This window comes from Camelus bactrianus, chromosome X (genome assembly GCF_048773025.1).
Source record: "Camelus bactrianus isolate YW-2024 breed Bactrian camel chromosome X, ASM4877302v1, whole genome shotgun sequence".
NCBI classification, from domain to species: Eukaryota; Metazoa; Chordata; class Mammalia; order Artiodactyla; family Camelidae; genus Camelus; species Camelus bactrianus.
This window is the reverse complement of record NC_133575.1, coordinates 100,504,684-101,081,399: the sequence shown is the minus strand read 5'-3', so window position 1 is coordinate 101,081,399 and position 576,716 is coordinate 100,504,684. Positions and strand designations below refer to the sequence as shown.

At 38.5% G+C, this 576,716-nt stretch overlaps 2 protein-coding genes and 1 pseudogene across 36 annotated transcripts; 2 read left to right on the top strand and 1 right to left on the bottom strand.

Annotated features, from left to right (window-relative positions):
* The first annotated feature begins 34,558 nt into the window (after positions 1-34,558).
* LOC105079686 (olfactory receptor 10A5-like) lies at positions 34,559-35,496 on the top strand (annotated as a pseudogene).
* An 84,114-nt stretch (positions 35,497-119,610) lies between these two features.
* On the bottom strand, positions 119,611-272,113 carry ARHGAP36 (Rho GTPase activating protein 36). 15 transcript variants are annotated; one of them, XM_074359860.1, is made up of 17 exons: positions 271,957-272,113; positions 271,208-271,329; positions 204,381-204,452; positions 142,985-143,074; positions 142,083-142,173; positions 127,650-127,808; positions 126,348-126,413; positions 125,604-125,839; positions 125,171-125,363; positions 124,931-124,986; positions 124,552-124,702; positions 123,972-124,120; positions 123,627-123,803; positions 123,295-123,392; positions 123,053-123,159; positions 121,229-121,336; positions 119,611-120,822 (listed from the first exon to the last, which is right to left on the bottom strand). In XM_074359860.1, exons 6-17 carry the CDS (start codon positions 127,756-127,758, stop codon positions 120,665-120,667), a joined length of 1,608 nt encoding a protein of 535 aa, XP_074215961.1. In that variant the 5' UTR covers positions 127,759-127,808; positions 142,083-142,173; positions 142,985-143,074; positions 204,381-204,452; positions 271,208-271,329; positions 271,957-272,113; the 3' UTR covers positions 119,611-120,664. The 15 variants fall into 15 exon arrangements, with proteins under 15 accessions (XP_074215961.1, XP_074215965.1, XP_074215967.1 ...); XM_074359864.1 differs by having other exon boundaries at positions 271,208-271,324; positions 271,957-272,088; XM_074359866.1 differs by lacking the exons at positions 142,083-142,173; positions 142,985-143,074 and adding an exon at positions 175,156-175,358.
* Positions 272,114-272,239: 126 nt separating this feature from the next.
* Positions 272,240-520,076, top strand: ENOX2 (ecto-NOX disulfide-thiol exchanger 2). Of its 21 annotated transcripts, XM_074359845.1 has the most exons (17): positions 272,240-272,514; positions 273,776-273,835; positions 375,386-375,529; positions 379,593-379,758; positions 450,479-450,613; positions 463,331-463,486; positions 472,504-472,710; positions 480,415-480,648; positions 482,865-483,077; positions 484,847-484,953; positions 494,772-494,886; positions 507,373-507,554; positions 509,711-509,818; positions 511,296-511,358; positions 513,196-513,304; positions 515,946-516,031; positions 518,537-520,076. In XM_074359845.1, exons 5-17 carry the CDS (start codon positions 450,517-450,519, stop codon positions 518,666-518,668), a joined length of 1,809 nt encoding a protein of 602 aa, XP_074215946.1. In that variant the 5' UTR covers positions 272,240-272,514; positions 273,776-273,835; positions 375,386-375,529; positions 379,593-379,758; positions 450,479-450,516; the 3' UTR covers positions 518,669-520,076. The 21 variants fall into 21 exon arrangements, with proteins under 21 accessions (XP_074215946.1, XP_074215952.1, XP_074215950.1 ...); XM_074359844.1 differs by lacking the exon at positions 379,593-379,758 and having other exon boundaries at positions 272,245-272,514; positions 273,776-273,824; XM_074359842.1 differs by lacking the exon at positions 379,593-379,758 and having other exon boundaries at positions 272,245-272,514.
* Positions 520,077-576,716: the final 56,640 nt, after the last annotated feature.

Genomic DNA, 576,716 nt, shown 5'->3' with positions numbered 1-576,716 from the left:
GTCAGAATGGCCATCATTCAGAAGTCCACTAATGACAAATGCTGGACAGGCTGTGGAGAAAAGGGAACCCTCCTGCACTGCTGATGGGAATGCAGTTTGGTGCAGCCACTGTGGAGAACAGTATCGAGATTCCTCAAAAGACAAGGAGTAGACTTACCATATGACCCCAGAATCCCGCTCCTGGGCATATATCTAGAGGGAACCCTACTTCAGAAAGACACCTGCATCCCAATGTTCATCGTAGGGCTATTTACAATAGTCAAGACATGGAAACAGCCTAAATGTCCATCAACAGATGGCTGGATAAAGAAGAAGTGGTATATTTATCTTTCTCAAAGGTTCTGTTTTTATTGTCTTAGAATTTAATTCCTACCTTATAGTTTATTTGATCTATCCACTAAAGTTTTGTTAATATTTCTTCTGTGGTTCTTCAGAGTTCTTTTATTCAACCAAGTTTATATACATTAAAATTTTTAGAACTATGATTAAATTGACATCTAAGTGCATATACTTAGCTAAAAAACAAACAAAAGACTGTAAAACAGTCCATGTCAATGTCAATATAATCACTGAATGAGTAGAAATTCAGTCATTGAAGTGATCCCATGAAACCTTAAGTTCAGCTGAATTTTGGGCAACATAGCATTTTACATTGATGTATTTAATACTCATTTTTCTAATGAAGATTTTTGGTAGAGTTGGAAGACAATGAAGTATCCTTTTTTAAAACATTTTTTATTGAGTTATAGTCATTTTACAATGTTGTGTTAAATTCCAGTGTAGAGCACAATTTTTCAGTTATACATGAACATATAAATATTTATTGTCACATACTCTTTCACTGTGAGCCACCACAAGATCTTGTATATATTTCCCTGTGCTATGCAGTACAATCTTGATAATCTATTCTACATTTTGAAATCTCAGTCTGTTCCTTCCCACCCTCATCACCCTGGCAACCACAAATTTGTATTCTATGCTATGAGTCTGTTTCTGTTTTGTATTTATGTTTTGTTCTTTTTTTAGATTCCACATATGAGCGATTCCATGTGGTATTTTTCTTTCTCTTTTGGCTTACTTCACTTAGAATGACATTCTCCAGGAAAATCCATATTGATGCAAATGCCGTTATGTTGTTGGTTTTTATGGCTGAATAGTATTCCATTGTATAAATATACCACCACTTCTTTAACCAGTCATCTGTTGATGGACATTTAGGCTGTTTCCATGTCTTGACTATTGTAAATAGCCCTACGATGAACATTGGGATGCAGGTGTCTTTCTGAAGTAGGGTTCCCTCTAGATATATGCCCAGGAGCGGGATTCTGGGGTCATATGGTAAGTCTACTCCTTGTCTTTTGAGGAATCTCGATACTGTTCTCCACAGTGGCTGCACCAAACTGCATTCCCATCAGCAGTGCAGGAGGGTTCCCTTTTCTCCACAGCCTGTCCAGCATTTGTCATTAGTGGACTTCTGAATGATGGCCATTCTGACTGGTGTGAGGTGATACCTCATCATAGTTTTGATGTGCATTTCTCTGATAATTAGTGATATTGAGCATTTTTTCATGTGCCTTTTGATCATTTGTGTGTCTTCCTTGGAGAATTGCTTGTTTAGTTCTTCTGCCCATTTTTAGATTGGGTTGTTTGTTTTTTTCTTTTTAAGTCATAGGAGCTGCTTATATATTCTGGAGATCAAGCCTTTGTCGGTTTCCTCGTTTGCAAAAATGTTCTCCCATTCCGTAGGTTGTCGTTTTGTTGTGCTTATGATTTCCTTTGCTGTGCAGAAGATTGTAAGTTTCATTAGGTCCCATTTGTTTATTCCTGCTTTTATTTCTATTGCTTGGGTAAACTGTTCTAGGAGAACATTTCTGAGATGTATGTCAGATAATGTTTTGCCTATATTTTCCTCTAGGAGGTTTATTGTATCTTGCCTTATGTTTAAGTCTTTGATCCATTTTGAGTTTATTTTTGTGTATGGTGTAAGGGAGTGTTCTAGCTTCATTGATTTACATGCTGCTGTCCAGTTTTCCCAACACCATTTGCTGAAGAGACTGTCTTTATTCCATTGTTTATTCTTGCCTCTTTTCTCGAAGATTAGTTGAGCAAAAGTTTGTGGGTTCATTTCTGGGCTCTCTATTCTGTTCCATTAGTCCATATGTCTGTTTTTGTACCAATGCCATGCTATCTTGATGACTGTAGCTCTATAGTATTGTCTGAAGTCTGGGGGGGGGGGCGTTATTCCTCCAGCCTCTTTCTTTTTCTTCAGTAATGCTTCGGCAATTTTAGGTCTTTTGTGGTCCCATATAAATTTTATTATGATTGGTCTAGTTCTGTGAAATATGTCCTGGGTAATTTGATAGGGATTGTGTTAAATCTGTAGATTGCCTTGGGCAGTGTGACCATTTTAACAATATTGATTCTTCCAATCCAAGAGCATGGGCTATTTTTCCATTTTTTAAGTCTTCTTTAATTTCCTTCATCAATGGTTTATAGTTTTCCGTGAATAATTCTTTCACCTCCTTGGTTAGATTTATTCCCAGATATTTTATTACTTTGGGTGCTATTTTAAAGGGGATTGTTTCTTTACTTTCTTTTTTTTTTTGTTGTTGTTGATTCATCACTAGCTTTTGGTTTGATTGATGTTTTCCATTGTTTTTTCCATCTCTATTATATTTATTTCTTCCCTTTTCTTTATTATTTCCTTCCTTCTGCTGACTTTTGGTTGATTTTGGTCTTCTGTTTCCAACTCTTTTAGCTGGTGGGTTAGATTGTTTATTTGAGATTGTTCTTCTTTTTTGAGGAAGGCCTGTATCACTATAAACTTCCCTCTTAGCCGTGACTTTGCTGTGTCCCATAAATTTTGTGTGGTTGTGTTTTCATTTTCATTTGTCTCAAGATATTTTTGAATTTCAACTTTGATTTCATCATTAACCCATTGGCTTTTAAATACCTTGTTGTTTAATCTCCATGCTTTCCTTTATTTATCCATTGTTTCTCTGTTGTTGATTTCTAGTTTATGGTATTGTGTCAGTAAAGATGCTTGAGATAATTTCTATCTTCTTAAAATTGTTGAGGTTTCTTGTGCCCAAGTACATGATCAATTCTAGAAAATGTTCCATATGCACTTGAAAAGGATGTATATTCTATTTTTGTGGAGTGTAATGCTCTGGAAATATCCACCAAGTCTAATTTTTCTATTGTATCGTTTAATTTCTCTGTTGCCTTACTTATTTTTTTTCTGGAAGATCTGTCTAGTGATGTTAATGTGGTGTTAAAATATCTGACAATGATTGTATTCCCATCAATTTCCCCGTTTATCTTTGTTAGTAGTTGTTTTATGTACTTAGGTGCTCCTGTATTGGGTGTATATATATTAATGATTGTAATATCCTCATCTTGTATTTCTCCTTTAATCATTATAAAATGTCCTTATTTATCTTTCTTTATGGTCCTTGTTTTAAAGTCTATTTTGTCTGAAATCAGTACAGCTACACCTGCTTTTTGGCTTTTCCATTTGCATGGAATATCCTTTTCCATCCTTTCACTCTCAATCTATATGTGTCCTTCTCCCTAAAGTGGGTCTCTTGTATGCAGCATATTGAAGATTCCTGCTTTATTATCTAGTCTACCACTCTACCTCTTTTGACTGGAGCATTTAGTCCATTAACATTTACAGTAATTAATGATAGATGTGTGTTTATTGCCATTTTGAACTTATTTTTGCAGTTGATTTGGTATTTCCTCTTTGTTCCTTTCTTCTTCCTTTTGTGATTTGGTAATTTTCCTTTGTATTATCATGAATTTTATTTAGTTTTTGTGTCTCACTTGTAAGTTTTTGGATTGTGGTTACCTTTTTTTTTTTTTTTAAGTCTATTAACCTATTACTACAGCTGTTTGTACTAAACAGAGAGTAATATAATCTCAAACCCATCCTGAAACATCCTTAATTTGTGGAAATTATCTACCATAAACATACAGTAAACATCACATTTTATGATGAAATGGAAGAAATTCCATAAAAATCAGGAACAAAAAAAAAGAGTGTAAACTCTCATTGCTTTTATTTAGCATTGTACTGGAAGTTTAAGTAAATGCAATCATACAAGAAAAATAATAAATATAGAAATTAGGAAGGAAGAGGCAAAAATATAACTGTTTTCCTTGAAAAAGCCAAATAAATCAATGAAGACTTACTAGAAAGCAAAAAGAAAATTTTTTTTTCCTTTTTCATCCCTAGATCCTTTTGGCACATTCGAGGCATCAAATATTTGTTAAATGAATGAAGTCAATGAAGCAACCAATTGAAAATGTAATAAGAAAACAAATCTCATTTACAGTAGGAAAAAATAAAGAAGTACTTAGGAAAAAATGTAATACAGCATTGAAATGTGAATAAATCTAATAAGACACATCCAAGACCTACATATAGAAAATTCTAACACTTTACTGAAAGTCTTAAAAGAAACACTGAATAAATGAAGAGAATTACAATTTTCCTGGATGGGATGTATCACTATTACAGAAATGTCATTTGTATTCAGATTAGTCTATAAATTAAATGAAATTACAATACAAATCCATGTAGGAATATATATAGAATATGAAACTGATTCTAAAACCACCCAGAAAAAAAACTATCCAAAAATAACAAAGATAATTTTGGAAAAGAAAACAAGAAAAAGAAGAATTTATTCTATCATATATTAAAATATGTTAACAAAAACTACAGTTATTCAGATAGTGTATTACTGATAAAGGAATAATCAAAGATATCAGTGAAGTATAACATAAAGTCCTAAACCAGATGCATGTAAATAAATGGAAATTCAGTATATGATTAAGAAGAAAGCAAATCAGTGGAGAGAGGATGAACTCTTCTTGTTGTCAAGACTTGGTGACTGAAAAAAAAATATACGTAGACACACATACATAGAAAGAAAGTGACATTAGAGACAAAGACAGATAAATCTCTACCTTACAGTATAAACACAAAGAAATTCCAAATGAATTAAAGAGCTATATAAAAAATCAACTATTAAAATATTAGGAAAAATATGGTAGAAATAATTTAAAATGAGAGACTTTTTAACCAAGACTTAAAATCCAGAAATCATAAAGAAAAAAATGTGTAAATTTGACAGGATCAAGAATTTTGAACTTCTGAACAATAATATTCATCATAAGGAAAGTTAAGAAAAGAAATTGTAGTCTACGGTTACATAATTACAATTCAGTTATGATTTTAAATTTATAAACATACGCATTTATTTAAATATAAAATTATCCTCCATATTAATGCCAAAAATGTAAACAATCAATAGAATAAATGGGAAAATAATATGAAGGAGTAACTTACCAAAAAAAATGGGGGTCATGCAAGTTGGCAATAAACAGGAAAAACTGTTCAAAGTCAAAAGTAACCACAGATGCCATTTTCAACCATAAGACTGGCAAATGAAACAGTGTTGATAAAGTTGCAGTGAAACTGCTACCTTGTGTGTAACTTGGTTTTACAGAGTAATTTGACAGTATTTAATAAAACCAAAGCATTCAGACCCAGCAATTCCATGTCAGAGAATATACCCTAAGGAAACACTTACAAGGAGATGTCTAGGGTTTTCCATTGCATAATTGTAACTGTAATCATTTGTAAGCAGGCTATATATTCATTAGTGGAAAAATAGCTAAATGAATGATGTTATATACATACTATGCATCAGTTATAAAAAAAAAATGAGACAGGTTTAACAGACATGGAAAACAAGCTTATATTTACCAAAAGGGAAAGTTGGGGAGGGATACATTAAGAGTTTGGGATTAGCAGATACAAACTACTATACATAAAATAGATACACAAGGTCCCACTGTATAGCACAGGGGACTATATTCAGTACCTTGTATAAACCATAATGGAAAAGAATATGAAAAAGAATCACTTTTGCTGTATACCAGAAACTAACACACATTGTAGATCAACTATCCTTCAATTTTGAATAAATAAATAAATAAATTAATTAAACAAAAATGAGGCAGATTTATATGCACTGACATGAAAATATCCCCAAGACATACTTTTGAATGAAAAAAAAATCAACTTGCAGAACAACACATATAGTTTGATAGAGTTTATTTTAAAAATAATCCCCACAGGGTGGTAGGTATAGTTCAATGGTAGAGCAGCATGCACAAGGTCCTGGGTTCAATCCGCAGTACTTTTCTTAAAAAATAAAATAAAAATAACTCCCACAAAACTATGTATGTGTATCTGTATGTCTATAGATACATAACAATCATCTGGTAGATTACACTACAAATATAATTTCTATCTTGGAAGAGATATGAAGTAGGGGATTGAAGGGGGACTTTGATATTGTTGAACATTTTTACAATGAGAAAAGACCCACATAGTACTAGTGAAATTTTAAAAATACATTTAAAAAATAAATATCCATTCAAAAAAGTGGCAAAGAGGGCAGTCAGGAACTTTACTGCAATTCCCACATTTTATAAGTGAGAAAACTAAGCTAGAGAGAAACTGGGTGACTGTCTTCAGGTCACACAGTTAATTAGTGGCAGAACTAGAATTGGAATCCAGGCCCCTGGTCTCCCAGGCCAGGAAGCACCACATAGATATTCATCTTCATTATTACTTAGAATCTTGATTGTTCCATCCAACAATAGAAATCATTTTGTGAAGTAACCAGGATTGTCATTTTGGGATCATTAGATCAGTACCCTCTTTGTAAATGATATACAGGCCAAATAGAACCTTTTGACCCCTGTATAATGGAACACAACAAAACATTTTTTTTTCTTACCACCTATTAACTTTAACACAAATTACCTTAGTAATCACAATACTGTATGTTTTCTCTATGACGTGCAAAAGGGAAACAATTCACAACAGACCTCATCTAAATTTTTTGTGGTGCTGAATGATTACTTTTATTAAATATGTTTCTGTCTGCCTTTTGTGTTTGATTTATCTCCAAAGTCCTCTGTACAATTCTGAAATATTTTCATTTATACTTTCTGAAAACTTGTTTAGCTTCTGAAATTGTCTTTAATAATTAAAGTACTAGATGAAAGATAAAGGATATATTCTTTGGATCAACATTCTGGGCCCTCTGAAACATAGTCCCAGATAACCATTGCAGGAATTCTTTTCTCTATTCTCCTGCAAGAATTCTTCTATTTAAGTCACACTGGACTGAGATACTTAGTGTACATGGGACACATCTTGTCCACTCTTACCTCTAGGATATTGTTCAAACTTCTATCTCCTTCCATTTTGGAATACTCAGCCTTATTTACCTAGCCACTCCCATGGAAAGGAAATATTATATAGTGGTTAAAAGTACAGGCTCTGTATTAAGACTGAAGTTCAAATGCTCTCTTAGATTTACCTTGTAAAGTGAAGAAATTTATTTAACACATTTGAATTTCTGCTTCTTTATGCTTAAAATGGCAATAATACTTACCTCATATGAAGGTTCTGAATATATGTAACTCCCTTAGCAAAGTGTCTAAACCATGGTAAACCACTATTATCATTACCCATCTTTCAGCAATCTCCCCACACCTTTTTATCTTCAAATATGTGCAAGAGAACACTTAAGCTGACATATGAGCTTACATGAACTCATGCGTGTGGAGAGGCTGATTCTCAACCTATCAACCAACGAGAACCAGAGCAACTGTTCAACAGCCCTGTAATAATATCTTCCCCATTCATACCTCAAAGATGATAAAGGCCTACCTTCAGTTCTCAACTCCACTCTGCATGGACTAGAAGTATTCAGTGGTTGACTGCAAAAAGTAGACTGAGCCAAAACAACTTCCACAAATGGGGAGAAATTATTATGTCACCCATGCCAGAGTTGGGACTTGTTAGGGAAGAGAAAGACCCAGCCACCTCTACTCCAAAATATATCTCCCTGGTCAAATTTACTAGGGCCTGAAAATTTCCCATTAGAGTTTTAAGTATGAAAGATCTGGGATTTGGAGATTGGTGCATGAGTTTCTAAAAAATAAATTGATTGTGGGCATGAAAATTTTAAAAGAAGGACTTATGTCTCCAAATTGACTGACCGGTCTTCATTAAAATGCAAATACATTATGAAAGGTACAGAATTAAGTTGTTTTCATCCATTTATACTACAGTGTGAATTTCTATATCAGGTCTATTCCAAGAAAAATAACCGGAGAAAACAAGCTTTCAAAGAGGGAGATTAGAGAAAAGAAAAGGTCACTGCTGTGCACATGGGCAACTACCCTTATGGAGAAGGACACAGAAAGAGGGTTGTATAGAGGACAGCACTTAAAGATCATGTTCTAATGCAGGGACATCTATTTACAAAGTAGGTTAATCAAAAGATGCATCCAACTTACTTCTTTATGTACCAAGGCAATCTAAGCTCTCCAGACTGATCAAATATACTAGTATGGGGCGATTGCTGTTAAAGGGAATCACATTAGTCAGTTGTGGGCTAATTTCCTAGTGTATTTCCCAGAATTTCAATGGGAAAAAGCATTTGAACAATATACCTTTCTTTAAAGACACTGACTGATGATTCATATGATGAACACAACTCCCTCACTCTATGCAAAAAAAATCCTATTTAAAAAATAAAGTAGTGACTGAGTATTGCTACTCATAGGAAACTGGAGAAAGAAAGGGAAAGGGTGTACCTGGGAGCCAGGAAACATCGATTCTTATAAACTTTCACAACTGGCCTCATCCCCCGACTGGTGAAAGTTTCCATGCTGTAAATCAATCTATAATGATATGACTATTCTTAACATATGACATTGCCATTATCTACTGAAGTCTCAGTACTCCAGAAAACCACAAGCTACAGAAAATCAGAGACTGTGACATCATCATCAACAGACTCTCAACTCTTTGTATAGTGTCTGGCACCTGAGATACACTCAGTGGAGTTGAACAAATGAATGTGTAAGTGAATGAATGAATGTGCAAATGAAGGAATAAATGACTGAATGGAAATCTAGAAGCCAGAGTGGGGAAAACTCCTGACTCAGGTCATCCAAAGCCTATAGTTGGAAAAGGATATTCCCCTGTGGGAGACTGAGAACGAATTACTTGCCATCACCCTCATTGAAAATAGATTAGAGATATCAAGTTCAAGCACTTCTGCAAAGCTCCTAGAGTTATAGCAGTTAAACAGAATAAGTCTTCAAAGACCATCCTCCTACCTTCCAACAGTCTTCAGAAGACAACAACATCTCCTGGGAACATGTTGTCCTCAAGCCCCCGTATTCTCCTAAGAAGTGGAAGAAGATCCAGATTTGGAGCCAGATGCAAATCCTGATTCTGCAGTTACAATCTCTAATTTCTTAGGGAAGTCACTTGAATCTTGAGAGATTCAGTTTCACCATCTACAGAATGGAAATCATTAAAAGAGTCTATTCTGCTGGGCTATTTTGCTGATACAATGAGTCAGCATATGTGAAGGCATATAGCAAGGATTTAGAAAATGTTGGACCCTATCGTTTATCCTTTTCTTTCAGTGATACTCTTGGCCTAGATTAGGAATCCTTTAGGGCCTCTTAGATTCTAGAGGCAGATATTTCATCAAATCTGACTTCTCAGATGTCAGCAAAGGCCTTGAGAGTATATGTGGGAGGTAGAGGGGGATGGGTAAGAGCAAGGGGTGGAAACATGGAGAAGTGAAAATAGGGGAATCTGGGGAAAGGAAATAATAGAAGAGCTTATAATATTTTAATTATGAGAGGAGGGAAGAGACAAGCATCAGAGAGAGGTTGATAGCGAAGAAGTTGTAGTTTAGGAGTGATTGGGGATGCTGGAAAGATCCCTAGAGTAAGAAGAACAGTGCCCCTTGGCTTTGATTTGTACCCTTATCCCATGGTGGCTGCCATGAAATAGGACTTTAATCTACTAAAAGGGAGGCAGCAAGAAGCTGTCAGGCACACCCCTTCACAAAAGGAGGTGTGATATCCTGCTGTATCTCCCTTGGCACAAGCACTGCCACATCAAAAATTCTCCCAATCCTGGGCTAGAATGGTTGGTTATGAGTTAGAGGGGAGACAGCAGATCTGTGTGGAGAAACGAAGGGTCTGGGCATGATGGATTCACTTGACACTCGCACCCATCATGGCCCTGAGCAGGTTTGCAGTAATTTCCATAGATACCCTGCTTCCTTTCAGTTATGGCCCCCTCAAAGGGAGTTGGAGTTAGAGGAGTAACCAAAGAGGAGTGATCCTCAGGCATCAAGAGACTGGAACAGTATCTAAGAGTTTTCCTCAGCACTCACAGAACAACTCTAGAAGTACCTCCACATCTACTTAATTCCCTAAGCGCTCCAACATGTCCCTAAAAGACAAAGGTCTACTATCTCTTCCCTTTAAAAGATCATATTCCTTCTCAAAGTTTCCCCTTTGGAGGCCTCCTTTGGGTCTGAGATAGCTACATGGTTGCTAAGGGAACCAGCCCCGCCATTTGCCTCTAATCACCTGTTCTAGAGGGATAAAACTTCAACTCTCATTTCTATTAGATGAGATCACATTATCAGTTATGCAAATTTCCAATAGTGTTTCTGAGAATTTCAGCTGGAAATAGCTTTTATGTTTTGTTAAAAGAAGCCAGTTGTTGATCCACGTATTGCACACTGCCACCACCCCTGCCTGCTCCTGTGAAAACCTTGCTGTTTAATACACTTGAGTCCAGCCAGAGAGTGAGTATAAAATTTCATTCCCTCTGGAGTGGGTTTAATACATCAGATGTCAGAGTTGAAACTTTTATATTGTCAAACTACCAGTAACTTTTAAAAACAGAAGCTAGAGAAATGAATCTTCAATTAGGATTACAGGTGAACTATTAGTACACAAAGTTGACAGAGAGTCCCACTTATGTGGAACCGGCTGCAGGTCCCTATGTGTAAAGTACATTTTCTGAATTCTTAGATTTGATCAAGAAGGAAGATGAGAAACCCACAACCTTTCTCTCTTGCCACCCTCTTCTGTGCTATTCTCCTACTAGTGGAAGCTAAAGTCCTTATGACAGTAGAACTGTGAATAGTTTTGTGCCCAGAGACTTGGGGTGAGATGGAAATAACAGCTTCCCCTCCCTGAGATGACTTTCAACTCTCCAGTTCAACTCCCTCTGGCTTCATGATAGAGCCCGGAGTACTTGTCCCTGCTTCTGTCCTCATCTACCCACTCTGCTCTTCTCATCCCTATCATAACCCTGAATGGGGCAGAGCACTCCAGTTGTTTACCCATGACAGTTCAAAGGCCATTCTGCTCTCCACCTCCACCTTCTTGTACTGCCCCATACAGAGCATTGTGCTTAGCACAAAGCCTGTTGTAGAAGCTTAACACAAACAGACAATAAAGCAGGCACATTTGCATTTTCAATTCGGGGAGAAATTGGGTTAAGGGGAACTTCAATGCCTGAATATTGGATAGATGGTAGGAATAGAGTAAAGGACAGGGTCTTCAGAGAGACGCCAGAATCAGTGGTCCAAGAAGGCTGGACTCTGGAGACAGGGAAAAGCAAACAAGGAATCCAAGGCTAGGATAGGGAACTATAAAAAAGGGGGTACAGTTTGCATTATGCCGGGTCTTATTCGTGAATTATTTGTGATTTGAAAAGAGCCCAATGCCCCAGCGCTAAAAATACTGTGTCCCCTCCCCATCTTACAAGGACATAAGAAGGATGAAGAAGGGAGGCAGACCCACCAGAACTATGAAACACTTTGTAGGGAAAAGACTTAAGAGCTACCCGCAGTGCAGTGAATTTTATTAGTGAGCATTATCTCCTTTGCTTTCAGAAAATAACAAATGGCCTTAATAGCTTAAGGCATCATTACAAATAAAACATACACTGCAACTTCCTTCTAGCATTTTTCACTATAGAACAAAACAAGTCAGGTCCATCATGGACTCCATTAAAGCAGCTTTAGTTACTGAAGTATCAAAAGTATCTTGCCATTAGGTGTTCCCAAGACAAGAAACCTGAAGAGAGTGTAATTGTGATGCCATGGGTAATAAAAGCATCTAGCAAAGTGAGATGCTTTCCTTTGCAGCAATGACTCTGCCAGCTACTAGCAGGACCTACACTGACCTAGGCCCCCTCATGGCCAATAGCAACAAATCTGTAGAACAAAGGTGAGCATAGCTTGAGTCAAGGTCAATACCCCTACCACATTAAATCTAAGCAGGGGTATATGAGGAATTTGACAAGCCCACAAATAAAATATCAGACATCCATATGTTTGTTTATTCTCTTTCTACTTTCCAAAAAATTTGAGGTGGCTTACTATTGGTAAATTCTTGGTACAATTAAACTAAAATCTGTTAACAAAGAATAAAAACAGTGCAAAGGGAAGGAGATGGGGATAAACAAATATACGGACCCCTCCCCCCCAGATATTTCTAGTATGCTAAAACAACTGAGCATAATTTAGAATAGAGCTTCCTGGCAGCCAAGGTGAAAATCAAAACTCAATGTTAATACCTGGATTATAGTAGTAACATCCATGCCAGTCTCCACATGGATTTCTGCAAGATGTGATCCATTTGTCTCATGGTCAGTTAAAAAAGGTTGTGAGAAAGTATGGTTGAACTGGTCCAAGGACTTAGTGGGATTTAGAAAGTCAAATATTTCCTGTACCTCATCACAGCAGGCTTTGTGCATTTCTTTGAAGCTACCAGATCAGTTGATCTTCCTGGACTTCCCATGGACAGTTAGGCCTTTTTTCTGCCTGATTATTACCAGTTCCCAGAGCTTGTTGTTCCTTCACAAATCAGTGATACTTGAGAGGACTGCCCATCTGAGATCTGTTTCTTAAAAATTCCTGGATTTTCCTAATCCTGGGGACTAGGACCAGCTCTTATTTTTCTGCTAGAGAATCCCCTAACATGGGTCATCTTAGAATTTGATGGTGTCATCACTGTTGCCTAGGAATTCTCTGGATTCCCTGTTAGGTCTTTGGTATATGGCTGGTCAGTCCTTCTCTTCAGAATTTTCAGCTTGTCCTGCTTCCCCAGTCTTGAGTTAGCTCTGTGAACTTTCCATAGCTTCTCCCTTACCTCTGACACTTCTCCTCTCAGCAGACTCAAAACTCATTCGGCTGGAGAGTTTATGTCAACACTCTGGCTAGGGTATGGAGGTAGAGGTACTTCTGTATAACGGGTTTCATTGCTTTCATTGTCTGGCAGAAACAAAGTTTTTCCTGGCCCTGATCTTGGAAGGGAATTTGCCATGAGATTTTATATAAGGTGGAGCATTGAGCAATATAATAGATGATGTCCTGGAACAGGAACAAAATATTGGAAGCCAGCTGCTAACTCTACAAAAAACATCAGTGCACAACTGTGCATCTGGTTCTCATAAATCAAAACCTCACTGAGTTTATGCTGCTGTTACTGACACTCCAAGATCACCAAAATTTAGTCTAGGGCCAGGCACTCCCCCAGACTCCCATCCCAACAAATATATCCATGGTTTTAAGAATCTTAGCTCCCCATGTTCCCATTCTCCACTCTCTTCATTGGGCTTCAGCTCAGACCTGCCAGCTGTGATTAAAGCTATTCCTCATGATAAGCATCAGGTGGAGAACCTTGCTTATGAGGGTCCCTACATCCTAGATAGGTAGAAATATTCAGCACCAAGGAAATAGGTTAATTGTTATCAAAGAATGACCCTGTAACTCTTGGTCACTGCTTGGCAACCATCCCCACTTCCTCACCTCCTTCATAATGCTTAATGGAGAAGGCTTTTCTCTGTCTTGAAGTAAGCTGACATGAGGGCTTCTCACAAGGAAATCCCTTCCTTTTAACCACTCTCTATTTATTACCCTAGGCTTCACCTTATTGTAGCTTCACTTCCCAATAAACAGGAGGTGCCTGATTGGCAACAAGGATAGAGAAAAAGAGATTTAATATAGAGATGGAGAGGGAGAGTAGAGTTCACCTAGAGAGGGAGTCTAGCCACCTCCTCTTATCTCTGGAGCCAGAGCCTCAGCCTTTCTTCAAAGTTCCTCTGCCAGAGAAACCACCCAGGCAAGACAGAAGAACAATAAGGCAACCATTTGGGAAGAGAGAAGTCCTACCTTCCTTTATACCTCTCTCCACAGGGGTAGTGTGCAATTAAAGAGAACTTTCCTCAGAAAGCAGGGATCACCTGCTCCATACTTTACTTCATTTCAACAAAATTCAAGTTTATATAACTCTTCTAACTTCCTCCATGCTTATGCCTTATGCTCTAACTCTTGAGGTCCTGGTTCATCTATTCCAGAGATGAAGGACAACTAGTTCCTGCTATAAGGGTACAACTGAGTGTCTTGGATGCTGTGGACAATTGAGTAATGGCCCCCAAAGATAACCAAGCCCTAATCCTTGGAAACTCTGAATGTTACATTATATAGCAAAGGAGACTTTGCCAATATTGATGAAGTTAACAATACCAACGTGAGGCAATTACCTTGGATTATTTGGGTGGCCATAAGTGTCATCAGAAGGATCTTTATAAGAAGGAGGCAGGAGATCGGCTAAGATGGCAGAGTAGAAGGACACTCGTAGCTCACCCTCTCCCACAAATACACCGAAACTCACATCCACTGACCCACCTAGCCAAGCAGAGCACCTGCTGAATTCCAACAGAACATCACCCTCTTCAATAGACAAATACACCACAAATCTGGTAGGAGAAAAGGAAAAAAGAAAGAAGAAAAAGCAAAACAGTGTGGGACCAGTCCCACGAGGAAGGAGCAGCAAAGGAGGAATAGCGCTCATGCTCTGGGTCTCCCCCTCTCCAATGGAGCAATGGAGAGGCCAGCGGGATGGAGGGAACCTCTGAGGCTCGGATCTGTAAAGTACAGCCCTTGACTAACAGAACTAATTTAAATGGGCACAGAGGGTCTCTGCAACCCCCAGCCCTGGAGGCAAAGTGGCAGGTGAGGGAAGGGACACACTGCCCGAGTCGGGCAGAGAACTGGGGCAGGCTGCATGGAGCCAACCCTGGGGACTGCAGGGTGCTGTGTGCCATGGATGAGTGGGTACACAGAGCAGAACAAACTGGGCCCTCCATAAAATACAAAAAAATAAAAGCAACAATGCTGGTGTGCCCTGGGGGGAAGGGCACCATACCCCCATCTGAAAAAACCCTTAGAATTGGCTTTTGGGAGAAGAGAGGCAGGGCTCAGCTACAGCCACCATACCCTCCCGTGCTTAGCACCCAGATGGTGGAAGGATCGAAACCTGAATCCATACCTAAGGGCTTAGCAGCCTCAAAGGCGAGACAGAGACTTGTTTATAGCTCAAGGTAGATAGGATCTTTCTTCCCTGGTACCTCTGAGAACTCTCTCCTACAAGACAAACAAGAAGCTGAGATTTGGCATGGAGCAGGGCCAGGGCTGTTCTGCCATATTCCCCGAGCCTACAGAGAGTGGACCCAAGGCCGGGCAGGCAGCTGCACAAAGCAGGGGAGCGACCAGCACCAGGAGAGGGCAAGTGGCCACCTGCCTTCCCTGCAGGAGCACAACACCTGACCGCAGTGCTGGGAGGGGGAGTGACCCACCCGACCACCTTGTAAGAGCACAGCACCTGACCACAGCATTGGGAGGGGGCGCAACTGGCACTGGGAGCAGCACAGACCAGGGGCACCAACTGTGGGCTTCTGGAAGCAGCGAGCTGAGTTTACACAGCAGGGCGAAGACAGAGAGACCTCTTGATAAAAATCATTAAGAGCGCATAGTCTCCATGAAAACACATCCACTTTTTCCTACTTTTTTACTTCTTTTTCTCTGTTCTATTTTCCATTACCTTTTTATTTTTTACTTTTTAAACAATTGTATGTGTCTCCAGTTTTAATCCCTTTTAAATTTTTCTTTTAAAATATTATTATTATTATTATTTTTAAAAATTCACCTCAATTTCATTTTTATTTCTCTTGGTTTTGATCTCCTGTTATTGATTATACTCAGGTTTCAAATTTTTTGTTCTTTTCTCATTTTTTAAGATTTGTAAAAGATATCTCAACTTGATTGTTATTTTGTTCAACTTGCTCTTCTGTTATTGATTATACACTGTTTTCAAACCTTATTTTTTCTCCCTTCTTTTAAAATTCTCTCTCTTTTTTCTTTTTAAAGTTTTATTCCTGCATATGCTTTAGATAGATAAATAAATAAGCTCCATAAGGACCACAATAGATAACTGATACTCCATAAGCCACAGTGCCAGAGAGATATGAGCAAGATGAAGAAGCAGAGGAACCACTCCCAATTAAAAGAACAAGAGAAATCTCCTGAAAGAATGATCAATGAAATAGACATTGAGGGCCTACTAGATCAAGATTTCAAAAAAGGAGTGATCAAAGTACTAAAGGAACTAAAAGAGATAGTGTTTAGAGATATAAAATATATCAAAAATAAAATTGAAGCTATAAAGAAGAAGCAAGTAAAATTGGAAAACTTATTTGCTGAAATGAGAGCTTATCTAAAGGCTGTACAAAGCAGGCTAGATAATGCAGAGGAACGAATAAGTGACCTAGAAGACAAGACAACAGAAAGTATACAATCAGAACAACTGAAAGAAAAACAAATGAAAAACCAATGAAAACAATATAAGGGACCCATGGGATAATATAAAGCATGCCAATCTATGCATAATAGGCGTTCCACAAAGGGCAGAAAGAGCAAGGGGATTAAAAAGGTATTTGAAGAAATCATGACTGAAAACTTCCCAAACCTAAAGAAGGAATCAAATATCCAAGTACAGGAAGCTCAGAGGGTACCAAACAGGAAGAACCCAAACAGATCCACACCAAGACATAATATATTCAAGATGGCCAGGGTTAAGGACAAAGAAATGATCCTAAAGGCAGCAAGAGAAAAACAAAGAGTGAGTTACAAAGGAACCCCCATAAGGCTTTCAGCTGATTTCTCTACACAAACACTACAGGCCAGAAGGGAGTGGCAAGATATATTCAAAGTGCTGAATGAGAAAAAGATGCAGCCTTGGATAATTTATCCAGCAAGGCTATCCTTTAGAATAGAAGGAGAGATAAAGAACTTCACAGACAAGCAAAAACTAGAAGAGTTTAGCAACACTAAACCCATGCTAAAAGAAATATTGAAAGGTCTACTCTAAATAGAAAAAAAGCAGCATGCTACAGAAACGAGAAAATAATAACCAGAAAGGTGATAACTACCATGAATTACAAATAAATAAAATTGTAAAAAGACATCTAAATCATTAAGAGTGAGAGAGGGAAGCAAGAAAATACAAACTTTTTTTTCCTTTTAAAAATTTTATTTCTTGGTAGGATGGGTTTCAGCTAATATTGCAATCTGTTTAATACAAACGGTTATAGTAACGGATTAATAGATTTATAAAAAATGGTAACCACAAGCCAAAAACTTACAAGTGAGTCACAAAAACTAAATAAAATCCAACATAATACAAAGGAAAATTATCAAACCACAAAAAGAAGAAGAAATGAACAAAAAGGAAACACCAAATCAACTGCAAAAATAAGTTCAAAATGGCAATAAACACCCATCTATCATTAATTACTGTAAATGTCAAAGGAAAAAATGCTCCAATCAAAAGACATAGAGTGGCAGATTGGATAATAAAGCAAGAACCTTCACTATGCTGCATACAAGAGACCCACTTTAGGGAGAAGGACACATATAGATTGAGAGTGAAAGGTTGGAAAAGGATATTCCATGCAAATGGAAAAGCTAAGAAAGCAGGTGTAGCAATACTAATTTCAGACAAAATAGACTTTAAAACAGAGGCCATAAAGATAAAATGATTAAAGGAGAAATACAAAATAAAGATATTACTCTCATTAATATATATACACCCAATATAGAAGCACCTAAGTACATAGAAAAACTACTAACAGAGATAAAGGGGGAAATTGATGGGAATACAATCATTGTCGGAGATTTTAACACTGCATTAACATCACTAGACAGATCTTCCAGAAAGAAAATATATAAGGCAACAGAGAAGTTAAATGATACAATAGAAAAATTAGACTTGGTGGATATTTCCAGAGCATTACACTCCGCAAAAATAGAATATACATCCTTTTCAAGTGCACATGGAACATTTTCTAGAATTGATCATGTACTTGAGCACAAAAGAAGCCTCAAAAATTTTAAGAAGATAGAAATTATCTCAAGCATCTTTACTGACCACAGTGCCATGAAACTAGAAATCAACTACAGAGAAACAAATGATAAAAAAAAAAGGAAAGCATGGAGATTAAACAACATACTATTAAAAACTAATGGGTCAAAGATGAAATCAAAGTTGAAATTCAAAAATACCTTGAGACAAATGAAAATGAAAACACAACCACACAAAATTTATGGGACACAGCAAAGTCAATGCCAAAAGGGAAGGTTATAGCGATACAGACCTTCCTCATAAAAGACAGCATGGATTTGGTACAAAAACAGACATATAGACCAATGGAACAGAATAGAGAGCCCAGAAATGAACCCACAAACTTGGTCAACAAATCTTTGACAAAGGAGGCAGGAATATACAATGGAATAAAGACAGTCTCTTCAGCAAATGGTTTTGGGAAAACTGGACAGTAGCATGTAAAGCAATGAAGCTAGAACACTCCCTTACACCATATACAAAAATCAACTCAAAATGGATCAAAGACTTAAACATAAGACAAGATACAATAAACCTCCTAGAAGAAAATATAGGCAACATTATCTGACATACATCTCAGAAATGTTCTCCTAGAACAGTTTACCCAAGCAATAGAAATAAAAGCAAGAATAAACAAATGGGACCTAATGAAACTTACAAGCTTCTGCACAGCAATGGAAACCATAAGTAAAACAAAAAGACAACCTACCGAATGGGAGAAAATTTTTGCAAACAAGGAAACTGACAAAGGGTTGATCTCCAGAATATATAAGCAGCTCCTACGACTTAAAAAGAAACAACCAAACAACCCAATCCAAAAATGGACAAAAGACCTAAACAAGCAATTCTCCAAGGAAGACATACAAATGATCAATAGGCACATGAAAAAGTGCTCAATATCACTAATTATCAGAGAAATGCAAATCAAAACTACAATGAGGTATCACTTCACACCAGTCAGAATGGCCATCATTCAAAAATCCACAAATGAAAAATGCTGGAGAGGCTGTGGAGAAAAGGGAACCCTCCTACACTGCTGGTGGGAATGCAGTTTGGTGCAGCCACTGTGGAAAACAGTATGGAGATTCCTCAAAAGACTAGCAAAAGACTTACCATATGACCCAGGAATCCTGCTCCTGGGCATATATCCAGAAGGAACCCTACTTCAGGATGACACCTGCACCCCAATGTTCATAGCAGCACTATTTACAATAGCCAAGACATGGAGACAGCCTAAATGTCCATCGACTGATGACTGGATAAAGAAGAAGTGGTATATTTATACAATGGAATACTACTCAGCCATAAAAACCGACAACATAATGCCATTTGCAGCAACATGGATGCTCCTGGAGAATATCATTCTAAGTGAAGTAAGCCAGAAAGAGAAAGAAAAATACCATATGAGATCGCTCATATGTGGAATCTAAAAAAAAACAAACCAAAAAAAAAAAAAAAAAAAACAAAACCGAAGCATAAATACAAAACAGAAACAGACTCATAGACATAGAATACAAACTTGTGGTTGCCAAAGGGGCGGGGGGTGGGAAGAGATAGACAGGATTTCAAAATTTGTAGACACTGACAGGCTTATGTAGAATACATAAACAAGATTATACAGTATAGTACAGGGAAATACATACAAGGTTTTGTGTTAGCTCACAGTGAAAAAGAATGTGACAATGAATATATGTATGTTCATGTATAACTAAAAATTGTGCTCTACACTGGAAATTGACACAACATTGTAAACTGACTATAACTCAATAAATAATTTTAAAAAAATAGAAGGAGGCAGTGGGCAATTTGATTGACTACAGAGAAGTCAGTATGACCAAGGGAGATTTGGAGATGCTACACTGTTGGCTTTCAATTTGGAAGAAGTGGCCATGAGCCAAGGAATCCAAGAAATGCATCCCTCGAAGTTGGAGAAGGCAAAGAAACATCCTCCTTTAGATCCTCTGGAAGGCACACAGCCCTACTGACTCCTTGATTTTAGCCCAAACAAGCTGATTTCAGACTTCTGGCTTCCAGAACTGTAAGAGAATGATTTTGTATTGCTTTAAGCCACTAATTTTGTGGTAATTTGTTGTATCAATAGGAAACAAATACAGGAGTCTTCTCTTCTGCTTAGATCAGGAAAATTAGCTCATTGCATTCTTCTTCCCATGCCATGAGAGATGCCCCATAGGAAAGAAAAGTCAAGGATGTGCCTGAGTATATGGCGAAAGTGAGGATTTGGCCAGAGATAAATTACAGAGAGCCTCAGAATGGTAGAAAGAGTTTATTGAAGAGGGAGTAATGTGTTTCTGAAGAAGAAGATGATGTCTGAAGAGGGGCCACACTTGAAGGAGGGTGCCAATTCATGAGGAAAGTGTGTGAGGGGTTCACAGGCACATGGACTGAGGAAGGATTTTTCTACATAAATCCTTTCCTTCATAAATCAGTGTAATACAATGAGGTGTGTTTCAAAAACTCAGATAAGGACTAAGTTAAAATCACAGCTGAGCAATGTTGGGCAAATCACTTTGCCTCCCTGAGTTTCCATTTGTCTCATCTCTACAGTGTATCAGAATAATGATTTTTATTTCATAAAGTTGCTTTAGGGAATTAAATGAAATAAGGGACAGGACATCACTGTGACTGGCAGGAAGTAAGATGTTAATTAACTTATATTAGTAGTCCTGGCCTCCTTGTCCTCAGAGAACTCTTTTTAAGAATGCTGCTTTCCTGTTACTCCATTTCCTCTTTCTTGTTCCTTTTACCTTGGATGCAGGTGAAGGCCTCTGCACCACCTACACACAGTTACTGGGGAACTTGGCATACGCCCTGGGCTTAGATTTGGGAACATTAGAAGAGGTGAACTGAGAACAGATGTCCAGGGCCTAGAACTGGCTGCGAGAAGAAGCTACCAGGCACAGTCACAGGTTACCATGACAACTAATTCACATCTTCTGAGCCTGAGACACCTCACTTGGGAGAGGGAGGGTGAGAGAAGGAACAGAGAGCAACAGGGCTTGTGCTGCAAGGTTCTGGTTTTGGAGTAAGGGAAGACTCGGCAAAGATCAGAACCTCTACACCCAACTTGGTGTCCTCAAAATTTGTCTTGCTCTCTGGGGCTCAGTCCATCTTGGTTAGAATCTCTCCTCCCAGAATTGCTTCCATTTAAAGCAATGATTCAAGATCAGGAAGGGACATCTTTAGGGAAAAGATACTAGGATATGATGAATTAAGGTTACACTAGTGCTCCTGGCATGGGAAAGAACTAGAGTCAAATATACTTGCCACCTTTGAACACCCTCTATAAGAAGGGAATCAGAACTGAAACTCAAGTGAGTAGGGATAGTTTTTGATCTGTATTCCTGAGCTGGATGGTTAAAGCCACTAAGTTACCTCAGGCATGAACACTTCTTTGAGTATTTAACAAGTCCTTTGCAATGAAAAGTTAGATTGTTAACGAAATAGTTTTAGAGGTCTGTCCATGAATGCATGTGCACATACGTGTGTGTGCCTTATATATGAGTTAGAGTGTTGTCTATAATAGGTGAAAGGATTGAAGGAGTAGTGTGGATACTGCTATAACAATAGTTGTCCACTTCACCAGTATACCTAGAGCCATCATTGGCTCCAAGGCTCTTACGATAAAGTGAGCAGGTAACAGGTAGAAAGATGGGGAAGGACATTTCTTGGCTGTGGCTTTGATCTTTGCCTTTTGGTCAATAAAGACCAGGTTAACCAGGATTCTTTCACTGAACCCTTCTTATGTTTCCAACCACATCAGTCCATTTTACTTCCTCTTTTTTGGTATTTTTTGTGAACGTACTCCCTTCTTAAAACTTCTCAACACTTGAGAAAATCCACCACCCTTTGATAGAAGAGAAAAATCATGGATTTTTGGAGCCAGGTAAATTTGAGGTCACACTTTAACTCTTGGGTGGGAAAAATACATCCATCATTTGCTATTTGTGTGAATTTGTGCAAGTAAATTCTAACCCTCAGTTTACCAATCTGTAAAATGTAGGTAATACTACATATATTGCAAGATTGTGAAGATTACCAACAATACATGTAAAGTCCTGGATATAATAAATGATATCCATTTATTATAGTAATGTGGTTTAGAGGCGAGTGCATAGACTTTATAGTAAGAAAGCCCTGAGTTCAAATATGAGCTCTACTACCTATAACCTAATCACCCACAGGCAAATCATCTAACATTTATGAGTATATAGTTTTCTATGTCTTGCTATGAGCATTCTTATTCATGTATTTTGGTGAACTAATGCATATTAGTATTTAGTATTAGCTTCTTGGGTATATACCTAGAAGTGGAATTGCTTGGTCATGGGGCATGCATATGCTTAACTTTAGTATATATTGCTTGCCAGAGTTTTCCACAGTGCCTGTACCAATTTACACTCCCTTGACAGTGTATGAACAATCCAGCTGCTCCATGTCCTTACCAATTCTGGTATCATTTATCTTTATCATCTTAGCCATTCTGGTGGGTGTTGTTATGCAATATTTTTATTCATTTTCCATGAATAAATAATTCATTTTTCATAGCTCATGTTTCATAGTGATTCTTCTAGATCTTGTCCACTTATTCACTTATTTATTCAAAAAGTATTTATTGAGCTCTCTGTGTGCCAGACACTGTGCCAGTTGCCGGGGACACTCTCCAGAAGCTCTTAGTCCCATGTTCACTCTCCTTCCCTTCTCCATATAATCTATTGATAACACCAAGACATCAGTTGCATGGTGCACAAATTTCCATGAAAATCTGGAATGTTTCCAGTTTAATGCCATCTCTCCATGTCCAAATATTTCTGTAATTTTAGTTGGACTTTTTTTTAATTTTCAAAAAAGTAGATATCACCCCCATATTTGCCAAAGTAAACATTCCACTTAGCTCTTGATTCTACCTTTTCTCACATTCATCAGGATCGCATTCTTGTCACTATCACCCTTGACCTGGCCCCAAATATTTAATTTCTACATCTGCACTAGCAGTTGTTACTTAATAAACATTTTCCTTCAGCTAACAAATGTTCTAGGATCATGCTTACCTTAAGAAGACCTTTCAATAGTCCTAGCACCCCTTAAGTATTTATTTTGCTCCTTTAATTTCACCACACAAAAAAACTCTCCTGAGCATTTTCTACACCCACAGTCTCCAATGTGTGACCCCTACTCTCTCTCATCTTTATCCCCTTGAAATCTGGTTCCATTATGGAACTGCTCCTTGTCAATCACTATAGATGATCTAATCACCCAAATAAATAGTATTTTCTCATCTTTCTTTTTCTCAGACCCCTCTACCATGTTGACAATGTTGATCACTCAACGTACTCGAAATCCCTTTCTCACAATTTCTTGTTTCTCTCCCCTCTCCAACGACATCTTTCATCTATCTCCATTATAACTGTCCCTCTTTGCCACATCAATTCAATGGAGGCATCCCCCCAAGCTTTTACCATTGGATGTTGTCTCTCCCCAAGTTGATTTTATTCATTTCTGTAGTTGCAAGGATCACTTTTTTGAAATTTCACCCAGTTTCAATCTCAAGTACAAACTTCTCTCCAGGGTAGCAGTCCCACTCTCTGTGACTGGAATCACCATTTTTCTAATTAGAAAGTCTCCAAACCTCAGCGTCTCTCTCTCTCTTTCTTTCTTTCTCTCTTTCTTTCTTTCTCTCTTTCTTTCTTTCTCTCTTTCTTTCTTTCTTTCTTTCTTTCTTTCTTTCTTTCTTTCTTTCTTTCTTTTTCTTTCTTTCTTTCTTTCTTAACATTTTTTATTGATTTATAATCATTTTACAATGTTGTGTCAAATTCCAGTGTTCATCACAATTTTTCAGTCATACATGGACATATACACACTCATTGTCACATTTTTTTCTCTGTGAGCTACCATAACATTTTGTGTATACTTCCCTGTGCCATACAGTATAATCTTGTTTATCTATTCTACAGTGTGCTTTATTTAATTTCTACCCCTTCCTCTCCCTCAACACCCACATCCGGTTAGTCACAAACTTATTTTTCTTTTCCTTCACAATGCCTCTCCTCTGTCTATTCCTCTCTTTGGCTTTCTTAGTTAAAGTGCTTAATACACTACCTCACACCCAGGCTATTGTATTGCAATAGCCTCTTAACTGCCACCAGTTTATCTCCTTTCCCATCCATCCTCTGCACTGCTGACAGATTAATATTCTTAAAGCATCACTTTGACTGTCACTCCACTACTTTAAAATTTCCCATGGTTTCCCATTGTTTACAGGATCCAGTCCCTACATCTTACGCTGCCAATTAGATGCTTCACAGTTTGGCTGAAGCTGTCATTTCTCCTTTCCATATGCTCTGTGCTCCAGCCACACTGTGCTTTTTTCACTCCTTTCCATAAGCTGACTTGCAAATAGTCTATTGGTTACTTGCATGCATGGGCGCTGGACTCAGATAGGCCCAAGTTCGAAACCTGGCTCTGCCACTTCATAGTTGTATAATATTGGACTACTTATATAGCCTCTCTGGTCTTAGTTTCCTTATTTATAAAATAGGGATAGTAGTGGAATCCTACCATATAGGCTTATTAAAAGAATTAAATGAGGTAATGCATCTAGAGTGCTTAGCACAGTGCCTGGTGCTTAGAAAACAACAACAACAAAGAAGGAGCAGGAGTTTGCTATTATTTTATCCATATTATACACTCTTCCTGGTTCTCTGCTCAGTCCATTTCTGTCTTGAATGTCCTCTCCCAATCTCACCTACTGAAGTCCTTTGCATCTTTTAAAAAACATCTCAAATGCTACCTCCTCTAAGAATTCTCCTCTGCTTCTTCTAACTTGAGCACTTTGTTTGAATACCTCGTCATTTTTCATCCCACCTTAGAATAAAGCCATCAGCCTTCTTTGGCAGATTGAAAGCTCTTTTTTACCCTGTGTTCTAATCATATTTGTGTCACCCACAATATCTATCACAATAGGTGGTATAGAACAGACACTTAATAAACATCTGTTGCCTGACTATGGCTGGAGATCACATCATTAGATGGACAGGGTTCAGAGATTGGTAAACCATGACTATGGAGTAATTAAAGTTTCTAGTGTTTACACTAGCATCCCCTTTCTTTTCTTTCTTTCTTCCCCTATCTCCTACTCCCGCTTATTTTCTTTTCCATCTTGTTCTTCTCCTGTCCCTAGTCTTGCTAGTGTGCTCCATGGCCATTATTTAATCCTGCTTATGGCCCTTGAGGGCAAAGAGGTTCCTATGACAACCTCAGATCTTGTCCCTTTGTCCTTACCACTTAAGCTTTGATGAAAACCACCCTCCTATCTACTACAAATTCTTACAAGAGGGGTTCATTAAATTTATGATCCAATTCTTCATCTGAAACCTGTGATAAAAATACAGAGCAAGAAATTAGACTTCTTTATGTAATGGCACTTAGCCTGCCCAGATACCAATCACCACTCTATGTCAGTAACATTCTTCAGCTCTTGAAGATTGCCTAGCCCAAACTTTGCTTTTAGTCTGCAAGTAAATTTTGAGATCTAGTTATCTAGTTATCTAATTTTCAAACTTTCCTTCCTTGGAATCTCCAAAGTAAGTCCTGTTAAGTATAAAATTGTGGCCATGTGAAATTATCTGTAAGCTTCATTGATGTCCTCTGAATTTTCCACCATTCACCAAGCCATGTGATTATAGAGACAAATAAGATATGGTCGACCCTTTGATGGAAGTGTACAATCTTGTAAATAAAGATTTTATGAACTTTGAATTTTATATGCCACTGGGTAAGAAATATTGGTTCTCTCAACTCCTGACTCCTAATCACAGCATCAGCATCATTCTGGCATTCTGGCTGCTTTTCTTTGCAGTGAACGAAGCTGTTCATTTTTCCCCCTCTTTTTTCATCAAAGAAACAAAAGGGGAGAGAAGAGAAGGAACTAGTATTTGTTGAATACTTATTTTTAGCTGGTGTTTTGCATAAAAGGCACTTATATCCAAACCACACAACAACCTTTTCAGGTGGATATTGTCCCCGTTTTACAGATGAGGTAGCTGAAGTGCCCCAAACTTAAACAATTTGTCCAAGGTCACTCAACTAGCAAAAGGCTAAGTTGGGATTTGACGGCTTCAAAGCACATGCTTTCTCCACTCTACTGAACTACTACCCCTGTGTAAATCAACACCTGTACACCAGAGTAAATCCCTTTTTTCAGCACTTGCACAGTGGATGTGGACCCTTTCCTATAGACTGGTTCAAATTTCTACACAGCCATCCCCTACCACCCATGGAAGTCAGAATGCTCTCTCCAACTTCCCAGTCTACTCTGAAGTGAGTCCTCTTGTGGGAACCTGACAATCTATCTTGTGTCCCATGTGGTCGCCCCCCTGAATGGATCCCTTCATTTTTACCCTAGGAAACAAAGATATGGGAAAATTCTTTAAAATGCATCTAGTGAATTTCTCAAAGCTGCATTCTAGAAAGAATGGAGCCAGATTTTACTCCTAATGGCTTCTTTAGAGAAAGAGGTAACACTGTTTTGGGGAAAAAAAGAAAAAGAAGTGTGTTTCTTGAATTTGTCTTAGCAAAGAGATTTTATGGATATAGTGGTAGATGTTTCCTTTATGCTATCTGAAACAGAAAAAAAACAGTAAAATAATCGGCAATAAAAGTCAGTTTAAATACAGGGATAACTCCATTTAAGAAAATCTACTACCTAAAATTCTGTATTCATAAAACAGAGATATAGCAATCAGACAAGTAGTCATATTACAAAATATTCCTCACTTTTCTAAAATTTGCTACAGGACTTCTTTTCTTAGAAAACCCACCTAGTGCATTTGAAATTGGAGTAGTTTTACAAAAGTTAAAAGATATATATTTGTTAAGGAGCACATATATTATATAATTCAAGATATACCCATAGTGGGACTATGCATGTAGCAGGCATTTAGTAAACATTTTCTAACTGAATAATAGAATGGAAATCTAAAATGCAGCTATTTTCATCTTGAGTATATTCAACAATTTAAATTAACAGCTTTAAATGTTGTCAAATGTTTGAGGCATTTGCTTTAATGAATAGACATAAACCATTTGTAATCAGCAATATTGATTTATACTAGGTATGCTAGATTCTTTTGAGGAGGTTAAGCACGACCCCTGCAACCTTGTTTGCAATATTAATTTTCTCAGTAAATTTTTTCTTCATAGCTAGTGCAATAGTGAAACTCGGTAGATCACTATTCAGAGGATTCCAAATTCACTATGAGTTCTAGAAATTTAACTACAAATTAAAGTCTGAAAAGAAGAACTGATATTTTGAAAAGGGTCTCCTAGTGGTATTGAACCAAAAGGAGGGAGTAGAAGTTTGAAAATACTTTTTGTTAACTATTGATTCAGTGCTGACCATACTCAAGAGGAAGCAATTGTATTTCTGGATCTTTATTTAGTCAGCAAATATTGTGTGTCTACTAGGTACAAATATTTCCATCACAGGTCTATACTCAGTTTTATATTAAGTGAGTGCTTCAAAAATAGATACATATTTTACTACAAATAAAAGAGGAAATATTTTGAAAAGGACTTTCTGAAGTACTGAACTAGAGGTGGCAAGAAAGGGAAAGGGTTCTGAGACAATATGAAACAGGGATCAAGCAAGGTGGAATGTGCTAGAGAAAGAAAGAGAAAGTATAGCTTCAGATCAACCTTTCCCAATATCCCAGTGTTGCTGAAGGTTGACTCAGTTAATCACAACAGAGAAGTCTGGCTTCATAGTAATAATTGGCTCCTCTGAACCCATAAACTTCAGAGTTCAGGATTTGGTAAGAAATTTGTTGGCAAGAGACATTCTGGATGCTCTTTGTATACTCTACCATTTTATTTAACTTTCTCAGTGGAGGAGGAGAACATTACCCTTGGGAAACAGGCTTAAGGGAAATTGATCTTCATGTGAACAACATATTGAGCAAGCAGACAGGACCTTACTCCCTAATGGGAGGAAGTTAAGGCAGGATATTAAGTTGGGCAGTTAGAGCAGCAACTAGACTGAGAATGCTCTTAATGGTAGATCCTGATTCTCTCTCAAGATGAACAAAGCATCCAGACCATAGGGTTATGGGCCAGCCCTTCTGTAGAGGAAAAGGTTAATGAGAGGTAAGAAAAATCTATCGGGATTTCTATCAGCAGTGACGAAAATACAGCTTGTAGATTTTGGCTGGGGTGGGAAGAAAGTCATACCAATAAACATTTATTAATATGCTACTGGGGACTCATTCTTATGTTAGATATGTGAAGGAGATCAGAGGAGAACAATTTTAAAAACTGTAAATTTGTCACAATCAGCGAAGAAGAGGAGTCTAGGAGCAGAAAGTTTCAAAAATAAAATTTGAGTGGTGACAGATAGTGCTCTTGAATGCTGCAAGGTGGGTATTTAGAGAGCAGTGAGTAGGAGAGGTACTGAGGTTTTCTCCATTGTTAAAGTCAAACACCAGGACAATAAATGAAAGATGCAAGAAAATAAATGTCACCACTATTCAAATTTGTAGCACCGTAAGTATATGAGCAGATAAGTATTAGAATGATGGAACAAATGTTTCAGTTCTTTTGAATATAAGGAAATCGAGCAGGCATAGAAAGTTTACCAAATGCTATTTCTTTACTTAGAGGACAAGATGAACATAGTCAATTAGAAAAATATATAACTCTAGAATGGTTTACTAATGGAATGTTTTCTGAACTCTATCAATTTCAGATTTTTGCTATAAAGCAATAACCATGATTAGAGTCTACATTGATAGGTTAAATGAGGAACTTAGATATTTATACAGATAATTTAGATCTCTCACATTTTTATATGAAGTATTTTGGCAGTTGGGACCAAAAAAGTATGAGCCATTATTCTCGGCACTATTTACTAGGATAATTGTTGCCATTCTTCACATTTAGGCTAGGTATGTCACATAATGACACATCACATATCATTTGGCCCAAGATATTTCCTGGCCTATTTCATTGTCTGTCGTGTTGACAAATGGAACAGAATAGGGAAAAAAGTATTAGGCACCAAAGAATATAGTTGAATTAGAAATATCTGTCACCAGGTCTCAATAATGCTTATCTCCCAGTCTGTTTCTGGGTCTCAGTAGTGTTTGTTTTAGGCATCTCATTAATGCCTATCTCCAGGTTTCAATAATGTCTTTCTCTAGGTCTCAAGGTGCAAAACCACAAATAACAAAATCATTTCCCTGGACACCAAGGGGTTTCTCATATTAAGGTGTGATTCCTTTTAAAAGTGAGTTATCTATAATGTTCCACAAGTTCTGTTCAAAGAAAAATAAACTTTTAACCAAATTTTCCTGTTGCCTGGGACAAACTTGAATTATTCAAGACACTACTTACAGTAAGTTTTTTGACAAAAAAAAAAAAAACCTTTCATCTATTGGCAGAAGAGCTAGTAGAGTACGAGTTAAGGATTTCTTCTCTACTCTGCTTTTCCAAAGACTCTGTTTCTGGGTAGTTTTCCTGTTCACCAGCCTAGTATCGCTCAGATACCACTTTCAGGAACAGGTTTATATGTATTTGGACCAAGGGATGACCTAAATAGTGAGGACTGGGCTACTAAGATGATCTTCTGTACCTACCAGTTATCCTTGATATCATTAAACAATTTCCCTGATATCTGTATAGTATAACTTTGGGGAGAATAAATTTAGATCGAAGGGCACATTTGCATGTTATATGTTTGTCACTTATATTTTTAATGGATAGATCTGGAGGTGTAAAGAAAGGGAGAGCACTGGGTTTCTGATTGTTTTAAGATGTATAACATGATGATTTAATGTATGTATACATTGTGAAATGATGACCACAATCAAGTTAACACATTCATCACCTCACATAGTTACCTCTTTTTTGTGGTTAGGACACCTAAAATCTACTCTTAGCAAATTTCAAGTACACAGTGCAGTGTTATTAGCTATAGTCACTGTGCTGTTCATTATTCATATTATAACTGAAAGTTTGTACCTTTTGACCAACATCTTCCCATTTTCCCCACCCTACACACCCAGACCCTGGTAACCATGGTTCTACTCTGTGGTTCTATGAGGTCATCTTTTTTAGATTCCACATATAAGTGAGATCATACAGCATTTGTCTTTCTGTGCCTGATTTATTTCACTTAGCATAATGCCCTCTAGGCTCATCCATGGTGTTGCAAATGGCAAAATTTCCTTCATTTTAGGACTGAATAATATTCCATTTATATACATACCACATTTTCTTTATTTGTCAATCCACCAGTGGACATTTAGGTTGTTTTCATATCTTGACTATTATGAATAAAGATGTAATTAACATGGGTATGCAAATACCTCCTTGAGATATTGATTTAATTTACACTGAATATATACCCACAAGTGGGATTGCTGGATCCTATGGTATCTGATAGGTACAGCCAGATAATTGCTCTTCTTTATCAAGCTGTATATTTTTCCTCTAGAGCAGTTAACCTTCAGCAATTCTTCAGAGTCCTCCTCACTATCCCCTTTTCCAAGAGATTTTCCTGGATTGACTCTAGAAGAGGTAATGAGTTTGGGCTTCTATAGTTAGTTTCTTACTCCCTAGTTATGTTGCTACACTTTCAATTTTATGATTACACTTTTGCAACTATTAGCATCTTGGAGACGGTGAGGGAGGTGAATTTGGGGGTTTTATTTAATATTGGGCAACAATTTTTCATGTTAATGAATATCTTTTTTAGTGATTATAAGCACATAGGAGAATTAATACCAAGACAAACCCTGACTAAGAGAATACCACAGGAAAGGGGGAAAGGGAATATGTTTAATTAGATTTTCTGGGTAACTGAAGGTTAAGAATAAAGCTGTTTTCCATTGTGTTGGCTAAGAAAAAGAAATATTCCACCAAGCTATCTGAGTCCACTGTCCTGACTTAGTAAATCAAGTATAAGTGATATACTTGAATCACTCTTTACTGATTGAAGATCTTTCAGAGCCTCCAGCCATTATTTTGAGCATTAATTCTGATTGACCAGAACTAAAGATGAAATTAAGGGAAAAAGAGTAGGACTGAATGTATTCCAACCCCAGGATATCTCTTAGAAATTGTTTTCTTGACTGAGCTCATTTCATTATCTGTCTCCTTCATGCAAAAGCAAAATGAGAAAAAACAGAATTTTTAAAAATCTCAGATAATTGATAGCTCTGGGTAGTTGGATTGCCATTAATGAAGGTTTCACTGAGACTCACATTGACGGGAGTCTAACAGTTCCCCATGGAATTGTGCTTTTCTGTGCTTCATATGCAGAGGATGTTCCTGATATGCGATCGCTCACCCTGTGCTTTGGGCAATTTTTACAGAGTAAGTAAAGGTTACACTGACACTTTCACTCCCTTCCCTGGTCCCTTTTGAGACCAAGGACAAGAGTTTGTCAGACTTTTGCTTAAGAGCTTGTTGTGTGGCCACAGTGAGAGCTGTCTCTCAGAGCTGGGGCTCTGTCTATTACCAGATTACTGATCCATATGCAGATTGAAGCGATCATCCCAGGAATGGATCACAGCCCAGTAGATCTATCAAAAAGGAAGGAAGGAAGGAAGGAAGGAAGGAAGGAAGGAAGGAAGGAAGGAAGGAAGGAAGGAAGGAAGGAAGGAAGGAGAGAGAGAGAGAGAGAGAGAGAGAGAAAGAAAGAAAGAAAGAAAGAAAGAAAGAAAGAAAGAAAGAAAGAAAGAAAGAAAGAAAGAAAGAAAGAAAGAAAGAAAGAAAGAAGGAAGGAAGGAAAGAAAGAAAGAAAGAAAAGAAAAGAAAGAAGGAAAGGAAGGAAAGAAGGAAGGAAGGAAGGAAGGAAGGAAGAAAGGGAGAAAATTCTCCTCAAACTAAATTACCTACTTAGTCCACCCATCTCAGGAATAGACATGATCATCCATGCAGTTGCTTAGGCCACCCTCTTTTTATGCAATCCACGTCATTTCATTAGAATAATCTTTTTATTAAAGTTTAATATGCATGCAGAAAAGAACAAAAATATGTATCAATTCTACTATGCAAAAAGCCTTAAAATTAATCCACCTTACTCCAGTCCAGCCCAACTTGATCCTAGCTACTGTCTCTTATCTGGATTACTATATTAGTTTCCTCATCAGTTTTCTCACTTTCCTTTTAACTCCTTGCACCCTCCACGTAGAAGCCTGAGGGAGCTTTTCAAAATGTAAATCACATCATGCATTCTACAAACTCAACTCCTATCACTCTTTCCCTCACCTGCATTACCTGTTGCCCTCCGGCCACAGTTGTTGTTTTTGCTGTTTGCTTGTTTGTTTTAATTCTTCCAGTATTCAAGTACTTATCTCACTCAGGGCCTTTGCACATGCTGCCTCCTTACCTGTAATACCTCCCCTCTGACTGTTCTTATAGCTGACTACTCCATATCCATCAAATCTTAGCTTAAATATGACTTCCTCTTCAGAGAGATCTTTGCTAACCATCTTACCAAAATGAGGTCACCTCTCCAGATATATTATTTTTGTATTAGGACCCTGTATTTCTCCCTCATAGCATTGATCGCAATAGTAGTGTTACAGTTATTTTAAAGATCACCCCTGCTTCTAGGATGTAAGCTCTGGGAACACTGAGACCATGAATTTCCTCTTCTTAATTTTATCTCCAATGCCTACCTAGCCCAATACATGACACATAGTAGGTGTCCAAAAATATGTGCTGAGTAAATAAACTACTGATTGAAAGAGTGAATAGAATTCTGAGCTGAAACCTTTCTTTTGTGATGACATTAATCTATCTTCACTGCAAGAAAAGAGAAGATGAAAGAGGATTTAGGGGGGCTGATGCACCCTTAAACTTGGAGGCACCAAGGAGCATGCCTGTAAACCAAAAGGGAAAATCAACTTTATTCATTATTAATTAATGAGACTTGGGATTGAAAAATAAAAATCTAATGATGCTAATTTTGATTCTGAATGCTGGCTGCCAGTCCCTGAAGACAAGGTAAAATCGTAGGTAATAGGACACTGCAGTTTAATTCCCCAATTAGGAAGCAGTTTTCACCCCCAGGGACAACTCTAGTTGCAGATTGATTTTCCTTACACACTATAATTATATTCGGTACCACCTTAGGCATCTTAAATATCCTGAATACCCCTATTACAGGTGGATCTTCCTTAACACAAGCTCAGTGTATTAATAATCCATATTGGTACAAAGGGTAAATTATGTAGAAATTCTTTCATGTCACAGAAGCATTCTTAATAAGAGTCCTCTGAATAGCCAGTTCCCTGAGTGGATTTAAAATAGAATTTTATTTACAAAATATGACTTAACTGTAACCTTTTAGGGACACATTGTCTCTACCGAAAGCAAAGCAGCAAAGATGTCTTTGTTCTATTCCTTGGCCACAACCTAGAACACCAACTGAACTAAGCTCCTAATTCTGGCCTCACACTTACCCCTAATTTAGGCCACAACATAGACCAATTGTTAATCTTATCACACAGTCCAGGCACTAAGACCGGCCAGCCATTTCAAAAATATGCCTCTAAGCTCCAGGGTTAGGGTAGAGGGGCTTGTGGGGACAGGGGAGTTGCATCTATGACTCACTGCTAACCCATCCCTGCTGCTGGAAAAAGAAAAACTAAATGCACATCCTACTGCTTGTGAGTCAGGAATGTCATTTTCATTTATGAAGGATGGAACATTATTTTTCTCTAACATTTTGAGTGAATAACTTTACATACATTTCCCTCCAATTTCCATAGGAATTCGATGCCATGGAAGCAATCAGCTACACATCCCCAGAGTCTGGCAGAAACTCTTATTTTTCTTACAGGTACTTTAAGATCAATAGTTCTGAATTCCCCTCCTCCCTCCAATTACATTCCTGGTGAAACCCACCCTGACTTAGGGGTTCAGTGGGAGTTAGGGTCATGTGAATTTCAATGTTATTTTACAATTTTGGACTAACATTTCCATTAAGTCTTAAAAGCTGTGTTTCAGAAGTTTAGAGAAGCTTCTGCACCATGTCCCCATTAAGAGGTGTTTGCCTCCCACTGTGAGACTCCCAAAGGTAGAATCATCACCAGTTATGTCAAGGAAGAATGGAAAAGAGAAAAGGAGATGCCCTCTTTTATAACTCTCCAGGGCATAGTTTCTGATTCTACTATAACTATTAGGTAAATACATCTAGTAGAACAAAACAGAAAATTTGTTCCAGAGGAGAAAAGACAGGGCCTTTGAGTTTTATACTATTTGGTATTTCTGGTGCTGTTGCCCTTCTCCGATAACATAACCCTTTTTCCAACTGGTTGTATTTCTCTTCTTTCTCTAGGTCTAAAGCATGAATCTCACAGATATGGGTAATCTGACCATGATCAAAGAATTTCTCCTCCTGGGATTTGGGAGTCTCCATGGGTTACAGTTTTTTTCTTTTTGGGATATTTCTGGGAATCTATGTAGTGACCTTGCTAGGGAATATTCTTATCCTTACATTCATTTCCCTTGACCACAGCCTCCAAACCCCTATGTACTTCTTTCTGTCCAATTTCTCCTTCCTTGAGATCTGGTACACTACCTCCATTGCCCCTAAGATGCTGCAGACCCTTCTCTCAGGTCCCGAGGTGATTTCTTTTGTAGGTTGTGTGGCCCAGTTTTACTTCTTCGGGTCAATGGCAGTAGTTGAGTGTTTTCTACTGGCAGCCATGTCTTATGACCGCTACCTGGCCATCTGCAGCCCCCTCCAGTACTCATCCCTCATGAAACTCCACACACGTTTCCTGCTTGCAGGTGGGTCTTGGCTGGGTGGCTTCCTAACCCCTGTGGTCACTGTCACCATGACTTTCCAGTTGCCATTCTGTGCAGCCTATAAGATTGACCACTTCTTCTGTGATCTTGCCCCAGTGATAAAGCTGGCCTGTTCTGATACTGAGAGTAGAAAAAACCACTTTCATCCTGGCTTCCTTCATTACCATGGTGCCCTTCCTACTCACTGTAGCCTCCTATATCCACATTGTTGCTGCTGTCTTCAAGATTCCATCAACTGCAGGAAAGCAACAGGCCTTCTCCACCTGCTCCTCCCACCTCATAGTGGTAACTCTGTACTATGGAACACTGGGAACAGTGTATGCCATTCCCACAGAAACCCAGGCTGCTTCCCTGAACAAGATCTTCTCCCTGCTCTACACTGTGGTCACTCCCATGGTCAACCCCATTGTGTACAGCCTGAGAAACAAAGATGTTAAAAATGCAGTAAGGAGGCTCATGAGTCAATGGGCATATACTAAGGAAACCTAATGGCCATCACCATCCCCAGAGAATCTTTTTTCTTGGAGCAGCCTAGGCTTCTTTGAAGGAACTCAAGCACTAGGCTGAGTATTTAGGGGCTCAGACCACTGCTTCCGTCCAGGGAAATAACCAGCAGAGGAGGGACCTTCCCTCAGTTCCTACAGCCTAATGCCCTTGAGACTTTCAGGTTAATTCTTGCGTGGTAAAATTAAGCTTGCCAGACAAATGTGACTCTGTCCGGCTATTCTACCATATTTAGGTGTCTTTTAGGGGAAAATTCAAGACCCAAGTTTGCTTGTCACAAAAGTATCTCTCTGTCTCTGTCTCTGTCCATGTCTCTTTCTCTCTCTCTCTCTCTGTTATAGAAATATATGTTGGTGCTAAGGCTTTTTATTTCATTATGTGCATGTGCCCAATGTGCTTATGTGTACACATGCACACACACATACACACGACTACATACATGCATAGTCACCATACCCGTTCAAACTTAGGGGCCCTTCACTGTGCCTCTTCTCATGGTTCATGCACACTTACCTCATCTTTTGTTGTTCCACTCACTTGAACAGTTAATTAATCAAGCCCTTTGAAGACTGAAGTAACATCATCCTTATTCCTCTTAATGTCCCCTATCATGTTGCTCTGCACAGATGCAAAATAATTATTTGTTGATTGAATGAATCAATAACTACTCAAAGCAATGGATGTTTGGTGGACGAAGAGAGTAAAGTAAGTCACTTTTTCCTACCTACACTGGCCCCTCCTCCCCAGCTTCCTCCTCCTGGTCATAGACACCCCCAGCTCCCTCCACAGGCAGCTCTGACTGAGCCTCCCAACCTTGCTCCTTTCCATGCCCCCTCAACCACCCTCTGAACAGTGGCCAGATGTATCTTCTAAAACCAAATCTTAACCCTATCCTCTCCATGTTTATAACTCTCCATGGTTTTCCAGTGCCCCCAGGATGGAGTCAGACTCCTCAGACTGACTTGTGGCTACCTATTGAGCTCACCCCTCGCCAGTCTCCTTCTCCTCCTTTATGCTCTAGCCACACCAGAATCCTCAAATAGAGTTGGAAACTCCTTAAAGGGAAGATCATATGCACACCATCTCTCTCCCACAGAATCTAGATCCAAAGTGGGATAAAAAAAAATAGCTCAAATAGGCTACAAATAAGTTCAAATAAGACATCTTCAATTGAATTTGTTTTTAGTGAGTTATAGTCAGTTTACAATGTTGTGTCAATTTCCAGTATAGAGCACAATTTTTCAGTTAACATGAACATACATATATTCATTGTCGCATTCTTTTTTGCTGTGAGTTACCACCAGATCTTGTACATATTTCCCTGTGCTATACAGTATAATCTTGTTTATCTATTCTACATATGCTTGTCAGTGTCTACAAATTTCGAACTCCCAGTCTGTCCCTTCCCATCCCCCTGCCCCTGGCAACCATAAGTTTGTATTCTATGTCTATGAGTCTGTTTCTGTTTTGTATTTATCTTTTGTTTTGTTTAGTTTTTGATTCCATATATTAGCGATCTCATATGGTATTTTTCTTTCTCTTTCTGGCTTACTTCACTTAGAATGACATTCTCCAGCAACATCCATGCTGCTGCAAATGGCATCATGGTGTCAGTTTTTATGGCTGAATAGTATTCCATTGTATAAATATACCACTTCTTCTTTATCCATCATCTGTCGATGGGCATTTAGGCTGTTTCCATGTGTTGGCTATTGTAAATAGTGCTGCTATGAACATTGGGGTGGAGGTGTCATCCTGAAGTAGGGTTCCTTCTGGATATATGCCCAGGAGTGGGATTCCTGGGTCATATGGTAAGTCTATTCCTAGTCTTTTGAGGAATCTCAATACTGTTCTCCACAGTGGCTGCACCAAACTGCATTCCCACCAGCAATGTAAGAGGGTTCCCCTTTCTCCACAGCTTCTCCAGCAATTTGTTGTTTGTGGATTTTTGAATGATGGCCATTCTGACTGGTGAGAGGTGATACCGCATTGTAGTTTTGATTTGCATTTCTCTGATAATTAGTGATACTGAGCATTTTTTCATGTGCCTTTTGATCATTTGTATGTCTTCCTTGGAGAATTGCTTGTTTAGGTCTTCTGCCCATTTTTGGATTGGGTTGTTTGTTTTTTTCTTTTTAAGTCGTAGGAGCTGCTTATATATTCTGGAGATCAACCCTTTGTCGGTTTCCTTGTTTGCAAAAATTTTCTCCCATTCCATAGGTTGTCTTTTTGTGTTACTTATGGTTTCCTTTGCTGTGCAGAAGCTTGTAAGTTTCATTAGGTCCCATTTGTTTATTCTTGCTTTTATTTCTATTGCTTGAGTAGACTGCCCTAGGAGAACATTTAAAGATGTATGTCAGATAATGTTTTGCCTATGTTTCCTTCTAGGAGGTTTATTGTATCTTGTCTTATGTTTAAGTCTTTGATCCATTTGAGTTTATTTTTGTGTATGGTATAAGGGAGTGTTCTAGCTTCATTGATTTACATGCTGCTGTACAGTTTTCCCAACACCATTTGCTGAAGAGACTGTCTTTATTCCATTGTATATTCTTGCCTCCTTTGTCGAAGATTAGTTGACTAAAAGTTTGTGGGTTCATTTCTGGGCTCTCTATTCTGTTCCATTGGTCCATATGTCTGTTTTTGCACCAATACCATGCTGTCTTGATGACTGTAGCTCTATAGTATTGTCTGAAGTCTGGGAGAGTTATTCCTCCAGCCTCTTTCTTTTTCTTCAGTAATGCTTTGGCAGTTCTAGGTCTTTTGTGGTTCCATATAAATTCTATTATGATTTGTTCTACTTCTGTGAAATATGTCCTGGGTAATTTGATAGGGATTGCATTAAATCTGTAGATTGCCTTGGGCAGTATGAACATTTTAACAATATTGATTCTTCCAATCCAGGATCATGGGATATCTTTCCATTTTTTAAGTCTTCTTTAATTTCCTTAATCAGTGTTTTATTGTTCTCTGTGTATAGGTCTTTCACCTCTTTGGTTAGATTTACTTCTAGGTATTTTATTACTTTGGGTGCTATTTCAAAGGGGAGTGTTTCTTTAGTTTCTTTTTCTGTTGATTCATCATTAGTGTAAAGAAATGCAACTGATTTTTGAACATTAATCTTGTAACCTGCTACCTTGCTGAATTTTTCAATCAGCTCTAATAGTTTTTGTGTGTACCTTTTAGGGTTTTCTATATATAGCATCATGTCATCAGCATATAGTGACACTTTTACCTCTTCTTTCCCAATTTGGATCCCTTTTATTTCTCTCTCTTGCCTGATTGCTGTGGCTAGGACTTCCAAGACTATGTTGAATAGGAGTGGTGATAGTGGGCAGCTTTGTCTTGTCCCAGATTTTAGTGGGAAGCTTTTGAGTTTTTCACCATTGAGTACTATGCTGGCTGTAGGTTTGTCATATATAGCTTTTATTATGTTGAGATATGTTCCCTCTATACCCACTTTGGTGAGAGTTTTTATCATAAATGGGTGTTGAATTTTATCAAATGCTTTTTCTGCATCTATTGAGATGATCATGTGGGTTTTGTCCTTTCTCTTGTTGATGTGATGTATTACATTGATTGATTTGCATATGTTGAACCACCTTTGTGTCCCTGGGATGAAACCCACTTGATCATTAAGACATGTTCAATTAAATTGTAATGCAACCCCAAACTTTATTTCCTCTTTGTTTCCATTTATGGGCTTCTGGCCTACGAAGAACTTTGACCTGATGAAAGGTAATCTTTATTGGCTGTCAGTGATGTGAATGAGTGTGTGTGTGTGTGTGTGTGTGTGTGTGTGTGTGTATTTACCTCATTCCACTGGGAACACTGGTAGACTCCTCCCCCAAAAAAGCCTCTTCCTACAACTTGAGTCAAAGAATGCCAAGCAGTGTGGGAAACACTTTCCCAGCTGGTTCTTCCTACACCCTTCTTAACCACCCACAGAGTTCCCTCTTGTATAGGGTCTAATTGTCTCTAATCTAGTTTTAACTTCTTGTAATTACCCTCAATTAAGAAATAGAGCCTGCAGAACACACTCCTTGTGGTTAAGACGTGGATCCAGAGTAGAAGTGTAATTACTTTTCAGCCTCTCATGAATTCTTCCTAGCCTTCTGTGTTGATCTACAGAGTGGAAATGCTTCATCCGCTCCATCCATACGTGTCTTTCTTTTTTTCTTGAGTCTAGGTTTCTGAGATAGGTCAAGGGCTCTGTTTGGTGTGTTGGCCATTGGGAAATTTCTAAAAATCTGCTAGCGTAAGGTCTACTGAGCTTAGAAAACTTCAATGACTTCCCATTGCTCTTAGGGTCAAGTCCAAATGCCCTGTGGATGTGACCAACATTACTTGTCATAATACCCAAGGACATGTAGCCCATCTAGAGCCTGTCCACAGCCAAAAAGATATAACTCTTTCCTTGATCTCCAGTCTAACGCTTTGTTGCTTTACTTTTCTCTGAACTCCTTTCCTCCCTGGATGTCTTTAAGTTCCTCAAATCTAATTGCCCCCTTGTAACTTTCACACATACTGTTTTTTCCCCTCCCTCACTCCACTTTACACCTGGCTCATTCTTTGGGTTCCACTCGGTCTTTTTATCATACGTTCTTAGAGCACTCTGGCTTTTTCACTTTTTCATTTTAAATTTCTCACAATTGTATTTGAACATTCTGTGTGACATATAATATAGATATAGATATATATCCTCTATGTGGACTATAAACTTCACAAAGGCAGGATCTGTGTTTTGTTTGACCACTACATCCCTAGTACCCAGCAAAGAGCTTAACAGAGAATAATTGTTCAATAAATACTTGTTAATAAAAGAATGAAAAAGAGCCATCTCAAGTTATTTCACTTATTTGATAAAGTATTATGTTGTTTTCACTCAAGATTCAGTTATTTAATCTTCTTGTGCCCATTAGTTTCACTCGGTTCCCCAAACCACAGTGTACCTCCTTATTCTCTGCCAATCATCACACAAATGTGTGTAGTGCCCCTGAGAGAATGGAGGAGGGAGGAGCTCAAGACAGCTCATTCCTGCTGGTAAGGAACATATCAAAGTGCATGTCCTGCTCACAGTGATAGTACAGCCTCCCTGCGGAACACAAAAAGCAATACTTTTTTTTATTATGGTGCTTTGGTTGCTACACTGCTTCTGCAATGTGAATAGATTTTCTCTATTCAGTGAAACATTATGATAATGATTGGACAGAGTAATTAATAGCAAAATCAGATTAGATTTTCATGTCTCTGTACAAGCCAAAGAGAAATTATCCCCATTAACCTGATCAGTACAAACTGTCATACTAGATTAGAAGAGCTCCAGCTCCAATTTGTACCTTAACCCTCACTGCTTTGGCCAGATGGCTTGCTTGTACCTCAGTGGCTGCCTAGGAAAGAGGGAAAAGAAATCTGGAATGGGCAGTTCAGGGGTGAGGACAGGCAACATGGGCTTCAGTCTTGCCCTAAAGGAAGTTTGTCAGTAGTATGTTCCACAATATCAGAAACCCATCTATGTTAATATTTCTATACAAAGGGGCCAGGCTAGGAAGCAGGGAAGGCTACATGGTTCTCAGGGCAGTGGCATTAATTGTGAAAGGTAATTATTGTGTTCCAGAAGAGAGAGAACCTAGAGACAAATTTCAGAACTTTTAGAGCAGAGGACTACCAAGAGTTAGAAAAGTATCAGGAACTCAGACAAATGAATTGGGGCTCAAAATGGGATTCAAAGGTTAATTTTAGTATAAACCAAGAGTAGAAGCAAAAAATATTTAGGGCATTCTGGCAGGGGGCTCCAAGATTCCTAAACTTTAACCCATTATCTATTTCTTCTGCTTCTCAGGCTCCATAGCCTCTTCAAGTTTATCTTCTATGCCCAACTTCATCTGTAGTGCAAGATTGCTGCTGGCATAAATATGAATGAAGACACAAGCAAAGTGGGGACATAGTGTCTGGTCTCACTACTCTTCTAGCTGGTCAAGATTGGGGTTTAATAAAGCTGATATCAAACTGTGTTTCACAGAACCACCAAATAGGAGGGATTGTGTGACAAGCCCATCAGAATTTATATATCTAAATGTGTGTCATCCCCTTCACAGAAGTCCACTGGGGAAACTATACACCTATTCCATTGATGCTAAAAACAAAGTCATTCGAACTTATTTTTGAGTATTTTCTTTAGGGTCTTCGATATGTTCTTTTGGATTTCTTCAGCTAAGGTTAATGTTCATCTTTTGAGGATGGATTTACATTCTACAAATGGCCAAAAGTCTCTTTGAGTTTGTTCTAACTAATAACTATGGAGATTAAGTTGAGTGATATCATTCAAATAATTTGAATTCTTTAACTAGTGTTCTTATAGTTACAACCATTAAATGTTGTCCAAGCCCATGGACTAAATCAGAGATGGCAAGAATCTAAAGATCAGACAGACCAGGTGGACTTACCTAAGCTCTGAGCAGGGCCTAAATAAACTCAAGCAAGTGACCAAAGTGTCACAGAGACCTGGCAGTGGCAATAGTAGAGATCAAGGCAAGAAATACGCAGAAGGAATTCAGGAGTCCCAAGAGCAGATAGAATTAAATTATTAAAGTAAGGATTAGAAAGGCCTGAAGAGAGGCAAATCAGAATCCGACTCTCAGGGGAAATGGATTATCAATTGAGGAACCAAAGAAGAGATTTGGATTCTAGAAGAAGTTATAGGAAATTAAGCAGGAACCCCAATAAAATTATGGGAAGAAAAAGTCAGAGTAAACCTGAATTTCTAATATTTCTCCTGTGCAAAACTAAGATTGTTCCAAGAGCCAAGATTAAAGCTGAACCCACAGGGATTTTTGAATGCCCTTAGCACAACTAAAATTGTAAAAATTGTCAGCCACAGCACTGTCATGGTGAAGAAGCCTGTCACATAATTCCAGTAGTACTTTAGAATGTCTATCCTATTAGCCTGACTGCCTGCCTTTGAGAATTGAATTCTACATGGACAGTACCATCATTGTTGTCAGAATAGCACAAATCCATTATCCTCATGTGTAGTTGGATTCTACAGCCATTTTGGAATCTCTGGCATGCTGAAGTTTGCCTCTGAGGTTTCTAGCACTTTCGCTTTTTGGTCATACCAGAAAAGACGCCTTCCACCCTGGTTACTATGCTGCTTGAGAACACCTTGTTTTGTTGAAATTCCTTTGAAAGTTCAAAACAAATGTCAAGTCCTTCCTGTTTCCATTCATCATTCAAAATGCACTGACATTTCAGAAATTTTGCTTGTGGTTAAGGATTCTTCCAGAAAGTTAGCTTCTCCATCCAAATTGGATTCCCAGACATCATTCTTACAGTTGCAAGGCATTAAGAAATTTAACAAAGCAGAAGTTTTACTTTTTCAATATTTCCATCAGGGTCCCATCAATGACTAGATGATCAATTCGTGCATTATAATAGACACCTTTCCTAAACCTTTTTTGACAGTCCCAATTCTTGCTCTTGATACTATTCATCCCTTGATAATATCTTTTAACACAAAAACTATCTCACAAATTCATTTCACATAGTATTGATATTGATCCTTTTCTCTAAACAATAGCCACTCATTTTTTTTTCAGTGACATGAAAATAGCATGCATTTCACCAACAATGCTAGGTAGTACAAGTCTGATTTGCTCACGTTGACAATTTTGTTCCTGAAAGTTAAAACATGTTGCCAGTTTGGCCTTGATCACAGTTCCAAACACTGAGTAACAACTTCCCTTTGGCTGTGTAGATGTAGACTCAAGAATGATTATTCTAAAAATTAGGACACTTATTTTGTCCTTTCTCTTTCATATACTTTGTAAACATCATCCCAGCCAAAACTAGCTGAAAGTCATTGCCCTTATGGGCTTGGAGGTAGGTAAGTAGAGCTTGGGAGGGCCATTTAGCATGAGTCTCAGCTTAGTTACTGACACATACCTGTTATAGCACCTTAGAATATTTGTCTTATCCTGTCTCTTGAGGAACTACAGTGTATGGTAGTGGTTAAGATAGCAGGCTGTGGAATGGGTTTGAAACCTAAGTTGATCATTCACTACTTTGGTTAGGTGAATCACTTTCACCGAATTGCAGTTTCCTTATTTACACAATTAAAATACCCACCTGCAAAGTTCACGAGGCTTAAATGAAAAAAGATATGTAAAACACTTAGCATGATACCTAGCACAAATTGAGCTCTCTACTATTAATTGACAGGAAGACCAGTCTGACTTAGTTAAAAGGCAGAATATCTTTCAAAGCTGTAAAATAACACCTCTACTAATATTGACTCTTCTTGTTCAGAAACTTCCTTCACAGAGTAATATCAGAAACATATTCCATTCCAGCCATGCTCCAAGGGGAGGCTGTGACTCTCAGGCTTGTGGGATATATCTCTGTTTCCTTGGAACAGGATCCAATATCAGTTATTCTTGAGCTAAAGTCACTGCAGACCTTTAACGTCCCCACTAAAATGGACTTAGCTCTCTCTTTTCTTCAGCTGCCACTATCACTAGCCAAGGACCGAGAACTTTCATTAATTCTCTATGTCTCTATGAACCAAGCTGACTTTATTCAAATGAACTTTCTCCTCAATGAATCGATTAATTTAGGTATCACTGTTTGTTATTGTTACTTTCAAATATACACAGTGAATTCTATTACCCAAAAGTTGGCTTAATGGGATCCATATTAATAAACAGATATAGTCAAGTTTCATGTGCAAATGACACTTGCATTGCCCATGTGATTCTGTTTAAGATATTAATTTACCAAACATGTCCTTTCTTTTTGTAGCTGGTGAAATGATAAACTTCAAAACCTAGTTTATAAATAAGACAGTCCCATATTATGAATTAGTGAAGTCCAAATTAATGAGGTTTAGTTTATCTATATTAACCCTAACTGCAATGATATATCACTTACCTGAAGGTTCCCTTCCTAGAAACCATAATTGTCTAGTACTCTTAGAGCTAAACTCTAAGAATTAACCTTTAAAAACCTGAGAACAGCCAAAAGAGATGATACAAAAGCTATACACCAATGCACTATACACTCATGCAGAGTACTTACAGAAAAACTCCTAAGGCTCTGAATTTTACTTTATACACAATTGTAACTTAGCTTGGTTTCTGAACCTAGGTTAGAATAGAAAATGTCAAAGGGCTACTGAAGGCAAAAACAATATTATCAGCAAGCAAAAACTTTAGAAAAAAGACAGGATACTTCTTTAAAAATAGACAACCAGGAGCCATTTGTTGGATGATTAAACAGTCTGATACACCCCAACGTAGCTCCTAAGGACATCCCTTATATCCAAGCCCAACTCAATGATTAGTGTCTATAAAAATGGCCTGGAATCAACCTGAAAAGGGCAAATTGTGTCAAGTTCACTTGGCATGGAAAGATAGGGATGGACAAAATAGGTGAAGGAGATTAAGAGATAAAAACTTCCAGCTTTAAAATAAACACATCATGGGGATGCTATGTACACATAGGGAAAGTAGTTGATAATATTGTAACAACCTTCTATGGTGATGGATGGTAACTGGTCTCATTGCGGTGATCATTTCATAATGTATAAAAATATCAAATCACTATGATGTACACCTGAAACTAATATGTGTTAATTATAAATCAATTTTTAAAATATAAAGACATCCATTTGAAACAATTACAATGAAAAAGACTTGGCCACTGCAAGTACACTTCTATTATTTGGGACATTCACTTGCAAACATGTCCTTGCCAGCCAATGCCAAACAGATCAGGTATTAAGGTATCTGCCAACCAAGGCATGTCACAGTAGGTTCTGCCAACCTGATTTCAATGAACAGATAAAGGTTTTTGATGAGCACATAGTGTATATGTAAATAAAGCAGATTCTGGTGAAATTTTTCTCTCCCCTTCCTGAGGTGGTACACATGTGAACATCACCAGTATAAATGGTGTCCCAGTTATTTACAAGTTTGAGTTAATGAGGTGGCTGTTTTGCTGCATGTATGTTGGTGGGGGCATGGCTGTTCTCCAAGGATGAGTCCTGAAGCTCCTGAGAGTTTATTAAGGCTGTACTTTAGACAGAAAGGATACTTGGGGCTGGCCATTTTGCTACACCACCTCCCAGGAGAAATGTGTTTCAGCAAGAAAGAAAGGTATTGGCAAGGAAAAGTTATTTTTCCAGGTTTCTAATGAAGTCAGGGAATTTCCTCTCACCTTGTTACCAATAATAAACATACCCTTTGGTGGGGAGGGGGAGAGTGCAAAATAATGGCATCCTAAGGAGCTGTTATTGCTTACTTTTAATAACTCCCCCAGAGCCCATCTCCCAGTGAAGTTCTTTGTAGTTAAAATGCCTCCTTTAACTAAGTCAGGTGTGACCAATTAAAACCACCAACTCTGCAGTGAATGCTACACTAACTACTTAATCCCAAGAGTCAGTGTGCAAAGGAAGGAAGGAAAATGACGAAACAAGCAGGCTATTGGCTATAAGAAAGGGAGGCACTTACAAACCTAGCTACAGGGAGTGCATAGGTTGCTTGTAAGTAACTGCACTGTGCATGTATCTACACAGCATGTCTTATGTGCATCTTGTATGGAGATATTTAAATGAAAAGATGATTTGTACGTATATATTTATGCACATACATATCTGTACACATATATGGATAATATGACTGTCTATGTAAATAGCATATTTACACTGGGGGCATTTAGTAGAGGGGTAAAGAGTTCACTACATTCCAACATCGCTCCTAACAACACCCTAAGTTCACCCCAGAATCAAATAATGAGTGCCCATGAAGATGGCTTGGAATCATCCAGAAAAAGTTGTATCAGGTTCATTTGGTATGAGAAGAGAGAAAGCTATCTGAGACAAATTTCAAAGGTTTTGTTATTTCAAGTGATGCTTCTGTTATTTGTGACATGCATGTATAAAGAGTACCTCCTTCCCAGCAGGTCAGTTGCAAACAGGTCAGGTGTTACAATTATCTGCCAACCAAAGTAAGTCATACTAGGTTCTGTCACTGTGGGTATGGGTCTGTGTATCAGCATTTTGTGTCTGTAGTGTGAGCATGTGTGTGTGTGTGCGTGTGTGTGTGTGTGTGTGTTTGTGTGTGCATGCTTGCTCAAGTTGGGCAGGTGGGAGGAGATGTACTTTTTTAATTAATTCAATCTGATGAGAACACATGGTCTCTGTTTGGCATCTTGCCTTGATGATCATTGTTCCTAGTTTCCCTTTCAGGTGCCCTATTTTACCTTTTTTCAATGGAGATGCCATGGGTCAAATTTGGCTCAGTTAAAGATTGCTCAGATTATCTGACCCTGCCCACCTGTTGAACCTAGCAATCCCATTGCCCCATCCTGTAGCCTCAGCTGCATCCTCTTGCCAAAGTTGCCACCTGTTCTTTGGCCCATTCTGGCCAGAGCTACTTCCTTGAAACTTACCTAATGACCCTACTTAGGCTAAGTTAAGCATTAGTCCTGGTAAAACTAGGGGCAGGAGTAAGGTGACAAGGTTGATTGCAGGGCTCTACATGGTGTGAACCAGGCTCCCTTGGGGACAGTAGGAACCTGGATGCATGAGAGGCTGTCTAAAGTGAGGACTAGTGATTTTGGGTAGGAGGGAGCACACAAGAAGCTTCCAGGATCCTTGATCTAAAGAGAAAACCAAGTGGAGAAGTGAAATGAGTGCCAAGTGTGGAGGGAGATAAATCATCAGTGAGAGGAAGGAAGAGGGGAGAAGAGTAAAAGCAAAATATGGAGTGTCCTGGAATATCATTCCAAAGAGAGCTAAGAAGTCCCAATGTTGTCCCTAGGAACACACCAGACAGCCATTTATTGAGAGACTACTATATGTCAAGCACTTGCCAGGCACTGGGTGTATCTCAGTAAATAGGACATAGTCCCATCCTGCATATTTGAGATCAAGAAGCAAGCTCTTTTTCATGTTTCTGTGTGACAAGTTCCACAATAGATGTAAGAAAAGGCTTTTTAGAAAAATGGAATTAGGCAAGTGAATAGTGGGGAGGGGAATAAACACTTAAAGGCCACCCTTTGGCTTCAGGATAAAGCCCAAATTCCTTGGCTTAGAATAGGCCCTTCATGAATTGGCTGCAGCTTCTCAGTTCTCAGTTGTCACCGCCATTGCCCACACAGTCTGCATCCAGCCATGTTGGATTACTTGCAGTAGTTTGGACATGTACACTCTCTTTTACTTCAAACCATCACAGAGATGATCACTGTACATAGAATGACTTTCCCAAGCCCCACCCATGCAATCCTACTTATTTATCTTGATTCAGTTCAAATAACAACTCCACTCGGAAGTCTTCTCTTAACCTGACCCACTCCGCCCTCAGATTGGTTTGGATGCCTGTATTAGTTTGCTAGGTCTGCCATAATAAAGTACCATAACTTGAGTGTGCTAAACAACAGAAAAACTTTTCTCGAAGTTATGGAGGCCAGAAGTCCAATATCATGGCAGCACTGATTCCTTCTGAGGGAAATGAGGAAGAATCTGTTCCATATCTCCCTCCTAGCTTCTGGTGGTTTGCTGGCAATCTTTGGTGCTCCTTGGCTTATAAACATATCATTCCGATCTCTGCCTTCATCCTCACGTGGTGATCTCCTTGTGTGTGTGTCTTTCTGTCTAAATTTCTCCTTTTTATAAGAGTGCCAGCCATATTGAATTAGGGCCCACTTGAATGACCTCACTTTAACTCCATTACCTCTGTAAAGATCCTATGTCCGAATGAGGTCACATTCTGAGATACTGGACATTAGGACTCCAACATATCTTTCTTTGAGGGACAAAATTTAACCCATAACAATGACTCTCCCTCCCCAGCACTGACATATGACCCTCTATTTATCATAGCATTAATCAATTTAATTATAATTTTCTGTTGACTTATCTGTATCTCACCAAACTGTGAGCTCCATGAGGGTACGAACCATACTTTATTCATTTTTTAAAACATTTTTTATTGAGTTATTCCAACCCTAGTACTTGAAACAGAACCAAGCACATGGTAAGTATTCAGTACATATTTGTCACAGTAATCACTTGTTACTTCTTTGATCAGAGGACCATAACTTCACATATGCTCTGGACCTTGGAACTTCCAGCCTTTGCAGGGACCATAAAATACTATATCCCTCTGGTTTCCTGCATCTTAAACTTCTCCCTTTCTAATAAATTCTTCTAGTAGTATTCAAATATTTTCTATCATTTCACATTATAAAAACAAACACCTTCCTTTAAGTTCCTTATTCGAGCTTTCACCAAATCAATTTCCTTTCAGAGCCAGGTTTCTCCAAAAAATTATCTACATGTAGTGTCTGCTTTCCTTCACCTTTTATTCATTTCTTTATCTCACTCCAGTATGGCTTCTGCACACATCACTCTACAAAAAGTTGTTTTAGTGAAGTCATCAATGTTCTCCAAGTTATCAGATACAGTGGACTCTTTTCTGTCCTTAGCTTACACCTCCTCTTAGCAGCCTTCAGCATAGTTTACCAGGCTTTCCCCCCATAAAACACTCTTCTCTCTACTTGCATGAACGTACACACTTATGGTTTTCCTGCTACCCGTCTATCCCCTCCTCATCCTTCTTCTACATGACCTTTAAATGATGGAATTCTCAGGGCTCCATTCTGGGATCTCTTCTCTCTCTAAACTGTTTCTCTACATGATTTACCCAATTTCCATGATTTTGAATGCCATCTACATGCTGATGGCATCTAAATTCATATATCTAGACCAGTATATTTAGCCACCTACTTAACATCCACTGCTATATCAGAATACTTTCACACAAGATTGATCTCATCATTTCTCTTCTCCCCCAAACCTGGTCCTATTCCAGGGTTCTTTCATCCTAGTGAGTAGCATAAGCATATTTTCAATTCACAAACCAGTAACCTAAAAGTTATTATTGATGCCTCCCTCTGTAATCTATCACTAGATCCTCTGATTTCTACCTCTGAATATATTGAGTTCAATTCATTTCTCCCCGTCTCTGCCACTACTCTCTTACTTCTCACCACCATCATTTCCCAGAAATAACATTGTAACACTATCCTAACTGGTTTCTCAATGTCTACTGGCCCTCTAGTCCCATTAAAAGTCATTTTCCACATAGCAGTGAAAGTGATCTTAAAACATAAAAAGGATCATGTCACTCTACTAAAAACCATTCAATGAGTTCCAATCTAACTTACAGAAAAATCCAGTAAGTACTTGTATTATATGGTTCCTGCCTACTTTCCTAGGTCCACCTATTATGCTCTCCCCTTTGATCGCTACATTATAACCACACTTGCCTTTCTTTGTTCCCAAAACATTCAAAGGTCTTTACTACTGCAGGACCCTGCTGCTATCTAGTATCTCTGTTGAAATCCTCCCCTTCCTTATCAGAGAAGTCTTCTCTGATATTTCAATCCAATTCAAACTATGTATCCTTATTAAACACCTTCCTAACAGCCTATGCTTTTCCTTTATAGCATTTATCACGGTATTAAATTATGAGGGGGCCATCAGTACATAGGAAGTACTTGAAGTCAATGAAATAATAAACTTGTAAGGGAAAAAGACATGTAACTATTCAGCTACCCACTTAGCTAGTAGTCATTTGCTGTCTCCTATGCCAAGAATAGTTCTAGGCACTGAAAATGCAGTGGTAATCCACCAGATAATGTGATTACTGCTTAAATCTAGGTCCACAATGAATCCCATGGAGATACAGGAGAGTATCACTTTACTCAATGTGTTGGATGAAAGAAAACAGTCAGGTAAGGTTTCCTGGTGAGGATGTTGATAAGTCCAAGAAAATATCATGGGGCATTAACCCGGAGAAAAACAAATATGGGCAGGAATTTTTAGGCAAAGGGAATGAGAAAGGATGCATGAGTGTGATATGGTAAATTGTGAGATGGAGTCTGGTGGGACATGAGATTGGGAAAGGAGGCAGAAGCAGGGTCATGGAAGACTTTGAATCCCATGCTGAGGAACTTGGGTTTTATCAGATATCAAGTGTCTACTGTGTGAAATGTGCTGTGCTGGGTACTTGGAGATATAGCTAGAAATGACCTTCTATCTTTGTCTTTGAGGATTTATAATATCACTGGAAGATAGGTCATATACATATAATGTGAAGATCAGTGCATGCTTACTTGTCAAATGAAGGGGAATAAAGTACTTTCCAGGGGACAAAATGACATAAGCAGGGCAGCAGGGAGAGTTCCAAGAGAAGGTGGAACTTGAGCTGGGTCTTAAAGGGGAAAAAGGGGTGGATTTAGCTAAGTAAGGGACATTCTGCACATTGTGCTTGTTCATATGTTTTACTAAAAGCTTTGTTATGTCTTTAAATTATGCTGTTTCATATTAATTATATATTTATTATTAAAATTAAGATAACTAAGAATATTGGGGTTTTATGTATAGAGATTCTCTTTATAGGCAGTGCTTTCAAGAACTAAATAGTCTATAAACAATGTAAAAATAAAAATTCTGAGCAATTTGAACACCAAGACCATATTTTTTAGATCAAAAGCTGTGTCTACATTGTTCACTCTTCTATTCCTATCACCTAGCCCAATGCTTGGATAATATTAGGCTCTCAGTAAATATTATTGATTGAATAATTGAATACATGTATTGTCTCCATTATCAGAACAGAATTTTTTTGCTTTTCTTTCTTGAAATGTAGCTTGAATACACAAGTTGATAATGTTAGGTAGCTGGTAGCAGATATAAAAATAAGAAACAAAAACACAAGTGAGGCCATCAAGGCTAACTCAAGTACACAGCAGAAGGAGGATCTGAGAGGGGAGCATAAAGAGATGAAAACACAGTGGGTAGCTATAAATGCTAGAGAAAATTCAACTTAGAAAAGAGTGCCTTGAGGCAATCTACATGTCTAACAAATTGCTATAAGTGCTTAATTCGTATTTGTCCACAACTAGTCTTCTAATGAGTTTCTGTATATTTTATTAGATTCCACTTTTATCTTTCTTAATCCTAAGCCAAGTAGAGGTACAGTATTATTATTATCCATTTCACATAGCTTCACAGCCAGAACTCTAGTGTGAGTACTAAGCAGATAAATATGGTCCCTTCATTTAGGGAGCTGAGCTTCCCTATTCTAATGAGGGTAGCACAGTTATTACTCCTCCCCCAACCCCAGGATCTCCCATTCTGATTTATAAAACACACACACACACACACACACACACACACACACATACAGGAAACTGAACACAACTAAAGCACACTTGCTAATCCTTACCTCTAAGATTGAGCTTTTTGAGGGATTATATGCAGCAATTATTTATTTTCTATCCCAGAATGGCTACCCTCTTATCAACTAGGAAGTGCTCCTCCCTTCTAGATGTATAAATATGCTCAGGAAAACTAAATCATTTCAAGGAGACCAAGACAAATCTACTAACTCTTCTCCTAAATCAGTTAAGTGGAATAATTTGGGGATTAACCAATATTTCAGGTTATAAAGATCATAATCTAATCAGACTGAGAGTTCCCTGAGGATGGGGAGAGTGCCTTGACCTTCAGTCTTCCATCATTTCTGTTGACTGAATGAAGCTCATCATTGTAAGATCAAACCCTCAGCTTCTTCAAGGCCTCCTTGACATCGTTGTTTCTGAGGCTGTAGATAAGGGGGCTACACATGGGGGTGAGAACAGTATAGAGCAAGGAGAAGGTTTTGTTAAGAACTGGCACCTGGCCAGCAAAAGGCAGAGCATAGACTAGGATCAAGGTCCCGTAAAACAAGTTTACAACCACTAGATGAGAGGAACAAGTGGAGAATGCCTTCTGCTTATCAGTCATGGAAGATACATACAAGACTGTGGAAAGAATCTTCCAGTAGGAGACTAGGGTTAGTCCAAAGAGGGATGATGTCACCAGTGCTGTTAGACTCATACAGACCAGGCTGACTAGCTGGGGATCTGAGCAGGAGAGCTTCCACAGAGGCTTCAAGTTACAGAAGAAATGGTCAATCTTGTTGCCACTACAGAAGGTCAAGCTAGATACCATAGCAGCCTGGAATGCAGCTGTCACTGTGAAGTCACTAACCCATGAGCCAATTACTAGCCCTACATATATGGTTCCATTCAATAGGGTTGGACAGAGCAAGGGCCAGCAGATAGCCAGGTATCGGTCATATGACGTCATTGCCAGAAGATAACATTCAGTGCTGCCCAGGGCCCCAAAGAAATAGAGCTGAATAATACAACCTATGATGGAGATCATTCTGTTCTGTATCAACAAGTCTATAAGCAACCTGAGCATGATATTGGATGCATAACAGACCTCTAGGCATGAGAAGTTTGCCAGAAAGAAGTACATTGGCGTCTGGAGCCCCCGTTTAGTGCTCACCAGGACCACACAGAAGAGATCACAGAAATGGTGGCTAAGTAGACAATGCCAAACACCAAGAAGAGCAAGAGACCCAATTCCTTGAGGTCTCCAAACCCTGGTATGATAAATTCAGTCACTATTATAGTGGTATTTCCTGGCCTCACAGAAGTTCCTAGGGATATGTCAGTTCCTCCATACTGTTTTTTCAGACTGCTCTACCATTTATTTCCTACATAGTACAATTCTATCAGCGGTTGGAGTTCTGCACTGATTAGGGCATTTCTTGAGGATTGGCCCTCATTGTAGCTAGTTAATTTTACCTTCAGAAAAACTTTTATGGAAATCAGCTGAACCTGTAATCTGTTCAGGGGATGGAATAAGAATGAGAAGACTAAATGGGAGAAGGAATGGTTCAGTGAAAATCTATCCCCATCCTTAAGGAAATGATCCAGAGTACAATTGTATAAGACCTTCAGATTCACATTGAACAGAGATATGGAGAGCCCACACTTGGCATCCTTTATGTCATTTTGGACAGAATAAATTCCCAAGGAAAATTCCTACTAAATGTTGACAATTCAAAGAAATGGCGGGCCAGATAGAAAATCATATTCATGATCTTTATCAGAGCATGAAATGGAAGGTGAAATGCCATGACTGAAGCAGAGAACCATTCCATTGATGTTACTGGGCCATCCATGCTTGTTGGCAGTGACATTTCTGTGATAGCAGAACAGTAATTGCTGGAGAGAGAGTAGATTTTGGAAAACCAGGTACATTCTATAACAAATTAAGGATTTCTTGTTTTTAAAGCTTGCCCCATAAAAGGCTGGATTTTAGAATTCTGAGGGGAGAAAGCCCAGCAGTTGACATCTGAAACTGCTGGTTAGATTCATATGCACATATTTGAACACACAGAGACACACACATACACACACACACACACACACACACACACACACACACACACACACATCTGGATCTACTCAGTCAGGTATAGATAGTCACACGTGCTATTATCTTTGCCATCACTTTTCAATTTCATTTTCCAAGAATAGTATTATAGAAGTGAAATATTTGCTGCATGGAATGTTGCTGTAAATCAGAAATACTGACATTAGGGAGGTAGTGGCCATGGATTAGATCACAAGGTCTGAATAACCAGGCTTTTCATATACATTATGGGCAGTAGAAGAGAAACTAACATGTTCTCTTATTTAATTATTTTATTGCTTTGTTTTGTGAGGCAGTGTAGTATAGTAATTAAACACATGAACTCCAGTGCTACACTGCCAAGGATCAACTCTCAGCCTCTCCATTTCCTGGCTGTGTGACCCTGGGTAAGTTATTGAGCTTTCTGGGCCTCAGTTTTCTCATCTGAATAAATGAAGAAAATAGTAGCTTCACACAGTGTTGTTCTGAAGAGTAAGTACACGTAAAGTAATTAAAATAATGCTTGACACATAGCACTAAATAAACATTAAAGATTTATCTTTACAAAATAATTTTTTATAAAAACAGCCCCACAGAAGCATTAATCAACATTACTAATCACTATACTTAAATAAGATGATGCTACACAAATGCACAAGAGGAAAATTGTACATCTCTCATTACTTATTAACAATTACCTACCACTACTTAATTTCACCTCATAATTTAAGTTAAAGGTAATTTAAGATCACACTAGTGTCCATCTATAGAGTTATAAAAGGATTAGATGAGATCATGAATATAAAGTTCCTGCCCCATAGAAAATGCTCAATAAATCATGGCTAATAACAGTACTAACAAAAAAATTGCCTAAACTCATCAAACAAGTGAGAGCTGAGATGCAGACACAGTTCTGTGTGACTCCAACATTCATGATCTTTCCACCACACAAATGGACTCACTGCCTGCTATTATTTATACATATGTGTTCATCTTTGTCTTATGTGCAAGGAGTTTTTAGAATTCTATCTAAAAGGATTAAAGACAAATTTATGATCTTATACCTTTAAGCTAGCCTTCTTCCTACATATCTACTTTGTGCCAGGTATCCACCACACATGAGCCATGGGCACACACACTGTTCTCTCAGTCCCTTAGGCTCCGGTTCCTGCCCAGCTTCTGACCCTTGATTCTGCCTCCTCTGAGAAGGAACTTGAAATTTTTATTAGGTACTCTCAGCCCAGATTCCTGACTCCTCCTCAGGAGCTATGGCTCAGAGTTATTCTCCTTGGTTTCCCCAATATTGAGAACAACCTTAACCATTTCTTTTAAAAATGAATCCCTATCCCAACTCTGTCACTATCTTTCTTTCTTGATTTATTTTTATTTATGGCACCTATCATCTCTAACATACAATGTGTTTTACTTAATTCCTTTCTAATAGTCTGTCTCCTTTATTATATTTTTCACAAGAGCATAGATTTCCTTTCTCTTATTCGCTACTCAAACTCCATCACCTAAAACACTGCCTGATGCAGAGTAGACACAATAAATATTTGCTGAATGAATGTGTGAGGCAGTATGCTACAGTGAATATTTTTGCCTTTGGAGCCAAACAGAGCCATGTTCAGATCTTAGTTCTGCCACTTACCAGTATGTCACCTTGGGCCATTCACTTGAACTCTATGTGCTTTCCTTTCCTCACCCATTAAATAAAAATTTAACAGAGCCTATTGGATTCCAAATATCCATTCTCTCCTTCCTCTAGAGCAGGGGTTGGCAAACTTTTTTCTTAAAGGCCAGAGTTTTTAGGCTTTGCAGAACATCCAGGCTTTGTTACAGCTACTGAGCAATGCCATTGTAGCAAGAAAGCAGCATAGATACTGTACAAATAAATGGGAGTAACTGTATTCCAATAAAACTTAATTTATCAAAAAAAAATCTTTAAACCTCAGGCTGTAGTTTGCTGCCTAGCTAAAATCCACATTTCCTTTGCAACCGGGTCAGGTCAACTGGGTGTGAATGGAATGATGTGTACAATTTTAGATTGTGTCCCTAAAAGAAAAGTACATATCCTTACCTTCCCCTTTTCACCATTCTCAATGGCTGGAATACAGACCTGAGAGCAAAATCAGCAGCTGCCACCTAGGACCATGAGATAGAATCTGGGTATTGAAAATAACACAGCAACAGCACAGAAGCAGCCTGGATCCTCAATGTGGTATGCCAAAGTAACCTTAAACTGCCTGCTTGGCTTTCTTGTGGAGGTAAACACATTTCTATTTTGTCTAAGGCCCTGAAGGTTTTAGTCTTTTGATTATAACTATCTCCTGGGTTTTTGTGATTAGTCAACAAGACAATCCATAGACAACACTTAGCACAGTGGCTGGCAAAAAAAAAAAAATGGTGACTCATGATTTCTGACATTTGTGAGTTCATTCCTCATCTCCATTCTTCCCTTTCTCTGTCATCTTTAAGTATTTTATCCTAATCTAATTTTGGTTCCCTCGAGACCCAATGTTTTGTCAGTCCCAACTACTTTTGCTATGGATTCAACAATTCCCTGTTTCCATGGGCACAGAACTTCCTCACTCATGCAGGAAGGAAATTAAAGCACAAGCAATCAGATTTTGCTGTTTTCCTGGATAAAGCACAAATAACACATTTGACTTATTTGGGCTTTGTTCATATTCTTAACAAACTAGATAATCAATCTTCAAGCTGGGGTATGCAGAGCCCAAGATCGATGGTGCTCAAGTGTGGGAGATTTGCACACACTCCTTCCCCCAGACATTTGGCAATATCTGCAGATGTTTCTGGTTGTCACAACTGGAGAGGTGGGCTACTACTGGCATGTAGTGGATAGAGGCCAGGGATGCTCCTAATCACCCTATAATGCACAGGACTGTCCCCTACAACGAAGAATTATCTGACCCCAAATGTTACTGGTACTGTTGTTGAGGAACCCTGCCCTAAATGTACACAATGACTTTGGAAGGAGGTATTCAGAGAGGGAGAACTTTAAGAGAATTAATTTATAATTTATACATGGACTATTCTCTAAAACTGATCTACTGTGAATGTGCCTGAGGTTGAAGATCATTCTGGTCCTCCTTTCTCACTTCTCTTTTCACAATTACCCTTCTCTCACTTTACAAGAGAAAAGTCTACTCATTAGGCATCTTGAGTCTTACCATTGTTGCAGTCACTTCTGTGAGATCCCAGAGTACAGCAGAGCAGAGTGGATAATATCTTGAAGTTGCAGCATAGTCGCAGGTTCTAATTAATTCTCTGTCACTCACTAACTCTGTAACTTATTTGCTTGTTTATTTTAACACTTTTCAGACTTCTGGTCTCAGCGCTTTTTAAAAAAATTCAGCGCTTTTTAAAAAAATTTTTAAAAATTTCATTTGTTAAGATGTATAATAGTATGATTGAGAGAAGACTTTCAAGTATAAAAAAATAGGACATTAGGATAAACTTACATGTAAGTGAATGGAAATGTGAGTTCAAGAAGAAAAGGTAATGGTGTCAAATGTCTGACGGTTAGAGAACTTATCCATTTATATTTTAATGGGTGACAGTGGATATCAAAATACTACAGTATTTAGAATCCATTGAAGAAGTTAAAAGAGTGATGCAAGAGTTTAATTTTAAGCTGTCAATATTTACAAGGTGATAGAAATTATGCAGTGTTTGCATCTATTTGAACTTACGATGAAAAATTTTGAGATGTCAATTTGAAAATGTGCAAGGGGACAGGGTACTGCACAAAATTTAAAGAGCTAGATTACTGCTGAATCCCCTCTGTGTCCTTTCTTGCTTGATGAAAAAACAGAAAGAGGAAAAAAAAAAACAGTCACATAGAGATGTGATTAAAATGCAGCAGCAAATCCTACTGCACAAGACCGGTTTTCTCCGGTCCACACTCACCCTGCCAGCTAGCTTCCAAGTGTTTTTTCTCTTGTTCAAGAAGTTCTTCATGCTCCCCCAGCCTTCCTTTCAAACCAATACCTATTTTCCCCTTTTTATCAAATAATGGCTCTCTTAGTCATCGCTGCAGGTCTCCTGGACTCTTACAACCTGCCTATGACTCAACATGCTTTTAGCAAGTGGGCCTTCAGATACAATCCATGATTATCATACAGAACTTTGAAAAACATATTAAAAGAAAAGGAAAAGTTTTAAACAGTGCAATAGGGTGGTCCTCAAATCCACATTCACACACACATACAAGCTGCACTCACAGAGTTTTCTTCCCCATGCCAAGAAGACTACTGGGAAAATGGACAAGATAACCAAATGAATTAACTCAGTTGTTTGTTTTTATGCAGGAAACGGCAAAATATGGCTCTTTGGGGGATTGCAACCTTTATCGTTTCAGGCAAATTGTGAAACCGGTGTGTGTTCACAGGCTCAGGAAAGTAATTTCACATGCACACATAAGCACATATCCGCACACTGGGGATGGTGTGATTGTAGCTGTAGTGTGCAAGAAAGGGTGTCCTTTTTTCCATCCACCAGCCCAGACCTACATTTGCGCATTGAAATCAAAGAACACAACCTTAAAATAGAAATGGCAATAAATAAAATAGTTCATTTTCATCCAGATTGGTTTGCAGAGCATAGTTCTACACTGGACTCTGGCCTGGTAAATGTCTCTTGCCTCACTGGCAGTCTGAGCTGTTTGATTCTTCCCTGTTTGAAGACAGCTTCTTTACACTCTGAAAAGAGCCAAGGGAAAAAAAATCCTTCCTTATGCACTCACTCAAGACCAATCAACAGGTATGGATTTCATTTCCAGGTTATCCTATACTAGCTATGTGACCTTGAGTAATAGTCTTAACATCTCTGTGCTTCAGTGTTTTCATCTGTAAAATGGGAACAATGCTGTACGCCCTGACTGATTTATACATTGAGTGATGGGGATTAAATGAGACACATTGTTTTTAACAATTATTTAGAAGTACTATATATAAAATACATTAGAAAAACAATTATTAATATTATAATAATTCATTGTTATTAGTAGCTCCCAAGACCATATATTCCGCAGTTGATAAGCTGTAGCTATTAGAAACAAACCAAAATCAGAATCTCTTTAAATTCATTCCTGGTCTGCTCGCTGATTCTGTACAACATAGATCTAATCCTTTTTCTAATGCAATAAATACTATCTTGATCTTTATCTTGATCATCAGATAATTGAAGAGAGATACTGTGGTCCCATTCTACTCCTACACCTAGGTTTTCTTTGCTCTGGGATAAAAGAAAGCTAATCTAATCAATTGAGAAGATTTTAAAGAAGAGGAAAAGTACAATATCTGTGAATGCATGCTGCTGTTCTCAACGTTATTGTTTAATTGACTGATGGCTTCGGAGGTTGTTAACACATGGAAATGATGTTTGTTGAGTCTGGAAAAGTGAAAGAAGATGTTTCAGTTTGCTCTTTTATTCTCAATACTAGTCATGGTTTAGTACTCTTTTGATGTACTCATGAATAAGTGGATGAAAATCTGTCATAGATTTTTTTTCCTAAGCATGATGGCCTGGAACTCCCAAGTCCTGTTGCATGGCTCCAGCATGATTGAACCCCAGGATCCTGAACCTTGATTCCAGCCCACATTCACAGAGCACCTGGCTTTGCCCCTCTACTCTTCTAAGAGGGTATTTCACAAACTTTGGGAAACTGATGGCACATGGGGCCATCTGGGGCCAGTGTCAGTAACTGATAACAAGTTAAATCATTTTTTTTCTTTTCCAAGGGGCAAGTGGGGACACAGCAACCTGGTCCTAAGTTCTCTTTTAGACAAAGCAAGTGGGTTAACTATCTTATTTGCTTATTAGGTATTAATGCTGCAGCCTCAACTTCAGAGCAGATGACTTAAAAAAAAAAATAGACTGAGCCCTTCAAAGCCAAAGAAAGAAAACTTCTGTGGGACCAACTGGAAAGAAGAATTTTGTGTGTTTGTTTATTTTCTTTGTTTTTTGTTTGTTTGTTTTGTCTGGTGTTTGTTTACTTAGTGTGTTTTAATCATACACACCTCACCCCTTCTCTATAATTTGGGTGAGCATAGCAAGCAGGAAATTTCTTGAGCTGCTTAAGTTATGAAGCTATGTCAAAGGCAAAAAGTCAGCACCTTTCATCCCACCCCTAGTCCTTGCTCTCTGCTTCCTCAACCTGATCAGCTCCATAGATGAAGGGTATTAAGAGGTACAAACATCCAGTTATGTAATAAATAAGTCACAGAGTTGTAATATACAGCATAAAGAAATTTGTCAACAATATTGTAATAACTTTTTATGGGGACAAGTATTACTAGACTTATCCTGGTGATCATTTTGTAATGTATACAAATATCAAATCATTATGTAGTACATCTGAAACTAATGTAACATTGTACATCAACTATTTTTCAACTTAAACAATCCTCCTTTTGCCTAAGATCTTAAATACTACAAGTTAAAGTAAACAAAGAAAAATCACATTAGGAATTGTATATAACACAAAACTCAAACATGACTGTGGAGCTAGCTTTCTCTAAGCTTCAGGTCCTGTACGTCCCAGAACATTATAAATTGTAAATTCCATGAGAGTAGGAGCAGCGTCTGTCTTAAGTATGCTGTACCTCAATCTCTAGCACTATGCCTAGGCTTTTAGTATACACTCAGTAAATATTTTGGGAAGGAATAGTATGAAGAATGTAAGGAAAAGAAGGACAGAAGGAAGTTCTAAGAAAAATACCTAAAGAAGGAATGGTGCTTGAATAAGGCACCATACCAGTGGGACCATAAGAGCCCACTGGTATCCACCCTTTGCATTCATACAGGAGACTATCTGAACCATTCATCACTCCATTTTTAAGAATTCATTGGACAAAATCTCCATAGCTCTCTTTGCCTCCCATTTTTATTGCCAATAAAGTCATGCTTACACATTGGTCTGTAACTTACTGAAAATTTCCGGACTACCCATGCAGGTTCACTATTCCCACTTGAGCTATCAACGTGCTACTTAGGAAATTTACCTGTATTGATTTAGTCTCCAGAGCAGCCAAACAACTGGTCAATTTTCAAAAGAAAAAGAATTTAATCAACTAAGTTGTATTCCCTTTTCCTTACTTTGTTGAATATACATGGCACCTAGGTAAGTCTACATAATGAGCTGTCTGGTTTATTTAGAGACAGAGAAAAGACTCTAGTAAAATTCTGATTAGCTAAGACTCAACAGAACTAGGAAAGATGAATAAACTTTGATATTAAGGGAAAGAGAAAAATTAAAATAAAAGCAATCACAGTTAAAATTACAAAAAATATTAAGGCCTCTCCTGCATTCAAATTACATTCAGTTCAGTTTCCTATACCTTCTATAGCTGAAGCTTTGGACAATGGTAACAAAGGGTATGAATGATCCTCCTATGGCCTTGCAAGAGTCTCAGTGTATCAGGTTTCAATGATGATCCCAGATATTTCATAATAATTCAAGCAATGTGGACCCAGGCCCCTTGGAAAGGTTTGAAAAATGGTGTTTGAAATTAAGAAAGTTCTCAGCCCACCCTTTAGATATCTGGAATTATTTATGGACAGAATACCCAATTCTTTAACCATCCTGCAATAGTTTTGTCACATCATTATCATTGTAGTGGTAGAGTATAGTGGTAGTGATCATAGCAGTGACATCTATTGAGCATTTACTACGTGGTGAACTCTATGCTAAAGCTTTTAGATGGATTAATTTATTTATTCATAAATAATTTTTTTAATCTTCAGAACAACCCTATCAGATAAATATTAATATTATATTTACTTTGCAGATGACAAAACTAAGGAAAAAAGATGTTAAGCATCTTTCCTATGGTTACTAACAGGGAAATTCAGATTTAATTTTGGCATGAAGCTCTCTGCCCCAACCACAAATACAACCCACCCTTTGGCCCTCTCCAAATCATACTCTCATACTCTAACATACAAATTAATAGTGATTAGATGATAAGTTTGAAACCGGAGAAAATACCAGGTTAAAGTCAGAGGACCTTAACCCCAAATAATACCCATTTCTATAAATATAGATAAAAACTTTCTCCTCATAGTGAGTAAAGAATAGTGTTTTTAGATGCTAAGGAAAGCATGACATTAATATGTAAAACCATAATTTATATGAAAATGATTTTCTAATGATTGTTACATTTTGAAATATCAAATTAATCTATTCATAATTCATCATAATAAGGAAGAATTAGGCAAGCACTTTATATCTATTAACTCTGTGAACTTTTGTCATCCTATTAAAATCATTACAATTCTGATTATAGGCCAGGTGTACAGACTGCCTTCTAAATTGATAGCAATATAAGATTAGCACCTCATTCTTTAAAATATTCACATAGTTTATGCAAAAGCACGATTGTTGGCTGGATAATAATTGGCTTAATTAAGGAAAAGGAGGCAAAGGAAACAAACATTTACTGACCACCTGCATTATATTGTACTAGGTGCTTCCACATACATTATCTTGTTATGGTGATAATATATATCTCACATAGTTGTTCTGAAGATTAAATGAGCCCACATAGATGAAAGTGCCCAGGGGAGGCAGAGAAAGAGACCTAACATTATAGATCACATACCATACTCCAGGTCCTGTGATGTGTGCTATCATATTATTTATTTTAATCTTCACAACAGCCCTGCACACTTGGTGTTGCTACCTAGATTTTATGCATGACAATGCTAAGTCTCAGACAAATTTTTAACTACTAAGGTCAACCAGATAGTAGATGATTGAGTTAGGAGTGTAGACCCTGAATTGACTGAATTAAACATCCATGATCTTGCTGCTTAAGGTATAGCAAAAGCCTTTTTAACAACACTTTATCATAGGGAGGGAGGGAAAGAAAAATATCAGTATCTGTTCATTCATTCAACAAATACATCTTCAGCACATACTGTGTGCCAGGCACTGAGCTAAATTCTTTCCATAAATTATCTCAGTAAATCTTCACAACACACCTAGGAGTCAGGTACCAGGATTACTTTAATTTTATAAGTAAGGAAAACAGGGCTCAAGGAAGTTAAATTGACTTGCTTAGCATCATAGAATTAGAACATGGCAGAATCTGGATCCAAAATTAAGTTGTTTGTCTTCAAAGCCTGTACTCATTTCAGAATATTGTGAAACTTTTCTAAGGTAAATTATTCAAAGAAAAGTATTTCGAATCATCTCAAACACCATTAGGAAGATCAGTTTGATAGCCCCCAGTCCAATGGCTCTATTACATGGACTGAGATCTGTAGGTTAGGAGAGAGGGACAGAGACAGAGAAAAAGAGAGAGAAACAGAGAGAGAAGTATTCAATCATGTTGGTCACCTTAGAGATGGAAGGGGCCATAAGAAACCATCAGGTCTAGCCATCTGCTTTGTGAAAAAGCATTTCTGAACTACCTGCCTATTCTCATACTAAAGATTTATTGATGCCATCCTAAACCCAGGAGTGTTCTGTACACACTGTTGGCATCAGACCAAAGCATGACATGCCCCATGCAAATCCATCTCCACCACCAGTTGTAGAATGTCATGGCTCCTTCTACTAAATAAAGAGCAACACAGGAAAGGCTGCTACAGAGTGAATGGACTTAATGGATTTCATAAGAAGACTATTTTCAAGTCATAAAGTTGCCCCCAAAACCAGTCTTCTGTCATTCACCTCAGCAACATCCCTTTTAACTCTACAATATGTAGGCCAATGACCGTACTTCTGGGTAGGCAAGACTCAGCCTCCTTCTTCCTTCCCTAGGGTCAGTGGTCATTCTCATCTCTGGTTGTAGCTACTCCCATAGCCTCCACTCTTATAACAGTTCTCAGTATTCTACCAGCCAAGGATATGATTTTCTGGATTAAATCCTGAGCAAACAAACTTGCCTTTTCTTTTATTTAAAGGTACCTGTCTTGGCTATTCCCCACAAGGCTTTCTTCCCATACCTGTATCAGGGGAACAGAAATGGAAGTCAGAGACTCCAGGGAATCCCTGCCAGGTAACTTGAAGACTTCCCTATGAGATAGTTGGCCCAGAATGAAATTCTGATGTTAATAAGGCCTAGATGGAGTGTTCAAGCTCTGTGGAATCAATTATAATCCTGCACAGTGAGTCTGTGCCATAGCTGAAAACTTTGAGTTGCCACCTCCCAAATGCAGACCCTGGATCACAATGAGGAACAGGGTCAGAGAGTAGAAGGCCTCCAAGCAAACTCTTCAAATTGCATGTGCTAATGGAGCAGGTAAACAAGGGAAATAACTGCAGACTTCACAATTCAGAGGCAGTATAATGTTACAGGATATACAAGGCCTTTGGAGCTAGAAATCTGGGTGACTTGGGGCAGTTACTTAATCTCTCTGAGTTTCTGTGTCTTCATTTTAAACAGTGGTGAGCTGGGTAGAGAGGAGCTGAAGTAGGAGGGAGGACATCACATTTACTGAGTGCATACTTTATGCAGGCATTGTACTCAATACTTTACAGATACACTCACTTCACCGGCCCAAAATTTCTTCACGTTATGAATTATTATTGAAATAATGTACAATATAAGAGAGTGCCTAGCTCATAGTACACTTAATATATGTCAGCTCCTTTCCTTTTCAAATCTATAGGGAAATGACAAGAATTCCAGTTCTCAGAAAATACATCTATTCAGTGTTCTCCCTAGTGCTTTTGAAGTTTTCAGTTTACAGTTTGAAGAGGCCTCAAAGAAATCATTTCTAGAAGTAATCATAGAATGTTAGAGTGGATGGGATCTTAAAGATTGTTGATGTCCGAGTCCTCAATGGATAGGAGAGGGAGATATTTATTTGTTACTGGTTCTGCAGCAAGGGCTACACCAGAACCAAGGTGTCCTCCCTCCCAAGTTTGTGTGCTCCAATGACTCTTAAGGGCTGGCTCAGAAAAAGCCACTCTTAACTTTGCATTAGCAGAGGTGAAAGGCAGCATTCAGACTCAGGGTGGCTGCAGGACATAGAAGCTTCTTGGGGTTCAAGAGTTGCTGCTCCAAAGGAGTTTCAGGGAATGGCTTTGGGGCATGGGAGGCAGGGAAAAGATACAAGGATTCACCACGTTGGGGTAGCCACTTTGGAAACAAAGGCGGAAACAAAGGCAGAAACAAAAGCAGAACCATGATTTCTTAATAGCCCCATCTTTGGAGTTTAGGGAAATTCACAGGGTTCCACTTTCTTTGTTGGGTCTTGGAGTCCACTGCCCTCTCCCATGAGCTAGTTTGCACTTCCCACCACAGGTCACTCTCAGCCATTGTCTTCTGAAGACCCTTGTCAAAACGAATATGCTGGCAAGAAGAATTCTGTTCCCAAACCTGGAGCTATGCATGGAAAGTACTCTAGAAATATCTACTGAATGAATTAATCAATTAATCAAGGCCTGCTTAGGGAGATCTTTCTGCTCTCTCACTGGAACATAGGAATAGGGCTGAATTTCTTAAGCAGCCTATAGGCATTGTTGGTTAGTTCTGTTTCTCACCTCCTAGCCTAGAGCTGGAGAATGGGCCTTCTCTTGTGGAAGCAAAGCTTTTCCCCAAAAGCAAAAAAAGGCCCAGTCTCTGTGACTCATCCTGAAATTTTCCAAAAAGAATGGTAAGGAGAACGCAAGGCAGACAAACATAAAAGAACTGAGGCCAGAACTACAATTCCTCAATAATCTAAGGGGGGTAGAAATGGAGAGCAGAACCCCCTGTTATGATGACACCTCATCTGCTACTCACTTAAAGGAAAGATGTGAAATTATTCCATTCATTCTTCATGAGAATGCTACCCTTTGTAGAGAAATGGCCTGAGTAGCAGTGAGAGCAATCAGAGGGCTACATGGGCTGTGAGGGTAGGGATGGGGAGGAAGCATTGATCAAAGGAATTGTCTTGAAGTGGTAGAGCAAATTCTAGTCTAGTCTATAACCTCCTCAAAATGAACAATTAACCCTTTTTGCTCACAAGCTTACTCTATAAAATAAAGAGTCCATAGATTACCAAAGTCTTAAAATAATCCCAGAATCCTGGACATGTACATATACATGTACATGAACTAAAATGTTCACAGGATACACAGGCAGATTCAAACACATACAAAATGTAACAAAAGCAACCAGGTCAACACATACTATCACTCGGATATAAATCCATATACATGAACATATAAAAACAAAGAAATGACACCACATATACAAGCACACACACACTCTTCCAGACACAGATTAGCCACAGTTTCTGGGCTAATTGGACAAACTGAATACTCCCAAAATGATAGCTTGCTACTACTCCCAACTCTTTCTCTATCTGCCCCAGCATTTGAAGTTTTCCCTAACTTTTTTTTAAAAGTTGTTTTTAAAAGTTGTAACAACTCCCAGCAGCTAGTACTTGAGGACTTCTAGAGTTTTTACTTGAAGGATGACTTTCTCTTGAATAAAGTGAAACTCAGAGATGGAAATAAGATAATACTTTCACAAGCCCAATTTTTTTCTCCATTATATTATTAAATGGGAAATCATCTTCCGTAAACTACACCTCCCTGTCCACAGGATATGTTGGCGGATCCAAATTTTTGCAAACCATGTTTCACTTTTGCTTAGACATTTTCCGAATTCTTGCTCCAGTCCTGCTCCTACTGAAGCAACTTCACATCCAGGTTCCCTTGAGTAGCACTAGATTTGAGACAGATACTAAGGAAAGAACAGAAACTTGAGACCCTAAATCATATGTCTGTGACCACTGTCTTAAGTCCCTTTTTGGGTAAGAATTGAGTTGGTAGCAACTTGATTAATTATGATTTTGCTAAGAGTGAGAAAACAGGGAACTTCTTTGCTTCACCCTCTGGATCACTATAATTACAAACCCACACCTTTTTGTGCAGCTCTTTATAGTTTACTATGTGCTGCTGTTCCTTTGTTGTTCTTTTACTCCTCTGTTCCTATTGTTCCTTTGTTGGTCCATGAGATAGCTCTCTGAAGTTATTCATGCAAGTTTGATGACTCTATCCATTTTACTGATAAAGAAACTGAGGTCCAAGAAGGTGTGATGACATGCCTAAGATCCACAAAGCTAAGTAGTGTCAGAGCTAGGTCTTGAACCTGATTTTTATGACTCTGCTGCCAATATCTTTAAAATTATACTACTTCATTCCTTGTTGTCTACCCAATGCCACTTCCCCCACCCCACAACACACATACACACACACACACAAACACACACACACACAGAGTAAGGCTATATTCTAGTTTCACCCTTTCCAGACAACACCCTAGTCTTTTGCCTTCTCTTGTTCCCAGCCAACTTAACCTATTTTACATCTCTTCACCCTGGACCATCTTCTCTATGCCTAAGTAGACAATATTATCTCATTTAATCTTTAGGAAGAGTTAAGTAATTTGCCCAAAGTCACACAACCAATAAATTATGGAGTCAAGAATGCAATTCAGTGGGCTTCAGTACTTATGTATTTTTATGTATTTTTTGTAACATTATACTGCCTTTCAGAGTTCATTTGCTAAACTAATCTGCTAATGGGCTAATATCATACAAAGACCAATCAAAAGGATGCTATAATAGCTGCATTTGTTTTATTATTGCAGTCAGTGTGACACAAGAGTGGTTTAATACATTTTTTTCTAACTAAATTCTATTGCCATGGCATTGGATGCCTACTGTATATCTGGCTAGACCCTATGACACCATTAGGGAACAATATAACACAGTGTAGTAAAGTACTAAGTAGTACACGTTTAAAGGTCCACTTGTAAATTGGAGGCAAAAATAGATTAAAAATAAGCTATAAAGGAGATCAACAAAGAAGTAGTTAAAATTGGCTGGAATTATTAAGAAGGAAGTAAAAGTTGAATTTGTCTAGGGAGGATTTGAGAACTTATAGGAAAGAAAAAAGCGCTTTCCATACAAAAGGGACAGGATAAGCAAAGACACAAAGACAGCTTTGAATATTCCATGTATGGGAACAATGAATAGACTGGCTTCATTTCCATATAAGATATACAGGCTGGGGAGGAGTTCAAAATAGTATGTTGTGTGGAATAGCTGGCTGTCCAACACAAGGGAAGTTCACATTCACACATATACTGTTGTTCATACACTTACATTGGATATTCACAAAAAGGATGGGAGAAAGACTTCCCTGCAAGCTTTCTCAGACTCTTCTCTCCTATTAAGCAAAAGCCTTAAGATGCTAGGCATAAGGCAGAAAATTCTCTCACATCCATGGCACAGGCAAAGATCTATTGCTTTGAGGGTTGGCGGAGGGAGAGTTGAAGGCAAACTTGTCTGTCTCTAAGGAAAGCATAAGGAATCTTTTACCCAGAACTCAAGAAAAATCCTTTGCCCCCAGGGGAAGAATATAAGCAAATCCCTCTACTTCTGGAACAGAAGCAGGAACCTTTCTTGGATCCAGGATCCTACAAACATAACACACACAGCTCTGCTACAACTGGAAGAGGGACAGGAAACTTCTGTCCAAGACCAAAAACAGATACAAGGCAGAGTTTCATTGCCAGTGTGAGGATGGCTGGGAGTACTAAGAAGCTTCTTTCCTGAAGCCCAGGTGTACAGGGCCTATCTGAGACTGACACTGGACCAAGAAAACAGAGAACATGCTATGCCCCCATGAGAATCCCAGTGCAAAATAAGAAGCAACAGCATTTTTCTGTTGAAGGAGGGGCAAGAACATAGAAAGAACTCCCCTCTGTGGCCCAGGCATGCAAGGGCAACTGAAAGCTGAGGGGAAAACAGGAACACTGAGAAAAACCCTGTGGCAACACAATTCACACTCTAAGGATGTGATATTATTAGCTTATAGGAATTCAAAGCCAGTGGTACACTGATGATAATGATAGCACAAGTCACAAATCCTGCTCAAGTACTGAGTGGATTGACTTAGTTTCACAATTAAATGGCCCTATAAAGGAAGAGGCAGGTTCATATCTTTCATATCTAGGCATAACTATTTACCTTAGTTCTTAGTATTCTTCTAAACACATTGTCTGGTATTAAATGAAAAATTAAGAGACAAATAGAAAAGCAAGAAAAAATGACCTATTGTCAAGAAATTAAGCAACCTACCAAATCTCATTCAGAGTTGTTGCAGCTATTGCAATGATTAGAAAGATACTTTAAAATAACTATAATAAATATGATAAATGACCTAGTGAAAAAGATGGATGAACATGTATGAACAGATGGAGAATTTCAGCACAGCAATGGAAACTACATGGAAGAGAAAAATGGAAATACAATAAATTTTTTAAAAACACAGTAACAAAGTAATACAGTAATGAGTTTACACAGATGAATAATGCCTTTGATGGCCTCATTAACAGATGGATACGACCAAAAAAAAGATTAGTGAACTTGGGGATAGGTCATCGTAAATTATTCAAACTGTAATGCAAAGAGCGGGAAAAAGTGAGAAAAAAAAAAAAGAACAAAGCACCCAAAAGTTGTGGGACAATATATAGTTGACTAACATACAAGCAATTTGAGTCTCAGAGAAGAGGCAGGGAAAAAAAATGGGGCAGAGGAATCCATTGAAAACAGAATAACTGAGAATTTTCAAAAAATAATGAAAGGTTACACACCACATATCCAAGAGCCAGATGTGGATAAATATAAATACACACTTCAAGATAAATCAAAGTTAAACTTCTGAAAACCATCTATAAGACAAAATATTGATGGTAAAAAAATGCAGTACATTTAAAGGAGCAAAAATTAAAATCAAGGTAGACTTCTCATCAGAAACTTGCAAGCCAGAGGATAACTCAGTGGCATATTTAAAGTATGAACAGAAATATATGCCAACCTAGAAATCCATACTTATTGAAAATATTTTTCAATAATGAAGAGAAAATAAACACTTTCTCACACAAAAGCTGAGAGAATTTACTTCTAGTAAACATGTACTACAAGAAATGTTAAGGGAAGTTATTTAAGCAGAAAGAATAAGATACCAGACGGAAACTTGGATCTATAGAAAGAAATGAAAAGCGCCAAGAATGATAAAAATAAAAGTAAATATAAAAGGCATTCTTTGAATATTTTAGTCTCTTTAAAATTAAATAGGCAATCTCAAGAAAAAATAGTAAAACATATTTTGAAATTTATAACATAAATAAGTAAATTGCCTAGCAACAATAGCACAATAGATATGAGGAAGTAATTTGTAACATACTGGTGTAAGGTTCTTATTCTATATGTGAATTGTATACTATTATTTGAAGTTGGACTCTGACTAATTAAAGCTGTAGATTATAAACCATAGTGAAACCAATAAACAAAAATTTTAAAAGAGCCTAAATAAGTCAAGAGAGGAGATAAAATGGCATCATAAATATACAATCTATTCAAAATAAAATAAGAAAAGAGGAAAAATTAATAAATAACAGATGAGATTAGCAAAAAACAATTACTAAGATATAGATGCAAATGTTAACTATATCAACAATTCCATTAAATATAAAGTCTGAACATCCACAGAGAAGGTAGATATTGTCATATTGGCTATAAAAGCAAGACCCAGTTATATGCTTTTTACAAGAAGCTCACTAGAAATATAAAATCCCTGATAGATGAAAAGTAAAGTGAAGGAAAATAAGATATACCATAAAAACCTTAACCAAAAATAAAGCTGGAATGACTATATGAATGAATATCAGTGCAAGAATACTTCGGAACAAGTAATATTACTACCAGAGGTAGAGACATTGCATAATAATAAGGACTTCAGTTCATCAAGAGGACATCACAATCCTAAATGTGTGTATACTATCAACAGAATTTCAAAATACACAAAACAAAAGTTGTCAGAACCGAAAGGAGAATAAGATAAATACACTATTACAGTTGGATATTTCAACACTTCTCTCTCATTTTACAATAGAACAAGTAAGCAGAAAATAAATAAGGATATAGAAGGGCTTTATGTTGGTATCTGAAAACACTAATGAACTTGTCTACAAAACAGAAACAGACACACAGACATAGTAAACAAATTTATGGTTACCAGGGGAAAGCGGGTAAGAAGGGATAAACTGGGAGTTTGATATTTGCAAATACTTACTGTATATAAAATAGATAAAAAACAAATTTCTTCTGCATAGCACAGGGAAAACTATATTCAATATCTTGTAGTTAGCTATAATGAAAAGAATATGAAAGCAAATATATGTATGTATATGTATGACTGAAACATTATGCTGTATACCAGAAATTGACACATTGTAACTGGTGATACTTCAATTTTAAAAAGAAAGGAAAAAAGACATAAATTACCAGTGTTACAAAAGAAAGGAGGGACATTACTACAAATCTTGCAGAACTTACAAAGGATAATAAAGGACTATTTTCAACAATTTTTGCTGAAAAATTTGATCAGTTAGATGAAATGGTCAAATTCCTTGAACAATACTACCATTTTTCACTCAAGAAAAAATAAGCAACCTAAACAGTCCTATGTCTACTATAGAAATTGGATTCATAGTTAGAAGCCATCAAACAAGCAAAAACAACAACATAAATTAGAAACAAACTCTTCCAGAAAATACAAGTATAAGAAACATTGTCCAATACTTATTATTATACCATCATTTCTCTGATATCAAAACTGAACAAGGGCATCACCAGTAAAGAGAAGTACAGACAAATATCCCTCAGGTACATAAATACAGAAAGTCTTAACAAAATATCAGTAAACTAAATCCAGTAATATATACAAAGGAACATGCATCATGATTGTGGTAGGCAAAATAATGGCCCCCAAAAGATGTCTATGTCCTAAGGCCCAGAACCTGTGAATGTATTATGTCAGATTGTATTAGTCAGTAGGCCCGAATGGAAACACAAGGATCCTTAAAAATAGAAGAGGGGGCAGAAAAGTCAGTGTCAGAATGATGCGACAAGAGAAAAATTCAACTGGCCATTGCTGGCTTAGAAGCTGAAAAGGGCTCACAATCCAATTAATGCGGGCAGCCTCTAAAAGCTGGAAAAGGCAACAAAACAAATTACACCCCCTTGAGCCTCCAGAAAGTAAAACAAGCCTGCCAACACCTTCATTTTAGCCAAGAGAGACCGGTCCAAAACTTCTGATCTGCAGTTATAACATAATAAAGCTGGGTTTGTTTGTTTGTTTGTCTGTATTTAATTGAAGTATAGTTGATTTACAATATTACATTAGTTTCAGGTGTATAACATAGTGATTCAATATTTTTATAGATTATACTCCATTTAAAGTTATTATAAAATATTGGCTACATTCCCTGCACTGTATAATATATACTTGTGGCTTATCTATTTTATACATAGTAGTTTGTACCTCTTAATCCCCTACCACTAACTTGCCCCTCCCCACTTCCTTCTCCTTGCTGGTAACCACTAGTTTGTCCTCTATATCTGAGAGTCTGTTTCTGCTTTGTTACATTCCCTAGTTTGCTTTATTTTTTTAAGTGTCCAATCCACTAGCATTAAGTACATTCACATTGTTGTGCAACCAACTCCAGAACTCTTTTCATCTTAAAAAACTGAAACTGTATACCCACTAAACAATCACTCCTCATTCCATTCTTCCCCCAGCTCCTGGCAACCACCATTTCATTGTCTGTCTCTATGAATTTGACTACTCTGGGTACCTCATGTAAGTGAATTCATGCACTATTTGTCTTTTTATGACTTACTTATTTCACTTAGCAATGTCCTCAAGTTTCATCCAAGTTGTAGCATGGGAAATGTAGAATTTCCTACCTTTTCAAGGCTGAATAACATTCCATTATATAGATATACCACATTTTGCTTATCCATTCATTTGTTGATGGACACTTGACTTGCTTCCACCTTTAGGCTACTATGAATAATGCTGCTATGAACATGGATGTGCAAATATCTCTGAGATCCTGATTTGAATTCTTTTGGGTATATATTCAGAAGTGAGATTGCTGGATTATATAATAACTCTATTTTCAGTCTTTTTGAGGAAACTCCACATTGTTTTCCACAGCAGCTGCATCATCTTACATTCTCACCAACAGTGCACAAGGGCTCTAATTTCTCTACATCCTTGCCAATGCTTGTTATTTTCTGTTTTTTGGTTTTTTTTTTTTTTTTTTGGATGGGACCCATCTTAACAGGTGTGAGGTGGTATCCCATTTCGGGTTTGATTTACTTTTCCCTAATAATTAAGGATGTTACACATCCTTTTATGTGCCTATTGGCCATTTGTATATCTTCTTTGGAGAAGCATTTATTCAAGTCCTTTGCTCATTTTTAATAACAAAAATACACTGACAATACCTGGTGAGGTTTCAGAGCAACTGGAACTTATATACATTGCTGTTGGGAAAGCAAAACAGTAATCTTTCTCTTTGGAAAATAATTTGCCAGTTTCTTATAAATTTAACTATATAACTTATGACTCAACCACCTCACTCTTATGTATTTATTCAAAAGAAACAAAAACATATATCCACAAAGACCTACCAAAAAGTTCTTATAGCAGTTTTTTCAAAAGAGATAACAAATCAGGATCAAATCAAAATTCCCATCAACTAATGAATGATCAAATTGTGGTGCATTTATCCAACAAAACACAATTTAGCAATGAAAGGAATGAACTACTTATATATGCCACAACATGGATAAGTCTCAAAAGCATTTTCCTATGTGAAAGAAGGCAGACACAAAAGGCTGTATATCCTATGATTGCAGTTTTATAACTTTCTGGAAAAGGCAGACCTATAAAGGAGAGAAATCAGATTGGTGCTCACAGGGATGTGTGAAAGGCATTGATTGCAAAGGAGTAAACAGAGACTTTTGGGGGTGATGAAAATATTCTATATATTGATGTGATGGTGACTAAATGACTATATATTTGTTAAAACTCAGAACTGTACATATAACAAGGTAAACTTTACTGTATAATACCTCAACAGTCCTGTCTTTTTTAAAAGGACAATAAAAAATAAACTGTGGGAATCCATTTTAGGTTCTTGGGCAGGAAAGTGATGGATAAAGGGGGTCTTTTATCTAATTTCTTTCTAAATATTAGATTTTTGCAGGATAGATTAGAAAGAAGAGTAGAGATTTGATAGACCAGTTGGGGAATGCCGAATAATTCAGGTGTTAGGTAGTGAGGAATGCCAAGAGTTATCCTAAAATATTTGAAAATTTGTATTTTCAAAGCAAGTTTATACTTATTATGGGTAGTTCCAGAGGGTAACTAAAAGCAACTAGAGCTTTTCTGAAATTTAATTTGTACGTCAGAGAGCTCACCATTATGAAAATTCAGTAAACTGGATATTCACAAGTTTGAGAGGCTATAAACTGCAGGGGGTCGAATGGCAGAGTAAGAGAAAAAGAGAGTAATTTTTAATCTTTATTTTTGCTACTCCTAGTGATTCCACACTTTTTTCCCCTGACATCCCCATTATGTTCTAATTTTTCCTTTGGAAGCCAGACTCCCAGATAACCCAGACTCAAATAGTCCAGAGAATTTGAAGAGTCTCTGTTCAACAATATTTGCTCTTAAGAGCTTAAGACAAACTCAGGCAGCAGTATTCTCCTGCATCAAAAATTTAGGAAACTGGTAGACAACAGCTCAAGGTGGGCTCTAAGCAGCTGATTTAATCTGTTTCAAAGGGTAGAGCCTATAGCAGGCATGATTTCACTTAGAGTCCTGGAGCATAATCAAGGTGTCATTTAACATTGGTTCAGTGCAGGGTAGCCTTTTCTCTACATTCTGTTCAACATTCAGCTAGAACTGTGATTCCTCAAGTCTAGCTTAGGCTCATGCAAAGGTTTCAGGGGAAGACATAGAGGTTTTTCTTTTCTTCAAATAGTACTCAGTTTTCTAAAGCAATAATTTTCTCTTTCCCTGAAGGCTTGGGAGGAAAATTCCTTATTTCTACACTTGCTTTTTTAAAACTATCTGCAATAGGCTATTTCACCAGTGTTCAGAAGTGAGGATGCCCTATCTTCTACCTACAAAAACTTTTCAAAGATACAAAGATATGTGTCCTGCCACATCCCATCCATGTTGGAAAATGTCAGGTGACATTTTTTATTTAACATCATGACAGTTATGAAACAATGAAGACATTAGATCTCTCCTAACATAAACAATTCTTTTCCTTCTGAAAGTATTATGGGCTCTTCTCAAAATACCAACACTACGAGGTTTCAGCTGAGGTAACTGACTTGAGATATCTGCTTTCCTTCCCCAGATCTTTTCACAGTCCATTAAGTAAGGTTAGGGCTGCCCTGAAGTTTAGGTTTGGGGTCTTTAGGGAATGGCTTCTGGGTCCTGGAACAATAAGGGAATGTGGGTTATTGGCAATATTCCCTAGATGATAGTATCCCCTTACTTCATGCAACAGGCATCACTCCCCCCACCCAAAAAAGTTGTTTTATTTTTACAAACCAAATACTTTGAAAATGCACCAAGAGAATGATCTTAATAATAGAAAGATAACTCCAATCAAAAGACATAGGGTGGCTTCCATTGTTCATAGCAGCACAATTTACAATAGCCAAGACATGGAAACAACCCAGATGTCCACTTACAGATGACTGGATAAAGAAGTTGTACTATATATACACAATGAAACACTACTCGGCCATAAAAAATAATAAAATAATGCTATTTGCAGCAACATGGATGCTCCTGGAGAATGTCATTCTAAGTGAAGTAAGCCAGAAAGAGAAAGAAAAATATCATATGAGATCGCTCATATGTGGAATCTTAAAAAAAAAGATACAAATGAACTTATTTACACAACAGAAACAGACTCACAGACACAGAAAACAAACTTATGGTTACCCGGTGGGGGGGGGGGGGGACAGGGTGGTAAGGGATAAATTGGGAGTTGGAGATGTGCAGATACTAACGACTAAATATAAAATAGATAAACAACAAGTTTATACTGTATACTACAGGGAGCTATATTCAATATCTCATAGTAACCTATAATGGAAAAGAATATGAAAAGGAATATATGTGTGTATATGTATGACTGAAACATTATGCTGTGCACCAGAAATTGATACAACATTGTAAACTAACTTCAATAAAAAAAGAAAAAGACATAGGGTGGCTAAATGGGTTAAAAAAAAATGGTCCATATATATTCTGCCTACAGGAAACTCACTTCAGAGCTAAAGACACACAAATTGAAAGTGAAAGGATGGAAAAATATATTCCACGCATATCAAAGTGAAAAGAAAGCTGGGGTAACAATACTCATATATGACAAAATAGACTTTAAAACAAAATCTATAACAAACATAAGGACGTTATATAATTATAAAAGGGTCAATCCAAGAAAAGGACATAACATTCATAAACATATATACACCTAACATAGAAACAAACACATGGAGACTAAATAACATGCTACTAAAAGGAAAATCAATGGATTAACAAAGAAATTAAAGAGGAAATCAAAAAATACCTTGAGGTGAATGAAAATAGAAGCACAACTTTTTAAAATCTATGGGATGCAGCAAAATGAGTTCTATGAGGAAAGTTTATAGTGACTCCAAATTCATTTTACAAGGCTAACATTACTTGGATACCAAAACCAGACAAAGACACTACAAGAAAGAAAGAAAGAAAGAAAGAAAGAAAGAAAGAAAGAAAGAAAGAAAGAAAGAAAGAAAGAAAGAAAGAAAGAAAGAAAGAAAGAAAGAAAGAAAGAAAGAAAGAAAGAAAGGAAGGAAGGAAGAAAGGAAGGAAGGAAGGAAGAAAGGAAGGAAGGAAGGAAGAAAGGAAGGAAGGAAGGAAGAAAGGAAGAAAGGAAGGAAGGAAGGAAGGAAGAAAGGAAGAAAGAAAGGAAGAAAGGAAGGAAAGAAGGAAGAAAGGAAGGAAGGAAGGAAGAAAGGAAGAAAGGAAGGAAGGAAGGAAGGAAGGAAGGAAGGAAGAAAGAAAGGAAGAAAGGAAGAAAGAAAGAAAGAAAGAAAGAAAGAAAGAAAGAAAGAAAGAAAGAAAGAAAGAAAGAAAGAAAGAAAGAAAGAAAATTACAGGCAAATATCCCTCATAAACATATATGAAAAAATCCACAACAAAATATTAGCAAACTTAATTCAACAATACATTAAAAGGATCATACATCATGATTAAGTGGGACTTATTCCAGGGGTGCAAGGATGGTTCAGTATTCAGAAATCAATCAACATGATACACTATATTAGCAAAAGGAAGGGTAAAAATCATTATCATCTCAATAAATGCAGAAAAACCTTTCAACAAAATTCAACATACATTTATGATAAAAAAAACTCTCCAAAAAGTTAGTATAAACATAATAAAGGGCACTTATGATAAACCCACAGCTAACATCAGGAACAAGAAAAGGATGCCCACTCACACCACTTCTACTTAACATAGTATTGGAAGTCCGAGCTACAGCAATCAGTCAAGAAAAGAAATAAAAGTAAACCAACCTGGAAGGGAAGAAGTAAAACTCTCATTACTTGCAGATGACATGATACTATATATAGGAACCCCAAAAGACTCCACCAAAATAACTATTAGAACTAATAAATGAATTCTATAAAGTTGCAAGATATAAAAGCAATGTACAGAAATTTGTTGCATTTCTATACACCAATAATGAACTATCAGAAAGAGAAATTAAGAAAACAAACCCATTTATGATTATCAAAAGAATAAAATACCCAGGAATAAAATTAACCAAAAAGGTAAAAAACCTATACTCAGAAAGCTAAAAGACAGTGATGAAAGAAATTGAAGACAATGCAAATAAATGGAAAGATATTCCATGTTTACAGATTGGAAGAATTAATATTATAAAAAATGTCAATACCACCCAAAGCAATCTATAAATTCAATGCAATCACTAGCAAAATATCCATGGCATTTTAACAAAAATAGAACAAATATTCCTAAAATTTGTGTGGAACCATAAAAGACCTCCCAATAGCCAAAGCAATCTCAAGAAAAAAGAGCAAAGCTGAAGTATCATGCTCTATGATTTCAAACTATACTAGAAAGCTATAGTAATCAAGACGTATGGAACCGGCACAAAAACTGGCACATAGATCAATGGAACAGAGTAGAGAGCTCAGAAATAAACCCACGCTTGACATATGGTCAATTAATCTATGACAAAGGAAGCAAAAATATGCAATGGGGAAAAGACAGTTTCTTCAATAAATGATGTTAGGAAACTGAATAGCTACATGTAAAAGAATGAAACAAGAACATTTTCTCACACCATATGCAAAAATAAACTCAAAGTGGATTAAAGACTTAAATGTAAGACATGAAACTATAAAACTGGAAAAATATCATGAGCAGTACATTTCTTGACATCAGTCTTTGCAATTTTTTTTTTTTTGGATCTGTCTCCTCAGGCAAAGGCAACAAAAGCAAAAATAAACAAATGTGACTTAATCAAACTAGAAAGCTTTTGCACAATGAAGGAAACCATCAACAAAACAAAAAAGCAACCTACAGAATGAGAGAAGATATTTGTAAATTATATGTTTGATAAGGGGATCCAAAATATACAAAAATTCATACAACTCAACATGAAAAACAAACAATCCTATTAAAAATGGTCAGAGAACCTGAATGGGCATTTTTCCAAAGACATACAGATGGCTAACAGACACATGAAAAGATACTCAACATCACTAAACAACAGGGAATGCCAAACAAAACCACAATGAGATATCACCTCACACCTGTCGGAATGGCTACAGTCATAAAGACAAGAACTAAGAAGAGGTGGCAAGGATTGGAGAAAAGGGAACTCTAGCACACTGTTGGTGGGAATGTTAATTGGTACAGTCAGCATGGAAAACAGTATGGAAGTTCCTCAAAAAACTAAAAACAGAACTACCATATGACCCAGCAATTCCAGTCTTGGATATTTATCCAAAGAAAATGAAAACACTAATTCAAAAAGATACATACACCCTAATGTTCATGGCAGCATTATTTGTAACAGACAAGATATATAAGCAACCTAAGTGATCATTGACAGATGAATGAGTAAAGATGTGGTACCTATTTACAATGGAATACTCCCCAGGCATAAAAAGAATGAAATCTTGTATTTTTGTGAAACACCCTCATTAGTGAAATATGTCAAAGAAAGACAAATACTCTGTTTTCACATATATGTGAAATCTAAAAAAAAGACCAATTTATAAATATAAGAAAACAGACACAAACTCACAGACACAAACTCACAGACACAGAGAACAAACTAATGGTTACCCAAGGGGAGGAGTGAAACAGGTGAAGGGGATTAAGAGATACAAACTACAGTTATAAAATAAAAAAGTCACAAGGATATAATGTACAGCACATAATCAGGAACATAATATTTTATAATAATTTTATATGGTATGTAATCTATAAAAATATGTAATCACTATCATGTTAATGTAAAACTAATATAATATTGTAAGCCAACTATACTTCAATAAATAAAAATAAGATAAAATGAGAACAATGATTCAAATAAAAAAATAGAAAGACTTGGTATGCATTTGGGTTTTTTTTCTTTATATTTATTTATTTATTTATTTGTTTATTGACGTAAAGTCAGCTTACAATATTGTGTCAATTTCTGGTGTACAGTATGCATTTATTTTATAAATCTTGTTTTTCACCTATCTTGCTGGTTTCAAGCACAGTACAAGTCAATTTTAATTATACCAGTCACACTAGTCAAGGACAAGCTGAAAGCCAAGGTCTTCAGCTTTGTCTGTACCCACTACAACTGGCCCAATGGCATTTTTATCACTGAATCAACAGTTACTTGGGTGACTACAAACGTAGCCTTAAGTATGACTTAGTTTCAAGCCTTTGCTTTTGATTTCTTGGCTATGTCTTATACATCAACAATGAATAGGTGAAAAAGAAAGTATTCTGTTCCCATGACCCTACAGCCCTAGGTAATCAAATATAATTGCCAATTACTTGATGAAGCTAGTGGAATCAAATTGATTGAGTTGGTCAGTTTGGTCAGTTGATATTTTTGTTCTCCTCATTCTATTTTCCCCACCTCCACAGTGGCTTCAGTCTTAAGTTTCCTAAACAGAAGGTAGAAATTACCAATCAAACAAAAAACTAGCAACATGAAGATTGCTGGGCTTTGGAAGGGGAATAATGTTTGCATAATAATGGAATGTACTCAAATTTTTCTGACCCCAGACAAGGACTGAAAAAATTCAGAGGCCTCTGCATTCATTCATTCATGCATGCATTTCACCAAGTCACTGCTCCCTTCTTCCACACTTTGATGGCCAAGGAGAGAAGTTGTAGGAGGAAACACACCCTCTGTGAGTTCCTGCAATAGTATCTAGATCTTTACAGAGGAGGACAAATTTTGAGAACAAACATTGGCAATACGTGAACAAGAGTATTTCAAATCCTGATTGGATACAACTCCCTTAGTTAGGGATTTAGTCTGTGTTCTGGATACTCAATCTGTGGCCATTTCCATCGGCTCAGTATATGGCCAGGGTCTAAGGAATCATCGGTCCAGACACATTCCAAATGATTTTATAATAATTTCTCCCCAAAATCCAACACTAGGGAAGACAATGGACAGAGAATTCCATAGTCATGACTATTCCCTGGCCTATCCAGTCATCTACAAGTACTAGTACTCTTCTTCAGATATTGCTAGTCTATCTTATCTCTCTGGTTAGCAATGTCCTCCTCCCCCTCCTCATCTGGCTTAACCAACTGCACAGTGTTATGTATCTTTTCCTCAGTAATCTCTCTTTCCTGGACATCTGCTACTGCAATAGCAGCAGCCCACACATACTGGCCAATGGCCTGACTTCTACCCTGACTGTCTTCCTGGCCCACTACTTTCCCCAAATAATAAACTATCCCTCCCTTGGCATTATGGAGTGATTCCACTTTGATACCATGGCCTAAATCTGGGCTATAGCCATCTGTAACACTCTTTATTACTCACTTATTTAGAGATGGTCTGCATGGGCCTGGTGGCCAGCTGCTGGGTAAGAGTAAACACTTTCAGTGGAATCCTCATGTTCACTATGTCATAACTTTACTGTACCTCCAATGTTTTCAATCATTTCATCTGTGAGATCCAGACTGTGATAAATCTGAAATTCTCTTACTCTACTAGCCTCTGTGAACTACTGCTGCTTGGCAGCAGTACCATGAGCCTGCTCTGGCCCTTTAGCTTCATCCTCATCTCCTTTGGATACTCCTGACTTGCTCTCCACTATTCCCCTTACCCTCCACTACACACCTTGCCATCTCAAAGTCCTTTCTATCTGTAGTTCTCAGTTGGCTCTGGTGCCATCTTCTATGACACAGTCATTTCTATGTACCTAATACCTCATTCACAGGCATTCCAAGATGAAAACAAGTTAATTGCAATCTTCTATTGCATCATCGTCCCCATGTTCCAGACCATTATCTATAGCCTGCAGCAAGGATGTGAAGAATGATTTTAGGAAGTAGGTAGGTGGAAGTTACTTAGATTCATGGACCAAGACTTACTACATGAGGCTCATGTATGTCTGGGGAACCAAGCATCAGGTAACTTACTTCTAAACAAACAGATACTTACAACTTCCTAAGCACCATGCCAAACACTTTGAGAGTTCCAGAGATGGTCCTAGCTCTTAAGGGAATCTAGTTTGGGGCAGCAGAGGAGTAAAAATAAGTATACAGTAACAGCAATATAAGAACAAAATATAAGCAAGTTATAGTAAGTGCTACAAAATATCTAACTGGAGATCGTGGCATCCTGAAGAGAATGAGGAAGAGCTCACTTCACTTTGCTTAGGTGAGTTCATTTTAAGCTTCATGATGAAGTTGGAAACATCTGAGCTGTCATTTTCAGTATAAGGAGACTTTGATGGAGAAAGATAAAGCAGTGGGGAGAGCACTCCAGGCAAAGGTAACAGAAGAAACAAACCATGGGGACGGTAAAGAGAATGATACAAGAAGGGGAAAGAGATTCTCTTCGGAGGGGAAGGAATGTGAGAATGAATGAGAAAAGAGAATGGAGAATTTAGCCCTTATCCCATCCAGAAATTGTCATTTGTGAACTCGGGAGTCAGATTTTATGGATTCAAATCCTGGTTCTGCCACACAGCTCTGTAACCTTAAACAAATTGTGTGGCCTCTCTGGGCTTCCATTCATTAACTATAAAATGAAGGAAATAATGTTACCTATACCTCCTAGGGTTATTTTGAGGATAAAAGAAGTTAAACCATGAGAAGTTGTTGGAACAATGTAAGTCCTCATTAAATGTTAGCTATTATCATTGCTGTCCTTGGCTTCCCCATCACCCAATGAAATGAAATGTTCTCCAGGTACTCATCATTTCTGACTTGCTTCTATTTACACTCACAACTGTTTTGGACACATAATATGAGGTCAACCCATGTTTGAAGCATAGTTGAATATATGAGTGCATGAATGAATTAATAATGAGCTAATAAATGAATTGTGCTGGGAGTCTTTTTATGTTAGAATCCCTAATGTAAAGTTAAGATTCTTCCATGCAGCATATATCTCTGTTCAATATATGCTACCTTTGGATGTTTGTATTTTCATTCATCCAGTCTTTGGAAGGTGGTAATGGGGTTAAGTATGTACAGAACTTATGAAGGCAGCCAGGAGTGAGAGGACAGAGCACTGACCAGCAAACAGGAGAACTATGTTTGAACCCTGGCTTTGCAACCACGTGATCTTGAGCAAGTCATTCAATTTATGAGACTCCGTTTTTTCATCTCTAAAATGGGAATGATGGTACCCATGTTTCAGAGTTCTAGTAATAATCAAAAAAGATAAATTAGGTAACAGTGCCTGACATTTTAACTGAAGTTTCTTCCCAGATTTGTATGGTGATAACATATTAAAACATACTTGTTGGGTTTCCTAAAGTTTGACCTATAGTAGGGCAGGGACACTAAGCACACCAGAAGTAGGCAGAGTAAGGAAATTCTGAAGAATATCCAGAATGTCAACAATTGATAACAGAGACCTCTTTCCCATGCTGTGCTCTAACATAGCTGTCAGCCTGCTAGAGCTCAGAGCTATTTGTGACTCAGCGCAATGCCTCCTGGCTCTAATTTTCTCAGTACTTGGCAGGCAATAGGAGATCAATAAATGTTTGTTGAATTGATTTCAGTTACAGATCCACTCTTCCACCACTCATACAATTCTGTCTCTCTCTCCTCCCAACTTGACCCCTGCCCCATTCATACATTCATTCATTCATTCATTTATTCAACAAATACTCATTACCTACCTACTGAGTGTCATGCCTTCTGCTAGGTTTTGACAGGCACTGCTGTAGTGGAAATGAACTTCTCATTCTATTTCCAGTCTCCAACAGTCAGTCTGGCTGTCTGGATGTCTTTTTCTTTCTCTTGATTTCTTATATTATTGCTGTGACTTTATATCCCATTTATCTTCTCCCTGTTTCTCTATCTCCATCTGCCCCAGCCCAGTCACGACTAAGCCCCTTCAGTGTTGCTCTGCCCACAAACCCTGAGTTCCTAGTCCCTTATTCCTCCTATAATCCCCATCTAGTCCCCAGAAACAGCTCCTTTCCTGGGGAAATTGGCACAGACATCCCAACAGCAGGCCTGCTAGAAAGGAGTTAATCCTTGTATCACCAGAAAGGGGCACTGGCTATTTCTGTGCTCTCCATGTGCAAGCCAGATTAGGCATAAGGGTCAGATGGACCTCTCTGCAGCTCTTCTTGAATGTTACCACCTAAATTTCTAGGATCTCTAGGGAGCTTCCATGAAGTCCCAGAAAGATCCTTTCTACTCCTATTCCTCATTCATGCCCCAGACATTCCTTGCCTGACTTGCAGCTCCCCATCTGGAATTCCCTGGTGCTCCTGGAAGGTACTCAAACTAATCCATTCATAGCTTCACTCAAGCAAAATTTTGTAAGCACTTATTTCTCTCAAGATTTTTTCCATGTAATAACTCATTTAATCCTCAAAAAAAAAATAACTTGAGGTATTAACATTGTCTCCATTTACAAATGAGGGAATCTAGATTTAGAGAGATGATATAACTAGCCCAAGGCCCGAGAATTACTGACAAAGTAAATTTAGAAATATGAATCTCCTCCTTACTATCTCTTCCTTCCAACTTTACCCATCAGTGGATACTACATTATGAGACTGTGATAGACACAGAGTGATTAATGGGTGAAGAAACAATGTCAGCATTTATATGGTACTAGGTCATGGCATTTACAACTGCCAATCTGACATTTCCTCTTGAACGCCTTACAGGAATCTCAAACTCAAATGTCTCCAACTGAATTTGACATTTCTCTGACTCTTACATCTACTTCCCTCTGCTCAAACCAATTCTTCCCTCCTCCTGATAATGTCCCCTGTACTAGTTAATGACACCATCACCTACCAAGTTATCTGAGCCAGAATCATGCCCAGGAGGTCTCCTGTGCCCTTATCTCCCTCTGTTCACCCTCACATCTTTGCCCAATCCTGATGATTTTACTCCCATGATGCCTTGCTAAATTCTGACCCTATTTCTACATCCTTACTGCCAAGACTGTAATTCAAAGCCTCATTACTTCTTGCCTTCACCTTTGCAAAAACCACTACTCATCATTTCTTTAAAGTCTCTTTTGTTGGTTCCTCCTCATCAATCCAAATGCTTAACATTGAAGCACCTCATTCGACTTAATAATAAAAAAAACCCAAACAACCCAATCCAAAAATAGGCAGAAAACCTAAACAAGCAATTCTCCAATGAATACATACACATGGCCAATAGGCACATAGAAAAATGCTCAATATTGCTAATTATCAGAGAAATGCAAATCAAAACTACAATGAGGTATCATGTCATACCAGTCAGAATGGCCATCATTCAAAAGTCCACAAACAATAGATGCTGAAGAGGGTGTAGAGGAAAAGGAACTCTCCTACCTTGTTGATGGGAATGCAGTTTGGTGCAGCCATTATGGAAAACAGTATGGAGATTCCTCAAAAGACTAAAAGTAGACTTACCCTATGATCCAGCAATCCCACTCCTGGGCATATATCCAGAGGGAACTTTAATTCGAAAAGATACACGCATCCCAATGTTCATAGCAGCACTATTTACAACAGCCAAGACATGAAAACAGCCTAAATGTCCATTGACAGATGACTGGATAATGATAAAGAAGCGGTGGTATATTTTTACAATGGAATACTACTCAGCCATAAAATATAATAAAATAATACCATTTGCAGCAACATGGATGAACCTGGAGGTTGTCATTCTAAGCCAGAAAGGGAAAGAAAAATATCATATGATATCACTTATATGTGGAATCTAAAAAAAAATGAAAAAAAAAGAAAAAAAATGAACTTGTTTACAAAACAAAAACAGACTCACAGACATAGAAAATGAATTTATGGTTACCCGGGGCAAAGAGGCGGGTAGGAAGGGATAAATTGGGAGTTCGAGATTTGCAGATACTAACTACTATATATAAAATAAATAAATAAGTTTATACTGTATAGCACAAGGACCTATATTCAACATCTTGTAGTAACCTATAATGAAAAAGAATATGAAAACAAATATACGTATGTGTATATATATATATATATGTATGACTGAACTATTATGCTGTACACCAGAAATTGACACATTGTAAACTGACTATATTTCAATTTTTTAAAAAAGATTAAGATGGAGCAACTCAGAGCTCAGTCCATAGACCATGTCTCTATCTGCAGTTGCTTCCTCATGATATCATCCAGTCTCAGCATGTTTAATATCATCTATGTACCATCAACTCCCCAATTTTTAGCTTCAGAATGGACGTCTCCCCTAAACTACAAATATATCCAGCTGCCCGTGGACACCTACACTTAGATGGCTAATAAACATCTTAAACTTAAAACGCCCTAAACTAAACTCCAGATCTTCCGTAAATCCGAAACCTGTTCCTATCTTAGGCTTCCTCATCTTGGTAAATGATGACTTTGTTCTTCCTATTGCTCAGGCCTTGCTGATTCCAGGATATATATAGCAAGCATGCTCTTACCACAGGTTCTTGTTGTCTTCTGCATCTGAAATGTTCTTGCACTAGATATATATTTGATCCACTCTTTCATCTAGGTCTCTACTCAAATGCCATCTTAGCAGAGATGACTTCCCTGACCACCCTATATAAAATAACACAACCTCTCCCCCATCACTCTCTACCTAGTTATTCTACTTTTTCTTCAAAATGCTTATTGCTACCTAACAAATTACATATTTATTTGCTTATTTGTTTATGATCTACCCCAGTCCTCCAGAATGCAATCTCCATGAGGACAGGGACTTTGTTTTGTTCACTGCTCTATCCAAAGCACTGAGGAAGGTTCCTGAAACAGATGCTCAATGAATATTTGCTAAATTAATAGATAAATTAAATAAATGAACAAATTAACAGCTGTATTAGAAACTATATATACTCCGTATTTTTCAGTCCCCAGTCACTTGCTTATGCTGCTCTATCTGCCTGGAATGCCTGTAGAAATTTTACTTATTCTCCTAAGTTCCAGCTCAAATGTTGCTTCTTCTACAAAGTTCCATCCAATACTCCCCTCCCCATGCAGAATTAATCTTCTCTTTAAGTACTTTAAGTACCTTTGTACTGCTCTAACCTTAGCATATAACTCTCTACAGTACTCATCACTTTCTGCCTTAAGTTGGAGTTATCTATGTACCAGGATTATCCTATGAAAAAATACTGAGTTCCTTAAAGTGTGATATTCTCTGAAGTGTCTAGGATAGTGCCTGGAACATTGTTAAATTGGATGAAACGGAGTTGAATGTTTATTATCAAAATAGACAACTCCAATTAAAGATAATTAGCCTTGAGAATGGCAGTGTTACTAGCAACTCAATTCATGAACTCAAATTGCTCTTCCTAGACATGGACATTAACTGGTATTCAGCTTTGGGCTGTAACATGTATGGATCTCTTCATTGTTAACTTTAGCTCTGTGAGCTGATGCTGCTGCCTGGATAATACTAGTGCTTTCTGTGGCCCCTTTCTGTAACCCTTATTGGTTACAGGCCAATAAGCACTAGGGAGCCCAGAGTGGGGCCATGCCTCCCTCATTAGACTGGGGGAGGCTCCCTGGTGTGGAACAATGTCTTTTTCTTCAGCTGAGGGCTACTTTGTGTGGACAGTGTCTCCCTTGTCAGGTTGGGAGATCTTTAGAGTAAGGAGACCATTGCGTCTCCATTGTACTGGGGATACATGAGGGTAGCAAGAGTTGCTCCCAACAGATGAGCCTCCCTAGAGTGAAGATCATCTCCTTTTAAAACTTAAAGTCCTCTTTGAGTAAAGAAACTGTGTCTCCTCTATTGGAATTTAAGTTCCACCATGTGAGGGACTGAATAGTCTACATGAAAAGGGAGAACCATCTCTTGGTGATCCCAACCAGTCTCATGGCTTTAAATATCATCTATATACTGAAGACTTCCGAATGAGTATTTCCTTCCCAAGACCTCTCCCTAAGCTCCAGACTCCTATCCACCTGTCTAATCTCTTGATTGGATTACTAAACAACCTCTAATTGATCTCCCTGCTTCTATTCTTGCCACCCACCTATCTGTTCCTTCTCAACAGAGCAACCAGAATGATCTTTTTAAAACATAAGTCAGATCATGCCACTTCTTTGTTCAAAATGCTTCTTTGCACCTAAGTATTTTTTACTGTGGTAAAATACACATAACATAAAATTTATAATTAGTGATTTTTAGTGTATTCCCACTGTTGTGCAATCATTGCCACTACCTGGTTCTAGAGTGTTTTTATCACTCCAAAAGGAAACCCCATACCCACTAAGCAGTCACTCCTTATTCTGCCCCTTAACCAGCCCCTGGCAACTGCTAATCTGCTTTCTGTCTCTATAGATTTTCTAATTTTAAACATTTCAAATAAATGGAATCATACAGTATGTGTCCTTTTGTGTCTGGCTTCTTTCACCTAGCATGATCTTTTCAAGGTTCATCCTTGTTGTAGCATGTATCAGTACCTCATTCCTTTTTATGGCTAATATTCCATTGTATGGATATAACAATTTTGTTTATCCAGTCATCTGTTGTTGGACATTTGTGCTGTTTCAACTTTTTGGCTATTGTGAAAAGGCTGCTGTGAATATTCACATATAAGCATCTATTTGCATCTCTGTCTTCAATTCTTTTGGGTATGTACCTAAGAGTAGAATTGCTGGGCCATATGGTAATTCTGTCTATAACTTTTTGAGGAACTAACAAACTGTTTTCCACAGTGGCTATATCTAAATTTCACTCAGAAAAACATTCCATTTAATAACCTGAAAAGCCCTACAAGATCTGGTCCACCATCTGCTGACTCTTTGATCTTACTCTGCTTTAGCCATCCTGGCTTCCCTTGCTATTCCTCAGACTCACAAGGCACACCCCTAACTCAAGGTCTTTGCACTTGCTGTCTCCTCTGCCTGGAACAACGTTCCCCAAATAATCCCATGTGATGCTCCTTCACTTCCTCTAGATTTTTTGTTCAAATGTCACCTTACTTCTTCAGGTGAAATTGCAAACCTAGTCCCACCCCAGCACTCCCTATCATTTCTCTCTGTTGTATGAATGTATCCCTGCAGTTTGCTAGGGTTGCCATAACAAAGGACCACAGACTTAGTGGATTAAATAACAGAAACTTATTTTCTCACACTTCTGAAGGCTAGAAGTCTGAGACCACACAGGGCTTATTGCTTCTGAAGCCTCTCTCCTTAGCTTATAGATGGTCGTCTTCTCCCTGTGTTTTAACATGTTCTTCCCTTTGTACATATCTGTGTCCAAATTTCCTCTTCTTATAAGGACATCAGTCATGTTGGATTAGGGTCCACCCTAATGACCACAGTTTAATTAACTCTTTGAAGCTCCTATCTCCAAGTACAGTCACATTCTGGAGGCACTGGGGGCTGGGACTTCAACAAATGAATTTTGAGAGGGACACAATTCTGTTCATAACACCTATTTATATTTTTTCTTAGCACTTATTTCTATAAAACATACTATATATTTTACTTATGTATTAAATGTATTGTCTGTTTCCCCCACTAAAGTGTAAGCTCAATTAACTCATTCACATCTGTTTTGCTCACCAACATATCCCCAGTGCCTAAAACAATGCCTGGAATCTAAGCCCCCAATAGATACATATTAGGATGAATGAATATTTCCTTTACTAGACCAGAGGTTCCTGAATATTGAAACTCCTTAGAAAATAAAAACTATCTCTCCCTCATCAGCCAGGCCTTTCTTCATGGTCAGAAACCACATCTCTTCCAGACTAAGCTGTGATTCTTCTCTCATTAAATACCAAGGGTAGTGTGTTTTGCTTTATATGAAATCATTCATTTCAAGTCCTATGCTAAAAGAAAAAATATCTATTTCTAGTGAATAAATTCTCTTTAATGTGAGTCATGTTAACAAAATCATAGATTTATGACCCAGTCATCTATCCTTCCTGCTTTGATATTGGGCTTTTGATGTTAATTTGATTCATTTATCTCGTACCAATGTACAAAGACTGCTCAGCAGAGGAATTTTTTGGTGCAGTAGAAAAAGTATTGAGCAAAAACTAAATAAAAAATGATCTCAGTTTCCCCATTTGCCCCTAATTTTTTGTGCAACCTTGTACACATTACTTCCTCTCTGAGGGACTCCATTTCTTCATGTGCAAATTGACAGGATAGGAAAAAAAATTGTTCTGTGTTCCCAATCTTACTGAATGCCATCACATTTAGTCAGTTGCTTAGGCCAAAATCCTTATTGTAACCCTGGATTTCTCTTTTCCTCGCCCCTTATACCCAATCCATCAGTAAGTCATGCCCTGTCTGGTCCATTCAATCTCCTGAATATATCTTGTATCAGATATATATTTTCCATTTCTACTAGTACTACCTTGGTGTAAGCCAACATCATCTTTAACCTGGACTACTACAATAACCTCTTATCTGGTGTCCCCAACTGAATCTTTTTAAAAATCATATCCAACGTATCATATCTAAATATCATATTTACATCACTCTCTTATTTACAACCAATCAAGTCTCCCCATTGTTCTCAGGAAAAAGTTTCATAACCTGGTGTCTAAGAAGTCTTATGACCTGGCCTCTGCCTAACTCCCTTGTCTCATTTTTCATGCTTCAGTTCTAAGGTATTCTCCCCACTAGGATCTTAATTGCTGTACCACCTGAGCCTGGTCTTGAACCCTGTTCACAACCCTCACCGGTTATACACTTATACCTCTCCCTTTCATAAGACCACTCTCACTCATCTGACAAGACTCACCTAAAGTGATATCTTTTGTAGGAATTTTCCCTTTTATTTCCACTTTGAACCAATTGTTTTTCGTGTGTGCTTCCATAAAGTTTTGCATCCACTGATAACACATTATCTCCTTGTATTGTAATTGCCCATTTAGCCATCACTTTCTGCCATGAGACAATGAACTTGTCAATGACAGGAATAATGTCTTATTAATATTAGTATCTCCAGTGCTGAGTCCCAGTACCTTGCACATAGTAGATACTCATAAGGTATGTTGAAAAGGAACTCAAAATTCCCTTCCATGATAAGTGGAGATCCATGAACTTCTACATTGGACCAAGTCATAAAACATTAGCTCAAGTCCCTATTCAGTCTCTTACTGTGTGACTGAAGTGCATCTGTGTGAGATAGATGCCAATCAATAATGTTTAGTGAGTTTGTACTACATACCAGGCACTGTGTTAGGTGTTTTACCCAGAACAATCTCAATTAATTCTCACAAACAATTCTCTGAGATAGATATTATTTTTATTACATTATTACTGTTTTAGAAATGATGAAACATACTTCATGTTGATAAGTGAACTAATCAAGGTCATAGTAGTTGGGATATTGAGTACTGAGCCACAAAGTCACCTTGCCTCGAAGTCAAGGGCACTGGTGGTGAAAGACCAATAACTAGTTGTGACCTCTGGGGCAGAGGGAGACAGTGGCTACAGTAAGCATAAGAGGCTGGCAGCCAGCCCCAATACTGATAGGGTAACCCTGGTAACAGCCAGAAAAATGGTAGAGTGGGTAAGGGAAAGCAGGAGTTGGTTTTCCACTGCCACTGGGGCTTATTTTCTGACTGACAGCTCTAGATATTGAGAGATAGATCATCAGCATCTAGTCTTGCCTCTTTTTCCTTTTTTCCCCTGAAAGGGAGGAAATAGGTATGGCTGTTTGAGTCTAATTGAGTACCTGATGCATTTAGGTACCATGGGTGGCATTAGTTTTTCTTTGTGTTAGCTACCAACTGCCTCTCTGCCTGCCCCTTCCTTGGCTCCCTTGAGTCACTCTGCACTTCTTAGGCACCCTGCTCTCCAAAGCCACAAGTGACCTCCCAAAGAGAACATCTCAAGTTTGTCCTTCCCCAGAATGTGTCAGGGTTTCAAGAAAAAAACAAGGACCATCAACCCTAGGTCTCGGCAAGGATTCACAAGAAAAGTTGGCTACTGTAACCTGATTTGAGTCTGAGAACATCTTGGGGGCCATACCCCATAGTACTCTGAGATGAAGCTCTAAGGCAGATGGAAAATTATGGAGGGACTGGGTTCTCTGATAATAAAAAACTTGTAGGATAAAACCCCTTTCTCTAGAAATACACAGCTTCTTACCAGAAGGTCTGAGTTGATAAGCAGAATGTAACCTAGGGATTGGCACCTATATGACCTCTTGGCCAGGCACCCTTATACACAGAACAGCCTGAACAACTTTGTAATGGATCAAATTCCTACAAAGGCTCACTTACCATTCCAAAAAATATAGCCATATTTCTTGTTTTTGTGTCTTTGGACACTCTGTTCTCTCTGCCAAGAATGATCTTTCTCTTCTTCTCAACCTAGCAAGTGCCTACTTATTAATCAAGTCTCTGCTCAAGTGTCCTCTCCTTTGTTAAGCCTTCCCTGATCTCGAGGCAGCTAAACAGCTTCTTATTCCCTTGGAGTCCTATGATGCTGTGTTCAGACTTCTGCTCTAGCACTTTTATACTGTTTTTGATCAAAGTTCTGTCCCCCTTGCTAGATTTTAAGCTCCTCGGGGTAAGTGCCATGGATAACTCAACCTTGTATCTTACCCTAGCCCTCAGTCTCACTCCCCCAATCCCACCACTACTCGAACCTGGCACACTGTAGAAAATCAGCACATAAGGAATTTTGAACAAATATAGGACAATGTGAGGAATACTAGGTGTCAATTAATAGAGCATAGAAAAAGGAAAATTCCAAAAGAAGAATCCAGTTTCATAATGGAGCCTTGAAAAAGTCCTATGATATATCAAGTCGATCCTTCTTCTGGCTGACAAAGTTAAATTCTCACAAGCCCCAGAAGTGGCCATTTCAGTAAGCACTGAACAGTTCCTTCAATTTAGCTTTTAGACAAGCTCTCCATTCCCAACATGGCACTATTTCCTGGCATTCAGAGCCCAACTTTCTTTTTTTTTTCTTTTAACATTTTTTATTGATTTATAATCATTTTACAATGTTGTCTCAAATTCCAGTGTTCAGCACAATTTTTCAGTCATACATGGACATATACACACTCATTGTCACATTTTTTTCTCTGTGAGCTACCATAACGTTTTGTGTATATTTCCCTGTGCTATACAGTATAATCTTGTTTATCTATTCTACAATTTTGAAATCCCAGTCTATCCCTTCCCACCCTCCGCCCCCCTGGCAACCACAAGTCTGTATTCTCTATCTATGAGTCTATTTCTGTCCTGTATTTATGCTTTGTTTTTGTTTGTTTGTTTGTTTGTTTTTTAGATTCCACATATGAGCGATTTCATATGGTATTTTTCTTTCTCTTTCTGGCTTACTTCACTTAGAACGACATTCTCCAGGAACATCCATGTTGCTGCAAATGGCATTATGTTGTCGGTTTTTATGGCTGAGTAGTATTTCATTGTATAAATATACCACCTCTTCTTTATCCAGTCACCTGTTGATGGACATTTAGTCTGTTTCCATGTTTTGGCTATTGTAAATAGTGCTGCTATGAACATTGGGGTGCAGGTGTCATCCTGAAGTAGGGTTCCTTCTGGATACAAGCCCAGGAGTGGGATTCCTGGGTCATATGGTCAGAGCCCAACTTTCATATTCCCTCTTGGCCCATAATTAATGAACACATTTCCTTCCCTTAGAGCAGAGCCAATCTGCAAGCCTTGTAATGATTGGAAATATTTCATGGTGGTGCTTTCTGGAGATGGCAAATGAGTCTAGATCACCTTGAGGATAACCTCCCTTCCTCCACATTGTAAGCCCATTGCTATGGAGGTAGAATAAATTCTGATGAGCTCAAGATCTCTGGGATGCTGGCCATGGCAGAAAGATGACTCCCTGTTCTCCAGCCACTTCCTTCCAGATCCATTGCCCATTCACAGTTAAAAATGGGTATAGGAGTAACAATTCCACCTACTCATGATGGTCAAAGTCAGTTAGCTTTTCCAATATGTCATCCCTTTCTTTACCTGCTATTCTGCTGGCATAAGAAACCCAAAATTACCAGGTGGCAGCCATTGCTTTAAGTTTAGCAGGAATCTTACAGTGTCCCCTGGTGGAAGCATCTACCCTCTGGAAATTAGGGCATCTAGAACCTTAGAACTTAAAGTTTTCAAGTAGGTCACTGGGAATGATGGTGAGTGGGGCCATTCCTTCTTCCATCCATTTTCCCCCAGATCTATGTATTCTACCTATTGGAGATAGAACATCAAATAATGACTGTTGTTTCAAGATATAGACTGCATCATTAAAGGACAGAGACCCCAAATCATAGGCATCATTTCCAAAATATTGCCTTATCTGAACCTTCAAGGGACCATGCCAGTATTCTATTAGGCTGACAGCTTCTGGGTAATGAGGCATAAGGTATAAGCAGTGGATCTCATGGTCATACATCCATTGTCATGTCTCTTTTGTCATGAAGATAATTCATTAATGCAAGGTAATAGTATGCAGGACCTCATGTTGGTAAATCAGCTTTCTATAAGAACTCAAATAGTAGAGTTGGCTGAAGCACAACAAGCAGGAAATGCAAGTCCTTACTCAGAATACAAGTAAATCAAAGGTATAATAAATCTTTGCCTTTTACAGTGCAAGATGTAGTCAACTTACCACCAAATGTCTGATTTGTCTCTTCAAGGGACAGTACCATATTGAGGGTTTAGCATTGGCCTCTGGTACTGAAAATCAGGAAGATATTTACTCAAGATACCAAGTGGTAGCAGCTAACCAGTCTTGGTAAGAGAAAGCCCGTGTTGGTCCAATACCTAGTCTCTATCTCTCATATCATGATTAATCCATTCACAGGTAGATTGTGCAGGTGCTGGTATAACAAACACATGGGTTGGCTGACATCTACTTAACAAGTCATCCTGTTGACTTGTTTAGTGGTTCTTCTTTTCCAGTGGATATTCTCACATGGGCATTACTGTGAGACATAAAGATCCTCACATTCTGTGGACTCCTATGGGTCTATCCACATGCTATTCCATTTGCCTTGATCTTTCAATCTTGCTTCTCCCAACACCTTGACCAACCAGTCAAACTAATCATTACTGTCCATATATATGCTTATTTATGTCTTCATCCAAAGTGGATGATTGATCAGCTCTATACATCTGAAGGATTTTTCCTTACTACTGTATTTCAGAGATGCCTCTGAGTGGGGTTGTAATGAAGCTGTCATTCATTTTTGGCTCACATCAACACAGGAACCAGACCCTGTTTTTTTCTCCTCTGTCAACAAGTCATAAAGAATGCCTCATGAGGTCATGGATGTGAGCTGAAAGAGAGGCCTTATTGCAAAAATAGGTACTGGGCCACTGTTTCATGTAACTAACTCATGCCATCTGGATATAATCAAATCTAATTCCAAATGTACTACTTCTATCACACTATAGATTGCTGCTGTGATAGCCAAATCTTATGACCTGGTAGGTCTGCCAGAACCAAGTTCATGAGAGAAGTCTTATTTGTATAGTCAGCTAATGTCCCATGGACAGATACTCATTCATTCACTACCAGGACTCAGTAACACATTCTTTCTGAATGGTATATATTTCTCTGTGGCAGACAACGTGGACTTGCTTCAGGACCCTATAGGTCTGTGCTTCACCTTTACTTTTCAGGTTCACCAGAGACTCTGCATGGTATCTTCACCTACCACAAACATCTCTAGCACCATGGAATCTGTCAGGTGGAATTTTTCCAAGGAACAGTGCCACTTGTACTATAGTCAGTCCTTCCTCAATGCCTTTCTTCCTTTTACTTCAACTTAAAACTGGAAGATTAGAAAGTCATCTCATAAATATTCCCAATTACAGTATATATAGTCTCCAAAATCCAAAAAGTCCTACCATCTTGGTACTTTCTCAGTAGTAAGAGATGCAAGGTACAATAACATGTCCTCTTCATGGCATGCCTGCATGAACCAGATAAGCTTGATCTTCTTATTTGTTTGTTTGGGTGGGTGGGTAATTAGGGTTTTTTTTTTAAATGGAGGTACAGGGGATTAAACCCAGGGCCTCGTGCATGCTAAACATGTGCTCTACCACTGAGCTATACCCTCCCCCTAACTTGATCTTTTAAAAATTCACCAATATGACAAGTCTCTCTGTAATTATAAGATTTATCTACCACCTTCTGGAGTTCATGAATCTAGAATATTTGCCACCTCCTCTTTATCAGAGCCAAATAAATTGATGTTATTAATATAGTGGACTAGCATGAGATCCTATAGGGTTTACAGAATATCAAATTCTCTTGGGAATATTTCGACAAAGAGCAGGAGAGTTAAAATAGACCTGGGTGAGAATCATTAATATATGCTGCTGTCTATCCAAATGAATATGAATAACTTCTCATCCTTCTTTCTGATTAATATTGAAACAAATCATTTGGCTGTATCAAAGTCACATACCAAATGTCAGAGGATATATTGGTGACAATCTGTTATAGTAAGACTACCATATCTGGTATAGAAGCTCTAATAGGGCTTATTGCTTGTTAAGTTTATGTCATTTCATCATCTCCCAAGGTGCATTTAATTTTTGCAGGATGAATTAAATGGAGTCATAATATAGATTACCACGCCTACAAGTCTGTGTGTAGACATAGCTTTTCAGATCAGTTGAGTAAATACCTTAGAGCATGGTTGCTGGATCATATAGTAATATTTTGCTTAGCTTTGTAAGAGACTGCCATACTGTCTTCAAAAGAAGTTGTATCATTTTCCATTTTTACCCACAATGAGAATATGGAATCTAAAAAGAGAAAACTCAGAGAAACTAAGAGTAGAGTGGTGGTTACCAGGGGTTGGGAACAATGGAAATAACAAGATATCTCTCAAAGGGTACAGACTTCTAGCTGTAAGATTAACAACATGGTGACTATAACTAATAACACTCTATCATATACTTTAATGTTGCTGGGAGAGTAGATCTTAAATGTTCTTACTACAAAAAGGAAATGTCAACTACAAGATAGAATGGAGGTGGTAACTAATACTATGATGGTAATAGTATAAGTGTATCCAATCAACACAGTGTACACTTTAAACTTATACAATGTTATGTGTCAATTATATCTCAAAAATTGGAAAATACATTTTAATAATGGGCAGAGGAACTGAATAGACATTTTTCCAAAGAATATATACAAATAGTCAATGGGTACGTGAAAAGGTGCTCAACATCACTGATTGTCAGGGAAATGCAAATCAAAACCACAGAGATATCACCTCATGCCTATTCAAATGACTATTACCAAAAAGATCAGAAATAACAAGTGTTGGTGAAGATGTTGAGAAAAGCGAACCCTTGTGCACTGTTGCTGGGAATGTAAGTTGGTGCAGCCACTATGGAAAACAGTATGGAGGTTTCTCAAAAAAATCAAAAATAGAGCCACCATAAGACCCAGAAATTCCACTTCTAGGTATTTAACTGAAGAAAACTAAAACACTAGCTCAAAAAGATAAATCAGACACAGAAAGAAAAAATACTGTATTAGATCACTCATGTGGAATCTAAAAAAGCCAAATTCATGTAAACAGAGAGTAGAACGGTAGTTATGAGGGCCTGAGGTTGAGAGAGTTGGAAAGATGTTGGCCAAAGGGCATACATTTGCAGATAGATGAATAAGTTCTGGGGATCTAATGCACAGCATTGTGATTATAGTTACCAACAGTGTATTATATACTTTAAAGCTACTAAGAGACTAGATCTTAAATGTTGTCACCAGAAAAAAGGAAATGATAATTACATGATGTGATGGACATATTAAATAAGTTACAGTGGTAACCATATTGTAATATATAAGTGTATTAAATCAATATGTTGTACGCCTTAATTTATACATTTATATGTCACTTATATCTCAATGAAAAAGAAATATTTATAGATAAATATATATGTATTAAATATGCACACTTATATCTCCTTGCTCTGTCATCTGAGAAGCCCTAGAAGCAATGACACAATCAAGAAACATATCTTGCACCCAGATCTTGGTTTCTAACACCATTCTCCAGTAAAAGAAACTGGGACTCCTTGAAGATGGCTGCTTCTACCACTGGAACGGTAATTATACAAGATTACTTTGGAGTATCTTGTAATGCCAGGAATAAGAAAGTGCTAAAAATAAAATAGGACTATGTGAAAAAACATACAGGAGCCAACTGAAGTAGCTCTCAGTGACCTAGGCTGAAGCAATTTGGGCAGCAAAATAAGCAAAATAGTATAAGCCTGTAATCCAAAAACATAAAACTTTTGATATAAATAAGTGCTGATGTAAGTTACTAAATAAATAAATGAGAAGAATACACAAATCTAAGGTGAGAAGAATTCCAAATAACTTATACAGATGCTCTACCTTTAAGGAGGTGAAGTATGACTTCCCACTCCCTAAGTATGGACTTTGCATAGTGACTGTCTTCCAATGGAGACAGTATGAAAAGAGGGGAAAAGGGAAACTTTACAGTGCAGAACTTGACAAGCATTACTTCAAACCAGGTAACCAAGGTTAACATATATTGATAATATACATTTGATATGATATGATGAGTATGGCATTTTACCTCTGAGGTGTTCCTTCCAAAAACATGTTACTCCAGTCTAATCATGAGAGAAAAAAGTCAGAGAAAAATGAAATCCATTGTACAAAACATCTGACCAGTAATCCTTAAAACTATCAAGGTAACCAAAATGAGGGAATGCTGAAAAACTATCACAACCCAGAGGAGCCTAAAAAGATGTGCCATCTGACTATAATGTGGTATTCTGGATGGAATCTTGTGGAACAAAAAAGAGACATTAGGTAAAAACTGAGGAAATCTGAGCAAAGTAAGAAATTTAGTAATAGTGTATCAATATCAGTCAATTAATTGTGTAAAATGTACCATATTAATGTAAGATGTTAATAACAGGAGAAGCTGGGTGTGAAGTATTTGAAAATTCTGTACTATCTTAGCAATGATTCTGTGAATTTAAAACTGCTCTAACATCAAAATATTTATTTCAATATACGTAGTAAAAGGGAGATATTTAGTGTAAATTTCTTACAGTGTGATAAAGCTATAACTGAGTTATATCCTTGGAGACTTGTGTGAGCATAAAAGGAAGAGCAATTGAATTTTCAGAGGGACAGAAGAGTCGGGGAAGATTCCATGGAGGAAGTGGCTTTTGAAATGGATTTGTTTTATCCTTCCTTTTCCTAACTGCTGGAAATACAACAGTGAGCAACACAGACATGACCCTTACTCTCTTGGAGCTTACGCTCTAGTGAGGTGTGAGTAAAATAAACATAAGTAAAAATTTTTTGAATTGTCTTTAATTATGAGAGAGGAAGGATAGTGAAAACAAAGGAAACACTGCAAAGGCACATCATGTGTTTGGGGGCAGAGAGCCGAACTTGTATGGCCCCAAAATAAGCAGGATTTGGACTCAGATAAGCTGAGTGAAGCACCTAAGGCACAAAAAACTGTAAGGAGGCACTCGCTTTTAGGTTCATACTGTAGGTACCTCACTCTAGTTCCAGCTTTGAGCACAGAGTTTTTAATGGGGAGTTGGGAAAAAAATAGATCAATACACCAGACTAGGCTCATATTTTGAAGGGTCTTGTATGCTTTACTATGAAATAAAAGCTTCAGTTTGTAGGTAGTGGGGAGTCATAGGAGGTTTCTAAGCTATGGTGAGAAGTAATCATTTCTGTGCTTTAGAAAGATCATTTTCCACACTGGAAAAAAGAGAAGGGGCAGTGTACCACAGGAATTAGATGGCCATTGAAAGAACAACTGCTTTTCTCTGTACGTAACACTCAGGGATATTTCTGAGGGCTGAGGGGAAGGAAGGAGACAGTGCAGAGAACGGAACTGAAATGGGGGACTTCCATGAAGGGAGGGACAGTTATTATTTCATTCTCAAATTTAAGCCTGAATACCTTGGATAGTGCCTGGATCATAGGAATTGTTTAATAACTATTTGTAAATGGATACACGAATAGGTGGAAAATATAGGAGCAAGATCCCTCAAGATCTGGTAGAGAGGAGATTTTCAGGTTACAATTTGTCTTATAAAGGGGAGGGACACCCTTTCTTGGGAGAAGAGGCTAACACAAAGGTGATAACTCTCTGCCATTAGCATTCCCCTGTGAAGATATGTGATGTCAGTGGTCTTATTAGGGGGTGTAGCAATAATAAGATTGAGACATGGAACACAGAGAGGCAAGATATGCATAACCTTGGATCAGTAGTAGGGTGACATGCAAGGAATGAACGAAAGAGACAGACAAAGACTCTAAGCATTTTCCATGGGCCAGGGAAGCTCCCTAGCCATTGAATTTTTGTGATTTTCACAGAAGCTAAAGAAGCTATATCTATAAATAAATATTTCCAATTCTCTCATTCTCTCTCCACCTCTCTCTCTCTCTGTCACTCTCTCTCTTTCATACACACACATAAGGAAACCAGAGCCCTCTTTTCCCTGAAGATTATTAATGACAAGTTTGAAGAAAGGTAATTGAATAGTGCAACTCAAAAAGTTTCTTATGCTACTGAGGGAAAAATAATCAAACAGAACTAATGAGCTACAATGGGATTGACAATTTGAAAAGAACGTTGTGGGGAGGTGTCAAGGTGGTGGAGTAGAGAGACTCACAAATCACCCTCTCCAACAAATACACCAAGAATTATATCTACAAACCCACTGAGTTGCACAAAACACTTACTGAAATCTGGTAGAGTATCTCTTACTTTGAAATACAGGAGAATTCTCACAAAATCTGGTAAGAGGGAAAAAAAAAAAAGAAAAAAGGAAAAGAAAATCAGTGCAGGACCAGTCCTGTGAAGAGGGAGCAGCAAAGGAAGAAAGGCACCCTCATGCTAGGATGCCTTCTCTCTAGCTTGGGGCCAGTGGGGACAGAAGTGGAGCTTCCAAGGCTCAGAGGAGAAAGTAGAAGTTGCTTGGAAGACAGAACTAACAAAAAGTGACACAGAGGGTCCCTGCAATCCCCAGCCCTAGATGCATGCTGGTAGGGACAAGCCTGGACTGACTGCTGGATATTGGTGATGAGCCCAGGGAAAGGGATGAGGCCCACTGCATAGAGGCAGCCTCAGGGAACTGGAGAGTGATGTGAGCTCTGCTTGGTGGTGTGTGCAGAACAGAATACCTTGGGACCCCCATAAAAAAGCATTGGTACTGATGTGCATGGTGGGGAGGGGCACAACCCAGGCCTGCCACAGCTGCTGTCTCCACTTGGCTCCATTATTGGTGTGTTCTCATGAGAAGAGAGGTGGGGCTCAGTCATTATTCCTTTGTGGAGGTGGAGTGAAAGCTCAATTCATACCAAGGGGCCCTGGAACTTCACAGGCAGGACTGAGATTTGTTTACAGTCCCAGGCAGAGAGGGTGGATTTGCTTGGCTGATGCTTTTGTGAACTTGTGCCTTGGGATGAACAGGCAGTAAGCAGAACTCACAGTGGGGGTGAGTACGGGTATTTACAACAGGCTGGCATACAGTACTGGATGTGGAGGCAAGGCTGGAGTCTGTGCTGATACTGTGGTGCACCACAAATTCAGATAGGTGACTGCATGCTCGCTATGGCAGATCCTAGTGCCTGACATTAGCAGATCTGGGCTGGTGATTCTGGGAGCCCAGAACCTGGGGTACACCAGACTGAGTGGCTAACATTTCTGCAGCTAAGGTGGGGACAAAGGCAGCATCAACAAAGGGTACATTGTAAGCCCACATAACAAGTGACTGACAACACCACAGAGAGCACTTCCCAGTGGACATCTCCTGCAGAGGTATACTTAGCACCTCTTCTTCCCAGCTGAAGTGCTCTAAACCCTGCCTACCACATACCACAGTTCAGAAACAAATCTAGAAGCCTCTATTTCAGCAACAGGGGAGCAGACCTGGCCTGTGTCAAGGTTGTGACAACCACAGAACAAAAACAGAGGCCCCACTCAACAACAACAATCATGACAGGCTCTGATCACCCCTACACCGACCACACCCCCAGTCAAAGGTATAACAGCCAACACACATGGAAGAAAGATGTGGCAACCATCCATACTAAGAGCAGACCTTGCACAAAACTATTCAGTACACATAGTCTACTCAGGAATGTTCCCATTTTAAATAAAAACAAACAAACAAACAAACAAACAAATACCCCTTCAAGACTACAGTAGATAATTCATACTCCTAAATCCACACAGTCAGAGAAATATAAGTAAAATGAAGATGCAGAGGAACTACACCCAATTAAAAGAACAAGAGGAGTCCCTTGAAAGAATCAACAATGAGATAGACCTTGACAGTCTAATAGATCATGACTTCAAAAAGGGGGTGATAAAAGCACTGAAGAAAATAAGAGGGACTATAAATAAAGACAGAGAATACTATAAAAAGGAAACAGAAACTATAAGAAGAGGAGCCAATTAAAAACAGAAAACTCAATGGCTGAGATAAGAGCCTGGCTAAAGGCAGTCAAAAGCAGACTAGATAGTGCAGAGAAACGAATAAGTGATTTAGAATACAGGATAACAGAAGTCACCCAATTAGAATAGCAAACGGAAAAGCAAGTAAAACCAATGAAAGCAATATAAGGGACCTATAGGATAATTTAAAGCATGCCAACCTATGCATAATAGGGGTCCCAGGAGGAGAAGAAAGAGAAAAATGGATTGAAAAAGTATTTGAATAAATCATGACTGAAAACTTTCCAAACCTAAAGGAGGAAACAGATATCCAAGTACAGGAAGCACAGAGGGTCCCAAATAAGAAGAACCCAAACAGACCTACACCAAGATATATTATAATTAAGACGACGAAAGTTAAATAAACATAAATAAAAGATTCAAAAGGCAGCAAGAGAAAAACAAAGAGTTAGTTACACAGGAACCCCATAAGGCTTTCAACTGATTTCTTTACACAAACACTGCTGTCCAGAATGGAGGGGCAAGACATATTCAAAGTCCTGAATGAGAAAAAGCTGTAAACTAGGATACTCTATCCAGCAAGACTATTCTTTAAAGTTGAAGGAGAGATAAAGAATTTCACAGACAAGCAAAAACTAAAAGAATTCAGTAATAATAAACCTATCCTAAAAGAAACATTTAAAGTTCTACTCTAAATAGAAAAGAAGCAGGGAGCTAGAGAAACAAGAAAACCATAATTGGAAATGTGATAACTACAATGAGTTGCAAGAAAATAAACATGAAGCTGTAAAAAAAAAAAAAAAGACATCAAAATCATAAAAAGTGAGAGAGGGGAGGAAGAAATATAGGATTATTTCTCTCTCTTCTTCTTTTTTCTTTTCTTTTTTTATTCTTTTTAGGATGTGTTTGAGCCTAAATCAATACCAGTCTAAAGCAAACAGATATAGTAATGGGTTAACATACTTATAAAACAGGGTAATGACAAATCAAAAGCATACAAAAGAGTCACAAAAACCAAAAAGAAACCAAACTAATACAAAAAAAATTTATCTAACCACAAAAAGAAAAAGAAAAAAGAAAAGAAAGGAACAAAGAGGAAATACCAAAGCAACTGGAAAACAAAGTTCACAATGGCTATAAACACATCTATCAATAATTACTATAAATGTCATGGACTAAATGCTCCAAACAAAAGACACAGAGTGGCAGATTGGATGATAAAACAAAAGCCTACAATATGCTGCCTACAACAGACCCACTTTAGAGTGAAGGACACACATAGATTGAAAGTGAGAGGATGGAAAAAGATATTTCTTGCAAATGAAAATGACAAGAAAGCAGGAGTAGCGATACTCATATCAGATAAAATAGACTTTAAAACAGAGACCATAAAGAGAGATAAAGAAGGACACTATATAATGATCAAAAGAGCAGTACAAGATGAGGATATGACACTCATTAACATATATGCATTCAATATAGGAGCACCTAAATACACAAAACAACTACTAACAAACAAAAGGGAGAAATTGATGGGAATAAAATAATAATAGGAGAATTTAACACCCCACTAACATCATTGGACAGGTCTTCCAGAAAGAAAATCAATAAGGCAACAGAGATACTGAATGACACAACAGAATGGTTGGATTTGGTTGATATTTTTAGGACTTCACATCCTCCCAAAACAGAATATACATTCTTTCCAAGTGCTCATGGAACATTCTCTAGGACAGACCACATACTTGGGCACAAAAGAAGCTTGACAAATTTAGGAGGAGAGAAATTATTTCAAGCATCTTCTCTGACCAAAATGGCATGAAACTAAAAATCAACCACAGAAAAGCAAATGAGAAAAACAGGGCAGCATGGAGACTAAACAACATGCTACTAAAAAAACCAATGGGACAATGATGAAATAAAAGAAGAAATTTAAAAATACCTTGAAACAAACAACATTGAAAACACAACCACACAAAATCTATGGGATGCAGCAAAAGCATTCCTAAGAGGGAAGTTCATAGTGATACAGGCATTCCTCAAAAAACGAAAACAATGTCAAATAAACAACCTAACCTACCACCTGAAGGAAAAAAAAAGAATAACAAACAAAACTAAAGTCAGCAGAAGGAAAGAAATAATAAAGATCAGGGAGGAAATAAATAAAATAGAGATTAAAAAACAATAGAAAAAAAAGACTCAAACCAAGAGCTGGGTTTTTGAAAGAATAAACAAAATTGGCAAACCTCTGGCCAGGCTCATCAAGAAGAAAAGAGAGAGGATGCAAACAAACAAAATAAAAAATGAAAATGGAATACTATTCAGCCATAAAATCCGACAACATAATGCCACTTGTAGCAACATGGATGCTCCTGGAGAATGTCATTCTAAATGAAGTAAACCAGAAAGAGAAAAAAAAAATACTATATGAGATTGCTCATATGTGGAATCTAAAATTTAAAACAAACAAACAAACAAACAAACAAAACATAAATACAAAACAGAAATAGTCTCATAGACATAGAATACAAACTTGTGGTTACCAAGGGGGCGGGGGGTGGGAAAGATTAGACTGGGATTTCAAAATGTAAAATAGATAAATAAGATTATACTGTATAACACAGAGAAATATATACAAGATCTTATGGTAGCTCACAGAGAAAAAATGTGACAATGAATATATATATGTTCATGTATAACTGAAAAATTGTGCTCTACACTGGAATTTGACACAACATTGTAAAATTATTATAAATCAATAAAAAAAAAGTTTATAAAAAAAAAAGAAAATGGAGAAATTACAACCCACAGCGCAGAAGTACAAAAAATCATGAAAGAATAGTACGAACAACTATACAGCAATAAATTGGACAAGTTGGAAGAAATGGACAAGTTTCTAGAAATATACAGTCCACCAAAACTGAATCAAGAAGAAACAGATCATTGGAACAGGCCAATCACTAGAAATGAAATATAATCAGCAATAAAAAAACCTCCCTGCAAACAAAAGTCCAGTACCAGATGGCTTCACTGGGGAATTCTATCAAACATACCAAGAAGAGTTCATATCGATACTTTTCAAAATCATCAAAAAGATTGAAGATGAGAGAATACTCTGAAACTTATTCTATGAAAACACCGTTACCCAGATACCAAAGCCAAAGGCACTACCAAAAAAGAAAACTATAAGCCAACACCTTTGATGAACATAGATGCAAAAATCCTCAACAAAATGTTAGCAAACAGACTCTAACAACACATAAAAATGATCATACATCATGATCAAGTTGGATTCATCCCAGGGACACAAGGATGGTTCAACATACACAAATCAGTCAAAATGATACACCACATCAAGAGAAAAGACAAAAATCACATGATCATCTCATTACATGCAGAAAAACTTTTGATAAAATTCAACACCCATTTATTATAAAAACTCTAACCAAAGTAGATATAGAGGGAACATATTTCAACAGAATAAAAGCTATTTATGACAAACCTACAGCCAGCTTAATACTCAATTATGAAATATTAAAAGCCTTCCTGCTAAAATCTGAAACAAGACACAGATGCCCACTCTTACCGCTTCAATTCAATATAGTATTGGAAGTCCTAGCCATAGCAATTAGACAAGAAAAGGAAACAAAAGGGATCCAAATTGGAAGAAAAGACGTAAAATTGTTTTATATGCAGATGACATGATACTATATATAGAAAACCCTAAAGGCTACACACAAAATCTACTAAAGCTGATAAAAGATTTTAGCTAGGTAGCAGGTACAAAATTAACATACAGAAATCAGTTGCAGTTCTTTACACTAACAGTGAAATATCAGAAAAGGAAAGTAAAAAAACAATCTCTTATAAAATTGCATCCAAAAAAATAAAATACTTAATCTGACCATGGAAGTGAAAGACATATATACAAAGAAAAACAAAACATTACTAAGGAAATTAAAGATGACTTAAAGAAATGGAAAGATCCTATGTTCATGGATTTGAAGAATTAACATTATTAAAATGGCCATACTACCCAAAGCAATCTACAGATTTAGTGTGATCCCTATCAAATTACCCAGAACATTTTTCACAGAACTAGAACAAATAATCCTTAAATTTATATGGAATCACAAAAACCCAGAATTGCCAAAGCAATACTGAAGAAAAAGAATGAAGCTGGAAGAATAACCCTCTGAGACTTAAGACAGTAATACAGAGCTACAGTAATCAAAACAGCATGGTATTGGTACAAAAACAGACATAAGAATCAAGGGAACAGAATAGAGAGCTCGGAAATAAACCCATAAACTTTTGGTCAATTAAACTTTAACAAAGGAGGCAGGAACATACAATGGAGTGAAAACAGTCTCTTCAGCAAATGGAGTTGGGATAACTGGACAGCTGCATGTAAATCAATGAAGTTAGAATATTCCCTCACACCATACACAACAACTAACTCAAAATGGCTCAAAGACTTAAACATGACACAAGACACTATAAACCTCTTAGAAGAAAACATAGGCAAAACATTATCTGACATAAATCCTAGCAATGTTCTTCTAGGGCATTCTACCCAAGCAATAGAAAGAAACGCAAAAATAGACAAATGGGACCTAATTAAACTTACAAACTTTTGCACAACAAGGGAAATCATAAGCAAAACAAAAAGACAACCTACAGAATAAGAGAAAATATTTGCAAAAGATGAGACTGATAAGGACTTTATTTCCAGAATATATAAACAGATCATGCAACTTAATAATAATAAAAAAAAAAACCCAATCCAAAAATAGGCAGAAGACCCAAACAAGCAATTCTCCAAAGAAGACATATAAATGGCCAGTAGGCATATGAAAAAGTGCTCGTGTCACCAATTATCAGAAAAATGCAAATCAAAACTACAATGAGGTATCATCTCACACCAGTCAGAATGTCCATCATTCAAAAGTCCACAAACAATAAAACTGGAGAGGGCATGGAGAAAAGGGAACCCTCCTACACTGTTGGAGGTTTGATGTGGCCATTATGGAAAACAGTATGGAGATTCCTCAAAAGACTAGGAATAGACTTACCATATGGCCTGGGAATCCCGCTCCTGGGCATATATCCAGAAAGAACCCTACTTCAAAAAGACGCCTGCACCCCAATGTTCATACCAGCACTATTTACAATAGCCAAGACATGGAAACAGCCTAAATATCCATCAATAGATGATAGGATAAAGAAGAAGTGGTATATTTATACAATGGAATACTACTTGGCCATAAAAATAATAAATTAATGCCATTTTCAGCAACACAGATGGATCTGGAGATTTTCATTCTAAGTGAAGAAAGCCAGAAAGAGAAAAAAAACACTATATAATATCACTTATATGTGGAATCTAAAAACAAGACAAATGAACTTACTTTCAAAACAGAAACAGACTCACAGACATAGAAAACAAACTTATGGTTACCAGGAGGGTAAGGGAGTGGGACAGGATAAATTGGGAGTTCGAGATTTGCAGATAGTAACTAATATATATATAATAGATAAACATGTTTATACTGTATAGAACAGGGAATTATATTCAATATCTTGTAATAACTTATGGTGAAAAAGAATATGAAAATGAATACTTATATGTTCATGTATGACTGAAGCATTATGCTGTACACCAGAAATTGACACAACATTGTAAGCTTATTATACTTCAATAAAAATATATATAAATAAAAGTAAAATAAAATAATATATAGGGCTTGTGCACATTGGAAATAAACTCATAATGAAAAGAAAAAATAAATAATTTTTTAAAAATAACATTTTTATGGGAAAAAGAAACAAGATGGATCACCTGGTACTTCCAAAAAATTCATGGTTGTGTAAAGTCACCAAGGATACTCAAATACTCTGGGATGAAACAGCACTGGAAAGACCAAAATTAGACTGAGGAGGTGGCCCTTGAACGGCATAGTTATAACAAACTGTTAAGAGGTTGTGGAGACCATTTGGGAGATACCCTCAGGTCTTTCAAGATAATTTCTGGGCTAATTGAATCCCCTCCTGCCCTTTGTAACTATCCTACATTGAACAGTTGGTGTCTGAAGTCGATCATTTATGAGTCATTTCATAGACTGTGTCCAAAATACACCATTCAGCAAGACGTTTACAGATATGCCATGAGAAAAGAGTTCTCTGGTCAAATAAATGTGGGAAACGCTGGGCTATATTCAGTTAATCTGTGTTTTATTGCAGTATGTTTCATAACCCTTAATACAGTAAATAGATACTATATTCAATAAGGAGATAACATTTGCAGTTTCACCACTTATTTAGCCAGGAATACCTGACCAGTGTCTCACAGACCATCATTTGGGAAACACTGTTCTAAAGCATCATCTCTGGAAGGCTATTGTTAAATTCAAATAGAATATTTGGGGAAAAGTAATACATTAACTATTAGCACCCACGTTCATATTTGATGACAACATACTAAAGGGAAAGAGGGATAGAGTATCAGATATGCATTGTTCTCAGTGAGCTCACAGTCTATTGGTGATAGAGAAGAAAGAATGAAATATACAATAAATATTAAGGTAAGGAATCTATAAAAAGGTGGTGTCATGGAGATTAAACAACATGCTATTAAAAAACTAATGGGTCAATGATGAAAATAAAGTTGAAAATGAAACATACCTTGAGAAAAATAAAAATGAAAACACAACCACAAAAAATCTATGGGACACAGCAAAGGCAGTGCTAAGAGGGAATTTTATAGTGATACAGGCCTTCCTCAAAAAAGAAGAACAATCTCAAATAAACAATCTAACCAAACAGCTAAACGAATTAGAAAAAGAAGAGCAAAAAAAAAAAAAAAAAAAAAACCCAAAAGTCAGCAGAAGGAAGGAAATAATAAATATCAGGGAGGAAATAAATAAAAGAGAGATTAAAAAACAATAGAAAAATCAATCAAACCAAAAGCTGGTTTTTTTAAAGAGTAAATAAAATTGACAAACTTCTGGCAAAACTAACAAAGAAGAAAAAAGAGAGAGCACAAATAAGCAAAATAAGAAAGGAAAATGGAGAAATTACAACAAATAATATAGAAATACAGAATATCATATGAGAATATTATGAAAAACTATATGGAACCAAAATGGATAACCTAGAGGAGATGGACAAGTTTCTGGAAACATACAGTCCACCAAGACTGAATCAAGAAGAAACTGACTTGAATAAGCCGATCGCTAGAAATGAAATCAAATTAGCAATAAAAAACTTCCCTACAAATATAAGTCCAGGACTGGATGGCTTCACTGGGAAATTCTACCAAACATACAAAGAAGAACTCATACCAGTCCTTCTCAAACTCTTCCAGAAGATTGAAAAGGAGGGAAGACTCCCAAAGTCATTCTATGAAGCCACCATCACCCTGATACCAAAACCAGGCAAAGACACCACCAAAAAAGAGAATTACAGAACAATATCACTGATGAACATAGATGCAAATATCCTCACCAAAATATTAGCAAATAGAATCCAACAGCACATAAAAAGGATTATACATCATGATCAAGTGGGGTTCACCCCAGGGAAACAAGGGTGGTTCAACATATGGAAATCAGTCAACATCACATCAACAAGAGAAAAGACAAAAATCACATGATCATCTCAATAGATGCAGAAAAAGCATTTGATAAAGTTCAGCACCCATTTATGATAAAAACTCTCACCAAAGTGGGTATATAGGGAACATATCTCAACATAATAAAAGCTATATATGACAACCTACAGCCAGCATAGTACTCAACGGTGAAAAACTCAAAAGCTTCCCACTAAAATCTGGGACAAGACAAAGCTGCCCACTATCACCACTCCTATTCAACATAGTCTTGGAAGTTCTAGCCACAGCAATCAGGCAAGAGAGAGAAATAAAAGGGATCCAAATTGGAAAAGAAGAGGTAAAAGTGTCACTATATGCCAATGACATGATGCTACATATAGAAAACCCTAAAAGGTCCACACAAAAACTACTAGAAATAATCGAAGAATTCAGCAAGGTAGCAGGTTACAAGATTAACATTCAAAAATCAGTTGCATTTCTTTACACTAACGAGGAATCAACAGAAAAAGAAAGTAAAGAAATAATCCCCTTTGAAATAGAACCCAAAGTACTAAAACACCTAGGAGTAAACCCAACCAAGAAGGTGAAAGGCTTATACACGGAAAACTATAAATATTGATGAAGGAAATTAAAGAAGACTTTAAAAAATGGAAAGATATCCCATGCTCCTGGATTGGAAGAATCAATATTGTTAAAATAGTCACACTGCCCAAGCAAATCTACAGATTTAATGCAATCCCTATCAAATTACCCAGGACATATTTCACAGAACTAGAACAATCATAAAATTTATATGGAACCACAAAAGACCTAGAATTGCCAAAGCATTACTGAAGACAAAGAAAGAGGCTGGAGGAATAACTCTCCCAGACTTCAGACAATACTATAGAGCTACAGCAATCAAGACAGCATGGTATTGGTGCAAAAACAGACATACAGACCAATGGAACAGAATAGAGAGCCCAGAAATGAACCCACAAACTTTTAGTCAACTAATCTTCGACAAAGGAGGCAAGAATATACAATGGAATAAAGACAGTCTCTTCAGCAAATGGTGTCGGGAAAACTGGACAGCAGCATGTAAATCAGTGAAGCTAGAACACTCCCTTACACCACACACAAAAATCAACTCAAAATGGATCAAAGACTTAAACAAGATAAGATACAATAAACCTCCTAGAAGAAAATATAGGCAAAACATTATCTCACATACATCTCAAAAATGTTCTCCTAGGACAGTCTACCAAAGCAATAGAAATAAAAGCAAGAATAAACAAATGGGATCTAATGAAACTTACAAGCTTCTGCACAGCAAAGGAAACCATAAGTAAAAGAAAAAGACAACCTATGGAATGGGAGAAAAGTTTTGCAAATGAAACTGACAAAGGCTTGATCTCCAGAATATATAAGCAGCTCATACGAATTAATAAGGAAAAACAAACAACCCAATCCAAAAATGGGCAGAAGACCTAAACAAGCAATTCTCCAAGGAAGACATACAAATGATCAATAGGCACATGAAAAAAGGCTCAACATTACTAATTATCAGAGAAATGCAAATCAAAACTACAATGCGGTATCACCTCTCACCAGTCAGAATGGCCATCATTCAAAAATCCACAAATGATAAATGCTGGAGAGGCTGCATAGAAAAGGGAACCCTCCTACACTGCTGGTGGGAATGCAGCTTGGTGCAGCCACTGTGGAGAACAGTATTGAGATTCCTCAAAAGACTAGGAAGAGACTTACCATATGACCCAGGAATCCCACTCCTGGGCATATATCCAGAAGGAACCCTACTTCAAAAAGACACCTGCACCCCAATGTTCATAGCAGCACTATTTACAATAGCCAAAGAGTGGAAAAAGTCTAAATGTCCATCGACAGATGACTGGATAAAGAAGAAGTGGTATATTTATACAATGGAATACTAGTCAGCCATAAAAAAAGACAACATAATGCCATTTGCAGCAACATGGATGTCCCTGGAGAATGTCATTCTAAGTGAAGTAAGCCAGAAAGAGAAAGAAAAATACCATATGAAATAGCTCATATGTGGAATCTAAAAAACAAAAACAAAAACAAACAAACAAACAAACAAAAACAAAGCATAAATACAGGACAGAAATAGACTCAGACAGAAAATACAGACTTGTGGTTGACAGGGGGGTGGAGGGTGGGAAGAGATAGACTGGGATTTCAAAATTGTAGAATAGATAAACCAGATTACACTGTATAGCACAGGGAAATATACACAAAATGTTATGATAACTCACAGAGAAAAAAATGTGACAAAGAGTGTGTATATGTCCATGAATGACTGAAAAATTGTGCTGAACACTGGAATTTGACACAACATTGTAAAGTGATTATAAATCAATAAAAAATTTTAAAAAAAAAGATTATACTGTATAGCACAGGTAAATATATACAAGATCTTATGGTAGCTCACAGAGAAAAAAATGTGACAATGAATATATATACGTTTATGTATAACTGAAAAATTGTGCCCTACACTGGAATTTGACACAACATTGTAAAATGATTATAATTCAATAAAAAACCTTAAAAAATAAATAAATGAAATCTGACCAGGATATTGAAAGAAAAAAATTACAAACAAATCTCTCTCATGAATATAGATATAAAAATATCCTTACTAAACATTTAACATTTCGAATCTAGCAATAAATAAAACAATAAAATATACCACAATCAGGTGATATTCATTCTGGGTATCCAAGGGTGGTTTATCATTCAGAAATCATTCAATGTAATTCATCATATTACCAAAGTTAAAAAGATAAACATCAGGACCATATTAATAGAAGCAGAAATGGTATTTGACAAATTTAAAACCTGTTCATGATAAACATTTATAGCAAAATAGGAATAAAAGGCAATGTTTTCATTCTAACAAAATATATTCCAAAAGAACTTTAACAAACATTACATTCAATGGTAAATATTTTAGCATAACTAGTTAAAAAAAAAAAACAAGGATGACTTCTATTGTCACTTTTAATCAATCAAGTTTGTATTGCAGGTCCAAACCAGGACAATAAAATAAGAAAAAAAAATTAAAGGCATAAGGACTAGAAAGGTAGAAATAAATTTTTCATTATTTGCACACAAGATTGGATACCTAATGAGTCCAAGTAATTTATGAACAAACTATTAGAATTAAGTGAATTTACAAGTCAGGGTACTAAAATCAATTTTATTTATTTCAGCAATAAACATTTAATTTGAAAAGAAATGTAATTACATTGTGATACAGTTCTGTGTCCAGTTAGGTAGGCTCTAGTCTCCAATTGTTCAAATACTAATCTAGATGTTTCTGTGAATGTATTTTATAGATATGATAAACATCAATATTTGGTTGACTGGAAGTAAGAAAGAAATTGTCCTAAATATAAGTGATCCTTATTGAGTTCACTGAAAGGCCATAAGAGCAGAAGTCGAGGTTTCTTTGAAGAAGATAGTTTGCCTGTGTTCGCAACTTTAGCTGGTATTGAAGAGTTCCAGTCTGCCTGTCAGCCTGCCCAGTAGATTTCAGACTTACTCCCACATTCACATAAGCTATTCTCTCTCTGTCTCTGTCTCTCTCAATTTTAATATATATAATTTTAAAATATATATATTTCACATGTTATATTTCTCTGATGAAATCTTGACTGATACAGACATTGCTTACAATTGTATAAGAAATCAAATGCCTAGACATAGCTATAACAAATGTGAAAGACCTTTATACTGAAAATTAAAATCACATTCTGAAAAAACATTTAAAGACATAAATAAATGGAGAGAGAGATTATATTATGTATCAGAAGACTATTGTTAGGATGTAAAGTCTCCCCTAATTAATATATAGATTCAGTACAATTCCAAAGAATCAATTCCAGTATGTTTTTGGAATATTTATTAGATGATCCTAAAATTCATAAGCAAATGCCAAGGATCAAAAATAATCAATATTTTGTAGAAGATGAGCAAAACCGAGAAAATAACTACTAGATAAGAATACCTATATAAAAATATGGTAATCAAGAGGCTGTAGTATCAGCAAAAAGTTAGGCAAACTAATTATTGGAACAAAATCTAAAGTCCAGAATCAGATACATATGTATATGATGATATGATTTATGACAAGAAGACACTACAATACTTTGAAGAAAAGATGGTGTGTTTAATAATTAGTTCTGAGTCATGTGAATATCCATATGGAAAAAAATCACCTTTGGATAGGCTTCCAGAATGGTAGTTTGAGGAGCCCAGTGGACTCTATCCTCAGCAAAACAACCATTTTACTACTGAAAACTATTTTTAAAAGACAATAAAAACCTCTTGAAATGTCCTTAGGGCCCAAAGCATCTAATAAAGATAATCATCTAAGTACTGGTAAGAGCAGAGTTTGTGACATTTCAGCCTTGATATGTCTATATCCCCCCACTACCCCCTCAATATGATGGAAATTCTACTCCAGGCATGTGCATTCAAAAAGATGGGCTCCCTCTCAACCTAGTTCCTAGTCTAGCGCCACAGTTTTATCCTGGGAAGAGCTGACCACCAGCATCACCTAAGCTCTATATTGCAGAAATTATATTCTGAGCAGTCACAGTGGACCCATCTTCCTTCCCCCACCCAGTCTCTACTCAAGGGATGGAAGCTCTATTGTAAGCAAGGCAGGCAGAGTATGTTTTACCCTGAGCACATCTGACCCAACTCTCTAAAAAGGCAGAGGTTATACACTAAAAAGGTTAATCTTCATGCCCAGAACTCTGCTCTTAGAGCTAGGAGAAGCATGCTTATGTCCTTACCCATGACTCCCTTGCACTGGCATATAAGTTCTTCCCAGGGAAAAAGGCAGACATGAGAACAAAAAGCTCCACAGACCAGACTAAAGGGGCTGATATTATTTTGAAAAGAGCTTGGGCAAGTTAGAGCCCAAGGGCATTATTTAAAACAATTGCAATTTTCCTGGTGACCAATTAAGATAAAACTGGTAGCTCCATGATACTTATACCAACAACCTAAAGGGTAGACCTGATAGACGTTTATCACAGAGACCCAGGGAAAGACATATTTAAAAAGAGTCCCTAGAGGTTTATCACACAGAACCAGGGAAAGACATTTAAAAAGAGTCCTTAGGTTCTACAACAAATGAGGTTAACTGTGGATTTTAATAGATGCTCTTTAACAGATTGAGGAACTTTCCTTTTATTCATCGTTTGTTGAGTGTTTTCCGTATGAACAAGTGTTGGATTTTGTCAAATGTTTTTTCAGGGACTATTGACATAGTCATGTGATTTATCCATTATTCAATTAATATACAGTATTATATTGATTAATTTTTATATGTTAAACAAACCTGAAATTTCTAGAATAAATATCACTAGGTCAGGATGTATAATCCTTTTTATATGTTACTGGATTCAATTTGATAGTATTTTTGGACTATATTCATAAGAAATACTGGTCTGTAGTTTCCTTTTTTGGGGTGGGCTTTTATTGAGTTATAGTCAGCTTACAATGTGTCATTTTCTGGTGTACAGCACAACTTTTCAGTCATACATGAATATACATATATTCATTTTCATATTCTTTTTCACCATGAGCTACTACTAGATCTTGAATATATTTCCCTGTGCTGTACAGTATAAACTTTTTATGTAGTTTTCTTTTCTTACATAGTCTTACTTTGAGTTTGGTATAAAGGAAATATTGCCTTCAAATAATTAGGTGGGAATGTGCTCTCCTCTTCTATTTTTTGAAATTGTTTTTACAAAGGATAATATTCAAGATGTTCAAATTTCAAAAAATTACAAGACATAAAAAGAAATGAGAAATTGTGGCCTATTCACAAGAGAAGGAAAAAGAAATTAAGAGAAATTGTCTTTGATTAAAACATGAAACTTTCTAGACAAATATTTTAAATCAAATGTGTTAAATATGCCACTAAACAATGGATAAAACAGCAAAACAGAAGATCAGTAAGGAAACAGGGGACTTCAATAACATTATAAACCAACTAGACCTAACAGATATCTATGTATTTTTAAATTCTTAAAAAGCAGAACATACATTTTTCTCAAATGCACATGGAACATTTTCCAGGATAGACCATATATTAGGCCACAAAGTCATACTCAATAAACATTAAAAGTTTGAAATCTTAAAGTATCTTCTCTGGTAACAATGGAATGAAACTAGAAATCAGTAACAGAAGGAAAACTACAAAATTCACAAATATGTAGAAAATAAATAACACACTCAACCAATGTGTCAAAGAAGAAATCAAAAGGAAAATTAGAAAGTTGGTAGGAAAACACATCATACCAAAACTTAAAGTAAGCAGCACTCAGAGAAAAATGTATAGCTGCTAATACCTACGTTTAAAAAGAAGGAACTCAGACTAGGAATAGACTTACCATATGACCCAGTAATCCCACTCCTGGGCATATATCCAGAAGGAACCCTACTTCAAAAAGACACCTTCACCCCCATGTTCATAGCAGCACTATTTACAGTAGCCAAGACATGGAAACAGCCTAAATGTCCATCAACAGATGACTGGATAAAGAAGAAGTGGTATATTTATACAATGGAATACTATTCAGCCATAAAAAACGACAACATAATGCCATTTGCAGCAACATAGATGTCCCTGGAGAATGTCATTCTAAGTGAAGTAAGCCAGAAAGAGAAAGAAAAATACCATATGAGATCGCTCATATGTGGAATCTAAAAAACAGAAACAAACAAACAAAAAAGCATAAATACAAAACAGAAGCGGACTCATAGACATAGAATACAAACTTGTGGTTGCCAAGGGGGAGGGGGTGGGAAGGGACAGACTGGGATTTCAAAATGTGGAATAGATAAACAAGATTATACTGTATAGCACAGGTAAATACATACAAGATCTTATGGTAGCTCACAGTGAAAAAAAATGTGACAATGAATATATTCATTTACGTATAACTGAAAAATTGTGCTCTACACTGGAATTTGACACAACATTGTAAAATGACTATAATTCAATAAAAAATGTAAATAATAAAATAAATAAAAAGAAGGAACTCAAATCAATAACTTAATGTTTCACTTGAAGGAACTAAAAAGAAGTGAAAATTAAACAAAAATTGTAAAAAGGAAGAAAATAATAAATATTAAATCAGAGATAAATTTAACAGAGAATACAAAAAAATAGATAATCACATAACCAACAGTTTGTTCTTTGAAAAGATCAACAAAATTGACAAAACTGTAGCTAGACTAAGAACAAAGAAAGAAGACACAAAGAACTATAAACAGAAATGAAAGTGGGTCATTACTAGCCACGTTACAGAAATGAAAGATTATAAGAGAATATGATGAACAACTATAGACTAACAAATTAGACAACCTAAATGAAATGTAAAAATTAGGTTTAGAAACAGAAGGTGGTCCAGTTAAGCACATTCTTTTTCTGGATCAAGTCGAAGTCCCACCTACAACAGGTTAGCCAGGCAGCACTATAAATCAATCACAGAAAGATAACAGAAAAATCTCAAAACAATTGGAAACTAAACCTTCTAAATAATCCATTGGACAATGAGAAAATCTCAAAGGAAAGAAAAAATATGTATTGAATTGAATGAAAATACAACATATCAAAACTTGTGGTACACTGCTAAAGCACTGAATGTTTACATAAGAAAAGAGAAAATCAATAATCTAAGTTTCTATCTAAAGAAACTAGAAAAAAGAAGACGAAAATAAACAAGCATAAAGGAGAAGAAAGGATGTATTAGGGGTGAGTTAGAATGAAAGAGGCTGTTGCTTGAGGGGAATGATGTAGAAATGGAATACGAGTGGGAGAAGAATTAGAGAAGGACATGATCTGGGGCTTGCAAAAAGATCACTGAGTGGCCTGAGGGCCCAGCTGAGGTTGGAAATCTAATAATTAGATATACTGATATTTGGAGGGCTACTTTCTCTCACAGTGGTCATTATGAGATTGGAGAAATTAGATGTTTGGAGGGACTCAAGGCTGAGAGTAAATAGCACAGGCATAGTATTTCGAGGGCAAGGGGATGAAGACACACTTAGTTCTAAACTAATATGCCCTGAGATCCTGCCTGGATAAGGAAAGAAGATAATTCAAGAGAAAATAAAAGCCTTGAGGCACTGGACATCTCAACAAAGCCAAATAGCAGATGATGTGAGATCCAGCCAGTTAGGCAATTTGAGTCATGATAGAATACTGGAGTTTAGTCTCTTAGATATGAAGACATGCCCAGTGATGCCAAGTGACTGCAGGTGGTTGAGGTGCTAAGAAGTTAAAGGATGGAAACCTAGATTGTGTGGGATGAGTCTTCCACATAGATATTGCTGAGGTCACCTAGGATGAGGACAAGACTTGGAGAGTCTAGGAAGCATGTTGACCTGGCCCTTAGAGTACAGAGAAAGTTAAGGATAATGCCCACATCTACTCAGCACTTTCAGTCCCAATCCCTTGGTTGGTAGTCAGCACTGGGAAGTAATATAGGGGAAGCAGTAAGATCAGGAGAAAATCTGGTTTCAGAGAAGGCCAAGAAGTGAAATGTACATCTTAAAGCAATCTACTTGCTTATTTGTTATCTGGTTTATTTGTTTTTAAGCAGGTAAACTCTCTTAGGGACACATTGTACTATTTTGGTTCCATAAAGTCCTGGAATGGCAGTCAGAAGGCCTGTCTGAATCTTAATCCAGATCTCTGACCTCAGGTAAATCCTTTCCAAATATGAGCCCTAGTGTGACCATTCATATAATAGAGAGTTGGAATGGATGAACTCTACATTTTCCACTGGCTTTAATATCTGTGAGTCTGAGATATAACTGCTAGGGTCTGTCTGAGACATCACAGCTCTTGTCTAACAGCTTGTCTGGAGAAAGGGCCTAAAAAGAAGGAACCTGAAGCTTGCTTGTTAAAAGTGCAAACCCCAACTGAAGAACTGACTGCAGACATCACAATGCATCTTTATGTCAGAGGAAGAATCCTAAAATGGATAAACCAGGATAATCTAGTTGATAAATACTTCAGCTTTGCAGACTGGCTGTTTTCCACTAACCAGATGTATAATTTGGGCAAATTATTGGACCTCTCTGTATCTCATTCTTCTCGAGAAGAAAATGAGGATGACAATTATACATATCTCATAGAGTTGTTGTGAATATTAAATAAAATGATGCATGCAAAGCTTTAAACACATTTCAAAGAAATCAATGTGTGTTAACTATCATTATAATTATAAAATAATAATTCTTATAGGAGGGACCCAATATTACATTTCTTCTGTCTGTAAAGCTCTACACAAGGAAATATCCTAAAGCACAGTGTGCTAAAATAAATAATGCACACCGTTCCACTTTCTGGGGCCCTGCCCCTGATATGGAAAATTTCCAAGCATATCATGAAGTCTTAAGCATTCAGGAAAGACTGGTGGTTCCATCAATCAAACAGCATCATATTCTTCTCTTACCCTTGGAAATCATGTCCCTGTATGTTTCTAGGTTTTCATTTTTGACCAGACCAGGGAGAATTCCTCAGCTGAGAATACCTAGTGATCTCACCCCTTATTCCCCTCCTTTTCCCTTTTAGATACCTTCCTATTAAGCTTTATTCCTTTCCCCTATCTCTACTTCATCCCTCTTTAACAATTTATTCTACTTTAACCCTTCCATTCTCTTTATTCAGTTACAGCTCCTCCCCTTTCTTCCATTTCATTTTCTTTTATCTCACATCATCCCCTTTATCCCACCTAACTGCCTTATTCCATTTCTCTCCATCCCCTTATCCCACCTCATCCATCCCTCTATTCCCAATCACTCCCTCTTTATTCCACATCACCCCCCTATTCCACCTCACCCCTATTCCATTTTCTCCATTCTTTTAGTCCATATCACCCTTCCCCTTTATTCCATTCATTCAATCCCTTTATAGCATGTCACCCCTTTTATTCCACATCACTCTCTATTCTTTTATTCCTCTCCCCCATCTCTCTTTTCCCCTCAGCTCCAGTCAGAGCTTCCCAACTCACCAACAAAATTTCAAATTAAAAGAAAAATGACACAGTAAGCCAGGAATATGCTGCTGTCACAACACAGATGTTTATTAATGATTAAACGCCAGAGAAGTTTTAACAATCACAAATCTTCGAGCTCTGTGGTTGTTACCCATCATGTGATCAATTTCTATCCCTCAATACAATACATTCTTCATTTTATGGACCTTAGCAGTTGTTATCCATCAATAACAGCTATAATTTTGGATGTCATACATAACCCATATCTGTGTTTTACCAGAGCATGTCCCGCAAATTTGTACCGTCCTGCATAGAGGAACTACAGAGACGATATTTAAGAACATTTGTAATCAGGTGAATTTTACTACTTAGAACTATGTGTCCATACCTAACTAGCTGTTTTGCTGACAACAGGATGTGATTGCCAGCTGTCTGTAAAACAGATCTAGTTAATGAAATCAAATTTTTCCTCTAACTTTTGACCCCAGAAAAGCTAGTTAGGTATCTCAGGATTTGGGGAGTGGCTGTTTGTCGAGCCATTTGTCTAAATAATTTGGAAAAGATTATCCTGAGGTGGCAGAGTTGCTGCGGGGACATGGCTATGAGTTGGTGTGACATGGTTCAGCATTGTTTGTCAGCTGTCAGCAGGCTGACCTAACGTCCTAGCATGCCTCTTGAGGGCCTTTCCAATTGAGCTCTTAGGAGGGGGGTAGGAAAGTCAGGTAAAGCATGCAATCCCCTTTGGGGGAGGGAAAGCACCTCGAGATTTGTGGGCTTCTCTGGGGCAGATGTTTACCACAAATGTCACATCAATTAAAGAAACAGCTGTAGTAAGGGAAAGCCAGGATCAGGGGTAAAAGAGAGAGGCAAGGTAGCACCAGGGCGCCTGGGCATGACACAGAAACATCTCTGTTTTTACCAGCTGAAGGGACCAAGCATCCCCAGTGAAGGGGCTGGCAGTGTGTCTGGAATTCTCATCCTGACCCGAGCATCAGGCGGAACTCCTTCTGACCCTCAGATCTTTACCTTCAAGAATCTCCTTAATGTTTCCTGTGGCATCCCAGGTCTACCCCCACCCTTTTCCCCTGTCTGGCACCATATAGAAGGAGAAACATCTAATGAAAGAAGTAGCCGATGCCAGTTTTGGCCTCCTTCTCCCGGGGCACACGGAGCAATGGGTGGTCTTGCTCCGGAATGGGGGGGTTACCCGCTCCTTCCTCATCGTCATGGGAACGGGCAGTGCCGGGAGGCACAGCTGGCTCCTCAGAGGAACCTGGAAAATAGTAACAATGTTAACACCTTATATTTCTAGACTTCATACTTTGCACAGCACCCAAGAGACTAAAACCTAATTTTGAGCTTCAACTACAGTGTGAGGCAAGAGGTTAGGGCAGAAATCATTATCCCCATTTGACATGTAAGAAAACTGCAGCCTAACAGTAGAACATAGATCTCTAAATCTAGGCCCACTGTGGAAGCTAGGGGCAGGGCAGGCAGGAGGGCAGGGCCATGTTAGAGAACAGAAAGAGTGAGACAGGTACCCCGTGCTTAGAGAAAATGGGCAACACCACCAGGAAAGCGGGGGACTGGGTGGCCTCCTAACAACCACCACCACCCTACAACCAGCCTGACTAACTTTACCAAGCAAATGAGTAACAAAGCTGGAGCCGGAAGCTTACAGTACTTCATGGACAGGAGAAAGCAGGTATCGGTCTTCAGTGACTCTGAGGAGGACTTGTAGTTCATGACTTGGCCAGGTTGAGACTTGTTTTTAAGGAAGGTGGTATCTACAGGAAATGTAACATCTGCATCATCTTTACAGAACTGAATTGACTTTGGATTCTGAACTTCTTTAGAGTCAAGATTATTAGGCATTGGAATTGCTTCCACATTCATAATTTCTTCAAGGTGGATGGCTAGATCTGGCTGAGGGTCTGGAATTGTACTGAGAAGGGAGACATCTTCAGACTCTGGAGCAACAATGGTAATTTCATCTTCTTCAAAAGTGTTGGCTAGGTCTTTCTGAGAATGTGGAATTTCATTGTGAATTTGAGCATCCTCGGGTTCTGGGACTACACTGAGAACTGAGTCTTCTTCAAGATTGGGGTTTTCTTTGGAGTCTTGGATTCCACTGACACCAGAGGCTTCTTCATGTCCTGGGATTTCTTCAGCATCTGAGGCTTCTTCATTGTCTGTAACTCCACTCACATCTGAGGATTCTTCCTGGCTTTGAATTTCATCAAAATTGGAGACATCTTCAGGGCTCGTTACCATATGGAGAGCTGGGACCTCTTCAGAGCCTGGAATTCCATTGATTTCTGGAGTTTCTTCATGATCTGGAATTTCTTCAGTATCTGAGGTTTCTTCATCATTTGGGACTCCATCAAGAGCTGGAATCTCTTCAAGATTGGGGTCTTCTTCAGAGTCTGAGAGTCCATTAACCTGTGGAGATGCTTCATGATTTGGGATTGCATGACCACCAGGGGCTTCTTCAGGGCTTGGGACCACATGAAGAGCTGGGACTTCATCAAAATCAAGGTCTTCATCAAAGTCTGAAATCCCATTGACCTCTGGGGCTTCTTCGTGGTCTGGAATTTCTTCAGCATTTGAGGCTTCATCATTTGGGATTTCATCAAGAGCTTGGACCTCTTCAAGATTGGGATCTTCTTCAGAATCTGGGTTTTCATCATTATCTGAGTGATCTGCATGGTCTGGGATATCATCAGTGTCCAGGGGGGCTTCTTCATTATCTGGGATTTCATCAGTATCTGAGGCTTCTTCATTGTTCAGGATTACATCAAGATATGGAACTTCTGCAAGGCCAAGATTTTGGTAGTCTTCAAAATCTGGTCCTTCTTCAAGGTCGTGGTTTGGGTTTTCTCCAGGGTTTGGGATTTCTTGCACATCTGGAGCTCCTTCAGGATCTGGAACCATATCAAAATATGGTATTTCTTCGAAGTCTGGGATTTCAAATAGTTCTGGAATTTCATCATCAGGGTCTAGAATGTCCTCAAGAGGAGGAAGATCATCAAAATTCAGGGTATCATCATCGTCATCATCATCATCATCATCATCATCATCATCTCCTTCTTCTCCTTCTTCTCCTTCTTCTCCTTCTTCTCCTTCTTCTCCTTCTTCTCCTTCTTCTTCTTCTTCTTCTTCTTCTTCTTCTTCTTCTTCTTCTTCTTCTTCTTCTTCTTCTTCTTCTTCTTCTTCTTCTTCTTCTTCTAGCTCTGGAATGCCTTCGAGATGTGGGCCTTGAATCTCAAGGTCATTTGGAATCTCAAGACCTTGGACTTCACCAAAGACTACCCCTTGATTGAGATACTCAAATACTAGTTCTTCATTGACTGACACATCTTCCTCAGAGGACTCATCTTCCTCAAGGGGTTCATCTTCAGTAAGGACCTGGCGTTCAGGAAGGGCCTGACCTTCACCAAGGGACTGACCTTCAGCAAGGGCCTGACCTTCAGCAAGGGTCTGACCTCCAGCAGGAAACTGACCTTCATCAAAGGGCTTGCTTTGAGCAAGGACAGCAGCCTGGGCTTCAGCAGAGTTTTCCACTGGATCAGAAAGTAAAGCATCCTCTTCCATCTTTATTCGTGCACTCCTGAAGGGGAATGAATTTGAAAAGTAAGTCAGTTTGTATACTTGGGTTGACTAACATAAAGATGGCCTGAGGTTGGAAGCCCCCATAGGGAATTCTCCTTCAGGCTAAGTGTGGACAAACCAGGAAAACACTCACTGGATCTTCCTCAAATTCCTGCGTCTGATAAAATCAAGGGCTTCAGGACTGGATTTCCACACACGCTTAGCAACCTGCCTCTGAATATGGGGAGGCACCTGAGGGTAAAATTAGCAATGTTAGCCTTTATTACGTAACAATTTTTAAATTTATACTCATCTCTGTCAGGTACCCAGAACTGAAGGCACCATGACCAAAAAATGTAGGAAGAATTTCTAGATTGGGAGATTTATGGCTGCCTGCTTTGGGTGATCTTAGGGTTACATGTAGAATGCTTCCTTGCCTTGTGAACAGGAGACAGTGAAATAAGTGTGTCCAAAGCTTCCACCTACCTGGAAGAGGACATCCCAGTTATCAATCATGGCACGGACCACATTGACAGAAGCAACATAGTGGTCAATCCCCAGTTTTGTCTTCCTGGACTCCCTCTTGGCAGAATTCCCCCTCTTCAGGAGAGCAGATCCAAACACCAAGGCCAAATTGGTGGAAGTCATACGATTGCCTGAAATCTGGATAAAGGATAGAAAAAAATGATCAATTCTGAAGCAGTAATGGAAGTTATACAAATAGAAATGTCTCTTTTTGTTCTTGTTTCCCTTTGTCTCTGTCTCTCTCACATATACTCCCATGCATGTCCCCTACTATAGCTCTCACTACCCTTTCCCAGAGCTTTTTACCAACTGTCCATCAATGCCAATGGAGTCCTCGCAGTTCTCAGTGATCTTATGCAGGGCCTTCAGCAGACGCTCCAGGGTGTCACTGTGGCAGGGAGGCATCAGGTAAACCAGCAGTTGCAGGGCAGAAAGCTGATCCTGCGGCTTCAGAGCTAGAGGAAGGAAAACCGGGGCTGGCTTAGGGGGCTAGCTTTGGTAGCAACCTGATACAAAGAGAGATGTGATTCTGGTTGAAAATTGCTGAAGGCTATGGAGAAAGTACCCAGGCATCTTTCCTTTGCTCATTCCCAAAGCACTTGAGTTCAGGAGCCCTAAAAGCAAATAACAGCTCCCATCAAAATCAGACCCCCTCTACAGAACCTAGGTTCTTCTTTGCCCTAAGAGAGCACACACAGCTTCAAGAAGCTCTAGAGAAATTTCCAAACAACAGACTTATAATGGAATCCAGAGAGGTGTTTTCATCTTCTGATGTTCTTTCTGCCTTAGTTCCTTGAGGTCTTGCAGCCTGAGTTCTGTCCCCAGACCCCCACAATCCCTGTACTATTTCCTTCCCTTGCCCAACAAGGGAAAGCAGAAGACTAACTTGCTGTCAGGAGGAAGGACATGTACAGATCATCTGGCAGCAGGGAGTCCTTCATGTCACGGAAAAATTCCTTGAGGAGTGCAGCCACATCATGGACATTCTGAGTGTCATCCAGCACTACATCCAGACCTTGATCAAATTCTTCACGGAGCTAGAAAAAGGGGAGAGAATACGTGCACTGACTGCTCTGCCCACCACAGGCTCCCTCTTCTCAGGGTTCAATGGAGGTAGCTGGTAATATGGTGTGCCTAGAGGGCTGGAAAGAAGCCCTTGCTCCCCTCCACCAAGCATGACATTCTCTTCAGGTCTATGGAGAAGCCCCCATCCCCACTTGCTTTTTCTCACTCAAGGAATAAAAATGTACACATAGCTGATTTACCTCACGCACTCTTTCCTCAGAATATTCCAGGGTGAAAATCCCCACTGTGCTTAAGCCTGAAAGAAAAAACCAGGGAATGCTAAGTATCTCTGGTTCTTTTCCTCCCCCATTGCATCCCAATCCCAAGTGGTTGCAGGGGAATGTTCCAAGCCCTTCATCCCTTGACCTCTTTCTCTCGCCTTCTCTAGAACACTGGTCTTCCTCTTCAATTGCCTCTTAACCATAATTTTGACCCCTTACCATATTTCTCAATGAAGCTGCAGCACGCCTCAACAACATGGGGGATTTGCTTTGCAATCGGATTGAGGCTCATTTTCCTTTTGGATCCCAGAAGTCGCTGGCCAATTGGAAAGGAAATCTTGGAAAGTTGCAGGGTCTGCAGCAGCAGGGCACCGTCCTCCAGTTCAGCCAGGCTATCCACAGAGACTGCACCCTGCGGAGAAACCCAGACTATCTTAAAATGGAGGAGCAGGAGGGTCGCTTCAGACCTTCCTGAGAAGTGAGTCACATTTACAACAGGAGACATTCTCTCTGTGGCAAGCCAATTCCACCCCTCCAACGCATTCTGTTCAGCCTCCCCCCACCTCCCAGGACACAGGCCTTGACCCTCCAGCCCATATCCCTACACACTTCGGGGAGGGCCCCTGCCTGAAACCTGGAGGGTTTAACTCACTCGACGCCCACGGCGGGTGAACTCCCGGGGCAATGAGGGCTCTTCTTGTCTGCGACTGAAAAAGCGCCGGATGCGGCCAAACATTCTTTGCACCACGTTTCCCCGACGACGGCCCGCAGCCTGACGGGTGGCTTCTTCAGTCTGCATCGCGGCTCTCAGTTCAAGTTGCTTGCGGCGGGTAAGCTCGTTCACCAGCACCTCTTCCAGGCGAATGCCAAAAGTCTTGAGTGATGCGGCTGAGAAGCCAGAGAAAGAAAGAATGAGAAACGTCAACGCTCTGTAGCGCCTAAGTCCAGAGGAACTGCAAGGGGCTGTAGCACTCCTCTAAGCAATCGCCCCTGTCAACCCCAACCCGCCAGACCCACAGCATTTCTCCCAGGGGAGGTAGCCAAAAAGACCCTGAAGAGGTTTGGCTGAAGGACTCAGCTCCATCAACTACTCCGACGGAGTCCCTGCCTTAAGTCATGCCAGGAGGTGACCACCTTGAAGCAATGAGGGCAATTTCTTCTGGGCGACCTGTCTGGGGTGATCCACGGAGAAGGCTTAGACAGATATGATGGGACCGCCCGTCATGCCTGCAGCTGGTGCGCCATTTCCTGAAATCATCCCCTGCGGGGTTTCTGAAAGGGGGGTGAGTGCCCCCAGGGGCAGTGGGCCCCGCCCTGTCTCCAGTAGCCAGGGACGCAAAACAGGAGGGGTGCAAGACTTCACTTCTTTTCTAAGGAAAGTATGAAAGGCCCTCACCCCTCTCTTGTCCTCTCAGAATCAAAAACCACTTCTCCAAGGTGTTTGGACGGTCAACAGGTAGAGCTATGGGAAGAGAAAAAGAAAATACACGCACTTTCACACAAATGGGATTTGATAAGTCACTAAAACATCGCAATGCATTGATCCACAGAGACTGAGGAGGAAAGCGGGACAAACAGCTCTGTCCAGCACCCGAAGTGTTTTGCTTTCACTCAGCCTCAGTTTCCCCGTTTGAAAACGGGACCAATCCTATCTACCGCATATGAGACTCCAAGAATTTAAACAAACCAGACCATCTAAGGCGCCGCGTGCGTGGCGCGCATATTGTTACGCACCAGCAGTATCTCGACACAACGCTGAAAGCGTAAATTCCTGGGCTCAGAGGCGGCGGGACAGTGCAACAGGCGAGGGGAGGGGCTCTGCCTGCGGCGCCGCCGCGAGGAGGGGTCGCTAAGTTACTGCAGGTGCGCTCGCTCCCGGGATGCCATCGGCTCCCCGCGCTGCGGCGGCGGGAGAAGCGGCGACACCTGCTGTCCCCGCCCTCCGACCCACGCAGTGGCGGCTGCCTGCGGGTTCTCCTAGCCCTTAGTTGCGCTCCTTTTAGGCTGCTCCTGCCGCGCGCGGCTGGCGAGCCTGCAGCCCCCTGCACTTTTCCTCACTGCAGCGGCGCTCCTCCGCTCGCGCGACCCCCGCCCTCCTCCCCTCAGCCACCGAATCTGCGCCTGCACAGCTAAGATAGCGGGCGCGTTCGACCCCCGTCCGGAGCCGGGTCGCGCTCCCTCCCTGCCCGCCCTCCTCCTCAGCCAGCAGAGGTGGACAGCAATCCCAGCGCACTTCTCGCCGCCGCTCCCTGCACCCGCACGCCCTCCCGCTCTACCCAGGGATTGGCGCATGTCTCTCTCCCACTATCTCGCTTTCTCCCCTTACTCTTCGTCTCTCAACCGCGCTATCTCTGTCTGCCCCAGTCCTCTCTGAGGGTCCCTCTGCGCCTCCATCTCGTTCTGGCTCTTTATAGCACCGCACCTGGTGCGTCTGTCTCTTCACCTGTCCTCTGTCCACCTGTCTGTCTCTGATATCTGCCTGTCTTACTGCCCTCAAGCCCCCAGGCTTCGATCCAACTCAACTAATCTTTACCACTTCCCAATTCAACAAACACCCTTCAACTCCCGCTCCCTCAGCTCTCCTGGAGCCTGGAGAACCAACCAAGTCCGAGACCAGAGAAGAGCCCCCAACTCGTCCCGCCCGGGGGGTCCACTCGGCCCCGAAGGAGAGGATGCCACATCCCGGGGTACTGCTCACCTCTTTCAGGTTTGAATTCAGAGAGGAATTGCCTGGCCACGAGTTCGTGGTAAGCAGTCTCTTGCAGCTTCAGACGCTCCAGCTCGGAGAGGCTGTGTATTGATACCATCTTCGTCCTGCGTTCCGGGTTGTGTCCTGGGGCTCCTCCCAAGACGTTCACTAAAAAAATAAAGGCGGACACCAACAGTAAAGGGGGCATGATTCTGGGGCACAGTGTCCTTGCTGCCTTCAGAAAAGGAATGCAGCCACCCATTCTGGAACCGGATGATTATCAAGGCTGCATCATCCAATTGTCACTGGACCTGGTGGAGGGAACTATGGGGGGAAGGGTGGGAAAGGGGGAGGGAAAACTGGGAGGCGGCTTCACTCTCAAGCAGAGCTGCCTCTGGTTGCTTATTTAAAAAAAAAAATCCAACTTCAAAAAACATCAGCCCTGAACTGACAATCCCACAGTCCAGAAAAGAGAAAACCTAATCAGAGGCAAAAAAAAAAAAAAAAAAAAAGCAGCGGCAGCAGAAGAAGAAAAAAGATTAAAAAAAAAAAAAACCCAACCTTACTCCCAATTTAAAAAGGCACATTAAGATAAGAATAAAGTAATATTTTCCCATTAATTATTTAGAACATTGATGGAGTTTATTTTTTTAATAATGCTTGATGCTGTCCAGTTTGGGTGAAATGGGCATGTTCATCTAGGTTAGAAGCCCTGTAAATTTTGTACAGCTCTTCTAGAAAGCAAACTGAACACATGAGTCTGAAGCCAAAAATCATCCCCAGGCCCTTTGACCCAGTAATTCCCTTTCTAGGAATCTATCCTAATGAAAACTTCCTACAGACAGGAAAAATCATATGCAAATGAGCCATAACAGTAAAAAATCAAGGGAAAAAAAAAAGCTAGCCCACCAAGGAGACTAGTTATATAAATTATGGAATAGCCACAGTATGGAAAGTTATGCAATCATTAAAGTGATGTTTACAAAGAGCTTTTGAACAACAAATATAAAATACAGAATTGTATTAATTATGATTACAACTATGTGAGAAAAAATGCATAAAAATAAAAGACTGAAAGAAATGTACCTAATTACTAGCAGTATCTGTATTAAGTGAAGGGATTTTGTTTGCCTTTTGCCTTTTATCTATTTACAAAAATTGTACAACTTGATTATATTATTTTTCCTGGGAAAAAAACCCCCAGCTTGTACCAAAACAAACAAGCATCATTTCCAGGCCATTTCTAATGAAACTCCCATACAGGATGGGTAGAGTGAAGTTTGTCTTAGTGCACTGGCAAATCTGTTTTTATACAGCCCTTCTCCATGATACCCACTATCTCATACTGCTCCCAGGATTCCCAGAACCCCCCAGTGGGGATCTCCATAGACCCCACACAGCATTCTTTCCTGCACATCCTCACCTCTATTATTAGTTTGTTATTTCATGCATGCATTAAAAAGAAAAGAAAAAGAAAAAAATATTAATTGCCCACTTTGTTCCAAGCACTAAAGATTAAAATATGAGCAAAATAATAATACTCTTTTCATAAAGGATTTAACAGTGCCATGAAGGAGATACACAGGTTAGCAACAATTTACAAAACCTTGTGATAAGTCAATCGGCCAAGATATAAACAAACTACTGTGAAAGCAGAAAGGAGGAAACATCTAAGTTTGCTTGGAGACAGGGAGGGGGGAGAGTACAGAAAGAGAGAACATCTTGTGCAAAGGCAAGGAGATGGGAGAGAGGTTGTTATATTCATAAAGCTCTATAAAGGGGCTAGAAGGAGATAAATCTGGATAGGCAGGAATGAGATCATGAATGGCCCTATAAGCCATGTGAAGGAGCTGGACTTTCTCCTGAAGGCAATAGAGAACTACCACAGGGTTTTAACTGGGAAGTTACAGAGTCAGAGCTGCAGCTTGGAAAAATCACAGAGTAGTGAAAAGCACGGTTTGGGTAGAAAGCCTGGGATTTTATGGGTAGAGTTGACAAGACTTAGAGAATTTATTGTAGAGGAAAGGATAGCTCCAAAGTTTATGGTTTGGGTGAGTGCGTGGATGCTTGTTCCTGATGGAGAAGATAATTTGGGACATGGGGAACTAAATCTTTTGACAAGAAGGGAAGTGGTCACATGCCACTCTTCTCAGCCCCTTTTCCCATAGAATTTTATGATAATAGTCTATATATTATTGGGGGGGGGTGCTTAAACTCCAAAGATCAGGTAATGTAGCTTTGACAGAGAAAAGGTAGGTGGAAGTTTATCATTCAATAATCTATTTAAATAAGCTCTGTCCAAAAAAAAAAAAAAAACCCTCACTTATTTTGTTTCCAAAATCCTCTTTTGCCCACTTTCTTTAATGGTCAAATTCACACATGTCAGAAATAAACACTTGCCGGATAACTGAAGTTCAGTATGAAATAGAATGAGGAGTATTTCTATGGCTCTTAAATTGAGCTAAGAGGAAAATTCTTAGCATGGATCTTTTTAAATGTCCTTCAACTGCAAAGCACCATCCCCTGGACCCTAAGCCCAACCACCAAACTGTATCCACAAAATGACCATTTTAACCAAAGCCAAATGCACAGAACCTAACCACAGTCCCAAACTAAGCTGCTAGTAATCCTCCACTCATAATAGTAGGTCCAAAACCAATTAACCAAGGGTCTCATTCCGACACACGCAGCCTAGCTCTGGCTTAATTTTACTAACATGGCTCCCCTTTTCCCCTTACCCCAATCCAGACATTTTTGTACCTGTTTTGGAGTTGCAGCTATTTCTTCTTGCCGAGGCTTATAAGATCTGGTCCTCCAAAGAGTATAGCTGATTCTTTCAGCCGAAAAGATGAAAATCAAATCCTCTCGCCCCCAAAAAATGAGGTGAGAACAAACAAGAGAACCTCAAAACAACACCAGCCAAAGAGAGAGGGAGAGAGAGAGAGAGAGAGAGAAGCCTTTGAGAGATGAGTCAGCCTAGATGCTTACAATTCCAAAGGAAATCAAAGGCCTTAGAATAAATCGTTTGTCATTGCCTCCTGCTCAAAGATACAGGGCTAAACTTAAGAGCAATCATATGCCATAATTCTGCCATCAAAATTGACACTGTCTTGTTTGCCTTCAACCATTTCAAGGCACCAGTAGAATATATGACAGAAGCAGAATTAGGGAGGCCAGTGTCCCCAGACAAGACGCAGATGGGCAGGTGAGGAGGGGGACCAAAAAATAGGGTGCCACACTATGAGAGGCACATAACAGATTCATGAGATTTGAATATTTGTCCTTGGGCCTGATTTTCCAAGCTGATTACAAAAGGAGGCTCCTCACCAAGAACAAGGTGCCAAGAGATCTCTCTTGCTCCAAAGTGTCTTCTCCTTCCCCCTTCAGCCTGCCCTGGCACTGGCCTGAAGCGACCATAACATCAAAAAGATACTCAAGAAGGACAATGAAAGCAAGCCCTCTCAGTTTCAGCCTAGAATTCAAGACATTTGCAAATATATATATATCATTAAACAAATATCTGTAATGGCCCCTGGAGTTAGAGCTAAATAGAACTGAGCTCAAAGCCAAGCTTTAATGGGGTTTTTTTTAGCTGTGTGTTCTTAGGAAAGTCTGTTGAAACTTCTGAGCCTCAGTGGCTTCCTCTCTAAAATGGGGAAGTGATGCAGTACCCATTTCAGCAGTTGTGTAAGAATTAAAAGAATAATGTATGTGTGATATTTAGCATTGGTTTTTAATATACACATTGATATTGAAGGTTCTTTGCAGAGGGCCTGACTTTACCAGAAAATATCAGGTTTCAAAAGTAATTACATAAAATTAGAATTTGTATCAGTGCACCCAAAGACCTACTCTGTTTAATCTCTACTAAATTTGAATTAAATTAAAACAGGTAAAAATAATCTCAGGAGACGGTTGGGAATAGGTCTTTCTTCTTCAATCTCCAATGGCATCAGGGTCAAGTACAAAAAAATCATTTGATAAAATTCAGAAAAACTAACTGCACAGGTCAATTTTTCAAATGCTATTATTCAGATCAGTAAAATGCTTATAAGTCTCAAATTTTATTTGTCTTTCAAACTACCCAATTTCACATTGTCACTAGGAAAAGAATATATAATTTCATTTGGCTCAGTAAAAGGGCTAGGATATTAGCAGATACCAAGAGAGAATTTGAACAAAGAACAAAAGCACACCCAGATCAAGTCTCCAGCAACACAAAAAGGGGAAACACACATGAGTGACATCAAGATTGTTCCTCACATCCTCCTGAAATGCATGGCACAGATGGAGAAACAAATTAACGTCAGAAAGGTCACCCCACTTCGATATCGCGAGGACAGAAATGTCTCAGCGAGGCATAAATCCACAGCCTTTACAATTTGGAAGACTAATTTACTCCATTGTCCCCATCAAGTAGTTAGGGATGGTGCAGTGCTCACTAGTAAACATCTATGAGAAAATATAGGACTGCACTGATGCCATCGTTAGAACCCTTATAAATTAGGCACTTTATGGCACCATCAGAATTTTGCTTCTAGCCATTGAAAGATCTTTGGAGTTTGAGAAATTGATAGTGCACAGGGCTGAGTGCCCAGAAGGCATTGCATCTATGTTATTCAAATGTCTAGAGGCAGTGACAATGGATAAAGACATCCCCATTAATATATCACAACATGGGAAAGAGATACAGGTCTCTAGATGAAAACATTCAGGCACCAATTTGGTTTTCTGGCACATTACCTCATTCATCCTTGAGCATTAATGAGTTAGCCTTTAAGTTGTTATCCCATAACCTCCATTTCAGCGAAGGCTGCAGTCGTGATGAACATAATGGCTCATTTTACCTTATGTGGTGGTAATGCCCCAAGATAATTAAATTTGGGGACAGCATTCTACAATACATGGAGTTAGCCCATCATGCCATAGCAGAAGCTCATAAACTGGCAGTAGCATTGTTAAAATATATTCAGAAAAGCTCTGGCTTCAGAAAATGTTTTCAGAACTGCTTAGAATATTAGAATGGATCAGAGAAAGAAGGAACCTTAGCCATAAACTAGTTCAAAGTTTCCATTCTACAGTTCAAAAAAACTGAGGCTAAAGAGAGACAGGAGTTTGTCCAAGGCCACACCACAATTTAACAGCAGACTCTAGACAAGAACCCAGTTCTTCTCAATCCGAGGGTGCTTTACACTGCCCCATACACCTTTGCTCTTAATAGCTACAAAATAATGCATAGCTAAATAATGAAATCAAAAAATGGACACATAATCAAAGCCTAATTCGATAAGCCAGGGGAGGACATATCTGAAGGCAGATAGCCACCACAAATTACAATCTCTTTGTAAAATGAGTACAGTCGTCATTCTATAGAACGTGGGATGCCCTTTTAAAATTTTATTGACTAAAGAAACAACTCAAGCTCAGGATGGTGAAAAGCAACCTTTATGCTATAAACAGCCCAAAGAATAGTGTAAACAGGGTAATGTAACATCAAATACAACAAAATATTGATATTCTCACTGTTATCTGCAGTATGTGTCAGAGTGCATAATAGTGCTGGCATTACAAGCTGTGTTATCGTGTATCTTTTATTCCCCCCTTTTAGTTGCTGCTTCTAATAGTCGTGGCAAAAAAAAAAAAAAAAAAAAAGGAGTAAAAACATAAGATGTTCTATCAATAGGAGGTAATTTTTTTAATGTCTAACTTTTCTTATGCTTTTCATTTTCCCAAAAGCTTTCCTTATGCCCGTTATTTCCAGACCCTAGCACACAGTAGGTGTTCAATGTGTTTGTTGGGTGAATCATAGGATTATAAACTCTGACAGTTTTGAGAGAACATAAAGGTCTTGTAATTAAAACAGCTATTCGTGATTCATGGATAAATGAATCATGCCACTTCATTTTCACAACAGCCCCTGGGAACGAGGTAGGTTGGGTATTATGTTTCCCATTTTACTGATAACAACAAACTTAGGGCTCTGGAGCGGTTGTAACTTGCCTGAAGTTGCACAAACATGCCATGGAAGAATACGATCTGGGAATCAGCCTATCCTCAGGCCTGGTCTTGCCCTTTCCACCAAACCATGGTACACTACCAACAACTACTGCCTGGAACTGGGATGGCCTGAGTCAAGACTACCTTTTTTTTCTAAGGAGGTGGCTGAATTTTTGAGGTCTTTTTTTGATACACACTAGTCTTGGGAAGTTAGAATGAAAGTAGATGATTGGTAGACAGGATAGATAGATAGATAGATAGACAGACAGACAGACAGACAGGCAGATAAATGACAATGATAGATTGATTGATAAATAGACAGATATAAAGATACAGATATATATGGCTTTTGAAAAACACTATTATGAAAGGTAGAGGAGAGGAGTGGATAGAGGAGAAAGGCACCAGAAGCCCTATTTATTCCTCCCATTACATCTCTCACCTCAGCCCACTCCCTAAGCTGACATTCCTGAAAAGATCCTGAGATATAGACTAGAACTTGGGTTCAAATCCCAACCTTACCACATATAAGTTCGCACACTCATCAACCAAGTGACTTGGAGCTAATTATCTCACTTTTCTGAACCTCAGTTTCATCACCTTACAAAATAAGAACTATGATAACTATTAGGTGTGGCTGTAGTAAAGATTAAATAAAAGAGAGGGTGAGATGAAAGAATCCCCCAAAGGATATAGTGCTGTACCAAGGTGAGGGATTGTGCTCCCACCCCCTCATACCTGAGAGTCAAATTCGAAAGGAAGACAGCAGAAGTGCTGCTACCTGGAATGGAGCAGATAGTGCCCACTGAAGAGTGCCCTTGCACCATCCATTGAAGGTGAAAAGGGGTACTCACCCCCTGTCAGCAGGAGGCACACTTTCAGAGGGGATGAGTTGAACTGTTTCTTTGCTGGTTCTTTCATGATCAGAAATGCAAGGCAACTAACTGTGGGGGTTGGGGAGGATCAGTCTAGACTCTGAAATGTAGAAAAAAAGTTTAACTGGCTCACAGAAGGGACTCAGTCCCTACCTTTGGTTTCCTCAGCACTGTGTGTAAGCTATCCATGCTAGGAATGATGGAGGAAAGGGGGGAGTCGTCCAGAGTGAAAAGTCTCAGTTCCTGCCCTTGGGACCTTATAGCCTAGCTGGAGGTCACACAAATGTCAATAATCTGAAGGACTATCAAGAAAAGCCCTTGGGTCTAACAGAATCCTTCCCTGCCTCATTTAAATACATGTTCTCTCCTATCATTCCTTTAAGGAATATTAAGAATTGACTATTTCCTCAAGTCCACCAGCACTGGGAAGACCCTTATTCAGCTGTAGGTTTTCAGTATGCATTCAGTAAACTGATTCATTTTCACCGTCTTCCCAACTCCCCTGTCCCCCAAGCCCTCTGCCTTTAAGACACATTCCCTTTCAGACACACACATTCCCTCTCACAAACATCCATACACACACACAACCTCATGCATTCCCCTTACACAGTTACACACACACACACACACACACACACACACACACACACATACACACACCAAACATACACAGAATAGACCTCTCCCATGTATTCACTACAACACAGGGAAGGAGGGAAATGAGACTCTGAATTAAAGAGAGGGCCATCAAGCATTTGCCCCTGCAGACCCAAGCTGGGGCTTCTACAGGGTGGGCATGAGGGAGAAACAACCAACGGGATGACACCTCCCCCAAACAATTTGGACAGAGATCTGTCAAGGAAACCTTCAGAATAAAGTTGTTTGCTGGATCTGTGTGAGAACTACCTCTCCACCTTTGTTCCCCCACCCCCACCTGCTTCTCTTCTCTTTTGATTGTATCTCCCCTAAGAAGCAGTCAATTTTCTGCAGTTTTCTTCTTCAAAATTCTGTCTGAGTGGCTGTCATAGGGAACTGGGGCTGTGGGAGATGTTTCCCTGGTAGTATGCATGATAGGAATGGTATTTTAAAACTACAGTAAAATAAACGTATTTTTTTAAATATCAATGCCTGTCTAACCACCTGTATCTATCCTCCTTCAAATTAGACCACTATCTTGACTATGACACAGTAGAAAAAGAAAAAAAAAGCAAAACCTAGACCAGGAGTCAGGACGTCTGCCTAGTTACTAAGCAGCTGAGTGGCCTTGGACAAGTCTGTGAGCATCTCCAAGCCCCCAAACACAACCAGTGTAATTCATTATTACCCTGTTTATCTAAGAACACGGTAGGGACACAGTTCTCATATCTGCCATCTGCCATCTGCTCAGTCTTTGATTCTTCCACAGGACTTAGCCAACTCCAGGACACAGGGCCACGCTGCCGCTGTGTACAGCTGGAAAGAGAGCGTCCCTGCCCTTCTGAAAGCCTCTAGGGGCCACAGTGAGTGGGTGGGGGTGTCTAAGCGGATCTCCCTATTCCTCTCTAATGGAGCCCCAGCCCGGCAGTCTGCCCTCCACCCTGAGCTAGGTGACCGCAGAGGGAGAGGGAGCAGGGTGAGGGGAAGACGGACAAGAACCGGCCGGCCGCGACTTCGCGCCATCCCCTTAAGGCTTGTCCTGCGCCACAGGTGGCGGCTGCCAAGCGCGGTCAGGCGGGGTTGTGCCCCGCGCGTCCCGCCCCTACGTGGCTCAAGAGCGCGCAGAACCTGCAAAGTTAAACAAAGCCCCGCGGCGCGCAAAACCCACTCTCGCCGCCTGCCCCTGCCGAGAATTCGAAAAATGCACTCTTTCTTGCGTGCTCCACGTTTGAGCCCTTGAACGCGAAAAGCTGGGCACCTTGTTCAGCCCTCGCAGCCTTCCTCTCCCTCCCTCACGTCGGGTCCTCCACTTGGAGTGCCCTCACCTCCCACTTTAGCCCCTCGAGGGGCTGCACTCAGGCCCCTGGAGCCCTGCCCCTGCACTACCTCTTGGCGACTCTCCTAGTCCGGCCAGGGAATAATGGCTGCGTGACCCGCTGGTCAGTCCTGCGGCGCGACACGACCCGTCCTGGGACGAGCTGCCGCCGGCAATGTGAGAGCGATGAGCTCTGACGCTCTGATTCCCCCACTCTCTCTCTGAAGTCTTCCGCGGTGGGGCAGGGGCTGATTCATCTCAGTTCTCCACGCAGCAGCCAACTCAGTGCCTTACGCATACCTGTTTGCTAAATTCCCTGGGCTACTCCCACTGCTTTTCATTGTACCCCACAATCTTCCTTCCCTTTATTCAAAACTGATTTCTCCTTCAAGATTCAGCCCAAAGGTCCCTTTCTCTGGGTACTCCGAATTCCTCTCCCCCTGACCATGCCACACAACCTCACCTTATTGCTGAAGGAAAGGCAGAAGCAGAGGTCCACACGGCTAAGAAATTTACCAAAGGGCACAGAGGTAATTAGTGGCAGAGCCAAGAGGAAGGCCCAGAACTCTCGGATCCCAGCTCAGCACACCTTTTGCTAGCCCTCATCCCTTCCCTTCTGCCCTGACTTGTATGGCATTGGGGGGCAGGTAGTAGCATCCCTCGTTAGCCCTTTCCACACAAGGGCTGCACAAGGAATAACCCCCTTCCCCTCCCTGCCTTGCTCTTCCTTCTCCTTGTTTCCCATCTTGTCCAGTGCCTCTGTTCTTCCAAACTCAGAGACAAAAAGGTCATTTTGCTCAGAGTTCAATGAACAGCAAGAGAAAACAGAAGCCCTCTACCCATCTGGATGAGAGTGGTCTCAGTAACCTCCCCCCCCAACACACACACACACACACACACACACAACTATAGTCATCATCTTTCTTTTTCTTCTTTGCACCTGGAGAAGTCAGAAGGCCATTCACACCTGCCCAAACCTTCTTACCTCCTAATACAGCTTCCAAAAATGCCTCCTTCTAATCTGGAGCCCAACAATCATATATTCAAATCACTATTCAGCCAAGCAAAAATGTATTATTCGTAAGCACTAAATATTCTCATCTGATGCAACAAGGGCAATACAGGGTTATAAATGCAAGATCTCAAGTGGAGAGAATTTTAAATAAACAATTACACCCCCTCACAGCTGAATTTTCTACTCTTCTGGATGAAGTAAATGGACAAAGGGAGAATGTTGTTGACACAGAGGGACTGCAATAAAAAAGAAAGAGGAGAGGAGAGTCAAGAATATCAGAGACTCTGGGTGAGCCCAGCAAGAGGGAATGAGAAGGAACAGAGCCTAAGCAAAGGAGAGGAGGAGGGAAGGAAAGGGGAAGGGATAGAGGGCAGGTGCTGACGCCTGGCAGACACAGGTCCTGGGGGAGCCCAGAGAAACATGGACTCAGTCCCTAAAGGCTCAGAGATGTGGCTCTTAGGGATCTAGATTGGAAATGAAACCTAGAAGCCCAGTGGCAAGTATCTCTTATCTCCTAGCAAAGGGTGAGAGCTTCTGGCTGGAGCAACAGCATTGGTGGCGCTCTTTTCACTTTAAGTACCACCTCAGCACCAGCACTTACCAAGAAGGTGCCCTCTTCCCCTACTCCTCTTTCCCATCCCTACTCCCACTCCACAGTAATTAAATAAATCTTACCCAACACAGGAATGTAATTTGAATGCCCAGGGTGGTTTTCCCTTCCCTTGAAGGAGAGGATCTCTCCCTCTCCTCCCACTGAAAATGGGCTGGGTGCTGCCCCTTTATACATCCTAGAGCACCAGATCTGGAGAGGGGGAGAAAGGGAGGGAGCAGCAGTTTGAAGCTAGTCCAACTTGTCCCTGGCATCCTCTCTCTCTCCTGTTGGTTTTTTTCTGCAGCCCCTCCTTCTGGCCCTGGCAGCTTGCTCCCCTTCCTCCATTCTTGTGATAAGGGATTGATACTGGGGTGCATCATTCTGGTGATGCTTGCTTTCTAATGTGGGCTTTTACACTGACATGCCAGGGAAAGATCTGAGTTGGGGTGGGTGTGTGTCACCAAAGATGAAAAAAGAAACCCACCCAGGTAGCCAACTGCCTTGAAAGCAACAAGAATTGGCACTGGGGGCAGCCAGGAGATATGATTTGAATCTAAGTGCATAGGGAGCCAATTTAGGCAGAGAATTGGCAGGTTATTGGCTTGAGTTACAGTGATTGCCTTGGTAACATAAATACATAAGGATTACGTGATATATTAAAGAGAAAGTAGATGGCTGAATATCACTCAGCCTCAGTTTTCTCCACTGCAAAATAGGGGAGTAAATGCTCAGCCCATAGCTCTGCAGGGAAGAATGTGTGAAATAACATTGGTAAAACACTTAGCACAAGGCCTGGCACAGAGCCCCTGGCCTCCTTAACTTCCTTCTGGTGTTGAGAGTAGGAAGTAAAAGGGCTTGCCTAAGGTCACACAGCAAGTATCAGAGTCAAAATCTGGAACCCAGGTCTCCCAAACATCCCCCAGGAAGGATGCTTTCCACTCCACTTCCTCTAAGAAGCTGCCTGGGCTATCTTTTGGGACTCTGAGGAGTGGAAGTGTGGAGACTGGTTAGGAGCTGACTCTAGGCAGATGTATATAGACAATCTACCACTTAGTTCCAGCCTTAAGGGCTCAGGCTGCTGCCTTAACTCCCTTCTTATCATTACTCAGGTAATCTCCCCTTGCCATCTTGGACTAATTCACTGCCACTTTAGAGCCACCTCTGCTGCCCAAGTCTGATACAGTGATTCACTCGCTAGCTGGCCAGAGCCTCTGCCCTCCAGGAAAGAGGCTTTCTTCTTAATTGGCTGCAGAAGCCTCAGCTGCAGTGAGACAACCCCCTTCCAGGAGGGTTTATGGGTAGTGGGCTTTGAGGAGTAATAGAATAGCCCCCTATCCAACAGCCACTGCCCTATATGCCCCCAGTGCCTGGGGCGCTGCTATTGGAGTCCTCTCTCTCTAGATTTCTTGTGATAACCCTCTCTGTGCCCTTAAGTCTCAGTGTTCCCAAGGGATTTCACCCAGGGCATCGCCTTGCTGCAAGTATACAGCCTGTGTTGTATCCGGCACTGCACTAGGCACTGGCACATAAGTTAAGAGGAGATGTGCCTAGTATTCAATGAGTGTTCACTACAATTAAAAAAAAACGTGGTGACTTGGAAAGGGGGAGAAGATTGCCGGGTGGGGAAATGAATTAGGAAGTCCCTGTGAGGGGTAAGGTGAGGGGCGGAGGGGCCTCACTTCAGCCACAAGGACTGGGGCTATGGCCTGAAATTTCTGGTGGTCAGTGAGTGGCATCACTAAAATCACTGGTGCTGCAATTTCACTTAAACACACCACCTTGCTTAAGAATGTGAATGCTAATTGAACCTCTGTCCATCCTCTGGCTTGGAGGCATTACCTGGTGGCCACATTTCCCTCCCAGCCTCAGATCCCCACCCCCTTCCTCAAACTCCCAAATCTTTATCCTTGATGAGGGTGAGGGAGAGGGAATGGACATCCTTGGGATCTTAACCGGAATAAACACTTTACATCTGTTTCCTCCTTTAAACTTGCAACCACCCCAAAACCTAAGCCAGCAACTTGCCGAGGTAAGTCAGCTGCCAATAGGCAGAGCTGGGACTCGAACCTACACCGACTACAAAGCTTGTGCACTTCCGTGGCAAGGCGCTTTACACAATGCGCCGCCTCAGGCGAAGGTCCTTTCTCCTCCTCGCCTTCATCTGCCATCCATCTCTATAGAAAGGAGGCAAGCAGAGGACAGGAGCCAGAGGGCCATCTGGCCGCGGAGCATTCTGGAGTCCCCTGTAGCCCGCTACAACGGAGGGGACCTCAGAATTTCCCGTGGGGGCTTTGCCATCAGCACAAAGCACCCTCGGTGACTCTACCGCCCCCTGCCGCCGGTGGCTCCCCCGCCCAGGCGGCTGCTCTCAGGAGGGCTTCCTTGGGCGCTAAGGAAAAAGAGCTTACCGACTGCCCAAGAGCTGTCGCGGGCTGGTGCTGGGCTACAAATAGCCCTGCCAGATTTGGTGACAAAAACGAGAGGGAGGGACATTTATAACGCCCTATTATGTGCCCAGCACGGTGTCAGTGATTTCCAATAGCCTTTACATTTTATGTAAAAATTATTTGCCTTGTAAAATAGTGAGCTCTCCATTAAGAAACGTCTTCAAACTAGATTAGAACAGGTTTTGTAAAAAGCTTGTCTGCAGATCTAAACTTCTTACTTCTCGCAACCAATAAAAGCTTCCACCCCTAACAGTTGCTCAACGTCTCAGGTAGGGGAAGGAAGAAATAACTCCCCTCCTGCACACACCCCCGCCCCCAAGCTCGCCCCTCCCCCGCCAGGAGCAGGGGTCGAGGCGGTACCGGGGTCTGGGGGAGGATTCAGGGAGGAGGAGCCTCAGGCGGGGTCGAGCAGACGCTGAATCAGGGTCCCCGCAGAGCTCACGTGCCCGCCTGCCGCCGGCGGATTCCCCGGACCTTCCAGTTTTTCCGGGTTCCGACTGGACCCCGTCTGGACCCAACTCACTCACTACCTTTGCTTGGGAATGGGGAACGGGCGCGTTGATGGGGGCAATACCCCAAGTCAAAGGGAAAAGAGCGGCTGTGCCCGCAGCACCTCGCCAGCCCATCCCCCTGTCCTTTCTTCCCCCTCCTCCCATCCTCACCCCCTTTTCTTCCGCCCGGAGGGAAGGAGAGGGCGGGCTATATGTGTATGTATGTATGCATGTACGCGTGTGTGCACGCGCGCGCGCGCGCGAGTGAGGTACGCCTGTGTGTGAGTTCTGTGTGTGGCTGGGTGTGGGCTGTGTGTTGCATGTTTTAGTCTGAGTGCTTGGTGTGAAGTGCATTTGATTTGTGCTCGGACGTGGAGCCTGTGTTTGTGCGGTGTTTGTGTGTGCACGTTTTCAGGTTGTATGTTTCTGCCCGATTATAGTGTCACTCTGTGGGTGCCGTCTGGATGTGGGTGTGTTTGATGTATGCTTCTGCCGGGGTTTGTGGTCGTGCTGTGGTGTGTATATGTATGCAGTGTGTGTATGTGTGTGTGCCCTTTGAAGCTTGTGTGTATATGTTTGGTGTGTGTTTACTCTTAGCTGTGCTGTGTCAATTTGGATTTACAGGCGGTGTTTGTTGTAGTGTGTGTGTTAGTGAGCAAAGTGTCTTTCTGTATACACGAGTGTGTTCAAAGGTTTGTGTGTGACGGTGCGGTGTGAGTGTGTCTTTGGGTGGGTATGATGTGTTCATGTGTGTGGTGGGGATGCTTGCGGCCAGAGTATATACTAGGATGGACGGCAGAAAACAGCATGTGTCTTGGAGGTGGGTTGCCGTGTGAGTTTAAGGGTGTGGTGTGTGAGAGCACTGGGTTATCTAAAGAACCTAGGTGACTGTGTGCTTGGTGGTTTTTTTTTTTTTTAATCGGGAGTTGGGGGCTTTGCTCCAGGACTGGGACAAGGAAGGAGATAGGGGCCCGCGACCTGGGCAGGGTCACCCCCTGGTCTGACCTGCCCGGTCTGGGTCCCCTGGCCCACCGCTGGGTGCACAAGGCCCACTGGGGCAGGGTGTGAGCTTACCTGACTGCTTCGAGGAAAGAAGAGGAAGGCGCCGCAGGTGACTGGCCAGGTAGGGCGCCTAAGGCGCGGTGCAGGGGCTGGTGGGAGTAAACTGCAAAGATTCTTGGTCACTGATTCCCCGCCCCCCTCCAGGAGATCCCAGGTGGTGCCCAGCAAAGCCCAACTATTTGCTCAAGGCCTGGCTGTTTCACACCTCTTTGGCTTTGTGTGGGCAGACGCAGTTGCCTGGAATCCCTTTCACCCTCGGCTTGATGACAAACTCCTACTTATTTTTTTAAGAACTAACTCAGGACTCACAAAACTTTCTCTGCTTTTTTGTACCCCTCCCTCCCAGTTGTGGGCACCCTCCTTTGAGCTATCATAGTTCCACTCTTCATACTTCTCATGACATGATCATACAGAACTACAACTATTTGTCTCTCCTTTTAAACTTTGGGCTCCTGTACAGAATGCCTGGTATATAGTAAGAATAGTAATAATGATTCTGACAATAATGTTAGCATTTATTAAGCACTTATTGTGTACCAGGCATTGCACTAGTGCTCTTACATGCATTATCTCTTTGAGTCCTCACATTGATCCTATGTGGTAGATAGAGCTATGATTCTCACTATTTTGCACATCACACATCAAACTCAAGAGTAGTTAAGTAACTTCTCCAAGGTCACACAGCCAGTGGGAGGCAGAATTGGTATTTGAACCCAGGTTTGGCAAGCTCACTAGATCTTTCTTCTCTACCAAGCAGCCTCATCAAGAGTCATCAATGCCAGGCATTGAAGTCTTTATCAAACAGTATCATTTCGCAACAAACTTTCTTTTGAGTTTATTGACAGCACCAAGAGTGCTCAGCATAATTACTTTCTTTGTCTCCCAGACAGCTGATACCTTCTCCACCTAATTACCTGTTTTGTTGACACCTCAAAATCTTTAATTATCTTAGGCTCATAAGCACCTCACCAGCTCCAGTTCTGGGAGCTCTCCTTAGGCTGGTGCTGAAAGAAAGAACAGAGAATGAGCATTTTCTAGCCCTAGGATCTGGGGAATTGGGGATGGGGATGGGGGTGAAGGGTCAGGATGGAATAAGGGAATGATTTCATAGCTCCCTCGGACCCATTTTTACGGCATTACCCACAGAAGTTGATATGTAGTAAATTTCAAGCTAACCAGTCATCTCCATATCAAACTGCACATAGGAAAACAAGCAGAGCCCCCCCTTCAAAAAGATTCTTGAATGGGCCCCATTTTGTATTATTCATGTTTGCGGGGGGCACTGCGTTTACCTAATGGGGCTCATGCTGCTCTAATGCCTCCAAGCAGCCTCATCTGAGAATTTCAAATTAAAACAATACATCGCATTTTTTAACACATTTATCGGGGGGGGGGGCATTGGCTGAGTTGCAGCTAAAGGGCCGCTGGAAGAACTGGCTTCTAGTTCAGCCCCCAGGGAAGCAGCCTAGACTGCTGCAAAGAGGTCAGGGGGTGGATGGAGAGGGACAATTCACTGGTGATGAGTCACTTCGCCACTTTTCAAGGGGGAAAGCGAGAAGCACGAAGCACGATTTAAATTGCTACTGTTATTATTGTGCCCTTTCAACTGGCACAAATGAGCCTGGTGTGCAGACAAGAAGCAGCTGGAACATCCATAAAGCTTCCCCCCCAGCTGGGCCTGGGTCAGCACCTCATCCTGGGTAAGCAGGAAAAGCATTGCCTAAACTACTATGTAGCCAGAAAGTCTTTTTTATTTTTAGAGAAGGGGGGGCTGTCTAGAGAGGCCAGTCTAAGTCATGCAGGACACAGATTAGCTGAAGCCCCTTGGTAAGTCAGTACAAGAAGTTCACATAAACTTTGGTGTCTCCCAGCATCTCATCTCAGGCACTTGGCTTTCCTGCTGCTGTGGGGCTAGTCTGACACCGCCTCACTCGCCTCTGAATATACCAACCTCACTTCTACTCCCTCACAGCCGCTCATGTGAGGTCTCTGCCTCCCACCTGAACACACACACGCACACACACACACACAACTGCCCCACCTATCTAAATTCTGTTGTGTAAGTCCCACTTGGATTTGTGAAAGACTGTCTGGTTCACTCCAGCCCAGTGCTCTTGTGAAATCGGGGACAAACTTCAACTTTGAAGAAGCCAAAAGCTCCAGAGCTGTGGCTCCAAAGATGCAGTTCTGGACCAGAAGCTCTAAATTAGTGTGACGGAAGGCTATCCTTACTCCCTCCTTCCCTGACTCATATAAATGATGGGATAGGAGGGGCTACCAGGACCCTGCCACTACCATAGAATAGACACACACACACACACACACACACACACACACACACACACACACACACACACTTCCTTTGGAGTTTAAAATCCCCACTATAAGACTCCCTCTCTTAGGGGTTCATAACATGAGGATTATATGGGGAATTGTAAAGGTGGAAAAATACTTTAATAATCCCCTTTACTGCCAAATGTAAACAAATATTTCCTAGTTTTCACCCTAAACACAAGAATCTGTATGGGTAAAGCATCAAAATGTGAGTTTTATTGAAGAGAGAGATCTTGGATTTCCTATGTAAGTAAAACCCTTTAAATATCAGGACCTTCCTCTTTTCCTTAGGGGCAGAGGAGCTTTGGAGTGAAATTGCTTTGAGTTTGTATCCCAGCTCCATCACTTAGTTGCTGTGTGATCTTGGGAAGTTTACTTCATCTCTCTGAACTTCAGTTTTCTCATCTGTAGATTGGAGATGTTAATACCTGCCTTAGAAATGCTCAGATGACTGAAGGAGGTAAAATTTGGAAAGTGTCAGCCAAATGCTTAACATGTATAGTGAATATTCAATAAAAGATTAGTTAATTCCCTCTCTTGCTTTACTCTCTCCCCTTTTCCTATAGCTCAGAATGTCTCAACCAGGGTGTTCAGGGACTGAAGCTGAATGACTAAGCTGCCAATTTTCCTCATTACTGGTGTGTCTGACACTCTTGAAATAGCCCCTCTTCTTTTAGGGTGATTTCTTTTCTTTTTTAATGGAAGTATATTTGATTTACAATGTTGTGTTAGTTTCTGGTGTACAGCATAGTGATTCAGTTATACATATATATAATATATATTCTTTTTCATTGTAGATTATTATAAGATATTGAATACAGTTCCATGTGCAATATAGTAAGACCTTGTTGTTTATCTGTTTTATCTATAGTAGTTTATATCTGCTAAACCCAAACTCCTAATTTATCCCCCCACCACCCACCTTTCCTCTTTGGCAACCATAAATCTGCTTTCCACTTCTGTGAGTCTGTTTCTGTTTTGTAAATAAGTTCATTTGTATCATTTTTCAGATTCCACATAAAAGTGACATCATAGGATATTTGTCTTTCTCTGTCTGACTGACTTCACTTAGCATGATAATCTCTAGGTCCATTCATGTTGCTGTAAATGGCACTATTTCATTCTTTTTTTAGGGTGATGTTTTGATCAGCCTAATGCAGCCCGGAAGAATTGGACCCTAAGTCCAATTCTCACTCTGCAGTTCCCCCTGGCAGTGTTAATGAGACCAAGGTTTCAGATATAATACTACATACAGGAAAGTGTCGAACTACCTGCTCAGTGTCTAGACTTCCTCCTACCCCAACCCTGGCTTTGGACCCAGTCCTGTTGCTATCTCTTACATGTGTGCCATTGCACCCAAGAGAGTGGCAGCATAAGTATTCCCTGACTATTGTTTTGTTTTGTTTCTCACCTCTACCCTAGAAATTAAGAAGGGCTGACAAGGCCACTTTTTTTCTAGCAGCTACCAAGGTTGGGGGGTGCAGTAGATGAGGGGAGAGATGATGTTTCTCTGAGATATACTTTGCAGCACCTAAAATACAGTTCCAATAAGTTGTTACTTATCTGTTCCCAGTTAAAGGAAAATAAAATCTACCCTTTGGTAAAGTGAGAGAAGACCCCAGTCTGTGCCCTTTCCTCCCAGATGCTATTGCCTCCCTCTAGAGACAAAAGCAAGTCACTACAAGCTAAAGCTGCATTTAGGCAGGGAGTGGTGGGGGGAGGTTAAGAAGCTGAGGGCACGGGGCAGATAGAATCCAGGGAGGGATCAAGAGGCTCCAGAGTAGAGAAGTATTGAGATTCGTGGCAGAAAAAGCTCGGAGAGGCTGGCCTTCAGGTGCTCCCAGCCTCTGGAAGATGCCTTCAATTCCCCCCTCTCCTTCATCCCTCTTATTCATCCTGCATGCTACCCTTCACTGACCATAGACTCCCCCAGGCAAGATAATCTTTTAATGAGTCCCTCTAAGGATTTAGGACTTTAAATTCTTCTCCAGCTCCTACCCCTGTCTGCTTCTGAGGAGGTCTTGTAGCCCCTGCTTTGAAGAAGAAAGTGGGAGGGGTAACAATTAAGGGTCAGCCATAGCATACAGAGAATAATTGGAACAGAAGTTCAGGATAGGCCCCAGCCATTTAATAAGCATCCCTAAGTGCAGGGACCTACCAGTTGCTGAGTAGAGGGTGTCTATCCCAAGGAAGCCGCGTGGTTTCTCAAGAAGTGTATCTGAAACGTGACAGTAGCTGCCAAGGCTCATCAAACATGCCATCTACCTACTTCTGCTGATACATGTGAGAACAAATGATACTGCCAGAAGGAAACAGAAATCGCTTCCTAGTGACTCAGAGCCCCAGCAATAAGGACACAGGTGGTGTTTGCATTGCATCTTCCAGTTGAAATGTGCACCTTTTCAAAGAAAGGAATCTATAAGTAATCAAGCAGATCAAAGACCAGAATTTGGACTCTGGGCAAGGGAACATCATTAGCACTGTATTGACCACCTAGTAAATGTCCGCTCTATATCAGCATATTGCTAGAAGCTTTGCAAATGTTATCTCTTTTAATCTCACTCAAGCTTTGAAATCAGACCAAAAGGGGTTGTAATCCTTGCTGAGTTACTGTGTGGCAGTGAGCTAGTTACTGAACCTCTCTGAGCTTTTGTCTTTAACATGAAGATGACAATACTTATTTCAAAGAGTTGTTATGAAAGTTAAAAGAGTTGTTATGAAAGTTAAATGAGATCATTAATGTAAAGTGACTGGTACATGATAAATATTTGGAGAAGGAATAAACACATCTTTTGATAACTGAGCCATAGAAGGCACTTAATATAATGATATATACAATAACAATATAACCATTTAAAATAGTTATTAAAAATAATAATCATTATTTTTATAACCTGAAAATGTAGGCGTTATCATGTCATTTTAAAAGAGGTTAAGAAACTTGCTCATAGTAAAACTATAAAAGCAGGTCTGGGATTCAAACCAGTTCTGTCTCTTCCCACCCAGTGTTAGGGGACAGTTCATGATCATTGTGAAGATCACATTTGGCTGACCCGATTTAGTCACTACATTTAAACTAAAATTTGAAGGAAAAAAAAATCCCTTAGATTAAGCTATGTATAGTGGGATTCTAAATCACTGTATGGACTATTTGTATACTGTAGGCCTTCAATTAGCCTTTTAAAAACTCCTTTAAATTATAAGAGTAATTTAAGAACAAACTCGATAGAGATTTTAGGCCTTCAGGTGCTCCCAGCCTCTGAAAAAAACAGAGAGAAAAATAACTATTATCCCACCAACTTAATGGAATATTTTACTTTAACTTGTCACTGAATTTTCTTCCAGTCTTTTAAAAATGCATATTTGATACAGTTATAATGCCATTTTCCGTGTTGCTACATTTTCTTCATAAACACCATTTTTATGGATGTAGATGAGTCTAACAAGTGGATATGTCATATAGTTGATTTAACCATTGCACTACTGTTGGACATTTAGGTTGGCTTAGTAGATAAGCGTGAAAAAAAGGAAAGATGCTTTCACCATTGCCATCATCACCCTCAGGGACCTGGTATCCTGCTCTATCAATGCCCAGTATGCTTTCTGTCATTTGATATTTAAGCTTGATGAATGTCAGCTATACTGCTGGAGCCTGAGGTACACTTGCAGGAGTATTATTTTTCTGCCAGTTTTCATTGCACAGATTCTGCATTTTATCCTTATGGTCAGTAAAGCGTGGCCTAACCTAGGAACCCAAACTCCAGAGTGTCATATTTTTTTTTCTCTATGGAGAAATATTTTTGTGGTGCAAAGAAAGGACTCACAAAAGAACTTTAGGAAGTCCTGCCACTGGTGAATGGAGGTGCTAGTCTGATGCTGTGACCAGGAGAGTGGGTGTCTCATTGACAAACTCGCCCCAGCTCTGGGAAATAATCCTGTGCAGCTCAACCAGGCCTGGCCTCAGCAAATCGATTGGGTCCCACTTGAAGAAAAGATCAAATTTGTATGTAAAGTGGGCCCCAGGGTCCCTTCAGCTTTAGAGTTTTGGCTGCTTTCCAGAAGCCCAATTGTCTGAGGCTAAATCCAATGCCAAGAGTGAACTGGGGAGAGAATTTCAAGTGGGTCAGTCGTGCTGTCCCTCTCCCTGGGAAAGAAGACCTTTCTGGGTCCCCATTCTTCCCAGATCTCAATGATGCCTCTTCTAAATGACTTCATATGGCCATCGATTGCCCATCGCCACCCTCAAAAGATTGCTCTGACATACCAGCTACCTCCTGAGCAAGAGGTGGGTATGGGATGTTGAAAGAACATTTAGAATGCCTCCTCCATTCTTCCTAGTCAGAGGCCAGCTACTTCCCCCCACCCCTGGTTCTTGAGAATTTCTGGAAGGCATTTGAAGGGAGGCATCAAGGGCAATTATAGCCCCGCAGAATATCAATAGTTACCCACAAAGTTACCTTTCATATTGCACAGTATTTCTCGGGGGTCAGGGGGAACAGTGAATGAATACCCAAAGACTAATTGCTTATTTCAAAGTGATGTTGTGTGACTGCAGTGAGATCATACATGTGAAGGACTGAGACCAGGTAGGGCCGAGCATCTGGGAAGTACTTCACATGTATTAGCTGCTATTTTAAGAGTGACAGAGCTGGTGTAGGCAGTGGTGTACCACTGGAGTGTGTAGGAGGACAAGTCTTACCAGACTAGAAACGCAGTAGCAAATATGAGGTCTTACATTTGGATTCAAACAACTAAATACAGAGTGAAGACTCTGAAAGAACTTTAGTTTACTTTAAAAAAAAAAAAAAAAAGTAGCTTCAGGTGAAGAAAGTAGCTTCCAGTATAAATTATTTGTGTGAACTGTATGGCCTCTACATGGGATTTGTGTGTGTGATGTGTAATGTGGTTATATTGTTTAAAAATTTTTTAAATTGAATTATAGTCAATTTATAATTTTGTGTAAGTTTCTGGTGTACAGCATAGTGATTCAGTTATACATACATATATATTCTTTTTCCTATTCTTTTTCATTATAGGTTATTACAAGATATTGAATACAGTTCCCTGTGCTATACAGTAGGACCTTGTTTATCTATTTTATATATAGTAGTTAGTATCTGCAAATCCCAAACTCCCAATTTATCCCTGCCCACTCCCTTTCCCCAATGGTAACCCAAAGTTTGTTTTTTATGTCTGTGAGTCTGTTTCTATTTTGTAAATAGATTCATTTGTGTTATTTTTTTAGATTCCACATTTGCAGCAACATGGATGGGCCTAGAAATTATCATACTAAGTGAAAGCCAGAAAGAGAAAGAAAAATACCATATGATGTGGTTATATTGTTGTGTGTGAAATGTGTGTGATGCATGTGAACTGTGTGTGTGTGCATTCATGAGTTTGTATGTGGGCCTGTGTGGGTGTGGGAATGTGTGCATATGTATATATTTATGGCTATGTATCTGTGTACCATGAGTGTGAATGTGGATTCCCCAAAGAGGGAAAGTTAGCCATCCAGGACTCTATTTACAGGGACACAGCTGGACATCCTCTTTTGGTCAGGGTCACTGGGCATTTACAACTTGGAGTATGTTCAAAGAAGAGCAGCTAGATGCGGGTAGGAGCCTTGTAGCCATGTCACATGTTAAACAAACGAAGGAACTGGGGAAGTTTGGCCTGGATAAACACAGGGGTGAGTGGGGGTGGGGGAATGAAGAAGGCTGGCACTCTTCCTTTGGAAGGGTCATGAAGGTCACCACCAGAGCCAGAAAAACATAGATTTGGGTTCAGTTTAAGGAAAAGCCTTCTAATTCTAACAAAAATGGCTGTCTTTAGATGGGGGTGGGCTTCCGTGTATGATACTGACCCTCTCCGAATGGGGTTATTCATAAAGGAGCCTTCATATCCTGGATCTTTTTGGAGTCACACGACAGCCTTGCACTCCAGGCAGAGGTGTAATGGTTCCTTCACCCGTTTTCCAGGGTAGGGTATTTGAGCCATAAAGCCTTAAAAAGCATCTTATACAACTCCCTTATTTTCTTTGATTCACCAGGATCACATATACTTGAAAAAATATACAGAACAAAAAATTAAACTCTCTGTGTGTATGCAGATCTCTTTCGTTCCCACCGAACTTGTGGCCTGCCAGGGACTGTCCTTGAACTTGTTAAGCAAGCTGCAGTCCCTTAGTAGTAGGTCAGACCCTTGGGATGGTTCTCAGCAGGGAGCTGGGGCTGGCAAGGACTGAAAACCAGTTTCTGCAGAATTAAGTTCCTGAGGTCCCTCCTCTCCTGGCCTCCCCTCCCCCACTGCCTGTGAGGGGGCAGAGGAAAGAGGAGACAACCCCAGGTTTGGTCTATGGCTGGTGACCAATGACGCACTCTCACCAATATAGATTTTGGAGGTGGAGACTATGGAAAAACAGGTGGCAGTGGGGGCAGGTGGCAGCCTACAGGGGGTGGGGCCTGCCAAGGGGGAGTGAAGGACAGTATGGGTCGGGGTCCTGGGAAATCTCAGAAAGAAAATAGCAGTCTCCTGAAACTTTAGCAGGAAAAAAAAATCAGTTTCCAAATTATACTTTATAGAAGCAGTTCCAGGAAAGGGGTGAAATGCCACCCACATATCACACTGGTGCTGTGATCTTTTGCACACCTATGTCCTCAACTCCACAGGGATAGGGAAAGCAGCGCGATCTCAAGTACATAGGGGAAGACCCAGACTGAAGATCCCAGGCCTCTGCCATTGGGTGATTTGGGGCAGAGGCTCAGCAGAACCAGATGCTGCCAATTTCTTGTATAACCTTGGGCAGGCCTTTCCCATCTCTAGCCTTCAATGTCACCATCTCTTAAATAAAAGGGTTGAATTCGATGACCCTGAGGGGCCCACGTTGATATTCTGCAGTTGAGACTAGGGCAAGGGGGACAAGCTTCAAGGCAAAAGGATCTCCCCCAACTCCATCTTCAGGGTCCCCGGGCCCTGGTTGCCTGGCCAGGGACGTTCATCCTTGGGCCTTTAGGGCCCTTGGGTTTCGGGACTGCGCTCCTACGCGTCCAGCCCCAACGCTCTGGCTGCCCCCGAGGACGGCTGAGCCAGCGACTCCGCCCCCGCGCTCGACCCGCGTCCCGCCGAGCCATTAGCGCGATTGCTCGAGGTTCCCGGCAAAGCTGTTGATTTATGCGGGGCCTCGACGGGTCAGTCCTTGAGCCAGGAACAATTAGCTAAAAGCCAGCGGGAAGGGAGGCAAAGGGGCGGAGAGCCAAGCCCCAGGGCACCCAGCTGGGGCTGCAGCCTCCCGCAGCCCCTGGCGGAGCACCCCAGCCCCCGGACTCGGTGGGCCCCACTCACCACGGCGGGGGCGGGGCTCAAAGGCCGACGCGAAAAGGCAGTCCAGCATCCACGCCATTGCCCGTGCTTGGCGCCGCAGCCTCGCACACAGCTTCCGCGCCGGCCCCCGCGCGGGCCGCCCTAAGTAGCCCCCGGTGACCACGCCCTGAGCCGCACCCTGCACCCAGCTAAGAGTCTCTTGGTCACCGGACACCTCGGGCCAGTCACAAAGAGGGCAGGGCCTCAAGGGAGCCCCCCCTCCCGCCCAAGGAGAGTCTGCTGGTCCCGCAGCCCCTTCCCCGCCACGCGGAGGGAGGCCGAGATACAGCTCCTGTCCCGGGAAGCTCTGACTCTGAGGGCGGGACCGTGCCCCTATCCCGGGGAGCCCAGTCTGAGGGGAGACGCCATCTCTGCCCCGGTGAGCCCCGAATCTGAGAGGGAAGGGAGGCTCCCGCTCCCAGGAACCCTTAATCTGGTGCCTAGAAGCGGGCCTGTCCCCAGAAGCTGGAATTTCAGGGCTAGATAGTGCACCTGTCCTAGGGGGCCTCAGGTCGAGGGCGAGACTGTATCCTAGCCCTAAACACCCCACGTTTTAGCAGACACCTCATCTCAGTCTTTGGGAGGCCCGATCTAGGTGAGAAGTGGCGTGTGCCTTAGGAGCCCTGAATTGGAAAGGGAGGCACTGCCTCCCTGCCCTTGGGGACCCCTTGTCTTAGAGGAGGCATCACCTCACCCGTGAGTAGCTCCAAATCTGATTTATGTCACTGCTCCATTCTCGAGGACCAAGCATGTGAGAAGAGAGTTTTGCCCCTCAAGCCCCAAAGTTGAGAGTAATTTTACTGTCCCTGCCCTGTGGATCCTTCAGGGAAGAGGGAGATGATTTCCTGCCTGGGAACCTTTGTTTTGAGGGGGGTTGATCTTCAACTGAGGTAAAAGAACACAGTGTGAAGTGTGTATAAATATGGAGTGCCCCCCCCACAGTTGCCGCTGACTTACGGATTCCACCGCCTATTCTTTTGCTCAGGCCACTGGCATAGGAGGGTCACCAACATTTATTTTTAGAAAGAATTTGATATTTGATATTTCAATGGGGGGGTACTGTGTTAGCTTTCATTGCACTTTTATGGCTTTGTATTTTTTTAAATTTTAAATACATATGGGGGCACATATCATAATAGGTTCAGTGTTTGGGGCATCTGGTGGTAGTAAACCAGCCCTACTCCCAAATCATGGGGTAGAAGCAGCCACCAGAGATGGACCATATCGGGCAAGAAAGGCTTCTTTCTTTTCAATTCCAGGGGCCCAAATTAATTTCTCCCCCAATTCTCCATTGGCAGTTGTACAAACGTGACTCTGTGCCTTGTTTATCTCCACTGGGAAAATGGGGCCCTGTTGATCAAAAATGCTAGTGAGGAGGTAGAAAGAAATATGAAAAATCCTCTTCCAACAGCTCAATTGCAGGCCTGAGGAGCGGAAGCTGCAATCACAGGTCCTTTGGGGAGAGCAGTCATTACATTTGCTTTGCTAACCACTGATACTAGCATTAATGCAGCAAAGGGGGTGCATAAAATGGAAAAATCATCTGTATTTTGCCATGCGATTCTTAGCAAAGCAGGCTATAGTCAAAGTTTAAAGGGCTTCCACTCATTTTCCTTCCTTTCTGGGAAACATGGTACCTCTGCCTTTGCACCAATTTCTAAATCATTTCCAATTTTCTGTTTTCTAAAAGCAATCAGAGTCAACAAACATTCACCAGACCTGCTCTTTTACCAATTTCTGCTGTACAAATACCCAGTCATCTAAGCCAAACAAGTCTGACATCTAGAAATGTCCAGTTTCAGGCTCTGGATATTGAAATCTCGGCCTTACCTCTTCCCATGAGCTTATGTACCACCAGCTTTTGTAATGGCCTCAATGGGTTTCTTTTTTTTCCAGCTGAATGAGATTTTTTTTGGCTCCCTCATGGCATAAAGGCTGCCTGCCCAGTCCTAATCCAATGGCCCTCAGTAACTGAAGTTTCTCTGCTTCTAGAATAGCTCTACCTGAAGTACAAACTCATGACCTCTATCTCTTTTTGTAACTTTTTTCTGCATGTGTTATGTGGTAATGGAACAAAGCTAAGGATGCTCACAGACCTAGATTGGAAGCCCAGTTCTGCTTTGTACTAGCTATGTAATCTTAAGATTATTTGATCTCTCTGAGGCTTGGTTTTCCTTATCTGTAAAATGGGGATATTAATAGTTGTGAACAAACTCCCAGCAAACCAAAGCCTACTCATTTGGAAAAAAAGAAAAAAGGAAATAGAGTTCAGAATTCTTAAAAAAAAATTTATTTAACAATCAAGTTAGCAGTTCTCCCTACTCCTTTTCCTTTGACCCACCTCCTCTGCCACTTAGTTAGTGTTTCTTTTGAAAATCTTTGTTCCTAATTAAATGTCACATGATAGGGGAATGCATATATCCATCAATCCATCCATTCATTTAACAAATACTTATCAAATGGCCTCTGCGTGCAAGATATTGAGCTATGTATATAATATTGATTCACTCCATGAATTATTGCACAATTATTTTCAAATGTATAATTTGGAAGTCTATATGATAATCTGAAAATACATTTATGATTATTTTAAGTGAAAAATAATCAAAATGCAAAGTGTATGCATACTATTATATAAACAGTGCAAATAAATAATAAGCTTATACGTAGGGAAAAAGCACTAGCAGGAAGCACACCAGAATCTTAATAGTAATTGTATTTAAGCAATGCAATTATGGGCAATTTTTAACTGTTTTATTATTTCCATATTTTAGTATTTCCATATTTTCTTTAATAAATATATATCATTTTCTGCGCTAGAAAATACTACTTATAGAAAAACAAATCTAAACCTTGTCTGCTGAATAAAGGACTAAGTTAGGTAAGGGAAAGACTGGGGCCTTTAGGCTGGATTTGTGCTGTTGGCACAGGGCACTGAGGCTGGCTTTGGTGACCGAGAAACAGCTGAAAGTTGGTCTGTGAGTAAAATGCGGAGCTCCCATCCTGTGCAAGGCCACATAACTCATCATGGCACCTCCTTTCCAAGATTGCAGAGGTCCTTAGCATCCCAGTTTAGCAGCCAAGAACCTGCTAGCCTGCACCTGCAACCCCTGACCCCAAGGTGCACAAGGGACACATTGGGTATATCTATCCTCACTCTGACAGCTTAAGGCTAGTGCTTGACAGCTTGCTGCCTCTTAAGGGTCTCTCATTGCAGTTCCTATTAAAAGCCAAGCACACTGTTCCTAACCTAGGTCATTGTTTGCCATGAAATCTTTAGCAGGAAGAAAACATGTTCTAGCTGGGAAGAAGGCACAATGATGAAGTCAAGCTGAGGGCTTGCTGATCATAAGAAGAAAGATTTCAAATCTTCCCATTGTTTTCCCTGAAACTCTAAAGTACCTGGCACTCAAGCTAAAAGTTGCTATTTAAATGGGATTCCAAGTATCCAAGGTCTGTAAACCTTGTCATGGATCAGGATTTTCCAAAGTATGGTCCGTTGGATCAGATGCATCAGAATCACTTGGAATGTGCTGTAATAATGCAGATTCCCTTGGGGATGGGGCATGGGGACCAGAAAACAGCATTTTTAGCAAGCTCGCCATAGAGGCTTCTACACCCAATAAAGTTAAAGAAACTCTAATATAGAGGAAAGAAGTCTTTCTCTGAAAACCTTCCACCACTGTATCGTCCCATTGAACTCCAGCTACAAGGAACACTGGAGAAGCCATCTGGTGAACTTGATCCCTTTAACCCCATTCTACTTCCTTTGGGTGTATGGGTAAATATGTAGCATTTGAAATAGAGCAAACCTCAAAACTTGACAGCTGACTCCTGAGTCTAGTGGCATTCAAAATGAGTGTACTCCATAAAGGTCATTCATTTGGATTTTCTAAGAATCCTTTGTGTGTGTCTATATAGCATTTTTAGTCAAGTTATTGTATTTGGACTCCCTACTTGTTGGGGTCCTTACATCAGGCAAGAGGCAACTGAAGCACTGTGGCAAGAGCATGGCATTTAAAGTTAAAATATCATGAGTTACACTGGGCATGTTGACTGACTGGCTGAATGGATGTAAGTATGTCTGCCCAACCTGAGCCTCAGACTCCTCTTTGAAATGGGCATCCCTGTCCCCTGCCCGCCTCCATCAGTAGGTTGTTATGAAGGTCTCTGCAATTTCAGGAGTAAGATAACCAAGGAAACTACCCCAGGCCCATGGAAGGAATTGGGAGATTAGCAAGCCTGCCTCCCAAAACCCCCTTCTGAGGAGTCCTATCAGAAGGTCTACATGGAGTGTACAGGGTCTTATGTGTTCTCTATAAGACTTAGGACCTCAAGACTTTGCCTCCCTGCCTTTCTGTTTGAGAAGGATTTATCTGGACTCATGGTGAACATATAGTAAAATCATGGGGGACCATTTGGGACCTCTCTGAAGCTCAGAAAGGCCTTGGTTTCCTCATTTCTCAAATAGAGTTCTCAAAAAACTTGAAGTTCCTTGCTAGCTACTTAGCATTTGTAGGCTACACTGCTTCCACAGCCCTTTAGTTTTTCCCCATAGCTCTATTACTTCCAAACATTTTCATATCACCAAAGCCTGACAAGGTCCTGGCACCGTCTTTGTGAGGCAGAAATAGGAGAAAATTATTCCCATATTTTAAGTTAGAAAACTGAGGCAAAAGACAGTAAGTGACTAGCCCAAAGTCACCCAGAGGGAGAGAGATGAGCCAAGACCAGCCTTGAGATCTTTCGCCACCCCCTTCCTGTTCTTTTCCCGTACTCCTCAATAGATCCCAGGAGCTGTCTGTCAGTGTGCTGACACCACTCAGGAAAATGCAAGTTTCATCCTGACACCAGGAAGATAGAGCTACGATTACGCTTTGGTCCCCAAGGAGGCAGAGAAATTGCTTTTAGTTGACAAGTGCATCTCCCACACACATACCCCTCTGGTTGAATGAAAAGATAAAATCAAGTTAAAAATCCCAAATGCTCACTTAATTTTGTAAAGCATTTTGCTCTTTGAGCTAAGGGTAGGCAGGATGATAGAATTTTTTAAGTCTCAAAGTCCTGACAGGGTGGGGAGAAATTGTAGGAATTAAGGGGGAGCACAGAAAAAAAATGTCAGAAATAAGAAAAAGTAGATGATCTTTTAGTTTTGTGCCATAATCAATAAGAGAAAATGGAGTTATCTGGAAAAAGAACTAGGGTGTGTGTTTATGCCTTTGAAAAACTGAAAAAGACGTGAGCCACTGAGATTTCCATTATAGATGAAAATTATGTGGCTTTCAGTAACAAGAGTGTGGGGGCTGAGCAGGGGGACTATCAAGTTCATGGGTTACCAGAGGCCTCCAGGCCTGGGGCAAGGAAAGCTATTGCTCCTGTGCTGTACTAGCTCTGAAGGTCGTCTCTGTAAATAACTTGCCTTCCAATATTTAAGTGTGGCAGCTCCCAATGTGCTCTTGTATGTATTTTCACATCTGAACCTCATACAGCTTGGGAGATTGGCACAACAGAGATTAGCACAAACCCCATTTTATAGATGAGTAAAACGAAGCTTGAGAAAGGGAAGTGACTTGCCCAAGGTCATTCTGCACTTGGACCACTGTTTGTGCCTCCTTCTCTTGTGCTTGGCTCCTATGTAGGCTGAAATCTGGTCTGTAGACCTCAGATACTTCTTGACTCCCTTTGGACTCTAGAGACTGGAGACCTTCCCCTAGCTGAGCACTGCAAAGCCCTTAAAATACTTCCTGGCTAAGAATATCCTTATTTGTAGGAGATATGTGCTGAGGTATCTGCAAGTGGAGTGTCATAATGTCTGCAATACATGAGAAAGAGAGAGGAGAGTGTGAAATTTGGCAAATTGCTAATGAAGGTATGTACAAATATTTGTATCATTCTTTCAATTTTACTGCATGTTAAAAAGTTTGTAGATACAAAATTGGAGGAAATCTCTTCATCTAGGTAGCCACCTCACCTACCTATACTAAAATCTGCGATTCAATGCTACATCCCCTCCCACAGATATTCCATAAGAATGGCCCAGCCCAAAGAACTTCAGAACTAGCTCAGTAGGAGGAACAATCTAGACCTATGACTGGTGTTGATGTCTCAGATGGAGCTTGGGTGGTTGGAAAATGGCTGCATGTACTGAGTGGGAGTTTGGAGTGAGGGATTTGGTGGCAGTGCAGCTAGATGGAAGCCCTAGAGAAAAAGTCCCCCCACAATCTAATCAGAGTTGGAATTTTTCCAAAAAACAGTTTGCTTGTTTTTTAAACTTCAGGGTTCACGTATGAGGACTGGAAGTCTCATTAGAGATCATCTAGTCCAACCTCCTTACATCCTAGGGAGGACACTGAGATCCAGGGAGGGCAAGTGACTTACTCAACATCACCTAGCAAGTTAGTGGCTGAAATGGAACTAGAAGCCAAGTGTCCAGCTTCCTAGTCCAGAGCATGGTCCATTACATCACACTGTCATCTCACCTTAGATTCGTAGGGTTTTGAAATGTCATCTGCCCACCCCGGGACTTGCTCTCTTTAGACCAGCATGGCACTTGGAGGATTTGCAGTCAGCGACAGTCCCTGCCACTGGGAGCAGAGGCAGGCGCCTGAAGATGGCACCTGTCACATCCCATTGGAATGAATGACCTCCCTCTGAAACTGAGATGGGTCAGGTGGAATCTGGGAGTGGCACCTTGAGAGTGGACTTAGGCCAGGCCTGTGTGGTTGGTGCACCATGGACATTCATGGCAAAGAAGGTCATGGAATATGTCCTGAGCACTGTTTGCTGGGGAGTTTTCTACCTGTCTCAGACTCCAAGTGATTTATTGATTATTTTCGGGGCAGCCACTCTCGTTCATTGGTTTAGCTGCCATTACCCCTGAGGGGACTAGGTTGGGGGCAGGGTCTGCCTGCTGCTTCCCTTGGTTTATCTGCTCACAGACTGGTCCATCAGACAGCTTAGCTGGACCCTCATGAGCCTGTCAGGACTAAGGGCATTTGACTGTAGATCATGAGAATTCACATCAGGAGCTGCAGGTGTGAGTGGATGGAGCAAGCAAGAAGTGGACAGAGGAGAAGAAGGGAGAAAAGCAAAAGGGGAGGGAATAAAAGGTGGAGGGAGAAGATAATTCAATGAAGGAATTCTCTTGCACACCAACCGCTGACATTTTTGAGCTTGTAGCTTCGCTCACTTTTAATCGCCTCTTTTGTTAATTGCCGTTGGTCAATGCAAATAAGTCTTCCTCCACTATAACTCAATCCTGGGACAACCCAAGTCTTAAACAGGGGCACAGGGCTAGCTCCAGAGCCCAGTCTTCTCTGCCTAGTGAGTTGTTTGTCCCTCTCTTCTGCATTCCTACACCCCAGACACCGTAGAGATGGTATGTGAACACCAGATCTGGCCCCAGGACTAAACAAACTAAGGGCTTACTTTATCTTTCAAACTGCTTTGGGTCTGGCACCCACTCAAGGCCCCCCTCTCTTGAGTTCTGAGGTGAGGCATTCTCTCCCACTTTCAAGCACCCTGGGCTTAGAACTGCCTTGCTGTTCCACCCTCCAAATCCCAGGAGACTTGTTAGACTGTAAGTTAAGGGGCAAGGCAAAGAGGGGCCATCAGAGCTATACCTGCCTAGGGCCAGAGAACAGCCATGCTAGAGAGGAGGGGCCATACCTTGGGTCAGATCAAGTGGCAGTAAGGCCATATGATGCATTCAACAGGCTATGTGTGTGTGTCAAAGACCTAAATACCAGGCTATATTCAGAAAGTCCTTCTTTTGCCCTCAGTGGAGGAAATATTTGGCCAGATCACAGGACTCTGGGCACCCAGTGCCTTAGCAAATAGCAAGAAAACTCAAGACTCTGAGTGACTTTGGACTCTAATTTTGTTTTCAAGAGGAGCTCCAGGGTGGCAATTTTAGGGAGTAAATTGGGAAGGAAGACACTGTGTGGCATAGGTCTAGGTCACAGATGGCTGGCTCTCCTGGCTGGGCCATGCTCTGGGGCTATGGCTCTCTCCCACTTCCCCAGGGTAAGAGCCACCAGTATACCTCCACCTCCCCCATCCAAATCACACACCTTGCTATCCTCAGAGACTGTCCTTCAAATCTACTCAGTGATAGTGAGATGCCCTGTATGGGGTCAGGAGTAGTAATATTAGTGTCCAAGGCTAGGTTCAAGGACTGAATGCAGAATCTTGGCCTTTCTGGGTTTTTGCTTTTCTTTCCCACTTCAAAGGAAGAAGGGACACTCGCAGGGGTCCTCCTCACTGATGCTCAGCCTCTCATCCTGCTACCATCTCAGCCACCAAAGAGCCTCTCACTCTCTTGTCCTTTCAGCCTTTCCCCTTCCATTGAGCCCTTCACTCTGCCTCCACAGATACCAACCTTCCCCACAAAACACAGTCTTTCCCTCAGCCTTTCTCTACCTGTTCTTGCATCTGCAAAACTTCTCAAATGGATGGCCACTATTTTACTTCTTCCCATTCCACTCCCATTATTGATGGCCTTCATAGCTCCTAAGTTTATATGCAGTAGCCCCATGTCAGTTCTCAATCCTGTTGACAACTTGGCAGCATTTGCACCCCCAGGATCTCTTTCTCTGTTTTGATTGAAAGTCCCTCCTCCCTTAGCTTCACCTCCCCAGTTTCATCTCTCAGACTTCTGCCTATTCAATAACCATCTCTCACCTGCTTATTCATCTTCTCTTTCCCTATGGGTTTCTTCCCCAGTGCCCACGAAGACACTCACACTCTTCTATATGAAAACATCCCTTCTCTGACCCTAGTCCCCTTCCAGCTATCATCCAATCTTCCTTTTCTCAGCCTTATTCCCTAACACCTTCAAAGAGTAGTGTAGACTTGCCCTCCTCACTTTTCACCATATCCTCATTCTTCCGTCCACAGCATATACTACACACACACTCTACTAAGACTCCTCTCACTGCAGCTTCCAATGCCATCTTGGAGGCCTAATCCAAGGGGACATATCCATGTCCTGATTTATGTGCTTTCTCTGCAGAGTGTTATGCTGTGCATCTTTCCCTACTTATGGAAACTCTCTCTTTCCTTGGCTCTGAGGATGCTATGCTGTACTAGTGTTCTTATCAATGATTTCTCCTTCTGGCTCTGCATTCTTCACTGGAACCCTAAATGGGAGCATCCTTCAAGGTCCTGTCTTTAATGTTCTGTTCTTGTGTGCAGGGGATCACCCACTTTAATGGCCTTGATCTCTCCGTATCACTGACAGCACCTAAAATAGTGTCCTGTGTTTAGGAGACACTTAATTAATGTTTACCTAATTAATTAACATTTGTTAATTGCATGAGCCTGGTACATAACAAATGTTTCATGAAGCCTGTTATTGGGGTCTTAGAATTTACAAACTTTTACTGTATATTTGCCTGACTTCATCTTTATAATTACCTGGTAAGGTTGATTCTTTATTATTCCTATTTTTATAAAAGAGGGAGGGGAATGGAGCCAACTTTTGTCTTCTGCCTAGTCTGTGCCAAGTGCTTTATACACATTTTAATTTAATTTTTACAACAGCCCTGTGAAGTAGGTGTTCTTAGCCACATTTTACAGATGGGAAAACTGAAGCTCAGTGAGGTACCCAAGCTCACAAGGAGTATATAATTTACCTCCTCTGCTATTTCATTGTTCTGTAAATTTGATCACACCAAATTTAGGCAGCAATAGTGGAGAGGCATATAAAAGGTATCACAGAATGATATTATAATTATTGTTTACATGTAAGTTTTCTTTTTGAGTTTGCATTCCTGTGAAATGTAATGTCAGACATGTAAGGAGCCGAAGAGGAAAATAAAACTCTTCTATTTCCAAACATTCCCTGCCTTTCCCTCTGCATATTATAATAATAGGAATTGATTATTGAGTGTTTACCATGTGCCAGGCGTTATACTTAGTGCTTTACATGTGTGCTTTCATTTAATCCTCACCACCACTCTATGTGGTATGGGCTACTATTATACCCCAATTTATACAGAAGGTAATTGCACCACATAGGAGTTAAGTAACATGTTCAAGGACCCCTAGTTAGTTTTTGAGGTAATTGAAATTTTAAGTCAGGTTGGTCTGACTCCAAAGCTAATGTTCGCTCAATGCCACTAGGCTGCCTTTCCAAGAGGACAAGGAAACTAAGGCTCAGAGAGATTAAGTGACGTCAGGTCTCCTGACTATCTTATATTTTTCCACTTTGCTCGAGCTGCTTTCATCTCTTTTTTAAAGGGACTGCTTTGTATTGTGAATAATCTATATATGTCCGTGGTCTGTCTCCTTTACCACATTGTCAGCTCTGCCAAACCTCTTTACATCCCTCACAGAGGGTTCTCACTTAATACTTGTCAATTGATAAGGATGGAGCTCGCCTCAGTTGAGAGAATTATTAATAAACCATCAGGGTTTGACAAAGCCCTTCTCATCGCCAAAGGAGTGGAGTCCTTGGTGCTTAGGAGTTGTATCAATTCCTCGCCTTCCGCAGCTTGAAGTCAGGAGCCCACACTCCCCGCCTCTGCGTGGCATCCATTCTCCAGGGAGCCTCAATAGTGTCAGAATCATTTCAGTGAAGGCTGAATTATGTGTGTGACTCTGGGAGGATGAGGTCTTAGTAAAGGGGGAGAAGAATACGAGCTGTGATTCTGCATGCAGGTGGATCCTGGGGATGTTTCTTGCCATGTGAGATGGTGTGTCAACCTCTAGCAACCACACTCCATAGAACGAGATTAAAAGATTGTTACTGCTATTATTGGGAGTATTAACAATCATTCTTACATTTGTACAGTGAACTTCCATTTATGCAAATGCCTTATGCACAAAATTTCATTAGTTTTAGTTTGTTCTGGCCTTCCACAAAACCTCTTTGGCTTCAGTATTCTCCAAAGAAAAAGTCCTCTGCCTGGCTTTTGAGTAAGGGAACCTCCCGAGGGAAACTGACAGCTGAGATCCTGAGAAGGTGAATGGTAGCCAGCTATAATTGAAGGCCAACAATTGACCCTGCTGAGTAACATGCTGCTGAGACATGTTTAGGGCCTGTGCCCCAGCCTTCTTCCTTCTCTTCTTCTATTCCCAGAACTGCAGAACCAGCCAGTCCTCCCAGCCCAAACAGGATCCTTAGCTCCTCCCACCCTCAGAATTCACCCTTCCAGCTCCCTTCCCCCATCAGTGGCCTCAGAAATGCCTCTGTGGAAGCTGGCTCATCAATTATCTCTCCTCCTCCTCCAGACCAATTTTCTTATGCATTTGCATGAGTTCACTCAGCATCCTGCAAAGAGACAGGCAGTAGTAATAATCATAGCTAATACTCATGGAGCTTTACTATGAGCCAGGCACTATATTAAGCACTTTACATGCATAATCTCTCTTCATCTTCATAAACAGTCCTATGAGGAAGGTTTATTAGGATCCCATTTTATAGAGGAGAAAATTGAGGTTCTGAATAAGTAAGCAATATGCCCAAGGCCATATAGCTAGCTAATGCAGAACCAGGATTTAAACCCAGGTCTGTCTGACAATGAACCTCTATAGTATACACTCTCTCAGTACTGGGCATTCATTTCCAAGACAGGTGAGATCCAGAGATCAGAAGGCCATCTAGCATTCAGAGGAAAGAATCTCAGGAAGTCAGTAAAATAGACTTTTCCTCCCATTTCTGCCAGTAACAAGCTAGATGACTCTGGGTGAGTCACTTAAAAGCCCCTGCTTCTGAATATACAAGCAGGGTCCACAATGTGTGAGATTCAGAAGTGATGAGCCAAGGAAGGCTAATCTCCTCCAAATTTATAAAGTTTAAAAGCACCATACAAATGCAAAGTGTTCTTTATCATAATCCTTAACATTATTATTCCAGCCTATTCATCTACCAATGAACCTGGGATAGAGTCCTGGCTCTGCCCCTGGACTCTGGTGCCATTTAAGTGCCAAGACAAATGGTCTTAGGGAGTCAGGGTGATCCATTATCCGGATATGGATTATTTCTCAGGAGTAAATCGTTAGCCCTGTCGAGCAGCTGATGAATTCTCCCATCGCACCTGGGGGCTCATTGCTCTGCATGGGACGTGAAAGGAATGCAAGCAGCAGCTAGAGTTGCAGTGTGACTGTGCAGACAAGGTCTTGGAGGCAGGGAACAGGGAAGTTCCCATTAGATTCCAGGGAGCAGCAAGAACCCTACCCACGTGTGAATAATAAGAAAGATAATGAACCACACACACCCACATCCCGGCCCTGAGCAGAAAAAGATAACTTCTTCTCTCTCTTGATGTTTAAAGCATGTTTGGGGAAGACAAAGCACAAAAGAGATTGACAGATTAATACACAAGAAGCTACTGACAGAAGAAGAATGGGCAACAGAAAGGAAAACATAAAGAAAAAAAAATGGAGAAAGACAGGGATAAAAAGAGACAGAGAGATAGAGAGAAAATGAATAAAATTTAAAAAAACACAAAAAAGAGAGTCAAGAAGTGAGAGAAATAGAGTAAAAAGAGAAATCCAGAAAGAGGAACTAAAAGAAAAGGAAGAAAGAAAAACAATAAGGAAGAAGCCCCCCAAAAAGGAGGGGAGATAAACAGAGAATGAAAGAAAAGTTGGGGTTTTCATTTTGCTTTGCCTATTTGCATCTTTTCTATTTTGCTGTGTGGCAGACATGACTTCACTGTGCTGCCTCAGGGCAGATCTTAAGAATGGTCAGAGTCCCAAAATGGCATGAAACTAGAAATGAACCACAGAAAGAGAAACAAACAAACAAAAATGATTGCACAGAGACTAAACAATATGCTACTAAAAAAGCAATGGGTCAATGATGAAATCAAAGAGGAAATTTAAAAATACCTTGAGACAAATGACAATGAAAACATAATCACACAAAATCTATGAGGTGCAGCAAAAGTAGTCCTAAAAGGGAAGTTCATAGCGATATAGGTCTTCCTCAAATAATGAAGGAAATCTCAAATGAAAAACCTAACTTACTACCTAAAAGAATTTAAAAAGAACAACAAAGCCTAAAGTCAGCAGGAGGAAATAAATAATAAAGATCAAAAAGGAAATAAATAAAATAGAGATTAAAAAAATAGAAAAATCAGTAAAACCAAGAGCTGATTTTTTGAAAGAGTAAACAAAATGGACAAACTTCTGGCCAGGCTCACCAAGAAGACAAGAGAGAGGATCCAAATAAATAAAATAAGAAATGAAATTGTAATTGACTGTACTTCAATTTTAAAAAAGGAAAAAAAGAATATGAAAATGAATATATGTATATATCTGCATGACAGGGACATTATACTGTACACCAGAAACTGACAAATAGTAACTGACTATACTTCAATTAAAAGAAACTTTCCTGTTGGAAAAAAAAGAAATGAAAGAGGAAAAATAATCACCGACACCACGGATATACAAAAAATATGAATAAACATATGCCAACAAAAAAATACGAATAAACGTATGGCAACAAATTGAACAGCCTAAAGGAAATGGACAAATTTCTATAAACATACAGTCCACCAAAACTGAATCAAGAAGAAATAGACAACTTGAACAGATCAATCGATCACTAGAAGTGAAATAGAATCTGTAATTTAAAAAGAAAAAAGAAAAAATTCCCTGCAAACAAAAGTCCAGTGCCAGATGGCTTCACTGGGGAATTCTACCAAACATGCAAAGAAGAAATTATATTGATCCTTCTCAAAATCTTCCAAAAGACTGAAGAGGAAGGAATACGCCCAAAGTCATCCTACAAAGCCTCCATCATCCTGACACCAAAACCAAAGACACTACCAAAAAAGAAAATTACAGGACAATATCTTTGATGAATATAGATGCAAAAATTCTCAACAAAATATTAGCAAACCAAATCCAACAACACATAAAAAAGATCACATACTACGACAAAGTTGGATTCATCCCAGGGCCACAAGGATGGTTCAATGTATGCGAATCAATCAATGTGATATACCACATCAACAAAAGAAATAACAAAACCGCACGATCATCTCAATCAATACAGAAAAAACATTTGATAAAATTCAACATCCATTCTTGATCAAAATTCTTACCAAAGTGGGTATATAAGGAACATATCTCAACATAATAAAAGCTAGTTATGATAAACCCACAGCCAACATAATACTCAACAGTGAAAAGTTGATAGCCTTTCTGTTCGACATAGTATTGCAAGTCCTAGCCACAGCAATCACACAAGAAAAGGAAATAAAAGGGATCCAAATAGGAAGGGAAGAGGTAAAATTGTCACTATATGCAGATGACACAATACTATATATAGAAAACCCTAAATATGCCACACAAAAACTACTAGAACTGATAAACAAATTCAGCAAGGTAGCAGGATACAAGATTAACATACAGAAATCTATTGCATTTCTTTACACTAACAATGAAATATCAGAAAAGGAAAGTTTTTAAAAATCCCTTTAAAATTGTTTTTAATTGAAGTATAGTCAGTTTACAATGTTGTGTTAATTTCTGGTATACAACATAGTGATTCAGCTCTACATATATGTACTCCCTTTCATATTCTTTTTCATTATAGGCTACTACAAGGTATTGAATATAGTTTCTTGTGCTATACAGAAGAACCTTGCTGTTTATCCATTTTACATATAGTAATTTGTACCTGCAAATCCCAAACTCCCAATTTATCCCTCCACTCTTGCCTTTCTCCCCTGGCAACCACAAGTTTGTTTTCTATGTCTGTGAATCTGTTTCTGTTTTGTAAATCAATTCATTTGTGTCATTTTTCTAGATTCCACATATAAATGCTATATGGTATTTTTCTTTCTCTTTCTAGCTTACTTCACTTAGTATGACAATCTCTATCTATGTTGCTGCAACTGACATTATTTCATTCATTTTTATGGCTAAGTAGTATTCCATTGTGTGTGTGTGTGTGTGTGTATATATATATATGATATTATATATATGTATGTATATGTATATATTATATATATTTTGGATATATGCCCAGGGGTGGGATTGATGGATCATATGGCAAGTCTATTTTTAGTCTTTTGAGGAATCTCCATACTGTTTTCCTAATGGCTGCACCAAACTACATTCCCATCAGCAGTGTAGGAGGGTTCTCTTTTCTCCACAGCCTCTCCAGCATTTATTCTTTGTGGAATTTTTAATGATGGCCATTCTGACTGGTGTGAGGTGATACCTCATTGTAGTTTTGATTTGCATTTCTATAATAGTTAGTCATATTGAGCATTTTTTCAGGTGCCTATTGTCCATTTGTATGTCTTCATTGGAGATATGTTTGTTTAAGTCTTCTGCCCATTTTTTTGATTGGGTTGTGTATTTTTTTAAAACAATCTCTTCTAAAATCACATTAAAAATACTTAGGAATAAACCTGACCAAGGAAATGAAAGCCTTATACGTGGAGAACTATAAAACACTGATTAAGGAAATTGAAGATGATTTAAAGAAATTGAAAGATATTTCATGCTCTTGGGTTGGAAGAATTAACATTGGTAAAAATGGTCATACTACTCAAAACAATCCACAGATTTAATGCAATCCCTATCATATTACCCAGGACATTTTTCACAGAACTAGAACAAATAATCCTAAAACTTACATGGAATCACAAAAGATTCAGAATTGCCAAAGCAATCTTGAGGAAAAAGAACAAAGCTGGAGGCATAATCCCCCCGCCCAGACTTCAAATAATACTACAAAGTACAGTAATAAAAACAGCATGATATTGGCACAAAAACAGACATACGGATCAATGGTACAGAATAGAGAGCCCAGAAATAAACCCACACCTCTGTGGTCAATTAATCCTTGATAAAGGAGGCAAGAATATACAATGGAGAAAAGAGTCTTTTCGGTAAGTGGTATTGGGAAAGCTGGACAGCCACGTGTAAATCAATGAAGTTAGAATATTCCCTCACACCATACACAAAAAATAAACTCAAAATGGCTTAAAGATTTCAACATAAGGCAGGGCACCATAAATCTCCTAGAAGAGAATATAAGCAAAACATTCTCTGAAATAAATCGTAGTAATGTTTACCTAGGTCAGTCTCCCAGGGTAATAGAAATAAAAGCAAAAATAAACAAATGGGACCTAATTAAACTTATAAGCTTTTGCACAGCAAAGGAAACCATAAGCAAAACGAAAAGACAACCTGTGAACTGGGAGAAAATATTTGCAAATGATGCGACTGACAAGGGTTAATTTCTCATACAGCTCAATAACAAAAAAAACCAAACAACACGATCAAAAAATGAGCAGAAGGCCTAAACAAACATTTCTCCAATGAAGACATAGAGATGGTCAATAGGCACATGAAAAAATACTCAATAGCACTAATTATCAGAGAAATGTAAATCAAAACTAAAATGAGGTATCTCCTCACACCAGTCAGAATGTCAATCATCAAAAAAAACCTACAAATAATAAATGTTGGAGAGGCTGTGGAGAAAAGAGAACCCTCCTACACTGTTGGTGGGAAGGCAGTTTCGTGCAGCCATTATGGAAAACAGTATGGAGATTCCTCAAAAGACTAAAAACAGACTTGCCCTATGATCCTTGGGCATATGTCCCAAGAAAACTCTCATTTGAAAAGCTACAGGCAACCCAATGTTCATAGCAGCACTACTTACAATAGCCAACACATGGAAGCAACCTAAATGTCCATTGACAGATGACTGGATAAAGAAGATGTGATACACACACACACACACACACACCTTGGAATACTACTCAGTCATAAAGATGAATGAAATAATGCCATTTACAGCAACATGGAGGGGCCTGGAGATTGTCATACTAAGTGAAGTAAGTCAGAGAGAGAAAGACAAATATCATATTAAATCATTTACATATTGAATCTAAAAAGTGATATAATTATTTGCAAGACAGAATGAGACTCACTGACATAGAAAACAATCTTATGGTTACCAAAAGGGAAAGAGGATGGAGGGATAAATTAGGAGTTTGAGATTAGCAGATACTAACGACTATATATAAAATAGATAAATGGCAAGGTCCTACTGTATAGCACAGGGAACTATATTCAATATCTTGTAATAACCTATAATGAAAAAGAGTATGAAAATGAATATATATGTATAACTGAATCACTATGCTGTATGCCAGAAACTAACACAACATTGTAAATCAACTATACTTCAATTAAAAAAAAAAGAATGGTTAGAGTCACCAGGTGTCCCTCCTAGCTCAGAAAGCTCCCTTCAACTTCTACCATAAGTCATTCTTTGGGGGTAAAGCATTGAAAGCAGAAACAGAAAAGTAGAGACAATCTACCAAAATAAAAGCCACAGATACAGAGTGCTAAGCACATAGAAAAACACATGCATACATATGCACACACACATACGTGTGCAAAGTCAGACAGACACAGACACATTCTGAGGTTAAACATGTATATAGGTGCTGAAAGACTTGAGACGTAGGTAGGGACAGACCCACAGCAGACAGGTATCAGCAGAGTCAACCTGAACACATGGATAGACACTGGCAGAAACTGACAAGAAACTAGATACTCTGCTGTGAAAGATGACACAGAGGCACAGAAAAAGATAGACACACAACCAGACAGGTGCAGAAGCAGACATCAGGCAGGGTGGGAAAATGAGATTCTACTTTAGCTCTGCTCTTCTTCTCTCCTCTTTACCTTCATGAAGTACCCCAACAGGGCATTTACCCACCTGTGTCTTCTGCCCTCAGGATTTTCCTCTTGCCTTTATTGGTAGCAATGTGTTTTACTTAAGTAAACTCGCTCCTACTAATGAATCTGTTAGTTACTGTGTCATTCATCCCAGGGAACAGATGTCCCTGAGCAGTTTAAATGGCCATATCTAAAAGGCCCCTTCAGGCATGAGTTTAAATGGTAGAATATCAGGTTCTGTGACTAAGACAGATTTGGAGTCCGTTTTTTTTTTTTTTTTCCCAAGACTAGGAATTTTTCCCCCTAGTGTTCCCAAATCCTTTTTAACTTCATTGGACTTCCCTTTTCTCCTCTACAGTTTGAAGCAAATGAGAAGGGGATGCCAAGCAGCAAGATCTAATGCCTGCACCTCTACTTGAAATGAGAGGAGCACCGTAAGATTTCACTGGATAAAAAGTATTTCTTGCAAAACAAAAGTTTGAAAATCTCAGAGTTACACAGGGCCGGATGACTTCTAAGGGTCCTTCCAGCTCTGACATTCTAGGATTTTATGACTAAGAGCTAATTCGTTCAAATCTAAACCCGCAGTAATTGGACAAAACTTGATTGAATTTTCCGAGCAAACACAGCGTCACTGTCTGCCCCAATAAATATTTAGCCATGGTCCCAGTTTATTGATTTTGTGCAGTATCAATATTTCTTGGCATGGTTTCTGACACTGTCTGGTAGACCTACAATGATGTGAAACATGCAGGTTTAAGATGCCCTCCCAGGAAAGCCACAGATAGTTGTTGGTGTGTTCATCTGGCTCAGGCTGACACCCAGAATGTACAACCCCTCTGGATCATGCTGGGCACATGGAGGGGTAAGACAACTGCTTTTGAAAGGAGCATAGTGCTTGGATGGGTGGATTAAGTTGGCTTAGAAGCTCAGAAATAATGTAGCCAAGTGATCACAAAGAGAACCTAAGTGAATGGGGCTTGCTTTGTGCAGCTCTACCTTGATGATGGGAAACATCCCTTGGTGCCTCTGTCTCACTTACTATTCATTTATTTATTTATTCATTCATTCTACAATGAGTTCTTTCTTGGTGCCAAGTTCTGTGCTACAGCTAGGGATACAGACATGAACAAGATACAGTCAAATATCTCTCAAATATCTTATTTATGAACAGTCAGGGGGGCAGTATATGCACGAATGCCGAGAAATACTGATGCTGCTCAGCATCAACAAACTTAGGCTATGGATAAATATTTACGAGAAGAAATAATTTGGTAGGAATATTACAGTATATGCACACTTTTAATTATTCCCACTGTCAAAACTGATGAATCAGAGACCTTTTTCTGTATGCAGTATTCAAGATGCATGGAAGTCTTGTAATTAGTTCAGGTAAAATAACCTGATTGTTTTCTAAGTGCAACTCTAAAAAGTATAGGATAACTTAATATTTTTTATTTATCTTTTAGTTACACATTCTTGGTGATGGGGTTTCATTTGTGGTGATTGCTTGAGAGCATTGTTTGTTTGTTTGTTTTTGAGAGAATTAAGGCATTTACTGGAAGAGAAGGGAAGATTCATTCCTCTCTTTGCTGCTGCCATGGCACTAACCCTGTCATTTCCAGAGACACATTTGTGTAAGTTTGTTGTCTTGGTCGTTCATTCTTTTGTTTATTTGGTCTTTGATCCATTCACCAACCATACACCAAGCACCTTTTCTGAAGCATGTACTAGGTCCAATGTAGGGACACTAGAGAGATTTAGACATAGCCCTGCCCTTGAGGGTCATACATTCCAGAAGGGAACCAACCAATAACTTGAGGACTTTATCAGGAATGCTGTAGCAGAGGTGTGCACAAAGGGAAGCTATGAAGATCAAGGACTAAGCTATGAGGGTATCTGGAGAGGCTTTAAGAAACAAAGTGATCCATTGGTGGGGGTAGGTCTGAAGGTCAGCCCAATTCATCACTGTGGGGCTACACAGAGCCATCCTCATTCCCCAAATTCTTTTTTTTTTTTATTAGTAGTATGTATTTGTAAGAGTGACAAAGCTGCACATCAAGCAGATCAGTCTGTGGCTGGGGTTAGCTCAGTAGCCTGCATCAGTTTAACTTCCTTCAATTTAAGATGAAATATATTCACTCCTTTTAAAAAACATAGTGAAGGGGTTGGTCAGAGACTGGTTCCTATCCTTTAACTCCAGCTTCTTGAAATCAGACTTTGCTTGCCCACTCTATACCCCTATCTAGCAGAATTCTCTCATGGGTGCAAACAGGTTTGAGTAGTACTGGGTACCGTGGTGGCTTTCAAATTATTCACATTCCAAAAGAGCCTTAATGATTTCCAAGATAATTGGTTATAGAAATAAGTCCTTCTAAAAACCCAGCAATAGAATGTTCGTGATGCCACAGGATGATTCAGAGCATTTGGCCTTAATTACTTTGATTGTCCGCCAGGATTTAATATATGAATATTACATTGAGATCTTCAATTTAATTTCTTGTGTAAATGGATTGTGGCAGAATCCTGTAATCCTGGAACTGGCACATAATTCAGCGTGGGAGACACTATCTTAACTCATCTCATTACTCAAGCCATTTGTTGTCCTTCAGGCTTTGACAGCCAGGAGATGGGAAAGTAGCAAAGGTGATGTGATCTCTCAACTTGGGTCCAGACAGACATGAGCCATAGTCTCTACCGACTACGTTGTTACACAGACACAGACAACACTTATTTTCAAAAGCAAAAAATATACTCTTGTCAATGTACAGCTGCATGCCCTGATCTTTCTTAGCATAGTGGAGTGGGAAAAGCTGGGATACACGTGCAAAAGGCACAGGTTCTAGTCCAAGATTGGCCACGAACTTACAGTATGACCCTGGGAAAGTCCTATAATTTCCTGCCTTGGGCAAGTCCCTTAATTTCTCTGGGCATTCGATTCCTCATCATTAAAGAGAAAACTACATCATCTCCAAGTGCTTTCCAGAGTGAAGATTTTCTGATCTATGAGTAGCACATGGCAAATTTGACAATCTTGGCACCAGGGCTGAAGTAAGATTGTTTCCATTCATCCCGTGAATAATAAGCAGCCCCCCAAGAATGGGAAAAATCAAAAGGTAGGAAGGAAGAAAGACAGGGGCAGGGAAGATCAGTTGAAGGGAGAGACAGAAAAAGGAAGAGAAGGTGAAGGAAACAGTCTTGCAGTGTTAGCAAGGTGTCCCCCAGGGCTTGTGTGAGCTTGTTAAAGCCTTAGGAAAATGGGGGTCATTTGGGCCCTGAGAATCTAATGGAAATTAGAGGAAGAAAATAAGACTCAAAAGTATTAAATGGGAATCCCAGTACTGGAGAATTTATTTGTAATACATATAAAAGATAAAGAGCTTGCATCTAGAATGCATAAAGAACCTCTACAAACGAATAAGAAAAGGGCAGACAATCTAGCAGGAAAAAAGTGGGCAAAATATTTAAAAAGGAAAAAGAGTATATCCAAAAGGCCAATAAACATATGAACATGTGCTCAACTTTATTAGTCACCAGAGAAATGCAAATTAAACCTCAGTGAGATACCACCACACACCCACCAGAATGATTACAATTTAAAAAGCTGACTACATTAAGTGTTGATAATAATTTGGAGCAATGGAAGAGTGTAAATTGGTATAACACTTTGGAAAACTGTTTAGCAGCATCTACCAAAGGAACATATGCAGCCCCTATGACTCAGTGATCCCACTACCAACAGAAATGCATGCACATGTGCACCAAAAGTCAAACAAAAATATCCACAGTAATATTAGTCATAATAGCTCCAAACAGAAAATGGTTCATATGCCCATTACAGTAGAATGCATAAATAAACTGTGGCATATTCACAAAAGGAAATATTATACAGCAATGAGAAGGAACAAAATAAGCTTCCTGCAATAGCATTAGCATGGATGAATCTCACAAACATAATGCTGAATGAAAGTAGCCATACACAAGAGAGTACATAGTTAATGATTATATAAAAATCAGTAACTGGTAGAACTATAGTGTTTAGGGATACATACTAAGGAGCACAAGTATAAATAAAATCACAGAAGTGATTTATGTAAGAGTTAGAATAGTAACTTTTAGGAGGTGGGAAAAGATTGTGATTAGGGAAGGGACACAAGGTGAGCATCAGGGGTGCTGATGATATTCTACTTTTTGATTGGGTTATAATTAACGGTGGTATTTCATTGACTAAGCTGCACATTTATGATTTATGTCTTCTTCTTTATGTGTGGTATATTTCACACACACATGCAAGTAAAAAGCTTTACAAATACAAAGGTAGGAAAAAGCTAAAGACACCTTTGTCTCAGGCTAATGTGACTGCAAGTTCTATGCATCCTCTCAGGACCCTGCCTCCAGCTAATGGGATTCTAGACTTAAGACAAAGAGAGAGCCAAGATTGTGTCCCATTCCTCTCTGTATCCATCTGTCACAATTCTCCATCTTTAATGCCAGACTGACCCACACTTGTACCTAAACAGCTGCCAGACAATTGACAAATCAAATAGTCAAATTTATCAGCCAAAGCCAATAGTCAACAGATACTGTGCCTGCTACTATCTAGGCCCTTTCTCATTCCTCCCATTCTTAAACTATTCCTGTTCCATTTCAATTATATTTTCTCCTGAGTCTTCATTTTGTCTTCTGTTTTCAGCTTTGTTCATGCCCTTTGGACCAATGACTGAGGGACCCAACTGGGGTTCCTTGGCTGGAACCTCAGCAAGCCCTCCCTCTCCAAAGACTTGAATATCTACTCCCTTCACTGTGCAGTTTCCTCTGCTCCTGGCCGACTCAGTTAGGGTATCTACCCCCACCTTAGCCCCATACCTTACAGGGCTAAAGTGCCTTATCCAAAACCAGATATGTTTCATAACTGAGAATTTGGGAGATTTTGTCAAGGTGTTCCTGTGTATTTTCCTATATTACATAATACCCCTTGCAGGTTGTAGCATAGTTGCCCATAACCAAATACATGAATATTTCTGTTATAAAATACATGAATATTCATACTGAGACAAATAAAGACTACTAATATTTTAACATGAGTTAAAATGAGTTTTAGCATCAAACTTGTGAGAAATTTTTTTTCAGAGCTTTGTGGTTTTGGAAGTACAAATAAGGGCTAATGATCTGTAGTAGGAACCCCATGCTTGTTTGGTGGATGGATGGATGCAATACATTACATATGTTTATCCTCCTAAATAAGTAACAAATGTGCACTTAACAAGAGTCTTCATAGTTTTATTTAACCAAGGATACTCAATTGTGGGCACGTTAGAATCCATTGCTGGTAAGAGGAACACTATTAGAAAAATCCGCCACACAAGTCTGCCACCACATAATGGATGACCTGCTATGGCTCAGGTGGCCACCCTGGACCAATCAGTGGCCACTTGTGTGCATAAATCCACCAGCCTTTTTCCTGACTATAGAGCTGTGGGTGAAGTAGGCCTAATTAGAAATAAAATATGGGCATGGCAAGTATCTGAAGCTATTATGCTGGGTCCAATGTGAAAGAATGGATGGGATACATGTATCTTCAGCTGATTCTCCTTAAATAATACTGCTTTCAACCATGCTTTGCAAAGTATTCAGTGGTAGTGAGTTTGAAATCGCCCTACCCAGGAAGTACTCAGAGTGCATGGAGTTTATATTGCTACTTAAGGGCAGAGATAGGTGTTTTTACCTCAAATCACCTGGAGGCAGGCGTACTCTATCCTGTTGTACTGAGATGTTCCAGAGGCAAAGCAGGGAGTTCCAGAAGGGACTAGCAAGGGACTAGAGCATGAGTCAAAGCCAAATCTTCAGGCTCCACCAACCAGGAGACCCCAAGGAATCATGGGAAAATTCAGCAGGATAAAACCATGCAGCTACTTCCAGGACCAATGCCTAGAGGGGAAACCCAAAGAGGCAGAGGAATTCAACGAGATGTTAGGCTCAGTCTCAGAGCTCTAAGACACTTGGGCTGTTTTCTCCTAGGAAGTGCAGACTAGGAGTTACTAGTTCACTATCTCCCATAGCAATGCCTGAGGCTTTTCAACCTTAAAACAAGGGGACAGGACTTACATGATCTCTAGGTTCTCTTCCTGCTCTAGTTTTCAGCACCCATGAATCTTTTATTTTCTTTTAAAAAATGCTTATTGTTTCTCATAAAAGAAATGCACATTCCTTGTTGAAATTTTTGGAAATTAGATAAATATGTGGAAGTTTACACTCATTTATCACCTTACCTCTTGCACACTTGACTGTTTGTCCTTTTTGCTTGCTTGTTTTATTTTCCATTTCTCTATATAATCGTGATCGTAGAGTTTTGTATTTTGAGTTACACACTTAAGTATATTGTATTTCCACATCATTACAAAAGCTATGATTCTACTCTAATTTGAATATCTACCAGGCATTGAGAGACACACTAAAAAGTATAAAATGTGTACTTTGCCCTTATGGAACTTATAATCTGGTTAAGAAGATGAGACTAATGTGCATGAAACCGATATTGAACAATATAAAATGGAATACAATTAAATGTCATTTCTTAGGATAGGCTGGAAGGACAGTAAGAATCCAAAGGAGGGAGAGATTGATGTGGACAACAGTAGTGAAGGAAGTCTGCCAGAGAAGGCAGGACTTATGTTGCCCAATGGAGGATAAGAAAAGGAGAATGAGGAAAGAAGGAGTATCAAACAAACAAACAAACAAACAAGCAATTGAGGGAAGTTGGACTGAACAATCAAATTCCCCTTATGCTTTGTTGTTGTTAATGATACAGAGGTACCCATGGCCAGGATTTCAGGACTCTCCAGGGGCTAATCTTACATATGAACAAATAAACCCAGGTCTCTAACCTAAAAGGGATTTGGAGGACAAACATATGAAAAATGAAGCACTCAGATTAATATGGCATTAGCTTAGGCTCAGACCTCTTTCAGTTTAGTAACTGACTTGCTTATTTGTTGCATCTCAAGCAGTGATGGTTCAAACACCATGGTGCTAGTGACTAGAGTCCCCAGTTGGACAACTTCCTACGGAGATAGCTGATTACATGATTCCAGAGCCCTGGTAACAGGCAAATCACTACTGTGGGTTGGTAATCACAAGAAGAGAAAAATGAGAGAATGCTTATGACACCAGCCTCCTTCTCCAACCACTGAAGACACAGCTGAAGACTCATTGAGAAAGTTAATTAAGCCACACATATGTGGTCTGAAGAGCTCCCCAGTAGGACTAGGAGTTTCTCAGGGGCAGAAAACCTGTGCTTTGAAAAACAATAGAAATGTACCCTTACATGAAATACCACAGTTCTAGATCCATTTGTGTCAGAAGGTGCCCTTGCCTATGGTCAGGAGACTTGCCACTAATTAGCTATATGACTTTGACCAAATTCCATTACCTCTCTGAGTTCACCTCATTTTTCTTCTTCATCTGTAAAATGGGAACTATTCCAAAGTTCCCTTTTTGGCACAAAAATTCTATGAATCTATGATTTTTTTAGACTATCACAGCCTTTCATATTTCAGGAATCCCCTAAGACAATGCAAATAATCCTGAGAAAAGGCTACTTCTTACCCTTGTGTTGCCAGTCACCACCATACCTGGGAATCGAAGTCCTTTGGGGAATGGGACCAGGAGAGCGAGCAGACCCAGCCCGAGGGGAGAGGCACAGAAAGGAGAAATGGGTGGGCCCCCAAGATGTCACCAGTTAAGCAGAGGGGAGGATCTTGATATCTCCTCCTCTATCTGCCTCTCTCCTGAGTGCCCAGCAGCAGGCTATGCCTGACTGCATGCCTACGTAGGTGCCTGCTCACCACAGGATGCCCTGGCTGCCAGCATGCTATTCCAAGCCAATAGGAGAACCCTGAGGTGAAGTACCCTGGGGCCAATCATAGGTGGAAGTATCTCTTTAATGGCCAGAGAGACTGCATCTTTGGCTCTTTTTCATTGGTTCAGGCCAAATGAAGGCTCTCTGGACTCTCAGCCAATGCTGAGCCATCAGCTAACAGGAATGTGCTCAGCTGCTGGATCCTGTTTTCCTCTAAGGCTGATGGGTAGCCCTCCGTCAGGGGCTGCCCATCTCCCCATTGTCATCCCTGATTGAAAACTTTTGCCACGAAGCACAGAAGGCATGAGCAGTGGGACCTAATCAAGGCAGCCCGATGAGAGGTAGGCATGCTGGGGGCCAGGAGCCATGCCCAGGGCCATCCCCTGCAGGTGAGTGTAGGTGAACTGGCAAAGGGAGAGAACAAGCAGGTAGAACTGGTGGGAGTGGGCACTGTAGGATTAAAGCTAAGGGCAAATCCTAACAGGTGAAACCCTTGTTACTTCCTTCCCACAAGCCATGAGTATCCAAGTGGTTCGTCCAAAACCCTATGGTGCTCTCTCTATTCTTTGCCTGTAGCCTAAACCACACCCTGAAGAGATCCCCACAAGAGAGTAAGAGAAGTTCACTGAAGAAATATGCTGGCTCCCAATAAGAAGCTGCATTTCCTGCCTTAGGATGCCCACATTGCCCAGAGATAGACCTAGTAGCTCTGGATTCCAAGAGCACATGGACCCCACCTTTTCTTCTTACATCTTAGACTGCAGTCTGACCATTCCTTGTATGCTTCAAGGAAGGCTAAGATTGTAGGTTTAACCCTCAGTAGACTGGGTAGCTTTCACTTTGCTTCCTGACCACTAATACTATTATTAGTGCCACCCAAGGCCACACTCCAAACCTGGGAAGCCATTTTAGCAATGTGTACACAGGAGAAAGAGTGAGAGACTATAGAAGGCTCAGTCCGAAGCCTTCCTTATTTCTGGAAACATTTAGTCATTCATCAAACACCTGCTGAGTGCCTTTAATGTGGCAAGCATAGGGGACAAAGAGGAATAACACACATAGACCTTTGGTGAATATCACCAGGACAGGGTCAAGGGACGAGTGTATTTTGAGCATTAGGATAGACTATGTCCTTTAGTGATTGATCTGATGTTATAGCTGGCTTTGAAATGCCCCAGAACTGGCCCTTGGTAAAGCCAATCAGAAATGTCTTTCTTCGATGCCCTTAAGGTACCCTCCTATTAAAACTTTCTTTCAAAAAAGAATTTGCTACAAAATTGCTGTAAGATCTTGGGTGAATCAATTCTCAATTCTCTCTTCAAAATAAGGAGTTTGGGATAGGGGCTCTAAAGCCCTTTTCAAATCTGAAAGACGATCCAGGAGTCTGTGATAGCAGTCATTTACTCTTTAGTATAAATTTAAGTATATATGTTTCTTATTGCTGGGCTTAGCTACATTTTAATCTATTTTTAATCTTCCCCCACCCCAACTGTGGAATGAAAGTCTTTGTCTGTTGGTAAAGATATTTCAGGGTTCTGCCTTCAAGAGGGAGAAGTATTTGAGGAAGGGGAATGAGGAGGAAAGAGGGATATAATAAACCTCCCCAATATCATAACATCCTCTTTCCTTACTTAGTCCGTAGGGCCCTGCATTCTGTTGAGGCTAATGCCAAACCATAGTTACGGATAAAAAAGCATCATTAAAAAATAAAGGGGCTTACAGCTCTTTGACACCAAGGAGCTCTTGTAACAATGAGCATAAAGGGCTTGGTGAACAGCTCTGAGTATGTATTCCATAGCCCAGGATGCAAAGATGACAATACATCTTTGCCCATTACTCTTCCCTCTTGCCTATTTCAGGTTCCTTTGGAGTGCAGATCTCATTCCCACTGACCAAGAATATTTTGAATGACACAAGGTCAGGAAAAGAGCCAGAAATTCAGAAATGCACATCATTCCTTAAGTACATTTAATTGTAAAAGACAAATAATCAATCCGGTCCCCTGTCCGAACATGGCATCTGGAAGAGGAAAAGGAGTTCTTTTGCATTTCATTCCTAACCAAAATAATAAGCCAAAGGTGGGAGGGAGAAGGGGGTGGGATCAATGAACTCAATCAATGGTCTATATTAATGTTTCTTATATGGTAGTGCTGATTTGCAGCTCTCCAGGTGCCAAATGGCATTTGGGAAACATTACTCCATCCCCTAATTGATGTAATAATTAGATTGCATAAATGGCTCCTCTGCACTCACTGCCAGCACTAGAGACAAATGTTATTGGTGAGCCAATCAATCTTTCCCCCTGTTAAAGTTTCAACCTGCATCAGCAATTATGCTGTGGAGGTCAAAAGCCACCTAAATGAGTGAAAACTGGCAAAGATGAATTTTGGGAGTGGATTATACTGCACTACTTCCCAGCAGGGTACGCTCTTGACCTGAGCAGGTACATGAACAGATCCATGACTGGACATACCATCAGGGGCCAAAAGAGGGAAAGAAGGGTAGTCAATTCTTCTACAATATTTTGCTTTTCTCTACTCCAATTATCTGCTTCATACTTAGATAAACCAAGGAGCTGAGAGAAGTATTACAGGGGAGAGCATTAGTTATTTGGTATTAGTCTTTGTGGCAGGTTGAATAATGCCCCCCAAATACCCACACTCTAATCCCCAGAACCTTTGAATATTTCCTTAAATGAGACTGCAGATGTGAGTAAGTTAAGGATCTCGAGATGGAGAGACTATCTTGGATTATCCGACTGGGCCCTGAATTCAATCACAAGTGCTTTTATCACTGAGTCAGAGGGTGATTATAGATAGAAGAAGAGGAGAAGGCAGTATGATCAGGGATGCAGAAATTGAAGTGATGTGGCCACAACCCAAGGAATGCCAGCAACTACCATAAACTGGAAGAGGCAAAGAATATAATCTCTCCTAGAGCCTGCAGAGGGAGAGTGGGCCTGCCAACACTTTGATCTTGGTCCAATGAAACTGGTATCAGACTTCTGGTATCTACACTGTGAGATAATAAATTTCTGTTGTGTTGAGCCACAAAGTTTGTGGTAACTTGTTACAGCAGCCATAGGAAACTAATATTGTCCTTGATTACTAAGTTCAGGTCACAGGTAGAATGGTAAGGAATCTTCCTGTTGCAGTACTAAGAACATCAAAATCCTTCTCTACCCAAATTATGCCCTCCATCTATCACAATGCAATGGCAATCACTAAGAATCCAAAATTCACATGTATGGTCAACATTTCTACTTTGTGGGTAAGTCTTTCTTGGTGCTACATTGCAAACAATACATATAAACCCTTGTTTTCCATTAGTACTTATTGCATGAATTTATATATCCAGTTAACTCCAGCCACCAGGCAGGCCTCGGGGGGACAGGGAGGGACACTGAGCAGGTAGGAAAATACAATAAATATGTCTAAATTGAAACCACAATTGGGCTCAAATCAAATCTCTTATAGTAATAACACTAAGTAGGGCCTTTAGGAAAACAAGTCATGGCAGAACTAACTTAATTTACTCTTCTGATAAGGTTACAAAGCTTGTGGATCAGGAGTATGTTGTAGACAGGATGCATCTGGACTTTAACAAGGCTTTTGACTTAGGCTTTCATAAGCCCTTTGTAGATCAAGTGAAGAAATACAGGCAGCAGAGCTAGCAGGAGACTGCTGATATGTAGGTCAGGGTCTTTAGTGACAGGTCACAAGTCTCTACATCAGCCCCAATCAAGACATCATTATTATCCATGGCTCACACAAAGATCAAGACTGCATTCTCTCTGAGAATGAGGATGTTTGGAAGCTAAAGGGTCCAACTGACAGATTAGAAGTGAGAAGGAGGGTACAAAATAGTATCAGTAGCCTGGAACATTGGCTGACCCCTGTGAAATGCAATGTCCAGCACTAAAAGTCCAAAATTCACATGTACAAAGACAGGTTTATATACAGAGCAGCCATTAGGGTGCAGAAGGCAGAGTGGGTCAGTAGGCAGACAGGTCGATGAGTCAGAATAATGGTGACGCTGGCCAAAAAAAAAAAAAAAAAAAAAAAAAAAAAAAAAAAAAAAAAAAAAAAAAAAAGAAGCTAAATGTGGCCAGAGTTGCCTCTCTAAAAACAGGAGAGAACCCTGCTGCCACTTGAATATTCCTCATTGTCCAGGCCATACTAGGATTCAGTCTGACTCCTTCTCAACTTCTAATCCCAAAGGTAATCTATTAAAATAGTAAGTATCCTTCTACACTTGTTTTTCTATGAAATTTTTATTATATGAATGATTATTTATATAAGTGACAGTATTTGTTATATAAATTATACACACAAGTGAAAATATGTTATATATATTGTTCTTGGCCTTGCTTTTTATTTAACAATATGGCAATGGGCACCTTCTCATGTCAATGATCATAAAATTTATTGAGCATTTTCCATGTGCCAAGTAAATGCTAAAAACATTTCATGTTTTACTTCATTTAAAACTCACAGTAACCCCATGAGATGGGTACTAACCTCATTGTAGAGAAAAGAAAACACACTCAGAGAACTTTCTCAAGATCACATAGTAATTAAATGACATAGGTTGGATTTGAGTTCAGGCCCCTCTAGTTCCAGAGCCTCTGCTCATAACATCTACACCATGCTGCCTCTCAGAAATCTGAGGTCTATCTCATTGAAAAAAAAATACCGTAAGAGTTTATTGTATCTGTATCATAATTTATTTAATCTTATATTAGTGGACATAAGACTGTTTGCTTAAAGAAGACTTCTTAGAGCTTTCAATATGCTAGTGTGTATTATGACTTTCCCAAGAGGCAGACACAGGACGCACTGTGTCTAAAACTTCCTCAATCATGATGTCAATTTTTTTTCTCACAGGGCATTGCAGGGACTGAAGCATTGAGGATTAAATTTTGGTGTGCATCCGCATCACCTGGGATGCTTTTAAAATGCAGATTCTCAGGCCTCAACTAAAGTGTTTCTGATATATGTAGCTTATGGAAATGCTGCTGTGTGCTATAGGATTAGTCTTTGATGTGGAAGATAAATATGAATGGCTACATAACTGTAGTTTTAGATAAACAAAGGCCATGAATAGCTGGGGGAGAGAACTCTGTTTCCTTCCCTCCTCAGGCTACCTAATCATCTAAATTTTATCCACTCCAATGCCAGAAAAGCATAGCTCAGTGAAGCATTAATCTATGATTCTTAATGATCTAAGTTCCTACTGAGGACAAAGCCACCAGTGGCCACACACCACTCTACCCACCTCAATGAAAAACTGTGCCACCAGTGAAAGGGTAAACTTACAGTAGGTGAACATTTGTAGGAAGTTCATTCCATACAGATTTGAACTCTTAATACTGGGACTTCTACCTTCAAGTGTCTGTCATCTATGGAAACATTAAGACAAATATCTACAGACCAAGAATTAACTCAATATGGAAAAAAGCAAATATGAGAGAAAATTTTGTTTTTTTTAAACTGTCAGCTTGGAAAAGTACAAGATGACCTATTCATGCTCTCTATTTAATATCATCAAATCCTGTTCTCTCTTGCAGGGTATTGCTTAAGGGTCACCTGAGGTTAGACTGGAGACAGGAGAGGGAGGACTTAAGGGGAAAGGATGGGAGGGGGAGAACACAGCCAAAGGAGTATTTAGCAAGGAGGTTCACGGAAAGGTTCATCTCCAGCAAGTGGACAGGGGGCTTACTAGAGAAGAAGCCAGAGTAGTTTATCACTGGTTTAACCCCACGTCCTGCTCTTGACATATCACACATATCACAGCTGAGATTTTCAAAATACCCTTACCTTTAGAATCTCAAAGGATCCTCACTTCAGCTATACGAGGCTGATGGGGCATTGCTACAAAGCCTATTTGACAAATGGGGGTTTTGAAGCCTATATGGGTTTGGAAGAGGGTATGCTTGGGGGTTAATAGTATAAAAGAGAATTACACAGATCATGATGCACTAGAAAGCATATTGGAATACACAATTTTATATTTAGCAGAATCTCAAGCATGTCAAATTGCATAGAAAGAAGCTAGAAGGAAATATGGATCCAATATTGACAGCTATCTCTGTCAAAAAAAAAAAGAGTGAATTATGTTTTCTTCTTTACACTTGTTGGTATCTCCTTTCTCCTCAAATGTTCCACAGTGATCAATTGGCTTTATACATAAGAAAAAGGTAAATATTAAAGAAAAATAGGGCATCAGACTAAAGTTCAGGTTCCAGCTCTGTCCCTTGTACAAGTTTTTTCTCTCTCTGAGATTCAGTTCCTACAATCGTCCTCAGAGCCCTAAAGTTGGATGAAGATACTGGTTGAGAGAAAAGGTTAGGGGAGAAGAGGAAAGAAAAGGTTAAGACTGAGATGCTGCTTTAGTTGAAGTTATCTTAGGAAGTGGAAATACCGTTTTCTGACCTCAGAGATGGTGGCTATGAGAATGCTTTGCAAGTTGTCAATGGCTATTATGCAAGTGACAAGAGTTATTGCTATTAAGAGGGGAGGGGCAAGATAGGAGTATGGGACTAACAGATAAAAACTACAATGTATAAAATAGATAATCAACAAAGATATATTATACATCATAGGGAACTATAACTATTATTTTGTAATAACTTTAAATGGAGTATAGTCTATAAAATATTGAATCATAACATTGTATATTTAAAACTAATGTAATACTGTAAATCACAACTATACTTCAACAAATAAGGAAAGCATGTGTTTAAATCATAACCAATATGAACACATCTATAATGCTTATGAACATTGAATGAAGAATGGTGTTTACCATTATTTTTTATTACAAATAATTAAATAAATCAAGTATTTCTTTAAAAAAGAGTTATTGCTATTAACAAACCCTAATCTCCCCTCAGACACACACACACATACACACACATACACATACACAAAAAACATGCCTTCCCAAAACTGCCTGAAAATCTACACTTTGGCTCAATTTTCTCTTCCATTTCCCTGAAATATTGCCCTGATGATCTCATTACCAACTCCAGGCAGAAGCTTGTTACTAGCCAAGCTAGTTACCTTGGACTCTCCGCCATATCTGCTCATCCCTCTATAGATTGTTCTGTCATTAACAAGTGTCATCTACATAACTCAAAGTCATGCCCCAGAGCTCTGCAACAGCCAGCACAGTGATTAAAAAGCAGCCTGGTCCAACCAGGGCAGGATCCAGATCTCCTTATTCCAAACCAGATTAATTGCCTCATTAATGACAGTGCCTCACCTGAGTCCAGAGTCTATTTTTGCAAAAAAAAAAAACTGTATAAACTGTATACTTCATATCTTTCTGGAGCCTCACAGTAGTACTGGGAATGTACACTCCTGTTTACAGGGCACAGAGAGGGCAAGTGACTTGTCTTAGATTCACAGAAAACGGGTAACAAACAATTTCAGAATTTGAACCCAAGCCATACCCAGGTCAGGCTCTTTCCCCTACATCATGGCATTAGCTCATAGTTGGATGTGGAGAAATGAAAATACAGAAAATAATATACTGTGCATCTGACCAATAAGAGATTTGGCACAATACAGGGCAAAGCCTTTTTCTTATTGATGTAAGACAATACTCATGACTTTACTAAGACCCTGTTTGGAATCTGGGGGCCAGGGATGAGAAAGTTTTCTCTCTGAGATTAGCACTGAGCTCTCCCACAAATCATTTATTCTTTCCTTCATTCACTCACTTATTCATTCTATAAACATTTATTGAACATTTTGTATGTATCAGGCTTTGTGCTTGGTGCTAGTGGACAAGACACAAGGAAGGGCAGGACATGGTCTAGGCTCTCAAGGAATTCATCATAGTCTTGAGAGAAAAATTGAAGCAGACAAGGATAACTCCAAGTGCATAGCAAAGTAGGATTCATGTCATAAGAGAGCAAAATTCTCTGGTAGGCTAGAGAAAAGGCTAGGATCTCTTTGGGGGATCAGGAATGACTTCATGGTGCATGGAGCTGGACTTATGAAGGATAAAAAGAATTTGAAGAAATGGTAAATGGGTGGGAGTGGGGGCTGCCAGAGAAAGAGAACAGCATAACATAGGCATAGAGCTAAGGAACCAGATGGCCTAGATAGATATCAGTGGATAATTGTATTTTGATGGAGCTGAGATTGGATATAAGAAAGGAAAGATATAATGGGAAGGTCCATTTGGGCCAGAATATTGTAGGTTTTGAATACCTCATATTCCATCATTCTGCAAGCCAGCAGGAGTGAAAGATTTGGGAAAGCAGCAAAAGATGAACGTTGCTCCTTGGGAGACAGAGGGTAAGAGGAGGGGAGAAAAGGGTAATACCTACATGGACTCCAGAAGGGGAGAAGTCACGCTGAGGCTCCTTGGCAGGGTAGGTAATGATGGTAAACTGCTTTCAGGGAAAACGCTTAATTTAGTTCACTAAAATTTTTGTCTTGGCACCTTCCCCAGTTCACTTTCTGTGACTTTACTTGTGCTAAACTTTAAACCTGTAAAGTCTTCCTCAGCCCCTCTTCCACTAATTCTTATCGTTGAGAAAGTTGATGCATTTTTCAAGGTGTCCTCCCTGCCCTTTGCCTCAGTGGTCCTCAGTTCCCCATAGTTAACTCCACTGATACTTGTTTCTGCTCAGTCTCCTTCCTGACTCCTCCTTGGCTCATCCTTTTAGAGTTAATCTTCCCCAGAGTTAAATCCTTAATTCTCATCTCACAGTCTAATTTAAACACCATATTCCTGGTCCACATCCATGGATCCAACTACTATATCCATGATTTCTAAATTTAGTTCTCTCTTCTGAATTTTAGGTCCACACATCCAGCTGCCTATTACGCATCTCTACCTTGATGTACCACAGTTAACTCCAACTCAGAATTTCTTCTACCATTCCAGAAGAAACAAGCCTCCCCGGACAAAACATACTTTACCACCTAATCAATCGTCATATGCCCTATCACCCAAATTAAGCACCTGGAAATTTTTCTTGACCCTCCTGACTTACTGCCCCCTACCAAACATCCAATCAGTTGGCAATTCCTTGAGTTTCTACTTCTTTAAAGTTGGCTGGATATGTCTGCTTCTCTTCATCCCTACTGCTGATCTCTCATCTAGATTATCAAAATAAACTTCTTACTGATTTCCTTGACCTCAAACCATGTACCACAATGCTCATGTAAGCCTTGAGTCAATGCTCTTCTCAACCATCACCTCTTTCAGGAAGCATTTCCTGATCCCTCTCAATCAGTCCTCTTCAGATAGGTTTTGCTAAGGAAATATTACCAAAGAACCTCAGAAATGCTAATATTATGCCCTGTTTCTGTGAAAAGAAATGAGGGAAATGGAAATCAGTGTTTCCAGAAAAATGTTTTCAGGCATACACTGCTGTGGAGAATCCTGAGGTACATATGTGCCCAAGGGAACAGAGTCTTAGGAGTGGGCTCTGAGGGAGAAGCCAACTCTGGAGAGGTCATACTAATAAACCTCCAAACACTCTGAATTTTCTAATTTTACACTTTTTCTCTGGCTTTCTCACTGAAGATGTGACCTACTGCTGCAGGGATTTGGGAAATAAAATGCATAATTAATCAAAAGTTACTCTTCCCTAAAATAAAATATTAGTTTTGTTGGGTAGTTAATTGTATTATCAGAATGAGCAACTCATCCTCTTTTACAAGGGCTTTAAACCCTGATCACCTAATAAGTGCAGGAATTATAGTTAATATAGCTCAAAATTTAATTATGATGAGTCATACATCACAAAGCAAAGCAAACAGGGGCAAAACTCTGGTGAAGTCATGTCCAACTGACCTTGACCTCAGGCCTGCTGGCTCTTTCTAAACGGAAAAATTGGAAATCCTTCCTATTCTTGAGATAGCAGGGCCATCCAAACAAGACCCACCCCAGTCTACCTCAGAGGTTTTACGGGAAAGCCTGTCTTAATCAAATTTTACCATGCGAAAGCCCAGAAGAAATCCTCCCTCTGGACTCTGCCTTTCTAGCTCTTGTTAGAGTATTATGCAGTTGGATTTAAAGAACACCACTGCAGTGGATCCAGGCTGAAACAGGGTATTGAGGAATTGTGTGAGACCTTCAAAATTTCAAGAATGCCTCTAAATATAGTTTCAGAGACTCTCCAGATTAACAGGGACTTAAAGGGTAAACAGTTCCTGCAGGTTATATGCTTTGAGTCCTCTGATTCTCCTGATTTCTCACAGAACTGAGGATAATCTTCCAGGTATGTTCTGAGTTTTTTAAAAAAGTGATCAGACTCCTTCATTTGAAATTTTCTACTTTTAATAAGGTTGTTTAAGAAGTTATTACCTCTCTGAGCAGTTACTGGCACCTAAATTATTATCTCACAGGTTGTGCTAATTATTTATTTTTATACATATGCAGGTTGGACTCCATTTATTACTGTTAGTTAATACTTACTAAATTGTATCTTATATATTTAACTCATTATTCTACCTGTCATGACTTTGGGGAATAGTCTTTCTGCTGTTCAAAATAGCTGCTACCTTCCCTTGATCCATGCCATCTGTATTAGTGAAAATGAATCCTTTTTCCTGCCTGTTTGGAAATAATTTATGTTTTGTCTCCACCACTTCAAAGGGTACCAAGCTCTATGTACTATTTATTTCCCACTAAAGTTATTAAGAAGGCCTCATATTTGTCCTTATCTTTCTTTCTAGTCTCTAGTTTGACTTTCTTCTCTTGGTATTTTGGGGCTTAGGGGAAAAGGTTTTACTCTAAGACATCCATGATGGTAGATATGTTAGTCAATTTCCCCTCTCCTCCATTTTGGTTATCTATTGCTGTATAACAAATCATCCAAAATTTAGGGGCCTAAAACAACAGTTTTACTTTATTCATAATATAATGGAGCAGGAATTTGGGAAGGTCTTGGCTGGTAATTTGTCTCTGATTCATATGGAGTCTGCCGAAGAGCTAGAACTAGATACTCCGCTTTCAATATAGTTTCTACACCTAAATGTTTGGCACCTCAAGGTCTGACACATTGGCCTCTCCCCCTCTTTCTCAATATAATACCTCATCCTCCAAGGCCTCTCCAGATGATGTGAACTTCTCATAGCATTGATAGTCTCAGTATAGTCATATGTTTGCTGGATTTCAAGAGTTAGGAAGTAGAAACTGCCAGATTGGTTGAGAGAGATTCCAAGATACATGTATGTTCATGTATGACTGAAACATTATGCTGTACACCAGAAATTTAAACAATAAATTTAAACAATAGTCAGTAAACTGACTATACTTCAATTATACACACACACACACACACACACACACACACACACACACACACACACAAGAGATATTCCAAGAATGGTCACAGCATAATTTCATTGTACTATATTGCTCAAAGCAGTCACAGGTCCCATGCAGACTCAAAGAAGGGGAAAAATGGACCCTATGTCTTGATGGGAGAGTTATATTGCACAACAGTATGTGGAATATGAGATATTATTGTAGCTATCTTTGGAAAATACAAATTTTCATATCTTCTATAGATTTACAGACTTAAAAGTCTTATACATGTGGAAAAAGTGGACAATGAGAGAGAAAGAGAGAGAGAGAGAAATGATCAAATAAGATCAAATAAGTCCATATAGAGAACTTTAGGAAGAAAAATTCAATGAATTGGGATATTTAACTTGAAGATAGGATCAAGTAGTTTATAAAATAAGGATTTCAATTTACAAAAATCCAGGTTCAAATCCTGCCATACCTCTTACCCATTTTATATCCATGGAAAAACAATTCTATACATCAATAAACATTTACTGGGCACTTTTCATATGTTAAGAATTATGCTATAAACCTAGGGATACAGAAATGCAACAAGGTTTAAGCCTTCAAGAAGCTTATAGTATAGTAAGGAAGACTGATGTGAACAAATATTTGTAATAGAATGTAAGAAATTATATAATAGAGGTACCATGTACTTTGGTGGATCAAAAAAAAAAAAAAAAAAAAAGGAGTTATTACCCTGGGTGGTTCAGGAAACACTTTGTAGAAAAATGAACTCTTGAGCTGGGTCTGAAAGAATAAGTAAGAATTTGCCATACAGAAAGGTAAAAAGTATATTTTATGAGGAGGAAGAGCCGAAGCAAAGACACAGAGGTATGAAACAACATAGCTTCTTCAAGGAACTGCAAATAGCCATCGTGGATTACTTACAAAGAAGATCTATAAAAACTTATGTTAGTGAAGTAGGCAAAAGATCACGGGAGTCTTTGTATCCTATGTGAAGAAATTTGAACTGTATTTTGTTGTCCATAGGAACTTAGAGAATGACATGATCAGATCTGCATAGTAGAAAGTCATTCTGTAGTAGGCGGAGTGCAAGAAAGATTGGAAGAGGATTATAAAGGCAGGGAGACTAGCAATTATGTAGATGAGGAAGACCTGGAACTTGAGCCAATGTAGTTTTAATAGAGAAAGGCAGAACAACCTGAGTCATATTAAAGAATAAAGCTGACAAAATGTCATCATCAAATAAATGGGGTTAGAGAATGAGTTGGGGTGGGTCTTTGATGAGACCCACATTGCTAGTGTTGGTAACCAGCTGTTTTGTGTTGCTATTTACTAACATAAGACACACAAGAGTAGATAGTAGTTTCTGTGTGAGCTGAAGTACCTTTGGGTCAAGCCAGGGAAGATGTCAAATAGGCAGTCAGAAATACTGGAATACTGAATGGTCTGGACTAAAGACACAGTTTTAGCAGTGATCAAAATAGAAGTGGTAACTAAAGCTCTGGAAGTGGATCAGTGTGCAGGGTGAGAAGAAAAAGTAGCACAGGAAAGATCCTTGGAGGAACATCAGTGTGTAAGGGGTAAGTAACAAGAAGAGAAACCTGCAGAGAAAGGATTACAAGATTTAAAGACAGAACATTAGAAACTATTGAAAATTAAACAAAGGGAGGAAAAAAAAAAAAGAAAAAGTTAGCACAGTGAGTAGTGGGACAAATTTAATCAGCCTGAACATGTGATGTTCATTAGAAGAAAAGAAAAGGAGGGAGAACAGAAAAAATATTGGAAGAAATAATGGCTGAACATTTTCCAAATTAGATGAAAATTATAAATCTACAAATTCAAGAATCTCAATATTCCAAGAACAAAAAGCATGAAAAAACTACATCGAGGCACATCATATTCTTATTGATTAAAACTAGTGATAAAGAGAAATCTTAAAAGAAGCCAAAGGGGAAAAAGCACCTATTACATACTGAGGAACAAATATAAGAAAGATAGCAGACTTATTGGAAGCAATGCAAGTCAGAAACATCGGAAAAAATATCTTTAAAAACTCTGAAAAAAAGGTTAATCATGCTAACAATTGACAAAAGAAAGCTAGAGTAACCATATCAGTACATGCAACATAGACTTCAGACCAAAAAAGGTCATTTCATAATTTCAAAGGAGTTGATTCATCAAAAATATATAATAATCTTAGATATTATGCACCTAATGACTGGGATTCAAAAAAACATGATGTAAATACTGATAAAGCTGAAAGAAAAAATAGGCATATTTACAATTACAGTTGGAGATTTCAATACCCCCTTCTCAATAATGGACAGAACAAGTCGACAGAAAGTCAGTGAGGTTAAAGAAGACTGGAACAGTATAATCAATACAATTTACCTACATGACATTTATAGACTATGCCACTAAAAAGTATTAGAATAAATAAATCTCCAAGTACACATACTTTTATCATGATAGACCATATAAAATAAGCCTAAATATATATTTTCAAGATTAAAATCATACAAATATGTTCTCTGACCAAATAGAATTAAAATTAGAAATCAGTAACAAAAAGATATAAGAAGAATCTCCAAGTATTTAAAAATTAAACAATACACTTCTAAATAATCCATGGCCAAATAAGAAATCACAAGAAAAATTTAAAATGTTTTGAACTGAATAAACATGATAATGCAAGATACCAAAATCTGTGGATTTTAGCTAAAGCAGTGGTTGGGAAGAAATTTATACCATGAAAAATTACATTAGAAAAGAAGAAAAGTCTTATATCAAGTTATCAGAAATCAATAAAATATAAAACAGGAACACATTAGGGAAAATCAATGTGACCAAAGCTAGTTCTTTGAGAAGGCCAAAAAACTTCATAAACCTCTAGCCAGACTAATCAGGGCAAAAAGGAAGAAGACACAATTTACCAATATCAGGGATAAGGTGACACCACTACAGATTCTACAAATAATAGGGAATAAAAAGGATATTATAAACAATTTCAGTCAATAATTTTGACAATTTAGATGAAATGAACAAATCTTTAAAAGACCAAAACTACCAAAGCTCACTGAAGAAGAAAAAGATAACTTGAAATGTCCAATATCTATTTAAGATACTAAAGAATTTGTAGTTAAAAGCCTTCCCACAAAGAAAATTCTAGGTCTCAATAGCTTTTCTTGTAACATCTACCAAACACTGAAGCAAGAAATAGTACCAGTTCTACACAAACATTTCCAGAAAAATTAAAATGAGGTAATACTTTACAGCATTACCCTGATACCAAAACCAGTCAAAATTATCACAACGAAACTATATAGATCAATATCCCACACAAACATATACATTAAAATTCTTAACAAATTTTAGCAAATCACAGCCAGTAAAATATTTAAAACATATTACATCATGGCCAAGTAGAATTATAAAAGGACTGCAAATTTGGGTTACTGCTTGAAAATCATTGTAATTCACCATATTAACAAAAGAAAAAAGAAAAAAATATATAATTATTATACAGAATAAATACAGAAAACACCTTAAGTAAAATCCAACATCCATTATTGATTATTTTAAAAAAAACTATGCAAATTATCCATAGAAGATAACATCTTCAAATTGATAAAGGAAAACTATGAAAAATCTACAGCTAACAGTATACTGAATATTGAAAGACTACATGTTTCCCCTCTTAGATCAGGAATAAAGCAAGGATATGTACCCACAATATTTCTATTCAACATTGTACTGGAGGCTTTACTCAACATAGAGAGGAATGAAAAAGAAAGAAAAATTCAGATTAGAAACAGATATTTTATTCCCAGACTACATGATCATCTCTGTAGAAAATCATAAGAGATTTACAAAAAAATGATACTAAATAGTGAGTTTAGCAAAGTTGCAGGATACAAGGTCAATATACAAAAATGTATTGTATCCCAGCAACAAACAAAAGGAAGTTTAAATGTTAAAAAAAAAAGATTATTTCCAACAGCATTAAATAATATAAAATATTTAGGAATAAATTTTACAAATTATGTGAAAGACACATACATAATAACACTGCTGAGAGAAATTTTAGAAGACCTAAATAAGTGTAGAGATATACCATGTTTATGGATCACAAGGCTCAATATTGTTAAGATATCAGTTGTCTCCAAATTGATCTATAGAATCATCACAATGATAATCAAAATCCCAGCAAGCTTCATTCACAAGTTGTTTCTAAAAGTTATATGGGGATTCAAAGAATCTACACGTTTCAAAACAACTTTTATAAAGAACAAAGAACAAACCACCTGGTTTTAAGATTCATTATAAAGGTATAATGAGAAGAAGCAAGATGGCGGAGTAGAAGGATGCTCGTAGCTCACCCTCTCCCACAAATACACCAAAACTCACATCCACGGACCCACTCAGCCAACCAGAGCACCTGCAGAACTCCGACAGAACATTAACCTCTTCAAAAGACAGACGCCAAAAATCTGGTAGGAAAAAAGGAAAAAAGAAAGAAGAAAAAGAAAAACAGTACAGGACCAGTCCCGTGGGGAGAGTGACAAAGGAGGAAAAGTGCTCATTCGCTGAATCTCCCCCTCTCCAATGGAGAGGCCAGAGGGACGGAGGGGGAACCTCCAAGGCTCAGATCTGCCCGGAGCACCCCTTGACCAACAGAACCAAGTTAACTGGCACAAAGGGTCCCTGAGACACCCAGCCCAAGACACGAGCTGGCAGCCGGGAGCTGGGACAGGCTGCCTGATCCAGGCAGAGGGCTGAGGCGGCTGCACTGAGGCAGCCCCAGGGTATTGCAGGGTGCCACATTCCATGGCTGAGAGGGGATACAGAGCAGAACAACCTGGGCCCCCCATAAATTATGAAAAAAAGAGAAAACACTGCTGGTGTGCCCTGGAGGGAGGGGCACCTTTGTCTTCTCAGACCCATGGCACCATTACTAGCACTTCTCATGAGAAGAGAGGCGGGGAGCAGCCACAGCTGCCATATCCTCCTGTGCACAGCACCCAGGCGGGGACAGGGCTGAGACCTGAATCCACACTCGGGGACTCCACAATCTCCTAGGTAGGACTGAGACCTGTATACAGCCCGAGACTGATAGGCTCTTTCTGCCCTGGTACCTCAGAGAACTCACGCTGCCAAGACAAAAAAGGAGCTGAGATTTGGAAAGGAGCAGGGGCGGGGCTGTTCCACAGTCTTCCCTGAGCCCGCCTACGGAGCGTCTACCCGAGGCGGAGTGGGAAGCTGCACAGAGCAGTGGAGTGACTGGCACCTGAAGAGGGCAGGCGGCCACCCGCCTTCCTGGCAGGAGCTTAGCACCTGACCATGGTGCTGGGAGGGGCTGTATCCACCTGCCTACCTCCCCCGAGCGCAGTATCTGAATGCGGCATCAGGAAGGGGAGTGACCCGCCCGCACACCGAGGAGAGCAGCACCTGACCCAGTGTTGGGAGGGGGCCCGATCTGCTTGCCAACAGGCACTGGGAGCAGCACAGATGAGGGGCGCCAACAGAGGGCCCCTGGAAACAGTAAGCTCAGTTCGCGAAACAGGGAGAAGACAGAAAGACTTATCGATAAAATCATTAAGAGTGCACAGTCTCCAGGAGAACACATCCCTATTTTTTTTAATCTTTTTTATATCTGTTCTATTTTTTATTACCTTTTAAATCTTTACTTTTTGAACAGTTGTATATATTTACAGTTTTAATCCCTTTTAAATTTTTTAAAATCTTTTTATTGTTATTATTTTTAAAAATCCACCTCATTTCGTTTTTAATTCTGTTGGTTTTGATCTCCTGTTATTGATTATTCACAGGTTTCAAATATTATTCTTTAATTTTTTCTCCTTTTTTAAGGCTTTTAAAAGACGTCTCAACTCGATTGCTATTCTGCTTCAACTTGCTCTTCTATTATTGATTATAGACTGTTTTCAAACCATTTTTTCTCCATTCTTTTAAAATTCTCTCTCTTTTTTTAAGTTTTATTCCTGCATAGGCTTTAGATATATAAATAAATAAACTCCTTAAAGACCACAATAGATACTGATACTCCATAAGCCACAGTGCCAGAGAGATATTAGCAATATGAAGAAGCAGAAGAACCACTCCCAATTAAAAGAGCAAGAGAAATCCCTTGAAAGCATGATCAATAAAATAGACATTGATGGCCTACTAGATCAAGATTTCAAAAAAGGAGTGATCAAAGTACTGATGGAACTAAAAGAGATACTGCTTAGAGATATAAAATACGTCAAAAATGAAATTGAAGCTATAAAGAAGATCCAAGTAGAATTGGTAAACTCATTTGCTGAGATGAGAGCTGATCTAAAGGCTGTACAAAGCAGGCTAGATAATGCAGAGGAATAAATAAGTGACCTAGAAGACAGGACAACAGAAAGCACCCAATCAGAACAGCTGGGAGAAAAACAAATAAAAACCATTGAAAACAATGTAAGGGACCTATGGGATAATATAAAGCATGCCAATCTGCGCATAATAGGGGTTCCAGAAGGGGAAGAAAGAACAAAGGGGATTGAAAAGGTATTTGAAGAAATGATGACTTAAAACTTCCCAAACCTAGAGAATGAATCAGAAATCCAAGTACAGGAAGTTCAGAGGGTCCCAAACCGGAAGAATCCAAACAGACCCACACCAACACATATCACACTCAAGATGGTCAGACTCAAGGATAAAGAAATGATCCTAAAGGCAGCAAGAGAAAAACAAAGAGTGAGTTACAAGGGAACCCCCAGAAGGCTCTCAGCTGATTTCTCTACACAAATACTACAGGCCAGAAGGGAGTGGCAAGATATATTCAAAGTCCTGAAAGAAAAAAAGATGCAGCCTAGGACACTTTATCCAGCAAGGCCATCTTTTAGAATAGAAGGAGAGATAAAGAATTTCATAGACAAGCAAAAACTAAAAGAGTTTAGCAACACTAAGCCCATGCTAAAAGAAATATTGAAACGTCTACTCTAAATAGAAAAGAAGCAGGATGCTACAGAAATGAGAAACGCATAACTGGAAAGGTGATAACTACCATGAATTACAAATGTAATAAACACAAAATTATAAAACAAGACATTTAAATCATTAAGAGTGGGAGAGGGAAACAAGAACATATATTTTCTTCTTTTTTCTTAATTTTTTTAATTCTCAGTAGGATAGGTTTGAGATTATGTTACTATCCGTTTAGTACAAACAGTTATAGTAATGGGTTAGTAGACTTACAGAAAAGGGTAACCACAAGCCAAAAACTTACAAGTGAGTCACAAAAACTAAATAAAATCCAAGACAATACAAAGGAAAATTACCAAAGCACAAAAGGAAGAAGAAAGGAACAAAGAGGATATACCAAATCAACTGCAAAAATAAGTTCAAAATGGCAATAAACACTCATCTGTCATTAATTACTGTAAATGTTAATGGACTAAATGCTTCAGTCAAAAGACATAGAGTGGCACACTGGATAATAAAGCAAGAACCTTCACTATGCTGCATACAAGACACCCACTTTAGGGAGAATGATACACACAGATTGAGAGTGAAAGGATGGAAAAGGATATTCCATACAAATGGAAAAGCCAAAAAATCAGGTGTAGCAGTACTGATTTCACACAAAATAGACTTTAAAACAAAGACCATAAAGAAAGATAAAGAAGGACATTTTATAATGATTAAAGGAGTCATACAAGATGAGGATATTACACTCATTAATATATATGCACCCAATATAGGAGCACCTAAGTACATAAAACAATTACTAACAGAGATAAAGGGGGAAATTGATGGGAATACAATCATTGTCAGAGATTTTAACACCACATTAACATCACTAGACAGATCTTCCAGACAGAAAATAAATAGGGCAATGGAAAAATTAAATAATACAATAGAAAAATTAGATTTGGTGGATATACTCAGAGCATTACGCCCCTCAAAATAGGATTTTTTTTTCAAGTGCACATGGAACATTCTCTAGGATTGATTACATACTTGGGCACAAAAGAAGCCTCAACAATTTTAAGAAGATAGAAATTATCTCAAGCATCTTACTGACCACAGTGCCATGAAACTAGAAATCAACTACAGAGCAACAAAGGAGAAAAAAAGGAAAGCATGGAGATTAAACAACATGCTATTAAAAAAACAGTGGGCCAACGATGAAATCAAAGTTGAAATTAAAAAACTACCTTGAGACAAGTGAAAATGAAAACACAACCACACAAAGTTTATGGGACACAGCAAAGGCAGTGCTAAGAGGGAAGTTTATAGTGATACAGGCCTTCCTCAAAAAAGAGGAACAATCTCAAATAAACAATCCAACCCACCAGCTAAAATAATTAGAAAAAGAATAGCAAAAACACCTAAAAGGTAGCAGAAGGAGGGAAATAATAAATATCAGTGAGGTAATAAATAAAAGAGAGATTAAAAAAAATAGAAAAATCAATCAAACCAAAAGCTGGTTTTTTTGAAGAGTAAATAAAATCGACAAACTGCTGGCCTAACTCACAAAGAAGAAAAAAGAGAAAGCACAAATAAGCAAAATAAGAAAGGAAAAGGGAGAAATTACAACAAATAACATAGAAATACAGAATATCATATGAGAATATTATGAAAAACTATATAGAACCAAAATGGATAACCTAGAGGAGATGGACAAGTTTCTGGAAACATACAGTCCACCAAGACTGAATCAAGAAGAAACTGACCACTTGAGCAAACCCATCACTAGAAATGAAATTGAAATAGTAATAAAAAACCTCCCTACAAATAAAAGTCTAGGATTGGACGGCTTCACTGGGGAATTCTACCAAACATACAAAGAAGAACTCATACCAGTCCTTCTCAAACTCTTCCAGAAGATTTAAAAGGAGGGAATACTCCCAAATTCATTCTATGAAGCCACCATCACCCTGATACCAAAACCAGGCAAAGACACTACCAAAAAAGAGAATTACAGACCAATATCACTGATGAACATAGATGCAAAAATCCTCACCAAAATATTAGCAAATAGACTCCAACAGTACATAAAAAAGATTATACATCATGACCAAGTGTGGTTCATCCCAGGGACACAAGGGTGGTTCAACATATGCAAATCAATCAATGTAATACATCACATCAACAAGAGAAAGGACAAAAACCACATGATCATCGCAATAGATGCAGAAAAAGCATTTGATAAAATTCAACACCCATTTATGATAAAAACTCTCACCAAAGTGGGTATAGCGGGAACATATCTCAACATAATAAAAGCTATATATGACAACCTACAGCCAGCATAGTACTCAACGGTGAAAAACTCAAAAGCTTCCCACTAAAATCTGGGACAAGACAAAGCTGCCCACTATCACCACTCCTATTCAACATAGTCTTGGATGTCCTAGCCACAGCAATCAGGCAAGAGAGAGAAATAAAAGGGATCCAAACTGGAAAAGAAGAGGTAAAAGTGTCACTATATGCCAATGACGTGATACTATATATAGAAAACCCTAAAAGGTCCACACAAAAACTACTAGAGCTGATCGAAGAATTCAGCAAGGTACCAGGTTACAAGATTAACATTCAAAAATCAGTTGCATTTCTTTACACTAACAAGGAATCAACAGAAAAAGAAAGTAAAGAAATAATCTCCTTTAAAATAGCACCCTAAGTACTAAAATACCTAGGAGTAAATCTAACCAAGAAGGTGAAAGACTTATACACAGAAAACTATAAACCATTCATGAAGGAAATTAAAGAAGACTGTAAAAAATGGAAAGATATCCCATGCTCCTGGATTGGAAGAATCAATATTGTTAAAATGGTCACACTGCCCAAGGCAATCTACAGATTCAATGCAATCCCTAACAAATTACCCAGGACATATTTCACAGAACTAGAACAAATCATAATAAAATTTATATGGGACCACAAAAGACCTAGAATTGCCAAAGCATTACTGAAGACAAAGAAAGAGGCTGGAGGAATAACTCTCCCAGACTTCAGACAATACTACAGAGCTACAGTAATCAAAACAGCATGGTACTGGTAAAAAAAAAAAAAAACAGACATATGGACCAACAGAACAGAATAGAGAGCCCAGAAATGAACCCACAAACTTTTGGTCAACTAATCTTCGACAAAGGAGGCAAGAATATACAATGGAATAAAGACAGTCTCTTCAGCAAATGGTGTTGGGAAAACTGGACAGCAGCATGTAAATCAATGAAGCTAGAACACTCCCTTACACCATACACAAAAATAAACTCAAATGGATCAAAGACTTAAACATAAGACAAGATACAATAAACCTCCTAGAAGAAAATATAAGCAAAACATTATCTGACACACATCTCAAAAATGTTCTCCTAGGGAAGTCTACCTAAGCAATAGAAATAAAAGCAAGAACAAACAAATGGGACCAAATTAAACTTATGAGCCATAAATAACGTACCATAAATAAAACAAAAGACAACCTACGGAATGGGAGAAAATTTTTGCACGTGAAACTGACAAAAGCTTGATCTCCAGAATATATAAGCAGCTCATATGACTTAATAAGAAAAAAACAAACAACCCAATCCAAAAATGGGCAGAAGACCTAAACAAGCAATTCTCCAAGGAAGACATACAAATGATCAATAGGCACATGAAAACATGCTCAATATCACTAATTATCAGAGAAATGCAAATCAAAACTACAGTGAAGTATCACCTCTCACTAGTCAGAATGGCCATCATTCAAAAGTCTACAAATGACAAATGCTGGATAGGCTGTGGAGAAAAGGGAACCCTCCTACACTGCTGGTGGGAATGCAGTTTGGTGCAACCACTGTGGAAAACAGTATCGAGATTCCTCAAAAGACTAGGAATAGACTTATCATATGACCCAGGAATTCCACTCCTGGGCATATATCTAGAAGGAACCCTACTTCAAATTAACACCTCCACCCCAATGTTCATAGAAGCACTGTTTACAATAGCCAAGGCATGGAAACAGCCTAATTTTCCATCGACAGATGACTGGATAAAGAAGTGGTTTTATATTTATACAATGGAATACTATTCATCCATAAAAACCGACAACATAATGCCATTTGCAGCAGCATGGATGTTCCTGGAGAATGTCATTCTAAGTGAAGTAAGCCAGAAAGAGAAAAAAAATACCACATGAGATCACTCATATGTGGAATCTAAAAAATAAAAACATAAATACAAAACAGAAACAGAGTCATAGACATAGAATACAAACTTGTGGTTGCCAAGTGGGTGGGGGGTATGAAGGGGCAGATTGAGAGTTCAAAATGTAGAACAGATAAACAAGATTATACTGTATAGCATAGGGAAATATATACAAGATCTTATGGTAGCTCACAGCAAACAAAATGTGACAATGAATATATGTATGTTCATGTATAACTGAAAATTGTGCTCTACACTGGAATTTGACACAACATTGTAAAATGGCTATAACTCAATAAAAAATGTTTAAAAAATAAAGGTATAATAATCAAGGCAAGTGAAGTATTTTTGTAAAGACAGGTACATAATAGTTTCAATGGAAGAGAATAGAGTCCATATAGGGTCACTTGATTTTTGACGATGGATAAATCTTTTTCAACAATTGGTGCTGAATCGATGGGATAACTGTGTGTAAGATAACTGAACCTTAGCTTTTATCTCACACTATAGACAAAATTTGACTCAAAATGGATCAAAGACTTAATGAAATTTCTAGCAGAACACATAGTAGAGACTCTAAGTGGCCTTGCCTTTGGCAAAGATTTTCTAAATAGAATACAGTAAGCATGATGAAGAAACTTGGAATACAAATGGGAAGAGAAAAGGAGAAAGAGATGACCTGGGTCTTTTGAAAGGGTTGCTGTGTGGCCTGAGGGCCCAGCTGAGGTTGAAAACTATTATAGGAACCAATGTTTGGAATACTGTTCCTTTCTTCCACAGTGGGCAATATGAGATTAGAGAAATCAGATGTTTGGAGGGATCCAAAGCTGAAGCTACATGGTATTCAGGACGCAAGGGGATGAATATGCAGTCAGTGCTAAATACATGTGCCCCAAGATCCTGGCTAGACAAGAAAGAAAATGAACAGAAAAGGAAGGATTTTAGGCACAGGAGTTCTCGTGAGGCCAAAGAGCAGATGACATGGAACTCAGCCATTGCTACAAGATTTTGGTTACAATGGGATATTGGAGTTGATTTTCCTAGGGAGTGAAGCCATGTCCAATGATGTCAAATAGCTGGTGATGGTTGAGGTAGTAAGAGGTTAAAGGTCAGGGAGGTATGAGGCCAGGTTGTGTGGGATGGGTCTTCCACATAGATATTGTTGAGGTCACGTAGGATGATGGCAAGACCTGGAGTGTCAAGGAAGCCTGACAGCCAGCCCTCAGAAAATGGGAAAGAGTGACCAGAATTCATGAAATGACAATCACAAAGGGAGGTAAATGCTGGTATAGCACAGTGCCCTATGCCCTAAAGAAGCATTGTGCCCTTGTAGCTAGTGAAAAAGTCATACTACTACTGAAAAGATTCATCTTAATTTGATTAAATTGTAGGGGCAAAGTTTTTCAATGCAGCCCAATTTTGTTTTTCTTTTATGCCAGTTTTTGGAAGAGTTGGTTTGAACACTTAGCACATTGCATGTCTGAGAGAACAAATTAAGATAATGGATTTAAAATGCTCAGCACAGAGCCTGGCACTTAGTAAATGATCAGTAAATGGAGGCTGTGACTATTAATATTATTATACTTTTGATTTATTTTACCCATTAAATAATGTTTTCCCTTTGAAAAGTTCCTTCTATGGGCTAGTGTTTTCTCTGGAGCTGTAAGGCACAGTTCTCCCTCTGTAAATGACAAGTCCTCAGACATCTAGGAACAGCCAAGACACCTCTCATCTGTAGGCAAAATAACCCCAATTCTTTTGTTTCTCCAAGGACCTCCTTTTTAGAATCCCAATGAAAGAATACATAACAAGCTTAGTCATAGAACCCGATACCTAGTAAATTCTCAGCATATCTTCTTCCCTTCCCTACTGCACTGGCAACAGTTCATAGCCCCAGTCTCTGTAAGGATTGCACACATGTAGCTATATGTTGATTGACTGACTTCAAAATGTCAATGCTAGGTTTAATTTTGAGAATCTAGAAAATTGACTGACAATGAATTCTTTGAGAATTAGCGATCATTTTTTAAAAATCTTTTAAACTCAGTTCTAGGCTTCCAGAGGATACTCAATAATGTTCCTTAAAATGAAATGAATCCTGGCCCCATGTCATACTCTCAGGACAAATATGTCTCTTATTTTATTAGTAAAATCCAATAGGCAAAGAATATGTTTTATGCTTAAAGCTAATTAATGGGCATACCCACTATAATTATGATTCTGGAAAATTCATAGTACATCCTGTGCATTTTGTCATCACTCTCTCATCTCTCCCCAACCAAAATGGAACCCAGGGAACTAGGCAAACCAAATCAGCTTTGACAGTGACTGCATTCTCTGCCTATCAGCTTTCAGATCACATCCTATTGTCACATGCAAGGGAGAACAGTAACACTGCACAATGGAGTGTGTATTTGAGGGTGGATGGCACAGTCTTCCAGGTGATTTCTGTCAGGCTGATTGGCACCTAGGCATAAAAGACTGAAAGCTAAATGTTAGACTCTTGATTCCTATTTAGAAAAGTCTATCTCCACACTCACCCAATCTAACACAATCTCTAAGTCTCTCTGATAAGCAAAACTTCTACTCACTCTTCCCATTCATTCCAATTTTTCTCCATCCTGCTTCTCTTTTGGAATAACTTTCTCCCTGCCCCAAACAGCTTCTTTTTCTCAACTGTGCCTCCTTACTTCGACCTCCACTCCCACTCCCCAAGCCAGATAGTATTATAGAAACTGTGCATCATGTATCTACCTTTCTGGGGACTGGATGCTCTTGAATTTAATTTTGAGATGCTCCTCTTCAGAGATCACTCCCCTGCCTACACACAACCTTCCATTATTGCAGTGTTTTAAAAAAAAAAAAAATCATGCCCTAAGTTCAGACCTCATTCTTATTCTAAAAATATGGTAAGTCTTGAGTTTAGCATCTAATCACTCATTTCCATAGAAATCATCTTGACTACTTGCATACCATTCATATGATCTTGAGGTAGGCACAGGAGTCTTCTTCATCTGTACAATTAAAATGTCCATATCTTAAAGGCCGAGAAAGTTTTTTCTCTATTTATAGGCACTAGTACTGAAACACAGCAATAGATCCCTTAAATTTATAATTATTTTTCTGATTATTTTGACCTCAAAATTCACAGACTTTAGTCACTCATATTCTTTGGTTAATGACACACAGTCTTCATTACAAGGTCTCTTTTTTTAAATTAATTTTATTTTTTTCATTACAAGGTCTCTCTTTTTAAATTAATTTTATTTTTTTCTCTTTTACCATCTCCAATCCCATTTCCCCTCTGCACCTCAAGACATCCATCCTAATTTACTTAATAAACATCCTTTCAATACATCACCCATATACTAATTTAGATACATGTGTAATCTTGAAATTTTATGGTTTTTTGCATAAATGTATTGCACTATGAAACTCTCTTTATTATTTTTTTACTCAACGTCATTTTTGTTTAAGATCTATTTATATTACTTTAGGTGTATTGTTACAAACTAGATGTTTCTGTACCCTCACCCTCATTCATACATTGAAGGCTTAAACTCCAATGTGATGGCAGTTGGAGATCAGGGCCTTTGGGAAGTATTAGAGTTAGATAAGGTCATGAGGGTAGGAACTTTTTAATGGGACTAGTGCTCTTACAAGAAAAGACACTGGAGAGCTTCCTTTCTCCCTCTCTGCCATGTGAGGATGCAGGGAGAAGACACCACCTAGAAGTCAGGCCCTTAGCCCCCAGAAATCGACCATGTTGTCACCCTAATTGGACTTCCAGCCTCCAGAACTGTAAGAAAATAAATGTCTGTTGTTTAAGCCACCCAATCTATAGTATTTTGTTATGGGAGCCTCAGCTGACCAAGACATGTATCAAGACTATTAGTTCTGATTTCACATGATATTCTCATCATATGCATATGTCACACTTTATTTACCAGTCCACTAGTTATAGATATCTAGGTTGCCTTCAGTTCTGTCACAAAAAAATGATTCCATAAACATACCTGCACATGTCCCTTAATGGATCTGTTCCAGAACTATAAACTCGGTCATAGGGTTTATGTGCATTTAATTTCATTAAGCACTTCCAGATTACTCTCCAGATTACTCTCCAGAGTGTCCGTGCCATTTCACATTCCTACCAGCAGTACATGAGAATATATGATCCCCCATAATGTCACCTGCTCATAATATTATCTAACTTTCTAATTTTTCAATTTAAATATGCATTAAATGATATCTTATGGTTTTCCAATTTTACATTTATCTGAGTACTACTGCAATTGGGCATTTTCCCTTAATTTCAGATTTCCTATTCTGTGAAATGCCAATTTACATATTTTGCTCATTTTCTATTAAGCATATTTTTTCTTGTTTGTAGATTTTGAAAGATTTATGTTTTATATGTCATCTACTTCCAAAATGGATTTGAGGCAGATTAACATAAAAATTCAGAGAAATAGGGCAAATAAATAAAGATCAAAAGAGTGACAGAAAAACCATGTAGGAATGTTTACCCCAGTGCTTTGTCTGTTTCCTAAATTGGGTTATTTGGGGGGGGGGGGTTGCTATTGAGTTGTAGGAGTTCCTTATATATTTTGGATACTAACCTCTTATCAGGTTTTGCAAGTAGTTTCTCCCATTCCATTAGTTACCTTTCATTCTTTTGATCATTTCGTTTGCTGTGCAGAAAAAAAAAACAGCACAATCATTTTAGTTTGATGTAGTCCCCACTTACCTATTTTTGTTTTTGTTGCTTGTGCTTTTGGTGTCATAGCCAAGAAATCATTGTGAACAGTGTCAAGAAGTTTTTCCAGGAGAGGGGGTGGGTATAGCTCAGTGGTAGACTGCATGCTTGGCATGCACGAGGTCCTGGGTTCAATCCCCAGTTCCTCCATTTAAAAAAAGTTTTTCTTTATATTTTCTTCTAGTAATTTCACAGATAGGCACTGAAATATTTATTAAAAGGGTATATCTCATATTAAGTGTTCTTTCCAGAAAATAAAACAAAAACCAAGGGACACAGGAAACTTCTGGATGTGATGGATATGTTTACTACCTTGATTGTGACTTCACAGGTATATTCAGTTGTCCAAACTTATTGAATTATATACATTAAATATATGCTGTTTTTGTATATCAATTATACCTCAATAATGCTGTTTTTTAAAAAATTAGAGAAAGGCAGAAAAAAGGGTGAAATAGTTACCTCTACCTAATGTAACTCTGAGTCCTCTGGCAGCCAAGAAAAAAAGAAGAAATAATTCATTTATTCAACAAATGTTTTATGTTGAGGCTTTAAGATTTTAAATTCCCTTGGTCTCTTGGCTGAGTCTGAAGATAGAAAATAAATATGGTTTTGAGACAATAATCTGACTAAATCAAGCCTGAAAAATACAATCGTCAGAACAACGCTAGAGAAAATATTCTTTGGGGCTGAATCATCTCACTAATCATCTTATCTGCAAAAAGCTTTTGAGACATTTGTTTTGGTATGAAAAATATTTTCAAGACATGTTGATTTTTAAGTTTTTCTTAAATTTGTTTTGAACAGTGGGAAGCAGAATGCATAAAAACGTTTTGAAAATGTTTTCTCAAAACACTGTGATGCTAAACAGTGTTTAAAGAATTTTGATTTGCAAATGTTGACTTCAAAGGCCATGAAAATTGCACTCCTCAGTGACAAATGAGTCTTCCATTGCTGGACTAGGGCCAGCTTGCCATGGCTCCTGGCTTAAGGCTGTACGGAGTCAGCCTTTCAAGGGATAGTCCCATTTGGAGATCTGGATCAATAGGGGTTAAGGTTTATGAACAATAAAAAAGCATGCTTGTGGGGGCTCAGAGGCACAGTCCTTAGACCAATGGTCACTGGTAGTACCTTGAGTGTGTACTAGAGAAAGGTAGAGGGTAAAGAAAGAAGTGGCCTCTTGGGCTTCAACAGTCATCTTAGGGGCTCTCTATCTATTCAACTGGAGTAGGTGAGGTTTACCAGCCACTTAATCAGCCCTGGTTGGCTGGTACTTTTTGATCTTTATGAATCCTAGTATTTCAAAGCAGGAAAAAAACTTCAGCAAATATCACTGTTTAAGTGCATACTATGTTCCAGGCCCTGTGACAGGCACTTGATATATGTTGTATTCATTGTTCTCAGCAATCCCATGAAGTAGACAGCAGTATTATTCTCATTCTACAGATGAAGAAACTGAGGCTTAGAGACATATGTGACATCCCCAAGGGCACACAATTCACACAATTGGTAAGTAGGGAAACTGGAGCTGGAACTGAAGCCCCAAAACTCCAAAACCTATGCTTTTAACCATTTCAAAATATTGCCTGCCTCCTCTCCAATCAGCAGTGGGATTAGTAATTGATATTATTATATTCATTATATTAGTAGTATATTTTATTAATATTGTCACTTCCTGCTTACCAAGTACTTTGGATCCTCTTCTCCATAACTAGATTATATGCTCCTTAAGGGTGTGAACTGCCTTTTATACTTCTCTTGTACACCAAGGGTACCTAATACAGCTCTAAGAACTTAGACAGAAAGGAAGGAAGAAAGGAAAGGACTAATATTTATTCAGTACATAGTATGTCCCAGGCAGTATCCTGAGCATTTTATATGTTTTATCTCATTAAATCTTCACAATCCTATGATATAGGTGCTGTTAGTATTCCTGTTATATAGATGAAGAAACCGAGGCTTAAAGAGTTTAAATGACTTAGAAAGAAGCCAGACACAAGAGTACAGTCTGTATAATTCCACTTACATGTAGATTAAAACAGGCAAAACTGCTATGTGGTGATAAATATTATAATAGTAGCTACCTTTCAAGGGGTACTGACTGTGAAGTGGCATGAGAGAGTCTCCTGAGATGCTGGATATACTTTACATTTTGATCTGGGAGATGGATGCATGCATATGTAACAATTTATCAAGTGGTACCCTGAACCTGATGCACATTTTTGTATATAAGTTGTCCTTCAATTAAAAACAAACAATAACTTAAAAATGAATTCCTTAGAGTATCATGATTAGTAAATGGCAGAGCTGAAATTTGAACCCAGGTCCATATGTTTCAACTCTCATGCTTCCAAAATCCCTGCCTCCTCTCACTTATGCCATTTTTATAAGTATCAGCTTGGCCCTCCTCTAGATAGTTTTCACTTCTCCTCACAGCTTCAGTAGCTGAAGATGAGCTGTGAGAACAGGATTCACTCACTATCCCACCCTCTAGCACCCTCCATGCCCCTCACTCAGCACATGAGCTTCCTTTTAATTAAGGAGAACATTTTAATCCTCATGATGTCAATAATTCAAGCAGAGGCATATATCAAATGGACTTTAGTAATTAAAAGCTGGTGATGTTGAAATAATTCTTTGGTTTACCTTCTAATGATTGGAGAACTTTGCAACTATACACTGGAAGTAATTATAAACAGCTTCAATTTAGTTAACCTATTGAGTCTCAGCAGTACTTATTGGTCAAAATATTTGGCACAAGCCATTGCGCTGGATCCAGTGAAGACTAAACAGATGAGGGGAGGTAGATGTGTACATGTAGCTCTCCTCTGCCAGAAGGTAGAATGCGCTTGGTAGCGTGTGTAGCTTGGTAGCTGCAAAGTGCTATGGGAATTGAAGAGACGTTGATTTCAATGGAGGTAAGGTAGTGTGTGTGAGGGAAGGCTTCCAAGAGGAGGTGACTGTGAACTGAGCCATGAAGAATGGGACTTGAACAGGATAAAATCCTCAGACTTATCCCTGATTTTTCTTTCTCTCATTATCTACATCCAAACTATCCACAGGTCTGTTGGCTCTGCATTCAAAACATATCTTGTCCAACCACTCTCTCCTTACTTCCACTACTAACACTCTGAACCAAGCTGTAATCATTTGTCACCTGGCCTATTGCACTAGCTTTCTAACTGGCTTCTCTCTTCCCACTTGTGCCTCTAGGATTTTCTTCACCAGTGTTCACAGAGCTATTAAAAACATCAATCAATTGTTGTCATTTGCCTACTTAGTAATCTTTTGTTCTTATGATTTTATTTAGAAAAATACCTCAGCTCTTTATTATGATCTCCATAGCCCTACATGATTTGGCCCCTTCCTCACTCTCTGACCTTGTCTCTTCCCCATCTCCTGGTTTAGTATGCTTTAGCCACACTGGCCTCTTTATATTTCTGAAACTTGCTAAGCACATTCCTGCATCAAGACTTTGCATGTCTTAGTTCCCTTTGTTTGGGATTCCTCATCCTTCACCTTATTTAGGTCTCTATTCAAATGTCACCTCCTCAGAGAGGTCTTCCCTCAAGTCTCCAGCTAAAATAGGAATCCCCTCCACCATTCTCTACCCCGTTGTCCTGCTTCATTTTTCTTCAAAGCACTTATTGCTACTTGTCATTTGCTTATACAAATATATGTCCATTGATTTATCAACTGTCTTCCCCACTAAAATATAAGCTCCATCAAAGCAAGAAATTTTTGTCTGTTTGCTCACTGCTAAATTTCCAATGTCCAGAACACTGCCTTGCCCATAAGTAGGTGCCCAGTGAATAACTGCTGAATGTACAGTCAGAGATGGAAGGAAATACATTCCGGGTGGAAAATTCATTCACTCTTTCATTAAGTTATTCAAAACAGTGCAAGGTGCTAGGTGCAAGGTATGTCAGAGAAAGTGAACCTGATAACTGTGGTCTCTATCCTCACATTATTTCCAGTGTACTAAACAAGTAATTACAAACTGTGGAATAAACTCTTAGAGAGGGATGAACACTATGGACTGCAGGAGTATGGGAAGACCACACTACAATGACTAGCACAGTGACTGGCCCATGGTATTTATTCATTCATCAATTCATCTATCAAACACTTGTTGAGCACCTCCTCTATGAAAAACATGGTGCCTGTCAAAGGGAATTACATAGCACACAGTCAGTTAGAGGAGACATGTAATCAATGTTGGGATATAGAAAGATTAAGGTGAAGGGTGGTGGATAGAAAGGAGACAAGGAGCTGGAGGAAAAGAGGCCTGGGAAGATGCTGTTGTAATAATCCAGTCACAAAGAAAGAAGTACTGGTTTGGGCCAGAGGGTTGTGCGGGAGGGTGGAGAGGAGGGGATTGACCTTACCCATTACCAGTCAAGTAAGATATGGCCATTTTCCCCAAGGCACCCTTAACATGGACTGAAAAACCCCATATCAGGCTTTTTACTATGTCTCTCCTCCCACCATCATGCATACTGGTTTCTCAATCAAGAGAATCCCCATTGAGCCTTTCTGACATTTCATGAGGTCATCAACACTGTCGTATTCCATTGCACAGAACTGAAATCTCCCACTGGAAATAAAAATGGTGTGTGGAGGTGTTTTCCTACTGCAAGGCAGGCTATATTAGCCATACTGAGCAGTGAAGTGGAAGTGGAAGGCAGGCGGGAGGCAGACAGGAGCCAAGAGGGGTGTGAGAGGAGGAAGGCCCCTCCCTTGAGCCGGCCAACTGAGACAAGAGAGCCTGACCAAGGGCCAAGCTTCCAGGGGCCCATTCCATTTCAGACAACTTATTTAGGCATTACTTTATTTATACCCCTGCCTCATTCCACACTGCCTTCTGATCTGATCTGTTGATCCCCTCCCCTCCCCTCACCCTTTCAAATTAAAGGTCACCAGGATAGATTTCCTTGGGGGCCCAGGCTACACCTGTTTCTTGCACGTGCTCAAATGGGAAAATGGCCAAGGACTAAATACAACCACTTCGTCATTGGGGAGAAAACTGAGACCCAGAGAAGTTGACAAAACAATTCGAGGTCACACAGCCAATAAATGGCTAAATCCTGATTTTGCCTAAATGTGAGCCTAGGTCTTCTGATATTCGTACTTTAGGGACAACATTTTCTTATGGCTCAAATGACAGGAACTCACTTCCCAGTGGAAAGCTTTCCTAAAGAGAGGAATAATGACATTTAATGGACAAAGGGGATTCACTTTCCAAGTTGAGTTGCATTCAACTTTGCAAGAAACTGGACTTGTAAGTGTGAGAGTGTGGGAAACAGGTATACACATGCCTATGTGGTGACTTCTGTCAATTTCTCCCACACACACACATGCACTTCCCCACTCCTCAGCCAGCCAGAAATGTGGGCCCATCACTTGTATAAAAAGCTCTTTTTAGGATGAAGTAACTTTCTGAAGCCTGAGTCCATGGTGGTCTGTAGGGCCTCAAAGTGAGTGAGAGATAACCTTCTCATATGAGATTCTTCTTCCAACTGCAGGCCCCAGACTCTCCTTTTCTCCTTTTCACCCCCTCTACTGTCTCATATTTTGTCTGTCATACTCCATTGCTTTGGTCTCTGTCACACTTTGTCCCTGTTTTTGTCCTCTATCTCTTGCTCTCTCCTCTTTCCTCTCTCTCTGTATCATACTCAGTTTGCCATCTCTGTCTGTATCTCTCCATGTCTCTCTCTCTCTGATATTTTTTTTGTCTTACTTGTGCACTCTCTCTCTCCTTCCCTTCATCTCTGTCTTACAAAAAAAAAAAAACCCAAAGAATCTCAGGCTTCTAAGCTGACCAGCCAAAACTGCCCTATTCAGCTTTTATCTGGCTATCATCCTTAATCTTTCCATAAAAATAAATCACATTCACAACCTAGATTAAAGGCCTTCTGGGGAAAAAAAAACTGGGTCTTTGCTCCTGGGCATCCCCTCACAGAACTTGGTATAGAGTTGGGAACATACCAGGTGCTCGGAGAATACCCAATCACCTGCCTTGGCCCACCCCATTGACGGTTCAGCAATCACAAAGCTATTCTTAACCCAAATACCTCCTCTTTGGAGCTGAAATAATTCATGGCAGCTGGAAAACAGAAGAGCCTCCCAGAGTGCAATGGGCACATACGCTTCAAGAAGTCTTCAGCTCTCCCCCAACCCCAGCAGCAGTAAATCATTAGTGGCAGGGCCTGGCCTTCTGAAGCCAGAGTAGCCCAGTCACAAGCGAGGGTATTCTGGTTTGATTCCCACAATATCTATCACCTCAGTCCCGTCAGCATCCTGTCTGCAGCTCTACCCTGCTCAGATTCCAATATTAGTCTTGCTATGTACTAGTTATGTGAGCTCATGGTGAATATCTGTCTCTCCAATTAGACACTGGGCTCCATGAAGGCAAAGTCTGTGTCTGTCTTTTCACCATCGTATACTTAGCACCTAGGACAATGCCTGGCACAGAATGGCCAGGCAGTACACATGTGCTGAATAAATCAGCAAAGAAACAAATTATGCTCTGTGAATCTCCATTTTTTTCTCCCGTAGGATGGGTGAAATACCAACCACTACTTCCTAGCACTGTTAGAAATGTGAAAGCCAATAATATATGTAAAGTGAGTGATGTACAACAGGTGCTCAATAAATGTAAGAACCTTGCAGTGTTGTTGTGGGGACAAAATAAGATGACACACAGAGGACTGGCCAACATAGGATCTGGCACAGAGGAGGCCCTCAGTAAGTGTCCAAGTCCTTCCACATCTTGGTCACAGCCTGCGGCCAGAGCTGCAGAAGGACCGACTGAGAGGGAGCCTCTTCCAACTCCCTCTGCGAATGGGGGCTTGTACCTTCTCGTAGCCTCTTTCAACAGCCCTAAGTGGGTGGGCACTTGGGGGACTGTAATCCCCAAGGCCCTGTCTTCAGCCCCTGCCCAGCCTTTCCTGACTAATTAGATGAGTAACGGTGTTTACTGTCTCTGGCTGGCAGCTGACGGATGGTTGAGGCTGCAGATCATTAACCTTTCCCGGGTTCCCACATGTTCTCATTAAGAAGCCCTGTCCTATGTCCTTTTTCCAGCCCCAAGCTGAGGGCTGAGGGGCTGGCTGGCAGGGTGGGACATGACTGAAGTGGTTCTGGAGAGTTCTCTGCTACAGTCTCAGGGATTCTGTCTGCTCATTTTTCCCCTTACTCCTTCCTTCAGAAAGCCTCCTCTCAGAGATACATGCTCTTGGAAAACCCCTCCAAGAATATATCATCTTTCTTGCCTCCTCTATATCTCACCAGGGTGTGAGGATATATTTGGGACTGAAGGGCTGCTTGAAAGACCCTCGGAACTCCAGGATGTATATAACAGAGCCCAGGACACTTGAGGCTTATCCTCATTCTTCCTCTAATTGGCTCTGTGACTTCAGACAAACTACCTTGCCTCTCTCTGCCCTGTTTCCCTACCTTTGGAATGAGATTCTTTGCTCTTGAATGGCTCTTCTTGCTCTTGGGATTTCCATTTCAGAGGCAGAGGTGGTGGCATATTACTATAAGACAGGACTCGAGAGACGAAACTCGCAAATAGTGATTCCACTCTAGTCCACCACCCTATCCAGTTTTTATCTAAGGGTCTCTCTATTCCCTTGATGCTCCTCAGAAGGTCTTTATGCAGGGTCCCCTGTGCTCTGAGCGGCATAAGACATGATGAGATCGTAGGGAAATGAGTCCAAAAAGCTGGTGGTCAGGATTACTATGAAAAATGGTGACTAGCTTGGGGAAGCTGAGCGTGTAGCATGACAGGGTTTGGAGGATAGCTATAAACAAACAAACAAATCAATCAACTCTCCAAGCACTCATGGCAGACATATGCTTCCAAGTTCTGCATATGACTAGTTGTATGACTCTGGATTAGTTGCTTAACTTTCTGGGCCTTAGTTTCTTTACCTGTAACATAGCAATAATACAACCAGAGTGGCTTAGAATAATCAATGAGACAATTGATACAAAACTCCTAGCTCAGAATCTGCATTTTCCCAAAGGGAGTTAGAACTTGTCCCATTTTATCTTAATCAAGCCATCTTTGCCTCACTGAAATTGATGGGGCAAAATTTTAGCACAGTTTCTCTTGACCTTTCACCATTAGTCAGCTACAGAGGCTTCAAATACCCACCAGGAGGGCCATTCTTTGCATGTGTATTTTAGCTGGGTAAAGCTAAATTTTATCAGATAGGAAGATGGAATAGAGTAAGCTAACACACTTTCAGGAAGAAGTTTATCTGATTAGTCTTTTAGTATTCAGAGCACTGTGATGAGATCCAAATCAGAGAAGCGGAAATAACGACAAGAGTCATGGAAAGACTAAAATAAGACATTAAAGGAGGAAATCATCCGTGACTTTTCCCCTTCCTCTCCCCTCACTGTATCCAGTCCATTATGGAATTCTAGCCACCTCTTTGAATAGCTCATTTATCTTAAACTCAGTATGTCCAAAACTGAACTCACAGTCCCACACTCAACCTACTCCTCCTCCTCCAGTGCTCCAATGGCACCACCAACGACTCTAATTCCCATGCAAGACACTTGGCCACATCTTTCACTCATTCCTCTCCCTATAGTTCAGAGTCAATCTCCAAACCTAGTATACTCCACACCCAAGATATGTCTCAGAAATGTCTGCTTCTCTCTGCATTCACTCCCAATGCCCCAGCTGTACTCCAGGACCAACTGAATCAGAATCTTGGGAGGTAAGATTCAGGAATCAGCATTTTTTAAATTTCCCATACGAGTCTAACATGTAGCCAAGGATGAGAACATTATCCAGAGTGATATTTTCAAAACATAAATCATATCCTGTCACTCTTCTGGAGAAAAACCCTTTATTGGATTGCCACTGAGTTTAGAATAAACTTCACACTCTTTCCTGTAGCCTACAAGATGCTTTAAAAGATGGTTGCTGTTGATCTCTCTAACACCATCTATATCTGCTTCTTTTTTTCTTACACTTCAACCATATTGTTTCTTTCTGTACCTCCTGTGTGTCAAATTCATTTCCATCTCAGGGATTGTCACTAACTGTCTCAGTATTCCCAAGCTCAAAGGCCAACTTTGAGGTCCCTGTTCCATTCCAAAGACAGAACTGTCTTATCTGTACAAGGCAGGAAGGTAAAACCAAAAACAGCAAAGAAGCTTGGATTTTCCCTTGAACTTTTCCCTATCCTTCTCCACCCAGTTCTCCACCATATCATTTGAGCTGTTTTTTACGGTGTTTACCATACTATCTGTCACTGGTTTGAGGGCCCTGTGCTGGGCATTCCCATCTCACCTAACAGTTTTACACTATGCAATCTCGTTAAAGTGGCCATCCAAAATGCAAATTAAAACCACAATGAGACACCACTACACACACACAAACACACACACACACACCCCAAAATGGCTAAAATTTAAAAAAGAACATCAATACCAATTGTTGGCAAGGAAAAGGAGCAATTTGAACTCTCATACTGTTTTAGTGGGAGTACAAATTCATACAACCACTTTGGAAAATTATTTGGCAGTAGCCATGAAAGTGAAAAAAATGTACCATATGATCTAGCTATTTTATACATAGGCATACAGAGGAATGAATGCATATGTCCATCAAAAACATGTACAAGAACGTTCATAGCAGAAACATTATTCATAATAGTCCCTAACTGTAAATAACTAAGATGTCCATCACCAGTAGAATGAATAAGTAAAATGTTCTATAGTCACACAATGAAATGCTACAAATACAACAAAGACAGAAAAGAAAAAAGAACTACCGGTACACTCAACAACATGGGTGAACTTAACGGACATAAGGATGAGTGAAAGAAGACAGACACAGAAGAGAACATTGAAAAATAAGCAAAACTGACTGATACTGATAGAAGTCAGACTAGTACAGTGGTTCTCAAAGCATTAGCAGCACCTGAAAACTTGTTATAAATGCAAATTTATTGGCCCCCACCCAGATGTACTGAATCAGAATCTCTGAATGTAGGGTCCAGTCATCTGTGCTATAGCCAGTCATCCAGATGATTCTGGACTAGTGGTTACCTCTTAGGGGAGTGTTAACTGGGAAGGGGCATGAGAGAGTCTTCTGTGGTGCTTGAAATATTCCACAGCATCCAAGATGATAGGTGCTATTATACAAGCAGAGAGGAAAAATTCAAAAAGGAATGGGAGTGGGCTGGGATGTGGAAACAGTACATGGAGCACCTGAGGGAATTAGAAGCAGCAGGGGTGAGGAGTGGAAGACAGTAGCTCCAACTAGTACTATTCGCATTTGCCAGGCTGGCGCTCTCCATCTGAACTCAGCTGCCTCCTTGCTCTCCAACCTCCACCATCAAGCCTGCAGAATACCCCCATTTGTTCTGCTCACAGAGTAGTATTTAGTCATGGGACCTGATTGCTAACCTCTCTGCCTTTGAAAGTTTCTTCCCAATTCATAGAACACTCATCTCCTTAATGGGATGAGCCAGTTCTGTTCCAAGAGCCATTTCATTTGGCTGTGACACTGGGTGGTGGTGGCAGTGGGATTAAGAGATCTCTCTGAGCCTGCCAGAGTCATCATTTTCCTGTCCATTTTATCAGTCCACTTACTTTAAAAGACTGTCAGGAAGAAGATGAAGTACCTAACTGGGGAGCTGTGTCCAAAGATGATTGCTAGGTGCATGTCCCTGCGGACACTGACCTGGGAACTGGTTGAGTAAATTCACAGCACTCAACAGTTAGGAGCTGATCAACGTTGATTACTTGGGGACCTAGAACTGTAAATGATTCGAACTATAAGGACCTCAGAGGGTTTCTGGCCTATCTTCTCATTGGGTTCATGGGAAACTGAGGTTCAGGAACATACAGCAAGTTAGGGGCTCCCAGGAAGGATGCTTAGTGAATGTTCCAGGTACATCATCCATGTTTCTATCAAAAGGAGACCATCTGGAAAAGTGACCGCAGTTTTAGCTCCTATCTCTGAAAAGGTTGTCTTTTTCTTAGCAAAGGATTGTAATATGTTTCCTTATTGAAAATTTGCTTCATTCCTAGAGAAGGCACTTCCCTTTAAAACCCTAAGAGCTGAAGAAGCTTACCTCAGGGACCTGAAGGGGCAGGGCCACATGCTACAAAATGGTCTGACTCTCCCAAGGACCATATTCACACCAGTACTGGGCCTTAAAATTTGGATTGGAGCAGACTGGCACTCACCACCTAGTTAGTTTGTGCCTCATACTGAGCAGCACTGTGAACAATGGCTCTCCTTGCCGTGGGAAACACAATTACTGCACCTAAAGACAGAGAGACATGGATTCACAGTCTCAGCTCTATAATTGATTAATCATGAGATACTGGTAAATTATATCATCTCTCTCACCTCTAAGATGAAGATCATATTATCTACTTTCCAGAGTTGCTGAATGGATAAAACAATGTCTATAGAGTACTTTACACAGTGCCAGGCACAAAAGTAAGAACTAACTAAATGAAAGCTGTTATTTTTATTAGCTGGGTAATCTGGAGCAAGTCATTCCACCTCTGAAGCCATCAGGTTCCATATCATATTTCAAATAGAGATAATAGTATCTACCAGATAGGGTTGTTATGACAATTCAATGAGGTCATGTTTCTAAAAATACCTTGCAAGATACCTGGCACACGGCAGGTACTCAAACACCTGTGTGTAGAATTTGAAAAGATACCAGAAAGAACACAGACCTAGGTAGGGGTTGGACAAGGAGGGCCTAAGCCACTGGTTTCCCAAAAGCAAGGGTCTCAACATTCAATTAGGAGAGCTGGTAATTGCAGAGCCATCAGTGCTGGGTCATTTGTCTTGAAGACATGAAGCTGATCAGGGCTTGTTATGAGCAGATTTTATCCAGTAGCACCAGCTTGTTCAACATCAGTTCCTGTCACCTGAATTTTCTACGTGTCTCAAACTCCCCAGGGGACTATGACAGGGTTTGTTTTGGAGAAACAGGAAGATCAGAGTCCAGGACACAGGCTGGCCACAGCCGGATGCCTTGATTCTATTCCTCGGATGATGGCAGCTTAACCTGACTACTGCAGGTGGCTGGGGAACACTCAGGCAAGTGGAATAAACAGATAGCCTTTAGACAGCAAGAGAAGTGTTAGACATGGGGCCTGAATAACTGCTGTGGAAGTATAAGGAAGCACCAAAATCCCTGCTTGAAAGGGACAAGAGGGACTTCCCAAAGGAGGGCCCACTTGAGCCTGGCTTTGAAGGATGAGTAGGAATTCAACAAGTAAGAATAGGGGAAAGAAACAGTGCATGCTGAGGCAGGGAGAAGTGAAATAGCATGGCGTGATTGGCTAAGGGATTCAATGAGGCACGAGTGAAGAATGTGTGAGGAGCAGAGAGAAAGCTAGACAGGAAAAGGATTCTGAATTTCCTTTAGGACAAAATAAGATGTTTGCATTTGATCTTTAAAGAAATAGGGAGTATGAAGTTTTAAGCGGGGGCACAGTGAAATGATCGGATTCATGTTTGGAAATCTTATCTGGCTACTGTGGAGAAGGGGCTGCAGGAAGGAGAGACAGAGGCATGGGAACCAGTTAGGAGACTGCTGCAGTAGTCTAGGTAAGAAACAGCGAAGGTCTGTAATAGGGTAGAGACAACGTTATGCAGCCAGGAGAGAGAAGAGGAAGTAGACCTCGGTAATCGGTTGAATGTGAGGGTTGAAGGAAAGCAGGGGCAAGGATGTCTCTGAAGTTTATAGTTTAAGGAACTGGGTTAACGGTGATGCTATCAATTTAGATGGTAACATATGGTGGGGGAGTAAAGAGTTATGCCGATTTTCAGGTAAACAAAGGATATCATTGTGAAAATGACAAAGCTGCTATTTATTTTCTATTTGTCAAGCATGGTATATTATCTATGGCTTTTTTCTTGAGATACTATTGACACATAATATATGTAAGTTTAAGGTGTATAGCATGATTATTTGATACTCATCTATATTGCTAAATGATTACTGCAATAAGGTTAGTTAACTCCTCCATCCCCTCACATAATTACCATATTTTTGTGGTGATAACATTTAAGATCTACTCTCTTGACAACTTTCAAGTATATAATATAACATTGTTAACTATAGTCACCATGCTGTACATGAGAACCAACACTATGAGGTAGACACTATAGTTACTCCCATTTAATGGATGAAGAAACTAAGGCCCAGAAAGGTTGAGTGACATGCCAAGTCTAGTCTGACTATAGACAACTAGCATTTGTACTTTACCACTCCCCTAAGAGAGAGACAAAGCCTTAAGGACAGGTCCCGGCACACAAACTGTGAGGTACCGATCACTGTTCTGCAAACGGTCACCCAGAATCTAAATTGGTGCTGTGCCAATTTCCAAAGTCACTTCCTATCCCTCCATTTAAAACAGCTTCTAGGGGCTACTCTGGGGAAGGTACATTCTAGCCTGGGAGGCTCTATGCCACTTGACTCTGCACCACAGAAAGGACCCTCCACCTGACCAATATCTAGAGGCTTTCATGGAATGCCACAGCGCCTCCCATCTGCTCTGGACCCAGGCCGAGACCCTTTCCCAGTGGCTGCTGGGGAGACAACGATAGTCACTGAAACACAGGCATGACACCATTTACAAAGAAGCATGCAAGTGTTGGGGAGCTTTTAGTACCTAGGGGAGTGGATCAGGGAAGACTTTTGGAATTGTGATCTTTTACCCATTTGCCACTTTCCCAGCCTTAGACACCTCTCCTTGCGAGAGACATCGCTTCAATGATTGACCCCTGAATGGTCTTTCTTGGCTTTATTCTTTATTTGCCGCCTATCGACCACTTCCATCCTCAAGGGCTTTTCAGAGTCACTCCAAGACCTCTGTGGTTTTAATTAACCAAGTGGTTTGGTGCCATCAGCCTCTTTCCGTCAATTTATTAGTCATTTCCTTCTTGGGCTCATTAATGAACATACTTAACAACACTGTTTCCAGCCCCAAGTCTCTGGAGCCCTCCCCCCTGCACCCCACAATGCCTTTCTCCTTGCCAGGAGCTGCTGGACACTCATACCTTGGCCCCTTCCTTCTGCACCAGTTTGAAGTTCATAAATATGAACTTACTCTCCAGGGTTGGAGAGGAGTCTCTGGGCATGTGTGTGGGTGTGGAGATGCATATGCATGTGCTAGAGAGAGAGGTGGTGGGGGAGTCTGAGGGAAACAGACATAAAGAGAACAGTAGGGAAAGATAATGAAAAATTTTCCATAACAGGGTTTTTATCCACAGGCCTTCTGAAAATCAGTCAATTACATATAATGCATATCCTTTATCCCCTCATCCACAACCTGCTCTCAGTACTGTCACTGCGCCACCATCCCCCCACAAACAATGAATCATAGCCTCATAAAATGTCATAACTGGAAGAGGTCTTAAAGATCATCTAGCACAAATTCCTAATTGTTTAAATGAGAAAATTGGGACTTATAGGGGGCCAGGCTATTATTCACCTGGGGTCACCATGGAAGCCCCCCAACCACCTTCCCCAAATGAGTATGAGAGGTATTAGACAGGCTGTTGGCCGTTGATAGCAGAACACACACACACACACACACACACGCACACACACACACACACACACACACGCACACACACATCTTCCATCCAAACTCCAAGAGCAAAGCCCTGCCCTGGGGTTAAGAGAACAGATTCAGGAGCCTGTTGTTTGGGTTCAAATCTTAGTTCTGTAAGTCACTGCATTAGTTTCCTGGGGCCGATGTAACAATTTACCACAAGCTGGATGGCTTAAAACAGCAGAAATGTATTCTCTCCGTGATCAGGAGGCAAGAAGTCTGAAATCCTGGTGTTGGCAGGGTTGGTTCCTTTGGGAGGATGTGAGGGAGAAAGTGTCCTATGCCTATCTGTCAGCTCTGGTGGTTGCCTACAATCCTTGGTGCTCCTTGGCTTATGGACACATAACTCTAATATATACCTCCACCTTCACATGGCCTTCATCTCTGTGTTTCTGTGTGTCCTCTCGTTTGCTATAAGGACATCAGTCATTGAATTTAGGACCCATCCTAAATCCAGGATGATTTCATCTTAAGATCTTTAATTACTTCTGCAAATAATGTCACATTCTGAAGTTCCAGGTGGATATGAATTTTGAGGGACATTATTCAATACACTACAATCATGAAACCTCTCTGAGCCTCAACTTCCTCATCTGTAAAATGGTAATAATGATACCCTTCATATTCCTAATTTGAAGTTTTCAAGATTAAATAAGTTAATAGCTAGTAAAACCCTCAGAACAGTACCTGGCATACAGTAAGCACAATAAAGCACAATACTGGCCTTCTAGCCCCATTGAATCCTGAAGTCCTTAAAGAACTCTTGTTTGATTTTATTCTTTTCTTTCTTTTCCTTTTTTTTTCTTTATTCTTTCCTTTTTTTTTTTTTTTGTAAACTTTCTATCTCCTAGACTGAGAACAGTGTTTGGCACATAATAGGGGCCCATTAAATATTTGTGAAATGAATACAGAGATGTTTTCAAATCACAAGGGAAGCCCATCCCCACAAGCTGATGAAACCCCAGAGGACTTGCCCACACATTCCTCCAGCCAGAGAAGCTAGAATTTATCCAATCCCCTGGGGGAAACAACTGAAATGACACGGATGTTGTTATAGGGTGCAGGCTTACAAAAACACTGTTGAAGGGCACCCCTGGGCCACACACAGCACCAGGGGAGTCCACAGATTGGGGATGTTTGAATCACTTATCACTGTGGGTACAGCTACAGCTATTGGGGTGGGAGGAGATAGGGAGAGGGGAGGCAGGCAGGCACCAGCTGCTGGATGACCGGGTCAATGAGTGCCAGGAGGTCTCTAAATACAATCCCCCAAAAGGGTTCTGGGGACATTGCTAGCGGGGCTAAGAGAAACAGTCATAAAGCTCCCTAAGGGCTGTGTCTTCAATTGGATATTGTCACCCAAAGGATGCCCTTACTAGGAGAAGTGCCTGGCAGGGGCTGAGCCAGCTGTCCAGCTGTCTCACAGGGCTCAGTTACCTTTCACTCCCTCCTCCCGGACAGGAATTTGCTCCTGGAGTTTGGATGGAAGATGCCTGTGTGTGTGTGTGTGTGTTTGTGTGTGTGTGTGTATCAGTGTGGGGCGTTCATGTACCTGTTTGTTGAGGGGGGGCACATTGCTCTCCAGGATAGAAATAGGTAATGTAAGCCAGTTTCCAAGTCCAAGGCTATCAGGGGAGCTAAGATTCAAAATTAGCACACTGACCTGAAGCCTTCACCTGAATGTATAAGGGTAAACATGACAGGGGGCTGGCTGAGGTGGGCATGGGGGAGAGGCGTCAGAGAACCTGGAGTTGAGTCATCCTTAGTGGGAATGCAGGTTCACAAATCCATCCCCCACCATCTTTCCCAGGACTGGATGCAGTGTGCAATGGCCAGCTGAGGGAGACATCAGCAGCTAGGATTTGGAGCTCAGTGTATGACTTGATTGGGAATTCAGTTGGTGTCCAGGCTAAGGGCTCAGAAATAGCTAACATTACTGAGTATGTACCAGGTACCAGGTACCAGGCACTGTGTTAAACTCTTTGCAAACATTGACCATTTGTTCCTCAGAATCTTCCTGAGATAGTTACCAATAGTATCCCACTTTTTCAGTAAAAAAGCTGAGGCTTAGAGGGCACACAGCTAGGAAGTGTTAGAGCCAGCATCAGAACCTAAGCAGGTGGACTCCAAAACCCATTATCTTAACCATTAAGCTGTATTGTCCTCAGAATACGGCCCATCCTGAGGCCAGGGTACAAGGCTGAGGCTGTGGCCAACGTTGGGGATTTGGTCTTCAGACAAATCTAGGGGTCTGCTTATTGGTGATTAGTGTTCTGCCACTGTCTCAGTTTTTGATTAATAGCTGCAGCAAGAACACAAGGATTATATGTGAGGTAGCGCCCCCTTGTGGGTAGAGGTTGTAGCAAGTAAATAAGGTATTTTTGAAGATTTTTTTTTTTCTTTATGGATTCCCGGCACATGGTTGCACCTAGGGTGCAGTCCCTGGAAGGCTGACCGATGAAAAGGACATAGTTGTCATGAAAGTGCTGAGAGAAAGGCCTTAACGTGAGCCAAACTAAAGACAAGGGTCTGGGTGATCTAATGTGCTTTAAAACCAAAGATGCTACTTCAAGGGAAACAGAGGAAACTAAGAGAACAGGCTCAGTTTCTCAGGGAAACTGAAAAAACAGAAATGAAGGAAAACCTGGTCAGGAAACCTCTAGGTCTCACCTGTTGTGATAATATTCCTATATTATTACAAGTCAATCAATCAATACTTATTTAATAATATCAAGTGTTACTAATGGTAATAGTTCTAGTAATAGTTCTAATTTATGGAACTCCTACTATGTGATGGATTTTTAAGAATGCAATCTTTGTAAAAATCATTCATAGTACAAATTATTCTTTCCATTTTACAAGTGAGGAAGCTGAACTTCAAAGGATAAGTAACTTGACCAAGCCACCCAGCTAGGAAATGGCAGAAACTGAATCTAGACCCAGATCTGTCTGGCTTCAGAGCCCAGGCTTTTTCTACTTTAGAATATTTCCCCTTAAATTGGCATTAGCATCTGCTAATTCTATCACTCTTTTTAGTCTCAAATGGCATTTATTACATGTCTTCTGAGTGCCTGGCACTAACCTAGGCTCATTTAATTCTCGCAACAACCCTATGAGGCAGGCACTATTGTTATCCCCTTTCGAAATATTAGGAACCTGAAGAACAGAGAAGGTATGTAACTCGCCAAAGGCCACACAGCTAGCAAGTGGCAGTATCAATATTCTAATTCATGTCTGCCTGGCTTCAGGAGCCAAGTTCTTAGCACTCTCATATACTCTCTCCAGAGGCAAAGCAGACCCCCCCCCAAAGGCCTCAAGGCACATTTTAGTCTGTAGATGCCCTCAGAGTCAACTTGAGGAACTGAGTGACCCAATCTGAGATATACAAAATAGTGCCCTTTCCTATTCCTTCCCTCTATATTTTCTTACCTGAGTTCACTTGTCTTCATAGCACGTATCACTTGCTGATATGATCTCTACATTTTTGTTCATTGTCTGTCTCTCCCACCAGACTGTGAGCTCCTTGGAGACAAGGACCTTGGCTGTCTTGCTCTATGCTAAGCCCATAGACTGGTGTCTGGAATGTGGTATGTGTTCAGCAAATGTGGACAGGCTGAATCCGAGCCAGTAGGTTCCTCTCCTGGACTTCTCTGACCACCTCTCTTCTAGGTTGAAGCTAAAATGGACAGAATTTTTAAGGCCACCAATGACCTACATGTCACAAAGCCAGAAGATATTTTAATCTCCAAATTATTGGACCTCCCTGTAGCATCTGGCCCAGTTGACTCCCCCATTATTCATTCAACAAATATTTCTTGAGCATCACACAGTAGTTAAGTGCACAGACTCTGAAGCTGGACCGCCTAAGCTTGAGTCCCAGCCCTGCCACTGGTTAGCTGTATAACTCTGAGCAACTTACTTAACCTCTCTGTTCTTTAATTTCCTCATCTATAAAAATAAAGATAATTAAAAGTATCCATCACATTCAGTTTTTGGTGAGAATTAAATGAGCTACTATTTTTAAAGATCTTAGAATATACTATGTATGTATTTGTTAATTAAAATAAAGTCATGGCAACTACAGGGGGTAAAACAGTGATCAAACAGACAAAAAGTCTGCCCTCTTGAAGCTTACTAGGAGAGATGGACAATAAACAAATCCATAACCTTTCTGCCTCTTTGTTGTTTATCTAGCCATTAAATGTTGAAATTCCTAGACAATCTTTTTCTCTGCCCACTCTATTCATTCTTTCTTTCTCTCTCCCAACTCCTCCCCGCCACCCCTGCCACCAGTGATACCATCCATCTATTGTATTTGGAGCACAATCCTGGCCCAGGATTCAAATGCCTCTGCTTGAATCCTATCTCTGTAATTTACCAGCTGTATGATCTTGGGTAACTCATTTAACTTCTCTGTACCTCAGTTTCCTCATCTTTAAAATGACAGTAATAAGGCACCAACTTCATAGGGTTGTCATGAGAATTAAATTAAAGTTGTTCATCCACATAAATCTCTTAAGACAGCACTGGCACATAGTGAGTACCTAATAAATGTTAGCTATTTTAACCTATATGGTAAAGAGTCTCGAATCTCTCCTCTGAGCTCCAAACCACATATCCATTTGTCTTCTTGGCATCTCCAATTGGATATCTCAAAGACACTCCAAACTTGATATGTCCAAGTCAAACTCATAACTCCTCCACACATCCACAGCTAGTCCTCTTCCAGTGCTGTCACTTTTATGAATAACAAACACCATCAACTACATAGTTATACAGGTCCTATCCTAGGAGTTACTTCCCCTTCCTCTCACTCAGACCACATAGCTAATCCATCAACGTCTTGTAATGAGTGTAAGGAGTTTAGCATCAAGGTTAAGAACAGAGACTTTGGAGGCAAACATGGTTGAAATGCTAGTTCTACCATTTATTAGCTGTATAGCCAGCCCTCTCTGAGTCTCAGTTTGTTCATCTGCATAATAAGGACAATAATGGCAGCTATCTCGTTGGACTGTTGTGAGGATTACATGAATTAGTACTTATAAATGTCTTGGAACAGTGCCTAGGATATAGAAAGCACTCAATAACTGTTAGGTGCTTCTTAAAATTAACGTGGCTTTTTTTTTTTTTGGTAGCTATAGCCTTGTGACCATCCCTCCATATGTTTATTTCTTCTGTAAGAAGTAGAAATGCAGGAAATGAACGTGTGAAATGCTGATCGTAAAATCTGGATGATGAAGCCATAGATGACCTGAAATCAAGGAGAACAGCACAGACGGCTCAGAGCCACATCTATATTCCGTATTTGTTGGAAGGAGATTGGTCCTGACCTGGTACATGGTGAAACCTGTCACTGAGAGGAGACAGGAGCCAGTCCAGAGGAAAATGCTTTAAAACATTAATTCGAGCAGTAAAATTTTATTAACTGACTACCTACTATGTGAGAGACACTGGGGGGATAAGTGAATCAGACCCAGGCCTGCCCTTAAAGACCTCACAGGAACCAAAGACTGGCCAAGAACTGTGAAGTCTTCAAGGCACAGCTCCACTCTCCCCACCCCCCAAAGGCTGTGACCTAAGTGAGTCACTGAAGATTGTTCAGCATCAATTCCCTCATCTCGGCAAATTGCTGGACAAATCTCTCAATTAAAAACCTCACTTATCTGCTTCAGAACCCCTGCCCTGAGGAACAGATCACAACCCCAAATCTTGAGTCACACAGACCAAGGGTTAAATCCCAGCTTTTGTTACTTCATAGCTGTGTAATTTGGAGGTAGTCATTCAACCTCCTGAAGCCTCTGTTGCTTCATTTGTACAATAGAGTTAATAATAGTACCTACCTCATAGAATCGTGGAGGAGTAAAAGAGCTTATCCATATAAAGCAGTGAAAACAGTGCAGAGTAAGAGCTAGATTCCTATTGGCCATTATTCTTAACTATGAGTATACAGAAATATTCTGAGAAGGAATGGAAAAGACCAGAAGAATGTTTATTATATTAAAAACAGGGCAGGGTGTTCACAAAAGAAAATACTCTCTAATGTGCAAAAACTCTGACCACAGCCCAGGTTTATCACACAATACCCAGCTGGGTCATAACAGGGTTCCCAGGGTGAAAAGTGGAGCTAACATAGGGGTTTTCAATAATGAGATTAGAGATCAGAAATTCTTGGCTTTGAATCCCACTTTGGTATTCCAGGGACAGCTCTCTACAGGTGACATATTTGTTCCACAGTAATTTGCAGTTCAGATGTGGAAGTGGCCCTAGCTTGGGGGTCTCATAGGGCATATAACCAGGATTTTCAGACTTCTTTGGTGGTGGGATAGAAATAGCATGCTTTCCCACTCAGTTTTGTTGTTATTGTTTTGCTTGTTTGCAAGGAGGCAGTGTAGGGTAATTGCAATGAGCATGGTCTCTGGAACCAGACTGCCTGGGTTCAAATTCCAGCTCGGCCCCTTACTTGTTGTGACCTTGGGCAAGTTACTTAGCTTTTCTCTCAGTTTCATCATTTACCAAATAATAATAATGATAATAATAATAATATACCTCACAGGCCTACAGTGAGAATGAAATGAGATCATATAAATAAAAATCATCTAGTCCCATACCCAACACTCAGTAAGCTGACCTCTTTACCCTAAAGCCTGCCTGTCCTCAATAGGGCATCAGATTCTATAAGTACAGCCTCATAACCTCAGTGAAGTCCTCCAAATGCTTCTATTGAAGGCAGATACACCTGGAAGAGGCCACCCCCTCAACTGGAACCAAACTAAGTAGAGATCGTGTGACTGACAGATGATGGTCAGGAACAGAGCTGGGGTGGTCACCAGGGAGACAGATGCTCAGAAAAGAGGTAGGCAGGCATCAGGAAAGAACTTTACCAACCTCTCAAACGTACCTGCAGATGGCCTGGGTGCTGTGGGAGGATGGGAAGGGCACCTGTGCTAGGAGAAGGTCCAGGTACCCACTTGCCAATCTCATCACTTGTAAAATTATGAGATAGAGTGATAACATGGAATATTTCCCTCTACATGTGCAGGGTTTTCTTAATTAACCTGTCTTCACACCATTAGTTTTCATTGCTTTCTCTCTCCAACTCCGAGTGGCTCAGGCACTGGGCACACCAGTCTGGCATTTTCAATCTTGTTCCTACAAAGACTATTGCACTGTACAGTCCACTCACCCCCTAACCCTGGTGAGTCTCAAATAAGCAGAATTTTATTCAACCAGTATTTTTTTTTTTTTTGATGTTCCTGGGATCCTTTCTGGTACAGTGGAATGAAAATGGGCTGACTAGCTAGGGATTTCCAAGTTTGAACTTCAGCCTTGCCGTGATCTTAGCTAAATTGCCTAAGCTCTTTGGATCCCAGTTTCTTTATCTTTAAAATAGGTACTATGACACCCACTGCAGATGATTGCCATGAGGTTGAAACAGTATTGTGTGTGTTAGTACAACTTTCCCAGAGACTACCCCTTCTAGGTTCTGGAATCATTTAGCATGCAATGGAGGATGAAGAATGGATAGGGGGCAGTGGGCAGAGCCAGAAGGGAAAACGAAAATAATAAAAAGAGATGTAGGTGTAATAGGAGGAGTGTACTACCCGATAGCTTCCATGTTCTCTGTGAGAGAAGAGAGGCCACTGAGCACAGGAGAGTGGGGGCGGGCAGGAGGCTGGAGGAACCTTGGGATTAGTCTTCAGTAATGATTTTCATATGTTGATTGTGTATAGCTGTTGACCTCCCACTCCACTGGCTTCACTGCCCACAGCTCTAGAAAATGCCGTTTGCTCCAGAAAACCCGCTTGGATTAGATACTGCATGGGTTCTCCATGACAAATATTGTGTATGCAACTGCTGCTATTTCCAAACTCCTTGTCCCAAAGGTAACGTTGGCCTTACCCTGAGCTCTTCAAGACACCTTGTATGCTATGGCTTGCCATGAATTTTTCTCACCCACTATCCTGGTGTCTGTGAATGCAGTGACCCATCAGAAGGTCTGTTTGGACTGGAAACTTCCTGAAGGCAGGATCAGGCTGGTGTAATTCTCTCCATGCAGAAGGCACAAGCACAGAGACCAGCTGACAGTATTGCCTCCTGTCATCCTCTTTTCTACCACTTGGGGGCAACACAGAGGCCCATAAGTCCCTCTTTGACTTGTACTTGTCTTTTCCACATGTTGAAATGTGTCCTTTCCTTTCTCCCTTTCTTCTCTCTCTTCTTTTCTCCTTCTCCATTTCCCTCTCTTCTTTCTCTTTGGTTCTATCTTTTTCTATGTTTATCCAACTCTCTCTCCCTCTATAAATAAATATCTCAATAAATATCTATCTCTCTGCCTCTTGTGTCTATCTGTATGTGTATGGATGTGTGTGTCTGTCTTTCTTTTTGTTCTATCTCTCTCCATGATCTATCAGCCTCTCTCTCTCCATCTCCTTCTCTCTCTTCCTCTCTCCCTTCTCAATGAATCTTATTCTTTCATCCTGATAGAAGCATTTTTATCAGGATTTAACCCTGTGGTTAAATTTCAAGAAAGTACTCGAAGGAGGTGCCAGTGGCTGGGGTTGAGGAAGATTTACTGCTGCCAGAGAAGGAGAGAAGGAGCATTTCTTCCTTCCATTGATAAATGGCCTGAAACAAGTCCTCTAGAATCAACCCCTTCCCCTTCAACTACCCAACTTCAAAAGAGGCCCTACCTACCATCTGTTGCAGCCCTTTGCCCCATGATAAACAGGTTGCCCTCCAGGTTGCAAAACAGTGAAAGAAGCCTGGAAGGTAGACGACATCACAGGCCAAAGGGATCCATGGCAGATGATCTAGAATGTGTTACTAGGGACAACAGAGGGGATACATTTCCATACACTTGGCTCCAGGACCTTTTCTACCCATCAAACGTTCACAGAAACATGCTCAGAAAATTTCCCTGACTTTTGGTGTCAAGGACATAATGTTTAATCAACCATTTTCCCCCAAATGCTTCTTTATGTCACCCTAAACCACCAACCTCATCCTCACCCCTTAACCCAGGCACTTGGCTTATAGAGAGGCTCAAGCTTCAGGTCGGAGGTATGCCTGTGACCTATGAGCATCTCCAGTGTTAGACTCCTCTGATCATAAACTATGTTTAGGCTCAACACCTGTTATTGTAGCACAGTGCTGCCTCCTGGTCATCAGCCCTGGGGGTGCTGGTGTGAAAAGAACCCTGAAATTGAAGCCAGAAGCCTTGGTTTTGGGTTCTAACTCATACAGTCCTCCTGTTTACTACAATGGTCCCCAGTGGTTTTAGGAAGAATTTCCCAGTTGAATAACCCTTTCAAAAGGAGAGATAGAGATAGAGATATATAGAGATATATTCCTGACTATTGACTCATTTTCATTACAGTGTTAAACTATGTACAAAAAGAAAACAGGCTGCAAACTCCTGATGGTTCTGGCTGATACCCAATTATAAAGCTGAAATTACAAAGTTCCAAATGAAGTGTAAAACAAAACTACAAAACCAATAAAAATCAAATGAGCAACAATGATTTTAACAAGGTGGATGATGTTGTTTTTCTAAAATTAAATTGCTGTTCAGATCGTGACTGCAGTGCCGACTGGGATACAGGTTCTTTTGAGTTGGTCGTGCTGTATGACTGTGAGCCAGGCGATGACTCAGCTCTCGCATCACTTTTTTTCCTGTTAGATCTACTGCTAAACTGTCATTCCTACAGCCCTCAGGGACATAATTTGGCCTTCACTGGGACTAAGCCATCATTTATGTATTAAGTCTTCCTATGTTCTTTTCTCATTAGTCCTTGACAATGCAAGTAGGACATTGTGAAGCTAATGAGATCTTTTATACAAATGTGGCAGAGATTGCTAGTTATCTATGCCACAAACCACCCACTTCCTCCCATAATGTGCCCAACTAAAATGCTATATTCCTGGCATCCCTTGTAGATAGGTGTGGCCATATCACAAAGCCCTGGCCAATGAGATATAAGTGGAAGTGGTACTTGGGATTTTTTGAAGATCTCCTAAAAGGGGTGGGGACTGGCTTTTCTTTGCTTTTTCTTCCCTATTACTACTTCGGATGAGCAAATATTAGCTGGAGCTATAGTAAGCAACTTGGATCAGAGGGTAAAGGCCACACTCTAAGGATGGCACAGCAGAGAGCTGGGGGGAGTTGCAGTCCCTAACAATTTCATGGAGGTACCACACCAAACCTACACATCTGATCTCTGGACTTCTTTAACATGATAGAGAATTAACCTTCCATCTTGTTTAAACCACTGTCATTTTAGATGTCTTCTTCTGTTCCATGCAGCATAATCTGATCTTAATACACCAAGGCAGATGTAAATGAGAGTCCAAAAATTCTCCGGCTGCCCTTAATTTTATAAGATGGCCATCCAGATGAATGATAGAGAATAGGCTTTTATCATTCATTTTAGATTTTCATTGTAACAAAAACACAATTTTAAATTTTCACAAAAAACACTCTGATCTCTGAGAATATCCCAGAATCCAAGAGATTGCCAGAGCCCATAAGAAACTGGCTGAGTAGTTATGACCCAGAAAGGATCTAGGAATCTAACACTCAGGTGATGAGGTACAGACCTTTGAATTTCTATTGGAGATCACTTGACCTTGAGTTTCTCTCTCAAGCTAGAAAAGGGGACGTGGGAAGCTTAGGAGAGAAGAGCACAAGTTTGCAGGAAGAGGACAAACAGCAGTCCCTTCCTAACTAAACCTACTCCCTAGCCTTATATCAGACGCAGCTCCCTTCGTCTTTGCCCCACACAGCTGCACAGAAGACAGCTCCCGAAGGTATGAGAAACCATAAGCCAAGAGAGTGACTCTCACTGCTTCCTAGAATGCCAGGGGCATGAAGCAGGTGACAGGAAGGTTGGGGCCAAAGCGCTAGCCAAAAAGGGTCAGCTTTCTATCCCTCCATGGGGCCCCAGCTGCTGGACTTAGCCATGGAAACTTGACTCCTGTGACTGAAATCCCCATGCTAATTTCAAATTTAGCCCTGGGCCTTGGGCCACTTCATACACTGCCTCCTCATTTGTTCCCCTACCCATCACCTCCTCAGAGTTCAGGGCCAGAATTTGGTAGAAGAGGCGGGGCTATGAAATATGAACCTCAGTTTGGCCTGCTTAACCTGTCCCCAAAAAAAATCTTAATCAAATCACTGGAGAGAATCCCTCTTGCCCTCACCACAGTTCTTTCTCTCTCTGTTCCCTTTGTCTCCCTTCCACTCCTACCCCTCCTTTCTGCCTTCCTGGAGCCCTTGCCCTTGGCTAACCTGCCTTCCCTTCCCTTGCAGGCTTTGCTGGGCCCTACAGGGTGAAGTAGTGGAAAAAGCACGTGTTGGGGCTACAGAATGAAAGTTAATCCCGGATCTACCACTAACTAGCAGTGAGATCCAGGGCAAGTCGTTTCAATAACTCTGAGTCTATTTCCACACCTGGAAAATGGGAATAGTAATTCTCCTAATGAAGCTGCCATCATGATTTAATTAAATGAAACAAAATGTGTAAATGTTCCCAACACCCAGGAGGGGCTTTCAATCAGCACGTATGTGTGTGTGCACATGTATGGGTAGCCCCTGCTGGTCATAGCTTTTCCCCAAAGCTGACTCTCCTCCTCTGCTGTCAACCTCAGTGAATGGTACCCGCTGCCGGCCAGAAAGCAAGGAATCATTCCCGACTCATTCCTCTACCTTGCCTTCCACCTTCAATCCATCACCAGGTCCTGTCAATTTTACCCCTCTGCGTACATCAGATACCATCTCATAATACCATGTACCTTGGGCACTGCTTTGAAATGTTGCAATTTTACTTTAATGGCTGTGATCATTCATGCTTACCTCCCCTCTCACCACTGTATTCCCATCACCAAGCACAATGCCAGTTAGGGGCTTATTAGATATTGTTGAATAAATGAATGAAGTAGAGGTAAGCCATTTGTGATTCAAACAAGTTAAATAACTTGACTAGAGTAACAAAGGTAGTAAGCAGCCAAGCCTGAATTTGAACTAAGATTTGTCTGATTCTCAAGTTGGTGCTCTCGAGCACAGTGCTAGCAGTGATAAGACTGCTATACCAATAGAGTGGGACATGGTACAGGTAATGAGGTAATGCAGAAGGGCTCTAAAGTAGCCTTTTGTATATTTTTTGCTTAGAGACTGGCCTTTAAGTTGAACTCTTTCCCTTTCCTGGTTAGGGACTGCATCGGTGTAAGTCTAGATCAGAATTCTAATCTGGTCAAGATGGGGTTTTCTTTCTATGTCCATATCATGTTGATGTGGGCATAGTACGTGTGTGTGTGTGTGTGTGTGTGTGTGTGTGTGTGTAGGGATCAAGGAAAAGGGAAAGCCAGGCCCAGACCTGGTAAAATGGAGCAAGATATGGATATATACAGAAGCTCCCTGAAACCTGAAGGCAGTAGGGAGGCGGGGGTTAGCACCACCTGGTGGAGACACAGCAATTTCTTAAGGCTCCAGGCTCATTTTAGGTAAAAAATGAGGGGTGAGGAAAGTGTTGGAGACTCTGAGCTGGAAATGGAGGAGCAGAGTAGGAATAAGAATTATATCCATTATTGAGAGAGAGCTTAGTATACTAGATACTAGTTTAATTCTCACACCAACCCAGATCAGGAACCAAAGACCAGAGTGGTTAAGTGACTTGCTTGAGCTCACACAGCTAGGGGGTGACAGAGCTAGGGCCTGGACCCAGGTCTGTCTCTCTAGAGCTCACCTTTCTTCTACTATGCCATAATACTGTTTGCTGAAACCATGAGGAGCATAGGAATGAAATATGAAGAACAGAAGTCAAAGCTCAGGCCAGTTCTACTCAAGAAAAGCACCAAGCTACTGTCCTCTGGGCTCTGATGCTCCCAGGCTCAGCCCCATGCCAGATTCTAATGATAGGTAAGTACCACAGAGTTTCTGCACAGAGTGGCACTGAAAGCTGCCAGCCCAGCCCCTGTTTTTCAAGTCTTCTGAGAAGGAGGAATTTTTGCATTAGTAGGTAGGACGTGGGAGTCTGACAGGAGGAAACTGGAACCTGGTCTTGCACACAAGCAGGCAGATGAAGTATCTATCCTCTGGAGGTCAACTTGACATAGCGAATTAACTATATGTTCATTACCTTTGCAAGGCAACTAAAGGAAAAGCATTTATTTGCAGAGTCCAGCATTAACCAAAGAGAAAGCATCATTCTAGCAGCCTGGATTGCTAGTTTGTTCAGGCTCTGCTTTTATAATGCTCCACTAATTCAATCAAGCCCATCTGGGACATCCTGTCATTCCCTTCTCAGAGTTTAAATAATCTGGTATTTTCAAAAACATTTTAATAAACATTTATAACAAAAGGCAAATAAGTTTAGAGTGCATGAGAAGGACAAACAATTTGGCTTACAAAATATTGGTTTATGACATGTATTCTTTTGGAGTTAGTTAAATAATATATTTATTTTGTAAACCATTAGAAGAAATTATGATTATAAAGCAGAAATTTAAAATCACCTGTAAATCCACAAGCCAGAGAAAATCATTATTAACTTTGTAGTTTTTCTATTATCCTTTCCCGTGCATAGAAAAAAACTTAAACTATTAAGATTATATTATATATACAAATGTGTACCTTGTTTTCACTCTAACATTGTGAATATTTTCCCAATTCATTAAATATTCCCCAAAAACATGATTTCACTAATTTCTGCATAACATTCCAATAAAAATACACACCAAAATTTATACAGTCCAGCCCCCAGTGCAGCAGTTCCCAAAGTGTAAAGATTTTAGTAGCATTTGCATAAAAATAACTGTTTTTTAAAAAGTGATCCATGGTCAAATGAGTTTTCAAACTCTGGTTCAAACAGAAATTTACAAGTTTTTTTTCAGCAAGACTGATTTCAGAGCCTTTTTACATCAATATATATTGGACTCTCCAAGGGAATATATACGTAGCATTTCCTTTTTGTTCACAGATCCCTTTATATGTGGAACATCTCACTGGACCAATGCTCTAAGGAACAAGCATAGTGGGATACCGCCCCAGTGTGGACATCTAGGATGTTGCAGTGTTTTACTCTTAAAGATCATCCTGCCATAACCATCCTTGCACGGACATCTTTGTGCACTCATCTGGCTTTCACTCTAGGAGAGATTCATCGGACAAAAGCTATTGGGCCAAAACAATAGAGTTCTGATTCTGCCCTATCTAGCTTTTTTCCTGCATCTTCGTGGACTTCACCTCACTAGGAACCCCAAGAAAGAGAGTTTCTTTCTGCCTAGCTCAAGGTCTGCCTCTTTGTAGAAGAGGTTTGTTTGTTTGTTTGTTTTTTAATAAATCTGTTTGATACTAGAATGAATTTAGGTTTTAGGTAAAAACTAGGAAGACAATGCAGAAAGTTTCCATGTATCAACACCCACTTTCCCTTATGTTAGTATGGCACATTTGTTGCAATTAATGAACCAATACTGATACACTGCAATTAACTAAAGTCCATGCTTTATTAATATTTCCTTAGTTTTTACCTAATGTCCTTTTTCTGTTCCAGGATCCCATCCAGGATACCATACTACGTTTACTCATAATATCTCCTTAGGTTCTTCTTTGTTGTAATGGTTTATCAGATTTTCCTTGTTTTGATGATCTTGAAAATTAGGTATTTTGTAGAATGTCCCACAATTGGGATTTGGCTGATGTTTTTCTCATGATTAGACTGTGGTAATGTGTCAGAGGCCAAGTCAGAGGTCAAGTGCCATACTTACCACATCGTATCAAGAATATACACTATTAACATACCTTATCACTACTGATGTTGACCTTGATCAATGGGCTTCAGATACTGCTTGTCAAGTTTCTCCATTGTAAAGTTATTCTTTTCCCCTCTGTCCATACTCTACTCTTTAGAAAATAGTCACTCTGCGAAGCCCAGACTTAAGAAGTGGGAGTCATGCTCCACTTTGGAGGCCATTTTCAAGCAGAAGATATAGCTATTTATTTGTGCATGCATTCCTTGAATGATTTCCTTGGGCGCATATATTATGCAGGGTGTCATGGCTGTGTTAAATCCAGCCCTTCTCCTCTAAGAATTTAATATCTATTTGGGCACATAGTCCAGGGATGATATTAGGGCACAATGTAGCATTGACAACCACGAAAGGTGTTTTCTTGGGAATTTAGAATCCCCTCACGTTATAGAGAAAAGCAGGCATCAAAAACAAGTGTATGATAATGAGGACATTCACATCCCAGTAAAACAAGCATAACTCGTAAAGTTATTTTTTGAAAAGCAACCATTTAAAATCTCTCAAAATTGTCCTAAGGCAATATAGCAAGTAAAAAAATATTTATTTAAGAAAATTTAAATCTTGGTAAGAATAGTGAAAGTCTGTGGCACTTAAGCCATAACCTACTCCCTCTGTACCCTCTCCCTAGCTGAGCCTGACAGGGGGTCCTTCTCCTTTCAGCTCCTAGTCAAGAGACTCAGCATCTCACCAGGAGGGGAAGGACTCCAGTATTTATCATTACCCTTCCCCAACTAAGAGTTGCAGAGGCTAAATTCCTGGTGAGTATGGCCAAGAAGAATGGTGAAGGATCCTTTCCTCCACCCAGTCCCCAGTCACAGGACAGAGGTTCTACCCCAGGTATTGCTGGATAAGAATACTGGGGCCCCAGTTGCCCTCGATCCCACTGCCTCATAGGGTAGGGGTCCCATACTGGGAGAGGCAAAGAGAGAAGACCAGAGGCTGCTGCCCCTGCCAAGTAGCCTGGTTGTAAAGCTGGTCCACCATCCCTGCACCCAGCTCTGGAGCTGTGACTCAGAGATTTTTTCCCAGTGGCAAAATTATGGCAAAAATTATGAAGGAATGACTGATTCTTGGAAAACATATTTTAATATACTACCAGAGTCATAGTGCTAGGAGAAGAAAGATACGTATGCAGGAATCAGGCCTCATTAGCTCACAGAGATTTCCCCAGCTCACTGAGCCCTGCCTCCATCGACACTCACACACAGAGGGTCCAAGAACAGTCCATCATTTGGGAGTGAGTGGGAGTCCTCTGTGGGCTCAGTCACAGCTCACAGTGCAATCACTCTAGAGAGCAGTGAAGGGGTGGCAGACCTGAGCTGGACCACGCACCTCCAGCCTGGGATTCTACATGTTCAGTTACCTCTTTCTTGTGTCTCTTCTGATGCTCCTCATTTTCTGCCTTGTAGTTTAAGAAATGGGTCATGGCTTGTGAGGAATAAATGAGTTCATGGAAAAATTCCTTTAGCCTATAACTGGCACACAGTAGGTATTTAATAAATGGAAGCCATTAATACTTTGCCTACTAGATTGAATTTCCTTCAGACTGTAGTTCTTATTCTAGTTAAGTGGTTCTCAATGTCATGAAACTCATTCTCTTTTTTTTAATATACTTTGTGACATTTCCATTATTATCCTGAGATGAAACTCACAGATAATAAAACCCACCTACACACATAACTTCAAAAATATCAGTATAATGCTACATTATGCGAAAAAACAAAAGGAAAATAATTTATGATTATTTACATATTTATGTAACATATAAATCAATATGTAAATCTCAGGCATTGACAACAGTGGAACACATAAGATGAAGTGGTCAGTATGAAATCACCAAGAAAACACCAATTACAAATGCATACTGATACAGGAATGCTGTATCAGTGATGAATAGTCTGAATGTTATTGATGTTGCTAACATAATTTTTCAAAATGAAGCAAAACTTGTATAGTCCCTAAGAAAATAAGACACAATTCCCTCTCAATTTACACTGCTGTTAAGTTCCTGAAAAATTCAGTGCCTACCAACACACCTTATGTTATGTAAAACAGATTTTTATTCTAATTTCTCATAATTTATAAACAAGTTTTTCACCTACATAAATGTCCAGCAGGACATTTGACAGTCTAGTGACACACAGGAACATTTTTCACCATGAGGACTGTCCTACAATTGTATTCCTGGATTCTACCTGCTATATGTCAATAAAAGACCCCACTAACTCTGAAATACTACTTAGGGTATGATACCTTCTCGTTGAGAACCTTTGGAATCACTGATCCGAAGCTGAAATCATAAGCAAAACTGTGTGTGTGCACAGGAGCATGCATATTAATTCGTGCCTGTGTGGGCATGCATAACTTTCAGATTCTCAAGGGTGTCCATTACCCACAAAAGGCTAAGAATGCCTGCAAAGATCTTGTCACATATTCTGTGTCCTCATCCTCACAACACATTCAAACAATATAGAAGTACGTCACTGAACAGAATAATATAGGTGTTGCCCGGTAGTGTGAGGTGGGAAAGAGGCTAGCTCAGTCGGGTGGCAGAGCAGAAAGTGCCTCTCCAGGGGGCCATGTAGCTTATTGTTGAGGAGCTCCGGTTCTTGAAGTCAAGTCGCCTGTGACTGAACAGCTGGATATGTGGCGATTTAATCTCTCTCCTTGCTGCTTCCTCCCTCCCCAACCAAATAAAATCTCTTGTTTTCATAACCAATCACAAAGATTCAAAAGCTCCTTAGAGTCAGTCTTTTGGTTAAGGCCTTGAGACTCCAAGATGCCTGAAAACATGCACATATATTTCTTGAGAGGAGTACCACAGCAGTACTCCGTCCAACTCAATGCTACCATGCTGGGTATAGGGGTTCAACTGGTGAGTGGTGAGCAAAAGCCAGGAGCAAGGCACTGAGGGCTGGGCCACAGGATAAGGAGGTGACTGGAGGCTGGTTTGGGAGGCAGGCAGAGAAATATCAGGAGAATTGGGGTGAAGGTGCTGTGATGAGAAAAGATGTATGAAATGGAATTTTCAACAACTTACACCAGCCTATTCTGATCAATGAACAAGCCAGTCACTTAGGCTTCAAATACTAGTTAGAGTGAGAATATACCTCAGTGTTTAAGAGAGCAGGCTCTGCCCTCAGAATGTTGTGGTTCAAATCCTACCTCCATCAGGTACTGTGTAACTTCTCTGTGCCTCAGGGTCCCCTTTTGTACAATGGAAAGGATGATAATGCTTACCTCATAGAGTTATTAAGAAAATGAAGACATGTAAATGGTTGAGTGCCTGATGCATAGTATGCACTCGATAAACAGCTTTTCTTAACAGATTCGCTTTTTTTTATTTGTATACAATTATTAGTTAATATTACAAGCCACAATAAATTTTCAGAGCAAGGTTGCTTGTTAACAGCAGTGGACAGAAATTCATATTACAAATAATTTTCAAAAAATTTTCAGCTGACCTTGTCAGATTTTACTTTGTAATTTTGCTGATGAAGAACACATAATATAAGGAAAAATCTTAGTTCTGACAATTTCTTATTGCTGTTTTTGTTTGTATTCTTCCTCCTTTTCTTCTTTTTTTTTAACATTTTTATTGAGTCATAGTCATTTTACAATGTTGTGTCAAATTCCAGTGTAGAGCACAATTTTTCAGTTATACATGAACATACATATATTCATTGTTACATTTTTTTCTCTGTGGGCTACCATAAGATCTTGTATATATTTCACTGTGCTATACAGTATAATCTTGTTTATCTATTCTACATTTTGAAATCCCAGTTTGTCCCTTTCCACCCTCTGCCCCCTTGGCAACCACAAGTTTGTATTCTATGTCTATGAGTCTGTTTCTGTTTTGTATTTATGTTTTGTTTTGTTTTGTTTTGTTTTTTAGATTCCACATATGAGAGATTTCATATGGTATTTTTCTTTCTCCTTCTGGCTTACGTCACTTAGAATGACATTCTCCAGGAGCATCCATGTTGCTGCAAATGGCGTTATGTTGTCGGTTATTATGGCTGACTAGTATTCCATTGTATAAATATACCACTTCTTCTTTATCCAGTCACCTGTTGATGGACATTTAGGCTGTTTCCATGTCTTGGCTATTGTAAATAGTGCTGCTATGAACATTGGGGTGCAGGTGTCTTTTTGAAGTAGGGTTCCTTCTGGATATATGCCCAGGAGCGGGATTCCTGGGTCATATGGTAAGTCTATTCCTAGTCTTTTGAAGAATCTCCATACTGTTTCCACAGTGGCTGCACCAAACTGCATTCCCACCAGAAGTGTAGGAGGGTTCCCTTTTCTCCACAGCCTCTCCAGCATCTGTCATTTATGGACTTTTGAATGATGGCCATTCTGACTGGTGTGAGGTGATACCACATTGTAGTTTTTTTAACATTTTTTATTGATTTATAATCATTTTACAATGTTGTGTCAAATTCCAGTGTTCAGCACAATTTTTCAGTCATTCATCGACATATACACACTCATTGTCACATTTTTTTCTCTGTGAGTTATCATAACATTTTGTGTATATTTCCCTGTGATATACAGTGTAATCTTGTTTATCTATTCTACAATTTTGAAATCCCAGTCTATCCCTTCCCACCCTCCACCCCCCTGGTAACCACAAGTCTGTATTCTCTGTCTGTGAGTCTATTTCTGTCCTGTATTTATGCTTTGTTTTTGTTTGTTTCTTTTTGTTTTTGTTTTTTAGATTCCACATATGAGCGATCTCATATGGTATTTTTCTTTCTCTTTCTGGCTTACATCACTTAGAATGACATTCTCCAGGAGCATCCACGTTGCTGCAAATGGCATTATGTTGTCGGTTTTTATGGCTGAGTAGTATTCCATTGTATAAATATACCACTTCTTCTTTATCCAGTCACCTGTTGATGGACATTTAGGCTGTTTCCATGTTTTGGCTATTGTAAATAGTGCTGCTATGAACATTGGGGTGCAGGTGTCATCCTGAAGTAGATTTCCTTCTGGATACAAGCCCAGGAGTGGGATTCCTGGGTCATATGGTAAGTCTCTTCCTAGTCTTTTGAGGAATCTTCACACTGTTTTCCATAGTGGCTGTACCAAACTGCATTCCCACCAGCAGTGTAGGAGGGTTCCCCTTTCTCCACAGCCTCTCCAGCATTTGTCATTTGTGGATTTTTGAATGACGGCCATTCTGACTGGTGTGAGGTGATACCTCATTGTAGTTTTGATTTGCATTTCTCTGATAATTAGTGATATTGAGCATTTTTTCATGTGCCTATTGATCATTTATATGTCTTCCTTGGAGAATTGCTTGTTTAGGTGTTCTGCCCATTTTTGGATTGGGTTGTTTGTTTTTTTCTTATTAAGTCGTATGAACTGCTTATATATTCTAGAAATCAAGCCTTTGTCAATTTCATTTGCAAAAATTTTCTCCCATTCCATAGGTTGTCGTTTTGTTTTACTTACAGTTTCCTTTGCTGTGCAGAAGCTTGTAAGTTTCATTAGATCCCATTTGTTTATTCTTGCTTTTATTTCTATTGCTTGTGTAGACTGCCCTAAGAGAACATTTTTGAGATGTATGTGAGATAATGTTTTGCCTATATTTTCTTCTAGGAGGTTTATTGTATCCTGTCTTATGTTTAAGTCTTTGATACATTTTGAGTTTATCTTTGTGTATGATGTAAGGGAGTGTTCTAGCTTCACTGATTTACATGCTGCTGTCCAGTTTTCCGAACACCATCAGATTAGCTTTTAATGCATACCTACTGTGCACACATCCCTGGGACTCCTATGTGTGCCTTGGTTTGAGAGAAGGAAGAACCTGAGGATATTGGTCTCACTTATCCTTTTTGGAAGGGTCTATGGTTGACAACTTCTTACTTTTAACGTTCAACAGATACTTTGTGTCAAACCCCACTCCAGGTACTGGGGAGGATATAAGAAGAACAAGCTAGCTCCATGGCTTCTATGACTACTTACATGCTAATGACTTCCATTACTGGAAGACAGTAATACTCTGGCTCACACTCCCTTCAATACATTCTCCAGTGAACAATCGCAATGAACTTAAAAAAATATATATCATGTCACCTCCCCACCAACAAACACACACTTATAATCTCCTATGGAACAAAGTGCAAATTCCTTAACCTGGTCAACAAAGCTGTCTCTCAAGTTTCATCTCAGTTAAGTCCATCTCACTTTCCTGGAACCTTCACTCCTAATGTTTCAGACAGATTGCCCTTCCTTCACTTCTTCCAAGATGTCAAGCTTTTTCCCATCTCAAGACATTCATTAAGCTGTTTCCTTACACCCACAACTAATTTTTAATAGTCATTCAAGTTTCAGATAAAATAACACATCATCAGCAATTTCTTTCCTCACCCCTCAGATTATGTCAGACCTCCCAGTTAAGTGCTTTTACTCCCTAACACTTATCATCCATGTTTAATGTCTGTCTTCTTTAGTAGGTTGTAAACACACTACAGCAAGACCATGCTTTACTCATCACTGCATCCCCAAATACCTAGCATAATGCCTTTGTACACAGTCGGTGCCAAGTAAAAATTTGGGATGAGGAAGGAAGGAAGGGAAGGGAGGAAAAGAGATAGGGAATGAGGCAAGGAGCAGAGAACTTTTAAGAGGTAGGAAATAAATAAAACAAGTTCCCTGATCTTAGGGAGCTCCTAGAGTGGGGCAAGCAGACATTTCCATACAGGGATGTAAGTGCTATGGCAGAGGTGTGTACAAGGTGCTAGAAGAACTCAGAGGAATCAGAGGCTACCCTGTGTGGGAGACCAGGAAATGCTTCACAAAGGAGAGGATATTTGGGCTGGTTCTTTTTCTAACAGCTTTATTGAGACATAGTTCACATACTATGTAGTTCCCATATTAAACTATAAAATTTGATGGTTTTTAGTGTATTCACAGAAACCATCACCAACAATCAATTTTAGAATATTTCATCAACCCTTAAAGAAACTCCATACCTATTAGCATTTATTCCCATTGCCCCCTCCACCTAGGTCTTGGCAACCATTAACTAAACTATTTGCTATCTCTACAGATTTGCCTATTCTGGACATTTCATGTAAATGGAATCATACAAAATGTGGTCTTTTGTGTCTGATTTGTTTCACTTAGCATAATGTTTGCAATGTTCATCCATGTTGTAGTATGTATCAGTACTTTATTCTTTTCCACAGCTGAGTAACATTTCACTGTGTGGATTATTTCAGATTTTGTTTATTCATTGATCAGTTGATGGACAATTGAGCTGTTTCCACATTTTGGCTTTTATGAAAAAGCTATTATGAACTTTTGAGTACAAGCTTTTTGTAAACATATGTTTTCAATTCTCTTGGGTAAACGCTCATGGAATTACTGGGTTATATAGTACTACCATGTTTAACATTTTGAGGAACTTCCAAAGAAGCATCACCACTTTCCATTCCCACCAGCAGTGTATGAGGGTTCCACTTTCTCCACATCCTCAACAACACTTGTTATTGTCTGTCTTTTTGATTATAGGTGTGAAGTGGTATCTCAGTGTTGTTTTGATTTGCATTTCCCTGATGGCTAATGATGTTGAGCATTTTTTCATGAACTTATTGGTCGCTTGTATATCCTCTTTGAAGTCTTATATATTCAGATCATTTGCTCAATTTTTAGTTGGGTTATTTTTATTTTTATTAAGTTGCAAGTATTGTTTATGTAATACCTGAGCTACAGCAATAAATTGAGACTTTGTTGTAGTCTTCACTTGCTGTGAACCTGCTGGATTCACTCCAAGAACAAATAGTATGTAGGTCGACTAACCAATTGGATGGCCTTGGGCAGGCCACATTTCTTTCCTTCCCAGAGCCTCAAGTTCATTCATATATGTATACAGCAGTATTGTATAGTGGATACTTGCACGTGCTTTGGAGATAATACCTGCGTTTAAAGTTAGACTTTGTCTTTTACTAGTAATATGATCTTGGACAAATTACTAATCTCCTTTAGTCTAAGTTTCCTTACCTATAATATGAAGATAATAATAGTATCTAAAGCCACAGGGTGGTTTTGAGAATTAAATGAGAAGATACAGTAAAACGCTTAGCACAGTACCCAATACAGAGTTCGCATTCAAATAATAATGTGGTGGGGAAAGAAATAGCTCGGTGGTAGAATGCATGCTTAGCATGTATGAGGTCCTGGTTAAAACCCCAGGACCTCCATCCTAAATTAATTAATTAATTAATTAATTAATTAATTAATTAAATATCATGGTGTATTTCTCTCTAAAGCCCAAGATAAATCATCTGGGCACTACTGCTATTCAAGATTATCTGTAAACATGTTCACCTCCATCAGAGGAAATAATTAAAATCTCACATAGTTCCTTATAGCAATATTCTTTGCACTTGATTCAGCTGGATGATCATGATGATAATTCCTTACATTTGTATAGCTTGATATCTTTCAAAGAAATTTCACATTCATCACTTGGAAGGATACAACCAACTGCAGGATGAGGAGGGTTGGAGTCATTCAGCCACTTTGAAACTGAATAAAGAGATGACAGAGACCTCCTGACTTCTAGTCTAGAGAATTTCTCTTTAGTACCCTAACTTCCCAGAAAAGACTAAATAATTTACTCTTCTCAACAGCTGGAAAGTTAGCTCTTCATCTTGTAACAAAATCTCCCCACTTTTCCATTTAGCAAATTCTAGCCACTTTCTGAGTAATTCGTATGTGGCCCTCAGTGTGGGCGACATTGCTGGATTATTGATGCTTATTCCTCTGCATGCAAACTGCACTCCATCCCTCTCTGTCTTGGTCTCTGCCAGTTTGACCCATTTGTCAATTTTCAATCTCTAGTTATCACTGCCCACCCAGGTGCTTATTATAAGCTGCCAGTACATTTCCATCTTGTCCATCTTCTCAGCCTCTGAATCTACCACATGAAAGGTCATATTTCTCTACTCCAATTTCTGCTAATGGCCTTAACAACACTTAATGGGAACAAAAAAGGATTTCACCTTTCAGAAGGTGTCGATCAACTTTCAACAAGTTCCCCATTAATTCTGACTGTGTTTCCAAGGATTAATTGAGCAGGACAGTTGACGTTCACTACCCTGGGGTTACTCCGTGATGTGCAATGTCCTACTGGATCCTTTCTGCCGTCTGAAGGCTGCTTGTAGTCTGGCAAGTTATATTTAACCATATTCATCCTGCTTGACAAATGATCCTAGGGGGCCAGTCATTTCACAAGCACATTAGCTGTCTTCTTACAATTGATTGGCACCCCAGAGCCACCCCCTGCTTCTTGTCAAAAAGCCTAGATCAAACTTTCCAAGCTCAGGAGTTAACAAATATTTCCCAGTGTTATGCCATGGTTCTGTTGTGTTTAGGGGTATTGAAGCAAGGAGGTGCTTGACATGCAGGGCTCACTGAGTTGGTGGTGGGAGGCTGGAAAGTAGAGAAGCATATGCATGGAGCCTTACAAAGAAGCCTTTTGGTTCTTGCAAACAGAGTTCTGGGACAAGACAAGCAAGAGCTCTAAAGAATTGTTCAGAGGGGCTGCAAGTGGCTCATATGATATTTTGGACATATGCTCCTTATCCATTCTCCCAACTCCTGTTCCAGCAGACTTATATAGGAGAGCAGGAAGAAAGTGAATATCACTGAAGGGAGAGTGCATCCATTTGTTGTGTCAGACTTCTGGCAAGTCTATGGTGAGACAAAGTTGAAGACAGACACAGCCTGCACCCTCAAGCACTGTAGTCAAGCCAAGGAGACAGACAAGTAAGTAATTATATTAGAAGAGAATGGAGAAATAACTATTAAGAGGGAAATACAAGATGCTGTGAAAACACAAAAGAGGAGTACCTAAAAGATCAGGGAGGATCTCTTTGAAGAATTAACACTCAAGCTGAGCTCTGAAAAATACCAAAGAGGTAGACCAGTGAAAGAAGGTGAGTGAGAAGGAAGAATGTTCCAAACATTGAGAACAACATACGCATTTATCCAGGAGAGAGGGAGGGAGAAGCGGGGGGTGCTTGGTATAACATCACTGAGAGTGGCTGAAGGACAAAGATGAGGCTGGCATAGTGTGCGGGGATGAGACCACAGAATTCCACCTGCATAGACTGTGCTGGAAAATGAACTGGGATTTGAATAGTGTTACAGTTTCTGTTGTCTGCCATGTATATGGTACCAGTATGAGGTATTTCAGGGCCAGAAGGAGGGAAAGAAAGTGAAAATGTGGTCCCTGTCCTCAAGGTGTTCAGAGTTCATTTGGATACAGAGTCCAGATTCAAAAAAAGCTTCAGAAGCCTACAAAGCATAGTGGTAGGGATCTGATATGTCTGTAAGGCCTAGATATCTATATAGTAGCTGAGGCAACTGAGTGAGCCCCTGAGAGTAAGGAAAGACTTAGGGAAAGAAGGGAGCCTCACTCAGGGACTCAGGCTCCATCAGCTTCCTCACACCAACCCCTTAGCCCTACTCCCGTCTCCTTTGGGGTTAGTAACATACCTCCAGCAAGCTAGCTACAGTCCTTGTAAACACTGTGAGGCAGACACCAACCTTCAGTAGCTTTTTCTAATGCTCTGAGTTTTAATATAATTATGTATAAAATAAGCACAGGTGAATATACGAAATAAACTCAAAATGGATTACAGACCTAAATGTAAGACCTGATACTATAAAAGTCCTAGAGGAAAACAGAACACTCTGACACAAATCACAGCAATAATTTTTTTTCAAACAAGTTCCTACAGTAATGGAAATAAAAGCAAAAATAAACAAATGGGACCTAATTAAACTTAAAAACTTCTGCATAGCTAAGGACAACATCAACAAAATGAAAAGACAACCTACACAACGGGATAAAATATTTGCAAATGATGTGACCAACAAGGGACTAATTCCCAAAATATACAAATAGCTCATACAGCTTAATATCAAAAAAATAAGCAACCCAACCAAAAAATGGGAGAAGACCTAAATAGACATCTCTCCAAAGAAGACAGACAGATGGCAGACATGTGAAAATATGCTCAGCATTTCTAATTATTAGAGAAATGCAAATCAAAACTACAATGAGGTATCACCTCACACCAGTCAGAATGGCCATCATTAAAAAGTCTACAAATGCTTGAGAGGGTGTGGAGAAAAAGGAGCTCTCCTACACTCTTGGTGGGAATATAAATTGGTGCTGTCACTTTGGAGGACAGTATGTATAAAGGTTCCCTAAAAAACTAAAAATAGACTTACCATATGATCCAGCTATCCCACTCCTAGGCATATACCCTGACAAAAACTATAATTCAAAAAGACACTTGCACACCAATATTCACAGCAGCACTATTTACAATAGCAAGACATGGAAACAACCTAAATGTCCCTTGACAGATGAATAGATATGGAAGATGTGGTACATATATACAATGGAATACTACTTAGCCATAAAAAAGAATAAAATAATGCCATTTCCAGCAACATGGATGGACCTGGAGATTGTCATTCTAAATGAAGTAAGCCAGAAAGAGAAAAACATACCATATGATATCACCTATATGTGGGATCTCAAAAAAAAAGACACAAATGAACTTATTTACAAAACAGAAACAGACTCACAGACATAGAAAGCAAACTTATGGTTACCAGGAGAGAAAGGGAGTGGGAAGGGATAAATTGGGAGTTGGAGATTTGCAGATACTAACTACTATATATAAAATAGATAAACAACAAGTTTCTACTGTATAGCACAGGGAATTATATTCAGTATCTTATAGCAACCTAATATGAAAAAGAATATGAAAACGAATATATGTATGTATATATATGACTGAAGCATTATGTTGTACACCAAAAAGTGACACAACATTGTAAACTGACTATACTTCAGTAAAAAAAGAAAGCAAATTAAAAAAATAAGCACAGGTGAAAGCAGAGTTCGCTTCAGTCACCCTGAAGGTTCTTTCCAGAGAAAACCTTCTACACCTTACTCTCTAAGCACTTCATACCACCTCCCCATGGTGGTAGTTTGTCTTCAACATAATCAGCATTAATTTTGTCCTTCCATGTACACTATTTCTCTTCCCTTGTGCAGAGGTAGAGTTTATTCCTCTTAAATCTGGGCTGGCTTATGATTGTTTTGGCCAACTGAATAAATGAAAGTGCCATTATGCCAAGTCTAGCCTTTAAGAGAACAGGCAGTATCGACTTCCTATGCTTGAAATGACCCTCTGGTAACCTAGCTGCCATGCTATGAGAAATCTACCCCAAAGAGAAAGGCCACATGTAGGTGCTCTAGTCAACAGGCTTGCTAAGCTCCCAGCTGAAATCCAGCATTAATTGCCAGTCACGTGAGTGAGCCATCTTGGATGTTCAGCCCAGTTGAGACTTCAGGTGACTGAAGCCCCAGTTACCATTTGATTGTAACTGCATGACAGACACCAAACGAGAACTTCCCAGCTGAGCCCATTAAATCCCCAGAACCATGAGAGATAATAATAAATTGTTATGGTCAGCCACTAACTTATGGTATCATCTGTTCAGCAGTAATAAGTAAATCTCAGGGCCTTGCTATTGGGTAAATCCAGGGCTCAGCAAACTCTCTCTGTAAAAAGTCAGATAGTAAATATTTTGGGCTTTGCTGACCATACATCTCTGTCACAACTACTCAATTCTACCACTGTAATGAAAAATCAGCCATGGACAAATGGATGTGGATATGTTCCGATAAAATGTTATTTACAAAATCAAGTGGAGGGCTGAGGCCTTTGCCATAGTTTGCCAATCCCTAGGCTAATTGGATAAAATAATCATCACAGAGTATTAAAGACTTACAACTAGGTTGGCCTTTCCAGTAGCATTAGTCTTTTAGCAGGAGTTTTCTAGAAACACAAAACTTTAACTCAGTGTTTCTCAAAATGGATTTTGTGAGATAGGCATTAGGGGAGGGAAATATACTCTTGACAAATAAATTTTTTAAAGCTCTGGATTAAATCTAAATTATACAAAGTTTTATACTGCCAGATTCCTCAGAGCCATTATATACTTATCCCCAAGCAGTATTCTGCTTAAATTTCAGACCCAGTGCTAGGCTGTTGGGGGTAAGTTTTTTTAAATGAGGGAATTTGGGGTTTCAGTTCTTCCTATATGTAAAACCAGAGCTGCTGCTGTTTATCTCACCTTCTCTCACTGCTCTTCTTCAGGCTCACTTTCTCTATAACACTCTGGCTCTACTAATAATATACTGTTTGTCATTGGCATTTACTTTCTTAAGGCCTTTGCTTCTCTGATGTTTAAAGCTAACAATCTTTGCAATAACTGTACCCCAAACTGATGGAGCATTCTTAGCAGAGTGAAGAGTTAGGGTAAAGGCCTTAAAGAGGCAGAGTGCGTGGTCTTCTCATGGAAGATCAAGGAGGCCAGTATGGCTGCAACAGAGGTAGTGAGGGGGAGAAGAGTGGGAAATGAAGTTAGGGAGATAACCAGGAGTGGCATCTTATAGACATCTTATAGAACCCTATAGACTATTATAAGGACTTCATAGTTCCAAACGAAATAGGGAAACACCATGAAGTTTTGCAGCAGAAAAGAAACATGATCTATATAACTCAATAAAAAATGTTAAAAAAAGAAACATGATCTAAGTTAAGATTTAAAAGCATCATCCTATTTGCACCAAAATACAGAACCTCAAAATAAATGAATTAAAAATGGACAGAGCTGAAAGAAGAAATAGAAAAATGCTTAATTAGAGTTGAGGACTTCAACACTCTGCTACAACTGGTACAATTATTGGACATTAAATCATCAAGGATAATAAAGATCTGAAAAACACAATCAATGAACAGGCTCTAATTGACATATATAGAACACTTCACCTAACAACAGCAGAATACACATTATTTTTAAGAGACTACAGAACATTTGCCAAGATAGACCATATTTTGGTATATAAAACAAGCCTCAAAAAATTTAAGAGAATTGAAATCATACAGAGCAGTGTTCACTAACCACAATGGAATCAATCCAGAAATCAATAACAAAGAGATAACAAGTAAATACTTAAACATTTGGAAACTAAACAACACTCTTCTAAATAATCCATGAGTCAAAGAGGAAATCTAAAGGGAAGTCAAAAAATACCTTTAACTGAATGGAAATGAAAATACTACAAATAAAAATTTGTGGTAAGCAGCTAAAGAAGTGCTGAGAAAGAAATGTCTAACACTAACAGCTTACATTAGAAATAAGGAAATTTCTCAAATCAATAGTCTAACTTCCTACCTCAAGAATCTAGAAAAATTAAATGAGTACAAAGCAAGGAGAAGAAAGTAAATAATAAATACAAGAAGAGAAATTAATGAAATTGAAAATAAGAAAACAATAGAGAAAATCACTAAAACAAAAAGTGATTTCTTTGAAAAGTCCAATATAATCAACAGATCATGAACAGGACTGACAAAGAAAAAAAGAGAAGGACAAATTACCAATATCAGGAATAAAACAAGGAATATCATTACAGTCCCTGCAAACATCAAAAGAGAATAAGGGAATACTACAAAGAACTCTATACATATAAATTTGACAACTTAAGTAAAATGGATCAACTCCTCAAAAACACAAACTATCAAAATTCAACCAAGTTGAAATAGGCAATCCAAATATACCTATAATGATCAAAGAAATTGAATTCATAATTAAACCCCCCTTAGAAAAAATGTCCTACTAAACATTTAAAGAATTAACACAGATTTTACACAATCTCTTCCAAAAATAGAAAAAGGAGGAATCCTTCCCAACTCATTTTAGGAAGTCAGTATTACCCTGATACTAAAAACCAGGCAAAGATAGTACCAAAAAAAAAAAAAAAGAAAGAAAGAAAGAAAGAAAGATAAGAAAACAAAAACTAAAGAACAATATATCTGATGAACTTAGATATAAAAATACTGAACAGAATATTATCAAAATTAATCTAGAAATGTAATAAAAGGATTATACACCAATAACAAGTAGGATTTATTTCAGGTATGCAAGGCTAATTCAATATTTGAAAATCAATAATATAACTCACCATGTCAATAAGCTAAAGAAGAAAAAGCATATGATTATATAAGTTAACGCATAAAAGGCATTTGACAAACTCCTACAACCATTCATAGTAAAAACTCTTAGAAAAATAAAAATAGAGAGGAATTAACCTATAGATCATTTGGGGGAGAATCGACATGTTCAATATGTTTACTCTTCTAACTGTAGTCTTCTAATACATGAACACAGAATGTCTCTTAATATGATATGAGCATGTGCTAAAGGCCACTTACAAAAAACATACAGCTAACTATACTTAATGATGAAAAACTGAATGCCTCCCCCTAAGGTCAAGAACAGGGCAAGGATTTGTACTCTCACCACTCTTATCCAACATAATACTGGAAGTTGTAGCTACTGCCATTAATGCAGGCAAAAGAAATAAAAGGCCCACGGAATAGAAAGGAATAAATAAAACCATCCTTATTTGCAGATGACATGATGGTCTAAGTAGGAAATCCAAGAGAATCTATTTTTAAAACTCCTAGAACTAATAGGTAGTTCAGCAAAGTCACAGGATACAAGACCAACACACAAAAATCAATTGCACTTTTATATACTGACAATGAACATGCAGAAACTGAAAATAAAAACACAAAACCATTGGCAGTTATTCCAAGGAAATGAAATACTTTTGTATGCACCTTAACAAAATTTGTACAGGATCTGTATGTTGAAAATAACAGAATGCTAATGAAACAAAAATTTAAAAGACCTAAATAAATGGAGAGACATACTGTGCTCATGGATTAGAAGGTTCATTACAGTAAAAATGTCAGTTCTACACCAAATGATTTATAGATTTAATACAATTTTTATAAAAATCCCTGCAAGGTTTTATGTAGACTTAAGAAAGCTTATTCTAAAATTTATACAGAAAGGTATAAGCCCTAGAATAGGTAAAACAATCTTGACAAAGAAAAACAAAGTGGGAAGAATTACTCTACTCAACATTATAGCTACAGCAATCAAGACTGTGTGGCATTGGCAGAGGGATAGACACATAGATCGGTGGAACTGAATAGAAAACTCAGAAGTAGCCCCAACTGATTGATGAATATGCCCAACTGATTTTTGACAAAATTTGCAAATTTTTTTTCATGAAGGAAGGATAAAATTTTCAACAACTGGTGTTGGAGCCATTGGTCATTCATAGGCCAAAAAACAAAAACAAAAAACAAAGCTCAATAAACCTCATACCTTATCAAAATAAAAAGTCACACACACACACTCAAAATGGAACATGTCAAGCAGAAACACCAATTCCAGGAAAGGACTTCAACTTCATAGAAGGTAGCAAAGATCATAACTATATCAACTACCAGGATCTTGGTATTGGAGTCTTCAAGGAAAACACAAAACTGGATGGAACAGTATCTTACTTACCTAGAGAAGTAAGAGCAAGATAAGCTTCAACAGTGGGTGTTGATCCCTCCCAGCAACTATTGCAGGGCAATTGGCCTACATACACCCCTTATGTCTCCGCAGGGGACAGATATAACAGTGGGGTTGGCCAGGTGCCATGTGACGCACACACTTAAGCAGAAAAAAGGAGTCACATTGAGTCTGAAACAAGGACAGATATTCCCACACAAGGTGATAAGAATGGCACAGGCTGTGAAGGCTTCTTATCTTTTGGGTAGGAAATGTTCTAGGTCCGAGGTTTTGAGTGGGAAAGCCTGGGGGAGGGTGACAGGTCGTTCAATGACTGCTTTCTCAACAATGGACTGAAATGTTAAACATAAAACTATAAAACTTTTTCTAAAAAGTAAGAGAAAATCTTCAACATTTAGGGCTAGGCAAAGATTTATTAAACTTGACACCAAAAATGTGGTCCATAAAAGGAAAAACTGAAAATTAGACTTCATCAAAATAAAAAAACAAACTTCTGCTCTGCATAGAACTCTGTTAAGAGGATGAATCAACAAGATATAATAAACCTCCTAGAAGAAAATATAGGCAAAACATTATCTCACATACATCTCAAAAATGTTCTCCTAGAACAGTCTACTCAAGAAATAGAAATAAAAGCAAGAATAAACAAATGGGACCTAATGAAACTTACAAGCTTCTGCACAGCAAAGGAAACCGTAAGTAAAACAAAATGACAACCTACAGAATGGGAGAATATTTTTGCAAATGAAATTGACAAAGGCTTGATTTCCAGAATATATAAGCAGTTCATACGACTTAATAAGAAAAAAACAAACAACCCAATCCAAAAATGGGCAGAAGACCTAAACAAGTAATTCTCCAAGGAAGAAATACAAATGATCAATAGGCACATGAAAAAATACTCAATATCACTAATTATCACAGAAATGCAAATCAAAACTACAGTGAGGTATCACCTCACACCAGTCAGAATGGCCATCATTCAAAAGTCCATAAATGACAGATGCTGGAGAGGCTGTGGAGAAAAGGGAACCCTCCTACACTTCTGGTGGGAATGCAGTTTGGTGCAGCCACTGTGGAAACAGTATGGAGATTCTTCAAAAGACTAGGAATAGACTTATCATATGACCCAGGAATCCCGCTCCTGGGCATATATCCAGAAGGAACCCTATTTCAAAAAGACACCTGCACCCCAATGTTCATAGTAGCACTATTTACAATAGCCAAGACATGGAAACAGCCCAAATGTCCATCAACAGACGACTGGATAAAGAAGTGGTGGTATATTTATACAATGGAATACTATTCAGCCATAAAACCCGACAACATAACGCCATTTGCAGCAAGATGGATGTCCCTGGAGAATGTCATTCTAAGTGAAGTAAGCCAGAAAGAGAAAGAAAAATACCATATGAGATCGCTCATATGTGGAATCTAAAAAAAAATTTTTTTAAAAAAGGAACATAAATACAAAACAGAAACAGACTCATAGACATAGAATACAAACTTGTGGTTGTCAAGGGGGCAGGGGGTGGGAAGGGACAGACTGGGATTTCAAAATGTAGAATAGTTAAACAAGATTATACTGTATAGCACAGGAAAATATACACAAGATCTTATGGTAGCCCACAGTGAAAAGAAATATGACAATGAATATATATATATATATATATGTTCATGTATAACTGAAAAATTGTGCTCTACACTGGAATTTGACACAACATTGTAAAATGACTATAACTCAATAAGAAAAATAATGTTGCTGTTACTAGAAGGGTGTATGTATATTTTTGAATTAATTCTTATTTTGTGGTTGGCTTTATTCCTTTGATAATCATGTAAGTTTAAAAAGCTAAAGGTTTAAACATTCTTAGAAACAATACTGTTCTCATATATGTAAAATTTAAAAATATGTGCAGTATATATTGTGCATATGTATTTACATGTAATATATTGTATATGTGTAGTCAAATTGTAACAATTCTACCTAATAAAACTGAAAAAAAAATTGAATGCCCTTATATCCTACAAAGCCCTGGATAGACTAGGTGCTTAAAATGTGCTTGCTGGCTGAGGGAGCGGGGGAGGGGGGTGAACTCCAGATCAGCCTTTGTTTGGTTTCTCCATATTTGAAGGTGGAGTTGGTAGAGATGGTGGTGTGTCTATTACTCCTTCCCTTTCTCCATGCTGGCACCAGAGCTTATCTGACTTAAGGCTCCTCCTTGGTCTAATTTCACATCATATACAGTTGACCTTTGAACAATACAGGTTTGAATTGCACAGGTCTACTCATACATGGATTTTTTTTTCAATAAGTATGTACTATAGTACTACACGATCCGTGGATGGTTGAATCCACAGATGTGGAATTGCAGATACAAAGAGCCAACTGTAAAGTTACAGGTGGATTTTCAACTGCCTGGAGGGTCAGTGCACCAATTCCCACATTGTTCAAGGGTCAACTGTAATTACCATTGAAAGCTGTTAAAATTTATGACATGATGGTTAACAACTTAAACATTGTCTCTGCCACTATCTAGCTCTGTGAGTTACTTAACCTTTCTAGGTTTCACTTTACTTATCTGCAAAATGAAGATCCTGAAAAAGGTGGTTGTAAGAATTACATTTTTTAAGTGAATCTTAAATTCTTACCTCAGTCCTGGCCTGTGGTAAGCATTCTAGTACTTTTTTGGTGCAGTTGGGTTTGTAGGCCAGAGGCAATACACATACTATCTCTAACTTTTTATGGTCCTTGGCCCCCTTTCCATGTCCCACCAACCTCAAAAGGCACTCAATTATCCCTAGGGTGCCCTGGAGCCCTACAGGTCCAGCCCTCTCTTCTCCAAACTCAACAACACAATTTGTGTATCACAGTCACTACCTCTTGTTGTCCACCAGGTGGCAGCAGAGAATGTGAGACGCCCATAAGCCCTAAGCAAGACCTCCCAGAGGTTTTTGAATTCTGAGGGTAATTCAAACAAGACTTTACTGGAGAACCAAACAAGACTTTCTTAGGGGAGGAGAGACCATCTTAGCTCATAAGTTAGGTTACAGCCCTGCCCATACTTCTCGTTCATGTATTTCTAACTTCCCTCACTGTTCCTTTCCAGCATTTGGGCCAGGAGGCCTTTCAAGCTAAAGTGTACCCCGACACACTTTCAAAAGGTTCTCTAAATCTTCTTAATTCCTTTGGCTGGGAGACAGCCTCTCCACCTGCATTTGTAACCTCTCCCTGTTTCCCCAGTCACTAGTTGGTACTTCCTGGAAGATGTCCCATTGAGGACCTTTCTATGAGGTTGGGAGGAGCAGAAGGGAGGATTAGTTAGCTATGGTTGGCTAGATTTCCAAGGTGCCTTGACTCTGGAAGCTTCAAAATTCTAGACTTTGAGCATTTTATCTTATACACCAGGACATTATTAGAATAAAACGGTATCCACAAGGCAGATAATTAGTGAGGTTCAGGGTGGGAGGGAGAGAATCAAGAAAAGAGCTCTAGGAAAAGTGGAGAGTGCTTAACATGCCTCAGTTACCACGACTGTGAAATGGGGCAAATAACAGTTGCTATCACATAAGGTTATTGTAATGAATAAAAGAGTTGCTCCTTGTAAAACACTTGTGAAAGCACCTGGCATGTGAAAAGTGCTCTTCTTTGATTTATGTAATTGTAGTACTACAATTATCTTATTATTACCAGTCCTTGGTCACACTGAAACCCTCCAGACAGGGTGCTTTAGGAGGCTAATTCTTTCCTGGTTCTCTGTCACATCAGTGACTCCAGATTCTTACTTACTCTGAATTTTCTCTGACACACCACAGGATCTGTGACAACCTTCTCTAAGATGTCCTTGTTGAGCAAGCCCTACTTTTAGCTAAAAACAATGAGCAGCAAGGGGGCTGGTGATGAGTGAGTAGAGAGGTGTTTCAAAAGGCCAACATATGGCCTTTTTGTGGGACCAGCACACTGGTACATATCAGAATGAGCAATTCTTAGCACCAACAAGATTGCTAGGGCTTTCTCCCCAATTCCATTTCCCCCCTTCCTTCCTCACAGTAACTCTAGCCATTGGACTTGGCAGCAGCACCCTAAGCTGGCCTGCGTGATTATTTCCTCACCCAACCACATCATGTCATCATGCACTGTTTCCTGTGGTTTGATAGCTGTTTATTTCTAGGAGGATGAGAAATATAAAGTGTTTGAGGTCATATACTATAAAACATTATTTTATAGAAAAAGCTTCTACCCAGAGATGGGAGTGGACTTGCTTAAAGTCACAATGCTAGCATGTTTATTTCTTCCAAAAATTCTAGGCTCCTTGAGGACAGGGACCATGATTTCTCTCTGATTAGCATTTCTCTCTGCACAGCTTTTTATATGGTGGAAGGCCAATGATTTTGTAGAACTAGAACTTGTCTTAAAGTTAGAAGATTCGGGTTGTGAGCAGAAATCACTTATCAACTGCATGATAAAGGCTGAGTTGCAATACTCCTTAGACTTTGTTTTTACCTCTGTTAATATGGGGTTAATTATCCCTGACTTATCTTCACAGAGCATGGCCAAGATGAAGTGAGAGATGGGCAGAGATGTTACTTTTAATCTATGAAGTGTAAGCCAAACTGAGGCACTTAATTTAAGGTCTGTGCTAGGCATAAAGAAAATACCAAATATATGCTCTCCAAATGAATAGAAACCTTCTCCTGCCATAGGACCACCAGCAAAGTGGCCAGGACTTCAGAAAGCAAGGTATCCAGAGTCTTGGGTAACTGTGCCTCCCTCTCTTATCTTGGAAAAGGGATGTAAGAGCAGCACCCCATCTCCAGTTTTCCTGAGACACAGGACCTATTGTCCCAAACCTACCCTGACTTCCATTCACATTGTCTGTCACCCCTTCCACCTTTTCAGCTTTCCAGGTTCTTTAAATCTTTCTCAGGGAGTGAGGTTATAGGTTACAGCCAAAATTCCTGGTCATAGTAGCCCTCCCCTCTCCCAGGAATTAGCCCCTCCCTATCTCTTCCTGGGGTGGGGGATGGTGAGCAGCATGATGGCTCCCATCATCATTATGGTATATGTGACTAGCGCCCTCTGATGCACAACCCCAGGAATACAACGTGACTCGTGCCCACTGCATGTACTCTCCATTTCTGTCTCTAAGACCATACACAGGCTATTTCCTTTCCTTCAAATGTCCTATTCCCCTCCTCTTCACAATTCAAACTCTCCCCATCCACTGAGGTCCTGCTTAACTTGTAATTACTCCATGAACCAGTGCATATAAAAGTTTGTTTACACCATACTCAGTCTGTTAAGTGTGCAATAGCATTATGTCTAAAAAATCTACATACCGTAATTTTAAAATAATTTATTGCTAAAAATTCCAAAACAATTACAATAGTAACATCAATGATCACTGATCACAGACCACCATAACAAATATAATAATAATGAAAAAGTTTGAGTATCGCAAGAATTACTAAGATGTGATACAGAGACACAAGGTGAGCAAATGTTGCTGGGAAAATGGCATCAATAGACTTGCCCAATGCAGTACTGCCACAAATCTTTAATCTGTAAAATATGCATTGTCTGCAAAGGACAATAAGGTGAAGCACATAGGTGTGCCTGTAGTTGTAGTACTACACTTACTTTATTATTAGAAGTCATACTGGTCATACTGAAACCCTCCTGACAAGGTGCTATGACTTTCCTGGCTCTCAGTCACTTCAGTCTCAAGATTCCTATTTACTACTCACCCTTAAAGTCAGCACCCCACAATGTAACATGTTTAAATGTTCTCTAGTTTCTTCATGTGCTTTACTCTTCTTAACTGTAAGTATTATACGGCAGAGACCATGTCTTAGATTCCTCCTAGTGTAGTGATTAATATAAACAGTGTTACAGGAATAATAAAAGCTACTATTTATTGAGCACTTATGGTGAGTCAGACATCAAATGATGCACACTTTAAATAAATACATATCACTCAATCCTCATAGCAACCTTGTGAGGAGGTACTATTATTCATTTTTCACAGATGAGAAAACTGAGGTTAAGAGAGGCAAGTTGACTTGCCCACGCCTAGAACTACACACTAGCAACCTGGCTCCAGACCTCACTCTAAACAGCTATGTTATTGTTTCTCAAAATGTGGTCTGCATAAACCACTTGCATTAGAATCACCTCAGATACATATAACAAACTGTTGTACCCCACCTCATCTGAGCTGAATCAGAATCTTTGAGGATAGGCTCCAGAAGTATTTGAGATTTTATCCAGGTAATTAAAGTTTAAGAACCAATGTACTATACTTAATACATGCTAACTGACACAGAATTGTACATGTAAATGCATACCCATGATTGCATGTAAATAAAAACATACTCATCAACACATAATATTTTACATCAGAGTGGTCTTTAGGGATCAGTGAGGGAAAGTTTCCATAGAGTCTGCTTTTCCAGCCAAATCATCACATTAACAAATCCACATAATGAATTCCACATTCCTACCTCCATAGGAAAAATGGGTATAAAAATATCTTGGCCTTGCTGGATCCTGGTAGTGGAGGGTGGCTGGCTGCCCTTCACAATGTCTATGAGTCTGTTCATTAGGTTATGCCAAAAGCCAATTTCAAAAGAAAGCAAAAATTTTGTAAGTCCTAGCCACAGGAATCAGAGAAGAAAAAGAAATAAAAGGAATCCAAATTGGAAAAGAAGAAATGAAACTGCCACTGTTTGCAGATGACATGATACTATACATAGAAAATCCTAAAGATGCCATCAGAAAACTACTAGAGCTCTCAATGAATTCAGTAAAGTTGCAGGATACAAAATTAATATATAGAAATCTGTTGCATTTCTATACACTAGCAATGAAATATCAGAAAAAGAAATCAAGGAAACAATCCAATTTACCATTGCATCAAAGAGAATAAAACCTCTAGGAATAAATCTGCCTAGGGAGGCAAAAGACCTGTACTCTGAAAACTACAAGACACTTATGAAAGAAATTGAAGATGACACAAACAGATGGAAAGAGGTACTGTATTCTTGCACTGGAAGACTCAATATTGTTAAAATGGCCATACTACCCAAGGCAATATACAGATTTAGTGCAATCCCTATCAAATCACCAATGACATTTTTCACAGAACTGGAACAATTTTAAAATTTGTATGGAAACACAAAAGACCCTGAAGAGCCAAAACAATCTTGAGAAAGAATAATGGAGCTGAAGGAATCACACTCCCTGGCTTTGCACTATGCTGCAAAGCTCCAGTAATCAAAACAGTATGGTACTGACATGAAAACAGACACATAGAGCAATGGAACAGGATAGAAAGTCCAGAAATAAACCACATATTTACAGTCAATTAATCTATAACAAAGGAGGCAAAAATATACAATGGGGAAAAACATCTTTCCAATAAGTGGTGCTGGGAAAAATGGACAGCTACATGTAAAAGAATGAAATTAGAATACTCTCTAATACCATATACAAAAATAAACTCAAAATGGATTAAAGACCTAAATGTAAGACCAGACACTATAAAACTTCTAGAGGAAAACATAGGCAAAATACTCTCTGACATAAATCACAGCAATATTTTTTTGGATCCATCCCCTACAGTAATGGAAATAAAAACAAAATAAACAAATGGAACCTAATTAAACTTACAAGGTTTTGCACAACAAAGGAAATTATAAACAAACCAAAAGATAACCTAGAGAATGAAAGAAAACATTTGCAAACAATGTGACCGACAAGGGATTAATTTTCAAAATACACAGACAGCTCATACAGCTTAATATCAAAAAAACAAACAACCCAATCAAAAAATGGGCTGAAGATCTTAATAGACATTTCTCCAAAGAAGACATACAGGTGGCAAACAGGCACATGAAAAGATGATCAACATAACTAATTATTAGAGAAATGTAAATCAAAACTACAATAAGGTATCACTTCACACCTGTCAGAATGACCATTATTAAAAAGTCTACAAATAATAAATGCTGGAGAAGATGTTGAGAAAAAGGAAATACACTTTGGTGGGAATGTAAATTGGTGCAACCACTGTGGAGGACACTACGGAGGTTCCTTAAAAAACTAAAAATACTTACCATATGATCCAGCAATCCTACTCCTGTGCATATATTTGGAGAAAACTCTGATTCAAAAGGATACATGCATCCCAATGTTCATAGCAGCACTATTTACAATAGCCAAGACATGGAAACAACCTAAATGCCCATTGACAGATTAATGGATAAAGAAGATACGGTATGTGTATATATATATATATATATATACACATACACATATATACAAACACACACACACACACATATGTATATACACACACACAGTGGAATATTACTCAGCCATAAAATGAAATAATGCCATTTGCAGCAACATGGATGGACCTAGAGATTATTATACTAAGTGAAGTAAGTCAGATAGAGAAAGACAAATATATGGTATCACTTATATGTGGAACCTAAAAAAAAATTGATACAAATGAACTCATTTATAAAACAGAAACAGTCTCACAGACACAGAATACAAACCTATCATTACCAAAGGGGAAAGGGGAAGAGGGATAAAATAGGAGTTTTGGATTAACATATATAAAATAAGGCCAACAAGGGCCTACTGTATAACACAGGGAAATTCAATATCTTATAATAACCTATAATGGAAAAGAATCTGAAAAATAATATATATATATATATAATATACATAACAGAATCACTCTCTTGTACACCTGAAACATTGTGAATCAACTATACTTCAATTAAAAAAAGAAAGTGAAAGGGTAAAAAGGCACAACATATATCAAAATCTTTGCTTGGCTAATTCTTAGTTGTGTGGCCTTGAATAAGTTACTCAATTGCTCTTGCTTTAGTTTCTTCATCTATAAAATTGAGATGATAATAACAACAGTGCCCATTTCATAAGACTCTTATAAAGGTTAAATGAGCCAACACATTTAAAGAGCTTGGATTCCAAGTCTTAGAAAAAGAACTTGACAAGTTGTATCCAATGTTAGTGTAGTAGTAGTAATCATCAGGTTTTGAGCTTAGCATCCAGACCCTGTTTCTATCTGGATTACAAGTGGGTCTTTAGGTGAAGGACCCTGGAGAGTTTGTCAGTATGGTGCGGAAGAATATGTTTTTGGATATGAAACTGGGATAGAAAAAAAAGAGAAAGATATTATTTTGCTTAGCACTTCCTCCCCTGTCATAGTAATTTAACTTATCATTATTTATTTTATGATATACAAACAACTTCACTGCAAAAAAAATCGTTCTGACAGCTGAATTTCTCACTTTCAAGCCAAGCCTTATATATATAAGCCAGGGTGGCATATAGGGTAGTCAGGAAAGGAATAAGAGACCCTTATTTAGGCGAGGTCTACATTATTGTCAACTTTATACATGTATAAATTATGAAAGCACCACATACTATATTAGATCTAGGTATGGACACTGTTTCCAGTTATTACATTCAGTTTTTTGGGTCTAGGTAAATACTTTGTAAAGGTTTTTCACATTTTGTATTGAATTTGTTTCTAGGAAAATTTTTATTTTATTTCTATTATAGATCCCAATTAATTAAAGATGTATATTATAAACTCTGGGAAACCACTAAATTCCTTAAAAGAGGTACAAATTAAAAGCCAATAGTAGAGGTAAAATGGAATAAAACGCTCAATTTTTTAAAAGTATAAAAACTTAAGTCAAAGAAGAAATAGAATAAATACAAAACAGCTAACAAGATGGTGTGTTTCAAGCAAATCATATCAATAATTACATTAAGGGAAAGTTGTCAAAATATACCACTTAACAGACAGATTTTTCACACTGAATAAAAAAGTAAGACACAATTATGTTCTCTACAAGAAACCTACTTTTAAACAAAAAGACACACATAGGGTAAAAGTAAAGGGAAAAAATCCAGTGTTGTCATTATTCCCTGGCCCTGGAAGAGGTTGCCAGGTGTGGGAGGTGACATTATAATGAGACAGCAAGGAGGAAAGAATATACATGCCGCCAATTCCTCATACAAAACCCTTAGCATCTGACATTTTCTGAAATTCAGAATTTGGGTTCTTTTAGATAGGCAATACAGTGAATATATGGCATATTATATAACACCCCTGTTACAAACACATTAGTATTTCATAGTGAAATGGATAAGTCACATAAACAGGTTAAATAAAGACTATACATAGCCTCATATCAATTCAGGTCAAGTTTTGCTACCTATTGAGTTTTGGTGACAAAATTATAAAAACTTTTGGCTTTTAGAGATTACTGAATTTTGGAATTAGATAATGGATCACAGTCCATGGTCAGGTAGGACAAGGAGGAGAACTAAGAAAAGTAGTGAGACCCACTAATGAGGCCATGCTGAAGCCTCCTTGGTTGGGTTAGAGGCCCAGTCTTCACTTTTTCTAGCCAGAGGTAGCACTTGTCCTCCAACCTGAAGCCCCTGAAGTGCACAGCACTTTGAGTGTAGGGTTGTGGATCACTTAAGGCAAAGTTTTGTCCACTATACATGCAGAAAACATGATCTTGGGATAGAAGTACTACATACATCATGGCCAAGTGATGACCATGGGTGGCATCAGGAAACATTAGAACAAAGCAGTCCTAATGTGCTTTTTTAATGCATTGAATTCATGCACAAGATTTTACCTGGAGAAAGGTACTATACTATAACCAAAGAATACGTGTCAACCATAGCATTGAGAAGTACATTGGATTGTATCAACAAAATTTGCTAAGAGAGTAGAACTTAGATATTCCTCACTAAAGAGAGGGAGGGAGGGAGGGAAGAAGGGAGAGGAAGGGAGAGAAGGAGTGAGAGGGAGGGAGGGGTAAATATATGAGGTGATTGATATGTTAACTTGTATATCAAACCATCAGGTTATACACTTTAAATATCTTATTTTTTTATCTGTCAATCATACCCCAATAAAGCTGGAAAATTTAAAAAAAAAACAGAAAAGGAAAGTGGCCTCTTTAATTTTGTTCTATCAAAATGAAGAATAGATAAACAAGATTATACTGTATAGCACAGGGAAATAAATACAAGATCTTATGGTAGCTCACAGAGAAAAAAATGTGACAATGAATATATATATATTCATGTATAATTGAAAAACTGTGCTCTACACTGGAATTTGACACAACATTGTAAAATGATTATAAATCAATAAAAAATGTTAAAAAATTTTTATTCTATTTGGAGTTTGCGGAGTATTTGAATGTATACATTCCTGTATTTCATTAAATTAGGGAAGTTTTTAGCCATTATTGCCTCTAGTATTCTTTCTACCCTTTGCTCTCTCTTTTCTCTTCTAGGACTCTCATTGTGATTTTTTTGGTCTCACAGGTTCAGTAGTGGCTTACTTAGCCATACTGAAGGCAGAAACATAATCAATCCCTCTTGACCTCAGTACATAAACTCCCTAGGGGAAGATGTGGATGCCTGATACAATGTAAATAAGACAAGTCATGAGCAGACTGTGGAAATGATGGAAAGTTGGCTGTAAGTTCCATAGAAATACAGGTGGCAGGGCTGGTCCTTGGGCATAGACAAAAATATGGAGGCCTCCTTCAGTGACTACCTACCTTTCTTCCATTCCTATACTCGTCATATGCATAACACATCATCAGTAATTTTCATTTTACACTCACTGATTCTCATGAAGAGGGTGCCCTACAACTACATCTACCCTGTGGAGCTTATGGTTTGCCTTCTTCTGTGCACTCTGAATCTCTCACAGGTTCAAATCACTGCAGCGAATGGCATTGTGGAAGCCTAACATATTCCTACCACTAAATCCTTCCCTACATCAGCCTACACTAAAGTCTACAATGTCCATAAAAAGCCATTCCTAGAGTCATTCCTGGAGGCTGAGGTATTCTGAGGTAGCATGACAAACCAGGAAGAACATCAACTGAGGGTTGGACATATTTAAGCTCTTATCTCAGCTCTGCCAGCTATTAGCTGTGTGATTTTGAGAAAAATCATCTAACCTCTCTGAACATGCTTCCTCCACTGTAGAAAGGGAATCATAATTATATGAACCAATTTACAGAGTTGTTGTAAGAATTAAATGAAACAAAGTTTATAAAGTAAAGGGGTGAGGGTCAGATATAAAACTTACAAACTTAATACAGGCCAAGTGATAGTGTGCAGAAAGCATAGCACAGAGTAAAACTGGATTTGAAACCTGGCTCTGTATTTGCTAGCTGTGTGACCCTTTTAGTCTCTTCACTGGCTTAACTGGTTTCCTCATCTGTATAATGGTGTAAGAACACATTATAAAGGATGGTCATGAAGATTCAATGGGAGAATGTAAGTGAAAACAAACATATGTGCAGGCATTCACATACATCTATTGAGCATATGGCAGTATGACACAATGGAGATCAGTGTAGTGTGGGGAAAGGTGGGGGAATACTTTAGAAAGGGTGCTCAGGAAAGCCCATTACTGGCACGAAGGAGGTGATGGAAGAACTTAGCAAATGGGAGTTTCTATCCTTTGCAAATTTTTCCAACTTGCACTACTTCCACCCAAACAACTTGTAAAAGTTTCTCTCCTTCAAGAAGCACGCATACATTTCCCTGTGGTACCAGCTCCCTCTTGACCAGTTCTTTCCTTTCCCTTCAGTCTCATGTGCTTGCGCTGCCCCTCTGAAGCATAAAATTCTGAGACAGCAAGGACATTGCTGGTCCTGATTCACTATCAGCCTTTTTCCATGGTTCCTCCCCCACATCATGCCTGCTATTTCATTTGCAGGAATCCTCTTTTTTTTAATCTTACAACTTTATTCAGATATAATTAACAAACCTCTACCACTGACCACAGACTGAGGAGCAGATCTCTTAAGTCCGGTTACAGATGAAGTTACCAACACTGAATACAGTTTCTGTGTTTAACCCTGGGCCCCAACCAAATACCTAACCCAAGACATAGCCTGAGTACCTAACTCGACTTGGAGACTTAACCCTAATTTCAGACTGAGCCCTTAACCCTGGTCCCAGATGGAGACCTTAATTCTATCCATAGACTAAGCCCCTTTTGGGCCATACTCCAAGACCTTAATTCTTACTGAGTCCCTCGATCTAGTCACATACTCACTGCCTATGTCTGGTTCAAGAGTAAGTAGTTATGTCTGGTCCCGGACTGAGTCTCTAACCTAGATCTCCTATTGAATCCTAACTATGGCCACTGATAAGCCATTAATTCACGAAACAGAGATCCAGCCTATGATCAGACAATAGCCTCTAAACCTGTCCCAGGGTGAGTCTGGAGCTTGAGCTACAGACTGTGACCTAACTCTAGGATATACTTAATATCCTCCACTGACCACAAAATGAGTGCTCAGCATACATACTGACTAGGCTCTAACCCTGACCACAGATTGAGGCTCTAACTTGGTCACAGCCTGAGATCTGATCTTGGAAACCAACCCAGCTACAATTTCCACCGACTTAGCACTAACCAGAAAATGACCCCAACATTGGCAACAGAATGACTACTAAACTTGGCCTCACACAGAAACAAAAACATGTACAGAGACTGAACTCTAAACTTGGACAAAGACTGTGCCTTAATCTTGGCCAAGAAGTGAAACCAAATCTTCTTCAAAACTTGAGGATATATTCCAACCAAATCATATGCCCTAATCCTGATCACAGATAGAATCCTGAACATAGCCACAGCCTGAGATTTAACTCTATTCAAAGCTCAGGTTCTAAACTGGGTCAGATACTGAGTTCATAAATCTGCCCATGGTATAATCCACTGAACCTGGGACAGACTAAGCCCCACCACTGGCCACTCATTTTGCCCCTGAATCTTAAAGCCTCTAACTGCTTACAAACTCAGTTTCCTGTCACAGACTGAATTCCTACCTGTCATCACAGATTGAGCTCATAAGACTAACCTTCAGCCTGATTTTTCAACCTGAAAATAAAACTGATGCTCCCCAAGTGGCTAATGACTGATCCTGAATCTCTGAAGTAGACTGAACCTTATCTCTGTCTAAATGCTAGCCCCAGACTGAATCCCAACTCCAACCACAGCTTTAACGCTAACTTAAGCCACAGACCAATTGTCAATATCAGAAACTGAACTGTTCACCAAAACTGGGCAAAAACTGAATACAAACCTTGAACACGAATTAAGGACAAAACAAACAAAAAATACTTTTCATAGTCTTTGCCTAAAACTTAACAAGAGAATAATTCTAACCCTGAACACAGATGCAACTCACCATGGCAAAGGCAGCCCTATTCCTGGGCACATTCTGAGCACTGCCCTGGGAAGAAGACTGTAAATCCCGTCCACAATCTGAGACCCAAAGACTGAATCCCAAGCCTGGCTAAGGAATAATTCCTAACACTATAAGGTTAAATCAAAACCCTCCTCATATCATTAGACCTAACAACAGGCTAAGACTGAATACTAACCTTTGTCACAGATTGATTCTAAACCCCATAAACAAAGTTCACTATATTGAGTCCGAGCACTAGCTTGAGATTGAGCAATCAGTCTGGCCACAATCCTAGCCCTAAACTGGGGAGAGATGTACCCATGACACTGGGCATGATAGGGGCACTAAAAATTAGCACAGGCTGAACTCTACTACTGATACCAGAATGCCTGCTACACCAGCCAGAGTCTAAGTCCTGAACTGACAACAGGACATAAACACTCTGAACTCAAACCCTAGGAACAGCCTGAGCCCAAATCCCTGGTTGCAGCCTGAGTCTCTAAATCTAAACACAGACTGGATCCTATGTGTTGTCCATTCTCACACTAACTTTATTTGTAGACTGACATGTAACATCAGCAGCCAACCTGAGAAACATGTTTATACTCTTATCTTAGCCCTAAAACTTTCTTTATAGTAAGTCTTAACCTGGTCATCAGTAACCCCTAAACTCTGATAAAACCTTAAATAGATACAAACATCAGTTGCATTTCAGAAAAAAAAAAAAAAACAAACAACCCAATCCAAAAATGGGCAGAAGACCTAAACAAGCAATTCTCCAAGGAAGAAATACAAATGATCAATAGGCACATGAAAAAATGCTCAATATCACTAATTATCACAGAAATGCAAATCAAAACTCCAGTGAGGTATCACCTCACACCAGTCAGAATGGCCATCATTCAAAAGTCTACAAATGACAAATGTTGGAGAGGCTGTGGAGAAAAGGGAACCCTTCCACACTGCTGGTAGGAATGCAGGTTGGTGCAGCCACTGTGGAAAACAGTATGGAGATTCCTCAAAAGACTAGGAAGAGACTTACCATATGACCCAGGAATCCTGCTCCTGGGCATATATCCAGAAGGAACCCTACTTCAAAAAGACACCTGCACCCCAATGTTCACAGCAGCACTATTTACAATAGCCAAAACATGGAAACAGCCTAAATGTCCATCGACAGATGACTGGATAAAGAAGTGGTGGTCTATTTATACAATGGAATACTATTCAGCCATAAAACACAACAACATAATGCCATTTGCAGCAACATGGATGTCCCTGGAGAATGTCATTCTAAGTGAAGTAAGCCAGAAAGAGAAAGAAAAATACCATATGAGATTACTCATATGTGGAATCTAAAAAAAAAAAGAACATAAATACAAAACAGAAACAGACTCATAGACATAGAATACAAACTTGTGGTTGCCAAGAGGGCAGGGGGTGGGAAGGGACAGACTGGGAGTTCGAAATTTGTAGATACTGACAGGCATATGTAGAATAGATAAACAAGGTTATACTGTATAGTACATGGAAATATATATAAGATCTTGAGGTAGCTCACAGTGAAAAAAGAATGTGACAATAAATATACATATGTTCATGTATAACAGAAAAATTGTGCTCTACACTGGAAATTGACACAACATTGTAAACTGACTATAACTCAATAAAAAATTTTAAAAAAATAAAATAAAATAAATGAATTGGTAAAGATGTGATATATATTTATACAATGGAATATTACTCAGCCATAAAAAAGAATGAAATCTTGCCATTTGTCACAACGTAGATGGACCATGGAAGGTATTATACTAAGTGAAATAAGTCAGACAGAGAAAAGACAAATACTGTATTATTTCACATATATTTGGAATGTAAAGTACAATACAAATGATCAAACATAACAAAACAGAAACAGTTACAAATACAGACAACAAACAGGTGGTTGTCAGAGGGGAAAGAGATGGGAGGAGGAGACAAATAGGTGAGGGAGATTAAGAGGTACAAAGTTCCTGTTACAAAATAAAACAGTCATGGGTATGAAATGTAGAGTATAGAGAATATAGCCAATAATTATGTAATATCTTTGTATGGTGACATGGTAACTAGACTTATGGTGGTGATCGTCTTGAAATGTACAGAAATAGAGAATCATTATGTTGTGCACCAGAAACACAAATAGTGTTGTAGGTCAATTATAATTCAAAAATAAAATCATAGTAAAAGAGATAAGATTTCTGGTTACCAGAGGTACAGGGGAGGGGCAGCAGAGGAAAATTAGATGAAGGTAGTTAAGAGGAACAAACTTTCAGTTATAAGATAAATAAGTACTAGGTATGTAATATACAATATGATCAATATAATTAACACTGCTGAATGTTATATATGAAAGTTGTTAAGAAAGTAAATCCTCTCCATTTTGGTAACCATAACTTTGTTTTCTACGTCTGAGAGTCTGTTTCTGTTTTGTATATAGATACATTTGTATTATTTTTAGATTCCACATATAAGTGCCATCAAGGGGAGAGGGAGGGACAAATTAGAGGTATAGGATTAACAGGTATAAACTACCATATATAAAATAGATAAGCAACAGGATTTACTGTATAATACAGGAAGTTACATTCAATATCATATAATAACCTTTAATAAAATATAATCTGAAAAAATAACTGAATCACTTTGTTGTATACCTGAAACTAAGACAATATTGTAAATCAACTATACGGCAATCAATCAATCAATCAATGCAACTTGTCTGCTCTAAGGAAAAAAAGAATACATGATGAGGTCTCATCATAAGGAAAATTTTTTTCTATTTCTTTAATGTTGTATCTATATGAGGTAATGGATGGCCACTAAACTTACTGTGGTAATCATTTCATGATGTATATAAGTCAAATCATTATGCTGTACACCTTAAACTTATACAGTCCTGTATTTTAATTATATCTCAATAAAACTGGAAGGAAAAATATCAGTTAAAAAAGTGTCAGCAAGGATGTGGAGAAATTGGAACTTATACTCTGTTTGTGGAAATAGAGAATGGTGCAGCCACTATGAAAAAACATACGGAAGTTCCTTCAAAAATTTAAAATAGATATATTGACATATTTTTTATATATACATATATATTTGGTATGATATATTTACATATATATGTAAAACATTATTCAGCCTTAAAAAAGAAGGAAAGCCTACTATTTGTGACAATATAGATGAACATAGAGGACATTATACTAAGTGAAAAAGCAAAACACAGGTAGACAAATATTGCATGATTCCATTTATATGAGGTATCTAAAATAGTCAAACTCACATAAGCAGAGAGGAGAATGGTTTGCCAGGGGCTAGGGAGAGGAGGAAATGGGAGTTGTTTTATAGGTATAGTTTTAGTTTTAGGATGAGTAAGTTCTAGACTTACAACATAGTGCCTATAGTTAAAAATACAGTATTGTGCATTGTAAAATATGTTGAGGATAGATTTCATATTAAATGTTCTTAACACACATACACACATGAAAAGCCACAAAAGAACACAAGGAAATTTTTGGAGGTGATGTATACGTTCAGTGCCTTGATTATGGAAATGGTATCATGGGTATATGTCTATGTCCAAACTCATCAAAATGTATACATTAAATACATTGAAATTTTTTATCAATTACACATAAGTAAAACTTCTTTTTAAAAAAACAGAAGGGACACTGCTTATGATTTCTGTCCCTTTAATTAGGAAAATAAACTTTTCCATAAGTCAAAGCATATTTCTTTTTGTGCCTCACTGATGAAAAAGCACCTGAGAAAAGTAGTGTTAGCTTTTAGAGTCTATATTTTGAGAAGGATAAGGAAAAGTGGTGCTTAAAATGTTCTGGGTTAATCAATCAACAGTATTTGCTACAGCAGGAGTTCTCTAAAATTAGTATCATTATTAAAGAACTTATCTAAAAATGTTTGACAAATTATTGTCTCAACACTCAATCCAGCTACTAATAATTATAAGCCTCCTTCAAGTGTCTAAGTAAGCAACAGTAAGTGGATCGTGTATGGAACAATATATATAGGAATTATATAAACCAGAATGTTCATAGAATTAAAAGCTTAATCAGATAGCAATAACACTGACACTGAGTGAACAGAAACTCCACACAAAGTCAAAATAGGACTACTACTAGTAAAATCAACTCTGACACAGGCCAACTGAAATCCTAACATACATCTCTGAACCATGCTCTGGCTGCAGAATGAGGTATAACACGGGCCACTGACCTACCTCCACAGCATTCCAGATACGAGCAAAGACAGAGCCCTGACGCTGACTAAAGTCAGAAACCACACCTTAGACTTACTTTGGCCCAACATGCATCCCCGATTCTGTTCCTATTCATAGTGGAAATCCTGGCCACATACTATACTCTAATATCGTCCATATATGAAATGCTAACTTCACTCTGAAACAAAACTAGGGCAAATCACAGGTAATATCTTAACATGGCAACAGACTGAATATTAAACTTAGACACTTACTGTGCATTAACACTAGTTACAGACCAAGGCCTAATGCTGGACCAAGAATAAACTTTAACCATGAACACTAATTAAAACTTCACCTGGTAAAACAGTGAACATAGTCCTTTTGAACCATAGTTCAAATTCTTATGTAGCCTTTCCCCACGCCACACAATCAGTATGAACTGTAATCTCGACTAACCTTTGATTGATTCCCAAACCTAGAAATGAAAGTGATTCCAACACTGGCCAAAGAGTAACATCAAACCTTGAGCAGAGCCCTAACTCTGGATTTGGTCTTTCTAAGGCTGTTCCACAGACTGAGCGTTAGCACTGATCTCAGAATAAGGCCTCTCTTATATAAACTCAATCCTAATACTGGCCAAAATTTGAACCCAAATTGACTTCACAATGAGTATAATCCAGGCCACACTGGACCAAAGGCAGCCTCAGTGAGCTTTTACACAAGTCAGAAATTTGCTGATCCTTGTTACAGAATGAACCATGGCTATAACAGTGGAGCCAAACATTGATAATGGCTGAGCTCTAAATTTGGTTCCATGGTGCTCTAACCATGGATCCACACTGACTTGTAAAGATAGCAACAGATTGACTAAGACAATCTAAACCAAAGATTGAAGCCAAACACATTCCACATTATAAACCTGAACCCTGACCATGACTTCAGCTATACACTGGTTCTTAAGACTTAACCTTGGCCTACTAACATACACATCCCAAAAAGCTTTGTAGAAATATTGTCACTGCTATATATTTTCATTATTAATCGTATTTATTGATTATTTCTTTCTACTAAACTCCAAAGGGAAGGAATGTTGTCTGTTTTTTTTCTCCCCTCCTCCTCTATTCTCAAGTATGCATGGAATAGAGGTGCATGGAATGTTGTAGGTACTCAATAAATATTTGTTTACTGGATGAATGAGTAGTACTTGTTATTCTTTTGTCTTCTTATTTGACCTCTCTGTACAGTATTCCAGTGATTATACTTTGTTTTCTGTTGGTTCATCTATTAGGCCATTTCTTCTCAGCTTCTTTTGAAGAATCTCTTCCTCTACATACTTGAATATCGTTCTTTTCTAGGGTTCCGTACTAATCTTCATCCCTTTAAAAATTACCATTCTGAACTCCCTCTATATGACATTTAATTCATATTTACTTATTTAATTACCATCTATTACTGATGTCTCCCAAATGTTTCATTCCAACCCAGACCTCTCTCCTCTGTTTCAGACCCACCTTTCTTTGCAGCCTATCAGGCATCTCCACACAAATGTTCCACCGACTCCTCAAATTTTTAAATGTCCCAAACTGAGTTCCTCCTATCCTTCACAAACTCACTACTCTCCCTGGGTTCCCTATCTTAACAAATTACTACCATTCACTCTTCCACATCAGAACTTGGAAGTCACATTGTACGCCTTCCTTTCCTCCCCTTTCCATATCCAAATTATCATCAAATCCATCTTATCATATCATTTCCTTGCTTAAAGTTCTTTGATGGTTCTTTATTGCTTTCAGGTTATATTTTGAACTCATTAGAATGGCCCACTATTCCTGTTCAATCTAGTTCCTGCAGTAGAGAACTTTTTTGTTTGTTTGTTTCCTGCACTCTCTCACATCCTTATTTCTCTGTATGGAATATGATTAACCTCCCTCTCCCAAATCTGACAAATATCTTACTGGTTCTTCAAGCATCATCATTCAAGCATTGCTTTCTCCATAAGTGGAATGAGTTCTTTCTCTTTTACGGTCCTACAGAACTCTATATAGAACTTTTTAGAGCACACTAGCTTCCTTCTTAGATTCTGAACTACTTGAGAGGAGCGACTACTTTCCAATTCTGTAACAATTGAGTCTAAACCAGTACCTTGCACAAAGCAGTTTGCTAAATAATTTACTGAATCTATTAAGTCCTCTTTTTCCTTCACATCACTTTTTTAAATGTTAGGCAATTACCTTAGCAAAACGTAATTCCTCTTTCTTTCCCTTCATTCCATTTGTGAGTCAAAAAGTTGTCCTTATCAGTAAAATTGTAGTAACCCAACTGTAACGATCCATTCAGCTATAAGGATTCTTCTCTAGCAAAGAAAAGAAAAGTCAAAAGTTAGGAGTGAAATTAGCCTTAATAAACAACCACTTTTTTCAACCTTTTAATCACCTGAAAGTGCTTAGGTGTTCTCACGTATTTCTTTATCCTCCTCTTTTAATGTATTTTTTACTAAAAAGATAGTTTCTTAAAGAAACATAGTTATTTCTTATTATTCAAGTTGTACTGTCTATCTGTTTTAAACTGCTGCATTACACCAATGACTGTGGCCACTGTTCTTTATAGCAACAATGCGGCTTCATCATGTGTTAAACAGGTTTTTTCTGGGCTGGCTTCAATCACATTTCTATGCCTGTTGTGACACCATTTCAAAAGAAAAAGATGATTCCTAATAAGAAACAAAATACACATTTTTCCCAGAACCTTAAAGTGATTCTAATGCAGATGATTCACACAGAACACACTCTGACAATTTTAGAGGACTAGTTAAAATTCTAAGCCTCTCAGAACATAACATTTTTTTAAAAGCCACTAAATCAAAACTCAATGAGAATTTCAAATCACGATATAACGTGCTTCCCCCCCAAATTCTAATCGTTTAAGCAACAGTAAAATCAATCTAGAACCTTCATCTGCCCCCACAAGCACAACCCCATACCCCAAGAAGGGAGATTCTTTAAGACAGCACACTCCAAACTACAACATCCAGAATACCCTCCTCGAGCCGAAACTCTGGGGACAATAGGAACTGGGCGAGGGGGCTGCGTTGGGGGAAGGGAAGCGGTGGGGGGGAAGGGAGGGCGAGAGGGGAGGAATTGTGGGTATTAAAAAGTAATGTCTCGACTCCATCTCCCACAATCCTCTGTCTTCACTTGAGTCTCTCCCCCAATGCCAACAGTGGATTCCACTCCCCCACCCCCAGGAAGAACAGCCCCCAGCGACCTCAAACTACATTTCCCATGAGGACAAGGGTCGGGCCTCCGGCTTCTCTGGTGAACGATAGCCAATAGGAGACGCCGCAGCGGCCACGGTGTAGGGGAGAGCCCAGCCTCCCGCCGGGCGCCGGGCCTAAGCCGGCAGCGCCAGGCGGGAAGTTCGGAAGACAGTCGCTCAGCTTGGGGCGCCGCCAGGCCACAGCCCGTCCGGAAGCTGCCGCGTCGCCCCGATTTTCCGCGGCTCTATAAGGAGTAGCGCTTCGGTAGCCGGGGAGCTGGAGGTCAGAGAGGCAGAAAGCCTGAGCGGCTGCGGCTGGGGACTGTGGGACTGAGAGGCCTAGGGAGGAGGGTGCTTCCGGGGCCGCGAGCCTCAGCCCTGACTCCGCCCAGCTCCGCCTCCGCGGGAGAAGGGGTGTTGGGCCCCGAGTCCGGGTGGGTTTCCGAGCTCGCCGCGCCTGTTCCCTGGAGCCTCGGGAGCGCGTTCTTTTTTCCCTTTTTTCTGAAATCTGCCCGCTGTGTTTTTCCTCACGAAGCCACCCCGTGTCCCCCATTCTGGCCTTGTGCCTCCTCAGACGTCTGAAGTTAGGGTTCTCAACCAGGGTCTTCCCTAGTGTCTGGACTCGCATTACTGTTCAGAGGAATTGGGTGATCTTCTTCCTCGCTTTTCTCAATTTACATTTCAGGTCTGGGCGCACACCCCTCCCAATGCACGCACTCCTCATTTCCCTTGGGAGCCTGGGAATTCCTTGCCACGTCCCAGGCGTGACTTTCTGTCAACTTTTTATTTTCTGCCTCCTTGATCAAGATCGTCCCCATCTCTTGACTGGCCCCTCCAGCTACTTGCCCCTTCCCCTGCCACGTCTCTGGAGTGGAAAGGGTTTCCCCTCTATTTTCTGAAGGGATGGGGAACAGATGAGGGAAGAAATCTCCCTTTTGAGAAATATGTATTTAAGGTTCAGTGCAGTTTTCTGGTGAGAACAAAAGTCAAGTTAGACCTATTTTTAAAAACCTAGCGCTTTAGGGCTTTCCGGCAAGCATTGATGTTAACAAATATTTAGGGGGTACACCAACTACAGAATAAAGTAGACCGTGCAAAACACGGCTGTCTTATTTTGTTATCACAAACGCGTTCAAAAAGTGCTTAAGGGTTAGTGGAAGGGGATACTGATAGGGTGGGGGGGGGGTTGATCTATGGAAAGTTAAACCTAACCCTGAAAATGCTGAAGGCTTGAAACTCATCTAGCTTCCAGACCAATCCTGGTAGGCTCTGGGAAGAAGAATTTTAATTTGGGTTTCAAAGGAGTGAAGGGGATTTGGAAAAAGGTGGATAGAAGAGGGAGCACTTGTATAACAGGTGGGCTTCCCTGACTGGAGTAAAACGTGTCAGCCGAGATAGATTGGGAAAGAAATACTGTTGAAAAGCTTGGGATCATAATAATAGGACACTTAAAAGTATTCACATAGTTTGGATATTATTCTGTATCAAATAAAGTTAAAAACAAAAAAAATTAAGATTGGGTGATTTTTGTTTTTTCATCCTAGGGGAACCTGATTTGAGATCAATTCTTGGAGAACACAAAGAAGTGTGGTGGTATGTTCCAGGTGTGAGTTTAATTTAAACCCAAGAAGAATTTTGTCTTCTAGACTGTTTTGTTTGTGGCTATTCTGAGCTACACTTTATAGTTGTCATTTTTAAAGCCTGGTGATATAAATTCATTTTCTTAAGAAATGCATTTGCTATCCTTGTGTATCATAGTATCTGAGTTGTAGTCATTTCATTGGGCAACAATAATGATTGCTATTTATTGAGCCCGTATAATGCTCCAGGCTCTATCATAAGCACTTTGTTGAATTATCCTGAGTCTTATGAAGTAGGTACTATTCTTCCCATTTTTCTAGAAGAGGAAACTAAAAAAGAGAAGTTAAACAACCTACCTAAAGTCATATGGATTGTAAGAAGTTGAGTTGGGGTTTGGGTGTATAGATTTCTGAATCCAGAGCCCATGCTCTCTCCACCATGGTTTGCTGGTCCTGCTGTTCACTTTTGTTCTTGACTTTCCATTTGTAGTAAGGAGAGATTATTGTGAGAGATACTTGATCGTCTTGGCAAAACCCCAAATGATTCACTTTTAGTTTCTACGTCAGTATGTGTCTGCTGTAAAGTAGCTGCCAAAACCAAATTAGCTTACCTGGTATTGCAGCCATAGCTAACTGAGTCTGTCAAAACTATAGTCAGCATCACTATATCTAAATTAGATGATTCTCTTTATAAAACATGTCATACCTCTAAGCTGTTTGGACCTGGACAGTACTTTGGGTTTTATTTTAACCATTATTTTAAGTGACCTTCAGGGGCACTTGGTCTTCTCCATGACCTTTGCTCCACGTGAAGTATTGGGAATATAACAGAGTACATGGTATGAGCTCTCCCTAAGTTTAGTTTCGGTGATAGATGCCCATCATTTTGAAATAATGTAGTAGTTAGTATAACAGAGACAGGTGCAAAGTGCTATGGGAGGATGAAGGAAGGAGCAACTAACTTTAAGGGAGAGTCAGGAGGAAGGCTTTTGTGAGTAGCTGACATGACAGATAGGTCTTGAAGGATAATGAGTTTGCCAGGGAGAGAAGAGTAGAGGGGAGGCATTGCAGGTGGAGGGAGCAGCCTGTGAAAGACATGGGATTTTACAAGAGCAAGGCATCTCCATTCAGTGTTGAAGAATTCAGCATGGCTGGGCTACAGATTGTTTGGGAAAAGGAAGGTATAATGGTGGAAGAGTCTGGAAAGATAGGTCGGAGCTGATTTGTGCAGAACTTTGAACACAACGATAAGAAATTTGGATGTGCTCAGGTAAGCCAGTGTTTTTCACAATGTAGGGCATCTACCACTGGTAGTTATGTTGTTCTCCCACAAACATTTAAAGTTTTATTTATTATATTTTCTAATGTGGCTTATAAACATAAAACTGAATTACATCATCAAATCTAAGGTCACTTAGGATATGGCTTAGTGAAAATATAAAGTTAACCAGTTTTAAGTTGATTTTAAGAGAAATATTAAGTAATAGTACCCATGGTGTGTGAATATGGAAAAATCAGCAAGACTACTCAAATGACTGACATCTGGAAAGTACTACTTGTAAGCAGTAAAAAAAAAACATTAAAATATTTTAAAAGAGGGGTGCTGCGATCAGGTTTTCATTTTAGGATGCACCGGAAGGGGACATGACCAGTTAGGAGGCTAGTACTCCATTCTACAGAGAGAGAATTGGGACTTGAGGGAGCAACATATGAGAGGAGGGAACAGAGTTGAAAGACATTTAGGAGGTAGAATTTGTAGGACTTGGTAGACTTGAATATTATTATTTTATCAGTGTTATTTGAATAGTTTTTAAAAGCTTGTATGCCACTTGCCTGCTACCCTTTTTGTGCAAAAATGAGCGTATCATTGCCTAAATCAGGCTATGTACATATATATATCCATTAAGGTAGCAGTGGAGGCTCTTGTCATGAATGGGTTTAGATTACATATGAGCATCCTCATGGCCTTACTGAGTGTCCTTGAGAGCAGTGGCACAAATATACGAGGAGTATGATTTGATCTGTGATCCTTAGCTATCTGAGAAACTCCTTTAAGACTCAGCTCAAATATCAACACCTCTGTGAAGCCTTTCCTGCAACTCCCCCTCCCTCGACCACACCCACATGCATGCACACACGAAGCAGTATTCCACAGGACCCTGCACTTACCTCTCTTCTAGCCTGTACCACATCATAATGTATTGGTCTGTGGATGTGTCTGTCTCTCCCCTAGACTGCGAGCTCCTTGAGGGCAGGGACCAGGTTTCATTTATCTCAACACTCAAAGCATCCAGAAAGGTACATGGTAGACATCTAATAAGTGGTGATTGGATGAAAAGAATACATCAGCATATTCACATTAATATAATTCTGGATCTTGGTATCACAGAGTATCAAATGCTACAAAAAGATTAGCTATTTGCTACATTTGCTCCTTTTGCAGAGTAAAGCAGTAAATTCAAGTGACCTGGGTATATAACTTCACTAGAAGTTTCTTTTATTTTATTTTTTTTCATTTTTGTCCACTCTCTTCTGGTTGCCTTTTCTCTTTTTTCTCATTTGTTCACCCAGCCACCTGTTCCTTAGGCCTGCCCATTGCTTTGTTCCTCCTGACAGAGTTCACATTGCTCCTGCCCTGATACTTTGCCAAGGATCCATCCCTCTTCTCCACCCACCAAATCCAGTTGACTGCATCTTTGAAATCACTCTGAAATGGGTCTCCTCCTCACATAGACACTGCTAGTGGGACTGTAATTTGATATAGCCCTTCTGGAAAGAATTTGTCAATATGTATCAAAAAATCTTAAAATTGAACATAGCTTTCAACCTTCAACTTCTAGGGCTCTATGCTGAGGAAACGAATGTGATGTTTCTAAAAATTTGGCTCCCAGGATGTCTATCCCAGAATTGTTTATAATAACTAAAGCAAAAAAAAAAAAAAGAAAGAAAGAAAGAAAGAAAGGAAGAAAAAGAGAAAAATAACATTTTAAATGTCCAATACTAGAGGTTTGAATTAAATCAATTATGGGACATCTGTGGATTACTAAGTAACCATGTAAACTGATGTTACCAAAAATATTTAATGATGTGAAAAGAAGTTTATGATATATTAAGAGAAAATTCAGGTTATAAAGCTGACAGATCCCAGTTTGAACACACACACACACACACACACACACAAATATATATCGTATATGCACCCCCCACACACCTGTGTGCACATATATAGGAAAAGTCCTGTAATGTTTAACAAAAAAAATTATTAATAGAGTTTTCCTATGAAGAGAAAGATTACATGAGTTCTACTTTTACCTTTTTCCCTATTTTTCATAATCCTCCATAATGATATATTTGTACATTTTTCAAAGTTACTAAAAATGTTTCCCCTGTCCATCCCTATTACCATTGCCTTAGTCTGGAGCACACCTACCCAGAACACACATATACCTTCTACCCAGGGTTACTACTACCTCCAGCCTGCCTCCCTACCAATCCTTTCTTCAACAATGCTGACAGAATAAATGATGTTTCCTAATCCCAAGTCTAGAGCTATCTAGCTGTATATAAAATAATTCAAAGGCTGCCCTTTGTCCTTGAGATAAAATCCAAATTTCTTAGACTGCTTTATAAAACCTTTGAAAATCAGCTTCTTGCTTTTCTTTCCAGCGTCACTTTTTCCTCCAACAATTTACTTTTTCTAAGAGTCTTAGGCCAGTGCCTGGCACATAATAGGTGTCTAATGCTAACCAAGTATCGATGTGGATTGTATGGGTTAACTATTGTGTTCCAGGCAATCCACCAGTGCTTCATTTCATCCTCAGAGTAAAAATGTTAAATACATACAATAGTTACCCCTATTTTACAGATGAGGAAAAGTAAAATAAATAAAAATGGGAAGAAAAGTAACCATAATAAAGAACATTTTTTAAAGAGAAAATCAATTCCCCCCACCCCCACCATAATACAGCTCTCTTCATTTTCCTGCAGCCCCTGCCAGTCTTTGTCAGTACGCACACAGACTTTGTTCATTCCCTTGGGCAAATTGTAAGTGACCACAGCATAGCAAGAACAGTCCAGACCGGCATGATCTCACCATGTCACGGTTCACATTGTGTTAATGTACAGAAATCTTTCCTTTGTATATATAACACTTCATGCAGGAGAAACAGAAGAGGTCCAATTGCTCTGTTTTTCTTTCTGTTTTGAAATTTTATGTCTTTTGGGATGGGGATGTCAGCAGAGAGCTACAGAATACTGTGATAGAATCGAATGTACAAGAAACAATGTGTCTCATGGGAGCCAATGTCATTGGTTAATTTATTTTTTTAAATGTCATGTAGATATATTTTCTAGCGATCTGTCCCCAGGGAGGACCTTGGTTGAATTCAACTGTTAATCCTATTTACAGAATGCAGCCCATGCGTGCACCATATTCTTGATTGTTAAGTGATCTTAGACATACGTAGTGGATTACCATAATGACATACAATCAGGTGAATATAAGATATCTGATTTTCTCTACAAAAATGTATCAGTGTTCATGTTGTCATTCAGGATTCTGCCTTGTGGTCTTTCCTTCATTTTACTTACAAACAATACCCATTGTACAAAAATGGATGCTCTTTAAAGGATAGAAGTCCTAAGCATGAATTATCTGAATAAAATATTGTCACCTTGTAAGGAATTCTCACTGTTAAATACTCTAGGAAAAAGAATGTATAGTTCTCCTGCTCCAAGATCAAATAAGTTGAACATAGAAATTACAGATTTAGTTTTAATTCATTTGATGAATTATTGTGGGTTTACTGTATGCAAAGCACTCCACTAGAAACTGCAGTAGATACTTACAAATATCCCCCTTTTAATGCCTTCCAGACAGACACAGAGAGATCTGGTGTACATATAAGAATGAGTGTGCAAGAGCAAATGGAAGGAAGAGAAGGTTTTCAATAAGCAGGCACATATAAATGAAAATTTACTCTACTGAAAATTGGGATACCTGCCAGTAGGGATTTATTCTTTTTTTCTCCCTCTGTCTCTTTCCTCTGTTCGATATATGGGCAAAAATGAGCTACCAGATAGCTGATAAGCAAATCATCTACTTCTCTGTTTATAAACAGTTTGAGAGAAGGAACAGTGACTTTTCTGTACGTCCAGCCCTGCACAAACCTGCTGGTGATGTTGTGAGAGTTATGACTATGTCAGCTTTTCCAGGGTTTCTGTCTCTGCTGTGGAGATTTGGCAGACACCTCAGACAAATTTTATGTCTCTTAAATCTTCCTCAAGTTAGGCTTGGCTCTTAGATTTATATGTACCAAAAAAAAAAAAAAAGCCAAGTGTTTACCAGTTTGACATTTTTGAAGATCAAAACAGACTCCCTTTTTTAAAAAAAAAATTCAGCATACACCTCAGTTTAGTCTACAGAAAGAGCTAATTACTTTTGCTGTTTGTTTAAACAGCTGAAATGTTTACTTTCCAGAAGTGGCAACAGATCATATGTCTAAAGATTTGTATTCCAGACCTCACTATTGCTTCCTCTTTTCCTTGCCTGCAAAGTATAAAGTTTTGCTAAAGTCTTCATTGTCCTTTTTTGCCTTTACTGATACATACTATAAAACAATTTAGGGTGGAAGGTGTGATGAAAGATATTGGCAATCTAGGAGAAAAGTTAAAGATCATTTTTATTAGCTCTGCCCTGCCCCCCATTTTTGGCTCTCAGTTTTTCAGTGGTCCCTTAAGCACAATAATGACAGGTAAGAATAGGAACTGGAGAACTTTCCGTGACTACCCACTAACAAGGCTTGTCCAAGTGTATCTGTAGGCAGAGCACAAATGAGAGTTTGGCTATAATTCAGAAGAGTTGAAACACTGTGTAGAGAATGTTACATAAACAATATCGCTGCAGTGGTGAACTGTGAACGATAACTATGGGGAAATCCCCAGTAAGGGCCCTTCTCATCTGCTCCAGCTGCTCTCTTCAGCCAGCAACAATTGCCAGTAAGAGCTCCCTGGGGTAGAAGCTGTCCTCTAGTAAGGCCCCATAATATGTCCTCCTACCATTTCTTCTTCAGTCAAGTCCTCAAACACACTTCAGTAGGATTACTTTGGTCACATAATATTCTAATTTTCACCTTTCAAGAGATGCTGAGTTTGAATTCAAGGAGCACTGGGTATTCAAGCTCATTTATTCAATAGACATTTAAGCACATATGCAGGACCAGACCTTATGCCAAGTGCTAGGAATACAATGATGAATTAAGAGTAGTCCCTGCCTGCCCTTAAGGAGCTCACAGTCAAGTTGGGAAGATAGGCACCCAAACCAATAATTATATTACAATGGGAAAGATGTTCAGAGAAAGAGCTATGTTATAAGGTACCCTGGAGGCATGATGGAAGAAATTACTGCTAGGGGTGGGCTACTTACAGATCAGAGTCTAACTATGCTGAATCACAAAGGATGAGTGGGCATTGCCTAGAATCTAGGTGGACAAAGAGGTGGTGGGCAAGGATTCCAGGAAGAGGGAACACTAACACATGCAAAGTAGTCACATGTGTAAAAACAGATAGTTCAGAAAAATGTAAGGTATTGTGTGTGAACTACTGGGGGTGTGGGAGAGGAGACAGGATAAGAATCTAGAAAGGTATCCTGTGGCCAGTTGGTGAAGCCTGCTTGCTAAAGAGCTTAGCCTTGATCCTATAGGTGGGGGTGAGCCAGCACAGAGTTTTAAATGGAGAGTAACATGATTGGATTGGAGGATGGGCTTTATGGGGGGAAAAAAAAAACAGAAACAGAGAAAAGTCCACCTTTTGATTTGGCAGTCTGAGAGGCCTTCCCTAATCGCTTGCTGGCTATTCAGGAATGCGGTCTCTGCTAGGTTTTTATTCAATATACAAAGATCACTTTGAACAGTTGTTTCCTTCTACACACAGGGCATAACTTCCTGTACTCCTTCACATGTTACTTAGCTAAATATTCATTCTTTCCAATTCAAGTCAATGATCCTAATAGTAATTGAGGCTTGTTTATCATGAATGAAATCAGAGTTTCAAAGCATAACTGCTAGTTTAAGAAACTGTATGAGGTTTATTTATTGCTTACTGAGTCAGTGGGGCTGAGGTGAGTGCTGGTCAACTCCCCTTGTGGGACTGAGGGTAGAAAAGGGACAGACGCTGAAGAGATGGCTGTTGAGAAAAATGGGCAGCATCCAGAATGTTGGAAATCCCTAAAGGCCACATCCAAATAAGGGAAGTAGATATAAGGGCCAGAAATACATGAATATAAAACAAATGCACATTGAAGGTAACTGTGCCCAAATTGTACTATCTAGCCAATAGTTTTTAGAGCACGTGCTTTCCTTGATTCAGATACTGTAAATGGATGAAGTCCAAACTCTTTAGCCTGCCATTCAATACTTTCTGCAGTACTGATTGGCTCCAGTCTACCTTTCTAATCTTCATACATCTGTCTTACAGAACTTCTCTGGGCAGCCAGTTACCCTTTCAGACACTGCTTTGGCATTCCCTCACCTACACTGTGAGCCCTCTCAGGGCAGCGACTATGTTTTTTTACCTCTTTGAATCCCCCACAGTGCCTAGCATAGTGTCTTGCATGTAGTAGGCACCCAAGTATATGTACGGTTTGATTATCCCCTGCTCATTCTTTCCAAATTTTCTGCTGCTATTGACCTAATACCCTCTCTACTAAAAATGGCAACTGAGACACTAGGTAAAAGGGGTCGATATTCAACAAACTATCTTTTAAGGTTTTATTTTGAAATAATTTTAAATATAGAACAATTAAGAGAATCATATAAGGACTCATATACCATTCACTTAGATTCACCAATTTTTAACATTTTGCCCTATTTTATTTATGCTTCTCTCTATATATTCTCTTTATATATTCTCTATATAAATATGGTTATTTTGTTCTGAAACATATGAGGTTGGAAAAGCTATACTCCTTACCCCTCTCCTTTTTCCCTCAACTTCTTATGATGAAAAAATTTAAATACACAGAAAAGTTGAAAGAATTGTACAGTGAATACCCATATACCTACCATTTAGATTCTATAATTAACACTGTATTCCATTTGCTTTATCACCTATTCATCCCTCTTTTTATGCATTTCAAATTAACTTGCCAACAACTGTATAATTCTAAATTCTTCACTATGCATATTGTTAACTAGATGAACAAACTATTTTGTGCCCTGAAATCAAACAAATCATCCAATTATACCTGCATTTACTTTGTTGCCAAAACTCTGGTCTACCTGTGGATCTTAGATTTGTTTGGCTGTGGGACACATGTCTCTTTGATTAACTTTTGGATGCCCCTCCACTTTTCCTAGTGCAGTACCAGACACACATTCCATAGATACCACTTGATGCTGATGAGCAGAGACAGAGCTAGAGCCAGGGGAAGAATCACAATAAAACTAGAATAAACTGAGGGAGATGGGGAGTATATGCAAAGAGGGCCATGAGTGAATGAAAGAGAAGCTGGAGCTTGAAGAATAGTGGAATGTTGGGGGCCTTAGACTACCTCGTACTTCCAGCAGTACTCTTATCTGCTAATTTCCAACCCTCTTTTTAGAAGATTCCAGGAAACTAAGGGACAATTGCTGTTCAGCAGAGCACATGACAAGTCTCCTTGCTACTACTTAGGCACCACCAATTAGTATAATCATGTTGCTTCATGAATATGCTAATCTACTGCAAGATGCAGCTTAGTTTTAGAGGGTATGGGTGGGCCACTGAAAACCTCTTTCAAACTAAATCTTTGCTACAGGCCAAAGAGCACTTGAGTTCAATGAATCCTAGTTTCCTTTCTCTTTATGACCTTTCCTTTCTTGCTCTGTTGCTTATGAATACAAGTATAGCTATAATATGTATTTATTGAGTAATTATTTTATGCCAAGCACTGTACTAATTGCTATCACATCATAAACACTTTCCAGCAACCCAATGAGTAAGTACTACTACTTTTGCCATTTGCCAAATAAGAAAACTTGAGACTCAGAGTGGTTAAGTAACTTGTCCATAAACCAGAATTCAAGAAACTTGGATTTGTCTGACTCCAGAGCCCAGTGGTGTTAACCACATTGTCAGATAAACTTTTTCTAAAAAATTGTCTACCCAGTATAAATGCAAAGAGGTTTACATTCACTGTATTGACTCGGCAGGTGATTTATTCACTAAGCAAGTCCAACTGAATCACTGAATTAAGAAAGAATTCATTCATTCAGACTTTAATCATTAGACTGTTGGTATAGTAGTGGATTCACATTGCTTGAGTTCAAATCCTGGATCCGTCACTTACCAGTTGAGTGACTGCAAGCAAATCAGTTAACATCAGTAATCCTCAGTTTCCTTGCCTATAAAATAAGAATGGTAATACCTACCATATAACTATGTTGTGAGGACTAATTTGAAAAATGATATAAAGTATGAGCCATGTCTGGCATGTGATAGGTGCTCAGCATAATCTAAATCACTGTCTTCCTTCCTCCTCTTTGGGACCAGACCGCTCACCTGTAGCTTTCATTTGAGAAAAACAAACTGCTCCTGAAACATTATTTTGAAGAGAAACATTCTTAAAAGGAATACTAAGCTGACTATTCCCAAGGCTCATTTGCCCAGTGAGCAAAGACAGTTGCCCAACTCTTATGTGAAGCATATTTCAAAAAAGCTAGAAACATGAATCCTTAGGAGAATTGGGGTGGTCCATCTCTCTGCTTCCTGGAGATTAGGGCCAAATCGTGACATCGTCTATTTTGTTGCTAGACTACATTTCACAATTGGCATAGAGTATTAGACCTGGTATATTGGTCACCCCAGCCCAGCCATTTCAAGGCAAGCAGGCTGAGTCTGAAAGAGTGTAAGTGACTTGACCAAGGTCAAATTGGAAAAAATTAGGAGAATGCAGTTCTCCCAACTCCTTATTCAGTCTTATTCTATAGTTCATTGTGGACTCTCAGGCAGGTGAAACCAAGTCTTGCTGTGTGCTCTTTGCAGGAACTTGAGGTGATTGGACTCTCAGTGTTTAGTACAAGTTTGATTCAGAAAACATGAAGCTCTGTTCTGGTTCAAATTAATTCACTAGTTGTTGTTGTTTTCAAAGTATTAACATTTCTGTTTTGTTTGGGGTTTAGCAAATTAGTGTTTTTTCTCCCTATTTAGGTTCATGGTTTGGTTCAAGTTCATGGTTATTTGAAATCTTCCACTGAGATTTTTGTTTTTGACAAAAATACTCAGAATCCAAGGTGGTTAACAATAGGAATTCGTTTGAAAAGATTGGTCAGGCTTGGTGACAGCTGCTGTGAAGGAGGATTAGGGAACCACTAGTGCTTACATTCTAGAGATTGAAATCAGGATGACAGAAACATTGCAATGATTTTTGGTGTATATGTTTATGTGTGTGTTTTTATCAGGATTCTCTGATTCTTTAATTTCCATTCTTACTAATCTGGGTTGAAACTACTGCCTTCCACTCCACTTTATTGCCTTTTGGGACATGCTGTCAGTCATATTCAGGATATGACCCTCATCTTTTGATGGTGGGGAGAGAAGCTACAAAAAATCATCTTTCTTGTTCTTTTCCCTTTATTTTGAATGACCCTTCTGAGGAACTTGGGGAATATGAATTTCAAGCTTAAATGTGTGGAGAACCGTTGCAATGCCCAAAGGCAGAACAGCCTGAGTGTGAAATATATAAAGCCTTTGTTCCTTTCTTACCAGTGTGGTTTTAAAAGTCTCAGGCAAGCTTCCTTTGCCAAACCTGAAATTGGGCAGACACCTTTATTAGTGGCCAGCCATGCCACAGGAAATGCTGTGGTGGAGGGTTGCAGTGAAGATGACCCTGGAAAACTGTGTCCCACCTGCCTGGCTTTCCACATGCCAGAGGAAAGTAAGTTCTGGAGCTAGGGCTATCAATGCTTTTTCAAGCTCATGACTATTTACCTAAGCAGTTGGAAGGCTAGGATTGCAGCTGTGGTGGTAAAAGGGCCATTCCCAGTACCTCAAAAGACAAGTACTTTCTAGGAGATGAGGTTTTGGATGACTCCAGCAAGTGTTTCTCTGCTTAGAAAAAAAGCTCTCACTTTAGATTCTTTCACTCTCCTTCCCTCCCTTCTCTTCTTCTCTCCTCTCCTCCATACCCTCTCCTCCCCTTCCACCTTTTAATGGCTCACTTGCTCATTTACCTAACTCTTTGTGATAGAGATTATCCATTTAACCCATTGATTTAACATAGATTTTGGATACATATTTTACTGAAATTTTCAGTTTTGGCAATGACATTCAAGGGTCAATTAGAAAAAAAGTTTTCCTTCTCACAGGAAGTGGGCTGGGCACTTGTTTGAGGACACAGATGGTATTGGAGGGGGCCAAGGGGAGCTGGCATCTGATATTTCTGCTGTAACTCCCACCTTTCTTTTGGCTGCTTCAGATTTGGCCCATGTTGACAGACACACACTTGGGAAACCACCATACAGATGGAAATCAGGACATGTGGGATTTGGCTGAACCAAAGGTCCCCAAACATTGCCTGGATCATTAAGTGCCCCAGGTGTGGCCACCCCAGGACTTCATGTGCTAAAATTGTGTCCCAGCTGAAGCCAGCTGGTCACTGTATATATAGTATCAAGGCAGCTTGGAGCCTAGTAAAGCATGACTTGTGGATTTAGATTTAGTTAAACAACGTGATCCTTTTCCACACACTGGACGGTAAAGATGTACTAGGTTAATAGAGAGATTTAACAAAAGGAGATGCTCATAGTCCAGTAGATTGCATTCCAGATGGCACATATTAGTTCTTACCAAAAATATTGATAAGTATTTTCAGAAAGCAAAGAAAGCATTCAGGCTTAAGAAAGCAAAGAAAGAATTCAGAAAGCAAAGAAAGAATTCAGGCTTCAGTCTCTAATAAACTCTTGATGTATTATATATCAGATTAATTATTTTTCTTTTCAAAAAATTTCCCTTTCGTGGAATTATAAGAGCAAACAGTACTTCCTTCTAATTTTCAAATTGGAAGGATTGGATAGTGTTTCCTGAAATTGTATTGGTCCTTTCTTTTTATTTTCCTTATATGATAGAGGTTCCCCATTTCAGTCACTTAGGCAAGACTTATTTCAGGGTATAATAATAATAATACCATACAATTTTATAGCCCTTTGCAGTTTACAAAAGGGTTTTCATAAATATTATCTCATTAGCTCTTCACAGCAATCCTAGGAAGCAGTCAGAATAGGTAGAATTATGTACACTTTATAAATAAGGGAACTTAGGCTCCAAGAAGTTAAGTGACTTGTCCAGGGTAACGTAGCTAGAAAGTTGTAGAATAGGAACCTGAACCCAGGTTTCCTGATATCTAGCCCCAGTACTCCTCCAATTGTGTCATGTTTCCTTCCTGAGAGACTATCTCCTTTTTGCTCCTACTCATGATTCACTTTGAAATAAATCTTAAAAAAAATGCTTCAGTTTAGTAGATGAGTAAAACTAAAGCACTTATAGGTAAAGTGCCTTTGTAAAGGTTATATGGAGAGAGTCCTGCATGTAACTCTTAGCTTCTCACCTTGACTTTAACTGAACTATTTTTAGGTATACGGAGATAGTTTTTCAGTGTTAAATATATGTGCAAAAGTTGTGTGATCCGCTGATTATAGGTATGAAAGCTGCACCTGGGGAATGGGAATAGGGATGAAAAGTTGGCTTAAAATAATTAGCTTTTTTGCCTTTTTGTTAAGGGATATCATGTTCAATATAATTTAATTCTTTGTACTTTCTTTGCTTCTAGACTTTTAAATACAATTCTTTAGGGAAAATTAGCAAATATTCATCCTGAATGTTGATTTCTTAGGAACAAGGGCAGCTGGAGGAAAGAGAAAGCAGAGGTGTGACTTCCCATGCTCTGTAAGAGTGGGCAAGCTTCATTTTGTTTGGGACTGCGAGCTAAGATTTCTTCTAAGGCATGCAAATTGTAAAGTTCTGATTTGTCAACTGCATGCTGTTTCTTTAGGCACTGATGTATGAAATCCCGAACGAATTCTCCGATGAACATACTGCTAATTGCTTCTCCACCTGCTCTCCAACCTCCTCCACCCCACCCCCTCCACTCCCAATTCAGCCTATAAGTGTCCGTCATTGGAGATGGATGGTGACACATGCAGTAATAGCAATTCATAAAAGCCAGTTCCAGCCCTTGTCTTCAAGGCTCCTGGATTTTCCACTGCCTGCTTTTGTGTAAGTGAAGTGGATGGAAGTGCTACTGGCATCAGAATCCACCTCCCTATGCTCCGTTGCTAGAGCTCAGTTGCTCGGCTGTAGCTGAGCTAAACAGAAGCATCGGATCTGAATTGTGGCTGTTTTTTTTTTTTTTCCTCAATGGGGGGGTGGGTTAGGGGTAGTGTGTAGTGGCGGTTTGGGGTGCTTTGGCTTTTCTTTTCGTGGAGAGAAGAGGGTAAGGGGAGAATAACTCACGGTAGGATACAACGTGAAACAGTTCCCTGAAGAGTGTCACGATGTTCCTGGTACAATATACAGGTATAGTATGTTTTATTTTATCTGAAATTTTCCTTTTGTTTCAAAGTGCTTTCCTCTCTTATTTTGCCTCCAGTTCAACTGTACTAAAGGACAAATAAGATTCTAATGAGCTAAACAAAATATCTGCATAAACTATGCCTGCCCCTAGCTATAATGTATGTAGCAGATTGCTATGTAAAATCTAGGTTCTCTGTTAAATTGGTAGTCCCGATCCCTTAATTGTGCATGCTTCTCTGGTGTATTCTTGTTTTGAATTTCCCAAGTCTTATGTCTGCAACTGGTAGTATGTGATATAGCCTAGAGTGTTTGCACAAAAGACAGTGCTTTGGAAGCAAAAAACAATTTTTAAACACTTAGTATGTTGTGTTTCTCTTGAGTTTATTAACTCTTGTATTTGTTAATTGGTTGTCTAGATTTGAGATATAGTTAAGAGTAAGTAAATTTCAAATAGGAAGCATTCCAGAACACATTTGTTTGGTAAATTTATTTTTATTTCATTCTTTAACTCAGATTGATGAACATTTATATTATTGTTGTTTGTTCTCCTGGTAGAAAAAAAAAAGTGCTGAAAACAGCAAGGCTAAAAATGCCAGCTCCAAACCATCTGTAAAATATCATTGGACCAGAGTGTTCCTTAAGTATTCTCTTAAGCTTTCAGAAACATATTGGTCCATAATAACGAAGAACTTGGAGACTGATCAGGTATTGGTGAATGTTGTTTGAAAGGCTTCTTATACAGCAGCTAGACAGAAAGGATCCTTCCAAATGCAAAAACCTTGAGAAAGTTTCACTTTCTTGCTAAACAGAACAGAAGCTTAGTTCCTACAGCCACATGTTTTGATAAGTTTGATATCATTTATTGTCAAGGACTTTCACCTCCATTCTTGCTTTTTTGTCCTTAAAATATTTTGCTCCTGTGCTTAAGAGCTAAAAGATCATGTTCTGTTTTGATACGTGGTTTGACGGTTGATTTCGCTCCTCATTAATTGGACAGCATGCAGATGATGTGGAGAAGTGAGTGAGTGACAATATTTCAAGGTTACGCTGAAGAGCATACAGTGAACCTTAGTGCCTGGACCAACAGCTGCTGAATTGAATTGTCTGCAATTAAAGCAACAGCAGGTTTGTGTAGTCTCCCTGCAGCCCATTTATTTGAATTTATAGCTTCAGTTTCTTCTTTGGGTAGCGGTTGGTTTGTTTCACTAAGTGCTGGAGAGTTGTGCTTGTTGGATGTTTTCTCCATACTCTAATGCATGCTTGATTCTAGAAGAGCTGTCTCTGTACATTTTTAATGTGAGAAGTTGTCGAGTTTTTTCTCTTTGAATTAAAACCAGAGAATATCTCATTTTCTCCACTGCAAAACTAAGTAGATACATTTTCATGGAAAATATTGCTTTCTTCAATAAATAGAGGTTTCTCATGGACCTGTGTTACTGGTTTAAATTTCTGGCAGTGGAAAATGTTGGAAAATGTTATGGTACTGGAATTACTATATCTGGAAAGAAATTCTCTATGCTAATAAAAGTGTTTATGTTAAAAAACAGTGACATTATCTCCTTGCCATCTCTCAGTTCCAGGGTGACCTAATGAATAATGTCAAGGCTAACTAGGTGGCTTTTATGACTGAATTGTATTTGTATGCTAATAGTGAATACATGTTTAATTCCTTCATGATTTTACTCTATTAAAATACAACTTAAAATCACAGTATAGTTGTAGGTTGTTGACTCATTGTGGATGTAGTATAAAACATTTACACCATGATTTAATATACTTGATCAATCTTTTCTCATAACAACTCTATGTGAAGTCAGTGGTGTTGTGATCTCCATTTCAGAGCTAAGAAAACTGAGACTTAGAGGATGAGTAACTGGCCTGAAGTCTCACATCTAACAAGTTGGTAGAGCCTGAAATCATAGGTTAAATGATCTGATTCAAGAATCTGTGCTTTTTCTTACCCTTATACCAGGCTGCCTCTCAGTTGATGGATCAAGGGCAAATTTGACTTAAGCTACTAGTCAAAAAGACTAAGTTCAGTCATTTACTAAAACAAATGTGTTATTTGATAGAACCCTAGAGATTTTTTCCAAACTATTTTTAACGCAACATTTATTTTAATATGTGAGTGCTTTCCAGATTAATTTTATAGATTATATAAAGAAACATTAGTGTTTTGATTAACTTATACATCAATATGAATGAAAGTAGAGCCTTGTAAAGTTATTGGAAAATAAAATGTTACCCAATCGAAAGGTTAATGTGGAATATTTTCCTTCTAAAACAAGTTAGTTTGTTTTTCATATTCTGCTGAACAAATGTATATGATTGTTTTAATAAAAGTATGTGTATTTTAAAATATACTGGCTATGAATATGAAGGGCTATATGTTTTTAAATTTGAGTATTTTATCCACATCAACAGAAAAATATACAGCTAACTCAGTTTCACACTTATCTTTCTATTTGTCTTTATCTATCTATCTATCTATCTACCTATCTAAAAATGGATGAACTTTCTCACTTTTTAAAAATTCCCCAGTGGTTTCTCAATTTTAAACCCATTGGTTTAAAGGGGAAAAAACACACTTCCTGTCCCACTGAAGGTATACTGTTTAAAACTGCATTATCACTTCAGTATATGAACCCAGATACTTGAATAACTCATACTAGTTCTCTGGTAAAACGTTCTTTAAATCCTCTTCAGGAAACATTCTTGAAACAGTCACTCTTAGATCTTAATTTATTAAGACTGTGCCATGTACTGGGGAAAATGACTGGATGCTCACAGCATAGACCACTCTTCTTCAGCATTTGACAATGAACATTTAAGAGTGTTGTCAAGAGAATGAGTCAGGGATAGGGAAGAAGTGTTATGAACTGTTTATGAGACTTTTAGAAAGATAGTAATAGACATGTTGTCTCAGATACCATGTAATTAGAATTTATCCTTCTGTAAGATATCTTTATACTTTAACGTATCTTGAAGTAAAGCTATTCTTATATTGTTCCCTTCTAGCAAAAAGGAAAGGAAGATGATATAAAGCCCTTTGATCATTCTTTCACTTAAATGGAATTTGATACTCAAAAGAAATACAAGAGGGAACTTGAGGGAATAGGTCAGAATTAGGGGGAGGAGAACTAGGAAGACTGGGCATGTGATTGGAAGCTCCATGCTAAACTTGGTTTCGAGTGGCAAATTTCCTGTGCAGTCAGAAGCTCTGGCTAACACCCCTCACTGGGAACAAGCACTCTAAATATAAATGAAAAAGAGCTTATTAGACTTTTTAAAGAAATTTACATTATCTGATTGGTGAAAGAAAGTCTTATCTGCAAAATAATCATTTTTTCCCTGTGCTGTTTGAGGCCAAGAGTAACTGGAGATGGGGTAGGTTTCTAGGTTCTGGCTGTTTAGGAAGCTGAAGTTGTTAATCCAATAGATTTTTTTTTCCTTCAGTATACCTTGGAGTGTGTTTTAGGGAAGTGAAATGCAGGTCTTATAGATGGGAGTATAACGGCTGGTTTATACCAGCCAGTGGTGTGCCAGGGCTGACTTGTTGGCTTACTTAAGGGGAATCAGTAAAAATAATGACAAGCTTCGAAACCTTACTCATATCTGTATTTTTCCAAAAAGGACTTAAGATACTCATTATGAGTAATACTAAGGCATGCTGCCTATGCAGGACAGTGTCCCTTGGGCTGCTAAACTATACTGATCACCATCCCTTAGATATAGCCCTCACACCTTCAAGGGTTATTGAACATAGCACAATTAAGTGTGTGTTTCACTGATACATATGCATGATAATAATAGCCAACATTTACTGAGTGCTTACTATGTACCGGGCCACGTTATAAATACCTTATATGTATGAACCCATCAACCTTCGCAGCATTCCTATGAGGTAGGCAGTATTATTTCCATTTTAAGGGTAGAAAAACCAGGACCTACCAGATCACAAAATTCCTATATAGCAGAATCAGGGTTCGATTATAGGAAGTCTGTGTCCAGGGCCTATGCCCTTAACTACTCTGTGATATGTTGTATGTTTTTAAGGGCACTTCACTGAAGAAGCTGTTTTCCCACTGTTTTCCCGTAACAGATACTCCATTGTCCATAACTTCAGAAGACTTAGACAGTGTAGAGCTGTCTTCTCACCAGACTGAAGATTCTACTTTCTTTCTGACCTTCATTGCTGGTACTCTCTAGTGCCGGAGTCATGGTGGCTCACTGCATCCCCAACAGCTTCTAAACACATTGCCGCTACTCATGCTCTTTCTTCAGATTTTCAGCTTTAAAAACTCCTTTTACATTCTGTTGCTTCCCTCTTGATTCCCAGCTTTTTGCAAGAACAAACATTGTCAACCAGAGTGCAGTTTTTCTTCCATGCAGCCAAATGACCAAATCATAGCACATCTTCCCAGCATCTACTCTTTCCGCACTCCACTTTATGCCTGGCTGTTAGTGTTCTTCCTAAATGCAGATCTTATATCACTACTCTCCTGAAATACCTTCTAAAGGACTTTTTTCCCCAAATAGGTATTCAGTGCCATCCATGGTCTTGTCCCAGGTGCCCAAAATGCATTTTATACCCCCGTCTCCCACTACACAACTTTCTTTAAACTCTATTCACTAGCCACTCTAGACCACTTCTAGGTCACCAGGTATGCCCCAAATTTTCAAGCTCTTTTGCTTTTCCTCATGTTGTTCTCTACATTTTAACTGCCTTTCTTCTACGTTTCCAACTCCAGAGCCACTCAACATTTAAGGTTCAGCTGAAATGACACTTGCTACTGTATTATACTTATTTTTAGTCTCTCTTCCCCTACTAGACTGAGTTTCTTGAAGTTAAAAACTTTATTTTACTAGTCTCTTAGTACCTTGTCTAGTACCTTGTACATACTTAGCATTTATATGTAATATTAAGATCTTCAGAAACTATACCACCAAACAGTTTTCTCTTCCTGATAGCTCAAGGTTCATAACTGTTCCCAGAGCCTGATAGTTCCAGATAGCTTCTGCCCTGTATAGATATTCTGGAATATTCTATTCAAAAGATTTGTTTCTAGTGTGTCTGTCTTCTTGATTTTTCTTTCTGTATTCATCCTTCCTCAGATCTCATACTCTGAAAGCACCTTCTTTTGCCTTTGTGGAACAGTTTGCACTTTTGTAGAGAGACAAGGGCTTGCCTATGTATACATATTAATGCTTATCCATTCAAGTAAATGAATCAGAATGTGTAAACTGATCATTGGAATTTTCTGATGCATGTGTTTCTCAAAATGTGGTTGAGGGACTACCCATGTCAGCATTACCAAGGACATATATTTAAGATACAGATTCATGGATCCCTATTGCAGACCTACTGACTCACTCTGTGAGTTATCTGCATTTAGCAAACTTCCTAGATTCTTCTGCACAACTGACTTTTGAGAACCATTGTCCAAAGTAAAAAAATAAAATGTTCAATTCTAACCTATATTCTCTGTAGGTATGAATATTAATTACATTGTGGAAACTCTATCATTAAAATGGTTAGAATTATTTGGTCTGATGCAGAAAGTCTTGGTCTCCTCGTGTCTAGCCCAGTGCTGTCAAACAGAACGTTCTGTGATGATAAAATACTCTGTATTTTCATTGTCCAACACAGGAGCCTTTCAGCCACATGTGTCTGTTGAGCACTGAAATGTGACTACTGCGACTGAGAGGCTGAATTTTTTATTTTATTTAAATTTAATTAAATTTAATTTTAAATAGTTACATGTGACCATTGGATGTTGTATTGGAAGTGCAGCTCCAGAAAGCTTGTCTATCCAGAAGAAATAATTCCCTTAGGGGTCTAGATGGCTGCAGTGATCATTGTATGGATGGGTAATCAAATCATAACATTGTTTCCTTTGACACACAGAACATTGCATTTCTTTTTTTGAATAGTTTGAATTTTTTTAAAATGGCCTAAAGTGAGATATCTTCAGGAGTGATTTAATGGATTATGTTCTCAATTAAATTTAAATGAGATCTACACTCTGCATTTCTCATCAGTACTATTTTTCTAATCATACTGGCTTGCTATTGAGAGCTGGGTGTTAAGCCTTGATTTCTGAGCTAGGGATAAGAAAGTTGAGTTAATCAGAAGGAAAAGCTCGTAGCTCCAATGTTTAGGTCATAGACACTTTTATACATTTTAGGTCTCCTAGACCCTTTAACCCTTTATTTTCTTTTGGATTGATCAGCCCCTTACATTACTTATTACTTTTCAGCTTCCATTTCTTTCTCTGACAAATCTTCCTTGAACCAGTAGTGTAGCCCTTTCAGGATGATTTCATTATTTAAATAGCATTAATATTTTGGAAGAATTGAATCAGAAGTGGATTACAGTCTCTACATAAAGAGACATAAATCTAGGCATTCTGTTTTTATTATTGTGTGTTCATCTTGTGCATTAGTTATACTTGGTGGCTTTGTAAAAAGAACCCAGTGTCAGAATCTACAGTATTGGGGAAAAACACATAGGTAAAATAATGCACTTGACTATTGCTGTCTGTGGAAACTATATGATAAATAATTATGCCTGCTTGACCTGCCGTCTGTTGCCTAGAGCCCAGTTCTTTGTACTCCTTTTCAGTTGCTAAAAAATTGACCACATCCTGAAATTCCCTTCTCTCCTTTCACATTCTTCACTTTTTTAAAGCTCTGCTTTCTCTTTTCAATGGACAGCAGACACCCCCCCCCCACCTTTTTTGTACCATTCAGACTCACTCCTAGAATCTATTGTTGTATCCGGCCTCACTGAACTGCCTAGAGGAGTTCAAAACGGGTGTTTTAAAGTGCCACTCAGGGCCACCCTAGAGCACTCTGCAAATAGGTTCTTTTGTTTTGAGGACTAAAGAGATAGTGCCACAGCTACAGTTTTGAGAAATGCGTAAAAACAAAACCCAGTTGGAACTAAAGGAAATTCTTAACCCCTTGCCTCTCGCTTCCCTCAAACTGCACCTACGATTTTCAGTGACATTTTTACCTTGTTTAAGAAGCCAGACATTTCAGTTTTCAATGAAACAGTTCACTCTGATCAGGACGCTTCATAATTCAAACCAGGGTAGAGAAGAAGGCAAATATGTTTTAAAGGTATATTACAGGACTGTGCAAGGATCTTTATGTAAGTTATTTCATATAATTCTCTTTAGCCCTCTCAGTAAGTGTTGGCTATCTTCCTTGCCCAAGGCTATATATACTACTAACTTCTCTACAGTTCTGTGTCCAGACTCCAAAGCCTGAATTCCCATTGCTTTTTACCTATATGTGTACTTAGGAATGGTTGTCTTTTCCATCTGTGTGTGCGTGCGTGCGTGCGTGCGTGCGTGCGTGTGTGTGTTTGAGAGAGAGAGAGAGAGGAAATTCTAAGCACTAGGGTGTTCCCTCACAAAAAAATCAGATTAGTGTAAAGTGGAAGAATGTAAAGGAAATATTCCCTGTGTTAACTGTCTACTGAACAGGGATTAGGATGTATCCAGTTGAAGCTTATGATAAACAGGTTATAAAGAAAACCTTCTTTAGATTCTTTATACACTTTACTAATTGCCACTCCCAGCCACTACACGAGACTGCTAACTCTTCCTGCTAAATATGGTTGACATTCTCCCAAACACTGCCCTTTGGTTTAGAGGTGTGGCTGGAACTACAAAGAATGACAACTCCAGTATGCTCTCCTGAGTCATGGAAATTTGCCCAGCTTATTACGTGGAAGTTGTACAATCTATATTTACCTAAAGTTGTGATAAAGAATATGAAGAATATAAAATAATTGTGACAATCCATATTTAATAAAAATTCGGACTCTTCTGGAAAAGTTTTTGGGTGACATATTACACTTTTTGCTTGTTATAAACATCACACAAATAGATCATCATCAAAAGTAAATTTGATTCAAGCTTTTTAAAATCTACAGGTGATAGGAGATAGTAAACTATATTAAGAATATGCAATATGATATGGCATTAAAAAGCCAATATGGTTTTGAGTAACTGACATGGATATGGGCAAATAACTTGTTAGAGCAAAGTACTGCGAATCCCTTTTTAATTGGCAATAAGACTATGCCCAAGTTTCCATTCTCTGAAATTAAGATGCTTGAAATGGAAAAGAGCAATTGAAATGCTTAAGAGAGAGTGGTTTATGAGGGTGGGATGCAAAATAAATACAATAAAGACAGCATGAGTAGTTGGTGAATATTGGCGTTCATGGCTATTTTGAGTAGTGTGAGCAATAAAGAGCTCAATCTGGCAGAAAAGGGGATAAGCACAGGCAGAAATATGACCATTGGAGAATGAGCCTGGGATTCCAGTATTATCTCTCCCCCTCCCACGTAGCGTTCCTGAGTGCCCTACCCATGGGCCTCGTGAAGCTTTTAACAAGGGAAGGAAATGGTCTGGGAAGAAATGGTCTGAAGGAATTGAAGTAACAAGGGCATAATCATTTTGTCAAATATTTACAGCTATTTAAAATAAAAAGAACCCCCACCTAGCAGCAAACTCTCCAAAACATTTCCTTTGCTGTCCTCACATCAAGACCAGATGAAGCACAAGCTGTAAAGAACCTCACTCTAACATGGAATATGATCTAAGGCAATACCCTTCTTGGAACTTCTCCATGGGGATTTATTACTGGAAGTAACAGAAGGGCTATGTTAGAACATTAGAACACAGTTCCAAGGCATGAACCCCAAGGTTGGGATTTATAGCAAGACTCTGGGGTACAAGCTGGACAATGAGTACAATTTCATCGCAGATGTTTTCCATCTGAGATTTTTGATATAGGGTTTTTGTGTATCCAAAGATGCCAGTAAGCCAGGATAATTCACTTCAGCACTACTTAGCTAGCACCTACTATATTTGTTACATATACTTGACCAGTCCAATGAGGGAGGTACTTGACTTGAAGCTGTTTAGCTATTTCTGATCCCATGTCACTGTTGGTAAGATGCCCCTTCTAGGATATTAAACTGCCCCTTGCTGTTGTGAAACAGATAATGGATAAGCAGCTTTTCTCATTGTAGCTGAACTTCTCTTTCTCAATATAGAATCATTCCCAGTAACTCTTAAACATAAAGTGTGATAGAAGACCTCTACCCCATGAGGTTTTAAATCTATATCATAATGGACCACCTGACAAATGATTCCACTTCATGACCCCAAGTTAAAGTTATTGACAGAGAGAAAAGCATTGCAGAATGGAGTGCCAGTTTCTTATGGCGTTTGTGGACTTATGCCAAAATATTTGAAAACTTCAGCCAAAAGGTTCATTCTGAAGCTTTGGAAGCAACTTGTAATAATCAGCAGACTGCATATTCCATATCTTATGAAAAGACAGAGAAGGGTGGAAAGAGAGAAAAAACAGAGTCCAGAATGAGTTGTATTAATTAACTTAACTATTATTAGTATTAAGTACAATGCAGGATCCTGTTCTTACTAACACTTATGGAGTGCTACCCTTAAAGCTGTAGACTACAAAAAAGGTAATCTAATAGATAGGCCCATTGCTAAATGAGTGAGCCAGAGACATCATATAAGTATTAGAAATAGCCTAACCCACAACATAAAGTTTTATTATTTCATAGGAAATCACTATTGGGACTTATGAGTCTAGAGGGAATAATTAAGTATTCATTTATTCCTGGCTAATGAGGTAATAATTAAGAGTGAGAATAAGGTTTACAGATGAGAAAGTTGGTAATATATGCATTTTAATAGAATCTTAGGATTATAAGAAACCTTAAAGGCTATCCAGTCACATCTCCCCCCTCTACCACCTACATATCTGTCTGTTATGTGAACCTGTCTACTCCATCCCCAAGTAGTCATCCAGCTTATGCTTGGATACCCGATAATTTTGCACTTTCCACTATGAGGTTGCACATTGATCTTTGCATAGCTCCAGTCATTAAATGTTTGCGTAAATAAGCCCAAATATCTCTCCCTTCAGCCTCTACCCATTGCTCCTACTCAGGCCTAGAGTACAAACTACAACATGAATTGAGCCCTCTGGAGTTGTATTCCATGGTGACCCTGATTCTGTTTCGCCCTTGACGCTTACACCAAACCACCTCACCCTGCTCCCATATGGTAACCACTCAAATGTTGGAAAACAATTATGTGCTTCCCGAGTGACTGATTTTTTTTTATTAACGGCTTTGTTGGGGTATAATTTACGTAATGTACAATTCACCTGTTTTAAGTGCATAATTTGATGATCTTTAGTATATTCGAAGTTATGCAACCATCATTAAAAATCCAATATTTTTACCCTTTTTTTGGTGAAGGGGGTAATTCGTTTTTGTTTTAAGTTTACTTAAAACTGGGATTGAACCCAGGACCTTGTGCATACTAGGCATACACTCTACCACTGAGCTATACCCTCCCCCCTCAATTTTATAACATTTTTATTATCCCCCCCAAATAATAAATCCTGATCCCCTTAGCCATTATCTCCCTTCCCCTCTATTTGCCTCAGTGCTACATAACCACTAATCTACTATCTCTCTGTGAATTTGCCTATTCTGGACGTTCCAAATGAATGGGATCATGATATAATGTGTCCTTTTGCATTTGGCTTCTTTCACTTAGCATAATGTTTTCAAGGTTCATCCATGTTGTAGCATGTATCAGTACTTCCTTTTTTTCAATAACTACAAGCTATTCCATTGTATTGCCATACCACATTTTGTTTGTTCATGAGTTGATGGACATTTGAGTTGTTTCCACTGTTTGGCTGTTGTGAATAATGCTGCTATGAGCATTTATGTACAAGTTTTTGTGTGGACATATGTGTTCATTTCTCTTGGATACATACCTAGGAATCATATGGTAACTCTACATCTAACTTGAGAAGCCACCAAAATTGTTTTCCAAAGTGGCCACACAATTTTTAACATCCCACTAACAATGAATAAGGATTCCTGTTTCTCCACAATCTTGTCCACACTTATTACTGGCTAATAACAATAAACAGTCTTTCTGATAGGTATGAAGTAGTATCTTATCGCTTTGCAAATATTTTCTACCACTCTGAAGACTATATTTTCAAATTCCTGATTATATCATTTCCAATTTTGATGAAGCCAATTTTTTTTTCTTTTGTCATTTATGTTTCGGTGTCACATATAAGAAACCATCGCCTAACTCAAAGTCACAAAGATTTACTCCTATGTTTTCTTCTAAGAGTTTTACATTTTCAGCCCTTACATATAGGTCTGTGATCCATTTTTAGTTAATTGTTGTATGTGATGTGAGATCAGGTCCTACCTTATTCTTTTGCATGTGGATATCCAATTGTTCCAAAACTATTTGTTGAAAATACTATTCTTTATCCATTGCATGATCTTATCACATTTGTCAAAAATCAATTGATAGTAAATATAAGGGCTTAATTTTGAACACTCAATTCTGTTCCACTGTTCAGTACCACACTGTCTTGATTACTGTAGTTTTGTAATAATTTTTGAAGTCAGGAATTAAGTCTTCCAACATTATTCTTTCTCAAGATTATTTTAGTTATTCTGGGTCCCTTATATTTCCATAAGAATTTTAGAATCAGTGTGTCAATTTTCTTTAAAAAGGAAAAAAGCCAGCTTGGATTTCAAAAGGGATTGCTTTGAATCTGTAAGTGAGTGATTTTTTAAAGGCACAAACCTCACTTATGATGGAACCCCATGAGGGGTGGCTCCATACACTATTTCCACATACCGATTCTCACCAGTAACACCACTTCAGAACCAAAGCTTATACCTTTTACAACTAACTTTGTTTCTGAAGTAGCCAGAATCCACATGGTATAAATATGTAATATGAGACAACCAAAATGCAACACCCTGTTCAGTGACCAACACATCTCTTGCATTTGACTGGGATTATTCCTATTTAAGTGAAGAAACCAAGAAACAGAGTTGAAGGAGAAAATTAGCTAAGTCAGAGATGGTTTCCTTTCATTCACTTCCATCCTGGAGTACAGGCTTGTATATGTGTCAGTGTCTGTGTGGGTGGTGAGTGGCTGTGTATGTGATCTCTATATATGTTTCTGTTTTAATCTTTGTACACAAATGTGTGCATATGCATGTAAATGTGCATGTGTGTGCGTGTGGTTTTTGTGTGTTCTGTTTTGTTTTTGCGCCCTAGCAACAATGCCTTTTGATAATACAATAGAGTGTTTCAGATAAGTTTTGTGGCATTTCATCCTTTTAGTTGAATTTATTGAGATTTCAGAGTTTCATATGAATTTTGCTGTCCCACCTGAAAAGACATAATCTGCCTTTTATTTCTCTACTTTCGTTCCTCTACTTTATTCCCTTGCTTGAAACTGTTTCTCCATTTGCTTCTTGGCTGTAAAGCTGCAGCTCCCTATGATTTTCATAGTTTGACCTACCTCTCTGCACTGCTGTGATCACCTGTGCTGCCAATCTTGCAATGCTGTTTTATCTTTGCTTCTGTTGCCTTTCTTGTATTGCTGGTTTATCTTTTCTTCTGCTGCCTTTGTCTTTTCTTCCCACCTCTTAGTTTTCTTCCCACCTCTTACTACCAAGGGGCCAGTTGTAGACAGAGCCTTTCTGATTCCCTCACACCTCATATCTCAGGTGGTGACTAAAGTGTTTCCCAGTTACAGATGGAATAGAGTTTACCATTCTAGGCCACAGAAAATTCTTCTCAGGGTATGTAGAATAGAAGCCAGTTCTTAAGAATGAAGACAATGCAGCCTGGATTTTAAAGCTTAATCACCTAGAAATCTAGTGTTATATATTTCCTCTAGCTTTTTTAAAGCTTCCTTTCTTTCTTTTCCTTCCTTGCCTTCTCTTTCTTTCTTTCTTTCTTTCTTTCTTTCTTTCTTTCTTTCTTTCTTTCTTTCTTTCTTTCTTTTCTTCATTGCTCTCAGCGTGATTATCTGCCATGCTGAGGTAGATTGGGATTGAAGGTTGGTAATGGTTGGTAAGTATTAAGTATTAAGTCTAGGATGATGCTGAAATCAAGTAGAGAGGGGATATGCTACCTTGGGGAAATATTGACATATCAGAGATTGGGGGAGACATAGTTTGAAAAAGATTTTTTGGAGATTCTGATATGATCTTCAGTGGGTATTATACCAGCCTGGTAGAGAATTGTGAATGCCATTCATGAGCATTTTCTTTTTATCAATCTAAGTTGGTTCCCTATATCTTTATCAATGTTTTTGCCTTACAAAATAAAACAAACAAACAAAAAACTAATGCAGAAGAAAATAGAAACTTACTTAGAACAACATCAAAGACAGTTTCCAGTATTTACAATTTGCTGCATCCAGGAGCCCAGTGAAGTAAAGAAGTTCTTGTAAATAAGGGGAAAGGCATGTACTACTGCAATGATCCTGCATATCTTAAGTTCTAGCAGGTTATGTGAGGGAAGGAAACTCTGAAATGGACAAAGAGAAGAAAAATGCTCTGGGGGGGGGGACCTCTCTCAGCTTCAAAATACCTTTTCCACATAATTGTACTAATTAGAGATTCTGTATTGGTTGATTATCTCTTTTAAGACAAATGTCTCATGGGAAGGTTAAGCCTCAATCATATTTTAGCATCAATTACTCTAATCAGATAGTCAGATCAATTCCTCTCTGAGGTTTCTGTTCCCCAGTGACTTAGAAAGGAAGGTATAAGGGAGGTGTGTGTATCTCTTTTATCTCTTCCTATACCTGTTTGATGGTATTATGGGGAGAAACTTTAAAAACACTTCTATGATAAAGAACTCAAGTGTTAGGATTGGATGAAGGTGCATAATATAGATTAATTTGATTCTTAGTTTGTCTTCCTCCTTCACCTTTCTAAATCTTCTCTAACTTACCAAACTCAAATTCTACACATCACGGAAAGCCTCCCCATCTCTGCCAGCCTCCATTGATTCTCCCCTTCTCTGAATTGCAACAGTATTTACTATCTATACCACTTAATCCAATGTTCAATTAGGTATTATATCTCCTCCTATTCTTTAGAGAGTTTATGTGTGCTAAATTTGTTTTCTTTATACAAGACTAGTGATGTATGAGTACTGTAAATGACTGTTGGAAGGAAATGATTGTAAGTTCTTGAAGGCAAGGACTGTGTCTTTCTTATTCCTTACTTTATTATTTTCCATGGCAAATAGGAGAGTATATTTGGATCTAGGGAAAAATCAACTGTAACTATGGTATAATCAAGGTTTTATTCCATACTGTTATTGACCTTAAAAAACACATTTGCAAGTGGATGCTATGATGGATATACTTCCAGAAATGGCTTCAGTTACTCTGCCTAAGCTGGCAGCATTCTTTCCCTACTTTATACTAGCCTTAGCTCATGGCACTTGCCATTCATGATGAATAAGGCCTTGATACTGGCTCCTTCCTTATAATAAATAGTGGGAGCACTTAGAAATACCATTAGGTAGCTTCGTGAAATAGGATGGGGCATTGAAGAAAATATAGTTCTTTCTATAATTTTACAGATTTTCAAAGTGTTAACTAATCTTAACAGTGGTAATCATTTCACAATATATACATACATCAAATCATCACTTTGTATATACAATGTTGTATGTCAATTATATCTCAGTGAATCTGGGGAAAAATCTATACCTGGTAATTTCAACAGTTGTTTCTTTGTTAAAGCTCTCTGTAGAACACAGAGAAAAAAAGTTTAGGCAAAATCATCCTTTTTTTGACATAGATTCAAGAGAGCAAACAAAGGATACCCTTCTAGAAAGACAGAGTGGCTTTTAATTCTCCTTAGTAGTTGCTGGAACAGTAAAACACAGTAGCCATTGGCAGAGTGTGTGTTAAAGGGATTTATATATTTAATCATCTCCCGTCTGTGCTTCCTCACCCTGGTACTTCTTCCTTGTAACATCAGGTAGAATACAGTGCTGACGATTGCTTCTCTTTCCCCCAGTTAAAGTTTAAAATTATGAACACTGTATAATGAAATGGTGATTTTTATTCTGTCCTGGTGGTAAGAAGGGATTTGCTGATGTGTAAAATGAGACAAAGATAAATAACAAACAGATGTTCTCACAAAATGTTCATTAAATCCCTGCCTAGTAGAAGATGCTAGATTACATGTGTTCAAACTCTAAATGTGTTAGAGAATAAGGAGCTTTTATACCTTAATGCTCAATTTAGAAAAGACTATATAGCTTTCTCTGTAAAAAATCATAGTAATCAGTGACTTATAGTTTCTTCTTCATTTCAGTGTGGCTTGTCATGACTGTTTTTAAACTTTTCTTATTGATTTTGACAGTTCCAATTATCTAAACAGACATCACTTTACTGAGGAGTTATGAAATGGGTTTAAGCCTCCTGGATTGTAAGAACCCAGATAAGGGTAATCCAACATGTACAAGCTATGACTTTTGTTTGAATCATCTCTAAAGGACTATCTGCCATGGGGATGTGATGGTGATTGTAGGGGAGCTAGGTTGGGAAGGGGGCTCAGGAACAAAGCCACCTTCACCTTGTTCCTCTCACTCTTCCATAAAAAGTAAGAAATTATAGTTCTTGACATAGTGTATCATTACAGCAAGGACTACCTGCTACTGGTAAGCCACTTTTCTGCTGTGTTAAGTGCTAAGCAGATGTTTATTTTTGGTGAGTTGTAATATGTAGTTTATGTTCCAGAGGTGGGAAGGAGTATCAGCTTTACCTGGGGAAGGGGATAGCTACAGAAGATAGCTTAAAGAGATGATATTTGACCTGAATTTTGAAAAATGGTAAGTTCATTAGAAAAGAAAACAAAATCATTTCAGTCAGAAAGGATAGCATATACAAAGACACAGAATTCTGAAGCACAATAAGCAACTTTAGAGGAACTCCTAATGATTCAGTTTGGCTTTGTGCTTCAGTTTCTTTATCTGTAAAATGGGCTCAATAATGATACCTATTTTATATAAGTGTGAGGACTAATGAGTTAATATATGTAATTTGGAACACTGCCTGGCATATAAGAAGTAATTAAAAAGACTTAGCTCTTATCATGATATTGATAGCTGAAGTTTAGCATTTAGAAAAGTGGAGAAAAGCAAAATTGAAGTAATGAGTGGAGGGAGACAGATTATAGATTAACATTGTGCTAATAAATGTGTATTTTTTTTTATAGAAATTGGGAATGATTATGGGATTTTAAACTGGAGTTTAAAGCTGAGGTTTCAAATAAATAACCAGATTTACACTTTAGATCACTGTTTGCCTTCTGAAAGATAAACCTGGTTGGAGCAGGGAAGGGGGAAACTTTGTGGAAACTGGAGCCAGACAATCAGTTATAAGGCTATTGCAGTAGTCTAGGTAAGAGATGGTAGAGGATTTAAAGTAGAAGAATGGCAGTGGAAATGGAAAGATAGGTGCAAATTCAAGATATATTTCAGAGTTGCCAGGTATCACAGACTGGCAACTAACAAATACGTTTTGTTTGGCCCACTCAGTGTTTGAATTTAAATGCCTTTAAAAGGAACATGCATTCTCCAGTTTGACCTGGGCTTCACCATTCCCTATTGTATTACAATATTGATGTTATCACAATATCACAAATTGATGCTGCCTGCTGCCCTTTATGGGTGAGGGTGAGGAAGGAGTTAGGGATGACCCCCTAGATTTCTAGATTAGGTGACTGGATGAACAAAGGTGCTAAGAGCCTGGATCAGGAATTCAGGAGTATGAAAGAATTTGAGAGAAAAGATGAATTATGTTTTGGGTATATCAAGTTGGAGGTATATCAAGTTGGAGGATATTAATAAAAATATAGATATGTGGGTCAGAAGATAAGTATGCATTAGAGATATAGATTTGGGAATATCATTAGTAAATATACTCATAGGGTGTATTTAGAATGTTAAAAGAAGAGGACTGAACTCAGCGAGAAACCAGTGAAGTGACCAGAGATAATGCTAAAGGAGGAAAGAATTCCCAACATAGTGTAGACTCAAAGTGTAGACTCAAGTGTAGACTCATATTATAGAAACACTTTGTGTGTTTCTCAATGTGTGGTCCATGGACCTCTGGGCTCCTCAAGATTCTTTCAGGGAGTCTGAAAGGTCAAAACTGTTTTCACAATAATTCTAAGATGTTATTTGTCTTTTTTCCTGTGTTGACATTTTCACTAATGGTGCAAGAGCAATAGTGGGTAAACTGCTGGTGCCTTGGCACAAATCAAGGAAGTGGTACTAAACTGTACTTGTTAGTAATTGTATTCTTTACCACCATACACTCAGTTTAAAAAGCCATTTTCACTTAATAATGTCCTTGATGAACCAGTAAATATTATTAATTTTATTAAATATTGATCCTTGTGCGCATATCTTTTAAAACAGCTTTATTGAGGTACAACTGACATACGAAGAACTGCACATATTTAATGCACACAATTTGATGAGTATATATCTTTTTAATAATCTGTGTATCAAAATGAGAAGTATGCATAAAGCACTTATCATGAATACTGAAGTATAATAGTATCTAGAGGTAAAGCCCTTGCACGATTGAGTTGTAAACCAAACTAGCAGATTTTTACACTGAACTCCAATTTTACTTGAAAGAACAGCTGACAGTGGTCACTCAGACTTGGGTATTTGGCAGCCATTTTCTCAAAAATAAAGTAAGCCCATCACTGTAAGGAAAATAACTGACAGTATTTGTTGTCAACAATAAAATTAGAACTTTTAAGTGAAAATTAGAATTTTAGAACACTTGTATCTGCCACCATAATCTTAAGAACTTCCCAATACTTAGTCTTTTCTGATGAGACCAGCAGTGATATTAACTCACATGAATTTTAAAATGTTATATAATAAAATGTGTCACCATTTGGAGGAGCTGCATAGCTCAGTGAAACAATATTTGTCAAATGATTAATGCATGATGTTGGAAAATTGTGCCTGGGTAAAAGATCCATTTAAATTACAAAGCTGACCAGTGGATTTTAATATAACAGAGTCCAAAAAAATTCATTAATATGTATTCAGATTCCCTATTGCATTTATCTTAAAGAAACTACCACTGTCAAATTTTGGTGTAGTATTAAAGAAGAATATCCACAATTATCTGAAACAGTTATTCAAATACTCCTCCATTTTCTAGTTACATATTTATATTAGGACAGATTTTCCTCATTTACTTTAAAAGAATATGTCACAAAGAACATATCACAAGATATTAAATGCAGAAGGAGACTCAAGAATCCAACTGTCTTCTAGTAAACTCTCTTCTATAAAAACAAAGATTTGCAAATTTGTCATACAATGCTATTATTCTCACTTTTTATTTTGTTTTGGAAAATATAGTTTTTTTCATAAATATGTTACTTATGTTAACATATTAGATTTCTTGTTGGTATATTTAAGTGGATACATAAATCAATACTTTTAAAATATCACAGTTATAATTTCTAATATAGTAGATATTGATAGATATAACCTAGAAAAATCAAAGATGCTTTGAGAAGCTCAATATTTTTTAAAAGGGGTCTCAATACCAGAATGTTTTTGATCTGCTATTGTGGACTACTGACAAAAAGTGGCAGAGGGAACAAATGATGACACTTGTCTTACTGTTAAGTAGCCTAGACTCCTACAAGGGAACCTGAGACGATGAAAAAAATGTAATATGGAAAAATATGACTAAGTGACAAAGCAAGTGCCATAAACAGCAGGCACTAAACAAAAATAAGAGTGTAGATTAAAGTAGTGAGGGATTTGTTGGAAAGAGAGACTTGAGCATAGGTAGATTTTGTAGAGCAAGAGTGGGGATGACTCTTTCCAAGTTTGATGACTATCATGAGCAAAGTCCTAGAGACCCAGATAAGCATAATAGGCTCTAGAAACATTACAGAGACTATCCTGACTGGAGTAAATAGTTTACATTGGTGAATAGCAAGAAATTAGCTGAGTAAATAGGCTACAGTCAAATTATGGAGAGCTTTAAGTGTTGGGATGAAGAATTTAGATTTTATGGATAATAGGATGCTATTAAAGGTTTGTGATTCAGGATGATGACATGATAAAAGTGATATTTCATAAAAATTAACCTAAAAGTAGTGTAAAGGAAAGATTGGAATAGAAAGACTAGAAATCAGGTAGAACAATATTATAGTCATCCATTCATGAAGTGATGAGGACCTAGTCATGGAAATGGAAAGTAAATAATGGATATAAGAGATATTGTAAAGGCAAAATAAGCAGAACTTGACTGATTAGAAAGAGAGTATTAATTTTGAGACTGGATGAGAGAATAGTGCTGTTATTGATAGAACATAAAAGAGCACAGGGAGAGCCATTTTAAGTAGTTGAGGATGATTAAGTTATTACTTGTTTGTTGAAGGTGTGGTATTATCCTAATAGAAATATGTATGCATTGGGAGTCACTAGATAGGAAATTGGGTGAAAAGTACAAGATTGAGAGGCTACATTTAGAGAGATGATCATTGGGTTTGAGGAAATGAATGAGTTTTCTGAGGAACAAATTTTATAAATCAAGAGCCCAGGAACTATGACTTATAATCTAAAGGTATTAGGTTTTGATAGGAGGAGCCAGTGAAGAAGACGGGAAAAAACACTTGAAGACTAATAGCAGAACAGAATAATACCAGAGTGCAGAAGCCAAGGGAGAACAGTTTCAAGAAGGTAGATTTCAGCCATATCAGATTGCACAAAGAATAGAAGATTTGATATGTAATGTAAGTTCGGTGAAAACAAGGGTCTTTGTATTGTGTTTTTTATTCAATGATGTTTCCTAAATGCCTAGAATTGTATTTGGCACATAGTAGGTGATGAATATATCAGTGAATATACAGTTGACCCTGAAACAACATGAGTTTAAACTGTGTGGGTCCACTTCTATGCAGATTTTTTCAATAGTAAATACTAAAATACTACACAACCTGTGGTTGATTGAATCTACAGATGTGAAATTGCAGGTACAGAGGAACCACAGATATGGAAGAACTGTGTATATATGGAAGATCAATTATAAGTTCTACACAGATTTTCAACTGTACAGAGTCGTCACCCTTAGCCTCCATTTAGTTCAAGGGCCAGCTGTACTTGGCTACTGCTGCTAAAAGTTTTGCAAACCTTATAAATAAATACATTGAATAAAAATAATTAATGAGCAGCATCTTCAGATACAAACCTCTGTAGATATATTGATTTTTCTCTGTTTCCTTATCAGGCACTATTATTGGGAACTAGCACAGTGTTGTTGAAATGTATAGTGAAAATGGAGGTGAATAGTTTAGTCTTGCTGACCTGCATGTGATGCAGCCAGAAGGAGGTAGATGATGTATATTTGTATGACTCTACAGACCAAAAAACAGTTGGTAGTCTTACCTTCTAGTCCTATTTAGCATATGGTATTCATCTGTGTAGGATATATTCTTTTGCTAGTGTTGTCTGGTACAATAATCCTGCATCAAAATGAATAACCACTTTGGAATTTAAACAGTGATAATCATAGACATTAAGAAATTTGATTTTAGTTCAAAATTATTTTGGTATTGGTTCATAAATCTTAGTTGCAAGTCTTTCAGAAGACCAGTACATTAGTTGGGTTGAAAAGACTGTCCAATTTGGTGGTTAAAGTAGTTTATTTCAGTTTTGGCATAAGTTACTATAATGGACATACTGAAGGAGAATGGGTGATTTTACTGGAGGAAACAAGTTATTTGATAATCATATGAATTTCCTCATAAACTAGCAATGACTGTGTTTTGAACTTGGATTTTTGTATCAGTTATAAACCTCTGGGTAACAAATTATCCCCAAACTTGGCATGTTACACAGCAAACATTATTTCACAGTTTCTGTGGGTCAGGAATCTAGACAGGTTTAGCTAGATGTCTCTGGCTCAAGATTTCTCATGAGACTGCAGTCAAGCTGTTGGCTGAGGCTGTGGGTTCATGAGAAGGTTTGAATGGATGGCAGGGGTCCCCTTTCAAGCTCACTGGTTGTTGGCAAACCTCAGTCCCTTGCCATGTAGTCCTCTCCACGGGGCTGCCCCATAACATGGCAGCTGACTATCCCAGAGAGAGCGATTCAAGAAAGTGAGAAGAATGCCCAAGACAGAAGCCAGAGTCATTTTATAGCATAATCTCAGATGTGACATCCAATCACTTCAGCCGTATTATAATTGTTAAAAGTATGCCGATACATTCAGACCACATTCAAGGGGAGGAGATTACACAAGGGTTTGTGATTACCAGCAGGCAAGAATCACTGGGTACCATCTTAGGAGCTTCCTACCACAGATTTGTTGACAAATATTTTATCTTCAAAACACACAACTGAAGTTGTAGAAAGAGAGAAGATACAGAGCTAAAGTCAACTTTTTAGTGATAAAACTAGGAACACATCTAATATTTTGAAGTATGAAAATTTATCTTTCTCTATAAAAGATAAAGAATTTTAGGAAAATGTCTAAAGCTTAAATACATGCATATTAACTTATATATAATTTTACACACACACACACACATAAAAAGATTTTTAAAGACATATTGTGTTTACTGAAACACAGTGAGAAGAAACTGAAAAGCCAAGTGAGAAAAAAAGTTAACATGAAGAGGTAAAATTTATTTTCAAGTGATTTCCTCAATTGGAGAACTACCCAGAAATACAGCAGAAAATGTCTGACATTAACAGTAACTCTATTTTAATTTCAATTATTCAATTAATATAAGTTAATGTGAAATATGATACAAACACAGTTAAAGGTAGCCCCCATATATTGTTTTAATGCATATTTGAAGGCAGAGATAGAAAAAGGAGACTAAACCAGTGAAAAATTGAATTCTGAAAACAAATATTATTATTTCCCTCATAGTTCATATGTCAGAACTATCTATCTCTTCCTCTTACCTTTTCTTTAGTTCTATTACATTTTAGTTTAATAACTGAAATTATAAAAATATACATTTTTGATGATAAAATGGTAATTTAGCAGGAAGTAGAACAATATTGTCTTGCAGCAGATCTTTAAATTCAGTTTTTTAACTAAATTAATTTCATGAGGTCTGAGTTGTTCTATCTAAATCCAGACATTATAGTTATTCATTTAGACTCATAAACCATATCCCATTTACTCCAAGTAAAAGATGTAACCCTATTCTTGTCTACAGAGACAAAGAAAGGAATAAAGAGAGAAAAGTGCTTTATTAATCATAACAAAATCAGATGCCTATTTGAAATTAAGGAAGGATAAAATATGTATAATATTTAAAAGAAGTGTATTTGTGTATGTGTATTTCAAAAGGGATACATTAATGAGGTATTTCTTTCTTTTTGGAAATGACAGACATCTTTGCTCTCAAAAAGAGGAATAATAAGTGAAAGAGAAACAGTTTGGATTAGATGATTTCTAAGGCACCTCCCAGCTTCAACATTCTATGATTCCACATTCAGATTATACATTTGAGGTATGTCTTGGTTATTTGTGTTAAGGAGAATGAGAGAATATGCATAATTAAAATCTGTAGATCATCCCTAAACTTCATTGTAGCCTAAATTTATTAGAGTCAATACCAAATGTCTGTGTGTGTATGTGCATGTGCACGCACATGTGTTCAAGGCACCTGGACTTGGAGGTTATAGGAGTAGGGCAGTGCTACATACCTTGCAATAGGATGCTCAGTCTTTATGTGTCTTACTGGGAAATGTAGATATTTGCTTTACAGACATAAACCACCTTTGTAGTCTCTGTAGCTCAGGAATCTGTTAGAATAAGAGGAAAGCTGTGATTAGCCCTCCCTATGCCCCTTGGAAATTCTCTTCAAATAGGCTTTTCTTTTCAAATTCCCCTATTCTTCTCAGGTTTAACCAAGGTGGTTGCTCCATATTTTTTTCTCATCCCCCATAGGTTCTGTTTCATACTCATTCATTTATTCATCAAATATTTGTTGAGTGCCTACTATGTGCCAGGCACAGTTCTAGGTGCTGGAAAAACATCTGAGTACCAAAAAAAGAAGTCTCTGCCCTATTGTTTAGCTTCTAAAAGGAGGAGCTAGGCGAATATTAGACACACACATGCAGATACACACACACACACTCATGGAGTCCTAAGTGATATATATATATATATATATGGTGTGTGTGTGTGTGTATTTAAATATGGTCAGTGGTATGAAAGACATATAGCAGAGTTGGGGGACTGAGAGCATTGGTGAGATGCAGTTTGCAATTTAAAATAGGATGTTTAGGGTAACGTCATTGACAAAGGACCTTTAAACAATTATTTGGAGGAGAGTGGCTATCTAAGGGAAGGACATTCAAGCAGAGGAAGCAACCAGCACAAAGGCCTTCAGTCAACTGAGTGTCTGGATTGTTCAGGAAACTAGTGTTCAAGGAGCTAGTGTGGCCAGAACAGAGTGAGCAAGGGGAATGATAGGGGATGAATTCAGAAAGATATAATTGGGGAAGAGGGTAGATCTTATAGGGCCTTGATACCATTATAAGGACTTTGGCTTTTATTCTGAATAAAATAAAACTTTGGCAGGTTTTGAGCACAAGAGTGATGTGATCAGGCTTTTAAAAGTATCATGCTGGCTGCATTCTTGAGACTAGATTATAGGGTTATGGGCAAGGTGGAGGCAGTTAGACCTCCTTAATAGGAAGCTGCTGCAATAGTCCAAACAAGACGATGGTGGCTGGGATCTGGGTGGAAGCAGTGTTAGATGGTGAGGAATGGATAAATGTTGGGTATGTTATAAGGGTACACCAAACAGGATGTGCTGATAGATTGGATACAGAGTGTGCAAGGGAGAAGTCAAGGATGAATTCAAAGTTTTTTGCCTGAGGAAGGAGGTGATATTTACTGAGAAGAGAAAGAACACAGGCAAAGTAAGCATGACATGCAGGAGTTCAGTGTTGGACATGTTGGTTTGAGATGTTTATTAGACCCCTAAGTGGAAATGTCAAGCAGGTAAGTGGGTATCTGCAGTGCAGTGGCAATGTCTGGACAAGAGCTATATATTTGGGGGTCTTTAGCACATACCTAGTATTTAAAGCCAAGGGGAGTGGACAGAGAAGAGATACAAGGTCTGAGCCTGGGGTCAACCCAATGTTAAAAAGTTGGAGGGAAGAGGAGAGACCAGTGAAGAAAACTGAGAAGGAATGGTCAGTGAGAGGTAGGAGGAAAATCAAGAGAGCATGGTATTTTTTTTTTTTGCAACCCCAGCACATTTTATTAAAATTCGTATATTTAGTCTTGCAAGATGATAGGGCAAAAAAATATGAGTTCTTTTACTTTGTGCAAAATGCCACCATGTGTTTTTTTTTTTACTTTTTTTATTGATTTATAATCATTTTACAATGTTGTGTCAAATTCCAGTGTAGTGCACAATTTTTCAGTTATACATGAATATATATATATTCATTGTCACATTTTTTTCTCTGTGAGCTACCATAAGATCTTGTATATATTTCCCTGTGCTATACAGTATAATCTTGTTTATCTATTCTACATATGCCTGTCAGCATCTACAAATTTTGAACTCCCAGTCTGTCCCTTCCCACCCCTCTCCCCCTTGGCAACCACAAGTTTGTATTCTATGTCTGTGAGTCTGTTTCTGTTTTGTATTTATGGTTTTTTTTTTTTTTTTGGTTTTTGGTTTTTTTAGATTCCACATATGAGCGATCTCATATGGTATTTTTCTTTCTCTTTTTGGCTTACTTAAAAGAAAAAAAGAGGGAGCATGGCATCTTGAAAGCCAAATTAAGTAAACTGATCATTGACCATAATCTCTTCTGTCTTCTCTATTGCTATTGCCCTCCCTAGTTCAGCACCACATCATTACTTGTTTAAACCACAACAGTCTTTTAATTGGTCTTGCTTGCCTTCTTATCCCCTCTGCTGCACCCACCACACTGCCAGACTTTTCTATTTAAAACACAAATTGGATCCTGTCACTCCCTTACTTAAAATGCTTAATCTATTTGTAGTTTATGCACACTCTGCTGCTTCTTTCCTCCATGCCTCTGCCTTTGTTTATGTAGTCCATTGTGCCTGAAATGCCCTCTACATTTTTCATCACCTAGCTAACTCCTACTCACCCTTCAAGACTCAGTCAGGAACTATCTCATTCAGAAAGTCTTCCCTGGTCTTTCCTCTGTAGTTTAGTTGTGCCTTGTGCATATTTTTTATCATTGCCCTGTTCATACTATTTTATAATTATCTGTTTACATATCTGTTTCTCCCATTTAGGCTGTTATTTCTTAAAGGGCAGTGATGATATTTTACCCATCTTTAAATGTCTGGCACCTAGCACAGGGTCTGACACACAGTAGGCATTTAATAAATGTTTGATGAATGAATGAATAAATGAGTGGTCACTTTTTCTTCCTGCTCTGGATATGTCAGTTTCATTTTAGAGGGTTATAAATTTTTCTCTACAACTTTGAGTTGTTTCCAATTCTTCAATTTAAAATTCTAATATAACTAATTGTGGGACAGAATAACTGATTTGCATCTCAGATGCAGAAGCAGCATGCCGAATAACAATATGATATGCATTTGATAGCACTGGGATATCATCTTCCCCGGTGTAATCAATAGACATCTGAATTACTGTAATACATCCCATCTTCACAAGTTGGATTTGTTAGGTTACTGCATTTACCTCTCTAGGATACCTTTACCATGTAAAATAAGTTCTTGTGGGAAGACTCAAACTTGTTTGTACCTCTGAGGATAAAGAAGATATTGCCATCCTATATTTTTTAAAGGGTATTTAACACATTTATCCTAAGCTAAAAGGATAGAGCTAGATTTTTTTTTCACTGTTGGCCTTAATTTCATAGTTAGAAATGTAAAAATGACTATAATGAGGCATACCTGTCATCCAGTGTTCTGTTTCTGAGAGGGCTTTATTAGGAAATCATCATATGTTTCCCTAATACCAATCTCAAAATAGTTAGAAATGTTCCTGGGAGGAAAAATTCTAATTTCTTTCAGTAGTCCATTATGAATCTATTGTGTTATTTTATCTAAAATTATTTGAATTTATTCACTTGTAATGTTTTTAGAACTTTCAACTATATTTGAGACAAGAGTTCTCTAGTTACATATTGCTATTTTAAGAAATACTTTTAAAATAGTGAGATAAAATTTACATAGTGATATTCACAGATCTTAAGTGTACAATTGGATGACTTTTAACAAATGCATATACCCTTGTAATCAACACCACAGTGAAGACATTAGACATTTTCATCACACCAGAAAGTTTCCCAATGATCCCTTTCAGTCAATCTCCAACCTACGCAGGCATCCACTATTCTGACTCCTATCACCATACGTTTATTGTCTGTTACTAAATTTTATACAAATGAGATCATACACTGTGTCCTTTTTTGTGTTTGGCTTCTTTTCCTCAACATTTTTGTTTTAAATTAATCCATATTGTTGGGTGTTATCAGTAGTAGGTTCTTTTTTATTGTTGAGTAATACTCTATTGTATGAATTAACTATAATTGATATATCCATTCACCAGCTGATGCACATTTGGGTTGTTTCCAATTTTTGTCTATTATGAATAAGTCTTCTATGAACATATAAACACTTAATGCTATATATTCAACACTAAGCACTACTTTAGCTTATCCCACAAATTTTGATATGGTCTATTTTCATGTTCATTCTGTTCAAATAATTTTTAATACCCTCTGTGCTTTCTTCTTTGACACATGGATTATTTATATTTCCAGATATCTTTGTGATACTGATTTCTAATTTAATTCCATTCTCTATATGATTGAAATAGTTTCATGTTTGTTGAGACTTGTATCATAGATTTGAATATAGCCTATCTTGGAGGATGTTCCAGGAGCTGTAACCTTAGTTCCCTTTGGAACTAAGACCTCTAGACTAGCAGAGCCTAGGTCATGGGAGCAGAAAGCAAAAAATTTGCTAGTGGATTACCAGGGATAGTAGTGAGACAAACTACTCCCATTTTTACCTCTAATAATTATTCCTGGATCCATAAGTACTGAGTATTGGAGAAATAACACCATATATTAGACACTGATTTAGAGCATACACTACATCCTGAAGTGCATTGCCACCTAGCTAGTACTATGTAGCTCAGTCTTCAAAAGGTCATTCCACCATTGTAGTAAGCCTGCTGCTTCAGGATGATGGGGAACATGGTAAAACTAGTGAATCCCATGAGCAGTGGCTCATTACCACTCTTCATTTGCTGTGAATGAGTTCCTTGATCAAAATGGATTCTGTGTGCAGTACCATGATGGTAGATACCTGTGTTTCACAAGTTTTTATGAAACTGACAAACTACTTTTGAAAGTGTCTGCCATTTTACATTGTCTGCATTCTTGGCAGCATTTGGTGGTGTCACTGTTTTTTAGCTTTAGTTATTTTGATAGGTGTGAGTGATCACTCGTTGTGATCTTAATTTGCATTTCCCTAAAGGCTAGTGGTGTCTTTTTATCTTCTTATTTGCTATCTGAATATCTTCTTTGGTAAAATGTCTCTTCATGTCCTTTGACCATTTTCTAATTGGATTGTTTGTATTTTTACTATTGAGCTTTCAAAGCTCTTTATATATTTTACGTACATGAATACTTTGTCAGATATGACTGCAAATATTTGGGTTTTACCATCTGTAGCTTGTCATCTACTTAAAAGTCTTTCACAGAGCAAAAGTTTAAACTTTTTTCTTTCTTTTTTTTAGAGTTTTTTTTGTGGGGGGGGTTGTTAACTAGGTTTTTATTTCTTTATGGAGGAGGTACTGGGAATTGAATCCAGGACCTCATGCATGCTAAGCATGCACTCTACCACTTGAGCTATACCCTCCCCACCAAAAGTTTAAGCTTTTGATGAGGTATAAGTTATTAATTTTTTCTTTCATGGATTATGCTTTTATTGTTATGTCTAAAATCTTCACTAAGCCGTATATCCAAGATTTTCCTACGTTTTCTCCTAAAAGTTTTACAGTTTTACACTTTACATTTAAAGTCCATGATCCAAATTGAATTAATTTTTGCTTAATGTGTAAGCTATATATCAAAGTTCATTTTTGCCTATGCATATCTAATTGCTCTAGCACCATTTTTTGATTACTATAGCTAAATAAATCTTGAAATTGGATAGGCTGATTCCTCTCCTGCTATTCTTATTTTTCAAAATTGTTCTTGCTATTCTAGTTTCTTCATCTATCCACATAAATTTTATGTTTGTCTATATCTAGGAAAAAGCTGAGATTTTGACAGATACAGCATCCAACCTATATGTCATTTTGAGGGAGAATTAACACCTTTATTATGTTGAGTTTTCCAATCCACAAATACAGTAAATGTCTCCATTTATTGATATCTTCTTTAATTTCTTTCATCATTTTTATAGTTTTCAGCATATAAATCATGCACATGTTTTGGTAGATTTATCCCTAAGTATTTCTCTTTTTTTGAACAGTTGTAAATAGTATTGTATTTTTAATTTCGATACTCATGTGCATTGCTAGTATATAGAAATACAATTGATTTTTGTGTGATGGTATTGTATCACCTGACCTTGCTGAATTCCGAATAAGTTCTAGGAGATTTTCTACATAGACCATCATGTCATCTGCAAATAGGGATAGATTTATTTCTTCCTTTCTAATTTGTATGTCTTTTATTTCCTTTTCTGGCCTATTGCACTGTCTAGAACTTCCAGTAGCTATATCAAATAAGAGTGGTGACAGAATATATCTTTGCCTTGTTCCTAATAATAGGAGGAAAATATTCAGCCCTTCACCTTAAAGATGTTAGATGTAGGTTTTTTGGAAATATTCTTTACTAAGTTAAGGAAGTTCCCCTCTACTCCTGTTTTCTAAGACTTTTTGTCATGAATTGCTGTTGAATTTTTCAAATGCTTTGTCTCCATCAATAGATATGATTATGTGGTTTTTCTTCTTTAGCCTGTTTATATGGTAGATTCCATTCATTGATTTTAAAATACTGAACCAGGCTTGCATTCCTAGAATAAACCCCTCTTGGACATGATATATAATTTTGTTTATATATCTGCTTTCATTTTAATTGTTTTTTCCCTTATAGGTAAAGGTATTGTTTTTCTCCTGCCACTTTCAGTATTTTTTCTTTGTCATTAGTTTTCAGTAGTTTGATTATGATACGTGTTGGTGTGGGTTTATTGTTTGTCCTGTTTGGGGTTAGCTCACCTTTTTGATTCTGTAGGTTTATGTCTTTGACCAAATTTCTGAAAATTTCACCTATTTTTCTATGAATACCTACTATCCTCTTCTGCAGATTCAATCATACAAACGTTAGAAGTTTTGTTATTGTCCCACAGACCCCTGCAGAGCTGTTCATCTTTTTTCAGTCTATTTTCTCTTTATTGCTCATATTAGGCAATTTCTGTAATTCTATCCCAAGTCCACTGATACTTTTCCTCTGTCATCTCCATTCTACTGTTGAGCATATCTGGTGAGTTTTATATTTTCATTATTGTATTTTTCAGTTCTGAAATTTCCATTTGGTTCTTCTTTACATCCTCTGTTTCTTTGCTGAAACTTTCAGCAAGGTTTTCATTTGTTTTAATCATGTTTGTAATCGCTTTTTCAAGCAGTTTTATGCTATTTTATTTAACATGCTTGTCAGATAATTCCAACATTTGTGTCATCTTGCTGTTGGTGTCTGTTCTTTAATTTGAGATTTTCTGCGTTCTTCATATGTCAAGTGATTTTTTGTTGTTGTTGAATTCTTGATATTTTGGGTATTATGTTATGAGATTCTGGATCTTGTTTAAATCTTCTCTTTTAGTAGGTCTATTCTGACATTATGCTGGCAGGAGATTTGGCCACCACTTCATTACTATAATGTGGAAATAGAAGTCCAGGTTCTCTTCTCAGCCTCCATTGACACTCGGGAGAAGTAGAGGGGTACCCCATTACTGCTGGTTGGCTTAGAAGTTGAAACTCCCTTCTAGGCCTTTGCTGACACCACCCTGACTGATAGAGATAGGGGCACCTGATTTCTGCTCACCACGTGGCCTCCACTGACCTTGGTTGGGTATGAAAGATCCATCTGGCCTTCCCTTATACACTACCCCAGTAGGCAGATAGGGTCACCTCATTAGAGCCTTGAGAGGGTGGAAGTCTAGGTTCTCCACTTAGACTTTGCTCATGGTGGGGTAGGGTAAGGCCCAAGTTTTTCTTACATTGTTTGGCTTGAGTAAGGTGGTTATTATCTAAAAGTTTTCTGTATTGCTCTTTGCCCCTTTCTTGGTCTTTAAGCTACAGAGAACAGGCTTTCTTGAAACTATTTTTGTCTGTGCCCATTGGTGTCTCTGGGTTGCTGGCTTCTTAAATACCCAGTCTGGGATCTATAACATAAAAGAAAACCCAGGGAACTAACCACTTTGTTATTCCTTGGATCCCAAATTTCCTAAGCAGTCTGCCTTTTTTCCGTCTACCTTTCAGAGTCTTCTTATGTTTGTTTTATATGTAATGCCCAGGTTTTTAGCTGTACTTATTGGGAAAAACAGGGAGAAGTGCATCTCTTTATCTTGTCCTGGAACCAGAAACTCAGATATACTTTTTATTATTCTAATTTACCATTGTAAGGTAAAATTGAGTGTATCAGCCTACAGACCCTCATTCATAATGTTCATATGATCCCTGAAATTATATATTTTAATCATGTCCTCTCTCAGCCTTCTTTCATCCCTTGACTCATTTAGTTGACCTTCAGTGGATGATCTTCAACACCATGATGACTTCTTTGAATATCCTGATGGTATGTCCCAAATTTATCAACTCTGATATCTGTTCTTACTTCCAACTCTGAACAAAATAATTTTAGCAACTGCCTGGATTTTTTAATGAAGAGAAAAACTAAGACGAATCTTCATGTCATTCAAAGCTATGCTCAAATGTCACCTTTTCAAATTGGCCTTTCATGACCATTCTCTGTACACTTAATCTGCTTTGTTTTCTTTATATTATTTATCACTATCTGATATTTTATATCTTTGTGTTTGTTCATTGTCTCTATCCCCATATATAATTACTTCATTAAGACAAGAGCTGTGTTTTATTCAATTTTTTTAACATTTTTTATTGATTTATAATCATTTTACAATGTTGTGTCAAATTCCAGTGTTCAGCACAATTTTTCAGTCATTCATGGACATATACACACTCATTGTCACATTTTTTTCTCTGTGAGTTATCATAACATTTTGTGTATATTTCCCTGTGCTATACAGTGTAATCTTGTTTATCTATGTTTTATTCAATATTTTATCCCCAATGCTTAGAAAAGTCCCTGGCATATAGCAGGCTTTAAATAAATATTTTAACTGATTGAATGAATAAATACTTCCCATGTGATTTGGGTGAAAGAGAGAGAAGAAAGTGGAAAATTCTGGGCACCTAGTCTAAAGAATTCGAATTAACTTATATGGTACTATAGATAGTAACCTCCAGATTAGACATATAAAGACCAAACTTAGATTAAAATGTGTGAGGGGAAAAATAATTTTTTTCTCATTTTTGGTTCTTTTTTCCTCTCATCTAAGCCACATTTCTTGTTCTATGAAAACACTTTAGCATAGGAGAAAATTCTTGTAAAATATATGACAGTTGTAGCCCTCTGATGGGAAATGGCAAAGTTGAAGACTCCTGACCAGAGATTTCCACATTTTGCTTAGATGATGGAAGCAAGTGACAGTTTGGCCAGCTGCCCCAGGTGCATTAAAACTCATGTGGTCCGTGGAGTAGCTGTATTCATTCCAAATGCAGGTCTTCCAAATGAAGCTCAAGACCTTGAATTTAATCCAGTGTTTACAGGCAAGTAGTTAAAATGAATAGAAGAAACCAGTGATGTCATCTGTTCTGTGCTGTCAGGACCCTGTCATTATTTCTACTCACCATATGACTTTTGTTGCAGCTACCTGTGGAGCCCCACATACACTGGGATCTCTTTGCCTGTCACATCAAAGGAAGAGATGCAACCTTTTCCCTAAGATATCATTGTACCTTGGAGGAGGACTGCAAAAGGATGAGATGAGATATTTCTCATTTCATCTATTAGTTTGTTATCTTTCTAAGCAACTCAGGTGTCAGGTACTATAGATTGAAAATAAACTGTTTTACATCCTCCCAGGATGTTTATAAAAATATGTCCCATTCATAAGGCATACTCAGAATAGGAGTAGTATATAATATACTGTAATAAAATATTAGGGCTATCCTAAAACAAAAAAAAAAGGAATTTAAATTCACCTTAATGTCCTTTCAAATGTAATTGCCTTCTAGGGAAACACAATTCAGGTTTGAGAACATTAGTTATATACAACACTTGTCCTGGATAACTGATATCACCTGTGCTGTAAAACTACAGAGCTACCTGGCCCTTTCCAGAAAGATTTCCTCCAGAAATTATATTGTTCCTTGATAAGGGAAGCTTTTACTCAAATGAGCTGTCTCCAACAAGCTTTCCATCAAATTCTCTGCCATTGGTGCAGTTGTCTTAATTTTACTTAAGTACTTGCTGGCTGACTTTGAGTCCAAAAAGACAAAGCAAATCTTATGGGACAGAATTTAAGCTTGGGAGGAAAAAGAAAAGTAGCTGCCTTCTTCTTGACCTCTCTGCCTTCTTCCCACTACTAATGGAGATGAGAAGGAGAAGATAGACAAAATGGCCTTCGTTTCTATCTTGATTTATCTGCTTTGGTGGCTTGCTTACTTGTAGCATGTGAACATCCTCCATAAAAATAGGTTTGTTGAAAGAAAGATTTCCTGCCAAAGCAACATTTAGTCTAATGATTTTCTCCCACAAAATTATATTTCAAATGGTTGGGGAGAATTTTGCGTTTATTTCTTCTGCTGACTCAAATTGGGGAGCTAACATAATGGGGTGTATTTTTGTTTTTGTTCTAATAAAATATCACCATTTATAAGTAATTATAGGTAGTGGATAGTAGAATGAATAATTAAGAAATTTGTTTGCTTTTCTTGTAACACTGTGCTTATAAGAAAAAAACCCTCCAATGTAGGGAAAATACTTTTAACTACACAGAACTGTTGGCTGAATTTCAGTGAACATGAGTAAGATTAATACCCTTATCCATCCATCCATCCATTCACCCATCCATTCAATTAATTTTTTCAATATTTATTCAGTACCTGCTACACCAGGCATTAATGATATAGCCACAAAAAAGATAAAGAAGTGAATCTTGTATTCCAGTGGGCCCTTGGTGATGTCCTGCTCCTTAAAACCCTCTTTCCTCTGAAATGCATCCTCATTTTATTTATTTGTTTTCCTCAACAAGATGGTGAGCTCCTCCAAGGTGGAAATCCTAGCTTGTGTTTTCTATGATGCTGGTCATTCAACAAATACTTGTTGGACTAAACTGAATAAAGATTTTTGAAGATATAGGTGAAGAAAGTTTCAGAGTTAGTCATAGGATGTAAGATCTAGAAGGGACCTTAAAGATAATCTAGTCCATAGATTTCAACAGGTATCTGTATAGATACCTTTTAGGGCTGAACCCAGGGAATGAGAGAGGTTCAGCAGAGGGATGGTGGAACTGTTATGACCTTCTTTGTGCTTCAAGCATAAGATTTGCACTTTCAGCCCTTTCATATGCAAAGCATTCCTGTACAATTTTTTTTCTCACTTAATTTTATTTATTTATTTTTTAACATTTTTATTGATTTATAATCATTTTACAATGTTGTGTCAAATTCCAGTGTAGAGCACAATTTTTCAGTTATACATGAACATATATATATTCATTGTCACAATTTTTTCTCTGTGAGCTACCATAAGATCTTGTATATATTTCCCTGTGCTATACACTATAATCTTGTTTGTCTATTCTACATTTTGAAATCCTAGCCTATCCCTTCTCACCCCCTGCCCCCTTGGCAACCACAAGTTTGTATTCTATGTCTATGAGTCTGTTTCTGTTTTGTATTTATGTTTCGTTTGTTTGTTTGTTTAGATTCCACATACGAGCGATCTCATATGGTATTTTTCTTTCTCTTTCTGGCTTACTTCACTTAGAATGACATTCTCCAGGGACATCCATCTTGCTGCAAATGGCGTTATGTTGTTGGTTTTTATGGCTGAGTAGTATTCCATTGTATAAATATACCACCTCTTCTTTATCCAGTCATCTGTTGATGAACATTTAGGCTCTTTCCATGTCTTGGCTATTGTAAATAGTGCTGCTATGAACATTGGGGTGCAGGTGTCATTTTGGAGTAGGGTTCCTTCTGGATATATGCCCAGGAGCAGGATTCCTGGGTCATATGGTAAGTCTATTCCTAGTCTTTCGAGGAATCTCCATACTGTTTTCCACAGTGGCCGCACCAAACTGCATTCCCACCAGCAGTGTAGGAGGGTTCCCTTTTCTCCACAGTCTCTCCAGCATTTGTCATTTGTGAATTTTTGAATGATGGCCATTCTGACTGGTGTGAGGTGATACCTCATTGTAGTTTTGATTTGCATTTCTGTGAAAATTAGTGATATTGAGCCTTTTTTCATGTGCCTATTGATCATTTGTATGTCTTCCTTGGAGAATTGCTTGTTTAGGTCTTCTGCCCATTTTTGGATTGGGTTATTTGTGTTTTCCTTATTAAGTCGTATGAGCTGCTTATATATTCTGGAGATCAAGCCTTTGTGGGTTTCATCTGCAAAAGTTTTCTACCATTCCATAGGTTGTCTTTTTGTTTTACTTACGGTTTCCTTTGCTGTGCAGAAGCTTGTAAGTTTCATTAGGTCCCATTTGTTTATTCTTGCTTTTATTTCTATTGCTTGAGTAGACTGTTCTAGGAGAACATTTTTGAGATGCATGTCAGATAATGTTTTGCCTATTTTTTCTTCAAGGAGGTTTATTGTACCTTGTCTTATGTTTAAGTCTTTGATCCATTTTGAGTTGATTTTTGTATATGGTGTAAGGGAGTGTTCTAGCTTCATTGTTTTACATGCTGCTGTCCAGTTTTCCCAACACCATTTGCTGAAGAGACTGTCTTTATTCCATTGTATATTCTTGCCTCCTTTGTCGAAGATTAGTTGACCAAAAGCTTGTGGGTTCATTTCTGCTCTCTCTATTCTGTTCCATTGGTCTATATGTCTGTTTTTCTACCAATACCATGCTGTTTTGATTACTGTAGATCTATAGTATTGTCTGAAGTCTGGGAGAGTTATTCCTCCAGCCTCTTTCTTTTTCTTCAGTAATGCTTTGGCAATTCTAGGTCTTTGACTGTTCCATATAAATTTTATTATGATTTGTTCTAGTTCTGTGAAATATGTCCTGGGTAATTTGATAGGGATTGCATTATATCTGTAGATTGCCTTGGGCAGTGTGACCACTTAACAATACTGATTCTTCTGATCCAAGAGCATGGGATATCTTTCCATTTTTTAAAGTTTTCCTTAATTTCCTTCCTCAGTGGTTTATAGTTTTCCGTGTATAATTCTTTCACCTCCTTGGTTAGATTTATTCCTAGGTATTTTATTACTTTGGGTGCTATTTTAAAGAGGATTGTTTCTTTATTTTCTTTTTCTATTGACTCATCGTTAGTGTAAAGAAATGCAACTGATTTTTGAATGTTAATCTTGTAACCTGCTACCTTGCTGAATTCTTCAATCAGCTCTAGTAGTTTTTGTGTGGACCTTTTAGGGTTTTCTATATATAGTAACATGTCGTTGGCATATAGTGACACTTTTACCTCTTCTTTTCCAATTTGTATTCCTTTTATTTTTCTCTCTTGCCTGATTGCTATGGCTAGGACTTCCAAGACTGTGTTGAATAGGAGTGGTGATAGTGGGCATCTTTGTCTTGTCCCAGATTTTAGTGGGAAGCTTTTGAGTTTTTCACCGTTGAGTACTATGCTGGCTGTAGGTTTGTCATATATAGCTTTTATTATGTTGAGATATGTTCCCGCTATACCCACTTTGGTGAGAGTTTTTATCATAAATGGGTGTTGAATTTTATCAAATGCTTTTTCTGCATCTATTGAGATGATCATGTGGTTTTTGTCCTTTCTCTTGTTGATGTGATGTATTACATTGATTGATTTGCATATGTTGAACCACCCTTGTGTCCCTGGGATGAACCACACTTGGTCATGATGTATAATCTTTTTTATGTACTGTTGGAGTCTATTTGCTAATATTTTGGTGAGGATTTTTGCATCTATGTTCATCAGTGATATTGGTCTGTAATTCTCTTTTTTGGTGGTGTCTTTGCCTGGTTTTGATATCAGGGTGATGGTGGCTTCATAGAATGAGTTTGGGAGTATTCCCTCCTTTTCAATCTTCTGGAAGAGTTTGAGAAGGACTGGTATGAGTACTTCTTTTTATGTTTGGTAGAATTCCCCGGTGAAGCTGTCCGGTCCTGGACTTTTATTTGTAGGGAGGTTTTTTATTGCTAATTCGATTTCATTTCTAGTGATCGGTTTGTTCAAGTGGTCAGTTTCTTCTTGGTTCAGTCTTGGTGGACTGTATGTTTCCAGAAATTTGTCCATCTCCTCTAGGTTATCCATTTTGGTTCCATATAGTTTTTCATAATATTCTCATATCATATTCTGTATTTCAATGTTATTTGTTGTAATTTCTCCATTTTCCTTTCTTATTTTGCTTATTTGTGCTCTCTCTTTTTTCTTCTTTGTGAGTTTGGCCAGAGGTTTGTTGATTTTATTTATGTTTTCAAAAAACCAGCTTTTGGGTTGATTGATTTTTTCTATGGTTTTTTAAATCTCTATTTTGTTTATTTCCTCCCTGATCTTTATTATTTCCTTCCTTCTTCTGCCTTTTGGTGTTTATTGCTCGTCTTTTCTAATTCTTTTAGCTGGTGGGTTAGATTGTTTATTTGAGATTGTTCTTTTTAGAGGAAGGCCTGTATCGCTATAAACTTCCCTCTTAGCACTGCCTTTGCTGCGTCCCATAAATTTTGTGTGGTTGTGTTTCCATTTTCACTTGTCTCAAGGTATTTTTTAATTTTAACTTTGATTTCATTGTTGACCCACTTGTTTTTTAATAGCATGTTGTTTAATCTCCATGCTTTCCTTTTTTTATCCTTTGTTGCTCTGTAGTTGATTTCTAGTTTCATGGCATTGTGGTTAGTAAAGATGCTTGAGATAATTTCTATCTTCTTAAAATTGTTGAGGTTTCTTTTGTGCCAAAGTACATGATCAGTCTTAGAAAATGTTCCATGTGCACTTGAAAAGAATGTATATCCTATTTTGGGGGGGGGGGTCTAATGCTCTGAAAATATCCACCAAATCTAATTTTTCTATTGTGTTATTTAATTTCTATGTTGCCTTATTTATTTTCTGTCTGGAAGATCTGTCTAGTGATGTTAATGCAGTGTTAAAATCTCCAACAATGATTGTATTCCCATCAATATCCCCCTTTATCTCTGTTAGTAGTTGTTCTATGTACTTAGGTGCTCCTATAATGGGTGCATATATATTAACAAGTGTAATATCCTCATCTTGTATGACTCCTTTAATCATTATAAAATGTCCTTCTTTATCTTTCTTTATGGCCTTTGTTTTAAAGTCTATTTTGTCTGAGATCAGTACTGCTACGCCTGCTTTTTTTGCTTTTCCATTTGCATGGGATATCCTTTTCCATCCTTTCACTCTCAATCTATATGTGTCCTTATCCCTAAAGTGGGTCTCTTGTATGCAGCATATTGAAAGTTCTTGCTTTATTATCCAGTCTACCACTCTATGTCTTTTAACTGGAGCATTTAGTCCATTAACATTTACAGTAATTAATGATAGATGTGTGCTTATTGCCATTTTGAACTTATCTTTGCAGTTGATTTGGTATATCCTCTTTGTTCCTTTCTTCTTCCTTTTGTGGTTTGGTAATTTTCCTTTGTATTATCATGGATTTTATTTAGTTTTTGTGACTCCCTTGTAAGTTTTTGGCTTGTGGTTACCCTTTTTTCATTCCTGTAAGATTTTAAGATTTTATTTGAAGAGAAGGTTGACTGCAAAAAAAAAAAAAAAAAAAAAAAAAAAACCTGAAAACCACTGATTGAGCCAATACCTTTGTCTTATGGATCTTTTATGTAGGCCTAAGAAGGTTAGGTAATTTGTTCAAGGTCATACATATAGTTACTAATACTCTTAGAATTTAAACCTAAATTTTCTAATTTCCAATCTAAGCTTCTTTCTATGGCATTCTGTTGTTAACGAGTTCACAACTGTTGCATGACCAACACACTCTTGACACACAAATGTCATAACTGAAAAAGGAATGTTAAAATCTACTTTGACAATACTTCATCTCTCCTTGGACATAGGTCAGTATCTTTGCACTTAGCAAGGTGAGTGTCATACAGTGAGTGCTTAATGGTAGTGGTTGTACTGGTGTTGATTATCCATTATTGATTATTTCATCTTTCCAGATTAATCCACTCTAATCCTTTAAATCTTTTCTTGTAGTCTCCCTTGTCCCACCCCTTCAAATAGTTTCCTTGCTCTTACTCACTGACTGCAATCCTTGGGGTGGACTGGGTGTGGAAATTGGGATATATGTTGGAAGTTCTGACCATAGCTACCACTTAAATGCTTTTAGCTTATGTTTAATTATGAAACACTTTACAGTTGTCTATTGTCAAGATTAAGAAAATAAATGACTGTAAAACACAAGTTGTACTAAAAATGCTTTTGAGAGCTTATTTAGGGATTTTTTTGTTTGATTGTTTCAAAATGTAATTATTGTTGCAGCACCATCATTTGACTTCTCACTGCATCTCAACATATACAAGTTTTGTTTTAATTAGTGCTTTTAGCACTTGGTGTAGTACCTTCCTTAGTTTTGTGGGTGTAGTTAATTTCCCCTTCCTTTGACTCCCCTGTTGCCCGCTTGCTCTGTTTTTCAGATGGATGTCTTCTCCAGTCCACATTATCAATATCACTGGCAAGGATTTTGCACTTTCCTCAAGGGGAGGTTACTTAGGATTGCAGTTTTTTCGTATGTTGCAGACAAATCCTTTAAGACCAGTTTGGTCAGAATGTTTCCTCTCTGACACAGATTTTAAGACTGCTTTGTGGAGGGTCTCCTGCCACCAGCCACTGATGGTACTGCTATTGCCAGTGCAGTGGGAGAGAGTGGATTGGCTTTTTGGTCAGGCAGAATTGGGCTTTGTCTGTTTTTCCAGTTTATTCTTGCTTTTGGATGCTATTACGTCTTTCTTCTTAGCACCGTAGTAATAGGAAAAAAGCATTATAACAAGAGTTTAGAATTCAAGGGTAGAACTTAAGTCTTCGTTAGGAAAAAAAAAAAAACAGGACCTCCACTTTACAAGTTCATGCTAGGTTTGAAATATTTAATTTAAGGCTACTTTCACAGTTTTCTTTTACCCACCCTCCCTTTTTTTTTTTTTTGCCTTACAAATGACTTTGTTATAGTGAATGACTAGTATATCCTATCCTTGCCCATCATTTCTAGATGGATGGATTTTTATAGAGCCGTGTATCTATCCTGATAGATTTTGATCTTATGTATTGAGAGTTTATATTTCAATCTTTTTGAGAGTTCATTTTAGGGTGGTGGGTAAAACTCAGTGGTAGAGTGCATATATACAATGGAATACTACTCAGCCATAAAAAAGAGTGAAATAATGCCATTTGCAGCAACATAGATAGACCTAATGATTATCATACTAAGTGAAATAAGTCAGAAACAGATAGACAAATACCATACGATATCACTTATATGTGGAATCTTTAAAAAATGACACAAATGAACTTATTTACAAAACAGAAACTGACTCACAGACATAGAAAAAAAAACTTATGGTTACCAGGGGGGAAGGGTGGGGGACGGATAAATTGGGAGCTTGGGATTTGCAGATACAAACTGTATATAAAATAGATAAACAACAAGGCCCCACTCTATAGCACAGGGAACTATATTCAGTATCTTGTAATAACCTATAATGAAAAAGAATATGAAAAGTAATATATATGTGTGTAATTGAATCACTATGCTGAACTCCAGAAACTAACACAACATTGTAAATCAACTATGCTTCAATTTTAAATAAAAGCAAAACAAAAAAAAAGAAAGAAAAGAAGATTAATTCAGAAAAGCATCAGGTTTTCCAAACATAAAAAAGAATCACACTAGAACTGAGATTTACTTAGACTGACTTTTATCTTTAGCACTATAAAATCCTTGAATGTTGTAAGACAATGGTTTGCATTTATCGTAGTCAGTCAACCAGACTTTTATTATCTATGACCCTTCATCTTAGGAGTTAAGGTATTAGATGCACAACAGTTGGTTTAAATGTATTCTATTACTTAATTCAGTTTTTGTACTCTTGATGTAAATTGATTATTCTTTAAGATGTGTGTCTAGGTTAGAGAGAAGAATAGGCAGCTGTCTGGGTTTTAGTCCTGATTTTTCTATAGATCGTCTGTCTTCTGGTCTTTTTTCCTTAGAGGTCACCTAAAAGATACCACTCTGTTAATGCATCAGCTTAACTGTTTTTAATAATTGGACTCAAGGAAGCATCTATCATAAGTGAAATTAATACTTGAGTGCTCTATCTATGCAGTAGAATAATATATTTTTACAAACTTGGGACATTTTTAAAAACACTATATTCAGATAGAAGCCACCAGCTGCACACACAACCAGAAATTGTGCTTATATTTAATGTACATAGACAATGAAGAAAAGACTTAGGAGTTCTCAAAACAATCCTATTTATATGTATTTATTCATAGATCTTAAGTATGTCAGAAAAATAGTTAGATATAGTGTAAAAAAAAATCCTCTGTTAAACTAGACCTCAGTGCTTACCTCACTCTGAACTCTCCACAGAGATTCATCTTTTTTTAAACTTTTTTTTATTGAGTTATAGTCATTTTACAATGTTGTGTCGAATTCCAGTGTAGAGCACAATTTTTCAGTTATACATGAACATTCGTATATTCATTGCCAAATTGTTTTTTGCTGTGAGCTACCACAAGATCTTGTATATATTTCCCTGTGCTATACAGTATAATCTTGTTTATCTATTATGCATATGCCCGTCAGTATCTACCAATTTTGCATCTTTAACTCAAATGTGAACACACTTCTTTCCAAACAGAGACAATAAAATTCACCCTTTTCAGGAGGTTTTTAGGGACCTTCTTACCTCTCATTTATTACATTTTCCTGAATTTGGCCTCAGGCCCTTAAAATGTTTAAAGAATGTTTTCTCATTCACTTTTGTCATGAAACTCTAATTCCTCAATGGCAATAGTGACTCTCTGGACATAGTCTCAGATTTTTGGTTTTGAAGTATGAATTTCCTTCCTCTGCCTGTCACCCACAGTACAGAAGTTCTAAGGTTTAAGGAGAATCAGTATGACAATAGTCAAATTTACAAAAGAAAAATCAAAAGCAAGTCTTGGTGGTACAGGGAAACCTCAGTTTATTTTTTTTTAATGTGTTTCAAAGAAACTGAATATATAAATTCCATATTTGTAAAAAAACAAATCTTATTTAAAGTTCAATGTTAGCATGGCATTTTAAAATATTGCTATATGGAATGCTTCTGTAATACAAATAACCACCTCTAACTTCTCTGATTTGTAGATGGGATATGAGTTTCCCTGAAATAGGGCACATCTATACTCTGTATACCCATATGGAATTTTTAAAGAAATGACCCCTTTGTTAGACCCTGATTTCTCAGCCTCATCTCCTATGGTTTCTTCCTTCTTCATTAGCCCAGTAACTCACGTGTACTTTCCTGCCCCCTCATCTCTGTTTGGCTATCATATATTAATATATCAAAATATAATTTTATATTTGTATATTTATATGTGAGATATAGTAGGAATTTGTATAGGAGCCCTATAAACATATTTATTTACCCAAGTTCCATGGTATCCAATATCAGCAGGCCCAGTGCACGTTGTTAGAGTTTTATCTTTTTTTCTGTATGTTGTTATTTATTTTAAATATTCTTATTTTGCCTCTTAATCTTTTACATGACATAGTAACTCTATCCACTACTGTGGTGTAACCACTTCTGAAGTGAAATGGCGTCCATCTAACAGCATTGAAATTGCAATTGGTTTTATTTAGAATAGAAAGTGGACACTCTTCTTTCTTCTTTGCACTGAAAGAGTTTAACCCATCTCCAGTGTTGGCAAGGATAATGGTTCCTTTGATTTGTTTTTAAAAGGGTATGTACTAGTAATCTCATTTTAGCCTTTCATTTTCCTCCTTACTACTCTGCCCCTTGGCTTCATTTGCCTCTTTATGGGGAAGAATGCATCTGAGGTTTTCTTTGCTTCTACTCTTGCCATGATATGTAGACTAGTTTATGGAGAAATACATCAGCTGCCTGCTGTGCATTTAAATTCCCACTTCTCTGCTGCATTTGTGTGCAGCAGCTGAGAGACAAATAGATGAATGCAGGACCATTTTTGTCAGTGAAAGTTTTTGGATGCATACATTACCAAGCACACATATCATTAAATATGAGTTTAATATCTGGAAGCAAAAGTGGTAGTACATCAACTTTGTCCACAGAGGAGAAAAGGGGTCACTATTTATGAGAACTGAATGGAAGTGTATCCTTCCTTATCAATCCAAGAAATTAAGAGATGAGAATTGGTCTCTTAGGCCATCTGGTTCCTGCCCTAGGGACCAGTAGAAGATTGGTCCGTGCATTACTGTATTCTAAGTACTGGTTATTTTTGTTAACATATTTCCATAGCTTTGCAGTAACTTCAAATCCTTCTGTAACCATAGTTCTTCGACTTCTCTTTACCAGAGAAGTTCAGGTTGTATCTCATTTCAAAGAAGATGTCCCCTTTTTTAACTTTTAGTAAGCCTTATTCCACCAAACTGGGTTAAGTTACTGGGATTTAGCCTTTTTACGATAACTTATGTCTACTTGGCCCTAACTTTTTCCTTACCTTTTCCCCCTATTCCGAGTATTCTTAAACAATTTTAGGAATTTTGTTACCATATAGAAATTTAACCTTGTGAACATCTTAAAATTACACCTCTGAGACCAACTAACATTCCATTCAAAGGATAGAAATGGGAAGGGAAGGATGTCTAGGAATTGACTCAATATCTTTCCTTTCCGTCTCCCTCTCCCCTTCACTTTTTCTCTTTTCCCTCTCACACACACGTTTGCACACACACCTTGGCCTTATGTCAAAACAGATCATAACAGTACAATTTAGATGGAGGTGGGGGCATGTAAGGAAGGTGATGGAGGGCCTGAAATGGGGTTTGCGGCATGAAAATCAGATACGTTAAGGAAACAGCAAATTAAAGAATTTCCAAGCCATAAGGAACCATAGAGAATGTTTCCTTAGTTATGTTCATGAGGAAAGTGAGACCTAGGGCTAAATCAGATGACTTCTCTGGAGTCCACTGTTTTGTTTCCTAGGCCAAGCTGAAGGCAAGGATTATGGGGATTAAAAGCACAGAGTCAAAGTCCTGGATTTGCCATCTGTCCATTAATTCATTCAGTAAATCAACATATATTTATTGACCAACTGTGATGTGCCACACATTGTGCTAGGTGCTAAGAACACCACATGACCCCTGACCTCAAGGAGCTTATAGTTTATTCACCAAACTGTTAGTGGTAAATAGAGAAGCAGAGAAATAGGCAATCACAGTACAGAATATGTTTCTGTAGTACATGAAGGATGCTAACAAAGCATATAAGAGGTGTCCCCTAACCCAGCTTTTGGTGGCTAGGGATAGCTTCTTGGCAGAGATTACCCAGGCCAAGTTGGGGCAGAGTGTTCCAGACTGATGTTAAAGTATATGAAATCCCTGAGGCAAGAACTGAAAATAGTTCATTATGACTAGAGACTATAGTGTAGTTAAGGGTTGTGGGGAAGGGTTCTTAAGGGGGTTTGTTAAGGGAACTGTAGAATATGGATGAGACTGTACAGGTAAGAAGGAGCCAGGTCATAAAGGACCTTATTTGCCATGTCAGGGAGTTTGAAGTTCTGCAGTCTAAGAGCAATATAAAAGTCACTGAAGAGTTTTTAAGTCAGGGAATGACATGATCATGTTTGCCTTTTAGAAGTATCACTCTATCTGCAGCTGGAGATTGACAGGAGACAGAAAGACACATGATGAGGCTGTTGCAGTAACCTACCTGGACTAGATAATAATGATTACGATGAAGAGAAGTGTTCATATTTGAGATGGGAGGTAGAGTCCATAGGACTTGGTTACTGGATGTAGTGAATGAGGGGGAGGGAAGAATATGGATAACTCCCAGGCTTCTGGACTGAACAGCTAGATGGGTTGTGTGTCATTTACTGACATGGAGAGCATGGGAGAAGGAGCAGGATTGTTGAGTAAAGAAAAGTTAAGTTTGAGGTATCCAGAGGATATCCACACTGATAACAATCTGGACTGGAGATAGAGATATCGGAGTTATCAGCCTAAACAGAGAGACGATTTCAAGTCGTGGGATTACCCAGAGCCAGTCTGAAGATCAGCTGCCCTTAAACCTTATTTGGTCTTAGACTCCTTTGAGTATCTGACAACTATAGATCCTCTCCCCATATACAATTCTGCATGCAATTTTAGGAGGTTCATAGACCTCTTGAAGCATATCTGTGAACCCTTATATTGTCTAGATTAAGAACCCCTGATTGTGGAATAAGAAAAAAGAGGCATAAAGATGAAACACTGGCATTTAAGAAATGAATAAAGGAAGAGAAGTTCGTGAAGGAAATGGAGAAAGAGAAACAGGAGAGTTAGGGGGTATCATAGAAGGCAAGGGAAGGAGTTTCAGGAAAGCCAGAATGGTCAGCAGAGTTAAGTACTGCAGAGAGAAAGTAAGGTAAGGACTGAAAAGTGATCATTGGCTTTAGCAACAATGAGTGCCAGTGACCTTTGCAAGGGTTGTTTCAGTAAAATGCTGTGGACAGAATCCAAAATGCAGTGATTAAGGAGTGGATGAGAGAAGAGGAAGTGGGAACAGCAAGTGCTGGCCACACATTTCCAAAGAGGTAGGGTGTGGAGGGGAAGCTTGTCTTTTGTTCATTTAAGACCAAATTGAGGATGTTGAGTACCTTTTAGAATGTTCTTTAAATTTATCATGTCACTTTTATATTTCTTACCATTAAAAAAAGGACAAATAAACCAAGGAAATCAGGTCTATATGAAATGGAATTTCACAGACTTCCAATGCTTCTGTCTGATATTAATAAATAATGAATTGTGATTTTTAAATCCCAATAGTTCTCTATCTCTTCCTCAGCTTTGCTTAAGGTGTCTATCTACCCAGAATCCACAATGCCTCAGGCAGTACTAAATTAGCACTATAGGTATATTCAGGCCAGACAAGCTGGAAATGAGAGAGGCAGTAAGGCTGGCTTTAGACCCTTGATTGAGGAGCCAGCTTTGTAATGCCCAGCTTAGTAATTATGGGAGCTTTATGTTTGTATGCGTGAACCTTAGTTAAGCTTTGTCATAGGTTTTCCAAAACAGCTGGGGCTTTTGGTCTATGAAGACATTAATTTGCGTCTCCAGGGGCTATGCATATATCAAGCTGGGAAAGAGGGGAGGAGGGGCGAATTTCTTTGTGTGAATCCCAGCTTCCTGTTAACTGTTTAATTGAGGAGAAGGAAAGAGTCCTATGACAATTGCTGAATTAGAGATGCACTATTATCTTCTGCTTGATGTATTCTTGCTTGATGCATTTATGCTAAGAAAGGCAGTAATCCCTGTCTCCCCTAAGAAGGCCCTTTGTTGGCCTTCAACAGAAATGTAGACCCAGATTTCACAGTTTCTGTTGTTTCAAAGGGAAGCTTAATGTTGGTGTTGATGGTTGTTAATTTAAACTTTGGTCTTCTTTTCTTACCATCTGCTGTGTAGTGGCCCTTCAGTCACAGTTCAGGGATAACAACAAGGATCCTACCTGGGGAAAGCAAAGTATGACATAGGCCTTTGGAAATTCTGCTGCTTCTTCCCCGCTAGCCACAGATGAGATTATTAGGCATCATGGAAACAATTGTCATGTTGGAGTGAATTGACGATGGGAAGTGAGCCTAAATTCTTCTGACCTTTAAATAAATGATGCTGTGGTGAACTGAGGTTTCCCCCTCTTCTATTTTGGTTCATCTTTTAGCCACTGCATGAATCTAACTGAAGAATGCCAAAATGTAAAAAAAAAAACGGAGGTTCCTCATTGTTTTCATATGTGCTGTCTTTTTAGCCTGATAAAAAATAGGTGATAACAAGTAGAATATACTCCACAAAACGCTATAGGAACTCACACCCATGTGTGTGTTTGTGTATCTTTGTGTGTGTTATTTACTAAACATTCTTAACATAAGGGAGCATACTTATAGAGGGAAAAGACCATGTTCTCTGAAACAATCCTGTGATGCTACAGTCAAAGTCCAAATGCCAGAATTCATAGTGCATGACTCAATGTGGTGTTTCCTGAGTTAGAAGCCACAGACGCAAGTTTTATCAGTGTTTTATGGGACATTTTTATTAATAAGTATCACCAGCAATGTTGATTCTAAAGACTATAGGTTTCATATAAGTAAAGCAAGAGCTTTAATAGCTGTTTTATAACAGAATTGTAAAAAAAAAAAAAGAGTAGAGCCTATCCAAAAGATCAGCCTGCATATTAGAAATCTCTTATAAAACAAATTTTTATAAGCACTAATGGCAAAAAAACATTACTTTACAGTATTTTTGACGGCTAACTTAAGATTTACATTAATAACAATTTTAAACATGCTTATTGGGTGATTGCTGACTCAAGGTCATGGATGATATATGTTCTCAGATGTCCTCACAGCATATTACTAAATTGAGCTGTGAGGAGTATAGTGTCTACTCAAAGTCAAGTTCCAAGGCATTGCCTATGGTTAACACATTATAAATGGTCCTGTTCAATGTAACTTACTCTGTTTTACCCCAGTTGTAGATGTTGAACTCTCCTCTTCAGCTTGGATATATAATGATAATTTTTGTAAAACACCATTTAATTAGCTGCTTTAAAAATATATATGCAAGAGATTGGGAGAAGAAATGCTGAATTGTTTCAGTTCTCTTATTAAAATTACAAAAATTGTTTAAAAATCCTATTTTGTCTGGGCTATTCCTCCACAATAACTGACATAAAAGATAAGCATTGTATGGGAAAATATAGTTCTTTAATTAGTCATTAAGCTACAGAATAGAACAGTACAGTAGTGGATCCAGGAGAGACATTAAAATTTATCTAATCCAACCCTCTCATTGTACAGATGCAGCAACTATGATCCAAATAAGTTAAATGACTTATCCAAGATCATACACAAAGTTAGTGGCATAGATAGGGCTCTATCTCAAGTTTCATGACTCTTAATGATCTTAGTATTCTACCCTGCCTCCAGAAAATTGGAAAGGTGGAAACTGAACACTGGCCTTATACTTCCAAAGCATGCACTCTACCTCTCTGCATGCCCAGAGGTGCTTAATCAGCACTAACCAACAAGATTAAAATTGTTATCTTTTTAATCCAATAAGTTGCTTTGGAAAGCAACCACGTAAAATGGATTGAGAGTGATGCTTTGGCTGTAATGCCCCTCAATATATGTGGCAGGAATTAGATTCACTGCATTATGTATACATCACAACCTGCTAAGAAAGCAGAGTCCTAGGAAAGAGCTACTGGAGCTGGCCAGTACCACTGCTCTGATTCAATAAGTAACTTGAAGTTTTGATGGAATCGATCACTCATTAGCCCGTGGGCCAGGAAAAAGGAAATCAATGAGCAAAAAGAATCATGATGATAAGAGACTATATGTAACCCCTGCCTTGCCCACATATGCCTTTAGCTGAACTGTATCTTCCCAAGATTAAAGAATCTTAAGACTGAAGTTTCATTCTACTTTGCATGACATACTTGGATCACACTTCTGATATGATGCTTTCTGTCCCAGGTACTACATCTTAAGAAAGCCACTTGACAAACTAGAATAAAACAAAGATAGTCAGGGACTGGAAAACCCAGTCATAAAAAGAAAGGTTAGAAATTGGTGCTTTAATGCCTGGAAAAGAGAAAACTTATGCATGGAGAAGGGGAAGTAAACTGACATATGTTTAAGTACCTACTGTGTGCCAGGCACTTTGCGTATGTTATCTCCTTTCATCCTCATACCACTCTATGCAGGAAGTACTATCTCTCTTAGAGGTATGTGGTTTGAAGTTATCAGATAATTTGCCTATCATAGAGTTAATAAGGAACAGAGATAGGAGGCACAGCTCTAAAGCTCATGCTTTAGATAGAGGAGTCTTCAAATATTTGAAGAGCTGATATAAAGAAGAGGATTAGGATTGATATGGTCATGATAGTAATAGGTGTTATAAAATTAGTAGTAGTTTTAGCAATAAAAGCAATAGCTGACATTTACTGAACACCTATTTTGTGCCAGGAACTATACTAAGCACTTGATTTACATTGACATGTTTAATCCTTATAGTAACCCTAAAATGTAGGCACTATTATTATTTCCATTTTACACAAGGAAACTGAAACACAGACTAAGTAATGTACTCAACATCATATAAGTGAGGGAGCCTGGATATGAGCTCAGGTAGTCATAGGAAGGCAGATTTTAGCCTAGCCTAGCAATTTTCTACTCAAATTGTCTGGCAGTAGAATGAATGTTCTGATGAAATAGGGACTTTTCCAACCCTGAAAGTATTTAAGTAGAGTCTAGGTGCTGCTTTCAGGCATACTGTGCATGAGATTACTTCACTGAAAGTAAGGTTAAGAGTAAGGTAAACTCAAAGGCCTATTTCAGCTCTAAAATTATATGATTCTACATTGACACATCTATTGGTTAGTGAGCATCCATGCCCTTCCTAAGACTTTTGTGGACTTAGTTGGGTACTCAGAGCTCATAGATAGACAGGCATCACTTGTGTTACTATGTAGATGAGCTATTGGCACAGGAAAAGTATAAGTTGATGCCCTGGTCCATCAAATGGAGAGAAGCCATTCCAAGGATCTGTTGTAAGAACAAATTTAGAAATCATTGGACAAAGTCAAAAGAAATCCATTAATGAAAATTGATTAGCCTTCAGGGTTCTCTCTTTAAATTGTGATAGTTTATAATCCAAATGAAATTAGCACCCACTTTCATTTTATCTTAATAATTCCTTGCATTAATCTGCCATGTGGTTCTTCCCTTTCCAATCTTGTGATAATGTCACTTATCTATTCAGGCACCTTTTTATTTCTAATATTGGCCAATTACAAAAGCCGTCTGTGACTCATGTAGCATTCTCACACAGAACATGAAGGGTTTCATTTAATTGAAAAATATGAATGTACAATACTCTGAGGAAAATAACCCACAGATATTGCTAAAGAACTATAGAAAATTGCTCTCTCTCCCTCAGCCTTTCTTTACCTTTCTTTAGCTTTCTTTGGCTACCTTTCTAAAATAAAGTATTTTGGGGGGAAAATGAGCTCTTTAGGAATTCCATCACTGTCAGTGGTAGAAGTGAGAAGACACTAATATTAACCTCCTTTGTCTTGAGAGAATTGGAAAGGCATCTAGGAGTGTGGCTTATCACTACTTCCTATGGCAAAGATAACAATGGAAGATGACCTGGGAAGGCAATGGGACAGAGAGAAGCTAGTCAAGAACTGCTCTGGAGAAATACAAACATAAAACCTTAACATTTTTCAATCAGTTGCTCCTCAAACAGGCTGGAATCCCCATCGAAGGCCAGTTGAATCTTTGAATGTGTCCATTCTTTCTGGAGACACTGATCAATTTGATCAATTTGGAATTGTGCATTGTATAAAGGATCAAAAATCAGAGTCTGCCTACACTGATCATGAGTCCATGTGTCTTGGCCAACATTACATGAAGTTTTTATAAAATTCCCAGATGCTCAATCCTCTAGAGAAGGGAATTCTCTAACTCTGGTCTAGTTATGTTTCACAGCTAGCCCTTCTCTCAATTCAACTTTACTTAAAGCACCAATGATATTTCAGAAACAATGTATGAGGCATATATTATTAGAACCATTTTTATTGCCCTAACTGAGGCCTTTGATTTAGTCACCCATAAACACTTTCTTCAGAAATCCCATGATTCTGAGCTTAGCAGTGACCCTGTAAAATGGTTTTCTCTCCATTTAGTTCTTGCCAACTTAGCCTCGACCTAAAGGTCCAAAATACTTGCACACTGTCATTTTTAGTGAAGATTAACTGAAGCTTCCCTTTGGCTGATGGTGAAGGAGAGTTCAAAGACTATGCTAGCAGCTCCATTTGCTATCACAAAAAGTTTCTCCTTTAGAAATCATCTCCCTCTTTCTAGCAGATCTGCTTGTGTCAGGGTACACTTTTCAGCAGAATTTATTCCTAGAGTTGCTTTCAGTTTGTATTATCCCTAAAACATGGTAATACATGTGACATAGCTTATTTCAGTGGAGAAATAGAATGGCAGAGCTGACTGAGATGTTATAGAAATTTTAGCTTGATATCCTTGTTTTATAGATGGAGAAACTGAGGCCCAGAGGTGTTAAATGACTCATCTAAGGCCAATACAACTAATTTGCATTAGAACCTAGAGTAGAACCAAAGTCTCAGGACTCCTAATCAAGCACTTTTTCTACTCTGTCATGCTGCTTCATGCCTTGGTGACTCATTTTAGAATTGATCTACTGTAAATATATATATATTTATATAATATATATATATATAATAAAAAATATATATATATATATTACATAAGTATATATTATATAGATATACCCTTTGTATATTCTCTGAGTGGCAACATAGCCTAGCAGTTAAGAACAGACCTGGGTCTGAATTTTATTCCTTACTGTGTTAATTTACACATCTAATAATCTCGGAGCTTCAGTTGCCTCATCTGAAAAACTGACCTAATAAGAACACTCATCTGTTAAAATTATGGTGAGAATAAATGAGAAAATGTATATAAAGCACTTTTCAAATATCTTACACATAATAAACTCTTGGTGAATGGTAGCTATTTTTCCTATATAGTTTTTCCCTATATAGCTCACTGCTTACCGTCCCCCCCAGTCCCTAGGATGAGAATTCTCCTGGAAGTCTTAATTTTATTAAACTAGTAGGCAAATGTGTTAAAATGCAGCAACATTCTTCTAGCTAACCTGAGTCTAGGGTATCAGATATTTTTCTGAGTTAATTGCAGCCTGATTTGGTTCTGTTCGGTATCACATCTATTTCCACAAACAGGAAATTGTCTTTTCTAGATTTTGATTGGCAGGGATGGTTTTTTAAACTTTATTGAATTACATTAGTGTTGCTCTGTGGTAGAGGAGACACTTTCATTACAAGTCTCTGTTCCTAGGTGCTTATCTTTTTCATAAAATTATTCTTTGGACTGAAATATTTTCAACTTGCTTTCTATTTCAGATGGAATGGAAAAAATTAGATGGTGGGGAAAATGGGGAAATTTATTATAACATTTTATTTGACTGCTGAATAACCACATTTTAAGATTTTCTGTTTGCCCCTGTTGTTTCAAAATGCTAAAACCCCATAAGAACCCAGAAACAAACAGCACAATTATTTTAAAGAACAGCTTGAAGAAATTCCACAGGAAGCAACAGCATATATATGAGATCAGAGTCTTATGAAGACATGGTACCTGGCCCCAAAAGCTCTCATTTTTCAAATCATTCTTGACAATCTAGATTTTTTTAAACAAATAGATTTACTTAAATTGAATCCTGCTCTTTCGTATTCCCAACTATCTTCCTGTCTCAACTTGTTTGAGAAATGTTTGTCAGGAAAAAATAGAAGTACAAAGTAAACAGAAAGAAAAAAGTGGACAGGAGTTAAGCAAAGCAGGGATTTGTAAATGGAGTTGGAGGTTCAGCTAAGAGGCTTATCAGAGATTCCCAAGATCAGAAGCCAGAGTCCAGTACCCTGGTAATTTTGGTCAAATTGCTATCACCAGAATTAAGAAAGATGGAGCACCATTGTAAGGAGAGCTCTGTTCATTAGGGATAATCACAACTAAAGGGAGTGCGCCTGAGAACCTGAGAGAGGTGTAGAGGCAGCTGAAAGAGAGCATCAGGCTAGACCTAGGAGTAGAAGTGGAGTACAATAACATCAAAAGCAGCAAGAAGGTGAAGTAATTATTGATATGTCTATATTTATTGGCATTTTATTACAAAGACCAGAAATAACAAATGTTGGTGAGCATGTGGAGAAAAGGAACCCTTGTACACTGTTGTTGGTAATGTAAATTGGTGCAGCCACTGTGGAAAACAGTATGGAGATTTCTCAAAAAAAAAAAATACAACTACCACATGACGCAGCAATTCTACTCCTGGGTATACATCTGAAAAAAACAAAAACACTAATTCGAAAAGATACATGTACCCCAGTGCATTTATAGTAGTATTATTTACAGTTGCCAAGATATGGAGGCAACCTAAGTGTCCATCAACAGATGAATGGATAAAGAAGATGTGGTATATCTTTATACAATGGAATATTACTCAGCCATAAAAAAGGAGTGAAATTTTGCCATTTGCAACAACATCGATGGACTTGGAGAGTATTTTGCTAAGTGAAGTAAGTCGTACAGAAAAGGACAAATACTGTATGATATCACTTATATGTGGAATCTAAAAAAAAAAAAAAACAGTGAATACAACAGAAAAGAAACAGATTCACAGATATAGAGAACAAACTAGTGGTTACCAGTGGAGAGAGGGAAGGGGGGGCAGGATAAGGGTAGGGGATTAAGAGGTACAAACTATTATGTATAAATTAAATAAGATACAAGGATGCATTATACAACACAGGGAATATATCCAGTATTTTGTAGTAACTATAAATTAAATATAACCTTTAAAAATTATGAATCACTATGTTGTACACCTGTAACATATAATTTTGTACCTCAACTATACTTCAACTAAAAAAGTGAAAAAAAAGATACATATATACATATACACACACAATGGAATATTACTTAGCCATGAAAAAGAATGAAATTCTGCCACTTGCAACAACATGGATGGACCTAGAGAGTAGTATGCTTAGTGAAATAAGTCAGACAGAGAAACACAAGTACTGTATGATTTCACTTATATGCAAAATGTAAAAAATTAAGACAAATGTATTATAACAAAATAGAAACAGACTCACAGATATAGAAAACAAACTCATGGTTACCAATGAGGAGGGGGAAAGAGGGGCAAATAGGGGTTGAGATATACAAACTACTATGTATAAAATATATAAGCAACAAGAATATAATGAATAGCACAGGGAAATATAGCCATTATTTTGTAGTAACCTTAAATGGAGTATAATCTATAAAAATATTGAATCACTGTGTTGTACACCTGAAACTAATATAATGTTGTAAATCCACCGCACTTTTAAAAAAAAAAAAAAGCAGCAAGAAGACATAGGTACAAAGGCTGGGTTCTAGAATAGTAGTTAGAGAAAGGAGAAACAAGAAGGGAATGTGTAATCACCTGAACCACTATTAGGCTGTGGGGTTATTGCAAAATTAACTGTAACATCTCAACAATTCTCACTTAAACTGTAAACTCCATGAGAGTAGGGCTTATTATCTGTGTGTTCACTGATAGATTCTCAGCACCAAGAGCCATCCTTGGCTCATAGTAGGTGCTCACTAAATATTTGTTGAGTGAATGAATGATCTGTATAGAATTTACTCTAAGGTTTCCTGTCACCAGAGTAAAGATAATTGTGTACTTGAACTGCCTCCATGTGGTGCATTGGAATGCTGGCAGGAAAAAGGTGACCTTAAAACCAAGATATAAAGCAAGTGACAGTGGAGAACTGGGCTCAGGGTAGGGATGGTTTGGAGAACTGGCTTTAGAGAGTGTTCCATTTGTCTCAGTTACTCAGCACAAAATTGCCTTCATTTTTCAGATCTCTTTTCCCTGGATCTTGAGGTGTGCTACGCTGGAATTAGAAAGGAAGGAAGCTGAAGTCAGGTTGCCTTGGGGAAGAGACCCCTTATTTGACATCTCACCTGCTGCTGACAGCCTATGGCAGTCGCAGTTCCATTGCCTGATTAAGAACAAAAAAGGAACAGATTTAGGAATCAGATATCTTTCTCTCCTTGTTATTCTCTTAAGCTCATATAAACCTGTACATCCCCTTCATAGGCTTGTTATGCCAGCTTCTAGAACAGTGCCTGGCACCTAGCAGGTACTCAATAAATATTTGTTGAATGAATGGTCCTGCCTGGTCATGCAGTTTTAAAAGGCCACCTGGTATGTTGGGCCCCTTTCCACAAGCCCCTAAAGAACATAAGGCCATATCAGGAAGAATGGTCATGAAGAAATTGGAGAAAAGGAATGAGAAGTAATTACAATTTAATTTATGCCCAAATTCGGGTGCACTTTGGGGAATCCCCTAAGTGTCTCAGATGAGTTGCAACTTCAAATCAACATGTAAAGCAGTATTTTAAAAGTGCAGTGCTAAGACTCAAGAAAGTGTCCTTCTAAGGTGAAAAGGAAATTTAGTCCTGTATATATGTGTCGTTATACATGAATACTTACACCTTGGGTGACTCTGTTAAAACATTTCTGTCTTTCTTGTGTTTCTCTGGCCCATCAGTTAATGGGTTATACTTAGATATGTAATTCAAGACCTCCTCATTCCTAATCCCAAAGTATTTGAGCATAACCAACATTTTGCTAGAAGGGGGTGGTGTATGTAGGCAGATGTGATTTTTTACAGGATGAAAGTTGGAATTTGAATGCCAAAAAGTTTTTAGGCAGGGCTTGGAGTCTCCTACTCTAGAAGCCAGGAAGTAAAATACCATGGACAATATTTTTAATACTAGGGCTAGACGTGTAGGATGTGAAACTAGCACAGGGAATGTAGAACAAGAAGGTTTGGCAACCTTGTGCTTCCTGTCTAAAATAACTGTTATGGAACATCAGTGGGAGGTAGTAGGCTATACTGAATTCTAACACTTTCCTTATTAGACTCCTTATACTACTGAATTCTTGGTATGTTATAGATTTTTTTCTCATTTCTCTTTTCAGAAAGGTCACGTCCCAAGTGTGTGTGTATAAGGAGATATCTATATTTAGTTTCTACCTTTAGGTGCATTTGTTTTCCTGAGTTACATCTTCAACAACTGACATGATATTATTTGGGCAAGACATTTATTTTGAGCACTGTAAGATTTCTGATGGGAGTGCTGTAAACTCCAGCTCTAAATTGATGTTGAAGAATCAATAAACTACTTAGCAGAGGAATAAATGACTTGAGATAAAAATAAGCAAGTAAAGTGTAACTTCCACTTTCTGTTCAAGTGTGTGTAGTGAGAAGGAGAATATTTGACAAATGGTTATCATCCTCAAGGTCCTGTCTCTCATCTGGGTTAAGTTTGTGGATATTCTTTCTTTTTTCCATTCAGAAAGATTACCACAAAAGGAGATCAGAATCTGCTATCTGCTGATTACAGTTTGGCAAAAGATTTGGGATCATGAAACCAGCTTGATTTTGTTTTCCTAAAGTAGTCAATTATTTTCCCCTGATTAGAGTACTTTGATAGCCATGTGTTGATAAGTAATTATAGAAGGCCTGAAGAGCTCTTCAGGTAAATATTTTGCACAAATTGACTTCTCCCTCTTTTTTTTTTTTTTTTTTTTGATTTATTCCAAGTATTGTGTCTCTCCCTATTTGGCCATTGTCCCAGATATTTTTCAATGGGATCCAGGAATTACTTAATTCATTTCATAATTCAACAAAAATTTATTGAGCCCCTGCCTGGTGCCAGATACTGTGTTAGATATTATAAATACAACAGTGAAAAAAGATATAGAAAGTTCTCTGTCCTCATTGAGCTTCGAAGCAGACAAGTTAACAAAGAAATAAGTACACGTGTAAAATTCTTACTGATGGTGGTAAATGCTAGAGCAGCTACTGATGAGAAAAGTTGGCAGGACCTACATAGATATGGAAGGAAGTTTTCTCTGACAACACACATTTCAGACTGAGATCTGATGAATGAAAAGGTATCTGTCACACAAAGAGCCTGAGGGAAGGCAAGTACAGGTCTCTGAGACCAGAAAGGACTGGGTGTGTTGCAGGAACAGAGGTAAGGCCAGTACAGTTGGGTGAAATGGCATGAGATGAAGTTGGGAGAGGTATACAGGGACCACATCATACAGGGTTTAGAGACTTTTATTCTAAAAGAAGTGGGAATCTATACAAAGGTTTTAAGCATGGGAATAATATGAATTGTTTTATATATTTTGTAAAGACTAATTTGGCTGCTCAGTGGAGAATAAGTTAAAGGTGGGCAAGATTAGAAGCAAGACAGCCTATTAGAAGGCTACTTATTGCAGGAGTCTAGGTAAGAGAAAATGGTAACTTGGATAAAGATAATACTAGCAAAGATGAAGAGAAATGGAGAGATTCAAGATGTATTTTGAAGCTAGAATCAAAAGGCAGGATTTACCAATGGTTGGGAAATACAGGATGTTGAAAGGCTGACTTCTAGTAAAAAGGGGGAAATGACAATGCAGAAGAAAAGGGATATCTGCAGGAGCAAAGTCTTTGAGCAGGCAAGAGAGGATGGGATTCAGGGACACTCTATTTTAACAGGACAAAAGAGAGACAATATAGATAAAGACGTAGGTCAGTTTGTAGATTTGGTGGTGGGAAGATGAGAGAGCTCTTTCTGATAACTTTTTCTTTTCTCCATAAAGTATGAGGCAAGATCAACTAAAGGCAGGAAGTGGGAGAGGGGTGGGGAAGATGTGGGAGGATTGAGGAGAGAAGTGAAGATATATCATAGTCACTTTGTAGAATGGGAAAGCAAGTTTAATGCAGAAGTAACATTGCTGCACAGAAATGAATGCTCAGTTGAGGCTTGTGATCATGAATACTTTAAATGAAAGTGAAGCCATGTTCAGTAGCTCAGGTGCAGGCCCAAAAAGACAGTTTAACTGAATTCTACTTGTATTTTGCCATTGGAGTGCATATGGGAAAGCATAGTATGAGATAATGGAATGAACGCTTGACTAGCGTTTAGAAGACCTGCAGTGTAATGCAAGCTCAAGCTATTTGCAAGCCGGGTGACTCTAGGCCAGTTGTTTAACCTTGCTCTGCCTCCCTTTTCTCATTGGTAAGATAAGAAGGTTGGACTAAATAATCTTTAAGGTTCTTTCCAGCCCTAAAACTATGTGATTATTTTTCCTCTTGGGACAATCCCTAATCTCAACCAATTTCTCATTAATATAGAAAGCATGTAGACTCTGGAGCCAGACTGCTTACATTTGAATTCTAGCCTCACTACTTCTCAGCTGTGTGACCTTGAGTAAGTGATTTCACCTTTCAGTACCAGTTTCTTCATCTTTGTCATGGGCATTAAAGTACCACATACCTGACTTAGTAGGATTTTTGTAAGGATTAAATGAGTCAATGCATGTAGAGCTCTAAGAACAGTGCCTGTACTATGCCTTTAATAAATGTTAGCCATTATTATTACCCCAGCAAGTTCTGCATCATCCCTTTGGCCATAAAAGGTATGAAAGCTTGGAATTTTTTCTTCTTACAGGTATGCATACCACTTGACACCATATTTAGAGTACATCATTTTGCTTCAGGGTGGCATGGTGGCACATAGTAGGCATATAATCAAAGTAATTATGATTATGGTACCCTGCCATAATATTTACCTTCTTATGTCAGCTCTTAAGGTATAGGTAACTTGTGACCTTATTACTTATTAATTTCCTGGAGCACTGAGGAACAAAAAGTAGCCCATCAGAGATAAAGACCTAAAAGGAAAAGCAGGATCAGCAAGTACATTAGAGATGGGGTGAAGCTAGAAGGGCTAGAATAAAGGAGTGCACATTGTTCTTTGTTAAAATAAATACTGTAAACATAGATTTCTTTTAAAAGAAAATTTGAAAATTTCCTTTAGAGTTTGAATATTATCTACCAGCAACAATGGGTTAAGAGAGCCCATGACAATAGTATACCTGATCTCCACTGCTCTCAGTATAAGAGGGTCACCTTTGCCTTTCACTTCTGGACAAAGGCACCTTAAATAGACCCCTGCTGATCAAGCTCTAGGGAAGTGGCCATTCCTGTGAGATCCTTGAGGTCTTTGATGGAAAGGCATCATGTGAGACTGAAAATATAATAAAATTTTATTCATAGGTGACCCTCAGAACTGCTTTGGGAGCAGCACCTACTTTGCTTCCTGGATTTGAAAACACTCTACTGAGTTTTACTGATTTTTTTTAAGGAAAAGAAATATGGAGAATGGAGGGTCATTTCAATGCTTTCATGTAATGGTAATCAAACTAGATCATATAGGGCTCAAAAAGAAGCTCAATTAATATAGATATTTTAATCTCAATGTGATTTTCCACATGGTGTTAATTACAAAGGTAAATCAGACTCAACTTTTTTTCTTATCAATTGTATTTCATAAAATATTAGATTTAATTCTTGCTGAAATCTTGGTCATTCTTGTTAAATACATTTCATCTAACCAGCCTATTGATTTCTCCTCCTAAACTGAATGACTAATGTTAATGTGAAGTTTTATCAACTTAAAATGCAAAGTAAACTTCCATCCCAGCCCTAATATCCCCTTGTATGTGCTGGTTAAATAAGTAACTTGAACTCAGAAGTTAAATTACCTTTACTAGAGCCTGCAAAGCAGATTAGTGAGTATGAATTATGGGGTTTTTTTCTGTCTCAGATATTTGTTCATATCTGTTTCTCCCACTCTAAAATGATCATGATAATAATTGTAATCTTACCAGGATACACTGTTCTAGTAGCTAGAGCATCAACCCAGATATTGGGATACCATTTGCAGTTGAGCAAGTGCACTTCACTTCTCAATCCATTTCCCCTTCAGAAAAATAACAGTGATAATATCTGTCCTCTATTTTTCTTGGAGGTTGTAAGAATAAATGAAACATGGATGGAAGCAGTTTGGGCATAAATACATAAATCTGAAAAATTATGATTCTTCATGAATTCCTTAGACATACTAGTGTTTGTGTTTTTAGAAAATACCTCCATAAACAGACACATAATACAGCCCATCACCATCAAGTTTAAAGAAACATACACACAAACCCTTATGTTACCTGATACACTTTTTAAAAATAGTTTGCACTGTGTGGAATTTACCAACACGTTAACATACTTATATCTGGCTGTCTATGCATGCATCCATTCGTCCATTAATATATTTAAGAGATATTTGTCGATATTTGCTACTTTGTGCCAGGTACGTGTTTTGCTAGGAGAAAACTATAATCAAGACAGGACTGATTCTTGGCTCATGAACTTATGTCTAGTAAGGAAGATGAGGGTTAAAGTTTAAAGTACTGTGATGGGTGATTGTCAGAGTGTAATCGAATGCCTAGCGGGAGTACAGAACCTTAGATGTGGAGTATGGGGAAGGTGGAAAGACTTCCCATGAAAGTGATGTTCATGCTGAGGCTTAAAGAATGAGTAATTGTAGCCTAGCAAAAAGGAGCAGGGAAGAATATTCCAATCAGAGGGGACAGTATCACTGCAAAGCTCTGTACTATTTTAGAGCGTGTATCCACATTTAGAAATCAGCCCATTTATAGGTAGCTGTGCCTCTGCCTAAATTTGAAGGAACTTTATGGCTTTTCAAACCTTGGGGGTTATTGGCTCTGTTAGTGGATACACTATATGAATGAAACCCTGCCCTAGCATGAACTGGTTTTGCTCTTTGATTGTTTTTCTAACTCCTAAAAATTATCAGTCTCCGATGTTTTACTAGGTCTTTCTTATGGTTCTGAGTGTTGTTTATTTGGGATATCACAGTTGCAGATAATTGCACATTTACATTTAACATGAATTTAAATGCTTTTAATGAGCTTCTGCATTTTGTCTGGGTTAATTAGTCTATTAGTAGAGAGTTATGTCCATCAACACACAGTCTGTTTTATCTATATAAACCCCAGCAAGCATGTGTAATTTACTGATATTGATATAGGCTCAGAAACCACTAGTCTATGTGATTTAGATAGTGACCATTTATTTATAAGCCATTTTTAAGACCATGTAAATAACCTTCTAAAATTAGTTGAAATCATTTCCCTCCCAAACTTTCCAGAATTTTTTTCCTCACTGAACTCTGGCTATTAAAGAGCTTTCAATTGTATATGTCTGAACTATTTCTTGTTGACTTTTAAGAACTTTTCTATACCATTTGCAAAGCATCAGGCTGCTGCCTTGTATTTTCCTCAGACTGAAAACAGTGTACCCTCCAAATTAATGTCTGGACCTAATCCAAGCACCTGAAAGTAGAGAACACTTTGTGTAGTTAGCAAAGGGCATGGTGACTCTTCTCATTGGCGTGAATATGGAGCTAATGTCTCCAGATGCTGTCACTTTTGAGGTACAACAAATGAATGATTTAAAATGTGATTCTCGTATGCACTTGACAATATATATAGTGAAAGCTTATTATATGTAATTGCATATGTTTAGCTCTTTTTGGGACTTTATTACAAAGGGCACCTAATCCCAACTCTCTCTTGATTTGGACTGCATAAGCTGAAGACTGACAAAACAGGGTTTAGAATTGACGTAATGTCTACCATATGGCTAACTTTAATTCTCAAAAGTGAGCATCAATAGTTGTAAAGGAAATGTACTTTTCTATTCTTTCATAAAAGTGTTATATTATGGAAAACTTCAAATATAGAGGGAAAACATGGTATACAATTATACCCACCATACAGATTTACCAAACATTAATATTATCCATATTTGTTAACAATCCTTTAAGAATACAAATATGGTTGATCAGTTGAAGTTTACTTTGTGCCCCTCGCTGTTCACATTTTCCTCCCTATCTTCCCAGATGAACTACCATCCTGAAGTTGGTGTGGGTCTTTCCCATCCATGGGTTTGTCTACATGTATGCATTCTAGAAACATATTTGTCATAGGATTAGTGTTTACAAAATTTATATAATACTGTACATATCACTAAGCAAGTTGCTTTTTTCTCTAAATATTCATATTTCTGAGATTTATCTATGTTTATATACATACCTATTCATTTTAACAAGTCTACAGTATTCCATTTTATGAATGACTGTTTCTCAACATATTTATCCATTTCCTTGTTAATGGACTTTTTTAGGTTTTCTTTTTCTCATTTTTTACTATTACAGAAAGTACTCCAATATACATCATTGTACATGTCTCCCATGTATGTGATTTTTTGTTTCATCTTGATGTGGCATCGCTGGGTTGCAGAATGTGTGCATCTTTGACTTTACTAGATACTGCCAAGCTGTTCTTCAAAGTCATCATACCACTGTCTTACAGCTCTGGCTGCAATAACAAAGTACCATAGACTGGATGGCTTATAAACAACAAGAATTTATTTCTCACAGTTCCAGAGACTGAAAGTCCAAGATCAGAGTGCCACATGGTCATGTTCTGGTGAGGGCCTTCTTCCGGGTTTCAGACTGCCAACTTATATATCCTCACATGGCAGAAAAGAGGGTTAGATAACTCTCTGGGGCCTCTTTTATAAGGAAATTAATCCCATTCATGAGACTTCCACCTTCATGACTTTATTACCTCTCAAAGGCTCCACCTCCTAATACTAACACATTGGAGGTAAGGATTTCAACATACAAATTTTGGGGAGACACAAATATTCATTCCCTAATGACTACTTTATACTTCCACAAATAGTGTAAGAGGGTTCCTGTTTTTTCACATCTTTCAGCACTCAGTATTATCAGATTTAAAACATTTCGCCAGTTTTGTGGGTATGAAATGATATCTCACTGTGTTTTGATGAGCATTCATTCTCTCACTTACTAGTGAACTTTAATATCCTTCCATGTGTTTGTTGGCCATGTAGATTTCCTCTTCTATGAATTGCCTATTTGTATCATTTGCCCATTATTCTATTCGGTTGTTAGTTTTTTCCTTATTGATTTGAAGAAGATTATCTACTCTACATATTAATTCCTTATATTTTGTAAATATCTTCCAGTCTGTGACTTGTCTTTTGAACTTTGCTTACGCTGCCTCTGTTGAACAGAATTTCAAAATTTAATTGAATAAAATTTATCAAGGTCTTATTCTTTAAATATTAAACTTTGTGGAAGAGAGTATCATTCCTATACAACCTGGAATCCTTCTCATTAAATTAAAATGAAGCCACTTGAAGACACCAGATTATATTGATATGACTTCATATAAGATAAACTGGAGAGGTTACCTAGAAAGCACAGATGGTGCCATCACTAAACGTGTAACTTCAACAGACCATTAAATAAACTAAAGTTATGCAAGATGAAAAGGAGTGTGCATACTGTACAGTAAATAACAATACTTATTGTTTTTATTATATTATTATTGTACACTTAAAGATTTGTTAAGAGGGTAGATCTCATGCTACATGTTTTTTTTGCTATAATAAAAGATGAAAGTAAATAATTCAGCACATGTCCTTTCAGCCTTAAAAAAGTAATTTCATAGGAAATCTAAGTGTTAGTTCCTTTATTTATCAATAACTGTATTCTTTCAACAAGTCATTTCACCACTCTACTAGTTTTTTCACATATAAAGTGAGGAAATTTTGTTACGTGGTCTCTAAGGCCCATTCTAGCTCAAAAAGTTCTATTGTATGTGGAAGTAAATAGTTTATGTGTATACTAATGATTTCTAATGACCATTAAGAATTTTCCCAATTTCAGATCATGCAGATTTTCAAGAATTCCACTAGTATTTCTTAGAGGCCTTGTAGTACACATCTATGCTCCCTTTTGAACCTTGTGGGGGGAGGTCATCAGTAGTGCTGAAACAACTCCATAGATGCTCTTAGAAGATCTAAGCTATGAGAAGAGAAAAGAATTGAGAAAAAAGACAAATTGTAGAAGATCAGAAAAGGAAGAGGGAGGGAAGATAATGAGGTATGTTTGGAGGGGAAGCCTCAGGACTATTCTGTAACACCAAAGCTGTTGGTGTCCTGTGTTCTGAAAGTCAGAAAAATGCCTTTGCTTTGATAAAGAACAGAAGGTATACTTTGTGGCGGTGAACTGGACAAATATGTGGTTCTTGGTCAAATGCATCTGTGAGCAGTATGTGACTTAAAAAGCACCACCGTTGGCATTTAAAGATGACCTTATCATGGTTATTGAACTCTGTTGGCAAATGACTGCCTTTTGCACTCTGCTTCCATATAAAAACTCCCCCTGATTTGCAGTCAAGGCCACTACTAGAAGTCTTTTTAAAAATGTGACTGTGCTTTTAATACTGTATGCCCAAATCCTGGCTCAGAAACCACTATCCTATCCCTGTGGTCTACTGCCACACCCCAGCACTGTCTCAGGTGTGTTTCAGGTGAGCATCCTTAAACCATTCCTCTACTTTCCATTGTCCAATTTCTTTTTTCCAGATTATGTTTCACTTTGCATTTTTCTTGCTCTTTTATCTATCTTCCAGTAGCCCAGTTTCATTAGAGAATCATAGTGTGGATGACATTCTTCTGTAGGACTGCTAGTTGATACCAAGGAAACTATGCAAGAAGTCAGATAGCATCCAAGTCTCATAGCAAAATAAAGGGATACTAATGGCTGCTTTGATCCTCAGCACCCTTTTACATTATACTCTAGCCTCGTAGGACCACTAACTTCTCCTTCAGTTTACTTTTGCAATCTCTGCACTCTGTGTCTGCTCCAGAAATCCCTTTGCCTGAAATACTCTGCTCTCTTTTTCCTTCCCCTCATCTGCTTTATGTATTCTTTAAGTAGCAGCTCAAATGTGACTTATTGAAGGGGTCATTGAAGAATTAGTCACTCCATTTTTGAGCACTTTGTTCATATTCATCACATTGTTTTATGGCTATTTGTTTACATCTGTTCTGCAGGTCCCCCAAACATACACACCCTACACATATTCTGTAAACTTGTAGGTGGAGACTTACTCCTTTTATAATGGTAACCGTGATCTTTGTAAATCTTTCTATCCATAATTTTAATACATAAAGAGTGAGAAGAGGAGGATACATATAAGGAGAGACTTTGGGAACAAAAACAAACTTCATATTAGCCCAGTCCAAGTGCTATAAAGCTTAGACCATAAGAAGAGAATAAAAAAACAGCATTCTTGGACATATGCCTTGGCCTTGTTTAAAAGACCATGAAAGAGTGAATTTTCATTGCCACTCCAGTGGAACTCAGTACTATAGCAACGACACCAGCCTTGGCAAATGTGGAACTAGCATCATTACTTTAGGTAGTGTACTGTAAACTTTCTTCATGACAGTGTTATAGATGCTATCTGAAGTGGGTATTCCAGCATCAACACTTGTTAAAATTGTGGTGACTGGTTCATTGTGTTTTCAACAGTTACACATAAATCAACTCCTCCTCTGTAATGGAATAGCTAGTGCAGCTACCAGCAAAGATGAAACAAATTGTAATTTCCTGATATCTTTAGGTAACGAAAGCAGTATGCCTCTGTTAATAAACTGAATAAAACTCTCATGAATATTGTCACTTGCTCCTTTTGTCACCTTTATCACCATTTCTTGTTGGTCAAAACAACATTGCAGGAACTCACTTACAGGCCAGAGGCTTTTGAAGAAAATATTGACCAACCTCAGCTAATTAAAAACAACTGAAAACCTACTGATCTTTATATCACACACCAAGGCAATTAGGAGCCTACCATAAACATGCATTCTATGGTATACTAAGAGAGATATAAAATTTCTAGTTTAGTCTCTAGTTCTGTGAAGTGAGTGACAATATACAAAACGAAGATCTATACATTCCACAGGTCAATAATGTGATAGAAACTGCAAGTGCTTGGAGAATACAAATTAAGGAGAGGTGCTTATGTTATGGCGTTATTCCCAGAAGGCTTTTTTTTTTTTTTTTTTGGTCTTGTTAGGCTATTTTCTATCCCACCCAAATCATATTTGTAAAAGTTTGAGGACTACCCTTCTTGCTACAACAAGTAGCAGATACCTGAGAGCTTTGCAGTTGTTACAAATTTTGAAATCTCTTTCCAAAGTTGTATATGCCTTTCTTTATACCAAATTGGTGGTGCTTTTATATGTATTTTTGTTTGTTTATTTCTTCCAACTTCATGACTAAATATTGGAACCTGCTCTCCTATTAATTCAACAGACCACAAACATTTCCTAACCCATTTACATATATAACTCACCTACCCATCTTCTATCTCACTTATCTTCACACCTCAAGATTAAGATGGGCTATGTAAACATGTCTTAGCTTTTTCTGTCCTGACTCAAAAAAAAAAAAAAAAACCAAATGAAGAAGGCAAAAGACAGCAAATATTTCCTAGAAAATGAGTAGGTCAAAGCTTTTGCTAACAGACCTAATCTAATCTACTTCCTGTATTTGGACAAAGCACTTTATCACTATTTGACCTACAATATATTTTACTAATTTATTTTATTTTCTGTATCCACTACTAGAATGTGAGCTTCATGAGGACAGGGTTTTTATCTGTCTTGTTCACTGTTGTATTTCCAGAGTCGTGCATGTAGTAATTGCTCAATAAACATCTGTTAATTAAATGAAAGGAAATTTTATCCAAGTCTCACTGAGGCCAGTGTTAACTCAGATACCTAGGGTAACTATAAGTAAGGAAGAGTGAGTAAAAGGTAATTCATTTTTACTGAATGTTTGTTCTTTATCAGATCCCTGGTTGACTATGCTTTACTTGGATTATCTTGAAAGTTCTGTAAAGTAGATAATATCCTCATCTACAGGTAAAGAAATTAATGTTCAAGGAGTTAATTGCCTCACCCAAAGTTACACAGTCTGTAAGTGACAGGGCAGGATTGTTAGGTTAGAGAATTTGACCCCAGAGCCTTTGTTCTTCTACCACACTACTCTGATCTTCTGGAAAGCTAGGGAAACATTTAACTGTAATACAATCTGCTGCCACCTAAGATGTACTCTAAGGGAAGCATATGTTCCCAAGTAGAGCTATACAATGATCATTTTGGTTAGAAAACGACTTTAGGTGCTAGGGAATCTCTTTAGATGGCACATATAGAGAGGATATGAGTCCCAACTGCTCCCATGAGGAGTTATGTCAGTAAGGAGGTTGGAGTCTAATCCTGCATTTCCCATTAATAAGCTATGATTTACACTTTCAACCACCCCCAGAGTTCTCAGCAAAATGGCAGGCAGGGAGGGTGCTGGACCAGGTGACTGCCAAGGTCCCTGCAAACTCTAAGACTTCTTTTCTCTGACTGAATGAATGGAAGCTGTAGCAATTAAGAGGCATTATTTCCTTTCATATTGGGAGCTCAAATGCATTTCCAAATTTTACTTTTCCCACTCAACCTTGTTGAAAGGCCCCTCCTCCACAAAATAATAATGATAGTCCTACAAAACTTTCACCAATTCTATTCCAAACTTCACAGTGGCCGGACACTGAGTATTTTATTCTTTCAGCTCACAGGCCTTATGATACTAAAATACGTGACTATGTTAATCTTCACAATGGCTTTTGACTTCCTATTCGAAAGTAAATGACCTTATCAACTACTCTGGAATGTAGCTATGGGACTGTTTGCAAATGAATAAATGTAGTTGGGTAGTTAGGGGAGATAATGTGATATATTCATTCAGTCAGTCAGTTAACATTATTAATTGGGTACCCATATACCAGGCACTGTGTTAGGTGCTAGAATCCTAAATTTGCAGTCTTGAGACTAGTTTAACTCTTTATAAGCTATTTTGAGTAAATTAATCTCCTTAAACCCCAGTTTTCTCAATTTGTAGAAAAGAAGTAATAATACTTGCTCTACCTAGTGCAACCCCTAGAGTTATAAAAATTAAATATAAAATGATATGAAATACCTTTGTAAACTATAAAGCACTATTTAGTGTTGGAAGTTTTTCTCTTGGACTCCATGTGTAGGATTTTAATTAATGAGACTCTTTCAGTTCTTAAACCCTATTAAGATATTTCAGAATAAAAATCATGAACATGAGCTCTAGTTCAATGATTTGTCCAAAGTCTCTTAGTGAGTCGTTGCTAATTCTAGAAGCAGAACTCAAGCTCTACTAATGTAAAAGTTACATTGTAGTACCTCTTGCTGAACTGGAAAGTCTCTTTAAAAAATCCTTATGATGGATTGTTAATATTTTAGCATTCTATACAGCACTCATTGCTCTTCGTTGCCACAGGAATTTATAGAAATATTTATTCAATTTTGTATTTCTTATTCATTTGTTTTTAATTACTTTTGTTTAATTTGTACATGGTGTTAATTTTTTTAACCTGTTAAATTGAAGATGCTTTTTTGGTAAGTTAGAGATAGTAATTCCCTATTCATTCACAGAATAGCAGTATTAACAGTGGTGGTGTTCTGTAACAGTAGAAAGGTTTGAATGAAGTAAGAAAGTGTGCTATAGGCTGCTAGCATGATGGGTTGTAAATTCTCCCTCTTTCCTGAGCAAAGGTAAATATCAGCCAAACTTCGTATACTAGAGCAAGAGCTTTGCTGGTTCTATCTGCTGTAATCCATAGCATCCTTTATTTAAATGATGATGCACTCTAAGACTGCACCTTGCCCAGTCTGGTAGAGGGAATTACACAAACAGATGCCAATGTCTGTGTGAACTCTACCAGTTAAGCATATCACTGCAGTTGATGTACTGCAAATTATGGATCACTTGTTTCTGATAAAATTGCTTATTTCTTTACACTAAAGCTTTGGGAATAAACATGTCCAATGTGGTTTTCCTCTGTTTCTCTTCAACTGCAGACAGGAACAATAATTGTCATCACAGAGTAGAACTCTGCTTTGGGTTTTGACGTTGACATTGCTCCCTTAGTGAAGGAGACAGTAACTCCATTCACTATGTCTACCTCAGTTTCATTTGTCGAAGGAAGTGAGAACAAGGAATGGTAGAAAGGGAATGAGTTGTTACTAAGGATTGGTGTCCAGAGGACTCTTATAAAATATGTCACCAGGCATGTATTGAGTGTTTGTGGAGCACACAGTGTGGTACTGCAGTGTGTGTGTGTGTGTGTGTGTGTGTGTGTGCATGCCTCTGCAGGGGATGAGGGCATAGTGAGCAGACAAGATGCCATCTGCTTAGGAGAGAGAACCTGTACTTATTCTATAACATGACTTGGAAACAGTTATAAAACAAAAGAGTAATGCAGGTAGAGCATGGAATGGACAGCCACAGTAGGAAGAAGGTGCCAGTAGTGTTGGCATGGTCACAAGCAATATTTAGTTACTGATGCCATCTCAGGCATCTTCCCCAAGAAGCTACCTTTCTATAATTTAAGGAATTCTGGACTATTTTTCCTTGTCCTCCCACCACATTCAGCTTAAATTTTTTCAAGAAGTGGTAACTGTTTTCCCTTTATTGATGACAGTATTTGTAGAAAGAACATTTTTGAAAGTATGGAGAAGCAGTTTTGGAATCCAAAGCTTCCTTGAAACCATCATTGCAGTGGAACAGGCAGCTTTACCAGGAAGTGTGAGATCCCTGGGAATTGAGATAGTAATGGTTTATGTAGCAGGGAAGATATCAGGTTTGAGAACATGGAGTTGTGCAATGACTCTAGATCTGAGTAGAGTAGCTGTAACAGGAAGCCTGTCACAGATTCATATGAATTCTAAAGGTGAAATCAACTACTTAGTGTCAGGGGATAGTTAGTATTTTTGTGCAGAGGCCCCACTGCATTAAGGAATGTGAAGTTAGAGAAGGGAAAAAAAAACTATAAACAAAATCAAACAGAAGCATTGTAGGTAAATGCAAAGGAACAGATCCCCTACAGCTATAAGTCTGATAAACACATTGAAATGGAAATCTGATTATTAATTCGTAAAAGGCAATTAGCCAATATACCAATATGTTAAGGTTCCTGGACTGTTTGTTTATTCCTAATGAATCAACTCCCCCTTGCTGAAGGGTACAAAAAGTACTACTCCAGTTGTTAACCATCACCTATGGTGTTCAGGGCTCCTACAAAGGTTAACAGCATGTTTGGGTGCCATAGACAAGAGAAATAATAGAAGGGGTGTCAAGAGAGGCTATTTGCCGTGGTCCCAGTACCAAAGTTTGTCCATCACTCCCCACCTCCCACTTCCTTCCAACAAGGACTTAGAGATAAATTGCAATTCTGTGTTTAAGGTGCTAAAGAAAGGTATAGAATGATGGATTTAAGTAAGAAATATTTGAGGTTTAAGTCAAATCTTGATTATTCAGGAGCTCATTATCTGGTTTGTGGTTTATCCATACCCTCATTATTATTTTTTAATTGAAGTATAGTTGATTTGCAATGTTGTATTAGTTTCAGGTGTATAGCGAAGTGATTCGGTTATACACACACACACACACACACACATTCTTTTTCAGATTCTTTTCCATTATAGGTTATTACAAGATACTGAATATGGTTCACTCTGCTATACAGTAGATTCTTGTTGTTTATCTGTTTTATGTATAGTAGTGTGTATCTGTTAATCCTAAAATCCTAATTTATCCCCCCCCCTTTCCCCTTTGTTAACCATAAGTTCGTTTCTATATCTATGAGTCTATTTCTGTTTGGTAAATAAGTTCATTTGTATAATTTTTTTAGATTCCACATATAAGTGATATCATATGATATTTGTCTTTCTCTGTCTGACTTATGTCACTCAGTATGATAATCTCTAGGTCCATCCATGTTGCTGCAAATGGCATTATTTCATTCATTTTTATGGCTGAGTAGTATTCCATTGTGTATATATGTATATGGTATATATGTGTGTATGTATGTATGTGTATATGTGTGTGTATATATATGTATACACTTCTGTATCCAGTCATCTGTTGGTGGACATTTAGATTGCTTCCATGTCTTAGCTACTGTAAATTGTGCTGCTCTGAACATTGGGGTGCATGTATCTGTTCAAATTAGAGTTTTTGTCTTTTCTGGGTATATGCCCAGGAGTGGAATTGCTAGATCATATCATACCCTTGGTATCCTTTATTTTCCATTCTGCTGTTTAGTTCCTTTACCAGAGGCTAGGCAGGGAAGGAATAGGAGAATGGCATTTTTATCAGCCAATTTTGCTACCTATTACTGCTCTGCTGAAAAGTTTGATGGGAAAGGAGGCAGAAACCATGGGCCAAAATGAGAGGCTTGAGGTCTATATGAATTTCATTTTTCTCTATCTCCTGCGAAAAGGTGATCTAATTGTATAGCTTTGCGGGAGTGAAAGGAAACAACTTTCTGAAAAGACAGGAAAATCAGCCCCTTAAAGGGCTGAAAGTTCTTTTATTGCTGTATTAAGCTATAAAATATAATATACCAAGCAAAACGTCCATCAGTCTCTGGGGAGGTTTAGATTAAACAATTTAATGTGACGTTTGCAATAATATGTTACGATTTTTTTGGTGGTGGCGGTCAGCATTTTTCACTTTTCTGAATCACCTCTAACAAATTTGCTATTCATTAACACTATCATACATGTTTGACTTCTCTCACAGTTATCCCTTCACCTATCTGTAATCCCTTTTCCTAGGATGGCTGGGGTGTGTTCCATTTAATTTCCCTTCCATTTTCATTTCCTTACTCCCAAACTAATTATTTGGGGTTGGTAAACAAGCCACATATGTCATTTTCTGGCTTATTTATGAAGTACAGATCTAATTATATTATAAGACATGTTTTTGAAATGTAAACGTTTTTCATCATGGGTAAATTGGCTTGGATCACAAAGGGCTATCCTTTGTGGTAGTCCGAGAAGTAATAAAGGTGACATTTATTTTGATAAAATGTATGTGTGTGATATAGCTTGTGGTTTCCTTACGGTGAGGGAGAAAGAAGTCAGAGACTTAGAAAAACCAGGTAATAAAATCCTAGGCAATTTTCAAGAAGAAGAAGATTAGAAAGATTAAGAAATAAAGTGTTTCTTAATAAAACATTTTAAAAACAAAGTTTTGGACAAATCTATTTTGTAGAATTAAATAATAAATGAAAATAAAAATTGGAAGACCTTCAGTTTTTTTAATGTAAATTATTGACTTTTCAAAATATTATATATGCTCCAACAAAAAATATTTGTGTTAAATATATGTGAAGCCAATATTCTTATATTTTAGAGGAAGCCTAGAAACAACAAAAATGCCTCATGAGTGATATCAGCCATGTCTTCATTGTTTGTGAGTGAAAGATGTATCTTGTCATAACTAGCTCCATCCTTGAAGAAATAAAAAGAATTCTGATAGAGAGAAAATATTTGTGCCATTGTTTTTGTTTGTTTAAATCCTACCTTTTGGGGCTTAATTAACGTTCAATTTGGAAGGATTGCAATTAAGGCTCAGCCTGCTTGAAAGAAGTTTCCTTTTCAGAATTGCCTGCTTACCATGCTGGTTTCCCCAATTCTTGTTCCTAAGAAATCATTTCTATATAATTAACTAGGAAATGGTACAAACTGAGATAATTGACTAGTTTTTCGTGATTCCTAGGAATTCTTAAAAAATACAACTCTCCTGATGACTCAGAGCCCTGGAGTGAGGAGACCCAACTCAGCTACGGGCTTGCTGTGGAACTTTAAACAAGTCACTTAGCCTCTCTGAGCTTTAGAATTATATATGTTAACTGTATAATCATGCCTTCACTGGTCATCTCACAAGTTGGCTGTGAAGTGGATGTGAAGGAGAGTTGAAAAGTTAATAGCAGTCTCTGAATATAAGTTATTATTGTTAAAATAAGTAAATCAAGCATCTAGTGATAGAAGGAAGGGAATATTCCTGCTTTTGCAGCTTTTTCAAATTTATCTACATCTTGTCTATAAGCTCCTACTTCTCACTGAATCAGATGATACTGTACATTTGGTGATACAGTTCACCACTATGCTGAAGGGCAGAAGCAACCATTTTTTTTAAAATGTAGCTTGCTAGAAAATATCTGGGAAGCAGCAACAGATATATTGCCATTTTAAGCTGAATCATTTTGTTGACCACAAGGCAGAACGGCAGCAAGCTCGGATGGGAGAACTGTAGTCATTATCCAAAGGTCAGACTTGATAAGCAGACTCTGCTATTTCTTTGCCTAACTCCCATATGTCTGGAAGGGCATGTGGGCGGCAGAGGAACCAGAAATCTCACTGTCAAAAAAGTGTTTAAGTGATTTTCTGCAAATAGAACTGGCTATATTCTCTGCAGAATGACAGGATTCCTGTCTTCAAGGTATTATAAGTCTAAGGAAATAAGGCAGCAGCAGGAACTTCAGGTAGAGTCCACATCTGTCATCTTGCTTGGCTCAAAGTAGGAGTTCCATAAATGTCATTTGGATGATTGGATAAATGAATGGGTGGACAGATGAATAAAGAATGAATAATGAACTTTGAAAGGTGATTTCTTGGAGTTACTGTTTGGAAAAGCAAAGGTGACAACTGGAAAACCTTTAGCACTGTAACAGAGCCAAGCATCTACTTCCACTAGAAATTTAAATATTTGTAATCTAGACCAAACGTAAGGGATGCATTTATTATTTTTATTAATTTGTATGTAAAATGAAAACCTAACTTAAAATTAAGAATTCTAGCTCTTACACATGAAGTTGCACTCCAATGAATTATTATATTATGAAGATAAGTTATGTCAAATAATGTATCATAATTATTTTTAGTCAGTTTGATTTATTTGCCACCAAAACATCTTGGAGGTAACTTTTACAATTTTTCTTTCATCAATGGTGAACCACACAACAGTAAAAACATTAATCCCAACACAGACCAGACAGGTGAGGCAACATGGTACAGGGGAAAGATCTGTAGCCAGAGGGTCTGGATTTCAGTTTCCCCACACATGTCATAACTTTGGGTAAATCGCTGAAGTTCCCCTGAGCTGCAGTTTTCCCATCTAAAATCCCTCCCTCTTGCAACACTGTAAACTGATTATAGTTCAATTTAAAAAAGATTAAAAATGAAGGAACCAGAATAACATTAACTATATAAATTTTTGAGGAAAGCAGATGATGATTTCTTTAAAACAAAGTGATGCATAAATGTCTTCAGAAAAAAAAAATTTTTAAAAATTAAGATCCCCACCTCTATTATAAGGATGGGGTGTAACCACTTGGTAAAACGTAAAATTTTATGATAATGTTTCTTGTTAGGAAAGGAGTTAGAAATAATGCCCTAGTGCTCCAAGACTTTGGTTTCTAGCATACTGGTGTACAGGATGGAGTGCAGTTCCTGAATGTTGGCCATCACCCTGAGAACATTCAACTTAACGACAGTTGCATGAAAGATTCCCTAAAGTTACCATTAAACAAAACATATTTAGCATGGCAGTTGAACAGATTGTAAGGTACAAGTTTAGACTCCATTTAGGTGGTACTATTCTTTTGAAGACTTCTCTAGACTTGTCTTATATTTGCCAATCCACATGGCATGTACCGTGCATTGCTGTGGTTTGCAATGACCAGAATGGAATTGTTTCACTGATAGGCCCTCATAGAATTCAGCAAGCACCAAAGTTGTTAGAAGCTTTGCTTCAATATAATTGTCACTCCCACTAAACTGCAAAATGACCATTTCAATTTGGAGGATTATTAACCTAGTAAACATAAGTCAATGCACTATCTAAAATGTAACTGTGTTTAAGAGCAGTAGGCAAGCGACAGCATTCTCTGTGTGTTGGATGAGGTTGTAAATGTGTTACCAAATGCTCAAATCAGGCTGTTACTGAAGCACAATTCTATCTATCTCCAAGAGGGAAGACAACTATTAAGAATGAGCTTAGAAAAAAGACATTTTATAGATGTATTAAAATAAAAAAACATAAGCTGATTAGGCAAAGTTCCAAAGATTCATTAGTTTATTAAAGTAGATTGAAATGAATGTTTGAGAGATTTAAATAAATTAACCTTTAATGAGTACCCAGGGGCCAAGGAAAAAGAATGACAGAGGATTAGGAGTATTTTGTCTGATTGTTGCATAATGCAAACTGATTAGTTTTTTTCTGAATGCTCATTGCCATGTAACAATACTAATAAATAAAAAAAGATTAAATTTAAAATATCTCTATATTATAATTGTTGCTTGCTCTTGTGTGTATACATATATCATACTTGGATTTAATACCAATCCCTATAACTTTAGCAGTAGGATACAAGAATTTTTGTCAGTACATCATTACATTTTGAAATGTCTCATATGTGAACAAAGCTTTGGTCAATTAGAGTAATTTATTCCTAACATGTTAGACATACTTTTAGCATTTCAGCATTAGTTTCTTATCCTGAGTTTATAATACTTGTGCTCTAAATAGTATTGATAGTAAGTTACTTAGAAGATATATTGGTATTTAAACTTATTATTTTAAAAAAACAACTTTTCTGCACCTCCTTACAAGTTCTGATTTATAATTAGCAAAATTCTTAAGGAGATTTTTTTTTGCAGCAGTTAGAAGTTTTTTTTTCCAGGGTGCCTTAACTGTACTACTGTTAAATCGTTTACTGACTGCAAAGTAAGTTTTCAGTAGGTGGTACTAGGACAGCATTCTTCCAGTCCTCCCTCCTCTCTTGTTTTCTACCCCATTACTGAGTTTTATATCAGGCTTCTATTGTCTTCCATCTAGACCTAATCTTTCTTTCCATCTTTTCCATAAACCATCATAAACCAGGCAAGTTTATGTCTAACCTATTTATACCACACAGCCGGTACAGTTCCCTGCATATTGTAGGTGAGGAGTAAATGAACTTATTCTCTAAGTGTTATTTGGTTTTAACTTAAAAAAAACTTTAGGCAGTGTACACTCATTTGCTCCATTTAGAGCAGTGTTTTTCAGCCCTGGCTGCATGTTACAATCACCTGGTGACTTTTAAAAACAAGACACTTAGGTCCCACCCTGACCAAATTAAATCAGAATTTCCAGGGGTGGAGCCCAGGCATTGGTATTTTTTAAAGTTCTCCAGGTGATTTTAATACATAGCCACCGATGAGACATACTGCCTTAAAGTCACACTCTCTTCTGAAGACACTCCTAACAAATCTATGAGGTTCGTGACTGGGTTGAGGCAGGAAGTAACTGGTGAAAAACAAAAGAATATGGGAGCTTCTTTTGGTCACGTGTATTAAGGAAAACAGTTGCCTTTTAGAAGCCAAAGAGGATATTCTTAAATAGAATTGGTTTACTGCACTATGGCTTTATGCTCATTCTTGGCATCTGTCCAGAAGGCTAGGCTGCTTGACCAGGTATTCAGGGCCTCAGTTCATTGCTATTCCATTGCTTCTGTCCACCATCAACCTAGGCAAATGTCCAATTTCGAGGAAATTCTGAGCCTGTTAATTTACCAAGACTGTAAATTTACCAATCCAAATCTGTCTCTAAAGGATGTATTTCCTGAAACCTAATGGGAAGTGCTCAAAAAATAACAAAACAACAATGGAAGATGGGAATGGATTCAATTACGGAGGGAGTGAAAGTTGAAAAGGTCTTCTAAATCAGAGTAACACTTTGGCTTTTGAGACTATTCCAAGCTCTTAGTGACATCAGTTGGAATAAGAGGATGCTTAGGTCTTTTCTAGTCCTGGGATTCTTTTTAAAGGCAATTTTAGAAAGATACTATAGTTTCACACTCTGACTTCATCTGCTATAACAGCTTCCTCTTTTGTTTAATCAGAATAATTGTGTTGTATTCTTGTTGCCTCTGTGGTGCCTAGAACTCTTAGGTGTTAAATATCTGTGCAATGTTAAAGGCCTATCTCCCACAATGTAACATGACTCTAATTCCCATACAGTGCTTATTGCAGAAAAACTCTTTTTAAGTTGAAAATGTTCACAGAATTAAATTCGGCTACAGCATTCTTTTCAACTCAATCCATCACATCACAATCTCCTAGGAGCCCTGATTTCCTCTGTCAATTGTTTTCTCAAAGCATCTTCCTGAAATGAATTTACTTTAAAGTTAAAAATGATTAGAGTGCTTCTTCTCCAGGAGACAATTACAATGCTATATTTTTTGGCAGGGAGAAAAACAACATAGCATTACTTTTTCCAAGCTTTCTTTGAGTATTGTTAAAAGGAAAATTGTCAGCTTAATCCAACATACTATAATAACCAAAAGATAACTGCTATTAAAATGCAAGATTTTCTAATAAAACTATTTTGAGGAGTTGTTTGGGAGGGGGAAGAAAGAGGAAAGTGTGAAGGGAAAGAGAAGGAATCTATTAAGTATTCCTGACCTTCAAAGACACTTTTGTCAGTGAATGCTGCAGACGAAATAAACCAAGTCTGAGACCTATTATTAAAATATTTTCTCCCTCCTTATCCCAATATTATGTTATCCTGCCTCTTAGACTATCATGCTTTATTTTTTCTGGATGAATTGATATCTTTTGACAGGCTTTGTTGAGAATACATAGTAAAGGTCAAGTGTAAGCCATTTGATAGTGCTTCCTGGCAGCCTTTATGCCACAGCAAATAGAGATTGAAAGCAGTTTTCTTTCTCACTGTAGCTTTGTGGTTATGCTTCCAATTCATTGTTCTTCTTCTCATACTGAACTCCTACACCTTGCAGGATTTTCAGGACTCTGACTTAAGAACTTTTAAATGGATGATCTCAGACTCCTCTCTTCCCATCAACTTCCAGATCCAGCCAGACGCCAAAGGCAGATAATTCCACTTCAAGAATATCTCTGAAATCCATTATTTTGTTTCCATTCATTGCTACTGTCTGAGACCATGCTAATGTCATCTCTCCACTGTATCACTTTGGTATTCTAACTGGTCTCTCTGCCTCTGATGCTTTCTCACCTCCAATGTGTCCTTCAACAGGTATGAGCTTTCTAAGGCACAGATCAGATATTGACAATACCTTACTCAGAACACATGCAAACCCACAATCATTGAGAATGAGCCCTGAGGTCCTACAATAAGTGCTCTGATAAAAAATGTTCTGTATACTCCTATGGAGAGAGCCTTTGGGGATTAGGAAACATTTCACTGAGGTAACATTTGATCAGGGCTTTGAAGTTTGAGTAAAAGCTCTCCAGGTGGAGAAAAGGGAAAATTATATCTCAAGCAGAGGGAATAGTACAAACAGAAAACCAGAATAGAGAGCACGGAAATAAATCCATCCATATATTGTCAGTTGATCTTCAACAAGGGTGCCAAGAATGCCCAATGGGAAAAAGATAGTATGTTCAATAAATGGCGATGGGAAAATTGATATCCATATACAAAAGAATGAATTTGGACCGGTATCTTACACCACACACAAAAATCAACTCAAAATGGATTAAAGATTTAAAATATAAAACCTGAAACTGTAAAATTCCTAGAAGAAAATCTAGGGGAAAAGCTTCATTACATTGGTCTTGGCAGCGATTTAATGATATGACTCCAAAAGCACAGACAATAAAAGCAAAAATAGACAAGTGGTACCACATCAAACTAAAAGTGTTAGTATAGCAAAGGAAATAACCGAGTGAAAAGGCAACCTACTGAATGGGAGAAAACATAAGGGGTTAATTTCAAAAATATATAAATAACTTCTATAACTCAATGGAAAAAAACAATTTTAAAAATAGGCTAAAGACTTGAGTAGACGTTTCTCCAAAGAAGATATACAAATGGCCAACATGTATACAAAAAGGTGCTCAACATCACTAATCATTAGGGTAATGAAAATCAAAGCTATGATAAGATTATTTCATACCTGTGAGGACAGCTATTTAAAAAAATGTTGGCAAGGATGTGGAATAATTGGAACCCTTGTACACTGTTGCAGCTGCTGTGAAAAACATATGGAGGTTCCTTAAAAAATTAGAAACAAAAGTACCATATGATCAAGAATCCCAATTCTGTGTATTTATCCAAACAAATTCAAATCAATATCTTGAAAAGATATTAGCACCCCAGTGTTCACTGAAGCACTATTCACAATAGCCAAGCTATGGAAACCACGTAAATGCCCAACAAATGAATGGGTAAAGAAAACGTGGTATAGACATACCAATGGAATATTATTCAACTTTTAAAAAGAAGACAATCCTGCAATATGCAAGAACATGGATGAACCTTGACAACATTATGCTAAATGAAATAAGCTGGCCGCAAATGGATGAATATTACATCATTCTACTTATATGAGTTATCTAAAATAGTCAAATTCATAGAATAAGAGAGTACAATGGTAGTTACCAGTGGCTGAGGGGCAGGGAAATGGAAAATTGCTAATTAACAGGCACAAAGTTTGACTATGCAAAATGAATCAATTCTAGAGATCTGCTATACAACATTGTGCCTGTAGTTAGCAATACTGTATTGTACACTTAAAATTTAAGAAGGTAGAGCTCATGTTAAGTGTTATAACCACAATAAAATAAAGTTTAAAAAAAAGAAGTACAGAGACCTCAAAAGGCATAGCATGTTTAAAGAATTGAGAAGTTTGGTATGAATGAAGCAAAGGATACTTGGGGGAAGCAGCAATAGATGAAGCTGATATAATAATTTGGCCCAGGTTTTCTGTGTATTTATCAGCCTTCCTTTCTGGTGGTGAGCTTTTTGAGGAATGAAACTATGTCTTATCAATTTCTGAAATCCTAGGACCTAGCACACTGCCAGGCATACAGAATTGTTTAAATGAATTGGATGATTAAGGAGAGAGACTATCTGTCAATATTGTTCTGTTGATTCATTCATTCCCATACATATTGAATACCTCAATTAGACTCCTGACTGGAGCAAAATTAAGATCCTACTTATTCTTTTATATAGCAACAATAGTAAGACTTATTTCAAACACAAATCAGCTCTTTTTTGCAGGCTTTCCTTTACAGTCATGTTTTCTCAAGGAGCAGATTCTAGCTCTCTCCTCAGTAGCACGTTTGACTTCAGCCCAGGGGCCCCTCAAAAGGAGTTAATCACTTGTCAACACCCTACACTGATAGTCCTAAGGTGGAATTGTTATAGAGGAGGTGTGTATCTATAAAGATGCATTAGCATATTATAGGAATCTGTTTTCTCCTATGTGTTTAATTTCACAGCCAACAACAGGGTTATTTATCATACATTTTTGAAAAACTAATCCAAATGAGGATTGGATTGTTAAGAATACAGAATGTATAACTCTGGAACATTAATGATACAGTATAGCAAAATTAATGGGATGGGGAAGGAGAGAGGGTAAAGTTTTTGAACATGTAAATGAAGGTTTACTGCATTTATGTAGTTCTATATTTAGGGAATGCTAAATCATAAACTCTTAATTGGTTAATTAGAAATTGTAGCACAGTGATTGGATAAATAGTTAATGAAGGCTAAATGAATGAATAAAGGAAATATGGTGAAATTAGCATGTATATTTTGGGAAAAGCAAAGATACAAATGTTATTCATACAGTGCATCAGTCCTAAAGGTTACCAATATCCTTCTAGCCTTAATTAATGTAATTAATTCTCCAAAGACTAAAAGAATTTTAGCTCTCACTCTCCCCTTCAAAGCATCCTACACTGAAATGCAGATTTATCTGACTGCCACTTCAGTTTTCACTCACTTACAGCATGTGAAATTATTTTGCTGAACTTTGTTTACAACTTATTTACTGGCGTCTTAAGAATCTATTAGAGTAAATTGTTGTACTCTGTGTGTAGTAACTGTTCCTACGGAAAGAGCTGGCTCAGCCTAGGCTTCTGACCAGATCCAGCTGACTAGCTAGTTTTCAAAATCAGTGGAGTGGTTTCTGTAGGGAGATCTGTGCTTGCTTTTGATAATTACTTCAGCCTTATGAAATCGATCAGCCTGAAGGAAAGACCTCATTACACATCTGACAAGATAGAGTCCAATTTCTATAGCAGAACAACTCTCTGCCCTCAGGCTCTGAAATCTGCAATTATTTATTTTATTTAGACGGAGACATCTGTAATACAGTACCTCTGAGCACGTTCTCAGGCACGTATTAAACAGATAACCTAATGGTCAGTATGTTAGCAACCTGCTCTTTTCCTGTCACTCAAGTAGAAAATTGGTCAACAGGAATTGCAGCATGGCCTAGAGCCAGCTCAAAGCAGGCACTGATGAATCGCTGTCTTTCTAATCCCCCACCCCCAAAGATGTGGAGAGAAGGGTAGTTGTGAGAACTGTTCCCAGGGCTAAACTAGAAGGAAAATAAGACTCTCTTCTCAGTTTCTCTGAAGACTGCCAGACTTTATCCTAAGGAAAATGATAGATCGCCCGTCTACCATCTGTCACTTTGAACTGTTCTATCAAATCAACATTTTTTTAAACTTTGTTTTCATTGAGGAATGTGATTTTGCTGTGTTTCTCAAGCCTTAAATTGAACAGGGGAAAACAGTCCTGAAGCATCCTTCTTCTTGAAGTTAGAAATATGTATTTTGCTTTCCTACTCACGGAACTCAAACACCTTAACAGATTTAGTTGAGACTTTTCTCAAATAATTCGCCTTTACCAGGCCTGCGAGATGTCAGCCTCATAGGAAAAACACAGAAAACATTCTGAACATAGGAAAATATGGATTTAGAGAGAAATGGTCCTTCTCCATTCCAGCTCCAGTGTCACCATTAGTGTTCTAATAACACAGCAACCAGCTGAAAGTGAGCACTGATTAAAGCTTTGGGAGGAGGCATTTCAGTTGTAAGGGGAAAACGTGGTTCTTTCATGTTAGAAAGTTCAAGGTGGTGACAAATATGGTCTCTCCTAAAAATAGTACAAGCAAAGAGCAATCATTTACTACTCCCAGCTTATTTACTAATGTTTTACCTTGATGGCTGTGTATTATCTGAAAAAGAGGGTTATAAAATGAATGCAAAGCTAACATCTTCTAAGACATAAACAGGATATAGTGTGGGGGCCTAAGGAGCCATACTATTCAAATTTTCATATTCCATTTTTGAGACAAATTCATATAAATCCCCGAGTGGGTTAGGAGAGAGGAGCTAACACTTATTTAGGGTCTGATATGTAGTAGACCCTAGACATACATTCTCTCATTTAATTTTCCTCACTTCCCTATGAGGGCAGTCATTATCATCCCCATTCTACAGCACAGAAACAGTGTCAAATAAATGAAGTGACTTGTTTTATACCCCTTGTAAGTGGCATACCTAATAAGTGGCAGATGGAGGTTTGAATCCAGGTCTGACTCTAGAGCAGCACTGTCCAGTCAGATTTTCTGTGATGTTGGAAATACTCTATACTATGCTGTCTGATGCAGTAGCCACTAGCCATATGTAGTTAATGAGCCCTTGAAATGGGACCAGTGCAACTAAGGAACTGAAGTTTTCATTTTATTTAATTTTAATTCATTTAAACTTAGATACAGAGGCTACATCTCTGTAACAGCTGTGTTTGATGATACGTCTCTAGGGTTTGCCTTTTCTTGACTATAGTTTATAAAGCAGGAATCTGTAACCTGGTGTTCATGGAAATATTAAGAGAAGATCCATACATGGGGTTTCTTTTATGGTGTTTTCTCATAGAAAGGTCTTAGTATGTATAAGAACTGTTTTGCCTCTTGGAAAAGGAGAATGAAGTAATGCAGACTCATGGTCAAGTGTACAGTGTGTGATAGTCTACCACCACTCCCCAAAGAGTCTTCAGGGATCCTAGGATAGAGGGGATACCAGGAATGCTAAAGGAACTCTAAAACTGTATTTCTTTCTCCCTTCATGACAGCCCCAGCAGCAGGTTGGTTGGCATCTGGGTTGGGAAACACAGCTATTGTACCCAAAGTTGCAGCTGAGTTCAGTTCTATACACATTTCTAGAGTGCTTCTAATATTTTACAAGGCACCGTGCCAGGCAGCTTGGAGGAAGAGAGATTTTTTAAATGATTAGGATGTAAAGTCTGTCCTCAAGGAGCTTACAACTTAGTGATGATGGGGTAAGGCAGAAGGGAAGGGAGGATAAGACAAATACTCAAAGAATTGTAACACAAGGCATGCTCTAAAAGGCACAGAAAAGGTAGAGATTAAGATCTGAGGAGGGCCAGAGTGGTGTTTCTTAGTAATATTGCTTATTAGGTGTGTGACCTTGGAAAAGTTACTTAAACTCTGTAAGTTTACCTTTCTTTGTAGTAAATGGGAATAATAACTAGAAAATAAAATGCTGGGATAATGAATGTTAAGGCAGGACACATTCTTAACAGTCAATGAATGGTAGTTCCCTTGGTGGCCCTGTTCCATTGCCAATACGTGTATGTATTAGGTTGGGTGCAGTTGGATAAGGGAAGGCATCATGAAGGAACTAGCATCTGAGATAAACCCTAAAGGAAGGATAGTATTTTGAAGTCATGAAATACAGAAAGGTGCAGAAACAGTATGAATCAAAGCTGTGGAAGTAGGAAAGTACTAGAATGAGTCAGTGAATGCTAGGTAGTCCTATTTTGCTAAAATGTCGGCCTTTTCTACTCAAAGTATGATTCCCCACACCAGCAGGAACAGTGTCATCTGGGAACTTGTTTAGAAAAGCATATCACAACCCAGACTTACTGAATCAAAATCTGCATTCTAACAAGATCCCCAGGGAACATGTGTGCACATTAAAGTTCAAGAAGTGTTGGGGTAGAGTACAAGCTGGGGCATAGTAGGAGACAAGGCTTGGAATAGTGGGGCCTTATTAGAAAGGACTTGAATGCCTGACCAGGTAGTGTGGGGGGTCATTAAAAGTTGCTGTAGGATCACTGCCAATGAAAATCTGCCTGTGACCAGTATTACACCTTGAAAAAGGCGATTTAAGCATAATTTTTGCTCTGAAAGTTCTTCCGCTCACTACCATTCAAGCAAGCCTCTTAGTAGAATAAGATTTTGGCCTTTTTCTTTCTCATCATTTCCTTGTTCCCTTAACTCGCCCATTAATCTTTTACAGTTACCCTTGCTTCAGCTAAACCAGTTATACAGAATATTGAACTCTCAAAATGGACAAAGTCGGTCTCATTTGTTTGACATCAGCTAAGACCTGGAACTGAGAAATGTTCATTTGTTTTGGCTGCTAACCCCTGTGGCTGGAGAGTGATATTACATTCCAACTCTTTTTAGACATTGTAAATATTCCCTCAGAAGTAGCAGGTGGAATTACAGGGTAGTGAGAGCTGAAAATGTGGAGTCAGAGGTTTTGAGGCCTAGACTGAGGAAGGAGGAGGGGCTCCCAGGGATGGATAAATCCTACAAAAGCACCTGCCATCGCATCAAGGGCCTGGCTATTATCCTAACCCCTTACTTCAAGAGTTTTGAGTTAAAAACTAATTTGGAGACCCACTCCCTCCATTTACCATGGAGTCCCATATCTAATTTTAAACTGAAGTCAATTGGAAAATAGGACTCAGGTTACAGAAATTTGTTTTATACACAAATTAGCTATAATGTTACTTTTGCCAAAAACTAATATTCTGATTTTTTTCAACATAAATGTCTGGAGATTGCTGCCTTAAATTAAATTTAGCAGATTTCTCAAGACCTAACATTTTCTTTTAAACTAATGGAACTAATCCAGAGTAGATTGTGTTTCTTTTTTGCTAAGGTTGTACTGCCTTAAATTAAGTCTGTGGGCCGCAGCTGCAGGTAAGAAGCTGCAGGGACCCACAGGGTCACATTTTGGTGCTGTAACCTGGGGCCATCGTTAAAAGTGTTAGATTGCATCATGAGGGTTAGTCCTAATTTGACCTGATAGTAGAAAGCTCTGTAACGTGAATTGTGACAGTAACTATTACAGCAGCTGGGCACAAAGAGATCATTGATCTTCTTTCATAAGAATCATGAAAATTCTTCAGTGCTTCCCTCAAAGCCCAGGAATCATTTGCATCTGTATGGCAGACATCATTGCATGTGAACTCCTTGACCTGCAGTTTGGAGGATTCACTGGGAACCACACTTCATTCTGAGAAGTTTAATCCCTTGGTTCCACTGGATAATAAATGTCATTCTCCAAGGACCCTACCCCCACCCTTCCCCAATATGCATGCTTTCTAAAGAGGCCTCATGTGTGTTATGAAGTCAGATAATCTGTATTTTTGACATGACATGAAATAACAGCTGGTCAGCTATCTAAACCATTCAGCCTGGTTTTAAACAAGATTGCATTACCACACGGACTTGTTTAATTGTGAACGTAAGATACAGAAATAGCAGAAATCTTTAACACTAATGTTTATTTTCTATTTTCCTATATCAATTCGTACTCCCCTTTATACAAACTGTATATTTTGTGGGGGTAGGTGATGAGGAGACAAGATGTGAGGGGAAATGAGTAAGATTCAAAGTTTGATTAAATTTATCCTCAGGAATAAAAGGGCAAGGACAATGAAAACTATATAAGACTTTAGAACATTTCTTTGTTCTGTTAATTATTGGTGACACCTCATTGTTTTTTCATGCAGTGATTATCAGTAGAGCCTTTAAAAAGTTAGACATTCCATGTGTTTATTTTAGGGACAATAAGCAAGTTAACAACTGAACAAAATGCATCCTACTTCACCGGCAGTTTTGGTGAGATGAAAGGAACCCTCAAAAGAGGGTAGGTGGTAGTTTTTAAAAAGGTAGAGAAAGCAAGCTGAATCCCTAAAAGCATAGGAAGGAATGGTCCCAAGGCTAAAAACTTCCCCAGATTTAGGCCTTTCAGGAATTCTATAGATAAGATTCTTGCTTTGCATGGAATAATGAACTGGATAGCCTCAAAACTTTCTTCCTAATCTAGTATCTTCCTAATATCTTCCTAATTTAATAGTTCCATCATGACTAGTAGAAAAATGGTAGAAATAGCTTCTATAAGAGATTTCAAGATAAATTCTGTAGTTTGGATGATAATTAAAATATCATAATTGCTAATATTTTCCATTCAAGTCATAATTGAGACTTCTGCAATAAGCATTCTTGAAATTGAAGTGCTGGTTGTCCTTTCAGAGTTTAGATGGTTTTAATGAGGCTATTTTACTTAAAATAGCATTCTTGGCTTGGATTATATATATATTGACACAGAAAAGATCCTACAAGTACCTACTGATTTACTGATTTATTGGTTTATTTAGTGCTGTCACAGAGGAGGAATGAAACAATACAATTAAAGTAGCTAGGAAGCTCTAGTGTTGTAGGATTTTGCTCTCTATATAGCTCTTATTCTTAAACTACAAATCTTTGGAGACTGCATTGGGTCCTGGATAATATAAAATGCAGATTTGTATCCAGTGAATCAGCTTACTGAATGGGATGTCACTCTCTCCTTGATATGATGTCTTTTTCTGTAAGAAACAAGGCCTGAGATGGTATGCTGAATTATCAGAATTTTCATATATCTGGATCACATACGAGATAGATACACAGAAATTGCTTGAAATCTCAAGCATATTCAGTTCCAGACAAAAATCTGTGGTACATCGGTATAAGGAAGAAAATACCTAAATCCCTAAAGTTACCATCTGGGACTAAGTAAATGGCAAGACGATTATAATCAAAAATCTATGACTTAATACCTTTAATTCATCAGATTTTTTTTCCCCTGGACTCCTTCAACTTTTAGAAAACAGTACAAACAGCAATTAAAAGATTCAATGAGGAAAGTAGGGTATATCCTTGGATAAGGGCAAATTTAGACCAATCTCACATTGTGCACCAAAAATTCTAGAAATGAAAAATAGAAATTACCAGTTAATATATATTGAGCATCTGGTATATGCCAGATGACATGCAGAATGTTCTACATACATGATCTTACTTAGCCCTTTTAATAGTCCCATGGGTTAGGTACTGCCTTAGCTTCCTTTTACAGATTATAGCACTGAAGCTCTGTAAGATCCTTAGTCATCTACTTAATAAGGCAGGAAAATGGACTAATATATTACTCTGTTACATTATCAAATGTAAGAGAAAAAATTTTCTGATTAACCATTATTAATCAGAACTTCCTAATCCCTGAGCATTCCTTTTGATCAAGATTTTACCACCCTGCAATATAGTATTCAAATAATGGAAATGGATTTGAAATCTAATTATTTTAAGTAATGTTGATATAATCAGCACCAGAATGTTTGTGTCATTAATTCTTGATTATCAGCTGTCAGTCTTTATTCTAACTACATGAGTTAATAGAATGAGTCACCTACCCCCACCCTATGGAGTATTCATTCATTCCTCAACACTCACTATGTGCCAGGCACATTGCTAGGCAGCAGGAATACAGTTGTGGAGGGGGGAGGGAGTGCAGTGGAGAATATCCTTCTTGGAAGAGCTGCTTACAAACTTCAAACCTACAGGAGAAAAGTTTGTTTTAATTATATATATATTCTTATCTTAGCAACAACCCTGTGCAATGTTATCATTTCCCTTTTACACAGTATGAAAGTAAGACTAAGAGAGATTACATGAATTGCCAGAAGCTACCCAGATAGTAAAGGACAGAGCCAGGTTTTGAACCCCAATCTGTCAGGCTCCCAAGCACATACTATTTCCACTGTACTAGTCTATCTTCCATGGAACTTATTTTGGTCAGTATGATACTGCAGAAAGAAATACCAAGAAAAGTTTTGAAATAGTACACTAATCACATTTGATTCTGGGACTGCTCAAGTGCAATAAAAATCTTCATTTGTAAATTATATAAAATCTAGTCTTTGAAAATAGTATGGGTCATGATCTGAATGTTTCTTGAGTGTAGCAATTGGTATTTGTTTCTTTAATTCTAGTCATGGTAGGGATTTAATAGGACATGGATATGATGCAGTAAATGGTTGACTTGCGATAAAGAAGCAACTTTTCATTCTTTCACTTAGTTACTCAGATGATGTAAAGGAAAAATGTTTTAAGTCCCAGAAAACATTTAATGGAGGTGTTCCAAGTGGAATCTGATTGCTGAAGAAATGATACTTTTTACGTAGGGTGAAAACATTAGCATAGGAATACTTTTTATTAAAAACAATAGTGTAAAGCCATATTATTAGAACCTTAGCATTCTTTTTACTGAAACTTGATTGACCTGTAGCTGACTGGATTCCAAGCTTTTACTGACATTTTACAATATTACCTCAAGAATTGTACAGCTGTGGGCCATAGAAAAATTGAGAATTGAAGAGTGAGCCATAGCAGACCAACCTGATTACCCTTTTGATAGGATTAGAGGACTAGTGGATAAAAAGCTTAGGAGAGATCACCTAACTTTGGTCTTTAACAAAGCTTTTGATTCCACATTTCATGAAGTTTTCATGGAAACACTTGAAATTCCAGGCGCTGCTGCCAGAGGAGTAAGAAAGTATCTCTGCTCACCCCAGGCTGAAACATGTAAGACTTGGGAATAGAAAAATGCCTTTTGCCATTTTTATATGGTGTGGCACAACTAGTAAAGAGACTAGTAATAAAGTGACCATACTCTGAGATCACCTGAAGAGGATGGGATTAACACAACTCAAACTTAGGTCATAACTCCACATTACTCCAACTACTAAATAACCCCCTTGTGCGTTCCGTATCTTTGTTTCCTTCTCTAGTTTGCTATGAAGTTATGGTTTTCTCTTTTGGAAACCTCTATATTATCTTTGGAAGTGACTTTGACACCAGGACAGTCTAATGATTACATCTGCATCAATTCAACAACCCTTGTGATGAAAGAATGGGAAAAAATGTCAAGAGATAATCTAAGAAATACGTGGTCAAACTTTTTCAAAGGAAGAGTGGGTCCAACTATGGTCACATTTAAAGAGGGTCCTAATTCTTTAAGGGAGGAGGTAGAAGATAATTGACAGCTTATGGCCAAAAATGTTAATTTCCCAGAAACTGGAGGGATCTTACAAATGACAGAGCCACAGTTTATTAAGAGCCTACATTTTAATTCTGTACTTGTCAAAAAGATCTGTAAAAACTGCAGAGGGCAAATGGCTTTAAGAAATTAACCTGTTACTCCTAGGCTCTTAAGATACAGAGTTTTCCTCTAGTGGCTCATAATGAAATCTGGAGACATCCCAGTCCTTAATGGAGTCTGGATTTTGGCTTTCTTTTTCTTCTTTAGGGTTGAACCAGCTGCCCTTTGACCCTGCCAACAACAACGAGCCCCTGCAGTTTGGTAGTGCCAGTGGCCCTCTGGTCACAGAAGGCCTCCTTGAGAATGGAGGGGAGTCAAGCAAGAAAAGAAAGAGAACAAATGCTCCTTCAGGTAAGCTAGGCGATAACCCATTCTCTTAGGCCAGTGCCATTGAGTCAACATTGTCCGAGACTCTACTATGTAGTGGGTACTGTGCTAGGATTTGTAGGAACTACAGAAATGAGAAAGAGTCCACTGCTGTCGGTGAACTCATGGTGGGATAGAGGGTGGAAAGAGCAAACACTTGAATAATTCTAATAAGATAGAGTATCATCAGTGCTGTAGTAAGTGTGTAAAAGGAAAAACAAAAACAATGGGAGCACAAACAAGGGAAGAGTTTAATTCAGCCTTGGGCATTGTGGAACACTTTATAGCAGAAGTGGTGTTTGTAGCTGGCTCTTGAATCGGTAGGTTTAAGACAAGAAGAGGTGAGTAAAGAACATTGATTTAGGCAGAAGGAATTACATGAATGAATTATGTCACTATACATTTTTCTTTGTATGTACAAGTGCTGGGTACCCTTACTTTTACTTCTAATGTGGATAACTGCATATATTTGCCTCTCCCCACCCCATCACCGTTTCTCCTAGTACACACTATGCTCGCATGTGTTCTATGCCCTCATAGCTCTCTTAGAACAGCTGAGTAACAGATTTTCCTAAATCCTGTATAACAACCAACTGAATTTTTGGCATCCCCTGCAATTCCCCCCATCATTCTTGCTCCATTGGCCTATGTTAAATTTCTCTAAATAAGTGGGGAAACAATGGGAGAAGCAGATCTTAACTGGTCATTTAATATTTTAAAATTTCATCTCTTTGTTACTTGGCTATTTATTTGAGAATAGTGTCCATAGTGTATTGAGACTGATCTGAGATTTTAGGATGAGACTAATAGACATGTTCATGGTGTTTTTGGTCTTGTTTTCTTCTGTTTTTTACCATTTCCCATTCAGCTTATAACATGGAACATGTTTGCAAACACGCAATATTATAACCTGACTCAGATCATAGGTCTTTCTGCTTATAAATGAAGATATATGTTAAATACAAGTTTGGAGAACAAAATTACAGTAAAGCATTAGCTATCTGGAGCCCTGAAGAAAACTGTGATTTTTAGAGAGCTGTATTTTCTGGGGCATTGGAAAGGCATAGTATACAGCCAAGTAACTTGCCTGAGTTGTAATCCCAGCTCTCTGTCTGTGGCCTGGGTTGGCAGGTTCCTTAACCTCTCTCACTTTCACTTTCTTCAACTGTAAAGTTAGAAATGATACTAAAACCTCTTAGGATTGTTAGTAGAGTTAAATGAAATTATATAGGTAAAGTGCTTAGCATGATAACCTACACATACTTCATCATTTAATAAATCGCTTAATAAATGTTGCTATTATTTTGCTATCGTTATCATTATATAATATTATGAACTCCATCGTTTTAAGCATCAGTGCATTTTGCATTTTTAGGTTTGGTTAACCTAAAAACCGTAATGGTTTTATGGATACAAATCATGCTTGTGTGTGTGCATGTGCATGTGTATAAACTTATTTGTCTTTTTGAGGCATATATTCAACAAATCTAAACTTTGCTTGATCATTTAAAGGCATAATTCCAGTCATTAGTCATTGTACTGTGCTATAGTACTCTATTATACTTTTATGGGTTTACTAAGGAATATAGGCCTTTTAACTCTAAATTGTCCTAGACTGTGGTGGCTATTTAGTTATTAGAGCCACATTTTGTACATGTCCTGTTTCCTTTCTGCAGTATGTAGTCATTTCTAGTTTCTCTCAGTGTCCCTTCATGTAACAGCCCTTTTTCTCCTTCTAATCAGTTATGAACTTCAAACAAACAAACAAAAACAGCCAGCTCTCCAAGTTGATGTGTCAAATTAGTATGTTAAGTGAGACTTAAATCAAGCTGTAAGAGAACCTGCTATGGAGAGAGATGCAGGATTTAGGGCATCAACTTTAAGACATCTATTTTGGCTGCTCTGATGCCTTTTTTGATTACTTATTAGTTTTTCTGCTGTGTTCGTAGTAAGTGATGTGCTGGTCTATAGTAATACCTCCTGAACTTCAGTTAACTCATGAGGGTGGGAAAAAGGAGTATGCATTAATCTGAATTGTGAACCACCTTTAAAGAATCGCAGTTTTATTTCTAATGAGTATATTCAGTGAGAGCAAAGTAACTGTTGCAGATATAGGATTCTAGCAGTAGGTTATGTTAATCTATAATTATTAGAATCAATTTGCATTCAAATAATGAATATGCCTAAGTTCTTAAAAAACAGTATGTTCTTAAAAATAGGTGAGCTAGGCCCCTAGCAGACTAAATTAGCTCCCTTGTAATCTTTTTCATACTATTTGCTTAGTGAACCCTTTCTTTAAAAGTAGTATGAAAGTAACTCCAGCCCAGGCTAAATTATCACAAATTCCAAATTACTGTAGTCCAAATTAATAAGGTTTTACTATACAGGGAGTCTCATAATTGTTCAGCTGGCAATCTTATGGTATTATAAATGGGCAGATTGCTTTATAATGATATTTTCTTCCTATGCAGTGCTAGACGAAAGGAAGAGAGAAGATATTTTTTGAGTAGGAACTTCCTTCTTCCTTTATCACCATTCCCTGCATCTTGGCAAGGAGGAAAGCTACAGTTGGAGGTCCTTACAGGAGCTACCAGCCATTTCAGTTCTAAGCTGAGATACACATCCATCCATTACATCACTCAATCCTGTGACCCCTTTCAATCAAAACCATCTCTTTCCGTCTCCTGTCACTACAGATGAAGGCAGGGTCTGTGCCTGCAGCTCTAGTTCCTCACTACACATTCTATTCTTCTTCCTTTCCCACCCCTCCCACCTCACTTTTTTCTACAAACTGCCTCTCTCCTCTTATACTAGAATTGATCTCTTAAAGGTCACCAGTGACCTCCAAATTGTCACAGTCAGTAGCCTTTTGACAGGTCTCAGCTACCTTGATCTGTTTGCTTCATTTGATGCTGTTAACAGCCTCCTCTTGCTTGAATTCTTTCTACTTATGCTTTCCTTGGCAATATAGTTTGCAGAGTCCTCTTCCTCTTCTGTCCCCTTCAAGCATTCTTTCTCCTTTTCTTCCTACCTCCACCCTGAGTCTACTATTATCCACATGTATAGGTGAAGAAATAAAGGATAAATGAACTTGCCCAAGAGTGAACATTTAGCAAGTGGTTTAAACAGGCTTCCAACTCCAAAGCCTTTCTCTAACGACTATCCCAGAATTACTATATCTGTAGATATTAGGAATCTGGACCCATTACTAAAGTGCATATTAAACATTGGTGGCACACTAGGGAAAAATGTGTTTGTGTGAGAATAAGGTGAGCAAAGCTTGGATTTGATCATCTCTAGGATCCCTTCAAACTCTGAGATCCCATGGTTCCTTCTTTTCAGATTTCTTTTCTGCTACTCCTCAAAACAAGTCTTCTATTTCAGCCAATGTAGTCTGCTACCTTTCTCCAAACAGGCACTAGGCCTGCCTACTTTGGGACCTTGCTCACGCCATTTCCTTTGCCTAGCCTGCTCACCCTCTTCTACCTGTCAAAATCATGTCCAACTGACAGCACCTAGTACAAATCCTGCCTTCTCCAGGAAGCCTTCTGGATCACCCCAGTTAGAATTGTTCACTTGTACCCCTGAAACCCCTTGGTCATTATATTCATATGAATCACTCGACACTGATCATAGACCACCTTGAACTATTGGTTATCTGTTCATACAAATATGTCTTAGCCTTTCAACTCAGTCATCATCCCCTGACTGGAAGGGCCCCTGATTCTTATGTCTTTTGGTAGAGACACGGTGTCTTGAACACCATAGATGTTTAAGAAACGTTTGTTGATTGATCACATATCTGGCTGAAGAATTGCTTTCCCTTTGCCTAGATATACTCTATGATTTTCTTGTCACTCTCAGGGTGGAGCTGTGCACAAAACTGGGCACTCGGTATCTCATGTTGATCAACTGACTGCCTCGCTTGCCCCTAAAGGTCAAACTCTAGACATTCGTGAGACTGTATCCTTTAGAGCAGCCACACATCGAACCCAGGGGCTTGTGAAAAGAATACCTGTCCCTAATGGAATCTTTGTCTCTTTACTAGGTGAAATTTCATGAGCACCCAAGAGAAACTGATAGGTGGAGTTGGGTGTCCTGTTCCAACTCCTCCTCTGTGAAGTATATCAGTAACCTGGATTAGATATTACTGCAGTATTTGGCCACAGATTCTTTCTATGTGGATCTGGCTGCTTTGCAGCTTTTATCGTAAGGTGAGCTCAGAATTCTTCAGTGTGTTTGCTCTTAAATTTCACCTTTTCCCCATGGAAATGTTCCTTTGGTGATTCTGCAGCTGCATAAATTGTCTAAGATTATGGAGAGTCCCCTTTTTCAGCTTATGCTCCATGACCAAAGAGTAGAAGATTGTTAAACCCTTGTCAAATCACAGCAGCACGTTCCTGTCCAGAAAATGCCAGCTGTCTCCTGGTTTGAGATCCACCTGTTGTAGAAGTAGAGATACCAACCCTCTTTTTAAATACTTCCACTAAAGTGGAAGAATCCTTGAGTCAACAAGGCCAACAGGATGATGACTAAAATCCAATGCACTGTTTTAAGCAACACTGGCATTCTAAGAAGGTGCCAGCTCACTGGAAGAGTGGGCAACTAATCTGGGTATAGTTATGATACCAGAGTGATCATCCAGATGTGGACATAGTCCTATTTCTATTGTCTTCTCTCATAGTTCTGTATTGAAAGTTATATTTGCACTTAATTATACGATGCCCAGTATGGAAAGAGGGATCTTCAACCATTGCCATTTGCAGTAATGATTGAACCCCAAGAGTTCAAGTTCTTCAGGAATACTCTTCAATTCAATAATAATTTGCATCAGTATGGTGATTCTTTCTCTTAATATATTTTCGTATTCATTTCATTTTATAGATGAGGTGCTAATAACCAGAAAGAAGAAATAACTTTGACTAAGATGGAATAGTATCACCAGGAATGTTAAGATATGATTAAGACCTCCAGATTTTAGAATTGGAGGTAATCTCGCCTAACTCCATCATTTTCACAAATGAAAAAACTGAAAGCCAGAAAAGGGATTTTTCTAAAGTCACATGATTAACCAGTAGCAGAACCAGAACTGATTATTACCAGTATCTAAACTTGATCATAAACCCCTAACTCAGTTCTCAAGGTTTCCTCTAGAATTTCTGCAAGTCAGAATGAGACTTGACAATATGTAAGACAGTGAACAGTTCCAGCACTGCCAAGACTAGATAAACAAGAGGAAGTAGGCCTGCAGAGCAGCAAGGAGAGGTTCAGTCAGACATAAGGAAGAACTATATTAGAATGATTTATCAGGGGAAGTTGTTTAAGCCCTCTTGGAAAAGAAATATAAAAATGAGATGAACAGTCATCTCCCTCAGAGTGCTTTTGTTTCCATTCTTACCTAGAAGAGGGCCAATGAACCAGGAAACTTTTACAATACTGACGGCCCTTTGATTTACCTCACACTCACAGGTCTGAGACTTTTATTTCACGTGTACTTTGAAGTTCACAAATGAAAGCATTGATTGTTTTTAAAGTGAGAAAATGCCACCATTTTATATCTTGATGTGTGGTATTTCTATCGTGTCCGCTGAATTATTATATTGCCAAAGACAAAAAGAGCCTATTGTTCCTTCAGATGGAATTAAAATAAGAAAAAAGAGTAGACTAATAGCCCTACTCAGTTTATTTAGTCCTTTGGACATTTTTATCTAATTATCAGTTTCAAAAATAAAACTATATCTTGATAACTAAAGGATCAAAAACATAAGCTGAATTTCTTTCTCAATTCTGATAGAAACTCTGTGAAATTTTTCACCTTCAAGGACTCTCAGGCGGATGGGAGATTGAGGGTGACACAGAAGAAGCAAGATAGAAAAATGCAAATACATCTCTCTTAAGTTGCCCCAACCATTGGAATAGCTTTGGAACGATTCTGTGACTTCATTGTACCTCAGTCTTTAAGAGTTCTTCTCTCAAAGACGTAAAGTGTGAGTCAGCCTTATGTGTTGGTAATATAGAGGCTAGTGGTAGATATTGAATCATAGTTTTAGAGTTAGAGGCAATCTCATTTAACTCCATCATTTTCACAAATGAAGAAACTGAAAGCCAGAGAAAGCACTTTTCTAAAGTCACACGATTAACTAGTAGCAGAACCAGAACTGATTGTTACCTATTATCTATATAATCATTTCAAGGTGGCTAGGCCTGTGGCATGTGATTGATTCATTTGTATTGCAGAAGGTGTATCTATAACCTAGAGGAGCTGGCTTCCCCCATGCTAATTGTATTACATGATTTGTAGCCAGCTAACACAGTGGTATATGAGGTATCATATCTGTTCTGCCTGCTGCACAGGGGAGGGCCCTTTGATCTCAAACTAGAAAAGGAGTTTGAGTCTGGGAAATACCTATGAGGGAATTGCTTCTGTATGGCTGAACTCCAGCAGTTCAGCAAATCACAGAAGAAAGTCTTTGTGACACTTGCTTACTTGGCAGGAGACAGTTCCTGTCCTCCATCTCAGCCCACCCTAAGGTTACTCCATCCAAATAGGAAAAAAATTTTATAATCATGTTTTATCTGTTACTTAAACTTTGTTGCATAATTTTGTCTAGAGGATCTCTTTCAATTTCTCAATTTTTAGGTAAAGACTTTTCTGAAAAAAAATCAGTTTTTGGTTGGTAAAACTCAATTTTACAGTAAAAGAATTCTTAGATTTGGGGATTTTTTTTTCTCTCCTGTTGGTTTAATAAAGTTATTAAAGCAACTGTCATTCTTGACTTTGAAGCCTGTAAGGGCCTCCCTGACCTTAATAAGAGAAAGAAGCATATTTAGACATGTAGTGAAGAGAAATGCTGATGATGCCGATTTTAGTACTGGATTTGCCACTTGTCATTAGTATTTTGACCCTGGGCAAATCACAGAAGCCTTTTTTGAAGCTTCAATTTCCACATCTGTTAAATGGGGAGAGCATTTTGAAAGCTGTCAACAGTTACTCTTACAGTTACTTCTGCTGTTTGTTAAGGTTTGAGAGTGTGAGTGCTTTTCTCCTAACAATTCTGAGTCAAACTGAGAACAAACACAAAAGGCCATGTGAGGAACAAAATGTGGTATCAGGTTTATTATAAGTAAAACTGGATTGAAGAACATGGCTTGAGCTTAAGGCCTAATGAAGCTTCCTACCATCTCCAGCTCCAAATCTATACCTTGATACCCACAGATGGGAATGTCTGAGTCTACAGAACAGACCACTTACCTGCCAGTGTCATTCAGAGTGATGGCCTGTGTCCCAGTTCAGCGGATGCTAGAAATTGAGAGCCAGGTGAGCCTGTGGGCCTGCCACTGGATAACAGTGTCTGTGCCCTAACTAAGCTCTGCTCACTTTATAAGAGAGAAAGGGTTATGTCAACCTGAGGACATTCAGACCTGAAAGCCAGAATGCAGAATTTAAGCCATGAATGAGCACTTATTTTTATTCTAATCTTACTAATCAGATAAGTCAACACTCCTCCTATGCCAAGGAGAAAGCAAGGGTGGAGAGAAAGCCCAGAGAAGTTTCTATAGTACTGTCTGCCCTCTCACACAAGTAGAATGGATTTTCCCTCCTCCCCGTGGAATTAGAGGACAAGTATGAAAATAAACTCCACCATCCCAACCTTGCTATTTATTTGCAGATTAATATGACTTTGGATTTTTCAAAGTCCTATCCTTAGAATTTTTTTTTTAACCAGGGGAAACTAGCAATGACGGTCTATTGCATGGTATAAATAAATAGGGTTATTCTAGCACCATGTGCTCAGTTTAGATTTTTACTTCTCCATGTATAAAATCAAGACAAATTCCAGGTGGAGCTCAACTTCAAATCATCTGATTTTGCTTCAAAGTAGTATCTTACAGTGAAGAGATTTCCTTTTCATGAACTTCAAGCACAGATATTTCTGCTGCCATTTCGGCATTGTTATTCCACCTGGGATTGCAAACTCTGCAGGTCTTCCTTTCTCTTCCATGACACCAAAGTATAATAATTGAAATATTTTATTACCATTACTACTAATAGCTAAGACTATGGAACACCTACTGTGTGCCAGATACTGTTCAAAGTATTTCAAATGTGTTGACTTACTTGACTTTCACAGCCACTCTATGATTATTTTTATTTTACTGATAAGGAAACTTAAATACAGAGAAGTTGAGTAATTTGTCCAAATAATAAGTAGAGAAGTTGAGATCCAAACTAAGGCAGGATACCTCTAAAATTATTGTCAAAAATCAACTGAATCAGAATGGAAATTGAGGAAGGGCCAGGGATCAATGTTATTTAAAAGCACCGCAAATGATTCCAATATGCAGCCAGGCTTAAGAACCAGTTCAGCTACCCATATTGCATCAGAGAAATTAGGTGTACCTAGGCCACTGTGGTTCAGAATGTTGGACGTTTGTAGGGCAGTCATCCCCCCCACTTTTCCATGTGATATATTCCAAGACCCCCTGGTAGATGCCTGAAACTGCAGATAATAGTGATCCCTATATATACTGTGTTTTTTCTACGCACGCATACCTATGATAGAGTTTAATTTATAAATTAAGCACAGTAAGAATATCTGAATTTCCAGGATCACCATTCTTGCACTTTGGGGCCATTATTAAGTAAAGTAAGGGTTAGTTGAACACAAGCACTGCTGATACCATGACAGTTGACCTGATAACCTAGGCAGCTACTAAGTGACTAACAGGTGGGATATGCTGGACAAAGGGACAATTCATGTCCCAGGTGGGATAGAGCAAGACAGCATGAGATTTCACATGCTACTCAGAACAGCATGCAATTCAAAACATATGAATTGTTTATTTCTGGAATTTTCCAGTTAATATTTTTGGACCGCGGTTGACCTCAGGTAACTGAAACTGCAGAAAGCAAAACTACGGATACTGTATTCTATAATAAAATATGTCTAGAGTCTTCTGTCAAGAACTGAAGTTACAGTGAAACAGTAGACCAGAAGGTGACAAATAAAGCAGTTGTGTGTATGTTGACTGCTCTAGGTATTTCAACAAAGAATTGGCCACCTAATTTGAAATTTTCTTTCTCCGCTCTATTTCCTGCTACCCATTTACATCTGTTGAAATAAAAATCCACGATGATGAAATTCCCTTCTGTAATAGGCTAGGGGACAGTCTTGATTTTCTTTTTCCAATCTCCATTTCCTTGATAATGTGAGCTATTCAATTTAAGCCATGCAGGTTGCAGTATTTCACACTGAGCAATTGCTTGTGTAATAGAATTAACTTTAAAATATTTTGCTTATTCGACATTTGAATTTTAAGCAAAGCAACTTTCACGTGCAAGCTATTTTATGGAATGTGGTGAGTGAGGGTTGATGAGAGCGGCACAGAAAGCCGTTAGAGATATGTCCAACTACTCCAGTGGTATGTGCTATTTTGCAGGGGAGGCAGGTTTCAGCAAGTGGCATTCCCCAGCTACAGTCCCTTTCTTCTGTGTATTTGATTCAATAACAACAATACAGGAGCAGCAGCTTTTATTAAATATTGATTGTATGCCAACCACAGTGTTTTACATAAAAACTCAACCAAACTTCATAACAAATCTATAACATAGATATCATTTTCTCCTTTATTTATAGATAAGAAAACTGAGGCTTAGAAAACTTATGAAACTTTCCCAGGCTGCAGCTAATATATAGTAGAACAGGATGTAAAAAGAGGGAGGCAGGATACCATAGTTGTCAAGAGGACATACTCAGAATCCTGGCTCTGACCTAAGGCAAGTTATTGTAGCTCTTTGAGCCTCAGTTTGCTCACATATAAAATAGGAATAAGCGTACTGAGTGTACAGGTTGTTTTGGGATTAAGTGAGAAAATGAATAAACAGTGCTTAATACATGGTGTTCTTTTGTTCAGTGAATATTTATTTAGTCTTAAGTTTGAAACATTGTAGTGGGTGTTAAGAGTACAGCTATAAATAAGGCAAACTTCGACTCTGGCCTTGTGATGCTCACAGTCTAATAAGGAAGACAGTCATTAAGCAAATAATTGCACAAATAATTATTTGCAATTATGCTGAGTGCTATCAAAGAGTGGCTGCTTATAGTGAATACTCTGTAAATAAGAGCAAATATTTACTAAGTGGCTATTACGTGCTGGGCACTAAGCCAGGAAGAAATGGAGTGCATAATGGAATGAAGAGTAAAGGCATTTTCATGGAATTTTACTTCAGGTCAGGATGAGGTTAATGAAGACAACTTTGTTCCTCTGGTCAATCAAGGAAGCTTTGTAGGGAAAGAGGTGACATTTCAGAAGATTACTGATTGAATTCCCTGGGAAGAAGAGAGATCAAGTTAAGAATGTGCCTTTCCTCAAAATTAGTTCCTGGGGATCATGCAAGTCATTTAATGTAAGGGGCATCTCCAGCATGAGTGGCCTTTGTATCTGGCAAGACAGAAATATTACAAGACTTGTGTAACAAGCCACAGGAACCAGGCTTTCCCTCTAAAATGAATGCCAAGTGCTGAAGGAAATTCAGCACTTGGCATAAAGTCTGAGCAGGCAACGAGTCATAACTACGTACTGTTTTCACATGCTGATTTAAATATCATCCCATACAAATATAGTGGTTCTACTGGCAAGCTGTTTTCTGGCTTTTTTTATTCCTCTCCATAATTACCCTGATCTAGGATGAACAGCATGAGAAACATTGACTAATGCATCCTAAATTATCTCAGCAGGGTAACCACAAGATTTTAGGTTTTTTCAATTCTGTGCCAGGTTTCTATTAAACAGTTCTTATCAATGTTAGGTATGTACAGAGAGGTCTCCAGATCTTCTAGGCCAGGCTTTCAATCAATTAAGACTATTGTCCTTTGCTGTGAGGTACCACTCTCTCTGTCATAGCCTGCAAAGAGGAAGGTGTCTTTCACTTTTTGCTCTCCTGTCAAATAGCCAGTCAGTTGGAGAGCTTTGTGTTGAAGCTCTGACTGCCCAGGACTGTTCTCTGTCTTGATTGGAGTGAGTCAAGTAAAAGTAGCTAAGGAATTTGATTCTCTGCCTTTACTCTGGGCTCCTAGCAGATGATGTTAAGTGTGACTTAGAAATTGACACATCAGTAGCTAAAAGTCTGTTCTATTTCATGGAACATGTAATAATGGATGAAGTTCCCAGTACTACTCTCATTTCACAGATGAGGTAATGGAGATTCAGAGCCTCAATAGCTTGCCCAGGTGGAGACAGCCAGTAAGCTATTCAGACCCAGGTTTTCAGATGATGGGTCCTGTGAACTTTGCACAATGCCCCGCTGATTTCTAAGGTTTCTGAAGAAGGCAGTGATGTGATCTGAGCTGTACTTTCAAAAGATACTCTAACCAAAGTGTTTTATTATGTGTTGTAAAGGGGCAGGACTGGAGAGACAAGTTTGAAGACTTTTGAAGTATCCCAGGGAAGTGAAATATGGGCCTGAATCAGTGTTATGGGAGTAGGGATGGAGACGAGGGGTTAGATAAAAGAAAGTTAATGGAGATAAGTCATCTTGAACTGTTACAGCTTAAAGAGCCATAGAGCCTAGAAATGAAAAAGATATGAAAATCATTGGACCCGGTTCTCTATCTTTCAACAGAATATAATTATCCCCACATTTACAGATGAGTCAACAATGATTTAGCCTAAATGACTTGCCTGAAGTCCCAAACTAATTTGGGCAGAAAGGAGCTGGAGCTCAGAACTCCTTCCTAAGAGAGTACTCTTTCCACTAAAGCATTGAGTCTCCCAAATCTTGTTTTCAGTTTGTTAGTTTTTTAAAAAACATATTTCATTGAAGTGCATAAAAGTGCAAAATCCTACGTGTATACCAATAAACTTTCACAAACAGCACACTTATATAACCAGCACCTCAGACAAGGCACAAATCATTTCTGGCACCCCAGAAGACCCTGGTGCCCTTTTGTAATCACTTCCCCACCGAGGATAATTTCTGCCCTGACTTTCTCTCATTTTAATAACTGCCTGGTGGACCATGTTAGAGATTAGGAAAATAACTACTGGGATTCTCTTGTTGATAGATATTTAGATTATTCCTATCTTTTGGCTGCCACAAAAATGCTGCACAGAACATCCATGAGCATGCTTCTCTGTACCTGTGAGCAAGTATTACTCTAGAATAGAATCTAAGCAGTAGGGTTGCAGAGTTGAAGTGTTAAGGGCTTTGTACATTATGATGGCTAATACTATGATGACTTCTACAAAGGCCTCACCAAATCAACACGTGTGGTGTTGAGAGTCATTCCCTGTCTTCTTGCCAACATGTGGTATCTTCAATCCTATGGCTTTTTACCTTTTAGACAAGCGATGGATTATAGTTCCTTATTGCTTTAATTTGCATTTCTCTAATAAATAGTGAGTTTGAGCATCTTTTTCAAATGTTTACTAATCTTTTGTGTTTCTTTTATATATCATTTGTGATATCCTTTGCCCATTTTTCTAGGGTTATTTGTCTTTCAGTTTTGGACTTGTAAGGGTTCTCATGGAAATTAATCTTTTTTCCTGTTAAGTGTATTGCAAATGTTCTTCCATGTATTTTGACATTGTTTATGCTGTGTTCTTTCACATCAGATCTATTTTATAAAATTATGTTCCTCTTGTAGATTCTCTTGTCATTCCTGCAAGTATGGGAAACCACACGTTCTGGATTTTTCAAAGCAGCCCCAGTGTTACATGTTCTTTCCCATTGTCCTCAAAAGTACAAGTATATATGTTAAATCATGCTTTCCCAACTATAGAGTTAGAAAATTTATCCTGCCTAATAGTGGTTGGCAGGTCTTGATCTGTTTTCCAGACAGGATCCAGGTGCCCTTTGAGGGAAAAAATAGGGTAGCAGGACACACCTGTCTTATATCTGTGGAATCTGGTATTTGCAAAAAGGAATGTGAATATGATGTAAACACTGGTCGTTCTCAACATCATGTCCCCAGCTGTCTTCTGCTATGACACTCAGACAGCTTAGGCACTTTGGAATGTTTGGTTGCCACTTGAAAGTGTTTGGTTACACAGAAGGAGGTCTGGAAAAGTTCTGTCTGGTGTCTATAAAGGAAAATGGAACTTCTTCTTTTGGCACATGAAAAAAAATCTCTTAAATTAGTATCGATATTTTTTAGGACTATAAAAATAAATTGTATCTAAGAAATAAAGTTTTGATAATCAAATTTTTAATGTCCAGATAGTATTTAGCCTATTTATATAACCAGTTTAAAAGCATTCTCAGCAGTAGACAATTACAAACAAATAATATGCTAATATATTATATTTATTCAGCAAACATTTATTGGATGCCTACTATGTGTCAGGTGATATTGGATGGAAGGGTAGATGAATATGCTAATTTCTTTCAGAAACTGAAAAATGAGTAAGGTGAAAGATGAATAAGGCTCTCATTCACAAGGTGCCTAAATCTGGTAAATAGAAAGCATTCCTTTCCATTGATGAAAAACACATCCCTAGGAATTCTAAAGGGACCATACTGGTTAGTTTTTAGTTAGAATTACTGAGTTTGCATAAAAACAATAAAACTGAATTCACCCTCATTTAATCAGTACTAGTGGCTGTTTCCTATATTTTTCTCTCAGGAGCCCCATTATTATACTCTGCAGGAAAAGCTGGTATGAGCATTTAAATAAGCAAAAAATATGCCTTGTCTTTTGCCAAAATTTTCTTTGTCCAAGTGTCATTGACACCTTTAGATATAAAATGGTAAAAATGATCTTGGTTTGGATTGATGGGTATTTTGGTGGTAGAAATAAGAGAAAATGATGAGATGGGGGCTTTAAGCCTGCTTAAGCCTTAAGTGTCCTAAGGAATGAAACATTTTTCACTGAGAAATGTTCTGGGGTGATAATTGGTTTCCTGTTGCACACTGAACATGGCTTGAGAAGAAAATGCTTCCCCTAGATTATGAAATAGGCAGTGTTAGTATTGTATTTTTTAAATTAATTCAGTAAACACTTGCTCTGATAATTAGACCTCATAGAGCTTCTTGCTGAGGGTACATTTTCATTTGTGTGTGCAATTTAAAAGTTTCTTAAGAGTATAGGTCAGCTTAAAAAAATGACTATGGATATCAGACTGATCATTTTTTTGCCCTCTCTATCCTACCCTCTTACCTCCATCCAAACTTTATTTGAGGTTTAGACCCACTGGGAACATTCTAAAGCACCATAACTTCAAGAATAGCTCTGCAATTTTGAATTCCATCTCTCTGCACCCTGCCCTACCCACAACACACACACTATTTCTCACAACTGTTCTTTGAAAGGATCAGGGTGCCTTTGCTTCCAGGAGAGCTCACGAGTTATTTTTGCAAGTTAGCAGCAGCTCAGTAATTCTATCTCCTTCCATATGGAACAGGTGCTCAAGTCTTTCAGATTTCTTTGGCCACTCTTGGTTAGTCTTCTTCCAAGACAAGAATTTGTAGCCCTGAGCACTACAGAAGAGCCAAACAACCTCTATAAGGGGGTGTCCACTGTTACACTAAAAGCTTAGTTGGGAAAAAGAAAAGAATCAGAATATGCAGCAAGGTACTGGGAAGAGGAGTAGGAGATGTGAAAGAGGGGACACTTAGAGATCATCTAGACCTTGTCTTTCCTTTGCAACACTACCCCTAACCCTACCTCAAACCACTAAGTAGCTAGTACAGAGCTAAATATATAGTTTACTGTCTGTGGTATTTACTGAGTTTCACAACATCTTTATAAGGTAGTAGAGCCAGTATTGATCACTGCTTAAAACAGTGGACTCTGGGGTCCCGGGCTTGGAGCTTCCATAAACTAGTCTGTGATCTTGAACAAGTAACTAACCTCTCTAAGCTATAGTTTACTAAATCTGTAAAATCGAAAAAATAGCGCCTACCTAATAGGATGATTTTTGTGGATTACATGAAATAATCGATGTCAGATTGCTTACTGTGAAGACTGCATGAAATAATGAATTAAAATTGTTTACAAATAGAGAGCTCAGAAATAAACCCATGTATGTATGGAGTTATGATATGTAAAAGAAGTAGCATGACAAATCAGTGGGAAATGTAGAGATTGTTTAGCTAATGAAACTGGAAAATAGTTATCCATATGAAAAAGATGAAAATCAGTCTTATAACACATACAGCATCAATTAAGAGTATAAATTTCAAGAACAAAAATTTTAAACTCTTAGTAGAAAATGTCAGTGACTATCTTCCTAACTTTGGAATAGAGAAAGCTGTCTTAAGGCTCAAAAACAAAAGCACGAGAAAAGACAAGTTACAAACTGGGAGAAAATATTCACAAAACACAACTGACAGAGAAATAATAACAACAATACATAAAGGAGTTGTAAAAAATTATTAAGAAAGCACAAGTAATCCTGTAGAAAAATGGACAAAATACATGAACAGAAATTTCAGCAAACACATATGGCCAATTAAATAATGAAGAGATTCAATATCATTATTAACTAAGAAAATGAAAATCAGCTCATAATAAGATACCATTTTATATCCAATTGTTTGGCAAAAAAGTAAAAAGTGATAATACTAAGCAATCTTTCTCAATTGGGGTTCCTGGAGAGAACAAAGTGCTAATGCCCTAAGGTATCCATTACATGTAAAGAATTAACTTCTTTCCTGTGCATCTAGAATGGTACCATTTATGTACTATCCTTGAGAGAATTGAGGGGATAGTCACTCAAATTGTTTTCTGTTGTTCTGTGGTTCAGCTGAGGAACTCCGTCTGAGAAAGGCAAGTATTGGAAATGTAGAGTCACATGATTTCTCATATACTACCTAGCACAAATATATGCAAATTGCTGCAAGCACTTAAGGTTGCATTTTGACATTATCTCCCAAAGTTAACTTCTATATACTCTATGAACCAAAAATTCTACTCCTAGGTACATACCTAAAAGAACCTTATTCATGTCTAACAAGAGACACATGCAAGTATTTTTATAACAGCGTAGTTCACAATACAAAAATCTAGAAACAAACTAAATTTTATCAATGTTAATGGATTAATTAACTGTAGTCTATTTATACAGTGAAATACTATGCAGTATTCAGTATAAATGAACTACAGCCACACACAAAGGATATGGATTAATCTTAACAATATAATATTAAATGAAAAAGTCAGCCCTAAAAGATTATATAGAGCATGCTATCTTTTATAAAATAAAAAATTTAAGTTTCATATTACATATAGGTGTAATAAAATTAATTTTAAAAAGCAAAGAGATAATGAACATAGTATTCAAGATGATGGTTATCTTGGCTGAGAAGGTGGGGGGCGGGGGGCATGTAGGATAGGAGTGGAGGAATCCTTATAGTTAGATGGAGATTATTGTCAAGGTCTTAGTTTTTATTTGGGGTTGTGAGTTTACAGGTACTTATTACATTATTAAAAGTCACTAGCTAAATAACTGGGGACCAGTGCTGGAAGGGTGTCATGAACCAAGTATCATGATTAATCCAATTGTATGCACCTGAGAGCCTAAAATAAAAACATGTATAATAAAGTACTTAGCCCAGTGCTTTTGATACAAAATAAGACTGGGTAAATGGCAGTTTTCATTGCTACCATTTCTTCTTTCTCCAACCCCTCCTTGTTTTACCTCCTGTCAAGCAATCATAATTTTCATGTTGTGCCTGAGATTTAATGATTAGAAATATTATTTTACATGAGGTCACTCCAAATGACTGAGAGAACTAGGCTCAAAGTTTAATAGTTCCTGAGTTTTCAACCTTTTATAAATCCATTAGACCTCTTTCATTGAATTGTGCTTTTTTTCCAATTATCAAAGTACTCTGCACATGTACTTTTAGGATGTTACCAGTACTAAAAAGCTTTAACCTCTGCATATTATGACTTTGGTACTCAAAATCATAATAGTAATTTAATATAATAGCAGCAGATGGTACCGAATTAGGGCACTCTGCTAGAAGATTATAGTATGTGATGAATGGGTAGTTAGAGAGAAAAAAAATGTGCTATTAGCCTGGATCTGTATGCTATAAGCTATGATTATTTATTTATTCGACTTTACATAATACCTTCTTTTCATTCCCTGCCACAAACATTCCTCTATTCCCACTATCAAAAGAGCTGAACTATAACTTCTTAGGAGGACAAGTTTTTAATGTCACAGTGGGAGTAAAAATGACTGGGAGGTGGTTGTCTGATTTCAGTGTGGATTTAAGTTGGAGGCTTCAGTGCAGGAAAAGGAAAAGGAAAGGACTAGCAGAAGATGAAATTGTACGAAAGAAAATGGCAAGGGTTAGAAAGACAGGGTAATGTAGGGAGGAAAGTATAGGAATGAGAAGCCAGAAGACCTAGAGTTTAGTCTAAGCTTTTTCCTTCATGTTATTGTTTGACCTTAGGCAAGTTACCTATCTTCTTTAAGTCTTCATTTTCTGGGACAAAATGAAAACATTAGACTATATATGTTCCTTCAAGCATGAGCATCTTAAAATTTAAGACAAATAAGGAGACTTCTGCTTCCAGGAAGATGGAGTAGACATAGTTTTCTCTATTCCTCCCACTAAGTACTACTAAAAACTCTGGATATTATATATTAAAATTAATAAAAAGACTGAAAGGTACAGAGGAGAAGGCAGAATGTCTAGGGACCTTGGAACCTGAAGAATGATGTGGTGTTGAGTTCAGTGGATTTTCTTTTTTCCTCATATGTCTCACACTAGGAGCTGAAGAAGCTGGCAACCTAGGAACACCAATGGGTACAGACCCCAGAAAGCCCAAACAAAACCTGCTCTTTCTCACCAAAGGACCAGAAAAGAGCAGCTTAGTAAGATGGAAATCTTATAGACAATAGCTAAATGCTCTATTCCAGCCAAACAGCACAGAGAAAACTGCAGCCCTATTCCCACTCACTCCCAGCCAAGAGGAGACCCTAGATTTCCATCTGCCACAAGGCTCTATGAGGCACTCCAGAGCCTTTGTCAGAGACCCCTGCGAGGGTAGTGTCAGAGAAGACAAGAAACCTATCTGTAAATTTAATTGCCGCTAGCCAGAAATGAACCACTCCTCCCTCTCCCCACTTTATCAAGGGAGATCATCTGGGGAGCTTGGGCTTCTACTCCTCTCTGACATTTGGAAGTCATAAGGCTCCCCCTCCCCACTATTGTGGTGTCAGAATAGGTAATAGAGATTCATGACTGTCATTATCACCCAGGGGTAACAAGGCCACCACCAGCAGGTGTCAGTGGAGACTACATGGGGAGCTGGAACTCAGACCCCTGCCCATCAGTAATGAGAAGACCACGTTCCATGTCAAAGGAGGCTAAGTGGGGGACCTAGACTTCTACCTCCACCTGGCAGTAATGAGGCAACACCTCCTTACCCCTGCTAGAATGATGTTAAATAATGCCGACTGAAACAGAAAGTTTAAATAAGATCCAAAGCCTCATAATATACAAAATATAAAAAATAATTACAAAATATAAAATATAATTACAAATATATTGTAATATACAATATACAAAATCTACAGGTTTCAACTGAAAATCACTCATCATACCAAGAACCATGAAGATTTCAAACTGAATGAAAACAACTGTCAATAGATGCAAACACTGAGATGACAGAGACGTTGGAATTACCTGATAAAGATTTCAAAGCAGCCATGATGAAAATATTTCAATGACAAATTATGAACATGCTTATCAGATAGATGGTTTGCAAATATTTGCTCACATTCTGTAGGTTGCCTTTTCACTTTTCTAATTATTTGTTTTGCTGTGCAGAAGTTTTCTAGTTTGATGTAATCTCATTTATATTTGTCTTTGTTACTTGCACTTTTGGTGTCATATTCAAAAATTTGTTACCAAGATCAGTGTGAAGTTCTTTCTCTGTATTTTCTTCTAGTACTTTTATAATTTCAGGTCATACATTTTAGCCTTTAATCCATTTTAAGTTAATTTTGTGAGAGGTATAAGATAAGGATCCAATTTCATTCTTTTGCAAGTGAAAGTCCAGTTTTCCCAACACCACTTATTGAAGAGACTATTCTTTCCCCATTGAATATTGTTGACTCCTTTGTCAAATATTAGTTGACCATAGATGCAGGATTATTTTTCTGAGCTCTTGATTCTGTTCCATTGGTCTATGTATCTGTTTTTATGCCAGTATCACACTGGTTTGTTTACTATAGGTTTGTAATATAGCTTGAGGAGGCTAAGGAGGCTAGTTGCAGATGAGCCTGATGTTGAAGGCTAGTGTCAGGATTTAGGGCTGAATCCTGACCCACAGCAGCTATGGGGGGCCTTGTGTCAGTCATGGAGGGTCTAAGGTGGTGTCTTGCTCTGGTGCAGCTGCATTGGCCTGGGCTGGCAGTTGGTACAGTTCCCAGCCTTTGGCAGGGAGGGAGGAAGAGACTCAGGCAGCTGGCAGAAGTGAATGTGAATACCTATGAGATGAAAAATGGTGAAATCTGCAGGAATCCACAGCAGCTGTGCTGGCCATTGGTTTCTTCAGTGACAAAAGTTGTTGGGTCATCTGCAGAGCAGGTCACTGGGAACCACAGCCACTCCTGTTGTGTGGCTAATATTGGCAGTCCCTGTTTTTCTTCCTTATTCCTAGTGATCTCTGTTCATCTCAGTTTTGCCAGTCTTCTGGGTGGGGTGAAACTAAAGTGAGTCCTTCCTGTAGTGACCCAAAAGGCTACAGAACCTAGTGGCTCATCCCACTCTTCCTTTCCCAGCATCAGGAACTCTTTCTAGCTAGAGCACTCCCTCTTGGCACTAAGCAATGCTGGCTTAGGAGATGGGGTGATGCAGGCAAAATGAAGCTGTTCTTCCCTCACTTTTTGTACAATTATTCTCAGGGGTTTTTTTCTTTTGTTTTCTTTTACTGTGTTACTGAACTTTCTTAAGTGGAGTTTAGAGCTCTCCCAGAACTGTTTTTGATCATGGATAGCTGTATAATTGTTGATCTTTGTTGGGGACAGAGGCTGGGATCTCCTATACTGCCATCTTGATGTACCCAATACATTTGACATCTTATATGAAATGGACCACTTCCTCAAAAAACACAAACCACCAAAAGTCAATATAAAATAAGTAATTTGAACAGCTTTATAGCTATTAAGGAAATTGAATTCATGATTTAAAATCTCCCTAAATCAAATTTCTGTAGCCAAATGGTTTCCCTAAAGAATTCTATCAAGCTTCTAAAGAATTAGCACCAATTCTTCACAATCTCTTCCAAGAAATAGAATAGGAGAGAACAATTTTCAACTGATTTTATGAAACTAATATTTCCCTGCTATCAACATGAGACAATGACAGTACAGAACAGAAAACTATATTAATGGTATCCCTCATGAATATAGATGTAAAATCCTTAACAAAATATGAGCAAACAAAATTCAACAATATATAAAAGGAATTATACATCATGGCCAAGGGCTGCAGGGGTGGTTTAACATTTGAAAATTAAGCACTGTAATCTATTATATTAACAAGCTAAAGATGAAAAATCACAAAATCATATCAATTAATTCAGACAAAGAATTTAAAAAATTAAACACCATTCATGATAAAAACTCTAAAGAAAAAAAAATAGGAATAGACGGTAATTTCCTCAACTTGACGAAGAATATCTACCAAGAACCTGTGGCTAACATTGTACTTCTGATGAAAGAGTGAATTGCTTTCTCTCTAAGACTAGTAAAGAGACAAGGATGTTCACTCTTACCACTTTCACTCAACATAACATTAGTAGTTTTAACCAATGAAATAAATCAGAAAAAGGAAGTAAAAAGCATACAGATCAGAATGATAGCAAATGATATGATCATGTACATAGAAAATCCCAAAGAATCTAACAACGACAACAAAAAGATCCTAGAACTAATATGTGAATTCAGCAAGGTTGCAGGATACAAGATAAGCATACAAAAATCTATTGTATTTCTATGTATTAGCAATGAGTACTTGGACACTGAAATTTAAAATACACCCATTTAAAATTATCCAAATAAAATGAAATACTTAAGTATAAATTAACCAAAACATGTGCAGGCTCTGTATGCTGAAATTTACAAAACACTAATGAAAGAAATAAAATAAAACCCAAATAAATGGAGAAACACACTATGTTCATGTAACAGGAGGCACAACATAGTAAAGATGTCAGTACTATCCAAATTGATCTTTAGGTTCCATGCAATTCCTATCAAAATTCCAGGAAGGTATTTTTGGAGACATAGACAACTTTATCCTAACATTTGTATGGAAAGGCACAGGATCAAGAAGAACTAAGTTAAGCTTGAAAAAAGAATATATTCGGAGGAATCAATCTACTCAATGTTGTCTTGCTATATACCTATAGTAATCAAGACTGTGTGGTACTATTTAAGTGATAGATACATAAATCTTTGGGACAAAATAGAAAACAGAGAAATAGACCTACACAAATTCACCCAACTGATTTTTCAAGGATGCAAAAATAATTAAATGGAAGGAGGATAATCTTTTCAACCAGTGGTGCTGGAGCAATTAGACATCTATAGGGGAAAAAAAACCTAGATCTAAACTTCACTCCTTATACAAAAAGTAACTCAAAATGGATGATAGACTTAATTTTAAAATGTAAAATTATAAAACTTTTACAGAAAAAAAAATAGGAGAAAATCTTTGGAACCTGAGGTTAGGCAAAGAGTTTACTTGGACAACACCAAAAGCACATTCCATAAAAGGATAAATTGACAACTTATACTTCATTAAAATTACACTTTTATTCTGTGAAAGACTCTATTGATAGAATGAAAACACAAGCTACAGACTAGGAGAAAACATTTGCAAACCATATATCCAACAAAGCATTAGTAACTAGGATGTATAAAGAACTCCCAAATTCAACAGTAAGAAATGAAATAATCCAACTGTAAAATGAGCAAAAAATATGAATAGATATTTCATTGACAAGTGTATACAGATGGCAAATAAGTACTTGAAAAGATGCTCAATATCATTAGTCACTAAAGAAATGCAAATTAAAATCACAATGAGCTATCACTTATCAGAATGGCTAAAATTAAAAATAATGACATCGCCAAATTCTGGCCAAGTAGGAGAGAAACTGAATCACTAATATCTTGTTGGTAGGAGTGTAAAATGGTATACCCACTGTGGGAAAGTGTGGTTGTTTCTTTAAAAAACTAAACATGCAACTACCACATGACCAAGCAATTGCACTCTTGGGCATTGACCCCGGAGATACAAAAACCTATACATGAATGTTTATAGCAGCTTTATTTATAGTAACCAAAAACTACAAACAACCCATATGTCCCGCAGTGGGAGAATGGTTAAACGGATTGTGGTATATCCATATCATGGAATACTAATTAGCAATAGAGAGAATCAAAGGGTAAATACATCCAACGACATGGATGAGTCTCCAAAGAATTATGCTGACTGAAAAAAAGCCAATTCTGAAAGGTTACATAATACATGATTCCACTTATATAACATTCTTGAAACTACAAAATTATAGAAATAGAGAACAGATTGGTGGTTGCCAAGTGTTAAAAGGGGAGGTGGTGAGAGAGTGAAGTGGGTATGACTATAAAAGCACAACATGAGGGAACCCTGTGATGGAAATGTTTTTATCTTGACCATATCAATGTCAATATCCTGGTTGTTATATTATACTATAGTTTTACAGGATGCCACCATTGGGAGGAAATGGGTAAAGGATACATAGGATCTCTTGTACCTACAGCTGAATCTGTAATTATCTCTAATTAAAAGTTTAATTAAAAAGAAAAAATAAGGCCAATGAATGACCACCCAAAGGTCAGGATACTTAAATACAGCTGAATCCCCATTCTGAAAAGTGGTGGTAAAAAAAAAAAAAAAAAGAAAGAAAGAAACAGAACTGTTTTTGCACTGGTGATCTCTTCTCTCTTTCCTCTCTGGCCATCTTAAAGCATGGACAAATAATTCAGCCACAACAGGTTATTTTTTGCTGCCTGTCAAGCCTTGTTGCAGAGAAGGTGAAGGTGTAGGAACTAAACAGGATGCTTCCTGTTGGTATACTGTGTAAATTATATGAATCTGCCCCACAAGGTCAATATTCCTTAATACATGACCTTGTTCTTTCACCTGTACAGCTTGGACAAAATGCATTTTACATGACTACAGGGGTGAGTGGCAAGAGTTTATAAGGGAGCAAATGTGTATGAATAAGCACAGGTATGCTAATGCTGGCAAGATTAGGGAGTAGAGACAAGGTAGGTGTTAAGGATAGATGAGTGTTACCACGTACCTACAGGGAATTTGACATTTTCATTCCAAGACAAATCTTGAAGATGAAGAAAGTAGAAGAATAGGTAATTAAGATCTGAGAATTCTTGTAGAATGTATGGAAATTTTATGCTTTAGTCATAGGAAATATTCTGAAAAATTATGTAGCATTGTGCCTCCAAAGGTGAAAATTCATTTACCACAGTGCAGGGTACATTATACCAAGATACTTGGAAGTAATGGCTTTTGCCTGAATTAATATGCTTTGTGCTCCCATAGTTTTCATCTTTTTCAGAGGGTAACCATTGCCAATTGCTTTGCCTAGCTAATAAGTTAGAATAAGTTCCCCAGGCTGTTCTCTCAGGTCCAAAGTCAATTTGCTGATTGATATTCTTCCTTTTCCCCCGTAGGCCCTCACCCCCAGCTTATCCATCCAGAAATGGAAACAGTAGGCCAAATTATATTTATTGAACACAGTTTTAAGAATGAGATCCACTCAGTCTGGAGAAGGCATTAATGAGCTTGCTAACAGTCAAGTTGCAAACCCAAAATACCAGAAATGTAAAACACAAGTATACACTAACACAGTTCTTCAGAAGCTGTGCAGGAGAAGGAGCTAAAAGAGGAAATCAAGGCTGAATAATGTCCCTCAGTGTGGGAGAGGATTTAGCCACAAATTACATCCAAAGTAAAGTACACTATCCATAGACAGTATTCTGAGGCAAAGTACAATATTCATGGACAGCATTCCCAAGAAAGACACCACATCCATGAATACCATTCCCAGGTCAAGTACAACATCCACAGACAGCAATTTGAAGCAAAGTACACATCTCTATTGAAAAGTGGGCTCGAGCTAGTATGGGATCCAAGTCCTCATCTCTTTGTGGAAATGTCTGATATGGGCAGTATTGGAGAAAGAATGGCAATGAAAGTTGTTCCTCAGTTTATGTTTTTGATTGTGATCCTGTGAGAGGTAAATAAGTCAAAGAGAAAGCAGATGTTTGCAGCTACTAGATTGGATTGGGAAATGTTTGAAAGTTGAACGTTTTTCCTCATGGTTTTTTCCTTTCCGTTGTAACCCTCTGATGTGACAAACTTTTGAGAATAAAAATTGTATCATGGAGCCTGATACTAAAATATGACCCCATGTACTTAGTACTCAGAAACACATGGAATTCTAGAAACATAGAACCATAAATGATCTTAGAGGTACAGTTCATTTTTTAGATAAGGAAGCTACTTAGGGAGCAGATTTGCTATTTTGATGTTTATATAATAATAACAGTGACAATAAGTGCAATAATAACAACAGTAGAAGTAATAATAACATTTTGAGCTCCTACTATGCCAGGCACTGTTCTAAGGGCTTGACATGGATTATTAATGTATTCCTCATAACAACCCTCTGAGGTCATTTATTATCATAAGCCTTATTTTATAGACAAAGAAACTGAGCCACAGAGAAGTTTAATGCCTCTAAAGACTTGGAGCATAAGATTACCAAACTAGATTGTCAGGCCAAAATCAAGTGATTGTTCTGATGTAATGAAGTCTGCAGAATTCTGGATTACTCTATGTTTCAGTGAAAATACAATTTCCAGGACAGTTTGTTCAGGGTCTATATTTTATGTGGTCTGTTCCTTAACTCCTATTCCTATTAGAATAGAGTTTCTCAACCTTCTTGACTTCTGGAAGCTTATATAAAATGTAAGTTCAGTGAAAGGTTTGCAAGGCATGCTTTGAGCACATGTATTTTTCAATAATGAACAAATAGGTAACAATGCTTGAAAGATATAACAGTGTATACCTGTGCTTTAATGGTACCCAGTTGACATATTAGACTTATATTTCAGAAAGTCAGTATAATCCATGCATTTTTGGCAAGCCATGGACTGTAAGTCCTTTCTTTGAGATGCATGTATCCAACTGGCAGAGGTTGGGAAGAGATTTACAGTTTAGCTTTTATCAAACACTAGTGCCATTAACATCAATCTCCATAGCAGTTTCAAAGGGAAAGCAGAGATGAAGAGATAGATGGTCAGGGAGAAATAGACAGACAGGCATAAAAATAGGAATGGACAGAGTTGGACAGAGGCAGAATGGGCAGACAAGGAAGGACAGACAAAGAAAAAGAGACAGAGACAGACAGGTGGGAAAAAAAGAGAGGCAGAGGGAAACACGGATTGATAAAGGGATAGAGATGAACAGACAAATATAGAGAGATAGAAGCACATCAAGAGAGATGCACAGATAGACACAGAGAAGCAGACAGGTGGAGAGGCAGAGAAACTGAAAGACAAGATAGGGAGACAGAAAAAGAAAGGAAAGAGGGACAGAAATAGCAGTGAGGAACAGGGAGAGAGAGATGGACATAGACTGAAACAGATGGAAAACAGAATGAGGAAGAGAGTCAAAAAAAGAGAAGGTGGTACAGAGAAAAAGAGAGACTCAAAAATAGAGAAAGCTAAAGAACTAGAGGAAGACTGAAGAAGAGACCGAAACTGAGGGAGAAAAAGAGTCAAGAAGAAAAGAGAACATGAAATGGACACATAGAGAGAAAGGAAAAGAGTCACACTCATTAAAGACAGACAGGCACAGTAGTGGGGAGGAGGAGTTGCAGAGAGAAAGGAAATAGAGTGAGATACAGGAAGACAGAGGGAGAAGCAGGGAGAATATACAGAGTGAGTGAGAGAAAAGGAGCAAGGAATAGAGAGAGGAGAGGGAGGTGCACACAGAGCCAGAAACAGACCAACATAGAAAAAAACACTACAAGAGACAGAAAAAAAAGCAGACAGACAGGTAGTGAGAGAGAGAGAAAAACAAATAGAGGGACAGTGAAATAGTCAGTCAGATATAGTTGGCCAGACAGAGTTATGTTGGAAAAGCAAGGGAGAGAGACACTGAGAAAAAGATGGGGAGTTAGATGGAGAGACAGACTCAGAGGCTGACAGGCAGAGCAATAGAAAGATGGAGAGAAACAGGCAAGGAGAGAGAAATAGAAAGAGACCAAAAGAAACTGTTTCAGACAGAGAAGCAGATACAGAAAGAGAAGAAGAGTCAGGAGCGAAGAAAGAACATGACAGAGACAGAGAGAGACTGATTAAGACACATACTGAGATACACACTTAGGGGGACAGAGACAGAGGGAAAGACCAGCATAGAAAGAGAAATGTAGAGGGAGACAGATGCACCAAAAGAGACAGGGAAAAGAGAGATCAGCCAACTGACAGAGAGACAAATTGACTGAGAGATGATCAGAAAGACACCGAGCCAGACAAAAAGTGGAGAGAGAGAGATAAAGAAAGCCAATTAAATGGACAGACAGAGAGACAGTCAGACTGAGAGATGGCTGTGGGGAGAGGAAAATAGTGAGAAAGAGGGAGCCAGTGACAGATATGGAGACTGACAGGAAGACAGCAATAGAAAGAGAAAGTGAAAAAGAAAGAGAAGAGGGAGAAAGGGAGAGGAAGCAGAGAGGGAGGGGCAGGGAGAGGGAGCAAGAATAAACAGAGACATGATAGAGACAGACTGATACCAAAAGACCACCAGAAGAGTAGTCAGAAACAAGCAACTCTACGGAAAAACTCAATCTGACAGGAGGAGACTGAGAGAAATAAAAAGAGAGGAAAAGAGATGAATGTTAACTAGATTTATTGTGGTGCTCATTTCACAATATACACAAACATTGAATCATGTTGTAAACTTGAAACAAATTTAATGTTATAATGTCAATTATTTCTCAATTGTAAAAGTATGAAAATCAAAAGAGAGAGAGAAAAAGAAATAGAGAAACAGACAGAGGAAATATTTGCAAAATTTGCAAATCAAATATCTGGCAAGGGTGTAGTATGCAAAACATATAAAGAATTCTTACAACTCAACAAAAAGACAACTTAGTCAAAAATAGGTTAAGGACTTGAATAGACATTTTGCCAAAGAAGATATACAAGTGGCCACAAAGCACATTTTAAAAAAAGCTCAACATCGTTAGTAATTAGGGAAATGCAAATCCAAACCACAAGATACCACTTCTCATCCACCAGGGTGGCTAGAATCTAAAAAGCAGAAAACATCAACTGTTTTTTTTTTTAGGATTTTCTATTTCTCTTTTTTTATATTTTTATTGAAGTATAGTCAGTTTACAGTGTTGTATCAATTTCTGGTGTACAGCACAATACTTCAGTCATATAGGAACATACACATATTCATTTTCATATTCTTTTTAACCATAAGTTACTACAAGATATTGAATATAGTTCCCTGTACTATACAGTATAAACTTGTTGTTTATCTATTTTGTATATAGTAGTTAGTATCTGCAAATCTCCAACTCCCAATTTACCCCTTCCCACACCCTTCCCCTCTGGTAACCATAAGTTTGTTTTCTATGTGTGTCTGTTTCTGTTTTGTAAATGAGTTCGTTTGTCTTTTTTTTTTTTAGATTCCACATATAACTGATACCATATGGTATTTTTCTTTCTCTTTCTGGCCTACTTCACTTAGAATGACATTTTCCAGGTCCATCCATGTTGCTGCAAATGGCATTATTTTATTGTGTTTTATGGCTGTGTAGTATTCCATTATAAAATATACCACAGCTTTTTTATCCAGTCATCTGTCAATAGACATTTAGGTTGTTTCCAAGTCTTAGCTATTATAAATAGTGCTGCTATGAACATTGGGGGTGCATGTATCTTTTTGAATTAAGTTTCCCTTTGGATATATGCCCAGGAGTGGGATTGCTGGATCATATGGTAAGTCTATTTTTAGTCTTTTGAGGACTCTTCATACTGTTTTCCATGATGGCAGCACCAAGCTACATTCCTACCAACAGTGTAGGAGGGTTCCCTTTTCTCCACAGCCTCTCCAGCATTTATTGTTTGTGGACTTTTGAATGATGGCTGTTCTGACTGATGTGAGGTGACATCTCATTTCAACTGTTTATGAGGATTGTGAAATTGGGACCCTCCTAAATTGCTAGCAAGGATGTAAAATGGTTCAGCTGCTGTGGAAAAGTTTGGTGGTTCCTCAAAAATTTAAACATAGAATTATTATATGACCTAGTAATTTTACTCCTAAGTAATACCCAAAAGAATTGAAAATAGGTACTCAAATAAATGCATGTACATGCATGTTCATAACAGTAATATTCACAGTAATCAACAGGTAGAAACAGCCTAATCGACAGGTAGAAACAGCCTACATGTCTATCAGTACTATAAACAAATTGTGATATATCTCTACAATGGAATATTATTCAGCCATGACAAGAAATGAAATAGAACTTAACAGTGTCCGGTTCTGCATCTAAGGAGGTTGAAATTTAACACTCATTCCTAACAAGTTGGCTGTTTATAGCAGTTTCATTCATAATTGCCAAAATTTGGAAGCAACCACAATGTCCTCTATTAGGTGAATGGATAAATAAACTGTAGTCATCCAGATAATGGAATATTATTCAGCACCCCAAAAAATGAGCTATCAAGCCATGAAAAGACATAGAGGAAACTTGCATGCATATTACTAAGTGGAAGAAGTCAATCTGGAGAGGCCGCATACTGTATGATTCCAACTCTATGATATTCTGGAGAAAGACAAAACTATAGGTATAGTAAAAAGATCAGTGGTTGCCAGAGGTTGCAGGAGGGAGAGATGAATAGGCAGAGCACAGAGGATTTTTAGGGCAGTGAAAATATTCTGTATGGTATCATAATGATGGATTCATGTCATTGTACATTTGTCCCAACCTGTAAAATGTACAACACCAAGAGTGACCCTAATATAAACTGTAGACTTCAGATGATTATGATGTGTCCACGTTGGTTCATCAATTGTAGCAAACTATACCACTCTGGTTATACAATTCTGATGGGGGACGTTGTTAATGAGGGAGGGTATACGTATATGGGGGCAGGGAGTATCTGGAAAGTCTTTGTATCTTCCTATCAGTTTTACTGTGAACCTTAAACTTATCTAAAAAAAATAGTCTCAATAAAATTAAAGGGAAAAAAGTAGTGAAATACCGATACATGCTACAATGTAGATGAACCTTGAAAACATGCTAAGTGGAAGAAGCCAGACTCACGATTTCACAGGTTATATGATTCCATTTATATGTAATGTCCAGAATAGGCAGATCTATAGAAACAGAAAGCAAATTGGTGGTTGCCAGGGGCTGGGGAAGGGGAAATGGGGAGCAACTGCTTAATGAGTACGGGCTCTCCTTTTGGGGTGATATGAATATTTGGGGGCTAGATAGAGGTGGTGGTTGTACAACATTATGACTGTATTAAATACTACTGAACTGTTCACTTTAAAATGGTTAATTTTTATGGTATGTGAATCTCACCTCAATAAAAAGAGAGAGGAGACAGAGACAGAGAAAAAAAAGCGAGACCAAGAAAGAGAGAGACAGAGAAAGAAAGACAGACAGAGACAATAGACAAAGTGACAGAAAGAGAGACGGAAGATAGCCTGAGAAACAGAGAGCCAGACGGATAGACAAACTATTAGAGGGAAAGGTAAACACAGACAGACAGTCAGATAACAGATAGGTACACAGACAAGCAGGCAGGCAGGCAGACAGAAGGAGAAAGACATGGAGTGAGATAGCGACAAAAACAGAGGCACAAATAGAGTCTAAAGACATGGAGATAAACAGAACAGGTATATGCAGAGAGGAGAAAACAGAGAGAGGGACTAATGTGGGGAGATACACAGCATAGGACACAGACAGAGGGAAACAGACACAGAGAGAAGGAGAGAGAAAAAGAAAACTAACAGGGACAGAGACAGAGACAGGCCATTGGGAAGAAAGAGAGAGAGCAACAGACAAGCAGAGACAGAGAAGAGACTGGCAGAGGCAGACAGGCAGGCAGACAGGCAGACAGACAAAGGAATACTGACAAAAGACAAGAAATGGAAGAGCTGAGAAGCAGCAAGACAGAGAGACCTATGGAGAGAGAAACAGAAACAAAAAGAGGCAGAGACAGTCAGATACAGACAGAGGAAGAGAGAAATAGTCAGCTAGACAAAGAGACAGAAGTTCAAACTGATATAAATACATGCAGACAATCAAAGAAACAAGCAGACAGAAACAGGGTAATGAAGAGACAGGCTGACAGATCGGACAGATAGCCAGAGCACCGAGAGACAGACAGACAGGTATAGAAAGAAATTGACAAAGAGAAACAAAAAGAGACATAATACAGATACAGAATGACTAAGAATTGGCAGAGACAGAGAACAGAGACAAGCAAATGAACAGAAAGAAAGAAGCACAGAGTGGCGGAGAGACTGACAAAGGGACAGGAAGGCAGCCATATAGCACCAAAGAGACCAAAAGACAGACAGACAGACTGAGAACCAGACATGGGCAATTAGACAGAGACAGATATTCAGAGAGAAAGAAAGAAAATAGAAAGAGATGGTCAGAGGTCATTGGTAAGAGACAAAGACAGAATAGAAGGCAGGCAGGCAAAACCAGTGTCAACTGAAATAAATGCACAATCTAAAACTTGAGAGTTATGTTTTATTCGGCAGACATTTCTGAGGACTCAAACCCCTTCAAGCCCAGGATGACAGCCTCTCAGATTGCTCTGAGGGACTGTTACAAAGAGGTAGGAGAGGATCCAGGATATATAGGAGTTTCACAACAAAGACCAGGTAATCAGAACATTAAAAGATTACTGTTACCTAAAGAAAATCAGACATCTCAAGTTAAAGAATTTAGTGCTTTTCTATGTGTGGGAGGGAGCTAATGTCTGGGCTCATTCAAATCATTCCTTTGACGAGCACCTAGCTATCTAGGGCCCTTTCTTATTCTGAGAATATACCCTTAGTTGGGGGTGGCTGCACAGGCCAGGCTGCCTGATGGTCAGCATCCTGAGTTGGAGGTAGCAGCTGATGACTTGATGGCCACAGCATTGTTTGTTTACTGATATGGCTTGCAATATTTTTTGTTCACACCAGAAACAGACCAATAGAGAGACAAAGTGAGATGCAGGCAGGCAGAAGGAGGGAGGGATGGAGAGAGAACAAGAGAAGAGAGAGAGATTGAGAGAGAAAGAAAGCAGAATGGAGACCGACAGTCAGAGCAACAGGTAAAGACATATTAACAGACAGACAGAACCTGAGAGAGAGAAACATACAGAGCCATGAAGCAAGAAGGTAGGCAGACAGAGAGAGTGACCAGACAGAAAAGGACAGACAGGAAGAGAGAAAGAGGCACGGACAGGCGGGGAGACTAACAGAGAAACAGGGAGACAGAGAAACAGAACAACAAACAGAAAAACAGCCATCTGACAGAGACAGACAAAAATACAGGCAGAGAAACAAATTGCAAAATTAACAGAGAAGCACCCCTCATGCCTCACCCCAACCCCCCCCACCACCATCACCACCACAAATGCCCTTCATTGTTTAGCCTTAGATGGGGGACAACAAGGAGGAATTTTCACAAGGTGCCTTGAACATGGTAGATATTGGGAGAAGATTCAAATCATGCTGGGAATGGGATGGAGTCTGAACTCCTTTGCCTGTTGAAAACACCCCAGGGTCCATGGGCTATTAGGTAGGAGAACACTTGTCCCATGCCAATATTGTGAGCATCTCTTTGTCAATACTGTAGGGTTTGGGTTGTTGTTATTTTGTTTTTAAGCAAACACACAAAATCTCTCAGAAGTCCGTTGTTTGCAGATTTCCCATCATGCTTCCTTCCTCCCTGGAGGAAAATGCTTTTCTTTGATAAAGCAAACTTACCGCTTTTCTCTTTTACACTTTTCTATCGAGTGTCTTGTTTTCATAGTTTAGAATTCATATAGCTCTCAGGCAAGTTTTTCTAAGATGTTTCTATTTAATATTCAGCTGTAGCTCCAAGGAGTTTAATATTATTTTTGTTTTTTTTAAATGAAAAATCTAGGGGAAACTTCTCTTCTTCCTGTAAGCATTTCACCTTAAGTGTCTTCAAGGGACTTCTGGCTTTTTCTTAATTATGACTGGCATCTGATATTGCTGCCCCCACCTGTATAAACAATGTGCAGATAAGTAAGATGGGTTCCGTAGGTGGCCTTTTTATTGCTCCAGAATCTCAGGTGATTTTAGTCAGCCAAGCTCCTGCCCAGAAGGAGAAAGCTGTGGAACATGAGCTAGATGCTAAAGACCAGCTCAGCCTTCCTCCTAGAACCATTTGTCATTTGGCCTGAAGTAACTAGAGAGTGAGAGGGTGCCTGCATGGTTTGTGTTGTGCTAAGGTGGGGTGCACGGAGCAGAAGTGGACTGGTCTCCTGGAAAGTTCCCCAGCCTGTTTTGTGGAGGCCACTCACCCTATCGAGAGATGAACAGGAAAGTCAGTCCTCCAGGGCATCAAACACCTGATGTTTGCAGGAGAAAAAGTTACACAGCATATGACTTAAGATCCTAGTTGGAATGCTGTCTACTGGAACTGTATCCACACTTACCTGGAAAAAGATAGTGATTTTCCTCTCACTCTTTATGTAATTACTGGATTTTTAGGATTAAGAAGGTTCTAGGATCATGCAGTCCATGAATCCCATTCATAAGTGAGGAAACGAGGAAAGAGTGGCAATAATGTAGCCCAGGGAATAGGGAGTTTAGTGTGGAAGACAGGTAGTGATACAAAGAGGTTAGGCATCAGGCTAACCTGGGCTCTGTGTATCCTGTTATGTTCAGCAAATGTTTGTGCTTCATGTAAAATGGTGAAGAGTGTAGGATTTATAGGATGGTCATTAAGAAATAAATGAGATAATATAAGTAAAGAGTAGTGTGTTTACCACAGTTTCTGGTACATAATAGATGTTTAATATGTTATCTCCTATTATTAGCTCAGAAAGAAGTGACTCAGTAGTATTATGGCCTCTTGGTTCCTCGTTCAGTTCTCTTTGGAAACTGGGATAGACAGCATACCCACCAGATGTGTAGTGATGTACATAATATGCACTCTGCCTTTGCAGCACCAACCTTCTGTGCCCTTTGTGGTGGTTATTCTGAATTTTCACAACTTTGGGGGAAACAAGAGCCTAATGAGCATTTTCCTGTAACTACATCATTCCACATTTGTTTCTAATCTTTGGTTATTGTCTGCAGGCCTTCTTAAATAGAGGCTACAGCCTGAGCTAGAATCTGAATTGTCCACAGGACTCCGCATGTTGAATAAATACATCTGTCCAAAGACATTGAAGATTCTAAACTCAATCAGAGCCACTTTCTCAAATTAGGGACTTGGTAGATCTGAGTAATACTCCAAGTCTGGTACACATTGCTGCAAATCTCTGTTATCAGAAGACACATAGGATGGGGAATGGTTTGTCTGCTGGTTGAGCCTAATTGCAGTGTGCAAAGAGCTTGCTCAGCACAGAAGCTCTTTGAAAAGCCCTGCTCCAGGGGCACTAGGCCCACAGCTTAGAGCTGCTTTGTGTCTCAAAACAGGTCATCTCTACACAGAGTCTGGAGTCACCTGAGGGGTGAAACTCCAAAGTAAATTCAGAGAGATAGAAATCGATATTCTGCTGAAACCGGGGGGCACTTGGACTCCTTTTATCTGCATAGACTATTACAAAGTTGAACAGAGGAATTAAATTCTGCAAATGAATTGAAACTCTTAGTATTGAAAGGGTCTTAAGCTGGGAATAGATTCCAAAGTCTTTTATAGTTCTGTCTTTCATTTGAAAGGCTATTGCCTATATAAATAGGTTTAGGGGAATTCAAGTTCTCTGCTAAGTGCTAATTGCTGTTTTAGGTGTATTGGGAAAAAACCCAGAAACATGGTAGACTTGTCTCTTGTCTGCTAGGAGATTATACATTCTAATACCACATGTAACTTATAAGAGCTTCATTTAGAATAATTAAGTTGTGATTCACAGATATTTTTCATAACCTCACTTCCCTGCCACCCTGGCCAAGGAAAATGTCTCAAATCACCCTTTCGCTAAAACTTAAGAGCTTGGGTTTGATGGTGCTAGGTGCCACCGTCAAACAACTTTATCGACTCCTTGGCACCAGTCTCCTTCTACATATTTCAGTTAATATTTGAATGAGACATAAGCATGAATAGTACTCCTTTTACATTTTCACTGTCACTAGCCTATGTTTCACTCGAATAGGTTTTTAACTGACCTCCTAGCCTCCAGATGTTTACTCATCTCTGGCTTGCACACAGCTGTTCCATTGTGTTGGAGAGCAAAGACCCTCATAGGAGCCCTTATTCTGTCTGTTCCCGTGCCTGTCCCTCGTGGACACAACCACCCAGCTTAGTTTGGGGCTGGGGATAAGGGACAAAATGTAATCATCTTCCCCACTCTCCCTTGAATAGACCATAGTCTCACTTTTGAATTCCTCATCAGCTGGTTGGATGTAGGATTTCTTCATGCTTGGAGACTAGTTTAATTGTTCTTTCCCTTGTGGTTAGGCAGTTTTGGCAATGGGAGATCCTTGTTAGAGGGAAATGGGGATCCCAGGTCCATATCAAGTTGGAGATGATGGTAGGGATATTTAAAGTCAGTGCTAATTAAGGCAGAAAGAAATCTGGCCTCTAGTAGACACCAAGAACTGGTTTGCAGCTGCTACAGTACTATCCTCAGCACCTAAAACAAGGACGGCATCTTAACTAAAACATAAGAGAAGGCAAGAAACAAGGTCCCAATATAAAGAAAGATGAAGCTGTGAATTTATGAGGATTCTTGTGTTGGCAGTGACGTAGTTACACTTTAGTCCACTAGGGAAATAAAGCTATGTCAGGCTACGGATGAGCCTCAAGTTCATGATTCTGTATTTGTTCCTGGAGTGTTCTGTCTGGATGGGAAAAATGGTGAGTACAAACAGTGTCTGCTGCAAGCCCATCGACTCTCACTAACGGGAAGCTTAAGAGGAACGTGTAAGCTGGGAAATGCACTGGCCTTTCACCAATTGCTTGAATTGTCACAGTAGCAATTTCTCTTCACACCACTGATGCCTTCTCAGAAGTGAGAACTTGTGGTCTGTTTGATTCAGGGTTATAATTCATCACAGGCTGTGGAGAACAAATGACAGGTTCTGAAAAAGGGCTTAAAGCTGGAGCTGGCCAACCAAATCTTCTTTCCTGGCAGTCTTTAGTACTTCATTGCCATCTTTTGCCTCCACTCTTTAAATCCTTACTTAAGAACCAGTTCAACTCAGGACTTTTCTCTAAACTTAATTCATTTATACTAATGCAGGAGGGATGGTGAGCATGAAGCTCCATCAAAAGATGACTACTTTTACAGCAGTAGATCTTAGACTTATCAGGAAATTCACTGCATTGCTTTAGAATCTTCATTAATGGCACCCTTTACCTGGGAGCTTCCCCATGGAAGGAACTCGGTCCTTCTCCTTCCTCTGGATCTCCATACAGTAGCCATTGCAAGGTTCTGCATATAGTGAATAAGCAAATAAGTGATATCACATGGACTGCTTGAGCTCCCAGCTTTCTCGTTTCTTAGCAATTTAGAATCTAGGTTGCAAGCAATAGAGGAGCACCTTTTACTGTGCCTTCTTCCTCCAATAGTTCAAGCACGTTCTTCTGATCTTAAAATCAAGCCTACAGAACAGGCCAGGAGTCCCCAAATTTCCCCCCACCTGTGCAGAGACCAAGCTTACTGTTATAATACAAATTTTTTTCAAGGCAGGGATCGTGTGAATCTGGATGTTGTATGTTATGGTTGTTTACTAGTGATAGCCATTAACATTTGTGCTATACTTTACATTTTGGGTTAACAGAGAAAAGAAAAGGTAAAGAAGGTATTGATTTAGTATAGGAGACAATATGAAGTCAAAAATACCTGGGTTCAAATCCTGGCACTGCTATGTCCTAACTGTGTGATCTTGGATTAATTGCTTCTCTTTGAGACTCTGTTTGCTCAACTTTAAAATAGAAATAATATCTTTATACCAACCTTGTCATGTTATTGCAAGGATTAAATAAGGTAATACACTGAACTCCTCTAGCATAGTGATGGACACAAAGTCGAATTAGGGGCCTAAAAATTATTATTATGTCTATGCTCCACAAAGACAGAGCAAGAAAATCATCCTCTGATGCAGTAATTGAGATGAAATCTTTTTGAAATTTACATTTTCTAAATTTTCCTCAGTGTCTGTTTTTGAAAATGTGATGTATGTTTCAATTCCTGCCCATGACAAATGCAGCATATTCTACTTTCTCACTTTATTGCATGGGCTTAAATATTAGATTGAGTATTGTTAGGATTCCAAATTATTTGAAGCCTCCACATGTCCTGATGGTATCCCTATCTTTCTCCACAAACCCTGGTGTGTGTATGATTTGAAAAAATAAGTGTATGTGTGTGTGTGCATATAGACACACAGACACATAGCAGCAATCTTATGAAGAACTCAAAATTCTATATTTGGACCATCAGATTACAGTATTTAATGTTATAAAGTTAAAGACAGATAAAATAGAAAATTTACTGAGTCTTAGATTAGACAAGACCTCACACAGTCATCTGATTCAGCTCCTACCCCCTACCCTTCCACCTCAATACAAAATTATATATGACACATTTCTGACATGCATTCATCTAGCTTGTGTCTAAATAGTCTAATTGATTTTAAGATCACATCTTTACAATGTAAACAGTCCCCTCTCTATGGACCTCATGGGTTCTTGTGGGGGATCCCATGAGAAAGTATGTCAGCAGCAGACTACAGTGTGGGTACCTAAATGCTACCTATTATCACTCCACCATTCACTCTAATTATTCGGAATTTATTTCTTATATTGAACTGTAAGCTGACTCCTGGGTCCTAGCTTTGTACTATAAAACATATCAGATCAAATGTAATATTTTTTCCACATGATGGTGTTTTAAATATTTGAATACAGCTCCAATGCTCTCAAGTTTTTACCTCAAGTTTTACCTCATAAGAGATGGTTTCCAAACACTTCACCCCAGTCACTTCTCTCTGGTGATGTCTCAATGTTGCTTTTATTACCTGCCCATCACAACAGAACACAGTGGCCAGAGCAGAAAGCAGTGTGTCTGTTACTTCTCAGACTCTAGAATTCACTTAATTAGGTTTCTATTAATACAGCCTGAGTTATATCTGCTTTTCTGGAAGCTATTTCCTATTGTTATCTCATATTCAAGTTGCAGACTATTCCTCTAGATCTTTGTAACATAAGTTACAGTAAAGTCATATTTCCTCCGTTCTGTTCTTCTGTGGCCACCCTCCATTTTTTCCCATATTACATTCCATTATCATAACTTTGGGTTCATCATTCCAGCCACTTTCCTTTCATAAGTAAAGACAGATAGAATAACAGAGCCAGGAAGAAGTGATATTCACTGTCTTCTGGCTCAGAATAGTCTCAGCAATTTATTAGTCCAAGTGCTGGTTTTCACCATCACCTTAGCACCACTCTAATCCTTCATGAAAGCCATAGTGAATCATGTGGTCTGTTTCTTTCTTGTTTCCCAGAGCTTTCAGCCTCTACTGAGTTCTGTCCTATCTTCAGAAGAAATCATATTCTACTCCAGTTTGTCAAGACAATGTATGGTAGTGGCTGGCAGTATAGTGTATGAAAAAGAGCATGAGCTTTAATAGCAGACAGATTAGGGTTTAAATCCTAGCAATGCCATATACTAGCTGTGTAGCTTTGGACAAGCTACTTAAAACATCTCTAAGCCTTGGTTTTCTGTGGCTTTAAGATTTTAACAGTTAGCTTATGTACAGTAGTGCCTAGAAGATACTCAGTAAATGGTGGTGACTATTTTTGAAGCTCAGTTTTGTCATCAAGTAAGTTAAGTATACTCTCCAGCTTTGTCTTATCAAGGTTGTAACAAGCAAGTCAGTTATACCTTCATTCAAAAATCATAGATTAAAATATTGCACAGGCCACAGGAAAGTAGAGAGCCCTATAGCAACTATTAAAGACCTCCTTCCAAATTGTGGTCAGTCCATTCATCACTACTCTTTGAGCACAACTCTTCAACCAGCTAGGAGTACAGCTATAACTAAGTTATCATCTGATCCATATTTATCCATCTTTTTTATAAAGCAATTGTGAAAGATTTGCTGTAAAGTCGTCATTCTAGTATATTTTTCAAAGAAAAAAACTTTACTTATCCAGACATGTTCTTACACTAGATTCTGTCACCACTTACTTTCCTAAGTGCTTGTAAATCATCTGCTTAATAAGCCATTCTTTAACAATGATAGCCAACAAGCTCAGCAAATTGTCGTTTAAAAAAAAATCTGTTTCCCCTCCCTCTGAGAAAGAAAGGGGAGGAAACATAAAGAGAGATGGTACATGTGGTCATAAGGGTGGCTTCCCAAGTTTTCTTTACTTCAAAAGCAGCACTGCAGTCCACCGCAAACCAAGGAAAATTGTATATGAGAACTATTTGAAAACACTTAAATTGGCATAGGTTTCTGGGGATTGGTTAGAGCTACCTGGAGTTAAAAGAATAATTTTCTTTATCAGAAACAGAACTAGTTTGACTCTCCTGAGTTCCTCATATTTAAATACTACATTGTTCTCTGTCTCTCCCTCTCTATCCTCCTTTAATTAGTGTATCCATCTGTTTTCCTGGTACTAAGGGGAGGCTCATTGGTTGGTAATTACAGCAATGTCCCTAGGCTCCTATTTTGAAAATGTGCTCCACATTCATGACCTTCCAGACTCAGGTGACAGTTGCTCTTTTCTGGGATTCTGTTGCTTATCATTGTTGGCACCTGTTATTTCCTCCTGCTTCACTCAAGCCAGGAATTTACTTCTCTAGAGTTTCTCAGACTACTCCTCAGTGAACCTGACTCTTTGCTTAGATGTCCCTGACCCCTTATTAGAAAGTGATTATAACCCAGGTCATCCAGGACAAAATGCAAATCCAAAATCCCCATCCATCAGAAAGTATATGAGGGAAGGCAAAGGTGCCCCACATACCATATCTTTAAGAAATGCTTTTTAGAGAAAGTGAGAAGAGCCCAGTGTCAAATGGATGAGTGAAGGGAGGTAAGGATGAGCAGTTTGCAAGCTTGCAACTCTTTTGCCGGCAGTTGGCTAAGTGCCCTTATACTGATTCCTCTGGCTCCTCCTTCTTAGTCAGAGGGTATATGTTTACCTCAGAGGGCAGTCTCCTCAAACCAACCATGAAGTTCCTGCAGGATCTGATCTTAACTTTCCAATTCAATACCACCTTCCACTATAGCCCCACTACCATGGTCATCATGGTTTTTAAATCAAAACTTGAATAAACAATTAAAATAAGTGGCTGGACCAAAAACACTTTTTGCTTTTTAATTTATCCATATGAAAAGACTAAACAAAGGTATAAAAATGAAGTCTTGTTCAGTGAGACTCACCATTATTATAGTTCCCATTTAACAGCACTTACTATGTGCCAACACTCTCCTGAGTGCTTGATGCACTGTGTTATATCATGGGCTCTGCATTACAGCCCCATTTCACAGAGGAGGAAACTAAGCTCCAAGAAGTTAATCAATTAACCCAGGATAATACAGCAAGTAAGTGGTAATCCTGGGACTCAAACCCAAGTCTGACTCCAGAACCAAAGCTCTTAACTATCATTGTGTCTTACCTTCAATGCCGGGTTATTCATGAGTAGATAGAATGCTGTGAAAGGCAGACAACCCTCTTCCTGAACACTTAGGATGAACTGTATCTTTACCAGACACTCCCCCACTGCTCTCCACCGAGATCAATATCCTCACGGATGTCCAGTCTCATGTATGCTTGACCCTTTGGTTTGGCTCATGCTGTTCTCTTCCCACACCTTTCTCTTGCCCTTTTACCTCTTCCTCCTCTCTTCCAATGAAATTGCACCCATCCTTTAAATGCCTAATTAAATTCCACGTTTTTCCATGAAGACTTCCCTCACTGACTTCCCTCCCCGTGCCCCTACAGTACTTGTTGCAACTCCAACATTTAGCACTTTATTATACACTGTTAGTGTTTATGACTCTTTGAGGTCAGGAATCATGTTTCGTATTTTTGACTGTCCCCATATCACCTTACACAGGGTCAGTTTTATAGATGTTCAACAAATATTTGCTTTGTCTCTAGTAGATGTATGATCAATTAAATTCATTGGGTAACGTGTATTTTCTCAGAGTTCTCCTAACCACTCTTCCCATTATAAGAAATTAAACCTATGCCAGAAGTCTTTAAATGAATGTAAAATTACTTTGCAACATCTAGACACAGTGCTGAAGTCTCTTATCTTTAACTTGCACTCCTAACAACACCTAATAGTTAGTATAACAGGACAGTTGAAAAAGTGTATTGGTGAATTAACTGAAGCAGTCAAGATGTGGGTTCTACTGTCAGCTCAGACACTTACCACAAGACCTGGGACAAGTCCTTAAATTCTCTGAGCCCAAGTTTCTTTATCTCATAAATGGGGATAATAATACCTATTTTCTCCACCTTATTGGTTCGTTAATAAAATGTAAATGAGAAAATCCATTTATTGTCATGTGTTGTAAAATGTTAAGTACTAACTATGCAAAACTGGGCTGTTAGAATATTATAATTTCTAAGCATTTTTAATTATCTGGGAAAGAGAGCCACAGTTATCAACTATTTAGAAGTAATTCCATCACTTCCTGTAGAAAGGACTCCAGCTTAGTCCTCAAAGCAAGTGTTAGACTTGGCACAGGGTTTCTGTGAGTTGGCCAGGATTCCTTCAGTGATAGAATCGTATGTTCCTGATCTAAAAATTGACCAGTATGGGCACAAAGAGGAAACCACTTTGTTTTCACTAGGTAATAGGGCAGCTTTCTCTGGCTGCACTATTGGGGCCTTTTGTAATAGGACTTGCTTGCTGTGCTGCCCATGGGGCAAGTTAATGAACCACCAGAGAGCTGCTCTGAATTAAAAAGGTCATACCTGACATGAGCCATTTCAGCATAAACATCCTGTTCTTTTCCTCTCTTCAAGGGGGAGATTTTATTTAAGACCATCTGTGATTTACTGAAAACTTAAACTGTGCGGATGGCAGAATGGCCCTTGCAAATAAATGTCAGGAGAGAAAACCCACCAGGAATTACAGGATCATAAAATGTGAGGGGTGAAAGACCCTTTTGGGATTATGGAGTCCAATCTCCTCATCTCACAGGTGAGGAAACTGACATCCAGAGATAGGAAGTGACTTATTCAAGATCACACAGTAAACTTAGTGACAGAGCTGACACTAGAAGCCAAGTTTCCCCAAGTCTTCACACCTCTTACTGCACTTTCCTCTACATCCGTTCATTTAAGTTTAACTTTTGCAACTTCTTAAGTAGTGATAGCAATTTTAGTGTCATTCTCTCAGTTGGAAAGGCTGCCTCTAATCTGCTAGCCAGGAACAGCTGGAATGTCTTGTCCCCATTTATTTAGAATTGGGCACTTAGCAGTTTTAGGGAAGTCAGTTTGCATACCTTAAAATTTCTGCTATCTCCACAGAGAACTCAAGCAACCATTTCACACCTACATACTACACAGTATTTCTAAGTTGCTTCAATCTTCAGGAAAATGTATAGGCACCAGCTTCATGAGCAGCTGGGTGGCATGGTGGGATAACATCAGAGCAGAAACTGAAAGAGTAAATTTAATTTGAAGATAACTGGCAGGGACCTTGAACAAGTTACTTAAGCTGCCTCTGTCAAATGGAAACCACAGTACAAGCAGCACGTCTGTGTTTACTCTCTGGTCCTCCTTTTTGCCCTTGGGTCACACCTCAACCAGCACCTTGACTCCAACCCCTCACTCCCTTTTGAACCTTCGAAACGCTATGCATCAAATTTGAAAAGGTCTTAAAGGCCTTTTCCTGCTTCCTCTTCCTTTTACCCACTTTAGCGAACTCTCCACTCTTCTGAATGGTCTGTTGTTGAGGGCCACTCCTTGAGTGACCTGGGCTGCCTGCGTGTCCTGAGAATCTATCATTAATATTCGGTGCTATATGTCAGATTTTCCCAGATGAGGAATTCAGGACATCTAGCTCTGCTGTAACCCCAAATCCTGAGTATCTGGCTCTGGCTCCCTGGATCCTATACTTAATACAGTCTATTCTTAGGTGACTTCCTCAGAGTGATCAGACCATTAAAAGTGATTGAATAATACTTTAGATAGCAAGAATAGGTGATCTGGAAACTATGCAATTTGGAGGCATTTCAGGGGTGTGTGTGTATGTGTTTGTGTGTGTGTGTTTGTAAGCAATAATTTAACCCTCCTTACTTTGAAGAGAAAAGAAGGGGTAGGGAATATTCTTTACAGATTGGTTATGTCAAGTAAAGTGCTTTAAGAAACCACAACACGTGAACTAAGTCCACATAGTTAACCTTGTTACACTGCTCTTCTGGGAATCAGGGGTGCTGTCTGGGAGTAGGAGTGCCTGCCCAACTTCAGCTAAAACTTCCTTTTTTCCCCCATGTGTATTTTGCCTCAGCTATGTAAGTCTTTTAAACTCCTAAATTAGGCTGTTGTTGAACGTTTTAAGACTCCTTAAAAGCTTTCCTGTTGACAGACTCTCATAATCCATCTCCTCAGAAAACTGCTTTATGGACTGTGCTAACACTGGTGAGCTATAGGGAGCACTGATTCTTTTGTGCTTTCTGGTTCTAGTTAAAGTCACACAGTTGGTGGTTGTGAATTCTTCAACCCTTTTGAGTCACATAGGGAACATCTGTAACCATGTCTTTATGTATGGCAGATCTAGGGTTCACTTTGGTGGGCAGGCTGTCCCTATATAATGCATGTTCCAAGTATGAAGTAAGAAAATTCTCAAACCAAGTAGCAAAATATAGGACGTTCCAGTGATGTCTCCAAGCCACTTTGGTCCCAACTTTGGAGAGCAGCAACTAGTAATATAACCTGCATTGACCCAGAAGAACAAAGGAAGCAAGATTAATTCTGAAGGCATATGGGACTTGAGCCTCCTCTGTTTAATAAACTCTAGCCTGTAGGTGAAATCTGGCCCATGGTCTGTTTCTATAAATAAAGTTTTACTGAAACATAGCAGTGCCAATCATTTACATATTGTCTCAGGTTGCTTTAGCACTGCAAGTGCAGAGTTATGACAGAGGCTACATGGCACACAAAGCCTAAATTATTTACAGTCTGGCCCTCCCTTTACAGAAAAGTTTTAATCTAGAGCCAACCTCTGCTCTAGATTAAAAACTGGGGCTTGAATGGAAACATAAAGATTGCTTGGATTGCAATTCCAAGTGAAAGTAATGTGTAAGTTGTATAGCTACAATCCCATAGTACTTTTTAAACAAAATAATTTTGCTGTGTATGCTTTTTAAAATTTCAGGCAGCAAAGAAAGAGGTAAAGAATGATGTGAAAATCACTCACTATCATAACACCCAGAGAAAACACTTATTAACATTTTGGTGTATACCTTTTCTGACTTTTTGACCAGAGTGTCAATTTTTTTTAATAGAAGCAATTGAATCATATTGTACATACTGTTTTTCAGCCTGATTTTATTCACTTATTAATGTACCTTGGCATCTTTCTATGTCAGTAAGCATAGATCTACATCAGTATTCCTACTGGCTACAGAGAATTCCATTTATAAATATATCATTTAATTTATTTATCCAGTCCTCTATTATTGGACAGTTGGGTCGTCCCTAATTTATTTTCTTCTTATAGCAGTGCTGTAAAAGACATTCATCATATGTACATCTTTTCACACTTGTATTTTTTATATTCTTTTCTAATTTTTTTAGAAATCATCAGTTACTTTCATGATACCAGAAAAATCCTACAGCCCTCTCTTCTAGGGTGAATGGATGTTTTCATAAATGGCAAGAGATTTCGATTATATTAATGTAGACACAGAGTCAGAGGGACTAGGAGGTCACCTTCCCTCATGGGTAGGTTGAATTAGTGTACCCACCTGAGATCATTAAATAACAGCTTTGCCACTTAAAGCATGTGCATCTCAATAGGTTTTTGTGAAAGCTTCTAGTCACATTAAATATTAATGACTGGCGGCAAAGCATTGCTTCAGGAGAACATAATGGCCCAAAAGAAACTGGAAGGCTCTATTTAAAAAATAGACCAAAAAAAGCCCCACAGCACTTCTAGCAGGATCAAATTTCTGATGGGTAATAGAGCTGGCAGTCAGAAAAGAAGGTGAGAAAGACAGGAAGGTACTATGCCCTGTGGAAATGGGCTGAATACAAAATGTACTGTAAGGCTCAAGAAGCTCCTCTCTGCCCCTGGAGCATGATTAGGGAAGATGGGAAGTGGGCAGAGGTGGTGCTATCCCTGGACTACTCCTGTGAGACACCTTAAAATGCCTTCATTCAGACTCATTGGAAATTCACCTGACCCCAGCGAACTCTGCTGATTGTAGATAGACCACCTGCGCTGGTCCATTGTTTACCAAATCCATTTTTTCAGTGGATTTGGTAAACAGAAAACCAAATCCAATAGTTTAATGACATCATGGAAAAGACAAGAGCAGCAGGAAAGACTGTTACGTCTGAAAATACTCAGCCAGTGGTAGTGGAACACATTTTACAAATGTGTTCTCCCTGTAGTGATCCATTGTCCAGATGGAAGAGCAGACTGGTCTTTAATATTCTGCACAGTCATTCGTGTGTGAACAGTTAGCCTTTGAAAATGAGATGTCAACACTCAGTTGGTCTTTACCCAACACTTTTCTTCCAAGTTGCCTGAACTACTGCGTGGAATCTGTGATACGTAAAGTGATTCCCAATTACCTAGACACAGGGAAGCAGAGAATTTTCTGCTTTCTTCCTTGCCAAGTCTGTGATCCTCAGTCTTTTCTCCCTTCCCACTCTCAGTCCTCTCTTTTCCTTCTCCATGCTGTCTTCAGGAAGAGGGCTGTCCTATGGCTGCTCTCCCTTGTCTCTCTTCTGCAGAGGTCAAGAAAAAGGGTACTATTTCCTCTGAGATCCTCTCTGCATAAATTATCTCAAAGGAGGCTCTTTCTGTAGCAGCCTGGGTACCAGCAACAGAGCTGCTTGGGGGATGTTCAGGAACTTTACTGACTCTAACCCAAAGCTTTCTAACCACCATTAATTGTGTCATATACCTCCTAGTTTCCAGACTTGTGAGAGCAATAACTAATATCCCACTGAGAGGAGCAAATGCTATCTCTGCATGAAAAACCTGCCTTGCTCTCCTCCACTGAGGAGGATGTCTGCAGTACATTGGATAAGCCTGCCAAGCTAGAAACTCTTCTATAATCTTGGACCCATATCTGAACTGTATACAATAGGGTCTGTCTCTACTCTGCTTCTTCCATGTATCCACATCATTTTTCTCATCCTTTTAAAAAAAAATAAAAATGTTTTATTTTGCAATAATTGAAGATTCACACACTGTTTGTAAGAAATAATACAGAGGTCCTATATACCCTTCATACAGTAACATCTTGCAAAACTGTACTGCAATCACACAACCAGAATATTGACTTTGTACAGTCAAAATGCAAAACAGTTCCATCACGACACGGGTCCTTCATGTTGCTTTACCTCCCTCCAGCCTTACACCAGCCACTAATATGTTATCCATTTCTATAATTTTGGCATCTCAAGAGTGTCATATAAATGGAATTATACAGTATGTAACCCATCTGGTTTGGACTTTTTCACTCAGCGTAATTCCTTCGAATGGTGTGTATCAGTAGTTGATTGTGTAGTATTCCGTTGTATGGATGTGCCACAGTTTAACATTCACCTGAGAACATACTGGTTTTTCTTCCAGTTTTTTTGCTATTATGAAAAAAAAACTACTAAACACATTCATGTACATGATCTTGTGTGAACCTAAGTACATTGGTGGGTCATTTAGTAGTTGTGTATTTAATTTTTTAAAGAAAAAGACAAACTTTTCCAGAATGACTGTACCATTTAATGTTTCTACCATCAAGGTATGAGTGATTCAGTCTCCACATCCTCATCAGTATTTGATGTAGTCAATATTTTATTCTTTTAGCCACTCTGAAAGATGTATAATAGTCCCTCATTGTGATTTTATTTTGAATTTTCCTAATGGTTAATGATGTTGAATATCTCTTCTTGTGCATATTTGCTATTTATATGTCATCTTTGCTGAAATGTCTCTTCACATCTTTTGCTCAATTTCTAATTGAATCATTTTATTTTGCTTTTTTTTTGTTGACTTTTAAGTGTTCTTTATATACTCTAGATACTAGTCTTTTGTTGAATTTATGGTTTGCAGATATTTTCTACCATTCCTCAGCATGTCTTTTATCCTCTCAACAGGGTCTTTCACAGATCAAAATTTTAATTTTGAAGAAATCTAGTTTATCAATTTTTTGCCTTTATGAGTCCTGCTTTTGGTATCAAGGTTAAGAGCTCTTTGCCTATCACTAGACTCCAAAGATTTTCCCCTGTTTTTCTTCTAAAGTTTTATATTTAATGTTTAAGTCTATGTTTCATCTTGAGTTAATTTTTGTATGAGGTATATGATTTAGGTCAAGTTCCTTCCTTCCTTCCTTCCTTCCTTCTTTCTTGCTTGCTCTCTTCCTCTGTCTCTTTCTTTCTTTTCTTTCCTTCTGCCTACAGATGTCCAATTATATTGAATTGGTTTTGCACTTTTTTCAAAAATAAATTGTGAGGGGGGATGGTATAGCTCAGTGGTAGAGCACGTGCCTAGCATGCATGAGGTTCTGGGTTTAATCCCAAGTACCTCCATTAAAAATAAATAAACCTAGGTACCTCCCTCCCCCCCAAAATTTTTAATTAAAATAAACTGTGAATATTTGTGCAGTTCATATCTTTTTTTACCCCTGACAACATCACCTTCATCAAAATATCCAAAAGTGACAAAAGAGAGCAAGGCTGCCAAGGTTGTTATGACAATGTGCTTTTTAGTAAATAATACTATAGAAATATTAGTAGCCAACATGTATGCAGTGTTTGCTGTGTACCAAAAACTTTACATAACTTATTTTATTTGTTCTGCACAACATCTATAATGCACATACTATTATCACCATTTTGCAGATGAGAAAACTGACTCAGAGAAGTTAAGTACCTTGCTCATGGTTAGTAATGAATGAATTTGAGAGTCAAACTCAGGTCTTGATCCTAGGGCCCATCTTAACCACTAGGCTACTCCTTCTCTCAACACCAGCTCTTCATGTGCCAGACTATCCAACCACCCTAGGTAAGAACCAATACTCTATAATCATGAGAGCAACAAAGTACTTATTCCTGTTTAGAAAGTGAAGGTAAGTCTTCACTGGTTTACAACAACCCCTGGTTTATATCAATGGCCTTCTCAGTCTTTAGGAGGAAATCCTAACTGGGATAACAAACTCCTACCTATCACCAATTCCACCTGTCCTTACCAGCAACTACAGTATAAACCATCAAACTGCTCTGAGGCAATGCTCGTTTCCCCCCTTCCATTCTTGGCTGTGTGATCCCTCTGTGTGGATATGTGTGCATATATGTGGGGGACGGAGGTAAAGAGGGAAGTCTAGTGAAGGTTTGCAGGGACTTAGGTCAGGGCCAAGATTACAAAGAGCAAACAGAGGAAGGGAAGAAGAAGAGACTATAGTTGGACTGTTTTTCTGAGACTTCAATTTGTTAATTTTCTATTAGGAGAATCATACTATGCAAAATGATTCAAACTTCTCTCTTTCACCCATGTTGATCGGGATCTTCACCCAAAAATGAACATACTGGTGCCCTGGATGATCCAGAAGACCACCTGGAAGCCTCCCAGAGACCACTCAGGCTAAACAGTCTTTATTGAAAACTGCCATGGCTCCAAATGCAGTTGTTATTGCTCTGAGGCCTCAACCACATGGGAAGTGTATATGGAAAACTTTCCTAGCAATGGAGCAGGCTAGCTGATTAGCTATGATGCTTTTAGTGTCTCTGAATTTGATCTGGGACAATGCTTCCTAAATTCTCCAAAGCTGACCTTGTATCATGTACAGGAAGCATTTTCATTGATTATCAGACCTTGAGATTTACATTTCCTTATTTTCTCCAACAAAAGTGCTTGCCTTCCATTTTTCATTCACTAAGCTTTGGGGAAGCAATATTGTAGTTTGAGGTGGTTGGAGGGGTGGGGAAGCATGAAGGCATACAGAGAACAAAAGTAGAAAGGTGGTCGTTAATTAACAACACATGTTTTGGAAAATGTTTTATTCAAATTCAGAAAGAACTCAGCTGCACAAATCCATGAATAATATAAAAATTATGATGGTGTTCTGTCACTGGTGAAAACCATTCCTCCTTGTGGCACTTGGAAAATATCCTGACACAACACTCCAAGCACCTAACTTTTTTTTTTGAGTAAAGGTAGATTTATTTACAAAGATACGTACTGCATAGAGTGTAGGCTGTTTCAAAAGGCAACAGAAAGGCCATGATGTGTGGGGGTTGGGTGCTCAGGTTAAAGTAAAAGTAAGTACACACTCCATAGACAGAATGCGGGCCATCTCCAAAGAGGAGGGAGCAAGAGAGGTGTGGTGTTGCCAGTTTTTTTGGGCTTGGTAGCTTCACACACCTACCAGTGGGAGGACTATTCCAACTAGCCTGGGGAAGGGGCTGGGATTCCCAAGAATTTGGCCACTGCCCACTCTTTGACCTTTTGTGGTTAGCCTTGGGACTGTCATGGTGCCTGTGGGCATGTTATTTATCGTGATAATATGTTACAAAGAGCATATAATGAAGCTCAAGTTCTACTAGAAGTCAAACCTCCCACCATCTTAATCCTCAAGGCCTACTGGGAGTTGAATCTTCCACCATTTTGGTGTTAATTGATGTCATTCCTTGAATGGCTGTGCCCTGCACCCTTCCCTCCTGTTTCGTTCCCTCCTTAGAGATGTTACTCCCATAATCTTACGGGGGTGCAGAGGGGCGATGGTCCATCTTCTGAAACTACTTCCGAGCTGAGTAGGGGCATTGACCCCTGCCTATCAGGAAGTAAAAATCTCTGAATGCCTAATCTAGGGGCCCCAGGGGCAGGACAGCCTTTTGGTTTTGTGTCAGAGGGAGATGTGGGCTGGAATCCTTGCATAGCCATCATCTGATGCAAACACCTAACTTCTATCCTAAGGTTTCAGAAGTTTATGTCTGAAAGTTTCTATAAATATGTCCATGCAAAAGCTTTGTGGGGGGGAATATTTTATCTCTGTTAGTGGAGGGAAGGCAGTCTTGAGCTTTGAATCTTGAGCTGTGGTCCATCATAAAGGTTTTGAGTTTAATATTCATTGTTTTCTTAAAGAGAGTGTCAATCTGAGGCTGTCATTACAAATACCTACTTCCCTCTTGGAGCACTTGAGCTATAGAACTTCAAGTAGAGTTCAGACCAAGGAATGATCATAAGCCCTTTGAGTCTCATTGCCCAAGCAGTCCTCAGGTTTCCAGTTGCTTTTTCTATCTAGCAGATTCTTTCCTCCTCATTGAAAGAATTCCAGCAGCTGAGAGGCCAGGTCAATTTAATTCATTTTCTTATACTAGAAAGGAAGACAGAGAAGTCATCTTCTTCATCCTGAAAAAAATAAGATATTCTTTTCTCTTTAGAACTTGTCTCTGGGAGGAAAGGCCATTCTCACTACCTGCACTTCCTTCCTAGAAGCACCCCTTTGCCCAAGGAATCACCTTACTTTGAGATCCGGGAAGAGGGGATTAACTGTATCGGTCTGGGAAAAATCAAGGAGAAACCACACAGTAATTTAAACAGGAGAAGTTTACTGTAAGTATTAACAATAACAGGGGATTGGCCAATAAGAAGAAAAGATAACTGCAAAGAATGTAGGAATAGCAGATACAAGGAGCAGACACCACACCCTAAGAGTGAGTTAGAAAACCCAAGGGAGAACCCTTCCCCCAGGGATGAGATCTCGACCTTGTAGGATAGGGCACAGTTGTGTCTCACTGGGTAGCAGAGAAATTGCTGTGGTTCTGTACTGGCAGAACTTGATGAATCCTGCCTCCTGGAAATTTCTAGAAATCTGTGCTGTGGAACTTTTGAAAATCTGCCCCTACAGGGCCAAGGAGAGCTGTTCAAAGGGAGGTTATCTCAGCACAGGCACTCCATTACAAAACTGCCTGAAGGAAAGTTACTGGGAGAAGCTGCTGGGTGCTGCTGATTACCATGTACTACAGGAACTGCATGCTGGAAAAGTTGTAGGCACTGCAGGAACCGAGTGCTGGGAAAGCTGTGTGTGCTGCTGGAGATAGTCACTGGGGAAGCTGGGTAGCTACACTGGAGGAGCCTGCCAAGTGAGCATACTAGCACACTGGAACCAGAGAGAAAAGCTCCTTCCTTCTGAAACGTCTCTCTCGTGCCCTCTTACTGACAAAATTTAACGCTGTACCGGCTGGTAAAGGTAAAATATTTAAAAGGCCCAGAGCTCTTTTCACAGAGCAAGCAACAAGGGTGAATTTGAAGCTAAGAGGCAATAAACTGATAACGGGCACACCAACCTAGCTCAGGTAATAGTAACTCTCTAATGGTGTTAGCTCCTAGCCCCAACTCATGTTCTGAGTGGTCTCTCTTCCTCTTATAATTTGGGATGAGGAGATGGAAATCAGTTACGCTTTATCTCCTTATGCTTTTTATGGCTTCTCCGCACATGTTGTGTAACATCAGCCCCAGGGTAAAATCATAGCTCTAGCTCTAGCTCTACTATTCAACCTCTCCTTCTCTGATTACCAAGTTCAAGTTACCTTCAGCTCTTAGTTCTCCACTTAACTTCACTGTACTAGTTGGGATGGGGACAAGTATCTACCAAATGTCTAATATATATCAGATTGCACTAGAGGTGGCAGAGTTCAGTGGTTAAAAGCATTGGCTTAAGCATTGGCTTTGGAGTCAAGCTTGGATTAGAATCCTCACTCTGCCACTTACTGCCTGTGTGATCTTGGGCAAGTTGCTTAACTTCTTTGAACCACCATTTCTTCAACTGTAAATGGAGATCATCATACCTGCAGCTCCAGAGTGTGGTAAGGATTAGGCATAAGTAATATAATGCTTGACGCTTAGGATCAAAAGAAGGAAAACTGGATTCCAATCTTGGCCCATCTTTTACTAGTTGTGAAGTCTTTGAGCAAGTTACTTAAAATTCCAAGATTCAGTTTGCTTCTCCATAAAATGAGAATCATAGTAATGCATGCCTCATAGAGTTTTTGTAAGGCTATAATGCATATAAAACGCTTAGTGCAATAAGTTACACAGGAAGGTGTTCAATAAGTGGTAGCTCTACACAGAGGTGTACCTGTCAGGCATTGTGCTATATACTTTATATCTGTTCATTTGTTTACTGTCTTATTTCCTTTGTCTTCCCCACACTCACCCTAGCCTCCCTATTCCAGTGCTTCTGCCTCCAGAAGGAACACAAACAATATTCTTGACCAGCTGACTGCTGCTGCTCTTGTAAGCAAACCTAGACATCAGCCAGACACTCCTCTCAGAACCAGAGGCCCTCTTGAGAGGGAGACAGAAGGGCTTACTTATTCATTCTGGCTTATGACTAAAGGTCTCCATCCCTTGGCAAAGAACTAATTTCCTTAGTAGTTACACAATTGCTTCTTTGAAGTTGGTTACACACCAAGGGAAGAAAGAGCCAGCTCACAGACCTCTTAATCATCCTAAAATCGAAGTCTCATTCTACTTCCAGTCATTAGAGAGAGACTCGGAAGGAAAAGGAAATGAGACTAAATCGTATTGAAAAGAGCACGTTTTTCTAATGTCAACGCAATATGCCCCTGGCAGAGTGCAGACCAGAGGACACATACAAAACTCCTTTATTGAAAAAAACTTAAGGTGCTTCACAAGCAGCCATTTATACTCATGTATGAATATTTGGTTTGTCTATTGCATAAGTGAAATCCCTGGTTAAGGCATTTTAACCTTTGTGTTGGAAGCTTATGCAACTTAGCAGGAAGCAGGAGTAAATGTAAAAATTGGAGAAGTCTGTAACTTTCTAATCAGTCTCTCCCACTGGGCATGCTTGTCAGAGCTGTTCCATGCTATGGACCCTAAGCCATTATTTTCAATCTATATTCCATAGGTGTAGATCCTATCCAAGGAGTCACTGATTCACAAGGAAATCCCACACATAAGGGAAAGGACTTCACTTTATTGAAGATCTCTTTATATTACAGTTGATGAGGAGTGAAGGGAACACTTCTGGGATATTTCCTTGGAACTCACAAATAAATACTTGCAGCAAGTCCTCTGCCTCCAAGCTATGATGCAACATGCCATTTGAAACTTCATTAGTGTGTACTCCAAGTTCCTTTGTATGTCCAGCTTGCAATCTAAGAGAGGTCCCAGAAAGTAAGGTATACATGATACTCCTGAACTTTTCTTTTAAATGTATACCTGTGAGAATTCCTACTTAGTTGATTTTATTATTGTTGTTTGTATTATTTTATTTATTCCTGCTTATTTGATTTTATTACTAAGCGAGAATCTCAGGCTTGATACCCCAGCACTAGGGTATGCGGAATACCTCATGACCAGTATTGCTGCTTAGACATTCTCTCCAGGCAGAAATTATGATACTGACTCATCCTTTTACCCAGCTTATACCTGAGGAAATTTTCAACTGGCATCTACTCACAATAGCTAGTATAGCTGTAGCCATCACCTCTAGGGAAATAAGAATTAGTCACTTTGCCAATTTCCTACGTGTCCTATCCAACTTTCTGAGCAATTTCATTAGCATTACTACAAAGTAAAATTAACACTAAATGGCAAAGGCAAGCTTTCCCAAACTGTGACCTTGGAACCCAGCCAGTTCCTCAACAGAGAAGCAATTGCTACTCATGGCAACACAGTTGAGTGGACATGTGCAGGTGGGGATAGATGACAATGAGGTACCTAAGGAGCTACTGCATATGTTGAGGTGGAGTAGATCTGCTATCCAGAGACCTGGATATTGAACTGGGATAACAAAGAATTTTAAAGGGCACAAAAACATGGCACTTTTGTTTCTATTATTCCTAATGGTTTGAACAGAGAACTCTCTGTTGTCCAGCCTCTGCCATTTAAAAAAAATTACTTTCTCTATTCAAGCAAGAGATAGTAAGGACAGCTAGCTACTCAGTCTCCTACTACATGTCTCTGCTTCCCAGCTAACCCTACCTGCTCACCTTCCATTGCATGGTGTGGAAAAACTATAGGTGTTGGGATCTGTTTTTCTTTTTAGGCTCAAAACACTATTCAGGGACATTTTTAAATAATAATTTCTTTAAAGGAAGAAAAGAATGTTTAACCGATAAAAGTGATTAGATCATCCTCTGGGAAAACAGAATAAGAGGAAAAGATTGATATTTCTGTAGAAAAGGGTTTTTTTTTTTGTATTTGAGTTTAATATAAGGAATAACTTTGATCACAATGGTTTTCTTGAACATTAAGACAGATTAAGGATTATCTGCTTATTATGCTGTGTATCCAGGTAAAGAGAGGTCCCCAACCTCCAGGCTGATATTCAGCCAGTGTATATTGGATGGTCATATTAGTTTTAAAATATTGAAAAACTTCCATTCCAGTTGGAAGTAGGTACTGTCAGATGCCCCCTAAGTGATCACCAGCCACTCCTGCAAATAAATAAATCACTGTCCAGACCACCCCACTAAGTGACTGCCTGTCAGCCAGGCCACCCTGATCCTCCTGGTATCCTCCAGGCTTCCCCACAGTCTAACAATAATGGATTGACCTCTGGCACAAGAGGATTTCCTGGGCCCTACTCCAGTGGTAAGGTTCTGTTTGGTTGCTCATGCCATACTGGTATTTGAATATTTTGAACATCATTCCTGGTTCCCCTAATCTTATTCTCATGACTTGAGATCATTTTTTTAGACAAAACCAACCAGCTAACCAGAGAACCCCTAGTAGAGTTTAATGCTCTTATGTAGACTAAGTTCAGTTAGTGAAAGAAGAAATTAAAATGGAGAATATCAGCAAGATTAACTTGGGGAAAATTTGTATAAAAATTGGAGAAAGTATTTTTAGTTAAAAAAAAAACCAACAAATAGTGTGAGCCACAATTATTGTCAGGCATTACAGTGCATTCAGCAGATTGAAGGAGTTAAAAATCAGCTGTTTGCTCACTCACTATGCCATGTTCATTCACTATGCCATATCCTGGAGCATAGTTAACAGCATATAAGGTACCATCCCTGCCCTCAAAGCTCTTACAACCCAGCAACAGAGAAATTGCAGGTATCCAGTTAATTATTCATACAGGGTAAAATGCTGATAGCCTTTTAGAGAATCACATTAGTGCTAAGTATCTCTCAGAAAGGTACAACGTCAGCATACTTTCTGTGGAACGAAAGAACCTCCAGACTAGAAAATAAGAGGGTGTTGACTTAGATGAAACCAAACTATCTCTGTGATGTTAGATTAATACTGATTCTGCAGTGATGAGTAATATTTAATGCTACAAACCCTGACTTATAAAGAAAAACTTATTGAAATCCGTAGAATGATGCAAAACAGACCATTGAAGGATTCCTTCTGTTACTATGATGGAAACAAATTGGATAAGTTGGATTCTCTTATCTTCCTCTATGAAATTATATTTGCTAATAGAATGCAAATATCATTGGTAAAGAAAGAAGAGGAGAGATGAATCATTGTAATGAATGTTCAAATAAAGAGCATCAGACTAAGAAAGTTACATTATTATATTGCCTAAATAAAACCAACCAGGATATCCCACTGCAAACAGTCAGGCCTTTGTATATAACACGCTTGTTTCAAGTGCAGTGACTGGAACACTTATTCCCCCTGGTTAATGCTGGAGTTGGTACTATTGTTGCAGAAGCTTTCTGGAAACCCAGCAGAATGGTCCTATGTGAGGTTCTCTTAGCCATCTTGTGAGGGATGTATCCTTCTTAATTCATTGGCATCCACTTTCATTTCTGATTAGTCTTCTGCTCCAAACTTCCTACCACCAGCTGGAATGGGAAAGGAGTTGCAGGATGGCATTTCTTGTACCATCCCCAACCCACTCACCTTCCAGCCTCACCCTGGGATCTCTGGCACTTGCCAAATGGCTTCCCTATATGAGAATCTCATAGGGATTGAAGTTGTATCAGTGTATCCTTTGCCACATGGTTTGACCAATTCACTGGTATCCTGAAATGCATCAACCTCAGTTCTCCCCTCTGATGAGCTTAAGTGGAATTTAATAAGCCCTGCTAAATTGTCTTGTGACTCTGTCATATGAATAAAAGCTATGGACTCTAGGTTAGATTGTAAGCATCAAATTAATTTTACTGCAAAGGTCAGGCTGCTTTCCTGGTGCTCTGTTGTGCTTGAAGGTTAGTCACTGCATGCTTGACCAAAACCTTCCTGTCTGGGCTGTATTCAGAACAGATTTCAAGATATAGCCAGATTGAAAACCAGACATTAGGAGATAAAAGACTGTGTACTCTGACCCTCTGGGAAAAGCAAACAGCTGCAGTGATTTTATGTGTATATACAATATATCATCATCTCCAAGAGATGATAGGCATTAAGCTCGGCACCTCTTGCTCCCAAAGCAAATGTCTGCTCATCTTTTCCACCTAGCTGCTCATGTCAGAGGAAAGAAATATTTCTTCCCAAATGACTTCTAAGCTTGCTTGCCTGGGAAGTGCTGCCCCTGGGAAAGCAGGACCTACCAGTGGAGTCTGGCTCAAAAAAACAAAAAAGACATAATCATATTCAGAGAATGACAGACACCTCCATTCTGGTTTCCTTTAACTTTCGTCTGTCTTCCTAATTTACCATGGGTTCTCTTTCCAGCTCACCTCTTTTGACCAACTCTGTTGTGAGTTCATGCACTTCTGATGTATGTGTCTAATATACTCATCAGTTCAAGTTCGACAAGTAACATTCATGTAATAACTTGCCATTTATATTCCTAGAAAAATCCAAAGATGGGCTCTGAGGCTATAAAGTCGCATCCAGGCTATTTTCAGAGCTCCAATACCTTGAAGCTATAGGGCCTGGGGTCACAAACTTCTTATAGCATGACAGTTCCTTTGGGCATAATTGGGATCTCTTTCAAGTTTCCTAAAAAGAGAGATAGCAGTGGTCAATTTTCTATTCCAGAGAATAGGTCCTGTAGAGGGAGATACTGTCAGGTTGCAATTCTGAATTGAATTTTCCTCATTGAGAAATTGACCTAGGGAAGCTCTGTAGCCTGTCATTCCTTACAACATTCAGCTTTCACCTGTGACAGTCACGTTGCTGACCCACTGTGTGCAGGACAACATGTGTGTTCAGTGGTTGGGTTTTTGGAGTAATCCTCATCCCCCGACCAAGTTTCCTAGAGCCAGTTGTGTTTGCAAGACAAGGCAAGGTGATATGTATAGCCTGAGGCTATAGAGCAGAAGGAAGTAGAAAGTGAAGTGGCTCAGGAAGGCATCATCTGGAATACCGATGTACACCAGCTAAGTCACTAAAACAGATCCAAAATGCTTTTTTCTTTTCAGGAAAAGTTTAATGCCTCTTTGCAGATACCCTATGAGGGAGCTAACATTCCGTCTAGACAGGCACACAAGTCAAACACCTTAATTTCTGAAACAGAATGACAGCTTGGCCAGTTTGTATGCCTAATAGCTAAGACATGTGGACCTCTCTTCAGCCCACCATGTGCTCACCAGAGCCCTCCATATTAAATTATCTGTCCTATAGCTCTTCACTATATGTTGAGACATGCCAACCAGATGTGCTTGCCCAAAAATTTCTGTCCCCAGGAAAGCAAGCCCTATCATCAGGGGAGTTTATTTTTTAAAAATCACATGATCCTATTCAAATAATGGCAGACACCTCTGTCCTGGTTCCCTGTGTGTAATCTCATCTGCCCTTCTAATGTACCTCATGCTCTCTCCTGTTCATCTCCTTTGTCCACCCCTTTTGTGAGACTACGTTCACCACTGATAGAAGTGTCTAACATGCTTGTCAGCTTAAGTTCACCTGGTAACATTCATGTCAGAATTTACCAACATCCCACCTTTCAGGTTTCCTCATTTGTTCCCTCTAACCAGTAGGACAAACAGGATTGTCACTTTATACTTAGGTCTTTTTTTTGGTCTTTATTTTGTGTGTGAATTTGCCCACCTCTATCCTCCAAGTAAATTATAAGCTCTCTGAGGGAAGTTAACTGTCTTTTGCTTCTCACGTCCCTCCCAGACTAACAAAAAGTGTAACAGGGGCTCAATAAATGCCATTCTCTCATTCATGAAACTAGAAAATACTATTCAAGTGGATTATACTTGTTTCTGAATTCCAGTGTACTCTCTTTTTCTTCTCAGAAGTGAAATTTAACTCTGAGGTTGTATGTACTCTGCCAAAAGTAAAAATACACTCCACTCTGTGGTTCTGTGCTTTGAGCTACAATCAGATATTCCACTTGTAGCAGCTGAAGGAGTCTACACTTTTCACTGTAGCTAAGAGAATGCCTGAAAACTCGGATCCACTGCCTTCACTAGGTGCTGCCATCATCAGCAGAGCAGCCCAAAGCCCTTTGCCTCCATACTTTGGCTCCTTTTACAACACAAATTCTGTTGTGGAATTGGTCATACTGCCTCTGCTAATTTTCACTTAACCTCTCCATGCCTCCCTGCTTTCTTCAAAAAAGCCCATCAATATCGACCTGCCTTCCAGGGATGTTTTGAGGACATAAGGCTGATAAGAAAACATTCTCTATGAGAGAATATTGATGACAGTTGTTTTGTAGCCAAAGAAAGAGAGGGCACTCAGCAGTAATTGGGGGCCATGTTTGGCCACCCAACCACCCATTATCGTTAGTACTCAGATTGATTCTAATGCATCATAATAATGCAGTTTGTAACCCACATGTAGGGGGTAATTTATTGTCAGGTGGTGATTGTTAGTAATAACAAGCTGTTTGAACATTTTCAGAACATAGTTGTACACATCTTGTTTTTTTCTTCCTTCCTTTGCCTGCAAGTCTAATTTTATACCCTTTTGCCTATCTTATTTTCTCCTTTTACACTGCATATTATAGCATTGTTTTTATTCTTTAAATAAGCTTAGTGTCTCAATGAACAGCTAGAGCACAGGAGACTGATTTGGGAAAGCAGTTTAAGTAGCCAAGTCCAATTTAAGAATGGTGGTGGATTTTATCACTCAGCTTTATTAATGGGCCTCATTCCCGCTGTATCGCATTTCTTTCCCTAATGCATTTGTATAAAAGCCCTTGCCTCTCCCATTAACCCCTTTGGCTGGTGTTAACTCATTCCTAGGCATTTGTTGCCATAGCTGCCGCCACCCCTCAGCTGGAGTCCTCGTGCTAGACCCTGCAGAGGCCATACGGGCTGGCCTGCTTGTTCCAGGCGTCAGCTGTTAGGCGGAGGGCAAGAGCCTTGCAACCTCAGAGGTCAAACAGCCTGTCCCATGCGCTTAAGCCCTGTCATTTTTTTTTTTTTTTTTATCCTTAGCAGCAGATGGGCATGTGGCTGTCCAGCCTCAAGGCTGGGAAACGTGTGGGACTATTACCAGCACCCTTCCTCCCTCACCCTATCCTGGGTATCCACGCAGGTAGCCTCACTCCACATTCAAAAAAATGATCGATATTTCCCTTCGGTTGTTTGAATGTCTTCCTTCAGCACCTACGGCAGCTGTGGGGAATCGTGCACAACTTGTGTCTGTTCGCTGAAATAATTGCTGGCGGTTTGATGGAGCATCTCTTGTGTGTATTTTTGCCCGTTTACAGATTTGATTATATCGTTTGCAGAATGGAAACATGCCTTTCCACTGTTTACTCTCATTCTTGTAGATCTTCAAGGAGAGACCGTTTTAAAACCAAAATGGAAATGATATGCAAATGGTTATGTTAATATCACACAGGCGAAAGTCAGGACCTTCAGAAGGTTCCTCAGGCGCAGACTGATTGGGTGATGAGCACATCTTGCACACATTGCTATTTGAGTCACTGGCATCACCGTCCTATGAGAAATTACTAAGAAGAGAAAATGTTAGATGCCTGTAACATGTGACTCCTTTCTGCCCTAGGCTTCAGCACTGACATAGGCCAGAGCAAACACAACTCCCACACGTGCAGATTGGGCAGGTCCAGTGGGATTTGAGGAAGCTGTTCAAAGGTGGAACATTTCCATGTAGACCAGTAATACAGAGTTGGAAAAGAAATTTTAATTTTGTCTGTGCTCTTCCAGCTTTGCCAGACAGCTGGCAAGGATAAACCTGTGGATTAGCTCCAGACTTGGAAAATTCATAACCCTCTAGTCCTTTACCTTGACTTTAACAAAAGTGATCTTACAGCATCAATAAAAGCAGCAGAGCTGCAACAGCATTAACAGCTAAAATTTACAGAGCTTCCAAAATACTTTTACAATTAAGCTCTCTTATTGAACCATCTCCCCAGCCCTGTAAGATCAATATTATTGTTGTCTGTGTTTTTGAGATGAGGGAGCCAAGGCTCAGAGATATTAAGTGGCTAGCCCAAAGTCACACAGCCAGTAAGTAGCATAGTCTTCTGACTCAGGAACCCTAGCCCATTGCCACCTCCGTGTCCTCAAATCTCCAAGTAAACAAATTAAGACCCATGCAGGGATTCACTTGAAAAACAAAAGGAAATTAGCCTTGTTAAAAAAGAATTCCCGACTTTTCCTACGGGTTCACTACTACATAGCACCTTTGAAACTCATGTTTATTCATAGATCACCAACTACCCAGCAAGCTGGAGAAGGGTGGGGGAAGAGAAGGGGAGGGAAGGAACATGAGGGAGAACAGCACAGATTAAAGCTCCTGGCAACTGAAGGGTTCTCCAGAAATTCAGATTAAACATTTCGGAAGAGACAGCATCATTATATGTAGTAGTACTATAAAGATAAGCAAGGAATAATTAACGCAAAATCAGAATAGTGGTTATCTCCAAGGGGAGATAGAAGGAATTAGGGGAGGAACACATGGTGGCCTTTAAAGGTAATAGTTATACTCTCTTTCTTAAACTGCATGTTAGATACACAATATTCATTGCAGCATTGTTTTTTATACTTCACACTTGTCTCTTAAATTTCCCTTTGTAGCTATTCAATATTTAATTTAAAAAGTTAGAAAAAGACAGTGTGAATCAGTGGAAAAATAGGATTTGATATACAGAAACTAGCTTTGGATTTTTAAGGAACATTGCTCTTGAGAGCTAGGTGCACTTTGATAAAAACCTTAGCCAGCTTGCTCTGACAGTGGCTTCCACTGACATATCAGTTAGTTTCTCAAGAAGTTGTGATTCGTAAGGAGGACAGGCTTTCCCAAATTTTTTCTGGGGTCGTTGAGTGTTCCAGCTGCCTTGCTCCTCTCCTCCCCTCTCCTGCTTTTTGACAGTGAACTTCTAGCTTCTGGAAGAACAAAGGACAGTGAAACAGTGACATAGTCATTTGGGAATTTGAAGTTAAGTGCTTGAACTGTAACTATGGATTTATGGGTTGTTACCGAAAGACTTATCTTGTGGCTTTTCTTGGTGTTGGACCTGACAGAGAATGCAGTGAACGGGTGGGCCTGTATATTTATTTTCAGCACTGGTTGGTTTCTCTCTGGCCAATCTAGGCATGCTGTAAGCACAGGCTGACAGGAATTATGGCTTTTCTTCCACGTGGAAATAAGTGGATAAGCAAATACTCCCAGCCTGATTTTCTTTCCAATTCATTATTAACAGAGAATTCACCCTTTGTAATCATTTTCAGATCAAATTTATTCTACCAATCCCTGTAAGGTTTTTTCTGGAGATCATCACCAACCTGGACTTCTTTTATTTTTTAACAGCTTATATCTCCTCCATATTAATGCCAATTAAGGAAAAAAAACACAAATAGATTAAAGGTGATGTCACTAGTGGCCTGGAGATTCACTCAGGAAGAAAATTTAAGTTACAGCAGAAATGGATAAAAGGAAAGAAAGTCAATAGCTCACATGTGTTTGCTATTTGAACTACTACTGCTATATTAAAATATTCAGAACTATTGAATTAAATGGGGCAAAATACGTCATATATAAGATAGATTCCAGGAAAGGCGCTATTATTAATACTGTTCCAAAATTACAAACTGCCAAGCAAATCACTTGCATATGGATTGTTCCTGGAGTAGGCTGATACAGTGGGTGTCCTCTGCCCAGCTGTCAAAGGTCACAGCCATGGCCATAACCTCCCTTTGTCTTATTGGAAAGCTTGCCATGAAAAGCAACCTCTTCTCTTCCCTTCCCTAATTGCTTCCCATCCTGGTCATGGAGAATTGAGATGTGATACTAAGTTATTCTGGTTTCCCTTCACCACAGATGGGGTGATCATGAGAGAGCCTGGATGCAAATGCCATCCATGCTTTTGGAGAAAAAAGAATGGTTTTTGGCAGCAGGTCTGATGGGCCTTGGGTATGTATATACAGTGGGGGAGGAGGGTAACACTGGAAAATATTTTTGAGAATTTTATTAGCAGTACCACTCTTAGAAAATGCATCAATCAGATGAGAGGTATATAAATTAGTCCTGCTGTTCTTTCTGACAGTGTTTTTGGCAAAGAATTGTTTAAAGAGAAGCCATTTTGTTCTTTTTTGTTTAAATACATTCCCTACTTTTTATTATTAATGGTTGGTTCCCATACTGGTACTTACTTGTACTTTTCACCTGAAGGAATCATAATACTCCCTTCTCTCCCCACCCACAATGGCCCCTATTTTCCATAAGGTATCAGAAGTAATGCTTACTATGGCTAATATATTAATAATAATAATAATTACTAGTATTCTACTACTTCTTATTAAGCTAGGCACTGCAGTGGGCCTTTTTTCCCCACATATTTTCTCTTTAAATCCTTACCACAGCCCTATGAGAGAGGTACTACTCTTATCATCATTTTTCAGGTGTGAAAAGTGAAGAATAGAGACATTAAGTCACTTCCTTAGCATCACACAGCTAATAAGTGGCAGGCCAAAATTAGAACTCAGATCTAATCCAAAGCCCATGATCTTAACTACTGTTATAAGCCTATTTTTCTTTCATTCAGGGTCACACAGAATTAAGGGTTGAGAGTTTATTATGTTTGGTCTGGCAAAAGGCATAATGGGGGTTGATAGGAGTATGTTGTAGTTTTCAAAAAGCTCAGTCATTTTGAAACATGAAGGGTGGTAGAGACAGTGGGAAGTTCTGAATAGTAAAGGTTATTGTTTTCTGATTATTTGTCAACTTGAGGTGGAGTTTGAAAACCCAAATTAGGCTGCCTGTAGAGGTAAGGAAACTAGAAAGAGGCTAGGGCTGCTGGCGTAAAGCAGAGCCATTAGTCACTGCCTCCTGCGGCTGTATGTGTATATATAGCATTGCCCTTAATATTTGAGGATGACTCTGCTGAGACAGCTAGTTCTCAAGCCAAAGTTCCCATTATCAGTAGGATTTAACACTTGACTTGTTTATAGTGGTCATGGCCAGTGTCCCACCCTCCTGACTTAGACCATGGCCTTGTAGTTAGTGACTTGAAAGACAAGTCAGCAACATAGTCTAATACCTATCCTCTCAAGAGTCCAGTGAACTGGAGAACACAAAATGACTCCAGTTTTTTAACATTCTACTTTTAGGAGCAAGGAATAATAAGTAAACTGATATGGAAAGTATTCTCCACTCATGCCCATCTCCTCCAAACAGGAACAATTTCTATTTTAGGTTTTAGACTTAACACAAATACAGCCTCATCTTCTCCACTTTTAAGATATCCACAGTACCGAAACTGACTTATCTTTCAAAACTCACTTTAAAGTCGCCTCCAGCTTAGCATCACTTCCTCTATGCTCCCCTCCCTCCTCCACCACCACCTCTCATCAGAGTGGAGTAGCTGCCTCTCACTTCATATCTCTGTTTAGCCATTATCAAACTATACGATAATTTTGTTTTCATGTCTGTCTCTCCCACTAGTCTATGAGCCCCTCAAAGGGCAGGGAAACATGGGTTTTTTCACCTTGGTACCATGAAATGCTGCATGGATGTAACATGTTTGTTAAATTAATATTCAGAATGTATCCTGAAGCCCTGCCATAATCTCACTCAAAGATTCACGTACATCGAGCATATATTGACCACCTGTGTTGTTTTCACCACAACCCTGTTAAAGGGGTGGTATCATTCTTATTTATAGATGAGGAAACTGACGCTCTGTGTTTCTCAAATTTGTAGTGGGTGTAAGAGTTATCTAGGGTGTTTGTTCAGCAGTCAGATTTCCTAGCACCTCCCAGATGAAAACATCAGCAGTGGACTCTGGAACTTGACTATTTAGCAAGCACTCCAGGTGATTCTGATGCACATGGTTGGACTGCACTTGGACAAACACGGGTGTAATTGCTACACCAGGAGTAAATAGTTGAGCCAGAGTTCAAACTCAGCCCTCCTAATTCCAGATCTAGCCCATGCTATATTTATCTTTGTTGTACTCTATCTCCTGTGGCAAGGAAGTGGATTGAAACATGTTGGAAAGATTTTCAGCAACAAAGGCTAAAGCAAAACGGCTTGTGGATTAACCCCAGGGCTGTTTATTTTTTCCCTCCAAGAGATCTTGCCAGACTTCCAACAGCATAACAGCAGGGTTGCCAAATCATCTCTTATGCAACTTACCTCAGAAAAGCATTGACCACAGAGTTTTGGGAACTTTCAGAGTTTATGCTTCTATTTTTTTCTTTCTCCATTCCTCCTCCATCACCAGCAATGCCATTAACTTAAAGAGGATGCTCAGGACCTGAAATACAGTTAGTCAGTTTGTTAAACATTAAGATTTCTAGTTGAAACCAGTAGCTACAACATTTGGGAGCCTGTCAGTAATATTAATGTGTGTGTTTCAAAACCAGGAAAAAAAAATGTGTGGCTCAACAGGCAATTAGTGGAGATGTTAAAGGAGCTGAGGTATGGTAGCATTTTTGTGGCCCATTTATGCTTTTGATGTTCTCGCTCTGTTAGGTGAGGAAATATAGAATGAATGTGATGATGCAATCCTAAAGACTAGAGGGCCACAGTCCACCATTCAACCTAGACCAAGGTAATGTGAGTTCACTGGTATCTCAGAAGCTCAAGAAGTTAGGGGTGGAGAATTATGGACCTAAGTGCAGAAAAGCCAAAGAGAGCCTCTCTAGTACAGCTAGCCACTTCTCTTACCGACAGAGGAAGTTCTCCAAGATTCCTGTGGTGGAGCCTACTGGGATTCCTGGGCCCTTGCGTCTGACTTCAACCTATTTTCCTGGCTCACATTCAGCTAATAACCTTGAAGTGACAAGGACTATCTCTGAGATTCCTCAACTCATGCCAGCCCATCCTGAAATAACAAAGAAAACCCCTGGCTCCAGCTTAAAGAAGTGGAAGAAGAGACCCCAGTAGGGCAGCTGAATGGTTTCTTTCTTAAACAGAAAAAAAAGGAAGGGAGAGATAAAGGAAGTGAGGTTAAATCATGATTGAATACTTGCTCTGTGTTAGATATCGGGTTCAGCATTCTTTATACTGCAGTCTTAGGATAGAGTTCAGTGCCTAAAAGTATGGCCTGTGGAGCCATAGTACCTAAATCTGAATTTCACTCCAGCATTAATGCCATCTGTGACCTTGGGCTACTTCCTAACTTCTTTGTGTTTCCTTTTCCTTATCTGTAAAATGGGTCTAATGATAAATATTACCTGTCTCAGGATTGTTATGTGGATTAGATTACATAATACATATAAAGCCTTAAAACAGTATTTGGCACATAATAAGCATTTAACCATTATTAAGAATCAAAATTATTATCATTAACTTAGTACCTGAAAGATAGGTATCATTATCTCTAACTGCAGGTGAATAAACAGGCTAGAGTTTGTGGAACTTGCCTAAAGTCACACAGCTAGTAAGTAATAGAGCCAAGACTTGATTTTGTACCTGGCCCCAAGCTGTACTCCTTCCACTATACCCTGTTCCCTTCATAAACATAGAGTGTATACTGTGAATTCCTTGGAGAGGTCTATGCCAAAGGTCTTTGACCTTTTTCTTCCTCACTACACCCCCACCCCACTGGAACTGTCATCTGGATGGCTGACTTGACACCCTAGCTTCTTATATATCCAGTTTAAAACCTTGAACATCATTATAACTGTTCCAGTATGGAGGTGGCTGTCTCCAGGACCATTCAGCTTGTAGACTAGAACAATGAATCTTCCAGCATGAGGGTCAGTTTGTGAAAGCACCCTCTACCCTGAGGTCCTCATCTGCATACCTTGAGGATCAAGCTACTCTCTCCCACCCCTACCACACCACAGTCACAGCTCTTGTGAGAATAATTACCAACTGTATAAGCTAGCATAAAAACCCTTCCCTTTCCCTTTTATGTTTCCTTTTCCCTCCCCTTCCCTTCCCCCTTCTTCCCCAAGGAAGAATATATTGTGACATCCAGATCCCCTTGAGTGGCTCTCTGACCCATCCTTGGTAACACTCATAAGGAGATAAAGCCCTTGCTTGTCTAAATAGCGTCATCTCTCTCATGCCTCCTGGGAACCTTGTCTTAGAAAAGCCCCCTCAGTTCTCTTACCCTGCACGGCCACAATGCAAGCTGTGGCGTCACTGCTGGTGACATCTGTGATCGGAGAGAGAGTAGGGTGTGCCTGAGGCTTCAGTGCATTGTTTACAAACAATGATGGATTGTTAAGTTTCAAAGAAAAGGAGCAGGGATTCAAAATAACACCTACAACACACAGTATTGCTCCATGAGCAATAAATACCAAACCTGGGTAAACCCTTGAGCCCCAGACTTAATGTAGACCCAAAATATGGTTTATCCTGCTGTTTCCTTTCCCTTAGCCAGAGAACAAAAAGTATCATGCTATTGAGTTTTAGGACACCCAACCCTGCCCTTGTGCCATAATCTTCCTTAACATACAATTCTTATGTGCCTACTGTATGCAAGGTCTAGTGTGTTATGCTAGAGATGGGGTTGTCTTCTGTATTCCATGCAAGGATTTTCTAGACGGCCTCTCTTTTCCTTTGGCATGATAATCCTAATGCTATTTCCAAGACTACTCTCTAAACAGAATCCCATCAGCCTTCCATGGCACCTGGACTCCTCACCATAAGGATCATTTCTTTGATGTGAAGCATAAAATTAACCATTCTAAAAATGCTAATATATTCATGGCTGAGAATGGGAGGAGTGTGATCAGATTAGTCCTAGCACAGTGGCAGAAGGGAGTAGGGCATAAATTTCAGAAGTTGGGATTGGCACGTGTGGTGGACAAGAAAGCATTGTGATGGAACCATGAGTATAAGGCACTCTCCAGTAAGAACATATGAAAATTGCTGCAATAGAGCTGGGTTTTTTAACCTTGGCAGTATGGACATTTGGGGCCAGATCATTGTTTGGGGGTGGGGGATTGTCCCACACATTGTAGGATGTTTAGCATTATCCCTGACCTCTACCCACCAGAAGTCAGTAGCACCTCCCCACTCCCAGTTGTGACAACTGAAGATGTCTCCAAATATTACCAAATGTGCCTTGGGAAGGGTAAACTTAGCCTCCATTAAGAACTACAATAGAGGACGTGGGGAGCACCCATCTGTAATGATGAGCGCTCTAGCCCTCCCAGCTCAAATATTCTATAACTTTCTGACTCCCCTAGTTTTTTTATAGGATAGTGGTTAAGAGCATGAACTGCGGAGCAAGACTGCCTGGGTTTGAATCCCAGCTCCATTGTAAGCTAATATATGACCATGGACAGATTGCTTAACCTCTGTTTCTTGTTACCTCATCAGTAAAATGGGGATAATGAGAGGTCCTACTTCGTAGGGTTGTGAGTTTTAAATTAATGTAAATAATGTGCCTAGGACAGTACCTGGCATGTAATAAGAATTAAAGAAATGTTAACTATTATTAGACTTGTTATATAATTACTATCATTAACAGTGTTATTCACCATTTGTCTAAGTCCTGGTATGTTCCAGAGGTCTGATGTGTCACCCAGCTTTGGATCGCTATCTTCCTTCTGCAGAAATGACTAGAGAGCTAAGTTCATGGTTCAGGACCACACAATGCAAAGTGGTTTTAGATGGATGTGGGTCTATGAAATAGGCGTTGCAGGTAAGCCCCACTTTGTAAATTCTGAGTTCTTACAGAGTTCACTTATTTAAAAGCACACTTATTGGCACATACTTTGAGGTAGTCACTGTAGAATATACAAAAGTAAATGAGGTTTACCCCTACCCCCAAGGTACTAACAAATATGACTGCTACATGCACATTTATTTTAGTAAATTTAATTGCCTTAAATTCTCAAAGAAATTTCAGTCGGTTCCTTCTTACCCATAAAGAATTTCTCTGTGATGAAAAATTATCTCCCCATCTCCAGACTTACCTTTCTTAAAGTTTGTATTTCTATAATTTTGATTCTCTCATATCATAGCATGGTAGGATTATAATACCCCAAATTACCACCATTTTATCTTCTTCTCTCTCCATTTAAAATATTCATAAGAACCCCACCAAAATATATTTTATCTTAATACAACAACAGAATAGTACCCTATTCTGAATAGCTTGGCATCTGCTTCTGGGAAGAACAATGTCTGTGCAGGACTCCCTTCTACATACTCATAGATCTCCTTATTAATTTGTTTAAAAGTGTTTGCTGAACATCTACTCTATGTCAGAAATGGTGTCTAGGCACTAGGAATTACAAGGAGGAATAAGGGATTACAGAGTCTACGAGGAGAAAGAGCCATAGAAAGAGGTGATAAAAATATAATGTTGTAAGAGCTGTGATAGTAATGTTTTCAGTGAGCTAGGGGAACACAGGAAATAAAGGGGCTCTTTGGAGGGAGTTTAGTGTGATGGATGAGACTGTGGGCATTGGCATCAGAGCTGCCTGGGTCTGTATCCCTGTTCTACCACTTATTAGCTGAGTGATATTGAGCTGATTACTTAAATTCTCTCTGCCTCAGTTTCATTATCTGTAAAATGTAGTGTAATAATTCATATTTATGCTGTATCTCTCAGTAGACTTTGAGCTCTTCAAGGGCTGGGACTACTTCATCACCATCATCATCATCATCATCATCCTAACTATTACCATGTCATTATTACCACTTACTAAGTGCTCAATATGACCCAGAAACCATGTTAAATTCTTTACCCACATTGTCTAATTTAATCTTTAACAAATCTATAAAGTAGCTACTATCAAGTAAGACCAAGGATGAGGCCTGTTTGACTCACCAGAATGTCTTCAGCATCTAGAGTGATGCTTAACACATAGAAAATGTTCAATGAACATACAGTAAATATGAAAGGAAGGCTGGAAGGCAGACTGGCAAAAAGTAAAGAGAGAAAGAGAATGAGAATGAGCACGTTACAGTCACTAAGTAGTAGAGCTAAACTCTGGTCCAAAGCCATCTGATTACCAAACCCATGCTCTTAATCACTAGACAAGGTTATTTTCTACTCTTAGGAGACTTTCAATAGATGTTTGTTGATAAAATCCTTTCCTCAACTTTGTACAATGCTGTGTAACATCTAGCAAGCATACAAAACAATGGATATAAAACAGAGAACAAAACAGAGAATTAGAAGATAATAAATCATCAGAGAAGAAGAGCTTATGTCTTAACAAAATATATTTGGCAAGATGGCACCAACGTAATGAACTTACTTCAAAGGAAATAAAGGAAACATTTGAAATAGTTAACTCCACTATAGGATGGGGTGTATCACAGAATGTGTGTGTGTGTGTGTTGTCCTCAAGATCAGATCACTGAGAGTAATTGATGACTTAATCAGTGAAGCATAAACAATGCAAAGATAAACAAACAGATGGCAGTAGTGATTTGATAGTTATGGGGTGGTGCCAGGTTAAAGTGGATGTTCACTTCTCAATCTTTTATTCTTTTGGTGCTAATGATCACTTGTTCCTAGTGCCATATCTTCAATCAGCTTACCCAGAGGGTACTCATTTACTACCACTCTACAACTTGTGTTCTCTTGAGGAGTTGCCACACAAGCAGAACAAGAAAACCAGCATAGCAGGACACTTGGTGTCCTACAGACTTGGGTGAGGTATTTTGAAGAGCATTTGACAACCACAGGCACTTGCCTTCTGAATATTCTTTCCTGCTGCCAGTGAGCGTAGGACTCATGGGAAAATGAGCAATCTCTTCCTTTAGTGACGTGGGACTACTTTTATAAAACACTTAAAGAAATTGCTGGATGTCCATTTTTAGTCTGGAAACTGAATCCAAGACTTAACTTTTCCACGTTAAGTGATGATTCGTAACAGATGTTTAGCACAGCATGTTTTGTTAGTGCAGACTTTAAATCCAGATTGCTGCCAGAGATGATCATCTGGGATTTCTCTTTGAAAGTAAAAATTTACAAGCTTACTTATATGTATGACTGTGTCTATATGGGAAAAAGATTATAACTAATAAGATCAAACTGAATTATTAGTTGGGTCCATCTATCCCTGGTTGTAACACTAAGTAAATCCCTACATGTAAATCAAGTTGTCCTGGAGAGAGAATAAGTTTAGAAATTATGTCATCCCTTTTAAGACAATTTATCATTCTGAAAAGATATACAAATAATCACTCTGTGTCATTGCATGGATTGATTATTGTGCCCCAAATCAGTGTAAGTTGATTTCCTTCATTCACTCCAATATTTTTTGAATACCTACTTCATACCAGACACTAAACTAAGAAATGGGGGGACAAAGATGCCCCAAACCCAGTCCCTGACCTAAAGGAGCATGCAGGCTAGCAGAAGAGAGACATGTATCCAGTAGCTATAATTCAAGGCAGTCAATGGTAAATGTTCAGTTGTTCTTCCTTCCTGGAATGCTCTTCAACCCTACTCCTCCATTCACTAACTAGAGGAAAATCCTACCCCTCCTTAAGGACTCATTTCAAATAATTCTTTGCCACTGAAGACTTCCCTGGCTATTCTTCATCTCCTCCAACCCCCAACCCCAAACACATATCTGCAAACCCATTCCAGCATATTTCATTACCCCTTCTGTATCCTGTAGCACTTGACTTTTAGTTTTTGATACAATACTTACTACAGTGATTTGTGTTTGATTGTTTATGTGTCATGCCTCTCATTGTATATGGAGTTCTTCCAGAGCAGTAAATGAGTTTTGTTCATCTCTGTATTCCTAGTCCCTAGCACAGAACCTAGTACATAGTAAGATACAATAAAATGTTTGGGGAGAAGTGAGAGAATAAGCAAACATGGGAAAATCAAATTCTAGATAAAATACTATGAGAACACATAGAAAGGAGTAATTCATTCCAGTGAGGTGGCTTCAGAGACAAGGTGGCATTTGAGACCACCTTTGAAAAATGTGTAGGATTTGACAGGTGGAGATGAGTGTTGAGGAAGGGGAGGGAGGTGAGAAGGACATTTAAAGCAGAACTCCTTAAGGATTTAAGAATCAAGTTCATTATAGCAAAATAATGCTGTTAAATTACACATGTTCCCTATCTATTCATGTAAACAAGCCTAGCAGGAACTGTAGTTGCTAACATTTTAACAGGCACTATGAATTAATATGTAGTTTGAAAATAGTGATACTATGCTGTCCTTTAAAAAAAAACTAATAATTTAGATAATTCTCTACTCACACCCACCAAATTAGTCCAGAGTGTGGCTCGTTGGTACATTGTAAATTCTTTGATCTCAGAACTCTTTATTGAGAATAATTCCTGATTTTCTCCTATTTCCCAGGCCTGCAGAGCCAATGAGTAGCCACACTGTTACAAAAATTATTTTTGACATGGGGGCCCAATTCTTCTTAAAAACTACCTGTTTCCACTGGAAGTCACTCTCTAGCCAGCAGAAAAAAAATCAGAGTGCAAACTCAGTAATGTCTAAAGGTCCCTTCCAGCTACAACATTCTCTAAAAGTTTGTCTCCCCTAGTTGGGGCTGGAAGTCAGGATGAACCTAATGATCACTATATAAACTCTTGACCAATGGATATTTACTGCCCTGTGTTTGTTTTCTTGATAATATTTACAAAGAGGCTATTTCTAGACTTCTTATATGCCTACAAGGAAAGCACTGAAAACTGGGTGTAAGGACTAGAGCTCCTACGGATGGAGAAATCACCAGTTTGGAAATGTGACTTCTGATTGCAGTAAGAAATGCTTAGGGCCACCAATCACTCTGTTGAGGGGATGGTTTATGGAGAGGAAGCATAGGCAGTATAGGGGAATAATAAAAACTAGTATTTAAGAAATAATTTTTTGGACATTTATATTTGCTTATAATGACCAGTCAGTGACCACAAAATAGCTCTTGTATAAATAACCCAGCCAAGGATCATCCCTCATACTGCCAGGTTGGAAGGATGTGATGGACGGACATTAGCAAGCTACTATTAGAATAGAGTTGCCTTCGGGGTGTAACTGGTAGGAGTGCATACTGGGAGGTAGTAGGAAAGCAATGGAAAGTTGGTTGTTTTTTTTTTTTTGTATGGATATTGGTAATCAGAGAAAAACTTCCCAAAATAAAAGATGTTTTGTGCTCAGATGATTTACGGCTATATCTCTCCCAACTGTGCAATATATATATATATATATATATATATATATATATATATATATATATATATATCCCACTTCCAAGTCTTTGCTTATGTCATCCCTGCTCTGGAATGCCTTACCCCCTCTTCTTCACCTATCTAATAACCACCCATAACTCAAGATATTCTATAGAAATCTGGACCATTCTTTCAAATCCTATCTTCTCCACAAAGCCTTTCCCACCTACTCAAACCACAGTAGCTCTTCATTCCTTAAACTTCCGTAACATTTCTAGTCTATAACATTTGACTCTTTAATTGTTTCCTAACTGTTTAATTAGGAGATACTAAATCATGGTGGCTAGAAGTACACATCTTGTGTGACCTTGGACTATATATATAACCCTTCAAATCCCCTCATCTGTTAAATGGAGATATAAAGATCCCCCATCTCATAGGGTTGTTGTGTAAGTTAAATGAAAATAATGCATGCCAAGAGCTTTACCTAGCATATGGCAAATATTCAATAAATAGGGGTAGTAATGGATGGAGGTGGTTAGAGTAATGATAATAGTAATAATCATCACCAGCATCATTGGTCTCTTCAATTAGATTGTATAACCTTTGAAGGCAGGGGCTATGTCTCCTATCTGCTTGTACTCTGGTATCCTCCTAACCCTCAGAATACTCAGTTGGCCAAATTGATTTGTGTTTATTATGTGTCCAGCTCAGTAGTACTGCCTCAAAGATACGAAGTTACATCAGGAATATAATTGTTCCTTTTCATTGCTACTGTGGAAACCCATGGATGTTTTTTCTTGGTTTGCATGTATGAGTAGATGTATGGAAGCTGCTAAAGTAATTATATGCAACTAGACTATGAGAAGAATGGGTAACCTCTTAATCATCCCAAGCTCCTGTGGTATGTACACTTGAAAAAAGAAAACTTGGAAAACTACAAAATTCTGATGAAGAAAGTCAAAGAAGAACTAAAATAAATGGAGAGATGTTTCATGTTAATGGATAGGAAGACACGGTATTGTCAGGATGTCAGTTCTTCCCAACCTGATTCAATGCAATTTCAATCAAAACCTAAGCAAGTTATTTTCTGGATATCTAAAAAACTGACTCTAAAGTTTATGTGGAGAAGCAAAAGACCCAAAATAGCCAACATAATATTGGAAGGAGAAAAATAAAGTTGGAAGACTGACACTACCCAACTTCAAGACTTACTGTAAACCTACAGTAATCAAGACAGGGTGGTATTGATGAAAAAATAGACAAATAGTTCAATGGAACAGAATAGAGAGCCCAGAGGTAGATCCTCATAAATAAAGTCAACTGATTTTTGACAAAGGAGCAAATGCAATACAATGGAGCAAAGATAGTCTCTTCAACAAATGTGCCAGGACAACTGGACAACCATATGCAAAAAAAAAAAATGAATCTAGACACAGATCTTATATCTATCACAAAAACTAACTCAAAATGGATCATAGGCCTAAATGTGAAATGCAAAACTATAAAACTCCTAGAAAACAACATAAGAGAAAACCCGGATGACTTTGAATATGGCAATGATTTTTTTAAATATAACACCAAAGTCATGATCCATGAAAGAAATTATTGATAAGCTGGGCTTCATTAAAATTTAAAACTTGCGAGAGACAATGTCAAGAGAATGAGAAGACAAGCCACAATCTTGAAGAAAATATTTACAAAATACACATATGATAAAGGACTGTTATCTAAAATATACAAAGAACTCTTAAAACTCAACAATAAGAAAACAAACAACCTGATTTTAAAAATGGGCCAATGACTAGTAGACACCTCACCAAAGAAGATATATGGATGGTAAATAAGCATTTGAAAAGATATTCCACATCATATGTCATCAGGGCAATGCAAATTAAAACAATGAAATACCACTACACACCTATTAGAATGGCAAAATCCAGAACACTGACAACACTAAATACTGATAAGGATGTGAATCAATAGGAACTGTCATTTATTGGTGGTAGGAATGCAAAATGGTACAGCCACTTTGGAAGACAGGTTGGAGGTTTCTTACAAAACTAAATACGCTCTAACCATAAAATCCAGTGATTGTGTTGCTTGGTATTTACACAAAGGAGTTGAAAACTTATGTTGACACAAAAATGTACACACAATTGTTTATAGCAGTTTTATTCATAATTGCCAGAATTTGGAAGTAATCACCATGTCCTTCAGTGAAAAGATAATAAACTGTGGTATATCCAGACAATGGAATATTATTCAGGGGAAAAATGAAATGAGCTCTGGAGCCACAAAAAGACATGGAGGAAACTTAAATGCATATTCCTAAGTGAAGGGAGCCAATCTGAAAAGGCTACATACTGTGCGATTCTAACTATATGACATTCTAGAAAAGGCAAAACTATGAAGAGAGTAAAAAGATCAGTGGTAGCTGCAGTTAGGGGAGGTGGGGAAGTAGGAATAAGCAGAGAACAAAGGATTTTTAGGGCATTGGAAATACTCTTTATGATAGTATAGTGATGGATATATGTTATTATGCATTTTTCAAAACCTGTAGAATGTAAAACACCAGAGTGAAACCTAATGTAAACTGTGGCTTTTGGATGATTAGGATGTGTCAATGTAGGTTCATCAGTTGCAACAAATGTAGCACTCTGGTGGGGGATTTTGATAATAGGAGAGGCTATGCATGTGTAGGGGTAGGAGGTATGTGTGAACTCTCTGTACTTTCCCCTCAATTTTGTTGTAAACCTAAAACTGCTCTAAAAAATTAAAATCTTCATGACTTTAGAAACAAAAATGAAGGAAGGAAAGAAGGAAGAAGGGAAGGAAGGGAAGAGTGAGGGGAGAGGGATAGAGGAGGAGAGAAAGAGAGAAAGAAACACTAAAATGCCATCTGGTAAATTGCTTTCAAATTCTATGACTTCCTGACAGTTCAAGCTGTACTGTTTCAACCCTTGTAAAGGGCTGGAGTTAAGACCTTATCCATCACTTGTCCATCAGTCCATTTCTGTAAAGAGTTTGCCAGAGTTTACATTGGTAAGTAAACTAGATACTGAAACCTAAATGCAACAAATTATTTTGCTTGTCATTTCTTTTTAGCTGATAATAGTAGAACTCTGAATGTGGATTCCACTGCAATGACGCTACCTATGTCTGATCCAACTGCATGGGCCACGGCAATGAATAATCTTGGAATGGCACCGCTGGGAATTGCTGGACAACCAATTTTACCTGGTATGCTATTTTTAATCACCTCACAAGTGTTTCTTTTTATTGACCATGTGGACATAAATATAACAGTATGACACAACTTATTTTGAAGTTGACATTTACCAGATTCTGCCTAGAGTGTTCATTTTTGTAATCTGAGCTTTACAGGCTGGGTGGCCAGTAGTTACTAGTATACTGCCTATTGCACTATGGGCAAGCTAGGGGTATATCTGATGCAGGATATGGTCACTGAACATTTAAATAGCTCATTGAAATAAAAATACAACAGGATTTGGCAAGTAATTACAAAGTTTGTCTAATTTTAGAGATTTCTTAGAGGAGGCAAATAAACACAGAGCTAGGAACTGACTTAGATAGCCCAAAAATCTTAGGTTCATAAAGGGAAGGATAGCAGATAGTGGGGAACATCCCAAAGACTATTGTTGATGTTGAATAACTGTTCATATTTTTTAAACAAAGTAACCTGTAAGAGAATGGGCATGGTGTACTAACTCCATTTCCACTAAGGATAAAACCAGAAGGAAAATGCCATATCATCTGAAGGGCTTAGTTTAGACACAAAAAAGCTTCCTGGACTGTCAGAGCCATTAACCATTAAATGGGTTTATGGAGACATTAGGGAATTGACGTATCAGGAAGCCTAGGGTGCTTTTTAAAACATCCTAAACATTAATCTCCCCAGATTCACTTACTGTGATCCACCTTAAAAGCATGACAGGACCAGGCCAACCTACGACCTCGCTACTTAAAGTGTGGTCTGCATAACCTGGGAGCTGTTAAGAATCCCAGAGTCTCAGGCCACAGCCCAGACCTACTGAATCAGAAGCTGCATTTTAACATGATCCCCAGGTGATTCATAAGCAAGTTAAGGTTGAGAAACACATTAAAGTTGAGAATGACGCCACTTTGTTGTGCCATTTGTTTATATAGTTAGTTACCCCCAAAAACCCCCAAGATAATTTCACAGTTCCAGCCCAGATTTTGAATCCTTGTAGGTTATAATTTGGGTGAAGTAGACTAGGTAACAACAATACTTAATAATCTTAATAATAAATTAAGAAATGTTATTACATTGAAGCTAGGGAACAAGCATAAAAAAGCCAAACAAAGAAAAAATATGTAAATGAGAAATGGGTGGAGGAAAAAAGAGCTTAGATGTTCTATACGTGGCAGAGGCAAAGAACTGTCCCACCAAACTAGAATTCATACCATAGACTATAGTCAACTAGCTACATCCTACTTCAATAGACCGACTATGATTGAAATGAACAACCAAGAATTCTCTGAAGGCTAGAATGATTGGACCTTGTATCTCCTTAGGTTTGAAATGACTAGTGGTGCCAATCTGGGACCAGCAGGTGTTATGACAGGAGCCAGTATTGCATAGTGGCTAAGAATTCAGACTCTGGAGTCAGTCTGCCTGACTTTCAAGCCTGTTTCTTTTACTACTTCACCTTGGGTAGTTACATATCTTCTTTGAGACTCAATTTCCTCATTCATAAAATCAGACTACTAGTACCTAACCCTTAGGGTTATTGTAAGAATTAAATTGTGCTTAGCACAATGCCTGGCACATAGTGCATGCTCAAAAATGTTGGCTGTTAAAATACTTTAAAAATAATTATTATTTCTCATAAATATTTCCAAAGCAGTTTATATTTAGTTTTTCTTCATTATTTCATTATAATAGAATTTAAACTAAAATCTTATGTATTATTTTATAGTTCCATATGGGGTGGTCCTTAATCACAATCTCTTATAGTCAAAAGTGACTAGATTATCTGATTTGGCTTAAATATTACCAGTTTATGGAAGTCTGAACTGTGTGTCCCAGGAAAAATCTTGAGGCCAAATCTGCTCTAATACCAAGGGAACTAAATATTAGCTTACATCAGATTATTTGTAAATTACCACATCTAAATATAAATCTATGCTCACAAAGTAATCTTCAGTGCTTAGTCACCCATCTATAATACGGAGCAAAAAAGGCCTAGTATTGAGAGTAAAAAATTCATCCAAGTTATCATTACAGCTCTAAAGCTTGTGTTGAGGTCAATATTAGGTCTAGAAAATTGAGGTAGGTTCTCTTAACAGTAGCTGAGGGGGCTATTTCTGCAGAGACAGTACCTTTCTTAGTATTTAATAACACAGGCCTCAAAGACAAGCTGCTTGGGTTGAATCCTGGCCCTGCCACTTGCTAGCTATGTGACCTTGAGCAAGTTACTTGACCTATTTGTACCTTAGTTTTCTCATCTGTAAAATGGGGTAGTTATAGTATGTACCTCATAAGATTGCTATGAAGGTTAAATAATATACTTAGCACAATGCTTGGTATATAATAAGCACTCAATAAAGGTTAACTGGCATCATTATTATTGCTGTTAGTCATACTACATGTTCTTTAAGATGAAGGAAATACTAACATACTTCTTTCAAATAGCTGCTAAGCTCCCACTTAAATTGAAAGTACTTGGGTGCTGTGCAGCCACTGTCAGCTCTAATGAGTGTTCATCACATTAGAACACTCAAGAGTGATTTTAATTTCTGCTTCTAATCCCTTTTCCTCCCTCTTGTTTTCTTAAGGACTATGAAGAAATGGCTTCTCAGGGTCCCCTTCAACCTTGTGATTCAGTGATCATTGAGTTATGCTCCAGGGAAAGTTACTTGACTTTTTGGAAACCTGGTCTTAGAAGTACCGATATTTAGTTTAGCAGTGCCCTTGTTGTCTTAAAAGTATATGAGGCAGTAGCACTAGGCTGAGACATACTTTGTAAAGCTATGTGTAAAACTACTTCAGTTATATGTGAACTGATTTTTCTCCTCTCCGTATTATTTTGGGAAGGCAGTTTCATCATCAAAATTAGAACATGGGTTCTGAATATAGACTGCCTAAGTTCAAATAAATCCCTGCCCTGCCATTAAGTAGCTGTGTAACCTTTAGCAGGTAACTTAACCTCTCTATGCCTCAATTTCTTCATTTGTAAAAACAGAGATAATAATAGCACCTATGGCATAGGGTTGTTATAAGGATTAATGAGTTAATACATGTAAAGTCTTAGAATGATGTCTGACTCACAGTGAGTCAATGAACTCAGCTATGATTAAAACTATTATTTCAAGTTCACATCTGATATATGGCTCATAAAAAGTTAAATTATGGCTTATTTCTATTCTTAACAACAGTGAAGTATAATGAATGCAGGGGTGAATTTTTCCCCGGAGAAGTACTGGACAATGGCAGGTGAAGAGAATAGTATGTGTCTGACAGTACTAATGACCGCTCCCTGTGAATCTGGTGGGGAGTCCACAGAAATAGAAAGTTGACACCACACTCCAATGCTGCCTACCCTTCTTCTTGCTAAAGTCTGGGGAACAGGGTGCCACTCTTTTATGTAATGTTTTAAATGAATGGGATAAAACATCCCCCTAGTCCTCTTCCTACTGCCCCAAATTCCTTAAAATGGAAAAGGCCGCAAATGAGCCACATAGAACTGTTCCCTGAGGTCACCCATTGATGGCTTAGTAATTCAGCTACTTTTCTGCCCCTTAGGAGGTTTCCTACTGAGCCAGCAGACTTTTCTTTGTCCGGTCTCATCTGGCCTATCTGTGACAACAGAAAAGGCTTTTGGCGTTGATGAAAAACAAATAATACATACGGTTTCTTGACTTCCCCCAGAGAGCTCAAATCCATACTGTCATGGATACTGAGTCTCTTGGACACATAGTTGTCATCAGGGCAATGTCTGACTTATTATATTCATCAAGTGAGGAGCAGAGACAGGCCATCTCTGGGGTTTGGTGTGGAGCTCCCTTTTATCTATCATAGTATTTTTTTGTACAACTGCTGTTCAATAAAGTTAATCCACAATGATGGCAGATTAGGGGGTCCCCTCTGGCTGGCAGCTGTCTTTCCTGCAAGAGTATTTGCTTTTCCAAGCCGATCAAATAAGACTAATGTTAGTTTTCACATGAAGGGAGGCACCAAAAAAGAGTCAGGCTGCCTTTTTAAGGAGAGTTGTTCTGCCTGTCATCCCAGATGAATCCAAGAATGGACTGAATAAGGGATACTTGCTGAATACTGCATGCTGCTCCCTTTATTTTCCCCTCAATTAAAATATCATTAGCATACAGATGTGGAGCCTGTGAAGTCCCAAAGAAGGAGAAATGTTCTTCATTATAGTGTCTCCACTGTATTGTCTATGCCTCCTCCATAATGAGAGATGTTAGAAAATACAGACTCATGGACCTTATTCCCAGAAAAAGACCCTGCCCATCTATGAGTATTGTCATTCTTAAGGAAGCAGTTCTCACTGGACCCAGCAGGCCAGCTCTGATGAGAACAGAAAGAAAGATTGAAGATGTGTGACCATGACAGGCCACTGTTTTGCAAGCTCCTCAAGGAGGCCCAGGCTTGGGTTTCTATTATTTTAACATCTTCCACAAATAGAATATGCCTTCAGTGGCAGACAAAGTTGAGATTCTGAGAGGGAAGAGCACTGTTCATCATCATGGTAAAGATTTCACCAAGAGCCAATAATATACAAAATACTATAGCAAACAGAACTAATGTCTTTCCAAAACAAGCTTGAATACTACCAAGTGATGGCATTTTCAAGACTCCCCATGGAAACTATTCTGAAGACTGTGGTAGAGTGAGATGGTTCATTTATTCATACAAGAGACATTTACTGAGGCCTGCTGTACTCAAGGTACTGTCAGAAGCCCTGGGGATAAATCATTCAAAAAAAAAAAAGACAAAGATTCCTGCCCTCATAGTGACTCCAGTACTTTTATAATCCTCATATTCATATTTTCTCCCTGATAAAACCTGTTCTCATTTATGAGGTGCCTCTTGACCCTCAACAGCTCAAGGACTTCCAAAACATTTTTTTCATTTGTGCTTTTATTCACCCATCCATCCATTAAAAATATATTGAGCTAGGTCGAGGGGGTCACAGATGGGCATGGCTCAATCCTTGCCTTCAAGTTCAGAGTCCAGTAGTAGAGGCAGCAAAGTCCATACCACTACACTACAATGTAGCAAGTTTCATAGTTGATACATGTAGAAAAGTATTGTTTTAGCCAGGATGTGATGGCTGGTGTTAGGTAGGTAGTGGTGATCAGGGAAGGCTCACAGAAGTGGCAACATTTGAACTCAGTGTCCAGAGATATATAGGAAGGCATCAGGTGAAAAAAAGGGAACTAAGAACAGTCCAGGCAAAGGAAATGGTACACCAATGACCCCCAAACTGGAAGGTATACAAGACTATACAGTATGGGAACATGGTTAAATATTGAGGTGGACTCTATTACCCTATTCCACAAAGTTTTTGAGGCAGCTTATAAAAAAGATTACAGTAAAAGAGGAAAGTTACAAGTGAAATAAACCATCATCAAAATATAAATGAGAATAGAAGGTGAAGACCAGGTAGGGCAGTTAATTAGAATTCAGATGTATAGTTCATAGGATCCCACCCAGTTTCTAAAGCTGAACTGCACCTGTGACCAGGTAGCCAAAACAAAAAAGGAAACCTGATCAGTTATATAATTTGCATTTTCCCCAAAGAGAAAATATACCAATCCTCAAGAAAAGTCAAAAATTTCATGGCCCTTAACACTTGTGTGTGTATGTGTTTGACACTTTAGTTGTGAAAGAATTTTTTCACAGGGATCTTCATATATAGGGGTGTACACTAAGTGTAGCCCAGGACCAGTTGATACTGCTTTTCCTAGTCTACTGCAAAATGTAAAAACTAAGAATATAGTGAATTTTTCATGAAGCTAAATTTGCTCAATTGAATGGACTGCTCTTCATGCAGAGATTATAGATTTTCTATATTTTTGGTTTTAAAATGTTCTGTCTTTTATGAATTATGTGTATGTTACCTGGACAACTTTTGTTATTTTTTTCCCATGTCTTTTCTCAGCAAATTAAGAGGTTGGCGATCTTAAATATATATATATATATAATTTTATTTTATTCATCTCTAAAGTCCAGAAATCTAGGAGCCAAAAATGTAGTGTGAAATGTCCTCACTAATACCCTTTCAGAGGTGTTCACAGCATCCCTAGATGAGAGTCAAGGGCATGACCCTGAATCTGTCAAATGTTCTAAAGAGGCAAAAACACAAAGGGAGGACTATGGGGAAGGTGGCCTAGAAAAATAGATATTTGCAAAAACTTATACTAAAGAAACAAAGCTTCACTGGTTGAAATTTGGGATCAGGGTTGAGATTTATAGGGAAAGTCTTTATGAACTGAAATTATGCCACATAACCCACCCAAGCCCAGCTTGCTGCCTCGTTTGTACATGAACCAGGCTCTGCCTCAACTTTCCAACTGGCCTGAAATAAGGGTGTTGATGATCTTCTGGAGAAGCAGAACAGATATTGTTAGGTTTTGAGAGTCATCATGCAAAAACTTAAAAACTTATATTCTGTTTCCAAGAGGGCTTGTTGTAAGTTCAAGATCATCTGTGTTCCCTCTTCAAGTTGGCTACCTGAAGTCTTTTCAAGGATCTGCATAGAGAGGAAATAGTCAGGACTGTAGTGAGTTAAAATTTCTCAATGCCCAAGCATAATTCTTAATTTTCCAATGAATTTTGTAGGAACTCTAAAGAAATAACAATAATATACCTGAACTTGAATCATAATTTTCTATAAAAAGCTTAATTATGCATATATAATTAGATCCTATTTGGAACACTTATTTTGGACTAATCTATAGTTGCATTTCAGTGATTTTGCTGTGAGTACAAACTACCTCCTGGTGCTCAAAGGGTCTCTGGAATACCTAAAAAATAGGAAATGCCTTTAATGGACTTGGGGGCGACTTGGATGAGGAGAAGTCACTAAGTGTAGGCAGAGCCTTTCTGAGGGTATGAAGGGGCCTCCAAACAGCCGCAACCAGGGTCTGGTTCTGAAAAGGCAAGCAGGATAGTAAACATGTAACTCCTAAATAGGCCTACCTCCAGTTCACACATTGCCACAATTCCAACTTCTCCTGTGGGTTAAAGTTGAGACATTAGATTTAAAACAGAGGCCTCTAAATTATCTAACTCTGTGACAATATATACATTGAATATCTCAACTGGCAATTCTAGGTGTAGAGATAAGCAAACCTAAGGTAGCCTCTTGGGTAGAAACATTTGAAGGCCACTACAGGTTAAGTAGGTAGATACAGAGCTTAATCTGACAAGAAGCATCTTTTTTTTTTCCTGTGGACCCATGGAATTTGTGAGAAACAGAGGAAACTAATGATTGAGAGTATAGCTAGTAAAAGCCACCTACTGTTTGGCCTTACTGTATTATCTTTATAAGCTTCAATTTCATCATCTGTAAAATAGGGAATAATAATATTGTCCATTCCTTAGGATTGTTGTGAAGTTTAAATGAGATGATGTGTATAAAACTTGGAAATTCATATACACTCAGTTAACGGACAGTAGTATTATGGACACCATCCTCCTTCTCTGCTGCAAAAGTAGAGGTACAGAAAGAAGCCATTGTGATCTGGCCTGTCAGAAAATATGAAGGAGTGAACCATAAAATTGGCACATGTGGTGTCTTTGTCATGGATCAAAGATGGGCAACCTCTAAAGTTTCTAGTGTTTTGTAGGTATCTGTAGTCCTAGTACATCTGGTAGAATGTCCATCATCTGGCATTGTCCCAACTGGCCCTCCCTCACAGCAATAGTACAGCGACAACAATTGCTGAAGGCAGTGGCTCTGGGGCCCTGCTGGGTCCCAAAGCACCATTTCAATAATCAGAAAAATAATGTCAATCTAGGTGGGTGCTTGGTGTACTTTCTATTTTCATTATTTGAAAACAGCTAACTCTACTAACCAGTCACACCCCACTCCTCAGGCATGCTGCATATTCTGCTTACCTATTGCTGCATGACCAACACGTTATAATTTAGTGACTTAAAACACAATCACTTTATTACATTGTAAGATTTTTCTGGATGAAGAATTTGAGGCAGGACTTAAATGGGCAATCCTGTTGCATATGGTATCAACTGGGATGCCTCAGCTGTGGTGGGCTAGTCTGGAGGTTCCAAGACAACTTCATTCATATGCATTGCACCTTGGCAGGGACAGATAAAACACTGGGCTCAGCTGGACTCCTCCCTTCCCATTTACACTAAGGCCCTCTGCACGTCATCTCTCTAGAATGGTAGTCAGACATGTTACATTGTGACTGAAGCTCTCATAGCAAGTGTTTCCAGAGACAAATGGAAATTTTATCTCTCTTAAGGCTTGGGCAAGAAAATGGATACAACATCCCTTCTTTCCATATTTTATTGGTCAAAGTAGTTCTAGAGCCCATTCAGATCCTTAAGGGGGTGGGGCATAGACTTCACCACAGATAGGAGGGGAATCAAAGAATTTATATCCACCTTTAATCCACCACACTTGGAAAATAGAATTATGTAAAAGTATTTTGTTGTTCATCTGCCATGCTTTTCAGCATACTTGCTTCACCTTATACCTGTAATTAAATTAACTGATTAAAACAATTGTCATACTACATTGAGAGGCAGTGCTATAGTTAAGAACATTAGAGTTATACCAACCTGGATTTGAATCCTAGGTCTTGTCTCTTACTGGCTGTGTAACCTTGGGCAAGTAACTAAACCTTTCTGAGCCCCAGTTTCTTTATTTATAAAATGAAGGATAATAACAGTACCTAGACCACAGGTCTTTTGGAATGAGATTATATAAAATGTTTAGCATAGCTCCTAGCACATTGTAAGCACCCAATAAACAAAGTGATAATTGATAATAAAGCATTGTAGTTATTTAACAGCATGGCTGTTTCCAAACTAAACTATGAGGTTAATGATTCTGTGTTACTCATTCCCTCAACCCACACCTGCAGAGGGCCTGGCATCAAAATATTGAAGGACGTATAAATGGATAGACATAAGGATGACTGGGTGGCAGCACAGACATGACATTTGCCTCAGTTGTAGCTTCATGGCTCAGATGTGCACAGAGAATGAAGGATGATAATATTGCTACATAACTACCCTAGGCTGAGTTAAGTGCAAGTTGCTAGGCAGCAGGAAAGCTTAAGGCTATACTGAAACATTACTTGAAATCATGTTAATAGAGCTGCAACTTGGAGGAGCAAGCTGGCCCAACTAACACACAGCATTTGCAGCATTTCCAGTAAGCTGGGACTTTGGAAAGTACATAAATCAGAAGAGGGACTAAAAACCAACATCTTATGACACTTCCGCCAATGGCCATGCCAAGAGTCAAGAAGGGGGCAGGGGAAGGGTGTTAGAAGAAGAGACAGTAAAAGCAAAACAGAACAGCGTATTTATTGTGGAAGGACTTTGGGCGAATACCTTGGCCTTTTCCACAACCCTTTTATAAAATGATTTCAAATCTCATTCAGAAGTTTGAATTCCCAACATAAGACATAATATTATGCACTTTTTGGCTGTACTCCTCAAGCCAGAACAGGGTCTGGAAAAGGGAGAGAATTTATCGGGTCTACTCCCAGTATATTTTAAATTGTTGAATTTCTTTGATTTTTTTTTCCAGATTCTGAAAATACTGTCTGAGAGCTATGATTTCAAATGGTTATTTTCTTGGTTGGTATTGGAAATTCAGGTCTACTTTGGTGCTTAATGGTTGCAGATAAACAAAAGAAATAATAAATGTGATAGGAGCCCTTGAAATATCATGTACAATGTACAACCTGCCCTCTAGCAAGCCCTTCTGGGCAGTGTACCTATGAACTATTGGCATATTGAACATTAGGAAGAAAGGGAGTTTATCTATGCTGGCTTTAGCCATATGTCATGAATATACTTGCTTTTAAGTGAATTTCATAAAATATTAATGTAATCACACCAAACAGCAGAGTGGTAAGTACATCAGTCAGGAGATAAATTTATCTTGTGTATTTGTTTTTTGTTTGTCTCCATTTATTAGTAGACAGTACATGGAGACCGGCGTTTCTTCCTCAGTCGAAGTGGCAGAACTTGTTTAATGAACTGATATTTCTGTAATCTGTGGTAACGTAGAGCTGTGAGTGACAGAACTATATGAATAACAATGAGGAGGCAGGCAGAACAATAAAAGGAAGACAAACATTTCAGTAGGAGGGGGAAAATAGATGGGATTGTTTAGTTGGCACACAATCTAATCTGATCTTTCCCTACTGAAAATTAACAGTTTGTAAATGGGGGAGATAATGCTAACAACTTTTCCGAAGTCTTATATACAAGGAATCAAATTTTCCAAAGACACAAATAGCATTCTTAACCACAGTTCCTGTTCTACAGCATAGGAGCACAGAATGTCAGAGGCTTTAAGTTCTGCAAGATGGAAAAAAAGACCTAGGCCCCCTGCCCCCACCTGCATAGAGCCTCACATACAGGAGGCTATCACAAGTGTTTGTGGGATGTGGAAGTGAATGCCTGCATCAGTGAATTTATTGGTGTGTGTATGCATGTTTTGAGTGGAAGGAGGGAAACTATCAGGACCACCACCTATCATACCAGAGGTTTTCGTATCAGTTCTAGCCTTTCATTTTTTGAGCTAAATGTCATTATTTATTCCTACTTTTACCAAAAAGGAGATGGAGGCACACAGATATTAAGAAACGTCCCTCAAGGTCATATAACTAGCATATGGGGAACAGTAGAGAGATAAGAGTCACAGGGAGGAAGGGAGGGAATGTGTGTGTATGTGTGCACACAGGTATGCATGTGTATTTGCATGTTGGGTGAGATAACATATGGGGGCTAAAAGTAAATTTGTTTTCAGAAAAATAAAATTTCTTCTTAGAAGAAAATATTTCCTTCCCAAATATATTCAAGGTCTTGGAGTCTCAGCATGACAGGCATGTGGGAGGATGGGGAATGCCCTAGCTCTCTTGGGCTGGCTTGCAATGGGGGATGCCCAGGTACCACCCACCCACCTATCTGCCCAGTTACAAGACTCCTTCCTCCTGGGCCCATTATACCCAAAGTTCTGCCTCTGTATGAATTGCAGACTTTTCTCACTGTTTAGATACTCCTCTTTCCACATCTTAGAGAGCTACTCAGGGGATTCAGAGCCACCTGGAGGACATGCTTAAAGGCACTGCCCTCAGGCCTAAGTGGTGAGCAAGGTAAAGTTGGGGGTAGTAGGACCTGCTACTGCTATCACAACTACCCCAACATTATCAGAAGTTCTTATACAATACTTTGCAGTACACCATGCATTCTATAACAGACGGCAGGGGTGAGAGATGGGGAAATGAAATAGAATGCACTTCTTTTTTTTTTTCAAATAACTTGCATTTTGATATAGAGACAAAATGTAAACAGTGTACTGCCCTTAGACCCAAGCAAGTGGGGCACCTGCAATGGGCCCTCACTTTAGGGGTCCCATGCTTTGGAATGACTGTCTCAATATTTTCTAAGTCCCCCTCCAGTGCTGAGGACTGGCCAGGTAGATAGCGCCATCAGGGCAAGTGCCCCAAATCCAGAGGAGGTTCTTTGTGGGTCTTGATGGCAAGAAGCATCTTTCTCAAAACTTTCTACATTCCCCTCCAGTGTCTCGACTGACCAAGGCTTGCAGTGTCAGCTATGTAAAGAGCCCCAATCTCAAATTGAACCTATATGGACCCCAGACCCCCTCTCTCCCCTTTGAGGCACTCTTCAATCCTCTACCCCACATGTGGAGTCAACTAGATGCCCCAAGAAGCTTCTGAACTCATGCTTATTGAGTTCTCCCAGAGTCTTGGTTCCAGGAGAATATTCTGGCAAGCAAATCATTCCAGCTGGCTGGTATGGTATTTGTTTCATGGTATCACATGAGGTTGGGCTACCAGAATAGTGTTGATGGTGATTTTAAGATGAATCAAGATGTGTATTTAGACAAGCCCCACAAAAATATTTGTTTGGATCCCCCACATATCCTAGAAGCATCGTTGAATGAAACAAAAGATGATGCAAAATAAAATTCAGTGGCAACAATCGTAGAACAGTTTTCAGACACAGAGTTAAGAATGAACCAGAATTATCTGGAAAGTGTTCTTCAGGGAGGGTGGGACTTGAAGCCAGGCCTCGAAGCATGGGGAGAATTTGGGGAGGCTCAAAGGATTGCAGGCAGGCATGGAGAACAACATGAGAATAGTTATTTGTTGAGCATTTTTGTGCTATGCATTATGCTAGGCACATTTCATTCATCATTTTGTTTACTCCTAACAGCTTCGTATAAAAATAGGTAGTTAATCCTGTTTTGCAAATGAGGAAATGGAGGTTCAAAAGGTTCATCCTTCTAAGCAAATGGTAGAACTGGGACCCAGGTCTGCCTGATCTCCAAAGCTGTGTGCTCTTAACACCATGCTTTACTGCACAAAGACAGGAAGTGTTACAAGGGACAGCAAGAAGCTTTGTTTGAATGGAGCAGAGGGTGCGTGTTGGAAACCTGTAGAGGGCAAGATCAGTAGACAATTACAAAAAGCCTTGGATGTCAAAATGAGATGTAGAGACAAATAGGCACTGGTCAAATGAAAACGAACAGCCCCAGCCCAATAGAAAAATGCATAATTATGATATTTAAGACCTGGTAATGCTAATAACATGTTTTGTTAAATATTTTGCCTCTGTCTTAGGAAGACCTTTGGTTTGAAGCTTATAAGGTAACATTCTGCCTCTGCTTGACCTTGCCTGGTGTAATTTATTGCTCTCTCTTTCCTCTCCTTTTTTAGACTTTGATCCTGCTCTTGGAATGATGACTGGAATTCCACCAATAACTCCGATGATGCCTGGCTTGGGAATAGTACCTCCTCCAATTCCACCAGATATGCCAGTAGTAAAAGAGATCATACACTGTAAAAGCTGCACACTCTTCCCTCCAAATCCAAGTAATATTCTGCTTTTTCTCCACACATGTCCCAATCTTTTGGTATCTAGGAACACTTTCTTCTTTTCCAAAAGAATACCCAAGGGCTTCATAGATCTATGTACAGAAACCTCACCTAGAAAACAGGAAAATTTTCTCTTACTGAGCAGGTCTGAATTTTATGCACAGAACAGTAGACTTCTGTGTGTTGGTTGTAGTACAAATGATAAAACATTTCTAATGTCGTCTGGTAAGGAATTCAAGTGCATTAGTATAGAAGGAGGCACCTGACACAAACTGCTCAACATTGTCATTTGCAGTCTCTCCTTTTTACAACTGGCCTAGATGCTATGGTGGCAGAAATAGAGTGTGTTCTGAGCCTACCTGAGGCACATGAGAATATACATTTGATGCTAAAAATCCTTCACTGCTACCAGCTATTCACACACCACTCAAACTACTGCTGTTTGTTGAAGGGTTGTGATAGACAGTGAGATGAGTTTCAACTTACTGTGAGGGCAAAGAGTAATACTAAGACTGAGTCAAACTCCTTTCAGCCATCGAGTCAATGCAGTTCATGTGGAAATGATATAGGGATCTATCTTTGTAAGTAATGAATAGGTTTTTCCTTAGACTCTTAAAAACATCTGCAAATCTACAGTGGTCACTTGTCAGTTAAAATGCAGCAGCAGTAATGATTGACTCAAACTTTTTTCAAGATCTATATGGGGTTTTATTTACTTTAAATGATCAGTAGCTATTTCTGCACATGACCCAAACCTCATTAAAGCTTTTCCCACAGTTCTAGTGGTGCTGGATGGCCTATTTAAGGAATCCGCCACTACAGGGCTGAGGGATTAAAGCTGTTTGTTAAGTGACACACTCAGTGGTTCAGGCCATAGAGCAAATGAACTTGCTTGATCATGATAAACATGAACCTTTGACATGGGACTTCAGACAACTATTTCATCTCCCACCTTACATAGGAATCAGTTAATCATGGAATCAAGCCCTGGCAGGGACACATATTCTATTTGGCATGGTCTGCTCATAACCAAGAGGATTTTAAAATCAATCAGGGTTGGTTGGACAAGTCATCTTGTCCCCTTTTTCTAATGAAAAATATTCTCAGTGCCTTCTGAAGATCTTTGAGTTTGGTTGTTGGTAGCATACTTCCTTCCAGACCAATAAGAAATCTAGAAGGCTATCGTGTCAGGGGACCAGATTGAGAGAAGAGCTAGCATGTAACAGGAGAATTGGGAAATGAAGAATAAGATGGCTCTGTTAGGCCTTACCTGCCAACTCAAGTGGCCATTCCTGGATTTGTGTTTAGTGCTTAGGTGAGTGAGCAACACTGTTGTACCGTTGTCTCTTACTCTTAGTGCCACTGTCCCTACAAATGGGTGATGGACTTTTTCCCCTTTCTTCTTATAGAAAGTTGTGCATACTTGATACTATCTTTTTTCACTTCAAAAATCCATGAATTTAGGCATTGCCAGGGTTAACACCTCCTGCTTATATAAAGGTAGAATCCTGCTGATTTAATCATTCATTTATCACATAATCAGCCTGCACTAGGCTTTCATTGTCTCAATCAGGTCTAATCAAACAAGATGGTTCATAACCTGTAATGTCTAGGCTGAGTGCAAGAGATGACTTTACAGGATGTTGTCTCTGAATTTACCAAAAATAGCACTCACACTTTTGTGTGTAACACATAGACCATGTTGTTGAGCAGTCTTTAAATGAATATAGACATATATGGCTTAAAGAGGCTCTAACTTTTGATAGTCTTTAGTAAAACAAGCAGAAACACACCTTTTAAATACATTAATCTTTCTCCACCTACAGCCATGCCTTCATAATTCTGAGTTGGAAGGTCCACATAGGGAGAGGGAAGCATTTTACTTTCATGGCTCAATCTTTTAGTTCTTCATTTTTGTATTAAAGAATGCTGACAGGGCAATTAGTGCCTGTAATGTGGTGGCTTCTGGGAAGAAATCTGGCTTTGGAATTGAATTCAAAATATAACACTCCTGACAGCATAAACTGGTATTCTATTTCCTTTTCAGAACTTGAATTTTGTTGAAAGAGGGCTCAGGTTAATTGGGCAGGGAAACACTAATAGAGAAGCCTCCCTTAGTTCTCTGCTGAGAGCATGCAAAAGTGCCATTTTTTGTTAACAGCCCCAAGACTCTGTGAAGGTGAGATGGAAAGAGCAGGTGTGATTGGAAGAGTAGGGATTTCGTTTGATTGACTTACCTTCTCCAGAGCCCACCAACCCTGTCTTAAAAGGCCTTGACTATAAACCCTAGTACTTAATCCTGTCTGTCTCTGGTATATTCTTTTCCACTCAGCAGCTTCTCAGCAATAAGGTCCTGCGATTTAGGGACTCTCACAGTCTCTTTATGCACCCATCTGATCTGCTTCTGTCTTGTTGCTTCATTAGAAAGTATCTTTACCATTAATTCCTTCCCCTCTCTCCCACCTACATTTCATCCAGGTGCTGGTCTCACATACAGAACTCTAAAAGTCCTGGGGCTCCCATTGCCCACAGATTCAGAGTCCAAATCCTGGACTTTGAAAGCCTTTCACTGGTCTGCTTTGTCAGCTTAAAGAAAGACACACAACGTAAGAATTGTGAGTTTTAGTTTTATTCAGGGTCTTGCTGAGGACTAGAGCATGAGAGATAGCTACTCAGTTTGCTCTGAGTAAAACTACACCAAACAGGTAGGGGGAGGCCAGTTCATCTGTGATTTTTGGCTAGGAAATATGTGCAGTTGAGCATACATCTTAGTAAATGATTACTGCTAATCACAAAGACCAGATCTCTCAAGTTAATGATTTTAGTGCTTTCTTATGTATGGGAAGCTGCAAGAATCTGGGGCCATTAAAATTCTTCCTGAGATACACATCTAACTGTCCATGGGGCCTGCTTGTCCAAAGCACATAAGGCCTCATTCTTCTTTTCATCCTTAATTCCTCTCAGGGTGCACTGTTGGTCAGCGACTGCAGGCCAATGACTTAATCCTTGTAGAACTGGGTGGTGAGCAATGCTGTGTCTTAGTGATCCTAATTTTTCTACCTCTACAGCGTTATGTGACCATCTTCAATCTATCATTTCTACTTGCCATTTACCCACCATTTAGTCAAGTTCAGTTGCTTCCTAATCTTACTCTCCTCTCCAACCCAACTCCAAGCCTACTTTCTCCCAAACACTTCCATGTGGAAGGTACTGAAATTAGAACAGTAGTTACTTGTTCTAATGCATTTCCACTAAAATATTAGGTGCTAAATCCAAGAGATAGTTTTTAGTCTTTAATTAGCTTATCTGCTATGTTTAGAACTAATGACTCCTTCACCCTTCTTGAAACATTAGGTCATTTGAAGGTATTAGAATGACCACCAGAGAGATTACATACATCAAGGAGGAGGATGACCAAGCAAAGAGCACCCTAAGGAATTCTAACATCTCAAAATTTAAAAGAGAAAGAGAAGTTTGCATTCTGTACACCTCTTAGCAGCAAAAGTCCTCAAAAGACTTAATCTTTACTAGCTGTTTCCAGTTCTCCTCATCTCTTAAATCTTCTTCATTTGTGCTTTCGCCCCACCCCTGAATGTCCCTTGTTTAAGATCACTAATGGCCTTACAATACTAAATCCAGTGGTCAGTTCTCAGTTATCTTCCTTATTGATCTAGTAGCCATATATGACACAGTTGATTACGCCTTACTCATTGATATACTTTCTTCACTTGGCTTCCAGGACACCACAATATTGGGGTTTTTTTCCCCTCCACACTGGTTGTTCCTTCTCTGCCTCCTTTGCTGATAACTTTCTGTTCTCCCTGACTTCTTATGATTGGAGAGCCCCATGGCTCAGTCCTTGGACCTCTTCTGTGTCTGTCTTCATACCTTTGATGATTTCATACAATCTCATGGCTAAAAAAAAGCTATCTGTATGCCAGTGATACCCTAAATTATGTTTTTAGCTCAGAGCTTCTCTCTGAACCCCAAACTCATATCCAACTGCCTATTTAATATCTCTACTTAGATGTCAAATAGATCTCAAATTTAATAGGTCCAAAACAAAACTCCTACTATTAGCCCCCAAACTTACACTAGTATCCATCTCCATCTCAGATAATGATAGCTGCATCCTTTCCATTGCTCAGTCACAACTTAAAGGTAATCTTTAACTACTCTATTTCCCTCAAACACCATATTTAATCTACTAGAAAACTCTTATCAGGTCTACCTTAAAATATACATCTAGAATTTTAATATTCTCATGATAATTACTGCTATGACCCAGTTTATATCCACCATAATATATTTTCTGCAATTGCAATGTTGCAGATATTGCAATAACCTTTGAATTGTTCTTCTTCTTTCACCCTTGCGCCTACAGTCTATTCTCAAGAAAGCAGGCAGAGAGATCCTTTTAAAAACCTAAGTCAGATCATGTCCCTTCTCTACTCAAAACCCTTTAATGGACCCTATGTTACTCACAATAAAGGCCAAAGTCTGTTTAATGGCACAGAAGGACCTTCATGATCTGCTCTGACTCTCTCACATTGTCTCTTTGACTTTGACTCCTACAATATGGTATAATAATTAAGAGTCCCAAAGTGACATAGGCCTGGTTTCATATCCCATATCTCCATCACTAAATAGCTATGAGATCCAGGTAAGTAACTTAACCTTTCTGATCTAGACTAGGCAAAATCAGTTCTGGTCTAAAAATTCAATGGATCAAACTAGACAGGAGCTGACTGTGCACCAGTGAACTAAAGATAAATGGTAAGTGAGTACCCCATTGTCCTAGAAGCAACATCCTCTGATTCCTAGAAGTCAGAGACATGACGAAAGAAAGCTCTCTGGAACACAGTTACTTTTTATCACAGGGTGGCTATCACAGATTTATTGCATTCCCAATTAACAGTTCTCAGTTGGTAATATAAGAAGAGGGCAGGACCCTCTCTCCAGAGAAGCCAGTTCTGTCAAGATTTTTCACTTGAGCTGATAGACCTTCTGTATGGAGAGGTTGCATTTTTCATCTACTGTGAAATAACAGTGAACGTGGAATAAATGATGAAATGTCATCTGCTCTCTGTGTGCAGGCACATGGGAAGGCACCCAGGAGCCAAAATTTAAAAAGAGCATTTTTTTCATTTTACTATCTCAAAACAGGCTGAACTCATTTTGACCCCTAAGGCTGGGTTCTATAAAGAAAATTAGAGAAAGTGGATAAATTTAGAATCAATAAAGATTTGCTGGCCTTCTGATTACTTCCAATGAGTTGGGATTACATTAAAATATATCCAACCCCTGCTGATTGTCTAGGGGACCTTCAATCTTGGGCTGTCTAATAAAATCAACTCAAAGATCTTGTAGTACGTAAATTCTGGCAAACCAGTTGAATGATCTGTGATGCTCCTTTGAAAAGCAACATGCAAGTTGTTTATAGGGCCTCTATGCTGCTCCATGCCTCACTTCTCAAAGATCAGCAGTGACTTTGATCTTAATGCTGATTGCCCCAACACAGCTCCCCAGAGTGGGTGCTTAGTTGTAATTAGAATTGCTAGAAGCTCCTCCTTTTCCATTACCAGAGATTAGAGTTCTTTATATTTCCAGTTATCTTGAATTTTTTTACATGGAAGTTTCTTTTTCTCCATCCTGAGTGGTGATTGGGGTGTTACAGGAGCTTAGCACATTACCTGATTAGTAGGTGGACTTTGAATTTTCTCCCCTACAGAGTTACCATTGCTGTGCCCAGATCACTGTATTTCAGTGGGATTAGAAAATCAAGCCCAAACCAAAAAGTGCTTTGAGCTGTTAATTAAAGAACAAGTACTATCCATTAAGGAAGATAGATAATACAGCCCATTGCCTTGCTGGTGGCATACACCTAAATCTCAGCAAATGCTATCAAAGAGGCTTTCTACATTTACCCAAGGAAAATAAATAAATCCCCAGCATTCTTGACACTACTCTTAGTGGCTCTTATGCTTCTTTAATTAGCAGACAGTCACCACAGAATAATCACAGCATCTAAATAGGGTAATGATTTCATCACAGAATTTTTAAATCCCACAAATTGAGTCAAGGGAAAGAGCCTTTGTATTGTCAGTGTTATATGTAACTGCGCTAGTAACCAGACATTCCTTAGAGTTTCTCAATGGACCTAAAGGTAGACCTAACTAAGCTAACTCAAATAATATAAAAAGGTGAATATTTGCTTCACAAAAAGATTCTTTACCACTGGAATTGTTTAAACAGTAAACTTCAGAATGATTCTAAGACAGAATTTTATTCTAAATTCTTAGATTTGAAAACATGGCTCTAGCTAAATGGATGTTCTTGAAAATTCTTTACCTATATAGTCAATGACTAGGTTATGTTCCATGGTCAAAATTATATGTGTCTTCACAGCTGTAGATTCTGAAACCAAGCAGGACCCTGCAGAGCCCTACCAGGGTACAAAAGCCCCTCCATGTCCCCTGTTTCGTTTTGTAGAAAAAGGCTTTGGTCTCCTAGTCCTTCCCTAAGTTCCAAAGAGCAGGCACAAGCAGCTACTAATTGGAAAAGTGATAGAATACAGAAAAAAAGGAAAATCAGAAAGTCTTGCACCCTGCAGCCCTCACCACAAATGTTGCCTTAAAAAACCCTTCTGTGAAAGCCAGGTCTTTTGAGCATAAGCTGCCCATTCTACTTGCTTGGCACTTGCAATAAATGCTGTACTTTCCTTTAGCACAACCTAGTGTCAGTAGATTGGCTTTCCTGCTGGGAGTGGAGGGGTGGGCAAGCAGAACCAAGTTCGGTTCAGTAACAGTATCTCTACTAATAAGAGTGAGTCCTTCCCAAATCCAGCCTTATCTAAAGATCTAGATAAAACAAGGAGCTGAGAGTTTGGAAGTCCAGGTCTTAGGTGCTACCCAACTTCAGACTTGTGGTAGGGCTTTAGAAAGCCTCAGATTGGTAATTAGGAAACCTGGGATCTATAATAGTAAATAATAATAATGCTATAATAACTACAATTTATTAGGAACCTATCTAGTGTAGGCACTGTATCACATACAATATAGGCAGTAGATTATCAATTATCCTACAACAACTCTTGTAAGTTAGAGGACAGTATCCCTATTTTAAGATGAAAAAATGAGGTTCTCAGAGGTTATGTAATTTTCCCAAGGTCATACAAACAGTGAGTAATTAAAGTTTAAATTCAGGTTTAACTGCTCCAAGTTCATGTTCCTTCTCTTTTCATCTAATTTGGTGACCTTGAATAAGTCACTCAACTTCACTCAGGTAAGGTTTTTCTTCTGTAATATTAGAAATTTAGGCCAAGTCAGTGGTTTTTAACCCTACCTACACATTAGAGTTGCCTGAGGAGCTTTAAAAAATGTGCATGTGCAGTCTGTCCAGACTAATTAAATCAGACTCATTTGAGTGGTACCCAGGCATTGTTTGTTTGACTCCCAAGTTGATTCTAATGTGCTGCCAGAGTTGAGAGTCACTGAAAGTATGATGTTTAGAATCCTTTCCAGATCTTAAAAACTCAGAGCATAAGTCTCAAGAGATTCTGGACTTCATTTTTCCCTTTTTGGCTAAAATTATAACCTCTCCAGTGTCCATGACTAAGATATTTCAGATTCCTGCTCACTAGGTTATCTTCTTTTTCCCTTTAAACTTCTCCTGTGGAACAAAAAACCCAATACAGTGAGTTCTTGAAATTATAGACATTAAAAATATTAACAGAAATTTTATAAGTTCTCTGAATACCTCTTTTATTGCCTAAATAGAGGGAAAGAAGGTATCATGAGAACTTGATTATTCTGACCCACGCTCATTAAATAGATAGCAGTAGCAAAGTGAGGAAGCTTGAGATGCTGATAGCCAAGGAAGCTCGCAAATCATCTGTGTGCCAACTTGGATAAGAGTCAGGTGGGGGCCTTGGCCTAATCTACAATTGAGACTCATTTATTTTTGCATGTGAGCTGTAATCACTGGTTGGTGAGCTCTCCAAATCTTGAGCTGGGAGAATTATTGTTAAGAGCTGAATGGAAAGAATGGATTACACAAAATAAATCCTTGGAGATCCAAAACCAACACTAGAAAAACCCTTGACCATCATGCTTTGTTTTGTTGGGCTATGAACTGTAGGATTTTGCTTGGAAAATGCTTTGATGCATATAAATAGCAACAAAGAGCTGGCAGATACGAAAGGCTTTATGTATAAGATAAGTGATAGAAAGCATATTTTTTAAGCAAAAAGAGAATCATCTCATTAAGTAGTTTTTTAAATAACTCTGTACAGCAAAATTTATCTCACTTTAATGATTTCCCAGACAAGCTTACTTTCTCTGCTGTCTTTCATACTTCCTTCTAAATGACACTTGATCGGCTTCTGGACCTCACCTCTCCAGCAAAGAATTTGAAGAGGAGCTCACTGGTATCAAAAAACAAAAAACCTAAAAGAGGTGGTCTGTACTCTGGCTTCTTTTGTCAACCAAATCATTCTGATAGCTATAAACATTTTTATAAATGTTCATCCCATCACTGTCAAATTATCCTGAAGCCATTCTCTCAGTAAACAAGAACAGAGAGAATACAGTAACTACAAACTGAATTAAACAAATCATTCTCTCAAGGACCCTGGTTCTGAGAATTCTCAAGAATAAGAGTTTAAACCAAGTGGAATTTCCCTTCACTGTCATCTTAATAAAAATGACCAAAAACTGGGTATAGCTGGGTTGTCACAACAAAATTAAAGAACTTTTGATGGGACAGATGGGTCTGAGTCTTTATCCTGTATATATACATCACGGTCACCAAACCATTGAATAAAATAATTCTCAGGTTCATGAAACCAACTTGCTGTGGAGCAGAGGTGAGCCCCTTGGAGGCCACATGCTTCTGGCACTCTTAAGCAAAAGTGTGACAGGGACAGTAGGGCTATCTCTGGGACATGTCAAGTTTTTAACAGGTACATCCCACACAAACATTTTAATTTCAAATGCTTTTGCACTTACACTTAGATCTTCCACCTCCTGCAACTCGCGAACGACCACCAGGATGCAAAACGGTATTTGTGGGCGGCTTGCCTGAAAATGGGACAGAGCAGATCATCGTGGAAGTGTTCGAGCAGTGTGGAGAGATCATTGCTATTCGGAAGAGCAAAAAAAACTTTTGTCACATTCGCTTTGCTGAGGAGTACATGGTGGACAAAGCCCTTTATCTTTCTGGTAGGTGTTCAGTCATAAGGACTGTACCCATCAGGCAGAACACAGACATCAGGGATCAGTGTATCTGCATCTGTGACAGCTAAAGTTGGGGCTTAACAGTAACCCCTCTTACCTTCATAGATGGAAAATGCATGTTACTACCCAAGGTATTCCTTTAAAGTTCTCAAGTAGTTTCTTTTTTAATGAAATATAGTCAGTTTACAATGTTGTGCCAGTTTCTGGTATACATCATAATGTTTCAGTCATACATATACATACATATATTAGTTTTCCAATTGCCTATGGGAGAACTCCAAAATTCTTTACTTGTAGCATCTAAAGGCCTTGATTATCCATTTTACCTCTTAGCATTATCTCCCAATCCTTCCTTCACATACCAAGTCCTAAACACACAACTAATTCTAGTTCCCAGAATGTACCCATGGTGTTATAGGCCTTTTCCTCTGACTAGAATTACCTTTTCCATACCCACATTTTCATACCCTAAAGCTCCAGCTCAGTCATAACCTCTTCTAGAAAGCTTTCTCTGACTTCTCTCCCTATTCTGCCCCAGGCTGGTTTGAACACCCCTTCCTCAGTGCTTCCGCCTTACCTCCTAACATGACACCTATAACATCACATGAGAACTGTGTCTTTCCACACCTGTCTCCTAGACAGAGTATGAACTCCTTAGGGGAAGGACTGTGTCTTATTTAACTTTCAATCCCCAGCATCTAGCATGTAACCTGGCACAAAAGTAGGTGCTTAAAAATAACTATGGAAGTCAGTTAGTTATCAAATATCTATTGACTGCTAATCAGAATGCTTGGTTGCTAAGGATACAGCAGACTGAGGCAGACAAACTTCCTGCCATCAGGCATATTACATTCTGGACATGGCAAAATATGATATGTATGTAAACAAATAAATTAATATCAGCTAATCAAATGCTATGAAGAAGATAAAAAGAGCTAACGTACCTGGGGTGGCTAGGAAAGCAAGTCTTCTCTGACATTTGAATTGAGATCTGAACAATACGAATCGGATTGCCACTTGAACATCTGGGGGGAATGCATTCCAACATAAGGAAAAGCAAGTCCAAGACCCTAAGATGTAAATGGACTTGGTATATCTAAGCAGAAGAGAAAAGGTAAGTATGACTGGAGCATAGGAAATGGGAGAGAGGCAGTGAAGGGAAAGAAAGTCTGAGAGGTAAACAATACCAAATTATGTTGGGTCTTGTAATTTATACAGGCATACCTCACTTTGCTTTATTGTGCTTTGCAGATACTGCATTTTCATTTTTACTAATTGAAGGTTTGTGGCCACCCTACATCAAGCTCATCTATTGATGCCATTTTCCCAATAGCATTTGCTCACTTCATGTCTCTGTGTCACATTTTGGTAATTCTCACAATATTGCAAACTTTTTCATTATTACTATATTTGTTATGATAAGCTGTAATCTTTGATGTTAGTATTGTTGTTTTGGGGCATCACAAACTGCGCCCATATAAGATGGCAAAACTAACTGATAAATGTGTGTATTCTGACTGCTCCACTGACTGGTCGTCCCCCCATCTCTCTCCCTCTCCTTGGGCCTCCCTATTCCCTGAGACACAATAATATTGAAATTAGGCCAATTATTAACACTACAATGGCCTCTACGTGTTCAAGCAAAAGGAAGACTCCCATGTCTCTCACTTTAAATCAAAAGCTAGAAATGATTAAGATTAGTAAGGAAGGCATGTCAAAAGCTGAGATAGGCCAAAAGCTAGACTTCTTACACCAAACAGTTAGCCAAGTTGTGAATGCAAAGGAAAAGTTCTTAAAGGAATTTGAAAGTGTTACTTCAGTAAACACACAAATGATCAGAAAGTAAAACAGCCTTATTGCTGATAAGGCGTAAGTTTTAGTTTTCTGGATAGGCCACAATATCGCCTTAAGCCAAAGCCTAATTCAGAGAAAGACCCCAACTCTCTTCAGTTCTGTGAAGGCTGAGAGCAGTGAGGAAGCTGCAGAAGAAAAGTCTGAAGCTAGCAGAGATTGGTTCGTGAGGTTTAAGGAAAAAAGCCATCTCCATAACATAAGAGTAGCAAGTCTGATGTAGAAGCTTCAGCAAGTTATCCAGAAGATATAGCTAAAAATCATTAATGAAGATGGCTACACTACACAACAGATTTTCATTGTAGATGAAACAGCCTTCTATTGAAAGAAGATGCCATCTAGGACTTTTATAGCTAGATTGGAGAAGTCAGTGCCTGGCCTCAAAGCTTCAAAGGACAGGCAGCCTCTTTTGTTAGGAGCTAACGCAGCTGGTGACTTTCAGTTGAAAGCAATGCTCATTTACCATTCCAAAAATCCTAGGGCCCTTAAGAATTATGCTAAATCTACTCTGCCTGTGCTCTATAAATGGAACAACAAAGCCTAGATGACACAACATCTGTTTACAACATGGTTTACTGAATATTTAAGCCCACTTCTGAGGCCTACTACTCAGAAAAAAAGATTCTTTTCAAAATATCATTGCTCATTGACAGTACACCTGGTCACTCAAGAGCTCTGATAGAGATGGACAATGAGATTAATGTTATTTTCGTACCTGCTAGCACAACATTCTTTCTGCAGCCCATGGGTCAAGGAGCCATTTCAACTTTCAAGTCTTATTATTTAAGAAATACAGTTCATAAAGTTGTAACTGCCATAGATAGTGATTCTTCTGATGGATCTGGGGAACGTCAATTGAAAACCTGGAAAGGATTTACCATTTTAGATGCCATTAAGAACATTAGTGGTTCATGGGAAGAGTTCAAAATATCAACATTAATAGGAGTTTGGAAGAAGTTTATTTTAACCCTCATGGATGACTTTGAAGACTTTGGTGGAAGAAGTAACTGCAGATGTGGTGGAAATAACAACAGAACTAGAATGAGAAGTGGAGCCTGAAGATGTGACTGAATTGATGCAATCTCATTATAAAGCTCTAACGGTTGAGAAGTTGCTTCTTACAGATGAGCAGAGAATATGGTTTCTTGAGATGGAAGCTACTCCTGGTAAAGATACTATGAAGATTGTTGAAATGACAACAAAGGATTTAGAATATTATATAAATTTAGTTGTTATGGCAACAGCAGAGTTTAAGAGGATTCACTCCAATTTTGAAAGAAGTTCTATAAGTAAAACGTTATCAAATCATGTTGCATGCTACAGAGAAATCATTCATCAAAGGATGAATCAATTGATACAGCAAACTTTATTGTTGTCTTCAAATTTTAAGAAATTGCCACAGCCACCCCAACCTTCAGCAACCACCACCCTGATCAGTCAGCAGCCATCAACATTAAGGCTAGACCCTCCACCAGCAAAAAGATTATAAGTCACTGAAGGCTCAGATGGTGGTTAGCATTTTTTAGCAAGAAAGTATTTTTAACTAAGGTGGTTAATTTTTTAGACACAATGCTATTGCACACTTCATAGACTACAGTACACTGTAAACATAACTTTATATGCACTGGGAAACCAAAAAAAAAAAAACCGGTGTGATTTGCTTTATTGCAATATTCACTTTATTTTGGTGGTGTGGAACTGAACCCACAATGTCTCTGAGATATGCCTTTAGTGATGAGTTTATTATTATGGATATAATGGGAAGTCATTGGAGGATTTTAAGAAGTAAAGTGACATGATCTGATATACATTTTAGAAATATCATTTCTGGGTAAAGATGTACTGAAGGGTATGGGCAAGTATGGTCACTGGTGTTTAGTTAGCTAATCATAGCATTGGTCTAACCTAGAGTGATGGTGGCTTATATACTATGGTAGTTGGAGTGGAGACAGTAAAAATTACTCTGCATAAAGTTTCTTGTTTATGGTAAAAGTTCAAATTTTGGGAGACCGAGGCAAGGAATTATAATTGGAATGATTTCTGTTAAATATTATGAAGTAAAGCCCTTTGCTTTTTAGGGTGGTTTCAAGATAAAGTTTCATGGCTGATCCTTTGCTTATTTTGAATTGTTATTGTTCTTTATGGAGCAGTGGATAAATAAGCCTGAAGGCATAAGACAGAGTAATTGGAAAGACATAGAACAGTTAGCTATTTCCTTTCCTAAGGGCTACTAGTTTGGAAGAATTGGGTCCAAGTGCTAGACATTTTATGGTGACAGAATCTTCATTCATGTAACAGATGCTTGTTGGACATCTCCTTTGTATAAACTATTGTGCTAAATGTTGTACAGAGTAGAAAATGAGTAAAACCTAGTTCTGCCCCTTAATGAACTTAGGGTTAGTATGCAGTCATCATTTATTAAAGAAACACTGAGTACCAGGCATTGTTCAAGACACTGATAAGACACACTCAGTGCTAGTAATAATGGCATTGAAAGTTACATGTGCTGTACAAGAAGTATGAGTAAAGTGTTATGAAAGTTCAGAGGATACAGAGGGAGGAGGAGTGAAACAGAGAGAGACTGAAAATTTCTGGCTCCTGACTAGGGGTATCAAAAAAGGTAGCATTTGGAGCAAGTCTTTGGCAAAGAGAAAGCATTTGAATGTGGACAATGGGGCATATATACAATATGAGCAAAGATACACGGGTGGTAAGTTTTGAAGAACATTCAAGGAAACAATGAGTAATGGTTTGTGTACTGAGTAGACATGAAAGAAGGAGGGAAGACATAGGTTGTCAGCACAGTTTGAAAGGCTTAACAGTTGAGTCTTTACTCCTCAGATAATAGGGAATTGTTGAAGAAATTTTTGAACAAGGAAAATGACTGTTTCTGAAAGATTAATCTGACAGCCCTGTATAAAAATGGATAAGAGGAGAGGAGGTCAGTTAGACACCTGTTGCAATAGGCCAAAGAAAAGGTAATGAGTGTTTGAAAAAGTAGGCTGTACATGGGAAAGGGGAGGAGAAGGCAGATGAAGAATACTCTTTTTACATTTGGTAAGTGCTGTAAAATATAACTACTGAAGGTTTAATAACCCTTAGCAATGATAACAGAGAATTCCACAATAGACTATTTTAATACGAACTTAAAGGTCTTGAAAAGCCCTATAAAAGACGACATGCTGCTTAGAAGGCATCCATCTAAACGTCATTGAAATCAGCTCTCTGGTAACAGCCTCCTCCTGGAAACATTCTCATAGCTGCCAAAGGAAAGGAGATTGCAGTCAGTGATGTGAAAACAACTAATTTTTCCCTTTAAATTTGAACCTGCTCCCTGGAAGTTTACAGGTGCTAGAAATATCCTGAATTGGATGGCTGTTCTCCCATATTGTAAAAGAAAGAGGTTAAAACAAACAAAAACCCCTTAGAAAAGGAGATAGGAATGTGGAAATAATCATTTTTTTTCTACTGAAGCTTGACCATCTTTGGGAGCTGGCATTATGCACAGTGCACCACCTCGTAGCTTCATAGTATCTTGTGTGTGTTTATGCAAAGGTTCCATATTGTCCTCTCATTTGATTCTCTCCTCAATCCTGAGAGAGTAGTCAAGGTAATCATTAATAGCTCCATTCTTCTGATGGCTCAGATGATCAAATTAGATGAGTGGGTGTGGAAGTGCATTGTAAACTGTAAGCCCTAGCAAAGGTTACTTATGAAATGTATTCTTCCTCTTTCTCTATCTTCTTGTTTGCATTGTTTCCAAGAAATATGATGTTATCCTTATCTTTTTGGTTTCTCTGTACATAAAGTGTGTCTTTTGTCTATGGCAGCTTTTAAGATAGTCTCTTTATTGCTGGTGTTGAGAAATTTATGATGTGCCTTGGTGTAATTTTCTTCATGTTTCCTGTACGTGGGATTCATTGAAATTCTTAGGTCTCTGAGTTTTCCTCAAATTTGGAAATTTTTCCTCCCTTATTTCTTCAAATATTTTTTTCTGTTCCCTGCCCTGTCTGCAATCAGGGCTCCAATTAGGCATATATATGGTCCCTTGAAGTTATCCCACAGCTCACTGGTACTCTGTTCATTTTTTTTCAGTTTTTTTTCTTTCTGTATTTTAATTTGAATTGTTTTGATTGTTATGCCTTCAAGTTCATTAATCTTTTCTTCTGCAATGTCTAATTTGTGGTTGGCCCTGTCCAGTGATTTTTTTCAACTCAGACATTGTAGTTTAAATCTCTAAAAGATTGACTTTCATTCTTTTTTTTAATGTTTTTTGTGTTTCTACTTAATATATTCAGTCTTTTCTCTAGCTTCTTAAGCATATGAAACCCAATTATAATAGTTGTTTTTATGTCCTTATGTATTAATTAGATTATGTGTCTCACTTCTAGGTCTGTTTTGTTGATTGATTTTTATCTTTATTATGATTTCCATGTATCTTTGCATATTGGGTAATTTTTTATTGGATACCAGACATTGTGAATGTGACAAATATTTTTCATTCCTACAAGTATTCTTGAGCTTTGCTCTAGGATATAGTTAAGTAACTTGAAAAAATTTTTATCTTTTTAGGTCTTGTTTTTTATAAGTTTTGTTCAGCAGAACCACAGCGGGGCCAATTTAATCCAACTAGGGCTAATTTTCCATCACTAAGGCAAAACTCTTCTGATTACTCTATCCAATACTCTGTGAATTATTAGATTTTCTCCTCTGGCTAATGTGAAAAGGAACTATTTTCAGTCCTATGTGAACTCCAGGGATTGTTACCTCTAATGCTCAGGTAGTTTCCATACACACACATAGACATCAGCTTCATAATAGAGGATGGCCCTCTGCAGATCTCTGAAGTTCTTTCCCTGTGTAGCTTTCTTCTTTCCAGTACTGTGCCATACAAACTCTGTATTCCGCAGTCTCCCTGGATTCCCAGTTCAATCTCCTCAACTCAGGGGGATCACCAGGCTTTGCCTGAGTTCCCCTCCCTGTGCTAAGGCCTGGAAACTCCAAGCAATAAGATGGGGAAATCATAGGGGTCACTTCATTTGTTTTTTGTCTCTTAGTAATTTTTATCTTCATTGCCTAATATCTAATGTCTTTAAAATGTGTGTGGAAGCAGCTAGCTCAGCTTTTAAAACTTAAAAAGTTAATTAAAAACTTAATTTTTTTTGGTTGTTGTTGAAAAATTTAACTTGGGTACTATAGCTGGCACAAAAGGTGGGCTTGAATCCTGGATTTTTAAATCCTAGTCCTATACCACTATACTACAAGCACACTACCTCTGTTTTTAAGGATCTCAAATTATGTCACCTGGATCACATACCACTCCGCATCATATCTGTTTCTGCCCCCCCAAAAATGGTTCAGAGTCACCAGATACATTTAGGAAGCAATTTGGGGGTTGAAATGTCTAGCTGATACATTTACATTTTATCAAAATTCTAAGTGGTGATTTGAATGACACTCCTGAAGTTATCCAAAGACACCACAGTTTGAGGCCAACTTTTCTATTCTTCCCAGCCTATGGCACCATATAAAGCTTATTCTTGATACCGTTATCCATAGAGCCTCCCTGTGCCAGAGGTAAGGCGGCAGATGGAGGTATGGAACTCCAACAAAGAAGACTGACCCAAACCATAGAATAATACACTATTATCCAAGATGAGACTCTAATCCAAGTGTTTTGATGGTTCACCTTGTCAGTAGTGGGGAGAGAATTTGGGGTTATGTGGTCATTTGAAACTACTGCAACCACATCTGAAGCATGGAACTTGGAAAGGTAGGTACCACTACTCACTCACTGGGCTGCTCTTTTACTCTTCTCTCTCCCTCTTACGCACTTAGGTTACCGAATTCGCCTGGGCTCTAGCACTGACAAAAAGGACACAGGCCGGCTCCACGTTGATTTTGCACAGGCTCGAGATGACCTGTACGAGTGGGAATGCAAACAGCGTATGCTAGCAAGAGAGGAGCGCCACCGTAGAAGGATGGAAGAAGAAAGGTTGCGCCCACCATCCCCACCCCCAGTGGTCCACTATTCAGATCATGAATGCAGCGTTGTTGCTGAAAAACTAAAAGGTATACAAAACATTCGAGCTTTGTGATTAGAAGAACTCCTTTTTGGGGGGGAAATTTAATAAATATATTTGTATTGTTGGCAGTTATCCTTGAATTTCCCACTGGTAGATTCTTAGCAGTTCTTGTGTTGAAGCCTTGCAGATAGAGGTGTACCTAGTAATTTAAGAAACAAAAAATTTGTCCCTCCTACCTATGTCTCTGATCCTTCACTGTCTCAATTGATGACACTTTTTCTCACCATACATCATATAACTAGGAAGAAACAAGTTTTTCCCACTTTAACACATCAGATCAGCTGTGATCTATAACTTGGGACTTGTAAGCGCCACCCCACCACCACCAACTTTTGTTGTGGATAGCAAGTTAGTTCTGAATGCTAAATCAGAATAAATCAGAATGATAAAACTTGATGTGACCCTGCAAAACTATGATAAAATCCCATTTTATAGATGAGAAAGTGGAGGGCCAGAGTAGTTGCAGTGTACATTCTTCGTAGATTACTCAAAGACTTAGCTACCACCAACTAAAAGAGGACTAGTTTAATCACAAAATGGCCAACTTATTTCACATAGTACCAACAGAGACTTTCAGACATTGCTAAATCAGACTTCTTTCCCTTTAAGTTTTAATTCCTGTTCCCCTTGCTTGACTCTCAGAACCATTTTACTAATTTAACCTTAATTGCCCCGCCTGGTCTCCTGTGTTAGTAGCTCAAATCCAGTTTTTTTCATTCTCTGAGTATGGTTGATTTTATTGAAAGAATGCTGGTGTCCCATTGATCTTATTGATGACACCAACCCAGTTCTAAAGGTATGAATTCTCCCTGCTTCTTGTGCTCTAGACTCAGCAAGATGCTGCTAATTCCACTTCGCAAATAGTTCTCATTCGCCAAACTTGTTTACACCATATAGCCTAAGGGATTCACACATTTAAGAAATTCTTTGTTTGGACTGATTTTGTTTTCATGTAAGAGAAAAGCAGAAAACACAGAGTCCAAAATAGAGACACAGAAATAATGGTAGATTTTGCAAAGCTGGAAAGGCTGAAAGCATTGGTAAGATGCCAGGTCCAAGACTTACTTGTTCACATGACACCAAACAAGTTGGTTTGATTTTTTTTAATAAATTTTCTGATTGTGTGGACCTTAAGCAAAAAGTGAGCATCAATAAATGAACCAGACGTGAATAACAATTTTTAAGTGAGTATCAATGTAAAGACTGTATGAAAATAGTAAAGTGAAAATCTGCTATAATGGTGAGGCTGACCTCTCATTATATGTCCGCACTAAAAAAAGGCAAGAGGCAAGTTCAAATTACAGTGAGAGATGTTTCCACTGGACATAAAGGTTTCTGACTAGAGAGGGATGTGGAGCCCTACAATGGGCCTTCGATGGGATGCTAATGGACTCTCCCTCTCAGGAGTCTTTAACAGCAGATATATAAGTGGCTATCTCAGAAAGCTGAACCAGAAGTTTTGGAACAGTTGTGCTACGATTTCAGCATCAGAGAATAACTCCTAACTAGCTGTAGAAATCTACAAGGAAGTCTCCTCAGGCAAGAGAAACAGGATGTGGAGAAATGTAGAAATAGAATGAATTACATCAAAATAGATTGTGACTGGGACTGTGTGGAAAGCCTGGGGCTGTGTATTGAATGCAGGAGTGATGTTACAAAAGGTCAAAAATGTAAATGTTTATACCTAAAGAATTGACATTTAACTTTTTCTTAAGGCTCCTTCCAACATTGTAATTCCATGGATCCAGGATAAAGTTACTGTCAAATTCAAGCTAAACTCAAGACTCAAGGTTACTTTTCCTCATTAAAAATAAGATTGTAGAATTCTGAAGTTCTTTCATCACTAATTCATACATTACACAATGCACACATGTACAATCAGAGGTTAAGAAATCTGCAATATGGGAAAACTGTATCAGTAAAGAAAAATTTGTTTAAAAAAAGAAGAAACAATCTTTTTCTGCAAATTTTCTTAGACTACAACCAACCTGACTACTTTTTGAGTCTTTCATTTTTTCAGTCTACCTGCCTACCTGCTTCCTGTGTGCACACACGTGTGCATGCATGGTTCCTCACCCTCAGCAATTCATTTTACAACCATTGCCAAAAAGCTAGGGCGACCTCCTTGCCAGCATGTTAGGAAAAGAGTTCAAGATTTGGTTACTTTTGATGATTCTAAAACTAAATTCTCTTTTTTTTAAGATGATTCCAAATTCTCAGAAGCTGTACAGACCTTGCTCACCTGGATTGAACGAGGAGAGGTGAACCGTCGCAGCGCCAACAACTTCTACTCCATGATCCAGTCAGCCAACAGCCACGTCCGCCGCCTGGTGAATGAGAAAGCTACTCACGAGAAAGACATGGAAGAAGCAAAGGAGAAGTTCAAGCAGGCTCTTTCTGGAATTCTCATTCAATGTGAGTGGAAGTCACAGTTCTGCTGGAAGGGTGAGAGGGCACTTCACTTAGTCACCACTGTCTCTACACAAGAGCCAGGCCTCCAGACCCATCCTGTGTCAAGGAGCAATGCCCTCTTCATCACTGCCTTGTGCTCTAATATTGCCAAATGCCCAAGTTCCATTTTCATGTCTCATGTGGGCACCTCCTATGTTCATTTTCTCTGGTATATCTACTTCAGCTCCTTACCAACACTGCAACTTAGACCACTATCCTGCGCTTTTACTTTTGCTTGTTCTCAAAGTCAGTTATGAGCAGCCCCCAGCCTCAGTGGAAAATTCAAGATACACTGCTGTAGTTAGAATGTACAACAGGGCCGGGGTTGGGGGAGAGTATAGCTCAGTGGTAGAATGCGTGCTTAGCAAACACAAGGTCCTGCATTCAATCCCCAGTACCTCCATTAAAAATATAAATAAAATAAATAAATAAACCTAATTACCTCCTCTAAAACTTTTCTTAAGTATGTAGCATCAGGATGTCTAAGCTTCTTTGCTTCAGATTTGAATCATTATTATTGCATAATATGCTTTTTAGGTACTCCATTTTAGTGAGAAATGTGATTCTATTTCCCAAGGTAATTGAGTAAAAGCTAAAGTTGCTACTTCTACTTTTTGTTTTTGGTTTTCTTTCTTCCACATTTCCTTTTCTGGATGTCCATAGACACTGGTATGGAATGGGAAGCCACTGAAGTGGCCATTTTCGAAGAGTAGTACCACTCCAAACCTATCCAAGGTCTCTTAAATGAGACAGATTAGAAAAATGCTCAAATAATGGTTTTAGTTCACCACATTGTAAAACTATGTCCTCTTATCTTTTGAGAAAGAAACTGTATTCACATTAAGAATAAGGGTACAGTTTTATGATTTTGCTTTTAAACAATTATGGCCCACTCTTCCCATACTTGACTTCCCATACTTGACTTCCCATACTTGACTAATACGTAATTGGGATTAAGGAGGAGTTATTTCATTTTTCCATTTTTATTTTGAAAGTTTCTATGGGCATAGAATCCAGGAGGAGAAAGCATATGTTTTTAGGACTTCAGAATAAATAGAAAAAGAGAGCAGCAAAAATCCTGGGAATATAAATCCTTAAATCATAAGTAGACAGGGGACAAATGGGGCTGTAAATAAAGAAATAACACTTCGGAATTTTCTTACCATGAACACCCAGAAATACACTTGTATTTCTCCAGTCACCGAGCCTATCTAGGTAGACTTAAAATAGATCTCATCCATCTTAGGTTTTGATTTGATGCTTTCTGGTTAAACATACCTCAGAATAGTAAAAGGACAATTCTGTTGACGTGAAGCATCCTGGCTCATTCTGTAGGGCTAGTCTATGAAAGACACCAGTGGTCAAAAGGAGCTGGTATAGTTCGCCACTTGCTGTCATGCTGTACAGGGTCAGTAGTACTAACTCATATTCACCATGACACCTGCCTCTCCTGCCTGAATGAATACAGAGTGCCTGTATTAAAACTTTGGTCACCATTTCACCCCAAACCTTCCGGACTTCCCTTTTCTTTCTGTATATTGATATCTCTGCCTTTGAGTCCCGTTTAAAATCATGGTACCCCAACACAGCCTTTTCTGAGCACAGCCATAGTCTAATAGTGTCATAGAAGGAGACACAACAAGCCTGACACTTCTCTTATTTCTTTTCTCCTCTTTTTTTTGCCATCCCTGGATGAATCTCTGGCTGATTCAATTGCTGTTCTGACGCTGCAGTTGAGCAGATAGTAGCTGTGTACCATTCCGCCTCCAAACAAAAGGCATGGGACCACTTCACAAAAGCCCAGCGTAAAAACATCAGCGTTTGGTGCAAACAAGCTGAGGTTGGTAACTTTTTACCCTGGTAGCCCCTCAGGGGGACAGTTTCTTTCTTTAACAAATTATTGATTTGGAGTTTACCTAGAATTAAATAGTGCCAATTTCCCCATGGCCACAACAAGGCCCTAATGAAACACTAAGACATGTTCTATAACCTGGCACTGTGTCCAGACCACCTGCTGCCAAAAGGGTAACAAATGTGCACGTGTTGTCTTGAACACATTCTGCTGGATGGAAATCTTAGTAGTGAAAATGTAGCTGCGATAATTACGAGTTTACTTCTCTAAACTAGCTTCTTGGGAACAACAATAATTACTGACCTGTGTGTTTAGTCTTAGTAATATTAGGGCTGTCTTACATTTATTAGAGCATCTTGACAGTTGAGGCTCAAAGCTGCCTGGTGTTACATTGGAGCATTGAAATTTCTGAGCTTCTTTTATCAAACCTGCTCAAGCCATCTTTTAGGTGGTGGCTTTAAAGGTAACAGAGGACTCTGATTTCAAAATAAGATTGACACACACCTTTCTGCTTGTGCTCAAATGACATTTTTAGCATAACATTCGAATATATCTGATGCAATTAGGTTGGGATTCAGAATCCAAGATTAAAAACCAAAATAGGAGGTTTGTTTACAGTGCTCTGCCTTTGGAATGGTGTAACAGATGCCTCAAGTTCTTCTGTTCCTTTGGGTAGTTTCCTTACCCAGCCAGCCCTGACACTTTCTTTTTTATTTAACATTTTTTATTGAATTATAATCATTTTACAATATTGTGTCAAATTCCAGTGTTCAGCACAATTTTTCAGTTATACATGGACATATACACATTCATTGTCACATGTTTTTCTCTGTGAGCTACCATAAGATTTTGTGTATATTTCCCTGTGCTATACAGTATAATCTTGTTTATCTATTCTACAATTTTGAAATCCCAGTCTATCCCTTCCCACCCTCCGCCCCCCTGGCAACCACAAGTCTATATTCTATGTCTATGAGTCTATTTCTGTCCTGTATTTATGCTTTGTTTTTTTGTTTGTTTGTCTGTTTTTGTTTTTGTTTTTTAGATTCCACATATGAGCAATCTCATATGGTATTTTTCTTTCTCTTTCTGGCTTACTTCACTTAGAATGACATTCTCCAGGAGCATCCATGTTGCTGCAAATGGTGTTATGTTATCAGTTTTTATGGCTGAGTAGTATTCCATTGTATAAATATACCACCACTTCTTTATCCAGTCATCTGTTGATGGACATTTAGGCTGTTTCCATGTCTTGGCTATTGTAAATAGTGCTGCTATGAACATTGGGGTGCATGTGTCTTTTTGAAGTAGGGGTCCTTCTGGATATATGCCCAGGAGTGGGATTCCTGGGTCATATGGTAAGTCTATTCCTAGTCTTTTGAGGAATCTCCACACTGCTTTCCACAGTGGCTGCACCAAACTGCATTCCCACCTGCAGTGTAGGAGGGTTCCCCTTTCTCCACAGCCTCTCCAGCATTTGTCATTTGTGGATTTTTGAATGATGGCCATTCTGACTGGTGAGAGGTGATACCTCATTGTAGTTTTGATTTGCATTTCTCTGATAATTAGTGATATTGAGCCTTTTTTCATGTGCCTATTGATCATTTGTATTTCTTCCTTGGAGAATTGCTTGTTTAGGTCTTCTGCCCATTTTTGGATTGGGTTGTTTGGTTGTTTCTTATTAAGTCGTATGAGCTGCTTTTATATTCTGGAGATCAAGCCTTTGTCGGCTTCATTTGCAAAAATTTTCTCCCATTCCGTAGGTTGTCTTTTTGTTTTACTTATGGTTTCCTTTGCTGTGCAGAAGCTTGTAAGTTTCATTAGGTCCCATTTGTTTATTCTTGCTTTTATTTCTTCTAGGAGAAACTTTTTGAGATGTATGTCAGATAAGGTTTTGCCTATGTTTTCCTCTAGGAGGTTTATTGTATCTTGTCTTATGTTTAAGTCTTTGATCCATTTTGAGTTGATTTTTGTATATGGTGTAAGGGAGTGTTCTAGCTTCATTGTTTTACATGCTGCTGTCCAGTTTTCCCAACACCATTTGCGGAAGAGACTGTCTTTATTCCATTGTATATTCTTGCCTCCTTTGTCGAAGATGAGTTGACCAAAAGTTTGTGAGTTCATTTCTGGGCTCTCTATTCTGTTCCACTGGTCTATATGTCTGTTTTTGTACCAATACCATGCTGTCTTGTTGACTGTAGCTCTATAGTATTGTCTGACACTTTCAATCTGTATATGCAGCAAATTTTTCAACTTCGTTTCTGAGTCCACTTTGCCAGTCTGGTAGCAATCTTGTTATATTTATCAACCCAGGTTGTCGTATTCCTCAACATTTAAATAGCATTTGTAAGGTATTTACATATTACAAAACATTTTCACATAGGTTATTTCACCTACATGAGCCTCCCAACAGCTGTAGTGTAGTGGAAAGAACCCTGGACTTGGAGTCAACATAAATCCAAATCTCAGCTCTGACAAGTGTGTAGCTGCATGACTTTGAGCAAGTTAGTCAGCCTTTCTAATCTCTATTTCTTCACCTGGATTAAATGAGATGAGAGATATGTAGACCGTTTGAAAATGTAAATGCTATATAAATGATAAATAGTATTACTTCAGTTTATCATTAACAACTCCATAAGGAATAATAAGTAGGTATAATGTCCGTGTTACACATGTAACGAAACTGAGACACAGAAATATTAAGTGATGTACACAAAATTACACAGCTAGTAAGTGGTCAGTTCAGGACTGGAAACTCTTCTCACTCTGAGCTCTGGTACAAACTGCTTTTGTAAATGAGTGAGTCATTTAATCTTTGTGAACGTCAGTTCCGTAACCTGTAAAATGAAGATAATAATCTATTCCTTCTGTCCTTCATGAGAACACATGACATAGATAGTGTGGTAACAATTTGAAAACCATAAAAAGCATTTAGAGGAAAATAAGCCAGCCCCTGTTCACATAAACTGATAAGTCTCTGAGCCATCAGTTCTGGCTCAGCAAAGGGATCTGGGAGTTAACTGGGGAGAAATCCCTGAAGATATCAGCCCAATGGATGGGTAGAGTCATAAAAAGGCAGTAATGTTTTTAATTGCTAAAAAAAAAAGAAAGAAAGAATTAGGATCCAAAAAGGGAGGTATTATCTTACTGTAGCACAAAATGATTCACAAATGCTAGGGCTACCTCACGTTGTTGAGCCCAATAAACAAAAGTCAACATTTCAATTCAGACGTTTACTGAGCACATTCTCTGTCTCAGGTATTATGACAGGCAATGCAGGATGAGATGGTCTTTGCCCTTAGGGAGCAAGGGGAGGAGTGGAGTTTAGCACCCTAAATTTAAAATTTCCGAAATCTTTAGTTTAGCTTGAATAATTCAGAATAAAAGTTAAGAGAAAAACGCTCAGTATGACTTCCAATTGCAAAAAAGCAGTATTAGTCTCTACCTTTCCTCCAATACATGTACACATGTATCCCTTTTAGGGAGTGGGAGAGGCTGTCTGAACTGTCCCAACCCCACCTCCCATTATAGAAAGCCCTGCCAGTACAAAATTGCCTTTTTCATAGGAGGAGGGGAGCCTCTGATTGGAACACTGACTTGTCTAGGCCACAAGCATTTCGGAAATGACTTTGCAAGAGAATATTCTCCATTAATATTATTCATCAAGGCTCTCTGTAGTTATATCAAGCCTACCTATCTGGTGGGTATTTACTTGAGTTTCATTACCTCCTCAGTAAAGATAGCTATGCCAGTGAGCTGGACAAGTCTCTGGGCCTGTGGAGACATGAGTGCTATACACCCTATCGCCCAATATTGTAGCAGAGCTTCCTGGGCAGAATGATGAGGCTAAAGCACAAGACCAGCATGACTTGCTACGTGTCTTGTGATGTGCCTTGTAGACTTTGTAGAAACTTAGAAAAATGCTTCCTGCCTGTTGGATTGGACTAAGTGAAGTTCTACCCTGAATACCTCAATCTTTATAAGTAAAGCTACTAAGAATGGAAAATAGCTCATAACCTTCCTCTGATATTGTATTTCCTAAACCTAAATGATTTCTTCTACTTTATATTGGTTCCTCTTTAAAGCATGGCTTTTTCAAAAACACATTTTTTTTTACATCATCATACTTTTGCTTGATGACAGGCAACTCTGAGGACTAAAAGGAGGTATCCTGTAGAAAGTGACAAAACTTTCCTCTTAAACTGAGACTGCCTCTTAGCACCCCACTGAGAATCAGACATCTCAGTGACCTAATTCACACAACTGGCTTTTCCTTGATCTAGGCATCAGAGCTACAACTCTTAAGTTAGGGGTTTCATCAAGGTAGAAGTGTTTGATATTGAACTTTTTCTACCAGTTGCCTCAGGGTATAAGCCAGCTGGTGACATCCTCATGTCACAAAGAACCTGTTCCTTGTCTCGCTGTCATCCTCCTACGACCATTCAACACCATCTTATTCTGGTGAGAGAGAAGTTATGGAGTAAGAAGAAAAAGTCTCCACCTTTCAGGGAGCTTAGGCACTCACAGTGGTAGTATATGCCAGGCAGACCAATTTGCTAATGAGTCTTTTTTATTGGTTTACTTTCCTGATCTATACGTGTGTGAGGCTCCTGCTGATACAACTGGAAAGGGTAATAAAATAAGAGAAGGCTGAAGTCCCTCCCTTTACTAAAAGTTTGCATCTATATTGACTTTACTGACAGTTCTGTGTGCTGTGGGAACTCTTTTTCTACAGACTTATTTAAAACTTGTGTGTTTCTCTTACTAAGACCTTGGCCTAGATTACAAGTTACACCTTGGATGATATGTAGAAACTAGAGCCATAGCAGTAGGCACTAGAAGATTCTCCCTCACATTCTCCCTAACGTGAGATTTTATACCATTAAGCTAGAGGAAAGGGACATGGTTATATACCAACATTTTCATAAAATGAAATACTGTGATTGCTAAAATAACTTTCTCTCTAGATTTCCAGGCCTATCATTCCAAACTCTGAAGAACTGTTCGCAGATAGATGTTTGCATCATCTGCATACCCTTGTTTTAGGACCCATTTGCACTAACCCTAGCTGTTGGCTTTCAGCCATCAAAACACATACTAACACAATTTGGATCAACCTAATTTGTATTTCCATTATGTGGCATACAGTAGACGTTGATTAAGAGCCTGTGTTTGTGCTTTGCTTCATTAGCTTGAATGGTATCTCAGAATCAAATTTCTATGTTAGTGTAGAAGCTATCTCCCTACCCTCTGCTCCTTTCCGTTCCTTGATCTGACCCCTTCCTCACCAAGTATCCTGTTAATATTTAAAGTCTGGATAAGTACAATTTTATTACACAATTCATAAAAAACTTTGCTTTTCTTATAATCATGTTCCTATCATAAAACATGAGTAAGATAAATTTAAGTCCACATAAATTTTTGGAAACTATATAGTTAGATAATTAATGTGCCATGATTTATGATTTGCTTACTTTATGATAAATCAAAAATGTCAGCTGGTACAAAGATGATTCTTTTCATGCATTTTCCTCTGTCTAAGGTTTCAGTTTTACTCTGTGTTGAAAATGCTTTGTCCTCCATTATGGAGCAGTATGTGAAGTTCTAAGCTTCAGAAAAAGTTACCGCTAGAACAGACTGAAAGCCAGTATTATTCGTTTTCAGGAATTACTAACCGGTCACTGTTCAAATGAAAAATATAACAGGTCTACTGTGGGTGACAGAGTGGTATGGAAACTTTAGGAGGGCTAGCTTACCTTTTTCAATGTACTTTATCAGTGATGTGAGCCAGTTAATTTCAGGTAGAGATTTACAAATGAACATGTCTGGAAAACATTTTTGCATGCCATTGCCACTATTTTGGTTCCAGCACTGGATCCAACTGTCAGGATGGGAAAAGGGGCAAATCTGGGAGGCAGCTATTTCTCTTGCTGCCTGCACTTCGGTGGCTCAGAGTCCTTTTGCTGCCTGCTCCTCTGTACAAGCTAGATAGAGTGCCTTCCTTAGGTAAATGTTACCTTTTAGCCCTTCACTCTGAGGGTATTTGTTAGGGTTTGATTCCCAAAGCAGAGCTTTTATGATCCACCAGAGAATATAGAAAATAGGCATCTTAGATATTAAGTGCTTTAATGGCAAGGTTTTCAAAGCATTAAAATCTCACTTGCTTTACTTAAGAGTAGTGTCATTTACTGAATGCTCTTCCTAAGTTTATTGTAATATGGTACCCCTATAATGTCTGTTGTTCTCTTGGCCTTCTCTCCCATTTGTGTGACTTAGTATTGGTATTTATAGAAAAGTAATGATATGGGCCTTAGTTTCTTTGTAGCTAAGAAGGATTATCTAGTGATTGTCTAGTGATATGGGCCTTAGTTTCTTTGTAGCTAAGAAGGATTGTCTAGTGATAAGAGAGCTCAAAGCTCTGCCACTTTGCTTGTATGACTGAATAACTTAGAGCAAGCTTCTCTAGTTTTTCTTACCCTCATTTCATTATCAGCTAAAGGAACTGGTAACTCTTGTTCCTCAAGTATTTTGAGGCATTGAGGTAAAATTTGCCCATGGGTCTGTTATTTTTCTAGGGATTTTTTGAAGACGTGAAAGACCTCTAGATAAGCTGTATCACTTAGTTATTGAACATTTTATACTTCTAACAAGAGATTACGCTTTCTTGCAGAGCTGGAAGCAGAAAAATGCTTTGTGGATGCTAAGCAGCTACAGGACATGTCTTAGCTATCATTTAGATCTTCCTGCCCTGGGACATTTCCCTAGAAGGAACACAGTTTACTCTTCTAAGAAACATAATAACTTTCCCAGAGTTAGACGACATTGTGAATTGAGAGTTGGTCTCGGCTTATACCTTCTGACAGTCTATATTTTTGTTATGCAACTAGGAGAGCTCTGACTTTTCCTGATGAAGTAAGTTGTACAATAGTTGAACTTGCCAGTGTCAAATCTCATTATGATCACCTTTCCAGTAACAGCTCTTTGATAACTGAAATCCAGACTCCTGAGATAGAATGAATTCTTAGAAATGACCAATTCCTTTATTGTTCTCTGTGCAGTGAGTTTGAATAAGACATAGCAAATCTCTCTCTTGACACAGCCCTTTAAAGTTCATTTTTCTCAAGCAAGTCATTATTTTCTTCTATTTTAAGTAATGTCCCTGCAGCACATGAGGGATGCTATGTTAGTATTTCTATTTTCTAGTTCTTCTATTTTTCCATTACTTCTCAACTATCAGTGATAACACTGAATACCTTACTTTTTAAAATAGGGACTTTTATTTATATTCATTTAACTTGATATAGAAATTATTATTTTTCCTGATAAAAGGAATTAAAAAAAAGGAGAGGATTAGCTGAGATAGTGATTACCTGTAGCATTAATTATTAAGAAATCCATTTGAAATATTTATAATCTCCCTAAATGGGGGCAATTTTCTCCAGACAGCATTGGACGTTTCCTGTATGATGACCCAATTGGGGCTAACCAAGGCAAAGAATTCTCAGCTCAGTTCTGAGGAGCCTCTGACAGGCATCAAGTGACCTCTAAATGACTCCAAGCTTCTCCAAAACGGACAGTTCTCATGCTTGGTTTTTTTTTGAAGAAGTGACTTTTCCTGTGTGATCTCAATCATTTCCAGTGTTCTTTATGCCTTCCTGCAGATCTGTGTTTACATCTGGTAGCACATCCCTTCAACCTAAAGAACTTTCTTCAGCTTTGCTTATAGTGCAAGTCTTGGGGTGACAAACACTTGCATTTACATTTGTCTCAAAATATATTTATCTCATCTTCATTCTTGAAAGAATTTTTCTCTGCATACAGAACTCTGAATAAACAGATTTTTTTGTTTCTTCTTGTGCTTTAAAGATATTGCTCCCCTGACTTCTGGCCTTTATTTTTTCTGAAAGAAATCAAAGTATTCAAATTGTTGTTCCCATGTATATAATGTGTTTTTTTTTTTCTGGCTTCTTTTAAGAGTATCTCTTTTTATCCCCCAGTTTTATTGAGCTATAATTGGCATACAGCACTGTATAACTTTAAGGCATACAGCATAGTGACTTGACTTAAATATATTGTGAAATGATTATCGCAATAAATTTAGTTTACTAAAGACTTAAAGAGTTTCTCTTAATGTTTTGTTTTCAGCAGTTTGACTCCGTGTTCCTAGACAAAATGTTTCTTTACATATACCTTGCTTGGGGTTCACTGAGTTCTTTGAATATACAGATTAATATATTTCATCAAGTTTGAGAAATCTTCAACTATTTTTCCTTCAAATATTTTGAATCATTTAATCTTTCCTCTCTTTCTGTGATCCAGTTAGTTTCTCTCTATTCTTTTTTATTTATTTATTTATTTTTAGTTTTTTAGTTTCTCTCTATTCTTCAATTGGGTAAATTTGTTTTGTTCTCTTTTTATCACTCTCTTTATTTTGTCATCTCTATTCTACTGTTAAGCTCATCCAATTACTTTTATTTCAGATACCATATTTTTCAGTTTTAGAATTTCCATTTTGTTCTTGAAGGTTTCTATTTCTCTACTAAGATTCCCTATTTTTTCATTTGTTATTAACATATTTCCATTACATCACTGAGATAGTAATAATAGCTGCTTTAACTCCTTATTCTGCTAATTGCCATTTCTGGTTCATTTCAAGCCTGGTTTCTGTTGATTGTCTTTTCTCTTGAAAATGGGTCATCTCATCCTAGTTCTTGGAGGTATGTTAATTAATTGGGGGCTTTGCCTGCATATTGTGAATATTTTGCTTTTAAGTCTCTGGATTCTGTTATGTTCTTTCAAAGAATGTTAATTTTGTTTTAATGGTCAATTTACTTCATTGAGTTTAAGCTGGAAATTGTTTCTCTTAGACGGCAGCTCAAATCTTAGTTTAGTTTTTCAGCCTTAGCTGTGTTGTTTGGAATCTGCCCTGTGCTTTCATGGTTCAGGAGTCATGCAGAAATTTGAAAGGGTCTTACATACAGAATTTGGATCCCTCTCTCTTTGGCTATCTACTTTCTAGGATCTCCTCCTCACTTTCCAGTGCCCTGAACTCTCTTCTTTATTTCTTTAGTATATAAAGACTGCTGTGGGTTTTCTCTTAAAAATTTAGCCACTCTGTGAGGTGCAAACTGTGGTCTGTTCTCAGACTAAAAGGCCCTTTAAAACTGAAACCCTCCTTCCAAGTGTCAGCTCCTCTTCAGAATATTCCTGCTTTTGTTCAGTCTCCAATGCCATCAAGTAGTTAGGGGTTTAGCTAAGTTTCATTTTTGTTCAGAGAATATAGTTATTATCTATGGAAGGGTTGATATGGTAAGAGTTCAGTCCTGACACCTCATTGTTAGTGTAACTCCTAAACCTGCAAAAGTTTGATTAAGAGTTCTGTTGAGTAAGACTGTAAGGGAAGAGGAAAGAGGATGGATAGCAGCAAAATCAGAAGATTTGACATGGGAAGGCAAACATGACAGAACCTTAAGGAAAGTCCAAAAATCCACATGAGTAAGAGGTGCGAGGTCTTTCATGGCCAATGGTACTTTCTAAAATGAGATACTTTCTAAAATGGGAGAGATACAAGAACCATTGACTGCCAGATCTCTGGATATGGAAAGAAAGCCTTATGCAGGACAGAGTACATAAAGTCTGCTTTGTCTATTGAGACTCCCCTCAGCCTCAACATGCCCCTTTGCCTTAAGAATACTGAAGTTTTGTTACACGTTTAAAAGAAAACCTTCTTTACCTTATCCTTAATTCTGTTTATTTCCTCAAATTTTCAAGGCTTTCCACTTAAAAAGCATACCTTTTAACCTTAGGAAATTCGCAACATACATAATGATGAATTAATGGGAATCAGGCGAGAAGAAGAAATGGAGATGTCTGATGATGAAATAGAAGAAACAACAGAAACAAAAGAAACTGAGGAATCAGGTAAAGATAATTCTGCTTTACTTTATTTAAATAACATCCACTTGCAGAGATGACATTTTAAAACTGTTAACAATAGGTAAGTTATGGGCACAGACCTATCAGACTGGAACAAGCTAGAAGCAATTGATGAGGCCATATAAGTACACATTGGCTGAATTTCAACCCTGTGGCTACAGGATTTACTGTAGTCTTAATTTAGCCCCCTCTTCCATCATAGCACCTAACTGTAAGTGGACTTCTTTTTCTGAGGTGTGCTGGACATTTAGGCACCATTGTTCTATATTTGGGTTGGATTTATTAGTAACATGCTCCACAGTAGAAACTATGAGAGAGCTATGCATAAATAGGTAACTAGCCAAACTTTTAGGAAAAATAGTTAGATCCCTATATCACTCATACCTTACCTCAAAATTAATATGAGATGGATTTAAGATTCAAATGTAAAAAACAACCATATACATAGCAAAAGAAATTCTGGAAAATATAAGAGTTGGTTATGTAATTTGAGATGAAAATCTCCAAAGAGAGAAATCATAAATGATATTTTTGATAAATGTATCAGCATAAAAATTAAATATTTCTCTTTAAAAATCACAAAGTTAAAAGATAATCTATAAACTAAGGGGAAATATCTACAATATATTAATCTACCCATCTGCTGCCTTCCATTGTGGTTACTTGGAGGTTTATTACGAATCAAACAAGAGTCTGCAAACAGTTGTCTGGGTAAAGGCTTTTGCTCATACCTAGTGTAGTCACAACCTCACTGTGTCTCACCCTGTAGCCATAGCCTGGGTCCCCAGAGGAATTCATATGGCAAATCTGTTGAACAGTATAACCCACCACCCTTCAATTTCATAACAAAACATCTGAGGAGGGGATTACCACGGAGGGGATTAAAATATCAGCCAGAGGACATTGTTTCCAGGAAAACCATTCTAGACAATCTTAGGAGTCTGTAAGATATGGTGGACAAAACACTGGACCTAAAGTTAGAACACCTAAGTTCTAGTCCCAGCTCTGCCTTTCTTGACATAGGAAGGACGTCTTCCCCAGTGAGCCTCAGCTTCCACACTTATGAGAAATACCTTATAAACACCATCAAAAAAGATTTTGTGATGGTTAAGTGAATTCATTCTTCATTTAATAATTATTGTATTTCAAGCACTCTGCTAGACATTGGAGATATAGTAGTATACTGTCCCCACTCTATGTCTGTGTGAGAGAGAGAGACAGAGACAGAGACAGAAAACAGATTGATTATAATGCAAATCAGAATTTATTGGTTCTAATAGTTTCATATTGAAGTCAACAGTTCTAGCCACTTGAGTGATTCCAGAATCTTCACTCCAAGAACAAAAACTCTTAAGAAAACCACCAAGTCAGACTTTGTAAAAGTACTTGTTAACTGTTACATCTGAATGTCCTCTTTTTGCTATATGTTAGGTCCCTAAACATATAAACCTCCATATATATTGAATAAACCCTTGGTAATCAGTGAATAGTTAACATGTTCAGAACAGTGAACTAATTACTGAAAACACTTACTATAAACTTATAGCTAAAATAAACAAAAAAGTTTAACAATAATTGAGCTATTCAAATTATTTATGTTTAGCCAGGATATTTTTTAGCTGATTAATGTTTGACTTGTAGGTTTGTTTCCACTTCAGGTTCTGCAGTATTGTGTAGTGTTAATCCAGTGTTACCCTGAAATGTGTGTAAGTGTACGTTTGAGCATCCACTTGATAAATTGCTGAGTTTGAGGAGTTATTGGGAAATGGGTGGAATGTATGGGAGATTCAGATTGAATGCACTTACTAGGGTTATATAATTGCATTTTGCTTCTGTATCTCTTTTGAGTTAAAAGCTGTATTGGCTACTGCACAGAATCTTATTCGTTTAGAGACTGGAAACTCCCTGACAGATCATCTTATAGCTATTTTCTTTCCTGTTCCACATGCCAGGATGCTGCTTTGTCAAATAAAGCTATCTACAATAGACTTAATGGAGCTTACCAAATAGCTTTTCTCCCAGAAGGTTTCAATTCATTTTAATTCAAGGACTTTTGTGCATTTTTCTTCCCCTCGATCGTATCTAATTTTGTTATCTTGCGTCTGTAGTACTCAAGTGCAGAAATCCTGCTCAGTGTGAGCCAGTGAGCCGGTCTTCAGTTTTCATCTAAATCAGCTACATGTTTTAGTTATGCTTGGTTCCAATTAAAAGCTTAAGCAACTAGATCTCAAAGGTTTCTCTCTCTCTCTCTGTCTCTCTCTCTCTCTGTCTCTCTCTCTCTCTCTGTCTTTCTCTCTCTCTTTCTCTCTCTCTCTCTCTTTCTCTCTCTCAATACTACCAAACTTGAATTCTAAGTGCCTATGCCATGTTTCTGTTTAAATTTACTTCCCAGAGAAAGTAAGAGTCAAAGCTAGCCTAGCAGTCTGTTACCTTTCTTTGGAGTGCTACTTGCTAGCCCATATTTGTGATTCAGTACTGGAAATATTCTTGCCATGGAAGAAAGGACTGCTGTGCTCAAAGTAATGCGTTGAAGAGGGAGAATCACATCAAAGCAAATCATGATAGTATGAAACTATTTCATTCTATTGTTAGCCATGATGGAAAGTACATGTACCCAGTAAACATAAGAACTGTTCCCTTTCAGCATCTATCTTCTGCCTTCTTCACTTAAACTGGTAGTTTTCAGATTTGATATAATACATAAGAATCATCAGGTTACCTTTAAAAATTCAGATTTCTGGGCTGCAGAGTCTAATTCAATAGGTCTGTAATAGGGTTTGGGAATCTGAATTTCATCAGACATCCTAAATGATTTATATGCTGGTGGTCCAGGGAGCACATTTGGAAAATATTGACAGACTAGTTCCCCTTCATTGTTCTAGCCCAAAGTTTTCTCTTCCATTGGTATCCAGTCTCCTTCCTTTTCTCCTCTTACCTCCAATTATTCCCACTTTAGGAGTTTGAGCAATTAATTAAGAAGCACTATGTCCTATAAGCTGATAGAAATAGAGATGTAATATATGTAAATATACATAAAATATAAAAAATACCATATGGTGCTAACCTGGAAGGTACTGATTAGAATGCAGCAAGGGTAAGAGATATTAGCATGGGCCAGAGTAGTTGCAATCAGTGAAAATTGATCAGGGCCTTGAAAGATGAACAGGTTTGGATAAGAGGTGAGAAAGTAGAAAGCATCTTGATGCAGAGAGGGATGAGGAAAAGGAGCGGGGCTCAAAGATGGCTATAAGGATGATGGATAAAAGATAAAAAGATGGATAAAAATAAATAGACAAAATAAGGATAAGTATAAAAGACTGAGAGGGCAAGATGGTTCTAAACCACGAGGGACTATAAATGCCAAGCTTAGACTTAGCATAGTAGGCAATGTGATACTATAAGCATGTCTTTCAACCATGGCAATTGTATGATAAAAGCAACATGAATTATATATTTTAAGAGATATTTTTTGGATTAAGAGAAACAAGCCAGAGACTTTTATAGGAATTCAGATATAAAATGATGAAGGTTGGCGGTAGTGAAGGCAACAGGAACTAAGGGAAAATGGTAGAAGAAAAAGAGGCAACAGAGAGTCTGAGATTAAAGATGCTAGGAGTCATTTGGGAGGAATAAAGTCTTTGGTGCCAGATTGGATATAGATGATGAAGAAAGGAAAGAACTCAGAATGAGTCTAGGATTTCTAATCTGGAAGAATGGAGGGTTGGTGATTGTATTAGTTTGCTAGGTCTGCTATAATAAGTACCACAAACTGAGTGGCTTAAACAACAGAAATTTATTGTCTTACAGTTCTGGAAGCTAGAAGTCTGAGGTCAAGGCTCCTGCAGGGTTGGCTCCTTCTGATGGCTGTGAGAGAGAATCTGTTCCATGCCCCTCTCCTAGCTTCTGGTGGTTTGCTGGCCATCTTTGACATTCCTTGGCTTGTAAATGCATCACCCCAATCTCTGCCTTCATGTTCACATAACATTCTGCCTGTGTGTGTGTGTCTGTCTCTGTGTTCAAATTTCCCTTTCCCATAAGGACAACGGTCATTTAAGTCTATAAGCTCATCCTAATGACATCATTTTAACTTGATTGCTTCTGTAAAGATCCTGTTTTCAAATAAGGTCACATTCTGGGGTCTGCAACATATTTTTTAAGGAGGACAAATTCAACCCACAACAGTAGAACTGACAGCTGGAACTGATTTGCAGAATATAATGAAATCAGCTTCAGACAGTATGTAGTTAGGAAACAGATATAAAGGATTTGTATACAAATCAGGGTTGAAGAATGTAGAAGGCATAGAAGATAGTAGTACAGAGGTGTTGACTGAGGCCTGGAGAATATGAATAAGTTAATGTGAAAGATAAGTAAGAAAGAACAAAGGGCTGAATACAGAACTTTGAGGACTACCTACAGAAAGGGAGAAGGAAAGGAAGAAGAGTTTTCAGAGTAGTTAGAAAAAGAGCAGTCTGGGAGGCTGGAAGGAAACTAGAAAAGCATTGGATTATAAAACCCCCCAAGAAGAATTTATTGAAATAGGGAATAAATGGAATTATCAGATATTATAAAGAAGAAAGGAGAACAGTGTTTGTCGAGCAGGAGCTATTTTAGTAGAGTGATAAATGTAGGGGCCAGAACATGTGACATTAGTGAGAGAATGTGGACAAAGACTACAGGTCAAGAAGTTGGGTACTGAGAAAAAGCAAATACAGACATTGTAAATGGTGACTAGAACTGAAAACAAAGTTAAAGGTAAGTTGTTGTTTGCTGTTCAGTAGAAGGGAAGGAGGCCATGGAGAGTGTGAGGCTGATGATGCTTGTGAATGAAAAAGTACTTGTGGGCAATTATGGAAGTGAAATCCTAGAGAAGAGGAATGGGAAGTGATCCTAATTCAGATGGAGTTTGCTTTAGAGAGGAGAGAACCATCTTCCTCTGAGATAAGAGAGGTGAAGCTAAAAGTATATATACAGCCCATGCTTCTCTGTATAGCAAGAGGTTGGTCATCCATTGATGAGCGAAATGATTTGGAACTGAGACCATGAGGGGAGAGGAGCAGATCAGTAATAAATGCTCTGGGCAGTATGGAAGGAAGAAATCAATGAGAGGTAAGAGATCCAGCAGCAAGGGCAAACGTGAGTCTGTTTTGACTAGGACTGCCCAACTCTGCAACTTCCTCTAAGAGTCCTCTGCAGCCCAGGATAACTAGCAGAGAAATTTGATTCAAGTGACCATGAGTTAGGGATTGGCATGATAAACTTGGCCAAAGATTTTGAAGAGAGTGAAGGAGTAAAGGGTACTGAGGAGTTTGCAGTGTAATCTGTCTAGCCAGAAAGCAGTTAATGGGCTAGGTGAAGTTGGCCACTCCAAGAGATTAAGATCCTGGCAAGGAAAGAGAGCAAAGTATCAGGGTGATGAGGGGCAGTAACACGACTGACAAATGAGATACTGTTTGAGAGGAGACTTTAGAGATCTCAGAGGAAAAACAATGAAATCCCATTGCATCCATGCTGGCAGAAGACTAATTGGAATAATGACCTGCAGAGGCAAGGAAAGCAAGACATCACAAGGTCAGGGAACTCACTTGTGATTTTGCCTGAACTGACCTGTACCACCTCCAATATGTTCTGCTCACATCTCCCACTTTTTGTTCCCATTTTGTGTTCTTTTGGGCTTTTTCTCTTTGTGAATCACTCCAGCTCAAACTTTTTTATGAACCTTAAGAGGGATGTTGCACATCTTTCCTCCTATAATTTGGTAACATTTTTTAGCATCTTTCTTCAAAAATTTGATGAGTTTTTTTAGCATCTCTTGTAATGCGGCTTTGTAAGGATGGCTGATTCCCTGAATTTACTTCCATTAAATTTTTTTTGTTTCCTTTGTATCATTGGAGAAACCTAGGCATTAATATTTTTAACATTTTTTATTGAGTTGTAGTCATTTTACAATGTTGTGTCAATTTCCAGTGTAGAGCACATTTTTTCAGTTATACATGAACATACATATATTCACTGTCACATTTTTTTTCACTGTGAGCTACCACAAGATCTTATATATATTTCCCTTTGCTATACAGTATGATCTTGTTTATCTATTCTACATATGCCTCTCACTATCTACAAATTTCAAACTCTCAATCTGTCCCTTCCCACCCCCCGCCCCCTTGGGAACCACAAGTTTGTATTCTATGTCTATGAGTCTATTTCTGTTTTGTGTTTATGCTTTGTTTGTTTGTTTGTTTGTTTTAGATTCCACATATGAGCAATTTCATATGGTATTTTTCTTTCTCTTTCTGGCTTACTTCACTTAGAATGACATTCTCCAGGAGCATCCATGTTGCTGCAAATGGTGTTATGTTATCAGTTTTTATGGCTGAGTAGTATTCCATTGTATAAATATACCACCACTTCTTTATCCAGTCATCTGTTGATGGACATTTAGGCTGTTTCCATGTCTTGGCTGTTGTAAATAGTGCTGCTATGAACATTGGGGTGCATGTGTCTTTTTGAAGTAGGGGTCCTTCTGGATATATGCCCAGGAGTGGGATTCCTGGGTCATATGGTAAGTCTATTCCTAGTCTTTTGAGGAATCTCCACACTGCTTTCCACAGTGGCTGCACCAAACTGCATTCCCACCAGCAGTGTAGGAGGGTTCCCTTTTCTCCACAGCCTCTCCAGCATTTGTCATTTGTGGATTTTTGAATGATGGCCATTCTGACTGGTGTGAGGTAATACCTCATTGTAGTTTTGATTTGCATTTCTCTGATAATTAGTGATATTGAGCCTTTTTTCATGTGCCTAATGATCATTTGTATTTCTTCCTTGGAGAATTGCTTGTTTAGGTCTTCTGCCCATTTTTGGATTGGGTTATTTGGTTGTTTCTTATTAAATCATATGAGCTTCTTCTACATTCTGGAGATCAAGCCTTTGTCGGCTTCATTTGCAAAAATTTTCTCCCATTCCGTAGGTTGTCTTTTTGTTTTACTTATGGTTTCCTTTGCTGTGCAGAAGCTTGTAAGTTTCATTAGGTCCCATTTGTTTATTCTTGCTTTTATTTCTATTGCTTGAGACTGTTCTAGGACAACATTTTTGAGATGCATGTCAGATAATGTTTTGCCTATATTTTCCTCTAGGAGGTTTATTGTATCTTGTCTTATGTTTAAGTCTTTGATCCACTTTGAGTTTATTTGTGTGTGTGGTGTAAGGGAGTGTTCTAGCTTCATTGTTTTACATGCTGCTGTCCAGTTTTCCCAACACCATTTGTTGAAGAAACTGTCTTTATTCCATTGTATATTCTTGCCTCCTTTGTCGAAGATGAGTTGACCAAAAGTTTGTGAGTTCATTTCTGGGCTCTCTATTCTGTTCCATTGGTCTATATGTCTGTTTTTGTACCAATACCATGCTGTCTTGATGGCTGTAGCTCTATAGTATTGTCTGAAGTCTGGGAGAGTTATTCCTCCAGCCTCTTTCTTTCTCTTCAGTAATGCTTTGCTTTGGCAATTCTAGGTCTTTGATGGTTCCATATAAATTTTATTATGATTTGTTCTAGTTCTGTGAAATACGTCCTGGGTAATTTCATAGGGATTGCATTAAATCTGTAGATTGCCTTGGGCAGTGTGACCATTTTAACAATATTGATTCTTCCAATCCAAGAGCATGGGATATCTTTCCATTTTTTAATGTCTCCTTTAGTTTCCTTCCTCAGTGGTTTATAGTTTTCATTGTATAACTCTTTTACCTCCTTGGTTAGATTTATTCCTTGGTATTTTATTACTTTGGGTGCTATTTTAACAGGGATTGTTTCTTCACTTTCTTTTTCTGTTGATTCATCATTAGTGTAAAGAAATGCAACTGATTTTTGAACGTTAATCTTGTAACCTGCTACCTTGCTGAATTCTTCGATCAGCTCTAGTAGTTTTTGTGTGAACAGATTTTCTCTATTGAATTCCTGTTTTCTATTTGATTGATTTCTGATCTATTGTTATTTTATCTTTTCTTTTCCTTACTTTAGACTTAATTTGGTCTTCTTTTTCTCATTTCCTAAGGTGGAAGCTCAGATGATTGATTTTAGATCTTTCTTCTTTTCTAATATATGTTTTCAATGCTATAAATTTCCCTCTAAGAATGGCTTTCCCTGCATCTCAAAATTTTAAAGGTGTTTTGTGTTTATTTCCATTTAGTTCAAATATTTTACATTTTCTTTTGAGATTTTCTTCTTTGACTCGTGATTTTAGAGGTGTGTTGTTTAATCTCCAAGTATTTTGGAATTTTCCATCTACCTTTCTGTTATTGATTTCTAGTTTAATTTCATTGTGTTCTGATAGCATACATAGTATAATTTTTATCTTTTAATGTGTTAATTTGTTAAGGTGTGTTTTATGGTGCACAATATGATCTATCTTGGTGAATGTTGCATGTGAGCTTGAGAAGGATGTGTAATCTACTGTCATTAGATGAAATGGTCTATACATGTCAATTATATCCTAACATTTAATTGATGGTGCTGTTGAGTTCAACTATGTCATTACTGATATTCAGCCTACTGAATCTCTCCAATTTTGATAGAGGGGTTTAAAGTCTCTATAATGGTCAAATCAACTATTTTTCCTCACAGTTCTGTCAGATTTTGCTTTATTTTGACACTCTGTTGTTAGGCTCACACACATTAAGTTTATTATGTCTCCTTGGAGTACTGACCCCTTTATCATTGTCTAGTGCCCCTTCTTTAACCTTGATAACTTTCATTGATCTGAAATCAGCTGTGTCTGAAATATAGCTACTCTTACTCTTTTTTTATATACATATAAACTTTTTTTTATTGAGTTATAGTCATTTTACAATGTTGTGTCAAATTCCAGTGTAGAGCACAATTTTTCAGTTATACAAGAACATACATACATTCATTGTCACATTCTCTTTCGCTGTGAGCCACCAGAAGATCCTGTATATATTTCCCTGTGCTACACAGTACAATCTTGTTTATCTATTCTACATTTTGAAATCCCAGTCCCTTCCCACCCCTCATCTCCCTGGCAACCACAAATTTGTATTCTATGTCTATGAGTCTGTTTCTGTTTTGTATTTTTTGTTTCTGTTTTTGTTTTTGTTTTTTAGATTCCACATATGAGCGATCTCATATGGTATTTTTTCTTTCTCTTTCTGGCTTACTTCACTTAGAATGACATTCTCCAGTAACATCCATGTTGCTGCAAATGGCGTTATGTTGTCGGTTTTTATGGCTGAATACTCTTACTCTTTTTTGATTGGTGTTAGTATAGTGTATCTTTCTCCATCCCTTTACTTTTAATCCATATGTATTTTTATATTGAAAATATGTTTCTTATAGATACCATTTAGTTGTTTCTTGTTTTTAATCATTCTGACAATTTCTGAATTTTAATGGGTATATTTAGACCATTGATGTTCAAAATGATTATTGATGTAGTTGGATTAATATCTACCATATTTGTTACTGTTTTCTATTTATTGCTCTTGTTCTTTGTTCCCTTTTTGTCTTTTACTATTTTCCAGCCCTTTATGGTTTTAACTGAACATTTTGTATGATTACATTTTCTCTTTTTGCTTAGCATATTGGTTATACTTCTTTTTTACTTTTTTTTAGTGGTTGCCCCAGAGTATGCAATTTACATTTACAAATAATTCAAGTCCACTTTCAAATAACACTATACCACAGTGTGTATAATATAATCCCAATTTCTTCTTCCCATTCCTTGTATCATTGCTGTCATTAATTTCACTTTATACATAAGCACACACACATACACACACATACAAGCATACATAATTGAATGCATTCACTATTATTTTGAACAAACTGTTATCTCTGTTAGATCAATTAAGAATAAGAAAAATTAAAGTTTTTATTTTACCTTCACTTATTCCTTCTTTGATGCTCTTTATGCTCCTTTCTTTATATAGATGCAAGTTTCTGACATGTCATTTTCCTTCTCTCTTAGGAACTTCTTTTTTTAAAAATAATACCTCATCTACTCTACTGTTTCTTTTGTTAAAATTTATTTTACTTTATTTAGGGGGGGTAGTTAGGTTTACTTACATTTATTTCTGGAAGAGGTACTGGGGATTGAACCCAGGACCTTGTGTTTGGTAAGCATGCACTCTACCACTTGAGCTATACATTTCCCCCTTCTTAGGAACTTCTTTTAATATTTCTTGCAAGGCAGGTCTACTGGCAACAAATTCCCTCAACTTTTATTTGTCTGAGAAAGATTTTATTTATCCTTCACTTTTGAAGGATAGTTTCACAGGGTACAGAATTAGAAGTTGATGGATATTTTTCTCTCAACACTTTTAAGTATTCTATCCATTCTATTTTTACTTACATGATTTCTGAGGAGAAGTAGGATGTAATTCTTATCTTTGCTCCTCTATAGGTGGGGTGTTTTTTTCCCTTCTGGCTGATTTCAAGATTGTTTATTTCTCTTTGATTTTCTGAAGTTTGAGTATTATATACCTAAGCCTAGTTTTTTGGCATTTATCCTTCTTGAAGTTCTCTGAGCTTACTGGATCTGTGGTTTGGTGTCAAACACTAATTTGGACATATTCTCAGTCATTATTATTTCATGTATTGCTTCTGTTTCTTTCTCTCTTTCTTCTACCTCTGATACCCTCATTATGTATACATTACATCTTTTGTAATTATCTCACAATTCTTGCATATTCTGGGTTTGGGGGGGTTAATTTTTTTCTTTTTGCTTTTCAGTTTAGGAAGTTTGTCATATCCTCAACCTCAGAGATTCTTTCCCTAGCCATGCCCAATCTACTAATTAAGTCCATCAAGGGCATTTTTCATTTCTGTTAGTGTTTTTGATGTCTAGCATTTCTATTTGATTCTTAGAATTTTTCTCTGCATGTATTATCCATCTGCTCTTCCATGTTGTCTACTTTTTATGATAAAACCCTTAGCACATTAACAATAGTTGTTTTAAATTCCCAGTCTAATAATTCCAACATTTCTGCCATATCTGGCTCTACTTCTGATCTTTGTTCAGTCTCTTCAGACTGTGGGGGTTTGTTTGTTTGGTTGGTTGGTTGGTTTGGGTTTTTTTTTACTTTTTACTATGCCTTGTAATGTTTTTTGTTGTTGCAGTCTGGACATGAAGTACTGGGTGAAAGGAACTCTGGTAAATAGGACTATTGTGGTATGGTGGTAAGGTATGGAGGGAGGAGAATCACTTTATAGTCCTATGATTAGGTCTCAGTCTTTTAGTAAGCCTATATCTCTGGACTTTGAACTTCACAAGTATTTCTCAGGTTTTCTTCTCCACATTTAGGTGGGACAGAATGGCTAGAGGAGGCTGGATCTCGTTGGTTCCCTGGGTTGGTTAGACTCTCGTACTACCCCAGCAGGTTAGGCTCAGGTAAAATAACTTCTTCTTGGGGCAGACCTTTTAAAGAAGGACTTGATGCTTTGGCATATTTCAGATGGGTTTCTTTTTCCCCCTCCCCTGCTGGAAGCACATAGGAATTTTGCTCTGATATTCAGTCTGAGGACCTGGTGGAGCTCCTGGAGATAAAACTCATGAAAGTGTAGGGACCTCACTATGACTGCATCTCCCTGGAGTTTTTAACTATTTGATTTGTCCACACTGAGCCTCCAGCAAATTGTCAAGTACAGTTTAGGTTTTCCTACCTTGACACTGTTTCCTGTGGGGATTTGTGCTCATGGGTTTCTGGTCTGGTAAGTTATGATTCTCTATATTCACCTGTCTGTCTCCAAATTTAGGGGCAGGAGTTTGCCCTGTTACTTCACTTCTCTGTTGTATCTAAGAAGAGTTGTTGATTTTTTTTTAGTTTGTTCAGCTTTTTACTTGTTGTTAGGAGGGAGTGGTGACTTCTAAGCTCCTTACATGCTAGACCCGAAACTAGAAGTCTTGTGTCTTAATTTTTATATTTACCTTTCCTCTATAGGACCAGTCAAGGCTGCATGTTTTAAAAACAACCATCAGCAAAATTATTGTATAGACAGTCATTAGTTCACGACAATTAGCCCTCTATTTTATCATTACAGGCACTTATCATTTGCTGTATTTCAAATAAAAGTAACTGATGTTACCTAGAAATATTTTAGTGATATTAGAGTGAAAAGTTTGAAACATGATGAGGACTTCTGTGTGTTGGAATCCTGTGTTCATTTACAAAAATAAGTCTATATGCTTTTGTATACATCTCTTGCTATCATGGTGAACTCAGATCTAAAGTTTCTCATTGAGGAGGCATAGGTATAGCTCATTGGTAGAGTACATGCTTACTTAGTATGCTCAAGGTCCTGGGTTCAATCCCCAGTACCTCCATTAAAAACTTTTTTAAAATAGTTTCTCAAGGAGAAGCTTTTCATACATGTCTATTTAAAATATCAAGTTTTCATGGTACTAAAGTGAACCACAATGGAATCTGGATATATGGTTTTACTACTTTATATTGATTGTTTAGCCTTAGTATCACAGGCAGAAGCTCTGAAAGAAGAAAATGACAGCCTCCGTTGGCAGCTTGATGCCTACCGGAATGAGGTGGAACTGCTTAAGCAAGAACAAGGCAAAGCCCTCAGAGAAGATGACCCAAACAAGGAACAGCAGCTGAAACTCCTACAGCAAGCCCTGCAAGGAATGCAACAGGTAAAGAAATTTTGGTTTTCTGAGCTTTTTGGAAGGCAAATATCAGCTCCTCGCCTGTAAAAGGGCCCCCACAAGCAAACAGAATAGCAAACCTCTTATTCTTCTTCATAGTCTGTTCTCTTGGCATAGCTGAGGAAGGGTTTATGCATCATAGTTCATGAAATATTCTGGTTAATACAGAGATAGCAGTGGATCACCAATTTTCAAGGAATGAGTATTCAGTAAAAAATACTTAACAATAAAATTACACCGAGCATAACCTAATCTTTTCATTATGCTCTTTATGCTTCAGAAGGTACTTTAGGATTTGAACAGGGTCTCGGGGTCCTTATGAAGAGCCTCAATTACTTAGATATGAAAAAGTGCTGGTGAATAAGTATCTAGTTGATACAATGCTAAATAATACAGTTTCTTAGAAGAAATAGCAGGAATTCTACCCTTGATTTGGGTGGAAGGAGGGGTGTTATGGGTTTTTAAGTATCAATGCTTTGGGGCACATAATACCAATTTGCTTTTGTTTTGTTTTGTTTTCACAGTCATTTATGTGAATGAGTTTACCTGCACATTATTCCAAGTATACAAAGTAAAGTAAATAAGTGCATCCAACTGTAATTGCATTCAAACACAATATTGTGTAATAGATGCTCAAGACTTAGAAGTTTTATGTAACCATCACCACAGCGAATATACTATTTAACAAACATCAACATCTGTTCCCATTATAGTAAAGGAGTAGTACTTCTGAATAAGAGTACTATCCTCTTCTGTCTTGCCAGACTACCAGCCATTTTCCTCACAACTTAAATTGTGCAACAAATTTTTAATTGCATGCCTTGGAATTATCTAGGGCAAAGCTCATTGATGGTTAGAAATCACAAATTGTGAACAGGGAGTCTCTTCTGGCTCTAAGAGCCCCATATTCCTATTACTTCTGCTATCATTGTCTTCGTATGTGACAAGTAATATCACATAAATACTTCACCCTTCCTATTAGCAAAATGTGTGAAGTAATGCTTACCTTCCTTTTACTATCACCATGGAGTTTAATTAGAACATGTAAATTACATCAGAGATCTTTCCACCAAAAAAATATAAAACATCTCCTCAGCTAGACTTCAAAGAATTTTGACGATGTACATTGTACTGTGTCTTTTAGCCCTCCCAATGGTCTTTTGCAAGCCTCTGAAAAGCAAGACTTTGCAAACATTTTCTTGTTGTTTTCCCCTCTTACCTTAATTTTGAAACCATTCTACATAAGAACAGTTCTGCTACTTAAATTAAAATTAAAACTGATGAACTTTTTTTTTTCATTCCATCACTTCGGAAACCTTGGTGAGACAATTAGGTCTCTACCTCCTGAAAAATTAATTTCACTCATTTTGATTACTTTTTACTGGAAAATAGCCTTGTAAACAATGATTAAATTTATCCCATCTTATTCCCAAAAGATGTATAGTTAATATGTTGCTTAAGAGCATGGGCTGTGGGGTTGACTCAACTGGGGTTTAAATCCCAGCTCTGGCACTGACGATCTGAATAGCCTTAGGCAAACCTCTAAACCTCTCTAACCTTCAGGATTATGTATCATAGGGTTATTGTGAGGCTTAAATGAGATCATGCATATGAAACCCTTTGCGCAATACTTGGCACATGTTAGATGCTATATACATAGTATTTGTAGTAATCATTAATATTGAATGTAGTTCTTTGCTTACTGATAAGGGAACTAACATTTGTGAAATTTGGATTCTTTACTACTTTCCTCACAGAAATTGAACTTGGCTTGGAAAATGGCTATTTGCAAGAATGCTTTACAACATTAAGTTCAGTTCTATACCAAAATCAAGATATTGTCCACGTAGTATTAACTGCACCCTACCCTTACATCTGGCTGGAATAGGAAAGTTAAGTGATTAGATCAATTAGTTTCTCAGACTCTTTCTAAAATATGAACAAATCCAAAAGAAGTTCATAAGAGCCAGATAAAATAACTTCAAGTGAAAAGTATCTTGATTTTCCTCTTAGTATCTGCATGGAGAAATGATTGTGTGTGCTGGGAGAAAGTGAGGCAGGCCTGCCTAATATCTAACTTCAGCCAGGGTTTTTAAGTGAAATGTGGCTCCTTAAGACTTACTTGTCTTTGGTCTATCTTGTAGCATCTACTCAAAGTCCAAGAGGAATACAAAAGGAAAGAAGCTGAACTTGAAAAAATCAAAGATGACAAGTTACAGGTGGAAAAAATGTTGGAAAATCTTAAAGAAAAGGTACATGAGTCCTAAGTGACACTTTTCCCTTGCGCCCTTCTCCCTTTTCAGTGACAGTGAAAATGCCCTGAAATTCCTACCAATCAATAGGTATCAATGTGGAATGTTTGGTTGATTGGGGGTTAAAAGCCTCTCTCCAGGGTAATTCTTGCATCAAGGGCTATGCTTTTAGGTGTGAGTCCTTGGCATTTCTAAAAGTTCTAGAGAGTGTACTTTTCAATGAATAAAATGTCTATCCATCCCTAACATTCCTGTCTTCCTTTTTGGAGAAGATCAGAGTGCACACGTCAACCCTGCTTCATCTGTCAAGCAAATAGCAACATACAAAACCCATGTGACACAAAATACTTTTAATTAAGCATTTCATTAAACAAAGAAACAAGTACAAATAGAGCATTGACATTTCTTTGCAGACACTCCATCTAGTATAATAATGAGCTGCTGCAGGTGAAACAGCCAAAATCAAAAGAGAAGGAACCTAGGAAAGCTAACAAGGAGACGCAATATTCTAAAGCTAGATAACAGCAACAGGGAAGGCAAAATGGGACTGTGCCTACTGAGAGCCTGCAGCAAAAAGAACCATCAGTGAGGACCTCTGAGAAAGTCTACTAACTTCTAAATGGATTATTGTATCACAACCATGCATCGGGTGCCCAGTCTATTTCAGGCGAGTAAAGTCTACTGATAGCATCTCCCTGTCATACTTCTCTAATCTCCTTTATGCCTGAACATTCAACTGAAGTTATCCTCTGAAAAGAAAGGCCCATTGACCAGAACTTCCTGATTTTAATGCCTCAGAAAGAAGAGAAGATTAGGAGTTTAGACCAAGAGCCAGAAATCAATTCCACAGTTCTACAGTTCTACAAGAGCTCGTGCTCTTTATCTTCTGTGCTCAGCTCAGGAAGATGCAATGCACACAGGCTCTAGTGTGTTTGCTAGCTTAGTGACTTCCCCCAGAGTGCTGTTAAGAACTGGCAACCTTGGTGTAGTTGAAACAAATGATTGAAAGTGTTTTCTTCTGGAGGCCATTTGCAATATGCTTTTAATTCTTCCACTTCATAAAACCAACTCACTTTCCAGTTTTGTGGGTGCTATTAAAGAAACGAGCACAATCCCAGACAAATTCATTTATCAAGCATTTAATTGAAAAGTGCCAAAGCTGCTCTATTTAGCAGGACTCTCCTCATACTATCAGAGCTTCTAAAATGTCCCAGAGCTGCTACTTAGGTCTGTTTTCCTTCATGCATAAAATGGAGTGTGTAGCCAAAAGACTATAGATAGACATGGGGTTATACTAATAACATTATGCTTAGAGTCGCTCTTTAGGAATGACATCACAAATTGACTTGAGGACTTTTTTAGTGTAAGCATCTCTCTGCTTTGTAAAGTATTTCATTTAAAGAAGCAAGAGGTCAAATGGCATAGAAGAATCTTTCGATATTATACATAAGTGTAAGTGTTTCTAATTTGAAAACAGATATACCGTGAAATGACAGCTAAAGAAGACAGGAAGAGAGAGCTAACTGATTATCAGAAAAATGTGAGTCAGAATATGTTTTTTCCTGTTATTTTAAGTGAAACTTCCTTCAGAGAAAGTCATGACAGTTCATTATAAACGGATCTTCTCTGGGAAGCTGATTTGTGACCAAATATTTCAAACTGACACAATTAGGTTAGGAAGCAAAGTACCATCACATTAGACTGCAAAAATAATTTCAGGTTGAAAGAAAAGCAATAAGTTTGGTGAGGAGGGATCTTTCTTCTTTTTGTTTGGGTTTCTTGACAGTAAACCACAGCGTGAGTTATTGTCAGTGTTTTGAAATATAACAATATGACTTATGTCTGTCCTACTGCAGCGAGAACTAGCTCTTTGAATCTGCTAGTAAAATTCAAGAGGATAAGCATCCCTTCAATATACCTACTAATTTTTTAAATGCCAGCTCTAATAAAATTGAAGTCAGGTTTCAGTAAGGCTACATTTCTATCCAAGATGGCCAAAACTTCTCAGGATGTCTTTCATATCTTAAATCAACCCCAGTCTGTTAAAATTTCACACTTAAGAAATGGCTTACTGGATCATTTAATGTTTTAAGGGGGTTAGAAACAGATGTACAGCCTGTGGCTTAGAAGTGAGCCAGCTGCTTAAATCAAACTTGGCATGATGGTTACTGACTGGATTGGATTCTAAAGGCCAAAGATTGAGTAGGTCATCAGGAAAGGTTTCCTTTCTGACTACAGCCTGGAAGCCTGTAAATCCACAAAACAACATGTCTTGCAGAAAACACCATTAGTTTCATTCAGGAGCAGCATCCTGGATGCTTTGAAGGCATCTTTAAAGAAAAAGTAAGGAAACGTGTCCCTGTTGAGGGCTTGTGGAAGGAAAGACGAGACAAAGCATCTGAGTCAGCTGTGATCTGCTACCCCTCCAGGACATTTCCCAAGCACTCTGTTTTACAACAACAATGAGACTGAAGGAGTGATTTCTTTTATTCTTTCTTCTGAAGGTTCTTCCTTCACATTTAAAATACAGAAAAGATGTTCTCAGTACCCAAAGAGAGAAAGAAAGATCTATGAAAGAAAGGTCTGGAGGTATTTTTCAGATTCATTGATGGTTATGGATTTCACTTGAGTATCTCTTATGAAACATGCCTATTATGCTCAGAAAGAGAAAACTTTCAACAAGGAAAGGCACTGACTAATGATATTTTTGGTCATGGTCATTTCTAGCTGTAAAGCCATAAATATCCTAACTGATAATTTCCTTATCAGAGAGAAGACAGAGAGTTGATAGTCAATAAATAGAGGCTCTAATTTTTAGTTCAAGAGCCAGCAGTTGATTACCTGAGAGTGAATTAGCTACACTGTAGATTCTCCATTCAGATATGGGGCTTACCTTTAGCAGAGTGTGGATCTAAAATAAAAAAGAATGGTCCTTTCACATTGGGTGTCATGGTATGAAATCCTGGCTCTACCACTTCCCAGTGATGTGATCTTAGGCAAGTTACATAATTTATCTGAACCTCACTTCCCTCACCTGTAGAATGGAGATAAAACATACCAAACAGTGTTTGGCATCTCATAGACAATAAATGTTGGGTCTGGTTCCCCAAATTTCTTGTATAGAGTCAAGAATGATGAAAGCAGAAGAAAAAAATCTAGTGAAGGTGAATGTCTAAATTTTTGTGTGTTTGGAAGCCTTATAAAGAAGTTTTGGATTATTGATGATGCTTTTATAATTTAGGCTATTTTCCCTCCCATTCAGTAATCAAAATTGCACAGTATTGCTTTCAGGGTGCTGTTAAAAAGTTTTGTTGTGTAATTGAAACCAAATCTGTTACCAAAAAAATGCACTGACACAGGAGACATTATTCCCACAGGAGAACTGTGCCTCTAGAATGTGTGCCTCGAGCCAGGATAGTGACTACCCTCTTGAGAAGACCCTGAACAGCAGTCCCATCAAATCTGAACGTGAAGCATTGCTAGTGGGTAAGGAAGCTAACACATATTCAATATATAAAGTACAGTCACAGGGCAGGGGCAGGGGGGAGGATTTATGTAAGATGAATAAGCGCATACCAAGCATTTATAAAGTATGAGTGCAATGACCCAGAGTCCTGAAGACGACATGGTAAGAACAAGTACAGATTTTAATAAAAATGGTAAAAGCAGCTCCCAGCCCTCTTCAAGCTCCTTGTTGCCACTGTCACATCAAGTGTGTTGGTATGAGCACTAAGCTAAGGGGGGGTCCGCTGGAGAAACATGTTGTAGATTTTTAAAATCTCTGAGAAGTGAGGTGAGCTCTCAAGGGGACAATGCAGACATTGTTTGGCAGAGAGCTTCTCCAGGCAAGCCTCTGGAAGAAATATGTGTCTCTCTTAAGTCTTTTCAGGTTACTGGCAGATGAGTCGGGGGGCTGTCTATGGGCTGTTGGCCACTGGTGGGCTCTGATGAGATAAATGCCAAAATTACATAAAAATGTATTCACAAAGGCAAGATAGCATAAATGGTTAAGGAGTCAGACAGAACTGATTTTCTGTCTTCACCCCACCGTTTCCATCATGCGCTTCAGTTCCTCCATCTGCAAAATGGGCATCATAATATTACCTATCTCAAAGGACAGCTGCGAGTATTAAACACGATAATTCATCTAAATCACTTAGCACAGTGCCCAGCCCATAGTAAGCCCTCAATAAATGAGAACCATTTTGCACTGACAGCACTCTATTCACAAATGCTTGTTGACTTTATATTCTATTTAGAGAACAGTGGCAGATTGAGATCTTGAAATATTCAGTCATTTAAAAGGGGCTGATCTTGGGCCTCAGCAGATAATCCCAGCTGCCTTTCAGGAAGCTGAGCCACACAGTAGCCCCACCCCAATCTCAAAAGTTCTCCCCACTAATTGACTTCTGCATATTTTAAAGTTGTGTCTGCCTCCTTTGGTAATGGATATTGTACTCAGATTTAATACTTTGATATGTTAATAAAGATGCACAGAGGGATCTGCCATTGAGTCTTCAAGAAGAGTGACAACTTATTTCCGTTTCCCAACTCAAAGTTCTTTAACAAATTGGCATGGCAACAGGGAGACCTGTCAGAGAAGAGCCATGGGTAGGAAGAAGCCTCTGTAAAGGGATAGCTCTAGAAACAAAGATTCTTAAGATAAGTGTTTCATGTTTTGTTTTTTAAAGAAACTAGTCTCAAGCTGACAGAAAGGAAAATCTATTTTTTAAATTGGTTCTTTGGGTGTGAACTGACAAAAACTGCTATGTGTTTTGAAATCTACAGAGATATTTCTTGGTGTTTGACAGCCTTTCTTGGCCATAGCATCTAGAATTTCTTTGAACACGGACTGTCTTCTTCAGAATTTAAGTTTCTCAGCTTGAGTCAGTGTTTAGAAATTCAGTTTACCAAGTCATTTAAGAGTAAAATAGTGTCATAAGTAATAGTATCCATTTTTGAATAGATTTTGAACTCTACCATCAGTTCCTCCTTGATCCCCCAACACACCCCCATGTCATCCAATATTTGGAGGATCTTCACAAAGAACTGATTTGAACCTCAAACTACAATTTAAACTTGTGATAGTCTTTGTCAGTTGCTTTAAGGGATAGACAAATTGTAGTTTATTAACCAAATCAAATTTAGCACTTATTTCCTGGCAATTTTCAGCAAACACAATTCTAGGTCTTTTGATATACTTTACATCTTATGAAAGGAGGTGAATTCAAAAAAAATAAAGGAAAAATAGTAGACTTTTGAACAATTTGTATTCTACCTGTTGCCAGAAAAAGAAGTAGTATTAGAACAATTAACCTGATGTCCAGAATAATCAAGGCAGTATGTGTAGCTGCCAATCACCCCAGAGTTATGCTGAGTAGAAATCATACACATTCCTGGAGGCTAGAAACTATTATAAGAATTCTGATGCATGAAGAGATTCAGGGCTCTGAGGACAAACAAAATACTAGTCACCACTTGAGTGGATGAAATGTTTGGCTTTTCTTTACAGAGTTACTCACAGAATCAAAGCCAAATACAATCAGCAGATTCTCCTGTGAGAATCACAAGGTTAATCAGGCAAAGTACATGATTTGTACTTTCGCCACAACAGCAAGACATTATTAGAGTAAGGGGCTAAAAATCCAATTTAAAGACAGTACAGAGGAACTGCAAAAGCCCAGCACAATCTAAATTCATTGTAAAACTCTAAATTCATTGTAAAATGGAGAGCTCAAATGGTGTTTAGCCATCACGAATGATGGAAGTGACTCTTCAAATGCCACCTTTTCCACATGTAATACAGTGTAATGACAGGCAGTATGCACAGTGGTTAAGAGCAACTGTCTGGGTTCAAATACCTGCTCTGCCCTTTATCAGATGTATGACCTTGGGCAAGCACTTAAACTTTCTGTGCCTCAGTGTCTCCTCATCTGTGAAATGGGGATGGTAATACCTACCTCACAGCGTTGTTGAAAAGATTAAATGAGTAAAATATATGTAAACTTAGAATAGTGTCTAAGGCATAATATGGTGTACACGTGAGTTGGCTCATGCTATACACTACCTTGTGACATCTCAAAGAACACAATGTTCAGGGGTTACCTCCATGGTATTGTCTCTACAGGGATTATCTCCACATTCCTTCATGTCCACCCATTTGGAGCAAGCATTGAATACATCTGCTCCTACCTGCACCGTCTAGATAATAAGGTATGTGGGGGCCTGAGATGGGCATGCAAGGGGATGTAGGTTCTTTGTGAACAGGTGATCTCACTCTTCTCAAGCATAAAAAAGTCATTAGTAATCGTTATAAGGAAATTTCTCTCACCTAGCCTCCTATTGTGATTCAGTGTAGGGTTTCTCTCTTACAAGGAGGGTGACCATCTGTCCCTGTTTGGCTGGGACTGAGGGGTTTCCTGGGACTTGAGACTTCCAGTGCTAACACCGGGGAAGTTCTGGGCAAACCTGAATGAGTTGACCACCCTACTTCCAAAACATATCTTAGAAGACTGTTCCTTCTTTCTCTTAATTTACATATCAGATGCTAATTAACCAAAATTTTAACCAATATTTCTCACCAATCAAACTTTTGCCCTGGTCCTTTAGCCATTAGCAAATGTTCATTTTCAAAGTCTTGAAAGTCTTACTCCAACCACCTCCCTGACCATCACCATCACCACTGCCATTTTCCACAATGACACAATCAAGGCAGGGGCAAAAGAAGCTGGAACAATAAGTCTATAATACAGACTGAACATTTGCTCACAGTTGATCTCACTGGATGCTATCCTGTGAGGGGACTCAAAAGGCATTAGGGCAAGGGTAAATGCTAGTTCCATAGAAAGCCAGGGGTGCCTCATAGAAGCAGGAGGGGACTCTTGACCCCTCAGAATAAGTGAACTCATGATAGGGTTTTTCAGATGCAGCATCCAGTTAAACCTGCTCATGGATTGCACTCACTATTTCACAAGATCTGGGCCTTTTGAGAAGTGCCACTGGAATGCAGATTCCTGACAGTCAGATGTCCAAAATGTTAAGCCATTTAAACGTATGTCCTCTTAACAGAGGCACGGGCCGATTTGGGAATCCAGCTGTGGTGAGACATCCTCCTCATGGCATTTGTTTTCATTCTAGCTAGCACTGCCCGCAATGTTTATCTCCGGGAGGTGATGCTATTCTGCCATTAAGCAGCCGGCCCATTTGGCAGTGGAGGGAAGGATGGAATGTGAGCACCAGGACCAAGTGGTCAGTCGAAGTGGTTGGAAATTGAAGTATATGTCAGTAAAAATGATCTATGGTTTCTTTAATTGCAAAAATAATGAATTCATATTCTCTTTAAAATGTAAGCAATTTAGAACTGCAGTAAAGGGGAAGTGACAGTTCCCCACAATAACACCCCTCCAGGATGACCAATGTTAACAGTTTCACATATCTTATTTCAGACTGTTTTCTATACATCTGCTGTACCTATATTGTATGTATAGATCTAGACACATTGTATACTTATGTTTTTTTGAAATGGGGATTCAACTCTACAGGATACTCTGCAATCTGCTTCTTTCATTTAATGGATACAGTCTGCTGCCAACACTGGGGACAAAGCATGACCTCACACCTAGCCTAGTCCCAGTTCCTCCTGAGCAGCTTCCTGCCAAGGTAGTGCCAGGGGCTCCCAAAGAGAGACTGCAAAGGTACCAACAGAATTTGGGGGTGGTACCTCCCAACAGCTTTAGGAATATTCCGTGTGACAGTAACTTGGGGTTTCTTTAAGGATCCCCTAGTGCTCTTCAGCGAAGCCCTAGCACCCAGGTTCACAGTTAGGAAAATTGCTACTAACATAAAGGTGACCACCTAAAGCAAACCCCTAAGGGCCCACAGATTTGGTTTTGTTTTTATATTGATGTGTGTGTGTATGAGAGAGAGAGAGAGAGATGTGGGGAGAGGGAAACAATACACAGAAGTAGGACCACAGAGCGGTCCCGATTCCTGTCACTTTTCCTTTGTGAACTAAGACATGTGTGAAGAATTCTGCTCTGGCAGCCCTTTCCGCCTCCCTCTTCTCCCCAAAGGCTTTGCAGCTCCAGTGGGCCTGCACATAACATCACCAGCACTGATAAGTCATCATTTAGTCGGCTGCATACCCAGGCCTCTCAACACGACTGACACCAGCTCTTTCATTTAGAAAGTTCAGTGGTAATCAATCTCAGAAACATCATGCTAAGTGAAAGAAACTAGTCACAAAAGACTATATATTATACAATCACATATATATGAAATTTCCAGAAAATGAAAAATCACCATGAAAAACTCTGAGTCAGGGATTGGGAGTGAGGATTGACTACAAAGGGGCACAAAGGAACATTTGGGGGGTGATGGAATGTTCTAAAACTGAATTGTGGTGACAGTTGCATAGTTGTATAAATTTACTAAACCTCATTGAAGTATACATGTCGAATAGATGAATTTACTGTATGTAAATTATACCTAAATAAAGTCAGTATAATATACAGAAACAGAAAGCTCAGTGGACTCTGTCTAGTGGTCACAGCAGAGGAAGGCTGCCATCTGGAAGCCACTCAGCCAATATGGACATACGCACAAGGAGGAGAAGGTCAACCCCACGCAGGCATCAGCAATCCAAAGCAACACTGGGGGAAAAGCCAGATTAGGAAAGTGGGACTGGTTTTGAATAGTGATGTCTTCTCTGTCCCACAGATCTGCACCAGTGATGTGGAATGTCTCATGAGCCGACTCCAACATACCTTCAAGCAGGAAATGACTGGAGTAGGAGCCAGTCTGGAGAAGAGATGGAAATTCTGTGGCTTTGAGGGCTTGAAACTGACCTGAATCCCTTTGCCTAACAACCTGGGATCCTGAAAATAAATGTGTGTTGGACAAGCTTGGAAAGTGATATTGTGTTTTCAATGGTTTGCAAGTGGAAATTGCTTTAAATTTGTCAATTCATTCCTGGAATATCTTTTCAGTTAAAATAAGGATCCTAGAGCAGCACCTTGAGCTACAGGCACTATAAAGAAATTGACTCAAACCTCAAGTGCTGTAATTTCCCCCCTTTCTGTCAACTGGTTGTCTTTTTTTATTGGTAGTATTAAAAAGGCCTGAGGCTAAAGAGTATTTGGGGTGTTTTCAGTGTCTATACTACTGTTGTAGACTGTGGTATTTTTTTAAACTCTGATAACTGAAATGTTTTGATAATTTGTATGTGGTTTGTGTTTCAGAATTTCTTTTCCCTTAATGTTGCTATTGGTGAGAGGAATGAGAGGAGCACTAGGGACTCCATAACTGACATTGTCTTTCCAATCCCCAGTAGGCCAGTAAGTGACTAACACATCAGTGTCTTCTCGAAGGTGCTTGACCAGGTTCACCTTTTAAAAGACAAAGCATGGTTTGTGGCTTTTTGCAAAATTACTGTGAACCAAAAGTTGACAAATGTTTCGAAGTTATTTTCTCTAATGTATCAGATAAAAGGTTTATTTCAGAATGAAAAAAAAAACCTAGATGTATTCACAGCAAGCAAGTGTCCAGTATGACTGGCATGTGTATGTGGTATTCAGAATCATCTTGTAAATAGTCTGCTTTTAAAGGAGGGCATGTTTAGTTTTCTATGAATTAAAAACATGTGTGTGCATGTGCGTGCACGTGCACACACACACACATTAGCAGAAGGGATTTATTTTACTATGCTTTCCCCTCTGTCCTTCTTACAAAGTCTGGTGGTCCCTTTTCTTCTGCTATCAGTGTGTTGAATTGCAAACCATGTACTGCTGTAAATATTATGTTTACTTCATGCTGAATGTTTGCAAAGAGTTCTGATGAGTATTAATAGAAAATTCTTGGTTATGAATAAATAATAGGTCAGGGTTGTGAAGCTTCCTGCAAATAGGTCAGCTCTACGTGGAGTGCTGAGTGCCAGGGACAGCTCCAGCTCTGCAGTGCCCATCAGCAGATTACAATGGCAGAGTGTGCGTGGACCAGTCAGGAAGTCCAGCTTTATGGAAAAGAAAGGGAAAAGATGAAATCTGGGGCGAATATCCTGAAGCAGAGAGGATCTTTTCTTCTCTGGTGTTAGGTCTAATGACATAAGCCTGCCCTCCTTTGAATCTTGATTGAAAATAAGAGAATGTACTAAGTCAGCAAAGCTAATGGAGAAGATTTCAGGAAAATACTTTGTAAATCAGATGTCAGTAGTGTTCAAAGTTGTATTTTTAAAAGATAAATATTCCTTTTTTATACCTCAGTTTGGTGTCCTGTTTTGAATTGCTTGCTCTCTAAGTAATACTTTAGTAAATCATCTCAATTTCCTCCTTTGAGTTACCAGAATATTGGAAGAAGATGCTAAACCTTCTGCTTTGACAGCTAGAAATAGGATTCCACAGCAGCCCATTCATGCTGAAAGCTGGCTTCCCCCTTAAGCATCCAGCTGTGGCACCATCAGGAAGCAAGGGTTATTTTTACACTAGCTTCCTCACTGAAGCATCTCTGTCATCAATGCTACAGAAGGCTTTCATTCATCTGTCTCAGGGGTTATGGAATGCCTTGTTTTAATAATATCTATGAAATCAAGAGAAATTTGCCACTTATCAATTATTTTTTATTTAAGTTAAATAAAATTCATTTTAAAGCAACAACTGTCACACCCAAGCCCCTTGCTCTCCTTCATTTAATCTACTTGTACTACAGATGCCTCTTCCCAGTATTCCTACCAATTTAGTCCAGATGTACTCCTCCCAGCCTGCTTGAATATACTAGTTGTAATGGTAAATTTTGTTCTTTTTTTAACATTTTTTTATTGATTTATAATCATTTTACAATGTTGTGTCCAATTCCAGTGTAGAGCACAATTTTTCAGTTATACATGAACATATATATATATATTCATTGTCACATTTTTTTCTCTGTGAGCTACCATAAGATCTTGTGTATATTTCCCTGTGCTATACAGTATAATCTTGTTTATCTATTCTACAATTTTGAAATCCTGTCTATCCCTTCCCACCCTCCGCCCCCTTGGCAACCACAAGTTTGTATTCTATGTCTATGAGTCTGTTTCTGTTTTGTATTTATGCTTTGTTTTTTTGGTTTTGGTTTTGGTTTTGGTTTTGGTTTTGGTTTTGGTTTTTAGATTCCACATATGAGTGATCTCATATGGTATTTTTCTTTCTCTTTCTGGCTTACTTCACTTAGAATGACATTCTCCAGGAGCATCCATGTTGCTGCAAATGGCGTTATGTTGTCAGTTTTTATGGCTGAGTAGTATTCCATTGTGTAAATATACCACATCTTCTTTAACCAGTCATCTGTTGATGGACATTTAGGCTGTTTCCATGTCTTGGCTATTGTAAATAGTGCTGCTATGAACATTGGGGTGCAGGTGTCATCCTGAAGTACGGTTTCTTCTGGATATATGCCCAGGAGTGGGATTCATGGGTCATACGGTATGGTGAATTTTGTGTGTCAAGTTGGCTAGGCTCTTGTACCCCATTGCTTGGGCAAACACTAGTCTAGATGTTGCTGTGAAAGTATTTTTGAGATCTGATTAACATTTAAAGCAATAGACTTTGAGTAAAATATATTACCCTCCATAATGTGGGTGGGCCTCATCCAATCAGTTGTAAAAGACTGAAACCCTCCAAGGAGAAAAGAATTGTGCCTCCAGATTGCCTTTGGACTCAAAACTGCAGCATTAATGCCTGCCAGAATTTCCAGACTGCCGGCCAGCCCTACAAAATATCAAACTTGCCAGCCCCCACAATCACATCAGCCAGTTCCTTAAAATAAATTTCCCTCTATATATACACACACACGTATACACATACACATATATACATATATATGTATATATACATCCCATTGGCTCTGTTTCTTTGGAGAATCCTAACGCACTAGTCCAGAGTTGTTATAATGTATAAAAATAGTCTATATTGGCAGCACATACCATCTCTCACAATCCCTTTCATTCACCATAGAAATCTGTTAAGCCCCTGTTTTCCTTACAAACGCTCAGTGCTATTAATTGTTCTGTTCCTCCTAAATTTTGAAATTTTGCTGTCTTGTTAGTTTTAGGAGATACAGTAGTTAGATTTTTTTCAGATAATAATGAATAGAAGCATTCTTCTATTTTACAAATGGTTGTTTCATGTCCATTTCTAGTCCTGTGACATTGCCAGTTCTGCTTTTTTAATATTATCCAGTGGTTTGTTAAATGGGTTCAATGCAAATGGAAAAGTTAGTTTTCAAAGCCAATTAGACACGTATCTGTGCTCAAGTTACATAGTGTTTTGTATTTAATTGGACCCCCAAATGTATGCCTTTCTTATAATGCAGAATAAAGTGTATTACTTGAAAAGACAGCATAAATGTGCAAGACCTTAGGACTCACTGGGTAGAACTGGTGAGCCCTTGGGATTTTTAGCTGTCTTAGATAGTCTGTCAAAAAGACCTGCATTCTACTTTTCACTGCAACTGCTACCATCTCTTGAGCACCTATTGTGCTATCATGCTGCCTAAAGTCTCTTCCTGCCTGTGTGTCTTCAGGCCAATTATGTGGACACAATGGGAGCATCAGTGTTTTAGATTAAGGAGAAATAGTACCTACCCCAGCGAGTGGCGGTAGAGATTCAACGAGATAGTATCTGTAAATAGCTTAGCCAGTGCCTGGCCTAGAGTTCACGATCAAGGGTGATGATTATGATTATGGTTCAGTCAGAAGTAATTACGAGTCATGACCTTAAAAAAAATGTTTTTGCATTCACACCTAGAATTGTGGGGCTACATCATGTTGCTGGGCCTCAGGAAAGGAAATTCAGCTGTTTAAACATATTCTAAACATTTCCTCAGTCCCAGGCACTCTGCTAGGAGCTGTGCTATGCAAAAGGAGTATGGCTGGCCCTGGCCTTCAAGGAACATAAATTGGTATCAGGCCAATTTGGATTCAAATCTTGGGCTTTCTCACATTTTAGCTGTGTCTCTTGGACAAGTAATTCAAGCTTTCTGAGCCTCTTTTGTCCTCTTGCCGTATTTCAAGCTTCCTAACATTCGTGATGCCTTTCTTGATGTCTCTCCTACAGCACCTGGTACATGACTGTGTCATTTAGCAGGCATCCCCAGCAGAGTGTAAACTCTTGAGGGAAGAGGAGGTCATATTTTGTTACAGCTTTGAATTTCTAGGACCAAGACTTGTACATATCAGGTTCTCTGTAATAGTATGTGAATAAAGAATGTGAGGTTTATAATAATACTTACCAATTAGTTGGATATGAAGGTTAAATAAGATATTGGAGCAGCAGAAAGTTTTGAATTTTCAGTTGGACAGACCAAGTTTCAAATCTCATCTTTGCCTTTTAGGAACTTAAACAAGTTACTTTACATCTCAGAGTCTCAGCTGAAACAGGGAAATATCTGTATTTCACAGTTGTAAAACAACGAAGGAGTAAACTTCAGTGTGTTAAAGCCAAATCTGCCTGGGTTCAATTTATGCTCTATTATACATGGCGTTCAAGGCCACTTTCTAACAGTCGCTTAACCTCTCTGAGCCTTTGTTTTTTTCATCTATAAAGTGGGGCTCTAAGTATACTTCCCTCAAAAAGTCATTTATGACGCTTTGCTCAATATAAATTACCCAGTATTTACTATGCCCGGCAAAATGTGCTCAATAAGTAGATATAATTATTTAACTAATAATCATATTACAACATTTTAATGACACCAGAGCTACTTTTCCAGTATTAGAATCCCATAAGGACACAGGGTAACTTAAAAGAAGAATGAGACTTGCTGGTTCAGAGAAATTCAGGAGATTTTACTGAACACGATCCATCAGAGGTAATAATGCCTGGCTCAAGCCTGACATAGGGAAGAAACTTCCTTCTTCTATCTTCTGATATGGTATCCAGTATCCTTCCAATTTTACCCCTTCCATCACAGGCAGACCACATCCCATAAACAAAGCGGCCAGAGGGGCCTTATCTTCTCTTTCTTATCCCAAGATCCATAACATAATTCCATTCTTTGGGTTTGGCAGGAAGCTTTGAAGATCTCAGCTAGCCTAAATTTTCTCTCTGGATGGAAGGTCTCAAAATTCTACTGAAGCAATTACTTACAGCAACAGAAGGAAGGAAAAGGAATTGATTACACACAGATATGAACATTCAAGGCTATAGAATCTTATGGAGATGATCTCAGATCTTGGGTGGAAAGTGGGATGCAAGACATAAGAAGGCGTGTTTTACCTAACTGTGTTTACTCCAAGTCTGTTTGAATATTAGACTACCCTAAATTGCAAAGTCCTCTGGGGCAGCAGACCTCTACAACCTTAACTCATTAATATTCTTCAATAAACACCTCAAATTGTGCTTCAAAGTGTTTTCCAAGCAACTCTGTACACAGAAATTATGTCATCTGAACTTCATGATACCCTGTGAGCCAGCAGGACAGATGGTTCCCTCCCCATTATTGCTGCTCAGGAGAACAAGTCTCAGAAGAATGAAAAGCCACACTCTAGGTGACTCAGTTAAGTGGATAGTGGAGCTGGGGAGAGAATGTGGGACTACTGAGTCCCCCAGTTTCCACACGTCCCTCAGCTTCAACCTCTGCCTAGTGTGGCTGAGAGAAGGTAAAGGAGGGCTTCTTAACAATTTGGAGTGTCACATACCCTGTGAGAAGTCTAGTGAAGCCTGTGAACCCTTTATCAGAATAACATTTTTAAACACATGAAACAAAATACAAAGGAAACCAACTATACTGAAATAATACTGTTATCAAAACACATCTGTGACTTAGTAACACATGTGCTCCTTTAACACATTAAATAGCAAAGTGTAATGACAGATCTAATAACTACTATAATTTTGAAATAGATGAACATAAATATTTTTTAAAATCTGTAGTAACTTGTGATATGATATTATCTGTGATACTGATGAAAAAGCCACAGGTACTGCTAATACTGCTGTACTTTGTTGCCTACATTTATAATGGAAGAAAATGCTAAATTTCAGTTAAAGGTTAGTGAAAATATAAATGTATTTTTCCATCCAAATTCACATGCTTCCTAAATTCTATAGTATCTAGTTTTTAAAAAAAAAACCTGATAGAGGAGACTGCTGAAGTGTTAAGTGAGAGTCCTCAAAGTGGGGCCAGGATTAATTTCATTAAGTACAGTGATATTTGTAAATTACTTAGAACAGTGCCCATTCCATGGTAACAATAAATTTTATAAATGCTAGAGATACTAATTCTTTGCATGTTTTGCAATAGTGGAATTCTATGTGAATGCAAAAATGGCAGGAGAGTCCCTCAGGCCTGTATTTCTAGGTGAGGAAGTGACAGATGAGCTTCAATGTGAGCAAACACAAAGTACTGCATTTAGGAGAGAACGAGCCAAATGCTATTCACAAGATGTTTCTCTCCCAAACCATCAGTTCTGGCACAGGAAAGGGATCTGGGAGTTATTGGAGAGAAGTCCCTGAAGACATCTGTCCAATGTGTGGTTGGAATCATAAAAAGGCAACAAATTCTAAACACGTTAAAAAATAGAAACAAAATATAAGCATTATTTTATTCCCTTTTAAAAAAAGTTTGTACCCTCACCAGTAAAACAGTGGGTTTCCATGTGGCTGAGCTTCAAGACATGAAACAACATTTCAATTCAGATGTTGTTCAAGTGCTTACTCTGTCCAAGAGACTCTGCCAGCCAATACGGGATGCAAGGATGACTACAACAGGGTACCTGCCCTTGAGGATTTTGAAGAGGAGCTCTAAGAATCAAGATTGTGAGTGGAAATATGTCCTACCCTGTGGACCAGAACCATACAGTCCAGGAGAGAAAAATCTAGAATGTTAAATTCAATGAATTCAATGTTTTTCACATAATAAGCTCCTCCCCCCCTCTCTCTCTCTCTTCCTCCCTTGCCCTTACACACACACAGAGAGCCATATGTGCAGCACTTGTAACACCATTGTTTTAATCATACCCTGTTTATTCAGCAAGAGAAGACATTGAGGTTAAATACCTTGTGAGTGAGTTCACCACCTAACTTAAACATGCCCATTCCAGTACCAATCTTCTTATTTCAATCATTTTAAATGAAAACATTTCTACAATGTTTTGCATCCAGTCCTGTGTTGTTAAATACAAGATTTTATACCTGTCCTGACCTTGCTGTGATGAATCCATGTTGAGTCATCACAATGATTATTAATGAAGATTAATTATGATAAAACTGCTGAAGAGGAATATTCTTCTCACTAACTCAACTGTACATGGAACAGTGAAAGAGTTGATACCCTGGTAAACATCCTTCCTCATTAAATAACTAAAACTAGACTCTGGCAGCCCTAACTATCTATGCTAACCCAAGCTCACCATTCTAGAAACACTGGGGCTGAGAAATGCTCACAAGACCACTAACAGGGATGTTACTTTGAATCTCAGCTGCCTGATGGGCCAAGGTGCCTGCCCCTTTGCTGGCCTGACAGCATGGGGAAAAGGAGACAGTATTGTCTCACTACTCTCCAACCTCTGCCCAAATATGCTAGTAATAAATCCTACCATGAAAAGGCAATTTGGTGTACCAGAAAGCTAAGTTAGGAGAATTGGATTTCCTGGTCCTGTGACTTGCCCTGTGACTTTAGGCAAGTTATACAACCTCTGGGTCCCATGAGTGGGACAGCAGGAGAGAGGATGCTGGCATTGCTGGCGAGATTTTTCTTTCTTGCTCACCAGTAGAACCTAGTAGGGCCATGATATAGTCCATCAGCTTGCAGCAGCCCAGGCTGATGAACATTATTTCCTGGCCAGTGTTCAGAAAGTGAACCTGCACTGTCATCACCTTGGCAGGCCACTGACAGTACAGGGTCTGTGGCATACAGGAGTCCTAAGGTACAACGGTAGAGGGAGCTACACGTAGAGAGGTAGAAAGTTGCCATCTCCCATGTGAACCCTCCAGCAACTGTACTCATCCCTTTTGCCTCCATTTGGCCCATGGCTCCCTCATCTTCACTTGGAAGGGTGCAGGGACAAAATAAAATCATACCTACTGCAGATGCCAAGCCCCATGGCCAGTCTGGAATGAGACTCTCTATGGTTACCTTAGCATAACTCTCTGCTGCATCCAGCATCAGAGTTAAGGACTTTAGCAACAGCTGCTTCAGCTGATGCCCATCTGAGTGGCTGTCCTCTACAGTGCAGTAAAGGAGACTTGTTGAGTCTGTCTAACTCCCAAAACAGGCTGTTCTCACCTCACTTACTCATAGTGATGGGGAGGTGGAATAAAAACATCCAAGTTCACATTCACAGGGAAGCAGGTGTGTCACACATGTAAAGGCAACTGGTCCAGAAGCATACACTTCGGAGTAGGATTGAGTGGCCCCTCTGGTTCTTCATTTCTCTCTGAAACCTCAGGATAGGCTTACACGGCATCACCATATGCATTGGTTCCTGATCAATGATACCCTAAATGCACAGGCTACATACAGATCCCAAAAGGTGCAAATGCCTTCCAAGTTCCCCTCCCATCTCTTACCTACCCAGCTGGATCCCTGCTGAGTGACTAATACCCATGCCAGCTTCTAACAGCCAACCTTGTTGGCTCTTGCCCTTCTTAGCCCTAAGAACCTTCCTTCCATGCTCTGTTCACCCCAAAGCTGAGACTCAACAAGTTTTGGTTGGATGCAGGCAGCTGCCCCATGGTTCTCATGGATCCCCTGCACATGGACACACGGCCATCATTTTGTGCTTCTCATTGTCCCTCAGACATCAGTATTTGATGTAGTCGAGCAAAGCCATCTTCAGGATACCACTCTGCCCAGGAGAAAAAGGAATGCCAAGGTCAAACAGGGGCTGCAAGGCAGGCAGGATTGCCTGAGGCCCCTGGTTCTCAAAGTTCCTTTAAAACTCCCAAGGAAAGGAAAAAGATAAGCAAAAATGAAAATGAATACAAAGGTTTATGCTATCCTGAGCTTAAGGAAACAGGCACATCCTCTCTGCTGGTGGGAGTGTGAATAGTAAAACCTTTCAGAAGGGAGAAGCCTTTAAGAAGTTCAGTCATATGTTATTCTTACAATTCCATTTCTAGAAATCTATCCCTAAAAAATAGCATAGAAAAATAAGATGAATACAAGGATATTTAATAGCAAACAATTAGAAATGATCCACATGTGCAAAATAATGGCTAAGAGAATACCATGTAGCCATTAAAACTCATGTCAATTTGGGAAATATTCATGATACATTTATTATTAAGTGAGAAAAACAGGCTATTTCATACCTGCACAGATAAATTTTGTTGAAAATATGTAAATATATGTGTATGTGTTTGTGAACACATGTACAAAGTAAGGGCTAATATCAAATTGTTAGCGACGGCTGTTTTCAGATGATGGATAGATATAGGGGGATTAATTTTTCTGTGTTGCTGTTTTCCAAGTATCTTATATTGAATACACATTACTTTTGTAATCAAAATAGAAGCTACTAAAAGAATATTTAAATACAGAAGTAAAAAAACTAGTTATTAGATTGTACCGTAACATAAGTTCTAGGCCTACAATTTAGGATTACCATCTTCATCCTTCAAGCCATCTAGCCCCTCTCTCCCTGGAGGTGTATCTGTTTTCAGATTAAATCTCTCCTCTTTCTTTTACTTTGTTTGTTTCTTATCTGTGGTAGGTTAGGAACCATATCATTAAACCCATAAAGAACTTAAAATAAGAGACAGTTGAGTAAGGACCTGAAAGTTAAATCAGAGAAAATCATTGATTTATGACATAATTTTTAAAATTTTTATTTTATTTTTTTAAATTTTTATACAGTTTTAAAGATTATTTTCCATATACAGTTATTACAAAATATCGGCTATATTCCCAGTGTCGTACAATACATCCTTGAGTCTATTTTACACCCAACAGTTCACACCTACCACACCCCTACCCCTATATTGCCCCTCCCCACCCTCTTCCTACTGGTAATCACTAGTTTGTTTTCTATATTTGTGAGTCTGCTTCTTTTTTGTTATATTTACTAGTTTTCTGTATTTTTTAGATTCCATATATAAGTGATATCATATAGTATTTGTCTCTCCCTGCCTGACTTACTTCACTTAGCATAATGCCCTCCAAGTCCATCCATGTTGCTGCAAATGGCAAATTTTCATCCTTTTTTATGGCTAAGTAGCATTCCTCTGTGTGTGTGTGTGTGTGTGTGTGTGTGTGTGTGTGTGTGTGTGTGTGTGTGTATACACCACATCTTCTTTATCCATTCATCTGTTGATGGACACAGGTTGCTTCCATACCTTAGCAATTGTAAATAGTACTGCTATGAACATTGGGATGCATGTATCTTTTCAAATTAGTGTTTTTGGTTTTTTCAGGTATACACCCAGGAGTAGAATTGCTGGGTAATATGATAGTTCTATTTTTAGTTTTTTGAGAATCCTCCATACTGTTTTCCACAGTGGGTGCCCTTATTTACATTCCCACCAACAGTATAGGAGGGTTCCCTTTTCTCCACATATTTGCCAAAATTTATTATTTGTGTTCTTTTTGATGATAGCCATTCTGACCAGTGTAGATGATATCTCATGGTTTTGACTTGCATTTCCCTGATAATTAGCAATATTGAGCCTTTTTTCATGTGCCTGTTGATCATCTGCATTGCCTCTTTGGAAAAATGTCTATTCAGTTCCTCTGTTCATTTTTTAATTGGGTTGTTTGTTTTTTTGATGTTGAGTTGTATGAGCTGTTTCTGTATGTTGGATATTAATCCCTTATCGGTCATATCATTTGCAAATATTTTCTCCCATTCAGTAGGTTTCTTTTCATTTTGTAGATAGTTTGTTTTGCTATGTAAAAGCTTTTAAGTTTAATTAGTTTCCATTTGTTTATTTTTTGCTTTTATTTCCTTTATTTTAGGAAATGGATTCAATTTTTATGGTGACTCAGATTTTCATACCTAATTCTATAACCTTCATATTCACTCCACTTCATACAACACCTAAAGGCAAAACCTTTAACCTGGCATTCAGGGACCTTCATGTTTTGTTCCCAGACCTCATTTCTAATGCTATTTCTCATTTCCACTACCCTTCACATACCCTACTCCAGTCTAACTGAATTCTTTGTGCTTTCCCCTTCATTTGCAAGTCCAAATACTACTCATTCTCAAGTCCCAGCTCAAATGCCACCTTCTCCATTAAGCCCTCCTGAATTATCCCCACTCTCTTCCCATATCTGAATAACCTCTCCCTTCTTTGAGCTCCCCAGAACCCTTTTTCTGTACTTCCAATATAAGACTTAACTACTGCCTACTGTGTAGTATGATCATGTATCTGTCATCCTCCCTGCAAAGATTATGTCTGATTCATTCATTTATTCACTCAGCAAATATTTATGGAGCACCTACTACATGCTGACAACTATTCTAGGCACTGGTGATGCAACAGTAAACAATCAGACAAAACTCCTTGTCCTTATTGAGCTTATGTTCTAGTGAGGGGGAGTTGTCTTAGTCAGGTCAGGCTACCATAACAAAATACCATAAACTGGGGGGCTTAAATAATAGGAATTTATTTCTCAACCATTCTGGAGGCTGGAAAGTGCAAGATCAAAACTGACAGATTCAGTTCCCCAGTGAGGGCTTTATTCCTGGTTTACAGATGCCAGCCATGTTACTGTGTCCCCACATGGAAAAGAAACACATAGAGAGAGAAAGAAAGAGAGAAGCACTCTCTGGTGTCTCTTCATTAAGAGTACTAATGCCATCATGAGGGCTCCACATTCATGACCTCATCTACACCTAATGACCTCCTAAAGGTCTTATCTCCAAATACCATCACATTAAGGGTTAAGGGTTCAACATATGGATTTGAGGTGGACATAATTCAGTCCATAGCAGGAAGTAAGTAAATTATACAGTGTATGAGAAGGTACTAAGTGCTAGGAGAAAAGATAAAGAAGGGAAAGAGAATAAGGAATGTTGTTGGGGGTGTTACATTTTAAAATGGTGATATTTGAGCACCTGAGAAAACATCATTTGAGCAAAGATTTTTTTAAGATAAGGGAATGGGCTATGTACATATTTGGAAGAAAAGTGCTCTAGCAGAGGGAAGTGCAAGTGCAAAGACCCTGAGGCAAGAGTTTACCTGAGGTAACAAAAAGGAACATAGGATGACTGGAATATGGGGAGAAAAGGGGAGAGTTACAGATGAGGTCAGAAAGAGAACAGGGGCCCAGATCCTGTAGGCCGATAAAGGCCACTGTAAGAACTTTGAAATTTATTCTCAGTGAAAAGTGGGACAATCATAGGGTTTTGAGCTGAGGAGAAACAAAAGATTACTAGCATTTTCAAAGGATCACTCTAGATGCTAAGTGCAAAGTAGATTATAAGTGGCAAAGGAGGAAATTGGGAGATCAGTTGAAGGCTATTGCAGTTATCCAGGTGAGAAATAAATAAAGGTGGTCTTTGAACCATGGTGGTAGAATTAGAAGTAATGATAAATGGAAAGACTCAAGTGTATTTTGAAGATGCAAAATAATTGAATGTACAATATAAGGGAAAGAGTGGACTAAGGAATGAAGCTTCTTGGCCTGAGTAACTGTAATTTACTGAGATGGGGGAGACTATAAAAGGAGTAAGTTTGGGAATGTTAACTTTGAGATCCCTATCTCTCTTTCAGGGAGAAATCTCAGGTAAGCAGTTGGACAAAGTAATATGAAGGTCAGAAGAAATCCAAAATGAGGATATGCGATTGAAATCGTCAGCTTTTTGATGGTATTTAAAGTTTTGAAACTAATTGAGATCACCAAGGGAATGACCAAGGACCAAGGACTGAGCTCAAGAGAATGCTAAAATTAAAAGGTCAAGGATAAAAGAAAAAACAGCAAGTGATACTGAAAAGGAACTTTGAAAACCAAGAGTATAGTATCCTAGTACCCAAGTGTAGAAAGTGTTTGAAGGAGGAGAGAGTGAATGTTTCAAGTGTTGATGAAAAATCTAATAATGTGAGAACTAACCACTGGATTTAGCAATGTGGAGGGCACTAGTGACCTTACAGTTTCAGTAGGGGTGGGGGCAAAATCTCCTCTGGAGTGGATTTAGGAGAGAATGAATGGAGAAGATGGGGTGGAAACTGAAGGAGGAAATGGAGTCAAGAGAGAATTTTTTTCAGATAGAAAAATGTCTGCTGTTGGGAATAATCATGAAGATAGGGGAAATGGTCAACAAATGAATTTTTTAAGGGAGGAAGTGAACTAGAGAGAAAGAAGGAAAAAATAAAAGGAGAAAAGAAGAGCAAGTGAAAAGAAGGAAGATGGAGGCAGCAAGGGAGAGAGGGTTAGAGAGAATTAAACTTTTCAAGTTTGACGTAAAAGAGGTAATCTTGACCATTAGAACTCTCTCTTGTCTAGGAGTTACTACAGGGAACTTGAACTGGCTTAGGCAAAGAGAATTTAGAGAAATATTACAAGGATTACAGTATAATGTTAAGAGCATGGAACCTGACTGCAAGGGTACAAGTCCTAATTTTGTGACCTTGGGCAAGCTACTCAACCTCCTTTTGCCTCAATTTCTTCATCTGTAAGATGGGGATGATAACATCATCTTCCTCATAAGGTTGTTATGAGGCTTAAATAAATTACTTATAGTGCTTAGAGCATGACATACATGTGAGCCATCATCATTACTATCTCAGGGAATCAAAGGCCAGGAATCCCCCTGGGCCTTAGAAACAACTGGGCTAGAGCCACAGGATGAGCTGGGCCTCTGAATGACTGTCTCTACTCTTATCTGCAGCATGACTTCATTCTTTCCTCTCACTACTGTCACCAATGACTCCAGAGCATCACATTTTAACAAAGCCAGCCACCCAGAATAGGGATAACTGAACTACTCTCTGATCTTAAAATCAGAAACTCTGGGGAAGGGACTCATGACCAACTTGATTCAAGTTCTTAGACCAGGTAACCATAAAGCTAGTGTCATGTAATAAAATGGACACTCTTAGGGGAGCCATATAAGTGGATTGGGATGTTGAATAATGCCAAGGAGAAATGAAGGTGGTTGGTGGGCTGGGAATGGAGCAGAAACTGGAAAAGATTGAAAAGGGAAGTGCTAGTCAGCCAGAACAATATAAGACACCCTCCTCTCCCCATATCTCTTCTTAGTGCCACCATCAAAGAAAAGTGAGTACAGGGAAATTAGGAGGATTCCACATGGTAATTCTGCTAACAAGCAACGGATTCTCTTTGGTGCAGACCCCTGATAAAAATTGCAATCTGGATCTTAGGAGCAATGACCTTCCCATTATAGGGAGTCTCCAAGAGGCCTGCACACTGGTCATAGCCCTTGATAAGTTGCAGCCTGGATACTAGACCCCTACTCCTACCCTAGGCCACAACATTTCAGCAAGACTGTCCACCAGAGAGCTGATGGTTGTCTCTGCCCAGCTGAGACTGATATGTGGTCTGCCCTCCTTTCCTGATCGCCCCATCTTAGGCAGTCTCTGCTACTTGCTTAAGCCCCCAAATTCTAAAACCACAGTCTTGCCAAGATGCAAGATAATTAGAATGCCAAGATGAATCACAGAGAAAAAGCAGCTGGGAACTAAGGAGTCAAGCAGAAGGCTACAAAAGTTTGCCAGGCATAGGATGATCAGGACTTGGATTAGCATGATGGAAAGTTCTGAGAAGAATAGAAAGACTTGAGAGACATTCCACAAAAAAGTAAATGGAGAAGTGGTCTCAGAGTATAATTTAGTTATATTTATCCAGTATAACTTAGTGTCCTAAGAGAAAAAGGTAAGAGAATGTTTCAAAAATGAGGTGATTACTAATATAAAGTTCAGCAAAGCTGAAAGAAAGGAGAAATAGTACACAGTACAAATTTAAACAAAGTTTGCCATTGGTTGCTGTGTCATTAGCTCAAGTAAAGAAGAATGAAAATATATAATAAAAATATGACCAAGAGTTGCATACCTAGCCTCCCACACTTGATAATTTCTTCCATAACTAGTTCCACTGGTTATGAAAGAATGTTGAGGAAGGTGGGCAGAATGAGGGATTGCACAGACATTATAAGAATAAATATAAAGTAAGTGGCTTTCAAGGCTCTCCAGAGAAACAGGACCAAGAGAAGATTAGATAGATAGATGATAGATAGATAGATAGATAGATAGATAGATAGATAGATAGATAGATAATAGATATGATAGAGAGATAGAGAGATAAAGAGATTTATTATAAGAAATGGTTCCAGTAATTATGAGGCTGAGAAGTCCCACAATTTGCAGTTAGCAAGCTGGAGACTCAGGGAAGCCAGTGGTGTAGTTCTCATCTGAGTTCAAAGGCTTGAGAGCTAGGGAAACTAATGGTGAACTTCCAGTCTGAGTCTGAAAGGCTGAGAACCAGGAGAGCCAATGGTGCAGCTCCAGTCTAAAGGACAGTAGGCTCAAGACCCAGAAAGAGCTAAAGTTCCCATTTGAGTCCAAAGGTAGGAAAAATGCAATGTCTCAGTTTAAAGGCAGTCAGGTAGGAGAAATTGTCTTTTACTTGAAGGGGGGTCAGCCTTTTTGTTCTATTCTGACCTTTAACTGATTAGATGGGGCCCACCCACATTTGGGAGAGCAATCTGCTTTATTCAGTTTGCTAATTCAAATGCTAATCTTATCGAGAAACACCCTCACAGACACACCCAGAATTAATGTTTATCCAAATATCTAGGTATTTTATGGCCCAGTAAAACTGACACATAAATAAAATTAGCCATCACCATAAACCTTCCTAGTACAAAGCAACTCCACTGGATTGACACTGAGTGCTTACACTTCAAGTTTCTCTGTTATTTCAAGTGTTATATATTTTTATATTTATTATAAATTTACTAGCAAAACCATTATTTTTACAATTCCATTATTTAACCTAAGCAGATGCTGAGAAACATACAGTCTCTAGGTTGGATAGGCCACAAACCTTACATTAAACAAGTCAAGATGACCTTCCTTTTTAGTAATTTCTAATTGAGGCTGGGCTTCCAGACACTGTTCACCCAGGCTTGGATAATGCCTTCATTCATTCATTCATTCATTTATTCAGCAAAAAAATTGAGCCCTTATGTGCCTACCATGGTTCTGGCAACTGGGAATACAGCAGTGAACAAACATATACATATAAATATATAGTTATAGTTATATACAATATATAAATGTTATATATAATATATATAATGTTGGACGATGATATGTGTTATGTAAAAACTAAAGTGGGGAATACTCCTAAGGAAGACGAGAGAATGCACCATGCTAATAGGGAAAGGGCATTTCTTCAAAAAGAACAGCAAATACAAAGGCTCTGAGACAAGAAAGCACCTGATGTGATTGAGGAACATAAAAGAGCAGAGTTAGTGAGGGGGACATTATTAAGAGATAAGGTCAGAGAGTTAACTGGAGGAGAAGAGGCAGATTATGTTGGGCCTTATAGACCCTGACAGCCTTTGGTGAGATAAAAGGCATTGGGGTTTTTGAGCAGAGGAACAACATGATCTAGTCTACCCATTAAAAGAATTAGTCCAAAAGTTGCATTGAGAACACACTGTGGGGGTGAGGGAGGTGAGAAGAAACAGGAATGCCAGTGAGGAAGCTATTGTAATCATTCGAAAGAAAGATGATGGCAGCTTCAAGGTGATAGCATTGGTGGCCAGGAGTGATCAAATACAGGAGATATAAAGATATTGAAGTTGGAACCATCAGGATTTCCTGATGGACTGGTTGCGAAGTGTCAGAGAAATAGAGGAGTCAAGGGTAACTCAAGGTTTTTAGCCTGAGCAACTGGAAGGATGAAGAGCCATCTCCTGGGAAAGGGAAGACTATGAGATGAGCAGATTTGAGGGGAAATTCAGATTTTGACACGTTAACTTTGAGACATGTACTACAAAGCCAAGTGAAAATGTCAAGTAGGCAGACATATAAGTCTGGGGTTCAGAGGAGAGGTCTGCGCTAAAGATAGAAGTTTGTAAGTTATTGGCATACAGATGATATTTTAAGATATAAGTGTATGAAATCACAAAGGGAGTGGGCATTGCTAGAGGAGAAAAGTAGTTCAAAGACTAAGACTTGGGCACCCCAATATTAACAAACTGAGAAGATAAGTAGGAAATTGCAAAGGAGACTGAGAAGGTACAGACAGAAATGTAGGAGGAAACCATTTTAGGGGTCATCTTGCCAAAGTCTTTGCCTCATCTGCATGAAGAGCAGCAGAGCCTAGAGTCTTACCTACAAAAATGAATGAATGAGTGAATTAATTAAAATTAAAATCTCTCACCATTCTTGAGCTGCTTTTGTGCACATGCCAGTATATTAAGTAGCTGCATGGACTTTGGAGGAATACTTGAGGTCACTGGGCAATTTTGCCAAATTGAACACACAGGCCAGCATTTGGAACATCCCATTGACTGTTCGGCTCCCTCTTTCCTCCCAACATTTGGGGAATAAAGTCCCTGGTTCTTATTTGATCCATATCTAGATTCCCTGTTACCAGACTCTGTGGCCACGCCTGCCCCTGGAAAATTAGCTTACCCTGAAATACTTCGGGAGCTTCTTAATGAGCTTGATTTTCAGCTGTTAAACTTAAGGGAACTCACAGAAATGTAAAAAAATCAACTGTGACAGCCCTGACAGGAGACGGGGACGCTATTAGCAGCCCCTATTAGCAGTGAATGAGCACCGGTACATACCTGATCTCCCCAAGCAGTAAAACACCAGTGGTTTTGCTGAGAGATGATCACAAAGGTAGGTTGAGGCAAAGATAAAAGGAGGAGGCTTTATTTTCCTTTGCTCATCGCATCCCCACTTTTCTTACCACTAAGATACATTCATTATATAAACACCTCTGGATAAAGAACCCACAGAGAAACAGCAAAAAGATCTTCAAACATTATTTGCTTCTCTCGATATCTACAGAGCACAATATTAACTCTAATAGTACTCCTGTGATGGTTCTATCATGATGGCTGCAGCCTGTAGAAAATTCCAATTTTGAAATCCCACTTCTGAGGCTTATTATTGAGAGAAAAAAAAGATTAAAAAAAAATGCCTGCTAATGCAAGTATTACAAATTTGGTTTTGTGTTTTAAAAAATCCATGAAAATAGCATATTCAATGGGAATTGCAAAATATCAAAGTTGGAGAGATCCTTCAAGATTATTCAGTCCAAGTCTCTGTTTTTACAAATGAGGAGACTGAGGCCCAGAAAAGGAAAAGGAACTGACCATGGTCACAAGAGAGAATGGTAGAGCTGGAACATTCTCGATCTCCCACTCCCAGCTCAGTGCTCTTTCTTTTCACTACACTTGAGCATGTACTAATGGAAAACAAATTAAAGTAGAAGATTGCAAAAGGGTTAGAAAACATGAAATTGCTCATAAAGGATTGTTATTTTCTCAACTGGTTTTCTTCAGCACCAGAAATTCTAGCTGAAGTAATCTACAGAGCAAAACAAAGTGGATGACAGTCAAATACTAATCACTACTTTCATTTGAAAGTATTGTATTTACAGCCCTTTTTTTCTCACAGAGTGAGACTTCACATATGTAAAAACTGAATTTAATGCCATTGAAAGTTTCTTATAATGACTACTGAAAATCACAGGTGACTCATGTCCCTCAGGCATACCTGTTATGCCAGTAAACAGCTAAAATTCCTCCTCAGCAAGGCAGGAACCCAAGGGTCAGTCTTGTGAGACAGATGGAGCAGATTAAATCACTGATGACACCAGACAGGAATTTTTTATGAACAAGGGCAGGGAAAGACAGGGCTAAAGAGATTGTGTGTGTGTGTGTGTGTGTTTGTGTGTGTGTGTGCGTGCACGTAACTAAATACCACTCTCTCCCGAGCTCCACAGGGAGGTACTGGCTCCCTGGAGTGTGCTATCCTTAATAGCTCCACTGCCACAGGGAGCTGAGGGTTCAGTGAGAACCTCTTTCATTGAAAAGGGAAGCAGTAGTGCGTTTCCTTGCAAATTTTCCCTATGTATTTTCTATGTGTGCTTTAAAAATATTACGTTTCTCTCTTTGCTCTGTTAAAGCTAGGAAACAGCAGCCACTGCAGCCAGGAGGAAGTCCTATGAAGATAGTGGTCTTTTTCTTAGCCAGGGAAACCAAGGGTTAAATCGGGGGGCCAGTTTTTTGCCTTGTCCTCATGTCTGAGAGAGATTATTCATTATCCAGCCATCTGACTCTTACTTTCCAGTTCACTTCTGGCCTGGAATTAGAGAATATTGGCTTCCCATTTGCCTCCAAACCTGTGGAGAGAATCAAAAAGTTGGGTGGAGTGGCCATAGTGGTCCTTCCATAGAAGTCCTTCCTCTCTCCAGAACAAAGGCAACAGATGAAATGAAAAGGCAGTTCTAGAAGTAAAAAGTATCTTTTAAATTTTAAATTGACACTTTAATTGGTGAAAAAATGGTATAATAAGCCAAGAAGCATTTATATACCTAGCATTGTGGTGGATAGAAGGATGTAGTCTTTGCACCCACGTAGCCAATATTCCAGCCAGGTGGGGCCAAGGCTGAGTGGAGCATGTTGTGACAGGAATTCATTATATAAGGAGGGTGATTAAGGTAGAGGCCTCAATGGAGTCTTTGTAGAGCAGGGGACATGTGAGGAAAAACCAGGAGAATCACAGGAACAGAAAGTCAAGTGGCAGGGATTAATACAGGTGCCCATGGAAAGGTGAGAACACCAGCCTATTAGGAAGAAAGTTACGTAGAAGAGGTGGGGCCTTGAGAGCCAGACAGAGAGGCTGGACTTGATAAAATTGAGAGAACAGGGCACTTGAAGGTCTGAGCTTAGAAACAATTTAGGGAAAACAGCATTGCGAAAAGAAAAAGTAGCCAGGCAGAATGGACTCAGGAGAGAAACAGCCAGGAAGGAGGTTATGAAGCACCCAGTGGGAAACTATGAGGGCTTAGATTACAGAATTGGAAAGAGACCTGGAGTTAGTAGGGTAAAATGTGCCAGAGCTAAAAGAAGAAAGGAGAAAAGTTAACCAATTTGGATTTAGACTAATTTTGTCACTTGCTGTTGTGTAACTATGATTGCTCTGAGGTTAACAGGAATGCTTCTCTCTCTCTCTCTCTCTCTCTCTCTCTCTCTCTCTCTCTCTCTCTCTCTCTCTCTCTCGTGTATTTTACACACTTGGGTAGTTATTCTCCTGCTGTTCTGAGTGGAAATGTTAGAAGGAAACCATGGAGGAGGTCAAAGGAGTGAATACATACAGTTACTTTTTTGGTGTAAATTAATGACGTTTATTATTTATCATTTCACATACTAGGAAGTCCAGAAGTAGACCAGACTCCAAGCACAGTCCAAACAAGTGCCAGAAAAATTGGCTATCCATATGATGGAAACTGAAAGTCTACCTTTATCTCATGCCATACACAAAAATGAACTCAAAATGATATTCACAATCCAAGTATCTGACATAGGACTTCTATTCAAAAATAAAGAAACCTTGCAACTCAGTAATAAGAAAGCAAAAACCTAATTTTTAAATGGACTATGTATTTAAACAAACATTTCACAAATAAAATACAGGAATGGCCAATAAGTATGTAAAAATATGCTCAGTATCATTAGTCATCAACAAAATGCCAATTAAATCACAATGAGGTATCACTACTTTCCCATTTGAATAGCTAAATTTAAAAAGACCAATAATACCAGGTGTTGGTGACCATATAAATCAAGTGGAACTGTCACACATTGCTGGTGGGAATGTAAAATAGTACAAGCACTTTGACAAAGAGTTTATTAGCATCTTGTAAAGTTAAACATACACTTACCATATGTCTCATAAATCCCAGTCATGGCTATTTACCCAAGAGAAATGGAAGCCTATGTCCACAAAATAAACTTACATATGAACATTCATAGTAGCTTTGTTTATAATGGCCAAAACCAGGAAACAAATGTCCAACAGCAGAAGAAAAAACAAATAGTGTGTATCCATACAGTAGAATACTAGTCGGAGATAAAAGGGGTCATACTACTGATACACTGACTACATGTATGAATCTCAGAATCTTTATGCTGAAAGAAGCCAGACACAAAAGCAAACCTAGCCTATGACTTCATTTATATCAATTGCCATAAGATATAAAACGAATCCATAGTTACATAAAGCAGATCCACAGTTGCCTGGGGTCAGAAATGATGGGATTGACTACAAAGGTGCATGAGAGAACATTTTGGGGAGGGGTAGGGGAAGTACTAAGATTTATTTATTTATCTATTTATTTATAATGGAGGTACTGGGGAGTGAACCCAGGATCTTGTGCATGCTGAGTACATGGTCTACCACTGAGCTATACTTTCCCTCAAGAGAGAACTTTTAAATGAAGGGCATGTTCTACATTTTGACTATGGTGATGATGTTATGGGTAAATATGTATTTGTCAAAATTCATCAAACTGTACAAATTGAAAGGGTGCATTTTATTGCATGTAAAGATTTTTAAATCCTTATTATTGATCATGTCCTCCCAAATGGAGGTAGCATGTCATAGTGATTAATGAGTGCGTATCCAATACTTCTCCTCTCTTCTTCTTTTTTAAAAACATTATAAAACATGAATGAATTCAAGCATACAAACTAAAGAAAAGAATATAACAGACACATTCATGCCTACCACTAAGATGAAAATGATCTAAATACTTTGTCTTATGAAGCTCTGAAAAAAGAAAGAACAAAAGAGATGAAATATTACTATTACAGGTAAAGCCCCACTTTCAACTTTTCTCCCTCTTTCCCCTCTCCAGAGACAGCCACTTTCCTGAAGTTGATGTTTACTAATCAACTGCTTGGTTTTGCACATTTGCTATAAAAGTACATGTCCATAAATAATGCATAGCATTGTTTTGTATATTTTTGAATGTATATAAATAGAATCACTGTATATATCTTTTGTAAATCGCTGTTATCATTTGAAATTTTTTTTAGATTATGCATATTGATGCAGATAGATCTAGTTCATTTATTTTAACCAGTATGTGAATGAGGCACAGTTTATTTAGCCATTCTCCAACTGGGAAATGGTACATTATTTCAACTTATTCACTTTTAAATAGAGTGCTCCAATAAACATCTTCATATGTTTTTTATTCGCACATATAAGAGTTTATTAGGGTAGACATATGTATGTGGAATTGCTTGTGTGAAGAATATTTTCACCATTATTCTACATAACAAACCACTTTAAAGCTTAGTGGCTTAAAACAGTAACCATTAGGTGTTTTTGCTCATGAATCTTCAATTTGGGTGGAAATGGCTCATCTCTACTCTACAGAGCATCACCTGGGTGACTCTACTGAAACTTGAGTGTCTACTTGTAAAATACATTATTCTCATTCTTGGCAAATTGGTGTTGGGTTGTCAGCTGGGCGCTCAGCTAGCACTATCAGCTGGGTACCTCAGTTCCTCTTTACATGTTAATCTCCAGGTGACTGCTTAGATTTTCTCACAGCATGGTAGATGGATTTCAAAAAGTCCCAGGCAGAAGATTAAGGTTACTTCTGATCTTGTGACTAAAATTTTAGAACATCATATCTGTTGTATTCCATTTGTCGAGCAAGTCACTAAACCAGCCTAGACTGAACAGTAGAAGTGACAAAGAATTTGCAGCTATTTAAAATCTACCACATTTCCTCCTCTAACCATAAATTATTTATATTTTTCATATATGCAAAATACACCCATTGCCTCACAAGGCCTCCAGAAATCTCAGTCTATTTTGAAATGAGGTTCAAGTTTAAGGACCATGATGTCATCAGCTAAATCAGGTCTAGGTGAGGATAAGACTCCTCAAGTGAATTTCCTTGAGTATCGATCATCTAGATCTGAAGACCCATGAAATAAACAAGTTATGTACCCTCACACTCCCAACATATAGTGCTGAGATAGAAACAACCACAGTAGACACTTCCATTCACAAAGGTGGACAACAGAAGATGTATAGTAGTCCATAGCAACTCTGAAATCCAGTTGGGCATGTATCACTAGTTTTCTTGTTAAGGCCCAGTCTTGCTCTCTGTCCATAGCTCTTGGCTCCATCTTGTGCATCATCCTGCCTTATATATAAGAAATGGTCCATGAATAAGCAGGACTTTCAGCATGGTGGTACGAAAAGTTCAATGAGACTTATTTTTTTTAAAAAACATTTAAAAAATCTCCAGAAATTGTCTTAAAGAAATACAGAAAATGAAGAAACATATATCCAAGAAAATCTACTAAATCTCAGAAAGAACAGTGAGAGTGTGTGGCATCTGAGCCATGACATGATCCCATGCCCCACCCCACAGCTCTGTACAATGAACTCTCTACTCTAGGCAGGTATGGACAGGAAGACAGGTACTCCCTTTCCATACAGCTCCTAGTCTACAGCTATAGTTTCACCCTGGGAGAGGCAGGCTGCTACTGTCTTTCTTCCACCCCAGCCCCATGTTGCAGAAGGTCTTTTCTAGGCAGGTGAGTCTGAGAGGAAGTGAAACTCCCTTTCCCCATTCAGTTCCCATTCATAGGACAAGGGTTTTACTAAAAGAAAGACAGGCTAAGAATGCTGGTGCTTAGTTGGCTCCACCCCACCTCACTCATACAAATGAGATTCCACTATGGGAATGGCAAGCTACCATCATCCTCAGTACACATTTGTAAAACAGGAGTGTCATTCCAGAAGAAGCAGGCCGCAGGTCCTGCCCCCAGCTCCAATGCAGTGGTACAGAGATTCTTCCCAGGGGGAAGGGCAGGCCATAAGGACCAAGAGCTTGACAGCTCTGCTGAAGATGATGGACTTTATTTAAAAGAGAGCATGGAGAAGTTCATACTTAAGTGCATTGCTGAAAATAATGGAGATATTGGTGGTAAGCTTTAAGAGAGACTGGTAGCTCCTTGATAGCAATAAGGAAAATGGCAAACCTATCAGAAGATTAATAGAGAGAATCTGAGAATGAGACAGCCAAGAAGAACCCATCCTGGGATCACACACTCCATACAGCCCTAGATCTCTTTGATAAGACACTGTCGTTATGCTTTACTTCTTTAAGCATGATTTACTTTGGTTCTTTGAACATACTTATAATACCTACTTTGAAGTTTTTTCTGTGTTTTTCCTATCATTTCATATCCAAAGACATATATCAGTTTGTCCCGTTATCAGTGATGCTGATTTTGTCACTTGTTTAATGTAGTACCCTTCAAGACCTCTGCACTGTAACAGTGCTTTTCCCCTTTGTAAATAATGCTAAAATTGTTGTAAGATTGACCAGTGAGAGCCTATGTGAGTCAATTCTTATGTCCATTTGCCGTGTCCTCCTAGTCTTTGAGCACTTCATTTCTTCCTGGCACCATAAATTATTGCTGGCATGCCTGTTTTGTTCCCCTGTTACAGATCTGGACTTAGTCATTTCTCCAAGGAGTTTAGAGTGTATCCTTTTGAGGATTTATGTAGGGGTCTCAGTTCTATCTCATTTCATGTAGACAATGGACTTATCTCTTATGCTAATATAAATTTCTATAAATTCAGGCCCTTGGATTGCCAAGACTAATATTCTCCCAAGCCAGGCAGGCCTTCCGTTCAGCTCACATGCTCAGTTCCAGTTTCCGTTTTAGGCCCTGACTCCTGGAGATTTCTCTTCTTAACTGTATACTCAACTATGCATTTTAAAGAATGAAATATTTGATCTAGCAATAGGTGTTTTATAGTCAGAGAATTTTAAAGCTACCTAATCTGTCAAATCACCTTTATTTCTAATTGCAGCCTTTGGAAGTATTCAGGACCCGAGAAGAAAATCCAGATAGACTTCTATTGGGTTCCTTCTTTCCTGTACAATTTCATGGATAATTTTTATCTCCAGGTTGAATGAAAGACAACAAGAGTCCCTTCCCAGTCCCAGGTCATTTTCCATGTCCCTTTCTTTACAGCAAGTTATAAGACCTTGGCTTCTTCTTACCTCCTCTCCATAGTTGCTAACTCTTCTGCTCTTCCACAGTTGTGGTTATGAAGGAGCCACAGCCTCCTTAGCTTTACTCTTCCTTGGGGTCCCAGATGACCACCTGCATTTAAGATCTTCTCATTTTAAGGGATTTATAGCCGATCATGTGAAGATATATACAGAGGCTAGCAAATCATTAGAAAGGTACACAAACTTCAGTTATGGCTCTTGTTCTGTTAAAATTTTACATAAGAGAGTCTTGACACAAATTTTCCCAAACTTTGAAGACTAGTGGACAGTAGATTTCAAAGAATCAGGTTAGTTTCCCAAGACTGGATTGACTCCTCTTGGCCCAGCCCTCCCTCCCTTCCTACTCAATGAATGATGATTCTACTATAGGGGATACTGACATTTAAAAAGTTTCATTGATTATGTATCAGTATCTGTATGGCAAATGTACTATCTAGGAGCAGCAAGTAGGACACATTGAAATTCTGATTTGATTTTTTAAAAAAGATCTTTTTCAGAGATCTGTTTATGTACCAGAAACCAGAGTATTGGAATATATACAACACTTTATATTATCTTAGGAGTTTTGTTTTATGTTAGAAGAGTGATGTGTATGTGTTCAGAGGGGGGTTGCTTATATTACCTTCTTACATCTACATAAGTATTAAGATATATATTTCCATAAATCAATCTCCCAGAATTTGAGTAAATCTCCCTTGGGTAGTTTCATGCCGGCTCTCCACAGACAAAACCAAATCAAAGAATTAGGACAAGGATCCACCATACATTGTGTAAATGAGCCATTCTATTTTCGCTCTTGAATTCAAGCTTCTTTAATGTATCCTCATGTGTACAAGCCTCATTCTGGAAAAGAAAAGTAAACTATGATTAAAATAAAATTTTTGAGTCCAAGAATTTACTGTTCATGTACTTTGAGGCCAAGAATGAAGGGTTCTATGGTCAAAATCCCATAATCAGAAAAAGTCCTGCTCTGGAAGGTGTGGCCAAGTTGGCAGAGTAGGAAGACCATGAGCTCACCTCTTCATATAAGCATACCAAAATTACACCCATTTCCAGAGTAACCGTCAATGACAACAACCTTAAGATGAGCAGAAAAGATTTTCCACAACTAAAGATACAAAGAAAGAACCACAGTGAGATAGGTGGGGCCAAGGGGACAGCAGTAATGCTGTATAGTCAAGACTCATACCCCTGGTTAGGCGACACACAAATGGGAGGATAATCACAATTGCAGGGGTTCTCCCAAAAAGCAGGGGGCCTGAGACCTACATCAGGCTCCTTAGTCTGGAGGTCCTGTACCAGGAAGACAAACTCCCAAAAGGTCTGTCTTTGAAGGCCAGCACAGTTTGTGTATGGCAGAGCCAGAAGGCAGTAGGAAACAGAGACTCCACTTTTAAAGGATACACACAAAATCTCACATGCTTTGAGTCTCAGGGAAGAGGCAATAATTTGAAAAGACCCTGTGTCAGACCCACTTGTAGATCTTAGAGAGTCTCCCAGAGAGACAGGAGAAACTGGGACAACCCCTAGGGACATACATGCTGGATGCAGCCGTTTTTGGGTGCTCAGACTACCATGAAGACACTGATGCTGGCAAGTGACATTTTGGAGTCCTCCTTCTAACCATTAGCACCTGCAGCTTACCCACCCACCAGATGGTTAGCACCAGTCCTGTGACTGCTTAGGCCAAGCAACCAGCTGCATGGGGATGCAGCCCCACCCACCAGCAGTTCAGCATCAGGCCCTGACCCTGCCCCACACACTGTGATCCCACAGTCAATGATAAAGGGATCAATCTGGGAAGAAATTATAATAATTGTAAATATATATTCAGCCAACATAGAAGCACCTAAATACATATAGCAAATATTAACAAGCATAAGAGGAGAAATTAACAGTACAAAATAATAATACCACTTGTATTAATGGACACCATCCAGATAAAAAATCAGTAAAGAAACTCTTGCCTTAAACAATACATCAGAGCAGATGGATATATATAGAAATTCCATCCAAAAGCAGCAGAAAACACATTCTTTTGAAATGCACATGGAACATTCTCCAGAATAGATCACATGCTAGGCCACAAAATAAGTCTCAATACATTTAAGAAGACTGAAATTATATCAAGCATCTTCTCCAACCACAACGTGAAACTAGAAATTAACTACAAGAAAAAACTGCAACACATGAATGATAAACAATATGCTACAAAATAATCCATGGGAACACTGAAGAATTCAAAAAGTACCTGGAGACAAATGAAAATGAAAGCACAATGATTCAAAATCTATGGGATACAGAAAAGGGATGTATTTCTGGGAGGGACATTTATAGGACTACCTCAGGAAACAAGAAAAATCTCAAATAAACCACTTTCACCTAGAAAAATAAGAACAAACAAAACATTAAATTATTGGAAAGAAAGAAATCATAAAGATCAGAGCAGAAATAAATGAAATAGAAACTAAAAACAAAAGAAAATATCAATGAAACTAATAACTGGTTCTTTGAAAAGATAAGCAAAATTGATAAATCTTTAGTAGACTCATCAAGAAAAAAAGAAAAAGGGCCCAAATAAATATAATCAGAAATGAAAGAGGAGAGGCTGCAACCAACAACACAGAAATACTAAGGATCATAAGCGATTACCACAAACAATTACATGTCAATAAAATGGGCAACCTATAAGAAATTGATAAATTCGTAGAAATGTACAGCCTCCCAAGACTGAACCAGGAAGAAATAGAAATACGAACAGATTAATTATGAATAATGTAATAGATTCTGTTTTTAAAAAACTCACAACAAATGTAAGTCCAAGACCAGATGGCTTCACGGTTGAATTCTACCAAAGATTTAAAGAAGAATTAACACCTATCCTTCTCAAATGATTCCAAAACATTGAAGAGGAAAGAATGCTTCTGACTCGTTCTATGAGGCCAGTATGACCTCAATACCAAAACCAGACAAAGACAACACAAGAAAAGAAAATTACAGGTCAATATCTCTGATGAACATGGATGGAAAAATCCTCAACAAAACATTAGTAAACTGAATTCAACAGTACATTAAAGGATCATACATCTCGATCAAATGGGATTTATCCCAGGGATGCAAGGATGGTTCAGTATCTGCACCATATAAACAAACTGAAGAATAAAAATCATATTATCAGCTCAACAGATGCAGGAAAATTACTTGACAAAATTCAACATCCATTTATGATTTTAAAAAAACTCTTCAGAAAGTGGGTAGAGGGAACATACCTCAACATAATAAAAGCTATATATGACAAACCCACAGCTAATATCATACTCAATGGTGAATAACTGAAAATATTTCCTCTAGGATCAAGAACAAGATAAAGATGCTCACTCTTAACCACTTTTATTTGACATAGTATTGGAAGTCCTAGCCACAGCAATCAGAAAAGAAAAAGATAAAAAAGGAATCAAAATTGGAAAGAAAGAAGTAAAACTATCACTGTTAGCAGATGACATGATACCACATATAGAAAATCCTAAAGATGCCATCAAAAAACTATTAGAACTAATAAATGAATTCACTAAAGTTGAGGATACAAAATTAGTGTACAGAAATCTGATGCATTTTTATACACTAATGATGAACTATTAGGAGAAATTTAAAAAAACAATCTCATTTACAATCACATCAAAAAGAATAAAAGACCTAGGAATAAATCTAACCAAGGAAAATGAAAGACCTGTATTCAGAAAATGGTAAGGCATTTATGAAAGAACTTGAAAGTGACATAAACAAATGGAAAGGAATACCATTCTCATGGAATGGAAGAATTAATATTGTTAAAATGGCCATATTCCTCAAGGCAATCTACAGATTTAATGTAATCTCTATCAAAATGCCAATGGCATTTTTCACAGAACTAGAACAAATAATTCTATAATTTGTATGGAAACACAAAAGACCCCTAATAGCTAAAATAATCTTGAGAAAGAACAAAGCCGGAGATATCACACACCTTGATTTCAAACTATACTACAAAGCTATAGTAATCAATACAGTATGGCACTGGCACAAAAACAGACACATAGATCAGTGGAATAGAATAGAGAGCCTAGAAATAAATCCAGGTTCATATGGTCAATTGATCTATGACAAAGGAGTCAAGAATATAAAATGGGGAAAAGACAGCCTCTTCAATAAATGGTGTTGGGAAAACTGGAAAGTTACATACAAAAGAATCAAACTAGACTACTTTATCATACAATATACAAAAATAAACTCATAATGAATTAAAGATGTAAATGTAAGACCTGGATCCATAAAACTCCTTGAGAAAAACATGGGCAGTATGCTCTTAACATCAGCCTTAGCAATATTTTTTTGGATCTGTCTCTTCAGGCAAGAGGAACAAAAGCAAAAATACACAAATGGGACCTAATAATTAAACTCAAAAGCTTTTGTACAGTGAAGGAAACGATCAACAAAATGAAAAGGCAACCTGTTGAAAAGAAGATATTTCCAAAAGACATATCTGATAGAGTTAATATCCAAAGTATACAAAAAACTCATGCAACTCAACATCAAAAAAAAAAATAAATAAATAACCTGGTTAAAAAATTGGCAGAGGACCTGAATAAACATTTCTCCAAAGAAGACATACAGATGGTAAACAGACACATGAAAAATGCTCAACAGCACTAATTATCGGGGAAACGCAAATTAAAACCACAATGAGATATCACCTCACACTTGTCAGAATGGCTTTTATTAAGAAGACAACAAATATCAAGTGTTGACAATTTGACAAGGATGTGGGGAAAAAGGAACATCATGCACTACTGGTGGGAATGTACATTGGTGCACCAGCTATGGAAAAATAGTATGGAGGTTCCTCAAAAATTAAAAATAGAACCACCATATGATCCAGGAATTCTACTTTTAGGTATTTTTGCAAAGAAAATGAGAACTCTAATTCCAAAATATGTATGAACCCAATGTTAATTGCAGCATTACTTACAATAGCCAAGATACGGAAGCAACCTAAATGTCCGTATGTATATGAATGGATAGGAAGATGTGGAATATATACACGATGGAATATTACTCAGTCATAGAAAAGAATGAAATCTTGCCATTTGTGACAACATGGATAAACTTAGAGGGTTATGCTAAATGAAATAAGTCAGACAGAGAAAAACAAATACCATATGATTTCACATATATGTGGAACGTAAAAAACAAAACAAATGAACAACAGAAACAGACTCATAGATACAAACAGTTGCCAGAGGGATGAAGGTGGGGAGACGAGTGAAATAGGTGAGGAAGATTAAGAGACACACACTCCAGTTACAAAATAAATGAGTCACAGGGATTAAATGTACAGCATGGGGAATATAGTCAATAATATTGTAATAACTTTCTATGGTAATCGATGGTAGCTAGACTTATCATGGTGATCATTTTGTAATGTATAGAAATATGGAGTCACTTTGTTGTGCAACTGGAATTGACAGTTTTGGAGGTCAATTAAACATCAATTTTTCAAAAAGAAATATACATCCACATGTATGTATATAAATACATGTATCCAAGAAAAAATGAATTAATAAATGGATGAATAAATATCTGCATTTTGGTAATTTGGTTCCACATAAGCCTGCTTTCTGATCTATAGACATTTTTTTAATTTTTTAAAAAGATATACATTTTATATATTTAAACATATCATCAGAGTGTCCTTATATATGTTCATATTAATTTAAAAGTACCAGTGTAAATATTAATAACAAACATTGCTCTGCATGGTGAGATTATAGGTGACTTTTCTATATGCTTTGTAAATTTTCTACAATATATTGCTTCTGTAGTCAAGGACGGAAACAATAAATATTGCCTTTAAGAAAAAAGTCCTGTTTCACTAATCCAAGGATTTCTATCCTGAGGTCCATGAACTCCTACACGCAGGCTCTAGGGAGATTTTGCACTTCCCAAAAGTGTACTTTTGTGTACTAAATTCTTTGTGAGGTGGGGGATTAGAGCTTATGTGCATTCTTTTGGGAGGAGAGCCCATGGCTTTCATCCGATTCACCAACATATTTAGAACTCTTAGCAAAAGGGCTGTCCTGATAAATCAAGAAAACACTCTGCCCCTTTTACAAATACGTTGGGTTTGGTTTCCTGTGATTCGAGAGGCTTTCCAAATGGCTGGATTTATGAATAAACAGTGGTTGTAAATAAGCTCAGACCTGCCAAATACTATCTAAAATGGCCTGCATGAGTTATAGGTCCTACAATCATCAAAAGTTATTTTGATGTCCTACAAAACACACTGAATATGGACACTGATGAGCTTGGGGCAGATGAATCTCACAGGCCCCTTCCTCTCCAGGCTCATGGAGTTCTGCAGAGCCCTAACAGAGCAGTGAATGTGCTGAATTCTACAATTCAGTATCCTGGCATCTAGCTAACTGTTGTGCTTCTACTTAGGATGTCAAATTTCAAAGGGAAAAATAATTTTTTTTAAAAAAGCAGCTAGTATTTATTAAAGATTTGCTCTGTGTTAAGCACAATACTCAGTGCTTTATATATTCTATATGGCATTTAGTCCTTGTGACAACGCTGTGAAGTTGGCATTATCATTAGCTCCATTTTACTGATGAGGAAAATTGAGGCTCGAAACTGAGGTCACACAGCTAGTAATAGACAAAGGTATCAAAATTAATTGTATTTACCTCTAGACTATAATGCTCCTTCTCCATTCACCAAATTACCTCCTTGAAAATATACTCTCCTACACTTACTCAATACAGTCCGCATATTCTCTCCAGGTATTGGTATCCATAGAAACAATAACAAAATCTTTTTTTTTCATACTTAGTATGTGTCAAACACTGTGCTAAGTGTTTTTCATATAGTATCTTATTTAATGCAACCACAAAATCCAATACCCTATTACATAGTGCATAATGAAGCAATATGGTTAGTAGTTAAGAGTATAGGTTTAAGAGTCAGACCAACATTGTACATAAGATGAAGAAACCAATGATCAGAGAGGTTAAATAATTTGCCCAAGATCACACAGGTAGTAAGTGGCAGAGCTGAAACATGAATTTAAGATTATCTGACTCCAGAGGCTGTACTCCTTTTTTCAATTTTTAAATTTTTTATTGACGTATACACAAGAAAAATCTTTTAAAATATTTTACTGCAATGTTAAGATACTTTTCACCAAAGTTTATACTATTTTATTAGGTGGAGAGAAGGTTTCATTTTCCTTTGCCTGTGACATATTCCCTTCCCTCGGTCCCTCTTCAGGTGATAGAACTTCACATGCAGTAATTTGTGCTAACATAATGAGACAGCCTAGGCACTGTGCATACATAAGCCAAACAATGCACAAAACTTCCAATCAACCAAACCAGTCATGCCAGATTTATGAAGAAAAAAGAAAAGGGCAGGAGACGTGACCAAAATACAATCTCACTGAGAAGCACTTTTTGTCCACCCCTCATCCCCACCCCTTCTTTATTGTCCTGTTAAACAAGAATTATGGCATAAAGCACATGGTTTATATCACAAGCAGGTCACATGTGGTTCTGGTAATGTGTAGCTCTTATCTACCCCTAGCAGGTTCACTTACAGCTCTCTTATGTCTCTGTACACTTTTCTGAATATAAACGTGCTTGCTAAGTGTTCTGTACCTTGCTTCCATTCTTCCCCTGCACTTGCCTTGGATGAGGAACACACAACATTCTGGGACCAAACATGAAGATTCATAGTGAGACAATAGTCTTCATTTTAATAAAAAGGAGGAAGTCTACTGTGTCTCTGTTGCAGATGGCATTAGGGGAGGGGGAGAAGTAGTTAGAATATTAAATCACCTTTCTTTGTATTCATGGTCAGATTTTCTATTCAAAATTCAGCAAGCTTTGAAAACATGTCATTGTGCACTGCCTCCAGGATTGGCAGCTCTTCTTTTCCTGTTGGGACAAATGCCCGGCCTCAGGGAATAGTTCCTTTAGATGTCAGCTATACACCTTGCCCAAACAAAGCTTCTAACAGCTTGACTTATTCCAAAGAGCCCCATAGCAACTGAAAGGCTATTACCATGGTTAGATATCAGGTAGGCTGAGCTGCATCTGCAGAAAGGTAGAGAAATTGAGATGAGAGGAATATTGTTGATAGAAGCTTTCAGTGGGGAAAAAAAAAGTCACCAATAATTTGTTGTAGAAGAATCTTTGGCTCTTTTCATCTAGGTGGCTTGAGGATCTACATTAAGGGTAACTTCTATAGAATTCTTTGACTCTAGATTTAGTGTCCCAAGAAAAGTATTCTCCTTAAGAAAGATTGAAACCTTTCCAGCATGATATTTGGAAATAGCATTATGAGACTGTTAACTTGAGGATGTCAGCATTACCACCATACATATTGACTCATTTGCACAATCCTTAAGCAAATATTACAAAAATATCACACGTTAGGGATTTTCCAAGCACTTCCACAGGGCTTACTTTATCAGATAAAGGCAGAACTTATTATTCATATTTTACAGGCTAATGAATCAGAAATATTTATTGTAAGCCTACTATATACATAGGATACACACACCATACTAGTTTAGAGTGCATAATGAAGCAGTGGCTTTAGCGGTTAAAAGAACATGTTTAGGAATTAGACTTACCTGGTTTGCAGTCCCATCTCTGCCACTGACTGTATGACCTTTAGCAGATGATTCACCCTCTCTCTGACTCAATCCCTTCATCTGTAGAATGGAGGTCATAACAATCTCATAGAATTGTATTGAGGAGATAATTCATGTACAGTGCTTGGCACTACACCTAGGACATATCAAGGGTTCAATAAATAGTAGTGCTAAGTAGTAGTCATTTTAAAACCACTAGTCATGGAGGAGAAATAATAGGTATGAGACATAACCCCTTCCCTCAGAGAGTTCCCTATCTCTTTGGGAAAATAAGTTATCCACACTTGAAAAAAACACTACCAACACTAGGCAGTAAATGTTAAGTATCACATGAGTGGAAAAGAAGAAATTGCTACTCAATAACAGCAACAACAAAAAAGACAAATAATGCAATTTTAAAATGTGCAAAGGATTTGAACAGACATTTCTCCAAAGAAGATACACAAATGGACAATAAACCCAGGAAAAGCTTTTCAACATCATTAGTCATAAGGAAAATGCAAATCAGAACTACAATGAGACACCACATAAAATAGGATGACTAGAATCAAAAAGACTGATAATAATAAGTGTTGATGAGCCCACATGCACTGCTCATGGGAACATAAAATAGTGCAGGCACTTTGGAAAACAGTCTTGCAGTTCCTCAAAGATTGAAACAGAGTTACCATAGTACTCAGCAATTCCACTCCTAGGTATATACCCAAGAGAATTGAAAACATATATTTACACAAAAATGTATTCACAAATGTTCTTGTCAGCATTATTCATAACAACAAAAAGTGAAAACAACCCAAATGTCCATAAACTGATGAGTGGAAAAACAAAACCTATCATCTACATATAATGGAGTATTATTTAGCAATAAAAAGAAATGAAGTGCTCACATATGGTAAAATATGGATGGAGCTTGTGAAAGAAGCCAGATGCAAAAGTTCAAATTCCATTCATATGTCTATTCATATAATTTGATGCATATGGGATGTGGAGAACAGGCAAATCTACAGACATATTTGTGGTTGCCTATCACCAGGGGATGATGGTGGTAGTGGTGGTGGTAGTGATGGTTGAGGAGTGATGGCTAAGATGTTTGAGTTTTGGGGAAACGTGATGAAAATGTTCTAAAATCAATTGGGGTTGATGGCTGCACAACTCTCTGAATAAACTAAAATGTATTGAATTGTACACTTTAAATGGATGGACTGTATGGTATATAAATTATATCTTAGTAAAGCTGTTTAAAAGAAGAAATGCTGTAAGAATTTGGAGGATGATGAAATCACTGCATATCAGGAAAGCAGTTCTTGAGATGAACAGAAGATGGGCAGTATTTTGAGAGCAAGAGAAGAGAAGACATGTGTATCAGTTAGCTATTATTGCATAATAAACCACCCTATAACTTATGGCTTTAAAACAATAAACATTTTGGTCTCACTCACATATCTGAGTGTCAGCTAGGGATCGATTGACTTCAGCTGTGCATGACTCCAAATAGTGGATATGGATCTGGGTCTTTTCCACATTTCTCTAATCCTCCTTGGACCTGAAAGCTACCCAAAGCAAGTTCTTCTCATGTGATGACAGAAGCACATCAAGAGCAAGCCCATCTACAAAAGCCTTTGCTTACATCACATCTACTAACATCCTACTAGTCAAAGAAAATCACATGGCCAAGGCCAAGGTCAAAAGTAGGGAAGAATGGCACGTTCTTATGGCAAAAAGAAAAACACAAGGAAGAGTAGAAAATTGGGACCTAAAATCCAATCTACTACAGTATTTCAGATAGAAAGAATGTTAATTCATCTGACAAATATTTACTGTCTACTCTGAGAACCAGGACACAATAGAAAACAAGTTAGTCATATACCTGCCTTTATGTGGATTATGGCAGGTGCCGATCCCAAAACAACAGGCTTAAGATGGACCTATACAATCCCACTCCTGGGCATATATCCAGAAGGAACCCTAATTCAAAAAGACACCTGCACCCCAATGTTCATAGCGGCAATATTTACAATAGCCAAGATATGGAAACAACCTAAATGTCCATCAACAGATGAGTGGATAAAGCAGTTGTGGTATATTTATACAATAGAATACTATTCAGCCATGAAAATGACAACATCAGCAACATGGATGTCCCTGGAGAATGCCATTCTAAGTGAAGTAAGCCAGAAAGAGAAATAAAAATACCATATGATATCACTGAAAGGTGGAATCTAAAAAAAAAAAGAAGACATATGAACTTAAATATGAAACAGAAACAGAATCATAGACATAGAATACAAACTTGTGGTTGCCGGTGTGGGAGCGCTGGGTAGGAAGGGACAGACTGGGAGTTCGAGATTTGTAGCTACTGACAGGTATATATAGAATAGATAAACAAGTTTATACGTACAGCACAGGGAAATACACACAAGATCTTGTAGTAACTCATATTGAAAAATAATATGAAAATGAATATATGTATATTCATGTATGATTGAAGCATTATGCTGTACACCAGAAATTGACACAACATTGTAAACTGACTATAACTCAATTTTAAAAAAAGATGGATCTATAAACTAGGACCTATAAACAACAAACTCAAGTGCTCAGAAGATCCAGATTTGTGAAGTAAATGAGTTGAAATGAAAGGCAGAACTAAAATGAGTTGGAAAGTGCAAATACAGTTTAAGGAGACAGCTATTACTCAGCTTCAACTGACTATACCAGGAGGAAACATAAGCTTAGTCCTTATGTCATTCACATAATAATTTCCCCTGTGCAAGCCAAACAAAACTCCTGAGGGCATGATGTAGCCTGAGGGTCACACGTTAGTTGACATGTGATGTGAAAAAACAATTGGGACAAACATTCTAATTGCTTTAATGGAGGTTCATATAAAATGCAATGGGAGTGAAAAGGAAGGATTGACTGTGACTAATTGGGGGAACTAGGAAAGCAACAAAGAGGAGAGGACACCTAAATGGACTGTCTAAGAGCAGAAGTCAGAGAGTTCAGGCAGAAAGAGTGCATGCACAAAGGTATGGAGGATTGAGAGAGCATACTGTGTTCAAGGAGCTGCCAGTAAGTTGATATAGCTGGAGTATAGGATTTTGGAGAAGGAGGTAGATGACAAGAAATGAAGTTGATAAGTTAAACAGGCCTCCAGATCATGGATGTTCTTTTGTGTCATGCTAAATTGTTTAGACTTTATCCTGAAGGGCTGTGATCAGGGTAGGAACATGATCAGATTATCAGTTATGGGTATGATGGATTTGAGGGAGGCAAGGATGAAAGCAGGAAGACCAGTTAGGAGACTATTGCAGTAGTCCAGGTGCATGAAAACAAGAACTGAACTAAGGCAGTAACAGTAGGGATGGAAAGATCAGACAGATATGAGAGTTGAAAAGCAGGCAGAATCTAGTGAATTTGGTTAAACATTAGATGTTGGTAGTAGAGAGAAAACAATAGAATGAGACTTAGATTTCTGGCCTGAGCAACTTGATGCAATAAAGTGCTATCCATGAAGAAGGGAAAATAGAAGGAAAATGTTGGCATAGTGATTGATTTGATGAGTTCGGTTTTAGACATGTATTTGGGGAGAGATGTCTAAAACTTATTTGGACATGCATGTCTAGAGCTCTGGGGAAAGGTTAGGGCTAGAGAAATAGATTTGGGCATATTCAGCCACCAGATAATAGTTGAAGCCAAGTGTTTGAATGAACTTAGATAGAGTTGGGGGTATAAAAAATAAGTGAAATCCTAGGGAAGAACTACTTCTAAGGGATGGACTGAAAAAAGAGCTTGCACAGTATACTGACAAACAATCAGAAAAGTAGGAGGAGAACCAAGAAAGAGTGCCACCATGGAAATAAAATATAAAGATAATTTCAAGAAAAGAATAGTCTCATTCACAGAAGCTAAGATATGGAAACAACTTAAGGCAATCATTTATATTATAATAAATAAATAAATAAATAAAATGTGACAGATGATAGATGATAGATAGATATAAATAAATGTGACAGATGGTAGATGATAGATAGATATAAATAAAATATATAAATAAATAAAATGTGACAGATGATAGATGATAGATAGATATAAATATAGAGCGATCTAGATCTAGATAACAGAATATCATTCAGCCATGAGGAAAAAAAGACACCCTGCCATTTGTGACAACATGGATGGACCTTGAGGGTATTATGCTAAGTGAAATAAGTCAGACAGAGAAAGACAAATACTGTATGATTTCATTTACATGTGGAATCTAAAAATGCCCAACTCATAGAAACAGGGAGTAGAATGGTGGCTACCAGGGGCTGGATGGAGGGGAAAATAAGATGTTGGTCAAAGAGTACGAACATCAAGTTGTAAGATGAATAAGTTCTGCTGATGTTAGGCACAGCATAGTGATTATAGTTAATGATACTGTATTATATACTTGAAAACTGTGAAGAGAGTAGATCTTAAATATTCTCACCATTAAAAAATGATTATGCGACATGATGTAGGTGCTAGCTAACGCTTTAGTGGTACTCATTTTGCAACATATAAGTATATCAAATCAACAAGTTGTACACGTTAAACTTAAACAGTTTAAGTGTTTATATGGCAGTTACATGTCAATTAAAAGAAGAAAGAAATGGTCCTTAACAATTGCCAAAATAGACTGAGTCAGGTGGCAATGCAGATTCTATTGAGTTTGGCAAAAAGAAACTTATTAGAGCCCTTGACCTTAACTCAAAGGAGTAATGAGGAGTAGGGTTCGAGGAAGAAGTCTGGTAATTATGGATTAGGAAGTGGAAAGTAGGAAAATGAATATGGTGAATGTAGGCAATTCTCCGGAGAAGTTTGGATGAAAAGTAAAGAATATCTATGGGGGTAGTAAAGAGTTAGAGATATCCAGAATTAAGACAGTTTTGTTTCATTTTTGGTTTTGGTTGTTTATCTTTTAAGATGAGATGTCTCTGAATGTGCTAAATAAATATTCAATGGATAGGGGGTGATTTAATGCACAGGAGTTAGAAGCAATAATATATGGCTCTGATGATATCCAAAGCAAAAAGTTGGAGGGACTGGCATTAACAGACAACTCTTCTCTAATAATAAGGAGGGAAGCAAGTTTGTATAGATGTAAATAGATTGGTAGGTTTATTAACAAGTTATTGAGGGAGTTCCTCTTTGGTGGCTTCTATTTACTATTTGTAGTAGTAATCAAGGTTATTTTATGAGATTATCTTCTGAGGAGTGAGGTGATAGGGTAAAGGGTTTGAGAAGAATAGAAAAGGTTTGAAAATAGCCCCTGTGAAGAAAGGGAGAGGACGCTGACTAAGGACAAAGAATAGGATAGCTGGGCAGCACTGGCACAGAGTACTAAGGGCCCCACTAAGGTTAGAAACCATAAGTTTGCAATGATCGTAATATTTAAAAATTATGTAATTTTTTTCTCCAGCAGAGTTCAGCAGCCTGGGGAGAACAACAAAGGAGTTGGAGGTTTGGATTGATTTGGAATTTGGATTTCACATGGTGAAAAAGTAGATGGAAGAATAAAAGCAAACCTCAAGGGATTATGTGATAAGCCATGAGGTCTGTGCTACAGAGGGGGAAAAGTGAATTTAGAAGGGAGATAATAATTATGAGAAAATGAAGTTGTTTCAACTAGACCAAGGAATGGATATGGCTTGGATATGATAATGAGAGGATGAGAGGAGTCAAAACTTGTGGACAGAGGGATGTCAGAGAGTTAGATATCAAAGATGGAACATGACATGTTCCAAGGTGTACTCTTGGGAATTAATGGCTGACGTAGAGTGGAGTTGAGGTCAAAGAAGAGTAGAGAAAGGAAAGACCAGCTTGGATGAATCATCCAAAATGATGGCACTTGTGTTGAGATACAGATAGTGATCTGGATGAAAAATGCTTCACCAAATAAAAGGAAGTATTCAGGGGATTGGAAAATGACAGATGTAATAAAGGATAGAAAGAGCAGCAAGTACTCAGAGAGTCATAGAGAGCCCCTACCTTGGGAGAGAGCCCAGGCTCAGTTTGAGGGCTCCAGAAGGTACTGTGGGAAATGTTAGTAGAGAGGGAAGTAGATGAATGAGCCCAGAATGGGTTTAGTGTGCAGAAAGTACAAGATGGTTTGAGAATGACCACAAATGAGAATTTAGACAGGATGACCAGAGAGGTAAACATTTGGAGAGATACCACAGAAGAGCAGAGATTAGAAACTTAATGAGATTTGACTAGTATCAAAGTTCTGAAAGTACCCATAAGGAGTATTTCCATGTCAAAGCAGACCAATGCACTGGGTGCCACTTCAGCTGTTTGTCATCAGCCGTGTAGGCTCTAATTAGCATTGTGTGACTGAACTTCTTTGGCCCAGGGTTTCAAAAGCCGTGGGCTCAGGATGTCAGATTCTTGGAGTCTAATCCCAGCTCTACTGTCCCCTTGCTGTGTAGCTTCAGAGAAGTTACTTTACCTCTCTAAGCCTCCTTGATAAAATACAGATAACAATAGTACTGACCTCGCAGAGTTGTCAAAAAAAAAAAAAAAGAGTAGAAGAGATACTATGTATAAAATGCCTGGTATATGGTAGGCATTCAGTAAATGCTAGCTATATTTCAAATGTTGGTAAAAAGTAATTCTGACCTCTCCACTGAGCTCCGGGCTTGTGTAGCCAAAAGCCTTACTTTACATCGACACTTGGATGCCTCACAGGCATCTTCAACTGTCCAATCCTTTACTTACAGCCTTTCCCACTGAATATTGTCCACCAATACCATTCTCCATTTCACTGAATGACACTTCCACCAACCTATTCTCCAAATCAGAAACCTAGATATTATCTTTGATTCCTCCCTATAGAGTAACTCTCTATATCAAACCCATCACCACACTCTGCCATTGTTACCTACTAAATATCATTAAAATCCATCCATCTCTCTTCATCTCCACTGCTACAATCTTACTCCAAGAGCCTAAGAGTCATCTTGGAGTCTTCTCTTTTCCTAGCACTCCACAGCAATTATCACCAAGTTCCTTTAACTAATTTTTCCAATTATTTTTAAACCTTTAATAGTCATATATATCATACATGGAGAAGAGTATATAAAACTTATGTACAATTTGCAGAATAATTACAAAAGGAATACTTATTAACTACCACCCTAATAAGTATTAGCAGTACTTTAGAAGTACCCTCATCCTATTCTGCCCCTGATCGTATTATTCCTTACTGCCTAAACATAATCACTATCCAAATTTTGAAGAATAAAGCCCTTGCTCTTCTTTATAGCTTCACTACTTATGAAGGCAGCTTTAAACAATACAGTTTAGTTTTGCCTATCTTTAAAGTTCACAGAAATGGGATCATATAGTCCTTGGTTACTTAATCTATTTTTCTCAACCAATATATTAGTGGGATTCATCAATGCTGGCATGTATTTTTTTGTGTGTCTATCTTCTTTCACTTAGCATAAAAATCTTGCGGTTCATTCATGGCACAACATGTATCAGTAATTTGTTCCCTTTAATTGTTTAATAGTATTTCATTCTATAGAAATAATTTTTTCTCCATTGTCTGGTCAATGGGCATTTGGATTCTTTCCACTTTTTCACTATTGTGAATAACATTGTTATGGGCATTTATATAAATATCTGTGTGAACAAGTGTTTGCATTTCTCTGGTAAATAACTAGGCACGTGACTGCTGAATCATATAGTAAATTTGTGTTTACCTTTTTTTATTAGATTTTTTCATTTTCTTACCTTTGGAGAAGGTACTGGGGATTGAATCTGGGACCTTGTGTGTGCTAAGCATGTGCTCTACCACTTAAGCTATACCCTCCCCACTGTGTTTAGCTTTTAAAGGAATTGTCAGTGGCTGTACTATTTAGCATTCTCACCAGCTCCAGTTTTTCTACTTAGTAGTGTCTGCCTTTTTTTATTATAGCCAATCAAGTGGATGTTGTAGTGGCATCTTACTGAAGTTTTGATTTGCATTCTCCTAATGACTAATGATGTTCAGCATATTTTATGTGCTTATTAACCATTCATATATCTTCTTTGGAGAAATGTCTATTAAGAACCTTGCCAATTTTTAAAATTTGAGTTACTTGTCTTTTATTATTGAGTTGTAAGAGTTCTTTAAATTTTTTCATATAAACCCTTTATCAAATATATTATTTGCAAAACTCTTCTGGTCTATGCCTTACATTTTCACTTACTTAATGGTATCTTTTTAAATTAAACTTTTTATTTTGAGATAAGTGTAGGTTCACATGAAGTTGTAAGAAATAACAAAAGAGAGATCCCATATACCCTTTAACCACTTTGCTCCATTGGTAGCACCTTGCCAAACTATACAATAACATAATTGGAATATTGACATTGATATTGTCAAGATACAGAACAGTTCCATCCCACAGGAATTCTTTATATTGCCCTTTCATAACCACACCAACTCCCTCCCAATCCCCTTCTCTCATCCTTAACTACTGGGAAATACTAAGCTGTTCTCCATTTCATTTTTTTTTTCCTTTTAAGACTGTTAAATAAATTGGATCATACAGTATGTAGCCTTTTCGGATAGGGTTTTTTCAGCTTTATTATGTTATAATTAACAAATAAAATTGTAATATATTAAAGGGTACAATGTGACGATTTGCCATATGTATACATTGTGAAAGGATTACTACTATCGAGTTTATTTATTTATTTACACATCCATCACTCACATATTTTCCTTTTTTGTGTGAAGAAACTTAAGTTCTACTCTCTTGGCAATTTCAACTATACAATACAATATTATCAACTGTAGTCACCATGTTATATATTAGATCCTCAGATATTGTTCATCTTATCACTGAAGATTTGTACCCTATTACCAGCCTCTTGTTATTTCCCCCACCCCCCAGTCCAACACCATTCTATTCTCTATTTCTATGAGTTTGACTTTAAGATTCCACATATAAGTGATACCATGCAGTGTTGTTTTCGTTTTCTATATGGTTTACTCCATTTAGCATAATGTCCTCCAGATTCATCCATGTCGTTGCAAATGGCAGGATTTTCTTCATTTTCAAGGCCAAATAATATTCCTTTGTGTATATATAACACGTTTTCTTTATCCATTCATCCATTGGTGGACACAGGGTTTTTTGTACCTTGGCTCTTGTGAATAATGCTGCAATGAACACAGGACTACACCTATCTCCTTAAGATAGTGATTTTTGTATCCTTTGGCTATATACCCAGAACTGAGACTGCTAAATCATATGGTAGTTCTATTTCTAATTTTTTTTGAAACTGCAAACTCTTTTCTATAGTGGCTGTACCAGATCACATTTCTGCCAACAGTATACAAGGATTCTCTTTTCTCTACAACCTCACCAGTATTTATTTCTTGCCTTTTTGGTAACAGACATCCTACCAAGTGTGAGGTGATATCTTATTGTGGTTTTGATTTGTATTTTCCTGATGATTAGAAATATTGAGCATCTTTTCATGTGCCTGTTGGCCATCTGCATTTCCTCTTTGGAAAAATGTCTATTTAGTTCTTCTGCCCATTTTTTAAGCAGACTTTTTTTTTTTTTTTTGATGTTGAGTTTCATGAGCTATTTCCATACATTGAATATTAATCCCTTATCAGTCATATCATTTGCAAATATCTTCTCCCATTCAGTAGGTTGTCTTATTGTTTTGTTTATGGTTTAATCTACTTTCAAAAACTTTTAAGTTTAATTAGGTCCCTTTCATTTATTTTTGCTTTTGTTTCCATTGCTCTAGCAGACGGATCTAAAAACAAATATTGCTGCAATTTATGTCAGTGTTCTGCCTGTCTTCCTCTAGGTGTTTTATAGTATCTGGCCTTACATTTAGGTCTTTAATCCATTTTGAGTTTATTTTTGTATATGATGTTAGGGAGTGTTCTAATTTTATTATTTTACGTGTATCTGTCCATTTTTCCCAGCACCGCTTATTGAAGAGACTGTCTTTTCTCCATTGTATACCCTTGCCTCCTTTGTTGTAGAGTAATTGGTCATAAGTGAGTGGGTTTATTTCTGGGCTCTTTATTTTGTTTTATTGATCTGTATGTCTTTTTTGTGCCAGTACCATACTGTTTTTATTACCATAGCTTTGTAGTATAGTCTGAAGTCAAGAAGTGTGATTCCTCTACTCTGTTCTCCTTTCTTAAAATCATTTTGGCTATTCAGAGTCTTTTCTGTTTCCATATAAATTTTTAAATTATTTGTTACAGTTCTGTGAAAAATGCCATTGGTATTTTGATAGGGACTGCACTGAATCTGTAGATTGCCTTGGGTAGTATGGTCATTTTAACAATATTAATTCTTCCAATCCAAGAACATGGCATATATTTCCATCTGTTGTGTCATCTTCAATTTATTTAATCAGTGCTTTATAGTTTTCTAAATGAAGGTCTTTCACCTCCTTAGGTAGGTTTATTTCTAGGTATTTTATTCTTTTTGATGTGATGGGTTGTTTCCTTAATTTCTCTTTCTGATAGTTTGTTGTTAATGTATAGAAATGCAACATATTTCTGTATATTAATTTTGTATCCTGCAATTTTACCAAATTTATTGATGAGTTCTGGTAGTTTTCTGTTGGAATCTTTAGGATTTTCTATATATAGTATCACATCATCTGCAAACAATGGCAGTTTTACCTCTTCCTTTCCAACTTGAATTTCTTTTGCTTCTTTTTCTTTGATTGCTGTGGTTAGGACTTCCAGTACTATCCAGTACTAACAGTTATTTGGTGGATTTTTTAGAGCTTTTGATATATAACACAATGTCATCTGAAAACAGAGACAATTTTACTTCTTTCTTTCCCATGTAGATGCCTTTCTTCTTCTTATCTCATTTCTCTGGCTGGGACATCCAGTACTTCCAATACTATCTTGAATAAAAGTAGTGAGAGTGGGCGTTTGTGTCTTGTTCCTGATCTTAGAGGGAAAACTTTCAGTTTTTCATTATTGAGTATGATTGTATCTATGAGCTTGTCATATATGACTTTTTTATGGTGGTGTATCTTCCTTCTATACTCAATTTGTTGAGAGTTTTTATCATGAATAGATGTTGAAATATTTTAAATACTTTTTCTGTATTTATTGAAATGATCATATGATTTTTATACTTTATTTTGTTAATATGGACTATTACATTGATTGATTTGCATATGCTGAACTATCCTTCCATCCCAGGAATAAATCCCACTTGATCATGTTGTATGATCCTTTTAATGTATTGTTGAATTCAGTTTGTTGAGAATTTTTGAATCTATGTTCATCAGGGATATTGGCCTGTAATTTTCTTTTCTTGTACTGTCCTTCTCTGGCTTGGTATCAGGGTAATGCAGACTGATTAGAAGCTGGACCCTTCAGCAGCAGCTGGGAAGTACATAGTCAGACTCTTACCAGGGAGAAACAGAGGTCAGTGGTTTTTGCCTGCTCCCTCTGCATGAGGGGTGTGCCGGTGCTTGTTTAAAAACTGTGCCCCTGGGGAGAAGGGAGCATAGCTTCATGGTAGAGCACATGCTTAGTATGCATGAGATCCTGGGTTCAAGCCCCAGTACCTCCATCCAAAAAAACTGTGCCCTTGTTTGCTATAGTCCTATGAGACTTGTGGATGCTAGCCCTATTGGCTTCCAGAGTTAGGTGATTTGGAGGCCTGTCCCTTAGATGACAGCCATAAAAGTTATGGTGCTAGAAGTGTGGACAAGCTCCTGCAAGGGAAATACTGGCAAGCTGGTTTTATTGTTGGAGAGAGCCAGAGGAAGAAGGTAAAGGAAGAGCTCACCAGCTTTTTTGAGTTCCAAGGAAGAACACAGTCATCAGTTGCATAATAATTAGAAGCTGGACCTTAAGGCAGCTGCTTGCAAAATAGGTAGTCAAACACTTTTCAGGGAAAGACCGGGAGATGAGCATTTTTGCCTGCTCCCTTGCATTGAGCCCCGGAGGATAGCCACAGTTGAGTGCTTGCATGACTGTTAAGAGCTGGTTCTTTGTTTGCCACAGTTCTGTTGGACTCATGAATGTAAGCCCCACTGGCTTTCAGAGATAGGTGTTTTGAGGGCCATCCCTCAGGTGAGAGTCTTAAAAGTTGGGACACTAGATGAGTAATCCAAATTTTTTGTTCCCCAGGGAGAAGCTGGGAGTTGGGAGTTCCCTCCCAACTGTATGGTGCTGTGCTGGGGCTTATGACTAGGAGTCACTCAGCTAGTTTCTGGATTTCTCCCAGAAGGAATTGCTCCATGTGCAGTTGTACAACCAGTGTGTCCAGGAGAGGAGGAAAATTTGGGATCCTCCTATGTCACCATCTTGGTCTGGAATCCTCCTGGATTGGGTTTTTTCACTCAGCATAAGTCCCTTCAGATTCATTCAAATAGATGCATGTATTAATAATTCATTAATTTTCATTGCTGAGTAGAATTCCATGATGTGGATGCATGTATGTTTGTTTAACTATTCCCCTATTGAAGAACATCTGAGTTGTTACAGTTTGTGTCTACTAAAATTAAAGCTGCTATGAACATTTGTGTATAGGTTTTTGTGTGAACATAGATTTTCATTTCTCTGAGGAGAATGACCAATTGCTTAATGATGTCTCATGAAGTACAAGTGTTTTTTAATTTAGTTGTTTAATTTGTTTTTAACAAATGTTAAACATTGTAATTTGTTGTTAACAAATGTTATTAATTTTGTTGAGGTCCATTTATCAATTTTTTTATGGATTATGCTTTTGATGTTCTATTTAAGAACTCAAGGTCATGAAGATTCTTCTCCTATATTTTCTTCTATCAGTTTTACACTTTAGCTCTTATATTTAGTTTGATTACACATTGTGAGTGGATTTTTGTACATAGGTCCAAATTCATTCTTTTTGCAAGTAGATATTCAATTATCCCAGCATCATTTTTCAAAAAGACTAACTTTTCCATTGAATTTCCCTGACACTTTTGTGGAAAATCAATTGACCATAAGTATCAAGACTTATTTCTGGACTTTCAATTCTGTTTTATTGATCTATATAACTATCCTTGTGCCATCACTATACTGTCTTGTTAACTGTGGCTTTATAGTAAATTTTGAAATTGAGTAATGTATGTCCTCAAATTCCGTCTTTCTTTTTCAAAATCATTTTGGTTCTTCTAGGTCTTTGCATGTCCATATAAATTTAGAATCTATCAGTTTCTACAAAAAAAAAGATGCTAGGATTTTTATAGTGATTGCAGTAATTTATAGATCAATTTTGTGAGACTAGTCATCTTTACAATATTGAATATTCCAATTCATGAACATGAAATGTCTCTGTTTTATTTTATTTTATTTTATTGAGTTATAGTCAGTTTACAATGTTGTGTCAATTTCCAGTGTGTCTCTGCTTTTATTTAGGTCTTCTTTAATTTCTTTAATTTCTCTCAACAATGTTTGCAGTTGTTATTGTACAAATCTTTCACTTCTTTTGCTAAATGTATTCTTAAATATTTTATTTTGGGGATGATACTGTGAATGGAATTGTTTTCTTAATTTCAATATCTGATTGTTCATTCTAGTATGTGGCAATACAATTGATTTTTGTACATTGATCTCATATCATGTAATCTTGCTAAAATCATTTATTAGTTCTAGTAAATTTTTGTGGATTCTCATTTAATTCTTCCATTCCATTTTATTTATTTATCCATTCATTTATTTTTGCTTTATTGTACTAGTTAGACATTCCAGTACAATGTTAAAAGAAGTGGTGAAAGCAGACGTCCTTGCCCCGTTCCTGAACTTATGGGAAAACATTCAGTTTTCACTGTAAATTATGATGTTAATTGTGATTTTTTGGTAGATACTCTTTATCAGGTTGAGGAAGTTCCCTTTTATTTATGGTTTGTTGCATCATGACTGTTAGATTTGTCAAATTATTTTTCTGCTTCTCTTGAGATGATCATGGTTTTTTTCCTCCTTTATTCTTTTGATACAGTATATTATATTAATTGCTTTTCAGATATTAAACCAAACTAGGATTACTAGACTAAATCTCATTTGTGCCATGGTGTATAATCCTTGTTATATGTTGCTGAATTTGGTTTGCTAATTTTATTAGTTTTTCTTTGCTGCATAACAAATTATCACAAACGCAGCAGCTTAAAGAACACCTACTTATTAGCTCACAGTCCTGCAGATCAGAAGTCTAGCATGTCATGACTGGGTTCTCTGTTCAGGGTCTCACAAAACTGAAATCAAGGAGCCAGCCAAACTGACTCTCATTTGTAGGTTCTGGGGAAAAATATACTTCCAAACTCACTCTTGTTGGCAGAATTTAGTTCAATGTCATTGTAGGACTGAGGCACTTGTTTCCTTTCTAGTTAACATCCAGGGGCTGCTCTGAGCTCCTTGCCCTCTCCATCTTCAAGCAGCAATAGCATATAAAATCTTTGTCATGCTTCAAATCTCTGGCTTTTCCTTCTGAGACCAGCCAGAGAAATCTCTCTGCTTTTAGAAGGCTCATGTTAATAAGTCAGACCCACCTCCATCACCTATTAGTCAACTGATTTAGGACCTTAATTACATCTGCATATCTCCTCACAGCAATACCTACATCAGTGTTTGATTAAATGAGAAATGGTGTGTGTACACCAAGGGCCAGGAATCCTGTGGATTCATGTTAGAATTCTATCTGGCACAGTAATATTTTGTTAAGGGCATTTGCATCTGTGTTCATGAGGGATATTGGTTTGTTTTTTTCTTGGATTGGGATATCTTTGTCTGACTTTGGTATCAGGTAACACTGGCCTCATAGAATAAATTGGAAAGTGACCCTTTTTCTTTCATTTCTAAAAGTGTTTGTGAATGATTGGTATTATTTCTTCTTTAAATATTTTATAGTGAAGCTATATGGGTATGAACTTTTTTCTTTTGAAAAATGTTTATTATTATTTCATCTTCTTTAGTTGTTAAAGTCAATTCAGATTTTCTATTTCTTCTTGAATTGGTTTCATTAACTTGCCCCATCCTAGAAATTTGTTAGTTCCATATAATTTGCCCAATTTGTTTGCTCAAAGTTGTAATACCCTCATGTACTGGATTTAATAATGGTCCCCCCCCCTTCAAATTCATGTCCACCCAGAACCTCAGAATGTGACATTTGTTGGAAATAAGGTCTTTGCAGATATAATTAGTTAAGATGAGGTCATGCTGGATTAGAGTGGACCTTAGATCCAATGTCTAGTGCCCTTATTAGAAGGTCATGTGAGACACAGAGTAGACATGCATATACTAGAGAAGGCCATGTAAAGACAGAGATTGTAGTTATGATGCCACAACCCAAGGAATGCCAAAGATTGCCAGCAACCATCAGAAGCTGAAAGAGGCAGGTAAAGATTCTCTCCTAGAGCTTTTGGAGGGAGTGCTACTCTACCAACACCTTAATTTCAGACTTCTAGCCTCCAGACTGTGAGAGAATAAATTTGTGTTGTTTTAAGCCACCCAGTTTTTGGTAACTTGTTAGAGAAGCCCTAGGAAACTAATAGACCTCCATATAGTCCTTTTAATTTCTGTAGGGTCAGTAGAGGTGTTCTCTTACATTCCTGACTTTGGTAATTTGTGTCTTTCTTTTCTTTTGGTAGTCTAGCTAAAGCTTTATTAATTTTTTTGAACTTGTCAAAGATCAACTTTTGTCTTTACTGATTTTTCTGTCTTATATTTCTGTTTTCTCTTTCATTGGTTTCCCTCTAATCTAATTATTATTTCCTTCTGTTTATCTTGGGTTTAATTTGCTCTTCTTTTTTTATTCTCATTGTAGAAGTTTAGATTGTTGATTTTACTCTATTTTCTGGTATATTTTTTGATCTAGGCACTTAAAGCTATAATTTCCCCACAAATCACTGCTTTTAGCTGCATACCATAAATTTTGGTATGTGGTGTCTTCATTTCCATTCAATTCAAAATATATTCCAATTTTCCTTGTGATTTTTCCTTCTGTTCATTTAGAAATATGCTGTTTAATTTCCAAATATTTAGGGATTTCCAGGGTTCCTTTTTGTTGTTGTTGTTAACTTCTAATTTAATTATATTGTAATCAGAGAGCATGCTTTGTATGTTTTCAGTCCTTTCCAATTAATTATGACTTGTTTTATGGCCTAACATGTGCTCTACTTGAAGAATATCCCATGTGTGCTTGAAAGGAATATTTATTCTGCAGTTGTTGAGTGGAGTAGTCTATAAATATCAGTTAGGTCAAGTTGGTTGATAGTGCTCAAGTCTTCTGTATCATTGCTAATTTTCTGTCTGTTCTATCAATTATTGAGAGTACTGAAATCTCCAACTACAATTGTTAAATTGTCTGCTTCTCCAGAGTCTGTTTTTAGGTGCATAAACATTTGTAATCACTGTATCTTCTTTATGTACACACTTTTTTGGCTTATCCGTAGTTTTTTCTAATAATATTTTTTGTCTTAAGCTCTATTTTGTCTTCCACTCCAGCTCTTGTATGGTCACTGTTCTCATGGTATATGTTTTTCCATTCTTTTACTTTCAACCTAATTGAGTCTTTAAATCTAAAGTATGTCTCTTGTAAGTAGGATATGGCTGAATCTTGTTTTTTTTAATCCAGTTTGACTATCTCTACCTTGTTTAGGGTATTTAGACTATTCACATTTACTTTAATTCTTGTTATAGTTTACTTACATTTGCCACTCTCAATTTGAAATTACATTTTACTTTTCTCCTTGAATTTGTCAAGGTGGCAGAATTACATTAATTTCTTTTTTAAAGATATTTATTTTTTTACATTTTTTATTGAGTTATAGTCATTTTACAATGTTGTGTCAAATTCCAGTGTCGAGCACAATTTTTCAGTTATACATGAACATACATATATTCATTGTCACATTTTTCTTCTCTGTGAGCTACTGTAAGATCTTGTATATATTTCTCTGTGCTATACAGTATAATCTTGTTTATCTATCCTGCATATGCTTGTCAGTATCTACAAATTTTAAAATCCTAGTTTGTCCCTTCCTGCCCCCTGCCCCCTTGGGAACCACAAGTTTGTATTCTATGTCTATGAGTCTGTTTCTATTTTGTGTTTATGTTCTTTTTTTTTTTTTTTTTAGATTCCACATATGAGCGATCTCATATGGTATTTTTCTTTCTCTTTCTGGCTTACTTCATTTAGAATGAAATTCTCCAGGGACATCCATGAGGCTGCAAATGGCGTTATGTTGTCGTTTTTAATGGCTGAATAGTATTCCACTGTATAAATATACCACTTCTTTACCCAGTCATCTGTCGATGGACATTTAAGCTGTTTCCATGTCTTGGCTATTGTAAATAGTGCTGCTATGAACATTGGGGTGCAGGTGTCATTTTGAAGTAGGGTTCCTTCTGGATATGTGCCCAGGAGTGGGATTCCTGGGTCATATGGTAAGTCTATTCCTAGTCTTTTGAGGAATCTCCATACTGTTTTCCACAGTGGCTGCACCAAACTGCATTCCCACCAGCAGTATAGGAGGGTTCCCTTCTCTCCACAGCCTCTCCAGCATTTGTGATTTGTGGACTTTTGAATGATGGACATTCTGACTGGTGTGAGGTGATACCTCATTGTAGTTTTGATTTGCATTTCTCTGATAATTAGTGATATTGAGCATTTTTTCATGTGCCAATTGATCATTTGTATTTCTTCCTTGGAGAATTGCTTGTTTAGGTCTTCTGCCCACTTTTGGATTGGGTTGTTTGTTTTTTTCTTATTAAGTTGTGTGAGCTGCTTATATATTCTGGAGATCAAGCCTTTGTTGGTTTCATTTGCAAAAATTTTCTCCCATTCTGTAGGTTGTCTTTTTGTTTTACTTATGGTTTCCTTTGCTGTGCAGAAGTTTGTTATTAATTTTCTTTTCTTGTGTTAAACCAACTTTGCATTCTTAGCATGAACCCAACATGGTCACTATATTTTTAAACACTGCTGGTTTCAATTTGCTAATATTTTGCTCAAGATTTTTACATCAGTGTTCAAGAATGAGATTGGCCTATAATTTTTCATAGTTGACCTATATTTTTTTGTAGTTTCCTACGTAGTTTTGTAGTTTCATTATCAAGGTTAAACTAACTTCATAAAATGTGTTGGGAAGTATCCCCCTTTTCTATTCTTTGGATACATTTGTGCAAGTTTACAATTATTTCATTCTTGAATATCTGGTAAAACCCACTGCTAAAGCCATCTGGGCCTGGGGGTTTTCTTCACAGGAAGATTTTTAAAGACAGAGTCAATATGTTTAATGCTTAAAAGAAAATCCAGATTTTCTCTTTCTTCTTGAGTCAGTTTGATAAGACATCTTTTTACCTCCACTCTAGATCTCCTAAAACCACCATCTACATATCAATTGATTAAACTGTTGTTCCAATTGCAAAGAAGATCAATTAAATTGTTGTTCCAAAAGCAAAGCATATCATATCATTCTGTTAGAGTAGACAGATAGCTAGATTTGAGCAGAGAAAGGGGAACATGGGCCAAATGGCAGGAATTGCACAAAAAAGGAGGGGCATGGGCCAAATGCAGGAAACCATATATCATGTAAACAACAGGGTCCTTGGGCAGACAAAAAAAAGCAGGAACCTCTGAACTGATAAGAAATCACACATTTTGGGGTGACAAGTATCCTGGAGGCCAACAAAGAAAGGTGAGAAATGGCAGGAATCTCCAGGGTCCAAATGTAACCTTTTGTTCATTAGGCCCTCATTACAATAAAAATAGCCTTGCAGATTAGAAGTACACATTGTGCACCAACACCATGACATTTCCGATCCAGACTAGATAAGGATAAAAATCCCTCCTCTCTTCGGGAAGGTGGAGCTGGGATGAAAATGTGGGAATATGACCCCAAACCCTTCCCTACCCAATGAATATTCCACCCATTCATTTTTGCACCCTATGTAACTAACTTGCCAAAGAAACTCAGGGCAGCCGCTCACCTGAGCCTGCCCACTCTCCCCTTGAGAGAGTACTATCCATCCCTTAATAAATCCCCACTTTACTTTCTTAACCTCCGTGTCTCATCTGTGAATTCTTTCTGTAACAAGACAAGAACTTAATCACTGACAATTCCTCTATTTATAACCTTTTAATGGCTTTTGATTTCATTTTTTTTAAAAAACTACTTGCCTTCGCTTACAATACCTTGCACGAACTCTCTGCATTACTCTCCAGCCTCATTTTGTTTCATTCTTCCCCTTGTTCACTCTGCTCTAGCCACACTGGCCTTCTTTCTGTTCCACAACACATAACCAAGCCATTCCTACCTCAGGGCTTTGCATGTGCTGTTACTTCTAGAATGCTCTTCTTTCAAAGCATAACAGTGCTGGCTCCTTCTCATTCTTTATATCTGTCAACTTAAACGTCAGCTGTGCAGAAAGACCTTTCTTGACCATCCCACCAAGGTAGGCTCCTCTGTCAGTATTTTCCTTAATGGCACTTAATTATAATTTGAAGTTTTAATTATTTTTTTTAAAGTCATTTAGTCTCTGTTTCTCATTCCAGACTGTAAAGTCTTAGAGGCCTGGGATGTTGGCTATCTTATTTACTGTCATATTTCTAGTAGTTAGCCCAATGCCTAGAATATAGAAGGTACTCAGTCAATAGATTTTATGAATAATTAATGAGCTTAGATATGGATAGAGAGTATAGCTTGGTTAGGGATGATTCAGGATACAAGCAAATTCACCCTAAAATGTTAATAAAGACAGGAAGTTTCAAGTGAGTCTGGTATTCAAAAATAGTGAACAAACCAGAACTCAATAGGGGCCTTGAATGCTAAAATAAAGAACTTTGATTTTTATCCTAAAGGCAATTGAGAGCCATTAAAATTGTGGCAGGAAGAGATTGGATGAGACACCTAAGCTCTAATGGCTAATTAATGGCTAAACCATAGCTAAACTCAAGGTCCTTGACTAATTCCTCTGTATTAAGTTGCTTCTGTAAATAACAGCACTTGAGAAAGAAGTATAAAAGCACACTAGTAAAGAAATTGGGCTCTAGACTCAGACTGCCTGTGTTCATACCTCAATTCCACCACCTCTTAACTGTGTGATCTTGGACCCCAATTTCTACATCTGTAAAATGGGAATAATAAGAGTACTAAGACTATTTAGAGAATTAAATGAGATAGTATATAAGGACATAGTAAGTGCTCAATAAATGGTAGTTGCTATTAACTACTTGTGTCTTCCTATTTCTTTTCATTTAGTAGCATCCTCTAAATTTTCTACAGTGAGCATATTTTATGTGAAAAGATTGAATGGTAGAATTAAGATAGATGAGAAAATAGGTTTTAAAATAGTATTCCTTCAGCCTAAAAGGATCATCTCATCCTAATTTTTGGATCCTCACCCAAATCATTATTTGAAGAGACTCATTGTGAATTACCAACAATAAAATCTTCTCATCGTCTCTCCTGAACTCTTTCTAATACAATATTAGAGGGAAGAATACCAGGTTGGATTTGAAGCCTCCATTTTTCAAAGATTGTAATTCATAAGGTCCCAGATGTAAGGGAGAGAAAGTTTAAAGGGGGAGTCATCATTCATTTTATTCAGAAATAGAATTTCTGAATTTCAACTCATTCCCTTGTTAAAAAGAGGAGGGATGCAAAGAGAGAATTCTACAGCTAAAGAATTAACTTCCAACCTGCTTGGAATTTCAGGAACTGCTCATGTGAACAAGCTCAATTTCACACTCTGTTCTTCTCATCTTCAATATCCAAGAAAGTAAATTCAACAGGAAACAGTTCTTTTAGGCTAGTGCCACATCAACTTACTTTGCGTTTCTCAAGTGTTGATGCAGCAGGAAGAAGGCAATTTTGCTCAATCCAAAACTGTAGGAGCCTGAGCACCACTGGGCTGCAATGCCCTCAGTGGCCTAATAAGTTTATAAAACAAGTTAGCCCATTTCTTTCAGTTCTCTTCCTGTAGGCTTGCTGGTTTCCAGAGTTGAGGGGCCTAGATACTTTCTACATGACAACCTTTAACCTGGGACTCATTGATGGGCTTCAGGGAGGGTCTATGAACCCACTAAAATTGTATGCTCAGTTTTGTGTGTATGTGCTTTCATCATATTTCCAAAAGACACCATGACCCAAAAGCAGGCACTACTGTTACAGTTGTGGTTTTTACTTCTATCATTGGTATAGCTTGTAAGTGCAAAAAATCGATACCTTGATGGATTTTTAAAGGCATAATGAGAAGGGCCAGCAACCTAGATCAAAGAGTTGCATAAATGGTTTAAGTGGAGAGACTGAAAAGCCCATTTGCTTTAAATACATCCCCTCCATTTGTTTACCAGGGTGCCCCCAAGTTTTTCTATCAGCATAGCCCTGTAGGGGCCTCCTTTTATTAAGTTCAAAAGCTTCTGGAAACTTTAGTCTCTTTCTGTGAAAACCAAGAGAAATGCTGGATAATATACAAAAACTTTCCCTTAAAAATATTTACATGATTGAAAGATTTTGTGAGAACTGCCAGGTCATATTTTCAGGAGAACGCCTGATCCCAGAGAAGTAAACTGAGTATCAGAACACCAGCCACTTTAGGCCTGAGAGAGCATTTGCTGATACTGTAAAATAGCCCCCTTATATTAATCAGGGCTAAATAAGGAAAACAGAAGTCACTCTGTGTACACCAAGTATGACGATTTTTAATACAAGGAAACAGAGATCTTTTGGAAAGGCTAGGGGGACAAAGTTCAGGGAAGCTGCTGCCAGCTTTCAGCCTGCAGCACCAAAGCAGGTGATAAGAGCTCACCTGAAAACCACTGTGAATCTCAAGAACCAATGCGTAACTCCCCTCAACATAACATATTTCTGACACCTTTAAAGTGAAACCCTCAGGTCCTGATAATATTAGCATACTTATTTGCTTTATCTTATGATACTCATAAAAGTGTTGCAAATTGAAATAGTGTTAAAAATAAATCTAATGAGGAAAACTAAGATGTCTTTGTAGTTCTTTTTTCTTAGAATATATCTCACTAATCTCACTAAGTACTTACAAAGTACTATGTTCAAAAGTTACTTAGAAAATCATTTACTTTGCATACACAACTAGGTTTTTTGAATATGTGGTGGAGTCCTTTAGTCCAGAAGTTCCTTTGTAGAACAGTTTTCTCACAATTAAAAGAAGACTTCAAATAAAAAAGTTAAAGAATTATACAATACATAGCCATATACCCTCTACACACATTTTTTTTTAACTTTTTGTCACATTTGCTTTAGATAGATAGATAGTAAATGAACATCTTTTTTTTTGCTGAACCACTTGAAAGTTTCAGGGATCATGAAAGTTCACCCTTAAATTTTTCAGCATCCATCTCCTAAGAATAAAAACATTCTCCCACATAACCACAATATTATTATACCCAAGACAATTAACAATAATTCTCTAGTAACATCTAATATCCAGTTCACATTAAAATTTCCCCAATCGTCCCCAAAAATATTTATAGTTTTTGTACAAATACAATGCAATCAAAGTTTTTGAATTGCATTTGGTTTTGTATTTCTTTAGTCTCTTTTTTACTGAGTATAGCTGATGTACAATATTTCAGGTGTACAACATAGCAATTCACAATTTTAAAGGTTATAGTCCATTTATAGTTATTATAAAATATTGACTATATTCCTTGTGTTGTACAATATATCCTTGTAGCTTATTTATTTTATACATAGTAGTTTGTACCTCTTTAGTCTCTTAATCAAGAACATTTCCTTAACCTTTTTCTCCATAACATTCACTGTTTGTGGAATCCAGGCACATTTTCTTACAGAATGTCCCACATTCTGGATTTATTTCATTGTTTACTTCTGATGGCTTGAACTTGCCCCTGTATTCCCTGAATTTCTTATAGACATGAAGCTAGATCTTGAGCTATGCTGTCCAACATATTACCCACTAGCCGTGTGTGACTACTGAGTGTTTGCAATGTGGTTAGACTAAAATGAAATGAACTGTATGTATAAAGTACACAATAGAAATTGAGGACATTGTTTAAAAAAAAGAATGTCAAACCATCTCATTAATAATTTTATATTGATTTCATGCTGAAATAATACTTTGGATATATTTGGTTAAGTGAAATATATTAACATTAATATCTGCTTATTTTTACTTTAATATGGCTACTAAAAATTTAAAATGATATATGTGGCATGCATTATATCTCATTTGGACAGCATTTATAGAGACTTGACTAGACTCAGATTAAACATTGTTTTTTAGGCAAGAAAACTTCACTGGTAGCATTGTGGACTTCATATTGCATCACATAAGGTGAATATATCAGTCCATTCAGATTGCTGTTTAAGAACTACCATAGACTGGATGGCTTAAAAAACAAATATTTCTCACAACCAGGAGGCTGGAAAGTCTAAGATCAAGGCGCTGGCAGATTTGGTGTCTGGTGAGAAACTGCTTCCTCGTTCATAGATAGCTGTCTTCTCACTGTGTCCTCACAGTGGAAGGGGGGAGAGAATTCTCTGAGGTCCTTCTTATAAGGGCACTAATACCATTCATGAGGGCTTCACTCTCATGACCTAACCACCTCCCAAAGGTCCAACCTCCTCATAACATCACATTGGGGGTTAGGATTTCAACATTCAGTCCATAACATTGTGGCTCCCCAAAATTCATGTCCTTCGTGCATGCAAAATACATTCATTTCATCCAACAGCTCTAAAAGTCTTAACTGGATCCAGCATCAACTCCAAAGTCTAAGTCCAAAGTCTCATCTAAATATCATCTAAATCAGATATAGGTGAGACTCGAGGTATGATTCATCCTGAGGCAAATTTCTTTCCAGCTGTGAACTTATGAAACGAGACAAGTTATGTGCTTCCAAAATGCAGTGGTGGGACAGGCAAAACGTAGACATTCCTACTAAGAGACAAATAAACAAGAAATAAGCGGTAACAGGTCCCAAGTAAGTCCAAAACCTATCAGGACAAATTCTCTGAAACCTTAAATCTTAAGAATAATCCCAATTCCAAAGCTGCTTCTACACTTTTTGGCATTTATTACAGCAGCACCCTGCTTCTCAGTATCAATTTCTCTCCTAGGCCATTCAGGCTGCTATAACAAAAATACCACAGGCTTAAACAACAAACATTGATTTCTCACAGTTCTGAAGGCTGGGAAGTCCA

Bases quoted from the DNA above. Each gene is read 5' to 3' on its own strand.
- ARHGAP36 (XM_074359857.1), bottom strand. From the start codon at position 151,803: ATGGCGTGGATGCTGGACTGCCTTTTCGCGTCGGCCTTTGAGCCCCGC. The intron at 121,337-123,052 runs GTCAGTTTCCTG...CATTTCCTGTAG, and splicing joins AAGCAAGCCCTTTGATGAAG to ATACCACCTTCCTTAAAAAC. The intron at 120,823-121,228 runs GTAAGCTTCCGG...ACTATTTTCCAG, and splicing joins TCTCCTGTCCATGAAGTACT to GTTCCTCTGAGGAGCCAGCT.
- ENOX2 (XM_074359834.1), top strand. From the start codon at position 287,338: ATGTTCCTGGTACAATATACAG. The intron at 463,487-472,503 runs GTAATATTCTGC...ACTTACACTTAG, and splicing joins ACTCTTCCCTCCAAATCCAA to ATCTTCCACCTCCTGCAACT. The intron at 513,305-515,945 runs GTAAGGAAGCTA...TTGTCTCTACAG, and splicing joins ACGTGAAGCATTGCTAGTGG to GGATTATCTCCACATTCCTT.